The sequence below is a fragment of the Typopeltis vanoorti genome, chromosome 11 (genome assembly GCF_054136105.1).
Source record: "Typopeltis vanoorti isolate ZY-2024b chromosome 11, IOZ_Tvanoo_1.0, whole genome shotgun sequence".
Classification (NCBI taxonomy): Eukaryota; Metazoa; Arthropoda; class Arachnida; order Uropygi; family Thelyphonidae; genus Typopeltis; species Typopeltis vanoorti.
Window position 1 is genome coordinate 72,553,478 of NC_143559.1, and position 475,212 is coordinate 73,028,689.

Sequence of the window (475,212 nt, forward strand, 5' to 3'; positions counted from 1 at the left end):
CAACAAATGTCAGTATTTGCTCCTGGCATCTCAAACTTAGATGAGAACTACTTCTCTTCCATTATCAATAACACTCCTCCTGCCTTTTTGCTTTGTCTGTATTTGCAAAAGACTACTTATCCCTCCATCTCTATTCCTGTCTGAATAACTTTGCTACTAGTATGTGTTTTCACAAGGTTATACCAAGTTGCTTTAATATGCTTTAATAGGTGTTTATAGAACTTTCCAGATCGTGTTGTAATACTGAATTCTGTGATTATTTCTCGTATTCTGGGTGTTAAAAATCTGTTTCAGGGAGAATGATCGACTAACTAAGGAACCGCCGAACAACAGGGCTATCCATTATATATTTTCATTCACTAACGGCATAACGCATAACGGTACTGACTTGATGGGTGAAGCATAAATGCTTTTCATATTCCCCTTTGTCTGAAAAGGAAAGTTCTTTGAGTGGAGAAATTATTGAGCTCTAAGATCGCCCTGAAAGGGGAGTGAGATTAGTTTTGTTCAGCTGAGCATAGAATTGATTTGGGTCTTTTGTATTTGCAGAAATCTACTTCATTGTAGTCTGAAGCTTGCTTGATCAGTGGGTTCGGATGATTAATTGTCTTGATTAAGAACTTTTCAGCTTGGTCGTGAAGGAGGGATGTGATGTAGGGAATGTTGACTTCTCTATGAATGTGGGAGTTTCTGATAAACCATGGGACATCTAAACTCATTCTCAGAACATTTGTTCTGTATTCTTTGTAGATTTTGAATATTTGTGTTCGAGGTATGACTCCATGCAGGAGATGCATAAGTGATGACTGGGCGTATTATCATCTTGTATATGAGTAGTTTGTTCTGAGTATCCAGTTTACTTTTTCTGTTGATCATGGGGTAGAGCTCCTTTATTACTTTGGATAGTTCTGAACTTATGTGTTTTATATGACTGGTGAATTGTAGTTTTTTGTCGAGAATTACGTCGAGATATTTGACTGTATTCTGCCATTGGATCTTAACTCCTAGTAAATGTCTACCTTCCTTGATTTGTGGCTTCCTTCTAGTGAACAGTATGGCTGAACTCTTCTGTGGGTGTGCTTGGATCCTCCAGTCCATCAACCACTTTTTCAGTGTGTGAATACTGTCTTGGAGTCTTGATAGCTAGTTTGGGGCTAAGAGATCTTGCTAATAATGCAGTAAATCAAATCAAAATCAACTAACGCCTTTTATTCCCTAATAGGGAGTAGGCGACCTTTATACCCTATCTAGCTTTTGGAGACTGAGTGAGCAGTTCAATCTCCACCGGCAGCCAATCAGAGATAGCTGGTCCGTGTCTATCACTAAATATAGCAGCCACCGATGAAGAGGCTGGCAAACAAGTGCTGCCATCTCTTGGTACCTAACCCTAACAAGATATCTCACTGTCTGAAATAATGTGGGTACTACGGTCGATTTTCTTGAGTTTACGGGACGAAAAACCCGAGTTTCCGGGAGGAAAAACCAGCTAATTCAGTATCGTCTGCATATAATGCAGTGATTATTGAGCTTTGGTTTTGAGGGATATTAGCTATATAGATAGAAAATAGTAAGGGGGGCCAGGAGGGAGCCCTGCAGCACTCCCGCCAGGACCTTGCATCTGGTTGACAGTTTCATTTATTTTGACTTGCATGAATCTGTCTTTGAGGTACGAATGAATTATTTTAACTAGATTAGTAGGCATATTGAAGGTGATGAGCTTGTAGAGAAGACCCTAATGCCACACCATATCAAAAGCCTTCGCAGCATCTAAAAAGACCGCAACTGTGTGAAGGTTCCGGTTGAAGCCTTCGGAGATAAATTCGATCAGCCTGTGGATCTGGTGAACGGTGGTGTGGTGTTTTTTCCTAAATCCAAACTGCTCATTTGGAATTATACCTAGTTTATCCGTTTCTGATTGAAGCCTTGTAAGGATTACTTTTTCTACAATCTTTCCAAGGCTGGACAGAAGACTGATAGATCTGTAGCTTTCAGAGAGCTGGGTGTTTTTTCCAATCTTTTTGATTGGCGTGACATCCGTTATCTTCCATGTTAAGGGAAAATACTTGAGTCTGATGATGGCATTAATTATGTTGACTAGATGTACAATGGCTTTTCTGGGGAGTAGTTTGATTATTTTGTTTGTGATTCCATCTGAACCTGGAGCTTTATTGTTGTTCAGGTGGGTTACGATACTTTTAACTTTTGTTGGAGAAGTGGGTGTGACTGGTTCTAGGTCATCCTTTTGTTGTGTTATGGCCTGCCTGACTCGACGGTGAATCTTGTAGATGAGATTGATGTTCGAATTTTCATAAGAGGGGTTGCATTGAATTTCCAAGCTGTCTGCCAGAGCCTCTGCCTTTTCCTTGTCACTATGGGCTATTCCCTTCTTGGTCTGAATTGGGGTAAAAGTTGTCTCTTAGTGCAGAAGGTTCTCAGTAACTTCCAAATGGAGTTGTCCTCTGGGTATAATTTAGTTAGCTTAGGTTCCCAGTTTTGGTTTCGATGATTTTGGAGAGCCTTACAGACTTGTGTTTAATTTATTCAGATTTGTTTTATCTTGCAGGGCTCTTGTGTTATGGTACCTCTTTCTGGTTTTGTTTTTCAGTCTGATTAAATCCATGATTTCCTCTGGGATCCTACTACTAGGGTGAAAAACTGTAGTTTGGGTAACTGACTTTATTGCTTTTTTGATTGGACTGGTAAGGTTGTTTGCAGCAACTTCTATCTCCTCTTTAGTGTGAATAGCAGGGACTGGGCCAGTGTGATTGATCAGGGAGAATTCTGGAGAGTTTGTCCCAAGATCTGAAAGAGCGGCGAGGGGGGAGAATTGTTCTTGTGTACCAAGTTGAAGCAGAATAGGGTTGTGATCAGATGAAAGTTCATTTAATGTTTCCAGATGATATTGGTATCTGATGTTTTTGAGGATGACTATGTCAAGTACATCTGAGCTTCCAGCTGAGCTGTGATGGGTGGGCTCTGTGGGTCTGGCTACAATAGAATTTTGTGTTGAGTAATGGTTTAGAGTTCGACCTTTGTCATTAATTGTGGAGCTATGCCAGGCTGTATGTTTGGCATTAAAGTTACCAGCCATGATGGAGTCTGTGAAGCTGAGAATGGTGTCCAAGTCAGATACCAGTAATGGAATGCTGGGTGGATTATATACAGCATAGATTTTGATATTGCCAGCATTGTTGGTTTTGAACTTCAATTCCTGTTATCTCTAAGTTCTTGGTTTGTGGATTGGTCAGAACATTGTGGCTTAGGTAGTTTTTAATGTATATGGCTGTTCCTCCTCCACTGCTGGTGAATCTATCCGTTTTGTACATAATATAGTTCCATAACTTGGGGTTATTAGCTGACCTGAGATGTGTTTCATTTACTAATATTATGTCAGGATTGTGTCTCTGAGTGAACTCTTGCAGTTCTAGGATTTTGGTAATCAGTCCATTAGCGTTCCATGCAGTGATGATGAGAGAGTTGGGATGGAATTTTCTATTATTCATTATATTCACTAACGGGAGTAAGCAAGGCTCTTTTAACAGTAATTTTTTTTTTTGAAGATCCCTCGGTAATTAATCTCAACCCATGGCTGCCACTAACAACTGACCAAAAGCTATTGTTGATTTCATAGGCATTCCAGTGAGAGTACAGTAGCCAGTTGTTGCGATATTGCAGTGTCTAACATTATATATTATTATCTGCAGTAAGGAAATTTCTACTAATGGTTTTCTTGAATTGCGGGTTTTAAAATACGAATTTCCGAATAAAATCCTACTTGCCTGAGTCAAAGATTAACTATCCCAGGATACAGTTGAAAAAAATCATAGAAAAAGTTCGCTCGTTGGCAATTAGAATCGAAGTTATAGCTGTCTTTCTTCTGGCAGTCCAGGGCTATGATAGCAATACCATTTCCACAGCACTACACAGTCGCCTCTAGTCTGCATATATTCTTTCAATATTCACTCCTTCTAGAAGTCTGTATAACCTTTAGTGAAACTGCATCCGTCTTAGACATGAACTGTGTTTGATCTTGTCAGAAATTGGTTTTGTCTATAATATGAATTGCGTCTATTTGCAAGGCACTTAATTTCTTCTATTATGTATATGGTTCTCAGAAACTCTCTTCTTCCTAGTGAAGCTATTGGAGCCCATCTTTCCACCTTGCATTCTCTAACCCTAAGCCAGCGTTATTAAGAATAAGGTTATATTCTAAGGAATATATTGTGAACGTAATTATGCACTGTGATTCATTCTTTTCATAATCTATGATCAATAATTGTGACTCACAGTTAAATACTCTTTTTAATAAAAACATTACAGCACAGAATTTCCCTTCAGAAACTTGCCCTCTTTTCATATCAATATTTCAGAGATGAATTCAATAAATCTCCGAATTCATCTTCAAATAATCTCTGATTAAATGGCTTTTATCTTATATATATCGAATAAACTTTCTAATGCCTTTTTTTATATCCAAAGGGAGTAGGCGGAGCTCTTTTAGCCTTAACTATCCTTAGCCATCAGCGAAAGTGAGCTTATGGCTATCGATGATTTTGACAATACGCAGGATTTATGTGTATTCACATAATTTCTTCTTGTAAGATATAAAGACCTTGAAGTTTCTCTTTCCTTGTTCGTTTGTTTCTGTTTTTTTTAATTTTTTTTTATATAATTTTTGCCACAACTAGGTAGTGGTCACTATTTATGTCACGCTTACTATACATACTTCTGTTTTCAATATTACTATTACGCATCCTAAGAGCGAGAGATCCAAGCCAACACATATCACAATATGTAAAATATAGCGTGATCTGTTGTACTTCTATAAACATTTTGGGATGTTAACAGTTTCTAAAAGCGTACATATGTTATTTTTCTTAGTCCAGCGTTGTGGCATTTATATTTCATCGCACTACTGATTCGAAACTTTTATTTTCTTTATTATTCGAACATATTTGTTATTTTTGTGTGTAGAGCTCAATATTTTGACAACATGCATGAAAATGCTGACTGCTCATTTCACGGAAGACCAAGTTGTTTATAAAGAGAAAGCAACACGCCACTCCTAGTGAGGATATGTGTCACGTGTTTTCTTAATATATACTTGTGATCCTATCGCTACGCTATCTATTGCATTTACAAATGGCTACAGGGAAGTCTAGTAGCTTTGTATATTTATTATCTAAGCAGTTTAAGTACAGATCTGTGTATCCATATGTTTATAGTGCTTCACTCACGAATGGTCTAGTAGATCTGCATTCTACTTCGAGATGGAAATCATCATCAACAACTATTATATCTCAAGAAGCTGCTGTGGATACTACGCGCGATAAAAAGGAACCTCCACAACGTGATCCGCTGGATCTGACTTTTGAAAATACGAAAGATGCGTACAAGAGTAAAACCACGTGGGAGCTCCTAAGAGCCTTTTTTGTTTTGAAACTTACCTCCTATGATTTTCTTGTAGAAAATAATCAAGAGGTATGTAAGAAATACGATAACTTTGTATACTGTACATGTACCATGTAGGAAAATATTGAAAAACACTATTTATTAAAACATTTTTAGCGCAGTAGAGTTCTTTCAGTATGCAGTATTGCAGAGTTCGTTGATGATGAAGTATCTTGATAGATCCTGCCTATTTCGGTGTTTCATCATGTTTTTTTTCTCCCCCCCCCCCATAAAACTGGTATGTGTGTGTGTCGTAAGCGAGACCTTGTCGACAGAAGATGATATATAGTTACAAGATAGAATGTAAGGTGTATTGTATTTTCAGGGAGGATGTTGAAAGACTGGACTAGGATGATGGGTATGCTAATAACAGCTGAAGAATTTCAATCAATAAAAAAAAATGGAAGTTTCATATTAAATCTGATGGAGATGGTTAATTTGAAGGTATCTGGTGTGAGACAGAGGCCAACAGAACAAAATATATGGGTCTGGTTACTTTGAAAAGTACCCATAACCACAGTGGCCACTGTTCTGATTAGGCAAAGTGAGTATTCAGTCTGAGAGCTAGCTAAACATGGATAATTCAGTAATGAAATTGTTTATGTGGAATTACAAAGCAATGAGAAGCTGCAAGAAAAGAATGTCAACAGTGTATGTGAAATGGCCAGAGATTGTTTGAGGAAGGCAGTATTAGACTGCATTCTCAGTGTTAGCAAGATAAATTAAACAGAGGTTAAATGGCTCATCCATTTAACCATATAAAGTAGGAGCTGCAAAAAATGAAAATAAAACAAAATAATAAAAAATACTGTGGAGGGAATATAAAGGGAGAGTTAATTAGTATGCTCAGAGCAATGCAAAGTGTAGTCAAGAAGGATGACTGGTATGGTGAAGGAGGGCTAAACCAGAAAAGAAAGCTTATCAGAGAAGTTTGGCTAAGCAGGATAAAGGAAATCCTAAACAGTTTTTATTATTATTATTATTTGACACCTCCAGGGAGTCCATAGACTCATCGAGGGAGGGGAACCTACTCTACAGCTCTCCACCACTCAATCCACCAACGCCTTCTACCGCCGACCATTATGTATGTAGCAGGTAAGAGGACAAATTATTATGGAAGGATAATTCCAATCAGAGCTAATGGACAGAACATGACAGAAACAAAAGAAATAGGTTTGGTAAATAAGTAAGTAAAAGTGATCACTTTGCAAGAGTGTTTCATCCAGGTGGAGATTTTGAACTTATGGCATAGAGCCTCCATAGCTCAGTTGGTATAGATAAAGCATTTTGGTCGGAAAAACCTGGGTTTCAATTCCCATCCATGACATGAGGAACCTTTACCTGGTCTCTTTCGATGAAAGGTGAGTTAGCCAGTCTCATATGGAGGTAGGTGGGGGGGGGGTTCACTCAGAAACTAGGGTTTTTTTGTCCCCCAGAAACAGGCAAACCGGCCCCTCCCCCATGAACACACAAGGATTACAGTCAAGAATACTTAAGATGGTCCCTTCAATCATAGGTCTGATTCATCAGCTATGCCAGTCCCCAGACTGGATAAAAACTAAGGGGGACTGAGATGGTGCTGTACCTCCCCGTAAAAGGAGCTCACAGCCGTTGAATCATCATATGGAATAAATAAAAAGAGACTGGCCTGAGAATTGAGGTAGATAAACTAGAGATGATGTATTCACATTAATATCAAAAATATGAATTTGAATACAGCAGTGGGAATTTGGATGGCATGTTAACCTACGTGCTACAAGAATGTGAAAAAGCAGATGGTATCGCCTCTGATGAAGTTGTTTAATCCAAGTCTCAGCTCTGGCAAGGTTTCAAGAGAGTAGAAAGAGAGATAAGGTAATTCCATAGGTGTCTCTAAGACAGAAGTAGCAAATTACAGACCAATTAGTATCATAGGAGTGGTCTTTAAAGTATTGGAAAATTTGGTAACAGAACTCAGGAATGGGTGAATAGGAATATGATACTCTATGGTGGGCAGCATAGCTTTGTGAAAGTAGGTCCTGCCTTAGTTATTGGGCTCACATTTTATAATCAAGTGCTGGATAAGGAAAATGGTTACACCACAATATTACTAGACTTTGCAAAAGGTATTTGACAGAACACTGCCTAGAAAACTATTACATAATTTGGAGGAAATGGATAGGAGGTGACACAGTTACCAGAGAGTAGTATATAGCGGAATGGAGTCTAGAAGAATCGAAGCAACTGGTGAGTGCTTCAAGGTTCTGTGCTAGGGCTACTGTTCACTTTGTATATTAATGGTATAAGGAGGGGATATTTAATTGTTTGCTGATGATAAAGGTGATGTAGATATTCTGAAGGATGATTTAAATAGATTGGTAGTGTGGGCGAAGGATAATGGTTATCAACTTAATGTTGCAAAATGTATGGTTATGAATGGGATGAAGGGATTACATGCTGTGTGTATTACAGATATTATTGGACTGCAGGCAATTGACGAGGCTGAGACCGGGGTAGTGGTAAACAGTCAGTTCAAGTTCAGAGGGCATATTGCAAAATACCTCAAAGGATTAATTGGGTGTTGAAGAATGCTTTGGCAAGTAGAGATAAGGAGGTTATTATCCCTCTTTATAAGGTATGATTTGGCTGCATCTTGACTGTTGTGCACAGATTTGATCACCTGGATTTCTTGGGATCAGGAGATGGAGAGGATCCAGAGACAAGTGACCAAGCTAGTGACAGGCCTATTTCAACCTGTTAGGATAGATTTGAAAGTACATGGGTTGCAATGTATAGTTGATAGGAGGAAGAGAGGTACATGATAGAAAATTATAAGTTACTAAAAGGGTTCTGTAGGATGATACAAAAGAACGTTTTCAATATATGACAAGTAGAGAACTAGGAGTCATCCTTGGGTAATTGTGCAAGGGCTAAATATTTGACTGAAATGGATTGCCAGAGGGTTGTGAGTGCCTTGACAGTAAGTGAGTTGAAGAAGAGGTATCATAGGGTCTGTGTGAATAATGATTAGTGTAGGTCTCCTGCGATGAGTCTTCTGACTCTATGGAGATACCCATATAATAATATGATAAATTATAACATGAATACTTCATGGTGCTAAAAACAAATACCTCCATAAATGTTTTACTTTTATGTTTTTAAGTCTTAGCAGGTTAGGTGAACACATGTTGAAATTACAGCACTAACATTTTGCATAATACATTAACTAATACTAGCATAGAGTATATTAGAAATTTCCATTAATATTAATTTTCTAGTATATAAATCCTTATAACACTATAGAGATTTAAATATGTCAATTTTAGTGCTGTAATTTTAAGAAGACTAGAGGAAATTTTATTATAAATCAGGTGAGATTCTTAATAATAAATAGACTGACTCTTTAATAGCACTTTATTCAATCAGATATTTTGATCTGAATTTAACAGATCATCTGTGAAATTATGATTCAACAAGGTAGAACAGCAGTGGCTTTTCAAATGACATGAGCTGTGCACTAATGTAATGCAGTACATTAGATAGTGAGATGTAATTTAAAAAAAAAATATTGCTTACAACTAATAATAACAAGACTCAAATTTTAGGTCAAGAAAGATGGTCATTATGGTTCAAGTTTGGATGACGTAGCAGGTGGTTCAGCACTCTTTGAAAACGTTGGAATCTGAAGAAACAAGAGAGGTTTTTAGACCAGAAGAATCTGCGGTCAATGGTGCTCAATGCTGTGCTAAACTACACTTATCAAGCTTATTATAGATGACATTAGATTGGTGTTCTGTACTGTATTACACTAGCATGCAGCTCATATAATTTGAAATCCATAGTTGCTGAATCACCTTGTTAAATTGTAATTTCACTGAAGATGAACTGTTACATTCACATTGAAATATCTGATTTGATAAAGTTTATTAACTTCTTATGTCATTGTATTTCACCAGTTGTTTTAAATATGAGATGTTATGTTCAGGCAACAGTGATCAGGGAAAAGTATATTATACTTGACAAGAAATTATATTTTTGTTTTAGCCCCTTTACCTAAGCATAAGTAAAGAAAGTTTGTGAAGTATCTTCCCAACTAGTCTACTTGTATGTAGAGGCTGTTAATTTCATATAAATTGCCTCAATATCCCATGTTTTTACATTATGGGAAGACCCACTACCCAGACCAGTTTTGGTCTTTCCTGTAATGTTTTTGGGAACTAGACTAGAAAGATACCAAAGCAGAAGTTTTCAATGCAGAAGTTATATGTTTTCTATATATGTATGTATATTTTTTTCTATATATTTTCTGAATCGATTTAACTCAATAAAAGCTGAAACTGATCTGAGAAGTGGCCCTTCTCATAATGTTTTCATATTATAGGATACTGAGAGAACTGATGTGAAGCAGGCAGCCTCTATATACCAGTAGTTGTGAAGATACTTCACACATCACTGTTGATTTTGCTTATAAACCTATGTGAAGTTCAATAGACTGTATACAAACATGAAAACATTTTATGTACAAACTTTATTTGCTTATATTTAGGTAAAAGATTAAAACAAAAAATATAATTTCTTGTCAGGTATAATATACTTTGTAACTCCTCAGTAAAACTTTCTATGATCATCAGGGATACAGCATCTCAGACTAATAATGAAAACGAACTTCGTGATTGGCTGGCAATTTGAAATAGTGCTAATTGATACAATTAAAAATGAAGAAATGGTCAATGAAACTTATTTGTGCCTATGGTCCTACAGAAGGGTCTAAGAATGAAGTACATGTAAGAATTTTTCGAGTCATCAGTTTAAAGCTCCAACAAAGACCAATTTTGTTGGTCCTTGTTGGAGCTTTAAACAGCAAATTAATGAATATCATACAGAAATGAAAATCTCTATAAAAAAAATATTAATAGACTATATTTCTATTCAGGACAAGAACTAGTCATCACTAACACCATGTTCCAGTATAAAGATCTGCATAATTCATATGGAGAGAAGGCACAAGAAATAAGAAAAGCCTCATTGGCTATGTTATTGTTAATAGCAGTATTGGTACAAGTATAGGACAGCTACTCCAGTAACAAAAAAGAAAAATCAACAAAACCACATAATATATACAATAGATTCTGTTTAATTGGGAGAAGTCGGGACTAGAACATTTTGGCCCAATTAAACAGCTATTCCAATTATGTGAAGTTTCATGTTAATAGTTAAAAAGATATAAAAAGCCAAACTAACATTTCACTGAACAACAAATCATTTATGCAAATTAATTACAAATAGAGAAATATATATATATTTAAATTTTCCTCACTGTCAGTAGCAACGGAGATCTATTGTCTTTCAATATAATCCTATTAAAACAAAATACAAAACCCATTAGAAAATACTTGATATTTAAATATTTAATTTCTATAACTTGAATTTTAATATCATGCCTACATTTCTATAGAGACAACCAACCATCTGTTGCTTTAAAATCATCATGATCCAGCTTCTTAGCTAGCTTCTCTGACTTCTTTGGAATTGGACCACTGATGTACAAACACTCATTCAGGGCATTCACAATGTCAGGATCCTTACCTTCATGCTTCCATTTTTGGAATGCTCCCTCTTTTCCATGGTGTGACCATTCTTCTTCAAGTTTATCTTGCTGCTGTATCAAGCATGCAGTTGTGGATTTTGGTGCTCCATTTATCTCTTGCCAGACGATGATGACTGGTGTTGGGCAAATGGGCCTTTAATTGTATAGTAAGGCAATTTTTGTGGCTAGTGACAAATCTTTACTTGCCATCTTGGTAAAGGTGCAAAATTTTACAACATTAAAATTAAAAACAAAATTATCCAAAAACAGAGCATTGAAAAATCTCTACACTTTTCTGATTAGGCGTTGGCTTAGCATAAAAGATAACACAAGTGCACTCAACTAATGCTAGTTAGAAACAGTCCACCTAAAACATGTGGGTAGAACAAAGCTGATGAATCACTTATAAGCTGTGGTTTGGTACATTATGACCTTTGTACTGCTTGTACCAATAAGCCTTAAACCAACTAATCATTTACAAGGGATTACATCAGAGGGATAATCTTTAGTGCTGCACTCCTGTCCCAAATAAAGGGTTTGTTGTCCCAAATAAATGGCTGCTTCAATTAGCTGGATTCTGTTGTGGGTGGGTGGGTGTATACAGCACATAGATATGTCATGTACAGTGGTACCTCGACTTATGAACTTAATTTGTTCTTGACCGCGGTTCGTATCTCGAAACCCAATTTTCCATTATATCTTATGGGAAATCAATTAATCTGTTCCCAGATTCAGAAATTAAAAAAAAAAAAAAAAACTATTCTCAACTAAATGAAGAAAATGCAAAGAAATGGAGGAGTGAGAAGGAGCGTTTTTATACTACAAATATGCATTTTGTATACCATATTAATTTTTATTTATGAAATCTTTGGTTTTACATGATTAATATGAAAATCATCTTCCATTAAATACATACATACATCTTCAAGGCCCACCTTTCCTAATTGGGTTGTGGGGGTAACAGTTGCAAGAGGAACTTCCAATGGTCACGATCCTCTGCCACCAAGCTCAGGTGTTCTGGTGGGATTCCTAAACGTGTCCACCCAAGGTTTTGGATATAATCTATCCAGCGAGTCCTTGACCTTCCACCCTCTAGCTTGGCAAAGAGGGCCTGTTGAGGGAGCCTCTCTTGTGGCATTCTGACCAGGTGCCCATACCAACGTAACTGTGATCTCTCAACACGGAGAAGCAGCGGTTGAGTATTGAGGGTTTCCCGAATTGCAGAGCTTCTGACTCTGTCAAGTCTTGTTAGCCCCGCAACCCCTCAAAGGAACCTCATTTCAGCCGCTTGGATTCGTGTCCGCATTCTTTCGGTCATTACCCAACTCATGAAGATAGGTGAGGATGGGGACATAGACTGTATTGAAGACAGCCCGCTTTGCTTATGGCTTAACTCCTGCTTCAATACTACCGAATGGCCAAGCTCCCCCAATATTGAGCTTGCTAAGCCAATTCGAGTGTCTAGCTCTATGTCCCATTTTCCATCATTCATGAATATGGACCCAAGGTATTTAAACTTCTTCACCTGCCTCATTGGGACTCCACTTACATGTAGAGTGCACTGGGATGGTTGTCTTGAGACCACAAATGTTTTAGTTTTGGCCACACTGATCTTCATTCCGGCGTCTGCACAAACAGCTACAAACCTATCCAGGGTCCGCTGGAAGTCATCTGTGGAAGAGCTAAGCAGAACTAGGTCATCTGCAAAAAGCAGATGTCCAATGCTACATCTTCAAGTTCTGACACACTCACTGCCTCGGCTGCGCCTATCAATCCAGTCCATAAATATTATGAAAAGGAGGAGTGACAGAACACACCCTTGGTGGAGGCCAACTGAGACTGTGAAAGGTTCAGATTTTGTGCTGTTTACCCTGACACAAAACTCTGGGCATTCATACAGGGACTTGATGGCAGCTAATAGTTGGCCATCCACTCCATACTTCTGTACTACTTGCCAAAGCTTATCCCGAGGAACCCGGTCATATGCCTTCTCCAAGTCCACAAAACATGTGTAGACATTCTTGGCATATTCCCAAGATTTCTCAAAGACTTGCCTTAAAGTGCAGATTTGGTCAGTTGTGCTTCTACCAGGACAAAAGCCACATTGTTCTTCCTGGAACTTTGACTCAACTATGCTCCTGCATCGTCTTTCCAAGCACTTAGCATACACTTTCCCAGGCAGGCTGAGCAAAGAGATGCCACGATAGTTATTGCAATCCTTCTGGTCTCCCTTCTTAAAGACTGGTATTATTATGCCTGTCTGCCATTGCTTTGGTGCTCGCCCAGATATCCAAGCAGCGTGACACACTCGAGTCAGCCAGAGAACACCGTCTCGATTTAAGGCTTTTAGCATTTCGGGCCGAATTTCATCATCGCCAGCAGCCTTGCCTGATTTTATTGCTAAATGGACCTCTTCTGCTGTGAGACTAGTCACTGCCCCAATCTGCACCTCTTGGATGTCCACAACTGCTGGGCCATCCAGGTTAAGAAGGCTCTATTTCCTCCATCTGCAGAGGATATCCTTCTCGGTTGTTAAAAATGCACCATCAGAGGCCTTAATTGTCCTTGCTGTGCACGATTTCCTCCCTCGAAGGTTCAGGATGGTCTGCCAGAATACTTTGTTTGCATTTGCATAGGATGAGTCTAATCTTTCTCCAAAGGATTCCCAAGCCTTCTGCTTTGCTGTCTTTACTGCCTTAGCAGCAGCTTTTCGTGCCTCAGCATACCACAAACACATCTCAGGTGATCTGACCCTAAGCCATGTTAGGTAGGACTCCTTTTTTGCCCAGACAGTTTTTTGGACTTCTTGGTTCCACCAAGGTGTCCTTTTCTCACTGCCCATTGCCACACTGAGCCGCTTTCTGCCACAGCATGAGAGTGCAGAAGCAGTGACAGCTGTTCTGAACAGCTTCCACTCCTCCTCAACATCTGCAGTATGCTTGGGAATCTCTTTGAACCTGGAGGAAATGTCATCTGCAAAATTCTTCATCACAGCCTCATTTTCCAATGTCTCCCATTTCACGCAGTATAGCTGCTTAGGCCTACCAGCGTTGATGGTAGCATCTGGTTTCTGAAGCCGTAGAGTGCACACAACAAGGTGCTGAGACTATAAAGAAGTCAATCAGAGACCGTTGTTCTAGTGTATCCCTGTACCAGGTATACTTATGGACTTCTCGGTACTGGAAGAAGGTATTCATTATGGACAAGCTATTAGTACAGCAGAAGTCCAATAATTTCAACCCATTCGCATTAAGGTCAGGGGTGCCGTTCCTCCCAACCACACCCCTCCATGTCTGGTCATCTGTTCCAAGACGTGCATTGAAGTCACCCATTAGCAGGACTGATTCAATGTCTGCCACCCTGTCAAAAGCAGCATCCACTTCCTCTAGGAAGGCAAAGTATTATGACTCCAGATTAGGTGCATAGGCTTGCACCACAGCCAAATCATGGTTTTTCATCTGAAGCCTTAACGCACATACCCGTCCCCCCAATGGGATCCACTCAGCAACACAGTCTGACAGCTGGTGGCTTGTAGGTATCCCCACACCCGCCTGAGCAGACATTGTCGGGCTCACACCAGAGTAGTAGAGCTTCAACCTCTTATCCAGGTCGACAGTTCCAGAGCCTCTCCTCTTGGTCGAAGAAAGCCCAACCAAGTCTAGCCGGTAGCGCTTAGCTTCCTCGATCAGTTCCAACTCCTTCTCTGTCAGAGAGAAGATGTTCCAGTTGCCTAAAGCCATAGTCTGCTATTGTCATTTCCTTCCTTTTGCAGAACCATTTCTTTGCACTGCCCCTAAACACCTCCCCAAGTGGGTAGCGGGTCCATTGATGGAGTTTCCTCTAGCAGAGTGCTGAGGACTGGTGTCTAAGAGAGACTGTAACATATTTTTTGAACGGGTCCCTCTGCCTAAAACCCAAATGCATCCCTTGGTAACCCGCGCGACGGATGATGCGGTATGAACATTTTTTGATGGCCTGATCATGTTACAGTGTTTGATAATGTCCTGTTAGCACAAGACGAAATGACACAGCAAAATAGGAACGATTCCCCTTGAATACTCTAATAGCATTCGGGGGAAGGAGCAGGAAGAGAAGAAAGAAAGAAGCAAGGGAGGAAGAGAATCAATTACAAGAAAATCAATTTTCTTGTGGCTGGTTTCGTCCTCTGAAGACATTTGCTTTTCCTCCTCATCCCTTTCTTTTTCCTGCTCTCTTCTTAACTCCTGTAGCTCTTCAGTGGTCAGCTCAGCGTTATGCTCCTCTACATCTGCTTCATCAGATTTTTCAGAGTGGTAAACCAACAGAGGTTTTTATCTTCAGGTCACCACTGGCATTTGCACAAAAAAAGCAAAGTTTGTCTGCCTTTCATTGGCTTGTGTCTTGACAATGCCATTTCCTCCTTAGTGATGAATGTTCTCTTAAGCATTTTCTTCCAGAAAAGCCCAGTTTCATCACAGTTGAAAACTTGTTCTGATCTGTAACCTTCTGACTCCATCAGTTTCTGAAATTCCTTTGCGAAAACCTTTCAGTGGCTTCTTTGTCAGCACTAGCACATTCTCCATGTCTAACAACACTATGGATACCGATTCTATTCTTGAATTTCTCAAACCATCCTTTGCTAGCTTTAAACCCTTCGCCGATGTCTTTGCTACTGCTAGTGGATGACAAGTTCTGTGAAAGATCTTTGTAAATAGTTTGAAAAGAGATCATATTTTGAGATACACTATCTCCTTTCAGTTGCATGTTATTAATTCAGATGAGAAGTAAAGTTTCCATTTCTTCCATAACTTTATTTCTTCGAGATGACACGATAGATACTCCTTTGACTACATCCAGTTCCTTATAAAAATCTGCTTTCTTGACAATTGTATCTATGGTGGATTTGGACAAGTCATACTGCTTGCACAGATCACCTTGCCTGACTCCTTTCTCATATTTTCCCACAAAATCTCTTTCTTAATTTCTATTGTGATTTTCTTCTTTCTTAGTTTTTCTTTGGCTCCCATGTTGAAAATAATACGCTGATCAGTGAATAATCTGAATAATCTACCAGCTTATCTGGTAGATTAATCAGAAAATAAACATGAAGTTACAATAAAACATGTCACTTATAAAAAGAAATACATACAGTACGCATAATAAATATAAAACCTAAAAAAATCTTCACGAAGTGTATTGTTTGTTTACACAAATACTGAAATAGATACACAAAAAAGCAAATACATGCAGCGTTCGTTGTATTTCAGATAAATATAACATAGTAACAACAATCGTTACACTAGAGATGGTTCAGCGTGCGCTCAGCTAAACGTGTATAAAAAGTTAAATACACTAGAGATGGTTCAGCGTGCGCTCAGCTAAACGTGTATAAAAAGTTAAAAAAAAGTATAAGGTAAAACAGGCTTTAGTTCATTGGAAAAGAAAAGCATCACGGTTCGTATCTAGAGGTCAAAATGGGATAAAATTTTGACCTCTAGATACAATATTGAAAAAAGTTCGTATCTCGAAAAGTTCATATGTCGAGCGGTTCGTAAGTCAAAGTACCACTGTAATTGATGTCACTGGAAGTTTGTGCCAATCATGTAATGCTGCAGGAAAGAGATAAGGAAAAACAAATAAGAAAACATGTTGTTTATTTTTTTAACGGTTGAAGAAAATAAGAAAACAACACCAAACTAAAGAAGACAAACTTAAATGATATAACAATAATAAAAAAAATACTATAAAATAAAACATCATGAGCACAAACAATATCACCCGTAAATCCACACCCATTTATAAAATTAAGGCAACTAATGCAGCAAACATTTCAAAATATTTGTTTTTTGCTATGGCAGGTAAAATGTTAAGACAATCGGAGTGTAAACATAACACAAATAAACCTGAAAGTGAAGAAACACCAGCAATAACATTGACGTTAAGGGGAATTTCAATATAAAGATTAACAGAAAGAAGACAAAAATGAACACTGAAAAATGAAGAAACACCAGTGCCGCCCACATCAGCAGTGCTGACAAAACAAAAGAATTTACAGGCTGTATTATAAAAATCTTGAATTATGCAGATATCAAAAAGGATAAAGATAAGGTTTTCAGACTCTTATTTGCAATGTTATTTATTATAGGAGTACAACATAAAAGTAAAATTACAAACATAAATTTTATAATGGATATAAAATACTAGACATCAAAATACCCAAAACATACGATATTTACTAACTCGCCCTCACATATATCTTGCACCCCTGATTTTACTTTACGAAAAAAAAAATTAAAAAGTTTCACATATACCTCACACATGAAGAAAGTTTAAAACTTTAAGAAATAGATAGTGAATGTTGCTATGCAGTTGCAGATATTTAAATTTGTTGAAGAGAATCATCATTTCAATTCATTTCAGCATCTGCATTGGAATTTATATCCTTCCTTATAAGTTTTATCATCTGTGGTAGTTTTGTGAGTTTTTCATCTGTGGTATTCCTTTGTTTTAAAGTACACTCCACATGTATGCAAGTCTTCATAGCTGCACTATCTTTACCAGCCTACCATTGCTGTCCATTTCACACTCTGCTCTCACTTCTCATAGTCATTCCCAAAGGATTGTTCATAATGTATCTCAAATCTTGTAAATTACTTGTCGCTAAAGATTGAAATATATCGCTTGATAAAGGTGAGCGGCCTATCGCGTAAATAACATTGATAATTAAACTTTAAATGAATTCATTTTATAAATAATGTGAGCAGTTATAAATTATAATGATACTGAGGATTTAATTATAAATGTCAATTTAGCTTTTTTCCTGAAAAACTTTAGTTTCGAAAATCCCTGCATATATCTCGCACTACGATTTTTTAACTTTGATTTTGGGAAAAAAAGTGTGATTATATTCAAGTAAATATGGTATATGATATCTCTCTCTATCTCGGATCTCCTCATTCCTGAGGACTCGTGACCTTCCTGATGATACTTCGCCATTTCTTCCTCTCCTGTGCCTTTCTTATTGCTTGTTCTAGTTTAAGTTCAGTGATTCTCGATATTTGGTCAATCCACCTGTTGGGGGGGGGGGGTTTCCTCTTTTTCTTTTCCCACACGGTTTACCTTGGATGATTACTTTTTCTAGGCAGTTGCCTTCCCTTCTACATATGTGTCCAAAATATTTCAGTATTCTCTTTTCAATTATGTTTATCAGTCTTGTGTGGATATTCAGTTCTTCTAGAATACTTTTGCTTGTTCTCTTTTCTGTCCAAGACATCAAAATACCCAAAACGTACCATACGAACGCCCCCAATTCTTCTTCTTCTTCTGTCATCTTTTGTCATAGTCCAAGACTCAGAAGCACAGAGAAAGTTTTTTCAATCTAAGGTTTCTACAAGCTTAATTTTTGTCTTTTTGGAGATGTGCCTCTCTTTTCAGATCTTGATATATATAAAATGAAAACAAACACTATTATCAAGAACTACCAACACCACCAAACATCTCTGGCCTGTGCTCCTCCTGAACTTTTAAAGAGATGTAAGATTAGTGATGATAGAGGAATGGCTGGCTGGCGGGACAGGGTATGGAGGAATCATATCTGAGAAGTGGGGTCAGTAATACTTGTTATAGAACCAGAAAGAGTAAGCATGTATATTTATGAATGCAAGAATATTTGAAATAAGGTAAATGAAATTGTAGCATTGATAGAATACATTTGCCCCAAAATTTTTGTAATAAGTGAGATGTGGTTATGAGGATGACATTCTGACAGAAACAGAGATGGAAAGATATGTTTTTCATAAAGATGGACAGTACAGAAAGGGAGAAGGAATGTTGTTGATAGTAGTAGAGGAGTTTTGACCATGAAAGATGGGATGCAAGGAGCAAATACCAGCAATATTTTTGAAGCATTATGGTGCGAGGTGGATAGGATGAATATTTAGGTGAGGGTTGCTATAGACCAGGTATTGTGGAGGGTAGCAAGAAGGAAATGTGTAGGCAAATTGGTCTGAGTAATAAGAAAAGGGTGATCATTATGGGTGATTTTAATTATGGTAATATAGATTGGGATTAAAAGGCAGTATCTGGGGACAAAGAGAATTAATTTGTTTTGTTTTTAAGGGACAGTTATTTTAGGCAGTAGGTGACACTGTACATAAGGATCTTGGATTTGATTATCACATTGTCAGTGAGTTGTGAAATCTTCCTAAAGTTGGAGAAAGTTAAGTACAAGAGTATGCCAACATAATTATAGTGTCACTGTGGTTAATCTAAAAATCTCCCCCTCCCCCCCAAAAAAACTACCATATCCACTTCACCAACATTTGTGGCATGAATAATAACTTACGAAGGTGGTCTGAAAAGTTCTCGGACTAATAATGAAAAAACGAATTTATAATTCGTTATGGCTCTGATGTAGATGATTGAATATAGCAGTTCAGTGTTAGTGGTGGAGACAGAAAGTTGTACAATAGGTGTCCTCCCGTGATGAGTCTTCGGACTCCTTGGAGGTGTCACGAATAATAATAATAATAATTTCAAATTATTTTTATTTTTCAACATAATCCCCCCCCCCTTAAGACTAATACATTTATTCCAGTGATGCTCCAGTGCCATTATCCCGTCCCTGTAGTGGTTATCATTAAGATCTGCAAAATACCCCTCTACAGCTGCAATCACTTCTTGATTCTAAGAAAAATGCTGATCAGCAAGTAAGAGTTTTAGTTTTGGGAAGCGATAGAAGTCAGAGGGAGCCAAATCTCGGGGAATAGTGTGGATGTTCCAACAATTCATAGTGCAGTTCCCTTAATTTTCTCAAAAAAGGGAAAATTAATCAGGTGCATTGTCCTGATGAAAGATGATTTTTTTTTTCTTCTGAAACCGGGTCCTTTCTCATGAATTTTTTCGTCTAGTCTGATTAAAAGATTGGAATAATATTTCCCGGTTATTGTTTTACCCTTTTCAAGATAATAAATAAACAAAATGCCGATGCCATGACCTTTCCTACTGATGGAACCTATCTTTGGCGCTGAACAACCAGCTTCTGTCCACTGTTTTGACTGCTGTTTGGATTCTGGTGTGTAATGGTAAATTCAAGTCTCATCCATAGTAATAAATCGATGCACAGAATCAGTTTTATTCTTGTTAAAATGCTCCAAACACTGTTCAGAGATTTTCATTCGAGTGCATTTTTGATCTGCTGTGAGCAAGCCATCTTGCACAAAGCTTTTTCATTTGCAATTCTTCATGCAAAATATATCCTCCATGTTCTTTTGAAAAGCCTATAGTCACAGCAATTTCACGCACTTTGACTTGCTGGTCATCGAATATCGTGCACTTGATTAATTATTTCTGGTGTTGTTACACTTCTTGGACGTCCTTCACGTGGATCATCTTCAAGGCTGGTACAGCCACATTTAAACTCAGCAGCCCATTTCTTAAATGTCGAAAATGAAGGAGATATACTTTTATAAACTTTTATGAACTTTGAATGGATTTCTTTTGGCGTTAAACCTTCTTTTACAAAGAATTTTATAACCGCACGAAACTCAGTTTTATCCATTTCGAGGGATACAGACAACACTTTTACTTCGGACAGCTAAATAAAACAAACTATTTGATAGGATGACTTGCAATTTCACATGGATGCACCAACTTAGAAAAAAAAAATCTTGCTGATAGTGTTGCAATCTATGTTCTCTAGACACGTGTTGCAATGTATGGTTGAGGCTGAGAACGTTTTCAAACTGCCCTCATAAATTATGTGCATTGTCACCTTATGTTCTCTTGTTGACTGAACTCCAAATTTCCATTACATTAACCACAGCCCATCTTAACTATCTGAATTATACCTTGTATGATTCCTTCCACCACAAGGAAGGGACTTGTGCCTTTATGTAATCTGATATTCTTTGTCAAAGGATGCCTAATCTAGAATCTTACCTTCTGGATTATTTTTCCAAATGCTGCATAAGTGATTCTTACTTGTTTTCAGATTAAAATTGTTTTTCAGACTGTTCAATCTCACTGTATATATTTATGTGCATGAAGATAATTGGTAGTAGTACAATGTTTAAAACTTCATAAAATGATCTGGAAATCCGATGGAAATGCCTTTAATCAAATGGAGCAAGATTTTTGTTCCCTTTAATGGATGTCTGACCCCACACATATCTGAAAACCTATCCTGATATAGTATGCCACAGATACCAGACCCTTTGACACTTCTGCACATGTCAAAAGAAGGAGAATCCATTCTGATAATAGGGTAATCAATTCATATTGTGGGATGAGTGTTTATTATTACACGTCAGAAAATTAACTTCTCTTTTACGATCATTGTAATTTTTAAAGTGGTAACTATTTTGCTTGTATAACAGTTGGAAAATTTTACGTATAAAGCAAGTGATTTTGTGTGTTCATGACCAATTTGTACATTGCCTTATTTCTTTCTTCCCTTCAACATGAATTGACTCCTCTTGGCAATCTGCCAACGACAGCTCTCGCTTCTGTGGTAGGACTATAGCTATCAAATAATATTGAAGGTCAGTTAGAGAATCTCATGTACAAGGAAGATGATTATGGATCTTATGGCAGAAAATTTAAGTGAAAGACTAAAGCAAGTAGAAGTTATAGCCAAATACATTCAAAGAAATAATGAGTGCCTTTCAAGTGTGACACAGTAAGAATGTCAGTGATGATTGGGAAACCCTCAAAGTTGTCATAATAATGATGTTAGATGTCTTAGTAAAACTAGGTGAATTTCTTTGTTATCATTTACATGGCTAACACATGTAGAAAAATAGAATTTATCAAAAACTCCAATATATTTCATCCAATGTAACATGGAGAAAAGAGATAAGTAACTACATTCAAAACATAAATCATAAGGTAGCATTCAGATAGCATTGTAGCTTACTAGCTCAATTCTTGGTTACAGTTGAGTTGACAGGAATGCACTATTAGAGTTCAAAGAAACAAATGGAATAGCAGCTAAAATTAAATAACCTAATCAATTTTATTTAAAAATTGAACAATTAATAGTTATTACTTCCTAAAGCGATCAATTGGATTAACAACCTAAATGTTAAAATATGATTAATCTTCTGTCTAGTGCTTGTCATAAATTTCGTGTTTGTATTTTGCCTGAATGTAGATGTTTTACTTTTTATTTATGTTATCATATATGTGTATCTTATCTATATTCGTGTGTATTTTATCTTATTGTCTTTTAACCGTGTGTACATGTCATACCATAAATAAATAAACTTCCTAAAACTGTGAAATTACTATACAATCAGAGCAGTTGAGGTTTGGACAATTTCACATTGTTTTACAAGTTTCAAGAAAAAAGATGATCAAATTTGAATCTGTTGAAATGAAGAATCTTGATTTAGTTCCAAAGAACTCTGTATTTGGTGTCAGCAGCATAGAATGCAACCAGACTTGTTGAACTCTAAAAATGCATTGTAGTCCTGATGTGTTTGGATTCTAATTCAGCAGAGCAGCCAGTCTGTACAAAGTAACAAAGATGACATGAACAGGTCACTTGATAGACGTATGGTAAGGAGTGAGGAGGTAAGTTGTCATTGAAAGATTGTTGAGAAGAAGACTGCTTAAGAGCTTAAAGGAAGTATATAGATTACAAAGAATCCTTGCTATCGATACAAAATTAATAATGGAAAAAAAACTCATATACAAAGATTATTTAATAGTATAATTTTCACCTGTGTGTCACAGGCATCTTCAGTACATATTAAGTTCAAATTAAACAATAACTGACAATTTCAAAAAGCGCCACCTAAGTAGCTGGTGTAAGATAACTAAAAAGGTCAATAAATTTCCTTAAAAAAAAAAAAAAATCAATACAATAAAAAGTTAGGAAAGATTAACTGCTTTGTAAAGTACTATCTCCCATAAAGGGGGATAGACATAAGCCGTCGGATCTGTTTAAATTAGGAGAATGAAGTATGATTCTTGCTATTTGTTCAGATGTTCCTTTAAGGCAGGAGTCTTCAACCTTTCAGACAGTGTGGGTGGCATTAAAAATTTCAATGAAGCCTATGGGCCACTAAGCTATACTGTGGTATTTAGAATTGTAAGATGCTTTCCAGATTCACAAGGAACGCTGTGCATTTGATACTTTACATAAAATCCTATAAAAATAAACTTGGCTTTAAGGGCGTAGGTAGGAGTCGGGTTCATGATAAGTAAATACAATCAATACTTGAAAAAAGATAATTTAATGTAGAAAACATTCATTTTTTACAATGTCAGTGGGCAACTTGGCAATGTTTTTTTCTTGACCAGCTTGTTGATGTTGGCATCAATGTTGGAAGTCGCTATGCACAGAGTATTCTCGAGATGTTGGTCCGTAATCTGAGTTCTTGTCTAGGACTTCACATGCTTTATTTTGGAGAACTGTTCACATAAGTATGTGGTTCCTAACAAAGCGAACATCTTCAACGCATGCTGGTGAAGATTAGGGAATGCATCCTCAGAAATGTAGTCTTTGTAAAATGTAAGCAACGGCACATTGAATAATTTTTCTCTCAAAGAAGAGTTATTTTGGAGTTCAAATAGCTCCATTTGTACTGAGCCTGGCATTTCGGCAGCATTGACACTGAATGGCACTGAAAATAAATCTAAAGAAGACTGTTGGTTACGAAAATCACTAAATCTCTCTTCGAATTCACTTCGCAATAGGGCTAATTTTGTAGCGTATTCATCAAGAGACGAACAGTTGGACTCAGTGAGAAGCTGAAAATGAGTTAAGTCTTTTTTTGCGAGTTGTGCTTCCCAAAGTTTGATCATATCAAAGCACAAAAGCTTTGATATGATCAAACAGTGTGCACCAGTTGATCTTTGGATTGTAGCTGCGTATTTAGGTCATTCATATGCAACGAGATGTCGGTCACAAAGTCAAAGTCTGTCATCCACTTTGGATCGTTAAATTCTGCAATCGGATTAACCTTGGCTTGCATGAACTGCTGTATTTCGTCCTTAAGTCAAAGACTTTTAAGAACCTTCCCCTCTGCTCAAATAACGCACATCACTATAATAAACCACATTACCGTGATCGGCTTCACACTCTTGGGTCAAAAACTCTTGGAATTGATGATGATTCAATCCCCTTGCCCTAATAATGTTGACGACAGTCACAAGAACTTTCATGACATTCTCAAATCCAGTAGTTTTTGCACACAAATTCTCCTGGTAGATTAAACAGGTAATGGACAAAATCTTTTCCTTCTAGTTCTGGTTCTTTCTGTAGCAGCGCAACAAACTTCGTTCTTTCTCACCATAGCAGGGGCACCATCAGTTACCATATCCTCAAGGTTGGTTAAGCTGAGGTCAAAATGCTGGAGCGTTTTCCTTGGTGGCTTCAAGAATATCAGTGCCTTTTGTCATTCCCTTCATAGGTATGAGTGCTAGCAGTTCTTCTGTCACATTGAATTGCTAATCAATGCCATGGACAAAGATAGCCAGTTGTGCTGTATCCTTCACATCTGTGCTCTCATCTAAAGCAAGTGAATATGACGTAAATTCGGATGACCAGTTTTTTAAAGTTCATTCGATGTCATTGGCAAGTTCTTCAATATGTCGTGCTACAGTTACCCCAGACAAACTTGGGTTTTTTAAACACTTCCTTATTATTTGGGCACAGAATATCCTTAGCAGCGATGAGACACTCTTTCACAAACTCGCCATTCAAGAAGGCTTTTGATTTTTTAGCAGCTTTTTCAATTATTACATAACTTATTTTGACGCATGCTTTGCTCTCTTCCCTCTGCCTTTTAAACGTACCCTGCTGGCATTTTAAATCAATTTGGAAACAGTTCACTTTGTCCACTTGAAGCCGTCCTTGATGGTGATCGAAATTGGATGCATGCTTTGTCTCATAGTGTCATTTTATATTGTTTTCTTTTGATACTGACACTGACTCATGACAAATTAAACACACTGGCTTATCATCGATCGGGCACAAAAAAGTACAAATTGGTCCACTTTTCATTAAAAACCCGACAAGATTCACTTGATTTTCACTTTTTACTTATAGACGCCATAGTGATGGAAGGTGAACCCAAAAAATGATCCAAAATGGCCATGTAACGGTTATTATCCAATGAATATGTCTCACACTAATGAAAAAAGTCTGGTAATATAAAACCACAATAGGCTATGGCTGACACGACGAACCTGCGTGTGCTTATACACGAATATCACACTGTTTACAACTGACTGACTGTGGATGAGATCCTCTTGTATTTATATGAAAATAACGAAGTATCGAGAACCTTCGAGATGTATTTGAAAGGCACTAGACAGCACACTCGATTGAACTACTGCTTCAGCCATCTACCTGTGATGTTAGTACTAGTACGTCTATTTAATATTTATTTTTATAGGATTTTATGAAAAGTATCAAATGCACAGCGTTCCTTGTGAATCTGGAAAGCATCTTACAATTCTAAATACTGCAGTATAGCTTAGTGGCCTGTGGGCTTCATTGAAATTATTTTTTATTTAATCATGTTTTAATGTTAAGTAGTTATTTTATCAAAATGGCTGGCTGGCAGGCCACGGCAAAGAGCTCCAACGCATGGCCAGCGGGCCACATGTGGCCCGCTGGCCATGTGTTGAAGACCCCCCCCCCATGCTTTAAGGTATGGTAATGGAAAATTTAAGGTATGGTAATAGTATTGTATCAAATTGTAGTTTGGCTGCTGGATGATAACTGTCACTAATTTTTTGAATAGTAGTTTTGTTGTAGCCATTAGTCACCACAGCATTCTTTATTTTTATTTAATTCATCTAACGAAAGGGAATCAGATGAGCACATCGCATGAATGGACTCATTAGACAAGACTTTTGATAATATCTGTCCTCCATTATGAATGATAGTGTGAGAATGAATGGACGTATCTGCCGGCAAAGGAAGATTTTCTGTAAACAGAAAATTTAATACTGTCTATGCCTATAGGATATGGATTATTAAGGTTTTCAAAAAGAGAAGCCTGTTATTGGATTCACATTCAATAGTGAACTTGATATGGGAGTACACAGGGTTTATTTTATCTAGTAATTTTGTCTCTGACTGGGACCAAACTGCAAAAAATCAATCGAATTAAGCAATTAAAAAAAAAAAAATATATATATATATATATATATACATACATACATAAAATCTGACCCCCACACAAATGGTCACAAGACATATAGAAGATCAGTGCTGTGTGTGGAAAAGGAGGATAGCAAGAAAGGAGGGAAGTTTACTTTTTAAAATTTTTTTTTAACAACTAATGGCTGTATATTCTTTGGGAAAGGCAGAGTCAGGTAGGCTGTTCCAAAGAACAGAAGTAGTTGCATGAAAGAGGATGCAGAGAAGTTGATTTGGTGAGTTTCAAGCTGGACTGTAAAAGGATGTCGGTTAACAGTAGCTCTTGTGCTTATGATTTTGAAGCAAAGTGAAGGAATAATAGGGGCCAATTCAGAAGTGCATTGAAAGTCCATGGACGTATCTGTAGAAGAGGCATAAAGCAGAAATTGAACATCTATGGGAGTGGGATTCTTCTTATTATTATTGAGGCCTCCATGGAGTCAAAAGACTCATCGTGGGAGATCCTTCCTAGGACCACTCATTGACCATTCTCGCTCTCACCACTATCAGGCAATGCATTCCATGGTTCAACCACCCTCCATGCAAAGAAACCACTCCTCACCCTCTTGCTCACAGCACCCTTTCGTAACTTCCAGGGATGGACCCTTGTCATCACTCCTTCCCGCTGTTCCACCAAGCAACTACCTCTCAACAGTTTAAAATTCTCAATCATAACGCCTCTCCTTCTATCCACCAAACTTTGCAGTCCACATTCCCGCAGCCAATCTTCATAACTAACATTGTACAGTCCTGAAACCATCTTTGTTATCCGCCTCTGTACCCTTTCAACAGTTAACTTATCCCCTTCAAATCCTGGGGACCAAATTTGAGAACAATAGTCTAAGTGTGATCTGATCAGAGTCTTATACAACGGAATGATAATTGTTTTATCTCTGCAGGTCAGCATCCTTCTCAGTATTGCAGCAACACCTTTGCAATATGTCCCCTGAATTTCAGGTTTCTATCAATCATCAACCCCAGATCTCTTGTCTCTCCTACTTCCTCCAGTACAACTCCTTCAATAGAGTATGAAGTGTCCCAAACCTCAAGACCTTACATTTTGCTGAATTAAAGTGACACTCCCATTCATTTGCTCATCTGTCTAGTTTATTTAAATCTCCTCTTGCAAGGCTACCACATCTACACTATTACTAATAACCTTTCCCAGCTTCACATCATCTGCAAACAACTGAATATCCCTCTGCAATCCACTGACAGTGTCATTGATATAAAGGTTAAAAAATATAGGTCCCAGTACTGAGCCCTTTGGGACCCCACTTGTAACCTTCTGCCTTCTTGATACTGCCCCATCATACACAACTCTGATACCTATCGGACAGCCAATCCTGAATCCAGTTGACCAACCTGACATCCAAACCCATGTGCTGCAACTTAAATATCAACTTATTATGTGGCACTCTTTCAAACGCCTTCGCTAAATCCAAGAAAATGGTAGTATATGCCTTTCCCCTCATCAACTGCTCTTATAACTTTATTATAAAAGGCTAGCATATTACTAAAACAAGAGTGCCCCTTAACAAATCCATGTTACTCTTACAGAACATTACCCTCATCTGCCCAATGCTAATTTCTCCAGGATCTTAACAACTACTGATGACACACAAACTGGCCTATAATTACACTTTCAGTCTGCTACTGCCCTTATGCAATGGCACTATCTTACCTTCCTTCCTTCCATTCCCTGGGCACCTTTCCCTTAGCTAGACTTTCATTGAAAAGCCAGGTCAAAGGAGCTGTCAGTTCTTTAGCACATTCTCTCAAAACTCGTGGTGAAATACTATCCAGTCCCACAGTTTTACTGACATCCAGAGTACTCAGTATTTGGAACATACTCGCTCCTCCTGCACCTCTAAACCTCAAACCTGCCCTATCCCCCCCCCCAGTATTAAAATTTACTCCTCCAGGATAAAATACTCCAATAATAACAGAGGACATAGTGGAATTGTTCATTTTTCAATGAACAATTCCACTATGTCCTCTGTTATTAATTAACCAGATTGCTCTCCTCTGCATAGAATCATGTAATCTTAGAGAGGATTTTCATGCACCACCTCCAATATTTTAGCAGTATTACATGGTTGGGCAGATTTAGGATTTGTACAGAGTTAGCATCTGTGGAGGTGTATAGTAGTATCCTGTGCAAAAAAGTATATCAAGTTTTTTGGCAGCTGCAGAAACTATGTTTGAAATGTGTTTGTGCCAGGTTGGAGGTATAGGTCAGTCCAAGAAGGGAAATCTGATCATGTTCTGATATGTGGGTATTAATGAAAGTTAAGGGGAGAGATCAGACAAGACTGAGTTTTGGTTGCATTGAAGTGTACAAGGTTGTCATTGCCCCATTGAAATATAGCTAGGATCAAAGTTTAGGACATTGGTGATGGTGGATCTTGAGGATTGTAATGACTGAACACTACAAGGTTTCTCAAACGAAAAGGAAGAATGTTGTGTACTGTCATCGGCAAAGCTATGGATGAAATTTGAAGTCTGTGAGAAGTCATTTATATAAAAGAGGAAGAGAGTTTGTGAAAGTACAGAACCCTAAGGTACTCTTGCATTGGTAGCAAAATCTGAGGAGAGGAAACCGTCCACCATAACATGTAGTGAGCAACCAGTAAGGTGGTTGGTGATCTAGTTGCAGAGTGTGGAAGGCAGACTATAGGATGGCAGTTTGCTAAGTAGGCCCCTGTGACAAACCCATTCAAATGCTTTTGAAATATCGAGTAACCACGTGAATTTTTCCATGGCCTGAGTCTAGAGGTAGTGAAAGCTAGAAGATAGTTTGTGGATTGTGAATGGCAGAATCCGTATTGGTTTTCACTGATTTAGTTGACAAGTCTCTAGGTGATGCAGGAGTTGGTTGTTGATGACCTCCATAATTTTAGAGACAACAGAAGTGAGAGCAATTGGATGGTAGTTTTTGGATGACTTTTATCACCTTTCTTTGGTATGGATCAGATGTGGGCTGTTTCCATGCTGCAGAATAGGTGTTAGTTCTCAGGCACAAGATTTTAACACAATAGGTGGGATACCACGAGCACTAGATGCCTTGTTTGTGCTCGGGTTAATTAAAGATTCTTTGGATTTCTTTCTAGTGGCGTCCTATGGGTAACATGGAGAGAGAGTGGAGGCAACTTTGCCCAGGTCATCAATGCAAGAATAAGAAGAGAAAAGTGATGCCAGTAGGTTGGCCTTGTCTTTAGGTGGGTGACTACAGTACCATTCAAATATGAGTGGTTGAAATCTTGGGTACACAAAAGTTGCTCTCAGTGGCCATGGTAAGAGACAAGATGGCTCGACCCATTTGGACTGGAGGTCAGTTTACAGCATTTGGCCCTTTCAAAGTCTTATTTGGATTTGCTGATTATTCTTTTACAGCTTTTGCAAATTGCAGTAAAGAAGTGTGCAGCTGGAATTTTCTTCTTGAGCCATTTGTGGTATGCAGAATTTTTTCTCTTACTGTATTAGCACACTTCTTTGAGAAACAAGGCTTGGATGGTGTTTGTGGATTTGGTGTGGCATGAGGGCCTTCATTCCTGTGAGAATGATTTCTATTATTTGGTATAAGCAGGTGTTTGGATCAGTAGAACTGGAGCAATATTTGGACCATGGGAAGGAGGAATAGAAGTTACAGAGGTCATTCCATTTGGCACCTTTGTAGTGCCCAAAGACAAGACTGAGAACTGGTGGGTGAAGGTTGTTCTGTGGCAAAAGAGACCTGCATGAGGTTGTTATGATTTACCAAGAGGAGAACCGACATCTACAGTATACTTGGAAGAGGACCCTGTTAGGAAGAGATTAAGTGTGCTGGCAAATTGAAGGGTTTGAATTGTCAATCTCCCTACCAGGTATTCTGGTAGGGAGATTGACAATTCTGTATTAGGTCATTGCTAATGGCAAATACTACAGCATCTCCACCTGCGTAATCAGTGAAATTAGAGAAGAGAAGCCAAATTGATTTGTGGATATTGAAGTTCCCAAGAATGACGACCCCACTGTCATGCTTAGTATGGAGAGAGAGACTGGTTAACAGAGTTTATTGAATGATAGAAAATAAATGAAAGTAGCAAGTTGGTTTTGTAGAGAAATTTTGAACCAAACAAAGCAGATCAAATGGAGGGGCATTCATCAGAATTGACATGGTATGTCAGTTCTGATGAATGCACAAGTGTCACCTTTTTGTCAGAAGGAACTGTGCAGTTTAGGCAGTTGAGGTGGACAGTGGTTGTTGAGGTCGCCAAGTTGGGGTTCTAATACAAATAGTAATTCTGGTTTAGATGACTTATAGGTGGTGGTGGCACATAGTTTATATTGCACTTTAGGCTACAAATGTTGAAGGTGATATGGAAACTTTTTTTTTTTTTTGGTAAGAATTCATATTGTGGGTTTTTTGTTTCATTTTTGTTGTTTTTTTATGGTTTTCGGTTGGAGTTTTATTGCTTTTTTTGGTTGATTTGGATTTTTTAAAACTATTTCTTGCGGGAGAATTTTTGTTAACCACAGTAAAGTCATAATTATTTATTTCGTTGAGCTAAGTTGAATTGGAGTTGTATTTTTTTTGAGTTGGAGTTAAAACATGAGGTTGAAGGAAAATTGTATGGAAGAGTGGTTTCTAGATGTTCCATAAAATAATCAGGCCAGAGCAGGTAAGATAGGACTGCCCATCACTGTTCCTTCGGTTTGTTTAAACATCTTATTTCATCATATAAAATAGTCTGCATTAATGTAAATTTAAACAAGTTAACAGTCTTCTGAGAAATCAGCTTGCAAAAATTAGCCTCATATAGTGGTATGTTGCTGAATAGGAAAACTACAATAAAAAACGAAACAAAACTAGTTTTATTATCCAGCAGAGACACTGATCTTTAAATTTTTCTTTGAAGTCAATGTTATTCTTTTCTGCGATCTACCAAGGATAGATTACCTCACCTCTCTTTACTAGGTATCTATCAAGTGTCCTGTTCATGTCATCTTTGTTACTTTGGACAGACTGACTGCTTTGCTGAGATTAGAATCCAAGAATATCAGGACTGCATTGCATTTATAGAATCGGATAAGTCTAGCCTTGCTATTTATGCTACTGACACTGGGTTCTTTGGAACCAGATCAGGATTCTTCATTCCAACAAATTTAAATTTGATCATCTTTTTCTTGAAACTTGTGAAGCACAATGAAATTGTCCAAACCTTAACCACTCTGATTATATGCCATTTCAAAGTTTTGGGAAGTAATTACTATTAACTGTTCACAATTTTTTTTTTTTAAATATTGATTAGGTTATTTAATTTTAGTTAAAGAAGCTTCCGTTCCTTTCAACTCTGTGTATTCTTGCCAATGAAACTGTGACAAGACATGAACTAGTAAGCTAGTATGCTACATGACTCATATTTTATATGTAGTTAGTGATCTTTTATTTTCTCCCTGATGATGTCCATATTACATTGGACAAAATACAGGGTGATTCAAAAAGATGGACACAATTTCACTACATGAATTCACTGAAATTGGGTCCATCTTTTTTGAATCACCCTGTATATTCGAGATTTTTTTATAAATTTTATATTTTATCTAGATGTGTTAGCTGATCAGAAAATATGTCTAGTGCACATGTTCCTATGAAACATTTGAAAAATAGGTAGAGTTGAGTACAATGACTGGCTTGGTGCAAAAAGTGAACATTTTATGGTAACAAAAAATGATATATAGGAGGAGAATGCAACGATGTAATCATTATCCTAAGTCTGTAGAGGAATATCATATAGCACTTTCCAGCTATATGGAGCAGGGAAAAAGAGAGTGCACACGAAAATGAATCTCAGTGGGATCATTCAAAATTATGGAATTACAGGGCTGGTAAGTATGACACCCTTAGGGGATTGCTTGGATCAGTGCCATGGTATGTAAAACTGCAAGGGATGGATGTTGATAGTGCTTGTAGAGCGGTAAAGAAGTGTTTTAGGGAGGTAATGGCAGACTGCATACCTAGAATTGGATAGTAAATCAAGTAGGAGTTAAATGGATGAATATCATCATTAAGCTAGAGCTACAAAAAATGGAGGGAATTTAAGGAGACAAGTGACCTGCAGGCACATGAACAGTACAAGGTATAGGCCAGAAGGGTAACTAGTGTGATAAGAAAGGCATGAAATTATGAAAGGAAGTTAGCAATACAAGCTAAAGAGAATCCCAAACAGTTCTTTTGATATGCTGCAAGTAAAGATTTTAATGAATGCCGATTACAGAACCTTAATGTGAATACAGCTGTGGGATTGGGTGGTATACTAGCTTGAGTTTTACATGAAGCAGCAAGGGCATTGTCAGTGCCCAAGAATGATGTAGCAAATTACTGACTGATCAGCATATCAGGATTTGTTGTCAAAGTATTGGAGAAGTTAGTCAAGAACAAAATACAGTAATGGATAGATGGAAATGGAATACTGTATGGGGGGGGACAGTATGGTTTTTTGAAGGGTAGGTCATGTCTCAGCAACTTGCTCATGTTTTATAATAGAGTGACAGCTGAGTTGGATAAAGGTAATGGGTATACAGTGATACTGCTGGACTTTGCAAAGGCCTTTGATAGAATACCACATGCAATTCTAATCAGTAAACTGCAGCACGTGGGATGGATATAGGGTTGGTGAGATGGATAGGAGGCTGGCTGATGAAGAGATGTCAGAGAGTAGTTTATTCAGGAGTAAAGTCCAAAAGAAGGTGACTAGTGGCATGGTGCAGGGTTCTGTTCTTGAACCGCTACTGTTTAATTTGTTCATTAATAATATAGGAAAGGGTATGAAATACCCTTTCCTATATTATTAATGAACAAATAACATTGGCAAATAACTGGAACTGTCCAGTTATTTGCCAATGATGCAAAGTTGGGTAGAGCAATAGTTAATACAGATGATGTTAAAATTTTGGAGGATGATTTAAATAGATTGGGAAACTGGGCAAAGGAGAATGGATGTCAGTAATGTGGCAAGGTGTAAGGGTTATGTATTTTGGGGTGAAAAGATTACCAGCTGTATACCACATTGGTGGAACTGCACTCCAGGAAATTGATGAAGCCAGAGACTTGGGAGTGTTAATGGATATGGAGTTAAAGTTTAAGGAGTACATGGTAAAAGTGGCTAAAGCATCTCATTAGATCACTTGATTACTGAATAATACTTTGATGAGCAGAGATCCAGAGGGAAGTGACGAAGATTGTAGTAGGTCTATGGAATGAACCTCACAAGAACAGGTTGAAGATTTGTGGGTTACAGAAACTGGTTGAAGGTGGAAAAGGGGGTGATATGATTGAGACATGCAAATTATTGAAAGGTTTTTAAAAGATTAATTCAGAGGAAATTTTTCAGAACAGGGGCCATCCATGAAAACTGAGTAAGAGCATAGTCAGCAACGTTGTTAGAATTAAGTTTTTGACTTGAATAGTAGTGAATGAGTGGAATAGATTGCAGGAGTCTGTTGTAAGTGAATGAGTTCAAAGCAATGTATGATAGATACTGCGCAAATGTTGGATAGTTCTTGACATGATTTGTAAGGCCTCCCTCGATGAATCTAAAGCCTCCTTGGAGTTGCCCATAATAATAATAGAAAGGTCCTACCCACTGTACAAGGAAGGTAAATTTTGAGCTGTAATCTCTTCTTGATTGCAGCTCAAGACTAATGTCTCTAATGCTTAACACTAATGTATAATCGATAGCAAGAGAGATAAAACAGGAGTCCAAATGACAAGATATAACTGAACCAGTACTGACATTTGTAGAAGTGGAAATAGCCATTAAAAAACTTATCAACAATAAGGTCTTAAGAATGGGGCCTTACTGTTTTATAAGTAGAACTAATTAAAATTGCAGGTACAGAAATATTCTAAACACTCATTTCAACTTATTGCCAAGATCTGGATATCATATGCCCTATCCACAAGAAAGATGATGTAATGATCTGCCTGGAAAACAAAAATGATGTCCAAAACTATTTACAACCAGTATTAACATCTCTGAGACTTGGGTATTATCATAGACAGATGAGAGATCACTAGGGTTATTTTAAACCATTTTCAGATGCATTTTTGGAGCAGTACAGGATAATGGTGTGGTGAAAAAAATATAACCATGAACTATGTAGATTTGTATTATGAACTATGTATTATTTAATTGGATATTATCAAGTACATTGGAGCCAACAGATAGGTTGGGGTTGGACATGCTATATGTATGGATAACAACAGAACAATTAAGAGAAAATAAAATAAAAACTGAAAGACCTAAACTGAGATGAGAAGATGGAGTGATCCAAGATATTAAGGCTTTGAGAATGGAAAACTAGAGGAAGTTGCAATGAACAAGGATGACTAATAGAATCTTCTGAAGAAGGCCAGGACTCGCACAGTGATGATGATCATGTCTGCAGATCACATCTGATAAATTGGATTCGTAAGAAACTTTTGTTGTTACTAAACAATGCATAAGTACTGTTTCCTTTGATACTGATTTTTGTTGATTATCTTTGGAGGCTGCGCAGTTTTTGTAATTATTGAGAACTATCAAATTTGTCAAGTTTAACTTCTTGTTCAATAAAATGAATAACTCTTCTTGATAACGAGAAAATTGTTGTTAACATCTGATTGGCCATTAACAAATGGAGAATTCTGTATTACCCACAGGTCTTGACTACTATGTTGTTTCTCTAAAAGTGTTCCAGTGATGGATTTTCTTTTTTAACATTGATAAAAGCCCTTGTAATCTTCCTGATCATGCTATTACTGAAGTTCATTTTGAAGCAGCACATTTAATATTTAAAGCCACATTACCTAAGTATTTTAGCTATTTCTCAAACAGAATGACAACATTGTAATAAAGGCTGACAAAGGATGTGCTACTGTGGTGCAAAATAAAAAGGAATTTTTTAGACCAGTGCTTCCCAAGCTTATGGATGTAAAGGCCCCCTTGGAAAAATTAAAATATTTCACAGCCCCATCAAAAAAAAAAATCGTAATACAGACATATATTATTATAATATTTATTGTATTTATATTCAATACAAAACATAAACAGCGAATATTGCAAAAATCAAATGCAAATATTACATTTTTAGCATCTTATATACACATTTGACATGGCACGCTTAGTCTTAAAACATTTAAAATTTGTTTTTAATTATTTCACAGCCTGCCCCTCCCCCAACAAAACTAACGGTCCCCAAGGGGGCTACGGCTGACAGTTTGGGAAGCGCTGTTTTAGACAACTCACCTTTCTTTTATTGAATCATTCTACTTCTACTCTTCTGCCGCATTTCCAGCAGAGAGTAGAAACAACAAAAAAAATCTTTATCATACTAACACTCATAGATCATGTGGGCTTCTTGAAATACATAAGGCAAATATTTCTCTGAGACCTGCAGTGGCAGTCATATCTTTTTGCACTTTTCAACTTTATTTCTTTACATAACCTGGAAACTCTGCTCTAGAGACCAAATAGTATGGAACTTTTCAAGCCAGCTGCTTCAGGTCTAATAAGCAGGGCATTACCCAACTAGAGAATGAAATTCATCTCCTACCTAAAGACAGTCATCAACAACCATAGCCACAGTGGGATTTGAACCTACAGCCTGTCAGTTTGCAGATACAGTACCCCTCAGTCAACCAGGCTGGCATGTATATAACGTGTGTGTACGCACATTAATCCCATCAACCAAAGGTACACCTATAGTGCATTAATGATCTGATGGGAATAGGTAACCTGGACCCTCTCCCCTTCCCAATCTAGAGACAATACACAGAACTTCTTTTTTTCAAGTCACTTCATACCTCCATTAAGCAGGGTGGTCATCTCACACAGGCTTGGTGATTCATCTACCACCAGAAAACATTACAAACTTCCATAATAATGTGAGAGGAGCTGATAATAAGAACAGAGATGGACAAACTGAAGTTGCTTAAGTATTACAGAATCTTGATACAAATATGGCTGTTGCAAGAGACTTGGCTTTACCTCTAACTGAGTTTGCTTGTCTTAGCACTGGAAGATCAGCATGTGACCTTTATTTTGACTTCTGCATTCATTTTGCTCACATTATCTGCATAGGTTTTGCTCCACTGATAAGAGCTCAATGAAAACTGAAACTGGTCTATGTAGTAGCCCTTTCCATAATGCCTGGCAATGTCTCAGTTCTGGCAAGGTTCGAAGAGAGCAAGTGGAAAGAGGGTAAGATAGTTCCATTACATAAGGTTGGCTCCAAGTAACAAATTACAGACCAATTAGTATCTCTGGAATGGTGGTCCCATTTGGCACCCTTGTAATGTCAGAGGATGTAAGATGGAATTGTTGAGTGAAACTATTCCATACTGAAGGAAACTTTGATAAAGCTATCTATTTCTGTTATTCAGTCTGAGTAGGCATATGCATTAGAAGAACAGAAACAGCATGTGGACTATGGGAAGCAGAAGTCGCAGAGAGGTCATCCCATTTGTCACTAGAGGATGTAAGACAGAATGGCTGGGTGAAGCTGTTCCATAGTGAAGAAAACTTTGATGAAGTTGTCATCTGAGTTACCAAAAGAAGCGGTGATAGACAGAGAGGTGCTAATAGAATGGTGATGATCATGTCTAGACTGTCTGTGTTAGACCATTGCTAATGACAGATACTTCAGCATACCTGCTCACTTGATTAATAGAATTAGAGAAGGGACACTAGTTTGAGTTGCAGATGTAAGTCTCCAAAGCAGATGTGCTCACTACTTGAGTATTTTGATTCAAAAAATCAAGCATTAGAGATAGTTGTTAAAGAGGTGAGTGTGGTTAGAGTTTAGAGAGTCAACAAATTAATGCAACAGATGGTAAGGAAATGCTGAGCCAGAACAGATTAAATGGAGAAGGGAGATTAGATATTTTGGCATTCTCTGACGACATGGGATATCAGTTCTGATAAATATATGTACACTATCCTTATGGCAGTTTGGACAATTGAGGTGGATGGTAGTTGTCAAGGTCACCAACTGATATTCTGTCAGGAATAATAAGTGGTTTTAGATGATTTTAAGTGGTAGTGCACATCATTTATGTTGCTGTTAAGGCTACTAATGTTGGTAAAATGGATAGATTTCTATTGTTTTAAGTATTGCTTATTGCTTATTATATGCTGTATTGTTTTAAGTCTTTCATGGGATGTTTTTTTTTGTGATTGCAGTAAAATCATATCAGGTTGTGTTGTTCTTATATTTTCGGTATGGTGGAAAAGTTAAATAAAAAGTAGAGGCATGTATTTGGGAAACCTCCTGATGCATTACTATCAGGTTTGGTCCTGCACACCATTTAGTGGCTGGCTTATGGAACTATTTTACTGCTGTACCCTCAAATAGAAAAAAATTTCTACAGTGTAATTGGCTTATCCTTGAAGGGCATCACTGTACTACATGACAAAAGGGGAAGGACAAACTCAGAGCCCTTGCCCTACAAACCAAACATGGTAATGGGACATTTTAGACTTCCAGGAAACAAAGTAATAGTGGTGTTTCACTGTGGACTTCTACCACCAAGATGTGACGTGTGTGGAATGCTTTCTATAAGGATAGATTGAAGACTTATGGGTAAAAATATTAGATTGATTAGCATAAAAGATTATTGTAGAAACAGAAGTTACTAGGCTGGTTTTTATAGGATAGATTCAGAAGGAATTTTTTTAGTATATGCAAGAGGGAGAGAAATGGGGGGGGGGAGGATCACTCCTAGAAGTTGAATAAACTATGATTAGCAAGGATATAATAACTATATTTTTATTTTTTGCTTGAAGAGTGGTGAAAAAGCAGAATAGGCTTCCAGAGGTAGTTTTGAGTGCACTATCAATAAATGAATTTAAGATGTGTGATAGGGGCAGTCAAATTGTTTATTTTGTCTATTTTTTTTTTTTTTTTTATAATGCTCATCATATAAATTACATCATAATGATCATGTTGTTCAGATACTGGTTTCAAGAAAAAGTTTATGTGGCTCCAGTTATGTAACATGGGTTACTATGCCTCATTCGCTGTATCTATGCGTGCACACATAACACGTTACACAACGGTATAAATACGAAAACTTTGTTAATATTGAAACACATTTTTGAACATATTTCCTTTTCTGCATGAAATTTTCATATACAGTAGATTCTAGTTAATTGGAACACATCAGGACTAGAACATTTTGATCTAATTATGCAAAGTTTCATGTTAACAGCTTAAAAGATATAAAAAGACAAACTAACATTTCACTGAGCAACAAATCATTTATTCAAATTAATTATAATTGTGAAATATGTACATATTTAAATTTCCCTCATTATCAGTATCAACAGAGACAATGACCCGTTGTCTTTCAAGTCCATCACAATGTAATATAATCTTATTTAAAATCATCATGATGCAGCTTCTTAGCTAGTTCTTCTGACTTCTTTTTAACATAGGACCACTGACGCACGTGTTTCATCCGGTTATAATGGAGAACCACTAATTTAGGATGTCCTCAACATCAGGATCCTTACCTTCATGTGTCCTTTTTTATCCAAAAATGGAGCACTGAAAAATCTCTACACTTTTCTGATTAGGCATTGGCTTAGCATAAAAGATGACACAAGTGCACTCAACTAATTCTAGTTAGAAACTGTCCTCCCTTAGAGGATAATATGCTATATAAGCTGAGTTGGTGACAGGAAGAGAAAACTATACAGTTTTCTGATGACATTGGTTCAGCATGAAAGATGACAAGTGCATGCAAACTACACCAAGTTAGAAAATGTTTCCCTTTAGAAGATAATATGCTGTATAACCTGAGTTGGTGAGAGGAATGATGAGTTATTCACATGCATTACCCAAAACACATGTGGAACAAGGCTGATGAGTCATTTACAAGCTGTAATTTGGCACTGCATGACCTTTGCTTTGATTATTGGCATAAGGAGTTATACCAATAATCCTTAAACCACCAACCATTTACAGGTGATTACCTTAGAGGGATAATCTTGAGTGTTGCAGTCTACTGTCCCAAATAAGCAAAGAAAACTCTGGCAGTTTTCTCGGCTTGGTTTTGTTCTTTAAGATTTGTTCCAAATAACTGGTTGCCCCAATTAACCAATGGCCCAATTAAGTGGATTCTATTGTACTGCTTTGTCAAAATTTCTGCTGCTGAAATGATGTTATTAAAAAAAAATCTCATTTATTTATTTATTCCTATAGCAAAAGCAGCTACAGGTCAATGTCCAGACCAGAAAGCCAATCCAGGCCCTCATCTGTCACCTTGTGGATGTCCTGGAGGCCACTACAATGAAATTGGTGTTAAAAAAATTGGACAGTCACTCACAATATGAGAGATCGTCTGGACAACAGGGGAACAGTCACAATAAGGGTGGTCTGACGGTCTCCATTTATGCAGTAGGTAACCACATCTGCCCTGGTTAGTTCTGATCCTGTTGATATATGACCAAATCTTCCTAGAAAGGGCAAAATCAGGCTACAGAGCACAGGGAACTTCAACCAGGAAACCATTTGTTGGAAGATTGTTGGACCAGTGTTCTCTCCACATGTCAGGTGTTGATGGTAAGGCAGATGAAGAGAGTTCATCCATGGACTAGAAAGGATTTCTTGATTTTAGGCGAAGACTAGGTGGATTTATGAGAGTCTGGTGCAGGGCAGGAGCAGCATTACTTTATTAAATACTTTTTAATCGAGGCTTGTCTTCTCCGTATATTTGGAGCAATGCTAGATAGGACAGGCAGCCAGGGGAGAGGGGTGCTTCTCAGTGTTCCACTAATTGGGTACATGGTAGAGTTTAGCTGGGTGTCTGTAATGTTAGTGTGCACACTTCTTTCCCAGACAGAGGCACAGTATTCTGCTGCAGAGAATGCAAGGGCTGGTGCAGACGACCTTAAGACATCAGCACCACAACCCCAGGTTGTTCCAGCAAGCCGTGATATGATATTATTTCTCATTTTAATTTTGTTGAACAGGTTGGTGATGTACTTTTTATAGGTTAGGCTTCTGTCCAAGCTCCTACTCCAAGGTATTTTGGGTGAGGCTCATGTTCTACCATTTTGCCACAAAAAGAGAGGTTGAGGTGTCGATTCGCCTCTGCATTGTTCAGGTGAAATGCTGTGGACACAGTTTTTGTTGGATTTGGCTTCAGGTACCGCTGCTTGAAGTACACCTCCAGGATGTTCAGGTCTGTGTTCAAGGTTGTTTCCAGGTTGGCAAAGGAGGTAGACTGGTATAGGATTGCCAGATCATCGGCGTATATATATATATTTGCTTGAGCTGGTATGTGGTAAGTCAGACATGTAGATGTTAAATAGTAAAGGAGATAACACAGAGCCCTGTGAAAGACCATTGTGGAGGAATCTGGGCCTGCTCTTTTTTCTACCAATATGGAATGGATTCAAAAAACTGGAAAGTTGTTTTGCACCTTATGCTATTGCTTAGCTTTAGGAGGAGGCCCCTGATCCAGACTGTGTCATAAGCTGATGTTAGGTCAGTGAAAGTGACTCCGGAAATGAAAGTGACATTTAAGTACAACTTTGTATTCTTAGTTACTTTTGAGACACTGGTCACATTGGGTGTCATGAAAAACATAGCTTTGAGAAGATTTTTTTTTCTAAATAGGGTTAAAGATGAAAAGGAATGTGGTCATTTTTTGGTGAGTGACAGATTTGCCAAATATTGTGTAAGATTTTTTTACACATATCACATTCCCCAATACTCGTCTATGTAATGCTGCAACTATTTTGAAAGTTTCTGGCAGTTTCATCCACTGTCAAACAGCAGTGTGCAGATACAAGGGGGCACTCTCAAAAGTTTACATTCTTATCACTCTTTTCTTTTTTTTAGTCTACATGGAAAATTAGTGCTACCCCCCAAACAAGACAACTCAACATTGACAGTGGCAAACTCTTCCCTACAGGCAGACATTAACAGGTTAGTCAGCAAGAAGGAGTGGCAAGTATTACATTAACACTGTGTGTAAGTTTGATATAATTTTCCATTTTCTTTTTGCTGTTTCATGTTTAATATAATGTGTATATATAGCAGTTTTGGCATTTCTTTACTCACCTATCAGCTGACCAACAACCTGTTCATTAATCCATGCAAGAAAATTCTCAGTGATTATTTTTATTGCATCTATAGAATCAGTTAACTAGTAGAATGTTTTATAGTTTGCTGTATTTATTTAAAAGCAAATTTAAGAAGAATCCATTGTGTTTTCAATTATAACTTAGCATTAGAAATATTGTATGATACACTGCACACTAGAAATTTACAAATATACAAGATACTAATAGTTGCATATAGAATCTTTTGATATGAACTAGCAGATAAGAGAGATTTTTACTAGGTCAAATTAATGTAGTATTTTTAATAAAAGTTAATAAATTAAAAAAAAAACTTGCTTGACAGTTAACATCTTGCTTATAATTTTTTGATAAAAGTTTTATAGAATGAGTTTTATGTGAGGGAAAAAAAATAAATAAAAGTAACTGCTAATTAGATTACTCAACAGCAGAAAAGTTGTGTGATTTTGAAATACCCTACCTGAAGTAGAGTATAATGTCAAGATTGTAAAGTGTTCTTCATAATTCAGAAACAACCTGTAAATAAGTATCCAAAAAATAATAGTAGTAGATACTGTAAATGAGTTAGTTTCTGTGCTGGCAGATTTTTTTCAGACAAAGAGTATACTTCACTATTCATCCAATAACAGGTCAGGAGTTACTGGCAGTGGAAGATGGTCATTTATATCTGTGTATACAAAAATTATAATGATCATGTCATAATGTTGTACATTGTTCAAATAAAGAAAATATAGGTATGGAAAACTCATTACATGATGCTGAAGTAGTTATATTTAATATATTAAATTGAGTGAGAATTGAATTGATTAAGAGAAGGTAAGTTGCAGAGCCTCGTGAAGAGGGGGGGATATGATGGAGATATATAAGCTAGTCATGGGTTGTTAACATGGAAGAGATTTTTCATAGAATGGGAGAGTGGGATAGAACAAGAGGCCTTTGCTGGAAACTGTCTAAGGAAGGAGTGAGCAGCAGGTTCTTTGCATGGAGAGTGGTTGGTGAGTGGAATGCATTGCTTGAGTGTGTTATGAATGTAGATACACTGAATCATTTTCAAGCACAGTTGGATGAGCATTGTGTGCAATAGTGTGTACCTCCTACGATGAGTTTCTGCCTCCATGGAGATCAGATGTTAATAATAAAAGATATATATATAAGCTCCACAGCGCTTAAAAAGAATGCAGGAAAGGAAAATACAGTTTTTGGATTGCAACATAAAATATTTTGAGTTAGAAAATATATAGTGACTCAAAACAGATGAGTTTAAGACCTGAAAAAGGAAAGCAAGGGATGGGTGGATGGATATCACAAAAGAGGCCAAAACCCTATAAGTATCATAGCACCATGAGAGAGAGAAAAAGATTAAGAAAAAAGAAAAAAATGTAATATGATTTTCTTAAGTTGGGGTTAGAAAAAAAAAAGGGGGGGGGGAAGCAAATGCAGAATTCAATCAAAACTCTCAAATGGCAGTCAATTTCAAGTAGGGTGAATGGTGTGGGAAATTGGACAATGAGGTTTTCTTTTGTGCCTACTCTCTCTGAAGATTCTAGAAGGAAAGAGATAGTGTTTTTTTTTTTTTTTTAAGTATCAATTTTTTTTTTTATATCAATTGTATAAAGCAAAAAGAAAATCTGGATTTGTTCAAGATCTAAACAGCAAGGGACATGGCTGGCTAATAACAATGGCAAATACTTGGATTCTTGTTCAGGACATGGACTAATCATTACTGATAGTATTGATTAGTTTTCCATTCCAGCATATAAATTATGCATGAATTTACACAGAACTCCCTCCCCACCACTTACTTATCACTCTTTACTCTACTGAGAGCATAAGGCCTCGACTGCAGATCTCCATCTGATTTCTGTGCCTCTCATCATCTGTATCCAGATCTTCCCAATCTTTGTGTACTCTTCTTCTACTCCTCTCTGCCAGCTCATCATTGGTCTGCCTCTCTTCCTCTTTTCTTGCAGATTCCACTCTAATGCTTATTTGACTTTGTCCTTTATAGGTTTTCTTAATACATGCCCTATCCATCTCCATTTTCTCTGATTAATGTCATACATTACTGGTTTTTGGTTAGATTTTTGCCATAATTTCTTTTCTGTCCATTTTATTTGTACAATTCTTCTTAAATATTTATTTACAGAGCTTGGCAGTTTTTTCCTAATTACTTTTGTTATTGTTGTCCACATTTCTGATGCATAGGGTAGAATTGATTTAATATTTGTATTAAATAACCTGATTTTGTTTTTTTAAACCTTCCTTTGATCTCCATATTTTTCCTAAAATGTTAAAAATTCACTGTGCTCTGTATTTTAAATTTGATATCTTCTTCTGCTCCTCTCTGTTTATTTATTGTTGATCCAAGGTAATTAAAGTTCTACACTGTTTCTAAAATTTGACCATCCAGTACTGTCTTCTTTTTGTTCATTTATTTTCATTTTATTTATTCTTAATCCAACAGTCAAGTATTCTTCATTGAGTTTTATTGCTTTTTTCCCTTCATATGTTGTTGTGTATGTGCCAGTAAACATCATCTGCAACATCCAGGTTATGTAGCTATTCAATTAAATTCTGCTGTAATCCTTTTGCATTTTTAATGGCATTTCTCATAACCCAGCCTACAACAATAAAAAATATTGTTTGGGGAGACAGTGCAGCCATCTAATTCCCATTTTAATTTAAACTTTTGTGAAAGTGTTCCATTGTGGTATGATTTGTATTTTATATTTTTCATATATATATTTTTTTAAACTATGCTGATAATTTTACGTGGTATTGCTTCTCTGTTAATGCTTTTGAAAGCTTTTTGGAAATAAAGTTAATATAAAGAATTGGCTGCATGACCTGTTAGCTCTAAATCCTGCTTGTGTTTCTCTTAGCTTTTGATCTATTTCTTTTTTTATTCTTTCTAATATTATTCTTGTTAGTATTTTACTTGTGTTTAATAATAATATTCCTCTCCAATTACTCAAATCAGTTAAATCTCCTTTTCTTTCTTTCCTTTTTTTTATTAGTAATCCAATATTCTATTCATTTGGCCATCCTGCATCCATACTTACTTGGGTAAAAAAAAATGGATAGTATATATTCACCATTAAGTCTGTCTTCTTTTAATAGTTCATTTGGTATGCCACCTATACCAATTACTTTTCCATTTTTCCTTTCTTTTAGTGCCTTTTGTATTTCACTTTTTTTATTTTTTAAATGTCTATTTTTAATTTTTTTTCTTTCTTTCTGGTATTTGAATTTCTTTTTCAGGTTTTTCTCTCTTCATTATCTCTTTAAAGTATTCTACCCATCTTTTTATTTTCTTTTATTATTATTTATTTTATTTCCTTGTTCGTCTTTAATAATATCTCCTCTTCTTTTCTTGCCTGTCATTATTCTCTTCATCATCCTGATATGTACCCACAGGAGGTGTAAAGTATATTATGATAGTATTACATGAAAAAGTTACACTGTTGCTAACTTCTTTTCCTAGTAATTAATCTGTTATCTGTTAAGACTCAAACATTATCAGATCAATCCACCTACATCTTGGTCTTCCTCTGGATCCTTTTTCGTGTCATTTGGCAAAGAATACTTGTTTTGCTAATCTTTCCTCTCCCATTTTGCTTAAGTGATCATATCATCTGAGATTAGTTTTTCTAACACATTCCTGAATGCTAATAATACAAAGTTCTTTCCTAATATCCTCATTTTTAATAGGATACTGCTATTGATGCCATCTATTCATTCCACTAATCTTTCTCAGATCCATAAGTTATGGGTCTCATAATATTATATAATGTTTTAGTATCACCTCTATTAGCTGCAATTTCATCCTGATTTAATAGTTTTTCTATAAACTCTCTCTTGGGAAGAAGGTGAAAGATAGAACTTTCTCATCTTCTTTCATAAGATTAGGGGTAGAAGTTAATCTTGTTTCATCATTTTCTATCCTTCCCCAAAATTTCTATCTTTCACCTTCTTCCCAAAAAGAACTCATAGCCCACCCTTAAAAACCCAGGTTTTAAATTCACATACCTTTGTCTTATCCATATTCTCCCACCTCTCTCTTTCTCCACATTTCCAACCCCCCCTCATTTCAGTCATATAAATGTTTATTGCCATACACCAGATGCAGCTCAATAAGAAGACAACCATGAACATCCTACAAAGGTATGTCCAAAATTATTCTTTATATTCTTCATGTATCTGTTTAAAACATTAGCAATGCCCTAAAAATTGAGTAAATAGCCACTGACATCATAAAAAAGGGGTACTCCTAAAGAAAAATAGGCAAAATAGCCATAAAAATTAATATTTAGTTAGAGGAGTAACATGGAAAAAATTTTCCAGAAATAATATCCTTAAAAAACTTACTTAAAAAAAAGTATCTTCCTGGCAGCCAGACAATACAAAAAACTGAAACCCTTCAGTTCATGCCCCCCCCACAAAAAAAAACCCATAGTAGATGCCACTGATGCTCACCACATCTTATATATACACACACACGGACAAAGAAATTAGCGCACCTGGAAGAAAACATGGTACAATGGCGAAACTAAGCAAATAGCTAGAGTGCAGGGTGGTATGTAAATGATCCAAGTTTGGTGCGATTGCGCCTGCCCACACACCCTGCAGTGGCGCTGCAAGCACGAACCGGCACTTATAAAGCTGGTGTGTAGTCAATAGCCAATTAAAGCGAAAAGCACCGGCTGATGCAAGCTAGAGTACAGAGTGACAATAATGTCGGGTAGATGCCAGAGACGTCGATTTAAGCAACTTATGAACTTTGACAGAAGCATGATTATTGGCTTGAAAACCGGAGGGTGGTCGGCACGGCGAAAGCCGTGCACATGAACCGTTCTGACCATACCGTCCGACAGTGTTGGGAGCTGTAGACACGTTCTGGCACTGCTACACGGCAGAGCGGCACCGGTCAGATCAGGAGGACCAACACTAGAGAGGATTGATGGATCGTGCGGCAAGCACGGAGGGATCCCACGGTGACCCAGTCCACTATACAGGCAGATGTAGGGGCTCCTGTGTGCCCACGAACCATTTCCCGACGCCTCATGGAGGCAAATCTACGATTCCAGCGCCCCTTATGTGTGCTCCCATTAACACTGCAACATCGCTAACTCCGTTTGCAGTGGTGCCAGGCGAGAATGACGTGGAACGCCACAGACTGGCAACGTGTGGTCTTCAGCGATCAGTGCCGCTTCGTCTTGGGGACAGATGATCATCGTGGAGGACCATTGGTCAAAGACACAATCCCAACCTCTCTATCGAGCGCCACACACTTCCCACACTGCAGGCATTATGGTCTGGGGAGTCATAGCCTACAATTGCCGATCACCCCTCGTAGTGGTACGTGATGCATTGACGGGGCAGCGGGTGTGGACGACATCCTATGGCCCCACATTCTCCCATTCCTGGCCGGGATACCAGGAGCGCTATACCATCAGGATAATGCCTGTCTGCACATGACTCGGGTTGCCCAGGCCTGCCTACGTCGTGTACAGACACTTCCATGGCCTGCCCGCTCCCTGGACTTGATCCCCTATCAAGCATGTTTGGGAGCAGCTGAAACGCCAGCTCCCACCGTGCCACAATATCCAGGATTTGGAGCACAGCGTCCAACATGTGTGGGCCAGTCTGCCACAGGACAACATCAGGCATTTGTTCGCCACCATGCCAGACCGTATTGCAGCATGTAACATCGCACGAGGCGGTGCAACGTGCTATTGATGATGATCGGATTGCATACCACAGATCCCTTTTGTAATTGTCCTTCAGCTCTGTTTTTGCCATAATGTGCATCACTCACCTGTATCATTACACCAATAAAATTTCAGTTGAATCCTATACTTCCTTCTTGGTGTGCTAATTTCTTTTTCTGTGTGTATATATAAAACTACCCATTTTAAAACCTCGATTGAAAATCTAACTTACCAATAAATAATACAGACTGTAAGCTTTGACATCATCTCACCATTTACCAATATTCCCTTAAATGATGCCTTAACACTCTTAAAAAAACATTTTTTCTTCTGATCTCTTTTCCTTTGCTATCAATTCTAGTTATTTTTCTTGGAAGACAACATTTACAAACAGATAGATGGAGCTGCTATGGGTTCCCCTCTCTCTCATCCCCTCTTGCCAATTTTTACATGGAAACTTTTGAAAAATGAGCCATAGACTCAGCCCATCTCAAGCCTTCTATCTGGCTAAGATATGTAAATGATGCATTCTCTATTTGGCCCCACGGCCACAAAACACGACTCTTTCCTCAGTCCACTCAATAGTCTATATTCAAGAATCCAATTTACAATGGAAAAGGAAAATAACAATAGTTTACCCTTTCTATACACCTTAGTAACATGCCTTCCTAATGGTAACCTTTCCTTCACTGTATATAGAAAATCCACTCACACAGGCAAATATATTTGCATACTTTCCCACCATCCCTCTCAAAAATATGGCATTATTAAAATTCTAACCAATAAAGTTTCAATTATGAACAAAAAAGAAAAACTCATGATGTAAAAAGAAATATCACAAAAAAATCTAAAAATTATTCCAATTTCCAAAAACTACTAAATCCATTTCCAAACAGAGCATTAATGTATGAACATCTTTTAACACCTTCCTTTCCAATGGCTATGATTACAGAATTAAAAAAAAATAGTCAGTCCTTCCTCCATTGCTTCAGAAGAATTTCAGAAATGCCATCAATATCCTCTATATCCATGGTGCATTGGAAAATATAGCCAGGTCTTTAAAAAATACCTCTACACAGCTTTTAAGCTCCACCAGAAAGTTGCTGTCCTTATCCATTCCACCAAAGATCAGCTCCCTCCTCTCTCAGTGCCTGGAGTATATAAAGCACATTGTTTCTGCAAGTTGGTTTACTTCGGACAGACAGGTAGATCAGCAATCATCCATTTAGAAGAACATAAATTGTATATCTGCAATCATGACTATGGTCAATCTGGCCTTACAGACCATGTATTGGATACAACCCACAGGAACTCCTGGAAGAAAACCACTATGTTCCACCACAGTAAATTTAAAAAGGAAAGACTATTTTTAGAATCTGCAGCAGCACTCATTAGTCAATCGAATTAAAATAAATACGGATGCATAAAGCTTCAAAATTTGGGAAACAATAATTGTCAGAGGTCCTACTTTACATCCTAGGTCACCTACAAATGCTCATAGAGGGTGCACCACCTAGATAAGCCTTTAGATTCATCCATGTGTTTCATTTAGTATGGTGTTGTCTTTGTGTGTGTTACAAGAGTTATTTGTAATACCTGAAGATGTCTCAGTGACTGAGACAAAATACTGGAAGCATTAAAATTAGTTTTTAATCCTTTCCTAGAGCTGTAAATATTCCATTACACCTCCAACATGATATCCTCCCAGCACTTAGCCTTAACACATGGAGATCTACAAACAGATTGAAGGCACTGTTATTGGGGAGTCCTCTATCCTCTACTTTGGCTAATTACTATCTAAACCAGCCAGAGGATACTTTGTTTTGCACTATTCATCCTCAACCTTTCCTTCTTTATAGACGGCATATTTGTTATCTAGCCTAATTTTGAAAATGAATTAATTTCTTACAATAAATCAACAGACTACATCCACAAATTCAGTACACTATGGAAAAGGAGAGTTTTGGGACTTTTTAGCCTCCAATACTTTGTCCACCAGTGTTTATTGTTAACCTGCTTTCACTAGCAGCTACAATGGATTTCTACTCATCTCCTCCCAGAAAATGAGAGTTATATGCTCTATAAACTATAGTTTATAGAGCATACAATACGAGTTCATCATCTTTACAGCAAGAGCAAATCTTATTGGAATGAAATAGCTATAACTCCTGACATATCCAGTGGATTTGAACTTTTTCATTCCTGAAACCAAAGATAACACAATAGAATGTCAAATGCTTATTGCATATGAGCCTGATATCTGGGAACCTATTGACAGAATCTTAAAGATGGTTCACCTGATACCATCATATTTTCCCATCAACAAGGTTTCTGTTTTTTTGCCAACCATGAAATAAAAAACTTTCATCTCCATCTCTACTAATGATTCAGTGGGGTTGGGATAGGGAATTAGTGAACACCACTACTACATTTGGTATCATGAATCATAAGTCTCGTCTTACATAACATGGTGCTGATTCTGAACACAGAAACCTCTGGAATTCATATTTAACAGAAAATTCAGAGGCTTTATTATCCTCACCAGAATGATTGCTTGATCTTAGAAGTATGGGAAATTTTCATCCTTTGTAAATATCAAAATTGAATAATTAATTGTTTGTTTGATATTACTTTTCTTGTACATACTTGTATGTATCTGGTAACAGTTGTTGTATTAATTTGTATTCTGTTTCATTTAAATTTGCATTTTGCACTGATGATTCACTGTTAATCTCTAGTTATATAAAATATATTTGTTGCTAATTTTCAATAAATCTCTTACTGTCTGGTACTTGCACTAAATCAGTTGGAGCTGGTTGGTGATATCTAGATTACTATGTTCACATATGGTTGCCAGGATTTGAAGACAATGAAGAAACTTTGGAAAAGAGACATAGCTGAAAGACAAAAATATCAGAACTGTGGGACCTAAACTGAGGATAGAGCATGTAATCTATGGAAGTTGGTAGATAGAAGATGAAAGGGTGATATAGTTGAGACATTTAAGTTGTTGAGAAGTATTTATATTTTCCAGATGTATATGGAGGAGATTTTTAAAAGGAAAGAACAAAAGAAAAAGGACAAGGAAAAGGGATCATCCCTGAATAATGCACAATAGGATGGTAAGTAAGAGAATGAAATTACTCTTTTTTTTTGCATGGAGAGTGGTAGGCATAGGATGTTTAAAGTGGAACCTTCCTCTTGCAATGAATCTCTTTACTCAAGAGGTCCTGTGATAATGAAGGGATTGTCTTGAAACCTAATAGTTGCTTTCAGCATTTTTATGGTATTTACAAGTAACAAGACCTTTCAATACTGTTTAGTAGCTGCAGAAATTGGAGTCAAAGTTATTGTCATCTGATGGTAGCTGCAGAATGGCAGGATTATGAAATTAAAACTGTGAAATTGATATAAAAATTGAACTGTACATAATGCAAAAGTGGATATACATGATATTGCTGAATCAGGAAAACAGTGATGCCAAGGTTGCAATTATGAACAAAGATGAAAAACCCATGATGTAAAAAGAAATTTCACAAAAAAAAAAAAAAAAAAAAAATCTAAAAATTATTCCAATTTCCAAAAAACTACTAAATCTGTTTCCAAATTGCACTGATGTATGAACATTTTACATTGCCCATCAGTGATACTAATGTACTATAGGTTCACTAACTCTTGTGGATGGACTCTCCATAAAAATAAAAAATTAAAAATAAAATACAATAAGTAAAAAATAATAATTAAAAAAAAATTCATCAAAAACACTTACTCTACAGGGACTGCACGACAATAGCTTTGCAAGACTTGAAAATGTTGAATGTATTAAACTCTTCTTTCTTCTCATAATTTTGTAATTCCATGTATTGTAGATGTGCATTTTGCAGACTGTTTTTGCGACAATAAATAGCAGCTATTTGCATTATTTTGTTCATTCATCCACCCATTTGTCTACCAATACATATTTTCTAAACAGTATGCATATAAATGGTTGGATTTAATTTTGGTTTATATTGGACATTATTACTTCACACAAAACTATTATACGATATGGTGCACTTGTAATATATAACTGATTTCTGTATTGCATTTTATCATACTTATAACACAAAGTACAGGTTATCTGCATAATCTGACTCTTGCTTTGTGCTAGTTAAATTATGCAAATATCCTGTACTGTGAACCTTGCCTTATCCTAGTCATCTATTTTAATTGCATCTTATATGCTGACTTTGGGATGTAATTATATTCCTTTAATAAATTTAGTTTAATCCTTTATCCAAGTGTAAGCAAACAAAGTTTGTGCCTGAAGATATCTTCAGGTGCAAACTTTGTTTGCTTACACTTGGATAAAGGATTAAACTAAATTTATTATAGTCTAACCAAGTGGGAAAAAACTTACAATTATATTCCTTGTCAGAACTCTTATGTTAATAGGAATATACTTCATTTGTTCTGTAAATGAGATCCTTATTTTTGAGCAAAATGGCAGAAATAATTGTTTCTGAGTGTCACTCTGTTTTGACTTCAGGAGTTAAGTTGTTAAAATCATAATGATAAATAAAATCTAAAATGTATAACTTTATGATAGAAAATTTGTTTTCCCATTTTTTGTCTTCTTCTTTTTTGAGAAAACAAACTTATCTCCTCCATCCACTAACTTTAGGATCCCTGAGATTTTCATGAAACTTCTAAGACCTATTGTACTATCAGAGATGATCTCAGTGATTTCATAAATCTCAAAAGGTACTAGATATATATATAGCGCCCCATTGTACTTTGACTTGTAAACTAATCTTAATGAAACCTAGAATATGCATCTGAGGCCGTTTCATTGTAAATCTTAAAAGAGGCATCGGGAGGGAGTTTCGTGTATGTTTTTTTTTAAGACATTTCCAGTTTCATTACAGGAAAGTTGAAATTCAATACACATATTTTATTTATTTACAGTCTTGATGTTTTTTATTTTATTTTATTTATTTATTAGTTAAGATTTGCGTCGATATTTAAACTTCCAAAACTGTTCACTGAAGTTTTTACTGTAATATATAATTGTTATTCAAAACCAGTATTTCTGGAAATAGGTTCTGATTACGTAAGTCTTTCGTTTTGAATTCAAGAATAGTGTGCGTTGAATAAATCATGTAATGCTATTACTTTTCTTTTACGTCATTTTTGGTAATGTGAATAAGAAGCTTCGATTTGGCAGTAGCGACTGAAGAATTTCTAACGTTCATATAAAAATATCACAAGAAAAGAGTAACATTTCATTTAACATTAAAATATAGACAAAGCGTGAAAAAGAATGTCTCGAATCTAAATTCAGATTCTCTCTCGAGCATGTGAGAGAGAATCTGAATTAAACTTTTAATTTTACTCTCAGGTTAACGTTACTTACGTCCATTAAAAATATTTTATTTAAAGTCTATTGTCATACAAATTACAAAATCTGTTATGGGCATTTATACATGAAACATTCCTTAATACCTAACTAACCTTTCAAAATTTAACCTTCAGGGAATTTTAGTTGCGTTATTGAGAATATTCACGGTTGGCAACTTCACAAAGACGCTAATGTTGAGAATTGTTGACACACACACACACCGTTTCTGTTTACACTTTGTAAGCGCAGGCGCTTTTCAGGCAAGAATATTCTTTAAAAAAATAATAAATAAATAAAATAGTAATTTCTTTCTTTGCCAATAGTTTTCCGCTTTAGGCAGTCATTCGCGGAGAGACGGATATTAGCTCAATTTCTCCATGATTTATGCCGTCATATAATAACTGAATGGTTAGACTTTTCTTAGTGCCGTGGATCAGTTTGTTTCACGTCAATGAATAAAAGGCTAATTTTTAGGCGCCTTCCTTATTCGTAAAGGCCACGTAGGAACATATTTACTTCAGATAATTTCAAATTTCGATGTTAAACTATTCACATTTTATGTCATGCAAACATTATTTAATGAAGCCACGATAATAAAATCCTGCGTTAGTATCACGAAATAATCTTAGACAATCATAATAAAGGAGCAATAATGGAAATAGCAAGCAAACATGAAATTAAGTTTCATAAAATCTCTATAAAAAGGAGTATTTCTTAATAATCTTGTTTAATGATCCATTATCAAAGCAATCGAATCTAAGCCTGTTTTAGGCATATATTATTGTAAATATTATTAGTTTTTCTTAATATTTCCATTAAAATGGCCTAATTGAAACCAAAATTGTGTGCCTGAATGAATTTTAGTCGAGAATGAATTGCGTGAACACATTTTAGCACTTCAAAATTTAAAAGTTCAGTTAATCCATTCAGTCCCATGGTTATATAATTTTGCTCACAAAAATTACCCAAATTTTGCACATTCAAACGAAAATTGTAAGGCTCGATAATTTTTTTTTTTTTTTTGTAAGGATTCCATATAGTTAATTTCGTTAAAACATTACAAGACCAGAGATTGATCTGAATCTTAGTGCTTAATTGGTGAACGGACATTTCAGATAACTCATTACATTTATGAGGGTGGTCTGAAAAGCCATAGATTGCAACATTATTGGCAAGATTTTTTTTTTTCTAAGTTGGTACATCTATCATAAGCATCTGTGTGAAATTGCAAGTCATTCTATCAAGTAGTTTGTTTTATACAGCTGTCTGAAGCAAAAGTGTTGTCTGTATCCCTTGAAATGAATAAAATTGAGTATCGTGCAGTTATAAAATTCTCTTTAAAAGAAGGTTTAATGCCAAAAGAAATTCATTTGAATTCATAAACATTTATGGGCAATCTTCTCCTTCGTTTTCGACATTCTCCTTTGTTTAAAAATGGGCTGCTAAGTTTAAACGTGGCCGTACCAGCCTTGAAGATGATCCACATGAAGGATGTCCAAAAAGTGCAACAACAGAAATAATTGATCAAGTGCACGAGATGACCGGCGAGTCAAAATGTGTGAAATTGCTGAGACTATAGGTATTTCAAAAGAACGTGGAGGATATATTTTGCATGAAGAATTGCAAATGAAAACGTTTTGCACAAGATGGGTGCAGTGCTTGCTCACAGCAGATCAAAAATGCACTCCCATGAAAATCTCTGAACAGTGCTTGGAGCATTTTAACAAGAATAAAACTGATTTTGTGCGTCAAAACTTGGATTCACCATTACACACCAGAATCCAAACAGCAGTCAAAACAGTGGACAGAAGCCGGTTGTTCAGCGCCAAAGAAAACAAAGTTGGTTCCATCAGCAGGAAAGGTCATGGCATTGGTGTTTTGGGATGCCAAAGGCATTTTGTTTATTAATTATCTTGAAAATGGTAAAACAATAACCAGGGAAATATTCCAATCTTTTAACCAGACTAGACAAAAAAATTCATGAGAAAAGACCCAGTTTGCAGAAGAAAAAAAAATTTTTTTTATCAGGACATTGCACCTGCCCACGAAGGTGTTTTGGCAATGGGAAAATTATGAATTGTTGGACCATCCACTCTATTCCCCAGATTTGGCTCCCTCTGTCTTCTGTTTCTTCCCTAAACTAAAACTCTTCCTTGCTGGTCAGCGTTTTTTTCCAAATCAAGAGGTGATTGCATCTGTAGAGGGGTATTTTGCAGATTTTACTGAGAACCACTACAGGGATGGGATAATGGTGCTGGAGCATTGCTGGAATAAAGGTATTAGTCTTAAGGGAGATTATGTTGAAAAATAAAAATAATTTTAAAATTATAAATTTGTTTTTTCATTGTTAGACCGAGAACTTTTCAGACCACCCCTCGTATTTATCACAGCTGAGCACAAACACAGTAAATTCGTGCAAGTTGTATCCTGACCACCGCTGAACGAATTTTATTGTAAGTGGGAATTTAGCATCATTACATAAATTTGGCAGGTGATTTCAATGTTATAATTTGCCGGCCTGGTTGGCCGAGTGGTTAGCGTATCTACTCTCCAGCCAAAAGGCTGTGGGTTTGAATCCCGCCGTGGGCATGGATGTTTGTGATCGTCTGTGAAAGCCCTAGTAGTGGTAGATGGCATTGGTGTTAGATAATGAAGGTTGGTGAGGTAGTGAAACGAAGAGTTGTAGAGTTGATGCCCTCCCTCGATGAGTCTGGATTTCCCAGAAGTGTGATAAAATAATAATAATTACAAGAAAATACTGAGTATTATTATGTGACACTTCCAAGGCCCCATTGTGGGTAGACATTCCACTCTACTTAACTAACCCTCTTCTCTGCTTCTTGTAATCTTCCATTATGTACTGTACCACAGATGCAAGACCCTCTGCTGGCAATGTGCCAAGAAGAATCAATTCATGTTGAAGGGGAGAAAGGAATAAGGTAGTGTACGAATTCGTTACCATAACATGCGAAATGACGTGCTTTATACATAAAATTTTCCAACTGTTGTATAAGCAAATAGTTAGCACTTTAAAATCTAAAATTTTCATAAAAGAAAAGCTAATTTTCCTGCATATAATAATAAATACTCATCCCACAAAACGCATTGATTACCCTATTATCGGAATGGATTCACCTTCTGCCATGCACAGAAGTGTCAAGGGGTTTCGCATCTTTGTTCACACAGTATACACACACTGGCACCATCTACACACAATGCCTCTACCTCCCACGAATAGTATTTTTGTAACTTGCATGTATTTTCTTGGCAGATTTGCTTGTATGCGAGATGAAAAAATCCTGAATCTTCGGAAGAATTTTAAAAAACAACAACTCTACTACCATCGTATGAGATTTGACTAACTCACCTTTAGATAAAAAGCTCATAAAGATTTTTTTTTCCTCGACGAGAATCGAACTGCAGTCTCTTCCAGTCGAAGGGCGCACCATACTCGTCCTTCCATTTGCACTATGGGGATGCATTTATTATTGTTACATGACATCTCCAGGGAGTCCAAGGACTCATTGCAGGAGGACACTCCACTCAACTTCGCATAATACATCTCGCCCTCTCCACTACTACTTAATTCTCCTACTATGACACTACTACCATCATCACCAACAACAATATTTTTTTTCTGTAAACTGCATGTGTTCTGAAGGCCAATTTTTTTTATACGCGGGATGAAAATCCTGGGTTTTCGGGAGAAAAAACCCAGCTAACTCCCTATGAGGTCTGTTAATTCACCTTTATGGAAATAATTAGACTCATCACGGGAAACTGCAGTATGAGACTACGTCGTTTTGTCTGTTAATACTTGTATTGTTTGTCCTGTTTGCCTTTGAGTTTCCCAGAAGGTAAAAATAAAAATCATGCTTTCCTTGTATGAGACCAGCTAACTTAACCTCATTCAAAAAAAAGCTCATATAAAAATGTACGTCTTGATGAGACTCGAAGGGCTGAAGCACTGTAGATGGCATTAAAATCCAGTATGATAAATACTGTGTTCTTTTCGGCTTTACTCCTATAACATATTGCACACGATATCCTAAATTCCTTTGGCACAGCTAATCTGTCCAGCACAACGTTCTATACATGAATATTTTTGCCAGAATGATAACAGCAGAAATTGTCCAGTCGTTGTTCCAATTCCACAGTGTAGTTAGAAGAAACATTGTACCAACTGTGCTACATAGGCACCACTCTGCAGTAGCTTTGTTTTGCAGTCGTTTTTAATGGCAAAATAGTCATGTACACAAAAAAAATATGAAAATAAATGGTATTTGCATTTTTTTTTTTAACAGCATATGATCTATTTAGAGATTGACTCGAAACAAGAGAACACCCTTTTTTTCTGAACTATATATACGGAGGAGGACCTGGAAATTTCTGATAAACATCTAGAACAAAAATTATATTAAACCAACTGCTATAACCACAAGATGTTTTTTCTGAACTATATATACGGAGGAGGACCTGGAAATTTCTGATAAACATCTAGAACAAAAATTATATTAAACCAACTGCTATAACCACAAGAAAGAACGTACAAGTAGTAGAGTTATGAAGGTAACTTATGTTCTTTCTTGCGGTTATAGCAATTGATTTAAAATAATTTTTGTTCTAGGTGTTTATTAGAACTTTCCAGAATCCCCCCCCCCCTCCTCCGCTTATATATATTATAGTGGTATAGGAAATTTAACAGAAAACAATCATAATTTTTTTATGTTCAATTTTAATTATTTATACTTCTTCAATTTTAAATCATATTGTTTGGAGCCCTAATTCCCCCCCTCCTTTTTCTTCAGCTAGGTGCGCCTGTGTTGCCAGGGGTGCACCAGTAGTGTTCGGCAACTGTGTTGAAAACTTTATTTGGTGCTCCTATACCCAGTATTACACCAGTAGTGTGGCTTCTGTGTGCAAAACTTTAGTTGGCATCCCTATTCCCCCCTCCAATAAAAAAATCACTTTAAAAAAACGTTTTTTTAAAAAAGTATTTCTTCCACTTTGGCGCTTTACTATCCTGGCGCCTGTGTGCATCGCACACATTGCAGCTCAGTCGGTATAGATGTGAAGCCCTTTGGTCGAAAAAACCTGGGTTCGATTCCCGTCAGTGACATGAGAAACCTTTATCTGATTTCTCTCTCGTGGAAAGGCTTAGACGTTGGTTATGCATTTTTGCTAAATAATTTAAGGAAATTACAACGTCAACTAGGATATACATTGAAATAAATTTTAATATACTTCAATATTTCGGCAATGTCACGTTGCCATTTTCAAGGAACTTAAGAACAAGACACGTGCATGCAGGCACAACAAACAGTAAGTGAGGAAGAAGCAGGAAGCTATTATTTCTCCTAAAGTCCTGATGGTGCACCCTAGTGGGCAATGTTGGTATTCTTGGGCGATTGAGCTGAATCGAACCCAGGTCTTCTGATGTAGGTTTCCCAAATTTAAGGCAGTCTCATGCAGCCAAATTTGTTGCGGTTTGGATTGTTTCTTAGGGCTGATGCTGATTCCATGAAAAGCCTTTCATATTTGTATTTACTACGGTGTATTATCGTGGCTTTCTTCCACTGTATTCTAAGGCTGGTGATTAGTTTACGGAATTAACAACGCATATAAAGTATATTAATTAAAGGTAACTTTAATGAATAACTTCTATATTTCGGCAACATCACATTGCCATCTTCAGGAACATAAAGATATGGTATGTGCACGCAGGCACGCACACATAATTAGTTAAACATTTAGCCAAAACGCTCGCACACTACACTGGCAACACACCATCACACATAAAAAAACTCAGCCCACTTTAAAGACAGTATAGAAACCCTCACACTCCAACACACTGACATAATGGTTAGTTTTGACGTCTCCTCCCTATTCACTAATATCCCACTCAAAGAAACCCTAGAGCTCATCCAAGCCAAATTTCTTCCCGATATTTCAGCCCTATTTCAGTTCACAATGAACTCAGGCTATTTCGTTTGGCAAGGAAAGTTCTACAAACAGATAGAGGGGATAGCCATGGGTTCACCGCTTTCCCCACCCTTGGCCAATTTCTTTATGGAGACATTTGAAGAGAAAGCCTTAAACTCCGCCCCACAAAAACCCACTATTTGGCTTCGTTATGTGGATCATGTGTTTGCTATTTGGCCACATGGCTCAGACACACTCCACTCCTTCCTAACACACTTAAACAACCAACACCCCAGAGTCCAGTTCACCTTAGAAAAAGAGGAAAACAACACCCTCCCCTTCCTAGACACTTTAATCACCCGCCAGCTTGATGGATCTTTGGTTTTCTCTGTTCACAGAAAACCAACCCATACTGGCAGATACATTCACCAGCAGTTCCCCCCCCCCCCTCACAACAGTATGGGGTTATAAAAACACTATATAACAGGGCAAAATTAATCTGCTCAGATGACAAGGCCCTAACTACTGAACTAAACCGCATCCTCATCACTTTCTTAGCCAATGGCTATAACCCCAAAAAAATCCAAAAAATACTAAAACCAATAAACCACAACCCCTCCCCCCCCCTCCACAATAAAGATTACACCAAGTCTATCACCATCCCCTACATCCAGGGCACCTCTGAGAAAATAACCTATATCCTCAAAAAATATGAGCTTACTTCCTGTTACAAACCATATAAAAAGTTGGCATCCCTTATCCGCTCTACCAAAGACCAACCACTTCTCCTAGACCTACCTGGTGTATACCAGGTCCCTTGCAGCTGCAAATGGCCCTACTTTGGCCAAACAGGCAGAACAACAAATATCAGGATTTCAGAACACAAAGACTACATCCGGTTTCACCAGTACAGCCGCTCTGGGCTGGCAGACCATGCCTTAGATACCCACCATAGAATTCTTTGGAAGAAAACAAAAGTAATACACCGCAGGAAGTTTAAATACGAAAGATTATTCAAGGAATCTTCAGCAGCTGTAAAAAATGTGCCTAACCTCAACAAATTTGGGTGCATGAAACCACCCCAAATTTGGGAGACTTACATTATGAGAACTTCAGCCCAACTGCCAAGACTACCAAATTAGCCTGCCAGAGGGCACCATTAGGACTTTAGGAACAATATTAGTTTCTTGCTTTCTTCCTCATTTGCTTTGTGTTAGTGCCTGCGTGCACATACCATATCTTTATGTTCCTGAAGATGGCAGCGTGACGTTGCCAAAATATAGAAGTTATTTATTAAAGTTACCTTTAATTAATATACTTTATATGTGTTGTTAATTCCGTAAACTAATCACCAGTTATGTCTGACCAACGTATAAGCCTTGCTACTAGAATCATATTCTATGGCAGGTATCCAGCAAGACCAGAGTTGGCTGTATCGGTGAAACCGGATGAAGTCCTTTTGTTCTGAAATTCTGATATTTGCTGTCCTGCCTGTTTGGCCAAAGTAGGACAGCTTACAGCTGCAAGGGACCTGGTATACACCAAGTAGATCTGTGTGTGTGGGGGTCTTTAGTTGAGCGGATAAGGGATGCCAATTTTTTATATGGTCTGTAACAAGAAGTTAAGTCATGTTTTTTTAGGATTTTTGTAATTTTTTCCGAGGTGCCTCGGGAAATAGGGTATGGTGATGGATTTAGAGTAATCCTTGTTGTGAGGGGAGGGGGGGTTGTGGTTTACTGGTTTCAATATTTTTTTTGGGGGGGGTAGCCATTGGCTGAGAAAGTGTTGAGAATGTGGTTTAGTTCTGTGGTTAGGGCATTGTCATTTGAACAGATAAGTTTAGCCCTGTTGTGTAGTGTCTTAATGACTCCATATTGTTGCGAGGTGGGATGGTGGGATTGTTGGTGAATGCATCTGCCTATATGGGTGGGTTTTCTGTAGACTGAGAAAACCAAGGTTCCATCAGGCCTGGCGGGTGACTAGTGTGTCTAAGAAAGGAAGGCAGTTGTTTTTTTTTTTTCTTTATCTGGTTTCTTTTGACGAATGGTGAGTTAGCCGGTCTCATATGGCAGTAGAGGATTTTTTCCCACCAGGAAACTCGAGTTTTTCATCCCTCAGGACAGGCAAACCGGCCCTGTGAACACACACACGGCTACAGTCATGAAATACATACTTAATCCCTCATTTGAAAGGCTCAACCCGTCCTAAGGGATGGGAGAGGAAAGGGGGAACCCCATACGAAATAAATAAATAAATTGTCAAATGAGATGGTGAGTCTGGGCCTGGCTCCCACTGAAGAGACCTCAATAAAGGTCGAAACTAGTCTGGGTAGTGCCCCCCCCCCTTAATGCATAACATTATACATATCCGCAAGGAGATGTGTTTTGCATTATGGGAGATATTGAGATAAGAGTGATGTTAGCTTGGTCCACCTTTGCTATGAGTTGCCCAGACTACCTTACCCCAGTCCTGAAGATATTTTCAGGTGCAGACTTTGTTTGCTCACATTTGGATAAAGGCTTAAACTAAATTTATTATACAAACATTGAACCAATTTAAGATGAGGTATAGTAAACATTATCTTTGTTAGAATACATCTTACTACTGTGTCCCGTGATGAGTCTTCTTGACTCCAGGAGGTGTTTGTATAATAATAATACAGGATTCTCATGCAGTTCAGTTTTGATTTGAATCAGTGCACTTTTATTAACAAAATCTAGCCAAACAGTTAGAGCTGATAGTAATAATTCAGTGAAGTTTGGTATTTAGGATCTATTAATTTGTCAGCTGGTTTCATTTAAATCGTTTGTAGGCAGAAAATTAGGCAAAATAAATATATATGTTGAGCATCACTTCCCATGAGTCAGAAAAAAAAAAGTTCAGTAGCGCACTAGTAAAAATTTTGTTCATAACTTTAAAGCCATCATGTCAAACCATCATTATGGCTTTAAAGTTAGAATTTGGTATGGCAATCAGCAATGAAATAGACTGATGGAAAACGGGTAGGAATTGAAAATATCAGCTGCAACCTTAGTGGGAAAACTTAAAGAACAAAGAAAACATTTCATCAATTTTTGGAAAATTTGTAGTGAAGATGGCAAATTAAATATGGAAATATACAACAGAATTAACAAAGCCGATATGGCAGAGTGCCATCTGCAAATTTATATTGAATAAATAAGAGAAATTAGTTAAAAAGTGGCTATAAGACAGGTCAAATCAATTTTCATTTTTAAATTTATGGATCTGAGAGCTGGGTTGCAAGTTAAAAAAAAAAAAAACAGTCAATAAAGAATTGCAACCACAGATATTAGAGTTCTGAGAAAATTAGGGGTGAACAGATGAGATCATTGGCAAAATCATTAAAAATGAAGATAAGGGGGAACTTGACATTGTTAGCATTCAGAAATGTGTGAGCTGATTTCAGGTGGTATGGACATTTAAACAGAATTGGAGAGGAAAGGTTAGCAGAACAAATGTTTGATGCAAAAAGAAAAAAAAAAGATTCAGATGGATTGGTATAGTTAGAAGAGTCTTAGAAGACGGAAATATAAAATCTGACATTGGAGTCCTGGCAGATAATAAATTAATTTGGAACAAAATTGTTGATAGGAAGTTAGCAATAATAAAAACTTTTCATGTAGCACCATCATAGTATCCTGTTATCCCTTTGAGGGTATGTGTCAGGAATTTGATGGTGGTAAAGTTCTGGTAATTGTTTAAAGAGGAATTTTTAATCTTCAGAAAGAAAACCATGTGTTTTTCTAACAGTAGAGGAAGGAGTCAAAATATTATTGGTCTTTATAGCCATATAACTTTTGAAACAAATTACCATTCATAAAATATTAAATGGAGCGAAACCAATTTAATTCATTTTAGATCTGCAAGGAAATTTGAAGCAGTCAAAATATTAGTGGTCTTTATAGCCATATAACTGACTTTTGAAACAAATTACTGTTCTTAAAATTAAATGGAGTGAAATCAATTTAATTCATTTTAGATCTGCAAGGAAATTTGAAGGAGTCAGAATATTAGTGGTCTTTATAGCCATATAACTGACTTTTGAAACAAATTACCATTCTTAAAATTAAATGGAGTGAAACCAATTTAATTCATTTTAGATCTGCAAGGAAATTTTCAATGAAATGGTGCAACATTGATACAACTATAAATTTTAAAATATTTGTTCCAAAGTTAGATGCTCTTAATAAGAATTTTGACAATAATGTTGCTCAATTTGATGCACTTAAACACCCCTTAGTGTTATTCCACCCCTTAAATGTCAATAATGAAAAAAAAATAAAATAAAATAAAAATTTTGAAAAATCATTCGAATTATGCAAGCTTCAGTCAGATGCATTTATTGGATGTGTTGAAGAGAAACACTCCATAGTGCAATTGGAAGAATGATGGTACATTGCACCCTTTGATTGGAAAAGTTGAGTTCAATTCTTGTTTTGATGAGAAGAAATCTTTATTTGGACTTTTTTCAGTTGAAGGCGAGTTTGCTGATCCCATACAGAGGTAGCAGGTTTTTTTTTTCTCCCAGTAACTTGAGGTTTTCATCCCACATACAGACAAATCAACCAGGAGAACACACTCGGAGTATAGACAGAAAATACTAGTGGTGGTGGGCAGAATATAGCATTGTGTGTCGATGATGATGGTAGTGGCATTCTGTGAATTTAGGAGATATAAATAGTGGTGGATTGGGAGTTGTAGAGTGGAGTGCCCTTCTTTGTAAATTCTTGAGGGTAACAAATAATAATAATAATCTCAAACTGGAATGAATTTTTTTAAATTTCTCTCAAAACAAAAATATCCAGAAAGATTTCAGACTTCAAATAACTTATATTTGGTAGTACATATCTGCAAGTGAGCATTTTTTTATATGAAATTTATCTGGTCTAAGTACCACACACACTTGTCATTTAGTAAGATATGCTATAACTTTTACACACTTGTTGGAATTTTACTACATTAGTGTTACTTGGTGGAGTTCTTTGATTAATGTAGATTTTTTGCAGATGCGATAGTTCTTTTCAGAAACATTGGTGACATATTGATAATCAAAAATTCTACTGCGAACAATTTCAGCCTCTACTGTATGTAAATGGTTACAAGAGCTATCTAACACTATTATTCATTTTGCATAGTTGTGTAGAGCACAGAGACATTGTCTTACTATGTCTACTCTGACACTGCTTAATAAGTTTGGTTTTACATTATAATTCCATTTTTAATTGGCAAAAACAATTTATTTATTTGCTATAATGATTAACATTTCTCAGGGATTAAAAATTAATTTTAATGCTTCAGTATTTTGTCTCAGTCACTGAGACATCTTCAGGGAGCACAAATAACACTTGTAACACGCACGCACACACACACACAAAATACTGAATGAAACATGTAGCTATGACTTTAAAGTCCTGTCTAGGTGGTACATCCTCTATTAGCATATTGGCCTAGGATGTAAATTGTCTGCACTGTTATTTGAGTGGCTATGCAATTCGTAACCGTATGCCTGGGAAAGGAGTGTCCTGGGTTTGATTCCCATCGCTGATGTGAGGAGCTTAAGGATCTTTCTCAGACATAGCCAAGTTAGCCGGTCTTGGGTGTGGACAGCAGGGTTTTTCTCTCCATTTTATCTGGAATTTTTCCACTCACAAACAGGCAAACCGACCCCATGAATGCACATGGATTACAGTCATGAATACATTATCTACATATCTTAGCCAGATAGAAGGCTTGGGGGGGGGGGGGCTGAGTCTATGGGTTGGTTTTCAAAATTTTCCATGTAAAAATTGGCAATCAGGGGTGAGAGGGAGGAACCCATAGCAGTTCCCTCTATCTGTTTGTAGATTTTGTTCCTCTAAAAAAAATAACTAGATTTAGCAAAGGAAAAGAAATCTAAGATATCAGAAGGAAAAGCTTTTTTTTTTTTTTTAAGCACTTTAAGGTGTCATCATCCAAGGGAATATTGATACATAATGAGATGATGTCAAAGCTTACTAATATATCTGTATTATTTAAAGTTAGATTTTCAATGGAATTTTCTATATAGGATGTGCTAATACCAGTTCAGGGGGGGGGGGGTAGAAATGTTTGCTTTTTTTTTTTTTTTTTTTTTTTTTTTTTGCCAATTTGTAGAATGGAACATCAGGTGACATCTACTATAGGTCTTGGGGAATTGGGTTTTTGGATTTTCGGTAAACTATATATCTGGGAGGAGGGGGGAACAAGAACCAAAGGTTTTCAGTTACTTTATTCTTATTCTTGTTATTTATTTATTTATTTATGTTTGTGATCAAGCAGCCAGGAAGATACTTTTTTAAATAGACTTTTTAACTTTTTTGACCTGTATTTTGGTGAGATCATAGTCTAGTGGGATGTAGGTGATTGATCTTGGAGAATCATCCATTTTTTTTTTTTATTATAGTCAGTAGTGTTAAGGACAACTGTGGCATCACCTTTATCTATTCTGGTGATGATAGTACTTTTATCTTTTTGTAACTTTCTGAAAGTGACAATTTGGCCAGAAGATAGATTACTTTTTGGAAGCAAAGACTGGGAAAAAAATATTGGCAACATCAAGTCTGATGTTGTCTATTTCCAAAGCTAAGTAACAGACTCTGCATTCTAAATTGTACATTAGGTCTAGTACAGCACTTCTTTTGGTGTGATGGCAAAATTGTGGCTGAGGCTTAGGGCACTGACAGCATCCATTAAATGTCCAAAATGATGTCCTCCCAGCACTTAAGGTTTAACACACAGATGCTTTGATACTAATTTCCGACAAGAATTTTAGTAAGTTGCGCTATTCCCACTGAAAGGTAAGAAATAGCATGACATGCTAATTTCGGAATTTCGAAACATTTTCACGCTTTGTCGGAAATTAGTAAAATTGTTTCCCCATTACAATTTCATTTTTTTTTATTAGACAAGCAATTGAAAATGACAATAATTCAAATGTTATTAAATTTCTTGATGAAATTTATATATTTAATGATGAAATAAAATATATTTAATAAGATATATTAGATTTAAAATCACTATTAAAATATGTCGTTGTTGTTTCACTTGAATCATTTTACAAAATAATTTCTTCAGTACATATGCCAGAAACCTCTCTAGTTGTTATGATTCAAAAAGAACCTTTTTATGTTTGCTTGTGATAATTTTCTTAATTGTTAGGTATGTCTTGCAACATATCCTAGCCAGTTGTTCAAAAAACCAGAGGTTATTCCTGGAAGTTATGTAAGCGTGTGGTGAAGAGGGGTGTCAGAAGTAGATTTTTTACATGGAGAATGTCAGTGAATGGAACGCATTACCAGAATGTGTTGTTAATGCAAGGAGTTTTAAGGATTTTAAGATTTGGTATGATAAATATGTTGTTAGTTGAATGAATCTGCCAACTCCATGGAGGATGTAATAATAATTATAGATGCAAGTAAGGCTAGGACTCTGGCTGGATGGAATTTTTGAAATTTGGTATTGAATCGTTACAAAAAAAATTAGTCAAGTCATCCTAATTTGGTTTTCAACAACAATCTGAAAGAGGCACATGAAGAGACAAATGTGTGAATTATATATTGTAATAAATATTCTGACTAGATAGAATTTAATAAAATTTGAAATATAAGATTTATTTGAGATGTGTACATCTGGATAATTTTTATTTTGGAAAAGTTATTTAAACTGATATTAATAATCTTTCTCTTACTGGATGAAATTTAATAAAATTTTGTATTTAGGATCTCTATTAAAACTTGATTCAGCTGAAAGTGGAATCAATTGTAGTGAAAAATTTGGCAAAGCAATTATGTTCAAATTAGAATTAACCTAACACATGCCATTGCTGCTTTAACTTTTGCTGTACTTGTTAGATTTTTTTTACAAACGTACTGCCATTTGGTTCTGTGAATAATGTAAATTCGTTACATTATTCACAGAATTTGTTACATAAGAATGCAAACATTGTCAGTCAAAAATTCAACTCTGAATAATTTTAAACTATACATAAAAAATTGTAAGAACCTGTTAAGCCTGCTGTTTATCTTGTCGTATGTGTGTATAATGAATGCACTCTGCCATACATATATGATCACATTTTCATCATTAAATCTATCCTATATTCAAGACTGCATGAAGAAAGATGTTTTGTCCTGTTACAGTTCATTTTAATTTACAAAGTGATTTGAAATTATGATAACAGTTTCTCCCTTTCTTGATGGAATTTAATGTACTTAGTATTTACAATTGCTAAGATTATAAAATTCTTTAAATTTGTTCTTGCTTCGTATTGGTGATGCAAAGAACCTTGTATTATAAGGACTTGTCTGAAGGTGAGTTAGCCACTCTCAGAGAGTGGGTATGAGTATGGCTAGCCAGCCAGAGAATTCATGCACATGACAGCCATAGAAGATAGATTTAACCTCCCTATCATAGCATTAATTTGTATTTTTTATGAATCCATTACATTATTTCCTACACATGGCACTGATTGTGCTATAGGTTTTGCATCCTTTTGTGAATGAGTCTGATAATTATAAAAAAAATACATAAGAGATTGCGTAACATGTAGTACTTTAGTACCATGGGTCCATAGAAAATTGAGAAGGAAGAAACTTATTAATACTGAATTTAAAAACCTGTAAATTGTACTCATATTCTTTATGTGCTTTTCCCTAAAGAAATAGGCAAGAGAAGATTATTACAAAAGACAACACTAGAAGGAATAAATGCAAAGGGAGGGGAAGACAAAATTATCCTGTGAGTTTAGAGTCATACTGCAAAGGAACATTAAATAGCTGCTACACATGTTAGAGAAGAGTAAGGAAATTTAAATTAGGCAAAAAAAAATTCGACATCAATTATGGAAATATTTGTTGAAAATGCAAACAGCAGAAAAAATGCTTCTTTTAAAGGGAGTAGTCGAATCTTTGAGAGATGAGAAAATCAACCTAATTGATCTTCTCTGTACTGTCAAGTAATTTTCTTTTCTTTTTTTTTTTTTTTTTTTAGAGAAGTAGAATTTGCCTACATGCGAGAACAGTATTCAGTGGTTGAATGTATGTGAAATTTGTATAGATTTAATAGCTATTTAGAAATGAAGTATGCCTTGAGCAAAATAGAAAATCTGTTTTGGAGGAACATTTGTAATATGTTTATGCCAAAAAAGAATGGAGTTATCTCATGAATTCTGCTGTGATTCAAGTTGTCAAAAGTAAGATTGAAAGAAGAGGTTCTTTCTTGAAAGAAATAACATTGAGTAAATCTCAGAATTTATATTATTGTTATTATTTTTGTAACCTCCACCTCTATTAATTTGGTTACTCCTATTTACTAGCATTGAAATTAAGAAGGCCATCAAACTTCTTTTGAATGATGGTTTCGAGATCAGAATTTAGAATTGTAAAAGTTGATATTCTGAGTGTTGATTTGTAAAGTGTATGGCTTGTTGAATGAGAAAGAGGAATGTACTGGCATCAGCAAAATGCCAGTTGGATTTGCAATCAGCTTCTGAAGATCTTTGATATATGTAGAAGAAACAGAGTAGATGAAACATGCCATTAGTTCTAGTTTGAGAATAAAGATCCATCCATCAGGGTTGCCAACCCTCCTGGAATAGTCAGGAGTCTCAGAGAATCGCAGATATTCTCCTAAGCACAGATTTTTCTCTCAGAAGTATTTGACAGGTTGCAAAAGTCAAGTAAACTATTAATTATGAGTCATTATTTTCCTATTCCAAAATCCTTTGGTGAATAAAGTTAGTACTCAAATCGAGTGAACTTGTATTTTATAATCACGTGCTTGTACGTGCTATCTACCACTGCAGTACTGATGTACTGAATGCATTTCAGACCATGACAGTCCAACTGCCTATGTCTAGCTTCTGTACTTTGTGTGTACACACACACACACACATATATATATATGCATGTTAACAATATCTAAATTACATATTATTAATAGCCATTATAGATACATCACCTAAAAATACAAATTTAAGAATAACTAAAGATATTCATGTAATTATACTTTGTGTATATTTATGTAAATGTTTTGTAATTGTAGATTTATTGTTTATGAAATGTTTATGACGTTACCTTTTTTTACTCAATGTATTTCCCCTCTTACTTTGTTATTTTCGTGATTACTTGAGCTTTTACAAAATGCCTATATGCTTTGATTTCAGTCTCCCACATAATACTATTATTTAACTTTAATCCTTTAGTAATCGACTTAGCTTTACCTCCCCCTTCCAATGCCATAAAGTATACTCTCACACGTGCTAGTATCGTAGGCTGAGGAAAAGCTTCTGGCTGGGACCAAATCCTTAATCTACATTGCTATAATTCATATGTATTAATCCTTAAAAATTTATTTTTTGTTAATGACTACACTATTAAGGATCATGTAAGAGAATTTTCTATCTTTCCTTTACATACAAGAGAATAATTTAGCTAAGCACATATAATAACTCTTAAATCAATCTTATCTCAAACAATTCTGAATTATTCAGTCATGGCTGTTACTTTACTTCGGTCATACAGGTTTGATTTTTTTTTATGAGACAGTATATTGGCTAACAAAGATCAGGCAAGTTATTAACAAAACCAAACATGTTTATTCTAACTAAGACAATTGATATACAAAGGAAATAGGACATATCATGTGTCTGATTCTCCACACATTCATTAAAACAACTCACTTAAAGCATTAAACAAGGAAATTATTTACACTCAACTTATTAGACATGTGGATGGATTTTAGCACACATAACCTTACTCTCAATATAAATAATAAAAGGCGAAATTATATTATACACGTTCTAGGCATTATATAACACAAGCACTATTCAAGATTACAATATTCTATTATACACATTCAAACTGACTTTTCAGCTTTCTGACCTCTTCAACACATACCGTTAGTTAAACAGAATCATCATCTATCGTCTGTACACACAATCTAGGTTATTAATATAAAGCAATCTACTTACAAGCTCACTATTTCATTGTACAGTCCTGAATCCAAAAGGGTTAAGGGTGAATTCTGCTGGTTCCTTTCTTAAACTTGCGATCAGGCACCATTCGATGGTAGTCGTCTGGCAATTTCCTCCCTTGTAACAGTACTGCATTTCTTCAGCGATGTCAGGAACTGGTTCGGCTGCAACAAATCAGCACACACATGGATCGGTACACTCGTTGAATTTCATGGAAGAATATCTTGTAATACTGCCAGTGAACTCCCCATGATCTCCAGAACTACTGCTCGCTGGACCCCCAACTCATCTCCTCCTCAAGAAGCTTGCCACAGGAACAAAAAAAAAATAAGAGAGAAAGCTCTTTATCCCTCAATCTCTGCCTTTTATATCATTGGTCGTCCCTTGGCTCTCCTTCCCAAACTTCCTGGATTTACTGGAAGCTCCCTTACGTCACCCACACTTAAGTTAGGTTTTGGTGGCAAAACTCGTATAATCCGGTGACCTTTGAGACTGTTGTTGACCTTCAGTTTACTAGCCTAATCCTGTCTAATCTTTTTAGTTACAATTGCTTGTTGTTCTACATTCAGTTATTCTAACATTATATCACAAATTTTATTACATCACTGTATGTAACCTACATCACAGTAGGTTATATCTATTTTATGGCCCATGTAAAATCGATATAGGTGAAAAATATTTCTATTTTTCACCACAAAAGATTTTACATTTACATGTTTTGAGAATTTTTATTTTTATATTTTTTTACTTTTATTATATTGTATTATGACTGTGTGTGTGTGTGTGTGTGTGTGTGTGTTATAAATAAAAAGTGTAAAACATTTCTTGTCTTTTTTTAACATAAAAATTAAGAGAAAAAATTCTTGTAGAATCATGGTTTCGTTTTTTTAGGATTTCGTTGCCAAACCTATTTGTCATACATTATGTATGACAAATAGGGTTTGGCAACCCTATTTGTCATACATAATGTATGGCCAGGCAGAAAACTAGCAACACAGTTGCAGAAGACAGACCTTTGTGCAAAATCTGTATCTGTATGCATTATTTAATATGTCATCATCATCATCATCAAATTCCTGCCATGTACCCTCAAGGGGTGTACAGGATATGATAGTACTACATGAAAAAAATTACATCATTATTAATTTCCTATCTACAATTTTCCTCCAAATCAGTCTGTTACTTGTCAACACTCCAATATTATCAGCTCTTATATTTCTATCGTCTAAAGCACTTTGTACCGTATCAATCCACCTATATCTTGGTCTTCCTCTCGGTCGTTTACCTGCCAACCTGGCAGAGAACACTTGTTTTGCTAATCTTTCCTCGCCCATTCTGTTTAAGTGACCATACCACCTGAGATTAACTCTGCTAACGCATTCCTGGATGCTGACAATGGCAAGTTCTTTCCTAATATCCTTGTTTTTAATATGATACTGCCATTGATGCCATCTGTTCACGCCTATAATCTTTCTCAGGACTCTCATATCTGAAGTCTCTAGTCTTTAGTCAAGTGTTTTACTTCTGACCCAGCTCTCAGATCCATAAGTTAAAACTGGTTTGAACACTGTCTTGTATACAGCTAATTTAGTGTTCCGACTAATTTCTTTCTTATTCCATATGAATTTATTCAATTGACTTCCCACCATACCAGCTTTGCTGATTCTGTTGTCTATTTCTATATTTAATTTACCATCTTCAGTAAAAATTGTGCCTAAGTAGCTGAAATGTTTTACTTGTTCCACAGGTTCTCCATTCACAACACAGTTAACATTTTCAATGATTCTGCCTATTTTCATTGTCTATGTCTTTTTATTGCTGACCTTCATACCATATCTATTACAACAGCTATTCAATTTAGTCAGAGAATCTTGAAGACTTGTAGCGGATTTATTTAGAAGTATAACATCATCCGCATAAAGCAAAGAGCTGACATTAACATCTCCAATTTTGATATCAGGTTTAATACCACATTCCTTCATAATATGATCCATATAGATAATGAATAACAGAGGGGTAAATGTACATCCTTGTCTCACACCAGATTTAACATTAAACCATCTTCCTGTACTTCCTTCAATTCTAACTGCTGACTTACAACTCAAATAAACACTAAGCATTGCTTGATATAATGCCCCATTGACACCATATAACTGCAGCGTATTGAGTAGCTTCTCTCTTGGCACCTTGTCATATGCCCTTTCCAAATCGACAAAACTTAAATACAGATCTTTGCTGTATTCCCATGCTTTCTCGACTATTTGTCGTAAAGTGAAGATCTGATCCTGACAGCCTCTATTTGACCTGAATCCAGCTTGTTCATCACCAAGCTTTTCTTCCACAATTCTTCTCAACCGTTTCTCAAGTATACTTGCATAGATCTTGCCAGGAACACTCAGTAGTGAAATACCTCTGTAATTCTCACATTCAGTTTTATTTCCCTTTTTATATATGGGTACTATGAGAGATCTACTCCAATCATCAGGAATTCGTCCCTCTGTCCAGGCTTTCTGAACTATGCAGTGCAGCCACTGTAAGACTTTTATACCACCATACTTCAGCATTTCTGGTCGAATATCATCTACTCCTGCTGCCTTTCCACATTTCAAGCCTTTGATGGCTTTTTCTACTTCAAGTATGGATATGTATTCCTGACTGCATGCCTGGTTAGTGTTTTTTATCACTGTGCTGTCATCACTGCTTGTTTCATTTAGCAGTTTTTCAAAGTAATTACTCCATACTTCAAGGATATCTTTTTCTCCTGTTTTCATGTCACCTTTATCATCTCTAATTCCTTTTACAGCACTCTTTCCTCCATTTCTAAGCTTCTTCAACAACCTCCAGAATATTTTGCCACCTTGTTGATATTTATTTTCTATATTCTTGCCAAAGTCCTCCCATGACTTTTGTTTAGCTAGTTTTACACACTGTTTAGCTTTCTTACATTTATTTCTGTATTCTGTGAGAGTAAAAGCTGACTTATTTGCCAGGAACTTTTGATATGCTTTCTTCTTTTCCTTCACTGCCTCTGTAACTTCCTGTGTCCACCATGGAGTTCTGTTTTTTTATCCTTGCACACGTCACCACATGCCTCTCTGGCAGAATCAATCAATGTTTTCTTCAGAGTTTGCCACTGAATCTCCAAGGTTTGATTACTGTTCTCAAACTCTTTCATGTTCTTTTCAATAATCTTTCTGTATTTTAGTCTACAGTTCACATCTGAGAGCTGCTCAACTTTTATTCGCTTTAAAACTTTCTTACATGTTATTCTTTTCAATATGAAATTCAATTTTATCCTGCTCAAGACTAAATAGTGATCACTTCCAATTTCAAATCCTCTGTACACTCTGGTGTCCTGCACCAGGGAGAATACATCACTATCAACAATAACATAGTCAATGAGACTTTTCTTATTCCTAGCCTCTTCTCTCCATGTGAATTTGTGCACATTTTTATGTTGGAACATGGTGTTAGTAATAACCAGTCCATGTCCTGAGCAGAAATCCATCAGATATTTGCCATTATTATTAGCTTTGCTCTTTTCTCCAAATTTTCCCAAATATTTTTGTATGTCTCACAATCATTTCCTACTCTGCTATTTAGATCCCCAACAAGGACCAATTTTTCCTTTTTCATTGTGTCAGTTGTTTTTTCTAAAGCCTCAAAAAAATTCCTCCACTTCTACCTTAGTAGAACCTTCTGTGGGACCATAGGCACAAATAAGTCTCATTGTCCAGTTCCCCATTCTCATATTTGCCCACATTACTCTACTTGAGACTGACTGCCATTCAAGAAGATTAGCCTCGTATTTTGTGTTGAATACTATGGCTGCTCCTTCTTTTCCTTGATTGTCATTGCCTGAATATAACATTTTGTATTTATTGCTCAGAAAGATCTCACCAGTTTTGGTCTTTTTTGTTTCAGTCACCCATTATGTCGATCTGGTACTTATCTAATTCCTCAGCTAGCTCCATTTCTTTGCCATTCAGGTTTCTTACGTTGATAGTACCGATCTTTAACTCTGGTGATATTGAGTTGGGGTGTGTTTTCAGATTTGTTCCAGTAGCTGACTTTTCGCTGTTCGCCCTGGTTCCCTGGCGAAAACAACGGGGGCCTTGTTTAACCGGGCGACGCCCCAGCCGGCATGAAATTTTGTCATGTTGTACCATCATTTTTTATTTTGGTTTAACCAATAAGAATACAATTTGGTCAGCTAAATCCCAAATTGCCAGCCCATCCTCGTTCGTTCAGTATTAAAGTAGATACCCAACAGCGTGCACCACGAGAAGGTGAGGATTGGACATTAGGTCAGAAGCCCTGGTCGGTTCTCCGCATTCCTTTAAAGGCTATGTGGAGGTCTCCTCTCAGTTATACAGCTTTGACCCTTAAGCACCCCCTATTTAATATGTAGATATATTAAATAATGCATAATTATGATTATACAAATTGTTCACATACATGCCACATAATTATGATTATACAAATAGTCATCTTATACAAATTGTTCACATACATGCCAGATAACCTAGCCATTTTCTCCAAACACTCATATTTGAACATGATGCAGGTTTCTTACTTTTGTCAATTTCGGAAACCTGTTTTGGATGTGTTGATAAACTGTTGCAACTTTTGAACTATAGAATGCTTATACTAGAAAAGCAAGCTGGATTTGCTTTTCTAGTATATGCATTCTATAGTTGTAACATGCTTCATTCTTCTCTTGCACATTTCTTGGAGAACTAGGACTTTGATAAGGAATAAGAATTTAAAGTGTAATGGGGACATATATTTCCATACCAATAAACCAATAAGAATTATTCTTCTATATGTTAGAAGAATCAACACCAGATTGGGGACTGAATTGTTTAGAAGGCAAACAGCATCCACTATATACACTTAGAATCTTTTCTAATGAAGAAGTCATCAAGCATGTGGAGTAGCTAGGGTTATCTGGCATTCTGATAGGTGTGTATGTGAACGATTTAAATATGATGATTTGTGATAGCACATATCTCTGCATTTCTTCCTGCTTCTTTATTGCACGTGCAAAAGGAAAAGCAGTTGAAGTTGTGATTAAAATCTCAAAGGAAGATGACCTCAGAATGAAAGGAAACCAAAAAAGTCCAAAATGGTTAACAACATTTGAAGAATAATAGAAAACAACAAATGAATCTAGATAGAATGGTGCTGAGAAGATTTTTAGCAAAAGAAGATCAAAAGAGAAGATTCTAAGTTGAAAATTCTGATGTAATATATGAGCGTGAATAAATGTCACCTTTGAGATAAGAGTTAAAGAGAGTATATTTGGGAAAACTGAGATAAGTAGTCCTTGAAGAAGCTGAAATTTGAGTTTCTATTAAGAAAAGTGCGTGTATTTTGCAAACTGGAGGTGAAAATAAACAATGTTGGAGTTGGAACCAAGACCATGTATATTAAGTGGATCTAGAAGGTATTAAGAGGTTTGTCTTTATTTGAAAAGTCAATCCAAGCTTGAGAAATACAGATGCAGCAAACTTCCCCATGCCTTCCAGATTTACTTCACAAATAAAGTGGATCTGGATTTGCCATTGCAATGTGTACAGCTCAGTATGGGTTCCGTACTAAACTGTACATGTGGCAGTTTCACCCAACTCTTCTGCAAATTGTGATCTTGATAAAGTCTCCCATACACCACTACTGGACACCCTCTAGGCACATCTGGTATATTAGTGGATGCAAGATTGTGTATTAAGTACTTGAAAGCCTCATTAGTGTTACCAATGTATTGATTTACTCCTGGTTTAGCATTTTAAGCTGTATCATATCCTGTTGTAGTTTTGGACCTCTGCATGATGTCTGATGTAACTTTGAAAATACCACCATATTGCATGTTGGAATAAATGGAATAAAAGCAATCTGGGTCCTTGATGTGGTCCAAACCTAGTTTTTGGCAACTTCAAGTTTCCTATTATAAGCTTATTAGCAGAGTAATGGTGGCAAAATGTCTGCTACCTTGTAGCATCTTGTACACTGTGGATGCCACACCTCAACCCTTGCTTGTGTTAGCTCATTCCTGGCTAGTTTCCTCCCATCTGATAGTTCGTTTGCTAATCTGGTTGGCCGAGTGGTTAGTATGCCTGCTCTCCAACCAACTGGTTGTGGGTTTGAATACCACTTGGGGCATGGATGTTTGTGATTGTCTTGGAAGGGGGGGGGGGATTTCATCACCCAGTGTCCACCGCCTTGCTTATTGGAGGCATTAAAGTGGCTTGAAGTTCCATGCTTGGTTTCTAAAATATGGTTTCCAGACTGTAAAAAAAAATAATAAATAAAAAATTACAAAAAAAAATGAAATTGATAAAAATTAATACAAAATGTAGTGCACTTTAAGTTTACTAGTAACCTTTTGTGGGTGGGAACACACACACAAAAAAACTGACAGGACTTCACTGAAGTTTGGCATATCTCATATTGTTGGAGTGGATGGATATCACTGATGTTTAGCATACTTCATGTTACTCTGGTCATAACATCAATTCCATCTGCATTTTATACTTCTGATGGTTAGTCATAGAGACACTGCAATATAGTTTATATCTTGCATGATATTCATCTTAAATTGAAAGAAGAATGTTGTCTTCCCTCCTTTTAAGACTGAATTTGTTGTCTTATTTGGACACTTGAATGGCAGAATTGGAGAAATCATAATCATTCACATTATGTCAAAAACAGCCTTAGGTTCAGTTGTTGTGGATGATGAATAGTATGTGAATTCTTTTATGAAATACACCACCTTTTTTTATGATTGTATGATTGTGCATTTCTTACTTATTGGCTAATGTATTCAGGACATATCTTGATTTTGGGCTAATATTGCCAGTACAGATTATCTGGATGAAATCAAATTGAAATGATTCAGTAAATTTTAATAGAGATTTGATATTGAATACCAAATTTCATGAAATTCACTTAGCTAGTGCAGAATATTAATAAGGGCAGATCATTTTGTGAATAAAATCTCATTGAACTACACAGGTATCTCCTTGTGTGCATCTTAATTCCCAAATTTTATTAAATTCCATGCAGTCAGAGAGAGAGAGAAAAAAGAGTTATTTTGATATACAGTTTTTGATACATTTTACCCTCTATATCTCTTTAAATAGTCTGATGGAAAGAAAAATTGGAATAGCAAATTTTTATAAGAATTCCAAATATGTACCAAATTTCAGTAAAATCCATCCAGTCTTGTACGTGACTTACATATGGGCATACAAAATTAACTCAGTTGGTATTGATGACTCCCTCTGGTTAGGAAAATGTTGGTTCAAATCCACTCTAGGTGAAAAACCTTTCTAAGGACTTACTCATATCCACTTGAAAAAATCCTTAGAAAGGTTTTTCACCTAGAGTGGATTTGAACCAACATTTTCCTAACCATAGAAGTAATGGAAGGGTTTTACTTCTTAGAAAGTTAGATTTTTCATCCTCCAAAACGAGCAAACCACAGGAAGCTGCATTAGATGTTTCAGATGCATCTGTAATTCCAAAACACTTAAAACAGAAAATTCAGAATGAATGCAATAAGTGTTTAAACAATTTGTGGCTTGCACCTAAAAATGGATTGAAATTTTATAAACCACATTCTAACTTTTCCTGCTTGTGTTTTTTTTTTTTTTTTTTTTCCCGAATAGAAGTCTTTGAATACTGCAGTTCATCATATGTGATGAACTGCAATAATTTTGTTCATCATATGTGATGAACAAAAATGATTTGTGGATATTTGGTGAGGATGGAAGGAGGGTGTGTGCGAAGTGTGACCTGAATGAGGAATTGATGAATGCAAATATGAAATTGATGACAGAAAGTGTTAGTAGCGAAATTGTCACAGGGAAAATGACTGCATGTTTGAAAGAGAAAGATGAGAAAGAGAGGCGAAAAAATGTTAAAAAAAATCAGTAAAAAAGAAAAAGAGCGATTTGAAAACATAACGGATGTTAAAAAGGACGAAAGTGAGGTGGAGTGGCGGAAGGAAATGAAATTGAGAGAACGAATGAAACTAGAAATGGCGTGACACAGAAATCGAAAGAATAGATGATAGCGAAAAAAGAATGAATGATAGCGAAAGTTCGACGCATGTTGGACCGAAAGTACGGAAACAAAGAAGGATGAATGAGAGTGAAAGTGAGAAGAGGGGGTCGAGAGGTAGAAAGATTGAATGATAGAGAGAATGTGTTGCGAGATTCGGAAGTTGAAATGGATTGGATGAGGCAAGAAATGAAATGGATGCGGAATGAAATTAAGAAAATTCGGGTAAAAATTATTAAAATAAATAATGATGGCATGAAAGAGTTAATGAAAGATGAGCGAGTGGCGTTGTATGGTGACTCCATTATTAAAGGTGTGCTGGAGGATAAAATGCACAAGGTATGTTTTCCAAGCACTAAAATGAGTAGAGTGATTGAGGCATTGGATATGAGGCAGGAGCGAGCAAAAGAGTTAATAGTATTAATAGGTACGAATGATTTGAGAAAGGACAAAGAGTGTGTCAGAATGGATATCAGGAGGTTGCTTAGAAGGATAAAAGAGAATAGTGTGACAGGAAGGGTAGTTAGCGTGTTGCCTAGGTATGACTGTGGTGAAATGAGGCGGAGAGCAAGGATTATGAATGATATGCTGGCTGAAATGTGCGAGGAGGAGATGGGAGTACAGTTTGTTAATGTGTGGAATGAGTTTGGGGGACGAAGTGAGCTGTATGGGAGTGATGGACTGCATTTGAGTGGTTCTCTACCTTCCAGCAGCAGTCGCTTGGAGAGACTGCTGCTGGAAGGTAGAGAAGTGAATAGAGAGAATAAATCAGATCGAGTGGGAAGTAATGTGAAAGTATGACATGAGAGATTGAAGGGGTGGTTATGAATGGGGAAGTGAGTGGTATGAGTATAGAAAATGAGAGAATGGGTGTGCAAGAGGAGCAGGGAAACAGGGAGGCTCAGGGTGGACAGGGGTACACAGCATGAGATAGGTGGATGCTGCAAGAGGAGGTGAGCATGTGTAGGCAGGAAAGGAATGTGATGACCAGGGATCAAGAGAAAACAGTTGGAATTGAAAAGGGTTTTAAAATGAAGAAGCAGAAAGGGAAATGGCCCCAGTTGAGCATGGAGAGATCACATCGAGTGAGTGGTATCAGTGGAACTAGCTGTTGTGTTTGTATACAAATGCTAAAAGTATAAGAAACAAGGCAGATGAAATGGTTGCACTAATTGCATTTGTTCACCCAAAAATTGTCGGAATAAGTGAGACATGGTTGGAAGAGGATGACATCCTGACAGGAATAGAGATGAAAGGATATGATGTGTTTAGTGAGGACAGAAGGGGTAAAAAGGGAGGGGGAGTGCTATTGATGATAGAGAAAGAGTTATGTCTATATAAAGTAGAGATGCAAGAGGGAAATAGTGCCAGTGGTTTTGAGGCAGTATGGTGTGAGATAGAGGTGAACGGAATCAAATACTTGGTGGAATGTTGTTATAGACCAGGTAATGTGGATGGTGGTGATAATGAAATGTACAATCAAATTAGCCAAGTACATAAGAAAAGGATGATCATTATGGGTGATTTTAATTATGGCAATATAGACTGGAATGATGAGATAGCAACTGGAAGTAAAGAAAATGAGTTTCTTGAGTTTTTGAGGGATAACTACCTCAGACAGTATGTAACAGAGGGGGCACACAAGGATTAAGGGTCTTGGATTTGGTCATCTCATCAGAGGATGTAATTATAAATGAGGTGTCAAATCATCCACCAATTGGCACGAGTGACCATGAGGTGATTACCTGGGTGGTTGCCAGCAGTGTGAGGACCTATGAGAAAAGGGTATATGTGGAACTACAATAGGGGGTGATTATGAAGAGCTCAGGAGACAGCTTGCAGGTGTAGCATGGAATGAGGAGTTAGCTGGAAAAGAGATCAATGTAGCTTGGGGAATTTTCAAAACTGTTTAGTAGATGCAATGTCTAAATATATTCCAAGGGTGAGAAGGCTAAATAAGGTGGGTGTGAGATGGATGAATAAAGAGATTAAGCATGTGATACAGAGAAAAAGGGCATTGTGAGGGTAGCTAAAGAGAGGTATGAACAGCAGTTGGCTAATGAAGCCAAAAAGAATCCTGAGGAATTCTTTCGATATGTAGCCAGCAAAAGAAAGAATAATTATGGAAGGATGACATTGATTGGAGAAAATGGTATGAAGACAGCTGATGCAGAATGTGGTGGAGATACTTAATGAACAGTTCATAAAGATCTTTCAATCTTGTGAATGTGACTTCATGGAGGGATTGAGAGCAGTTGATGATGGGGATGAGAGATTGACTTTAGGTGAGCAAGAGGTGTATGGGGAGTTGAGTAAACTAGATGTTAATAAGGCTGTGGGATTTGATAATATATCACCACGTATTCTGAAAGAATGTGCCAGGAAGTTGACACTTGCCTTGACATATTTTTTTTAATATGAGTCTTGCACTCGGTCAAGTTCCTAAGGAGTGGAAGGAGGGCAAGATTGTGCCGCTTCTTCATAAAGGAGGTGATCGAACTCAAGCATCAAACTATAGGCCTATCTGTGTGTCAGGGATTGTGGTTAAGTTGTTGGAGAAGCTTGTGAGAACTAGTATCCAGAGTTGGGTTGATAACAATGGTATTATCTTTGATGGACAGCATGGATTTGCTAAAGGGAGGTCATGTTTTAGTAATCTACTTACTTATTACAATAAATTGACTGCTTCCTTGGACAGAGGAAAAGGATACACAGTAATATACTTGGATTTCGCAAAGGCTTTCGATAGAGTACCTCATGATAGGTTGACAGTCAAACTAGATCAGATGGGGTTGGATATTAGATTGGTGCATTAGATTGGAGACTGGCTATCTGATAGGTATCAACAAGTTGTGTATGTGGGGAACGATATCCAGGAAAAGGAAAGTCACTAGTGGAGTGCCTCAGTGGTCTGTTTTAGGTCCATTACTGTTTAATTTGTATATTAATGATATAGGTGAAGATTTGGATGGAGATATTCAGTTGTTTGCAGATGATGCAAAGTTGGGACGAACCATAAAGTGTAGTGAAGATGTTGTGGCCTTACAGGAAGACTTGAATAGATTGAGTGATTGGGCACGGAAATGGGGATGTGAATTCAGTGATGCAAAATGTAAGGTTTTAAAATTTGGAAAACAAAGATGGGATTCAGAATTTATGCTTGGAGAGAATATATTGTTGGAGGTAGAGGAAATAAAAGATCTGGGGGTGATAGTGGATAAGGATCTAAAATTTAGGGGACACATCGCCAAAATTGTGAAGACAATACAAAGGCTTCTGGGAATGATCCAGAGGATACTGACGTGTAGAAGTAGGGAGATTCTTGTTCCATTGTATAAGGCTTTGATTAGGCCACACATGGACTATTGTGCCCAGATTTGGTCACCGGGTTTTCAGAAGGATGAAGAGATGTTGGAAAGGGTCCAAAGGCGACTGACTAAGGTAGTTTCTGACCTCTGGAATGTTGAGTATGAGGAAAGATTGAGAAGATGTAATTTGCAGAGTCTGGTGGACAGGAGGAAGAGGGGAGATATGATAGAGACCTACAAGTTGGTAAGGGGGTTGTTATTGGATTAATGCTGGATCCAATAAGAAGTTTTACAGAGAATAGTGGGAGATCAGGGGAGAACCAGAGGTCATCCCTGGAAACTGTATAAAGAGGGTGTGAGTAGGGGAGTGAGAGGCAGGTTTTTTTCATGCAGAGTTGTGAATGATTGGAATGCCTTGCCTGAGAATGTGGTGTCTGCAAAGAGTTTGAATGTGTTTAAAACACAGTCTGATGAGCTGTGTGTGTGTGATAAAAGGACCTCCCAGATGAGTCTTTGACTCCATGAAGATTATTATTATTATTACCACCTTGGGGTGGTAATAATAATAATAATCTTCTGAAGCAGCCAATGCCTTGTGGAATTAAATGCATCTATAATTCCAAAACAATTAAAACAGAAAATTAAGAATGAATGCAATAAGTGTTTAAACATTTTGTGGCTTGCACCTAAAAATGGATTGAAATTTTATAAACCATATTCTAACTTTTCCTGCTTGCATTTCTTTTTTTTTTCCCCCCCGAATAGAAGTCTGAATTCTGCGATTCATCATATCTATCATGGTGTTTTCTTTCTCTATTTCTTGCCTCCACACACACACACACACACACACAGGTTTTATTCTTAGGTTTACGATTGTTGATAAACATTTTTGCAGTAATTGTTTTTATTAGCTAACCATTCCAATTATAGCAAAAACACTCATCAATCGGTGTGTGTGTGTGTGAGGGGGGACGATGCCAGTAAGTCAGATCTGCAAAATACTCCTCTAAAGCTGCAATTACCTCTTGATTCGAAGAAAAACGCTGACCAGCGAGGAAGAGTTTTAGTTTTGGGAAGAGAGAGAAGTCAGAGGGAGCCAAATCTGGGGGAATAGGGTGGATGTTCCAACAATTCATAGTGCAGATCCCTTAATTTTCCCATTGCCAAAACACCTTTGTGGGCAGGTGCATTGTCCTGAAGAAAGATGGTTTTTTTTTTCTTCTGCAAACTGGGTCTTTTCTTATGAATTTTTTCATCTAGTGTGTTCATAAACTGGGGAATATTATTCCGATTTAAAAGATCGGAATAATATTCCCCAGTTATTGTTTTATCCTTTTCAAGATAACTAATAAATAATATGCGTATGCAACCCGAAACACCGATGTCATGACCCCTTTCCTGCTGATGGAACTGACTTTGCCTTCTTTGGCACTGAACAACTAGTTTCTGTCCACTGTTTTGACTGCTGTTTGGATTCTGGTGTGTAATGGTGAATCCAAGTGTCATCCATAGTAATCAATCAATGCACAAAATCAGTTTTATTCTTGTTTAAAACGCTCCTAACACTGTTCAGAGATTTTCATGCGAATGCATTTTTGATCTGCTGTGAGCAAGCACTGCACCCATCTTGTGCCAAGCTTTTTCATTGCAATTCTTCATGCAAAATATATCCTACATATTCTTTTGAAATGCCTATAGTCTCAGCAACTTCATGCACTTTGACTTGCCAGCCATCCAATAACATACCCTGCACTTGATCAATCATTTCTGATGTTGTTACACTTTTTGGACGTCCTTCATGTAGGTCATCTTCAAGGCTGGTATGGCCGCGTTTAAACTCGGCAGCCCATTTCTTAATTGTCAAAAACGAAGGAGAAGAGTGCCCATAAACTTTTATGAACTTCGAATGAATTTCTTTTGGCATTAAACCTTCTTTTACAAAGAATTTTATAACCGCATGATACTCAATTCTATCCATTTTAATGGATACGGACAAAACTTTTGCATTAGACAGCTGTATTAAACAAACTACTTGATAGAATGACTTTCAATTTCACATGGATGCTTATGACACATGTACCAACTTATTAAAAAAAAAAAAATCTTGCCTATAGTGTTGCCATCTGTGTTCAAGGCCTGGAACTTTTCAGATCACTCTAGTACATGCTAACTCATATTGCCACTCTTCACAAAATCTATAATAATTTGCTCTAATGAACAAGCTCTTAAGAATTACAAATTATTAGCAATACATTTATAAATAATGGCTATAGCTAAATTACTATCAATGAAATTCTTTATAAAACTTCATCAAAAATACACATAATATAGATTACACTAAAACCATAGCTATCCCATACGTTAAAGGGCTATCTGAAAAAATAAATAGAATTTTACACCACTATAATCTTAATGCCACTTTAAACCACCTATAAAATTAAAAAAAAACATATTCAACTTCTCTAAGGATCCTCTCCCCATTGGCTCACACTGCAGTATATTGCATCCATTGCACCTGTAACTTACCTTATATTGGTGAAGTTGGACTTACAATTCCTATCTGTAAAAAAAAAAAAACTCAAAAGATACATTAAGTTTAACAATTTTGGTGAAGCAAGCCTCTCAGATCATGTCCTTAACACCATACACCAAATGGATTAGAAAAGTACCTGTTCTTTATATCATACAAAAACATGGTATGAATGTAAATTTAAGAAACCTGTGCAGTTTTGATTAGCCATCCTAATCTTAACAGTAATGGTGGCATAAAAATCCCAAGAATTTGAGATTTTTGAGAGAGAGAGAGAGAGAGAGATGAGCAAGTGGAATGTCTCCGGAATGAGATGAGAAGTGTGAAAGATGAGATTAGGCGAATGGAAGAGATGAATGCAAGGCGAATCAGAGTAGGAGCAAGAGAGCGAGTTATGGGAATGATAGAAGAGGAGAGAATAGGAACAGTAAAAGAGAGGGAATGAGAGGGAGTTATGGGAATGGTAGAAGAAGAGAGAAAATAGGAACAGTAGAAGAGAGGGAACGAGAAAGAGTTATGGGAATGGTGGAAGAGGAGAGAATTGGAACAGTAGAAGAGAGGGAATGAGACAGAGTTATGGGAATGATAGAAGAGGAGAGAATGGGATCAGTGGAAGAGAGGGAATGAGAAGAATGCGAGGGAGTGCTGGAACCAGGGATGTCAGGAAGGCAGATAAGTAGAGGAACACAGAGGGAAGAGAGAGTGAGGGATGCAAGTGAGCAATCGACAAACAGGGTGGTAAGAGGTATGATGTATGGGGACTCAATGATCCGTGGTGCGCAAGATACGATGCGTGAGGAGTGTTTGCCTGGAGGAACAATAGAAAGAGTGGCTATGGCAATTAAGAGGGAGTGAATGGGTGGATGAGATGATTGTGATGGTAGGAACGAATGACTTGAGAGGCAATGTAAATCTGGCAGCGAGAGATATGAGATTCTTGCTTGAGGTTGTACAAAAGGTTGTACATTATAATAACAGAGAGGAAAGATAGTGTGCGTGTTGCTAGGTATGATAGTGACCGGCTGAGCAGAAGAGCAGTAATATTGAATAGCATAATAGCTAGAATGTGTCAGAAGAGAGGATTGGAATATGTGGATGCTTGGAGGACATTTGAGGACAGAGAGGAATTGTATGTGAGAGGCCACTTGCATTTGAATGAGGAAGGACGTAGGCATCTGGAGAGATTGCTGTTTTCTGGACGAGTCAGTGTCAATGCAGGGAAACTAGAATCCTAGGGTGGATGGTAGCAAGGGTGGCCTGTGGACAGTGGAGGTCTAGGGATAATGCTAGGTATAGAAGCAGTAGCATTTTTATGCTTTATACCAATGCAAGTATCCAGAATAAAGGAGAGGAATTGGTGGTGCTTATAGCATCAGCCTGGCCAAAGATTTTTGGGATCATTGAGATGTGGTTGACAGAAGAGGATATAATAACAGGAATAGAAGTAGCAGGGTACAGCATTTTTCGGCAGGATAGGAAGGGAAAGCATGGTGGCGGTGGTGGAGTACTGCTTATGATAAGTCACGACTTATGTCCTCCAAGAGTAGAGGCTTTGGAAGCCAGTGACACTAATGATTTTGAAAGCAAATGGTGTGAGGTGGAGGTAGGTAAGATAGGATATTTAGTGGGATGTCACTGGGAACCAGGAGATGTTTAGACACTTGAGCTTGGCAAGTGCAAGAAGAATGATTGTTATGGGAGATTTTAACTACCACAGTATAAATTGGGGAGAGGCAAATGCATGTAGCAATAAGAGAATGGAATTTCTAGACGTCTTGAGGGACAAATGTCTTTGGCAACATGTAATAGTGGGAACAAGAGGTTCAAGAATTTTGGATTTGGTCATAGCATAAGAGTTGATAATTAACTGAGATGACATCTCTCCCACCAGTTGGAGAGAGTGACCATGTGGTTTTGACTTGGAAAATGAATAGACATGCAGGAGTATCAAAGAGATGTAAATGTATGTGGAATTATAAGTCAGGTGATTATAATAGACTTAGATATCAACTTGGGGAAGTTTCATGGAGGAAGGAATTGGAAGGCCGGGATATCATTAGTGCTTGGGAAATTGTGAAGGAATATTTGTTAGCAGCAATAGTAAGCTGTAGCTGTATTCCACGAGTGAAGAAGAGGACACAATTTGGTGTAAAGTGGATGACAAACAATATTAAACAGGAACTGTATGTGAAAAAGAGGCTATGGAAGAGATATAAGGAGACAGGTGAAGAGCAGATGCATGAAGAATATAAGACACAGGCTAGGAGAGTGACTGGTATGGTAAGGAAGGTGAAACTGGAATATGAGAAGAGATTGGACCTAAGATCCAAAGAAAAGTCCTAGGGAATTTTTTAGCTGTGTGGCCAGTAGGAGGAGAAATGATTGTGGGATAAAAATGGGAATAGAGTGACTGATGCAGATGACATAGTTGAATTGTTCAATGAACACTTTATTGGAGTATTTCATCCTAGAGGAGTAAATTTTAATACTAGAGGGATAGGGCAGGTTCGAGGTTTAGAGGAGGTACAGGAGGAGAGTGTGTTCCAAATACTGAGTACTCTGGTTGTCAGTAAAGCTGTGGGACTGGATGGATTTCACCACGAGTTTTGAGAGAATGCGCTAAAAAACTGACAGCTCCTTTGACCTAGCTTTTCAATGAAAGTCTGGCTATAGGAAAGGTGCACAGGGAATGGAAGGAAGGTAAGATAGTGTCATTGCATAATGGCAGTAGCAGACTGGAAGTGTCTAATTATAGGCCAGTTTGTGTGTATTCAGTAGTTGTTAAGATCTTGGAGAAATTAGTGAGGGACCGTATACAGCATTGGGCAGATGAGAGTAATGTTATCTGTGAGAGTCAACGTGGATTTGTTAAGAGGCACTCTTGTTTTAGTAATATGTTAGTTTTTTATAATAAAGTTACAAGAGCAGTTGATGAGGGAAAGGCATATACTGCCATTTTCTTGGATTTAGCAAAGGCATTTGACAGGGTGCCACATGATAAGCTGATATTTAAGTTGCAACTCTCTGATACCTATCCGACCGATAGGTATCACAGAGTTGTGTATGGTGGGGGAAATATCAAGGAGGCAGTAGGTTACAAGTGGGATCCCACAGGGCTCTACACAGGTACTAGGACCTATATTATTTAACCTTTATATCAGTGACATTGTCAGTGTATTGCACAGGGGGATGTTCGGTTGTTTTCTGATGATGTGAAGCTGGGAAAAGTTATTACTAATAGTGCAGATGTGGTAGCCCTGCAAGAAGATTTGAATAAACTAGACAGATGGGCAAATGAATGGGGATGTCGGTTTAATGCAGCAAAATGTAAGGTCTTGAGGTTTGGGACACATCGATGGTACACTTCATACTCCATTGGAGGAGTCATACCGGGGGAAGTAATGGAGACAAGAGATCTGGGGTTGATTGATAAAAACCTGAAATTCAGGGGACATATTGCAGAGGTGGTGAAGGTAACACAGAGGATTGCTGTAATACTGAGAAGGACGCTAACCTGCAGAGATAAGAGTTATCATTCCGTTGTATAAGACTCGGATCAGACCACACTTAGACTATTGTTCTCAAATTTGGTCCCCAGGGAATAAATTAACTGGGGAAAGGGTACAGAGACAGATAACAAAGATGGTTTCAGGACTGTACAATGTTAGTTATGAGGATCGGCTGAGGTAATGTGGACTGCAGAGTTCGGTGGATAGAAGAAGAGGTGATATGATTGAGACTTTTAAACTGTTGAGAGGTGGTTATAGGGTTGACACTGAGGAGTTCTTTCTCTTGGGGAACAGCGGGAAGGAGTATGATAGGAGGGCCATCCCTGGCAGTTATGAAAGGAAGCTGTGAACAAGAGGGTGAGGAGTGGTTTCTTTGCATGGAGGGTGGTTGAACCATGGAATGCATTGCTTGATAGAGTGGTGAGAGCGAGAATGGTCAATGAGTTCAAGTAGTTGTATGATAGACTTTGTTTTTCCTAGGAAGGACCACCTGCGATGAGTCTTGATAGATTTTGTGTTTCCTGGGAAGGACCTTCCACGATGAGCCTTTTGACTCAATGGAGGCCTGAATAATAATAATGATAACAATAATTATTATATGAATATTTATGTGAGAACATGAAAGTTTATTTTTCACTAGGTTAGACTATAATAAATTTAGTTTAATCCTTTATCCCAGCAAGAGCAAGCAAAGTTTGTGCCTGAAAATATCTTCAGGACTGAATATAATGTTGTACTATCTTACCTGGGTAGGTGGCAAACCTTTTGGCAACTCTGATAGGTAAAGATGACCTTGCTACTGCTTCTGCCTGGTATCTCCAACTCTGGGCCTGGCTCCCACTGAAGAGACCTCAATAAAGGTCGAAACTAGTCTGGGTAGTGGCCAATCCCTTAATGCATAACAGTATACATATCCACAAGGAGATGTATTTTGCATTATGGGAAATACTGGGATATGAGGGTTGGTAGCTTGCTCCACCTTTTGCTACGAGTTGCCTGGTGTTGTACTACTTACCCAGGTAAGATAGTACAACACTATATTCAGTCCTGAAGATATTTTCAGGTGCAAACTTTGTTTGCTCTCACTGGGATAAAGGATTAAACTAAATTTATTATATGTGAGAACATGTTGCTCTTGTTAATTTAATTTTTGTAACCAAATAATAATAATAACAGGATTCTAGCATTGATGTAGTAAGGTTTTTTTTCCACCAGAGGTTGGGCCAGTAGTTTTAGCAGTTGATAATATTAATGTAACTTTAGCATACTATGTAGATTTTAGTGTAGCTTGTTTCCTTGTATGTGTGTATGCTCCAGCCAATGACCTTAATGTGAAAGTCGAAACGTCAAGTGATTATTTTGGTTTATATTAAACTGAAGTTTTACTTTAACACGGTAGTTGTTTCCATAATTTGTATAATGAATGCTGATCACTGTGTAACCACAAAGAAAAGGTTTTCAAATCTGGAGTTCCTGCTTTTTTTGTTCCTCTGGATTTCATTATCTTGCTTTATAGCTTTCATTTGTTACCTCTACCACTTTACTAATTCCAACAACCATATTGCCCTCTTTGACTATTTATCTCTGAAGGCTGATTTCTTACAATCTAATTACCCAAACCTGTGACATTATCTTCATTAGGAGACTTAAAATGCCTTCCGATGCAAACTGACTCCAACTTCACAGATTAGGGTAATCATTTTCTACTCATGATCTAACCCAACTTGTTAACCAGAATATCAGATAATCCTCATTATTCTTCCAATGTTCTTGACCTTTTTTTAACTCTCTCTCTCTCTTCCAGTATATTGTAGATGCTGTCTCTCCTCTTACTAACTTTGACCATAGCTTTATCTATTCACGTTTTCTACATATTGATCTCCTCTTAGTCGGTCTCAATTTCAACTTCTTATGCTATGACACTGCAATGTGCCAAGTGACCTCCATGATTTCTATTCTTCTTGTGCATGATCTGATTACTATTTCTGCTCTTCTTATTCAAACACCTGCTCTGACCAAATAATGAAATAATCCTTACTAGAATGTGGCCTTCATTCTCCACTCCACTGCGAACCCTGATATTTATCTATCCAAGACCTGATTTTCTAAAAAATGTGCCTTTTGTACTCTATGATAAAAATACAGCATATATTCAATGACTAGTTAAAAACTACAGCTTCTCGCTTAGCCTAATACAAGTGTAATAAATCCAAAACAGATTTTTGGCCAAGTGCAATAAACTTATCTCCTGTTCAACTGGTAGATGTGCCTTCTGGTCTCTTGTTAAGTGTTGTTGTTGTTGTTGGGTGTAACTTCTTCCCTTCCCCTTCCTTGTCACCTTTCTCTCTCTACACCTGTACATCCTGGTGATACTATGGTAATGTTACACATCAGTCTTTTCTTTCCTACAATACCTTTCTGCAAATTATCTCCTACAATACTGTGAACTGCTCACATCATGCCTGCTATTATATTTTTCCAGAACATCAGAAAAATCCTCATTAGTTGTGATGATACTTAGTCTCCTAGTACAGGTGGTATCCCTCCAATTGTGCTCAAAACCAAAATTAACATAGTGTATCTCCTTTATTGCCTATATATAAGCTGCCATATTCATCTGTCATCTATCCAACATTGTGGAAGCAAGCCTTTATCCAGCCTAGTCCTAAAAAGGGAGATAGAAGTCAACCATCAAACTATCATCTCATTGTCCACACCTCAGTACTCCTCTTAAGTGATGGTCACTGAAAACCAGCTTCTTTGCTATCTTGCGGCATATTAGTCATCATCAATATGGATTCCACCATTCTCATTTTATAGTAAACCTCTGTTAGCCTCACCCACCTTTGAACAGTCCATGGAAAGGTTTGGAGAAACTCATGCGATCACTCTGAGTTCCAAAACATTTGATTGTGTATAGCATCAAGGTCTTCTCACAAGCCACAATTTTATGGCTTTTCTCTTGCTCTTTTATAAATGGATTGCTAGTGGTCATTCTTTATGTGCCATGGAATGGATGTCTTTCAAACATCTGTGACTTTCTCTCTCTCACTTTAACCTCATACCTTATTCATAGTTTTGGTGATGAAGTATTCTTCATTTGTGAAACCTTGTAGTACTCATGTGATTCAAGCTTTGCAATCTTGAATAATCTACATTTTTAATGCTATGCTATCAAAACATGGTCACATTTATTACCTTATTACTTAGAAGAAATATTCCTCCTCCACTCCTTATTACTTTTAATAATCTGATACAGTGGAGAGAGTGCAAAGGAGAGTATCAAAAATGATTTCAGGATTGGGGAATGCAGATTATGAAGACAGATTGAGAATTTGTAGGCTGCAGACACTAGCAAACAGGAGAAAGAGGGCTGATGTGATTGCCCTTTTGTAAATGGATTGCCAGTGTTATTACAAACTTCTGAAAGGGTTATGCGAATTTCAGTAGATGGAATTTTTCATTTTATGGAGGCTGGGGAAAGGACATGAGGGCATCCATGGAAGTTGAGAATGAATGAATGCTGTCAAGAAAGGGGTGGGGTCAGGGCTAGATTTTTCTCTCATAGTGTAGTGCATGATTAGAATGGATTGCTGTTGAATGTTGTGTGTGCAAGTAGTGAATGAATTCAACAACAGGTAACAGCTCAGATAGTATGTCTTCCCCCCCCCCCATGAGTTCCTGACTCCCTGGAGGTCTCTTAATAATGACAATAATAATAATGTTCTGACTTACAGTCAACATCAGTTTTTCCCCTCTTTGAGCTTCTAGCTTTATCCTGGCATAAGCATTGCATCCATGGCCTCCTTAGTTCCCAAGAAACTTGGTATTCTTTTTTTTTTGTTGTTCAAAACATTATTCCTATCATCACCATAAATGCCAAATCTAACAGATCTTATTAGAATTGTTTTCACATTTGGGTGGCACACCCAAAACTTCTCTAAGAATTCTTGATTGCATACAGAAGAAGGCAAGTTACCCCCCCTCTCTCTCTCTCTCTCTCTCTCTCTCTCTCTCTCTCTTAGACTCCCTCCAGTCACTTTCTTGTATTTTCTCTCTGTAGCACACCCAGAGGGGGGGGGCCCTTTCTCCCCCCAAAAAAAGAAAAAAAACACTAGTTTTTTATGTTGCGTCAGGTCTTCTATTTCTATACTACTTATGAATCAGCGATCATTGCAGGTTCTCATTTATAGGTCGTTTGCGATGTGTAGTGTGTATTCTCAAATCGCCTACTCAACCCCCCTCCCCTCCCCAAGATTAAATCCTGAGTGCACTACTGCTCTGCATTATGCTTTTTTTAGATACTTTCATGGGTGTTGCTCCACTGAATTCACTTCGCTGAAATTACCATTCTTCCACTTTTCTCTAATCATGTAATAGCATGAGCAGCCACTGGGCAACATCTGTACACAGTTCAGCTGCAAACATAATGAACTCACTTCTCATTTTCTTTCTTCATTTCAATACAACCCCAAGCTTTTCAAAAATTTCTTAATAGAGTCCTTATTTCTCCATAACTGCTTGCTCACATACACACAACACTTGTGTTAAGGATTTTACTGAAATTTGTCTAGCTGTTTGTTTTGGATTTAAATAGGCAATTTTTTGCAGCAAAAGTTTTGTAGAAACTATTTGAAACGGTAATGAGTTATCTGCCCTGACTTAATGGAGTTAATATTTGGTATTTGAGATCTTTAATCCAAGTCATTTGTTGAAAGCAAAGTTGTTTTAATTTTTCTTTCAGTTTGTCATTTTTGTGGCAAAATTATTTGAAATTACACAAAATATATCACAAATGATAAAGTAATAAGTCCATAATGCTAATTTTACTATAAACAAAAGTTCTCAGTTATGTCTCTTTAGCCATACTTTGTAAAGTGCACAAACACCTTTTAGATTTGTTTTGCACATTCATATATATATATATATATAAATGATTTGCTTCCGTGCTAAACTGCCTGAAAAACCTAGAATTCTTAGTCATTCCTTGGAAATAGGTAAATTACAGTTTTCCTTCACAGAAATTTAGGATTTTAACCTCTCATCTCAAGAAAATTTATCATTAAAATATATTATTTCAGAGGTAACTCAACTATTTCAGGGCCTTGCCTACTCACTCCCTTTGGGAATAAAAAGCATTAGAGGATTTAAAAAAAAAAATACCATTGCTGCCTAGATTTTAGTAATATGGTCTAGTTTCAAAACTAATCCATATATTTAAATCTGGTTATTTCTGTGTAGTTAGTGGATTAAATGGTGGAGATAGAGAGTTAGAGAGTAGATTACTTTGATTGTGTTAGCTCTAAATTAGTTTTGTTTACATATTCTTAAATGCTAATGATTGCAAGTTCCTTTCTAGTATCTTCATTTTTAATATGATTCTGCCATTTATCCATATCTGCAAACTTTTGTAATTTTTTTTTTTTTTTAAATATTCGTAGAATGTAGTCTGATCAACTGTTTTATTTCTGACACAATTTTGAAATCCATAGGTTAAAACTGGTCGGAATCTACTAGGCTTAATGTTTGGGCTAATTTCTGTCTTATTCCATATAAACTATTCAGCTGACTCCCCATCATACTAATGTTTAGTCGATTCTGTTGTCTATTTCCACATTGAATTTATAATTTTAACTAAAAATTGGGCCTTTTAAATAGTTGTGTTATAAATTGTGAAATAAATAGTTCTGTTATAAATTGTGAAATAAATAGTTCTAAATGCTTCTCTTGTTCTATATGTTACCTACTGAGAAAGCAGTTGATGTTTTCATACTTTGTCTTTTAGTCTTGATTTTCATATTAAATTTGTTGCAGCAGTTGTTCAGTTTAGCTATGTAGCTCCTATATAGGAGCTACATGGCTCAACTGATATCAAAATCAGAGATATTAAATTCATTTATATATGTGATGTTATACTTCTAAATAAAAGAAAGATTAATAACAATGGAGTTTGTATGTGCCCAAACATTTTTATTATACAATAAAATACACCTGGCATCTTTCTATTCTACACATTTAACAATATTAACTGCTGAATTATAATATATAGCCTATACATAAGTCACATAGCTTATATGTATATTGCTCTGTATAATATCTCATCATTCACAGAAGTGCTTCATGTATAAACAACTAGATTATACATGAGAAGAAAAATAAATTATTTATTTATTGAACTTAACTAATATTTCACTGGACTAATCAGCATCTTGGGAGCATAAATTATGATTGTGGCACATATGTAGCATTAATTAAATAGTTGTAAAAACAATTCAGATTGGAGCTGAAAAGAAACTAATGTCCTAATAAGCATCTTTAGGGATGATAAAAACAGGATTAATTCAGAAAAGTCTGGCTAAATGTAGTCTTAGATCTAAAATCTTTGGCAAATTAATGAAATTGTATTTGTTGGAATTGAGAAGGTGCTTCCCAATCTCATAGATGATACTTAGTCTAAAAATAGTCTCTCAGACTTATGAAGCACTTCTCCAATTCAACAAATGCAGCTGTATTATTTTGCCAAAAATCCAGGAGATTGTCAATGTAAGACAACATTTAACCTGACTTTTCTGGATTAACTTTGTTTTCATCCCACTTCCTAGTGGGGGGGGGACACCTTGTTAGGAAATTAGTTTCTTTTCAGTTATAATTTGAATTGTTTCTACAAGTATCTAATTAACTGCTGTGTGTTTACTACATTTGTAATTGGTGCCCTGGAGATGTTGATTAGAAAGCCAGTGAGAATATTAGTAACTTTAATAAATTATTTATTTTTTCCTCTCATGTTCTTTTTACTGTGAAGCACCATTATGAATAACAACTAAATATGAGCCTATTTATACTCATTCATTTACACCATATTACTGTAGTGTATGAGACAGTGTTGGCACTTATATTCTTTTTCCAGACCTGCAGAATTCAAATGCAAATTCTTGTTATATTTCTATGATTTCTCAACTATATACAGGGTGTTCGGGATAAATTTGACAGTTTCGTAAGGAAAAAGAAAATCTTCTTTGTATCTATTAAATTTAATGAATTGACAAAAAAACATTACAGGCAGAGTTAATTACAATACTATCAACAAGATTTACTCAAAATAACCACCATTAGCATCGATCACAGCTTCAATTCTGCTTTGGAACCTCGAACAAGCTGATGCTACAGTCTCCCTGGGAAGGGCCGCAAAAACTGTTTTAATTTTATCCATTAACTGGGCTTTTGTATTACTGGAAGTGCGATTGGTGTCTTTTTCAACTGCGCCCCATACAAAATAATCCATGGGGTTAAGGTCTGGGGAGTTTGGAGGCCAAACATTTGGACTGGTGAAGTCGTAGAAATTTTCAGACAACCATTTTTGACTTTTCCCAGAGGTGTGGCAAGGGGCCGAATCCTGCTGCCATACATACGGCCTACCATTGGCTACCCTTGTTATCCAGGGCTTGACTACAGTTAGCAACTCCACGAACAAAGCCCAAATTCCAATGCCAGGGTTCTTCAACACCTGTTCCTGCAGATTTGCGAGGAATTCTGCTGTACGAACGCAATCAGATCGTCTGCTAGGGATCTTTCTTCTTGCTACATCCTCGTAGTCACCATTGCAAGTCTCTAGTTCATGCCTGATTGTTTTTACTGTATTCAGGGAGCATTGGGCAGCAGTCGTAATATCCTTATTTTGATGGCGGGCACGAATCATCATGATACAAGTTATTCTCTTCCATGATTCAGGTGGGTTCCAGCTATCCATCCTTTCTGACATCTTGAATATGAATGAAGAAGGGTCCAAACTTTTAAATGAAGAGAAGTGTGTGTTAATACATGTAACTTACGGAAAAATATAATTAATTATAAATATGTCAAATTTATCCCGAACACCCTGTATCTGATGTATTCAACATATGATCTGCCTCTCAAAAAAGAGGATGACCTAGAATAAACTGGATAGACAAATGTAAAAGGTTAGACCGGTGCTTCACTTACCGAGCTGAAAGCAAAGTGTCAATCAAGGACTGATTGGAAGATTTCTGTAAGGAACATTTCTTAATATCTACTCTACAGTCCTTTGTGGACTATGGGGTGAAGAAGAAGAATATCTGATATATTGTTACACTTGGGTCCTCACAATCCCTATTTGGCCAGAACATATCCTTATATTATACTTGACAAGAAAGCAATTCTTGTTTTTTAATTCTTGACCCAGCATAAGGAAACAAAGTTTGTGTGAGGTGTCTTCACGACTACTCTTCTTGTATATGATATGTAGAGGCTGTTGACTTCACATCAATTGCCTCAGTATCTCATAATACAAAGCATGCTTCCTGTTGGATGTGTACTTTGCTATGCATTAATGGAAGTGTCTGCAGTTGGAGCTGGACCTAGGAAGATTAAGGTTAAATCAATGAGGTGTCTTCATGACTACTCTTTTTGTATATGATATGTAGAGGCTGTTGACTTCACATCAATTGCCTCAGTATCTTATAATGCAAAGCATGCTTCCTGTGGGATGTGTACTCTGCTATGCATTATTGGAAGTGTCTGCAGTTGGAGAAAGTATTTTACCTTGGGTATAATAAATGTTAAAGATACCAAACTATTTTAAACCTGGTTTTACTCCATTTCCCAAGTAAGCAAACAGACAAATAAGTCAAATTTGCATTACGTGCAGGCGCAAACTTGACTTATTTGTCTGTCTGCAGTTGGAGCTAGGCCTAGGAAGATTAAGATTAAATCAATGCAGATATCAAATATTTTCCATATACAAGTAATCAAGTAGTGTATCACTATATTATTCAAATACTCTGGTAACTTTAATAAATTATCAATAAATATTTTCAGATAGTTGTAGCAAGTTTTCCCTTTGATTACAAAGTATATTTAACAAGAAATTATATTCTTTCTGGTTAAAGGATTAAAACAAGAATATACACTAATCCCTCAATTATCCAGCCATAACAGGAGAGCAGTTTGCTTGCATTGTAATTGAAGGATTGCATAACTGAGGATATAAATCTAATCTTTAAAGGTACCTGAAACATGACAATAAACAATAAATTACACGATAACCATAGTAATTAACTTTAATGAAATGAAAGTACAGATACTTCGTACTGAAAATAACAGTACATCATCAGTATGTAGAAACAAGCAAATGAAAGATACATACAGCAGTCGGTGGCTTGCCAATTAAAAACTGCTACTGCATGCTAGAAAATAAAATTAATAAATAATATTATTAAAAACTAAAGTATAAAGAGCTAATAAGTTCTTTTCGCTATACACTTGGGTATTAGGTCTAGCTACTCACTGATGAAGCCTCAAAAAAGGCTGAAACCGGTCTGGGTAGTGACCTCCCTCCATAATGTAATAACAGCATACATTTTCTAAGAAATGTGTTTTTACATTATGGAAAATACCTAAGAATAGCGATCTGAACTTTCTCCACCTTTGCAACGAGTCGTCCGGTATTGTACTACGTACTAGGATCACTTGCATTGGCTAACGCTAGTGTCGCCGATACTTTATAGTTTACTATATTCGGCAAGAAACTCTCTGATTCCAATCTTTGAGTTTCTTATTCGGTTTTAAAACTATGTGGGATTTAATATCCCCTTAATTTAAGTAATTATTAAAAACTTTTTGATGGTTACATAAAACAAGAATCTCCCAAACTTTTGGGGGGGAGAGAGAGAGAGAGAGAATTGTTCTGATTCAGATTTGGCTGATGTATAAGGGCTTCGCAACTTCTTTCTTTCTTTGAAAAGGCATTCATATTTTATAATAAATTTAGTATAATCCTTTATCTAAGTGTAAGCAAACAAAGTTTGCCTGAAGTATCTTCAAGACTGAGGCAACTCGTGGTAAAGGTGGGCCAAGCTGTCATCACTCCTTGTCTCAGTATCTCCCATAATGCAAAGCACATCTCCTTGCAGACATGTATAATGCTATGCATTAAGGGAATGGCCATTTCCCAGACCGGTTTCGACCTTTATTGAGGTCTCGTCAGTGGGTGCCAGACCCAGAAGTGGTAATACTAAGGCAGAAGCAATGGAGAAGTCATATTTACCAAAAGAGTTGCCAAAAGGTGTACCACCTTATTATTAAATTACTCTGGATTTAGAGAAAGATGGTGGAAGTTTTTTTTCCCCCACTTGGTTAGACTATAATAAATTTAGTTTAATCCTTTATCGAAGTGTAAGCAAACAAAGTTTGTGCCTGAAGTATCATCAGGACTGAGGCAACTCGTGGTAAAGGTGGAACAAGCTCTCATCAATCCTTGTCTCAGTATCTCCCACAATGCAAAGCACATCTCCTTGCAGACTTGTATAATGCTATGCATTAAGGGAAGGGCCACTACCCAGACTGGTTTTGACCTTTATCGAGGTCTCATCAGTGGGAAATGCACAAGGAGTTGTGCTTTACATTATGGGAGATACTGAGACAAGGAGTGATGAGAGCTTGGTCCACCTTTACCATGAGTTGCCTCAGTCCTGAAGATACTTCAGCTGCAAACTTTGTTTGCTTACACTTGGATAAAGGATTAAACTAAATTTATTATAGTCTAACCAAGTGAAAAAAAAAAACTTCCAACATCGTTCTCTAAATCCAGAGTAATTTAATAAGGTGGTACACCTTTTGGCAACTTGTATAGGTAAATATGACTTCTTCATTGCCTTAGTATCATCACTTCTGGGTCTGGCTCCCACTGACGAGACCTCAATAATGGTCGAGACCGGTCTGGGCAGTGGCCCTTCCCTTAGTGCATAGCATTATACATGTCTGCAAGGAGATGTGCTTTTCATTATGGGAGATACTGAGACGAGGAGTGATTAAGAGCTTGGTCCACCTTTACCACGAGTTACCTCAGTCCTGAAGATACTTCAGGTGCAAACTTTGTTTGCTTATACTTGGATAAAGGATTAAAGTAAATTTATTATAGTATAACCAAGTGGCAGGAAAAAAAAAAAAAAAAAAAAAAAACTTCCGGCATTCATATTTAAACCTGCTTCTATAGAGAAGATGAGCTTCATCCCACTGGATACTGTGTTTAGTGTCAGACCAGACTTTTGAGGTTTCATGTATTCAATGTAATATTGATGTTCATTAATTCTTTTTTCCACAGAATGGCCTGTCTGCCCAAAGTATGTTAGATTTCATTCACAAGGTATCTGATAAATGCTAGCTAATGATAGAGGTGACAGTTTGTCTTTTATGGATGGCAACAGATGAGAAATTTTGTTGATAGGGAAATATGCGACAATGAGATGATACTTCAGAATTCTACCAATCGATTCAGAGATGCCAGAAATATAAGGAATTGGAACCCTGCGGTCTGTTGAAGAATCCTGAGGTGTTCGAACATAGGAATCAATTATCTACTGGATTTGATTAGGGTTGTAACCATTAAATGGTTACAACCATTTAATTGTATCCATTAAATGGCTAATGGTTACAACCCTAATCAAATCAAAAATTGTTTGATTCAAAAACAGGACATTTTATGCAGTTGGTGGAATCTCAGAGACACAATCCAATTTGAACTGGTTCCAGAAAGTGCCATCAGTGCAACCTCTATCCCATAAACCACAGCATATGCATGAGTGTTGCCTGACACTAGCAGTTGGAAGTGGGTGTTCTTTTAGCAAGGTAATGCTAAATTCATGCAGCAATTTGAACCCAAAAATATCAAAGAGGTGGAGCTTCTTTTTCACAAGGCATAGGGTTTGGTACCATGTGATCATCACTTGTTTTCATTGGTAGCTCACATTACCTATGTTCAGTAAGTTGAGATTTGGTAGATTGCAGATAATTTATATTTTGTTAAATGTTTTTCAGTTGTAATGAACTGAAAATAAAAACTCCAAAAAACTTTTATATTATCCTAATGTGCACGGGTGTAATTACAACTGATTTAATAATTGCTTGTTGAACAACAATACAAAGTGATTGTATTTAAATTTGTGATTATGATACTAACAAAATGTAGTCATAATACTGTCTTCTTTTAGATGTGCAGAGCATTGTAATTATAATATCATATAACTTTATGTGTGTGGATGTGTGTGTAATATTACAGGACTTCAAACCTGTTTCACAGGTTTAAATTTTTAATTGAGGCCAAAAATGTTTTACTGAACTGTTAATTTATAATGCATTAAAACTTTTATTATTTAATATTTTTAGATTATGAAGGTTACCCGCAAAATATCTGGTGCCAGACTATTTCGATATTTGATGCGTTACACTTTTTATGGCCAGTTTGTAGCTGGAGAAAATGAAAAAAGTATTAAACCATCCATCAAACGTCTTCATAGCTTTGGAGTCAAAAGTATCTTAGATTATAGTGCAGAAGAAGATTTCAGTGAAGAACATGCACGAGAAGTTGAGATGAAGTTAGTGCTGTCTCTTTTAATATACAATAAATAATAAATATGTACATACTTTTGCTATCTCAATAGTTAAAAATATATTCTATCACACTTTTAAATTGCTTATTGTGTATTATTTAAGTATTGATAAATCCTGGTTTCAAGTTTAATTATGGTAAACATTAAAATCAATCCTGCCATTTATTTATTTATTTATTTTTTAAATTATTAACTGTACACATGAGGATTAAAAAAACCTATGACATAACAATGGCATGTTGTAATGAGGAAGGAAGGAAGAAAGAATTTGTTGATGTGTTCCTTGAAGAACAGTGGACTGGATTCATTTTGGAAAATGGTTTGGGGAAGGTCATTCCAAAGGTAAATGAGATTAATGAAGTGAGTTAGAAATATTCACCATCGGCTGTTTGTATTCTTACATGATGAGGGAAAGAGAAGGAATAACAATGGTCAGTTTGGGGAATTGGCACCCTTGAAAATACCTGTAAAAACAATGCCTATGAGTAAGTGACTGGAGGGAGTTTCTGAGAGAGTTTGGGGAGTCTTCTTTTTTCTTCCCTTCTTTCGGATGATAGCATTGAGCATTCTCAGGGAAGTTTTGGTGCACCACTCTAAATACAAGAACAGTATTCAAAGGTCAGATAGATTTGGGATTTATAGTGTTAACCATGCAGGTGAGAAGGATGTTTTGAATGAAAGAAGGTACCAAGTTTTTTAGAGGCTGAAGCGGTTGATTATATAGAGAGAAGATTCAAGTTCAATCCATCATTGTTATATAAGTCCTTTCTCATCAAATTCACTCTACATATTTGCAAACTTCATATTATTCTTTCTATATATCCTATGCCATCTCTTTGATAAATTAATGCAGCCATACTTGTAAAGGTTAGGAGAGTGTTTCATAGCTAATGCTGATTCTAAAAATATTCTCTCAGACTTCTAGTGACTTTTCTTCTTTGCAGCACAATTATCTTCTTCCATTTAATCCTGACTGAACTCATGTCCAGAGCATGGTCTACCAGTCCTAACTTGATGTAGATGATTGCAAATGTAGTTTTTATATTCTTTAAGGCAGATGATGCTAACAGATTTTCCAGTATGTCCAAAGACTAAGTTGCAGGCACAATAAATTTTATATACTATGGAATGTGCAATATGATGACGCTGATCCTTAGTAGAATGGACGAAGGTTGTTAATTGGATTATAGAGTTAAAGTGGTACGGAAATTATATTGGAACATTGGTAAAGAGAGAGCTAAAGCTCTTTATCCAATGCATGTTGTGCTAATTCGGTTGTCCTTACTGAATGTACTTTTTTGTGTTTTTTTGGATGTTGTTGGACAAAGGACAAGGTTGGTCCATCCTGTATGCACAAAATACTGGGTCCTGCTCTGTTTCAGAAAATTTTAACATAGTAAATGCAACAGCTACAGAAATTTGAATATAAGAATATATTCCAGTCTCTTGTGAACAACTCTTTCTCAAGACATTTAACCCGGAATCCATTCAAGTTCGACCCATCGTTATATAAGTCCTTTGTTCATCAAATTCACTCTACATATTTGCAAACTGCATACCATTCTTTCTATGCATTCACTCATTTGCAGTCATTGCCATTCTTCCCAGTTCACTGTTACCAACCATGGTAACAGTTTTACAATTTTAATGCACTTTCCCCTCTTCCTCCCTGCTTATTCCAGTAATCCTTTCAAATCTTCTCTCATTACATGCTTGCTGTCCTTCAGATCCTTCATACCCACAAAAACAATCTGTTCACCTTTCCTTGCTTCCTAACAGTATCATTGACATACTTTGTCTTCATACTTGAAAAATATGATTTTGTCATGTTCTGATCAAGTCCATCTTATGTTTTGGAATTTCTTCAGCTTTACTCATCATCATCAAATTCCTGCCATGTACCCTCAAGGGGTGTACAGGTGTACAGGATATGATAGTACTACATAAAAAAAATTACATCATTATTAATTTCCTATCTACAATTTTCCTCCAAATTAGTCTGTTACTTGTCAACACTCCAACATTATCAGATCTTATATTTCTATCGTCTAAAGCACTTTGTACCGTATCAATCCACCTATATCTTGGTCGTTTTGCTGCCAACCTGGCAGAGAACACTTGTTTTGCTAATCTTTCTTTCTTCGCCCATTTTGTTTAAGTGACCATACCGCCTGAGATTAGCTCTGCTAACGCATTCCTGGATGCTGACAATGTCAAGTTCTTTCCTAATATCCTCATTTTTAATATGATACTGCCATTGATGCCATCTGTTCATGCCTATAATCTTTCTCAGGACTCTCATATCTGCGGTCTCTAGTCTTTGGTCAAGTGTTTTACTTCTGACCCAGCTCTCAGATCCATAAGTTAAAATTGGTTTGAACACTGTCTTGTATACAGCTAATTTAGTGTTCCGACTAATTTCTTTCTTATTCCATATGAATTTATTCAATTGACTTCCCATCATACCAGCTTTGCTGATTCTGTTGTCTATTTCTATATTTAATTTACCATCTTCAGTAAAAATCATGCCTAAATAGCTGAAATGTTTTACTTGTTCCACAGGTTCTGAATTCACAACACAGTTTGACATCTTCAATGATTCTGCCTATTTTCATTGTCTTTGTCTTTTTATTTGTGACCTTCATACCATATCTATTACAACAGCTATTCAATTTAGTCAGAGAATCTTGCAGACTTGTAGCGGATTTATTTAGAAGTATAACATCATCCGCATAAAGCAAAGAGCTGACATTAACATCTCAAATTTGGATATCATGTTTAATACCACTTTCCTTCATAATGTGATCCATATAGATAATGAATAACAGAGGGGATAATGTACATCCTTGTCTCACACCAGATTTAACATTAAACCATCTTCCTGTACTTCCTTCAATTCTAACTGCTGACTTACAACTCAAATAAAGACTAAGTATTGCTTGATATAATGCCCCATTGACACCATATAACTGCAGCGTATTGAATAGCTTCTCTCTTTGCACTTTGTCATATGCCTTTTCCAGATCAACAAAACTTAAATACAGATCTTTGTTATATTCCCATGCTTTCTCGACTATTTGTCGTAAAGTGAAGATCTGATCCTGACAGCCTCTATTTGGCCTGAATCCAGCTTGTTCTTCACCAAGCTTTCCTTCCGCAATTCTTCTCAACCGTTTCTCAAGAATACTTGCATAGATCTTGCCAGGAACACTCAGTAGGGAAATACCTCTGTAATTCTCACATGCAGTTTTATTTCCCTTTTTATATATGGGTACTATGAGAGATCTACTCCAATCATCAGGAATTCGTCCCTCTGTCCAGGCTTTCTGAACTATGCAGTGCAGCCACTGTAAGACTCTTATACCACCATACTTCAGCATTTCTGGTCGAATATCATCTACTCCTGCTGGGTTTCCACATTTCAAGCCTTTGATGGCTTTTTCTACTTCAAGTATGGATATATATTCCTGACTGCATGCCTGGTCAGTGTTTTTTACCACTGTGCTGTCATCATTGCTTGTTTCATTTAGCAGTTTTTCAAAGTAATTACTCCATACTTCAAGGATATCTTTTTCTCCTGTTTTCATGTCACCTTTACCATCTCTAATTCCTTTTATAGCACTCTTTCCTCCATTCTTAAGCTTCTTCAACAACCTCCAGAATATTTTGCCACCTTCTTGATATTTATTTTCTATATTCTTGCCAAAGTCCTCCCATGACTTTTGTTTAGCTAGTTTTACACAGTGTTTAGCATTCTTGTATTTGTCTCTATATTCTCTAAGAGCACAAGCTGACTTATTTGACAGGAACTTTTGGTATGCTTTCTTCTTTTCCTTCACTGCCTCTTTAACTTCCTGTGTCCACCAGGGAGTTCTGATTTTTTTATCCTTACAGACAACCTCACCACATGCCTCTCTGGCAGAATCAATCAATGTTTTCTTCAGAGTTTGCCACTGAATCTCCAAGGTTTGATTCCTGTTCTCAAACTCTTTCATTTTTTCTTCAATAATTTTTGTGTATTTTAGTCTACGCTCACATCTGAGAGCTGCTCAACTTTTATTCGCTTTAAAACTTTCTTACATGTTATTCTTTTCAATATGAAATTCAATTTTATCCTGCTCAAGACTAAATAGTGATCACTTCCAATTTCAAATCCTCTGTACACTCTGGTGACCTGCACCAGGGAGAAAACATCACTATCAGCAATAACATAGTCAATGAGACTTTTCTTATTGCTAGCCTCTTCTCTCCATGTGAATTTGTGCACATTTTTATGTTGGAACATGGTGTTAGTAATAACCAGTCCATGTTCTGAGCAGAAATCCAACAGATATTTGCCATTATTATTAGCTTTGCTCTTTTCTCCAAATTTTCCCAAAATATTTTTGTATGTCTCACAATCATTTCCTACTCTGCTATTTAGATCCCCAACAAGGACCAACTTTTCATTTTTCATTGTGTCAGTTGCTCTTTCTAAAGCCTCAAAAAATTCCTCCACTTTACCTTAGTAGAACCTTCTGTGGGACCATAGGCACAAATAAGTCTCATTGTCCAGTTCCCCATTCTCATATTTGCCCACATTACTCTACTTGAGACTGACTACCATTCAAGAAGATTAGCCTCGTATTTTGTGTTGAATGCTATGGCTACTCCTTCTTTTCCTTGATTGTCATTGCCTGAATATAACATTTTGTATTTATTGCTCAGAAAGATCTCACCAGTTTTGGTCTTTTTTGTTTCAGTCACCCCTATTATGTCGATCTGGTACTTATCTAATTCCTCAGCTAGCTCCATTTCTTTGCCATTCAGGCTTCTTACGTTGATAGTACCAATCTTTAACTCTGGTGATGTTGAGTTGGGGTTTATTTTCAGCTTTATCCTCAAGATATTTGTTGTGAAATCCTTTGTGAGGAAAAAAAAATGTGTAAGCTAATTTTAAGGAAATTTTGATTTCCTTTGAAAATGGAACTAAAGAAAACTGTTTCAAAATATTAATAATATTCATATATAATGTTTTTAATATATATATATACATGGAGACATGTTTTCAAAACATTTTTGACATAATTGTTATTACTGAAACACAGAAGATAAAAACAGGTCTTTTAAATAATAAATACATAATGTTATATTCTGGCAATAATTATCAAGTATAGGAAGTAATAGCTACAGTATATCTTGAATGGCAAGAAATACCAAGTAGAATGATGTGGACAAATATTAAAATAGTGAAGTGATGAGACTTATTTGTGCATATGTTGTTAGCATTTGGGAGTACCAGTATTTGGGAGTACCCAGATACTAGTATTGGAATTTGGATCCAACATGAGCTATTGGGCAGAAGTTACTGCTTCCTAGCTGAGGATCATTGCAGGCTACCGTCATTCCCTGAAGTGTCCTATATCTGTAGATTTGTGTGTTCATGAGGCTGGTTTGCCTGTTTTGAGGGATGAAAAAACCTGAGTTTCTTGGAGGAAAAAACCCTCCATATCAGACTGGCTAACTCACCTTTAGTCGTAAACACCTGATGAAGGTTCCTCACATCATAGATGAGAATTGAATCCAGGTCTTTCTGACCAAAGGGGAGATTCATCTATATTGACTGAGCTACAGAGGCTTCATTTGTGCCTATGGTTCCACAGAAGGATCAAGTAAGGAAGAAATATGCAAATTTTTTGTCATTACAGAATGCAGCTATCACAAAGAAAAGGAACAGTTGGTTCTTATTGGAGAATAAACAGCAGAATAAGAAAGGAATACCAGACATATAACAAATGTTTTGGAGAAAATTGGTAAACCAATGATAATTGCCAAATACCTCATGGATTTCTGTTCAGGACATGGACTAGTCATTACTAACACCATCTAAAAACAAAGATGTGCACAAATTTGCATTGAGAGAAGACACAAGGAATGAGACTTTTCTTACAAGGAGTAAGAAAAGTCTCATTGACATATATGCTATAGTTTACAGTGATACCTTTACACTGCTTAAAGATACAAGATTACAGGGGATTTAAAATAGGAAGTGATCATCATTCAGTTTTGAACAGGATGAAATTGCTGAAATGTGTGTATGAAAATTTTAAAGAGATAGATTAAAATTTACAATTATTCAAGAAAAAAAATTAATGAGTTTAAAAACATGAACCAATTCTTGAATACTCAGTGCAGACTAAGAAGAAAACTAATTAATTCAGTTAGAGAGGCATGTAATTAAGTTGTGTGCAAGGCTAGAAAAGTAAATTTCATGTGGACACAGTTTAAAGAGATAGTTGCAGAAAAGAAGAAAACATGTCAAAAAAAAAAAAAAAAAAGTAAGCCAGTATGTGCTTTGAGAGCATTCAGATAAAAATATAAGAAAAATAGAAGTAGTTAAAGTAGTAGAAAAAGCATTGTGTAAAAATTTGCACATAGCAAAACAAAAGTCATGGGAAGACTTGGATAAAAATATAGAAGATTAATATCAGGAATGTGGCAAGATATTCTGGAGTCTGCTGAAAAAAAGTTTAGAAATTTGATAAAAGAGTACTGCAAAAGGAATCAACAATGATGAAGGTGAAATAAAAATTGAAGATAAAGATATTCTAGATGTTTTAAATAATTACTTTGACAAGTTGCTATATGAAACAAAAAGTGATCGAACAGTGGTAGAAAATATTCAAAGGAAATGAAGTCAGGAGTACATATCAGTATCTGAGGTAGTAAGGTCATCAAAAACCTGAAGTAAAGGATGTATAAAAGTTTTACAGTGGCTGCACTGCATAATTCTGACAGCCTGGTCAGAAGGTCAAATTCTGGATGCATGGCCAGAGCTGTCATAGTTACCATCTATAAAACAGAGAATAGATGTGAGAATTACAGAGGAATTTCTTTACTGAGTGTTCCAGGTAAAATTTTTGCAAGTATACCTGGGAAGTGGCTAAGAAAAATTGTGAAAGAGAAAATTGGAGAAGAACATGCTGGATTTAGGCCAAAAAGAGTTTCTCGGGATCTGATTTTCACTTTAGTCAAATAATTTAGAAATCATAACAATGTAACGAGGGATCTGTATTTAGGTTTTGTAGATCTGGGTTAAAAAAAAAAAGCACATGATAAGGTGCTAAGAGAAAAGCATTTTCTAAATGCTACAGTTATATGGGACCTTACATTAATCAGTACACATTCTGTATTTGAGTTAGCAGTTAGAATTGAAGGAAGTCCATTGAAGATGATCACATTATGACAAAGTTACATTTGGCCTGATATCAAAATTGAGGATATTCAATTCAGCTCTTTATTTTATACAAGGATGCTTAAACAAATCCAGTACAACACAAAGGATTCCTTAATTAAATTGAATAATTACTAGCACATTTGGCATGAAAATCAACAGTAAAAAAAAATAGACATGAAAATAGGCAGTGATATTGAAAACATCATCTGTATCCTAAATAGGGAAATCTACGGAACAAGTCATAGAAAAATTTTTTATTGAAGAATGCAAATTAAGTATGGAAATAGACAAGAGAATTGGCAAAGTGGGGATTCAACTGAATAAAGTTATATTCAGTTGAATAAAACTGAATAAAAAGAAATTACTGTATTTTTGATGATAAGACGCACCCCAAATTTATGAGACAATTTTTAGAAAAAATATATTATTATATAAAAATATTCACAACCCTCAGATTTCATTTATTATTACCTAACTTGTACCAGAAGCATTCAGTTCATCTTCACTCGTCTCGTTACTGTCACTTTTTGTATTATTGTCTGAAATATTGTTATCACTCTCTTCAAAAACTAAGTCATCTTCAGTACCATCCATTGCATTATGCTGCATTTTTTAAAAGACTTAATAATCGCCGTGTCCGTTCAATACCACATACTCTTGCCTACTAACTACTATTGATGCCAGTAAAGTTTTTGTATGTAAATCGGGGATTTCCACATATGCAGCGAGATGTTTGGTTCGCATCGAAAATGTGGGAATCCAAGACTTATCCGGTATCGCCTACCTTTGGATCATAAGATTCACTCCAATTTTAAGTCGATTTCTCTATATAAAAAGGCGCATTTTATGGTCTGAAAAATATGGTAATGGTACACTAAATTATTGATATTAATAGAGAACACAGATATGAAAAATCTGTTGATTGAGCAGATGGCATAATGATATCATCATCAAATTCCTGATATATACCCTCAAGAGGGGGGGGGGTGTACAGGATATGATAGTACTACATGAAAAATATACATCATTACTAACTTCCTGTCTACAATTTTCCTCCAAATCAGTCTATTACCTGTCAAGACTCCAATATTATCAGATCTTATATTTTTGTCTCCTAAGGCATTTTTTACTGTATCAATCCACCTATATCTTGGTCTTCCTCGGGGTCTTTTTCTCTGCCAACCTGGCAGAGAACACTTGTTTTGCTAATCTTTCCTCTCCCAAGTGACCATACCACCTGAGATTAGCTCTACTAACACATTCTTGGGTGCTGACAATGTCAAGTTCTTTCCTAATATCCTTGTTTTTAATATGACATTGCCATTGATGCCATCTGTTCGTGCCACTAATCTTTCTCAGGACTCTCATATCTACGGTCTCTAGTCTTTGGTCAAGTGTTTTACTTCTGACCCAGCTCTCAGATCCATAAGTTAATATTGGTTTGAACACTATCTTGTATACAGCTAATTTAGTGTTCCGACTAATTTCTCTCTTATTCCATATGAATTTATTCTATTGACTTCCTACCATACCAGCTTTGTTGATTCTGTTATCTATTTCCATATTTAATTTACCATTTTCACTAAAAATCTTGCCTAAGTAGATCAAACGTTTTACTTGTTCCACAGGTTCTCCGTTCACAACACAGTTGATATTTTCAACGATTCTGCCTATTTTCATTGTCTTTGTCTTTTTATTGCTGACCTTCATACATATCTATTACAACAGCTATTCAATTTAGGCAGATCTTGTCTGATACCGGATTTAACATTAAACCACCTTCCTGTACTTTCTTGAATTCTAACTGCTGACTTACAACTCAAATAAAGACTAAGTATTGCTTGATATAATGCCCCATTAATACCATATAACTGTAGCGTTTTGAATAGCTTCTCTCTTGGTACCTTGTCATATGCCTTTTTCAGATCTACGAAACTTAAATATAGATCTTTGTTATATTCCCATGATTTCTGAACTATATGTCGTAAAGTGAAAATCTGATCCTGACCGCCTCTATTTGGCCTGAATCCAGCTTGTTCTTTACCAAGCTTCTCTTCCACAATCCTTCTCAACTGTTTCTCAAGTATACTTGCATATATTTAACCAGGAACACTCAGTAATGGAATACCTCTGTACTTCTCACAATCAGTTATTTCCCTTTTTATATATGGGTACTATGAGAGCTATGCTCCAATCATCTGGAATTCGTCCCTCTGTCCAGGCCTTCTGAACTATGCAGTGCAGCTAAGGTGTCCTGCACCAGGGACACCAGAGTGTACAGAGTTGTCTTTGTCATTGAGTCATGTGATCTTTTGTTAATGATATTAAAAATTAAGATATTAGGAAGGAACTTCACATTGTTAGTATTTAGGAACATTTGAGCATAGCTAATCTTGGGTAGTGTGCTCAAAAGTGTTTCTTTGATGCAAGGATGGTAGGGAATAAACAGAGAGGAAGACTAAGAACTAGGTGAATTGATGCAGTAGGAAGTACCTTAGAAGACTGAAATATATGATCTGAGAGTATTGGAGTCCTGACAGATAACAGTTGAATTTGGAAGAAAATTATCAGTATAAAGTATTAGTAATGATAAATTCTTCATATAGTACAGTACTATCCCAGTATCCTGTATACCCCTTGAGGGTTCATATCAGGAATTTGATAATAATGATGATGCATGTTGTCTTAGGATATGCTTACATCACCATAGTAGTATTTCTTCCTTATAAGTTTCTGTAAATTATTGTGTTCATCTTTAATAAAGATTGAGCTTAATTTGTCTCATGGTATTACTAGTATAGTTAGTATAGTTGCATTAAAACAGAAAATAAAAACTCAAAAGATACTTTAGAACAGTGTTTTTCAACGTGGGGCGTATGCACCCACGGGGGGGAGGCAATTAGAAAATGTACATATACATATTTATATTATACTTTGTCAGAACTTGGCTGACTATTATGCTAGGGGGTGGGGGCATCGAGATCTTTGAAACGTTGAGGTGGGGCATGATCCAAAAAAGGTTGAGAAACATTGCTTTAGAAAAATATTAATTTAGAAAATTATATATATATTTTTTTGTTTGTCTGTCTGTCTGTCTGTCTGTCTGTCTGTCTGTCTGTCTCTTTCTCAAAGAAGAATATGAGTTCTTATCTATTCTTACTAATATCTGTTTCTATATGTATTACATTTCAATATTTTCCTTATATGTAACAAGCTTTGTGTGTGTTCTCTCTTAAACTAAAATAATTAAAATTCTTACTCTGTAATTTTACAGGGCATGTATATCTGCTGCATCAGAAGATGGTCAGATTGGTAAGCTGAACTGTTCAGTTTTTAATTTCCATGCATATCTCATTAATTTTTTTAAAGATCTTTGATCTGTATATTTTAATCATATTTGAAGGCAAACAAATGTTTATGCTAAGAAAACTAAAGTTTCTGATAGCAGTAAGATCTTCTAATAGGCATAAACGTTTTCCAGGAGTTACCTCATATTTATCATTAAAACAAATTTTTGTTTTGCTGACTTGATATTCATCAACCTCCAGAGGAGAGGTTCAGTTAAAACCCCAAATCCTCATGGTTTCTTTTGTTGAAAGTTGATAGTGTGCAATCAGTAGGATATCATTAACATTGTAGGGTAAAAAGCTGAAAATATTATTTTAAGTTGAAAGAATGTAGAGACCATATTTTTTAACCAAACAAAAGCAAATGAATGTTTTAATCAAGGAACAAAAGTTTCTAATAAGTGATATATATTTACTCGAATATAACTCATCCTCGCGTATATCTCTCGCCCCTGATTTTACTTTACGAAAAAAGAAATGTAAACGTTTCACATATAGTTCACACACGAAAAAAGTTTAAAACTTTAAGAAATAGATAGTAAATGTTGTTATGGCAGTTTTAGATATTTTGGAATTCGGTTGAAGAGAATCAACATTTCAACTGTCTTTGTCATTGAGTCGTGCGATGTTTTGTTAATTCTGCACCAGTCATATGCATAGAAATAGAGGCAACCAGTAGACGAAATGTGAGAGTAAGAGTGTTGACTTCTACTCGATCTTGGATTGCATGGGAGTGGATTAAGATTACTAGACCATCATTAGAACTGTTGTGCAACTGGATTTTGAGAGCTTGGGACATGATTTTGCCAGAAATAATTAATTTAATTACAGAAGCATTTTCACAAAAGATTCAAATATATAACGTGATGAAGGTGAGTGGCTGATACGTAAATATAGCTGATAATTAAAATTTAAATGCATTCATTTTATAAACAATGTGAGCAATTATAAATTATAATGAATACTGGAGATTTAATTATAAACGTAAATTTATTTATTTTTCTTTAGTTTCTGAAAATCTCTGCATATATCTCGCACCATGATTTTTTAATTTTGGGAAAAAAGTGAGTTATATTCAAGTAATAACATGTTTTCATAGCACTCACATCTTGCTCTGCCTTTGCTATCAAAGTCTCCAGAGAAGCCCTGGAAAGTCAACCAGATGGATGTCAAATTGGAATTCCACACGTGACTGTGGCATCTTTTATGACAGTGACATTTAAGGCCCTACAGATTTACTCCTGTACAACATTAAGAAAGAGGATAAGTAGATATGCCAAGATTTCTGTATGGAAATGATCAGTAGGATATAACAAAATGAGGACTTTTTTTGGACACGATCATTTTTGGTGACAAGTGCACTTTTCCCATAAGCAGCAAGTAAACACTTGCAACTGCAGAAGTTGGGAAAGCAAAAATCCACATGCCATCATAGAACAGGTTTGCAGCACCCGAAAGGCTAATGTTTTTTGCGCCATAAGCAAGAAGAAAGTGTATGGACCCTTCTTTTTTACAGAGCTACCATTACTAGTGGTGTGTATCTTAATTCTGCATCTTATTATTAGGTAGTATTAGGTAGATGATGACCAATACAGACGTTTATATTTCCAGCAAGACGGAGCACCTCCTCATTACTAAAAAACTTGACAGACATAAGGTCATTCCTCAACACCCATTTTCAGGCAGATGGATTAGTAGAGGGGCACCTGTAGCATGGCCACTATATCCCCCCCCCCCCCCCCCCCCCCCCCCGACCTTACAGTGTTAGTTTTTTTTTTTTTTTTTTTTTTTTTTTTTTTTTTTTTTTTTGTGGGGCATTGTGAAAGATCAAATGTTTGTACTGCCACTAGTAGCCAATTTGGATGAATTGCATTCCAGAATTACTGCTGCCATTGCTGAAGTTATGCCAGATATGCTCTGCCACATGTGACATAAAATCAATTACAAATGATGTCTGCAGAATGTTGTTAAAACTTCAAGTGTTATGCTACATTTGCACAATTTATTTACCATTTGCACAATCTATTTACCTTCTATTGTCATTCACAGTTGTATACCCCCCCCCTTTTTTTTTTTTTTTTTTTGAAACACCCTGTATAAGTAACCTAGTTGGTTGTAAACATACAAGTATGTATGTTCACAAACTTTTGCTTGATAACTCTTGGTTTAGGATGAAAACAATATAATTCCTAGCCAAGTATAATTTAGATTAGAGTGATTATCAGGGAACAGTACAGTAGAGACAACAGAGGAAGGATACCCAATGAGATAAGAAAATTCAGATTGTACCAATTGTGGTATCATTCTTCTGCTGTCTGTATGGACAATTGAAATGGGCTGTGGTTGTTGTACTTCGTATCTGTGCAATGAGTGTGGAAGTGAGATGGGCTGTGGCTGTTGTACCTAGCATCTGTGCAAATGTTAGTGAAATGGGTGTGGAAATCATTATTTTTTTTAGTAAGATTTTTTGTTTGTTTTTTAAAAAAGTTTTGGTGATTTTTTATTTTTGAATTTTTTTGTAAGGTTTTTTGAGAAGGCTTGTTTTTTTTTTAAATTGCAGTGATACTATGTTTATTTGTTTACTATCATTATGTTGAAGTGAAATAAAGGGCATTGACACACATTAAAAAGAGAAGATATGCTTAGACATTTCACCCATACAGGGAGCATTTCTGTGCCATAATAGAGTCTCATCAATGTTCCTTGCATATTACACTATTTGGCTTCTTTTTATCCATTTCTGCAGGCAGCTGATTAGTTTCCTGAGTTTCCTATTTGTAGCCTGCCTGCAGAACTGGTTTACCCCTGTACCTCGATTGAAGAGGCCCTGAATCTATAATACATTTGACGACCTTTGAAGGCGAGGGGAAGGTTGTTCTCAGCTGTTGTCAGTCTCGTTGGCTGAGTAAACAGTTAATAAGCTGTGGATTCAAATTGCATTGTGAGCATTGATGCTTATGAAGATCTGTGGATGGCAGATGAATTTTATCACTTGGTACGAAATGGCATTAAAAATGCATTATGTTTGGTCTCTAGAGCAAGATTTTCCATATTATCTAACCTTGAGTCCAGATGCAGTACTAACATAGTATAGGTTTACAAATGGGTAAGATTTAAAAGTATGTTAATTGTAAGGTAATAATGCATTGATACATAGATATAGCCTGTGTTAATGGAAGTGGCAGTTTTTCAGAAAGCCTAAAAGTATTAATAGTTAGTACTTCATTAATTTTCTGTTGACTCGCTCTTCTTGGTTTACCTATGTTTTGAATTCTTTTGAACTGAAAATATTATTTGTAACCTCACTAACCACATTTCTGTCCTTCATCTCTGCTACTGAAATTTTCATTAGTGGGTTGTTTTAACACTGACCTCTGGAGTCACGTAGCCCAAAGTTTGCTTGAAAACAGCTGAGACAATTTATAGAATGTTCAGAAGGAAAAACATTCATTTAGGATGAGAGACAGAGTGCTTTTGTTATATATTTTAATAATCACCTTTACCTGTCAGTGGTTGGAAAACCTATAGCACATCAGTATTGTGTGTGGGCAAAAAGGGCTGCTTCAAAGGAAAAGAGGAAGACTGGATAAAAGTGTAGGAAGAGAAGTTGGTTCTGTAAGTTTAAAGCTGGACCATAAATATATTTTGACTAGCAGTTGCTTCTGCTCTTACAGGCAAGTGGGTGTAATGATTGTAGCTAGTTTATCAGAACATTGCCCATGAAAATGCCTACAGACAAGGCATAATGCATAAACAGACATCAGTGAGAAAATGACTGGAGTGTGTGTGTGTGTGTGTGTGTGTGTGAGAGAGAGAGAGAAAGGGGGGGGGGTTCACTGATTACCTTCCTCTGCATAGCATCAAGCATTTATCATCATCATCATCTCCACACCCCCACACAGTTAAGACTCAGTGGGGTCAGTGGTCACTGTCAAATGGTCAATGGACGATAAACTCATGCACTGTTTATCTAATACAAATCCCTCCCAAAATCATGTATCTCAATCATATTATCTTTCTGTTTCCTATCCAGTAGCTTCTATAGATGCCATTCCCTTGACCTGTCCTCCTATCCAACATTCCAGAGATGAATAACTCCCTCAGTCATTCTTTTTGAATTTTTTCAAAATCAAAAAACAGGCGACCAAATCTGTCTACAGCACATCTAATTAAGTTCCTTGTATAACTAATTAAGTTCCTTGTATAATGAAACTATAACTGCTTTTTCTGTGTGTTTAATGTCTCCTCACCATTGCCATAATATATTGTCCTCGCTATTCGGTGTGATCTTTAATTTCACGTCCTTGTTCACCATTATTCTAAGGTCTCTTATCACCTTTATCTCATTCAATATGTTCCCATCAATTAAATGGTGAAAATATACTGAAAGGTTATTCCAGCTAAGTTTCAAAAATTTGTACTTGTGCATTTGTCTCCACACACTCGTCTCAACATTCCAAGCCACTTTTAGAAACATTTCTAGAAGTCATCTTTTATTAGCTTTAGACATGTCATTGTGATTGCTTCAGTTTCTTGTATTGATGAAAAATGTTTTTCCTTCAATATTGATTTCCACTTTGAAAAGAGCTAGAAGTATTGGTGGATAAATTGGGCAAATATACCAGATGCAGATACACAGTAATTTTTTTTTTTCCCTACAAGAACTGTTGAATAAGATGAGTTATGTGGCATGGTACATTGTTGTGATGCAACTTGTAACCATTTGCCCATTTCTGCAGTCTTTTTCGATGTTCATCATTTCACAAATGTTCCAGTCCACCTGAATAAATTTGTGGAATAAGAATGCAGTCAGAACATTGTCTTAGCTATAAGACAGCATTCAAACCAATTTAAATTTATAGATCTGAACTGGATTTCTGTTGCTACCGCCTGTATCTCCCCAGAACATTCCCTTAATAACATCATATAAACGTTGAGTATACTTCCTTTTACGAGTGTGGTTAGTAAGGGTGTGTGGATTAGGTTCTTTACTTAGAGAGTGAATGAGTGGAATAGATTTTCAGAGGTGGTTGTGAGTGCCCCAACAATGAATAAGTTTAAGGAGATGCATGATATCTGTTGTGTTAATAGGTAGTGTTGGTCTCCTGCAATGAGTCCTTTTGACTCCAAGGAGTACCTGTATAAATAATAACGATAATACTTAATTCTTTACATATACCTACTCATTACCTGTACTCATATTTATGAATTTAGGGACACAAAACACACGAGTTGAAAAGATTATTTTACTGATTATTAATAAAATAATAACTTGACGTTTAGACCCCTGTATTGAGGTCATCATCAGAAGGATACATGTGTATAGGAACCAAGCTACATGCTGTTGCACTCTATAAAGGTAAATTAAATCTAAGTTGTTAACTAATCTTTTTCTTAGCCTGACCTCTAGTGATAAAAAAAAATTAAATAAATTTAAAAAAAAATTATAAATAAAAACTACAATAAACTCTGCTAAAGTCCTCCTGTACTAAGATTCTTCTGAAATTGTACAGTTCATACTGTTATATTACGATTATCTTCTGGATTTATACAGTACAGGTTGCTATTGAATGTTCGGGGGAAAAAAAAAAAACACTTCACCAAGTCTATTTGTATTGAGATTTTTCTTTGTGGTTGCAGATGAATCCTCCACATTCTTGGAATAGTTAGACCATCATTTTTATTCATTACCTGTACAATTTCATCTTAACTCAAATTTTGTATGATTTTGCGCTTGGCAGTGTGAAATAAGTTGAACTGCTCATTAAATACTTCAACTGTACCTCTACATATACTTGTCCTTACCAGTTTCATAACTGTTTAGAGAAGAGATTATTAATCTCCATTTGTTATGAGATTATCTCTCTTAAGATATTTTTTTATTCCAAGTGTTTATTATTGTTCAGTTCCGATTGGTGCAATGACTTTTAACTGTTTCTTTTAGAATCCAGAAAATCAGTGACTCGAGACCAAATACAAAAAATATGCACATTTAATAAAATTAAAACAATATATACACTTTATTTACTGAGAAATGACTATGTCAGGGGAACAGTGAAAGTTACGAACTTAGGAGCGAAAATACAGGAGGCAAGGTTGAGATGGTTTGGTCATGTGATGAGGAGGGAGGACGAATATGTGGGAAGAAGGGTCATGCAGATGGATGTGCAAGGAAGGCGGAAGCGTGGGCGGCCAAAGAAGAGATGGAGGGAGCTGGTAGAAGAGGACTTGAAGATGAAGAACTTGGATGTGGTGACAGCCCAAGACAGGAAGGTGTGGAGGAGACTCATAACAAACAGTGACCCCACTTAAGTGGGAGAAGCTGCAGAAGAAGAAGAAGAAGAAAACAATATATACACTTTAAATAAAATTACAGCACTACAAAATACTGGATCCAAGGCCTTCAAAAATAAATCTACGCTTTAGAGATTACTGGATTGTTTAACATATACTTAATCACGTCTACCAGACTAAAACACCTTGTTTTTCACAATAACAAAAATATTCATAGTCAGTTTCTTTGTTAGGGCCTTTTCCGAAAATATAAACATTTCTTCTTCTTTTCCATAGGACCCTTTCTTAATCACCTGCATGTAGTATACAATATTATTCCTCAATGAAGTATAAATACTCTTACCTCTTGCAGTTCAGTTTGATGCACAATTTACTAATTTTTGTACCAGAGAAAAAAGTTTCTTCTACTGCTTCAAAAACAACATATCTAAGTTGAGCTAAATTCCGTCACCCTTTCCAGTAGAAATAACAAATATATCCGGCATCCTTAAGACAGATGAAACTTTTCAATCAGCATTCCTTTAGAACATCGACTGCAATATCTTCTTTTATTTACTAATTACTTGTTGATAGTCTCAACTCCTCCAGTTTACAGACTCAGTTTTACTATTCCTTTTCAGAATCTACCATTAATATTCTTCCGACTGCCACATAAAACCAAATAAACTTCATAAGAACAAAATTCCTCTGGTCTGCATTCTTAAACTTCCATTAGCTCTCTCTTGTTTTTCTTGTTACCTCGATACTGAATGCTCTGTCAGCTGTCAATCATGCATCAAACTCCTTGGCGGGCATGCACACTCCATGTAAGAAGTTAGGCATAATGGCTGACATGTTGTCTCCGTTAGCATAATGAGAATGTCTTTATAAAATGCAACATTTAATAATTTTAAACTGCAATAAAATTTCTGAAAGTAACACAAATCCAAATCCACTAAGTACATAAATTTTTTTAAATGCTTTACATTTCATTTTGACAAAATAACATCAATAACAGGCACATCGCAAGTGCCGATGATGCGTGTTATAAAACCAAAACTAATGATATACATAATAGAGAAACAATTGTAAAAAGATTCATAATTATAAATTATGATTATTTTACAATCTTCCCATAGTCATTGTTTCTTTTATTGATCACAAAAAAACTTGTGGAATTTTTCCTAGCTTGATGCTTGTATCACTTTGATTTTCCTTATCAATCGCATACCTTCCTACCTTGTTTATCATATTCCTTATATACGACTGATTATTACTTTCTTTATGCTGATTCCAGAATGTCTTCTTCCAAAACTATATACTTAACCTCACCATTCACCTATTTTACACCTACCCTATTTAACCTTCCTTTGGAATATTAAGGCATTGCTGATGTTAAACATTTCTTGTCCAGTACTCCAGCAGCACTGATATACTTTTCCACCCAAATGTTCACCCCATTGCTCCAAACCTTTCCTGAATTTTCCATCTATCTTATAGTTGCCAAATTACAGAAATAATATTCGTTGACTTACTAAATTATTTCTAATGTTTATCTAGAAATAAAAAATCTATATGTTTTAATCTAAAGTAAATTAGTATATTGTGTGATTTTTTTTTTTTCATGCATCATTCATGAAGTATTGTGATTTTTAACAGGAAGTATCATTATGGTAGGCCAACCACACTCACAAACCACAATACCTATCATACCTTGTCTTGAAAGCATTCAGCATCAACCACTCACTCTGGCAGTATATTCCATTCGTTCACTGCATGCCATGCAAAAAAAAAAAAAAAAAAAATCTCCTTTTCACTTCTTTACTTACACAGCCTTTGTACATTTTTCAGGGATGACCTCATTTTCCCATCCCATGCAATAAATCCTCTATATCTATTTAATAGGTTCCTCTCCCCAACTTATGTCTCAGTCATATTACCTCTTCTCCTCCAATCTGCCAAAGCTTGGTAGATTGGAGGAGAAGATCACATTTCCTTAATCTGTTCTCATACTCAACATTCAGAGTCCTGGAGATAAATGTAACTGATTAGCTCCTGCGCACTCTCTATCTTTCCCTCATGCCATATCATAATCAATTTTCTATGTACCCTCAAGAAGTGTACAGGATGACACACTGTAAACTTGGTCATGATAGTACTATGTAATTAAGTTTATATGATTACTAATGTCCTGTCAACAGTTTTTTGTTTTCCTATTGCCTATATAATCATATGACCAGTTAAGTGCACAGAAATCCAAATATGGCCTAATTAGTGTCTTATATAGTTGAACTGTCACCTCCTTATCCCTGCTTTATTAGGGTCCTATGCATTATAGAATCTTTCGGATTCTTAACTGGGGATGGGGGGCATGGAAAATTTATAGACCGTTTCTAGTTTTTAAATTTTGAAGTCTCTTAAAAATAATTATTTTTTGCTCTTTATTTCACTTTGTTTCAAACTTGTATCGTTTTGTATTACTAATCTGAATTATGCAGTTTAATGTAGTAGTTTCACATGTGGTGGCACCACAAGTCGACTTTTCACTGCTGGCAACACTGCAGGTCATGACATCTGCCAGTGAACGTGTGATAGAAGTGATTCTCTGAAGTTTTAAACAATACTAGTATGAATGCATAGAACTTAAAGTTAAGTACTACTTGAGTGCAATTACTTTTCGAAATTTTCAGTGCTGTAATACTGATTTTTTATTTCTTAAAATTTACACCCCCCCCATATAAAATGAATAAACAAAGAACATTATTTGATTTCCTAAATATAAATACAGTAAAGTTTTTACAGTAATATTTAAGGAAAGTTGATTTCTGCTTTCTGAATTTTTTTGTCATTATTATCAGTAAGCAAAACCACTATTTAAAAACAGTTTAATTATTATTATGTTACTACAAACTAGGGGACTGCAAAAATATTTTAGGATACTTAGGGGACCGTGACTACCAAAAGGTTAAGAACCACTATGTTATAGCACCAATTTTTATAGTAGCAACAATAGTATGTCTCCTGAATGTCAGTCCCTGTCCACCAAGAGTTCCAGATCTCTCATCTCCTCTACTTCCTGGAGCAAAGTCCCTCCAATATAATAAGCATTGTTTCATCTTCTCTGACCAGAGTTAAATGATTTAACACCCAGCAACATTGAAGTGCCATCCTTATTCATCAGCTCAAAGTATCAACTATTCAAATCTTCTTTTAACAACCTCACATTAGAGCTTCCTCCTTTAGCATAATCAGCAAACAGTTTAATATCTCTTCTCAAACCTTGAACTATATCATTGATTCCATCCCATTTCCCTTGTGTGTTAGATCTAATGGCCTATCACTGCCAATTAGTAACTTTGCCACTTTGATATCTCTTTATCTCTTCTCAAACCTTGAACTATATCATTGATTTCATCCCATTTTCCATTGTGTGTTAGATCTTATGGCCTATCACTGCCAATTAATAACTTTGCCACTTTGAAAACCGATTAATGCTGTGATAAGGTTGTTAATTTGATCTGCATAGTGTATTATAGTTATCAATTGTGTGTGTGGTCTTCTGGTTGGTTTGCCTATTGTGCAGGAGGAAAAATTGCCACCCCTGTATGAACCTGGCTAACTGAGTGTCACTTAACAAGTCCTGATAATGGTTCTTCACATCCTAGACGGATTCGAATTCAGGTCTTTTGAACCAGAGGGCATTGTCAAAACTGATTGAGCTATAGAGGCTTTCTATATACCTCCTGTGGTACTTGTCACCTCCTTTTTTTTTAGTGGGGGGTGACACCCTCATACACAACCTGCTGACTTCTCTAAGCTACCATCTGAGTATCCTTCCCTATCCTGTTCATTTTCAGCAGTAGTTTTTAATGTGATGTTTTGTCAAATACTTAAAATCCAGAAAAATGATTAAGGGTCTCCTCTATCCAGTACACATCACCCATTATACAATGTAACCAAGCTACTTAAGCAAGAACTCCCCTTAACAAACCCATGATGCTTTCTTGAAAGATTTGTATTTATTTTTAGCCATCCTCTCTATCACCTTTACTACTACTACTTCTTCTTCTTCTTTCACTATGCCTTATCCCATGTTAAATGGGGTCGGCGCACCGATCTTTAACCTTCCTCTTCCAAGTTCTCCGGTCCAGGGCATCCTTCGGACTCCATCCTTTCTCCCTAAGATCCTCTGTCACCTTATCTCTCCACCTGAGCTCGGGCCTGCCTCTTTTTCTCCTTCCCTCCAACTCCATATACTCCACTCGTTTACCAACATTCTCCTCACCCTTCCTCTCTACATGTCCAAACCACCTCAGCCTACTTACTTGTATCGTCTTGCCAATTGGTCCCACTTTAACCGTCCCTCTGATGTAGTCTTTTCTTATCCTGTCCTTCTTTGTCACACCACTCATCCATCTCAACATCTGCATCTCCGCTACCTCCGTCTTCCTCTCCTGTGCTTGGTTATAGGCCACGTCTCCGCACCATGGAGCATCGCCAGCCTCACCACCATCTTATACAGCTTTCCTTTCCTCTTACAACTCACTCTCTTGTCGCACAGGACCCTGCTCATCTTCCTCCAATTCATCCAACCGCATGTTATTTGGTGCTGTATTTCCTCATCCAAGTCACCATTCCTCTCAACAACCGACCCAAGGTACTTGAACTTCTTCCCTGAAATTAGCCTTTCACCCTGGAGTCGTATGACCATATCCTCGTCACTCCCCGTTGACATATATTCAGTCTTCACCCAGTTAATTCTCATGCCTCTCTCTCCTCCAATGCCTTTCTCCACTCTTCCAGGGTATTTTGAAGCTTCTCTTGGGATGATTCGCATAGAACAATGTCGTCGGCAAATAGCATGCTCCATGGTGCCTCCTTCTCGATATCCTCCACTAGTACATCCATGACCTGGTCAAAGAGGTAGGGGCTCAGAGCTGACCCTTGGTGTAGCCCTACGACAATGGAGAACCCTTCTGTCATGCTGACCTGAGTTTCTGTTCCCTCATACATCTCCTTCACCAACCTCACGTACTTCTCCGACACCCCCTTCTGCCTCATATACCTCCTGCCTGGCCACTCTGTCGTATGCCTTTTCCAGGTCTATAAACACCATGCGCAGATCCACTTGCATCTCTCTATATTTCTCCATCAATTGCCTTAGCGCAAATACCACATCCGTTGTCCCTGTTCCTGGCATAAATCCAAACTGCCCCTCACCAATTTTCGTTTCCTGCTATATCCTTCCTTCAATTACTCTTTCCCATATCTTCAATGTGTGTGACATGAGCTTGATCCTTCTATAGTTGCCACAGTGTTGAACATCTCCTCTTCCTTTGTAGATTGGGATGAGAATACTTTTCCTCCATTCCTCTGGTATCTTTTCCAGTTGGGCTATTTTCCTCATCAGATCCCATAACATATCCACGCCCTCACTGCCCAAACTTTTCCACACTTTCCCAGGTATCTGGTCTGCCCCCACAGCCTTTCCATTCTTTATTTTTCTTAGTATCCAATCCACTTCCTCTCTACTTATGTCTTGCACCAGTCTCTCGTTTGCCGCTCCATCCTCACACCTCTCTTTTGGATTCTCCTCATTTAGTAGTTTATGGAAATATTCTTTCCATCTTCCTCTGATTTTGTCCTCCTCTTGTAATACTACTCCTGAGGCATCCTTTATCTGCTTGACTGATGTTATGTCTTTCGAAGCCTTATCTCTGGCTTTCACTATTCTCAACAAATGAGCTTCACCACCGTTTCTCTCCAGTTCTTCATAAACCTCATCAACTGCCCTCGCTTTTGCCCTTGACACAGCTTTCTTCGCTAATCTATATGCCTCCTTGTCGGCTCTAGTTCCAGTCATGTCCCATTTTTTCTTTGCCTCTTTCTTTTGTCCCTCTTCCTGGAACAAAATCACCTTTTACCTTTATTACTACACCTAAGAAAAACAGATAATATACATGCTGAATATATTGTGCTCTTTCCACTCTTCTAGTACTGTTTCTAGCAAGCTGATGATTCTGATCTAATCTCACATCCTTATTAACATCAAGCTTATTTAAAATTCTAAACACTTTATACATTTCTGAACTGTCAGTCTTCTATCATCTTCCTTATTGTTATTCAGCACTACTCATTCCCCCCACCACCACCACACATATACATATTCCCTCACACACACACACACATGAAATACACTAATGCTAAAAAAAAAAATACTCATTGAGTATATTCAGTTATAGCGTCCATGGACATGATTCATGTTTTATTTCCAGAAACTAAAATCAACATTCCATATATTCACCCTTCCTTTTACTGTCAATGTAACTATGGAATTATCTAGCTTTTTGCTTTGCATCAGCTAATCTCCTTTTATGTGCTTTTTTTTTTTCTTCATCACTATCTGGACTACTGTGTGCAGATTTGGTCTTGTGGATTCCAAGCTATAAAGAAGTGTTACAATGATTATATCAGGATTATGAAATGTAGATTATGAGGACAGATTGTAAGAGTATGTGGACTACAGAGACTGGTTAACAGGAGAAAGAGGGGAATATGATAGAGGTTTTTGAACTTCTGAATGGGTTTAATAGGATGCCATCTGATGAAATTTTTCATTAGCCATCACACCAATCTGTTTTTCCTTAATTTATCATAGTGTGCTGCTTTCTAATTCTACACATCCCTTTTTTGTGAAGCTTGTACCTTACTTAGTCACTTCAACATCTTAACCACATAATCATCCTCCCCAGCTTGTGGCATTGTGGTCATATCTTCTATTATCATTGTATGAGATGGTATTCAATCTAGCACTTGTGCCTCTCCCATCTCCTGCTTCAACTATGTGCTGCTTGAGCAGTACATAGTATTTTACACATGTTGAAAAGCAGCTCAGGGAATTCAAACTCCTTTCTTAGACATTATTTCCTGCTTCTACTCAATGCTTCTATTCTATTGTTACTTTCCTGTTACTCACTAGTCTCTCATCTGCCTGAACATTTCAGAATCATCTCTCTCTACATTTCCTGGCCTATAGCAGTGCACTATTAAATACTAAAATTCATACTCACTTCGGCCTCAGAGTTCCATATGGACAGAATTTTTTTATTATATAATAATATGTAATAAAGATTGTTATATCAGGATTGTTATACCAATTCATTTACCCACACATCACAGTGCCATGTGTGGGTAAATGGTTAGATAGAAAAGAAGAATTTGTTTATGTGGTTTTTGAAAACCTGAAGATTGTATTCATTGGGGAAGACTGTTCCAAAGAGCAGAGATACAGGAAATTAAGGCAGAGGATGAGAAGTTGGTTCAGAGTTTGAAGATGAACTGTATATGGGGATTGACTGGTAGTTGCTTTTGTTTATATGAGTACAGGAAAGTGGAGGAATGGTAGCAGCCTGTTCAGAGGAGCATGTGCTTTCACCTGCAGTCTTCACCATCTAATTTTCGTTTCCCTTTCTGGACACATTCTTTTCTCCTCACATTTGCGCTCTGTCCAGCTTCATACTGATGCTCACTCAAATGCAGACCACAGTTCTCTTGTACCTTCAAATTTATCCCATATATTCACACACCCAAAGCCTCTCGTTTCATAATTCGTAATCATTGTTATAATCTTTCCTTTCAAACACACCTTCAAAACTTCAAGTTTCACACCCTTCACCATGTAATCTCCATAACACAACTTTCCATTGCAATCATTCAATTAATAGTCCATTGGCACCTTCTTTCTTGCACTTTCAGCAACCATATTTCTAATTGCCCTATTTCAATCTGCACCCACCTTAATTATTTTCTCAATCACACCAATTCATTTCTTATTCTCACTTGTGCTCATGTCTATCATACCAGCTTCATTACCATTCCACCTTGTTTATCTACAGTTTATCTAGAGAGAAACAATGACTTTTTTTTTTGTACAGGATCACATGCTTGCTTTTTCACAACTTTCTTATCATGCTCCCTGCCTTTTCACATTATCTTTTTTTCACAATCAGACAAGTACACATTCTTCTTGTTGCATTCTTGCTACTTCAGTTACTGATATTACTGGCCATCAACTCTTCCTCCAGGTCACACTTTGTATGCACACACTCGCTCATTCACTCACCCAAGTGCAACTTATTTAAAGATAAAAGCAATCACTATCTTGTTTTTGAGGGCTGCCATTACGCCACTCCACCTTTGAAATTAAAAAAAAAAAAAAAAAAAAACTAAAACAAATACACATGACAAGCTTACAACTTCTGTAACAGCTCTCACACATAAACACATCAAAAACTACAAGTAATTAATGAAAAATTTATATGGATGTCTGAAAAATACATGTCCTAAAGCATATGCTTTGCATTGTGGCCTCTATATACAAGTAGATTAGTTGTGATTTTACTTCACATGCAAACTTTCTTTGCTTAAACTTGGATAAAAGATTAAACAAGAAATAATTTCTTGGTAAGTTTAATTTAGGCAAGCAGGTAGGTGACTATCAAAATGGGGAATTAGACATTGAGATTTATTTGTGCCTACAGTCCCACAAAAGGTACTAAGAAAGAAGCAGAGGAATTTTTAGTCATTAGAGAGAGAGAGAAGGAGGCAGCTGACATAAAAGAAAACAAAAAGCTCGTCTTTGTTGGAGATCTATCAAAGTAAGAAAGGAGTAATTGATGCATAAATGTTTTTGGAAAATATGGAGATTTGCAAAACTGATAATAATAATGGTAAGTACTTTGCTGGATTTCTGTTCAGAACATGGTAATATCATTACTCTTACCATGTTCCAACTTGAAGGTGTGCACAAACATTTTAGTGAAGATGACAAATTAAATGTGCTCATTCTGTTGCCTATTTCCAAAGGTTGAGGGATCAATTGGATAAATTCATATGGCATATGAGAAATTAGCAAAACACTGAACTAGCTGTATACAATGCACTGTTCTAATCAATTTTAACTTATGGTTCTGAGAGCTGAGTTTGAAATAGTTCATCAAAGACTAGAAATATAGGAGTTCTGAGAAAAATTATGAGAGCTGACAGATGCTATCAATGAGAGAATCATTAAAAATGAAGATATCAGGAAAGAACTTGTCATTTTTGACATTCAAGAATGTGTGAGCATAGCTAATCTAAGGCAATACAGTCACTTTAACAAAACAGGAGAGGAAAGGTTAACAGAACAAGTGTTTGATGCGAAAATGGCAGGAAAGACTCAAAAGAAGACCAAGATTTCAATGGATTGATGGAGTTAGAAGTGCCTTAGCAGATGAAATGTTAGATTTGATAATATAAGAAGAAAATTGTCAGTAGGGAGTTAGAATAATATAAACTTTTCACATAGTATTATCATAGTATCCTGAAATCAATCTCTGCAATAACTCTGATAACAGTGGAACAGAATTAAATTAACAGTAGATTTTTATAAGATGATGTTATCAGGCTAATGCACAGATCATCCATTCTTAAAGGCTAAGGTATTTTTCTTAGAATAATTTTTTCCCTCTCACCTGTCCTTGTGTAACAAACTTTCAGAGGCCTTTTAGATTTCTAAGTGACTACTGCCAAAGCTATTTTTTGTTAAGACTACCCTCTCTCCACAATGTCCAGTACATGGAATATGATAGTTATAAATAAATATTTAATTAATAGTTGTCACCTTATCATACACCATGATTAAAATCTGCAATCATTTGATTATATCTCTGTTTACCTAATCATGTATTCTGTTTCTAAAGTAACTTACCCATAACTTTCATTACTGCTATTTCATAAATTCAAACTAGTCTCTAATTTGATCTTTGCTTTGTTGATATTATCTTTTATTATCTATGTGAAAGAGTACCATCTACCTTTTCCCTTTTTTGGAAAGTCTAAGATAACCTTTATTCAAACATGGTCTTTTAAGTTATGATATTTCATCTGTTATTACCATCATGTTACCTACTTCTTCATTTCTCGCTCATCATCTACATTTAACACAATCTTTTTTTCTCACCACCAGAGGCGAATGCTAGTCTTGAAATTCACGCTTGCTCTTGTTATCATTCAGGGAATGAGAGGTGTGATTGAAGTCTGATTAGCAGAATAATGAATTACTGACTATTTAAAACTATGTACAGGTAACCCTCGTATAACGCGGATGTTAGGTTCCGCAGAAATGCCACGTTATATAAATCACATTATGCGAGTCTCAGATCACATAGAAAAAGTAGGGTCATGATCCGAAATCTTTTTTTTTTTTTTAAATTATATAAACAACAATGACATATCCAACAAAAAAAAAATTTATTTAATTCAGGTAATTCATGTAAGTTAAGAAAACATATAAACTATGAAACAAATACATGGTATAAAAGTATGAAAATTACAAATTGTACTTAAACTTCATTGCACATAATGCATAAATGTTTTAGGCAAAATAAAATAGTGCATATTTTAATCTTTCATAGCACAAGGATTTGAAGATTGGTTAATAAATACTGGTTTTGTCATGTAATCACCTGATGCATTACTACAAAACAGTAGAATAATTCTATCTTTGGAAACTTTGAATCCAGGAGCTGATCTTTCATTTTTTGAAATATAGGTGCATTTTTGCACTTTTTTCCAATATAACCCAGATTTATCCGCATTGAACACCTGGTCTGCACTATAAATGTTTATAAACTTCGAGAGTTTTTTGTTTGATAAGATTTCCATCCATAGGAATTTTCTTTTGAGGTGCAATCTTCTATCGAAATCATTAGAGATTTCTCCATTTTTCCATTAGAATATTGCGTACACGAGCAATGTGCTTTGCAATTATTGTTGACCCCAGCAATAAACACTTTCTCGGATTTTATGTTCATTTTGTTTGATTGTTCGAATTGTTGATTCATTTAAATTCAAAGTCCCTGCAAAAACTCTTGGTTTTTCTCCATTTTTCAACAGATCCAAGATATTGAATATCTTTCTTCGAGAGAAATTAATTTTGTTTTCAATGTTGGTTTTTCCCTTTCATTGCAGCTTGTGGCCATTACTATAAAAATAATTTTTTATACAAAAAAGCAAGCATTACATATTGTATGTAACTCACCAGAAAATAACGTGCTCAGCTTGAGATGAACACACTTGTGATTTTTAATGCACTTTCCTGGCAGAAACGAGGACAATTTTCAAAATAAACATTTTATAAAAAAAAAAAAAAAAAAAAAATCAGCTAACGCCTTTTTATTCCCGTATATACGGGAGTAGGCGAGGCCATTTAGCCCTATCTAACTTTTGGAGACTGAGTGGGCAGTTCAATCTCCACTGGTACCAATCAGAGACAGATGGCCCAAGGCTATCACTAATTAAGCGGTACGCAGTGAAGAGAGACGGCTCAAATGTGCCGCCATCTCGTGGTCTCTAACCCTAACACAATATATTTAATGTCTGAAATAATGTGGGTTCTACGGTCGATTTTCTTGAGTTTACAGGACGAAAAACCCGAGTTTCCGGGAGGAAAAACCTGCTTGCCCGTGCCAGAGATCGACTAACTCGGGAACCGGTCGAAAAAAGGCTTAGAAAAATTTCCTCTAGTCGCCGACTAGACTCGAAACCAAGACTTCCTTCGTGCGGCCTAGCGCGATGGTGTGCAAACGCCACATCCACTGAGCTACACAGGCTCCTAAACATTTTATACGGTAAACAATTGAGATACATGTGTGCTAAAGGGTATTTCCCGTAATATAAATTCGCTACTTATAATTACATGCAGGATACAGGCAGACACAAATTTAACGAAGATAAAATTTGATTTTTAAGTCACGCGGTGAAAAACGTGAAAAGATAAAGGGGTACTACAATTTGTAGACCGTGTTTTTATCGGAACCGTGTTGTATAAGTACCGCGTTCAACAAGGGTTACTACAATTTTGGACCGCGTTGTATAAGTACCATGTTATACGAGGGTTACCTGTAATTAGAAATTTATGTACATTTAATCATACAAATACAACATTTATTTTTTAAATGATATTCTATCTTTTTCAATTTAGCTACTTGAATACAAATTCTACCCTACAGTTCTTTTTTTATGAACTGGTCAATAACATCATCATAAAAAGTTGGTTGTAACTTAATTTTTTCAAGCAACACACACACTGTAAAGGCTGGCTGAAGCTCACTGACTAGAGCTACTTTGACTGTGTATGACAGTGTTTAAGCATCAGGGTGAGATGACGTGGAGGGAGCGGAAATGGCTATGCACGTGCATGAAATCACAGTGCTGAAGCGAGGACCTGGATGCTCCCACAACCGAGAAAGCCAAGGTAGCTTGACTAGTGTCGGCCGTTGATACATAATGCAAAGCTCAATTATTGCCGCACAAGCTTAAAATGTCTTCTGTCTACAAAAATAAAAGCCTAAATGGAATGCTTATAAATGCATGCATTTATTAACAAATAAATATTACTTCTTTCTCAATTAATGAACTTGCATAGCAAGCATGGAGAATTCACCACTGCTCACCACCTACATTTACCAAATCCATTTTTTCAATATTTATTTTTTGGGGTGGGGGGAGGATGTTTTGCTGGATACTTTTTATGTTGTGATTATTCTTTTCTTATTTTACTTGAGGACATTCATAAAAGTTGTGCAGTAAGGAGTGTGCTCTGACTAAATGGTTGATTTCTTTAAAAGTCAAGGTGTTTAATTAATCACAGATGCCATCAAGGTTGGATTAGATGTCCTTGAAACCAATGGCCATGAAATTTTTTATATATATATATTGTATCATTTTATGTATTGAAATTGTTTTCATTTGTAATTTTCAGGAGAATTAAAGCAATACCAGCCATATGAAGAATTTGCCGACATTCGAAAATATCATGTTACTGCTAGGACCTATTTTTATTTAAGTGAAGCTCAATGTGAACGTAATATGGAAACTTTTCTAAAATGTATTGATGCTGTAGCTGGTAAGTGTTATTTCATTAATTGTCTTTAGTTGGTAGTACAAAAGAGCCTTTATTAAAGGCTCTTAAGTTAAAAAAGGCTCTTATTTCTAATAGAGTGTTTGCAAATCGATGATGGACATTCGGTTTGGACTTAAGAAATTACTAGAATGCATTTCATTGCTTGGTAGTCTGTAGTGCATAAGCTCACTAAAGAAATACTTAAGCATTTATGATAATTATGGAGCATTTTAATAAATCACTATTTTTATTTTTGCAATTCTTATTATCATAACATAGTTTCTTGTTATTGTTTTTCTTACAAACACAACACAGTGAGTTATATGACATCTGTCATATAACTCACCTTGGTTTTAGAGGAAAAGTCAGTTTGGAATAATTTGAAATGCTTGGGATATTTGGATGAGGTGGATATGATGTTCAGAAAAAAATAACCAGTAAAACTGCATTATAATGATCAATTTTCTTACTTTCCTGACATTAGAATAGATATTAGATATCAGATAACTGGTAAAACTTCAAATGAGACATTGGCACAATTGATTTTTGAACTTTTCTGATTAGATGATAGTTAAAAGTGCAAATATCAGATATTAGAGCAGCTGGTTTTATTACAAGACAATAACTCCCAAAAATATAATGACCATTGATCAAATTGAGGAAAACAGCACAGATTTAGACATGTCACATGGAATATTATACATACCACATTCAATCATTTTTGTGATTTTTTTCCATATGGTTAAATGAAAAGTAATACTGTTTGATTATCTCCAAAGACTATTACATTTTTTTTTTCCTCATCAATTTATTCCAGCTGTCTGGCATGCATTTGTATTGTGAATTTATTCATTTTACTCTCTCTCTCTCTCAGCTATAATGCATTTGATAAGGTATGTTGTCATCTTGTAGAAAAGCATTCATTATTATTGTTGCCATTTGGCCTAAAGGGCAAGGATATACTTATTAATATATCCCTTCACAAAACTGTTATGTTTGGTGAATAATATTTGTCTCATTACATATTATTTGCATAATGAATATTAACAAGTATATTCTGTCATGAAATTTCAAACAGCCTGTTAACACCACAAGCAAAAGATTTGAAACGTGTAATTTTAGACAACGAGTTATTTTATTTATTTTTTATTTTTATTTTTTTTCATCAGAGAGATAAAATAATTATTTGCTTTTGAAGAAGACAAAATGCTTGCTATTTTCTTATTTTCTTCTGCTAATAGGAACAACAAAATCAACAGGTTTTGCTGCTGTGAAAATGACTGCCTTAGGACGTCCACAACTGTTGGTATGTCATGTTCCTCTTTATAACTTATTCATGCACATATATGCTTGTTTTGTTTTGTTTTCATTAACAGTTATCTGAAATCTTAAAAATCCTTTCTTTCATTTTCCCAAATTACTATATATCTAACTAGAGGAAAATTTTATTTGGTTGGATGCGTGTGTGTGTGTGTGTGTATGTGTTTGTGTGGCTCTGCCTGTGAAAGGCTCTATAGCACAATAGTATTTTTTTTGGTGTGCTAACAGATAATCTAGGAATCCTGCTAGAAAAGACTGAATGTGGTTTAATTTAAAGTCATTTATTAAGCAGTGATGGGATTCACTAGATGTTGAAACTCATATACCACCACTAGTAGGTCTTCTGCATACAACTATTCTTAAGCCCACATATTTGGGTATGTATATGGTGACATACCATGCTGCACAGACATATTAGACACTTTGCTAAACCATGTCAGTAGCCAACATCTTGAAATCCAATTCTTATAGGAAAATTTCCACTTGCAACCTATAATCATATAGAGATGTACACATATGTATATTCATGAATAATTCCCTTTCATCTTTCACAACAGTATGGCATTATGAAAACACACTCCAGAGCCAGAAATTTCTGTTTGAAACAACTTTCATGGCTGCTATACTCAACTACATTTACTACATCTTCTAAGCAAATAGTAAGTCCCAACAAAATAAACACTTGTTGAGATAAATAAATACTTAATCCTTACAAAACACAGATTACAGATGATTACTAGTCTCTATATTTAGGACACTTCTTAAAAAAATAAAAAAAGGAGGATTTTACATAAATACACTACAGCAAGCTTTCAAGCCCTACACCGAGCTAACAACTGTTTTCTGCTTTTCCCAAAGATCAATTTAATCTCTCTGAGATTGTTTGTAGAAGTTTTGCTCCTGTAATTTTGTTTACGATCGATAGACTGGAAGAACTGCTAGTATGGTACAAGGATAAACAATAAATACATCTTCCACTGTCATTGTGGACTGTCAAGCTAGTAGACTAATTATCTGCCTTAGATACTTCCCATAGGATTAGATGGAGGATGAGAGAAACTACTTTTTTGTTTTTTGTTGTGATATTTCTACATCACAACAAATTTGGCAAGAAAGACTTCTTGATATATGCATCTACAATCAAAACCCACTCAAAATGCTAATAAATATAGATGCATGGAGCTTCACAAGATAGTATTAAACTAGTGTTAATTTTATCCCTTAGTGATACGTATTCATTCTGTGAAACATAGCATGTATAACCAGTATGCATTAAATGGCTTGCCCTCTTCCATGTGGAGGAAGAGTTGAATTAAATATATGCATATAAATTCTCTCTCTCTCACACAAACACATACTTCTCCATTCTTTATTGTCAATCTGGTATATTGTATTTCTAGGGTGAATTGGGTTAGTAGGCATAATTACCACAGAAGTTGCAAGAGTTTGACTTTATGATTACATTATTGTATTAGCCAGAGCTCTAGTGATTCATTAGGACATCATAATCACATAGAGCAAAAATAGAGTGATCACAAAAGTCTGAGGACAGGACAAATGATGGGAGCTTACTTAATAGACTTTTGTACCAGACTTGGTCAGGAGCTTGAAATAATAAGAGAAATACAATTTTTAATGTGTGACATAAGTAAGCATATCCTTTGATTGGCAGCAGCATAAGCTATGGGGACAATTGATTATTAGTTGAGCACCTTCAAGGTAGCATACCATTTTGATGGTTCTCCCCATTAGAGAAAATTGAGAGAAATTGGACAGTGGTTTGGTGGTAAAGATTTCTCATACTCAGAAATGGTAGAGGTTGTACTTAGGCTGATTTCCAGGCTGTGAAATAGTGTGTGTAAACATGCTACCAAGAATAGAAGTTAACTTTGGAAGATTAACCCTCAGAACAATTGAAGAAATGCAGTTCAGGACCAGGAGACTTTTGCTGTCAAATTTGGACAAGATGCTTCTGATCTTCATTAAGGTATTTTCTTGATCATAAATTAGTAAAATAATAATATTTGGTTTCCAGATCAAGTGTTGATCAATTTTATTAAACTGAACCAACTAGTTTCGCCACACTTTAACCGTTGGCATCTTCAGGGCACTTATAAATTTAAACAATCTCACAATTATGCGTAACTGCAAAACTGACAAAAATTAACTGTAAAAAACTGACTAGAATACTTACAAATAGAATAGTATCGAACATGAGTGGAACACATATCGCATGTACAAGGTTAGCTAGCTGTTGCTAAGGAACTTTCTGTAGTTTGTATTAAAGTTCATTTCTTCCATTTTTAAAGTTCTGATTAGGGTTTTCCATATTTCTGGGAGTATTAGGCCTTGATTTCTGTTAAGGTTGACAGTAGAACGGGCAACTGTGGCTGCTTTGAAAATTCTTGAATAGTAATCTTCCTCTATGTAAGGAGAATAGCTTTTGTCCCACTCAATGACATGGTTAGTTGTAGAGAAATGAGATTGAGACGATAGGCCAGTAATATCCTGTCTGTTGTTTTTGACATAACCAATGTGTTCCTTTTGCCTGATTTCGAGGCTTCTCGAAGTCTGTCCGATGTAACTAGAGCCAAACGACCATGGAATATTATAAACTCCAGCATATTTATAGAAAGGATGGTTGTCTTTTGGAGATCTTAGTAGTTTATGAATAGATTCTATTGGTTTAAATGTTACTCTTATTTTGTGTTGTTTGAGGAGGCTGGCGAGCTTGTTGGAGATGCCACTTACAAACGGAATTGCAATCGTTTTTATATATTGAATATCTTTTTGTTCTCTTTGTGGTGGTTCAGAGAAAAGGAATTTATTGACTAGTCTTCTTGGATAGCCGTTCAAATACAGATTGTTGGAAATAAATTTTAACTCATCTTGAAGGGTCTCGTTGTCCGTTGTGATGCGAATCGCTCTTTTCTTTAACATGTGTACAATGCAGCGACCTGTATTAGTCGGATTTTTGTACACTGATAGATTTATACTGCCATCAATTTGTTTTTTGATTAAGATGTTAAAAACAGTAATTGGTTTTCTCTTTCAAGTTCCAGAGTGAATTTAATAGAACGAGTTGATCTTTTTGAGATAATCATATAGGGCATCTTTGTTATTGTTCCATACGATGAAGATATCGTCCCCATATCTAATAAAATCCACAGTTTAATAAAATTGATCAACACTTGATCTGGAAACCAAATATTATTATTTTATGCTTTTGATCTGTTTCTAGTGAAAGGTCAAAGGGATAAATTGAGTGTTTGGAATGGTTGGGAGCCTATTTCCCAAGATCATCAATGCAGGAATTTGAAGAGAAATAAGAAGACAGGAGGTTGGCTTTTTCTGACCATTTGTCCCTGTTCAATGAATTCATAGTGGACTATCCCCTTATGATCAAAGAAACACACCAGCACGGGCTTCAACTGTGAACCTGACATGCATGCTTTTTTCAGACATGGTGAAATGTCAAGTGGTGTAACATAGATAGGAACAATGTTGAACATAAGTTACCAATGACTTTGGCAAGAGATCAGTAGGCATGACAGCCTTTTGGAAAGAATGAAAGTTTCCCGTTTAGCTATTTCAAAATCAGTTTTAGATGTGTTGATAGCTGTTCCAGGTTTTGGTGAGCATTAAAGGATGATGGAGATTTGGATGAAAGCCAGTTATGATATGCTCTGTTGTTCACTTGTACAGCCTTGGCATACTTTTGAATAACCAAGGTTTATATAAGTGAGAGAAATTTAGAGTTTTTTTTTTTAATTATATAAGATTTTAATTATGTGGTGATTTGGTTGGATTCACGTGAGTAATCATCTTTGTACATGTTTTAACTAATGCGTGCGTAAACCTCAAGCCGATAGAGCCATTTGCTAGTTGGCTATTACAAAAACAATAGAGATCTGTATGTAAACTTTGTGTAAAAATGTCTGATCGAAATTTGGAGCATGTTAACATCAAATTTTGTGTGAAAATTGGCAAAACTGCTACTGAAATGTTGGGGCTGTTGAAAGTGGAATATGATATGGATGCTCTGAAAAGTCAAGTGTCTTTGAATGGCATAAGAGATTCAAAAGTGGACAAGAAGATGTGAACAACATCCCCAGAAGTGGGCAGCCAAAAACAAAAATGATGGATGCAAATATGAACAGAGTGTAAGATTTGGTACAATCTGACAGACAATTAAGTGTGCAATTAATGGCTGATGAATTGCAAATGAATCAAGAAACAGTCAGGGTCATTTTAACTGAAGAATTGGGTATGTGAAAGATTTCTGCAAAGTTTGTGCCTCGGGTCTTGACGGACGAACAGAAGCAGCGGCGGCTTCACTTGTGACTGATCTTTCTGCAAATAAGCATGTTTCCGAGAGTAATTATGAGTGATGTAACTTGGTGCTTCCAGTACAATCTTGAAACAAAATGTCAGAGCATGCAGCAGAAAAACCCAAGTTCACCATATCTGAAAAAAGCATGCATGTCACGTTCACAGATGAAGACCATGCTGGTGTGTGTTTCTTTGATCATAAGGAGATAGTCCACTATGAATTCATTGAACAGGGACAAATGGTCAACCAATAATGATATTTAGAGGTGCTGAAAAGATTATGAGATTCTGTTTGGAGGAAAAGACCTGAATTACGGCCTGACAAGTGGATCATCCGTCATGACAATGTGCCAAGCCATAGTTCACTCATTGTGAGAGAGAGAGAGAATATTGCATCTGGCCAAAAAATCGATTGCCGAATTAAGCCATTCTGCTTATTCATCCAACTTAGCTCCCTGTGATTTCTAGCTGTTTCCAAAATTAAAGACTGCACTAAAAGGAAAAAGATTTTCTGAATCACTGATATACAGCATAATGTGATAAAGGAACTCAAGAGTATTCTGGAAAAAAAGTTCCAGGCCTGTTTCCAAAAATGGGAACACTGTCTAAACCAGTGTATATAAACGTACATGGGGACTACTTCAAAAGCAACAGTAGCCACTAATGTCTTCTTCTTCTTCATGCATTATTAGATGTAGTATCTGTTGCAACCAAGACTTCATATTCTTTAATAGTATCTTTTAATATTTTTCTAGGTCTTCCTGTTCTTCTCTTATTCTTTGGTTTCCAACTATAGACTTGTTTTATTATTCTATCTTCACTTCTTCTTTCCACATGTTCAATCCATTTTATTTTTCGGGTTGCTACCCAATTGTTTATTGCTTGTATTTCACATTGTTTTCTTATATCTTTATTTTTTATTTTATCTAATCTAGTTTTATTTACTATTTTTCTTAATATATTCATTTCACCTGTGTTTAACATTTGTCTTGTTTTTCTAGTGTCTGGTCTTTTCTGCATTATATGTCATAATAAGCCTGATTACTGCTTTATGAATTCTGGTTTTTATCTCTACTCTAAGATGTTTAATTTTCCATATTGTTTCGTTCAAGCATCCTGATATTCTTGCAGCTTTTGCAACTTGTTCTCTGATTTCTTGTTCTAGATGTGACCTTCCTTCCCAGTTCAGTTGTATATCTAAATAGTTGTAATTTGTTATTTGTTCAATAATAGTACCTTCCAATTCCCCAGCGGCAGACCAGGCGACAGGTCGGTTGGGAGTAGTACTAACAAGAAGTCGCATCTAAGTAACACACGGACCTTGCATGGGAAGCAGGAATAATGTGAAGTAAAAGAAGAAGTACCTTCCAATTCTAATTTGCATCTTTGTGGTTCTTGTGATATTGTCATACGTTTTGTTTTAGTTTAGTTTTTGATGTCATCATATTATACAATTTTGCTGCTTTATTAAATGTATGCAGTAATATTTGTAGCTGAGTTTCATTTTCTGCAATTAATAATACATCATCTGCATAACATATAGTTCTTATTATTCTGTTGTTTATTTTCTGTCATGTATTTTGTATTTTATTAACTTTTTGTATTATTTCATTCATTATTATATTGAATATTGTTGGACTTAAAGAGTCTCCTTGTCTAATGCCATTACTAATTTGTATCTCTTTACTTATTTTTCCTTGTGTTTTTATTATACATCTATTATTATCATATATTTCTTTAATTATTTGTATTATGTTTTCTGCTACTTTTCTTCTCTGCAATATTTCTATTACATCTTCAATTAATATTCTGTTAAATGCTTTTTCCAGGTCTATAAAGCATATAAATAGTTTCTTATTGTATTCTATTGTTTTCTCTATCAATTGTCTGATTATGAATATTGCATCTGTACATGATCTATCTTCTCTGAAACCTTGTTGTTCATCTAATAGGTTAATTTCCTTTGTTATTTTATTATTTAGGATTCTTGTTAGTATTTTTAATGGGATATTTAATAAATTTATTCCTCTATAATTTTCTGGTTTTTTTTATCTCCTTTTTTAAATATTGGTATTGTTATACTTTTCTTCCATTCTACCGGAATCTTTTTTGTATTTATTATTTGGTTGTATAATATATTTAAACTTTGAATTATAATTTCTTTACCATTTTTTTAATAATTCATTATTGATATTATCTAGACCTGGTGATTTTCTATTTTTCAATTTTTTAATTGCATTTTCAATTTCTGTTATTTCAATTTTCATTTCTGTTGTATTTATTTCTTCTTCTTGATTTGTTTGTTTACCTAGTTCTACTTTTGTTTCAACTGTTTGGTTATAAAGGTTTTTAAAATAATTTTCTAATTTCTCTATTTCTACTTTTAATATTGGGATATATTCTGCTCCTTCCTTCTTTTGTGTATTAATAAATCTCCACATTTGTTTCTGTATACCATAGAAATCATGTTCAAGTTCTTTTGTATATGATTCACAAAACTGATTTTTGCTTTCTATTTTCTTTTAATTAACTTTATTTCTTATTTCTTTATATTCATTCTAATTATTGTTTTCAATTAAATTTTCATTTGTAGATATTTCTGATATTTTTCTTTTGTTAATATTTTTATTTCTTCATTAAACCATGGAGTCCATCCTCTTGATTTTGTTATTCTTTTTTTTACCCCTAATTCTTTGTTGCTATTTCAGTTAAATTTGGTGATTTTAAAAATGTTTTAAATTTCTTTTAAAAATCTTCCAGTTATCTTCTACATGTTGTTCGCTGCTTAATGGGTTATCTTGAAACTTTTGTTTTAATCTATTGCAGTATAATGTTTTTATACTTTCTTTTAATAATTCCACTTTAAATTTTATTTTCGCATCGTGTTGGTTTTCTTTAGATTTTATTTTCACCCATTTCTTGTAAAGTCTTAGTTTACATATTAACAGATTATGATCACTTCCAATTTCTTCTAATGCTAACACTCTAACATCTCCTATTTCTGATGGATGTATTACTTTGTTACATATAATATAATCTATTATTGATTCCTGTCCTCTTGTGTTTCCAAAAGTTATTTTATGCTGTTTTTTATGCTGATAAAATGTATTCGTTATTTTTAACTTATTATTTGCACAGAATTGTATTAATGTTTCTCCATTATTGTTTATTGTTTCTTCATTAAATCTTTGCATGATTCCATTTATTGATATATTTCCTATTCTTGCATTTAAGTCTACCATTATAATTAATTTTTCATTTGCTTTTATTTCTTGTATTATTTTTTATAAAGACTTATAAAAAACAGATGTTTTTTTTATAAGTCTTTATAAAAAACATCTGTTTTTTTCTTTTCTTCCTTCTTCTGGGGCATATACTGTAATTATATTTATTTTACCTCTATTTGTTTTTATCCTAACTGTTAATATTCTTTTGTTTACATATTTATATTCTTCTATATTTTCATTTAACTCCTTATGTATTACTATTCCTACTCCAGCTCTATTTTGTTTTTTTACTCCACTGTATATAAATATAGTCTGTATGTTCATTGGTTTCCATTTCCTTTTTTTTTCCTTTTTTTTTTTGTTTATGTTATGCTGCATATTTTAATGTTTCTTTTGGCTATTTCTTGTATAAGTTCTTCCTCTTTTCCATTAATCATTCTTGCATTCCATCTTGCTAGTTTTATTATTCCGTATCATTTTCTTTTCCTTTTCTGATCGATATCCAATTTTTCCATCCATTCTGTATCATTTTCTTTTCCTTTTCTGATTGATATGCAATTTTTCCATCCGATTCATGTTTGTCTTGGTTTCTCAAGCAATATTGTTTTATGTCCAATGATGGGGTGCTAGCCCAATCATCAGGCAGCCTCCCAAGTTAGCTGGGAATATTGATGTGGCCCTGCTGGAAGATCAAGCTTCCGACATACTTCACCTACATCTCCTGTTCACCTCTTCACCATGATGGGGTGTGGGTGGGATTTAGAGAGGGCCACTTATGTATAGTTCAGAATGTAGGTCTTTTGCAGGTGCTTTCTGGGAATTAAATTGTCACACCTTGTATATGTATATTCGCACGGAAGAGATACAAGAACCTATAGTATATCAGTGCCATGTACAAGGGTACAGGTAAGAATTGAGAAAGAAATTGAGATTTTTCTTGAAGACCTGGAGGTTGAAGTTATTGGGAAACTCATTATGAGGAAGGCTGTTTCAGAGGATAGAGGTAGATGGAATAAATGAGGAAAAGGAGAAGCAGATTTGATATATTTGTACTGAAAAGGGATGTTGGGCAGCTGCTGCTGCTCTTGTTTTAACAGGTCCAACTGAAAGTGGAGGAAAGATGTTTGCCAGTTCACTGGAGCAGTGACCATGGAAGTACCTGTAGAAGACACACAAAGCTTAAATATTGCATCTGTGAGAGGTTGAAATGAGTTCATGAGGAAAAGTTCATCAGTCATGAGCTGGATTGTTCTCCTTTGGGCAGCATTTTAAGCTGGATGGGCATAAAATAGTTTCTTCAGTGGAAAAGAATGCTTAGGATTTTAAGAGACCGATGAGCTATTGATGTGATACGATGTGTTGTGTTTATGCCAGGAGAGGTTGGAGGTAAATGTCAAAGTAGAGAGAAAGAGAGATCTGATCCTTTTTTTTTTTTTTTTTGGTGATTTGCATATTAATGCAAATGGACAGAAAAAATAACCAGTGAAGATGTCTTAAAATCCATTGGCAAAGCCAAAGATCTCATACAAATAATCAAGAAATGAAAAACATCATATCTTGACCACATCATGAGAAATGACAAATATCAGCTTCTACAAACCATTTTGTAGGAAGAATTAATTGCAAAGGAGCTAGAGGAAGAAAAAGAATATCTTGGTTTGACAATATCAAGACGTGGACAGGAAAGAGTAGCATAGAACTGTTCAGATCAACACAAGAACATAGTTTGTTCGCCAAGATGGTCGCTCACCTTCGATAGAAGATGGCTCCATAAGAAGAAGAAGCGTATTAATGAGGCAAGGGAAGTTTAGATGAGATCCCATTTTTAAAAGAAAAGGCAGGACTGCATTTTGGTGACATTGAAGGTGAACAGGTTATCCTTGTTCCCATGAAGGATGATATAGAGATCAGTGTAAATTTAAGGTACTGATTGCAGATGCTCTTGATGTTAAGAATGTATGAGAACTACATGGTTTTCAAAGAAGTAGGATGAATGGAGTGTGCTATTGTCTGCAAAGCTATATATACAGGAGAAAAAAGGGTAGGTGATAGAATGTAGACCTGAAGCACTCCTTCATTGGTGACAAAGCTGAGAAAGGGTGCCGCCCACCATGACCAGAGAGAAAGCCTATCTGATTACAGTGAGTGTGTAGACTGAAGGAAGGCAGTTTGCAAAGCAGACCTCGATGCAATTGGAAGCTCTGAAATTCATGAGCAACAGAAGTAGGATGAATGGAGTGTGCTATTGTCTGCAAAGCTATATATATAGGAGAAAAAAGGCAGGTGATAGAATGTAGACCTGAGGCTCTCCTTCATTGGTGACAAAGCTGAGAAAGGGTGCCACCCACCATTACCATAGAGAAAGCCTATCCGATTACAGTGAGTGTATAGACTGAAGGAAGGCAGTTTGCAAAGCAGACCTCGATGCAATTGGAAGCTCTGAAATTCATGGGCAATAATGAAAAATGGAATGAGGAATAAATGTTTCCACTAGTAAGAATTACTTTAGTGATATGTTTAGTTGGAAGGCTATAAACAACAGTCCAATCAAGGGAATGAAGAAAAGAAGTTATGAAGATCATCTCATTTGGCACTCTTTCCTGACAACATGTGGATAACAGTGGCTGTGTTATGTGTGTGTGTGTTCCATGCTGAATTACCCAGAGAACAAATAACGTTCATATTACTTAAGATTTCTAGTGAGGAAAAGATCTAGAGCATTTAGTGAGGTTGGTTGATAAGAAGTGTCTTGACATCTCTGCCTGCTTGATCTATGCAGTTGGAAGAGGGCAGCCAGTTGGTGTTGTGAACATTTGTGAATTCCAAGGAAAATAACTTACTGTTAAGAAAGTTGGAGTGAAGGAAATCAAAGGACTCAGAATGGTTGATGGCATTAGGAGAGTGATAGAGACAGCAAATGAATTTGATAGAGTGGAGCAGCAAGCTTTTTAGCCAAAGGAGATCGACAGCATATTTTAATTGCATATTTATCATCATTTTGGCATTTTTCTTCCAGATGTTGGCTTAGTGGACTACCTAGCAATCTTATTCTTCCTGAGTGAAGGTAAGATGTAGCCATACTTATATGCACCATAGAGTTGAAGTGCCTTTGAACTTGTTATTTGTATGTTCTGAATTAAGATCATTTTATCAATGTATTACAAGTCATTTTTGTCGGACTCAGGAAGTTCGTTCTATTTCTTTGTTTGTCAGCCCAAAGCAGTGGCACCTGACAGTTTCTCAGGAATCACATTTTTGGCAAGCTTGCTGATGTTATCATTTAAGAGAAACAGATGACTGTTGTCTGCTTCTGAGTAGAAAATGAATAGTCATTCACTGTGGACACAACAGGATTACAAAGCTTACAAAGGATTACATTGTTTTTGGCAGTCAATGCATTATTGTCAAGGTACTAATCATGAATCATTTCGAGCTTGCTTTGTTTTAGTTCAATTCTTTGGGAGAGTCTCATCAAGAGTGATAAGGGACTGTTCCAGATTGTGATTTTTGAGGTTTACGAACTGCTTAACTGAAAGAAGACATTGAGAACCAAAGTTTGCCATAAGTTTTGCTTGCAGTCATTGATCTTGGCACTGTTTGCTAGTTTCCACAACAGAAATTACAAGCTATTTTTGTTTCCATGATGTCCTGCTTGCAACTGAATTTTATTGTTTCAACTAATTTTTCTGGACTAGCAAAACCTGAATCGCTCTCTCGCTGCTAGGTTTTGTGTGGAATTTTTTTCTACACTAGCAAAAACTGAATCGCTCTCTTGCTGCTAGATTTTATGTGGAATTTTTCAACCTCTTAGGACCTATTGTTATAATTTCATATAGTGTAGAAATTTGAAGAATCACTTTTAGGTAATGATAAAAAGAGAGCACAAATTCAAGCTAACATATTCCAAAGTGCTACCACCTGGTTTTTCCATTAGCTGTTTTCATTATTATTCCATCATTTATGTAATCTTTCTTAAGATTGTCCATGTAGCTGATATTTTTCTAATGCCAATGTAATTCTCTCTTACCAGATTGCATTTATTTACGATTTTAATCCCCATTTTGTGTTGTCCATCCTTTAAAGGCATCCTATAAAAAATGATTGTCATTGAAATGGGTTATAATTAATAATGATGTTATGAAGTATGATATGATCTTTGTATTAAGATTTCTTATATACAGTATCAGATTGCTCAAAAATTGGCCTCATCAATTTTATTCAATGGTTATTGTACTATGTATATGCTGTTGCAAAAATTATATGGTCATCCTCCATTTTTCTTGAATACTGCAATCCAGTGACAAACCACTAGGAACAACAAGGTAGCATACTCAAAGACTAGAGTTTCTGTTGTATTATGTGCAGTACTAGAATGGAATGATTTAGAGTTAACCAACCAACCTTTCTCAACCCATTACCCATACACAGTATTAATATACTGCAGGTTGATTAACCAACTTCTCATGTATCGGCTCAACATGTGTATATAAAAAGCAACTTCCAGTGTGATTTTAATGTCAGCTACCTTATACGCTATTCATTTAAAGATGGAAATTTATCAGTGAAAATCAACCTGATAAACAATCGAGTAGACCACACAAACTGATGGAAAAGAATAGAGGAGTGCTGAAAGCATTGCATGTTCCTCTTATCATGCATTGGTGTAATCTTCATCAAGTTCAGAGCGAGCATCATTTTTAGAGGAATCATATAACCTTAATTTCTGTGGAAGAAATGCAGAGAACAAGTCTAGACAATGTGCGGGTTCAGTTTGAATGGCAGAGCTTGCCATGATAGGAAATCTTTGGTATACCAAAATCATAATATGCACAATTCAGATAACATGAACATCTATAGGTATGGAGCTGCCAAGAGAATATTTATCAGAGCATATCATCCCATCTGTTGAATGAGGTGGCAATGGTGTTATGATGGAATCTCTTGATTTGGACTCTATCCCATGTCTTAGTGCTTGGTGAAAAGAAAAATGAACACTGAATGTTATTGGAATGTTATCTTCTGGACAATTCTGTGTTGCTTACACTATGGTGATTGTATCAGAGAATGGTAATGCATGTATTATGCCATAAGGACTAGGCTGCCTGCAAAGACTGCAAAACTTAAATTTGCCAGTGCAGAGCTTAATCTAAACCCAGTGGAGTACCTAAGGAGGAATTAGAATGTTGGTCAAGGGTAAGATAAACTTGTGTGTTTATCAGTATACAGTAGCAAGGCTAAAGTGGTATCTGTAATTGTGGTTCAAGGTGGGTCAGTGTATTGAGGTGTGTGAAACACTCAGGTGTCTGTAAGTTTGCAAAATAATGTACATGGTACCGTTCATTATAATTTTGGACAGTAGTTACCACTGTATCAGTGTACTTTTACTTTGAGCTTACTAAATTTGGTGTTTTATCCTAGCTTCAACTATCAGAAGTGATAGCTCAGACTCGAAAGTTCTTTAAGGATGTTACTGGAGCAGATCGCAATATGGCTTTAGTGAATGTTACTCCTGCTACTTTGGAACACAAGCTGGAAGATCATAATATAAATATTCATTCAGAAGATGTACAACAATGGCTAGAGCATATGGATTATGATAAGAAAGGGTATGTATGTCAATAAAATAAAACATTAAAATATGAGTTACTATGAGTGGTGTAACTGTTTTTCAGCCCCCCCCCCCCAATAGCAACTTTCAGTGGACCCACCCTTTGTGGTTTTTAGTGTGTCCCTGAGTTCTTTCATTTAGCTTATTGATTCCCTCTTGTTTCTATCATCCTTATTCATAATTGTGGGTGGGGGGGATATAATACATCTGAGAAAATTGTTTTATTGGTACTTAAGCCACTTAATTAGGACCCTTGTATATCACTGGTAATAGAATTAATCATGCTGGAAAGAAATGGGCAATGCCTGATTGGCAATGAAAGTAAGTTACCTTCATGGCTGATAAGGCAAGTCTATTATAGGTGGTTTATTTTATCTACATAATTTTCTGCCTCTTATTCCTATATTCATGTGTTACTTTGTCTATCTGACAGGATAAAAATTTGAGAGGAAAACCTTGTTAACACGTTCGCTGCCATGCTACTCAGGCATAGTTTGTTCCCGCACGCCAAGTGTTTTTGCGTCTTCATGGTCACTACAAGTAATCTCGTAGCTTATTAAACAGAATTTGTTTCATACACCAACTACGAGTAATCTCGTAGCCGACTTATCAGACAGAATTTTTTTTAATAGGCCAACTACGAGTAATCTCGTATCACTTCCACCTATATATTACATGTGCTGACGATGGTGTCTATTGCGTCTAGTTTAGTTTTAGTTTCTAGTCTCTAAGAACCTTCAATTTCGCCATGGCTAGTAAAAGAAAAGTTACTGATATAGAAGTAGAAGCTTATGCTAATATGAGGGAAGATGAATTTCTTGAAATATTTGGTTCCGATTCCGAAGATGATCCTACAGATAACTCTAGTGGTACTCAGATGATGAAGAAGCTTTTGAAGATGAAGTTAGCATCCAGCCAAATACATCAATATCTACTTATTTGGAAAATTCAGAACAAGAGCCCCCACAATTTGACTTTGTTGAAACTGCAGGTTTTAAAATTGACACTGGAAATTTCAGTATCAAAAGATTAGTTGAACTTTTCTGAAGATTTTCTCACAATTTTAGTAGAACAAACCAATTTATATGCTTTACAAAATATTGAGCAAAACCCAGATCAAAAAGAGTCGAAGAATTTCAAACTGGAAAGCAACAGACATACCTGAAATGAAATTATTTCTTGGACTTTTACTTCATGTGGGTCCTTGTAATTTACCGTCTATTGAGCATTATTGGAGTACAAATCAACTTTACGATTTGCCATTTTGGCGCTCTAAAATGAGCCAAAATCGATTTCAAATTTTATTGTGTCATTTGCATTTTGCAGATAATTCTCAAACAGCTAATGATAAATTGCACAAATTAAGACCAGTCCTAGATCATTTTAATAGTGTAATGCGAAATAGATACACACCAGATAGAAACTTATGTATTGATGAGTCAATAGTGTTGTGGCATGGTAGACTGGTGTTTCGGCAATACATAAAAACAAAAAACATAAATATGGTGTGAAATTCTATGAACTGTGCGAATCGAATGGATTAGTGATAAAAATAAAAATTTATACGGGAAAATCTGAATCCTCTTTAGCGAAAATGGGTCACACGCATATGATGTTGTATTCCACTTGATGGAAGAATATTTAGACAGGGGTTATGCATTGCATATGGACAATTTTTATAATTCTGTAGCTCTGACAGAATTGCTTACCGACAGAAAAACATACATGTGTGGAACGCTGAGAAATAATAGGAAAAACAATCCACCAGATGTTATTCAGAAGAAACTAAAGAAAGGGGAATTTGTCTGGCAAAGATGAGGTCCTGTTGTAGTCAGCAAATGGAAGGATAAGAGGGAAGTTCTTTCCATTTCAAATATGCACAAATTTGAAATGGTTGAAGCGCAAAATCGGAATGGTAAATTTCAATTAAAACCAAATATCGTTAGGGATTATAATTTGGGTATGTCAGGCACCAGTCTTTCTGATCAAATGCTTTCATACTATTCCACCTTACAAAAGACAATTAGATGGCCAAAGAAATTGGCAATATGCATTTTTGAAGTATACATTCAAAATGTGCATAAATTTTATAACATGATTACTGGAAATGCAATGAGTGCATTGAAATTTAGAGATCAATTTATCTCAATTTTTGTTGGAATGGATGAGCTTACAGCATCAGAGAATATCAGGAGGAATCGGGATTTTCATTATTTGGAAATTTTACCACCAACAAAAAAAAAAAGAATCGCCTGACACAAAACACATTATTATTGTCCTGTTTGCCAGGAAAAACCACCATTGTGCATGGAAAATTGTTTTAAAATGTACCATTCTTAATTTGAATAAATTGTTTTTTTATTTTACTGAATGCTTTTTTATTTTATTGATTGGTTTTTATTTTTATTGATTTTATTAGTTATAAATTGATTTACAAATTACATGTTATACTACGGATTAACTCGCATTTGGCATAGGTGACTGGTAATCAATATACAAGTATATTCGTAGTTGGCTTCTGAGGCACATATGTAATATACTATAATTTAGTTGAAATTATTTCCCTTCTACCAAGCCCCCAGACATGCTCTCTGCTTTATTCAGAATCCAAGGGTCCAAATTAAGGTAATTATACTAAGGGATAACTCGTGTTTGGCATAGGGGGTCGGTAAATTGACATACAAGTATACTTGTAGTTGGCTTGTGAAGCTCATATACAAACTACGAGTATACTCGTAGTTGGCAGCGAACATGTTAACTCTGTATGAGAGCTAACTCACCTTTGGTTGAGAAGCCATGATAAAGGTTCTTCATTATTTATGAATGAGTTGTAAATATGTAATATATTTCAGCTTAGGCAATAGAGATACTGCATATAATAATTTCTATATTCAGTCAGATTCCCTGTTGCTAACCAGTGTTTTATCACTTTGACACAAGGCCTATAGAAGTATACCATGTATGGGTTGGAATCAAAACAAAGTAATCTGTTGACATCTGTCAAAGAGACAGAATATAGAAACAACCACTATGAGATACTGGCTGAAGAGTCTTTGAGAGAGGTTGTCAGTGAACTGAACTTCCCTCTTCTGAACAGCATCAAGAATTTTTAAAGAGATTTTAGATGCACCATCCTAAATGGAGCAATATCCAAAGTTTTGGTGGATTTGGGATTTTTGTAGGGTAAGTAGCTGGACAGATGATAAGTGACATCTTAAATGAAAAAGGATGCCAAGCTTTTTTGAAATCCAAAGAGGATATAAAAGTGATGTGATTATGCCAAGAAAGGCTAGGAGTAAGAGTCAGTCTGAGAAGAGAGATCTACTTTGACTGTTAAATCCAGCATTATCAACAGTAAGGAGAGAAGAATTAATGTTCTGGAAGCATTGAAGGTGATCAGGTTGTTATTGCCCTATTGAAGGATGGTGTGAAGATCAGTATTTAGAACACTGATTGTAATGACCTTGGGGCTTGAAATGTTTGAACACTGCATGGTTTGTCTTATGAGTAGGATGAGTGGAGAGTACTGTCCACAGTCAAAACTGCAGATGGGATTTCAGGTCAGTGAGAGGTCATTTTTATAGAAAGACGGTGGGTGAAATAACAGAGCCCTAAATAACTACCTGTATGGCTTGGAAATGGCAGTGCAAAAGCAAACGTTTTTCCAGACCTTTCCATGTCATTGGTCCAGAGGTGATGTAAGGAAGGAGATTCACTAATTAGTTCATTACTTGAATATATTTTTATACAATGCATATCCAGAAAGTAAGGTCCAGTCAAGAATTAAAACTGGTAGAGAAGAAAAAAAAAAATTATGTGTGTGTGTGTGTGCGTGTGTATATATATATATATGTAGAAAGTTTTTTACCTTGGGTATAATATGTGTTAAAGATACCAAGTTATTTTAAACCTGGTTTTTACTCCATTTCCCAAGTAAGCAAACAGACAAATAAGTCAAGTTTGCGCCTGCATGTAATGCAAGTCTAACTAACCCGTAAAGTAGTACAAGTCTAGGAAACTCGTGGTAAAGTTGGATAAGCTCTGATCACTATTCTTAATATTTACCCTTAATGCAAAGCCATCTCCTTGAGGAGATGTATGATGCTATGCGTTAAAGGCAAGGGGCCACTACCCAGACCGGTTTCGACCTTTATTGAGGTCTCATCAGTGGGAACCAGGCTAAAAAATACCAAGGTTAAGTAATACAGAGCTTATAAGTATTTTACCAAAACAAGTTACCAAAAGGTGCTTTGACCTTATTAAATAAAAATCTCAGGATGAGAGCTAGATGTAGAAAGTTTTTTACCTTGGGTATAATATATGTTAAAGATACCAAGTTATTTTAAACTTGGTTTTTACTCCATTTCCCAAGTAAGCAAACAGACAAATCATCATCATGGTACAACATGATCACGTGTCATTCTAGCTAGAGAATTGTTATACAGAATGCAGTTATACAAGCCCTTTCCAATGCACACTATTTTCATTAGTTAAATTGAGACAAACATGAAAAGTCTGCTCCTGGAACAACTCGTCCTCAGTAGAATTGAAGATGGAAAAGAAACAGAGCTTCATTTTTTCTTCTTTGGAGAAATATGCTATTACTTGTTTTTGCATCTTAAAATACTGTACTTTCATTTTCCTTCTGGCTTCCTCTATCTCTTCCCCCTTCAAGTTTATATTAATTACCTCTTTGGTAGCCTTCTCTCTTACATTCATTGTGTACATTACCTTCAGTTCTTTTGGTGTTGTTTTTTTTATATATATAATTTTTTTTACACTTATTTGTAATTTGTTTCTTATTTCATCATTTCATATTCTATGCATTCTTGTATACCCTTTTATTGCTAACAAATTGCTAAAACTAATGTAGAGATATGAAGTTGACTGTTTAAATGGATGGAAGGATAATTTGGGAAGGAGAGGTTAGTTTTTTGCAAAGCAGGAATGTATTTCATGCTGTTTTGTTTACACGATATCTTGAAGAACTTCCCAACAAAAATGAGGCCCCACTCCCATAAATATAAGGAAAGAATTGCTGATGATGGTGGTGGATCCTGTCTTCATTTCTGTTATGCTGTGGCGAAGTTATTCCATCCTCCCTAATAAAAATAGCACAAGTCTTAAGCCAGTAAAGAATATTGTTCAGCTGAGTTCCAAATGTCTAATCAATCTCACCTGTTATTCATTATCTGGTATTTACATGGCTATTAAGTTAACTTGCTTACAAATAATACTTATTTAAAACTTCCATCACAATAAGGTGAGGATTGGACATTTGTTTATAATCTCTAATTGATCCAACATTTTCCCTTACGAGCTATGGGAGGTCTTTTTCTACTTATTTAACTTTGATGCTTAAATAATTCTGAAATATCATGCTTATTTGTGTAATAAGATACACAGTATGATTTTAAATAAAATGCAAATGCTTTTATTATTATTCAAAAGAATTTGTACTGTTTATTTATTTATTTATTATTATTTTTGTAGCTTAATGAATTTGTTTTCATGGAGTGGCCTTGTAGATATGGATTATGTGATATCTGATTTATTCAAAGTACCTAACATCCAGGTTAGTATTTGCATCATGTATTGTTATTAAAAGTGTGTGCCTTGTGTGTGTGAAAGAAAGGACGGAAGGATGGAGAAAGATGCTTTTCTACAGTGAATTTAGAATGAGCTCAATTTTTTCCCCCCTATTGTAAATGATAGATTTGCTATGATATGTAGAAATTTTCTGAAACAGAGTCTCATATTGCGCCTGAATTTAAAACAGTGATAGAAATAGCAAAGTCCCCACTCTCGAGCCAAAGGCAAAATTTTATCTGATATTAAATCTTAATTTATATTAAAAGATAGTTTAAAAGACACCTGGTTGTGTAATTTTAGAAGTTAGGGATAAAAGATATTTGGAGCCAAACTTGATGAGCCAAAATGTACAATAAGAGAAAGGTGTTGAGGATGGCACTCAGTTATGCAAACTTGCATATAAATACATTCAACAGCTGAAAAGTAAACATGAATGTTATCAGTAAACAATGAAGATGATGAATGAACTTTAGATTTTAAATTAAAAATTTTGGAAAATTAAAAATTGAAGAACAAAAACTAGTAAAATATATTGTATATAATTTACTAGTAAAGTATATTGTATAAATATAAAAAGTATATTTCCTGTTTTATGGGAAAACATTGTCAGATGATAAACAGTGCAAAACTGACTAATACAAATCCAACTTACCACCATCACATCATAACATACAATTTCTGTATACAGAAATTTTATATTGTGATTTGTATTGTATTAATTCACTTCAAACAAAGAGCAAAATTACTTAAAAATATAACAAAACAGGCCTACACATTTTAGCATTCGGGCATTTTAATTGTTAGCATATCCTTATGGTACAGATAGTGATTTTCAACTTGCTATCTTTTTTGACTTATGACATGATCACGGGAATGTAATCCTTGTAAGTTGAGGACTGACTGTACTATTATTACATCAGTGATTTATTGATGCTGATATTTTTCTAGTTTAATCTATTGGTAAAATTATAACTCTGACACACACACACACACACAGGCACTATACTAAACATTAGAAACAATTCAATTTGTAACAGATGCAAAATTAATGTCCTAGCAAGGTGCCCTCTATGGGCCAGTTAACTGTAAAGTTAATTTGGAGAAGTCATGCTGTCTGATCTCAGAATAATTGTCTCCCAAATCTTTAACAAATTAATGCAACCATATTTATTGAGGGTGGGTATATGCTTCATAGCAGATGCTGATTCTCAAAATAGTATTTCAGACCTATAGCAACTTCTGTGTAAAACCAATTTCTTCTTCCATTTAATCATATGTGAAGGAGTATCCAGATCATTGTCTGCCAGTCGCGACTTCCCATAAAAATGATCACGGATATAATTTTTGTGTTCTATAAGGCAGATGTTAACTGATCTACATCTGTCTAAAGTAGGCCAGACTGCAGGCACATGGAACTTTATACACTCCAGGAAATGCAAGAGGATGAGAGTCGATCTTTATGAGAACAGAAGGTAGTTGCATAAGTGGTTTGAAAATGGCATGGAGGTCATATTTGTAGAGAACTTTGACTATCTTTTGTGCCCTTAATGAATGGGATTGGAATAGTTTTGCTGTTATCCTGTGTATTAGTTGCAGGAGAGAAGGGGATGCATGTAGTATTTTATTTATTTTACACGGGCTGTAGCTATTAGCTAAAAAAAAAGGTATTACAAAGGTCACTGAGCTCAGTTTCTAGATACACTAGTGACAAAACTTCCTAATGGCTCATTATCCTTTTCTATTTACAGAAAATCCACACATACAGAAAGGTACTTATATAAGCAATCACAACAGTATGAGGGTGGTCTGAAAGTTCTCAACCTTGACCATAGATGGCAACACTATCAACAAATTTTTTTTTTTTTCTAAGTTGGTACATCTGTCATAAGCATCCATGTGAAATTGCAAGTCATTCTATCAAGTAGTTTGTTTTATACAGCTGTCTGAAGCAAAAGTGTTGTCTGTATCCCTTGAAACGAATAAAATTGATTATCATGCAGTTAGAAAATTCTTTGTAAAAGAAGGTTTAACGCCAAAAGAAATTCATTTGAAGTTCATAAAAGTTTATGGGCACTCTTCTCCTTTGTTTTTGACAATTAAGAAATGGGCTGCCAAGTTTAAACGTGGCCATACCAGCCTTCAAGATGATCCACGTGAAGGACGTCCAAAAAGTGTAACAAGAAATCATTGATTAAGGTGCACGATATAGTATTGGATGACCAGTGAGTCAAAGTGCATGAAATTGCTGAGACTATAGGCATTTCAAAAGAATGTGTAGGATATATTTTGCATGAAGAATTGCAAATGAAAAAGCTTTGCGCAAGATGAGTGCAGTGCTTGCTCACAGCAGATCAAAAACGCACTCGCATGAAAATCTCTGAACAGTGCTTGGAGTGTTTTAACAAGAATAAAACTGATTTTGTGTGTCAATTTATCACTATGGATGAGAATTGATTCACCATTACACACCAGAATCCAAACAGCAGTCAAAATAGTGGACAGAAGCCAGTTGTTCAGCGTCAAAGAAGACAAAGTCGGTTCCATCGAAAGGTCATGGCATTGGTGTTTTGGGATGCTAAAGGCATTTTATTTATTAATTATCTCAAAAAGGGGAAAAGAATAACCGGGGAATATTATTCCAATCTTTTAACCAGACTAGACAAAAAAAATTCGTGAGAAAAGATCCTGGTTGCAGAAGAAAAAAAAATCATCTTTGATCAAGACAATGCACCTGCCCACAAAGGTGTTTTGGCAATGGGAAAATTAAGGGATCTGCACTATGAATTTTTGGAACATCTGCCCTATTCTCCAGATTTGGCTCCCTCTGATTTCTGTCTCTTCCCAAAAGTAAAACTCTTTCTCGCTGGTCAGCATTTTTCTTGGAATCAAGAAGCGATTGCAGCTGTAGAGGGGTATTTTGCAGATCTTACTGAGAACCACTACAGGGTCCTGTAATGGTGGGAGCATTGCTGGATTAAATGTATTAGTCTTAAGGGAGATTATGTGGAAAAATAAAAATAATTTTTAAATTATAAATTTGTTTTTTCATTGTTAGGCCGAGTACTTTTCAGACCACCCTCGTATGCCATCCTCAAAACACTTACCAAGTCAGGGCTATTTGTTCAAATGGTACAGCCATTAAAACTGAGCTCAAGAGACCTTTGTAACACCTTTTTAGCCACAGCTATAACCCATGTGAAATAGATAAAATACTACATGCATCCCCCATCCCTTGTGCAACCAACACACGATCATAACAAAAAACTAGTCCAATGGTATTTATTAAAGACACATCAGAAAAGATTGATAAACTTCTCTATAAATATGATCTCCATGATACTGACCACTCGTGCAGCTGGCTACCTTCATGTGCTCTCCTAAAGATCCATCTCATCCTCTTGCAATCCTCTCATCCTTGAGTGTATAAAGTTCTTTGTGCCTGCAGTTTAGCTACTTTGGACAAACTGGTAGATCAGTTAACATCTGCCTTAAAGAACACAAAAATTACATCCATGATAATTTTTATGGAAAGTTGGGACTAGCAGACAATGCTTTGGATACTTCTGCACACACGATTAAAAGACTGTTTTTTGAATCGGCATCTGCTATTGAATGACTCCTCCAACATCAAAAAGTATAATTCCATTAAACTGCCAGAGATTCTGGGAGCAGTCATTCTGAGACCAGATAGCCTGACTTCTCCAAATTAACTTTATGGTTAACTAGCCCATAGAATATGCCTTGTTAGAACATTAGTTCTGTGTCTGTTACAAATTGAATTGTTTCTAATGTTTTAATGTAGTGCCTATGTTGTCACAGTTAAAATTTGTGATCTTAAGATGCTGGGTAGAAAACCAGTGAAATAATTAGTAAATTCAATAAATTAACTTATATTGTCATTTTGTCTAGGCTGAAGTTTTCTTCCTAGTTGTTATTATTGACTTTCCACCAGATATGTTTATTTCAGCTGACAATGGCAAGGCTCCTTGAATTTCTTTACTCTCTGCCTAACTTATGTGTAGTGCTACTATCAATGTGTTTGAAAGGTTTGTTGGTGTGTTTATAAGGAAGACAGCTGGAGCACCTGTTTATTTATTTAATTCTATCTGTATATAATAAATTTTGTTTGTTTGCTAAGACTTAATGTTTTCACATCACGATCAGTGTTGTCAGTGTGGCATTAAATTTTCTCAAGTTTTACAGTATGGCAGTTAACCATCATCTGGTACTCTGCCATTACCTCATAATGCACAATTTTATTTTTGATTTTTTAGATCAAGTTGAGACATTGGCTAGCCAAACTGTATTAATTCAACAGTATTTTACTGCTGAGTTCTTGCAGCTTTGGTACTATAAACATTCAATTTTTATGATAATGACATCCATGTAAGATTATAAACCTGTAACACATCAGTATCATAGATGCTTTGAGACTAAACATTTCAGTTTTTATGATAATCACATACATGTAAGATTGTAAAGCAACCTATAACATTAGTACTGTGGATTGTCTGGGATTGAGTGTCAGATGATCCATGAATTTGTTCTATTTTTTTATGAAGTAACTCCAAGCCTTATTAAGGAAGATAGTGGTTTCTTAAGGAGATATGCCACCACTCAACATTCAGATACTTTAGTACTATGAACTTTTTGCATTTACAAATTAAAAATACATCATTATTTTAAAAAGTCAAGTATCACACATTGTCACAGATGGCATCAAACACACCGAACTAAATTGACTCATTTGCAGGATGCAGAATATAGCACTTTCATACATGCATCAAAAACACAAAAATTTGTGTTTCTGTTACAAAAGAATTTCAAATGAAATTCACAGATAAATAAAAATCATTTATCTGTGAATGAAGTGTAGTTTATGCTGTTGTGCATATAATAGTGTTATTAGTTTTCAGTAATACCATGTATTCTGTATCACATATAAAAGTTAGTAATTGTGATTGTATGAGTGCATGTATCTGTAGAAATATCATCCTGGGGTGACTTCATTGTGAACTTTGAGTAGAATTATTTTCATTGGTGGGCTCTTCATTTTTCTCTCTCTCTCTCAAAAAAAAAAAAAAAAAAAAAAAAAAAAACCTTTATCTCAAAATGCTAAGGACTAATCTATTTTTTCAGGAATCAAGAATGAGCAGCAGGAGTGCTTAAGGGTCAAATCTGTATAACTGAGAGGAGACTTCCACATAGCCTTTAAAGGAATGCGGAGAACCGACCAGGGCTTCTGACCTAATGTCCAATCCTCACCTTCTCGTGGTGCACCCTGTTGGGTATTTACCTGGATGCTGAACGAACGAGGATGGGCTGGCAATTTGAGATTTAATTGCCAGCCCATTGTATTCTTATTGGCTTAAACCAATATACAAAATGATGGTACATCATGACAAAATTTCATGCTGGCTAGAGCGTCGCCAGGTTAAACAAGGCCCCCCCCCCCCGTTGTTTTCGGAAGGGAACCAGAGCGAACAGCGAAAAGTCAGCTACTGGAACAAATCTGAAATCACACCCCAAATCAACATCACCAGAGTTAAAGATTGGTACTATCAACATAAGAAGCCTGAATGGCAAAGAAATGGAGCTAGCTGAGGAATTAGATTAGTACCAGGTTGACATAATAGGGGTGACTGAAACAAAAAAAGACAAAAACTGGTGAGATATTTCTTAGCAATAAATACAAAATGTTATATTCAGCAAATGACAATCAAGGAAAAGAAGGAGTAGCTATAGTATTTAACACAAAATACAAGGCTAATCTTCTTGAATGGCAGACAGTCTCAAGTAGAGTGATGTGTGGCAAATATGAGAATGGGGAACTGGACAATGAGACTTATTTGTACCTATGGTCCCACAGAGAAGGTTCTACTAAGGTAGAAGTGGAAGAATTTTTTGATGCTTTAGAAAAAGCAACTGACACAATGAAAAAGGAAAAGTTGGTCCTTGTTGGTGATCTAAATAGCAGAGTAGGAAATGATTGTCAGACATACAAAAATATTTTGGGAAAATTTGGAGAAAAGAGCAAAGTTAATAATAATGGCAAATACCTATCGGATTTCTGCTCAGGACATTGTCTGGTTATTACTAACACCATGTTCCAACATAAAAATGTGCACAAATTCACATGGAGAGAAGAGGCAAAGAATAAGAAAAGTCTCATTGACTATGTTATTGTTGATAGTGATGTTTTCTCCCTGGTGCAGGACAGCAGAGTGTACAGAGGATTTGAAATTTGAAGTGATCACTATTTAGTCTTGAGCAGGATGAAATGGAATTTCATATTGAAAAGAATAACATGTAAGAAAGTTTTGAAGCAAATAAAAGTTGAGCAGCTCTCAGCTGGGAACTGTAGACTAAAATACACAAAGATTATTGAATTAAAAATGAAAGAGTTTGAGAACAGAAACCAAACATTGGAGATTCAATGGCAAGCCTTTTAAAAAACCCAGATTGATTCAGCCAGAGAGGCATGTGGTGAGGTTGTCTGCAAGAATAGAAAAATCAGAACTCCATGGTGGACACAGGGAGTTAAAGAGGCAGTGAAGAAAAAGAAGAAAGCATATCAAAAGTTCCTGGCAAATAAGTCAGTTTACAGAGACAGAATACAGAGACAAATGTAAGAAAGCGAAACACTGTGTAAAACTAGCTAGACAAAAGTCATGGGAAGACTTTGGCAAGAACATAGAAAATAAATATCAAGGTGGTAAGATATTCTGGAGGTTGTTGAAGAAGCTTAGAAATGGAAGAAAGAGTGTTGTAAAAGGAGTTAGAGATGATAAAGGTGACATGAAAACAGGAGAAAAAGGTATCCTTGAAGTATGGAGTAATTACTTTGAAAAACTGCTAAAAGATACGAGCAGTGGTAAAAAAATACTGACCATGCATGCAGTCAGGAATACATATCCATACATGAACTAGAAAAAGCCATCAAAGGTTTGAAATGTGGAAAGGCAACAGGAGTAGGTGATTTCGACCAGAAATGCTGAAGTATGGTGGTATAAAAGTCTTACAGTGGCTGCACTGCATAGTTCAGAAAGCCTGGACAGAGGGACGAATTCCCGATGATTGGAGTAGAGCTCTAATAGTACCCGTATATAAAAAGGGAAATAAAACTGAATGTGAGAATTACAGAGGCATTTCATTACTGCGTGTTCCTGGTAAGATATATGCAACTATAGTTGAGAAACGGTTGTGAAGAATTGTGGAAGAAAAGCTTGGTGAATAACAAGCTGGATTCAGGCCAAATAGAGGCTGTCAGGATCAGATCTTCACTTTACGACAAATAGTTGAGAAAGCATGGGAATATAACAAAGATCTATACTTAAGTTTTATTGATCTGGAAAAGGCATATGACAAGGTGCCAAGAGAGAAGCTATTCAATACGCTACAGTTATATGATGTCAATGGGGCATTATATCAAGCAATACTTAGTCTTTATTTGAGTTGTAAGTCAGCAGTTAGAATTGAAGGAAGTACAGGAAGATGGTTTAATGTTAAATCTGGTGTGAGACAAGGATGTACATTATCCCCTCTGTTATTCATTATCTATATGGATCACATTATGAAGAAAAGTGGTATTAAATGTGATACCAGAATTGGAGATGTTAATGTCAGCTCTTTGCTTTATGCAGAAGATGCTATACTTCTAAATAAATCCGCTACAAGTTTGCAAGATTCCCCGACTAAATTGAATAACTGTTGTAATAGATATGGTATGAAGGTCAGCATTAAAAAGACAAAGACAATGAAAATAGGTAAAATTGTTGAAAATGTCAACTGTGTTGTGAACGGGGAACCTGTGGAACAAGTAAACGTTTCACAACAGAATCAACAAAGCTGGTATGGTAGGCAGTCAATTGAATAAATTCATATGGAATAAGATAGAAATTAGTCGGGAAAACTAAATTAGCTGTATACAAGACAGTGTTCAAACCAGTTTTAACTTATGGATCTGAGAGCTGGGTCAGAAGTAAAATAAAACACTTGACCAAAGACTAGAGACTGCAGATATGAGAGTCCTGAGCAAGATTAGAGGTGTGAACAGATGGCATCAATGGAAATATCATATTAAAAACGAGGATATTAGGAAAGAACTTGACATTGTCAGCATTCAGGAATGCATTAGCAGAGCTAATCTCAGGTGGTATGGTCATTTAAATAGAATGGGTGAGGAAAGATTAGCAAAGCAAGTATTCTCTGCCAGGTTGGCAGTAAAACGACCCAGAGGAAGACCAAGATATAGGTGGATTGATACGGTACTAAGTGCCTTAGCCTATAGAAATATAAGATATGATAATGTTGGAATCTTGACAAGTAACAGACTGATTTGAAAAAAAAAAAATTGTAGATAGGAAGTTAGTAATGATCTTGTTCACCCCTTGAGGATACATATCAGGAATTTGATGATGATGATAATGAAGAAGAATGAGCAGAAACTTTGGTTTCTTCATATGTGGATATTTTCTAGCTAATTATAGATTTGGTTGCAGTTATATAAACACTTCTAAATTTCTCTATTAATGTTTCGACTTCTTCAGAAAATGCCAAGACTAAGTGCATCACTTCTTTTTTTCATATTGAGAATACTATTGTTGGTAGTTTATTCAGTGGTGTTGTAGCAAATTGCAAAGTAAATGAATGCATAATTTTATCTCTGTCTTGTAACTTTTATTTTTTCTCTTTATGTAATGATATTCATGTCTAGTTAGCCTGTATTTATTGAATAGTTTTTGTGATAATAACAAATTAACTGCCTGCTTTTGAAAGAATTCAAGAGCTTTAACTATGTTTTTTTGTCTCTGAACTACTTAACTCTAGAGGTGTGAATTGAAAATATATTTCCCCTCTTCCTACTCCTCTTATATTGTTTGCATAGTAACATGCTACTTCATAATTTCATCATTATTAAATTCCTGATATGTACCCTGAGTGGGGTGTACAGGATATTATGATAGTACTACATGAAAAAGTTACACCATTACTTTCCAATCAACAATTTTAATCCAAATTAATCTGTAATCTATCAAGACTCCAACATTATCAAATCTTATATTTCTGTTCTTTTAAGGCTCTATTGTATCAATTCACCTACATCTGCAAAGAACACTTGTTTCATAAATCTTTTCTCTCCCATTCTGTTCAAGTGAACATGCCATCTGACATTAGCTTTACTAACATATTCTTGAATGCTAACAATGGCAAGTTCTTTCCTAATATCCTCATCTTTAGCGTGATACTGCCATTGATGTCATCTGTTCACTTCACTAATCTCTTTCAGAACTCACATATCTCTGGTCTCGAGTCTTTAATCAAATGTTATTTTTAACCCAGCTCTCAGATCCATAAGTTAAAATTGGTTTGAACATGGTCTTCTATACAGCTAAATTAGTGTTTTGACTAATTTCTTTCTTATTCCAAATAAATTTATTCAGATGATTTCCTACCATACCATACATGCCATCATCATCAAATTCCTGACATGTACGTTCAAGGATATGATAGTAGTACATGAAAAACTTGCATCACCACTAACTTCCTATCTACAATTTTCACCCAAATCAATCTATTACCTGTAAAGACTCCAACATTATCATATCTTATATTTCTGTCTTCTAAGGCACTTTTTACTCTATCAATCCACCTATATTTTGGTCTTCCTCTGGGTCTTTTTCCTGCCAACCTGGCAGGAAAAATTTTGTTATACTTGACAAGAAATTATATTTTGTCTTGTTTTAATCGTTACCCAAGTGTAAGCAAATAAAGTTTGTGCATGAAGTATCTTTATAACTAGTCTACTTGTATATAGATGCTGTTGACTTGTACTGGATTTATTTAAAGGATAACATTATCTGCATAAAGCAAAGAGCTAAGATAGACATCTCTGATTTTGATGTCATGTTTAATGCCACTTTCCTTCATGATGTGATCCACATAGATGATGAATAACAGTGGAAATAGTGTATACACCTGATTTACATCTTGCCTTAGCTAATTTTGTATTAAATCATCCTGTATCTCCTTCAATTCTAGCTGCTGATTTACAACTTAAGTATGGACTATTCATTGCTCTATAAAATGTTCCAAAGTAGCTGTACTACTTTGAACAGCTTTCTCTTAGCACTTTTCATATGGCTTTGACAGATCTATAAAACTTAAAATATAGATCTTGTTATATTCCCATGATTTTTCAACTGTTTGTTTTAAAAAATAAATAATCATGGCAACCACAATTTAGTCTGAACCCAGCTTGTTCTTTTCCAAGTTTCACTTTGACAGTTTTTGCTCTTCTACTCTTCTTCTTCTCAATACTCTTCTTCAGTATGCCTATAAATCTTATCTGAAACACAGTAAGTAAATTCCTCCGCAAGTCTCCTATTTAGTTTCTTTTTCATTTTTATAGATAGGTACTCCAATCATCTGAAATTCTACCTTCTGACCATGCCTTCTGAATTATGTAATGCAGTCATTATAAAACATTTATTCATCCCATATTTAAGCAGTATTTTTCTGAATATCATGTACTCCAGCTGCCTTTCTACATTTTGAGTTTTTGATGGTTTTTTCCCTACAATCTAGACTGCGTCCTTTGCGAATATTTTTCACCACCACGCTTTCACTACTTCTTTTTATTTATGTCTTTTGAAGTAATTACTCTAGATATTTATTATTATTATTATTATTATTATTCCTGATACCTCCAAGGAGTCCGAAGACTCATCGCGGGAGGACATCTTCAACTGTCTCTACACCTTACCTCTACTACGAATCAACGCCATCTACCGCCCACCTCCAACACCACCACAACTAGTAATTTTTGTCTGTAAATTGCGTGTGTTCTGAAGGGCCGATTTGTATGTATGCGGGATGAAAAACCCGAGTTTCCGGGAGAAAAAACCCTGCTACCTCCGTATGAGATCGGCTAACTCACCATCGATTGAAATCGACCAGATAAAGATTCCTCCCGTCGCGACGAGAATCGAACTTAGGCCTATTCCAATCGAAGGGCGCAATGTACCGTCGTTCTTCCAATTGCGCTACGGAGGCGCTTTAGAATATCTTCAGTTTTTGTGTCATCTATATCATCTCTGATTCCTTTTTATAGTACTTTTTTTCTTTATTTCTAAGCTTTTTCATTAGCTGCTGGTATATTTTCCCACCTTCCTGATATTCATGTACTATATTCTTACCAGTCTTCCATTGACTTTTGTTTAGCTACTTTTACACAGTCTTTCATTTTTTTCTATATTTACTCAGACTACATGGTGAGTTACTTGCTGGTCAATGTCAATATGCTTTCTTCTTTTCCACAACTGTCTCTTTGGCTGAATCAGTCAGTGTTTTCTTCAGAGTCTTCTACTGAGTCTCCAAGGTTTGGTTTTTGTTTTCAAACTTTTTAATTTTTTCTTTGAACAATATTTGTATATTTGAGCACAGTTCACCTCTGAAAGCTGCCTTAGCTTTGATATATATATTTAGAACTTTCTTACACATTTTCTTTTCAGTAAGATATTCAGTATGAAGTATTGCTATTGCAGTAATATAGTTAGGGTTCTCTCCATGTGAATTCGTGTATTCATAATGACTATTCCATATCCTGAACATAAATCTAGTGGATACTTTCTATCATTATTAGTTTTTCTCTTTTGTCCAAATTTTTCCAAAAAATTTGTATATTAGGTATGCATTTTCTATTCTACAGTTCAGATTTCTGACAGGGGCCAATCTTTTATCATCTGTCATCTAAAATGACTCATAAAAATTCTTCCACTTCTTCTTTAATAGAACCTTATTGGAATAAGGTTGTATTAAAGAAGTCTCATATCAAATAAGTCTCATTGTGCAATTCCTCATTTTGATGTTTGCCCACATCCCTCCACTTGAAATTACTTGCCCTCCAGCATTGTCTTTGTATTTAGTGGTGAATACTGTAGCCACTCCTTCCTTTCCCTGATCATTATTGCTGCAATATAACATTTTGTGGTTATTATTTTTAGGAATTGCACCTGGTTTTTTTAACACCAGTTATCAACTTGTGTTTCATCTGTTATATTGAAATTCAAAGAACACATGGACAACATTATAGAAATATGTCTCAATTGGAAATCTTTATATAAACAAGGTTTCATTTATTGTGAGATACATTTAAATTAACTGCAAATAATTTGTAATTTGTCCCTTAGCAAACACATTGTGTTGATTTTGGGACAAATTAATAATATGAGGTAGTTATAAAGGCATTCAGCACTCAACTGTCACTCCTTTTTGCATCATAAGCTTTTCTCTAGAGGAGTTTATAATGAATAAGAAGTGGAGGATTAGTCTGCATGTGGTTGCTGCACCTTTGTTTGACTGGTGTTGTTTATGTTAAAATGTTATCCACAGTCACTGTTTTCTGTAAATTTTATTATTTTTTTATGTTACCTGCTTTTCTGTAAACAAATGGATCTACAATAAAAAAAAAATTTCATTATCTTCTGTACCATATAAGGTATCATTGTTGTGTTCAAAAGTATCAGAATATTTTTTTTCTCTTAGACAGGTAAAATGGAGCCCATTATTTCAGCTCTTACAGAAGAAGAGGAAGAAATGTTTAAGAATATGATGAGAAGACTGCATCATATAGCTCGGGTGGGTGGGTTCTGTTTTCTCAGTTCACTTCTTTCATAATATACATTTTATGACTGTGATTTTTATCATTATATTTTTTCAAATAGATTATATTTGCTAATATGTTCTGTATTATCAAGTTTTGATATATTTATAGGTGTGTGTGTTCATCTATGTATAGAATTTGTAGAAAATATTTTTGCTTACATCTAATGGAATTTTTCTAATAGGGGAGAAGTAGAGAAATCCTTTAAGTCATTAAAGAAAACAACTGATATAAGCAAAAAAAAAACAAACAAACAAACAGCAAAGCAAAAAATGAATCCAGGCAACTTTAAAAATATTTGGGAAATTTTGGAGGAAGGAGCAGAGCTGATAATACAGAGTGGTCATTTCTAAAGCCACATTCCAGTGTAAAACTTTATGCTGGAATGTGGCATATTCATGGGTTCATCAGTTTACATGGAAATGGTCATATTGATTATGTTTATTGTTGATAGTGATATCTTCAGACTGGTTCACTATACAAGAGCATGCAGGGATTTGAAATAGGTAGTAAGTACCATTGTTTTTCTGCAAAATAAAAATTTATATTATATTGAAACAAAAAAATGTACAAAAATTTTAAAACAAATCGGTGTTTAAGTAGCTTTCATAGGTGAACTGTAGCCTAAATTATACAAATATATTGGGAGAAAACAATGAGTATACAGCAATCCCTCGATTAATGTGCTTAATGTGTTGTTTAAAATAGGCGCACTAATCAAATATAATAACCTATGGGAAAAAGGCAGAATTCGCTCCTCAAATTTCTTTTTTAACCCTTAATTTTTTTTAAAAATAAAATAATTAGGGTATAACTTAGGGCCTAGTTAAAGGAAAACCATGAAGCTGAAAGACAATAAAACATATTCAGAATATAAATTTATTATTCTACTTCTTAACAAAGAACTGCACTAACATTGTTCGGCAGTTATTCTATTTCTTTTTTTCATACAACTGACGATGTGGCCCTATTGCCTCTTCTACTACTCCTGCAAATTTTACTGCTTCTCCCTTCATCAGGGTCAGCCTCTAAGCATTGCTGCTTAAAAACTTCAATTGTACAAAAACTATTTTCAAAATGTTTCAGATTAAATTTTCTTCACATTTTTCAGGATCTTCCCACTGTGCATCTAAATTTAGCAGGCTGGAATCACTCAATTTCTCAGAATGAGATTTAATTAATTTAGATTCATTTTAAAAGTCTCAAAAATCATTTGCACAATGTGGAAGAATGTGCTTCCAAATGGCTCGCATATTGCTAGCAGTAATTTCATTTGACATTGCGAGTTTATAACCAGACTGAGATTTCTCTGATTTGGCCAGAAAAGTCTTGGAAGACATTCTCTTCCAAAAAAGGCCAGTTTCATCAACATTAAATATTTGTTGGTCACAATCGCCCATCCCTCCCTCTTCCACAATTTTCTTCAAAATCTCTGGATAATTTGCAGCCACTTCCTTATCTGCACTTGCAGCTTCGCCTGTGATTAGAACGTTTGTAGGCTGTCTTTTTTTTTGAAACTCTCAAACCACCCAGCACTAGTGTGGAATTCTTCTTCTTTTACATCATTGATAGCCCTTTCTTTCAAGGTTGTAAAGAGACTTAATGCTTTTGATTTAATAAGGTCAGTGCTTAGCGGGATCCATTTTTGGTTACAATCTTCGATCCATGTACAAAAAAAAAATCTAATTCAATCATTATAATACTTGGATTTCGAGTGGTCTGCATGCATTATGAACTTGAAGCCGCCTTACCTTTCTCTTTGTATTCAGCAGCTTTGCTTAAAATTGCTCTTATAGTTGATTCACCATTTTGGTGTTCTTTTCCTATCTTTGCTCTCAACTCACCTTGTTCAGTTTTCTTTATTCTTTCAAGTTTTTCTTCCAACAAGATTACTTCAAATAATTTTCTCACTTCCACTTTTTTGCTCACAATTCTTTTACTTGTGATAAAAGGTTGGGAAAATACTTTAAAATAAAAAAAGTAAAGAAAACAATTGCAAAGGAAGCACGAGATATGATCATCAAAATGCTATGTAATTAGCAGACGGCGTAATTTTGGTGGTAAATTTGGAACATAGTGTAGTATGCCATTAAAAAAAATAACTGTGTAAAATGTTTTAAATCAGTAACTAAATTATTTCATCCTGGTGAGTGATTTTTTTTAAATAGTTAGCCATAAGAAATGTATAGATAGAAATTTTTTAAAATCTGTAACATCTATTTTTAAGATGTATATAGGCACACCTAATCGAATTTGGGTATAGAAAAAAAAAGGCTCGCTAATCAAAAACGCACTAATCGGACACACATTAATTGAGGGATTGCTGTATTTCAAAACATGAACTCTGGATTAAAATTTTATAAGTTAATTTCAGTACTCACAAAAATCTGAAGAAACCACTGACTGATTCAGTCAGTGAAGTAATGCACTGAAATGGTTTTTCAAGAATGGTGGGGGGGGGGGGTCACAGTGGACTCAAGACTTAAAAGGACAGACAGTCTTAGACAAGAAAGAATCATATATGATATATTCATGGCAAGTAAGTCAATCTTAGAGAATAAGGAGAATAATGTAAGAAATCTAATTTATGTGTAAAAACTTCTAAATCATGAGAGGACTAATAAATATATAGAAGATAAATATCATGATGGTCAAAATTATTATTGCATAGGCACCTCCATGAAGTCCTAAAACATCTTGGGAGGCCCAAACTATCAACACAGTATCTATTGTACCATTGTACAACACAGTATCCTTGAAACCATTAGCAGACAAAGCACTTGAAACTGATGCAGGCAACCCATTCCATTCATTCAGTACTCTCCAAGTGAAAAATCTAGTCCTCACACCCTTGTTAACCACACTCTTACCCAACTTCCAGGCATGACCTCTTGCCAAGTGCTGAAACATTTCCTCTGCATCAATCCTATAAAAGCCTTTAAGTAACTTAATTTTTCTTTCTATGAGTTACTTAATGTTTCTATCATAACCCCCCTTTTTTTTGCCTATCAACCACAATTTTTGCAATCCACATACCCCCCCCCCCTCATAAAGAGTATTCCACGTACCACTCACCATCTTGGTACGTGGAATCCTCCCCACCACTTCCTCATTTCCAAGAAACCCAGGTGACCAGAACTGAGCACAGTAATCCAGATGTGGTCATATCAAGACTTTATAAAGAGGAATGATAACTTCCTTATCTCTCTGCCTGTCAGTATGTTCTTCAATAAACAAGTAATCCTGTGAGCTAACCTGGCTACTTTAGCAATATTTCCTCTAAAACCCAACTCTATCCACTACTATCCCCAAATTCCTGGCTTCATCAATATTGTGGAGCATCATATCCCCCTTTTTTTTTTTGCCTATCAACCAACTTTTGCAATCCACATGCCCCCCCCCCCTCATAAAGAGTATTCCACGTACCACTTACCATCTTGGTGAGTGGTATGCGGAATCCTCTCCACTACTTCCTCATTTCCAAGAAACCCAGGTGACCAGAACTGAGCACAGTAATCCAGATGTGGTCATATCAAGACCACAAAATTGATGAAGCCAGAAATTTGGGAATAGTACAGTTCCCTCAAGGTGGTACATAGCTTGTAATCTTTGTATCCTAAAATGCATAACTTTAGGATACAAAGATTACAAGCTGTGTACCACATTGAGGGAACTGTACTATCCCCAAATTCCTGGCTTCATCAGTTTTGTGGAGTATAGTTTCCTCAGTGTGGTACATAGCTTGTAATCTTTATATCCTAAAATGCATAACTTTAGGATACAAAGATTACAAGCTGTGTAATCTTTGTATGTATGATATAATAACACATCATCTGCAGTGAAAGATGATATAACACATCATCTTTCACTGCAGATGATGTGTTATTATATTATATCCATTTGAAATAACCTAATTTTAAATGAATAAATCTTGTAATCTTGATTAAATCTTGAATAAATCTTGAGTGCAGTTCCCTCAATGTGGTACACAGCTTGTAATTTTTGTATCCTAAAATGTATAACTTTACACTTTTCCACATTAAATTGACATCCATTGTGTTTTGCCCATTTTGTCAGCCTATTTAAATCATCCTGCAAGCACTCTACATCACCTTGATTAACTATTACCCTACCCAACTTTGCATCATCAGCAGACAACTGAATATCTCCTTTCTGATTATTTCCTGTATCATTTCTGTATAAAAATAAACAGCAGTGGCCCAAGCACAGTGCCCTGTGACACACCAGGAGGATGCAGGTGGATTTTGCTCCTCCATATACTACATTTTTGGTATTTGTCCATCAGCTACCCTTTTGTGCATATCACCAGTTTCCCATCTTGTGAGCAAATTGCACTGATGCAGGCAACTGATTTGTACAGTTTGTGTAACAGAGCTCCATATGGTATCTTATCAAATGTCTTTCCAAAATCGAGCAGTGTCATTGTATTACCATTTCCTTTATCCAACTCAGTTTTGGCACTGTTTCTAAAAAGTTAGTAGATTACTAATGCATGACAGACCCTTTACAAAGCCATGCTGCCCATCATCATATTCTTATCCATCTATTCCTGAATTCTCTTTTTGACCAACTTTTCCAGTACCTTTATCACCAGTCCTGAGATACTAATTGGTCTATAATTTGTTACGATAGACTTAGATCCTCCTTTATACAAAGGAATCATTTTGTTCTCTTTCCACTCTCTTGGGATTTTGCCACAGATGAGACTTAAATCAAACAGCCTAATCAAAGGCATTGCCAGTTCCCTGTGCATTCTCTTGAAATGCGAGCTGATATCCCCCCCCCCAAGCTGTATTTGCATTCTGATTCTGCAATATCCTAAGTACTTCCACATCATTCCATGTTACCTCTGCTATAAACAATATATTCACTTGGAATGTATAATCTTGCAAAATGGTTACTCAGTAGCTCAACAATTTTGTTTACCTCTGTTACCTCTCTGCCATCTGCACTCATTAAATTTATCCTCCCATAGTCATTCTTCCTCCAACTTGCCACATTGCGAAAAAACTTTTTGCTGTTCCATTTGCTTGGTCAGCTAATTTCTTTTCATAATCTGATTTTGTCTTCCTTACTGTATTGGTCACTTTTCTTGCCTGATCCTTGTATTGATCATGAGTTAGCTGGTCATCTTTCTCCTTAATATACCCTCCACAACATTTTCTTTATTTGCAGCTCATGCTTAATGATACTACTCAGCCATCTAGCTTCTACCTGATTTACCCTCCTTCCCTTGGGTATACAGTGTGATATTACATCCTTTAGATATCCCTTTAGATACCCCCCCATGCACTGTGAACATCCTTCCTTTCCAGATCTTTATACCATGGTACTGCTTTTAGCTGCCTCCCATGTGTATCATAATCACCTGCCTTGTAGTTCACATATACTCCTCCTTCTTGCTTTGATTTCCCTGTTTTTTTACCTCCCAACTCAAGACCACATGATCAGTTTCCCCCCAATCAGAGGCAATGTAGCTGCTTTATTCAGGTTTTCTGACCCTATAATAAGATCCAACACTCATGTACCATGAGTCCCCCTCCATCACATCCTCCTTCAAGTAATTATTTCTCAGTAAGTGTATAAATTCCATTTTCTTCCTGGCATGCGATCTTTCCTCCTTCCAGTCTATGTCTCCGAAGTTGAAGTTCCCCATAATAATTACTTGACTTGCGCTCATTGTACTGATCTTCTGATGCATGTCTTCCACATCATCCCTGTTACCTCCTGGCCTGTTCACCTCCTGTCCTGCTACTTTATTCTCCTTGAAAATACTAATTCCATCACATTCTATCCCTGTAACTACATCAATGGCTTTTAGCCAAGTCTCACTAATGCCTGTAATGTTTGGCAAGATTGGACTAATTGATGCCAAAAATTCTTTCCTCTTGTTCCTGATTCTTCTGACATTAGTATATAGAAACTGCAGCATCCTGTAGGCCCCCAACCACCTTTCCTTCTTGAATTGACTAACCTATTAAATATTTTTGCTTGAGAGACTAGATTCTACACTTGTTGGTCATTCTTGAGATAATTTGCTTCATGGTTGCCTTCACACACTCGTCTGAATCCACTCTAATTTCTATAGTTTTACTGACTTTTGCACTTCCACACTCTCAGTGACAAAGCTGTCTCTTGAGACAGCTTTGTCACTGAGAGTGTGGAAGTGCAAAATCCATTTAAGTGCTGCATCAGCATTGTACAAATCTTTACATCCGTCAAACTTCAGCCATAGATCCATAAACTCTTCATCATTTCTTCTTTACAACCTGCATATTGATTCATTAGCTATCATTACCTTCTTCTGTTTGCCTTGATCATGGTGTGGCAGCAGACTTATAAACTTTATCCTCTTGCTTCCCCCCCCCCCCCCAATGACTCTTTCCTTTTTCACATCCTCCCTCATACAATACTTCTCACCTCTCATGTCATTAGTTCCAACCAAAAAAAAAAAAAAAACAATTCTTTCTTCTCTTTCTGCATTCTAACATCATTACTAATATTATTAATTTTTGCACCGGGAAGCTCACAAGATTTTGTGGTGCTTTTGTGAAGTACTCCCCCTTATCATAGAATTGCTATAAAATTATGTGCTTATGCTCTTTCTCTCATTTATCTTACAATTTTCATTTTGGCTTCAGACCTCTTGCTTTCTTCTATTCTCAATTATAATAATCTCTCACTGTTTCTGCAGCCTTTCAATCTCATGCTTTGTCCTGTGAAGGACTACATACAAGCAAACTGTTTCTTTATCCAGGTCTTCCACATTTTCCTAAACTTCTGCCACCTACCATCTTTCACATACTGTCTTATCCTTATAAATCACCTCATTTATTCCCTCTTTCACCATTGTTTAAACCCAGATCTCCATTCACTCCAGTACTTTTGGTTTCAGTGCTCACTTCTGCTACTTCATTCTCTTGATTCCAACAAGTCTCACATTTCTTGCTTGTAAAACATCTACAACACATTCTCTCTCCACTGTCACCCTCATACCATACTTAATTTTCTCTTGGTAACGAATACATAGCGCGTGCACACACACATTACATTTCCCAAACTTCCCCATGTCACACCTCCAGCACAACGAATAACACAGTTTGTTTATCATATATTATATTATAAATATATCGAAACTAAATAAATGCAGTCGTACACAAGAATACTACAATTGCTACTTATCTAAATATCATTAAATCAATATTAAAACAATAACTTAACTGTGAGTTCATGATCACACAGTCCATTTAGTAGGTGCCACTTAGCTTATTTAGCTTATGTAGAAAATGGTACTATAATAGGAATTATAGATGAGAAGACGATGAAAATTTCAAAATAAGAATGTTCCAGACATCTAGTATAATTACCTTGAAAATTGATTAAATAATATCAGTAGAAGAAAATATTCAAGTGGAATGCAGTCAGGAGCATAATCAGTACTTGCGTTAGAAAAAGCCACCAGAAACTTGAATTTTGGAAATGCAACTGTAGTAGATGATATTTGGCCAGATGTGCTCAAATGTGAAAATACAAAGTTTTACAGCAGCTATACTGTATAATTTAGAAACCTTAGTCAACAAGATTGAATTCCAGATGATTGGAGAACAGTTCTTATAATACTGCTCATCTGTAAAAAAAAGGGTAATAAAAATTGAATGTGAATATTACAAAAAATCTTCCTGTTGTTTGTTTCAGATAAGATGTATGCAGGGATATATTTGACTATAAAAGTCAAATATTCCTGCATAGAGTGTATGAGAAACTGATGATTTATAACATATAGCCTCTCCCAACCAAGTCAATTCTTGGTTGGGAGAGGCTTTTGCTTACTTTCATGAATGGGGGTCATTGGTGAAATTATTGTCAACCTGTTTTCTAATTTGACAAACTCGTTAGAGGCCTGAAGTAGCTTGTATCATTTTTAGTCTCCATAACAGGATCTTCATTTCAAGTGCACTCTTCTTACATACAGTGTGAATGGAGAGCTAAGGTATTTGTCCATTTATCTAGATAATCCTCTCCAACTCCCTTAATTAATTAATTCTGCTCACAAGTATATCACAAATGTTAGCTCTACTCTTTAACTCAGACCATTACCTTTATTCAAGTTTCCCTTTCTGTAGAATGACATTCACCCAGCCACTCTTTGTCATGACTTTTCCACTAAAATGGTTCCGGATGGGATAACTTTAATGATTTTTTACTCCTCTTTTTTCTTGAAATGTAGATGCCTGTTGAATAACTGAAATAATTTTACTGCAAATGGAAGTTTGAGGGACTTCTTCCCTCAAACTTCAATTTTTCAAGTGTGCCAAGACAGTCACATAATGAAAAAAATGTCAGCATATTATAGCCCTAAACCAAAATTTCTGTGTGCTCAGCCTACACTGCAGTATGCTGCAACTGGGGAAAAAAAAATAAAGCCACCAGCAGATTAAAATTGTACTTTGAGATGGCTATGTAGAGAAAACTTTCCCTTCTCAAAGTCAGATCCTCTCAGTCCTACTGAAATTGCAATCATTCAATCTCATTTGCCAAGGTTATTGGGTGCTGCTTTTGTCGCCAAAAGATAAAGCAAAGCTGCTAGTATCATTTTTCTCCCTAACTCCTGTATTGTGACCAAGACAAATTCCCCACCACCACCATCACAAACACTTTGTTGTGGGGGGGGGGGGATTTGTCAGCTCTTTTGATCCTTTGATCAAAAGAGCTGAGTGATTCCATAATGCAAAGCATGCACACACCCTTTTAGATATGTGCATTATTGGATGGGTCAGTTTTGACCCAGATCAGTTTTGACTTTTACTGAAGTGCTGTCATAGTGAGGGATACCTCTCCAAAAACTCTGAGTGACCTAAAAAATCATTTGGAATCTTGTTGAGTGACAAAAGGATCACTATTAAACTCATCATTTATCCTGAGCTGAATTACTCCAAGCTGGGAAACTGAGCAGTAGCTCCATCCATTGACAGGCCTACCACCAAGGAAGAACTGCTCTTCTCCCCAGACCCCAGAAAGCAAGCCCACTATCAGTGTTTGTTTTATATGACTACGCTGTTTGTTTGTATATAGAGGCTGATGACTTCACATTAATTGACTTAGTATCCCATGGTCATCAGTCTCTATATACAAGTAGCTTAGTTGAAGATACTTCATGAGAAAACTTTGTTTGCATATATTTTGATAAAGGATAAAACAAGAATTTACACCCAATCTTGATTTTACATGGTATATACATTCCAAAGAATATCATGTAAAAAAAAAGACATCCAGTATTGTACTGTATATAGAAAAATATTAATCTCCACAACTTCAAAGAAACTTCAAAAATTAGTAATCTTAGTAAAACAAAAAAAAAATCAATCTTTTAGAAATATAAAATAAAATAAAATTTCAAAAAAAAAAAAAATCACAATTCAGAAACATGAAAATAGGATTTAATGATGATTTTTTATTTTAATTTACTTTCTAGTAGAAAGCACATCCTTTTGTGCTGAATTGGTACAAAATCACTTTGGTCCAAGGAATTGTTTTGTACAGCATTCATTGACAATTGATTTCCTCTTATATTAGAAACCTTTTGAAGGCATGGTTTCACACATAGGTTGGTTTATTTTAACAGTAAATTCAGTAGTAGATCATTGTGATCCTAATTTGGAGAGTTCTTTGTATAGCTCCTTGCAGCGACACATACAAGATTTCAGATTGGAATTTTCTGATTCTGATTGGAATTTAACATCTCGTTTGATTATGTGATCATTAATCAGAAAATTTTTTTTTAATTCATTTGCCAATTGAAGGCCTTCAAGAATTAAATTAGCAATTAGTGGTGATGGTTTGTCCTCATCACAGAAATCTGTTGGGTCATCCTTCTCCAACACAGTTTCTAATAACTCCTCCTCATTAAGAACTCTGTCAGCAATTAATATTATTATATACAGGGTGTTCGGGATAAATTTGACAGTTTCGTAAGGAAAAAGAAAATCTTCTTTGTATCTATTAAATTTAATGAATTGACAAAAAAACATTACAGGCAGAGTTAATTACAATACTATCAACAAGATTTACTCAAAATAACCACCATTAGCATCGATCACAGCTTCAATTCTGCTTCGGAACCTCGAACAAGCTGATGCTACAGTCTCCCTGGGAAGGGCCGCAAAAACTGTTTTAATTTTATCCATTAACTGGGCTTTTGTATTACTGGAAGTGCGATTGGTGTCTTTTTCAACTGCGCCCCATACAAAATAATCCATGGGGTTAAGGTCTGGGGAGTTTGGAGGCCAAACATTTGGACTGGTGAAGTCGTAGAAATTTTCAGACAACCATTTTTGACTTTTCCCAGAGGTGTGGCAAGGGGCCGAATCCTGCTGCCATACATACGGCCTACCATTGGCTACCCTTGTTATCCAGGGCTTGACTACAGTTAGCAACTCCACGAACAAAGCCCGAATTCCAATGCCAGGGTTCTTCAACACCTGTTCCTGCAGATTTGCGAGGAATTCTGCTGTACGAACGCAATCAGATCGTCTGCTAGGGATCTTTCTTCTTGCTACATCCTCGTAGTCACCATTGCAAGTCTCTAGTTCATGCCTGATTGTTTTTACTGTATTCAGGGAGCATTGGGCAGCAGTCGTAATATCCTTATTTTGATGGCGGGCACGAATCATCATGATACAAGTTATTCTCTTCCATGATTCAGGTGGGTTCCAGCCATCCATCCTTTCTGACATCTTGTATATGAATGAAGAAGGGTCCAAACTTTTAAATGAAGAGAAGTGTGTGTTAATACATGTAACTTACGGAAAAATATAATTAATTATAAATATGTCAAATTTATCCCGAACACCCTGTATCTCTGGTATATGAAGAAGAATTAACACTCAGTTTTGTACCAGAGGCTACAGGTTGTTGTATAGAATTTTAATTTTTTTCTAATTGTTCAGATCGTAGCTTCATTCAAATTAAAACTTTTGCCAACAGATGTGGAGCCCCTTCACTTTTTTGCAAGCCAATCTAAGATTTCTATTTTTTTTAATTTTTTTTATTTTTTGTTTCTAAAGAAATTGCTTTTCATTTTGGCTTCTTTTCAGTTATTTTATGTCATTTCTGTCAAGACAGAAAATATTTTCAATTAGTTAAATAAATCTTGTTATAAAAATGTAACTTACCTTAATATTAAAAAAATTCAAGTTTATTTTTTCAATTTAGCTACACCCTCTGTCCAAAAAGAAACCGAACTTTTCGAAAATAGAAGAAACTAGTGGCACCACCTGTTGTATCTTTTTGTTGTCAAAAGCAGCAACCTTCATTAGTGTTGTGTCAACTGTTTATGACATTTGTTTCATTAGAAGCAGAGTTATAGTGCCAAGAGTGACAGTGCGTTTTGACGAATGGTCGGTCATCACGATATTCATGCCATACGTGACGAATTCTCACAAGTACCATTGACAGGGTGTAGCATAGAGGCAGACTGCCTCACGGCACGGCTTAATAAGAGTGCTTGTTCAGCCATATTGCAGTGGGTGCCATCACTAGCTAACAATTCCTGTTAGCATATCAATGGAAAGAAGTTTTTCCAAGCTTAAACTGATTAAAAATTATTTGCGAACAGCAACGACCCAAGAAAGACAAGAAAGATTGGTTGGTCTAGCAACTATATAGATAGTGGTGGACATAGCTTATAATTTAAATTTAGAAGAGCTTATAAACAGTTTTATTGTGCGATATCCCATAGAGCAAACATTTAATTAATATTATTATGTAATAATGTTTTGCATTAACATTTCACTTGTAATAAAAACAAAATAGCAATTGGAGATTTTCTTATATATATGTATATATATATATATATATATATATATATACACGACGGCCTTGATTCTTGCTATCAATTGCTTCAAAACATTGAGATAAAACTCGCCATTGACCATTTGGTCAGGCGGAATGAATTCTCTTTGGATAATGCCCTTGGAATCATAGAAACAAATCAGCATTGTCTTTACTTTGACTTCTTCAAGCGACTTTTTTTCAGATATCCCTTTTCTGGTGGTCTTCACTCAGCACTCTGGTGCTTTGTTTCTGGCTCATACTCAAAACACCACGTTTCATCACCAGTAACGATCGTTTCAAGGAAGTTTGAGTCCTTATGAGTGGTTTTAATGAGGTCCCTGCATTGTTCAATTCGATACATTTTTTGGTCGTCGGCCAACTTGTGGGAAATCGTGAATTAAATTTATGAATTAAAGGCCCAAACTCTCAGTCAAAATGTTGTGCACAGTTGATTTTGGAATCCCCAATTCATCTTCAATCAATCTCATGGACAATTTCTGTTTTCTTTGATTAAATCATGCACATTTTTGGATGTTAATTTTGCTCGGTCCAGTTTTTGGAAGGCCCGACTTTTCGTCGTCCTCAAGCGTCTCATGACCACTTTGAAATCACTTAAACCATTCGTAAACTTGAGTAGGGGATAAGCATTCATCACCGTATGCTTTTTGAAGCATTTGATGCGTTTCGATAAAACGTTTACCAAGTTAACACAAAAGCAGTGGCAGCCAGTGAAAATTTTAAGTGGGGGTGCTGCATATACAAAATAAAAATTTTAAAAAAATTCTTTTTTTCCTAATCAGTAACCAATTTATTAATACATAAATTTACATATTAAAAATTGCTTTATTAAAAATATTTTGCCCTCACCACAAACAAACACCAATAATAAAAGTTTCATATCTCACAGAAATAACACCTGCAAGCATACGATACACTGCCCAAACGAGCAGCAGTGTGTGAATGACTTGTAGCATGCGATCACAAGCGCAAACTAATATCAGCAAGTCTGGCTGCATTTGGCCAAACGCAATAATTCTGACATTGTGTTAGATAAAAATTTAATAAAAATTTAAAAAAAATTCTTTTTTTCCTAATCAGTAACCAATTTATTAATACATAAATTTACATATTAAAAATTGCTTTATTAAAAATATTTCTCCCTCACCACAAACAAATACCAATAATAAAAGTTTCATATCTCACAGAAATAACGCCTGCAAGCATACGATACACTGCCAAAACAAGCAGTGTCTGAATGACTTGTAACATGTAATCACAAGGCGCAAGCTAATATCAGCAAGTCTGGCTGCATTTGGCCAAACGCGATAATTCTGACATTGTGTTAGATCGCAGTGTATTTGTTTCGTGTAACGACAATTAAAAAAAATATAATTCTTTTCATATTTTCAACAGTGACACTCATCATAATTCAGCCTTGTATCTATAATAAATAAATAATTATATGTTATTTTAACAGAATAAAATAAGATTTGCAAAAAATAGTTCACCCTCACCACGAACACGCACCAATAATGAAAGTCTCATATCTCACAGAAATAACTTGTGCAAGCATACGATACACTGCCCAACTGAGCATGTCAGAATGACTTGTAACGTGCAACCACAAGCGCAAACAAACGAATATCGGTGAGCCTAGTTGAGATTGGTCGAACATGATAATTCTTACAGTGCATTAGATCGCAGTGTATTTGTTTCATAATCTAAAGCATTAATCAAATAATTCCAGTTCAGTTATTAACTATTCAGTCACTGTCGAAACATACGCTGTAACCTTTAACATGTTGTGTTGCATTTATATAATGTTGTAAGCATTGTTATTATTTATAAACACAAACAAAATTTGAATTTTTCATTTTTTCCTTGGGGGGTGCTGCAGTGTCGCGGTGCTTATGTATGGGCTGCCACTACAAAAAAGTCAATCGCAGCTCTGTTTGAAACTCATTTTCCGACTGTTTGTCAAAACACACTGTCACTCTTGGCACTATAACTCGGCTTCTAATGAAACAAATGTCATAATCAGTTGACACAACACTAGTGAAGGTTGCTGCTTTCAACAACAAAAAGATACATCAGGTGGTGCCACTAGTTTCTTCTGTTTTCGAAAAGTTCGGTTTCTTTTTGGACAGAGGGTGTATAATGCTAGAAATCAATTAAGACAACTTGGAAATTTCTTATAAATTTTCATTTTTGAATTTAGATGAACATCATATGAAAGTAACATATTTTTATCATCATCAAATTCCTGCCGTATAACCTCAAGGGATATACAGGATATGATAGTACTACATGAAAAAAATTACATCATAACTAACTTCCTATCTACAATTTTCCTCCAAATCAGTCTGTTACTTGTCAAGACTCCAATATTATCAGATCTTATATTTCTATCATCTAAGGCACTTATACCATATCGATCCACCTATATCTTGGTCTTCCTCTGGGTTGTTTTGGCTACCAACCTGGCAGAGAGCACTTGTTTTGCTAATCTTTCTTCGCCCATTCTGTTTAAGTGACCATACCACCTGAGATTAGCTCTGCTAACGCATCCTAGATGTTGACAATGTCAAGTTCTTTCCTAATATCTTCGTTTTTAATATGATATTGCCATTGATGCCATCTGTTCATGCCTATAATCTTTCTCAGGACTCTCATATCTGCGGTCTCTAGTGTTTGGTCAAGTGTTTTACTTCTGACCCAGCTCTCAGATCCATAAGGTTAAAACTGGTTTGAACACCGTCTTGTATACAGCTAATTTAGTGTTCCAACTAATTTCTCTCTTATTCCATATGGATTTATTCAATTGACTTGCCACCATACCAGCTTTGCTGATTCTGTTGTCTATTTCTATATTTAATTTACCATCTTCGGTAAAAATCATGCCTAAGTAGCTGAAATGTTTCACTTGTTCACAGGTTCTCCATTCATTCATTGAAAATGTCAACACAGTTGACATTTTCAATGATTCTGCCTATTTTCATTGTCTTAGTTTTTTTTATTGCTGACCTTCATACCATATCTATTACAACAGCTATTCAATTTAGTCAAAGAATCTTGCAGACTTGTAGTGGATTTATTTAGAAGTATAACATCATCCACATAAAGCAAAGAGCTGACATTAACATCTCCAATTTTGATATCATATTTAATACCACTTTCCTTCATAATGTGATCCATATAGATAATGAATAACAGAGGGGATAATGTACACACTTGTCTCACACCAGATTTAACATTAAACCATCTTCCTGTTCTTCCTTCAATTCTAACTGCTGACTTACAACTCAAATAAAGACTAAGTATTGCTTGATATAATGCCCCATTGACACCATATAACTGTAGCGTATTGAATAGCTTTTCTCTTGGCACCTTGTCATATGCATTTTCCAAATCGACAAAACTTATATACAGATCTGTTATATTCCCATGATTTCTCAACTATTTGTAGTAAAGTCAAATTTGTAGTAAAGCCTCTCCTCTCTGCTCACCCAGAAGACCTTTAGCACGTTCCTTGATTTTCTCTCTTAGAACAGTCCAGATTACTTCTAGGGGTCTATCAGTATCAATACTATTAATCTTATTTTTCTAGTTGCATTTTCTTTATTTATTCGTTTTAATCTGATTTTTATTTTAATTATGAGCAGGTTATGGTCACTATTGCAGTCTGCTCCAGGATAAGTTTTTGCATTTTTTATTACATTTCTATATCTTGAGTTAATTAATATATAATCAATCTGATTTCTGATTTCTTCACCTCTCTATCCAGGTGCTCTCCAAGTATACAGTCTTCTCTCATGTTGTTGGAAACCAGGTGTTAGTCACTATCAATTTATGTTTTCTGCAAAACTCCACCAGTCTGTCTCCCCTTTCATTATAATCAATCTGATTTCTGATTTCTTCACCTCTCTATCCAGGTGCTCTCCAAGTATACAGTCTTCTCTCATGTTGTTGGAAACCAGGTGTTAGTCACTATCAATTTATGTTTTCTGCAAAACTCCACCAGTCTGTCTCCCCTTTCATTTCTTTCTCCCATGCCCCAAGGGCCCATCCTCTCTTCCTTTCCCTATCTTTTGCATTCATATCCCCCATTACTATCAGTATATCTCTGTTATTTTTCAAATGTAAACATTCCTCTATTTGTTGATAGATCTCTTCAACTTCTTCATCTGTATGATCTGTTGTTGGTAAGTATCCTTGAATTATGAAGATATTTCTAGGTTTGGCCTTTATTTTCAAAGCAATCACTTTCCGATCTCTGCCAATATCCCTCCACCATATTGGCTACCCTTTTATCCAACATTATTCCAACACCCCTTTGATGTTCTTCTCCTCCTGAGTAAATAAATTTAAATCCATCATCTGTTCTTATATCTCCTTTCCCTTTCCATCTAACCTCTGAGAGTCCAAGAACTGATATATTCATTGTTTTCATTTCTCTGATCACATTGGCCATCTTCCCTGCTTGATACATTGAATTAACATTCCAGGTGCCCATATTTGTCTTTTCTTTGAGGTTCATTTTCTTACATTGTGTCCTTATATTAGCTCCAAAACTTCCTGGAGGCTTTGATCCTGCAGCATCATTTGAAGTCTTATCCTCCTGGGACTCCAACATAGATCTACAAATCCCCCTCCCTGGTAACATACTGCACAAGATCAGATCCAGGGGTCCTATCTGTTCTTGTGCATAACTCATTCTTCCGTATTGAATTGTTCATCATTATTTGGAGAAAGAGAAAAAGTATGCATGGTGGTTATGTGTTGCCTTCCATGCAGCTCTGTGGGTTGGACATTTCCTTCCAACCAGATGTAATGGTTATACCGCCATGACTCGGTACCTTCAGCTCGGATACCCCCTGATCACCAGTTCCTGTACACCCCTAGGTGTGCACTAGTGATATTATGTTTATTAAATGTATAATCAGTTTTTCTTATCTGATTAAAAATTCTTTTGTCTAATACCTGTTTTATTAGAAATGACTCTAAAGCACCTCCATAGCTCAGTTAGTTTTGCAGTTGCCATTTGATTGGAAAAATATCAGTTTGAATCCTGTCTAGGATGCAAAGAACCTTTATCAGAAGCCAAGTTTTCCCTCCTGGAAACTTTTCATCCTGCAAAAGGCAAACCACCCAAAGGAACATATGCAACTGATAGCCATAATGCAGCATGCAGCACTTTATCAGTTCATTAATTAGATTTCATAGAAGCCAAGTTACTTGGCCATGACAGGCCATTGAGTTTGGCACACAAAAAGAAAATCATCATCATCAAATTCCTGACATGTACCCTCAAGGGGTGTACAGGATATGATACTACTACATGAAAAATTTACATCATTACTAACTTCCTATCTACAATTTTCCTCCAAATCAGTCTTTTACTTGTCAAGACTCCAACATTATCAGATCTTATATTTCTATCGTCTAAGGCATTTTACCATATCAATCCACCTATATCTTGGTCTTCCTCTGGGTCGTTTCCCTGCCAACCTGGCAGAGAACACTTGTTTTGCTAATCTTTCCTCGCCCATTCTATTCAAGTGACCATACCACCTGAGATTAGCTCTGCTAACGCATTCTGGATGCTGACAATGTCAAGTTCTTTCCTAATATCCTCGTTTTTAATATGATATTGCCATTGATGCCATCTGTTCATGCCTCTAATCTTTCTCAGGACTCTCATATCTGCGGTCTGGTCTGTAGTCTTTGGTCAAGTGTTTTATTTCTGACCCAGCTCTCAGATCCATAACTTAAAACTGGTTTGAATACTGTCTTGTATACAGCTAATTTAGCGTTCCGACTAATTTCTCTCTTATTCCATATGGATTTATTCAGTTGACTTCCTACCATAACAGCTTTGTTGATTCTGTTGTCAATTTCCATATTTAATTTACCATCTTCACTAAAAATCATGCCTTGCTCCACTGGTTCCACATTCAAACCACACAATTGACACTCAATTTTTCTACCTATTTTCATTGTCTTTGTCTTTTTATTGCTGACCTTCATACCATATCTATTACAACAGTTATTCAGTTTAGTCAGGGAATCTTGCAAACTTGTAGCAGATTTATTTAGAAGTATAACATTATCTACATAAAGCAAAGAGCTGACATTAACATCTCCAATTCTGATATCATGGATCACATTATGAACCATATAGATAACGAATAACAGAGGGGATAATGTACATCCTTGTCTTACACCAGATTTAACTTTAAACCATCTTCCTGTACTTCCTTCAGTTCTAACTGCTGACTTGCAACTCAAATAAAGACCAAGTATTGCTTGATATAATGCCCCATTGACACCATATAACTGTAGTGTATTGAATAGCTTCTCTCTTGGCACCTTGTTGTATGCCTTTTCCAGATTGACAAAGCTTAAATACAGAATACTTAATGAAATCTTTGTTGCATTCCCATGCTTTCTCAACTAATTGTCGTAAAGTGAAGATCTGATCCTGACAGCCTCTATTTGGCCTGAATCCAGCTTGTTCTTAACCAAGCTTTTCTTCCACAATTCTTCTCAACCGTTTCTCAATTATACTGGCATAAATCTTGCCCCAAACACTCAGTAGGGGAAACCTTTGTAATTCTCACATTCAGTTTTATTTCCTTTTTTTATATATGGGTACTATTAGAGCTCTACTCCAATCATCAGGAATTCGTCCCTCTAACCAGGCCTTCTGAACTATGCAGTGCATCCACTGTAAGACTTTTATACCACCATACTTCAGCATTTCTGGTCGAATATCATCTACTCCTGCTGCCTTTCCACATTTCAACTTTTCTACTAGCTTTTTCTACTATCACTGTTTGTTTCATTTAGCAATTTTTCAAAGTAATTACTCCATACTTCAAGGATATCTTTTTCTCCCATTTTCATGTCACCTTTATCATCTCTAACTCATTTTGCAGCACTCTTTCCTCCATTTCTAAGCTTCTTCAACAACCTCCAGAATATCTTACCACCTTCTTGATATTTATTTTCTATGTTCTTGCCAAAGTCCTCCCATGACTTTTGTTTAGCTAGTTTTACTCAGTGTTTATCTTTCTTACATTTGTCTCTGTATTCTCTAAGAGCATAAGCTGACTTATTTGCCAGGAACTTTTGATATGATTTCTTCTTTTCCTTCACTGCCTCTTTAACTTCCTGTGTCCACCATGGAGTTCTGATTTTTCTATCCTTGTAGACAACCTCACCACATGCCTCTCTGGCTGAATCAATCAGGGTTTTCCTGAAGGTTTGCCACTGAATCTCCAAGGTTTGGTTCTTGTTCTCAAACTCTTTCATTTTTTCGTCAATAATCTTTGGGTATTTGTGTTTAGTCTCCAGTTCACATCTTAGAGCTACTCAACTTTTATTTGCTTTAAAACTTTCTTACATGTCATTCTTTTCAATATGAAATTCAGTTTTATCCTGCTCAAGACTAAGTAGTGATCACTTCCAATTTCAAATCCTCTGTACACTCTAGTGTCCTGCACCAGGGAGAAAACATCACTATCAACAATAACTAGTCAACGAGACTTTTCTTATTCCTTGCCACTTCTCTCCATGTGAATTTGTGCACGTTTTTATGTTGGGTTTGGAACATGGTGTTAGTAATAACTAGTCCATGTCCTGAGCAGAAATGCAACAGGTATTTGCCATTATTATTAGCTTTGCTCTTTTCTCCAAATTTTCTCAAAACATTTTTGTATGTCTGACAATCACTTCTTACACTGCTATTTAGATCCCCAACAAGGACCAACTTTTCCTTTTTTATTGTGTCAGTAGAATCTCAAAAAATTTTTCCACTTCTACCTTAGTAGAGCCTTCTGGGACCATAGGCACAAATAAGAGTCATTGTCCAGTTCCCCTTTCTGATATTTGCCCACATCACTCTACTTGAGACTGCCTGCCATTCAAGAAGATTAGTCTCGTATTTAGTGTTGAATACTATGGCTACCCCTTCTTTTCCTTGATTGTCATTGCCTGAATATAACATATTGTATTTATTGCTCAGAAAGATCTCACCAGTTTTTGTCTTTTTTGTTTCAGTCACCCCTATTATGTCGATCTGGTACTTATCTAATTCTTCAGCTAGCTCCATTTCTTTGCCATTCAGGCTTCTTATGTTGATAATACCGATCTTTAACTCTGGTGATGTTGAGTTGAGGTGTGCTTTCAGATCTGTTCCAGTAGCTGACTTTTCGCTATTCGTCCTGGTTCCCTGGCAAAAACAACGGGGGGCCTTGTTTAACCGGGCGACTCCCCAGCCAGCATGAAATTTTGTCATGTTGTACCATCATTTTGTATATTGGTTTAAGCCAATAAGAATACAATTTGGTTGGCTAAATCCCAAATTGCCAGCCCATCCTTGTTCGTTCAGTATCCAGGTAGATACCCAACATGGTGCACCACCAGAAGGTGAGGATTGGACATTAGGTCAGCCGCCCTGGTCGGTTCTCCGCATTCCTTTAAAGGCTATGTGGAGGTCTCCTCTCAGTTATACAGCTTTGACCCTTAAGCACCCCTATTTTTCAAACCAACATCATTAAAATCAATTTAACACTGAATATTATAAATTTTTGGTAATCACAATGGGATATGCTAATGAAAATCAGCACAAATTTAATGATGTTGGCCTGAGGAAACTGCAATATGCTACAAGATCTCATTAGTCCAGGTATTGATAACTAATATTTGTCAACATTCCACACTGTATACATAAGTGTACTAATACTTTTTATGATTATGCCGTAATTAATTATTAATACTTATGTTGATTTAATGTATGAACTTAAAAAAAAATTGGAAAGGTATTTACAATCAAGTTTGTTGGGACCAAGCCTTCGTCTTATAAAAAAAAGGAATTTACTGGGCTGTGGTCTCTCAAAAGGTTGAGAACCACTGCCCTAGGAAGATGATCTCATAATTTGGATAATTAGTTTGCATGTTTTTGGTGAAAAGTAGTCAAAAAGGTAGCATGGTTGTCAGAATTACGTGAGTAGTAAAGGCAGTAAATGAAGGCCATAAAGTAAGATAAGAAAATCTTAAGTCAGAGCAGATTGAAAAGTAGAAATTCCAGGTTAGATAGCCTTTGATAAGGGATATTAGATTTCACAAAGCACACATTCCTCCCTTTTTTGCCGAATGCATCATGCAAGGTGTAGTTGGGACAGTTGAGGTGGGTGGTCATAGAGGATATCAATTGGGGTTCTGTTAAGAAAAGGAGATGAGGTTTTGATATCTAAGTGGTGGTGGTGTATATTATTGATGTTTATAGTGATGCTTCAAATGTGAGTTAAATAAACATGGAAGTGGTTTTTTTTTATTAGAAGCATGTTTTTTTTTTCAATTTTTTTCTTGTATTTTTCATATATTTTAATTAATTATATGAAGAGCCAAAGGCTTCAATTCAGCGACATAAACTTATTTAAGTTAAGGGATATATACATGTATATAAGGGATATATACATATTGTTTCATAGCCAAATAAGAAACTCAAAGAGTTTCATGCCGAATATAGTAAATATATAAAGTTCGGCGAGTCCAAGCGTAAGCAAATACCTGGATAGTGTTACAACTGACCCTTTAGGGAGTGCAACACCGAGGCAACTCATGGTAAGGGTGGAGCAAGCTCCGATCACTATTCTTGATATTTCCCCATTCCTAGGAGCTGGGTTTCACATTATGGGGAAATGTCAAGAATAGTGATTGGAGCTTGCTCCACCCTTATCATGAGTTGCCTCAGTGTTGCACTCCCTAAAGGGTCAGTTGTAACACTATCCAGGTATTTGCTTACGCTTGGACTCGCCGAACTTTATATATTTACTGTATTCGGCATGAAACTCTTTGAGTTTCTTATTCGGCTATGAAACAATATGGGATGTAATATCCCTTAACTTAAATAAATATATTTTAATATTTTTTATTTTTAATGGGAGTTTTTCATATCCTTAGTTAAAACATTAGTATATGTATGACTGTCTTTTTTGTTAGAGTTAATTCAGGAAACAGAGTGAGTAGGTGAATGCATCTGAGGTGAAAGACAACTCACACGGGAAGTGCCCAGAATTTAGTCCAAGTGTAACCTTGGCCCGTAGTTTCCCTACAGGCATGACCTGGCAGAGTAAGCAGCAGGAGGATTATTCACCTGCAAATCAGAAAGCCTCTGACAGACATATTACCATTGGATTTGGTCCCATGTAACACTGCTGTTCCTTCAAATGGTTCAGAAACTGGCTCCCTCACTGAATAATAATAATAATGGTGTGTTAAGCATGCCCAACAAGAGCATGTGGGGAAAAATGGGTGGATGGGGGAACAGCAGTTGGGGACCTCCTCCTGAGATGAAAGATGGCAGTAGTCACTTCACATCTCCAAAAAAACAGGGGGGGGGTCATCAAGCAATTTTAGCTAGCAAATTGCAGATTTGGTTAGCCAAGTGGTTAGCATACCAGCTCTCCAACAGGCTGCAGGTTCAAATTCTGCTGTGGGCATGGATGTTTGCGATTGCTTTAGGTTGAAGGTGAATGTCATTGCCCGGTATGAGACCATTGGAGACCTGAAGTGACTTCAAAAAGTTCCAAGTTTGGTCTCTAGAGTAGAGTGTCCAGACTATTTAAAAAAATAAATGAAAAATACAATATATATAAAGTGATAAAAATGGGAGGGGAAATATCCCTAGTCCCACCCTTGGTACGAAATGTACTCTCTCTCTCACACACACACACACACACGCACACTGTCATGTTGGAGGTTTAATGGAATATTTATAGCACTAGGAAAGGATTAAAAACTAATTTTAATGCTTCTAATATTTCATCTCAGTCACTGAGACATCTTTAGGGATTATAGATAACTCACACACACACACACAATACTAAATGAAACACATAGTGACTCTAAAGTCCTATCTAGGTGTTTGTAGGTGGTCTAGGTGTATCTGAGTGTTTATTATTATTATTATTATTATTACCACGGGCTACTCCAGGAGTCCTTAGACTCATCGAGGGAGGCCCTAAACATCATGTTCACACAGCTGTTCAACATTCTCACAGTATCTATCATACCTTGCCTTGAACTCGCTCACTGTCATAGCACCCACAACAGACTCTGGCAGCTTATTCCACTCATTTACCACTCTAAAAGTAAAGAACCCAGCTCTAACACCCCTGCTAACCACGCTCTTGCCCAGCTTCCATGGGTGTCCCCTAGTTCTCCCACCACCAGTCCTGATCTCAAAAATATCATCTGAATTAATCCTATAGAATCCTTTTAGCAATTTGAATGTCTCAATCATATCTCCCCTTTTTCGCCTATCAACTAGTTTCTGCAACCCACAAATCTTCAACCTGTTCTCATATGGTTCATTCCATAGACCTGCTATCATCTTAGTCACTCGCCTCTGGATCCTCTCAACCTCCTCCCCATCAAGAAGGAACCGAGGTGACCAAATCTGGGCACAGTAGTCGAGATGAGGTCTTATCAGGGCTCGGTACAGAGGTACAATAACTTGTTTTTCTCTGCTCATCAAGGTATTTTTCAACAACCAAGTGAGTTGATGAGCTGATTTAGCTACTTTCGCAATGTGCCCCCTAAACTTCATCTCCCTATCCACCAACACTCCCAAGTCCCTGGCCTCATCAATCTCTTGGAGTACAGTTCCACCAATGTGGTATACTGCTGCTAATCTTTTCACTCCGAAATGCATAACCTTACATTTTGTCACATTAAATTGACATCCATTCTCCTTAGTCCAGAACTCCAATCTATCTAAGTCATCTTGCAAGACTTTGACATCTTCTGCATTCACTATCGCCCTACCCAACTTTGCATCATCGGCGAACAAGTGAACTGTCCCACTTAGACCATTCCCTATATCGTTAATGAACAGATTAAACAGCAGTGGTCCAAGAACAGAACCCTGTGGCACACCACTAGTCACAGGCCGTTTTTTGGACTCTACTCCTGAATAAACTACTCTTTGATATCTCTCCATCAACCACCCAGCTATCCATCTCACCAACCCTATATCCATTCCCATGACTAGGATGTAAAGTGGGACCTCTGACAACTACTGTTTTTCCCAAATATTAGGAAGTTTTATGCATTCAAATTTATTTACATTTGGTTGATTTCTGAATGCCACTGCAGATTCTAAATGCAGTCTGGCCTGATAGAACACAAAAAGCTGTGGTAAATGATAACAGCACCCGTTGATGCCTCCCCCCCCCCCCACTGCAGCTGCAGATTTCTTCATATGTGCCTCGTCACTTTAATCCATTAACTAAGACTAATGTAAAGTTATCAATCAACTGAACATATTAAAAAATAAATAAATGTGCAAGTCAACTCAACTGCCAGAATATGAAACAATACCGAAGTATTTATTAATGCGCCTCTTCCCATATAACAGGAGATATAGTATAAGAAAAAAACAACACATAAATAAAAAGATTCCTGACTAAGAGCTATTTCAAAAGTCAAAGTGAGATCTCCAAATGTGCAGCAGCTTGCATATGAGACATCTCTGTCTCTATTGGAGTCACTAATACTGACTGTTCTGCCAAGATCAGTACACAGATTAACTGCCTCTGCACATGCCATTTTACATGCAGAAATTATCCAGGACCTAACTATGCAAAATATTTATTTATTTTTCTGTGAAGCTCGTGCCAATTCTGCATTTTATTACTTTAGTTACATTATCTTAAATCATCAAGGAGAACTTAAATGAAGTTACCTAGAACTGACTACTTTGAATTCCTTATTGAAATAATAGGTATACATATGTATAAACTCTTTTGAACTGAAATTAGAAGAATGGTGCATATCATTATGTTCAAATATTATCAAAATGTAAAGATCTTTTATATGTTGTTGTTCCCAAATGAAGGTGACTAATGGTCTCATATGGTAGCGGAAGGTCATTCCTGAAACATTTTTCATCCTATAAAACATACATACGAGTCTGAGAATACATGCAATTAATAAACAAAAAAGACATTTTGTGGGTTTAAGTTTCCTTCACAGATCAGGTTAATGAGCAGAGAACAAGTCAGGTGATCCTTAAAAAAAAAAAAAAAGGTATTTGACTATATGGAGGTTGCAAGTGAATAGGGCTTTTAAATTTTAGTGGTGTGAAAACAACTGAACTTTACAAATATATATATATATATTTTTTTTTTTTCTTTTGGAATATGTATACTGGTTTTTCATGATTTGTTTATAGTGAACAAGAAATTACATCAGTATTAGAAAAATTAAAGAATATTTTGATTTTTTTTGGTATGAAAATGAAACATTAAGATACACATGTAATGTGCTTAGATGTTACTGCTTATATTAACTAGGTTCTCTATTTTCAATAGGTAGCCAGAAATAGTGATGTACGTATTATGATTGATGCAGAACAGTCATATTTCCAACCAGCTATTAGCCGTATTACAACAGAACTAATGAGAAAGTATAATAAAGAGAAAGCTATAATTTTTAACACTTATCAGTGTTATTTAAAGGTATTGTTCAAAATTTCAAGTATCAATAATAAACCATTTTACTTATTTTAATTAAAAAGAAAAATCTTTTTAAATAACAGAGCAGTCCACAGATACATCATAAAGTAGTATATCTAAAAAAGAGGTCAGAGAAATAGAAGTAAAAAAGAGTGAATTACTTTTTTTTATCTATATTGTTTGTAATGTATGATATGTTTATTTATTCAGCAAGTTTTTTTTTGAGGAGTTATACGGCTGTGTTGTGACCATTAAACTATTTTTTGTCATCTCAGTTGGTATTAAAAGTCTTTTAATATTAAAAATAGAATGAAGGATTTTTTTATTTTATTTTTTACTTATAAGATTATTGTAGATAGTGATATTTTTGGATAAGGGAACCAGGGGCATAATAGTCTGTAGCAGCTTTGATGAAAGTGATCGCTACCTACTTCTGAATAAGGTAAAATCAGTAGAAAAGCTGTAAAGAACAATGTTTAAGAAAGGTAAACAAAGAATTAAACTTGAAATACATTTCAAATATGAAAGAGTCAACTATACAAATATGATCGAGATGAAAGCGAAACATATTGAAAATAACTGAGGAAGATAACTAACATTAATTGTACAATAGTGAAGAACTTTTTTATGCGACTCTCATCCACAAAACATTGTAAACCTATAGTACATTAGTATTAGATTTTTTATTATTTTTAAGTTTATTTGTTTTAAATATTTTTATTTATAAATTTTTTTAATATCAAATTTCCACACACATACATAAAAGGTTTCAAGACCTATAACAGGATAGTATTGTGTGTGTGTGTGTGTGTGTGTGTGTGTGCGTGTGTGTGCGTGCATGGCCAAGTGACTAAGGAGAAGAAAGGTATCTGTTAATGTGTTTCTTTAAGAGTTGGAGGCTATACTTATTTGGAGAAAATGGTATGACAAGATTGTTCCAAAGGACAGAGGTATATGCAATAAAAGAAGAGGATGAGAGGTTGGTTCAAATTTAGAACTGGACAGTACATGAATGTTGACCAATAGTAACTCTTTTTCTTCTCTTTAGCAAAAACTGTTCCAAAAAAAAACTGTCAGGTAAGGTGGATCAGATCTCTCCATTATTTTCTATCCTCCCAAATTCTTTCAGTTTTAATATTAATAAATGCAAGTGGAATGTATTCCAAAAACACTTTGGAATACAGAGAGATAATGCTACATACTGTATTGCTGAAGCTGTACTTCAGGAAGTGGATGAGATTCAGGATCATGGAGTGATAGTAGACTGAGGTTCCAAAGGCACATTGCAAGTGTTACAAAGATTGCACATCTTATTGCTGCTATGATAAAAAGTACATTGACATGTAGGGATAAGGAGGTAGTAGTGCCTTTATATAAGGCATTGATCAGACCACATACAGACTATTGTGCTCAGATTTGGTCACCTGGTTTTCATTGTGATGCAGAAACACTAGAGAGGGTCCATAAAACAAATGACTAGAGTGATATCAGGACTTTGTGGAGTGTTAGTGTTGATTATGGAAAGCATTTGCAGGAATGTGCTACAGAGGTTAGTGGATAGGAGAAAAAGAGGAGATATGATAGAGACCTTCAAATTAATTGAGGGATTTTATTAGATTAATACAGAAGGAATTATAAAAAGAGTGGATGTTAGAATGGGAAGAACAAGAAACCATCCCTGGAAGTTGTATAAAGATGTAGTGAAGAAAGGTAGGAGTAGATTTTTTGCATGGAGAGTTGTTAGTGAGTGGAATGCATCATCAGAGTGCATTGTGAATGCAAGTAGTGTAAATAATTTGTCCTTAAAATTTTCATTTCCATTGCTTGTATTCTATTTATGTCTCTTTTTGTAAGTTTTCATGTCTCTGCTGTATAAGTCAAAATGGGCAAAAAGCAACTTGACAATCAAAAGCTTGCACTTAAGTGGGACCTCATCCAAAAGTAGACTACTTACACTATTAAAAAAAGTTTGATGTAGTGAAATCCTCCTTATTTATCTAAACTTATTTATCTAAATTTATCTAAGCTTCCATCACCAGAAAGTATATTTCCTAGATAACTGAATTTATTTTTAGAATGGCTAAAACAATTTTTAGCCATTCTTTTCTTTTCTGTGCAATATTCTTCCAATTAAGTTTTAGAGTTGTAAGATCTTTTTGTACATCGTCAATCCATGTTTTTCTTGGTCTGCCTTTCTTCCTGTCCTAATGGTTTCCATTCAAATATTTTTTTTAACTCCTCTGTCTTTTTCCATTCATTCTATATGCCTCAACCATACTATTCTTTGTGACTTTATATATCTTACTATATCTTCACCATTAGTTAGTTGTTTCAAGTTCATTATTTGTTCTAATTTTCCATATCCCATTTTCTTCTTTTATTGGTCCTTATATTTTCCTTTCAAAGGTTCTCAATCTATCTGTATCTTTTTTGTGTTAATGGCCATTTTTCTCATCCATATGTGTTTTACAGGTCTTATAATTGTGTTATAAAGTTTTAATTTAGAATTACGATTAAGAATCTTATTACTCATTAGCTTTTTATAAATATAATAGCATTTATTTCCAGCCATGATTCTACTATTAATTTCTTTGGATATATTATTGTTTGTTGTTATTAATGAACCTAAATATTTAAAACTATCAACAACTTCAAAACTGTATTCATCTATATTATATCTTGTAATGTTTTTATTTAGTGTCTTTCCACATTGTATATATTTAGTCTTCTGTTCATTAATTTGTAATCCAATTTCTTTAGCGTTTCTATTAAGATCTTCAAATTTCTCTTTTAAATCATTTCTCCTGCGACTTATTATTACTATATCATCTGCATATGCACATGTTTGTATTAATTTATTATCAATAAATCATCTCATATTTAACTTTCTTATTATTGCTTCAAGTACTAAATTAAATAAACTTCCTGAAAGTACATCTCCTTGTCTTACTCCACAGTTTATTTCAAAGAGGTCTGTTAATTCCCTTTGTATTTTAACTACTGATTTGGATTCTTCTAATGTAATTTTAATTAATCTAATTAGTGCTCCTGGTATTCCCAGTGTTTTCAAGCTATGTATCATTTCTTGCTTATTTAATTTATCAAATACTTGTTGGAAATCAATATATAATTTATGAAGTTCTATATCATATTCTAGGCATTTTTCATATATATTTTGTAACATGAATGTATTATCAGTTGTGGATCTTTTATTTCTGAAACCACACTGGTACACTCTCCTATTGTTGTTTCTGTATATGGTTCTAATTTTTATATATCACACATTCAATAATGTAATTCCTCTATAGTTCTGACAATTCATTTTATCTCCTTTTTTATATATTGGTTGGATTATTCCAATTTTCCAATTATTTGGGATTTTTGATTCTTTCCATATATCTAATATCAAATAATAAATTTCTTTCCATAAAATTTCACCTGCATTCTTTATAAGTTCTCCTATTATCCCATCTACTCCTGTGTTTTAAAACTTAATTTGTTTTACTTTCACTATTTCTTTATAAGTTGGTTCTTGAATTCTTTCTTCTACATTGCTACAACTATTTTGATCTTCAAATTCCTTATTTATTTCTGCTGTCATCATAAATAATTCCTTAAAATATTCCTTCCATCTTTCTTTAACTAATTCTTTCTCAGTTAATACTTTTCCATCTTTATCCTTGCATCCTATCATTTGTGTATCAAAATTATGTATTAACTGTTTTATTATAGAATTTTCGTTTCTCTTTTCTCATTATATTGCACTATTTGCTCCACTTTCTTCTCCACCATTTCTTCTTTTTACAAATTTTATTTGCCTGATTTCTTTTCTCTTCATATTCTTCTCTATTATTTCTTATGTTTGTTTGTAAATACTTTTTTCTTGCTTTATTTTTCAATTCAATTATTCCTTACATTCTTCATCAAACCATTCATTTCTATTTTTCCTATACCATCCTATTTCTTCTGCATTTATGACTGTTCTTGGATTAAATCCCATTTTTCTATTGTTTTAATATTATATTCTATTTTCTTCTGATATTTATCAATTATTTCCTCAGTGTTCCATTTCTTTATCTTTTCAGTTTTCTTTTGATCTACATTTGATATTCTATATATAAATTTAATTATAACTCACATATGATCAGATTTACAATTTGCTCCTCTGTATGCTCCTACATCATTAACTGGACTTGCCCATCTTTTCAAAATCAGGACATGATTTGTTTGTTTACATTCTTTGGTTGTTGGAATCATCCAGGTCCCCAAATGTATCTTCTTATGTTGAATACATGTACTTATTATTCTAAGTTGATTTGATATTGCTAATTGTATAAGTCTGTTTCCGTTTTCACTAGTTTCTTCATGTAAACCATACTTGTCAATTACTTCATGAAATGTCTTCTTTCCCTATTTTTGTATTAAATATTTTGTATTTGATCCCCTAACATTATCATGGCATCATTTTTATTTATTTTCTCACGTTTCTTGTAAATTCTCGTAAAATTGATTTATCACAATCTCGCCAGCATTTTAATTCTAGGCATATATGTTAATAAAAGTGATATTATGGAATTTCCCTTTAATTCGTAACTTGCAAATTCTTTCATTTATTGGCCTGAATCCTAAAATTGAATTTACTATCTTCTTTCTAATTATAAATCCTACTCCATAATTTTTGTTCATCAGCACCACTGTAATACATAATATAATCTTTTTTATTTATTCTTCCTTTTCCTCTCCATCTTATCTCCTGTACTGTTGTAACATCCAGTTCATATTTCTTTAACTCTTCTGCTATATTTTGCATTTTCCCTACCTGCAAAATTCTAATATTCCATGTTCCAAAATTCGTTAATCTTTTCCTTTTCATGTGTCATTTCCTTGAAGTCAGTCTGGCTTTCAGTTGTTTAGCTTTTTAACAAGAGATATTTTTTACAGGAATGGGTTGTTAGCTCATTGCCAAACCCCCAACCTGGAGGACCAGGTCTCCAAATTTTTGTTCCCTGGAGGCAGGGTGGCTATACCCCCAGGTACTAGGTAGTACCCATTTTAGTTGTCTCATACGGCATGCATGGGCTGCATTGAGACCGTTCTTTAAACCCCAGTCACCACACAGGGATGTATACTTTATTAGAAGCAGGAAAAAAATGATGTACCCATATATATTTTTCTGCTTCTAATAAAAATTCATATTGTAATTTAGTTTGATATAAAAAAGCAGTATTACAGTTGTGTAGGAGTTAATTGTAGATCCCAAATTTTTGGCATATGAATGCAGCCATACTTGTTAAGGTCAGGAGAATGCTTGTTATCCTAATATTGACTTCTACACAAGGTCAGGAGAATGCTTGTTATCCTAATATTGACTTCTACACAACTGTCATACTTTTTTTTTAAACATTAAAAGTTGCTAAACTTAGGACTTCAGATCTTTTGTCCATTAAGTTTGAATTGTTTCACTTACTCATTGTCACATGTGAATCATTTAACAAATAAACATGTTATTTGCTCTGTTGATGCTGGTTAGAAATACAGTAAAATATGAACCAGTTAATAAACAACTTTTTATAATATAGTTTGTCTGGTGTTACAATCCTATTTAATAAGTTATGAATTTTCTGCTACCTCTCCAGTCAATATTGTATAACAGTTATTATATTATGTTATGTATAATATATTATACTTATCATTATTCTCCATAGTTGTTCAGTATTTTAGGAGATTGTTTATCAAAATTTTATCAAAATGTTTTTAGGTCAGTGAAAGCATAAATACATTACTGCTTTCTTATATTTATGAATTCTCTCCATGAACTTAATTATGCTCCCTAATACAAAATTGTGTTTTAGAATTTCAGAAGGTTTGAATTTTATGAAAAGTTTTTAACAGTAGGATGTGTTACTTTCAGTATATTTACAGATTTTTCTATCATCAGTGGTCTTGGGCAGATGTATTATCATTACATCATTGTCTGTTATAATTGCTTTTCATTTTCTAAATGTGTTATCTCAGTTTCTTTGCGACTGTTTGTCATACCTCCATTGCACAGTTGTGAGGATGACATGACATTTGCACTTATTTAAAAAAAAAAAAAAAAAAAAGGCCTGGTTTCCCTTCCTAGATTTTTTTTTTTAAATCCTGCAAAAGAGGCAAACCAGCCAACTGGTAGAACACACACAGTAACAGATCTAATAGCCTTAGGTGCTTCTCTGGGATAGTATATTTTGGGGATTAAATTTAATAAAATTATTTAATTCAACGTTTGTTATTTCCTCTTTACAGACACTCATGAGTTGAATATTATGTTTCCACTTTTCTAGTAATGTGATGGGCCTCCTTTGGCCAAATTAATTGCTTGCACCCATCTTGACATTGACTGCGACCACAGAAAGTGTTCTGAATTAATCTGGACTATCTAGGCAGAATGACATCCTGGAAGTTAGCAATTGATCAAGACACTGGAGTTGACCAGTAGATGCTGTGGTCTATGTGATCCCACAAATGTTTCAGGGAATTCAAATCAGCAGAATTAGGTGGTTGGGAGAGCACATGGAATTATTGGATATGCTCTTCAAATCATGTTTGCACAATGCAAGCCTTGTGACACAGGGTGTTTTCTTGCTGGAAGGGTCCAGATCCATCTTGTCACATTAACACCTATGTAGGACAATACCTGATCTGAATCAATTCCGAGGTAAGAATTCGCAATCAAGGTGTGGTCATTGGGGAATAAAAAGACCCAGTGATGTCCATGCCAATCAGCCTGTTGGCTGGAAACAGGCTCAGTGATCATGAAGTTGGGGGTAGGGGGAACTAAGCCTTCTGCTAGAAGAAGTGGTAGGGTCATAGATGTCCTTTTCATATCCCATCCAAACCTGTAGCCTCTTGACTGGAGAGTGGATATGCTGAAATAGGTAGTTTGCCTAGGAGGTGATTAAGATGCAAATCCACTTCAGGAACCAATTTGTCCCCCCCCCCCCCCCTGCTAACAGCATGTAATATCTATCAACCACCAAGTGGATACCTGCTGACAGTGTGCACCATGGTAAGGTTAAGACTGAACATTGAACAAGAAGCCCTGGTTAGTTCTTTTTTTATTCCACTTGGAATCTCATCCTAGTTATCAAGATTTGACTTAAAGAATCCCGATGAGAACATCAAAATTATACATATTGCAAAAAAAAAAAAAAATTACAGACTCACATAATGAAAAATGCATTTGAATAGAAAACTCATAGTATCACAGGAATTGCTTGTTCTAGTACAGTGATGGCGAACCTATGACACACGTGTCATAGGTTTCAGGTGACACACCTTGGATGTTGAAAGATATTGGTATTTTGATGAAAAAACTGCAATAAATCGTGTGAGATCGCTCTCAGTTAAGGCGAAGGCCAGGTTTCGGTTCATTGAAAGAATTATATTTTATAGTTAGCTTATTTCTATTTTATTTTGTAACTAGCCTATAAACAATGAGCATTTTAAGTTTATGTTTTCTTTCTTAATCATTATAATTTCTGCATAGTCATATGATATTATAAAAACTTATAAAAATTATCAATATTATATGATACAAACTTATAAATACATGCTTTATATATTATAAACTTAAAGGTTTTCATTTGACTTCTGTATGAAATTCGTTCATGCATGCATTCCAAGTCTCTTGACTGAGTAATACAAGTTCTAAACATATTTAAAACTACTTTAACAGAAAATATAATTCACAGCATTAAATATTGAATTTATCTGAGTAAATAATGAAAACATTTTTATAGTTGCAATAAATTCAGTAAATTTTGTTAAATAATGCAAATAGTAACAACTTATGATCATGTTGCAACAAAACCTACTGAATAGCTGCTATTTAGTAGTATGATAGAGAGTAAAATGTAACAAGGTTGTTACGAACGTACCAGTAATAAATCTGGCAACCCTGCTGAAAGAAGTACTGGTAAATATTTCAACGTGATTTAGAAAGTAATAATTTTGAGTATTTCCCAAGAGTGAAAATTTTTTTTAACGAAACCAGCCCCAAAAATCGTTAACAACATATCAACAAATCTATCGAAGTTATAAAGTCAGTATCTGAGCAGTTTTCTTCTAGATTTGAGCAATTTCAAATGTTGAAACAAACAATCCAATTCATAAAATATCCTGATGAAACAGAATTCATGGATCTTAAATTAGATGGCTTTGAGTGGTTTGGATTTAAAAGATCTAGAAATGCAACTAGCCGACTTCCAGTGTAATCTTATCTGGGAAAAGAACGGTTATTGCTCTTAGAAATGAATTAGAAGAACTTGAGCGGGAACATCTGCATGATACCGCATGTAAAAATTCAGACTGTGAAATTCTAAGCATGTGGAATAGCCTTCCTGAAAACTTTCATGCTCTTAAAATCTTTGCTAAAGCTCTTCTAACAATTTTCTCTTCTACATACTCTTGTGAAAATCTATTTTCTGCCTTAAATAATATCAAATCGAAAGGTAGAAATAGATTGAGCAATGATTTGAGCGCTGCCTGTGTAGCATTAAAATGTACACACTATAGCCCTTCTATAAAGCAACTTTCTACCAGTACTCAGCAACAGAAAAGTCATTAAATGTAATGTAAGTTTGTAATTTCACTTTATTAAATTAATTGTATAATATGAATTCATAGATTTTATATCAATGTCCTATTAAATAAATAGCCTAATATGATATGTATAAGTCACCATCTATGATTATGTAGTTAAATTTATAATGCATGTATGCAAGTGGCACATCAACAAAGTCAATATTTAAAAAAAAAAGGTGATTGACACACCTGGGTAAAAAGGTTTGCCATCACTGTTCTAGTAGATAGTTTGCTATGGTAAATTTCTTCTTCTTCATAGTTAATTTCTTGAGAAATGCATCTTATTATCCAATTAATAAAAATGTTCTCTTATTGTTTTTTGTTTATCAGTTTCGACTTGGGTTTTATGTTTTATTCATCATTCTCACGAATGACATTTTATAATTTTATTAAATATCATTTTTATAGGTAGCTTTCTAAATCATACCTTCATCTCTTGATACCATTTTTAATTATATCGGTACTACTCAGAATTAACTGTATTGCTATGCAGTTATTCCAGAAAATTCACTATAGCATTTTACTGTAACAAAAGTATACTTTTGCTCCATACAAGTTTACTGTAGTAAGAAAGATGAGTTTTCAGCTCCAACAACTTAGTCTAGAACATAACTTCATATATTTAGGTTAAAAAGAGATGTACTATATACAGAACTAAAGAGTTAATTTTAAATTTGGTTATGCTTTCTCTAATTTTGAAAAATCAGTACTAATATTTCAGGAAGCCTACAGTAATGTTGTGCTTGATCTTGAGTTGGCAAAACGACAGAATTTTTATTTTGGAGCTAAATTGGTTCGGGGAGCTTATATGGAATTGGTAAGATAAATGTTTTATTAACTTTTTAACAGTTTCATTAACTAAGCTGCTAGAATTTTAATATTGAAATTAAATAGTAATCTGCAAAATAAAAAAATAATTCTTACTTCAAAGTTCATAACATCCTTTTAAATTTCATATTTATCACTTTTGGGTCCACCAATGTCTCTTCATGTGTACAGGAACAGATTGAAGAAGTATTGGTGGTATGAAAAGTTTAGAAAAATAATAATAGGAAAGTTATTCACTGGGTAAAACATTCAGATTATCTGACTCTTTTACTTAGTTTTGCAGTGCTAGTACACTGCTTGGAAAGACGTCAACAGATACCATAGTGTGAGGAACAAACAGCCATGGCACCCACTTTAATATGACATAGGACCTCATTTTACTTCAATGACTGCAGCAATCAGTGGAAATTTTGGACCATTCTTCCTGTAGGCATGTAATGGGGTTCTGGACTTTTGTGGAGCAGATGTCCCTTGACCTCACCCAACTCTCCAGTTCATCCCACAGATGTTCAGTAGGGTTGACATTAGTGCTGTGTGGAGGCCAGTCAAGTGTGGTGACATTCGTGTCCACAAAGCATGCCGTTATTACAGCAGAAGCCTTATAACACAGTGCATTGTCTTGCTGAAAGAGACAATATTCAGTTCCATAGTAGAAATGCCATAAATTAGGAATCATTGCATTGTACAGAATGTTTAGATACCCCTCAGACATCAGTGTTCATGGCACCACAAACAGAGGTCCTAGGCCAAACCAGGAAAAGCAGGACTATACCATCACATGGCAATCTCTGAATTTCATAGTTGGGGTTATGCACTCTGGAGCACAATTTGTCGCTCCATAACACAGCTTTCTAAGCTTCCACATTCCACTGTACACACACTTTTGCACCACTGAAGATGATGCTGCCCATTGGTTTGAGTAATGTTATTTGCCACAGCATGTAATAATCAACCACGAAGTGGATACATGCTAACAGTGTGCACCATGGTAAGGTGAGCCTCAGTTCTGAATGTTTTTGTGCAGATTTCTGTTCCAGTTAATGCATCTTGGAACTCTGCATTCAATGTGTCAGCTGACAAATGGTGATTTTCAGATATTATTGTAGTGCCCTCTGGTCATTTGGTGAGTGTGGTGGGGTGTTCACTGTGGGTAACACTTGCAGTTGACCCCCCTGCACTTCCATCTCAGTATGGTATCACTGATGGTTGACCTGGTATGGCCTAATTTGTCAACATTTGCCAAACAGATAGGCCTGCGGCATGGCATCCTATTACAATGCCTCTTTCAAACTTTGTCAGTTCCCTTCTTGCAGCCATTTCACCTGGACACAGTTGCACTAACTTGAGAGCATCATATTCCTCCAATTTATACTGGCTACAAACATGTGACTTGCTTCATGGCACGATACACCTTTCCTATGGAGGTGTCCACTGACTTCTTTCCAAGCATCGTATTGTTGAGCTCAATGAACTGCATTGCTTAATCTTTAAAGGTACCTGAGGTATAACTATAAAAAAACAAAAATTATATTGATAACCACAGTAATAAACTTTAATAAAAAGTACAAATATTTTGTACTGAAAATAGCAGTACATCATTCCTTATATTTCTGAAGCTACTGGTAGAATTTTGAGGGAGTTTCACCTTAATTCCACATATTTTCCTGTCAACAAAAGTTCTTATCTGTTACCATCTACAAAAGACAAACTGTAGCCTCTATCTTTAGCCTTGTGTTTACCAGATCCCTTGTGGAGGTATGACATACTTTGTGCAGATAGGCCATTCTGTGGTAAAAAAGAATTAATGAACATCAGCACTATATTGGATAGCTGAAACTTCAAAAGTCTGGTCTGGTGCAGCATAGTATTGACACTAAACACAGTGTCCTGTTGTCGTGACGTTCTATTTTCATGTTGTGTTCTAATCTGCCATCTTGCTTCAAGTCACTCTTATTAATAAAACAACTAATTGCAAATTGATCACCGATCCAAAAGTAGGGAAATTTATAATTATACTGCGCCACCCTATTTTTAGATTAGTCTATATAAAACAGTAGGATCAATTCTTAATTAAGTTAGCAGTCTTCTCATTTAGGCCGAATTATTTACTATTCTACTTGGGGCACCCGCAAGATTCGAATTTTTTATGAACGGTGCAATAAAAGGGAATTCAGGCAAACACAATATTTAGATTAACAAAATAAAACATTTAATATATGATATATAACAAATACAAGAATCCTACTTTTAAATGAAACAATACAAATAGCTTAATACATCTTGCTAAGTCACTCATTCCAATTCAATGTTCTAAACTTTAACATACAATTCACAGCTTCAAAATTATAAGCTTTCTTAACTCAAGTTAATAAAACAAAATTTCTCATTTGATCAGTCTGCACATATCTATCAGTTGTACTTAATGTTTAAATTCACAGCAGGCACTAATCAAGGTAGACAATATTCCAAGCAATCTTATTTCGGACCTTGAACTTCGAAGATACGTTATAGTTAATGTTAGAATAAACAAACATGTATGACTACTCTTACCAGATACAATATTCAATACATCAATTTATTGTGAGCACACTTATGAATTAACTTATTTAAGCTAGCGGAACACATTAAATAAAATTCTCTAACGCTTTAACTGAACTACTGTTAATCGCGCTTCACTACTCTAAACAACAGCAATAAGGTACTGATATCTTTCCTTGTTTACTTTTCTCCAACTAGTTAAATTCATTATAATTCTTCTCAGGGCAACATAGAATTAAGACGTAATCCTAGACTAACTGGAACTAATCAGAATTTCCCATTGAATGTCCAGTTCTTTATTTATCTGATTACAACATCAATTTTCCTCTACAACAACAGCTGATTTCACTTGCAGCTGAGTATATGATTCACTACGTTTTTGCTCTCTTCTAAACACTATTCTCATGAATTTCTGCCCTAAAGAATTTATTATTTTCTTTCACTTCTTTGCTTGTATCCTACCTTCCTTCAGGCTCCGCAAAATTCTCTCCTTTTCTCTAATTAAAATTTTTATTGCCTTTTTTTCTCCTTTTGGTTCCAAGGTCACGCACTCTTCGACTCGTGCTTGTTTATTTCATGCGTCTCCATGACAACCAATGAATGCAAACATTTCGCTAATGTAATACAACGCTCTACTACTACATAAGTGATTACATAACGTTAAATTTTTACAAATAAGAATAAACGGAATATTTGAGCTACTTAATCAGCTTTTTCATTATGTATACAATTATTTATAATAACACTTTTCGTTACTTTATATATATATTTTAGTTATAAATTTCTACACATATTATTATTTAATAAATTAATAGTAGGTTAAGTTTAGAATAAATATTTAAATAGTAATCCTTAATTAAGGAACAATAAATAATTTTTTTTATACAAATCATGATTAATATATAATAAGCAATGTTAAATGTGAATGAAAAAATAAATTACACAACATAGTTTCATTCACAATTTAACACTGTGGAATGAAGCTCATCTTCTCCATAGAAGCAATTTTAAATATGAAATCCTTTTCAAAGAAAGTTGTGAAGCCTTTTAATCGGCCTAACCTTAATTGGAATGATTGTCCCTCTCCCAAAGTTTGGATGATTCTCATTTTATGTAAACATCAAAAATAGTTTGAGTATTATTTATTAATATTAATTTCTAACACAACAACCATGTTTAATTGGTAAACTGATTGTTATATGTGTGTTGTATTCCTCTTCTTTGATTTGCTTGTTGTATCCACATACTGATGGCATACTGTTATTTTCAGTATGAATATTTGTAATTTTTATTAAATTTTATTACTGTGGTTACTGTGTAATTTTTATTGAATTGGATTGTTCAGTTTGTTTTAATTTTTGTCATTCAACAAAAAATTACTATAAATATTACATGCATATGTTTTATCTGCTTCTTTGATTTGCTTGTTGTATCCACATACTGATGGTGTACTGTTATTTTCAGTGTGAATATTTGTAATTTTTATTAAATTTTATTACTGTTGTTATTGTGTAATTTTTGTTGAATTGGATTGTTCAATTTGTTTTCATTTTTGTCATTCATTAAGAATTACTATAAATGTTACATGCATTTGTTTTATCTAGTGTGTGATGACATTATTAGTTAAATCATCCAACAGTTTTGAATATAGGAACTTCTGATCTCTACCTTGAGTAGTGAATTTTATCCTTTTACAAGGACCTTATACAACTCTTAATAATAAACCAGGAAGCCAGATTCCTTTCTTCTCTCATATCACTTGCTGACATGTCACTCTTGTGTTGTAGGATTGTGATCTCTTGTGTGTTGGGGTTGATAAAACAAGAACCACATTCTTCATTTTTCTGCTTCTGAAAAACAGGGAGATGATGAGAGAGTCTTCCCATAATGATTTACAATTAAAAATTAATCCATTATGCTAACATTTTTTATTATATTGATGCCTTTGTGCACAAGGAATTATTTGTTAAATCCATTTTTCTGGAGTAAATAATAAAGTCAGTAGTAATCGTTCTTCATTTTCTCAATGTAACATTCTTAGCGTTTCCATTCTCAGTGTTCAAGGTACTAGAAAAAAAAAAACCCAGACTTCTTTGTTCTGGAATTTATTATCCAAATTTTCTTCTTCCCTACTTTCCCTAAAAGACAATTTTCGTTTTTCTAGGATTTTTTTAACTGACAGCCATTTTCCCATGCCCACAATTCTAGTCTATTCAAATCATTCTGCAAGTACAGCATATCAGCCTCATTCCTGATTACCCTGCCTGTCTTTGCATTCTTAGCAAATATTCTGAAGTAAATTTCTGGGAGCATAATACCATATGCATAGAGTAAAGAGGTGAGTTTAATGTCATATTCTGTGTAGTAATTACAGATAATAATAGTGGGAGTAGTATGCATTCTCACCTTATACACTTGATATACATCAAACCTTCTTTTTTAAATTTTAATTACTCACATGATTTTTGTTTAGCTAGTTTTACACAGCGCTTTGTTTTCTTACATTTTTTTCTGTATTGTCTAAGAGCACAAGCTAACTTACTTGCCAGGAACTTGCCATACTTTTTCTTTTCCTTGACTGCCTCTTTAACTTCCTGAGTCCACCATGGAGTTCTGATTTTTCTATCCTTACAGACAACCTCACCACATGCCTCTCTAGCTGAATCAATCAAGAACCAAGGTTTGGTTCTTGTTTTCAAATTTCATTTTTTCTTAACTGATGTTTGTGTGTATTTGAGTCTACAGTTCACCTCCTGAAAACTGCTAAAACCTGATTCGTTTTAAAAACTTTCTTATATGAAATTCAATTTTATCCTGCTCAAAACTAAATAGTGATCACTTCCTATTTCAAATCCTCTATATACTCTTGTATCCTGAACCAGTGAGAAAACATTGTTATCAACTATAACATAGTCAGTGATACTTTTCTTATTTCTTGCATCTTCTCTCCATGTGAATTTGTGCACACATTTTTATGTTGGATCATGGTGTTGGTAGTAACTAGTCCGTGTCCTGAACAAAAATCCAGCAGGCATTTACCATTATTATTAGCCTTCTCCATAATACAAAGTTAAATATTCTAATTCTGAAATATTATTGCTTCCTTAACAACAACAACAACAACAAAAAAAAAAAAAAAAAAAAAAAAAAAAAAAAAAAAAAAAAAAAAAAGGCGAATGACAATATATGTGTGTGTGCACCTTTCCCTTTTCAGGAGAGATTAAGAGCTAAAAAGATAGGATATGAAGATCCCATTAATCCCACATATGAGGCTACAAGTGAAATGTATCACAAAACCTTAACAGAAATTCTAAGGCTGATTGCTGAAAGAAGAGATGGTAGGATTGCAGTAATGGTTGCATCACATAATGAAGATACAGTTCGTTTTACAGTAAAAAAGTAAGTTGTATTATTAAAAATTTTTAATGTAATTTTACCAGTATAAAAAACTTGACCTTTTCATTGAGATGAAAAATATAGTCCATAAAGTATCAAGCATTCTTAATTTATATATATAGAGTGCATAAACAATTTGGTGAGCATTTGATCAGTGTGATATATGATATATAGCCTTTAATTCTGAAAAATAACTCGTGCATTTTGAAGACAATTTCCTTAACTTCAATATGTGTTTGCTGAAAACCTTTTTCTGGCAGATTACATGATACAGAGCAGCAGCATAGTTATCTGTTTTTTTCCCTATGAGGGAGGGATCATAAAAAATCTTGGATTTGTGGTAATACATCCAAATGATATGCAGTTAAAATAAATTTTTAGAAGATTCTGTAAAAATTGTCAGATCTTTAAAACATATACTTTTTTTTTTTAATCATTTCTAAAAATGATTTCAGTGGTTTGGCTTAAACACACACACACAAACACGGAGAGAAAGAGAAACAACTTTTTTCCTTTACTTTCATGGTTGAAATTCTCTATATCACCACTACAAACAAAATAATCAATTTATGGATTAATTTTGGTAAATTATGGAGACTATAACCATGTTATTTCGGCCTTCATATTAAGGTCATTATCTTGGGTATACACATACAAAGACAGTTATATATTACATTTCAAATAACATCCACATGCTAAAGCGACAATGATTTGATCAACCATTATTCTACTGGCCTGACCTTTAGTGACAAAAAAAAAAAATTGACATTAAAGCTTACATCCTATTTATAAACATCGTCAGAGAACAAATTTATATTAATATTTTTAATACAGCAATATTGGTGGCTAATCAATAATTTAACATAAGTGTTTGTTGTATTAAAGTTAAGATCCTACATTATTACAGTCCTAATTATAATTAACTCTTAGAACAAAAGGTTATTTGGGTAGAATATGTGCCATCCATATTCTTGGGATTTTTAGACCACCATTATTGTTAAGATTAAGGTGATTGATAAGAATTTCACAGGTCTTTTCTTGAAATTTTTGCTCATACCATGTTTTGTTGTAATGAAAAGAACAGGTGCCTTTCCAGTCAATTCTATGTAGAGTATTCAGGGCATGATCAGAAAGGCCAGGTTTCCCATAGTTATTAAATTTAACATGCTGTTTGTATTTTTTTTTTTTTTTTTGATAGGAATTGTGCATTTTATTTCACCTAGATAAGGCAAATTACAGGTACAATGAATATGATATACTCCAGGGCAGGCCATTTTAGGAAGTGGATCCTTGGAGGCTACAAGTGATTGAACTTCTTGGAGGAGTTGAATCACTTCTTTAATTTTGCACGAGGTTTAAAGGTGGCATTAAGGTTGTATTTTTGCAATATTCTGTTTATTTTATCTGATACTCCTTTAATGTATGGAATGGCTACAGTTTTATCGTAATCTAGTTTATTTTTGATATTAAGTGGAGTCTTGTGAAGAATTTTGTTGATAGTAATTTTGCTGTAGCCAATTTTTAAAAAAGTATTGCTGATAACTTTTAATCCATGTTTAAGTGTTTGCTCATTGGAGTAAATCTTTAAAGCCGTGTTTTGTTTAGTGTATTCATGACACCTAGTTTTTGTGTTGGGTGTGCTAAGAGTTTGTGTGTATAGTCGAGAGTTTATTAATCAAGGAATTTATAATCAATTTATGGAATAATTGTAATTACATGCAATTTCACTGAATCTGTTTTTAAACACTGATACTGCCCATTTGATTACATTATTATTTAAGTCAGTGATTTTCAACCTTTTTCATAACACAGCACACCTAGACTAATTATTAAAATTCTGCGGTACACTAAAAATATATTATTATTATTATTACATCACACCTCCAAGGAGTCCAAAGACTCATCAAGGGAGGGCATCTACTCTACAACTCTTCGTCTCACTCCTCTGCCAACCTTCATCATCTAACATCTACCGCCGACTACCACCACTAGTACTTTCACAGACAAGCACAAACATCCATGTCCACGACGGGATTCGAACTCACAGCCTTTTGGCTGGAGAGCGGATACGCTAACCACTCGGCTAACCAGGCTGGCTTAATATTCTTTTAATTTTTTTGATGATCTGGAAAAAAAATAGGCATAATTTTGATTGATTTACACAAAAGAAGATGGAAGATCAGACACTAATAAATAAATGCACAAATTACAACATTATTTCTTTCAATTAATTTGTTTTCATAAATCTCGCAGCACACCTGAAGACCTCTCACCAGTTGAAAATCACTGATTTTAGTAATGATAGAAAGTTTTGCTACTAATTATTTCATTTATATCTCTATCATCTTTACACTCATGAGCCAAAACATTATGACCACCTGTGCAACTAGATTGCATAATTTGCCAGAAACAGGACAGTGGTGGTAGTATCCTGGTATGGGGATTGTTTTGGACCAAGTATTGCCCTCATGTAATAATGTGGCCAGATGGATCTTAGCTCTTTCTGCAAGACATTGTGTGTCACATGACTCACAATGTGCAATCATGGTTTGGAGAGTATATCCAAGCATGCCATGCACTCCCCTGGCCACATGATTCTCCTGATTTGAATCCCATTGAACATTTGTAGGATCATGAATGCAGCACTAGACAGAAGATTGCATCTACTGGCATTGCCAAGATGCAAGCTGTTATCTCAGCCATAGGAGGCATGCATGCTATTACATAGGTAGTTGTAATATTTTGGCTCATTGAATGTATATTCAAATTAATGAGAAGAATAGTAATCTTGGAATAAATTATTCTTATTATTAATTATAAAAATTATTTTATTTACACATTTAATGCATAACTGTTATAGCTTGTGTGTGTGTGTGTATGAGATAAAACTATCTCTCTCTTTCTGGAAAACGTTGCACTTAGTAATTAATTATTTTGTAACATTTAATCATATTAGCAGTTTAATGGAATATGTGCAGCACTGGGAAAGGATTAAAAAACCTTTTTAATTCTTCTAGTATTTTGTCTCAGTCACTGAGACATCTTCAGAGAGTACAAACCGACAACACCTGTAATACGTGCATGTGCGCATGTGCACGCACGCACGCACGCACACACACACACACACACACAAAGGCAACACAATGCTAAATTAGTTAATGAGAGAGTCCATAAGGTCTACTATCCAGGAGAGAGAGAATGAACAAGATCATTTAGGTGTTGGATGTGAGGAGCAAACAAGCAAGAGAATTAGTGGTCGTGGAGACAAATCATTTAAGTGACATAAGGAGCATGTAAAGGCAAATATCAGGAAGTTATTGAGAAGAGTGAATGATAACAGTATAGTGGGAAAGGATGTGAGTGTGTGTGTTGCCAAGGTATGAATAATGGACAATGATAAGTTGAGATGGAGAGCCATAATCATAAATGGTGTGCTAGCAGAGCTGTGTGAGGAGAAGGGAGTGCAGTTTGTGGATGTATGACATGTGTTTGAGGGAAAATGGAATTATACAGGCATGATGAGTTGCATTTGAATGGTTTTGGAGTGAGTGTTGTGATGGAAGTACAGTGTGTGATGCAAGCAAAAGATCAGAAGTAAGAGGTGAAATTAATGATCAGAAGAGTGGTAAGCAAATAAATGCTGCTTGGGAACCGACAAAGAAATACATAACAGCATCAATGTGTGAATGTATTCTGAAGGCCAAAAGGCTGAGTAAAGTAGGTGTAAAATGGATGACTTAGGGGAGACTAGACTCCTACCAGGCGCATCCCTTGGGTGGCAGATGAGGAAGCCCAATGGGTTGCTACGAATAAAGAATAAGGAGCCGTGGACCAAAGGGTGTGGCAGAGGAAAGGCAAGCCGGCTGCACTAAAATGCCAAAAACTTTCATGGATTACACGATTACTGGGAATACATCTCACACTACTCCATACGGGGTAGCTGACGAGCCTCACATAGTGTTGGTGAGAAATCTTCTATGTGGTCAGCAAAATGTCATAAGTATATAGCTACTGTACATATCAGATCTCTATACAAAGCAGGAAATCCAAATTCTACAAGAGAATCTGAAAAGGATAAAGTGGGATATCATAGGAATCCCAGAAACTCACTGGACAGGAGGAGGATGCTTAAGCATACCAGAGGGCAAATTATTCTATTCAGGAAGAAGAGACAATGTACATAGAGAAGGAGTTGCAATCCTAATAAAACAAAATCTTATTGCAAGTGTAACAGATATTAAGCCTATCTCATCCAGAATAATAGGAATTAGACTAAAAGCCAAAGAAAAAGGACTACACATGAAGGTTATCCAGATTTATGCACCGGACACAAGTCACAATGAAGAAGATATCGAACTATTCTACAATGATCTCCAAAAAGAAATAGATAATACAAACTCCAGAGACATCTTACTCATAATCGGAGATTTCAACGTTAAGATTGGAACTTTCAGAGAAGAGCTAAAAGTAATGGTGAAATTTGGAATTGGAACTGAAAATGAAAGGGGAGAAACTATGCTCAATTTCTGCAAAGAAAACAACCTTGTCATCTCAAACACAATGTTTTACCATAGACCTAGTGTTTTAAATACACCTGGACCTCACCAGATAGAGAAATATGAAATTGTATAGATTATATCCTAATTAGAATAAATGGAAAACCTCAATCAAAAACCTAAAAATGCTCAAAAGCCTAGATCTGGATACAGACCATGAACTCCTTTCTGCAATAATGTGGATAAAATTCAAAGTGAACTATAAAAGAAATAGAATTAATAAACTCCACATGGAAAAGTTAAAAAAAAATGACCAAATAAGATTAGGCTACATTAGGAAAATTGAAGAAATAAATAGGACTCAAACAGATGAAGCTGAAAACTTTTGGAAAACAGGAAAAGAAATATTAATTAACTTGGCAAGGGAAACTTGAAGAATGTGAATATGAGCCCAATAATGAATGGGTAACATCTGAAATATTAGAAAAATGTGAAGAAGGGGAAAAAAATTAAAAATAAAAATAAACAGACATACCTCAGAAGAAAACAAGAAGAAATACAAACAACTCAAAAATGAAATTGATAAACTCTGCAGACAGGCTAAACAAAAAAGCAGAAAAATGCAATGAGGCATATAAACAGAATAACTCAAAAACATTACACAACACAATTAAAGAAATTACAAAAAACTTTTCACCACTGCTGCTAACAATGATCAACCATCAGGGTGAGGAAACAGGAAATCTAAATGCAACAAAGGCAATATGGAGGGAACACTACCAAGAAACCTTTGAGAATGAAAGCAATAATTACCTAATAACAAAGCCCCATACTAACTCAAGACATTGACACTTCTAATGATCCTTCCATCGAAAGTGGAGAATGCTCTAAAGCAAATGAAATCTGACAAAGCACCAGGGATAAACCAAATCCCATCAGAACTCTGGAAAGAAGGAAAGCAAACAACTTTAAAATTCCTTACCACACTTTTCAACAAAATCATTAAAACAGGAGAAATACCAGAAGATTGGAGAACAGGAATTATCATACCAATTTACAAGAAAGATTGTAAAAACTACAGACCAATCACATTACTTAGCCATGCTTACAAAATATTTACAAGAATCTTGCAGAACAGAATAAAGAGCACATATGAGATCATTCTTAGTGAAGAACAGGCAGGCTTCAGAAATAATTACTCCACATTTGATCAGATCTTCATAATACAAAGACTAGCAGAATTATACTGGGAACATAACTGAAATATTATTATTATTTCCCAAGACCTCATGGAGTCAAAGACTCATCTGGGAGGTCCTTTTATCTCTCTCACACACACACACACACACACACACACACACACATCTCATCATACTGTGTCTTAAACACACTCAAACTCCTTGCAGACACCACCACACTCTATTACTATTTATGATTATTATTACGGGCAACTCCAGGGAGTCATTAGACTCATCGAGGGGGGGCCCCAAATCATATTCATCACAACTATTCGACATTCATACAGTATCTATCATACCTCGCCTTAAACTCATTCACTGTCACAGCATCCACCACAGACTCTGGCGGCGCATTCCACTCATTCACTACTCTAAAAGTAAAGAACCCAGCTCTAACAACTTTACTAACCACACTTTTGCCCAGTTTCCATGGATGTCCCCTAGTCCTCCCACAACCAGCCCTGTTCTCAAAAATATCTTCTGAATTAATTTTATAGAAACCCTTCAGTAATTTGAATGTCTCAATCATATCTCCCCTCCTCCGCCTATTAACCAATTTTTGCAACCCACAAATCCTCAACCTGTTCTTATACGGTTCATTCCACAGACCTGCTATCATCTTGGTCACTCGCCTCTGGATCCTCTCCACCTCCTCCCCATCAAGAAGAAACCTAGTGAACCAAATCTGAGCACAGTAGTCGAGATGGGGTCTTATCAAGGCTCGATACAGAGGAACAATAACCTGCTTGTCTCTGCTTGTCAACGTATTCGTATATCTTCGTATATCAACATATATCTTCAGCAGCCAAGTGATTTGATGAGCTGATTTTGCCACTTTTGCAATGTGTCCCCTAAATTTCAATTCCTTATCCACCAACACTCCTAAATCTCGTGCCTCATCAATTTCCTGGAGCATGGTTCTACCAATGCAGTAAACTGCTGCCAATCTTTTCACCCCAAAATGCATAACCTTACATTTTGCCACATTAAATTGACATCCATTCTCCTTAGCCCAGACCTCCAATCTATCCAAATCATCCTGCAAAATTTTGACGTCATCTGCATTCACTATTGCCCTACCCAACTTCGCATCATCCGCAAACAAATGAACTGTTCCTCTCAGATCCTTTCCTTATATCATTTATGAACAAATTAAACAGCAGTGGTCCAAGAACAGATCCTTGTGGCACACCACTAGTGACAGGCCGTCTTGTGGACTCTACTCCTGAGTAAACCACTCTGATATCTCTCCGTCAACCACCCTCCTATCCATCTCACCAACCCTATGTCCATTCCCATATGCTGCAATTTACTGATTAGAATTCCATGTGGTATCCTGTCAAAGGCCTTAGCAAGGTCCAGTAGAATCACTGTAAACCCATTACCCTTATCCAGTTCAGCCGTCACTGTGTTATAATACGTGAGCAAGTTACTGAGGCATGACCTACCCTTCACAAAACCATGCTGTCCCCGATACAGTATCCCATTTTCTTCTATCCAATCTTGTATTTTCCTCTTGACTATTTTCTCTAAGACCCTGATAATGATTCCTGTTATGCTGATTGGCCAGTAATTTTCAACAGCAGCCTTGGAACCACCTTTGTGCAGTGGAACTATTTTCCCCTCTTTCCACCCCCTTGGGACTGACCCAGTCCTGAGGCTCAAATTAAACAAAATGGTCAAGGGCACTGACAATTCTTTGGCCGCTTCACGTACGACACGAGCTGGTATACCATCCAATCCCACAGATGTATTGACATTGAGGTTCTGTAATAGACTAGTTACCTCTACTTCATTCATCACAATTCCAGTATAAGCTGTTGGTTCTTCCATTCCTGCAAAGTCACCACCTGGATGATATACTCTTGCAAAGCGTATATCAATATACTCTTGCAAAGTAATAGATAATTATCTATTACTATTTTATAGATTTTAAACAGGCATTCGATTCAATAAACAGAGTAACCTTATTAAGAATATTAAAACAGAAACAAATCGATGAAGATGCCCTAAACTTCTTAGAAAAATATTATGGTCTCACAGAAGCAATAATTAATTCAGTAGTATAACAGCAGATAAAATAAACATCAGTAAAGGAGTATAGCCCAAGGATGTCCCATCTCCCAATACCTTTTTAACATCTATCTAGAGGATATGGTTAACCAAGCCTTGAAAGGAGAAAAAGGGGTCAACCTAAATGGTTATAACCTTAATAACATAAAATACGCAGATGTCATTGTAATGATAGCAGACACAAAAGCAAAAATGGTGAACCTAATAACCAAACTAAACAATACAGATAAAGAATACAGCATGACCATAAATACAGACAAAACAAAAACTTGATAATTGGAAAAAATGAAGAAAAACTAAACTTCTCCTTGAATGGATCAACAATTGAACAATTGATCAACAGGTAAAACAATTCAACTTTTTAGAACAGTAATAACAGAACACCTAGATACCATGACCACTATTAAACATAGAATATTGACTGCATGGTCATCATTTAATAAGCTAGATAAAATCCGAAAAAATAATAAAATCTCCAAACCTCTAAAAATAAAATTATATAATGCAATTATAATACCCACTCTGCTATATGCTTCAGAAACTTCGACACTCAAGAAGACAGAGATACGAAAACTGGAGGCTTCCGAGATGAAATGTCTCAGAAAAATAAATAAAACAAATGAAACTGTAAGACAAGACCTAAAATATATAGACTCATTTGAAAAGATCAAAAGAAAACAACTTCATTGGTACAGACATGTTGAGAGAATGCCATCAGAAAAGACTATCCAACCTTGCTCTGTATGCAAGAATAAAAGAAAAAGGAAAAAAAGGAAGACCAAGGACTAAAAACAACAAAAAGGTCAACTCTGGATTACAAATATATAGACGGCTTACCAGCCACACAAGAAACTGAGACTCCTGGAGATTGTTGTGGAAACATGGAAGACTCAACCTGTCCCCGACAGAAGAGGACAGTAAGTAAGTAAGTAAAATGGATGAATGAGGGGCTTAAGCATGAAATCTGGAAGAAGGTACTTTGGAAGCAGTACAGGATGAATAATGGTGATAATCAGTTACATAAAGAGTATAAAGAACAAGCCAGGAGAGTGACTCAGTAAGGAAAACAAAAGTGCAGTATGAGCAGAAATTGGTAAATTTGGCAAAGAAAAACCCTAGATTTTTAGATATGTGGCAATTATAAGGAAGAGTGATTATCATAAGGTGATGTTAATGGATGAAAAATAGTAGAATGTTAACTGCTGAAGAAGACATTGTTCAGGTATTCAGTGATCAATTTATAAGGGTGTTTCATCCTGATCAGGGTGGAATCATGAGGAACTTATGTGTAGAGGAGGAGTTAATTGTGATTGAACAGGAGGTATTTGAGGAAGTAAATAACCTTGACATCAATAAGCTGATAGGATTTGATGACATATCACCACGTGTCTTAAGGGAATGTTCCAGAGAATTGGCAATAGCATTGACATGCTTGTTTAATAACAGTCTTACAACAACACAGGTTCCAAGGGAGTGGAAAGAAGATAAAATTGTTCCACGGCATAAAGGTGATGATAAGTCTTTGGCCACAAATTATAGTCCAATCTGTATATCTGGAGTTGTGCTGAAGGTACTGGAGAGATTGGCGAGAAGTAGGATACAGAAATGGGTTTGTTAAAGGGAGATCATGTTATACTGATTTATTTATGTACTTTAACATGGTGACAAATATCTTTGAAAAGGAGATCCATATACAGTGGTGTACTTGGAGTTTGCAAAAGCTTTTGATGAACTACCACATGACAAGCTGTTAAATAAATTGAAACAGATGAGATTGGATTACAGACTTCTGAGTTGGATCAGTGACTGACTATCAGATGTATATTAATGATATTGGGATGGGTTTAACTAGTGATATGGCAGCTGTTTATAGATGATGCAAAATTGGGGAGAGCAGTGCAGAGTCAAGCAGATGTTATGGCCTTACAGGATGACTTGAATAGATTTAATGAATAGGCTGGTAAGTGGAACCTATCAGTTCACTGTTGCAGAGTGTAAGGTTTTGAAATTTGGTAGCAACGATGGGATGTAATGCATACACTTAGTGGGGAAACTTTAAAGGAAGTAGAGGAGATGAGAGATCTGGGAGTGGTGGTGGCCAAGGACCTGAAATTCAGGGACCACATTGCACAAGTTGTGAAGACGTCATGTTGGATAATAGCAGTGATGTGGAGGACCCTGACGTGCAGAAATAAATTGGTTATGATGCCATTGTATAAGGCCTTGCTCAGGCCTCATATGAATTATTGTGCACACATTTGGTCTCTGGGTTTTCATGGTGACAAGGATATGTTAGAAAGGATCCAGAGAAGATTCATAAAGGTGGTCAGTGGAATGGGGAGTACAAAGACAGATTGAAAGAATGTAAACTTGCAAAATCTCGTGAATAGGAAGAAGAAGGGGGGGGGTTGATTGAGACATATAAACTAGTCAGTTGTTATTAGATTGATATGGAAGAGATTTTTTTCATAGAATGGGAGAGGGGGATAGAACAAGAGGGCATAGCTGGCAACTGTATAAGGAGGGTGTGAGCAGAGGAGTGAGGAGAAGGTTCTTTACATGGAGAGACGGTTGGTGAGTGGAATGCAATATCTGAATGTGTTGTGAATGTAGACACATTGAGTCAGTTGTCAGTTTAAGGCATGGTTGGATAAGCATTGTGTGCAATAGTTTGTACCTCCCAGTGAGTTTCTGTGGAGGTCAGATGTTAATAATAATGCCGTGGAGCGTATTCCCATAGGCTCTCTGGTTAACTTACCTTACAAACTTTCATAGTTTCTACATTTTACTAAAATTTATTTTAGTAATATCTAGGTGGGGGTGCCTTCTATAGGTGCCTGTAAGATGTTCAGGATGTAACTTGGAATCTCTGAGGATTAATGTTTCCAAAATTTTGGGAAGTTTCTTGCATTCATTTACTGTGATGGAGCATGGTGATTTTTTTTTTTTTTCCATTTGATCTTATGAGTAGTTATCCAATGGATGGTCTGCAAGACCAGATCGACCAGTCATGATTGTAGATGTATTTTTTGGATTCTTCTATGCAGATAGTGGCCAATCTACTTGTTCCGTCCAAAGTATGATGAAACCAGCTGGAAGGACTAGGGAATTTTATATACCGTATTTACTCGAATTTAACTCTCACTTTTTTACCTAAAATTAAAGTTAAAAAATCATGGTGCGAGATATATACGGGGATTTTCGGAAACTAGTTTTTCAGGAAAAAATTAAATTGACATTTATAATTATATCCTCAGTATTCATTATAATTTATAGTTGCTGACATTATTTATAAAATGAATGCATTTAAATTTTAATTATCAATGTTATTTATGCAATTGGCCACTCACCTTCATCTCGCTATATATTTGAATCTTTTAGGACTAGTTAAATTAATTATTTCTGGTGAAATCATATCCCAAGCTCTCAAAATCCAGTTGCACAACAGTTGTAACAATGATCTCTTAATCTTAATCCATCCCTGCACAATCCAAACTCTAGTAGAGGTCAATTCTCTCACTCCCACATTTGATTCCATCTCTATGCATATGATTAGTGCGGTATTAACAAAATATCATGCGACTCAATGACCAAGGCAAGCTGACGATTGTTGAGTAGAAATGCAATGCTGATTCTCTTCAACCGAATTCCAAAATATCTGAAACTGCCATAACAACATTCACTATCTATTTCTTAAAGTTTTAAACTTTTTTTCATGTGCAAACTATATGGGGAAACTTTTTAATTTCTTTTTTCGTAAAGTAAAATCAGGGGTGCAAGATATATACGAGGGCAAGTTATATTCGAGTAAATATGGTACTTCAGAATATAAAGAAAATAATATTTTTTAATTGATGGGATTACAAGAAGTATTTATTGTAGAGAGAAACTAGAGGTAAAAGCTATCCTACCATAAATCATGAGGCACCCCTATGGTTGCAGAAAAATGGATGCGACTTTGCAGTGTGCAAAGTTTTTTTTTTCCTATATAGGATGTCAGCAGCTCATTTAAAAGTTCTTTTAATTTTGGATGCCCAAATCATGGTTACATAACGAGAGTTAACATTTCAGAGAGAAATGAACTAATATCCTTAGTTGCTTTCACCATTCAAAATTAGTTTAACCTAACTTCACTGTTGGCATCATGCTGAAGAAAAAGTCCAGTAACACTGAATACAGATATGACCAAGTAGTCTAAAATACTGACTGACAAGACCCACTGCAACTTTTAAAAGCTAGTCATCTCATTAGATATTAGAGAATCTGTTTTAGAGATGTAAGCAATTTAAGTAGTCGTATAATTTCTACAACACAATAAGCATGCTACAAATGTTTTTTGTGAAATAGCTACGGTTCAAAAGTCTTCTTAACTTCAACAGATACATCAGTTATCATAGATCATGGCACACAAAACCATGACTTAAGCAGTGAAAATCAATTCTCTGACATGTTGTCACATTACATACTTCGTTTGATGGGCAGTTTGAGCATGGAGAATGCCTGAAGAATGCTTTTTATTGGATGTATTGTCCCAACAACAAAGTTTGAAGGCAGCAGTGTAAATGATATGGAAGGTATGATTTAATCCATACCACATTATGGCTTAATGTGATATGGATTAAGTTACTAGTTTCATGGAAGTTTTATGATAATGACCCTAATAATGCAAAAGCTGATGTGTTCCACATTCTACAGATGAATGTTATTTTAGTGAATAATGGTAATTTTGGTTATATTTAGAATGACTTTAAATAATGTGCATGGTAGGAAGGTGACAGAGGCAAAAGAAATAATTAAGTTGCTGAGTGATCATTTTGCAAAGGTATATCATTCAGGTGAAGATTTTGCAGTTGCTGATGTGACAGAGATGCATATCAAAATTGAGGTAAATGAAGACAAGTTCAGCATATTGAAAATTATGAATGTTAATGTTGCAGTGGGACTAAATGACATGTCAGCCTGTGCACTATGTGAATATGCAAGAGAATTGGCATTGTCTCTGATGAAGTTGTTCAATCTAAGTCTCAGCTCTGGCAGGGTTCCAGGGGAGTGGAAAGAAGATAAGATAGTTGCATTACATAAAGGTAGCCCCAAGGCAAGTAGCAAATTACAGGCCAATTAATATATCAGGAGGGGGTTGTTGAAGTATTTGAAAATTTGGTTAAAGATAAAATGAAACAGTGGGTGGATATGGATGTGATACACTATAGTGGGCAGGCCCTGTCTTAGTAATTTCTTCACATTTTATAATAAAGTGACAGCAAAATTATGACAACACTGTATGGACTCAACATAAAAAAAAAAAAAGTGGATAAAGGAAATGGTTGCACCATGATACTGCTGGACTTTGCAAAGGCATTTGACAGAATACCACATGGTAAACTATTACAAAAGTTGGAGCAAATGGGAATGGATATGAAGTTAGTAGCGTGGATTTGGGGGGGGGGGTGATAGACACCAGAGAGTAGTATATGGTGGAGTAGAATCTAGGAGAATGAGAGTGACTAGAGTAACTCAGGGTTCTGTACTAGATCCACTAATATTTAATTTATATATCAATGATATAGGGGGTGCTTAAGGGTCAAAGCTGTATAACTGAGAGGAGACCTCCGCATAGCCTTTAAAGGAATGCGGAGCTTCTGACCTAATGTCCAATCCTCACCCTCTGGTGGTGCACCCTGTTGGGTATCTACCTGGATACTGAACGAACGAGGATGGGCTGGCAATTTGTAATTTAGCCGACCAAATTGTATTCCTATTGGTTAAACTAAAATACAAAATGATGGTACAACATGACAAAATTTCATGCCGGCTGGGGCGTTGCCTGGTTAAACAAGGCCCCCGTTGTTTTTGACAGGGAACCGGGGCGAACAGCAAAAAGTCAGCTACTGAAACAAATCTGAAAACACACCCCAACTCAACATCACCAGAGTTAAAGATCGGTACTATCAACATAAGAAGCCTGAATGGTAAAGAAATGGAGCTAGATGAGGAAATAGATAAGTAATAGATCGACATAATAGGGGTGACTGAAACAAAAAAGACAAAAACTGGTGAGATCTTTCTGAGCAATAAATACAAGATGTTATATTCAGGCAATGACAATCAAGGAAAAGAAGGAGTAGCCATAGTATTCAACACAAAATACGAGGCTCATCTTCTTGAATGGCAGGCAGTGTCAAGTAGAGTGATTTGGGCAAATATCAGAAAGGGGAACTGGACAATGAGACTTATTTGTGCCTATGGTCCCACAGAAGGTTCTACTACGGTAGAAGTGAAGGAATTTTTTGAGGCTCTAGAGAAAGCTACTGACACAATGAAAAAGGAAAAGTTGGTCCTTGTTGGGGGATCTAAATAGCAGAGTAGGAAGTGATTGTCAGATATACAAAAAAGTTTTGAGAAAATTTGGAGAAAAGAGCAAAGCTAATAATAATGGCAAATTCCTGTTGGATTTCTGCTCAGTACATGGACTGGTTATTACTAACACCATGTTCCAACATAAAAATGTACACAAATTCACATGGAGAGAAGAGGCAAGGAATAAGAAAAGTCTCATTGACTATGTTATTGTTGATAGTGATGTTTTCTCCCTGGTGCAGGATACCAGAGTGTACAGAGGATTTGAAATTGGAAGTGATCACTACTTAGTCTTGAGCAGGATAAAATTGAATTTCATATCGAAAAGAATAACATGTAAGAAAGTTTTAAAGCGAATAAAAGTTGAGCAACTCTCAGATGTAAACTGTAAACTAAAATACACAAAGATTATTGAAGGAAAAATGAAAGAGTTTGAGAACAAGAACCAAACCTTGGAGATTCAGTGGCAAGCCTTGAAGAAAACCCTGATTGATTCAGCTAGAGAGGCATGTGGTGAAGTTGTCTGCAAGGATAGAAAAATTAGATGGTGGACACAGGAAGTTAAAGAGGCAGTGAAGGAAAAGAAGAAAGCATATCAAAAGTTCCTGGCAAATAAGTCAGCTTGTGCTCTTAGAGAATACAGAGACAAATGTAAGAAGGCTAAAGAGTGTGTGTGTAAAACTACCTAAACAAAAGTCATGGGAGGACTTTGGCAAGAACATTGAAAATAAATATCAAGAAGGTGGCAAAATATTCTGGAGGTTGTTGAAGAAGCTTAGGAATGGAGGAAAGAGTGCTGTAAAAGGAGTTAGAGATGATAAAGGTGAAATGAAAACAGGAGAAAAAGATATCCTGGAAGTATGGAGTAATTACTTTCAAAAACTGCTAAATGAAACAAGTAGTGATGACAGCACAGTGATAAAAAAAACACTGACCAGGCATGCAGTCAGGAATACATATCCATACTTGAAGTAGAAAAAGCCATCAAAGGCTTGAAATGTGGAAAGGCAGCAGGAGTAGATGATATTCGACCAGAAATGCTGAAGTATGGTGGCGTAAAAGTCTTACAGTGGCTGCACTGCATAGTTCAGAAAGCCTGGACAGAGGGACGAATTCCCAATGATTGGAGTAGAGCTGTCATAGTCCCTATATATAAAAAGGGAAATAAAACTGAATTTGAGAATTACAGAGGTATATCCCTATTGAGTGTTCCTGGTAAGATATATGCAAGTATTCTTGAGAAACAGTTGAGAAGGATTGTGGAAGAAAAGCTAGGTGAAGAACAAGCTGGATTTAGGTCAAATAGAGGCTGTCAGGATCAGATCTTCACTTTACGACAAATAGTGAAGAGAGCATGGGAATATAACAAAGATCTGTATTTAAGTTTTGTCGATTTGGAAAAGGCATATGACAAGGTGCCAAGAGAGAAGCTATTCAATACACTACAGTTATATGGTGTCAATGGGGCATTATATCAAGCAATACTTAGTCTTTATTTGAGTTGTAAGTCAGCAGTTAGAATTGAAGGAGGTACAGGAAGATGGTTTAAAGTTAAATCTGGTGTGAGACAAGGATGTACATTATCCCCTCTGTTATTCATTATCTATATGGATCACATTATGAAGGAAAGTGGTATCAAACATGATATCAAAATTGGAAATGTTAATGTCAGCTCTTTGTGGACGATGTTATACTTCTAAATAAATCCGCTACAAGTCTGCAAGATTCTCTGACTAAATTGAATAGCTGTTGTAATAGATATGGTATGAAGGTCAGCATTAAAAAGACAAAGACAATGAAAATAGGCAGAATCATTGAAAATGTTAACTGTGTTGTGAATGGAGAACCTGTGGAACAAGTAAAACGTTTCAGCTACTTAGGCACGATTTTTAGTGAAGATGATAAATTAAATATGGAAATAGACAACAGAATCAACAAAGCTGGTATGGTAGGAAGTCAGTTGAATAAATTCATATGGAATAAGAGAGAAATTAGTCGGAACACTAAATTAGCTGTATACAAGACAGTGTTCAAACCAGTTTTCACTTATGGATCTGAGAGCTGGGTCAGAAGTAAAACACTTGACCAAAGACTAGAGACCGCAGATATGAGAGTCCTGAGAAAGATGATAGGTGTGAACAGAAGGCCTCAATGGCAATATCATATTAAAAACGAGAATATTAGGAAAGAACTTGACATTGTCAGCATCCAGGAATGCGTTAGCAGAGCTAATCTCAGGGGGTATGGTCACTTAAACAGAATGAGCGAGGAAAGATTAGCAAAACAAGTGTTCTCTGCTAAGTTGGCAGGAAAACGACCCAGAGGAAGACCAAGATATAGGTGGATTGATACGGTACAATGTGCCTTAGACGATAGAAATATAAGATCTGGTAATGTTGGAGTCTTGACAAGTAACAGACTGATTTGGAGGAAAATTGTAGATAGGAAGTTAGTAATGATGTACATTTTTCATGTAGTACTATCATATCCTGTACACCCCTTGAGGGTACATGGCAGGAATATGATGATGATATAGGGGAAAGATTTAAGGGAGGATATACAGTTGTTTGCTGATGATGCAAAGCTGGGGGAGCAATAATTGATAAAGGTGATGTGGATATCCTGCACGATGATTTAAATAAATTGGTATCATAAGAAGGATTATAATTGTTAATTTAATGTTGCAAAATGTAAGGTTATGCACTTTAAGTTGAAAAGGTTGCATACGGTGTATCATATTGATGGTACTAGATTGCATGAAATTGATGAGACTAGGACTTAGGGATAATGGTATACACAGATTTGAAGTTCAGAGGGCATATTGCAAAAGTTGGTAAAATGGCTCAAAGTATTGTTGGATGCTGAAAAACATGCTAACAAGTTAAGTTAGGGAAGTTATTATCCATCTTTATAAGGATATCATTTGGCCACATACTGCTCTGCACAGATTTGGCCACTTGGGTTTCTTGGGGACCAGAAGGTGGAGAGAAAAATCAGAGATGAGTGACAGGTCTGTGGAATACTCCCTATGAAGAAAGGTTGAAGGTTTGTGGATTGCAAGTCTGGTTGATAGACATAAAAGACTGGACATGATAAAAACTTATAAGATATTAAAGGGGTTTTATAAAATTGATGCAAAGGAAAATTTTCAATATATGACAAATAAAGAATTAGGGGTCATCTGTGGAAGTTATGTAAGAGTGTGCGGACTCGACTTTTTACATATAGAATGATGAATGAGTGGAATCGATTGAGAGAATTAGTTGTGTATGCTCTAACAATGAATGAATTTAAGAAGAGGTATGATAGGCATTGTGTGTATAATAGTTAGTTTGGGTCTCCCATGATGAGTCTCTGGACTTCATGGAGACACCATATATTAAAATAATACTCTCTACCACAATAATCTTCCATATCAAAATTATCAGTACATCAATGAATTAACTCCTCTCCTTCAGTCTCTTTCATTTCACGTATAATAATATCCGAACATTGCAGCAGTGCAAAGCTCAAAATGAACACCGAATGGGATATGTGTGTTGGAACACAAAATTAGAGTTAGACCAAAGTGCTGTTCATTAATGAAACTAGCCAATGCTTCAATCAGCTCCACCTGCTTATAATTTATATTGTAACTATAGCATTGTATAACTATGATTGTATAAACTCCATTAACAATAGGATGTGACAATGTAGTCTCAGTGTGATAATTAATTTGTCATTCAGAGGAAATGGTGTGTGGTTCTGACAGTTATGAGAGAGCTGGAAGCATCACTCCTATCATCAAACTTGCTTGGATATGGCTGGTAACCAAACCAGAGGGCTAATTTATTATTTATAACTTCCATCCAAGTAGAATCTGAATTGACAAATTGGAAACAAACCCATGAAAAACAGGATATGATAAGCAAAAACAGAAAAATATACCATCAAAATTTAAAATTTTTAGCATGGAATGTTGAAGGAATAGTACATAAAGATGAAGGATTGGACAATTTATCTGCCTCATTAGCCATGCAGATAGTATCTAATCCAGTAGGTCATGCTATAGACGTGGAAGTTTGTGAATGTCTTTAAGTGGGAGATGAATTTCATTGTCCAGCATGAGACCTTCTCCCCATCACTTATTGGAGGTCTGAAGTGGCTTGGAGGAGTTGTATGTTTGAGAGGTTTACAGCCTTTTGTGGATTAACGCAGTGCGGTTTGATATAACACAGTCTGCAAATTGTAGTAACCCTTGTTCAACGCGGCTTCGATATAACACAGTCTACAAATTGTAGTAACCCTTTATCTTTTTATATATTTTTCACCGCACGACTTAAAAATCAAATTTGATCTTCTTTAAATTTGCATCTGCCGGTATCGTGTGTAGTTATAAGAAGCAAATTTATATTAGGGGAAAAAATACCTTTAGCACACGTACATCAATTGTTTACCATATAAAGTGTTTGCTGTTGAAAATTGCCTTCGTTTTTTGCCAGGAAAGTGCATTAAAAATCATAACTTTGTTAATCTCAAGCTGAGCACTATTTACTGGTGAGTTACATACAATATGTAAAGCTTTTTTTATGTAAAAATTTATTTTTATAGTAATGCCACTTAGAGGGCTTTTGCCATATTGTTGAAAACTAAATTAGTGAATTAATTAATGGGAAAACAGATTTAAATGAGAAGGAACTGGTAATTAATAGATGACGTCGAACCAAATTGTGGAGAAAGTTCTGCCGAAGATTCTGATTGTGATGAATCTGTTAAAGAATTCAGTTTAAAGAAATTAACAGAAGGATTGGACTTGGCAAGAAAGTTAAGAAGTTATTTTACACATAATAATCCATCAAAGGAGTGCTCCAGAAAATTCACGAGACAATTGGATATTTGTTTAGCTCCATATTATCAACGTAATAAAAAAAAATTGCAGCATAGTGGTAAGGAAAGTCTTATTACTGACTTGATAACTAAACCAGCCGAAATATGCAACGAGAATTATACAAATGATGTCCAAGAGATTTCAAGGGATGATGACATCCTTCTACTCATAAATAAAGAACATCTACGAAATGTTATTTTGAAGACAGTGATGATGATTAAAATATGCACTTTATTTTATTTTGCCTAAAACATTTATGCATTATGTGTAATGAAGTTTACATATACAATTTGTATTTTTATAAGTTTATACTGTACTATGTATTTGTATCATAGTTTATGTTTTCTTAACTTACATGAATTACCTGAATTAAATAAAAATATTTTTTTTTTGGATATGTCATTGTTGTTTATATAATAATAATAAAAAAACGATTTCGGAACATAACCCTACTTTTTCTATGTGATATGAGTCTCGCATAACATGAATTATGTAATGCAGAATTTCTGTGGAACCTGACATCCATGTTATACGAGGGTTACCTGTAATATAATACAAAACTACCTGAAAACTGTAAAGAAAACTTAAAAGAGCACGCAAAAAAGCGAACTATACAGATAAATATAAAGACCAGATGGAGTAAAATAATTTGTTCTACTGAAGTGAAAGAATACTAGAAAGAAGATTTTTAAAAAATACAAAAAACAAAAAAAAGACAATATTTAATGTTTAAGAAAATAGAGAAGATATTTATTAAATTACTTAAGGAATTTACAACATACAAATGATATAAATTAAAATTAAACTTTAATGTATATATTCCAATATTTCGACAACGTCACGTTGCTATTTTCACAGGAACTTAAAATAAAGACACGTGCACGCAGGCCCTACACACAGTAACTGAGGATGAAGCAGGAAGCTGTTGTTTCTCCTAAAAGTCCTGATGGTTCCCCCTAGCGAGTTATGTAAGTATTCTCGGTCGTTGGGCTGAAGGTCTTCTGATGTAAGTTTCCCAAATTTGGGGCAATCTCATGCACCCAAATTTGTTGAGGTTTGGCATGTTTCTTAGGGCTGAGGCTGATTCCATGAATAGCCTTTCAAATTTGAATTTACTAGTGTATTACCGTGGCTTTCTTCCACCGTATTCTGTGGCGAGTATCCAGAGCATGGTCTGCAAGACCAGAGTGGCTGTACTGGTGAAAACGGATGTAGTCCTTGTGTTCTGAAATTCTGATATTCGCTGTCCTGCCTGTTTGGCCAAAATAGGACAGCTTACAGCTTCAGGGGACCTAGTATGCACTAGGTAGGTCTAAGGGAGGTGATTAGTCTTTAGTAGAGCGGATAAGGGATGCCGATTTTTTATATGGTCTGTAACAAGAGGTCAAGTTACGTTTTTTTTTAGGATTTTAGTAATTTTTTCCGAGGTGCCTCGGATGTAGGAAATGGTGATGGATTTAGAATAGTCCTTGTTGTGAGGGGGGGGGGGTCAATACTGTTGTCAATATTTTTGGGGTTTTTTTTGGGGAGGGGGTAGCCATTGGCTGAGAAAGTGTTGAGGATGTGGTTTAGTTCCGTGGTTAGGGAATTGTCATTTGAACAGATAAGTTTAGCCCTGTTGTGTAGTGTCTTAATAACTCCATATTGTTGTGAGGGGGGGGGGAATTATTGGTGAATGTATCTGCCTGTATGGGTGGGTTTTCTATAAACTGAGAAAACCAAGGTTCCATCAGGCTGGCTGGTAATTAGTGCGTCTAAGAAAGGGAGGCTGTTGTTTTTCTCCTTTTCCAGGGTGAACTTGATTCTGGGGTGTTGGTTGTTTAAGTGTGTTAGGAAGGAGAGGAGTGTATCAGAGCCATGTGGCCAAATAGCGAACACATCATCAATGTAGCAAAGCCATATGGCTTCACCACCAAAAACCAACATATCCAATAAGGAAAATAAATCGCTGCAGGAATTAAAGAAAAACAAAGAAATAATAATCACCAATTAAAACGGACTACACAGGTAAGCTTAAAGCTCGATTATTAGATTGGACTACTTACCTCCCTATTGAGTACAATCCCACCAACTCACAAATTAGAAAACTCCACAGGTTCCTTAAGAAGGTCACTTCTTGGCCTGTAGAAGTCACTAACAAATTAAAACCGTTTAACTTCACCCCCCCCCCCCATATATATGGACTTCCAAAAATACAGAAAGAAAATGTGCCATTATGTTCCATAGTGGATGACATTGATTCCCCCACATACAAATTAGCTCATTTGGCCAAAGCACTCGCACACTATACTGGCAACACACCATCACACATAAAAAAACTCAGCCCATTTCAAAGCCAGCATAGAAAACCCTACACTCCAACATACTGACATAATGGTCAGTTTTGACGTCTCCTTATTCACAAATGTCCCACTCAAAGAAACCTTAGAGCTAATCCAAACTAAATTTCCTCCCGATATCTCAGCCCTATTTCAGTTCACTATGAACTCAGGCTATTTCGTTTGGCAAGGAAAATTCTAGAAACAAATAGAGGGAACAGCCATGGGTTCACCACTCTCTCCACCCTTGGCCAACTTTTTTATGGAGAGCTTAAGAGAAATGCTTAAACTCTGCCCCACAGAAACCAACCATATGGCTTCACTACGTTGATGATGTGTTTGCTATTTGGCCAAATGGCTCTGATACACTCCTCTCCTTCCTAACACACTTAAACAACCAACACCCCAGAATCAAGTTCACCCTGGAAAAAGAGAAAAACAACAGCGTCCCTTTCTTAGACGCACTAATTACCAGCCAGCCTGATGGAATCTTGGTTTTCTCAGTTTCTAGAAAACCCACAAATACAGGCATATACATTCACCAACAATCCCCCCCCCCTCAATATGGAGTTATTAAGACACTACACAACAGGGCTAAACTTATCTGTTCAAATGACAATGCCCTAACCACTGAACTAAACCACATCCTCAACACTTTCTCAGCCAATGGCTACCCCCCCCCCCCCAAAAAAAAAAAAATCCAAAAAATATTGACACCAGTTAACCACAATCCTCCTCCTCCCCTTCACAACAAGGATTATTCTAAATCCATCACCATTCCCTACATCTGAGGCACCTCAGAAAAAATTACTAAAATCCTAAAAAAACATAACTTGACCTCTTCTTACAGACCATATAAAAAATTGGCGTCCCTTATCCACTCCACTAAAAACCAACCACCTCCCTTAGACCTACCTGGTGTATACCAAGTCCCTTGCAGCTGTAAGCTGTCCTATTTTGGCCAAACAGGCAGGACAACAAATATCAGAATTTCAGAACACAGGGACTACATCCGTTTTCACCAGTACAGCTACTCTGGTCTTGCAGACCATGCTCTGGATACTCGCCACAGAATACGATGGAAGAAAGCCACGGTTATACACTGTAGTAAATTCAAATTTGAAAGGCTATTCATGGAATCAGCCTCAGCCCTAAGAAACATGCCAAACCTCAACAAATTTGGGTGCATGAGATTGCCCCAAATTTGGGAAACTCGCATCAGAAGACCTTCAGCCCAACGACCAAGAATACTTACATAGCTCGCTAGGGGGGCACCATCAGGACTTTTAGGAGAAACAAAAGCTTCCTGCTTCGTCCATTACTGTGTGTAGGGCCTGCGTGCATGGGTCTTTATTTTAAGTTCCTGTGAAAATGGCAACGTGACGTTGCTGAAATATTGGAATATAGTTTAATTTTAATTTATATAATTTGTATATGTTGTAAATTCCTTAAGTAATTTAATAAGCATGTATAACCAATGTCTAAGCCTTTCTATGAGAAGAAATAAAGAAGGAGGAATTTTACAAACACTTTCAAAATAAATGGCAATAATGCAAATAAAAATGATGTGTGGTGTGGCTATTAAATAACGAGACTGGTTGCAAAAATGTGGTTTATTATTACAATTGTACAACTTAATCATTGTCACCTTCAACAACCCCTCTATTTATATACCGTTGCATACAAATTTTCCATTGTTGGAAGCAGTGCTGCAAGTTATCAGATGTTATCTGCTGCCGTTTTCTCCTTTACCTCATCCACTGACTGAAAATGGGTGCTCTTCTTATCAGTCTCCTTATCAATGTGCACCATGTCTGCTGTCATCTGAATGCTTAATCGGCGATCATTGTGGACAATTTCATTAATTTTTGCAAAAATGTTGCTGCCATGAATGGGCGACCCGGTCGTTTGTCATCTTCAATGTTTTTTCGACCTTCAGCAAAGCATTTGTGCCATTCAAACATTCGCGCATGTGACATTACATTATCACCGTACACCTCCCGCAACAGTTTCAAACACTCGGTCAACGATTTCTTCAATTTCACAAGGAATTTGAAATTAATGTGCTGCTCGAGTTTAACGTTAGAGATTATTCTGGCAAAGTGACTTCACACTCGTTTCTTTTATAACTGCCTAGAGACTAACTATGAGTGACAGCGAACAATGCTTATCTCAACTGCTTCTAGAACCTTCAAGGTTATTCACAGCGCAAGCTCCTCCCACTGCTATGAATACACAATTCACAGTGCACCTTGTCTCATTATTTAATAGCCACACACCTCATATTAAGTGATATAAACACAAAAATATGTACCATTGCTCAGGCTTGTGTGGAGAAAGAACATGCTAGGAATGTTTTTGCCAATTACTCCACGATTAAAGAATCGGGTGGGATAGTAAACGAATTTAATTAATTACTGAACTAGTTTCATGAAAATCTTTTGTTTCACATCAGAAGAATTATGTAAATAAACTAAAAATCAGATAATAACAGTTAACATACATAATGAAAATATTTGAATGTGAATAATAAAGGAAAGCACGCATTTACTATGATATTGTTTGCTTGTTTGTGGACTGCTGTATACTACTGGTCACCACGGTCATGTGGTGATGAATTAGAGAAGACCAGACCTGATGTAAAATTCATGCCTTATTTTTTGTTGCACTGTAAAGGATGTTTCATTATTTCAGCTGATTCTTTGAATGCTCTTGGAAAAAATCTGTAATCTATGTGGAGCATTTTTGTTTGTTGCCATAATACTTGATGTTTTGTTTCAGTTTTATGTGCTGTCAGTCCTGATTTATGTTTTCTGTCTTGTGTTGTGTAAATCACAACTACAGCTGATCTTACAGATACCTGGTTTTTTTAAGAAATGGAATAGGGAGGTTTTATAGATTTCGGATGATTAGAGATCTTGTTGATATGGTAAAAGGCAACCTTTAAATAAATCTGCCTTATTTAGACTTCATGCTTATGTAAGAAAAGGCATCAAAGACTCACATATAGATGAAGATAACAAAGTTCGGTTGAGATTGCACAGATTTTATATAAAGCTAAACCGCCTTTGAATATTCCATTATCAGAACCACATACTCTTTATTCTCTTGACTGAAACACTAACATTGTCATCATGAAAGCTAACAAAGGTAATACCACTGTTTTGATGGATAGCATCAAGTATAATTGCAAAATGAATATTTTATTATGGGACAGATCAACATATAGTATAATTAGCACTACTCAAAGCCAAATAAGTTAAATTATTGGACCAAACATATTCTTTAGATGCCAATGCTTGAAAAATTGCAAATTTATGATTCACATACTCCCCACATATCTATAGCTGCCCCAAGGTACACAAATATGGTTATTCACTATGTTTGATAGTTAATGGCATTGGTTTTCCTACTTATTATTTAGCTAAATACCTTTCCAAGCTTCTTTGAAACTTCACTGCCCATGCCAACACTTACATTAAAAAGAGTATTGACTTCAGGGAGGAACTTAAAGATATTAATTTGCCAGACTCTGAAATTATAATCTGCTTTGATGTTTGTTTGTTTGTTTTTTCTCTATTTACAAGCATACTTTTCCAAGAACTCATCAATTTTTACAAGATGATTTTCCCGAGGACATTTTAACATTAATAAATTGTTTAAATTTACCATCAGTGCAGGATACTTCACATGGCAGAACAGATTTCATCATTGAATAGAAGGAACAGCCATGTCATATTTCACCTACTTTGGCTGATTACTTCATGAAGCATTTGGAAAGCGAAATTTTTAACTCCATTTTTTCTCAACCTCGTATCTGGCTACATTTTGTTAATATGTTTGCGGTCTCATTCCACTCTGAAAAACAGAATTACTTCAGTTTTTGGACAGAATAAACTTATACAATTGCAGAAAGTTAATTGAATGTGAATCTAACAACAGTCTTCCCTTCTTGGATAAATTAATAATCCACAACTGTACAGGAAATATTGAATTTTCCATTTACAGGAAGCCTTCCTTCACTGGTAGGTGTATCCGACCAACTTAACATCATAACATCATCCTTCACAAAAGACAGTTATTATCAAAAGGAAAGGAAGGTTTTGATAAATGTGCAAGGCTACACAAGACAGGATAAATTAAGAAATGGGATTATTAGAACTGAACTAAATAGAGAAAATTATAGACACCAAAACAAAATGGAAATAACTAGTAGGAATGGATGAATTGAAGAACTGATATGAAGGTATAGACCCAAGGGAAGAAGGAGAGAGAGATCTAAGAAAGCCAATACTGAAATTTTGGAGCTGGAGCAGGTAAATAAGTGCCTAAACCAGAAAAGCACAGCAGTATTGTACAGAAAGATACAATTTCTGAAGAGATGTTGTACAAAAAAAAATGTCATGAAACACTACTCTTAGGCTACCATCAGCAAAATATTGACTATTTTACATTATTAACTTGCATTACAAATGTTTCTGTTTCATTTAGTATTTAGTTATATATATATTTCTTGTAATTTGTTTAGTCTAGGGCATAGGTTCCCAAAGTGCACGGTACCGCTCCCCAGTGGGCGCTGAAGCCTTCTGGGGGGGGGGGGGGGGCTATAGTGGCATCAGAAGCATTTGGGGGTCAGTGGTATCAGAAGCATCAGGTGATCTAGGGATCAGTGGCTCTTTATAGAAGAAATTAATAATATATATTTAAAAATTATTTTCATGATTTTGTGATTAGATAATCATTTAAAATTTAAATATTGCATTTTAATTCATCTTATGCGTCTTACACGATCAATTTTTTTATCAATTTTCTATTTCAATTATTTAATTATTTGAAAATTTACCATGTCAGATAGAAATAGATGTCAATTTTTTATGTCAACGAGAAAATAGAGCATGTATATATGTGTGTATAATAGGTTATGTTTACAGTAGCAAATATATTCGTTATATTTCATTTCAAAATATATATAAAATATATAAAACCACTTTTCTAATTGATTTGTACAAAAATAAACCTAATTTTATATAATTCAATATTACGAGAAAAATAATAATGGCGAGAAAGAAATAAAATCGTAAATTTTAGTTAGCCTAGTTAGTACTAACTATATTGCTAACTAGAGGGAAAAAACAAAGCAAATATTATTCGAAACTTATTATACTATTTTCTGTGGTTATGTTTTGTAGGTTTGTTTATATCTTGCGAAATTATTTTATTTATTAATTATTATTTATAATTATTCGGACAATGTCGTGGTTGGACAAACAAAATGCGTTTGCGTGCAAAATAAAAAATTGAACGTGTCATGCAGGATATTTTAAATTCTATTTTTTATATACTTAAAAAATTTATTCATTTTTTGCTATTGTAAAAATGGGGGTGGGGGGGGTGTTACAAAATTTATGTCTTGCAAAGTGGGCGGTGGCCCGAAAAAGTTTGGCAACCTATGGTCTAGGGTAAACTATATTAATGTTGATATATAATAATGATCTAGGGTAAACTATATTTTTACTTAAATTGACGATCTTAATTTTCATATCACTTCATTTTCAGAATGGAAGAGTTAGGAATTAAACCTGAACATAAAGTGATTTGCTTTGGACAGCTATTTGGAATGTGTGACCAAGTCAGTTTTTTATTAGGTAAGCTTTAAATTTATGATTGTTATCATCAGAGACCTCCAAGTGGTTAAGGACTCATCAAGAGAGACCACAGGTCATGCACATCAGATGTACTGTTTCTTAAACTCGTTTGCGCTGGATGCACTCACCACTTTGCACAGGCAAATTGTTCCACTCACTCATTGCTCTATGAGAAAAATCTGACTTTAAACCCTTTCTTAATCTCACACAAACTTCACTTCCACAGATGCCCCTTGCCCCACCTTCCATATCCAGCAGCAAAGATGATATTGGGATTATTAACACTTTGTGCCAGCAGTGTCTGTACACATGCATATACAGACACTGTTGGAACTTGCCTTAGTGTTATATGTTATGTCAGTTGCAACTTTTTTGGCAGAATTTTATTTGTAAAATTGGCATTTCTGAAGTGTCTGGATGATATCGAATATCTCAAATAATTCAAACTGATTTCAAGTTATATATCAAGGGCCAGCCTGGTTGGCCGAGTGGTTAGCGTATTCACTCTCCAGCCAAAAGGCTGCGGGTTAGAATCGTGGGTATGGATGTTTGTGACTGTCTGTGAAAATACTAGTGGTGGTGGTGGTTGAGAATAGATGGTGTTGGTGTAGTTGCAGTTTGTTGTAGTTGGTGAATTGAGTAGTAGAGACAGAGTTATAGAGTAGGTGTCCTCCCTCGATGAGTTTTTGGACTCACTGGAGGTGTCACATAATAATAATAATATATAAATTCTCATATTGATCTTTTTATTTTACATAAATTGTGTGCTTTCTGTATCTAATGACTGCATGACAGCTGTTATACATATTTTCTGCAACTGAAAATTTGGAAGAGATGTTAGGACAAATATGTTTAGTTAGCTGTTATGTTTCCTGCTACAGCAAATCTGTTTTGCTTGCATGCAGCATAGTCTGTGGGAGGGAAGTGTTTTTCTATTAGGAGTGTCATTCTAGTTGTCTCTAATTACACTAATTGTTGCTAAATATAGTACACACTGTAAATGTTTTTGTATTATATTTAGTGATAAACAAAGCTATTTGTTTTTCTTGCTTCTGCAGTGTAGTATCTGTTGAGGTTGGAAGATTTTTCACAGTACAGTTATATTTCAGGATATTATAAGAAGTGATTTATCTACAACAAAATACATGCTGGTATTTTGTTGTAGGATTTGAGAGAGAGTGTGGCCAATGATGATTGGATATCATGTATCCTGTTACTGTGTAAAACGTATACTGATCCTCAGTAAACAAAAGAAATTTCTTAGAAAATGAAACAAAATATATATAAAACAGAGAAATAAATACATGTAACAAATTTTACAAGATTCATGGCAAAGAATTTATGCTTGTATTTTTAGCTTTGTCGAGACCAAATCCATGAGGTCCACAAACATCTAGCAATTACCCAAAACGTTCTACAACAAAAAGTAGAGCTATTAAGCTACATAAATCCCGATATGTGGGATATTCTGGAGAGGATCACAGATGATTCTGCAAAACATGTGCTATTTAAGAACAAAAAAAAACCTAATAGTGAAGTTTAAGGACTGAAACAACAAGAAAGCAACAGACAATACAGATGCCATGCCCAGAGGAGCAGCCATTCACTAATAGGCGAAGTAAGGAGCAACCACCAACGGACCACAGCCAAGTCATCAACACATCCAGCTTAACGAAGAAGAATTCTCAATTCTGAAAAAAGGCCTGAACTATGCTATTGCACCAAGATTAGTAAACATTTACCACATTGAAAGTAGTCTAAAATCCCTCCCCTCCAACATAGCTGATAAAATACAAATGGAAACACTAAATTCCAATAAACAGCTAAATTGCAATTTAACCAAAGCAGAAAAATTAGCCCTTAAATTAAGAAATAACCAAGACATCATTATTACCAAAGTGGATAAAGGCAATGCTAACGTCATCCTTGATTGGACAGCATATCTGGAAAAAATGAACCAACTGGTATCTGACCACAACACATACCAAATAGTTCACTACAACCCTACAAACTGCATCAAAAAGAAAACAACAGAATTAATCAAATCAGTGACTATGTGGCCAGAGGAAACAATTAAAAAACTAATACCGCATTATGTCTATGCTCCCAGAATTTATGGCCTGCTAAAAATACACAAAAAGAAACACACCACTACAACCAATAGTTGAAGGAATTGACAGCCCAATTATCACTTAGCCAAGAAACTAGTGGCCACACTCAAGGAGTTCGTAAGTCATTTCCCCTCCTACATAAAAAAATACACACTTTATAAATGAAATTAGAAAACATCACACTCAACGAAGATTTATTAGTCAGCTTTGACGTAACTGCCCGTTTCACTAATGTCCCGATCAATGATACTATTCTACTCATACAGAACATATTTCCGCCCGATATCAGCTCTCTTTGCCTCCATACTTTGCTCTGGGTATTTCGTGTGACAAAATGATTTTTACTTACAAAAAAGAAGATACAGCCACGGGCTTCCCCCCCCCCCCCCCAGCTAACTTTTACATGAAGACTTGTAAAATGTTGTAAATTGTTGAATGTAGAGCAATGAGCTCTACATTCAACAAGACTAAAGCCCAAAGTCTGGCTCATATATGTTGATGATATTTTTGTCATTTGGCTCCACATCCGCAAAACATTAAATACATTCCTAAGCCACCTGAACAAACAACACAAACGTATCCAATTCACCATAGAGATTGAAAACAATAACTCTTCCTTTTCTAGACACACTTGTCACAAGTCTTCCCTCAGGCTGCCTCTCCTATGTGGTCTGCAAACGTACACACACGGGCCAATACATTCATAAAAATTCATACCACCATCCAACACAAAATTTAGGCATCATCAGCACCCTCAAACACACAGCCCTAACAAATTGCTCCAAAGAGCAGGCTCTGAATGAAGTATATGAAATTATTAGCCAAACGTTTGTAAAAAAAAATGGCTACAATAAAAAAAAAAAAACAGTTTGCAAGATCCTCCACAAAAATACTATTAAAAGCAAGAAAGATTACAAGAATGCCATACCATACATTAGGGACATATCAGAAAAAATAGATAAAACACTACATAAGTACAATATTAAAGCAATTTTCAAACCTCCTGCAAAATTAAGAAATTTACTCAGCTCATCCAAAGATCCTTTTCCATACCTTGCCCACCCAGGGATACAGTAATACAGCTCCTAGGAGCTGGGTTTCACATTATGGGTAAATACCAAGAATAGTGATCGGAGCTTGCTCCACCCTTACTATGAGTTGCCTGAGTGTTTACACTACCAAATGGGTCAGGTGTTGCACTCTCCAGGTATTTGCTTATGCTTGGACTTGCCAAACTTTATATAGTTTCTATATTCGGCTGTGAAACAGTATGGAATGTAATATCCCTTAATTTAAATAATTTTACATCGCCGAATTGAAGCCTTTGGCTCTTCATATATTTAGTAATTTTTTTTTAAATTATTATTATTATTATTCAGGCCTCCATGGAGTCAAAAGACTCATCGCAGGAGGTCCTTCCTAGGAAACACACAGTCTATCAAGACTCATCATTTTAGGTCCCTCCTTATACCATCATAAATTCACTTATGCATATTTAGAATTTATAGGTTCACATGCTATTCACTCCACCCAGCAACTTATAGGACACACATGTAATATCACAATGTTAATTATTAATAATTCGTTAACCAGTAATGAGAGTTTCTACTCACGCTTGTTCTTTCCTTTACATTTCTCATTTTCACATGGTTTATTAATTATGATTCACATATTTATACCTTTGAGTAATTCAAATATAACGATCTCCAACCAAATGTAACATTCTCCTTCATTATTGTTTTGTGATATATCCTAAAACAAACACGTTATTCACCCCCCCCCTGCAGATTTGGTTACAATGAAAGAACCATTACGATATGTACTGTGTCTGCCAAAACACAAGCACGAAATGTCCTTAGTGCACAGTGTTTTCTCTCACCTCATCAGATAGTTAGGGCGACAGTGAGAGTTACAATCGTTTCAACATGAATGTGTTAGGAAAAGGAGGATAGATTCAGAGTATATGGACTGCATACACCCTTCTGTCTCCTGTTGACCAGCATCTGCAGTCCACATACTTTCAATCTATCCTGATAATAATCCAAATATCATCTTTGTGACTCTTCTTTGTACTCATTCCACAGCTTCTATCTTCTCCAAACAATTTCCTTATCCTTACATGTCAATGTTTGTTTCAATATTGCAGTGATCCTCTGAGTTGTATTTGCAGTTTTGCAATGTGACTTTCAGTTTCATATCCACCATAGATGAAATGTCCAACAGCATATTGGTGGGATTATGAAATTGCTGAGGCTAGGGATCTTGGAGTTATGTGCATAATTTTACATTTATTAACAGTTAATTGATAACATTAGTATTTATCTTCTGTTCAAAAGTTATATCAGTAGCATCCTTGATTGCTTTGCTTATCTTTGCATCATCAGTAAACAATCGAACACTTCCTGTCAGGTCGTTCCCAATATAACTAATATACACATCGAACAACAGTGGTCCAAGGACTGATCTCTGGGAATGCCACTAATCACCTTAAATCTGGTAAATTCACAACCACCATATGCCACTTTCTGATATCATCAGTCACTTACTTATCCGAGTCAATAGGTATTCCATTCCCATATTATTATTATTATTATTATTATTATTTGACACCTCCAGGGAGTCCAAGGACTCATTGAGGGAAGGCACCTGCTCTACAACTTCGTCTCCACCATTCAATTGCCAACTGACCGCAACTACACCAACGCCATCTATTGCTGACCACCGTTATTTCCACAGACAATCACAAACATCCGTGCCCACTTTGGGATTCGAATCTGCAGTCTTTTGGCTGGAGAGCGGATACGTTATCCACTTAGCCAACCAGGCTGGCTATATTCTCCAGTTTATGCAACGGCCTTTCATTTGGTATCATATCAAATGCCTTAGCAAAGTGTAACAGTGTCATATTGTATCCATTCCATTTATCCAATTCAGTCATAACATTATTATAAAATATGCAAACTGCTAAAACATGACCTCCCTTTAGTAAATCCATGCTGCTCTTTGCAAAGTATATGCTTATCTTCAACCCATTTCTGTATGCAAACAGTGGATTTTAATATGATAGAAAAATATCTATTACTTCAAGATTATTCTGCATATAGGCCCTCACTTCAGATGCTATTTGTAGCCAGATAATTAATTATCTAATTGATAATGTTTCTATTTGGGATGAAGAACAAAGAAAAAAGCTTAAATCTTTCTATGGTTGTCCACCTAGATTATATGGTTTACCAAAAGTTCATAAACCAGTATTCCATTAAGACCTGTTGTTGACTATAGAATGTTCCTTAATTTATAAGATATCTAAATACTTATCCAGTTTTCTTGTGACTTTTATTAGAAGATCTTCAGCTCATAAAAAAAAACTTTTGATTTTAAAAATAAAATTTGCAATATTCATTTAGCATGTGAACTTACTAATATTCCTTTATCAGAAGTTATTCCATTGAATAACTTCAAGAATTTCCTTCAGATACTGTTAAACTATTTGATTTTGTTATACACTGTTGTTTCATCTTCAAAAACAAAATATATCAACAGATTGAAGGAACAGCTATGGACAGTCCTATTTCTCCAACCATTGCCAACTTCTTCATGGAACACTTTGAACATCTCTTTGATAATATTTCACCTAGACCTACACACTCATACAGATATGTGGACGATGTTTTTGTAATTTGGAATGGCACTTCCTTTGAATTACAGCAGTTTCTTTCCAAATTAAATGCACTTCATCCTAGGATCTAATTCACCTTAGAATAAGAAATAGATCACCAAATAGCCTTTTTTTAGATCTACTAATTCTTTGTAAACCAGATTGCAGCTTACAATTTTCAGTTTTTAGGAAGAAGACTCATATAAGCCATTATATCCATGCTGAATCTCACCACCATACCATCCTAGTTAAAAGGCTGGAACTATTAAGATCTTATTACATCATGCTCATTCTTTGTTCTTCTGATGAACTTTTCAACCCCTGCTTCTTCTAATGCAGAAGAAAAAACTCACATTCCTTTCCCTTATGTGCAAGGCATTTCTGAACACAGAGCAAAAGTTTTAAAACCATTGAATATATTTGTATATTTGTTGCCTTTCACATCTAAGTTTTCCAAGCATCTACTGGATTCCTTGCTGTTGTGGCTTGTCTTATTTTGGACATATATTGGTAGAAGATCTGCTATTATTCATCTAGAAGAACACAAGTCTTATATTAAATATCATGAGCCCAAATAGTCTGGCCTTGCTGAGCATGCTATCTAAACACAGAATTCAATGGAACAAAACATGTGTCCTTCATAAAGAAATTTGAAATGTTACTCTGTTGTCCTAACTTAAACAGATCTAATGGTCTGTGTCTATCCACATTTCGATGGAAGATAGTTTTTCAAATCTGCTAATCTTTCCTAACTTTATTTAGCCATAAATACTGTTACAACTTGAACAGTGCATAAACCTTTAATCTATTGGTAAATCATTTACAGCTTTCAGCACATACAAATCATATGTATAACATGCATATCCACCTTCAGGCTGGCGATGCTAGGGTGTCATTTCTTGCAGGTTACTCTCTCTTTCTCAAGCTCAGACCATAATTTGAAGTCCACTGGATTCAGATCAGGACTTCCAGATTTGGCCAATCAGATGGTGATGTGTTGTCGGGCATACTCGTCTCCAACCACTGTTGTATGTTCCTTGCCTTGTGTGCAGGTGCTGAGTCCTTTTGGACGGTCCACTGCCTACCATGAAACAAGGTATTGTTCAGGGGCTGTAACATAAGTTCCAGCATGGTGTCTTGATATACTTTGGTGAAAGTTTTGACCTCTTTCTCACAGAAATGCGTGAGGAGTGACGTTGGATATCCAACGTCACTCCTCACCAAGCTATCACTGACATGAAGGTGATGACCTTTCTGAATCCTGGGTGCTATGACACATGCTGTGACCATCTAAGGCATATGCCCAAAAATATTCTCATTTGTGAAGAGGTGGCAAGTCTCTGTATCTGTTGTGCCCGTACCACCCAGAGAAATGCCTTTGATTTTATTACCCTCTACTGCATAAGTTGTGGCATTAGGAAGTGTCCAGTAGAATGACAATAGGCTCTTACCCTCAGGTCATCAATTAGTACACATGACATCACTTTCTGTGTTCTCACAGGATTATGGCAGAGACATGCCTTCACAGCCCTCACAAGCTGTTGCATCCTAATGAGTGTAGTTGACATGTTCTTAGATGGTCAGATACATCTTCTGTATCATTAACAGTTAATAGTCTGATATGCAAACATCTTACTGACCTGAGTGTTTTTAGCATGTAACATGTGGCTACATTCCAACCTTGTGAAGTGCTATTACAGCTACATAGTTCTTGTATCTTCCCACTGCATATTAACCTATACAGCTAGACAACTCTCTCTCTCAACTAATAAACACATGAATGTTAGCTGTACACAGCACCACTAATGGAACCACACAGAATGTGTGTGTGCAGAAGTTTTAATAGTATTTATGATAAGACTGTATATTTAGTTGGGAAATTATTGAGCATTTTAGTTATCTTACATTAGCTGCTAAGGTAGTGCTTTTTAGAATTGTCTGTTATTGTTTAATTGCTGTTCTGTAATCCTGTACTGAAGATACCTATGACACCTAGGCAAAAATTATATACAATAAATAAGTTTTAATGTGAATTTTCCCTCCATTTTTATAGTTATTATTATTCTAAAATCTTTGCTACCACTCTGGAGATACTGATAGGTCAGTAGTTAGACATATTGATTTTTGCATCACCCTTGTACAACACAACAAAAAAATTTGAAGGTGTATTGAAGGAAAAAATAACAAATGTATCCTTTTTTTTTTTTTTTAAATTGTTTTGATTTTTTTTTAGGTCAAGCAGGGCATTCTGTTTATAAATATGTACCGTATGGACCAATTGATGAAGTTCTTCCTTATCTCTCTCGACGTGCACAGGAGAATCATGGAATTATAAAGAAAACGGAGAGAGAACGTAGTCTTTTAAAAAGAGAATTAAAAAGGCGTTGTCTAAGTAGAGAAATTTTTCACAAACCAAAAGGAAATTATGCACCTGTATAAAATAATAAATGTCAAAAATATCCAAAACACAATTAATTCTGATATACTTCATAAAGTCATAACTGAAATTGTTATAAATCCCAAATGAAATTTCATAAAAGAACATATTCTGTTTTTAAAATAAAAATTTTTAATAATTATGATTATGTGAAATGGAAGTTTTTTTTTTTTTTTTTGCATGCCCTGTTGTAAAATTTTGATAAAATATAATTATGAAATCAAATATGACAAATGCTACATAAATATGTAGTATTTCAGATGTGTAAACATTACCTTTTTGTACTTTCTGTTCTCTGTTAAGATCTTTAAATCCATATTAAAAAAAGAGGTGATAAATTTTTGAATATATAAACATTTATAATAATCTGGATCTTACAAAACTAGGAGTGGTATACTGATAAAATACAGTTTATTTATAAAATGTAAATATGAATTTGTAATGTTTATATATAAGATATTTTTGTAGATTTATCTTCTACATTTGGAATATTTTTATGGAATGGATAAATTTACTAGCACTTTCACAGTTCAGAAAAGAAATGGTTTTGATGGACTGATAAAATTTTTAGACATTGAGATGTTCATGTGGATTTTTTTTAAAAAGATGTTTTCTGCATATAACATAGAATGAATGATGTAGCATCATTTTTTTTTTTTAATTTGTAATTTCAAACTTTTTTCTGAAAAAAATGTGCTATATATTAAATGTGTATTGAAAGTATGTTTTAATTAATACTGATTTGAAACATAATAGCTTTTCAAGCTTTTTTTTTGTCATGGTCAACCTGTTTTTTGGTAGTCTGAAATTCAAATTAAATTATTCTGAATCTCATGTTCAGCACTCGTGTTTTGTCTGAAACTCCATTCCACTGGAGGAGGAGAAGAGAAGGTGATATGCATTTGTTAAAATCTCAGTCAGGCCATTTATATTTTTGAAATATATGTCTAACATTAATTGTATTATATCCAAGTGATTTTGTCAGGTATAATGTCAGGAATGTTATCTTTTTAATGATTAAAAATGTACTGTTATTTATTTTTCTTCACTAATTCTTAAAAGAATCTCAAGTATTTGATGTGAAAAATGACTTGTTCGTTTCACATATGAGCAATTAATTTTTTTTATATATATATATTTTTTTAATACTATATTTAATGCTTTTCCCCCCTTCAAATAATGAAAGTTTCCTGAATGGTCCTTTTTTTAATTAAATTATATGGTGTTCATTTCACTTAATGTGAATATGAAAATTCCCATGGAATTCTAGATTTTTATTGTAAAAGATGTGATTATTATCCCAGCGACAAAATACCAAAATTGTTCAAAAGCATCTTTTAAATATTGATGTTGTGTGAACAGTTTTTAAGGATTCAATGTGTACTGTGATGATATTCCTTTACTTATGTTTACATTCATGAATTGGCACATCATTCTGTGAGTCATTTACTGCTTTTTTGCAAACTTTATTTGGAGTTATTTAACAAATGACTTGTGAAGCCTTGGATTATTATCCTGTTTGTTTTATTTGTAAAATTTGTGGTTGAAGGATGATATATGTAAAAAAAGAAAAAAGAAAAAAAGTTGTTAAATAAACTGTTATTAAAACTTGTTATTAAGCTATTGTTAGTTATAACATTTTGATACCCGTTGAGTATAAAGTTACTCGTTACATAAATAATCCATTAAAACAGCCTTAATAAAGGAAATTAAATGTTAGTTTAATCCTTTCAGTATTTCATCTTTGTCATGGGACATCAGTGTAAGACTGAATTTTTTTTATATGGTGCACAGAAGTGAAATTGTTTAGACTCAATAGCTTGAAGTTCTAGGAAGGACTATTCCTCATGTGGTTGCTTGCTAGTAGCCTTGACTATTGGATTAGTATACCTTAACATTAGTTTTTCCCACATTTATTTAAAATAGGGCAGTTTTTAAGAACACAACACTTGCAGATTCTAGAAAAAGTTGTCTTTCAACTTGCTGCAATGAAATATGATGGATTTTTTCCATTTAATTCTTTTGAATTTTGTCCAGGGCATGTCTGCTAAATTTTTATGTGAATTCCTGCCCCAAAATTAACACATTAGTATTAGAACCTTGGGGTTAGCTACAAGTAGATAATCTCTAAAGACCAAAGAGGGAACGTTTTTATAAGTCGCTTCAGATCTCTAGTAGGAAGATGGTGGTCTCACACTGGACAGAGTGAATCTGTCCAGTGCGAGACCACCATTTTGCTGCTGGAGACCATTCTTCTGGTTTGCCTATAATATGCAAGCGTACCCTTTTGGCATTCTGTGTAGATACCTGGAACTAAAAGAGGAATGATGTTGATTCTTTGGCAGTCAGTTAAAGGTAAGGATAGTTCATTTTTTAACAATTTATTTACACTTTTACAACAATTTTCACTTAAAAAATTGCTCTTCATAAGTTTCTTCTTTTCTGACATATCTTAGCCTCCATAGCGCAATTGGAAGAACGGCGGTACATTATGCCCTTCGATTGGAATAGGCCTAAGTTCGATTCTCGTCGTGACGGGAGGAATCTTTATCTGGACGATTTTCAATCAAAGGTGAGTTAGCCGATCTCATAACAGAGGTAGCAGGGTTTTTTCTTGCAGAAACTCGGGTTTTTCATCCCGCATACAGACAAATCGGTCCTTCAGAACACACACAATTTACAGACATAGAATACCAGTTGTTGTGGTGGTGGAAATGGGCGGTAGATGGCGTTGATGGAGACGATTCGTAGTAGAGGTTCGGTGTAGTGGTTTCGCGGGAGGACACTGCGAATCTCATCGCGGACTTATTGGAGGTGTCAGGAATAATAATAATTAACCTTCACGAATCTATTTTACTAAAGTATTAAGCTTAACATCAACAATAACAAAAAATTTAAATAAATTAATTCAAGAATAAAATCAACAAATTCCTGATATGTAGTCGGGGGGGGGGGGGGGGGGTATAAGATATTATGTTAGTACTACATGGAAAGTTTACATCATTAACAACTTGTTATCAACAATTTTCCTCCAAGTCAATCTGTTATCTGTCAAGACTCCAACATTATTAGATCTTATTTTTCTGTCTTATAAGGTACTTTTTACTGTATCAATCTGTTCTAAATCTTGGTCTTCCTCTGTCTTTTTCTGACAACCTGGCAAAGAACATTTGTCTCGCTAATTTTTCCTCTTCCATTCTGTTTAAGTAGCCATACCACCTGAAATTAATTCTGCTAAATTGCTGGCAGGTTCTTTCCTAATATTCTCATCTTTAATATGAAATTTTCATTGATACTATATGTTCACTCTTGTAATTTTTTCAGATCCATAAGTTAAAATTGGTTTGAACACCGTCTTGTATATATCTAATTTAGTGTTTAAACTAATTTATAAATCCATATAAATTTATCCAGCTGACTTCCTACCATACCAGCTTTACTGATTCTGTTGTCTATTTCCATATTTAATTTACCATCTTCATTAAAAATTGTACCTAAATAGTTGAACAATGGCCAACTTTTCCTTTTTTTTTGTTGTCAGCTGTGTTCTATAATACCTCAAAAAATTCCTCTTTCTTTAGTGGAATCTTATGGGACCATAGGCTCAAATAAGTCTCATTGTTCAATTTCCCCATTGTGATATTTGCCCACATCACTACATATGAGCCAGGCCCAGACTCACCATCTCATTTGACACTTTATTTATTTCGTATGGGGTTCCTCCCATCCCTTAGGGGAGGTGATAATTTTAAACATGCCATTTAACCGAGTGAATTACTCTGTGTGTGTGTGTGTGTGTGTGTGTGTGTATATATATATATATAATGCTTATCAGGAATATGAATAATGCCCATTATCTAACACATCATTTGGAATGCAACCAGATTTCCTGATGAGTGGTAGAGACTGGCTCCTTCCCAATTTTCAAAAAAATAAAGAAAGTTTACATTTACAATTATATCATTTGGAGAATGGAAAGGCTTAATAGACTGTTATACAGTATTACATGATTGTTCAATAGGAAGTAAAGCCACTTCCATTATTATAGGTATTATTTCTGGAAAAATTTCCATGTTACTCCTAGAAGTAAATATTTTTATGGCTATTTAGCCTATTTTTGTTTAGGAGTACCCCTTTTTTATAATGTCATTGGCTTCTATTATTGTTTGTCAATCCAACATGATTTTGTGAACACCTGTTTTGCACACATGCACCAACAGTAATTAGTGGACCTCCTGCCTATTAGCCTGAGCTTCATGGAGGTGCCCGTATAACAGTAGTAGTAGTAGTAGTAATAATAATAATACTGCTGTTTCAAGCGAGTGATCACTGAAGGAAGATGTGTTTTATTGAAAATTCAGAAGTCATTATATGCAGTATTATTACTGTATGACTAGTTTATTCTTCAGTGTTGATACTCAAAGTTGCACTGGATTTATGAGTGGTTTGTGGGGAGTGGTACACTTTATTTTCGTCATTACGGTTATCACTTCTGCTTGGTTTGGTTTCATCTGTTATAAAATCTGTTTCTGATTTAATCTCCTTGAATCAATCATTGTTTAGATTTTTCTTTCTCTTTTTTGTTAGCAAACTTAACATTTCTTAATTTGCTATGAGAAATGGGGGAAAATCGAATAAATCAAACCTGTGAGTTGAAAACCAGTATTGAAGTATCCATTTAATAATTCAATCCCCCCCCCCCCACACACACACACATACCATTCGTCTCTGCAGATAAATGATGTGTACTTGGCCAGAAAATGTTGATGTTATGATATTGTACAACCATCCGTTGTAGGAAGATCATTTGTGAATTGGGATGGCATAGTCATTTATTCAAAGTGGACATATATTTTTTCTTTTTATTTTGGGCTTCGATATAATGCGATTCTTGTCTACAAAACTGCAGATTCATATGGATCAAATATATCAAAAAATTTCGAAGATACTTCGCATCCATAAATATATTACCACTTTTACACTTCAATAAATAAATGCAAAATACATGATGGTATCAGGAAACATTAAATGGAACAAGAGATGCAATTGGACTGTTAAGAATAAGTGAAAGAAGTTAATATCTGTTATATAGATTTTGAAAAAGCTTTTGACTTTGTAAAATGGGATAAGATGGTGGAAGTAATGGAAAAGATTGGGAAGACAGAAGATTAATTATTTCACTATATGAGACTGTTAGATCTGAAATAGGTGACTTCAAATTTTACATGACGTCACCATTCCAGAATCTAACAATTAACAAGAAATATATATGCATACTTATCTTCCAGCACAGTATAACTGATTTTTTTTTTATAACAACACCTTGTATGATAAACTGTGAATTATGTGAATTTAAATTAATGTATCTATATGTCTAGCATGAATGTAAGTCAGCAAAAGGGGCAGATATGAGAGAAATCATTAGTGAAATATTATAAATGAAAGAATGCGTATTATTCAGCAACATAGGGCAAAGATCGCCCTAATACTAAGAGCAGTGTAAGCACCCGCGGGCATCACATCTGAGAAGACATCATGACGCATACATTCCCGGAAGTCCCGTATGTTGATCGGTGAAGTCACCCAGCCTGAGACAATGGGTGAGACGATAAGAGAAATTCAAACTCGGAAAGGTGGCGTTCTAGGGGAGCATATAAAACCCGCGACTCGGAAGTAAATCCCTCCTTTTTTTCTTGTTCCTGCATTTCTCTTCGTGTGCTCCAAGAGTTCATCGCAGTTCAGCTCTCATTTTTGAGGGCTGACTTACGAAAAGTTCGGGCATGACACCGCAGCAGATTTCGGCAAGATCAACCACAGGCCGTCAATGAGAAGGTCATCGACATAAAACCTTAGCAGAGAGATAGCACCCAGCTCAGGCGAGCACCTGTAACCCACGTGGCGATAAGATCGGGACAACCAGAGTCGTAACAAAGATGGAAGGACAGAAGAAAACCGATAAAGAATAGAAGTACTCTCACTTGTTCTAGCCCCTTTCGAGAATATTGACTAACAGTGTTAAGAGAATGCATCTTAAAATTTGTAATTGAAGAAAGAGTGAACTAAGATTTATGTAAATGACTATGCTTTAAAAATGAACTTTAAGAACTTTCAGTTAGAGATTCTGTCGTAATTAATCAGAGAGAGATTATTTATGTGCTAAAATGCCTTAATGTCCAATTGAGCGGTAATCAAGAATGTATTATATGTTGAGTTATTGAATTTGCTAATATTTTGAAGTCAATGCATAATGGTTTTAAGAGTGAGAGTGAAAGAATGGTAGAAGCTAAAATTAGATTTGATAACTACTTTAACTTGTATGGTATTATATAATGAGTTTAATAAATATTTTGATTCCTTACATGTGTTTCTGATCATGATGACTGACCCTTCATAAAACATCGAACCTGTGATCGTGTGTGCGCGGGGATACCTCAATTGAAAGTAGTAGGGCACGACTGCAAATAAATAGCCAGAGACCCAAGGCTTCTAAGAATTCAATTAACATTATTAGTGGCACCTGATATTCTATGATTAACCTAAAGGCTGAGTTTATCTCTAGCCTTAATTAGAGATAAACTCAGCAGATAAAAAATAAATTTTGCCTGAGTGACCAGGATAACTCATGGAATTCAGGGAACAGGTAATTTCTGGTGGCCTTTAAAAGGTTAAATTACGTAAATAACTACTTTAACTTGTATGGTATTATATAATGAGTTTAATAAATATTTTGATTCCTTACATGTGTTTCTGATCATGATGACTGACCCTTCATAAAACATCGAACCTGTGATCGTGTGTGCGCGGGGATACCTCAATTGAAAGTAGTAGGGCACGACTGCAAATAAATAGCCAGAGACCCAAGGCTTCTAAGAATTCAATTAACATTATTAGTGGCACCTGATATTCTATGATTACCCTAAAGGCTGAGTTTATCTCTAGCCTTAATTAGAGATAAACTCAGCAGATAAAAAATAAATTTTGCCTGAGTGACCAGGATAACTCATGGAATTCAGGGAACAGGTAATTTCTGGTGGCCTTTAAAAGGTTAAATTACGTAAGAAAAGGTATAAGAGAAGCGAGACATAGCGTTAAGATTAATACTAATGAAGATCACGTAACAATGGCGCAACCGACTTAACAAAGAGGTACTTACGATAGAATTTGATATAGCGGCTGAAGTAGGAAAGGATAAAGTTAAATATATTGCCTCGACATATCAATATCAGAGATATACGACGCAACAGGACACTGCTATGGTGAGCGACATATATGGTACAACAGAACCAGATATCATTGTTTAACATATATTCTGAAGCAATGTTAAAAGAAGCACTGGAGAATTCAGAAGAAGGAATAAAGATTAGAGGTAGACAGATATTTGCGATAAGATACGCAGATGACAAGGCATTATTATCAAATACTGAAACAGGACTACATCTGGAATTCTGTATCAATTATGGAATGGAAATTAACATAAGAAAAACAAAGGTAATGAAAATAGCAAGGAAAGAGGCAAATATAGATACAGGGTGTTCGGGATAAATTTGACATATAATTAATTATATTTTTCCGTAAGTTACATGCATTAACACACACTTCTCTTCATTTAAAAGTTTGGACCCTTCTTCATTCATATACAAGATGTCAGAAAGGATGGATAGCTGGAACCCACCTGAATCATGGAAGAGAATAACTTGTATCATGATGATTCGTGCCCGCCATCAAAATAAGGATATTACGACTGCTGCCCAATGCTCCCTGAATACAGTAAAAACAATCAGGCATGAACTAGAGACTTGCAATGGTGACTACGAGGATGTAGCAAGAAGAAAGATCCCTAGCAGACGATCTGATTGCGTTCGTACAGCAGAATTCCTCGCAAATCTGCAGGAACAGGTGTTGAAGAACCCTGGCATTGGAATTCGGGCTTTGTTCGTGGAGTTGCTAACTGTAGTCAAGCCCTGGATAACAAGGGTAGCCAATGGTAGGCCGTATGTATGGCAGCAGGATTCGGCCCCTTGCCACACCTCTGGGAAAAGTCAAAAATGGTTGTCTGAAAATTTCTACGACTTCACCAGTCCAAATGTTTGGCCTCCAAGCTCCCCAGACCTTAACCCCATGGATTATTTTGTATGGGGCGCAGTTGAAAAAGACACCAATCGCACTTCCAGTAATACAAAAGCCCAGTTAATGGATAAAATTAAAACAGTTTTTGCGGCCCTTCCCAGGGAGACTGTAGCATCAGCTTGTTCGAGGTTCCAAAGCAGAATTGAAGCTGTGATCGATGCTAATGGTGGTTATTTTGAGTAAATCTTGATAGTATTGTAATTAACTCTGCCTGTAATGTTTTTTTGTCAATTCATTAAATTTAATAGATACAAAGAAGATTTTCTTTTTCCTTACGAAACTGTCAAATTTATCCCGAACACCCTGTATAAGAATAAATGGGGAAAACTTGATCAAGTAAAGACATTTAAATGTCTAAGAAGTGTGATTAGCAGTGATGGAAGATGTAAAAGTGACATAAAAGCAAGAATAGCGATGGGAAGAGATGCCTTTAATAGAAAATGGAATTTATTCAGAAGTAAAATGGACAGAAACCTAAAGAAAAGACTAATAAAATGTTATGTGTGGAGTGTTGCCCTCTTTGCAGCTGAAACTTGGTCATTGAGGAAAGAAGAAATTAATATTTTGCAAAGCTTTGAGATGTGGATTCGGAGAAGGATGGAAAAAATCAAATGGACAGATAAAATAACTAAAGGAGACGTCTTAAAAAGAGTAGAAGTCTGCTAAAGAGGATAAAAAGAAGAAAGGGAAACTGGATCGGACATATTCTGAGAGGAAATGGAATCATCAGTGATGCCATCGAAGGAAAGATAGATGGATAAAGACCCAGAGGAAGAGTAAGGAAAACATTGCTAGATGACATGCTGAATGGAGACAAGTACACAACCTTGAAAGAGAAGGCTCTGAACAGAAGAGAGTGGAAGGAAAGTTTTTGCTACTAAGAGAAGAACCTGCTCAATTACAGAATACTTAGGAAGCAGATCAGGAAACAATTCAGATTGTTTGTACTCTAGTAACCGATGCTTTCCAGCGAAAAATGTTCACGTAAAATCGAAAAATATTTGACTTTCACTAATGCTGAGAAGAAATTAGTTTTGATCTTGTTTAAATCTTAGATTGCCAGTCATTTAATTTCTACCACTGACAGATATATATTATGATCTGGATAACACCGCTCCTCCGATGACAAAAGTTTATTATATTCTGAATGTATATTGAAGTCTGTCTGTGTGTCAGACTTCTCCTTACTAATATTAAAAATGAATAATAATAATTAATTTCGGGATAATATCAGTCTTAAGAAACGCAACACAGGCTTCATGTAATGTGTTATTATCAATACTCAACAGAGTCAACATTCGGATACATTCTCATGATGACGGAACGTACTGGAGATATAACTTAACTCACCCAACAGGGCCGCATTTATACTTTTGGAGGCCCGAGGCGAAACATCATTATAGGCCTGAAAAATACGCATTTTTTTAGTTTATTGAAAATAAAAGTCAACATTTCCATAATAAATCATTTTAATAACACAATACAACATTGGTATACATATATTTGCATTTTGAAAAAAGTATAAATATAAATCAGTTCAAATTTAAATAAAAAAAATTAATAACTAAGTTTTTTTTTCTGGCTTTGGTTTTAGCAAATATATAATGTCATCATAATTAATCAAGTCCATTACATCTGATTCAATGCATAATAACGACAGGTCACTTGTTTTATTTTGGTGTCTTGCTTCTTAAATAATTTTTTATTCGTTTCAACGCAGAAAATGAGCGTTCAGGACTTGCATTTGAAATAGGCATCGTCAAAAATATTTTTAAAATTGTTTCTACGTTCGGAAAAGTAGACCTTGACCCATCGTTTATAAATTTGTACATATTTTTAATTGAAGAATTTTCTTTATCGTTATTAAAATTGCTTAACTTCAGTAAATTTTTCTGGATCAATATCAGTCCCATAAGTTTGCAAAATTTTGTTAATACTAGTCTTGTACTTGTCTTGATCTATATATTTCTTCAAAAAAATACCAAATTTTTCTTCAAAAAAAATATCTAATATGTCGAAATAGCTTTTTGTTCTTTCATTAATTTCCAAAATTAGCTTATCGCAAATGACATTAAAAGTGTTCACAGCGAAATTTTCTTTCTCATGTAATGTAATGTAATCTCATTGTTAGAATGTGAAACTCCGTCACTCATTTTTTTTTTTCGTTTTTTAACTTTCCTTTTCATCTTTAAATTTTGCCTCATCTGTTAATAAATTCTCTTCTTCATTTACAGCAACAAAACTACTTCTTATATCTAAAATAAAACCAACTAAAGACTGTAACAAATTATTAGCTAAAAACAAATCCATGTCAGGATCTTGTAGACACATGCTCTACGCCAAAATCTACTCCAGCCAAATGTGCCAACTGTGGTGGTCCTCACACTGCCAACTACAGAGGATGTTTGCATAATCCACGTAATAGAAAATCTGAAGAAGGAACATTCTCTTCTATTAGATCACCTACATCAGCGACTACTTCTCAGCCTCCTAAAGTTCAGAATAAAGACTCAGAAGCCCATCTGCTGAAAACTGAGGCCCCCCAAAAAAACAACTCAAAAACAGCAGTCTAGGATATGTGCGGATGTAACCCGCCCTAAACAGACATCCCTAGAACAGTCAGCATCACGCCCAAATTTGACAGCTATCATTATCGCTTCCTTGGCAAATATGCTATTAGATTTTAGCAGATCTAATCCTTCACAAAGTTCTACTAATAGATTTCTAAAAGACACCCAAGTCATCATTTCAGCGCTCACTAATGAACAGTAAAAAATTAAAACCAGACTCCCTAGAGATAATAGCCTGGAATGCAAACGGCTTGAGAAATAAGACCCTAGAACTTCAAAATTTTGTCCACAGACATCAGCCAGATGTCCTTTTACTAAATGAAACGCACCTAAGACCTGCAGACAATCCCAAAATTTATGGATATCAATCGTATAGAACTGACAGATCAACCCACAGAGGTGGAGGCATGGCAATTTTCATCAAGAATTTTATCTCTCATCACTCCACAAACATCCCTCCTACCTCCAATCTTGAGGTCACTGGCATTGAGATTCTCACGAGTTCTGTCGGCAAATTAAAAATTTTTGCAGCATACCATCCCCCTCAAAAATGATTATTCTTTTCGGATTTGAACGCCTTATTTGATACTGAAGAGTCTACCATTGTGGCAGGTGATTTAAATGCCAGGCATTCTACCTGGAATAGCAATTCCACCAACAAAAATGGACAGATACTACAGAACTATGCTGATTTCAACAACCTTCATGTAATAGGTCCTGCTGATCCCACCCATCACAACACTTATGGTAGGGCTGATGTATTGGACATAGCCATACTGCAGCACATCAGACTCCAATACAATTTAATGACAATCAATGATCTATCATCAGATCATAACCCAATACGATTAAAATTAGGAAATCTTGAAAAATTATCCCCACTCCCTCACTCATTTATTCCTTTGGAAAGGCTCTCCAAGGTGCTTCCAAAATATATTGGTCCTGTTCCCATCATTAAATCAAAAGAGGAAATTGAAACAGCTGTCAAAAATCTAACAGAACAGATTACAGCAGCCTGTGCAGCAGTTACTACCCATGCAACTACCCACAAATCCAACCACTTGCCTGAAGATATTATGAATCTGATTAGAGAAAAAAATAAGGCTAGAAAAAAGATACCACAACACCAGGGCGCCACAAGACAAGCGGATCTTAAACAGGTTCAATTCTGCAGTGAGAGATGCACTCGCAGCTCATAGAACTCAACTCTGGGAAGAAAAACTGACCTCCATCTCCACTGACAATCACTCTGTATGGAATCTTATCCGAAAGATTAAAAACAGAAATAAACCTCTTCCCCTTCTTCAAACAGATTCAGGTCTCATCCACACTGATGCTGATAAAGCTGAGGCAATAGCAAATCATCTTGAAAAACAATGCAAACCCGCATACGACCACCTTGATATTAGTCATATCTACAAGATCCACCATAACGTCAGATATTCGCTCAATTCAGCTCTCACACATTCCACTCAAATTGCACCCACCTCACCTGCTGAAATATATGCTATTATTCAGAAATTCAAGAATAAAAAGGCTCCTGGACCCGATGGTATCTCCAACAAAGTTATAAAACTTCTAACGCGTAAAGCTATTGTTCATCTAGCAAATATAATCAACTCCATCCTTCACTACAAATATTTCCCTTCCTACTGGCAATTGGCGTATATAATACCAATTCATAAACCTGGAAAAGATCCCACTTTGCCTGAAAATTACAGACCAATCAGTCTCATCTCTAATCTCGGAAAAATTGCCAAGAAGGTAATTCTTACTAGGCTTCAAGATTCAGTACTCCAATTAAATATTCTGCCTGAGGAGCAGTTTGGCTTCCGAAAGTTGCATAGCACCACACAACAAATACACAGATTGGTGGAGCATATCATCACAGGTTTTAACTGGCGTCAATGCACTGGGGCTGTTTTCCTAGACTTAGCCAGTGCATTTGACAAGGTTTGGCATTATGGTTTGCTATATAAACTAATATCATCTGGTGTACCAATCGGAATCATTCAACTCATCAAGGCATACCTCTACGATAGGCACATGCAAGTGAGATTAAGTGGAGCAGTCTCTACAGAGAAACACATCTTGGCTGGAGTTCCACAAGGGTCCTTACTAGCACCAATCCTATTCTCCTTATACTTGCATGATATACCACACAACCCATTATCTTCAATCAAAGCTCTTTACAATGATGACACGGCGATATTGGCCAGATCATTAAAGCCTCACCTAGCCATCAAGAAACTGCAAGAAAACCTACTGCAAATTGAACAATATTTTGCCAAATGGCGACTCCTGGTGAATCCTCTGAAGAGCGTAGCCGTCCTCTTCTCTAGAAGATCAGTACTTCCTAAAGAAGATATTCTCCTATTTAACACAAAAATTCAGTGGAAAACAGAGATCAAATATCTTGGTGTAGTACTGGACAGAAAACTGACTTTCAACTCCCATATCAAGACTCTCTGTGCAAACACATCAAAAACCATAGCTCAGCTCTACCCGTTAATTAACAGAAACAGCAAGCTGAGCACCAGAATCAAACTTCTCATATACGAACTGATGGTTCGTCCAATACTCACCTACGCCTCACCGGCCTGGAGCCATACTTCAAACTCGAATATTATCAAATTACAACGCATTCAGAACAAGTGTCTTAGAATGATCCTGGGCGCTCCATGGTTCATCCGAACTGTCCAACTGCACCGGGACACGGAGATCCCCTATATTTATACTTTCATGCAGACTATAGCAACCAAATTCTTCTCAAAAGCAACTGTACACCCTAACAGACTGATCCAACTGGCTGCTGACTATGATGCAATGGACTATTCTAAGCACAAAAGACCTAAAGCCATCCTCAACCCCAGCACTGAGGATTAATCTCCTAGCCCACTCAGGGCGAGCAATTAGCTCATAAACTCTCTCAACTCACAGTCTCTAAGATAGCCGGGAATATGAAAAGCTTTTGCTTCACCCGTTAAGCTAGTAATGTTAATAGTTAATAGATTTACTAGTAGCATGTATTCGTTATAAAAGTTTGTCCCACACAACTGTTAAAATTGCTGTTTCTGGTTTGTCAAAATGTTCAACCAATGATGAGCTCTCTAATTTAGAAATAGGTTTTTCACGAGGAGAAATGGATAGTTCAAGTAATGCGTCTTTAATTTGTTTATATTCACATTTCAAAGCCAACATAGGGTCAGCTCTTGCGAACCACCTCGTTTCACTTAGTCTTTTAACTGTTAAAGATTTTTTTTCTAAATGTTTAAGTAGCATACCGCATCTTCTTGTTGAAGATGGAAAGTAATTATATACATTTTGAATAAAACAAAAATATTGCACTGCTTCCGGACAAGATTCCACAGCATAGTTGCCAATTAAATTTAAGGAATGACTAGAGCACGGTATATAATGTGCAGAGGGACTGTGTTTTTTTCAGCCTAGCTTGTAAATCTGTATAGATACCTTTCATATTGGCAGCGTTATCATAGCTTTCCCCTCTGCACATTTTTATATCCAAAGATAATTCTAATTTTTTTAACACTACCTCTTTTAAATATAAGGAATTATGTTGTGTAATACTGATGAACCCGATAAATGTTTCTCTAATGTCAGAATTTGCGGCAACATACTTATATATCATAGCTAATTGGTCATTATGGGCAATACCTGCCGTTGAGCCGAGTATTATTGCAAAATAAACAGCTTCCTTAATTTCTGATATTAATATTTCTCTTGTTTTTTTAGCTATTAACGCTATGAATTCATCACAAGTGTGGTAAGAAAGATAATTTGATCTGCCAGAACCACAGTTGGCGTACATTTTCATGTGATATTTAAAAAATCAACAAATTCACTTAAATAATGTAAACACGATAAATAATTTCTGCAAGAATCAGAAAAAATATCATTTGTATTTCCTCTAAATGCTAGCCCTAGTTTACTCAGTAACTTGACGGTAGCTATTATTCTTTTTAAACCTCTCTCCAATAAGTTTCTTCAGATTGTATTTGTTTGATCAATTCAGAATCAATTCGACTATTTACAGAACTTGATTTTCTTCTGCGATATGTGCACATCGCTCGTATATGCTCGTGATTACATAAGGTTCTTATATTTCCGCAGTCATTAAAACCCTTCATTAAGCGATAATTTGACTTATAAAACAATTTTACAAACAAAGCAGTAAATTGCTTTGCTTGTTTCTGAAAAAAAAAAAAGCCACTCTCGTTTCTCCTTTGTTCCATTCGCCTTTTTACAGTAAAAATGTGATTCATTTAAATTTTTGACATATATTCTATTGCGTTCTCGATAAACTGTTTATTAATAGTAAGTGGCCACACTGCTATATCGGTAGGATAAGAGATAGCTTGTTTGCTGGTAAGTGCAGACGACTCCGATTGAAAATTTTCTTCAGAATCCTCTTGATTTGTTTCATTTACTTCTTTCTTTCCTTCTATGTTTTCTACATCATTTTGATGTTCTTAATTTTCACTTTCACCTCTTCCTGATAATGATACCAATATTTCGTTTTCATTCCGAGAAGTGTGAAGTACAACTTCAGTTCTACGAAATTCTTCATTTTTTAAAAGAACACAAGAAAGACAAAATTGTCCTCTTTTGACTATTTAACTGTTTTTCATTTTCTCTGAATCGTTTTATTTTACTAGCTCTGGATTCAAATTTTCTTGGCATCATTATGTGTATTAATCTATCAAAATCGAAATAATTATTTATTAAATCCAAAATAAACATATAAATAAAATGAACAATTACATTAGAAGCTAAAAAAATGCAAAAATATTATTATCATTATTATTCCTGATACCTCCAAGGAGTCCGAAGACTCATCGCGGGAGGATACCTACAACTGTCTCAACCACTACACCGAACCTCTACTATGAATCATCTCCATCAACGCCATCTACCGCCCACCACAACTAGTATTTTTTGTCTGCAAATTGCGTGTGTTCTAAAGGGCCGATTTGTCTGTGTGCGGGATGAAAAACCCGAGTTTCCTGGAGAAAAAACCTGCTACCACCGTATGAGATCAGCTAACTCACCTTCGATTGAAATCGTCTAGATAAAGATTCCTCCCGTCGCGACGAGAATTGAATTTAGGCCTATTCCAATCGAAGGGCGCAATGTACTGTCGTTCTTCCAATTGCGCTACGGAGGCACTGAAACAGTAGTATCTTGGCTGTGTTAAAATAAACGAGTAACAGTAAAATAAGAATAATAAATTAATTGAAAAATATATTCTTACCGACTGCGACAACTACTTTAACCATATAATTTCGTATATACACTACAAATACTAGCCAAATAATAGTAACTAAACTATCAGTTTAATTACTGTTATTTCGAATTTCCTTTACTGTTCTACGATATTTGATCATTTTTGGTGCACAATTTATTGTCTCTTTCCAAAAATAAAAATGAATTTCACATGTATACAATAAATATTAAAATTTAAAAAATCTTGGTAATATTAAGCGATTGTAAAATCTTGGTAATATTAAATGATTCTGTGAAAGATTTGAATTGCAGTGCTGATTGTTGATTTTGAGAACGTTGATTTTGTTTGACAAGCATCATAGTTGCTACAAAAATTCTGAATACCGAAAAAATATTAAAAGGTATGGTAATAATTTAGAATAGCAATAAAAGTTTTTTTAAAGAATTTAAATGCAATCAAATTAAGCTTGCTAATCAAGGTAAAAATAGGAACTATTTTTTACCTTGATTAGCAAGCTTATGTATATATATATATATATATATATATATATCGTATATATACATATTTCGTATGTATATATATATATATATATATACATAAGCTTTTTACAGCAAAACTAGCTAAGTTATATTGAATAGATCTGTTTGCAAATATACTCAAAATCCCTTGACCTAATAAAAAGTTAGAATGCTGATGAAACTTCATCAGCATTCTATCTGTTAAAATGCAATTACCTCCCACCTGCCGTTAACGGTTAAATAGTTTATTAATTTGTTTACGATATTTGACTCATTTTTGCTGCACAATTATTTATTGCTCTCCCCCCCCCAAAAAAAACGAATTTCACATGTGCGAAAATAAATAATCAAAATGTTTGTTTGCATTGGAAATATTATGTCATATATTTCCAATGTAATTCCATAAATTTTAAAATTTTATATTTTGTAAATAATATTTATTGAAATAATATTACATTTTGCTTTCTTTCCTTGCAAAATAAGATTATATGGGTTGCACATTTCAATTTTAGGAACGATTTTTTATGAACAACAAATGATGTTAAACTGCATTACTCAGGGTTTCCGATTGAGTCTTTTTAATATCAAAAATTTTTATCCAATGATATTTTATCAGAGACTCTTCTCCTTTATCTTTTGACAAAGCTGAATAATTCTTTGACAAAAATAATTATCTTCAATCAAGTTCTGGGAGAATTTTAAAATGTATTGGCGATTAAAATAATTAGCAAAAAAATTGATAATGGCATTAATCTTTCAAAGTGATACAATATGAAGTGAAAAAAGCATGAAAGGATTTCGTATTTTGTGCTTGCATTAAAAACTATAATTATACGATAAAAGCAAGCCGCATAAAATGAATATAACTCATAGGTATTTAATATATATATATATATATATATATATATATATAACTTAGATTCCAGTTACCGAGCAAACGGCAAGCAACTGCGTTTCTTGACGTTATATACATTTTTCTGGAATGGTTTTCTGGACGTTATATACATCCAGCAAAGAAATGGTACGCTTACATACATGAATTTTATGGAATACAGGAGTTCCTGTTAGTTTTATATTCTAAGGAAAGAACAATGTATTTCAAATCGAAGCGGGAGGCCTTACAAATTTTTCAGCAGTCTCTAGTTTTTATATTATGAATTTAATATTTAAAAATAAGTATTTTATTTTGCAACTATGACTACGCTGTTTTTTTATTGTTCTTTGTGAGGAGTAAAGTTTTAAAATGTGGCCCTAGAGAGTGATGCCCCCAGCTTGCGTCATGCGCCTAATGGTAAATGCGGCCCTGTCACCCAACATCTGTTAACTCAGTAGCTTATAAAAATCTGCTTTGACAATCGTAAACAAATGAATAAACTATTTGAAGAATAGTTTATCTTTATCTATATACCAGCAAGTTGTTCAGTAAGTATCTTAGACTTGCCAATATTTTTTTTAAAATATATTAGGTCTGCCAATATGCCTTTTTAACGAATATTACCATAAATATGCCAGGACATTAATCATTGTATGTATATACATTAGTGACTAACTGGCTAGCAAACGCTTGAACAAGTGTGCACTTATTCTCTTTAACATCATTTATGAGTACAATGTTTTATAGGAATTTATTCTAAAATTAATTCAACCATAAAATAATTCAAAACGTATACTTAACATGCTAGACACAGCATAATAATGACATCTCACTCAATGTTTTATTGCCAAACTATCTAGATTACTGCCCTGTATCTTCGAAGCGGCGAATCACGGATGCTAAAATAGTGTTCAGCTGAACCGACTGTTCCTTTGACCTGGCTATATAATTGGAGTCTCAGAACGGAAGATTCCACAGGAGTGGGAAGAATGTATGGTAATCCCATTGCACAAGGGTGGTACAAAGGCCGATGTATCCAACTATCGACCAATCAGTGTCTCAGGAATGGTGGTGAAGATTTTGGTAAAGTTCGTTAGGGTTCGCATTCAGAAATGGGTTGACAGAGAATCTGTACTTTATAACGAACAATATGGGTTTACTAAGGTCATGTTTTAGCAACTTATTCACATTCTGTAATAATGTTACCACTGAGTTGACAAGGTAATGGATATGAGATCATACTTTTGAATTTTGCTAAGGCTTTTGAAGAATATAGGATTGGATTATAAATCATTGGCGTGGATAAGAGGATCGCTGACGAACACAACAAAAGGTGGTATCTTTTGGGGGTGTGAATCTGCAAGATACAAGGTAACAAGTGGTGTGCCTCAAGGATCAGTCATTGATCCATTGTTATTCAACATGTACATTAACGGCATTGGGAAGGATTTGACAGGCGACATACATCTATTTGCTGATGATGCAAAGAGAGGTAGAGTAATCAGGAGTGCTGCTGATATGCAGAATGATTTGAACAGCTGGAATTGTGAGCATGTGAAAATGGTTATCAGTTCAATGCTAATAAATGTAAAGCCATGCACGTTGGTGTGATTAGTTATCCAATGTTGTATTATGTTGGTGGGATTATTCTTGAAGAAACTGATCAGGCTAATGATCTTGTGGTTTTAGTAGACAGGAAGTTGAAGCTCAAGGTCGCATAGTAAAAATTGTAAATACAACTCAGAGAACAATGGCAATGCTGAAACGAACCTTGAAATGTAAAGAAAAGGAAGTGATTTTTGCTTCTCTACAAGGCTTCAATAAGACCTCATCTGGGCTATTGCTTGCAAGTCTGGTCTCCTGGTTTCCGTGGTGACGCTGAGACAGTAGAGAGAGTGCAAAGGAGAGTGTTAAAAATGATATCAGGATTGTGGAATACTGATTATGAAGACATTGCTGGTGGATGTTGTGTGTACAAGTAGCGTGAAAGAATTCGAGAAGAGGTATGACAGCTGATGCAAATAGTATGGCCTTCCTCGATGATACTGACTCCCTTCAGGTCTCTTAATAATGATGATGATGATGATGATGATAATAATAATAATAATATGTTTTACATTGGATATATCATTCATTCCATAAAGTCATGCTTAATTGAACATTATCAAGATTTCAACATTTTCAGGTCACTCATTTTCCACCGCTAAGAAGAAGAGAAAAAAAAAAAAAAATCCCACCTCTGAGATATTCTTATAAATACGTAACCAAATTACGTTCCTTTGAATATCTAATGATAAGAACCACTCATTATGCCATAAACACAAAAAGATCATCCTATCTACTTTTACTCTCCACTACTCTTAAACCTAAAAACCAAACTTGTTAATACATAGTTTCATAAACCACGTAGTAAGTTCCAAATTAGTTTTCTCTTTTCACATTTTAAATGAAATGGCCAGTACACCATCATGTTGCTGGCTGGCCATCCATATAACAGGTTTTGTTGTTCCTTTTATTCTTTATTTTCACCTCCTTTAAGTTCATAATTTGCTTAATTATTATTTTCGTTATTGGTTTTATTCACGTTTTTAAACTACCTGTTCAGCATAAATGCTCAATTATCAAGTTCCTTATGTTCAACACTTCTAATTATATACCGTCTGAGTTCTGATCAAGTCTTGTACTAAATAATAAGCAACTTTACCTTTAAAAATGTACAATTATTAATGTCATATCCTTTAAAAAAGGTTCATTACATTAATAATTCTTCCTTAATTAAATAAATCTCATTTAGTTAGATCTCTTTTATTCTAGTTGTGATAGGAGGACTACTCCATCACTATTAATAGCTGGTTTTTTTTTTTTTTTTTTTTTTTTTTTTTTTTTTTTTAAGTTTAAGATAATGCCATTATTTAGTGGAAGGGGAATTTTACAATGTGGGAAAAACTATCCCACATTGTAAAACTTGAGTATATTTTCTATAATCTATGAACTTTGTTTAGTTTGGCTATGATTACTACCTTACTATCGAAGATATTGAGGCTAGCAGACTAGTATATTACATTCACCAACAGCGTGCGTACTTCCACTGGTTTGTTTTGACCGGCAGAAAGTTCCCTGGAAGAAAATCCCTCCACCTCCGTATAAGAATAACTAACTCGCCTTCAGTCGAAAAAGCCATTATAATGGTCCTCCCCCCTCTCTCTCTCTCTTTCTCTTTTCCAGTTCCATCCTAGACGCTATTGGATTCGAATCCAAGTCTTTCCACTGAAGCCCGACTTCGTATTACCCTCGCGACTGCATTATCGTACACTCAAATCCATTACTCGGTCCGTATTAACAGCATGCATAATATAAATTTGATTGAGATTTCAGCGGAAAAAAAAATTAATCATGAATTTTTTTATAATTTAAATATGTCGTATTTTTCAGTTTTTAATATATTGTAATCACTAGCGTTTAATGGAAATTTAATAGTGATATGCTCATAGTGACGGTTGTCAAGAACAATATAATACTGCAATTTCAACACCATTTCCTGCGTGCATTCTATGCGAAATTTGCACACAATTAGCGCATGCGTATGCTTTTTAGAGCAAACGTTATTGCAAGTTATCTTAAAAAATATGAATTTCTAATAAAGACGGCATCGTTTGTTATTGATATACAGGGTACGCCAAATGTGTATATCCATGCTACTTTTCTGAATTATGTAAGTGTTAGATACTGTGCATATTTATATATACGTACCCATATAATTAAACAGTTTTTGAATTAAATTTAGTCAGAGCTTTGTTTTCTAATATTCACAAGGCTTAATCTTTTAATCATTCCTAAGAACAGTTACATATGGTACGCAAGTTAATAAATATCGCAAAATCAACTTGCATTAATTATGGTATTTGAATGGAAGCCAGGTGCAAACTATATATATAAACTTCTCGAATTAATAAAAATACTGAATTATATGAATATCCAGTCCTACAGTTTTGTAAAATGTATAATTAATATATATTCAAATATGTAGCTAAATGATGAATTGCGAATGAAAAATATTACCAGCATCCATTCATGACACCAATAAAATTATCTCATTAGATTTTGAGGGATATTAATCTTCAAAAGGTCATAATTAGAAGTTGAGTAAAAGCGTTGTTAGGATGCAGGGTTTAGATTTTTTGCTAACGAGGGAGGTTAATGAGTGGAATGGGCTACCTCAGGTGGTCGTCATTACATTGCTTTGTCAGTGAATCATTTTAAGGAAAGGTATGATATATTTTTTAATATATTGTAATCACATATTTAATATATATTGTAATAATGGTAGTTTGTGCCTCTCACGGTAAGTCTTGATGCATTGGTGAGGGTATGATAGATATACTGTGAAATGGGTAGCCTGGATCTCCCACGATGAGTCTTGGACTCCACGAAGATACCCAATTACTACCACTACTATTACTACTACTACTACTACTAATAATAATAATAATAATAACTTTTAATATTGAAATGCCATTGCCGCATTTATAACTGTTTATATTTCATTTTTACAAGTTTGAATTGGTCACAGTTGAAACATCATTTGCATCTGTTAAAATCATTTTTAAAATGTGGAACGAATTCAACTGTCTTTCTACCTTCGCCCGAAACATTCGGTTTGTAGTGTGAGTCATCGATTAAATATTCATAAAAGCACAGCGCATGACGTTGTTCACAAGAGAATGAAACTTCATGCTGAAAAACTGCAGCTTATTCATCACATTCAGTTACTGATAGGGCCACAAACAGCGGTGGTCTAAAATGGTCTAAAACCATTTTAGACCTCATTGCTGAACACGACAACTACCTCCAGAGTGTTTTTTTTTTTTTTTTTTTTTTTGTGAATCAACGTTTCATGTGCATAAAGTTTTGAATTGCCATAATTGTCAGGTGTGGGGTTCAGAAAATCCGCATAAACTGGTGGAGTTCGTAACAATACGAAAGTCAGTGTCTGGTACGGCATCATTCATGGTTGCATTGTTGAGCCATTTTTTCCCCCCATGAGGAGACGATTGCGAATATGGCATATACCTGGATATGCTAGAGAACTTTGTGTTTCCCCAGATTGAGAATGTGGAAGGCCTCATTTTCCAACAGGATGGAGCCCGGCCACATTATACAGCGACTGTGCTCCACAACCGATTCCCAGGAAAATGGATAGGCAGAGGAGGTCGCATTGCTTGGCCACCGCGCAGTCTCCCGATTTCACTCCAATGGATTTCTTCTTTTGGGCTACGTAAAAGACGTGTATCAAGAACTTGCGCCATAGAATAACAGCAACCATAGAAACAATTCCTATGGATAGACTTACCCGAGTGTGGTCTTAGATGGAATTCCGTTTTGATGTCTGTAGGGCTGTAAATAGTACACACATTGAGTTACACTAACAGGCAACCAAACTTGTGACATTGTACTTTGATTATATATGCTACTTATATTTCCGCTTAAAAATGTCATAAAAATAAATTCCATTGAAAACCCCTGAGTTCTTTTTTGGACACCCGGTACTATCGCACCGATTTTCTGGCAATGTATTACACTCACCCACGACTCTCCAAATGATATTATTAGTGTTATTTGGAGAGTCGTGGAGATAGAATGCATATTTATATTATAAAAAAAGAAAAGAAAAAAAGGTAACAGTATATATATATATATATATATATATATATATATATATATATATATATATATATATATATATATATATATATATATATGTATTATATATATATATATATATATATTCTATCTCCACGCGTCATCGAGTTACGAGTATGTTTAGATCTTCCGTATAGGACATCCATTGTACTGCTCTATTGACAATATTATTTGATGAATTCATATATAGTTGTCATTTTTCCTAGGTTAAGTTAAGAAGACTGTAGTTAATTCGTCCAACTGTCCTAACCTTTTATTAATGTTGAATTCTTTCATACCCTCCAAAGCTTAACTTCACCTTATTATTATTATTATTATTCCGTGCCATTTTCGTCAGCTGATTACTTTTCGTGTAATTACAAACTTATTTATTGATCTATATAGACTTTCGTCATTGAAGAAGTCACTTATTTAAAGTCAGTGAAAATGAATATAGAAAGATTTAGGATTTAGATTTAGGAAGAAAGGCGATTCTTCTAAATCGGCATTGAAATTAGTTTATAATACTTTCTCTACAGTGCGTGTAACCGTTGCCAATATTTTAACAATATACACAATATTGAAGAGTGTAACTCCTCGTTAGTTCTCAAACTGCTTTTACCTTTTTTCTCACGAATTGGACATATTATTCCCATTCTCCATTGCTCTGTTATTCGTTCTTCTTTCTTTCTTTCCAACTTCTCAAATTTATTATTATTATTATTATTATTATTATTATTATTATTATTATTATTATTATTATTATTCAAACACCTTCTGGAGTCAAGACTCATCGAGGGAGGCAATAGTAAGCTGCATTAATAATATAATATACTAAATCCCATTTTCCTTTTTCGTGTTAGGTTCAGTGTCCTGTCACAGCCAATTATCTTGGCTTCTGAAACCTTGCTTGCTATGTCCAAAAAACTGTGTGTATTCTCGCCGGTTTGCTTGTTTTGTCTGATGAAAAACTGGAGTTTCCGGTAGGGAAAACTCTGTCGCATCCGTATGAGAAAGGCTAACTTATCTTTATTATATCTATATATTGTCTCAAAGTTTTGTCTCTCATATTTTCTCTTCTTTTTTCTACATTCTTTATATGACATCCTTCTCTTTTGTTTACATTCTTCAACGATTGCTTTCGTTCTTCCTCTTCTTCTTTATATTATTTTTTCCTTATTTCGTGGAACCTTTGCTCTCCTCTTTTTTTTATATCTTGTATTCAACACTTCTGCAATGCTTTTTAATCACTTCGATTATTTTATTTCTACACCAAGTTCAGCTTCTCTGAAATGTGATCTAATGAATCTTTGATTTTCTTCACATATCAATCTTTTAACAACTCTTTTTCTTAATTTCTCAACATCAGTTTTCTTTGCTTACTTTCTTTTCCCGCTCTCTACCTTGCGATCTTTTGCCTTTTTCTAACCTTCAAAAGATCAGAAATATCAAGTATGACTTGGATCATTGAGGACATGGTATTTTTAACTTCTGATTATCTGTCAAATGATATCTATACTACTCTATGTATGTCTTTCTTTCTTATGCACTCATATACTCTTTAAAAAGATCAGACATATTCTTGCTTATCTCGTAATTTAAATACGAGCCTATCCAATTATCTTTGCCAATTATCGGTGATATGCAGACTTTTATGGTCTATGTTCCTTTTTCTTCTTCTTTTCCAGTTTAAGTCGTAGTAATGTTCAAATCTGTCATTGTTTATTAGTATACTAAGTGCTTAATATGTTTTTAATTAGATGTTCTCTTAATTGCCTCTCTATTTTAGGACAAAGAAGTTCCGCAGATTTGGTTGATTCAGCATTTGGCTGTTTCTGTATTCGTGTAGACACACTTAAATATGGAACGAATAATTATTATTGCCGGAATACTCTGTATAGCAGGTGGTCGCATAATAGGTATGTATGTATATATATAAATGCACGTATGAATGAATGGGTACATATATGTATTAATTCCTATCGTTATGCATATTCTTACATAACATACCTGTATGAATATAAAGATAGGTATGTAAGTATGACTGGTATGTCATAGTATTAGATATAGAGCTTTGAAAAATCTGTTACTAGGGGTATACTTGATTCTTTAAAATTAAGCATGTTGTTAATAGACTATATGACATATATTGTCTTATTGTGGATACTTAATATCATAAAGGAATCACGCACTGTGGCAAAATATGACTGAATTCCATTTTCTGTTACTTGGGCTCATCCCTTCGGAACTACTGTATTCCTGCGCGTTACGAGATTTGTAATTAGTGCGTTTCTTCCTCTGCAGATATTTAGACGCCACAGCAGCCACACAAACTGAAAGACAATATTTCGTTTTTGGTGTTTTCAACATCTAACACACCGTCTTGCAAACGATCTTCGTGATCGATTGGTATTCGCACAGCTTTGTATTCGATGTGAAGTAGGTCCACTGAAAGATTTTTTTTTAATGATACAGCACTCCTCAGGGCTGCTTTTCTATAGTTTTATGCTGTCAGTTTTTTTCTCATGCAGAGTTATTTAAAATAGTAATTGGCCACAGTTCAGACGAAAGAGTGGTTTCCACAGGTATAATAATAGTGGTCCACGAAGTGCTCGAGGATCGAGATTTCTAAGAAGACTTACTCAAACGGTATGTACGACACATAGGTGTTTGCTATCATAATCCTATGGTAAAAGCATTGTCAACTCTTCAGAAAGCAGATAAACTATTCTGGTAAATGCAATCTATATATCTAAACACTGGACTCCGTACTTTAAAAATATTTTATACCAAGCAAGGAAAACTAAAACAGAGAAAAACTACAAGTTCCTGTGGACTAAGGATTCACAGATATTTATGAGACAGAATGAAAACACTCGAGTTTATACAACTGCAAGAGAATCCGACCCACAAAGCCTACCATTATAAAACATTAACTTTTCACATTCTTAAGAACAAGATTTAAAATCACCTTAAAAACTATATAATGGAGATCTCAAATCTAGGCGAACGTATTTATATTGTCTGACTGGATACGTTCGCCTAGATTTGAGATCTCCATTATATAGTTTTTCCATTTCTTCAAAGGTCTTTGACTCTTTGAAGAAATGGACAGACAACATTTCCATCAATACCGACTTCACTATCATACACACAAACATAAGAAGTATAAAAAAAAAAAAAAAAAAAACTGGCTTACATTGATAACACTGCTCAACTACACCTTGACAAACATAGATGCGCTAATACTGACAGAAGGGACATAGAAATTTACGCATACAACATTAATAATTACCAAACCTACAATTTATGTAGACCAAACAAAAGAGGAGGTGGTATCGTGACATTTATCAAAGAAAATTACCGTGTGACCGAAAAACAAACTCATTTCGAACATGCGGAAACACTAATGTTGGAAATCACAAATAGCGACAAACATAGCATCAAATACACAATAAAAATGATATATAGATCACCAGATGATAATCCACTCAGCTTTCTGCATGAATTAGAATCATGGCTAAGCGGCATTTGAACCCAGTACAACACATAGGCTCATCCTAATAGAAGACATTAACATAAATACTCTTGACCACGCTTCTTCAACAACTAACACATATCTTGATATACTAAGTCAGTACAACACAAAGGCGTAGCTAGAGGGGGGGGGGGGTCCTCCCCGGGCGACACTTGAACCTTTTTGAACTTTTGTAGTTAATTCCAAAATACAGTCTCGAGAACTCGTTTCCAAATATTGTAATACTACTGCGAATTTTCCTCGCAATTGCTGTAAGTGCTGCTAGTTGTGAGAGGAGTTTTTCTAAATTAAAATTGATTAAGAATTATCTATATTACTATGAAATAGACTTCGCCAATGTCATTGACGATTTTATTAACAGAAAAGCAAGAAAAATAACAATTTAGAATGTTGGAATTAAAGTTTTTATTTCTCTATACGTCGTTTTGACTTTTTGTAGTATTTTTGATGTGTATTGAGAGGGCGACGAACTCAAGGACCGCCTCGGGTGGCAAAAGCCCTATAGTTCGCCCACCGATTAGAGATCCCTCGACACTTCTGCGCATGTCAGAAAAAGGAGAATCCATTCCGATAATAGGGTAATCAATCTGTCTTCTGGGATGAGTTTGTTTATTATTACAGGTCGGAAAATTTAGCTTTTTTTTTACGAACATTGCTGTTTTTTTAAAAGTGTAACTATTTTGCTTGTATAACAGTTGGAAAAAATGTACGTAGAATATTAACAAAATTAAAAAAGGTATAGCATAAAGCAAAAATTTAACTAAGTTTATTTTTAAGAAAGTTTTCTATAAAATAAAAATTATTATACAGAAAAACAGAAATTTTTTCAAATGAACTTAGATATTCTAAACTTACAGTTGAGAGAACTGAGACACTTTAATGTCCTAAACCGATTAATTATTTATGACTTGTTGTGACTCTTTTAACAAACCCATGCAAAAAAAATGTTGGAAAAAAATACCATTATCAAATCCTTTTAATCTTCAAAGTCATCTGAATCAGTGTCCGAATCGCCATCACTTTCACTTAAACTGATCACCAAAGGTTCGCATAATTCTTCGATAATTCCGTCTCTGTCCCAATACATATTTTCCAGTGAGGTGACATGAGAGCAATATTTCCCTCAGTTTTGAACTGTAATAGTTTCGAAAGTTTTGAAAGCTTAAAAAGTTTCGACATGTCAATATCCCCAGTTACGTTGCGATGGCGAATGAAACTTTGCACTTCCCCAAACATACTCAATAGCATTAATATCACAATGATGGTGGTAGCCTCAAAGCTAGAAATCCATGCTCTTTGAGCATCGTGTCGAATTTAAATAGTTTAGTTGTGGGCGAGTTTATTTTGACCAAATTAAGCAATTCAATTTTTCGCATATCTGGGGAATGAGAAATGTCATTTGCAGAGAGCCAATCCATAAGAACTTGCTTCTTATTAGACCAATTTGGAACTTTGTTTAATCGAACAGAGTGATATGAAGCGTTATCAATTATAACAACAGCATTTTTAGGAAGGTTTGGAATCAGTTTTTCTTCTGCCCACTTTTTGAATATCGTAGAATTCATTTGTCCATGATAATCTCCAGTAGTTGAATTGGCTTTGTATAGTAAGTTTGAATTCGTTAAAAAACCCATTTCTCCACCCGCACACAAAATTATTATTCGCCGCGAGGCATTTCCCGTTCGTAGCACTCCACATTCTTCTTTAGACTGCCAACATTTTCCATAAGTTAAATTACTATCAATTCAAGTTTCATCTAGATACACAATCGATCTTTTCTCCTCCCTGAAACGTCTTATTGCTCTCAAATACTGCGTTCTAGATAAAACAATGTCACTTCACTCCATGATAAGTTTGCTTTGATTCTGGGACTTTTTAAAACAAAATCCGATTTCATGAAGTATTTTCCTTAAAGTTTCTCTTTTCCAAAGAAAATTAATTTTTTCTTTAAACACTGGAATCAATTTCGGAAGAACAGTTGGCACTCTTTTCTCGACCACGTAAAATTCGTGAATATTTCTTCTTATAACGTCTATATCAAAATCATTCAAAGCTACGGTTTCGATGGCTTTCTTTCTCTGGCACTTTTTTTTAGGAGATTTAAATTTTGGCTTACCTTCATCTTTTGATTCCCTACGAATTCTTTTAACAGTCGACTCCGATACGCCCGCAATTGCACTTGCACGTTTTATGACTTGAGAAAGGGGAACAAGGAGACGGCCTTTTGACGATTCTTTTTCGCAGAATGTCAGCACATTATTCAATATTCTCTTGCAAGAGCTACTGAAACGTTTAACAACAGAACTTGTTGACTATACTGGATCCATCATGCAAATTAATAATAAAAAAATAATACAAAAAAGCGACAACAAAAATCAAGCTAGTATACCAGTACAGCGACAGACAAGAAAGCACGTGATTTCGCATGTTGGCGACCAATTCATACATCCTTCATTTCTTCCCCCCCTTCAGCATGAATCGATTATTCTTGGTAAAATGCCAAGGAGAGACCTACAAACGGTGGGCGAACTATAGCTACACCACTGGTACAACATAAGCCCTACCATAAACTTCCCAGTTCACAACACAATGCATTGACCATATCAAAACGTACGGGCTCCCATACATATACATCATCAGTAATAACGTCAGAATTGCCGATCACTACTTTGTCTGAACTTCGTTTCATTAAGTAACCCCCCCCTCCTCCCACCATCACAAAAGTCAACAAAACTCGATCATATTAAAGAGCATTGTCGACAACCTTGTTAAAAATACAGACTTGAATTGCCTACTTAAAATAAATGATCCTGTAACTTTATATGAGAACTACCAACAAATGTTCACAGAAATATACAAAAAAGCAACAAAGCCTATACAAACGAGGCGACAACCAGACAATAACCCATGGATAAATGATGACATTCTAAATAATATTACTGTAAAGGAAAATCTATGGAAAAGACTAAAAAAAGTCACCCAGTAACACTCAACTACAAAGATTATATAAAAACACAAGAAATCAACTAACAACAAAAATTCGTAGGGCAAAAAAGACACTACTACTTCCAAAAATTTACAGAATATAATCAAAATATGAAGCAAACATGGCCTATACTGAACGAATTACTGACTCGAAAAAAAGAAAACTTCAGCACAAGATTTTATTGCAAAAAAGCTTCGGTCAGGATATAAACCAAGAGGAACTAGCAGATTCATCCACCACGCATTCACAAACAATATCACACAACTCAAAAAAGATAACATATCAACGATAAACAAAAAATTACCAAATAAAAGTGAACGGCAAACTGTATTTTCCACCTGTAACAACACAGGAACTGAAGGAAGCACTCTTACAACAAAACCAAAGACGATTCCAGGAATAGACAAAATAAGACTTATAGACCTTTTAACACGTTTTGAACAAATAAATCCAATAAGACTCATGAACATAATATTCGACACTGGCATTATTCCACAACAACTAAAAACTGCGATAATTACGCCAATTTACAAACATGGCAAAAGAAATGATACACAGAACTACAGATCAATAGCTAACCTACCTGTTATTTCAGAACTTCTAGAAAAAATAACACACACCAGACTACAGAACTATTTACAGAAGTACAACATTATCTCACAAAACCAATACGGTTTTCAGAAAACAAAAAGCACCATTACTTTATTAGAACACACCGCCGACGCAATAAACAAAGTCCCCGATAAAAACAAGTATGCTGTCCTTATACTGCTTGAATTAACCAAAGCATTGGATACACTTGAACATGACATACTACTGACTAAACTATACTCAATCGGGATAAGAAGAACACTGCTTAAGAAGAACACTGCATACTTGGTTCAGGAACTATCTCTTAAACAGAACACAAGTAACAAAACTAGGCTCATGTTACAGCCGGGATATACAATTAAAACACGGTGTCCCACAAGGCGCCATATTATCACCTACTGTAAACAACATATGCATTAATGATGTTCATAACCTGGCCAGACGAAGTCAAATATTTCAGTACGCAGATGATACAGCGCTACTAGCAATTCACAGAGACATCAACACGGCTCTCGCAAAAGCACAACAAGAAATGAAATCACAACATGCTTCTACCAAAACTCAATTGTAATCAACGGCACCAAGACACAGATGTTAATAATTCATAATCCGAGAATCTCGCGTCCCGCACCACTATCGCTACACTGTCACACATACCACTGCATTGACAACAAAAATAATGTCCCGAAATCAAACCTGTAACACATGCAAAATACCTTGGCCTTTACATAGATTGCCACCTTAAATGGACAAAACATATAGATTACCTATACATTAAACTCCGCATCATCGCAGCAAAACTCTTCCAAGTAAAAGACATGATTCCATCTAACATGAAAAAAACTCCTATATAACGGTATCTGTGAATCTCTACTCAGGTACGGTATAAGTTTGATGGTGGCTGTTTGATGTGTTTGTGTACACCGGTGTACGCAAACACATCAAACAGCCACCTAACAAAATTAGAAATATTACATAGGAAAATCGTGTCAACAGTAATTTGGAGACCTTATACACAACAGCCAATATCCGAAACGCTTATGGCGATACACAGAATCTTGGGTATTAAAAATCTGAAACGCTACATAATGTTACAAAGAAATTACTTCAACATTGCCTATCGTAAAAACAGAGACACATATCGCATTACACGACCCACAACAACTCATACGGTTCTTTTGTGAGATCTCATATGTTACCCACGCTACTCAACAACCTACCGAGAAATTTAAAACACATAGACAATTACAGGACATTAAAACACGAACTCTCGAAACTATACCAACACAGTTAATATAGCATTAACACCTATGTAAACATGACAAATCACCAGTATCCAACGCCTACATTCCATCCATATATTCCATTCATCCAGTACCAAACAACATAAATAGCGAAGGCTAATCCTACTCTCTTCATAAAAGCTAACCCTACCTTCGAAGTAGGGGAGAGATTAGCCCGCCTCATTCAACTAATCCTCATAATCATAGACTGCAAATTATTGTAATGTATATGTCAATACTGTGTATAATAATGATGATACTGATATGAAAAAAAATGTGTATTTATATATAAAGAAAAAAATATTAAAAAGAAATAAGGTACTTTAACCTACGTACAGAATTTTGTACAGAGCAGAAAATGTAACATGTTTTAACTATACATATGTAAATAATCTGTATGATGATAATAGAAAAAAATATTATATAATAAAAAAAAAATATATATATATATATATTATATAGAGTAATTAAATCCATTGATATTGTATATATATAGAGTGTAAAAAATGCAAAACAAATCTGTAATAATCATCATTGTTAATATGATAATACGTTGTATACAATTATTATTATTATTATTATTATTATTATTTAAAAAAACATTAAGTACGTGCAAGTATCTGTTATGCACAATTATGTTCAAGTAATGTATGTAATTTATCTGAGAAATACTAAAATGTTAAATGTTAAAAAATATTATTATTATTATTATTATTATTATTATTGTATTAAAGAAAAATATTTTCTTTGCTGAACTTTCTGGAATAACTTAGGCCACACTTTTTTTATTGAGCTAACAAATTTCCGAATTTAACCTTTAAAGATCATTCATTTATGTTCAATGTTAATTTACAAAACAGGAAATCCAAACAAAATGTTACTAAAAGAACTGGAATTTTGAATCCGTTAGTAAAAATTAGTTTTGTCTTCAACTCTTGGAAATAAAGCAACTAGCGTCAATCATCAAAGGTATTAAATAAGCTGATCCAATAGTCCTAGACCTCTTGCAACTGGAACATGTGTTCCGATAATTTGAGTGGATCAACAAGGGCATCAAATATCCTAGGGAAGAAACTAAGTAAGTTTCGATTTGCTGGTGAATTGCCTTTTCTTCTCAGAAAACCCTCACTGAATTGATGGATATGATAAACGAACTTAAGCAAAATTTTCGAAAAAAACAAAACAAAAATCATATCTAACAGCTAAAACTTCCTATCTTTCTAGACGTCATCAATATTGAATGCGTTTCAAAGTATACCTATCTGGAACAAATAATATCTTTGAATAATAGGCAAGACCTAAAAATACAGTCCAGAGTAACCAAAGCATGAAATAATAACTACAGATTTGATCCAGTGGTTGAAGAGCGATTTGCTCATTCCTGTTTAAAGGAAGCTGTTCGATTCCATTCTATTGTCCATATTAACATATCTAAAATGAGAGCGTACGAGCGATGGAGAGAAACGTGTTAAATTTTTACAACTGTTGGTGGGGGGAAGGAATGTGGAGAATGTATACGGATTAAACTTGTGGAAAACAGTTACATTATGATAAAATAAAAGCACCATGTTTACATTATTTTAGTTTTTAAACTATTTTTTTTCTCCAGCCTATTCCTTTTTGTCCTAAAAAAGGAATAGGCTGGAGTTAAAAATCAGTAAATTAGCATCTACGAACTGGTACTATGAGCTTGTCCTCTTCCAAATTAAAAAAAAATTAAAACGAACTACTTCACTGAATAAAAGCATGACTAATGGCTAAGCAAATATTAATTGTGTAGACTTGTGATCATTGTTCACATGACAGAAAAATGAAGCAATTCTTCCAGTGTTTTATTGTTATTATATTTTGATAGAATACCGTGAATTCTGATAATAAACTGTTTTTTTTTCTTTTCAGATGACATGTACCCATATGGTAATAGTTATTACAACACTATGTTCGGAAGAATGCGCCATTCGCCAGATCACTGGTCTTACCATGGAGACACGGGTAAATAAAGATTAAATATATCGAACAGAAACAGTTTTTTTTTTTTTAAATAATCAGTTTTTTCTAGGACTTTTTTCAGACAGTTCCTGAGCATGAGTTAGACGATCTTTTGCAAATAGAAAAGTAAGTTTTTCCTCCCGAAAACACGAGTTTTTAACCACCCATCTAAATAAAGAAGAAAAAAACTTTTAAAAAACTCTTGAATTGAAGTGTAAACTATGTAAAATGGCGTTTTTATCCCCGGTTTACTTTTCTACTGAAATTTACCTCTGTTGTTTATATATATATATATATGTTCTGTTCGAATATATATATATTTCAAGAAATTGTGATTTAAAATATCTACAGAAATAGTAATGCCGATTAAAATTGAAGGACAGCTGTTTTAGCCGTTTGCGGATTTCAAGTTAAACGTGTTAAAGAATTCATCATTTAACTTGCGTGATGATAACTCGTGAAGCATATTTTGTTAGCATTGTAAAAACATCAATCACTCCGACGCAGTTCAAGATTTAAGATAGCTTCACAACAGCTCACTTTCTACTATGAATATATTATAAGATGATAGTATATTTGTAGCTGATCTGTTCGACATAGAAAGAAATGGCTGGATATACAAAATGATGGCACAGTCTGAGAGGAGTTTAACAAATATCACGTTCATCACCTCTTCAGCTTCCAAAAAGCTTGGTATGCATTTTTTGTTCTAAGCAATACTTTTCTTCTGCCAGACTTTAGAATATTGTTCTCATATTTAGGATGATGCACATAAAACCAACCTCCTTCAAAATGTTCGATTGTATTAGAAGAGAGCTTTGCTAGATGACTCCTCTCTTGCTGACTCCCTCCAGTCGCTTTTCGATTGACGCTCTTTTGCTTTATTGAGTCTTTTCTATACGTATTTATTTTAAATTACTTTTTTTTTTTTTTTTTAGTAATAAGGGATTTAAACAGAAAATGTGACTTGGACTAAGTAGTGAAAGCGTTATAATTCGAAAAATCATCTAAGGACAAAAAATAAAACTGAATAAATTTAGAGAAGAATCCAATCTCAAGGTGAAAGCCAATTACATCTAAATCCAGTGGCGATGAAATCAATGCTCGGAGAAAGAACACATCATTTGTTAAAGAGACAAATCACATAGCAAATGCTAATCGAAAAAAGGGGAGAAAAAAGTTATATATACAGTACTTGTTTTGTTACAGAAGTATTTGTAGCATCCTATGATCATACTTTTATGGGATCGTAGGATGCCTTCTCGGTGGCTTATTCATTCATAACTAGGAATGAAGAAGCATTACAGAATTTTTATTTTAGATGACGCGCTCTTTCATTAGAAAAGTTCATTATGAACTATATTACTTAATGAGCGAGCGTAACATAGATTATAATGTTACAAAATATATATCTAGTTCCTTAAAATTAATTTTTCAAATTATTGAGGTAATTTAATTACTGTGTTAGCAAAATGACAATTTTGATTGACAAGTCGATAACTTGCGGGCTTGCCATCAACACAGTTGGAATTTGAACTTTTTTTTTCACTAACAGGCTATGGGTACGACAATCTCACAAACATTCAAGGATATTTAGTTGAGAAAATACTCTCTCAACAGGTGCTGAACTTCCTGGAAGACAATAAACTCTACAATATTACAAAAGTCTTAAGGAATCAATCTGAATCCTTGGATGTTTGTCCAGGGGGGGGGGGAAATAAAAACCCGAATTTCTGGATGTAAAAAAAGCCAATACCTCCCATGAGACCGGCTAATTCCCTTCGTCGAAAGAGACCTGATAAAAGTTCCTCATGTCACGGAAGGGAATCGAACCCAGGTCTTTCCGACCAAATATAGGCTTCGTCTATACCGACTGAGCTACCGAGGTTCTTCTCAACGTATAAATGAAAAAAAAAAAATAATAAAATAAATAAATGAAATACAATAATTAATTAAATTAATAAAAATTGGTACTTTGCATGAATTAATAGTTTTATCTACAAGAGTTAAATTGACCTTATGTTCACAACTGATAGAAATGTATTTTAAAAAAATAATAATAAAAAGAAAGAAATCATTAGTATTTTTGGCCAGTTATAATTTTGCAACTTTTGACAGTTTGTGCAGACATCGGCTTATATTCATTACTTATTTTATTTTTCGCTAATGTAAACAGTTCGTTATCCCCAACTGCTTTTTTTTTAAACTACTTCAATGCCATCAACCAAGAGTAAAAAAGTTTATAAAAAGAAAATTACTTTAGAAATAATGTAACGAGCATTTACAATATATTCCTGGTGAAATTTTGAGGCAGAATTTCGTGAAATTAATTTCAACGCCAATATATTGTCATAATGACAAATAATTCAAATTTTCGTATTCTTCTGCTTTGTCGATAATTTGAACTCTTTCAGTAAAATGTTTTTTTTTTTTTATTTCTGATTGAATGACTGTATACAACATCACAATAAAGAGCCAAGAGGCTATTTTTTTTTTTCCGGCGACGTAAATTAAGTTAAGGGGATAACTATATCCATATAGTTAACTATAAGGGGATAATAATGAGGGATTTATTATCCCCTTAACTTGTATACGACATCTTTATTTTTTTATATTCTCTTTGAAGGTCTGGTGAGTTTTCTTTGTTTTGTTTCAGAAATGAACTCTTGGATTGTATGAAAGCTATATGGCATCCTGAGATTTCAAAAATATACCTAAAATCAATGATATATCTGGCGCATCATAGTGTAGTGAATTTCTTAATATATCTAGTTCTATGGGCAATATATTACCAAACCTGCGAACTCAGCCGTATGTGAACCACGGTTTTGTATTTAAAAAAATTTAAAAAAAAAAGTCACGTTATCGAAATGGCTGACATTCTTTAATATCACTTTCATAGTTTGTAAATTCTGTATATTTTAAAGTATTTTGAAACATTGGATTGATTAACTAAGATAGTATTCTATCAAGTCATTTATTCTATCAATATTTTTATTTTAGGACCTGCCTATTGGGCTTCAATGTTTTCGGATTGCGGAGGGAGTTTTCAGTCCCCCATTAATATAATAACACAAGATGTTATAGAAAGTCCAAATATGACTAGTTTTACTTTCGTAGACTACGACACCCCTTTAACGGATACGACTTTAAAGAATAATGGCCATACAGGTATTTACAAAGTGATATATATATATATATATATATATATATATATTTTTTTTTTTTATTTTATTATTTTTTTTTTTCAGGCTATCGACTTCATCCACTGAAATGAATCGTGTACATGCCAAAACCTACCGTGCTTTTTTTTAATTAAAAAACGCGTTTATTTATTTATTAGTTTATTTATATTGTATAACTTATTGATACATTATTCAGTGTACAGTACAATTTCTTTCCTTGCTTGCAAAAGAAGCCACATCACTGCTTCATCAACAGAAGAGGTGCTTGATTAATTGTAAAAGAACTGACTGGGTTTGCAAGTAATATTAATGGCTTTATCTTGACTGACTCGTCTGGTATTAATAGGCCGCAGGAAAAAAACAACAACAACTCACATGCTAAATATTGAATGAATCCACATGATGCTCCTATGGAAGAATTGAAAAGGTCACCATGTTTTCGCCTAACAAGTTGAAGAGCAGTACGTTTGTTTGTTTGTTTGTTTGTTTGTTTGTTTTTCACAGAATCATTACTCACTCACTTTTGTCATTCTTATAATGCACATATACGGGAGATTGTAACTGTATAAGGAGTACGTGTTGATACATCTCATTTTTAAACAAACAACAGTTCGATTTTTAATATATGAGTACAGCTCATTTTTAAGCAAAACAACGACAAAAAAAAACACATAAAAATACTGGATGATCAATGATAATAAGTGCTAAATAATAGAGGTGGTTGAGGAAAAATTAATAGCAATATGGCTGTTAAATTAGCGACTACATACAATACAACGTATTCTATGTAGTGGCAGTCAATGGTTGCAGTTTGGTTCGCATCTGTGATGAGTGGTTCGACGATATAGAACGCGCTCACTGAACACTGAAGTCGAAATCTGGATCAAACCACTGTTCGACGAAACATGGAATTGTTCTATGAACTCGAACCAAAATGTCAAAACAACGCGTTATAATTTACGAAGTCCCCTTCAAGAGACCTCTGACCAATGAAATAGGGAAAATTTAAGTAAGTTTTTCCTAATTTTCCATCTTGTGGTACAGTGGCATTGATTTCTTCACTAAAAAATTCAATTTTGTAGCCATTAGTCTTTATCATGCTTTTAGCTATGACCTCATCCTTTGTTCTTGTTTTAACTTTCCAGAGAATTAAAGCAAGCAATCTTGGATTCTGATTCAAAATACCGCTCCCAAACTAATATTATTAACATAATAAGTTTCACCGAAAAAAAAATATTTAAAAAAAAAATAATAAATAAATAAATAATCATTCATTTATTATTATGAGTATTATTACACACATAATAAATCTTACATCTTACGTTTTGACTCCTGCCCATTTTTTTTCATGCTGCACGAGTCTTTCTTTCTTCTTCTTCTTCTTCATAGCATTTTCCGAATCTAACGAAGCAAAGGGGAAGAATAAAAAGAAATTTGCATTTCTAAAAGCGATTAAAATAATAAAACAAAAATTGACACGTGAAATGCTAAAACAGCATCCAAATCTAAACAAAAATTATGGATTAATTATTCCAAGAATGTGGAGGACCCATCTTCAACCCATATAGCAACCAGAACAACCCAAAATAGAAGAAAATCTCAATACAAAAGGACTTTAGAAATTGTTTAATGTAGTTCTGTTTTTATTTTATTTTATTTTTTATTTTATTTTTAATTAAATTAAATTAAAATTTTAATTTAATTTAATTTAATTTTTAATTATTTTTTTTTTACCAGAAGTCAGGCTAGGATAAATTATTGACAAGCATTTAGATTCATCTTATTTTATATTAATAAAATAAGATGAATCTAATGTTAAGTAAAGTATTTATTCTAACACGTGTGTTGTGTCTCCATAAATTCTTCACTATAAATGCTGACCATTGTGTAACCTTAAAAGAAAGAATAAAAAATCTATTTTCAGTTACTCTTTTTTCTTAGGTGCCGTTGTTTTCATTCTTTTAATCCTGTTCGGGGTGGGGGGAGGGTCCATTCGCATGGTTTGCTAGTTCTCACTAATGTAGACTGACAATATTTCCTTGAGAGAAAAACGAGACATTGGGATGGCAAAAACGGGACGGGTGTTATGTAATATTTTGCATGAATGAAAAGGTAAGACGATAAAAAAAAGTTTTATTACATAAACATATTGAGCTTAAATTATTCTTCAGTGACAGAACCCATACAAAAATTTGTAGACGTAGAGGGAGACTGTATTTTACCACGATCGTATCATGAATATTTCTCTGATGAAGTGATCTTACGCAGCAAATTTCGGTCTTTCAAATCTTATCATAAAACTTCTCACACTTTATGATACAATTTTGTCTTACAACTAACATTATCTCGACATTTAATCTAGATTTCTCCTTTGACCACATACTGTTCATAACAGAAAATATTCTCTCAACAGGTGATGTACTTCCTGGACGACAAAGAATAAACTCTACAATATTACAAAACTCTTAAAAATCTAGGCATTTTTCGCTCATTTCAGAAAAAACAAAATCTCTACTTTTGTTCCATCACTTGTACACAGCTTGTCCAGTTAAATAAATTTGAAATCTTTCTGAAGATCCTCACTAAAAGTGCAGTTTTACCTCTTTGATATTACAAAGATAGACTTAAAGCTTTAAAACATAAGGCTTAAAACTTAAAAAAAAAAGTAACGCTTAAAACTTTAAACAAATATGAAAGTTAAACCACTAGCATTGAATAACAAAGCCAGCATACAGGCAAAACAAAAACTGACGCTACAGAAGAATAGACGCCGCATCTGAGACGCGCAAATGTTGCCAACATGTATTTTTTTTTTAATTTTTTCTGAATAAATCACTGCACATATCGATATTTAGTATCGAGCAATGCGACTCCATGGTTATACAAATGACTGGTATCCATGATATTGGTATACAATTATAAGTTATGAATAATAATTTATGATCATTATTCATAACTTATAATATTGATATAAATATACTTTAAATATATACTATAAATATACTTTAAATAAAAACTATAAATATACTTTAATATTGACCAATATTAAAGTATATTTATAGTTTTTATTAAAAATGGGACAAAACTGACATTTTTATTAAAACGACGGGACTGCCGAGAAATACGAAAAAAACGATACTGTCCCGTTCAAAACGGTACGTATGGTCAGCCTACACTAATGATGTTAAAGTGTGCATCTCTAATGTTCTTCAAGGCGGATATCAACAGCTCTTTCACTCTGTTCAAAATAGGTAATTTGTAAGTTGCGAGCACGTGGCAGTCAATGGTCGGAGTTTATCCTTGAGAATGAATGTGCTGCTGATTTACAACCAACACTATGGCACTCTTAAAACATTGGCATAAAACCATGGCCATTTGTTCTACAGCGTTTATCAGAGAATTTATCTAGTTGTTTTTTTTTAGTAAATAGCATTTTTCTCCTCATGATAGAAAAAACACTAATGCCCTCCATGATAAAGATCATGGACAAAACTGTTCCCTTCCTAATACACTGGATACATCTGAAAAGATAATCAAAACTAAATCTACCCACAACCTATCACTCGTACGACTAGAAAATATAATCTATACGCCACTACATACAACTATAAAATATAACCTACACACCACTATTTAAATATAATCTTCATACCACAGTTAAATTATATCTTTTATACCAATTCCACACACAAGAAATTTCAAAACCTCAATTACATTTCTTTGTGGGCGATGTATATCCAACTTACAATTCTTATCCATTCTCCTAAAGATAAGTTCTGTCCTTATTATATATATATATATATATATATATATATATATATATATATATATATATAGTAAGTAGTAAGGACTGGCAAACCATATTTTGGATACTCCTTCACAAAAAAATAAATTATGAAAACAGCAGTTCGAAATAAAAAGAACGTTATAAATCTGATCTGCAAGGCTATTTTTGGAGTCAGTATTATCAGCAAGGAAACACTCCCCTAATCTCAATAAATAGGTGGAATTTATTTGCCCAAAATTTGTGGGGCTGTCTCTCTGAGACCACTCTCGGCCCATTGACTGTCTACATATCTATCCGTAGGGATGCATGCTAGGACTTAGATTCTCTCTTCATCTGTTATAATTTAAATTATTTCTGTTATTTGATTGTAGTGCCTTATGTTTTGTGACAAGTACCTTTTATGTGCTCCGAATATGCTGGTTTGACTCTAGCGAAATCTAAACTGTTTAACAAAATTACATAGTTTTATTTTGTTTTCTTGTATAATGGTGAGAGTGAAAGCCGCTAAAAGGATAGAATTGACGCAATTCTATCCTTTGCGTAATTTACACATACAAAACATTACGTAATTTACAAATAACTGTAGAATTTCGGAAGCATCGAATTTCATTAGATGAAATTTAAAAAGCGACTGAATGATACTTTTTTCCCCTACATCTTTCTTTCAGTTGTTTTCTTACCGTCCACTTTATTTTTCGTGATCCTGCCGTAGACACTTCTTGATTAAATTTCGTAGCTTTTATAGTTATATTTCGCAGTGTTTATATGTTAGGATTTTTGTAACGCTTCATCTTTATATTTGTTCCATCTTTTAACTCCTATGCTCTCTTCTACGTTTACGAAGCTGATTTCTAACAATATTTTTATTGCTGGTCGACTTCATGAACTGTAGAAACCGATGTACTCGATCCGATCCAACGCTCTTCATCCCGAAGTCTAAAAAATGCATGCAATCAATCCTTTCAAGATGTATGAAGCAGCCTCAGGTGTTTCTGCAAATACTGGGGTATTTGTGCAAAAAAGAAACAACACCTCCTTTTCGAGTCAAAAATAGAAATAGAATCAAACCATTAAGTTACCTTTTACTTTTTAGCGTTGTTCTCGAATCGTCAAAACACGTAACTGCAGAATTTGGACAGCATCTAATTAAACGGAGAAACAACAGAATAATATTTTTTTCTGCATCTTTCGTGTTTTTCTTCTCATAAATACATTGCATCATTTAGAATTTTACTGATTAATAGCGTGTTAATTATCCCTATCTAATTAATAAAGATGTTTCAATATGTACTCAAGCTTACATATGTGCTCATTTTTTTTAATAGCACAGTTGTCTCCTACTGGCAGTGTTGTACCAGCAATCAAGGGTGGAGGCTTATTGTCCACTTTCAAGTTTCTCCAGCTTCATTTTCATTGGGGAGATAGCAACACTCGCGGGTCTGAACATACCATTGATGGAAATATTTATCCCTTAGAGGTAGGTAGATTTATACTTCAATCTGGATTCGAATACAGCATTTTTTAATGAAATTCAAAGATATAATCAAAATAAAAGTTATGTAATTGGGATATGTATACCTTTTGGGTATATATCCCAATTACATAACTCATATAAACACAAGAATTATTACGATAAAAAAAAAGACCGCATAATATGAAAGGATTCTATGGGAATCATATGTTTGGTACTTCCAAAGCTTTCCAAGGTTACCCTCGAACACAGAGAAACAGGATTAGATTCCGTTCTAATACTTAGAAACATTGTTGTTCATTTAATATTCTGAAATATTAATAATATATGGTCCCAGACCAATATTAAATTTATTGATAGAAATCATTAAAAAAAAGCAGATACATGCTATTGTAGCTGAAGTACATTCATTCACGTAAGTACACCTGCAAAATGCAAAATATCTTAAAAGCTTTAATCATAAGAAGCATTTTCCGCCTTTTTTCTTTTTTCTTTCATTCATTCTTTCACACACACACATTCTGAATTATGTGAATCAGCTATCTCAGGTGCTGAATTAAAAAATCAGCACCTGAGATAGCTGTTCCAGTTTCCGGTCCCTAGCATCACCTTATGCTCTTTGTTGTTCTTGATAAAAGTTATTAAAAATTCTGTATAAAAATAATAAAGTGCATATTACAGAATATATGCTGAAATTTTTTTTCTTCAGAATATATATTCTCTGCATTTTTTATGGCTTATTACTGCGCGATGAGAAAAACTAACAATACGGCCATTGTCTGGAAAGATCTGGTACTTCCAAACCTTTCCAAGATGTCAAGGATACGAGTAAATTTGACTCCATCTTTTCAATCAAGTAGATTTAGTGATCTAAAATGAAAGCCGGGAAATTTTTCCTCAGAAAAAAAATCGACTCTTTTCGTATAACAGACATTCCAAAGAACATTTCTTTCATATAATTAACGCATTGACTTTAGTTACTTCACCATTAATTTTGCTTACCAGTTTGTAAGGAAGTGAAATCTGGACAATAAAACAAAAAAACAAAGATTAATTACAGCTGAAATGAAGTTTATGAGAAAAACTGCAAAGTATACTCTGTTTGATCACAAAAGAAATGAAAAAATTATGAAAGAATTAAACCAGGACTCAGTAATAGAAAAAATTAAAAAATATAAATATAAATGGATGGAACACGTTGAAAGAATGAAAACAGAAAGATTACTAAAACAAGCCTTAAATTACAAACCATTAAAAAAACGAAAACTAGGACGTCCTCTTAAGAGATTCAACGATGACTTCTAAGGCCTGAACAGGCCACGCTAGGCCTAAATCCTTGACAAGCATGATGATGATGATGATGATGATGATGACCACAAATTTTGTGGTCAAAATCAAAAGTTCTTCTTACAAGACAAACTCGTGAAAATTAACATTTGAAGATTACTTTTTAGATAAATATTTATCCCCATTGTATGTTGCGTACATACCTTAAATTAAAAAATATATATATATATATATATATATATATTTTTTTTTTTTTTTTGTATATATATATATATATATACTGTATATAGATTTTGATACAAATGATGATAATGTCACAAGCCCACTCTGTACTGATTTCGACTTTTATAATAGCATGATTCTTTAAACATTTATTTCCTTGTTACACTGTTACGCGATATGGAAGGGTTTGATCATTTGGAAACTCTCTTCCAGAGTCCAACGATGGAACATTTTGAAGTCAATTTAGATCTCCAATAAGTGGGGGGGGGTGGCAGTTCTTATACCAAATGATAATGAAAATCATATCCCACTTAAAAATATTCAAAAAATAGCCATGCTAGGTGTGAAATTTGAATCCCCAAACTGCTGGTTGGAAAACTAATATGCTAACCACAAGTGCAGCGACTATTTACTTCAACCTCTAGTTCAAACTTAAAATAAAATAAAATAATAATAATTTCAAAAAATGAAAATCATGATCATGTAGCTCTGGAGGATCCTAGACCGATCTTATTTCAAAACATAAAATTCTAAACTAATTTATTATTTATTTATAATTTATTAAACTTTTATAATTTAAAAAATAGATTCGTTTACTAAGATTAGTTTGGAAACTTTTAATTATGTAAAGAAAAATTAAAGAAACATCTAATCTCTTCCAGCGTGTCATCATAGTATCACCCACAACTAGATTTGTCGAAAAACGTTTGATTCTAGTTACCAATTAGAGGAACTTTTTTCCCACACACGAAGATGATGAAAGGTAGAGGCTGGCTGTTTACCAGGTCCCCAAAAAAGTTAGGGCTGAAAGTACAATCTACTTCCTTTTTAGGAATGAAAAGGGATTTCACCATTTTGGAGTTAATACCATAAGATATTTGTAGTTAACATCACTCTAGGACTACTACGAAGCATCAATGAGAATCCAGCTACTTTGTGAAGTTTAAGGACAGCTGTCTTTGCAGTGTCATATTTTAAACTAGCTTAAAATGATTGGCGTACTTTAATTGATAAACTTTGCTGATTGTGGAATGCTCTCTCCTCCATACTTTTGGCATTATGATTTATGCTAGCATCAATATTTCTAGAGTTACTTCTTCAGGTGACGCTTAAATACTTAGGTCCAATGTGTGTGTGTGTGTGTGTGTGTGTGTGTGTGTGTGTGTGTGTGTGTGTGTGTGTGTGTGTGTGTGTGTGTGTGTGTGTGTGTGTGTGTGTGTGTGTGTGTGTGTGCGTGCGTGCGTGCTCAACTTTGAAACGTCATTATAGCATCATTTTGTAGAAATGCCTGTATTTCAATATTAATAATATACAGGCATTTCTATAAAATGATGGATTGGCTAAATCTCAAGTCTCTCATTCATAAATGGCTGACTGATTTTAAATAAGGTATTCGATAAAATTAGGCATGTTATAAATATAGAAATGGACACTTGTAATTTCGTTAACAATAAAAGTACAAAACAAAAAGAAATCAGTTTAAATTAAATTTTAGTTATTTCCCATAATCATTGTCAAGAGGGAAAGTACGTTGTTTAACAGCTTATAGATACAAAAAGAAAACTGATTTATTTTTGTATCTATCATTAACTGGTATATCTAAAGATGAGGTCGTTTCTATCGTTCTGCTACACTAGAAAACAGTATATAGGCCTAAAGCGCTTTTGAAGTCGCATGTTTGTTTAAATTGGATATTTTGATTTTTGTTATTTTTTTACTTTTGATATACAAAATGATCAACACAGCTTAAAGTTAAGTTTTCTTAATGAAATTTAATAAATGGCCCTAACATCAGTTTTATTTATTTATTTTTTGCAACTTCTCTAACAAAAAATTATTTTTCTACTTCTTCTTCTTCTTCTTATTATTATTAAAGAGAGACCACCAGGGAGTCAGAAACTCATCGAATGAGGTCATACTATTCTCACCAGCTGTTATACTTGATCTCGAATTCATTCACGTTACTTACACACAACATCCAATGGCGATCCATTCCAATCACGCACCACTCTATGAAGAAAAATCTAGCTCTCAACCTCTTCTTGACGGCATTCATTCTCAACTTCCATGGATGCCCTCGTGTCCTTTCCCCACCCTCCATAAAATGAAAAATTCCATCTACTGAAATTCTATATAACCCTTTGAAAAAAAGTGTAAATATCAGTCATATCACTCCTCGTTCTCTTGTTTGCTAGTGTCTGCAGTCTACAAATTCTCAATCTGTCTTCAAAATCAGTATTCCACAATCCTGATATTATTTCTGAACACTCACCTTTGCATTCTCTCTCTCTCTCTCTCCACTGTATCCGAGTCACTATAGAAACCAGGAGACTTGCGCACAATAGTCCAAGTGAGATCTTATCAAGGCCTTGTAAAGAGGCAAAATGATTTCCCTTTTCTTTACATATCAAGGTTCGTTTCAGCATTGCCATTATTCTCTGAGTTGTATTTACAATTTTTGCTATATGACCCTTGAACTTCAACTTCCTGTCTACTAACATTCCATGATTCCTAGCCTGATCAATTTCTTCTAGCATAATCCCACCAATATAATACAACATTGTATAACTAATTCAGACCAAAGTGCAATGACCTTACATTTTTAACATTGAACTGACAACCATTTTCACATGCTCACAATTCCAGTCTATTCAAATCATCCTGCAAGTACTGCATATCTGTAGAACTTCTCACATCATCAGCAAATAGCTCTATGTCGCATGCCAGATCCTTCGCAATGTCATTTCTGTACAGATTGAATAACAATGGACCAAGGATTGATCATTGAGGCGCACCACTAGTTAGCTTGAATCTTGTAGATTCACGCCCTGATATAAAACTTTTTATTATCTGTCAGTCAGCCATCCTCTTATCCATGCCAATAGTTTATAACCCAAATCCTATTTTTTTCCAATTTATGCAACGGTCTTCCATGCTATATGTTGTAAAAAGCCTTAGCAAAATTCAAATGTATTATGGTGTATCCATTCCCTTCGTCTAACGCAATAGTAACATTACTATAGAATGTGAGAAAGTTGTTAAAACATGACCTTCTCTTAGGAAACCCATGCTGTTCGTTGCAAAGCAGAGATTCTCTGCCAACCCATTTCTGAATGAGTGGCCTAACCAACTTTTCCAAAATCTTCATCACCACTCCTGGGAACTGATTTATCGATGGATACATCAGTCTTTGCGCCACCCTTGTGCAATGGGATTACCATATATTCTTTCAGCTCCTGTGGAATCTTCCCTGTTGTCAGACTCAAATTTATAGTCGTTGAAGGAATAGCCAGCAGCTGAACACTCTTTTAGCATCAGTTCTAATATCCCATCGGTTCCTATTGCAAAATTTTAATTCAGTTTGTGAAACAGCTCTAGTACTTCCTCTTCATACACATGAGTTTCTTCATCCAGTGAAGAAGTAGCAGTGAACTCAATGCTGCATACTCCAGGTTGATAGCTTTTAGCAAAATTGCTGCTCATTAGATGAACAATCACTTCTGCATCAGTCACTAGCATGCCATCTGAATTAAGTATTCTTTCAAATTCATTACTTCTTTTACTTGCAGCATAATGATAGAATTCTTGTGGTTTGTCTTTAGCATGCAGAGTCTAGTTTCTTTTCATACTCAGACTTAGCTTTCCGTACAACACTTGAGACTCTTCTTGCCTGCTGTTTATAATTATAACCGACATCATCCTTATGCACACGGTATTCCTTCGACATCATATTTTTCTTACGAGTCTCTTGCTTCATTTCACTCCTACTCCATTTATTCTTCGAAATCTAGGGACACATTCTGATATCGCATCATTTGTTCAGATGTTTCCCCCAAGGACTGCGGATATGCTTCCCATCCAAGAACTGATACCATAGCGCAGAACCCATAATACTTCTTAAGTGGTTATGATTTCCTGCTTTGTAGTTCAGCATGTAACCTTTTCTGAATGGAACATTCATAAAGTATGTCACTTCCCAAGTGAGTAGTACCTCATGATTACTGTTACCAATCGCTGTCAAAATAATAATGACTTTAACTGAAACCCCCTCTAACACTATAATCAGATCTAACACTCTTTAACGACGAGTTCCTTCTGTCACATGTTGCCTCGCAACATGTTGTCTCGCAGGAGGTTGTCTCGCAACAGCTCAATAAATTCAGTTTCATTTTTCTCATACGATTTCACAGCTACCAAATCAATGTTCGGAGATTAAAGTCCTCCATTATGATTCTCTTTTCGCGCCCATCGTCTCTATTTGGTGATGCAATTCTTCATCACTAGCAACCCATCCACCAGGTCTCTAACAACACCCCACTGTGTATTTAATCTTGTTGGACTCCGCCTCACACCAGATGGCTTCAAACTCACTGTCACATGAAAAACTGTTACTAGCATTGGTAGATAAAAGCAATAGGTCAATGCGCCGGCCTTCGTCAAATAGGGAATATGGAATCACAGTGGGAAGTGAAAATCATATGCTAACTAATCCAATACTACTATCTAAATCCAAATTAGGGATTCAAGTTCATATAATGTAACTATAAGGCATTATGCCGCTACTATTTCGCTGGTAAACCTGTGATAAGAATTTTCGGAAGCAAAAACTATATTTACTCATGAATATGTGTTAGAAAATTCCCGTCATAAGAAGGATGTAGCGAAGTTGTATATGTACGATTTTTTGGACCCCCCCCCCGGAACAAAAATTTTAATGTGTTCTTAATAGCTCTCATAGGTAGGCTGACCATATTTCCTTGAGGCAAAAACGGGACATTGGGACGGCAAAAACGGAAGGGTGTTATATAATATTCTGCATTAATGAAATAGTAAGACGATTAAAAAAAAAAAGAAGTTTTATTACATAACATATTGAGCTTACCATTATTCTTCAGTGACAGAACCCATACAAAAATTTTGGTAGACGTAGAAGGAGACTGTATTTTACCACGATCGTATCATGAATATTTCTCTGATGAAGTGATCTTACGCAGCAAATTTCGGTCTTTCAAATCTTATCATAAAATTTCTCACACTTTATGATACAATTTTGTTTTACAACTAACATTATCTCGACATTTAGTCTAGATTTCTCCTTTGACCATATACTGTTCATAACAGAAAATATTCTCTCAACAGGTGCTGTACCTTCCTGGAAGACAAAGAATAAACTCTACAATATTACAAAACTCTTAAAAATCTAGGCGTTTTTCGCTCATTTCAGAAAAAACAAAATCTCTACTTTTGTTCCATCACTTGTACACAGCTTGTCCAGTTAAATAAATTTGAATTCTTTCTGGAAAACCTCATTAAAAATGCAGTTTCGCCTCTTTGACAATGCAAGGATAGACTTAAAGCTTTAAAAAATAAGGCTTAAAACTTAAAAAAAGAAATATGAAATTTAAACCACCAGCATTGATATTTAGTATCGAACAATGCGACTCCATGGTTATACAAATTACTGGTATCCATGTTATTGACATACAATTATAAGTTATGAATAATAATTTATGATCGACCAATATTAAAGTATATTTATAATTTTTATTAAAAACGGGACAAAATTGACATTTTTATTAAAACGGCGGGAAATACGGGAAAAAAAAACGGTACTGTCCCGTTCAAAACGCTACGTATGGTCAGCCTACTCATAGATCCATATTTATAGGTCAATCTGAGCGCTTGTTGCCATAGGTTGCCAAACCTTCTCACGCACTGCAGGATTTCGCTTAACGATAGCTTTGTGGGTATGTGTGCGTGCGAATTAGATCTGGTAGCAAAGAAGTTACCTGAAGTTCCATTGTTTCTTTAAGAAACTGTCACTGAGTTCCATAATTGTGTTGAATTTTATTTTGTCTCTCTTTTTATTTTTAGATGCATCTTGTACACGAGAAAAAAAAAAAATTTGCAAATACAGGAATATCAAATCTGGTAGTTCTTGGTGTTTTATTTGAGGTAAGTTGCAGTGAATACATGTAATGCTAGTGTGATTACATCGCACTATTTAATTAAAATGTTACAAAACGTATTTTTTATTCAGTCATTAATATTTTCCTTTCGTATTTAATATTTTCCAAAGTTATTTACAATCAAATGTAGTGACGATCAAAATTTTAAATAATTCCAACACATCCTGAAAAAAAAAAAAAAAGAAAAAAGAAGCAAACTTCTTTTTATTTTTTTTTAAATTTTATTTTTTCCTTTTTTCTTTCCATATTTTACCATGGTGTACGCCAGAGTTTTCTCATATGGTTTATATCAGGAGTCTCAAACTCAATTGGACCGCGGGCCATTTGCTATAAAATTGTATCTCAAGTGGGCCGCAAATTTTCGACTAAAAAAACTGCACTAATTAGAATCGAAGGGAAGTGAAAAAATGAGTATAAATAAATTCGAATATTAATAATAAAAATCTTATTTATTGTAAGTCATTACAAGACATAAAATAATAGTATAATGATTATGACAACTCAAAAAAATAATAATATAAAAAATATTTTATTGTATATTTACAATATAATTTTATTACATTTACAATAGATAGCATTTAATCCAAATTGAACCGAAATTAAATTTTATTTGAATAAATCAAATATTTATATATTTATACATTCTAAAAATGGTATAAACTCTCATTACTAACCATTATAAAAATTTACAGAGCTCCCTGTTAGTTTGAAATTTTTTGTGTTTGTGTTGAAATAAAATACTTTATAATTTTTTTTTTTTTTTTTTTGTTGTGGGGAGTCTATATTTTGGGGAATTTTTTAAATCGACCACTTAAACAACCGCCATCAAGATATAAAATTGACTATGGAGATCGAAGAAAATAGTTCCATCTGTTTCCTAGATGTTAAACTCACCAAGACGCCTGAATCAATTAAAGTCTCTATATTTAGAAAGCCAACTCATACAGACAGATATTTGCATGCGTCATCCCATCACCATCCAGCGCAAAATTTGGGTATTATATCAACTCTAGCGAATCGTGCAAGATCTGTACTGTCGGATGAAGAACTGAAAAAGGAACTACAACATCTTAAATGGACCTTTAAAAACAATGGCTACTCTCTAAAAAATATTAACAACCAATTATCCCACCGTCAACGTAGCAACGTCGAGACACAGGACGACTCCAAAGGTCATATCATCTTGCCATATATCAGCACACTATCCAAAAAGCTGAGTAAAATTCTAAAGAAGTTTAACATAAAAACGTGCTTCTCGACTATGCCAAAAATAAGATCACGCTTCAACAACTATAAACAACCTCACAACCTTCTACAATTCCCAGGTGTATACAAGGTCACTTGTGAATGCGGAAAGCTTTACTATGGACAGACAGAGAAATGTATCTTACTAACACTCGAAGAGCACCAGCGCGACTATATTTATAAAAGAACCAGAGCAACTGCTCTGTCAAGCGATGTCCTGCTTTCAATAAACACGAACAACGAAAGCCACCAACATGAAATAAATTGGACATCAACTTCAAATCTACACATCTGCCATGATGATGTAGAGCGCCGCATTGTCGAGTCAAAGGAAATCACCTTGGACCCTTATCACATGAATAACAATCTTAGCTATAATTTGCCTGACTCTTTCAACTCTACTATTAGATACTGGAGATCGCGTGATTCCACATACGCACAGGTGTACAACAATAGAACTTTAACTCGGACTGTAGTTCAAGCTCATAATAACTGTAATTTACAGTCGAATATTACGGCTTTATAATTGTATAGCTTTAGAGTGTGTGTCAATGTTAATTTCAGTGTCTTTTAATACCTTTCTATGTTCTTATCGCCTGATGAAGTCGTTCTTGACGAAACATGTTGCGTTTTTTCAAATAAATGTCATTGTGTTATAATTCTTGGGTTTTAAGTCAGTTAATTTAGAAAAATGAACATATCCCAACCCCGAGTTAATAGTACTAATCATCATATATATATATATACATATATATATATTACATACATATATATATATATATATGTGTGTGTGTGTGTGTGTGTGTGTGTGTGTGTGTGTGTGTGTGTGTGTGTGTGTGTGTAATATATATAATAATTTTTTTAACTTGGGGATATTGTATATTAGGATAACCAAGTAATTTTATAAACTTGGTTATTTTAACTCCTAATCCCAATATATATATATATATATATATACTTGAATAATATAATTATAGTAATTTAATTTCAGTATTTTATTTTTTTCCCCGACACTTGACAACGTTTATTATTAACCAGCCTGCCAAAATTTGGACTCAAAGATTGTGGGCATACGACCTTCATTATAGCAGAAAGGTTGACGTCGGTTAATCTTGATCTGTGGGTTGTTTTTTTAATTTTCATACATGAGAATAATTGTTCACATAAATAGGTGCTTCCAAAATGATATAGAATATTTGCTGCAAACTTTTTTATTTCCGGACATTTTTGACCTAAATAACTGTATATTTTTGCTACATCAACTTCTTGGTATTTCGCTTTTAGAATGGAATCATTTTGGAAATCAATAAGTGTCATTTGAATACAAATAGGAGCATTTTCGAAATCAAAGGAAAAAGGATCTGTAAAAAGCAAAAAAAAACTTCTTGCTCCTTAAAATCGCCTATCAAATTCTTCTTTTATCTTTTCTAGTTTGGGACAATATTGAGAAAAGGTAAAACTATGATTCTTATTGTTCAACTGTTCACACATATGAAAGTAATTTAGAATATTCTCTTTTAAATGATTTTGAAACAAAACTAACTTACATCTAAAACTTGCCAGAGCATCATACATGTGTGTTATTAACTGATCTTTACCCTGAAGTTTGACATTTAAATCATTCAAATGTCCAGTAATGTCAGTCTTTACCGATGTATCATCATTAAGAAATGCAACATGATTTTCCATTTCTAGGAACAATTTGATCTCCTCTAAATATCTTGTCTTAAGGTTCTGAAAAAAAGCTTTTTAAAACCTTATGACAAGATAACCAACGAATCTCTGTGTAATAAGGTAGCCCTTCAAATTTACTCTCCAAGTCTTTTAGAAATTGTGCAAACTGGCGGTGATTGAGGCCTCTGGATCGGATGAAGTTCACATTATATTATAGCAAGTCGTTGCATCCATATCGTAACTATAAATGTCGTATGAAAACGAATAAATCGATACTGTATTTACACGAATATAACTCGCACTTTTTTCCCTCAAAATTAAAGATAAAAAATCATGGTGCCAGATATATGTGGGGATTTTTAGAAAACTAAAGTTTTCAGAAAAAAAAATGAAAATGGGGATGACTTACCAAGAATCTCCTCTTCGTTATAGCTACTTCCGGCCTCGAGTGCGGTTTCCTTGTGTGCATTGTCATCTTCTTTCCCATTATTCCAAGTAAAAATTACAAGTAATTCACAAGATTTTAGATATGTAATGAACACCCTTCATGAATGTCTGAGAAGTGCAAGCAGAACGTGAAATAGACAGCAATGGTAGGCCAATAGAGGTGCAAAAGATCGCGTTACCAAACCACAAAGTCAAGCCGACATTTTTGAACTGAAACGCTAATTCTCTTCATCGGAATTCCATATTATCTGAAACTGTCATAACAACATTCACTCTATATGTCTTAGTTTTAACACGTTTACGAATTTTATTGCAGCTTTGTGTTTGAGTTAGTGGGCACACTCACAACATCTAACTAAAAACAATAGATTTTAGTAGTACTATGTTTGCCGGTGAAACATATGATTTTGCTTAAGTCTAAAGAGTATGGTTAATGTTGGGGGGGGGGGATGTGATGTGATTCAATAGTGCCGTTTTTATACCAGTTGTCTCTAATCGCACTAAAGAAATATATTACACACGTTGAGAAATATATTGCACAGACAGCAAATGTCTCTGTACTTCATTCAGTGGTACAATAAAACTACTCGTTTTTCTTGCATCTGCAGTATAGTGGCAGTTGGGGAAGGCGTGTTGTTTACTACGGAGCGAGTTATCGTCCCGACGTGAAAGTGGTTAAACTTTATTTTCGTGTGCGATGTACAACAGTACATGCAAAACTTTTTAATTTATTTTCTCATAAAGTAAAATCAGGGTACAAGGGTGTGAGTCATATGCGAGGGCGAGTTATATTCGAGTAAATACGGTATTTCTGTTTCATTATGAAAAGCAACCATCTTTTTTTTTTTTAAATCTTTCCTTGAGGCCTCGGGGGCCGCACGAAATTGCTTTGGGGGCCGCCAGTTTGACACCCCCTGGTTTATATGATAATGACTTAAAAATATTGATTATAGAACGTTTCCCACGACTTTTTCCTGGCAAGTGCAGCAGGAATGCTACGAAAACCTGGCGTTTCCTTGGCATTCCAGTAAGTAAATAAAAATAAATGCATGCCATAAAACATTCGAGAAAAAGTTATGTTTCTTTAGAAATCCAGATTTCTAAAAGCGCAGTCATACGGAGGTTTCTATCTTCGAGTTACTTCAGAATGGCTACTTAAGAAACATGAGCTTGAAGAGAGAGAGTGATTTTATATTCGCTTTTATAAGTGCCTTTTTAAGTACATAATAATCTCACTGGATCAATTCGTTTTCCCCTTTTGTTTTGAAAATCGATAATTAATTTTTTAGTGCTTTTAGTAAAGAAATTTGGCTTATGGCCTAGTTTTATTCTATCAGAAACTGACTCCGTCACATTGAATTAGTGATTGATATAATGAAAGATTAAAAACATCAGGAAAGGGCTCAGAAAAATACGAATGTCTCAAAAACTTCCACAAGGAACGTTATAAAAAGTAAGAGAAGTGATATGGTATTTGTTATTAGTGCTTGTTATTACAACGATATTAATTCCATGGGATTGAAAAGTAACGAATCTGCATAGCGCGGTTTGTAAAACGACGTGACCTCTGTCCCTTTTCGTTGGAATGACCTGAATTCGAATCCCATCTAGGGTGTGCAGAACCATTATTAAGAACTTTTCGAGTGAGAGCGAATTAGACGATCTCATATGGGAATGGCATTGTTTTTCCGACTACAAAACAGCAGACCAGTCAGAAAAATATTAACCGACATAATGCATCTTGTGCTTTTAGTGGGAATTTTAACCAATTAACGTACCAATTAAAAATCAGAAAGCGCTCGTTTTTCTGCCAATTATTTGGGCGAGGGTATTTGCTGGATCAAATTCGTGCAAACGCAAACGAAATAGCCGATACACGCCGTTGGCAAATTTTCTCGGCTGAAAGGAAATAGGCACAAGATTGTCTAGAGTCTATATTCTGTTGTATTTATATGTGAAACCAAAATTCAAAATCAATTTTGGGTGCAATAAACAAAAGATGTGTCACAGACGTCTTTGTATATTAAGGGGTTAAAATAAGCTCAGTCTCAATTGGACTGGAGAGAGACAGTAGCTTCTAGATCTTAAGTTCTGGTTTGTGGAGTAAAAAAGAATCAAGGGGCAACTTCGTCTGAACTCATACGTTAAGAAACGAAAGAATTAACTTGTTCTGTTTCTTATATCACTGTCAAAAGATTAAAAAAATAACAAAATTCCTGTAGATTTACACTGAATCATTACTGCTGAAAGTGCAAATAGATATCTCCTGACGATACGCATTCTAAGAACAAATCTGTAGCACTTGTAAAAAATGGTCAAGTATAGCATCCATTTCTTTTTTTTTTAATGATAAAATATTCCTGCATGCTTATTATTCTAAGCTACGACCAAGTGAATTTATTTTGTGATTTTTGAATGTTTCGTTTTTTGTTTTGATGCGCACTTTCCAACTGGCAAGCTTAATTTTTTATGGGAGTTAGCAATAAGATATTACAATGCAACAAAATCCATATAGTTTTTGTGATGCTACCGATTTTATTATTATTATTATTATTATTATTATTATTATTATTATTATTATTATTATTATTAAGGGAGATCAGGGAGTCAGAGACTCATCGAGGAAGGCCACATACTAAACACACCAGCCATCACACTTATTCTTGAATTCATTCACATTGCTTGCACTCACAACATCCAATGGCAATCCATTCCAATCACGCACCGCCCTCTGAGAGAAAAATCTAGCCCTAATCCCCTTCTTGACAGTATTCAATCTCAACTTCTGTTGAGATTGAATACTGTCAAGAAGGGGACGAGAGGGCATCCATTCTGTCATGGATGCCCTCTCGTCCTTTCCCCACTCTCGGTATATTGAAAAATTCCATCAATTGAAATCCTGTATGACCCTTTCAGAAGTTTGTAAGTCTCAATGATATCATCCCTCTTTCTCCTGTTTGCTAGTGTCTGTAGTCTGCAAATTCTAAATCTGTTTTTATAATCAGTATTCCACAATCCAGATATCATTTTTAACACTCTCATTTGCACTCTCTCCAATATATCAGAATCACAAAAGAAACCAGGAGAAGAGACTTCCGCACAATAGTCCAAGTGAGATCTTATCAAGGCCTTGTAAAGAGGCAAAATGATATCCTTATTTTTACAGTGAACGTTCGTTTCAGCATTGCAATTATCTTTTGAGTTTTATTTGCAATCTTTGCTACATGGCCCCTGAACTTCAACTTCCTATCTATTAACACTCCAAGATCCCTAGCCTCGTCAGTTTCTTCAAGTATAATCCCACCAATATAATACGACATTGGATATCTAATCATGCCGAAGTAAATGACTTTACATTTATTAGCATTGAACTGACAGCCATTTCCACATGCTCACAATTTCAGCCTATTCAAATCATTCTGCAAGTACTGCATATCTGTAGCACTCTTGATTACCTACCCTACCTATCTTTGTATCATTAGCAAATAGCTGTATGTCACCTGTCAAATACTTCCCAATATCATTAATGTACAGATTGAATAACAGCGGATCAAGCACTGATCCTTGTGGCACACCACTTGTTACCTTAAACCTTGCAGACTCAGATTCCCCGTATACCACTTTTGATGTCTATCAGTCAGCCATCCTCTTAACCATGCTAATATCGTATAACCCAAACCCATATTCTCCAATTTATGCAACAGTCTACCATGCTGTATTCTGTCAAAAGCTTTAGCAAAATCCAAAAGTGTTAACAAGTTGCAAAAACACGAACCTTCTCTTAGTAAACCCATGTTGTTCATTGCAAAGTAGAGATTCACTGTCAACTCATTTCTGAATGCGAGCCCTGACCAATTTTTCTAAAATCTTCACCACCACTCCTGAGATGCTAATTGGTCGATAGTTGGATACATCGGTCTTTGCACCACACATATGTAATGGAATTACCATACATTCCTTCCATTCGTGCGGAATCTTGCGTGTTCTGAAACTCATATTAATCAGCCTGGTCAAAGGAATGGCAAGTTCAGTTGAACACTCTTTTAGCACACGTGCTGATATTCCATCAGTCCCTATTGCTGAGTTCTTATTCAATTTGTGCAATAGCTATAATACCTCATCCTCACACATCTGCGTTTCTTCATCTAGTGAAGAGGTAACAGTGAGCTTAATGTTGCGCTCACCAGGTTGATAGCTTTTAACAAATTGGGCACTCATTTACTGAACAACATCTTCTGCATCAGTAACCCTCACACCATCAGGATTTAAAAGGGTTATGCTTTCATATTCATTCTTTCTTTTACTTGCTGCATATCTATAGAATTCTTGTGGGTTGTCTTTAACACGCAGAGCCAGTTTCTTTTCATACTCAGACTTTGCTTTCCGTACAGCAGTTGTGACTGTTCTAGCCTGCTGCTTATAACGTTCATAACGGACGTCATCCTTATGCAAACGGTATTCCTTCCACATCGCCCTTTTCTTACGAATCTCTTGCTTAATAAGATTACTCATCCATTTGATCCCTACTCTATTTATTCTTCGAACTCTCGGGACACATTCTGATATCGCATTATTTAAGTATTGTTTAAATGCTTCTCATGCACTGTCGATATTCTATAATAGTATATAATAGTCTGCCTTTCCCTCCTGAATGCTCACGTCCTCTCCGGTGAGCTTCACTCATGTTAAGAACTGTGTTGTTGGTGTATTTAGCCACATCTTAAAAAAAGATCATACGATTTTGGTTGAATATTTTCTGAAATGAAGTGAAAATGTAGTTTAATTTTTAATCATTTGTGGTTTGATTTAGTGGATTTATCATGTTTACTTAATATATTTCTCTTGATTTCTTCAATAAAACAATTTCTCTCTCTTGCAGTTATCTCCTGTGCCAAACCCGAAATTCAACTCCATTATCCGAGCTCTGTCTCGTGTGGAGTATCAAGGAGCGTTCACTACATTACCTGAACCTATAGTATTGCAGGACTTGCTTCCAGACGATACAAACGCATATTACCGGTATGTGGGATCACTGACTACTCCCCCATGTTCAGAGATTGTTGCCTGGACGGTGTTTGACGCTACAGTTCAAATAGGATACGAACAAGTAAGTAAAGAAAGAGAAAGAGAAATCGCTAAAAGAGGGGGGGGGATGTACATCGTCCCACATTAAATTCAGTTCTTCTGTATTAAATTTCGCAAAGGTCAGCGAGAATGTACTTAATCACGAAATTGGAAAATATTCCGAGGACTGACCCAATTTTATCATTAGCAATAAAAAGTCGAAGTGTTTTCATTTTCATGCAACTAACTATATACTCACTTAACTTTGCTTTAGGACGTTTCCTTCCTACTACCGAATGTTTGAAATGATGTCCATCACGCTACATGCCATAGATGGGACAAAGAGGGTGGTGGTGGGGGTCAAAAATAAGAGATTGTGCGTCGTCATCCTTTGATGTCAGATCACAGCGAAGGTGACACTTCCTTTTACACTTTAAAAAAAATAGAAAAAGAACGTGGCGATTCAATAAATTGATAGTTGATAATATCCGTTTACCCATTTTAATAATTTTTGCATCGCTGCGCTTATAGTTTTTCCCCCCTCCGTTTCATAATAAAAACGTTATCGTGAAAAAAAAAAAAAAACGAATCCCCATGGTTTAAATAGCGTCTTATTGCTGGCCCAACAGGTCGTTAATGATGAGCAAGAACATAGGGAACGACTCTGTCGGGAATGTTCACTTGAAACCGTAAGAGAGCTATTTCCACAAACTCAGCCGAGATATTGGGAGAAATTCTAATAGCTAAAGCGATCGGGATTTCTTTTTTTTATCTTTAGTGAGATAATATTAAAACCAGCCATTGTTTTGGCGTGTTATAATAGTTTTATATTATTATAAACTTAACTTTTTTTTATAAATCATATGAAATTAATGTTATTATACGATGTTTAAGTGAAAACATATTTGGCTCTTTGGACAGTGTTATTAAGTAAACTATAAAAAGTAATTAAAAAAACTATAAAAAGTAATTATAAAAAGTAATTAAGTAAACTATACACGTTTACTGTTAGTATTCCTAATGTTTATCTTTGTTTTCAATTAAGCAAGTTGCACTTTAAACCGCATAACTCTTGCTTCCCCACCCTCTTATGATAAAATAAATTTGGGGTCGGAAAGATAACCTCTGCGTTGCAGTTCCTGAATTTTGTATTATTACCTTTAAATTCACCATTTGCGAAAGTTAATTTTATTAAGACAACACTCTTGGAGGACGCATGTCCGGTGTATAATAATTATGTTCATAAATGCTTTTTTTTTCCCCTTTCTCAGCTGGAAGCCTTCCGAAGATTGAAAGAAACAGGAGGAACAGGAAAATATCCCATGCGACCTCTAGTTAACAACTTCCGACCAACCCAGCCACTCAATCAACGCAAAGTTATGCAGTCAATTGTGGAATGTTGATTAACGCAAATTATTCATAAAAAAATAATCCAAATTTATTTTAAAAAAGAGTAACAAATTCTGTCAGTTTTTCTATTCTCTCAATAATTTACTTTGGCTTTTGTAGATTGGCTACGTTAAAAAATTCGGTATATTTAACATTAATGTTTCTTTTAAGATGAATATGGGCATTTTAATTCAAATAAAATCACGGAACTGCTTAATTGAGTTTGAGTTTCTTTTACTTTCACTAAATTCTCTAATCTGCAAACCATACATGTATAAATGGTGGAACTAACAGTAATTTCCATAACCTTTGAGGAGTTTTTTTTTTTATTAGTGTTACATATGTACTTATTTTTACAATTTTAAATTTTCAAAGGGAAAAAAGATCGGGTCATCGGGCGTCATGTATTTTTATAAGGCTTTTTCTTCCCATAAGCACGGATTTTTCATCCTCCATAACATGCAGAGCAGTTACAAGAGAATAGGACGCAATTTACAGACAATGTGTGTTGCGGAAGAGTTACCAAGTAGGGGAATCCTCCTGCCCCCGTTTGAAACTGGCTTATAATATATATATTAAGGATACCAAGTAATTTTATAAACTTGGTTTTTTTACTCCTTCTCCCAAGTAAGTAAGCAAAACAGTTAAGTTTGCGCCTTAACGTAGTTCAAGTCTAAAAGTAGTCCAACACCAAGGCAACTCGTTGTAAAGGTGAGTAATGCTCTGATCACTATTCTTAGTATTTCTCATAATGTAAAACACATCTCACTAAGAGATGTATACTGTTATACATTATGGGTGGGGGAGTCACTACCCAGACCGGTTTCAAACTTTTGTATAGGTGAAGCGGACTCTCTCACATAAGATCGCCCAACTCAGCGTTGTTCCACTCAATGACAGGCTCATCCTATCACCGAGAACTTCTCAGCATTAGCTCTACCCAGTGGCAAGCTCACCCCACCACCACCACCAAGCAGAGCCATAATCTCAGCGGTAGCCCCACTCAGAGACAGGCAAAAACCTACCTCCAAGCGGAGCCTCTCTAAACCAGATCCACCTCACACCGGTTTCAACCTTATGTATAGGTGAAGCGGGCTCTAAAAATAAGACGATCCACAAAAGTCGCCAAACTCAGCGTTGTTCCACTCAATGACAGGCTCACCCCGTCACCGAGAAGAACTTCTCAGCATTGACTCCGCCAGTGGCAGGCTCACCCCACCACCAAGCAGAGCCATAATCTCAGCGGGGGCCCCCACTCAGGAAAAAACCTACCTCCAAGTGGAGCCTCTCAAAGCCAGATCAGCCCTGCACCGGTTTCCATCCTCATTTGGGTCTCATCACTGATTAGGTAGTCCTAGTAATAACAAGTTTGTAGCAAACAGAACTTACATACCCTACTATGAGAATAGCCAAGAAGGTATCCTAATAAATTATTAATTATATGAAGAGCAAAAGGCTTCAATTCGGCGACATGAACTTATTTAAGTTAAGGGATATTACAACCCTTGTGACCTTTATGACAGGCAAAAACCTACCTCCAAGCGGAGCCTCTCTAAGCCAGATCCGCCCAACACCGGTTTCAACCTTATGTATAGGTGAAGCGGGCTCTAAAAATAAGACAATCCCCAAACTCAGCGTTGTTCCACTCAATGACAGGCTCACCCCGTCACCGAGAAGAACTTCTCAGCATTGGCTCTACCCAGTGGCAGGCTACCCCACCACCAAGCAGAGCCATAATCTCAGCGGTATCCCCCACTCAGAGATAGGCAAAAACCTACCTCCAAGCGGAGCCTCTCAAAGCCAAATCCGCTCCGCACCGGTTTCCACCATTTTTGAATAAGTAAAGCCGTCTCTAAAAATTCGGACGATCCCTAGGCCACTCAATTGTGGGCGAAAGACCGTCCATCTCAGCGTTGGCTCCACTCAGTGATAGCCTTCCACCCACCACCACCACAACCGCTCATATTCCGAAGAAAAGCATTCACCAACATAGCCTCCTCACCGGGCCGTGCCGGAAAACACTTTCCCCGGAGACTCAAATTGCTCCCTTAAGGCAAAAAAACCTTAAGAGAGCGAACTCATATTAGCACGCTCACCGGTTTCAACCTTTTTTGAGGTCTCCTCAGTGAGTAACTAGACGCCCGCGCCGGTTTCTATCCTCATTGGGGTTTCATCAGTGAGTAGGTAGTGTTGTGACCTATTCTTCTTATTCTATTCTATTAACTTTCTTATACTTTATATCCTACCGGCTGCGCCATTTATGTTGTGTCCCAATTTACGATTTTTATTCTATTTTATAATTTCCGCTTACCTATGTTCTTCTATTATCTACGCACAGATATCACCAAAAATTTTACTAATATCTAAGTTATTTCACCCCTTAGTACCCCTAATATTTGTATTTATACTGCGCCTTTTGGGATATTTAGTTTAAGATATTATATACAGAAACAAGGAGAAAGAACTCAAATATGTCTGAAAGTGTAACTATGTTGCAGTCGTGACACTTTATCTCGTTTCTTAACATTAATTTCCCGCGTGATTAGGTTCGTATTTTTCAAGTGGTGCATTGGACAGCAATTTCAGACCTCTTTTATCATTTGAACAAAGGTTTATTAAATTCCCTAACATGGTACATTTCAATTTTTTGTGATTACTCAATTTAATTCTAAACTAAATACTTACAAACTAACATTAGCTTATTACAAGTAATTAGGCTATGATCCTATAATGAGTATTACGATCATTGCCGCCATAACAATTCAACACAAAAAATACACTTGACATGGACAAATAAGATTAATTCACACTATTTAACTATTCAAACTTAAGTAGATTAACTAAACCTTTTTCTGCACTAACACACAACTATGACATTTTAACTTTCCAATACATTACAATAGACATGCAAAATTCTCAGGACACTTAATTTTTCACATAACATTAACACTAGCCAGCTTACTTTTAACATATTCTGTCAGATACTAAAGTCCTAGTATAAATTTTCCTTGGTCACTTCAACAGTTCCGTATTAGAATAATGATACTTATCACAGACAAATTTTAGTTAATGTTAGATATATTTTACAGTACCTTTCTTTTTTGGGTATTTCATATGGGCCTTTACCTTCTTCTGATTGAACTAGCTTGGTGTAACCTCTCCGATAATCTGCTACTCCTACGATCCTTTTGGAGTTGAACTAGGCTTACTCTGGCTTAACTTTTCTTAACTCCGAACACACTTTGGATCATCTATATATCGGCTGTGCAACTCGCCACGTGGACATCGATTTCTTTACTTCTTTCCCCTTCTCGTAGTTGTCACTGAAGTCGAAACACAAAGAATGTGCTTTCTTCTCCTCGACTATATGGCATTCTTCGCTTCTCAGATAAGAAATACGGAACCGAAATTCCGCTCACTTTCGTTTCCGTGTTGTGACGTAGAGATATAACCCCTATCTCGCCACTCAGGAAAACACAGTGAAATCCCTACGAAAGAGCTCGCGAAGGACTCTCCTGGAACAGAATCAAAACCAAAACCAAGAAAAGCCTCGTGGGGGGGGGTTTCCAACCCTTTTATACCTGTTCTCCTAATGGCACTTTTTCTAACTTCTATTCTCCACCCCCTACTTGTTTTTACTTCACCGACCAATTAGGGTGGCGTTTTTCTGCCAAACGTCCTTTGATCGGCGAGCCCATTACGATCTCTCAATCCAGGAATCGGCCCTGAGATAGTCTGTTGTTTTCCTTTGCTAGCCTCTAATTTAATCCCCTTTCCAAAAATATTCTATGAATTTACTTAATAACTTAATTTGTAGCCTCTCACATACCATTTCTTATGACTAATCTTTTTCGGTCTTATTTAGTTAAAATTTTCTCTTTTAAATCATATCACAATATTAATATATTTTTTCTTTTGTTAGTTAGTTTAACAAAACCTTTATTTTTTTATATATTTTATTGGATGCAAGAATCTTTCTTTTTCTTTTAATTAATTCAACTATTATCTTTTATGCAGGGTTCTAATTTATTTTATTTATTCTTCATGTTACACCATGATAGCTAAGCATTCTATATTCTTAAGATATCAGGGTGTAACAGTAGATCCTGAAATACCAAGGTTTACATAACATAACATCATTGGCCAGAAGGGTGAAGCAAGATGCTTTTATTCCCCGTTGTCTGATAGAGAGGATGAATTGAAGGAAAATTTATGAGCTGAGAACTCGCCCTGGGGTGGGGGGCACGGAGATTAGTCATTGTTCCAAGTATTTAGGATGGCTTTTGGCCTCTTGTATTTGAAGAGGTCAGTTTCTTCATAGTTTGCTGCCTGTTTAACTAGATCGTTGGGGTATGTAGAGATCTTTGAGAAGAATTTTTCTGCTGTAGTTAGTAGGAAGGAGTAGATGTAAGGGATGTTTGTATCTCTATGCAATTGTATGTTCCTTACAAACCACGGTGCATCCAATATCATGTGCAAACACCTATTTTGCACTCTCTGTAGCCTGAGGATGTTGGTGTTGGATGTGTGCTGGAGATGCATATGTCATCGTGGGGCAGATCGTCAGCAGGTAGAGGAGCACTTTGATTCTGGTATTTAGTTTGCTTTTTCTATTTATTAGAGGGTAAAGTTGTGTAATGGTTTTAGATGCCTTCGTGCATAAGGCTTTGATGTGTGGGTTGAACGTTAATCTTTTGTCCAGAATTACTCCAAGATATTTTGTTTCTGTTTGCCAGGGGATTTTGGTGTTGAATAGATAAAGGTCCCCCATGGGAATTACCATTCTTCTGGTGAAAAGTATCGCTACACTCTTTTGGGGATTCACTTGTAATCTCCATTTGGAGAACCATTGTTCTAATTGTAGCAGGTTTTCTTGCAGTTTTTTAGTGACAAGATGTGGTCGTAGAGATCTGGCAAGTACTGCTGTGTCATCCGCATAAAGTGCTAAGATGGCTGACATTGGGTTGTGTGGGATGTCTGCCATATATATCGAGAATAAGATCGGTGCCAGTATGGAACCTTGGGGAACTCTCGCAGAGATCCGTCGTTGACTTGAAACTGTACCATTTATTTTGACTTGTATGTGTCTGTCCTGGAGGTAAGATTTAATCAGGTGGACGATTCTTGATGGTATGCCTGCTGAAATGAGTTTGTGTAGTAATCCCAAGTGCCATATCTTTCAAAAGCTTTCGCTATGTCAAGGAAGACTGCTCCAGTGTGCTGGTGCCAGTTGTAACCGGTGGTGATGTACTCAATTATCTTATGAATTTGTTGAATAGTACTGTGATGTTGTCTAAAGCCAAATTGTTCCTTAGGAATGATATTTAACTCATTTAATGAGGCTTGAAGTTTGGAGAGAATGATTTTTTCGGCAATTTTGCCTAAGTTTGAGATTAGGCTGATGGGTCAATAGCTTTCAGGCAGGTGTGGATCTTTACCTGGTTTATGCACTGGGATCACATCTGCGACTTTCCAATAGCTGGGGAAATAGTTAAATCGGAACATGGCGTTGATTATGGTGGTGAGATGTACGACAGCTCTTCGGGGAAGCATTTTAATTATTCTATTTGATACACCATCTGGGCCAGGGGCTTTTTTATTCTTTAGCTTCTTTAGAACTTCATAGATTTCCGCTGGGGAGGTGTTTGGAGGTATGTTGTTGCAAGTATCGGTGACTTTCAGTGCATGTCTGACATGGAGGTGGATTTTATAGACATGCTTGAAGTCCAAGTTGTCGTATGTAGGGCTACACTGTTTTCTAGGTTCTTTGCTATTCGGCTTTTCCTGCGTCCGTGTGTACTAGTCCCATGTCTGACTTGAGTGGGGGAAGAGATTTGTTTTGTTTCTGAGACTTCTTAATATGTTCCAGATGGAGTGTTCGCCGGGTGATACAGAGGCTAGTTTGGCTTCTCATGTTATGGTCCTGTGAGCTTTAAGTGCTCTTACTTCATTGTTAAGTTTATTGAGGATCTTTTTGTCCTGAGGTGCACAGTTGTTGTGGTACCTTTTTCTTGCTTTGTTTTTGTTCCTAATTAACTCCATGATGTCTTCTGGTAGTCGGTTTGGCTTAAGAGTGGTTTTGGTAGAGGTGACAACCTTTATGGCTGTGTTGATTTGCTGAGTCACGCTTTTGACAACATTTTCAATTTCTTTTATGGATCTGATGTGAGGGACAGGTCCAATGTGTTCTGATAGTACTTCTGGTAGTTTTTTCCATGAGATAAAGGAGTGGGGAGGAGGCAGCAGTTGTTCTTGCTTTCCCAGCTGGAGCAGGATTGGGTTGTGATCAGATGTCAGCTCATTTAAAGAGTCTAGGCTATACTGTAACTTAATATTTTGTAATATAGCAATGTCAAGTATGTCGGCTGTGCCATACGTACTATGATGTGTTGGTTCTGCAGGGCCTGCCACCACTGCATAATTTGAACTGGAGTAGCTGAAGAGTGTGTAGCCGTTTCTGTTTGTGGTTTTACTGTTCCATGCTGGGTGCTTCGCGTTTAGATCACCGGCAATGACGACTTGATTTTATTGCCTAGGGCGGTATCTAGATCTGAATAAAGTAGATTCTTTGGTGGAGGGTTGTAAGCTGCATAACGTGTTAGTTTCCCAACTGAGGTAGTGGGTACTACTATTCCTGTGAGCTCTAAATTTTTGGTTGAGGGGCTGGTTACAGAGTGGTGATCGAGGTGTTTTTTTATGAAAGTGGCAGTGCCTCCTCCTCTGCAGTTTATTCTGTCATTTCTGTGGAGGAGGTATCCTCTAACTTTGGGGTTGTCTGTTGGTCTTAAGTGGGATTCGTTTATTAAGATGATGTCTGGGTTGTATCTTGGTGCAAACTCTTGGAGTTCCAGAATCTTGTTTCTAAGTCGGTTTGCGTTCCAAGCGATGATCTGTAGGGAAGCTGGAGTGCTTTTGTTTTTATGCATTTATGAGAGCTGCTAGGATAGATTGGGTTTCTTGTAGAAATCTTTTTCTAGAGTCCGATGTGGGGTTAGATTTGCTGAAGTCTTGCAGCATATTTGCAAGAGAGTTTGTAATGACGACTGCTAAATTTGGGTTATATTGCTCCTGAGTGGTCTTTGTTGAGCGGACTACATCTGCATAGGACTTTGTCTGCCGATTGAAGTTTGCTTCGATCGGGGCTTCTGATTGCGGCAGTTTTTTTGTATCGTGTTTTGTCGACCTCTGGAGGGTTGAGGAGTTGGAACTACTGGTTTCTGTAGATTAGTAGAGTGAGCAGATAGTCTGTTTTTTGGGTGTTGTATACATCCTTTGTAGTTTGCTGGATGCGGGGTCCCACAGTTTGCACATTTAGCCGGGGTGGATTTTGGCTTAGTGCAGGTATATGTGGGGTGGCTCTCCCCGCATTTTAAGCACTTGTATTCTGCTTTACATAATCTCTGGGCATGACCATATTTTTGGCACCTGTGGCACTGTCCTGATGAGGTTCTTTTTCTTAGTGGTTCTGGACTGATTTTTAGCGCACAAATTGAAGTTAGATCATATATGTTTTTATATGCCTGGTGGATCTCTACTAAGACGAGTGGCATTGGACTTTTGTCTGCTCTGGTCATTCGGCTGACATTGATAGGTGGTAGGTCTTGGTAGCAGAGATCGGCGGCTATGTCTTCTGTATGTATGTGCTCTGATACTCCACGGAGAACCACCTTCAGGCTCCTCTCGGAGTCAAGGGTGAAGGTGTGGTATTGCACACCTTTATTGTCTAGCTCCTTTGTGAGTCTGCGGTAGTCCATTATAGTGGCGGGTTGGATTTTGATACCATCGTCTAAATTCTTTGCTGTAGTGTATGCTATCTGTAGACTAGTCATAGTGGCCCTTAGTTCTGTCCACCTATTCTTTTCTCTTAAGATAATTGGAGGCAATTTCTCTTTAGTGGAGGCAGGAGGGTCAGAGTTGTGTCCGTCTTCCTCCATACCTTCATCTGTGGATGGTTCTGTCGTCTGTGTTTTGCGTTTTTTCCGTGGGTGGGTCTCTCCTTGATCTTGGGGGGGGGGGGGAATTGGAGACCACCAAATCCAATTTTTCCTCTGTATTAGCAGTATCCTCGCTTTCCTCATCATCTCTCGTTGTGGAGTACAGGTTCAAGTATCCTGGCCATTCCACTTCAAATTTTTTTAGCAATTTTTTGAGTAGGCTTAGCGCCAGACCTTTGTCTAGTGTTTCTATTAGGGCGTCGGTGTCTATGTCAGTTCAATTACTAAAACTGAGAATTAATAGCGAAACCTTACTTTTCGCTGAGTGAATCTCAATCAAAATGCGCTCTTTTGTATCGAATGCAACTGGAAAAGTTTTCCACAAGTTATCTTTTCTGCGAAAGCTACCGTTAAAATCCAATGACGTATTTTCTTTTTCAGAAATCGCTACAATTCCTAAATTGCAACTAAATCAAAGTCTTACCTCTATATATCAATCAAATCGCATCTCCGAATTCACTGAGTACTTCACTGTCGCCATTTTTTTCGAATTCGTGCCTTATCTCAAGATAAATATGATTGCATTAAAATATCATCTTGTTATGTTATTGTTAGCTAATGATATACGCATCTACCAAGGTTTGAACTTAATTGGTTGATGGACTGAGTACTTGACTCTTTATCCCTTCATCTGGATTTTAGATTGTGGGTGATGAGATTATTGTGGGTAATTTACCCGCTCATTGTGAGCATTGAGGCTGTATCAGCTTTCTCTTGCGATGGAGGATTTCGGTTTTTTATGTTTGAAACGATCTGAGGGCTTGTAGTCCGCTGCCTGTCGAACTAGCTGATTTGGGTGATTATCCGTGATTGTGAAGAATTTCTCTGCAATGCTTGTCATGTAGGTCTTAATATCTGGAAGATTGGCTTCTTGATGTAACTGGATGTTTCTGATGAACCATGGGGCATTAAATGCCATTCTTAGGCATTTATTCTGTATTATCTGAAGTCTGTTGATGTTGCTTTTAGTCGTGTGACCCCAGGTTGGAGAGGCGTAAGTTAGTTGCGGTCTGATTACCGATTTGAAAAGGAGGATTTTGTTGCTTATGCTTAGGAAGCTGTTCCTGTTCAAAAGTGGATATAGCTGTGCTATAGTCTGACTTGCTCTACCAAGGTTTTTAGTAATACAGAGCCTTATCAACTTTACCTATACAAGTTGCTACAAGGTGCTTTTACTTTGAATAAAAAACTCTGGATGAGGTAAAGATGTGAATGGTTTTTACCTTGGGGGATAATATATATTAAGGATACTAAGTAATTTTATAAACTTGGTTTTTTTTTACTCCTTCTCCCAAGTAAGCAAAACAGTTAAGTTTGCACCTGAACGTAGTTCAAGTCTAAAGGTAGTGCAACACCAGGGCAACTCGTTGTAAAGGTGGATAAAGATCTGATCACTATTCTTAGTATTTCTTTGGAGTAAAAAAAATACAAGTTTATAAAATTACTTGATATCTTTACCTTGGGGATAATATATATCCTTAATATATATTATCCCCAAGGTAAAAAACGTTTCACATCTTTATCTCATCCAGAGTTTCTTATTCAAAGTAAAAGCAACTTGTATAGGTAAAGTTGATAAGGCTCTGTATTCCTAAAAACTTTGGTATTTCAGGGTCTAGCTACTCACTAAGGAGACCTCATAAACGGTTGAAACCGGTCTGGGTAGTGACCGGTTTCAACCTTTTTTGAAATGTATAACACCCACCCATAATGTATAACAGTATACATCTCTTAGTGAGATGTGTTTTACATTATGGGATATACTAAGAATAGTGATCAGAGCTTTACTCACCTTTACAACGAGTTTCCCTGGTGTTGCACTACCTTTAGACTTGAACTACGTTCAGGTGCAAACTTAACTGTTTTGCTTACTTGGGAGAAGGAGTAAAAAAACCAAGTTTATAAAATTACTTAGTATCCTTAATATATATTATCCCCAAGGTAAAAAACGTTTCATATATATATATATATATATAATAGATATATATGATAATTGCAATGTTGAAACGAACCTTAATATGTAAAGATAAGGAAGTCATTTTACTTCTTTGCAAGGCCTTGATACGACATTACTTTATTGTACGCAGGTCTAGTCTCCTGTTTTCCGTGGTGATGCTGATGTAGTGGAGAGCAGAGTGAGATAATATTGGGACTGTAGAATGTAGATTATGAGGAGAGATTGAGAATTTGTAAACTGCAGATATTAGCAAGAAGGATGATATGGTTGAGAATTACAAACTTCTGCAAATATCATACAGTATACCAGTAGATGGAATTCGTTTTATGGGTGGGGAGAGGACGAGAAGTCCTCCCCTCTGGAAGTTGAGAATGAATATAGTCAAGAAATGAGTGAGAAACTAAATTTTTCTTTCATAGAGTTGTTTGTTATTAAAATGAATTGCCTTTATGAGTGCATGCAGGTAGTGTGAAATGAATTCAAGAAAAGGTATTGACAGCTGGTGATATATGGCCGCTCTCGATAAGTCCCTAACTCCGTGCAGATCTCTCTTAATAATAATAATAATATTTAAAGGAGAAAAAACAATTTAGACAAGGTCATCTATGAATAGCTGATCCCGATATCACACATAGCGGCCGCAGAATTAGAAACTTTGCAGAAATTAGTGGTTTCCATGTGACTGTCAATATCGATTCTCTTCAATTCCCTGGCCATAGTTCGGTAAGATATGTCGGGAACAGCCGTCAGTAAATGCTTCGGTCAACTGCTACACATAAGAAATTCTGTTTGTCCGTACAAGCCATTTCAGGCGACGGTGATCTCGTTCTTGATAGACTGTCTTATGTCCAAAATTATGCCTTTAGACAAGTAATGTGGGTTATTATGCCAATTGATTAAATATCCGGATTATCTCACCTTCTGAGAAACCATTCAACTTTGCTGTTATCCGAATCGTGTCTCCACCCACACGAGCACCCCACAATAACTCGTTTATTGAACTTCGAAAGATTCTTTTTTTTTTCTTGTTTCCCCATTTTGATCAACAGGATAACTGATCAGCAGCATTCATTAAATACTTGCCTAGAACACGTGGTGGCGAACATGATCAAGTATTCTGCATATACGCTGCGTAAGTGATGTTTACGTACACCTACATAAAGGTTTCTAATTCAGTGCCCTTATGTGTATTTAGAAGCAGTAAATATGTCTTTTAGCATTTAACATTTCGAATTTTATTAATCAAGCTTTTTTTAAGTAGCGATAAATGTCAGTTTATTCTCCAAACAGGGTGAATTCCTTTATTAACATATCAAAAAAAAGCACTTTCCTTTGCTGCTGTGTATTTTCATTATTTACAATTAATTGAATTCCAGCAGAACAGTGTTATTTGGTATTTTTAAGTTATATCCGCTACTGTAATGTTCTCGGAAAGATTTAATTTACTGTAACCTCTTCAAAAGAAATTATACTTTCTTCTCCTGGTTCGTCAATTAGTTAATGTTTGGAAACAAATACTTAATTCATTATATGTATTGTATTTTTTTAAAACCGGAGATGATCCAGAGAAGATCAAAAGTTGGATTCTAAATATATCCCTCGACTATCTGCTAATTGAAAAAAAAAAGGAGATAGACTGTTCAGCTGCTTGCATTGTCCTCTTGGATTTGAGTAGCTACAAAAAGACACAAATTATCACACTTTCCTCAGCAAAACAGGCAAATTGAACAGAAGAATAGACGCAATTTACAGACATAATACACTCGTCTCAGAGGCTTAGTCGATTGACCTTAAATCCAATATAACACCAATCAGAGTTTCCTCTTTATATATTGCACTTAAGTGTTTTACATTTTATTTCAAAGTTCTTATTGTGCGTTTTCGAAACCACTGTGAAAGAATAGCGATCATCCTTTATTCCTATAGTTGGTTGTGTGTGTGTGGTTCAAGGATTTAGTCAATTTAAAATCCTTTTACTACTGTTTTAAACATCAATTAACACAGCTCAGATATTTATTAAGCAATCTATAAATATGCAAATACATGATTATCTTTTAAATGTCATACAGAAAATATGCAAACATATTTTCTGTATGACATTGTGCAAAGTCGTAATCACAACTTCCATTTTTTTTTTTTTTTTTTTTTGTATAACTGTACAGAATTCGTCTAAACAGTGTACTTTTTAAAATGACAATATTATTAACGCATAATGACGTCAAGCAGTTCAACAATACTGATTACAACTATTCACTTCTTTGTAACATGCTGTATAAAAATAAATGTTAACAGAATGTAATTTTCTGCTTTGAATGCTCTTCACCTATCAGGTTGAAACACAGGCGTTGTGATGCGTTTGTTTCTTGTATTCGTTTCTGTGCTGTGTAATCAGTTTTATCTTCCAGTGAATGGTAGGTTAAGCATTTATCTTCGAAAGCGAGCTGATCAGGAGTCGCATTCTCCTGTTTCTGATCACTTGCTAAGAGCACCGTCAATATTAGCAAAGGTAAGCAGCACTACTCGATTTAAAAATGCCACTCTTGCTCGAAGTCTTCTACGACGTTTTGCTATCGTTAAACGAATGTTATCAGATGCGAGTCGTATTATAGAGCGAAAAATAGGCAGGTATGGTAAAAAGCAATTTGAAGAATTCTTTCCATTAGCTTTAGCACATAAAATATTTCTAAATGGTAAAGCAAGAGGACACAAGATTCCTGAATCTTTTTCTCGAATAAATGCCACTGATATTCGTAATATTACAAATCTGGAAACGGTAGGAGACATTAGAAACAAAGTAATTCCCAGACATCGTTCAAGTCGAGAATTGCAATCACAAATCGCCAAGTCTCTAAAACCGTGGCATATTTCTAGCATAGCTCAGCAAAAGAAATCTCACCATAAAAATAAAATCCAAAAGCTTCCAAAAAATCCTTCGTTGAGTACTACCGAAAGATCCATATCAATGACAAACATCTCATATCTCTTGCCAGAAAAATATGGCGCATCTTCCATTCAACTACCTGATCGTTATCCGAAAGTTCTAGTCTTGACACAACAACCACATCCTTCAGCTGTAGTTGAAAAAATTGACGAAACTGAGGAGCCATCATCTCATATGGTAGCATTTTTACATAACCAACCAACTATTCGTGTACCCCAGGAAAACACGGACTTTTCCAGTTTAAGTAAGTCAATTACAGACCATCCAAGAACTTCCCCACTTGACCTCGTCAATTTAGACAAGTGGGTAGAATTACTGGACACTTTAAACAAATCAAAAAAAGAAGAAAGAGATCTTCAGATAGGAAAACAACGAATTCCTTTGTTTAAAGAAGCTACCGAAGCTCTTACTGGAGAGGAAAGTCCTCGTGCAGAAACGAATCTTGATAGCGTTTCGTCAAACAGAAATAACGAAGAGCTATGGAAGCCGCTAAAAGCAGAAAATAGAAACCTTCAACACGATACAATAACCAGACAAAAGGAATTGGACTTGATATTTCACGCATATGAAGTTCATGTGATCGTGGTATCTCTTTGCGTACTTATTTACATAATTATCACCTCGCTTATCAGAAAGTTTTCCGCTTCTACAAGTTCTAAAGCAAAAGGAGAAAATATTGCAGATTATAATGAACAAGAGTGCTATATAAACTCTGCAGAATCTTCGACTAGCCGGCTGACACCGACATCTCCAGAATGTGGTGCGCTAGAATCTCAGTCCATCGATTCTCAGATTTCTCTCCCATCCTACGTGATAAACCTTGCCAGTCCTACATCTGAACTGTTTGCAGACCTATTGAGAACATCGTGGTCCAAATCTGCAGAAGTGGATGCTGGAGATAGGTCAAATACTGAAGTGGTACAGATCTCTACCGAAGTAAAGTCAGCGTTTAGAAATCCGTTGGACTTCTTGGCCCATGTCGAAGATTACAGCTCTTATTTTAGCTTTCCTCAAAACATCGAGAGACCTTTCACAACCGAAGAATTCTGTGAAGATGCCTCATCCATTCAAAACACTGCCAGTAACAGCTTTCTGGAACATCCACCGGGACCTAATACACCACAAATGTTTTGTTTTCTTTTGTATGATTATTGTGTACTTCACCGAGACGTGTCGATTAATGAGCCATTTGAATCTAGTTTGAATTAGTGCAAAATATTATAAAAGCACTTTTAATTGCTCGTGTAAATTAAAACTGCGTTTAATCTGGCGCAGATGTGACAACGTTTGTTTGAATGCATGCGAATTTGTCTAAATTCACTAATTTTTTAAATATATAGCTTGAATATATGTATTAATAAATATATTGTGTCATTTTCATCTTATGTGTAATTGTGGAAAGTCAAATTATCTTTTAGACATTACATGACGAAATTTCTTTTGTGCTATTCTAAAGAATTAACTCAGCTCACGCCAGTCATGACATTACTGTATCAACATACAAAAACTATCATTTGTAAATGCAAAGAAAGGTCGCTAACATAGATCAAAAGTCGTCCATATTTCATTACTTTTTTAAATATTGTGGAGTTCACAATTACAAGTTTGTTTAAAGAAATCGACCTTTAAGAATGCGATAGTCTCAATTAAAATATGATACTTTTTGTTCTTAGGTTGTTTACCTCTGCTCAGTTATTGTTTGGCTTCTTGCTACTTTAAAATAAGGAAAATTTCCATTGTTAAAAGGCGTTTTTTTTTTCAGATATATTGATCGAACTTTGTTATTAATTAGCTGTGCTTCAAAAGTGTAATTATTATAAAACAACGAAAAGCAGAGAGATTAACAGGCCAGTTGAAGATGTTCATGAAATATTATTATTATTAACTCTTAATGAATCAAATATATTAAAACTTCAAAAAAAAAAAAGACAAAAAGGAGATCTGCGTTTTAAAAATATTTCTTTATGCACTATCAATGTGAAATAATGTTATTTCCTCTAAATTTAGCATATACAATATTATATCAAGTGATAACATTCATGTATATCAAAGATCACAAACAAATGAAACACTTATTCTTTTAAATAGTTGCAATAGTTCTACACCATGTGTTCATAAATCTCACCATCGTCACTAATCTTTCACAAATTCCTTCATGATGAGGTACGAAAATTTCACGTAGTTACAATCTGGATGTTGCGCGAGATGGTCCATAGCAACGAAAGCATGCGAACTTGCTTGAGAAGGCGTAATACGATGATCAGGATCTAAACATAACATCTTTTTTAAAATATCGACGAACTGCTGCCTGTCATTTATTTCCGCAGCCACAGATGAATGTTGCCGAAACTTCAGAATGGAATCGAGACCTTTAAGACAGACTTTTCTATTATCAATATACAGACGACTGCTTTCTGCTTCATATTGAAGAACGTCTTTTAATTTCCAGTTATTATGCTGACGGTTGAAATAACTCGTTGAGTTGATTCCTTTGTTTAACACACTCGCTGGTGGCATTCCTTGAGTCTCGCAAATGAACCGTATCTGTTCATATGAAGACTGGCCGGGATACAGACGACAACCAAGAAACAGAAAACCCATCACTGCTCCTAAAGACCACATATCGGTACTTTCGTTAAAGTCAGCCCCTACCAATCTCTCTGGCGAAGTGTAGTCGATTTGAAGTGCCCTCTCGTACTTGTTGATGTCTTTTACATAACACGCAGATTCGAAATTGGTAAGTTTCACCTTGAATGGCTTGGTGTCACAGAATGCTATGTTTTCCAATGATATGTCTTTGTGGACGACTCTCATCTGCTTTAATTTATCCAAAGCAAGCAGCATTTGGGTCAGAATGCATCTAATGTGAAAGAGAGTAAGTCGGCTAGTTATTATTTCCATCAACATGTTCTCGAGGGTTTTTCCAAGTTTTTCAAATACTAGACATTTGTAACGTTTATATTCAAAACTTTCAAAGAACTTCGCTATATGAAACTGTTCACTTGAGCATTTGGTTAAGTCTTCTAACAACTCTATTTTAGACTTTAAAGCAGATTTTCTGAAAGCTTTAGGATTTACCATTTTAACCACGACCAATGAATCGTCAGCTGAACGATAACATTCATACATAGTTCCAAAGGAACCCTCTGAAATTTCGTTAGCAATTGTGTAATTAATAGAAGGAGATCTCATAATAGTACCTTTTAGAAACTTTTCGCATCTGTTGTCGGTTATAAAACTAGCATTGTACATGGCCCTTTTTGCATTCTGGTTTCTTGAAGTACTCGAACCTTGAGGTGATTCAAAATTCAACCGTCTTTTGTGTTTCACTTCGCAATCAGATCGATGTTCCATACTGCGTTTACTGGCGATCACAGAAGACTTTTGAGACCCGATTTTGTTCTGCATTTTTAAACTCGTACTTTGGAAATCACTCGGAGATGTCACACTTTCGTGTAGTGTAAAAAAAAAAAATTAACACTTACACGCAAAAAAACAACAACAACAACAACTTAATATCTTGAGAACAGTTAGATGAGACTGAACAAGAAGACGCCTGAAAAATACACCACTGTGAAGAACTTCCAAACAAAGTTTGGTCGTATGGGTACTCTCGTACCCATACGACCAACTACGTCACCGTTTCTACATCATGCCCATTGGACAATTCAGCCTTCATTTTCTTTTGTTTAAAAATATCATACTCTCGTGTAAGAGATCACGGAATTCCGATGCCAGAAGAACAAAGAGACTGATATCGAAGTAGTTTGATAGCTAAATTACTCAATATTTTACTCGAGCAAAAGGGACATTAAAAAGCGATATCACGCTAATGAAAATATTTTTTCTGGTCTTTGGGGAGCTCGTTATAAAACAAAATGAAATTAGGACTTTTAAATATTTGCATTTTGAATTTATCTTATTAATCAATAATAATATTTTTAAGTAATATAATTATCATTTGTTGAAATTAATTTCAACTGGAAAGAAAATTCCCCAGTCTTATTGGAGGCCGTAGAGCATTCCTCCTCCAAGAAGGAAGCAGGTTTTTCTAAACATACTGAACAATATGGCAAACATATTGTTCAGTATGTTGTGTTAGGTGAATGGCATTGAGCGGTCTCCTGTAAAGTCCTGAAATACTGAGGAAGTATCACATAATTCTAACGAGAATAATAATACACCCAGATGTACAGTAGAAAATTTCACAAATTTTGAGTAATTTTGAAAAATACTGCATATTAGGTTTTTCTTTTCTTTTCTTGTTTTTTTTTAAGAAAAGGTATAGAATTTCGTGTATTAGTTTCTCTACTGAAAGAAAAAATAAGAACCTCGCTTAGAAAATGACTTCACATTACAAAATCAGTTAAATAATTTTACATTATTTTCAAATTAAGATTTACAAATGTTTTACTTCCAACTTCACCCACTCAGAATATTTATTTTACTCTAAAGTGTGTCCGTATTTCAAAATAATCTTTGCAACCTAACTGAATCTTAGCTGAAAAACAAAGATAAATAAATCAAAATTAAAAAAAAAAAAAGATTCTTTACCCATGCTATACTAACTCTTTCTCTTTTATGATTTTTTTCTTCTTTAAATCACGATAGTTTGGTGAATCCTGAGATTCGTACGTTGTATAAGAAAGGAATTTCAATATTCTTTCCTTGGATTCTAGTAGCATGGTTTATACGTTGGTCAGACATAAGTGGTAATTAGTTTACGGAATTAACAACACATATAAAGTATATTAATTAAAGGTAACTTTAATGAATAACTTCTATATTTCGGCAACGTCACATTGCCATCTTCAGGAACATAAAGATATGGTATGTGCACGCAGGCACTAACACAAAGCAAATGAGGAAGAAAGCAAGAAACTAATATTGTTCATAAAGTCCTAATGGTGCCCTCTTGCGGGTTAATTTGGTAGTCTTGGCAGTTGGGCTGAAGTTCTCATAACGTAAGTCTCCCAAATTTGCGGTAGTTTCATGCACCCAAATTTGTTGAGGTTAGGAACGTTTTTTAGAGCTGATGAAGATTCTTTGAATAATCTTTCGTATTTAAACTTGCTGCGATGAATTATTTTTGTTTTCTTCCAACGAATTTTATGGTGGGTATCTAAGGCATGGTCTGCCAGCCCAGAATCAAAAAGACTACAAAGGTAAGCTAACTGCTTTAGTACAAGACCGTACGACTTACCTCCCCATTGAATATAATCCGACCAGCTCTCAGATTAGAACTCCACAGACTCCTTAAGAAGGTCACTTCTTGGCCTGTGGAAGTCACCAACAAACTAAAACCTTATAACTCTAGACCCCCCCAATTATATGGACTCCCAAAAATACATAAACAAAATGTGCCATTGCATCCCATAGTGGATGGCATTGATTCCCCCACATATAAATTAGCCAAACATTTAGCCAAAACGCTACACTGGCAACACACCATCACACATAAAAAACTCAGCCCACTTTAAAGCCAGTATAGAAAACCTCACACTCCAACACACTGACATAATGGTCAGTTTTGACGTCTCCTCCCTATTCACTAATGTACCACTCAAAGAAACCCTAGAGCTCATCGAAGCCAAGTTTCCTCGCGATATCTCAGCCCTATTTCAGTTCACAATGAACTCAGGCTATTTCGTTTGGCAAGAAAAGTTCTACAAACAGATAGAGGGGACAGCCATGGGTTCACGTTTTCCCCACCCTTGGCCAATTTCTTTATGGAGACATTTGAAGAGAAGGCCTTAAACTCCGTCCCACAAAACCCCACTATTTGGCTTCGTTATGTGGATGATGTTTGCTATTTGGCCACATGGCTCAGACACACTCCATTCCTTCCTAACACACTTAAACAACCAACACCCCAGAGTCTAGTTCACCTTAGAAAAAGAGGAACACCCTCCCCTTCCTAGACACTTTAATCACCCGCCAACTTGACGGATCTTTGGTTTTCTCTGTTCACAGAAAACCCACCCATACCGGCAGATACATTCACCAAAAGTCCCCCCCCCCTCACGACAATATGGGGTTATAAAAACACTATATAACAGGGCAAAATTAATCTGCTCAGATGACAAGGCCCTAACTACCGAACTAAACCACATCCTCAACACTTTCTTAGCCAATGGCTATAATCCCCAAAAGGTAAAGGTAAGCAGTTAGCTTACCTTTGTAGTCTTTTTGATTCTGGGCTGGCAGACCATGCCTTAGATACCCACCATAAAATTCGTTGGAAGAAAACAAAAATAATTCATCGCAGCAAGTTTAAATACGAAAGATTATTCAAAGAATCTTCAGCAGCTCTAAAACGCGTTCCTAACCTCAACAAATTTGGATGCATGAAACTACCCCAAATTTGGGAAAATTTGGGAGACTTACGTTATGAGAACTTCAGCCCAACTGCCAAGACTACCAAATTAGCCCGCAAGAGGGCACCATTAGGACTTTAGGAACAATATTAGGTTCTTGCTTTCTTCCTCATTTGCTTTGTGTTAGTGCCTGCGTGCATATACCATATCTTTATGTTCCTGAAGATGGCAATGTGACGTTGCCGAAATATAGAAGTTATTCATTAAAGTTACCTTTAATTAATATACTTTATATGTGTTGTTAATTCCGTAAACTAATTACCAGTTCTTTCCTTGGAATTATAGAGTGAAATAATAAATGCTGTACATTTTTCCGACTTAGTATAGAGTTCGAAATTATCTCAGCTAGTTCATTTTCAGTATCAGTTAACTGAAGAACTTTTTGTTTAAATCCACTGTTTTTTTTGCCAAAATATTGATTGATTTTAGGATTTGCTTTCATGAATGACCGCATCGGTACCCAATAAACATTTCATTTCGGTTCTTATGTACTAGAATAGTTCGTTGTGTGATTATATATTCAAACTTCCAGACACATGAGTTCTTTCAACAGTTTCTGAGTCATCATACAGTTTACGATTTCACTCATTGATGAGACTTATAAGGATGAGTCTTACATCACTCATTCTTATGTGTCACTCAATAAGTTTTATAAGGATGAGAGCTCTGACCGGTATAAAAGGTCAGAGTATCAGAAAGAGAGAGAAAAGTTGAGAAGCCTAATGGATTAGGATCTGGGTAACGAGTAGATTAGTATCTTCGATCATCGCGTAGCTTTCGTTGTACATGCTGAATTGAAACGGATGACACATGTTGTTTTTAGAACATCACTGACATGCTCAGTTACCGCCTGAGGATTTTTACGAAACTTCAGATCCTCGCATTGTGTTGGTTGTTTGCCAGAACTAAAAGAGCGGGGTCTCATTCAAAAGGAAACTAAAAGGATTCTTCACAAGTTTACAGCAAAAGGCTCACCTTATCATTAATGGGTTGAATTTTTTACAGAACAATAAAAATTGCAAAACTTCAATTTCCAGCTTTAAGAAGATCTTCCATTCAGTAATCGAAGAAGACTTATATGGTTATCGAAGATCTTTGCCTAAGCAATTCCCGCACACCCTCTCTCCCTCAATAAGCTGTATATATATATATTTTTTTTTTTTTTCAAAATTTTTTCTGAAGTATGATTGCAATCTCGAATCACAAGACCCAGTGTAAATGTATTGCTGTTAATTTCCCTTTATTTTAAGTGTCTTTATTTTTCTCTATACCTTATATATTATTTATATCTTTATATGCCATTATTCTAATTTAGCTGTGCGCGCTTTCTCTCTCTGAATCTTTCTTGCTTATATTATTACGTACTATGTTTATCTACCTTTCGCACTACGAGACTTATACCTGAGATACGAGAAAATTTATTTAATTTAGACTGCGCCACTAATATCATTTAATTAGCATAAAGCTCAATAATACGGCCGGCAGATTTCTCTTTCTAACACAAATTCTTTCAATAAAACTTTACACAAACAGTCGTGGTCTGTTCTTTTACTTAACTTGATGCTTCGGCTATATCACTTACTTTCCCGCTCACAAGTACGTTTTATTTAGGAACAGTGCAGTTGTAAAAATAAACAAACAGGCAGCACTCTTTTAACAAAAAGAACAAAACAATTTATTTAAATTACTATGAAATAACATGAATTTAAACATTACGGAGATTGCTTCCCTCTATCCATTTATAAAATCTTTAGCATAAATTATAACTTATTTACTTTAATATTAATTAACTTCTTTAACTCACAATCTTGTTTACTCTCTGCTTACAAATTCAACTTATTAAACTTCTAGTTTAATTGCAAAGAGGTTAGTTAACTCTCTGTTAAGTTATCTTTACAAATTTTATATCAACTTCCAATATGCCAATCGATTCTCTTAATGGCAATTCTTACTACTATTGAACAATCTCTTAAAAGTCCATCTACAATCTACTATGAGAGGGAATATACAAAACGTTTTAACTTACAAAAGACTCTGTATCGCACATTCAGTCAAAAGTCTTTCACTACAGTTTTATGGCATTTCTTTCATCTCAGATTCTCGAACTTCCTCAGGAATGTCTGGGTTCAGTAATATATCTCAACGGGAAAATAGTGGGCTGTGAACTACGACTGGCAAAGGGTTGTTCTCCCACTGCGAAAAAGAAAATCTTCCAAGCGAAGTTGCTTCGGGTAATTTACATCTCCTTTTCTTCTCTGCTTTGGCTCTCCGAAAATGCCTGAACGACTGCCGTCTCAAGTAGCTTGAACTCCCCTCCCTCTAAGAAAATGTAATTGCCGCCAACTGTCTCTTTTGACTCTCAAATGGGATCCCTTTCTCTTCTCGGCGACTGGAAGCTCTTCCAAAAACTGAAACTGCCGCCAACTCTCTACTTCGGGAATTTACATCGGCTTTTCTCCTCTGGCTTGGGATCGCCGAAATGCCTGGACGACTGGGAGCTCTCTGAAGATGTCTGGAACCGGGCAGCCTCTTCTCTCTAGCGACTTCTGGATCCGGGAAGCCCTCTATGCTTGACTCTGTCCCTTTTTATTATCCTTCTCTGAGACCTCGTCCGAAGTTTGTAACCCCCGAAGAATTCGGCATGATTCTTTCATAAACTTCGGCCCGCTTTCTGTTCTCCTCCGCATTCTTTTGATTGTAAATTGCCGGCCATCAGAAAGTTGTTATCTATCACTGTACCTTTCTATCACTGTAAGCGATCGGCAGAAAAGTTCATATAAAGATTCCTGGCGTCCTAGACAGGATTTAAATCCAATGGAAGGTCCCAGTTCGCCGAGTTGATAGCATTTCCAAGCAAAAGGTTGTAGTTCGGATCCCAATGCAGCATGGATGTTTTTCAAGGTTCATCAAACCTTTACTAAACAGAATGGTGGCATAACATCAGACGATGAAGTCGTATATAAAGACATTTCACACAGGTTTATGGAATAACAACATTCGAAACCGCAGAGTCGAATTTGGGAAGTTTTTTTTCATCTCAAGGAGAGCTTTTCCTCCCGAAAACGCGAGTTTTCATTCTACAAAACAGGCAAACCTGCCAGAAGAACACACACACACACACACACACACACACACACACACACACACACACACACACACACACACACACACACACACACACACACACACACACACACACACACACACACACACACACACACACACACACACACACACACACACACAGTTAATAGACATAGTACGATTTCCTCATAGCCATTGGTTCAGCAGTAATCCCAAATAAATTTCTCGCATTTCATGATTATACAATATTCGCACTTCAAAACGTAAACATTTTGTCTATAACATCGCCATTGGAATTTGTTACTTTCAATTTACGAGAGTCCTTAATAGTTCATCCTGTAACCATTAAAAACTTTTATAATTCATGAAACCGTGTTCACTGTTCCATTACTTGTCCAGAGTTTGGTTTAACAAATAACTGAATTAGGGTGGGGAAACTAAGAAACAAAATACTGCTATCTTGTTTCTTAGTTCACAGTTTCTTGGGATGGAAGATCACCTTAACTCCCCAGCACCCACTACGATTCATTGGTGTATATTATATTATGTCGATAGACATTTCCACTGATATTTCTGAAGAGATGTATATTGTCTTTAGCCCCTCAAATATTTGAGGACTTCTGTTTTTTATTTTTATTTTATTTAATTAACCAAATATTTCTCTCATACAACGTGTAAAGTGCACGGTTTATTCAATGAAAGTTTACTACTTTTCCCAATCGGTAATATATTTAAATACAGGGTGTTCGGGATAAATTTGACATATTTATAATTAATTATATTTTTCCGTAAGTTACATGTATTAACACACACTTCTCTTCATTTAAAAGTTTGGACCCTTCTTCATTCATATACAAGATGTCAGAAAGGATGGATAGCTGGAACCCACCTGAATCATGGAAGAGAATAACTTGTATCATGATGATTCGTGCCCGCCATCAAAATAAGGATATTACGACTGCTGCCCAATGCTCCCTGAATACAGTAAAAACAATCAGGCATGAACTAGAGACTTGCAATGGTGACTACGAGGATGTAGCAAGAAGAAAGATCCCTAGCAGACGATCTGATTGCGTTCGTACAGCAGAATTCCTCGCAAATCTGCAGGAACAGGTGTTGAAGAACCCTGGCATTGGAATTCGGGCTTTGTTCGTGGAGTTGCTAACTGTAGTCAAGCCCTGGATAACAAGGGTAGCCAATGGTAGGCCGTATGTATGGCAGCAGGATTCGGCCCCTTGCCACACCTCTGGGAAAAGTCAAAAATGGTTGTCTGAAAATTTCTACGACTTCACCAGTCCAAATGTTTGGCCTCCAAACTCCCCAGACCTTAACCCCATGGATTATTTTGTATGGGGCGCAGTTGAAAAAGACACCAATCGCACTTCCAGTAATACAAAAGCCCAGTTAATGGATAAAATTAAAACAGTTTTTGCGGCCCTTCCCAGGGAGACTGTAGCATCAGCTTGTTCGAGGTTCCGAAGCAGAATTGAAGCTGTGATCGATGCTAATGGTGGTTATTTTGAGTAAATCTTGTTGATAGTATTGTAATTAACTCTGCCTGTAATGTTTTTTTGTCAATTCATTAAATTTAATAGATACAAAGAAGATTTTCTTTTTCCTTACGAAACTGTCAAATTTATCCCGAACACCCTGTAATTATCAACGCAAAATTATAATAGTAAAAGAAAATCATCACAGAATAAAAACATATGGTGCCTGTAAAAATAACATTTACATTCAGAGCGGTAGGCTGCCAGAAGAAAGACTCTTCCAAGTTCGGTACTAGTCACTGATCAGAGGAACTTTTTCTAAACCTTTCTTCGACCTGTTCCGAGTAAATCTTGTTGATAGTATTGTAATTAACTCTGCCTGTAATGTTTTTTTGTCAATTCATTAAATTTAATAGATACAAAGAAGATTTTCTTTTTCCTTACGAAACTGTCAAATTTATCCCGAACACCCTGTAATTATCAACGCAAAATTATAATAGTAAAAGAAAATCATCACAGAATAAAAACATATGGTGCCTGTAAAAATAACATTTACATTCAGAGCGGTAGGCTGCCAGAAGAAAGACTCTTCCAAGTTCGGTACTAGTCACTGATCAGAGGAACTTTTTCTAAACCTTTCTTCGACCTGTTCCGAGTTAGTCGATTTCTGCAAGGCAAGTAGAGTTTCCCTTCCGGAAATTCGTTTTTAACCCCTTAACGTACCAATTAAAAATCAGAAAGCGGTCGTTTTTCTGCCAATTTTTTGGGCGAGGGTATTTGCTGGATCAAATTCATCATCATTTTTCAAATAATGATGAATTTGTGCAAACGCCAACGAAATAGTCAATACACGCCGTTGGCAACTTTTCTCGGCTGAAAGGAAATAGGCACAAGATTGTCTAGCGTCTATATTCGGTTGTATTTATATGTGAAACCAAAATTCAAAATCAATTTTGGTGCAATAAACAAAAGACGCGTCACAGACGTCTTTGTATGTTAAGGGGTTAATCCAAAAAAGTCGACAACGTACAATTGACACTGTTGCAGAGAGGAATAAAAATTGTCAACAAATTCTGCGAATTTGTTGACAAGACTGTAAGGGTCAAATGCGCCATGCTTCTCTCCTGCTCAACTGGCAGTAAAGATCCGTAGCGAAAGCTGTTGTGCAAACCTTATGCCCTTTCATGATTCCATCTATCTCGTCGACCTCTTAGCATCAAGTCTTTGCCTCCAAATCATGTTCAGATAACCAAGGGTAAATATTTTTCCACCATTTACAGCATACCTTTTATGATCTTTCGTCAAACGGACACCAGAAAACACTTAATAGCCATGATACTACTGCCTCCTAGTACAGATAATATCCTTCCTGTTGTGCTCTAAAACAGTGCTTCCCAAACTTCTGGATGTCAGGGCCCCCTTTGCAAAAATTAAAATATTTCACGGCCCCCCTCGAAACAAAATCGTAATATAGACATATATTATTATAATATTTATTGTATTTATATTCAATACAAAACATACACAGCGAATATTGCAAAAATCAAATGCATATATTACATTTTTGCCTCTTACCGTTTGGTTCTGAAGACGATGCGGGCTGTTCTGGTAAAATATGAAATACTGTCCTTTTTTTTTTTGAGTCTGTTTCTGCTTCTTCTGATTGTTCGAGGGATTTTTTCTTTCTCGAAACAAAATCGTAATATAGACATATATTATTATAATATTTATTGTATTTATATTCAATACAAAACATACACAGCGAATATTGCAAAAATCAAATGCATATATTACATTTTTGCCTCTTACCGTTTGGTTCTGAAGACGATGCGGGCTGTTCTGGTAAAATATGAAATACTGTCCTTTTTTTTTTTTTTGAGTCTGTTTCTGCTTCTTCTGATTGTTCGAGGGATTTTTTTTTATTTTTTTATCAGCCACTTATCCATCTCAGGGTTAAATTTTTCAACGTAGAATAGATCAAATAATATCACCACTTACCGATACTGGCACACCACAGACTGATAACATGAAATTAGTGAATATTACTTGAATAAGGGAATCCCCAGACCAGGAACATTTTTCTCTTTTGTGACTTTTCTCCCTTTATGGTAATTAAGCCTAACGCGAAACAGACAGCAAAGGCAGGTTATTAAAAAGTGCATATGGTTGGTGCGGTATTAACAAAAGATCGCGCAACCGAAAGATAAAAGCATAGCTGACAATTTTATTGAAATGTTGTTGAAATATATATATATATATGTGTATATATATATATATATATATATATATATATATATATATATATATATATATATATATATATATATATATATATATATATTACTTAGTTTTAACACTTTTACGAATTTTAACACGTTCGGTTGAATTTTATTGCTGCCTTCGGAAATCGAACTCACACACATCTAATTAATAACAATAGTTTTTAGTTAGATACTGTGCTTGCCCACGCGACATATGGTTTTGTTTCAGTCTATACAGCATATTTTCTGTATGAGGGGACATGTGATTCATTAATTAGTTTGTTTTTATCCCAGTTGTCTCTAATTGCACTATTTGTTGAGAAATATATTACACAGACTCCTCTTACCTTATTCACTGGCATAATAAAAGTACTTGTTTTTATTGCCTCTGCAGTATAGTGGCTGTTAGGGAGGGGTGTTGTTTACCACTGCAAGGGAGTTACTATCTTCCCCACATGAACTTGTTTAAGCTTTTTTTTTCATGTGTGAAGTATATGCGAAAGTTTTATTGGTAACAGAACACTAGCTCGGATGACAGTGATAATATAAAACGAATTTTGATATGTATATAAAGTCAATATCAACAGTCCCTGATTACGAATGCGTGATGAAAGGGACAGGAAGATTTGGAGCTTCTCTAAAGAGCATTCGAAGTAAATACAATTAGCCACTGCTTTGAAATGAAACATGTGAATAAGCAATATTTACAAATATTCATTAAGCTCCGAAATACGCAAGAAGCAAAGTTTGTGAACCAACACCAATGTGTGAATTTCTCCATTAAAATATAAAAAATAACAAAAAAGAAATAATAAATAATAAAAGTTAAATACGTTTCTTTTAAAATAAAAGAAATCTACTTAGTCTTAAAACATTTTAAATTTGTTTTCATTATTTCACGGCCCCCTTCAACAAAACCTACGGCCCCCAAGGGGGCCGCGGCCCACAGTTTGGGAAGCGCTGCTCTAAAATTAATACCCACCCTTTATCTCATATAAACTGTTATGCTCATCTTCCCCAAAACAATGCAAGTAAGCCTGAATGAAATGCTGAAGTATCCCAGGATACCACCAATGCCCTTTAGACTTTTATCTTCAACTCCTGTCCATAGTTTTCTTGCTATGGACAGGAGTTGAATCGATTGACGAAAGTATTCTCTATTTCCCTAATTACAGTACTGAATTGATTCAAAATATCTTTATTATTTCCATAATCAAGATATTTCTTCATCATTCTTAAGTTGGTCGAAGATAATCTAGATAAACTTGTTCTCATATTTGGGTGGCTCCCCCAAACCTCCCTAAGAATTCTTAATTATATATAGATATACAGGAGGAGGACAATCCACCTAACATGATTCCCCTTCAAATTCCGCCAGTAATTTTCTCGTAAGCACTCTGTTACTGCATTATGCACCTCTCGATTTAAATCGATTTTAAAATAATTACTCGATTTTCTCTAACTATATAGGAACAACCAGCCACTAGTCGACATCTGTACAAATTTCAACTCAAAACATATCAAATCAGCCTCTCATCACCTTCCTTCATTCCATCAATCCACGTTCCTTGGCTCAGCCTGTACCATATTGTTTTCCTGAATGAGTTCGATGAATTCAGGTGTGGAGGTTTATATATATATACACACACACACACACTCTTGTGTGTGGGTATATATATATATATATATATATATATATATATATATATATATATATAGAAAGTTTTTTCCCTTTGGTGTACTGTACGTTAAAGATACCAGTACATTTTATAAACCTCTTTCAATCTCTTGGTGTTGTGTTGGTATAACTGCTCGCGCGAGAGTGATATGCAATTTTTGGTTTCATTTTGAGGAAACCTTTTAATGCTATACGGTTGTTAATGAAGTTGTACCCCTCCGCAATTTCATGGAACATTTTTGGTGTTTTGCCATTCGATTGCGGAAGGGAACAAATTATTTGGTGGGGCATTATTCTTTGCATGTAGTGTATGATATATGCACTCCATGCTTTGTGTTCCGAGTAAGTTCTTTCTATGATTTGTGCTCTTGCATCTAGAGTTTTTAAACGTACATTTATTAAACGAAGTCCTCCAGCTTCTATATAGTGATATACTGTTGATCTTCATATGGGTTCGTATTTCGAACTCCAAATAAATTTTGCACATTCTCTGTGAATTTTGCCCACTTCGTTGCCATTGTAATTAATGTTGGTTACAAGGTACCATATTTTTCATAGTAAGAACTAGTTACATATTTTTGCTCTGCTTCTAATTGATAATTGTCTGGGTCTCATTTGTGAAATATTTTTTTGTAATTTTGTTATAGGCTACTTCCCGTTGTTGATAAATTAAGAAATATGATTAATAAAGCAAGCAAGTGTAGCTAAATATTTACAGCTATCTCTACACAGCTGTATGAGTCGTAAATTGTTCAGGTATGTTAAAGTCTCTTAATTGCTTGGGTTTGTTATCTTAGGATATATTAACATTTTAGGGATGAATTAGCTATTGGGGAGGGGAGGGAATAGGCTGTGCAACATTCGTATGAAAACAGGAAACTCCCATTCTTCTGAATGGGAGTTTTCTGTTCTATACGCCGCTATACAACTTCAGTCTTTATTATTCTTTGCTGTACACGCCACTGTATTTTATGTCTCAGACACAGCTGCATGAACAGCGGAAAACACCATTCAAGTTGCCGGAAAACAAGTATGTAATATATCGACACAACGAGAAGTTTAGCGGAATTTCTAAAAATAAACGAATTTATTTACAATATATTTCGAGAGTACAAATAAACGTATATCGGTATATTCAAACAAACAATAAAATTATAAAATTTAAAGAATAATAATTAAATCATATCTAAAAATCTTAGCACCATTTAAGATACCGGTCCATAATGAAATGTGACAACTTCGTATATTCGCAATCTGCGTGTTCCCTAAGATGGTCCATGACAACGAATGGGTGACTGCTTGCTACCGAAGGGGTAATACGATTAATGGGGTTCAACCATAACATTTTCTGTAGAATGTCGACGAATTCACTTTGATCAGCTGTTTCTGCCTCCAGTGATGTCGTGGAAACGGATGCAGGCTTACGAATTTCTAGAATTGAATTAATAGATTTGGGATGGAATTTTCTGTTGTCAAAATAGAGGTCATTAGTTTCACTTTCATACTGAAGAACGTCTTTTAATTTCCATTTTTTATTTTTACGGTAGAAATATTTGGACGAGTTGATTCCTTTTTTCAACACATTCGAAGGGGGGGTCCCTTGAGTTTCGCAAATATACCGTAGTAGGTCATATGTAGAATGAGCGGGGTATAGACGATTTCCCAGGAACAGAAAAGCCATCACAGCCCCTAACGACCACATGTCGGCACTCTCACAAAAGCCAGCACCCACTAAACGTTCTGGAGAACTGTAGTCCACTAGATTTGGATGCTCCTCATTACTTGTATCCTTTACATAAGACGCGATTCGAAATTGATAAGTTTGACATTGGCCTCGTGTCAAACAACGCTATGTTATCCGGCAATACGTTTTTGTGGACGATACCCATCTGCTTTAGTTTGCCTAAAGCTGAGAGTAACTGCGCCAAAATATATCTTGAATGAGGCAGAGTAAGATGGCCATTTCTTGTTTCTTTCATCAAATTCTCCAGAGTTTTACTCAGCTTTTCGAATGCTAGACATGTGTAATGTTTATATTCGAAACTTTCATAAAACTTCACAATATGAAAGCATTCACTTGAACATTTGCATAAATCTTTCAACAAGTCTATTTCTGAATGTAAAAATGCTTTTCTGAAATAGTGCCGATTGACTACTCTAAGTGTAACAGATAAATTGTCATCTGAACGATAGCATTCGTATATTCTTCCAAAAGCGCCCCCTGAGATTTCCTTAATAATTGTGTAATTCACAGAAGGCGATTTAAGAATAGGCATCTTTGAAGAAGTCTTCGCCTTTGTCATCCATATCGATTATAACACCAACATTGTTATTCAACTTCCTCGTTCTCGAAAGTTGAGATTTTTGCTCATTCGACTTCTGCCTTTTATGTTTCGCTTCCTCGCTTGCATTCCCATCTAAACGGTGTTCTATCCTGCTTTTGAAGTTTGAAGCCATATGACAGTTGTTCTCAGCTGCCACAAATTAAAGCAGAACATGGGTCTCTTCTTCGGACTCCATACTATGGAATTGAACGATAATTCTCTATAATTAAACGGTTCACGTAAATATATGGAGAACACTAAGGCAGCAAACCAGCGGTTCACGAAACGAATCGAACTAGTTGCTATCCGCTGGCAAAAACAAGAACTCACTTAACCGAGTTAGATTTTTTTTTTTTTTTTTTTTTTTTTTTTATAAGCGAAAAATATTACTCTCGCAAGAATGCTACTAATTTACCAAGTTCCAGACTAACTTCATTCACTTTGAATAAATTAACATTATCGTACGTATGGATTTGTTCGGATCTGATCTCACGATCATGAATGAATTAAACCCTAGTTAATTATTTAGATGTAAATTCAAAACACTTTCAATTTTCACTTTGAATTTATAATTGTTGTATTACCTTTTGTTTGTTAGTGTGTTCTTCAATAACCAAGTAATCGTATGAACGACGTTAGCAATGTGCCCTCTGTCTACTGCCATTCCCAAATCCCTACCTTTATCTATTTCCTGGAGTAGTTCTATCAATTGGTACACAGTTTGTAATATATTTATCCTAAAACGCATAACTATCACGTTACTCAATTTTGCATTATTAGTAAAAATGAAAACATCTTAATCATAGGTGATTTTATTTGGAATTCATTTAATATTGATTGCTGTGGTCAGCAGTTTTAACAACGCTGTAAGTTGATATCATCGTTTTGGTTTTAAAAGGTGCAGTGGAATAGTTGCAAGTTCGCTGTTTTAATTGAGTTCGATATGAAGATATTTGGAACTTTGAAGTAAGACGCTCGATCTAGCTGAACAACCATACTTTGCTATACCCTATTAATTCCTTTGCAAAGCTAATAATTTCGAACATAGTTTGTACTCTTTGTCGTATAAACAGAAAATGACATCGCGAGCTGAGTATAGTTGTTTAGATTTTTATTTCGTTCATTTCTTTTTCTTCCCCCCTCCCCCATTTTTATGTTTAATGTAGTTCTTTGTGGAGAAAGAAATTCCGTTTTTTTTTAATTTATTTTTTTTGTTACAATTATTTTTTCAATTGTTCTGAAATTGTCTGAATGTTAAGAGAGTGCTAATTTAAGGAAGCTTGTTAACTACTTAGATTATATTAATGACCCACGAATTCGAGTGTTATAAAGATTGTTTTAATAATATTACTGTATGTTGTAATATTTAGTGATGCATCAAGTCGCAGGCTTGAGAATTTAAGCTTTTCACAGTGAAAACTGTCTCGTGCCTTTCAGGACAAATCTGACCCAAATTACATTTCAAGTCTCGCTCACTCATCATTTCGTTTTATTTATATTTGCACTTCATGAAACAGAAGCGTATCATACTACTGCTACTGAATATCTATAAACGTGAACCGTACATTGTGGTCGAAATGTATTTAGTTGGAAAAATAAAATCATTTTTAGAAAATAATCAATTGTTGTGTAATTAATTAACACGACAGAATATATTGGAGATTATTATTATTATTATAAAAACCTCCATGGAGTCAAAGACCGCAAACATTATGCTAGTAGTAGACATATTAGCGAGGAAAAGAAAACCCAATACCGATGACAGTGTAAGGGGAGGGGAGTGGGGTGTTAGCTAAACAAAAAGCTGATTTAAGAAGCCTCCCGATGGAATCCCCCTTCCCCCAACAATGAAAGCGCAAAGTTTTCAGGGTGCAATACCAAACTGATATTTGTTATATTTTCCCTCTCAACGCCTTAATTGCAAAACTCCTCTTTCTAATTTCTGATGAATGAGCGCCCCCCCCCCCTCTCAGAATTCCTGAGCATTTCCATGAATGCGCTGCTCAGAGCTCTGTGATAACAATCACCCTCACCAGGTGTCATCAATTTAGGGAATATCATCTATGTTTGTTTTCCCTTTTTTTAAATAATGTTTATTAACAGAAAGGATACAATTTTGGTGTTCATAAGAATTCCTGACAAAGCATACATTAGGAACAGGATTTGGAAAAGTCCGTAAAATAACTTCATCGAAATCGGACATGTCTCATTTTCATATTCAGTTTTTTTTATTTGTAACTGTTCCTTTACACTTAAATAAAGTAATATTATTTTTTGAATATTGATTTATTTCACATCTTCTTTATTTAAGAACATTAAATAAAGAACATATGTGCGAAAAGTAAATAACACATTCTTTATTTAATTTTTGAAGTCATGTCCTTTTTTAAAATAACTTCACGACTCTCCTTGTTTGCTTAAATCAGAATAAGATAGAGAGGATAAAGAAAAATATCAGCATCTCGTCAAATATAATTTAAGTTCAATTTTCAAAATTTACAACTGTTCTTGGAATTGTCATAAATTATGAAAGAAGCATACACGAAGCAAAGGAAATTTTAGATTGTTTTTGAAATGAGTTAGTTATTCGAAGAGTGAGAAAAGGAAAAATCCGACGAGGATGGGATTCGAACCCACGCGGGGAAACCCCAATGGATTAGCAGTCCATCGCCTTAACCACTCGGCCACCTCGTCTCTTACATTCTGATTTCCTACTAATGTCAAATGAGCTTATTTTCTGTATATAAATCAATTGATTTTGAGACACTGGTCCTCAAAAATGGTTTTCATAGTTTGTTCGTCCTAGACACTTGAAGATTTACAAGTAATCATTTCATGAGTTTAACTAAAGAGATAGAAACTTCTCAAAACTTGTTTGTTTGAATATGTTATTAGGTCAAAATCCAAGAAAAATTAAGAAAGGTTAATGAAGAAAATAAATAAAATGATAAATATGACTATATATTGGTTATATTTTTATATAACGAATATATTAATAAACGCCTCTCGATATCATGGATTATTGCAATCCAATTTTTAAAAAAAAAACTTTATGAGGCAATTACAAACATCGATAACAATATCTTATTATCATTCTGGTACTGGGAGACTTCAGTCCATTAAAAGTAGCAATAATGAGAATTAGATAATTTTTGATTCATAATTTCCTGACTTCCAGGAATATGTACTTTACATTGAAGTAGTTCTTAGAGCAATTAATTAGGATTTGAACTTGTTTTTCGAGGCAGATTTTTGTTTAATGCTTACTCTAAACTAACAGAAAGACAGTGCTTCAGATTTTTCTTCAGTGCTGAGGTTTTCTCTGTGTCAGTTAAAAGAATTATTAGCATTCATTGCATTGAGCCATTTTACACATTTCGTTTGCACTTGCCAAATAATTTACAAATAGGGTAAGAAGTTCTGGTGATAATTTCTGTTAATTAGGAGATTACTGGAAAATATTGGCAGATTCAGACAGGAATGAATCCTGTTGACCTTCAATACGTAATATTTATTTCGTATGAAATACATTTCATATATTAAATTAAAAAAGTGTTAAAAATAACTCCTATAATGCCTTTTATTCCCCCAAAGGGAATAGTTGGAGCTGCTTTAGCTCCAACTTTTGCCTACCTAACTTTCGAAGTACAGTAGGCAACCAGCTTCATCTGTCACAATTTACTGATATTTATTCCCAAGTATCAACAAAGTAAAGTTTTTGGAAAGAGACAACTGCGCCATTTTCGTGGCCCTAAATCTTAAGACTCGTGTTATTGTATATCTTACAATAATAAGTTGTATGAGTTATACAGTTGATTTTCTTGAGATGCTGGATTAAAAACCGACCTTCCAGGAGGGAAACCTCTTCTTGCTCCCTTGCCAGCGATCGACTTGGTCGGAACCTGTCGATGAAAGGCTTAGGAAAAAGTTTCACTAGTTGGGGACTAGAATTGAATTTAGAAATATTTCTAGATTCGCGCTAGCAATTTGGATGTAAACATCACTTCCACAGGGACTACATATATATCCAAAAATTTTAAATCCCAAGTGTCTTTCTTCTCCAATTTAGCAACATAGAAAAATCAAGGAAGAGAAGGACGAAATGATTATTTTAATGACTTTTTTAAAATTTTCAACTTTTTAGTTTCAGAAAGTGTGCAGATATACCTTGAAGTTCAATTAATAAGATATTTTAAATTTATGAAAAAACTACATCCATACATTGTTATACCTGATTACCGTATATGTCGGCATATAAGATGATATCTGAAGTTTCTCTTGATTCAACAATCTTTCTTTCGAGTTCATCGTAGCACACATGGATATTAGCAGTTTGAGTCCAGTTTACAATGTGCTGGCGGCCTTCGTCTGAGTTAGCAGAAAAGAGAACGTGGCTAGAGAGAGCGCTAGCTCTAGTCCTGTTATAGGAGATATCTCTACGGTGTTCATCCAAACGTAGAAGGATGGATTTAGCAGTCTGTCCATAATATGGCTTTCCGCAATAACACAAAATCTTGTAGACTCCTGGAAACTGAGTAGGAAGATGTTTCTGTTTATGTTTGCAAAGTAATGAACGAAGTTTTGGAAGCGTAGTGTAGCACGTTTTGAAGTTACCGATATATTGATGATATTTATATATATATATATATATATTATATATATATATTGATGATATCTGGTACCGATATATTGATGATATTTTCCTCATCTGGGAAGATGGCATCAATAACCTCTATTTATTTTTAGACCACCTAAACAAGTGCCACGAAAAAATCTCTTTCACCCTCGAACTGGAATCGGATGACTGTCTTCCCTTTTTAGACCTCAAACTTACCATATGTGCTGAGAACATTAAAATCTCAATTTTTAGAAAGCGTACTCATACTGATAGATACCTTCATGCTTCCTCCCATCACTATCCTCCACAAAAATGTGTTATTATTTCCACTTTATCCCACCGAGCCAAATCATTACCTACCGAAGAAACAGAAATTATAAATGAACTCAGTTTTCTTAAAAAAACGTTTATTAACAATGGCTTCTCTCCAAAGAAGATTGACAAATTTCTTTCCCCCCAGGCACTCAACTACTGCTGAAGATCACCCTCCCCCAAGAGCCTTCATCTCCTTACCTTGCATCAGCTCTCTTTCACCAAAACTGGCAAAGATTCTAAAGAAATTTAACTTCAAAACCTGCTACACTACGCTTCCAAAACTTCGTTCATTACTTTGCAAACATAAACAGAAACATCTTCCTACTCAGTTTCCAGGAGTCTACAAGATTTTGTGTGATTGCGGAAAGCCATATTATGGACAGACTGCTATAAATCCATCCTTCTACGTTTGGATGAACACCCTAGAGATATCTCCTATAACAGGACTAGAGTTAGCGCTCTCTCTAGCCACGTTCTCTTTTCTGCTAACTCAGACGAAGGCCGCCAGCACATTGTAAACTGGACTCAAACTGCTAATATCCATGTGTGCTACGATGAACTCGTAGCACACATGGATATTAGTGTGTGCTACGAGAGTCTTGATTCAACAATCTTTCGAAAGAAAGATTGTTGAATCAAGAGAAATTTCTCTAGATTCCTCTCATATCAACAACAGCCTGAGTTACAATCTCTCCGACGCACACGTTGCTTCTGTTCAGTACTGGCGCACTCGCGACAGCGCGTAGTATTCGTTCGTATGGAACTCATACTAGCATTTTTTCAAACATGCTACTGTTTTTCACTTGTTCTGTTAGTACAATTTAAGTCTCTGTAATTTTTTTATATAATTCTTTGAGTATCATACCTGACGATGTTCTTGTAACGAAACTAGTAAACTAGTAGTATCTTGTTAAATATATCTTGCCATCTTTTCTCTCGGTAATATTCATTAAACTTATTATATATATATATATATATATATATATAATCAATATGTTTGTTATGGTAGGCATATAGTATTTTTCATTTAAATTTTGATAAAAATCTTATTTGCATGATGAAGTGAATTACAGTATACGAAATTGAAAGCTGCAATAAACATAATAATTTTACCTCTTTTCCTAAGAAGATATCATTCAGAAATTACAGTAAAAATGGCTGCTGTGATTTCTATGACTATTTTATATCAAAGTAAAAGTAATGTGTAAGAAGCACCGAGCAGTAAGATTTGTGGACGTCTGATACGGGAAGTATAGCAGGAAATAAAACATTTTGAAAATAAATAGATCTTGGAGATTGTCTTATACGACGGCATATACAGTAATTATTTTGTAAAGCCAAACATTTCGAACAATGTTCATTACTATCATTACACTGCAAACTTCTCTAGAAGTCTAAAATTGTTGTACATAGCGAGATGGAGATGAAATTATTAAGATTTTTATTTTGTTTTTATCGTCCTCACACATACAAATTTATGCTTAATTCAATTATGCAAGGAGGAAGAATAATGTCCTTCTCCCTCTCTCCTGTAAAACTGATTCATCATTATAATGAATGCTTCCAATTTCATACTGCACATTCAATGCAGCTACTAGGACAGATTTGACTCCTCCACTGCTAGCTGTATTTACTCTATCATTGCTTCAGTCATTATTTTTTAAAATTTTTTCTTTCTTTTGAGAGAATGATCGGAATTTCAGTAACTGTGGATTTTGTTTTCACTTTGTTGGCAATTTCATTTTTTTTTTTTTTTAAATCCAAAGAAACGATATGACTATTCTGCGAATGGATGCCTAGAAGGGGAGTTTAACTTAAACGAATATCTAAGAAACGTAGACTGGATAATAAATAAGGAAGGTTCCGGACTAATTGGAATAATCCTATTGTCCTATCCTGTTGCACCATATTCATCGGCGATAACTTTTTTTTTAGTGAATCGTCATTCCAAAAGCTATCCCTCAGACATTGCAAAAACTTAGATGGGCTTTCTCAAAACTTTGTGAGAAACATTTCTTACAACGCACCGTTAATTAAGGGAAAGCTTTGGCTGCTTGTCTTCAGTTTTTAAGATTTCTGTTAAGAGAAATGATAAAATTTTTGTTTGTAAGAATTCTGACAAGACACATTAAGAAAAGCACTTTCAAGAAGTCAGTCAAATAAATTAATCGTAATGTGACATACTAATGTCCGTAAATCGTAAAATGTTCAAATTTGATTTTCTTGAAATCCTTAAATAATTAAAAAAAAATCCCGCTAAAGCCTTTTACTTACGAAAGAAAATTAGGCTGCTTTGGCCCTATTTAACTTTTGAGTTAAATTTGAACTCGTTCAGTCTCTGCTGGTAGCCAATCAAGGAGAGCTGTTCAAGACTGTCACTAATTATAAACGTCATTCGGCGAAGAGAGGCAGACAAGTGCTGTCATCGCCTGGTCCCTAACTTAAACTCGGTACATTCATGTTTGAAATAATGTACGTTCTACGGTCGATTTTCTTGATTTTATTGGGCGAAAACCGATGTTTCTGGCAGGAAAAACGCTCTTGTCCGTTTCAGAGATCGACTAACTTCGGAAACGGTCGAACAAAGGCCTTCGAATTGACGAATAGAATCAATCTTAGAACGATCCTTCTTCAGACGGTCTAGCGCTATGGATGCAAATGTCATTTCCACAAGGTTACACTTGCTTAAATAAATACAAAACGGTCTTTACTTCCTGAAATCATAAAATCGTTTAGTATTATTATTGTGTAACACCTGCAAGGATTCATAGATGGAAGCACTCTACCTAACTGTACATAACCCTTTGCCTCCCCTGTACATAATTTGGCTTGCTACTAACGACACTACCCTCTCTTAATCACTCCATTATTCAGAATAAGAGCTGCCATCGTTGGCCAAGTGAACAAGATACTATGTTTCCAATCTGAAGACTGTTGTTTCGAATTTTGTGAATGGTTTTTAGCAGTAAGTCATGAAGGTTATAATCATCATCATCATCAAGGAAGTATGTATTTGCTTAAGAAAGTAGTTTTCATATTATTTAATCGTTATTCTTCCACGGTAATGATATCAGGTAGTTTTCCAACCTGTCGTGGCGGTGATTGTCATAATCAAAATAATAAATAAAACACACACAACAACGATCGGGAAGTTGATCGGGAAGACATGGATTATTCGAAAAGTGATAAGAAAAAGAAACTTGAAGTTCGAAGAGGATGAGATTCGTACCTACGCGGGAAAATGCCGGTGGAGTCTATCGAATTAAATACTCGGCCGCATTGTCTTCTTTATTTACTTTTTTCTGCTGCAGTTAAACAAATAATGAACTGACAGAAGAAATTTCTCTTTCTCGCTTTCTATGTAAATAAATATTTACACAAAATAAATAAATTGATTTTGAGACAAGTAGTTTAGATATCAAATTTATGTAGGTTACATTTCCTGGTGGTCATAGACGGATGCATTTAATGAGTTGAAAAAGACTTTTTTCATAACCTTCTTTATACTTTACTAGAAAAAAACTTCGTAAAGAAAAAGTGTAAGGTTTTAAAATTTGGAAAGCAAAGGTGGGATATGTGTAACCAGTGGTGAGCTATGGAAATTTTAACAAAGGGCCCGCATCATCGAGCAAAAAAACAAAAACAGCAAAAAAAAACAACAACCGTATTTCCGTAAATACAGCTTTTTTGTATATTTGCACATAATCAACTGTGTTAATTTATCTTAGAAAAACATTTTTTAACTATCAAAATATAATAAGAATGAAATCGTTTATAATCTTTTATAAAACATTTGACTGGCTACCAGAAGGGAGAAGGGTAAAGATAGCGCATGCGCTTATTTTATTTTCAAAGTTGGGTGCATTCGTTATAGAGGGGTTGAAACAATAATTCCAAATAATCAATACACTGCCGAATAGGCTAAATTTTGTTAGGATACCGTATGAGTTTGTCGCTTAATATGTATAAAAAAAAATGTTTTTTTTAAAAAAAAAAAAAAAACACCACTAGATGCAACGTATAGGATTGGCGGGGATATTCTAGAAGTGGGGGAGATGAAACATCTGGTGAGATGGGTGATACGGACTTGAAATTTCTTAGACATTTTGCTAAAATTGTGAGGGCAGCGGATTATGGGAATGTTGCGGAGAAGACCGACATGTAGAGGTAAGAATGTGTTGATTGCGTTGTACAAGACTTTCATTAGGCCGCATATGGACTACTGTGCACAGATTTGGTCTCCGGGTTTTGAAAAGGATAATGAATTCTGGCCATCAATGTATGCCGGCAAACCTTGATGCCCAGTACTTTTTAATTTCAATACTGATGTTTTCCATCAATTCATAGACACGTCGTATCAGAAATAGTTAGGCAAAGCTTTGTTATGTTCTGTTGGCTTGGGATTAAACGTGTTTATTTTCTCTACCTACCGTTTCACAAGATTTATTACTAAAATTTAGGAAATTTTAAACTCACTCTTATATAATTATAATTAAAATAATAAGCCTCCAGTGAGAATTGAACTCACGACCCCTGGTTTACAAGACCAGTGCTCTAACCACTGAGCTACAGAGGCTATTTTCTCAAATAACTTTTAATCTCTTTGATATTACTATTTGATACAATTATTTAATTTTGTGAAATTGCTTCTCGCAATTCTATAGTACTACAAAGCATCGTGGTTCATATGTAAGTTCATTCCTGCTTTCATTTGACCAATTTTTTTTAAAAAAAATTATCTTCTATTTAAGAGTTATTTCTTATTATATGTGTGACACATTTTGGTTTTTTCATACTTATTTCTAATTTCTTAAGAAATAAGTATGAAAAAACATAACGATGATTATATTCTTAGTTACATTATTCTGTTTGGTACATTTTTTTGATTTGTTTTAATTAAGAATATTATTAATAATATAAATTGTTAAATAATTTAAGCACGCTCTTATTTGACTACATATTGACTTCTTAAAGTTTACTTTAAGAAGTCAATTGTAGTCTTAAACCGATTTTGATGATTCTGTTTTGAGATTTTCTCTCTCTTTCACTCGCATCACAAACAAACATACATAAAACGTTCTTCCTGTTCAGCTATCCAGATTATTCATTTGGTTAGTTTGATGGGAATTCAATTCCTATAAACCCCCATTCTTCCGCATTGACTTCTTTTTTTTTCCCCATAAGGATAGAGTTCCTCTATCCGAATCGAAATGATACCTGCAAATATCAAGATACGAAAAAAAAAAGTAGTTATTATAAATTCACTGTTCGAAGTTCTCATACAGTATTCTCTTTTCCAATTTACGCTAAAAATATTCTTATGTATCGCAAACCTTACAATTTCATTTTGACGTTTTGTATAATAAGAAAATCAAAACAGTGATGATGTTTGAAGCTTTCTGCATAATTACATGCAACATATATTTCACAAAATGGAAACCATCTCTACTAGCATCGGTGTAACGCGTAAAACTAAGTAATGTATTTGGCCTTCACTTTATTCTCTAATTGGATCGAGAAATCGCTGACACCAGAACGTAATGACTTAAACACATCGCAAACGATGAAGAAATGGGATAATCGCAACTTTGCGACACATAATGCAAACTCATGAGCAATACAAGTTGACTGGGTGAGCTTAGGGTTGCATTGGCATATTTAGCATTGACATATCTAGATTGTATTCCTAGTAACAAATGCTTGTTTCGTGGCAATTGAAAGTTTTGTTTTTTCGGGAATAAAATTATTTTGAGAACAGAAAACCTTGTTATATAAACATGAGACAAATTATATTATGTTTAGTCGAAAAGCGGTCTAAATATCCCAACAGGCCAAATGCGACAAATACCATGTACACTGGGCGTGATTCTGTGCGTACATCACCCGTGTCATACAAAAAGCGTGTCAAATAAATAAATAATGAAATATTTTAAAAAATAATAAAATTATTTGCCAATTGACTGATACTACTAATCCGTTATCTCCCGCCGAATGGGTCATTCTACGCGAATTATGCAATTTATTATAAACTCCTTCTTAGCGCATTTAGAATAACGACGGTACGTTGAGCCCTTCCATTCGAAAAGGCCTAAATTCGATTCTCATGACGAGAGGAATCTTTATATGGGTTTTTTCAATTGAAAGTGAGTTAGCCGATCTCCTACGGAAGTAGCAGTTTTTTTTTTTTTTTTCCTCCCGGAAACTCGAGTTTTTTATCTTGTTTACAGAAAAACCCAGCCTTGAGAACACGCGCAATTTACAGACAAAAAAAACACTAGTGGTAGTACTGGACAGTAGATGGCTTGGTGATGATGATGATGGTAGTGATGGTTGCTGTAGTTGGTGGATTAAGCGGTGGAGACAGACAGTTGTAGAGTAGGTGCCCTCCCTCGATGGGCTCCCTTGAGATCTCGTAATAATAATAATAATAATAATAATAATAATAATAATAATAATAACAACAACAACATATTGTTTAATATAGTCTCCACTACAAATTTGTTAATTTTGAATTACAGCAGATACTGAACTTAAAAGAAAATTTTTTGAAAATTCGATTGCCACTGATTTCCTCAAGTTATTCTCGTTATAAATACTTCAAGTTATAAATCCTGAAGTACATGAAGTAAATGCCGTATATGTCGACGTATAAGACGACTCTCAAATACTACAGAAAACCCCTCGAAATCAAGTGTAGTCTTATACGGCGAGTATAAAAAGGGAAGCTTAATTTCTTGGATGAACATTTAGGTAGTTACAAGACATCATTATATAAGAAAATAGGCAGTTTTTATAAACAAATCAGATTAATTTTTTGTCACATAAATTTATTTAAAATACTGTATTTCAATAGATTAAAAAACAAATAATAATTATTAACCTCAACTTTTATGTTAATTTTCTTCATCATCTGTTGAAAATAGTTCTTCAGATTCATTGTTTAAATGATCGTCATATGGATCCCAGTTCGAATCTGGTGAATTGATTTCGTTTTCATCGTCATCAGTGTCCCACAACAGATCATCTTCCATACCATCCATAAGATTAGAGATCAAAAAATCAAATCAGCTAATGCCTATTTGTTCCCGTATAGGAAGTAGGCGGGGCCGTTTACCCTATCTCATTCTTAAATGATTTTATTACAGTCTCTACTTTTATTTATTCCATGCTTTGATCACAAAATTGCACAATATATCAAGTGATGCAGCGCACATAGATCCACCGTTTGTAAATGATTTTCACCAGTCAACATCCAATTATTCCACTCTTCTCGCATATGATCTTTAAATGGTTTGTTCAAGCAGACGTCTAGCGGTTGCAATATAGAAGATAAACCATCTGGTATAACAGTAACTTTTGGGTTATCTTTTTCTAGAAGACTTTTAGAATTCTCGATTAAATCACTACAAAACATATCCCATACAAATAAACTGCGTTTCTTCATTATACCACCTGGTCGCGTGTTCCACACATTATTTATCCATACTTTCTATATTTATATAAAAAGAAATGTAACATTTCTTTCTATAGGAGGAACTCCTTATGTCGTACATCGGGAATTATTTATTGTTGTTGCACTTGTCGTTTCTGAATGCCAACTAAAGTAACCCACACTATGTCACCAATGTGTCATATGTTAGGTGTGTATAGTCTATGATCGCTTTTCCTGTTTTGCGAGGTGAAAATTCCGAGTTGCCGATGAGAAAAATAATGCCATCTCTTTAATTTTTGTTCAGCCACTCTGGTCACAAAACTCTACAGTTTCATCTTGAGCTTTTCGCCTAATACGAGAACAAACACGCATTCAACATACATGTCACGAAGTGAAGACCATCTCTGTAAGCACAGGTGCAAAATTTAAAATAAATATATTTGGCCGTAAGTTATTGTTCTGTTGTCGAAGCGGATGGAAAATTCTTTGGAACAAAAACACCACAACAAAAGGAATTAAAGAAATCTCTGAGATGTATTAATATAGTGTGCACAATTGCATCGAGAACACTGCATGTTTTGTAAAAATAGGACTTAAATAATTTGTTAAGGGAAAAAATGTTTCTTTTTTTCGTCATCCAGTTCAGTTGTCAATGTCTGCGGTGTTCGTTGAACTTTTAGAATTAATGTAATAAATTGGACGTTTGGTCTGGAAGAATTCAGAGAAAAATCTCAGCATGATTAATTCTTGTTCAATTTCCTAGCTTCGGCAGTAGACCTCTAAGAAGAAAAAAAGTAGTAGCATTTATTCTCAAAAGGGTGTAGGTGAGGCCATTTAACTCTATCTTGCGGTTAAAGACCCATAATCTTTAAATAATCACAAATTGCTGGTCCAAGAACGCTGGCGATTTTAATTCGCACTTGGGGAGGGGAGCAATGTAGACAACTGCAGCCATCTCATGATCTCTAATCGCAACCGTTATATATTATTTTCTGAAACAGAGAGAATTTTATTATTTATTTTCTTCTTGTTTAAGGGATGAAATTCGTTGAGGAATTTTGAAATTCGAGCATCTGAGGAAGCGGTGGAAGAGGGGCTTAGAAAAATGCTTCTTTAGTAGGAGACTAGAAAAGAGTTATGAACTCAAACCAGCAATTACCTCACTGACAATCCTAAGTTTATGTCCCGATGCTCTTATTTCGTACGAGAGTAATTTACGAAACAAGTCAATTTGTCCAATCAGAACAGGTTAATATAGAACTTGATAATTTATAGCTATGGGTGCGAGAGTAACATTGGTTTCGTGTATAAAATAGGCGTCAGATGCTAAAGAAATTTGCGAAGAGTTTTCACCTGTTGTGTTGCTGTTCTCAGTAGAATTTCACAGAGAATTATCAAGAAATCAATTCAAAAAATGGGGTCCGTTTCCAAGAACATTTTCAACATTCAGCTCCAAGGTGAAGATGAAACGCCTTTTTTGACGAAGTTCAAACGCAAGAGAGAACATTGTTCAGATGAAATCACAAGCCAGGAAGTGAAAGATAAAAGGAAGCGATTGAATAAGGAAGAATCTCGAGTCTCAAGAAACTTAAAGTCGGAGCAGAACGTTGGTTTTATAATTGTTATAGATGATAAATGCGAAGACTTTTTTAAAGGTGCAGTTCTTAATTCTCCTTCCGTAAATTACACAGTAATTGATGAAATCACAGAGGGCGCCTTTGGAGGAATGTACGAATGCTGCCGTTCAGGTGAGAACTCATTTGTCGCAATCAGAACTGTAAATCACAATTATTTTGGAAAAGAGTTTCTACAGTCAGAAATCGATTTGTTGAAAGATTTAAGCAAATGCTCGGGGGAACGCTTTCATATTGTGAAGTTTTATGAAAGTTTCGAATATAAACATTATACCTGTCTAGCATTCGAAAAGCTTGGAAAAACCCTGGAGGATCTGATGAAGGAAACAAGAAATGGCCATCTTACTCTGCCTCATTCAAGATGTATTTTGGTGCAATTACTCTCAGCTTTAGGCAAACTAAAGCAGATGGGTATCGTCCACAAAAACGTATCGCCGGATAACATAGCGTTGTGTGACACAAGGCCATTCCAGGTTAAACTTACCAATTTTGAATCGGCGTCTTATATAAAGGATACAACCAAGGAGGAGCATCCAAATCTAGTGGACTACAGTTCTCCAGAACGTTTAGTAGGTGCTGGCTTTTGTGAGAGTGCCGACATGTGGTCGTTAGGGGCTGTGATGGCTTTTCTGTTCCTGGGAAGTCGTCTATACCCCGCTCATTCTACATATGACCAACTACGGTATATTTGCGAAACTCAAGGGATCCCCCCATCGAATGTGTTGAAAAAAGGAATCAACTCGTCCAAATATTTCTACAGTGAAAATAATGAATGGAAGTTAAAAGACGTTCTTCAGTATGAAAGTGAAACGAATTTCCACTATTTTGACAACAGAAAATTCCATCTCAATGGTGTGAATTCTATTCTGAAAGTTAAGAAACCTTCATCCCAATCTGAAGCATCACTGGCGGCGGAAGTAGCAGACCGAGAAATATTCGTGGATATTTTGAAGAAGATGTTATGCTTGGATCCCAGTCAACGTATTACTCCTTCGGAAGCAAGAAATCACTCATTCGTAGTTATGGATCATCTCGTCGAGCATGCAGATTGTCAATATGCGAAGTTGTCACGTCTCCTTGTCGATCGGTACCTTTAATTGTTCAAAGGACTTCATTTGTTGATCATACTCGTGCATGTTTGGACATTCGAAAAGTATTTTAAATAAATTCGTTTAATATTGAATTATTTCGTCTGGTTATTTAGTGGAAAGTAGTTATTCCTATTATTTTTTATCAATAGGACTACCCATAATCACCCCTATTAATATATGCAAATTGCCTCATGTTTAGAGCCAACTGATTACACTTTTTGTTTCATAATATTTTTCAAATTGGTTATCAGTTACAGTAGCGAACAAATTAATCCGAACAAGTGGAATTTTCCCCAAATTTTTTGTTTCTGTTCATAATAATTTGAGTTTCGGTTTTGGTTGAGTGCTGCGTGTTTTAACTGTTTCTACGATGTTTATTAATAGTGTTGTGAATCCTCAATACTGTGAACAAGGTGACATTCATAGTGTTTTATTAATTTTGTATAACTATAAAATGGATACATCTCCTAGAAAGCGTTCAAATATATGTATCGTATTTACTCGAATATACCTTGCTCTTTTTTCTCCCAAAATTAAAATTAAAAAATCGTGGCGCAGATCTATGAGGGATTTTCGGAAACTAAAGTATCTCAGGCAGAAACTAAATTGGCGTTTATAATTAAATCTTAACTATTCATTATAACTTCTCACATTTGCTTCCATCTCTATGCATATGATTGACGCGGTTTTAACAAAAGATCGCGCGACTCAACAACAAAGGCGAACCGACGATTGTTGAGTTCAAATGCTGATTCTATTCACCGATTCCAAAATATCTGAAACTGCCATAACGACATTCACTATCTATTTCTTAAAGGTTTAAACTTTTTCGTGTTCGAGCTATATGCAAAACTTTGTAATTTCTTTTTTCGTAAAATAAGGTGAGGGGGTGCGAGGGCAAGTTATATTCGAGTAAATAAGGCAGTCTTTCTCAGGATACATCGATGTCTCAAAATGTTAATGTTTATGATATGACAGTCCGTCAAAGATTGTTTGAAGCAGGGAGGACTTTTTAGACTGTCCACAGACTAAAAAATAAAAACTGCTGAAGAAAGCTATGCAGAAAAACTGCCTCCAGCAGACCTCTTTTACTGTGTATTTTGTTTGATTGGACTGTTAAGTAGCGGAGAAGGTCATATTCTCAGATGAGAGCCATTTCTTTGTCCAAGGTGAGCGAGTACCCTATGTGTGTGTGTGTGCGGGTCTATCACCTTAACCACTCGGCCACCTTGTATCTCTGCTTCATATTTCCTACTAATGCCAAATGAGCTTATTTTCTGTATATAAATCAATTGATTTTGAGACACTGGTCCTCAAAAATGGTTTTCATAGTTTGTTCGTCCTAGACACTTGAAGATTTACAAGTAATCATTTCATGAGTTTAACTAAAGAGAGAGAAACTTCTGAAAACCTTTTAAAAAATGTTATTAGCTAAAAATACAAGAAAAATTAAAAGGTTAATGAATAAAATAAAAGTAATAAATATAGTTATATATTGATTATATATAAATATAACCAATATATTAATATATTGGAAGTCTCTCAAAAGCTCTAGTCTGAATTCACCTTTATCGGTAATGCTAATTAACTGCTCAATTTCCCGACTTCCAGGAATATGAACTTTACACTGAAGCAGTTCTTAGAGGAATTAATTAGGATTTGAACTTGTGTTTCGATGGCAGATTTCTGTTGAATGCTTACTCTAAAACATAGATTCCCAAACTTTTTCGGGCCACCGCCCACTTTGCAAGACATAAATTTCTTAACGTCCCCTATTATACACACATATATACATGCTCTATTTTCTCATTGACATCTATTTCTATCTGACATGGTAAATTTTCAAATGATTAATTAATTGAAATAGAAAATCGATAAAAAAAAATCGTGTAAGACGTGCATAAGATGAATTAAAATGCAAAATTAAAAATTTAAATGATTATCTATCGCAAAATCACGAAAATAATTAATTTTTAAATATATATTATTAATTTCTTCTATAAAGAGCCACGACCCCTAGACCGCCTGAACCCCCCAAATGATTCTGATCCCACTACATCCCCCCCCTAGAAGGCTTCAGCGCCCACTTTGGGAACCTATGCTCTAAACTAACAGAAAGACAGTGGTTCAGATTTTTCTTCAGTGCTGAGGTTTTCTCTGTGTCAGCTGAAAGTATTATTAGCATTCCGTGCATTGAGCCATTTTACACATTTCGTTTGCATTTGCCAAATAATTTAATAGGGTAAGAAAATCTCGTGATAATTTTTGTTAATTAGGAGATTAATGGAAAATATTGGCAGATTCAGACAGGAATGAATCCTGTTGACCTTCAATACATAATATTTATTTCGTATGAAATATATTTCATATATTAAATTTAAAAAAATATAAAAATAACTCATACAATGCCTTTTATTCCCCAAAAGGGAATATTCGGAGCTGCTTTAGCGCTACCTAACGTTCGAAGCCTATAGTAAGCACCCAGCTTCATCCGTCAACACTTCATCCGTCAACTGATATTGACTCCAAAGAATCATCAAAGTAAAGTTTTTGGAAAGAGACAACTGCCCATCTCGTGGCCCTAAATCTTAAGACTCTTGTCATTGTATGTCTTACAACAACAAGTTATGTGAGTTATGCAGTTGAATTTCTTGATGCTGGGTTAAAAACCGCTTTCCGTGAGGGAAAAACTCTTCTTTCTCCATATCAGCCATCGACTTAATCGGAAATTTACACCCCAAGTGTCTTTCTTCTCAAATTTAACGACATATAAAAATCAAGGAAGGGAAGGACAAAATATAATTTTACTGATTTTTTTTTTATATTTTTAACGTTTTATTTTCAGAAAGCGTGCAGATACTTTTACCTTGAAGTTCAATCAATCAGATATTTCAAATTTATGAAACAAACTGGACATCACACATTGTTATAGCTGATTACTATATAAGTCAGCATATAAGACGATATTTCAATTAAAAACAAAATTGCTGAAACAAGGAAAACATCTTATACTCCGAGTATAACATCTGATCTTTGAACTCAACAGTAGAAAACATTTCCAGAAATCAACCATCTCTTACAGCAATGAACTCTCTAACTGTTAGATGAATGTATTGTGTTATAATAAGCATTTTCTTTTATAAAATGCTAATTAGCGTGTTAATATACTCATATATTATTATATTAAATATTTTCACCTAAAAATCAAGTAACTCCTTTTATTCTCTGAATAGGGAGTATGCGAGTCCTGTTTTTTTTTATTTATTTTTTTTTCCGGCCTAGTTAGCTTTTGAAGACAAAGTGGACATTGCAAATTCTACTGGTAGCCAGTCAGAGATAGATGGCTCAAAACTGTTCCAATTATAAGCACAACCGATGAAAAGACTGGCAAACAGGTGCTGTCATCTCTTGGTACCCAATGTTAACAGAAAATGTGTGAAATAATATGGATTCTATGGTCAATTTTCTTGTGTTTACGGGGAGAAAAACCCCCATGTAGTATTTTTCATTACAATTGGTGGGGGGGACTTTACTTGCATGACGAAGTGAATTACAATATACGAAACCGATGGCTGCAATGTTATTATATGTTATGCTTGGATCCCAGTCAACGTATTACTCCTTCGGAAGCAAGAGATCACTCATTCGTTGTTGTGGATCATCTCGTGGAGCATGCAGATTGTCGATATCCGAAGTTGTCACGTCTCATTATCCATCGGTACCTCTAATGGTGTGGCGCTAAAGACATTATTTTTTATCATACTCGCGTATGTTTGGACATCCGAAAAGTATTTTAAATGCATTTGTTTAATATTGCATTATTTCATCTTGTAATTTAGTGTAAAATAGTATTCCTATTACTTTTTAGCTAGTTATTTTATTAATATAATCTATCCATATTCACCCTCTTTAATAATACATGCAAATTGCTTTTTTGTTTAGTGCCAACTCATTACATTTTTTTCCCATAATATTTTCCAAATCAGTTATCAGTTCCAATAGGGAACAAGCGGAATTTTCCTCAAGTTTTTGGTTTGGTTTTTGTGTCAGTTAAAAATAATTGTGGTTTCAGTTTTGGCTGAGTGTTTTAACTGTTTCTTCGATTTTTATTAATAGAGTTGTTGGGTTTGCTGTACTTTAAACCTGTTGACATTCGTAGTGTTTTAGTCATTTTAATAACAATAGTATGGATACATCTGTAAGAAAGCGTTTATTAACTATAAATATGTGTACTCTTTCTCCGCGCACATCCATGAGTCAATGAAAATGAAAAGCAAAACGAGTCCAAGATTGTCTGCTGTACACCTTAGTCAAGAGACTAAGAAGCTAGCTGGGTTAATGGTTCTGACATGACAGTCAATTATAGATTGTAGGAAGCAGGGATGCCTGTCCACAGACTAAAGAGTTAAAAACAACTGTTGACGAAGCAAAAATGAAAACATCTTATTCATAGGTGATTTTATTTGGAATTCATTTAATATTGATTTCTGTGGTCAGCAGTTTTAACAACGCGATAAGTTGGTATCATCGTTTTGGTTTTAAAAGGTGCAGTGGATTAGTTGCAAGTTCGTTGTTTTAATTGAGTTCGATATGAAGATATTTGGAACTTTGCAGTAAGACGTTCGATCTAGCTGAACAACCATACTTTGCTATACTCTATTAATTCCTTTGCAAAGCTAATAATTTCGAACATAGTTTGTACTCTTTGTAGTATAAATAGAAAATGACTTTGCGAGCTGAGTATAGTTGTTTAGATTTTTATTTCCTTTCTTTCTTTCTCTTCTCCCCCCCCCGATTTTTATGTTTAATGTAGTTCTTTATGGAGAAAGAAATTCCTTTTTTTTTTATTTATTTTTGTGTTGCAGTAATTTTTTCCACTGTTCTGAAATTGTCTGAATGTTAAAAGAGTGCTAATCTAAGTAAACTTGTTAACTACTTAGATTATAATAATGACCCACGAATTCGAGTGTTATAAAGATAGTTTTAATAATATTACTGTATGTTGTAATATTTAGTGATGCATCAAGTCGCAGGCTTGAGAATTTAAGCTTTTCACAGTGAAAACTGTCTCGTGCCTTTCAGGACAAATCTGACCCAAATTACATTTCAAGTCACTCATCATTTCGTTTTATTTATATTTGTACTTCATGAAACAGAAGCGTATCATACTACCACTACTGCTACTGAATATCTATAAACGTGATCCGTACATTGTGGTCGAAATGTATTTAGTTGGAAAAATAAAATCATTTTTAAAAAATAATCAATTGTTGTGTAATTAATTAACACGACAGAATATATTGCAGATTATTATTATTATTATAAAAACCTCCATGGAGTCAAAGACCGCAAATATTATGCTAGTGGTAGATATATTAGCGAGGAAAAGAAAACTCAATACCGATGACAGTGTAAGGGGAGGGGAGTGGGGTGTTAGCTAAACAAAAAGCTGATTTAAGAAGCCTCCCGATGGAATCCCTTTCCCCAACAATGAAAGCGCAAAGTTTTCAGGGTGCAATACCAAACTGATATTTGTTATATTTTCCCTCTCAACGCCTTAATTGCAAAACTCCTCTTTCTAATTTCTGATGAATGAGCGCCCCCCCCCCTCTCAGAATTCCTGAGCATTTCCATGAATGCGCTGCTCAGAGCTCTGTGATAACAATCATCCTCACCAGGTGTCATCAATTTAGGGAATATCATCTATGTTTGTTTTCCCTTTTTTTAAATAATGTTTATTAACAGAAAGGATACAATTTTGGCGTTCATAAGAATTCCTGACAAAGCATACATTAGGAACAGGATTTGGAAAAGTCCGTAAAATAACTTCATCGAAATCGGACATGTCTCAGTTTCAAATTCAGTTTGTTTTTATTTGTAACTGTTCCTTTACACTTAAATAAAGTAATATTCTTTTTTGAATATTGCTTTATTTCACATGTTCTTTATTTAAGAACATTAAATAAAGAACATATGTGCGAAAAGTAAATAACACATTCTTTATTTAATTTTTGAAGTCATGTCCTTTTTTAAAATAACTACCACGACTCTCCTTGTTTGCTTAAATCAGAATAAGATAGAGAGGATAATAAAAATACAATATCTCGTCAAATATAATTTAAGTTCAATTTTCAAAATTTACAACTTTTGTTGGAATTGTCATAAATTATGAAAGAAGCATACACGAAGCAAAGCAAATTTTAGATTGTTTTTTAAATGCGTTAGTTATTCGAAGAGTGAGAAAAGGAAAAAGCCGACGAAGATGAGATTCGAACCCACGCGTGGAAACCCCAAATGATTAGCAGTCCATCGCCTTAACCACTCGGCCACCTCGTCTCTTGGCTTCAATTTTCCTACTAATGTCAAATGAGCTTATTTTCTGTATATAAATCAATTGATTTTGAGACACTGGTACTGAAAAATGGTTTTCATAGTTTGTTCGTCCTAGACACTTGAAGATTTACAAGTAATCATTTCATGAGTTTAACTAAAGAGAGAGAAACTTCTCAAAACTTGTTTGTTTGAATATGTTATTAGGTCAAAATCCAGGAAAAATGAAGAAAATAAATAAAGTAATAAATATGACTATATATTGGTTATATTTTTATATAACCAATATATTAATAAATGCCTCTCGTTATCATGGATTATTGCAATCCAATTTTTTAAAAAAACTTTGTAATTGCCTCATAAACTTCGATAACGATATCTTATTATCATTCTTGTACTGAGTGACTTCAGTCCATTAAAAGTAGCAATAGTGGGAATTAGATAATTTTTGATTCATAATTTCCTGACTTCCAGGAAAATGTACTTTACATTGAAGTAGTTCTTAGAGCAATTAATTAGGATTTGAACTTGTTTTTCGAAGCAGATTTTTGTTTAATGCTTCATCTAAACTAACAGAAAGACAGTGGTTCAGATTTTTCTTCAGTGCTGAGGTTTTCTCTGTGTCAGTTAAAAGAATTATTAGCATTGCTTGCATTGAGCCATTTTACACATTTTGTTTGCACTTGCCAAATAATTTACAAATAGGGTAAGAAGTTCTCTTGATAATTTCTGTTAATTAGGAGATTACTGGAAAATATTGGCACATTCAGACAGGAATGAATACTGTTGACCTTCAATATGTAATATTTATTTCGTATGAAATACATTTCATATATTAAATTAAAAAAGTTATAAAAATAACACCTATAATGCCTTTTATTCCCCCAAAGGGAAAAGTTGGAGATGCTTTAGCTCCTACTTTTGCCTACCTAACTTTCGAAGTCTAGTAGGCAACCAGCTTCATCTGTCACAATTTACTGATATCTGTTCCCAAGTATCAACAAACTAAAGTTTTTGGAAAGAGACAACTGCGCCATTCTCGTGGCCCTAAATCTTAAGACTCGTGTTATTGTATATCTTACAATAATAAGTTGTGTGAGTTATACAGTTGATTTTCTTGAGATGCTGGATTAAAAACTGACCTTCCAGGAGGGAAATCTCTTTTTACTCCCTTGCCAGCGACCGACTTAGTCGGAACCTGTCGATGAAAGGCTTAGGAAAAAGTTTCACTAGTTGCGGACTAGAATTGAATTTAGAAATATTTCTAGAGGCGCGCTAGCAATTTGGATGTAAACATCACTTCCACAGGGACTACATATATATCCAAAAATTTTAAATCCCAAGTGTCTTTCTTCTCCAATTTAGCAACATAGAAAAATCAAGGAAGAGAAGGACGAAATGATTATTTTAATGATTTTTTTAAAATTTTCAACTTTTTAGTTTCGGAAAGTGTGCAGATATACCTTGAAGTTTAATTAATAAGATATTTTAAATTTATGAAAAAATACATCCATACATTGTTATACCTGATTACCGTATATGTCGGCATATAAGATGATATCTGAAGTTAACACAAAAATTGCTGAATCATGGAAACATCTTATACTACGAATGTAAAATCTGATCTTTGAACTCGACAATAGAAAACATGTCTAACTCTTACGGCAATATATTCTCTAATTGTGTTATGTTAAATGCATGTACTGTGTTATAATAAGATTTGCTTTTATGAAATGTTAATTAGCATGTTAATATAATGATATGTTAATATACTGATATATTATTATATTAAAATATTTTCAGCTACAAATATTAGCTAACGCCTTTTTTTAAAACCTTTCTTAGCTTTTGGAGACTGAGTGGGCAGTTCAATCTCTACTGGTAGCCAATCAGAGATAGCTGACCCAAGACTGTCTTAAATTATAAACACAACCGATGAAAAGACTGGCAAACAAGTGCTGCCATCTCTTGGTACCCAATCTTAACAGGTTATGTCTTGCGTGAAAGAGTGTGGGTTCTATGGTCAATTTTCTTGAGTTTACGGGGAGAAAATCTGAGTTAACGGGAGAAAAAAAAAACGCTTGCTTTTCACTTGGTTGGCAGAGATCGAATTAAACTATTATATATATATATATATATATATATATATATATATATATATATATATATATATATATATATATATAAATATATATATATATATATATATATATATATATATATAAATATATATATATATATATATATATATATATATATGTGTGTGTGTAATTTTAAACATTTAAACATTTTAAAAATAAATAGATCTTGGAGATTGTCTTATACGACGGCATATACAGTAATTATGTTGTAAAGCCAAACATTTCGAACAATGTTCATTACTCTCATTACACTGCAAACTTCTCTACAAGTCTAAAATTGTTGTACATAGCGAGATGGAGATGAAATTATTAAGATTTTTATTTTGTTTTTATCGCCCTCACACATACAAATTTATGCTTAATTCAATTATGCAAAGAGGAAAAATAATGTCCTTCTCCCTCTCTCCTGTAAAACTGATTCATCATTATAATGAATGCTTCCAATCCCATACTGCACATTCAATGCGGTTACTACTAGGACAGATTTGACTCCTCCACTGCTAGCTGTATTTTACTCTATCATTGCCCCAGTTATTATTTTTTTAAATTTTCTCTTTCTTTTGAGAGAATGATCGGAATTTCAGTTACTGTGGATTTTGCATTCACTTGGTTGGCAGTTTCATTTTTTTTTTTTTAAATCCAAAGAAACGAAATGACTATTCTGCGAAGGATGCCTAGAAGAGCAGTTTAACTTAAAAGAATATCTAAGAAACGCAGACTGGATAATAAATTTCTGATAAGGAAGGTACCGTCCTAATTGGAATAATCCTATTGTCCTATCCTGTTGCACCATATTCATCGGCAATAACTTTTTTCTTTAGTGAATCGTAATTCCAAAAGCTATCCCTCTGACATACCAAAAACTTAGATGGGCTTTCTCAAAACTTTGTAAGAAACATTCCTTACAACGCACCGTTAATTAAGGGAAAGCTTTGGCTGCTTGTCTTCAGTTTTTAAGATTTCTGTTAAGAGAAATGATAAAATTTTTGTTTGTAATAATACTGACAAGACACATTAAGAAAAGCACTTTCAAGAAGTCAGTCAAATAAATTAAGCGTAACGTGACATACTAATATCCGTAAATCGTAAAATGTTCAAATTTGATTTTCTTGAAATCCTTAAATAATTAAAAAAAAATCCCGCTAAAGCCTTTTACTTACGAAAGAAAATTATGAGGCTGTTTTGGCCCTATTTAACTTTTGAGTTAAATTTGAACTCGTTCAGTCTCTGCTGGTAGCCAATCAGTGAGAGCTGTTCAAGTCTGTCACTAATTATAAACGTCATTGGACGAAGAGAGGCAGACAAGTGCTGTCATCGTCTGGTACCTAACTTAAACTCGGTACATTCATGTTTGAAATAATGTACGTTCTACGGTCGATTTTCTTGATTTTATTGGGCGAAAAACCGATGTTTCTGGCAGGAAAAACGCTCTTGTCTGTTTCAGAGATCGACTAACTTCGGAAACGGTGGAAGAAAGGCCTTCGAGTTGACGAATAGAATCAAACTTAGAACGATCCTTCTTCAGACGGTCTAGCGCTATGGATGCAAATGTCATTTCCACAAGGTTACACTTGCTTAAATAAATACAAAACGGTCTCTACTTCCTGAAATCATAAAATCGTTTAGTATTATTATTGTGTAACACCTGCAAGGTGTTAATATTTATTTTGTGTAAATAAATATTTACACAAAATAAATAAATTGATTTTGAGACAAGTAGTTTAGATATGATATTTATATAGGTTACATTTCCTTGTAGTTATAGACGGATGCATTTAATGAGTTAAAAAAGACTTTTTTCATAACCTCCTTTTTACTTTGCTAGAAAAAAACTTCGTAAAGAAAAAGTGTAAGGTTTTAAAATTTGGAAAGCAAAGGTGGGATATGTGTAACCCGTGGTGAGCTATGGAAATTTTAACAAAGGGCCCGCATCATCGAGCAAAAAAACAAAACAGCCAAAAAAAAAACACCGTATTTCCGTAAATACAGCTTTTTTGAATATTTGCACATAATCAACTGTGTTAATTTATCTTAGAAAAACATTTTTTAACTATCAAAATATAATAAGAATGAAATCGTTTATAATCTTTTATAAAACATTTGATTGGCTATCAGAAGGGAGAAGGGTAAAGATAGCGCATGCGCTTATTTTATTTTCAAAGTTGGGCGCATTCGTTATAGAGGAGTTGAAACAATAATTCCAAATAATCTATACATTGCCGAATTGATTAATTTTTAATAGGTTACCGTATGAGTTTGTAACTTTATATGTTTCAAAAAAAAAAAACACCACTAGATGCAACGTATCCTAGATTGGCGGGGATATTCTAGAAGAAGTGGGGGAGATGAAAGATCTGGGTGAGATGGGTGATACGGACTTGAAATTTCTTAGATATTTTGCTAAAATTGTGAGGACAGCGGATTATGGGAATGTTGCGGAGAAGACCGATATGTAGAGGTAAGAATACGTTGATTGCGTTGTACAAGACTTTCGTTACGCCGCATATGGACTACTGTGCACAGATTTGGTCTCCGGGTTTTGAAAAGGATGATGAATTCTGGCCATCAATGTATGCCGGCAAACCTTGATGCCCAGTACTTTTTAATTTCAATACTGATGTTTTCCATCAATTCATAGACACGTCGTATCAGAAATAGTTAGGCAAAGCTTTGTTATGTTCTGTTGGCTTGGGATTAAACATGTTTATTTTCTCTACCTACCGTTTCACAAGATTTATTACTAAAATTTAGGAAATTTTAAACTCAATCTTATATAATTAAAATTAAAATAATAAGCCTCTAGTGAGAATTGAACTCACGACCCCTGGTTTACAAGACCAGTGCTCTAACCACTGAGCTACAGAGGCTATTTTCTCAAACAACTTTTAATCTCTTTGATATTACTATTTGATACAATTATTTAATTTTGTGAAATTGCTTCTCGCAATTCTATAGTACTACAAAGAATCGTGGTTCATATGTAAGTTCATTCCTGCTTTCCTTTGACCAATTTTTTTAAAAAAATTATCTTCTATTTAAGAGTTATTTCTTATTATATGTGTGACACATTTTGGTTTTTTCATACTTATTAAAGTATGAAAAAACATTGACTTCTTAAAGTTTACTTCCAGAAATTGTATTCTTAAACTGATTTTGATGATCCTGTTTTGAGATTCTCTCTCTCTTTCACGCGCATCACAAACAAACATACATAAAACGTTCTTCCTGTTCAGCTATCCAGATTATTCATTTGGTTAGTTTGATGGGAATTTAATTCCTATGGACCCCCATTCTTCTGCATTGACTTCTTTTTTTTTTCCCATAAGAACAGAGTTCCTCTATCCGAATCGAAATGATACCTGCAAATATCAAGATACGAAAAAAAAATAGTTATTATAAATTCAGTAGTCGAAGTTCTCATGCAGTATTCTCTTTTCCAATTTACGCTAAAAATATTCTTATGTACCGCAAACCTTACAATTTCATTTTGAGTTTTGTATAATAAGAAAATCAAAACAGTGATGATGTTTGAAGCTTTCAGCATAATTACATGCAACATATATTTCTCAAAATGGAGACCATCTCTACTAGCATCGGTGTAACACGTAAAACTAAGTAATGTATTCGGCCTTCACTTTATTCTCTAATTGGATCGAGAAATCGCTGACAAGAGAACGTAATGACTTAAACACATCGCAAACGATGAAGAAATGGGATAATCGCAACTTCGCGACACATAATGCAAACTCATGAGCAATACAAGTTGACTGGGTGAGCTTAGGGTTGCACTAGCATATTTAGCATTGACATATCTAGATTGTATTCCTAGTAACAAATGCTTGTTTCGTGGCAATTGAAAGTTTTGTTTTTTCGGGAATAAAATTATTTTGAGAATAGAAAACCCTGTTATATAAACATGAGACAAATTATATTATGTTTAGTCGAAAAGCGGTTTAAATATCCCAACAGGCCAATGCGACAAATACCATGTACACTGGGCGTGATTCTGTGCGTACACAACCCGTGTCATAAAAAAAGCGTGTCCAAAAAATAAATAATGAAATATTTTAAAAAATAATAAAATTATTTGCCAATTGACTGATCCGTTATCTCCCGCCGAATGGGTCATTCTACGCGAATTATTTTCATTGCAATTTATTATAAACTCCTTCTTAGCGCATTTAGAATAACGACGGTACGTTGAGCCCTTCCATTCGAAAAGGCCTAAATTCGATTCTCACGACGAGAGGAAGCTTTATATGGGTTTTTTCAATTGAAAGTGAGTTAGTCGATCTCCTACGGAGGTAGCAGTTTTTTTTTTTTTCTCCCGGAAACTCGAGTTTTTCATCTTGCTTACAGAAAAACCAGCCTTGAGAACACGCGCAATTTACAGACAAAAAAACACTAGTGGTAGTACTGGACAGTAGATGGCTTGGTGATGATGATGATAGTGATGGTTGCTGTAGTTGGTGGATTAAGCGGTGGAGACAGACAGTTGTAGAGTAGGTGCCCTCCCTCGAGATTTCGTAATAATAATAATAATAATAATAATAATAATAACAACAACATATTGTTTAATATAGTCTCCCCTACAAATTTGTTAATTTTGAATTACAGCAGATACTGAACTTAAACGAAAATTTTTTGAAAATTCGATTGCCACTGATTTCCTAGAGTTATTCTCGTTATAAATACCTCAACTTATAAATCCTGAAGTAAATGCCGTATATGTTGACGTATAAGACGACTCTCAAATACTACAGAAAACCCCTCGAAATCAAGTGTAGTCTTATACGGCGAGTATAAAAAAGGAAGCTTAATTTCTTGGATGAACATTTAGGTAGTTACAAGACATCATTATATAAGAAAATAGGCAGTGTTTATAAACAAATCAGATTAATATTTTGTCACATAAATATATTTAAAATACTGTATTTCAATAGATTAAAAAACAAATAATAATTATTAACCTCAACTTTTATGTTAATTTTCTTCATCATCTGTTGAAAATAGTTCTTCAGATTCATTGTTTAAATGATCGTCATAGGGATCCCAGTTCGAATCTGGTGAATTGATTTCGTTTTCATCGTCATCATTGTCCCACAACAGATCATCCTCCGTACCATCCATAAGATTAGAGATCAAAAAATCAAATCAGCTAACGCCTATTTGTTCCCGTATAGGAAGTAGGCGGGGCCGTTTACCCTATCTCATTCTTAAATGATTTTATTAGTCTCTACTTTTACTTTATTCCATGCTTTGATCACAAAATTGCACAATATATCAAGTGATGCAGCGCGCATAGATCCACCGTTTGTAAATGATTTTCACCAGTCAACATCCAATTATTCCACTCTTCTCGCATGTGATCTTTAAATGGTTTGTTCAAGCAGACGTCTAGCGGTTGCAATACAGAAGATAAACCATCTGGTGTAACAGTAACTTTTGGGTTATCTTTTTCTAGAAGACTTTTAGAATTCTCGATTAAATCACTACAAAACATATCCCATACAAATAAACTGCGTTTCTTCATTATACCACCTGGTCGCGTGTTCCACACATTATTTATCCATACTTTCTATATTTATATAAAAAGAAATGTAACATTTCTTTCTGTAGGAGGAACTCCTTATGTCGAACATCGGGAATTATTTATTGTTGTTGCACTTGTCGTTTCTGAATGCCAACTAAAGTAACCCACACTATGTCACCAATGTGTCATATGTTAGGTGTGTATAGTCTATGATCTCATTTAAATTTTTAATTTTGCATTTTAATTCATCTTATGCCCGTCTTACACGATCAATTTTTTTATCGATTTTCTATTTCAATTAATTAATCATTTGAAAATTTACCATGTCAGATAGAAATAGATGTCAATGAGAAAATAGAGCATGTATATATGTGTGTATAATAGATGGCGTTACGAAATTTATGTCTTGCAAAGTGGGCGGTGGCCCGAAAAAGTTTGGGAACCTATGGTTTACAGTAAGCATTCAACAGAAATCTGCCATCGAAACACAAGTTCAAATCCTAATCAATTGCTCTAAGAACTGCTTCATTGTAATGCTCATATTCCTGGAAGTCGGGAAATTGAGCAGTTAATTAGCATTACCGATAAAGGTGAATTCAGACTAGAGCTTTTGAGAGACTTCCAATATATTAATATATTGGTTATATTTATATATAATCAATATATAACTATATTTATTACTTTTATTTTCTTCATTAACCTTTTAGTTTTTCTTGTATTTTTAGCTAATAACATTTTTTAAAAGGTTTTGAGAAGTTTCTCTCTCTTTAGTTAAACTCATGAAATGATTACTTGTAAATCTTCAAGTGTCTAGGACGAACAAACTATGAAAACCATTTTTGAGGACCAGTGTCTCAAAATCAATTGATTTATATACAGAAAATAAGCTCATTTGGCATTAGTAGGAAATATGAAGCAGAGATACAAGGTGGCCGAGTGGTTAAGGCGATAGACCCGCACACACACATAAGGTACTCGCTCTCCTTGGACAAAGAAATGACTCTCATCTGAGAATATGACCTTCTCCGCTACTTAGCAGTCCAATCAAACAAAATACACAGCAAAAGAGGTCTGCTGGAGGCAGTTTTTCTGCATAGCTTTCTTCGGCAGTTTTTATTTTTTAGTCTGTGGACAGTCTAAAAAGTCCTCCCTGCTTCAAACAATCTTTGACGGACTGTCATATCATAAACATTAAGATTTTGAGATGTGGATGTATCCTGAGAAAGACTGCCTTATTTACTCAAATATAACTTGCCCTTGCACCCTCTCAACTTATTTTACGAAAAAAGAAATTACAAAGTTTTGCATATAGCTCGAACACGAAAAAGTTTAAACCTTTAAGAAATAGATAGTGAATGTCGTTATGGCAGTTTCAGATATTTTGGAATCGGTTGAAGAGAATCAGCATTTGAACTCAACAATCGTCGGTTCGCCTTTGTTGTTGAGTCGCGCGATCTTTTGTCAAAACCGCGTCAATCATATGCATAGAGATGGAAGCAAATGTGAGAAATTATAATGAATAGTTAGATTTAATTATAAACGCCAATTTAGTTTCTGCCTGAGAAACTTTAGGTTTCCGAAAATCCCTCATAGATCTACGCTACGATGTTTTAATTTTAATTTTGGGAGAAAAAAGAGCAAGGTATATTCGAGTAAATACGATACATACTGTATATTTGAACGCTTTCTTGGAGATGTATCCATTTTATAGTTATACAAAATTAATAAAACACTATGAATGTCACCTTGTTCACAGTATTGAAGATTCACAACACTATTAATAAACATCGTAGAAACAGTTAAAACACGCTGCACTCAACCAAAACTCAAATTATTATGAACAGAAACAAAAAACTTAATTTGTTCGCTACTGTAACTGATAACCGATTTGAAAAATAATATGAAACAAAAAGTGTAATCAGTTGGCTCTAAACATGAGGCAATTTGCATATATTAATAGCGGTGATTATGGGTAGTCCTATTCATAAAAAAATAATAGGAATAACTACTTTCCACTAAATAACCAGACGAAATAATTCAATATTAAACAAATTTATTTAAAATACTTTTCGAATGTCCAAACATGCAGGAGTATGATCAACAAATGAAGTCCTTTGAACAATTAAAGGTACCGATCGACAAGGAGATGTGAGAACTTCGCATATTGACAATCTGCATGCTCGACGAGATGATCCATAACTACGAATGAGTGATTTCTTGCTTCTGAAGGAGTAATACGTTGACTGGGATCCAAGCATAACATCTTCTTCAAAATATCCACGAATATTTCTCGGTCTGCTATTTCCGCCGCCAGTGATGCTTCAGATTGGGATGAAGGTTTCTTAACTTTCAGAATAGAATTCACACCATTGAGATGGAATTTTCTGTTGTCAAAATAGAGGTCATTAGTTTCACTTTCATACTGAAGAACGTCTTTTAACTTCCATTCATTATTTTCACGATAGAAATATTTGGACGAGTTGATTCCTTTTTTCAACACATTCGAAGGGGGGATCCCTTGAGTTTTGCAAATATACCGTAGTTGGTCATATGTAGAATGAGCGGGGTATAGACGACTTCCCAGGAAAAGAAAAACCATCACAGCCCCTAACGACCACATGTCGGCACTCTCACAAAAGCCAGCACCTACTAAACGTTCTGGAGAACTGTAGTGCACTAGATTTGGATGCTCCTCCTTGGTTGTATCGATTCAAAATTGGTAAGTTTAACCTGGAATGGCCTTGTGTCACACAACGCTATGTTATCCGGTGATACGCGTTTGTGGACGATACCCATCTGCTTTAGTTTGCCTAAAACTGAGAGTAATTGCACCAAAATACATATTGAATGAGGCAGAGTAAGATGGCCATTTCTTGTTTCCTTCATCAAATTCTCCAGGGTTTCCCCAAGCTTTTCGAATGCTAGACAGGTGTAATGTTTATATTCGAAACTTTCATAAAACTTCACAATATGAAAGCGTTCCCCCGAGCATTTGCTTAAATCTTTCAACAAATCGATTTCTGACTGTAGAAACTCCTTTCCAAAATAATTGTGATTTACAGTTCTGATTGCGACAAATGAGTTCTCACCTGAACGGCAGCATTCGTACATTCCTCCAAAGGCGCCCTCTGTGATTTCGTCAATAACTGTGTAATTTATGGAAGGAGAATTAAGAACTGCACCTTTAAAAAAGTCTTCGCATTTATCATCTATAACAATTATAAAACCAACGTTCTGCTCCGACTTTAAGTTTCTTGAGACTCGAAATTCTTCCTTATTCAATCGCTTCCTTTTATCTTTCACTTCCTGGCTTGTGATTTCATCTGAACTATGTTCTCTCTTGCGTTTGAACTTCGTAAAAAAAGGCGTTTCATCTTCACCTTGGAGCTGAATGTTGAAAATGTTCTTGGAAACGGACCCCATTTTTTGAATTGATTTCTTGATAATTCTCTGTGAAATTCTACTGAGAACAGCAACACAACAGGTGAGAACTCTTCGCAAATTTCTTTAGCATCTGACGCCTATTTTATACACGAAACCAATGTTACTCTCGCACCCATAGCAATAAATTATCAAGTTCTATATTAATCTGTTCTGATTGGACAAATTGACTTGTTTCGTAAATTACTCTCGTACGAAATAAGAGCATCGGGACATAAACTTAGAATTATCAGTGAGGTAATTGTTGGTTTGAGTTCATAACTCTTTTCTAGTCTCCTACTAAAGAAGCATTTTTCTAAGCCCCTCTTCCACCGTTTCCTCAGATGCTCGAATTTCAAAATTCTCAACAAATTTCATCCCTTAAACAAGAAGAAAATAAATAATAAAATTCTCTCTGTTTCAGAAAATAATATATAACGGTTGCGATTAGAGATCATGAGATGGCTGCAGTTGTCTACATTGCTCCCCTCCCCAAGTGCGAATAAAAATCGCCAGCGGTCTTGGACCAGCAATTTGTGATTATTTCAAGGTTATGGGTCTTTATCCGCAAGATAGAGTTAAATGGCCTCACCTGCACCCTTTTGAGAATAAATGCTACTACTTTTTTCTTCTTAGAGGCCTAATGCCGAAGCTAGGAAATTGAACAAGAATTAATCATGTTGAGATTTTTCTCTGAATTCTTCCAGACGAAACGTCCAATTTATTACATTAATTCTAAAAGTTCAACGAACACCGCAGACATTGACAACTGAACTGGATGACGAAAAAAAGAAACATTTTTTTCCCTTAACAAATTATTTAAGTCCTATTTTTACAAAACATGCAGTGTTCTCGATGCAATTGTGCACACTATATTAATACATCTCAGAGATTTGTTTAATTCCTTTTGTTGTGGTGTTTTTGTTCCAATGAATTTTCCATCCGCTTCGACAACAGAACAATAACTTACGGCCAAATATATTTATTTTAAATTTTGCACCTGTGCGTACAGAGATGGTATTCACTTCTTGACATGTATGTTGAATGCGTGTTTGTTCTCGTATTAGGCGAAAAGCTCAAGATGAAACTGTAGAGTTTTGTGACGAGAGTGGCTGAACAAAAATTAAAGAGATAGCATTATTTTTCTCATCGGCAACTCGGAATTTTCACCTCGCAAAAATTTTGTTAATTAGGAGATTAATGGAAAATATTGGCAGATTCAGACAGGAATGAATCCTGTTGACCTTCAATACATAATATTTATTTCGTATAAAATATATTTCATATATTAAAATAAAAAAATATATAAAAATAACTCATATAATGCCTTTTATTCCACGAAAGGGAATAGTCGGAGCTGCTTTAGCCCTACCTAACGTTCGAAGTCTATAGTAAGCACCCAGCTTCATCCGTCAACACTTACTGATACTGACTCCAAAGAATCATCAAAGTAAAGTTTTTGGAAAGAGACAACTGCCCATCTCGTGGCCCTAAATCTTAAGACTCCTGTTATTGTATGTCTTACAACAACAAGTTATGTGAGTTATGCAGTTGAATTTCTTGATGCTTGATTTTCACAACGTTTTATTTTCAGAAAGCGTGCAGATACTTTTACTTTGAAGTTCAATCAATCAGATATTTCAAATTTATGAAAAAAACTGGACATCACACATTGTTATATCTGATTACTATATAAGTCAGCATATAAGTCGATATTTCAATTAAAAACAAAATTGCTGAAACAAGGAAAACATCTTATACTCCGAGTATAACATCTGATCTTTGAACTCAACAGTAGAAAACATTTCCAGAAATCAACCACCTCTTACAGCAATGTACTCTCTCACTGTGTTATGTTAGATGAGTGTATTGTGTTATAATAAGCTTTTGCTTTTATAAAATGTTAATTAGCGTGTTAATATACTAATATATTATTATATTAAATATTTTCACCTAAAAAATCAACTAACGCCTTTTATTCTCTGATAGGGAGTATGCGAGTCCTGTTTTTTTTTTTTTTTTTTTTCGGCCTATTTAGCATTTGAAGACAAAGTGGACATTGCAATTTCTACTGGTAGCCAATCAGATATAACTGGCTCAAAACTGTTCGAATTATAAGCACAACCGATGAAAAGACTGGCAAACAAGTGCTGTCATCTCTTGGTACCCAATGCTAACAGAATATATGTGAAATAATATGGATTCTATGGTCAATTTTCTTGTGTTTACGGGGAGAAAAACCCGCATGTAGTATTTTTCATTACAATTGGAGGGGGGGGACTTTACTTGCATGACGAAGTGAATTACAATATACGAAACCGATGGCTGCAATGTTATTAAATGTTATGCTTGGATCCCAGTCAACGTATTACTCCTTCGGAAGCAAGAGATCACTCATTCGTTGTTGTGGATCATCTCGTGGAGCATGCAGATTGTCGATAAGCGAAGTTGTCACGTCTCATTGTCGATCGGTACCTCTAATGGTGTGGCGCTAAAGACATTATTTGTTATCATACTCGTTTATGTTTCGACATCCGAAAAGTATTTTAAATGGATTTGTTTAATATTGCATTATTTCATCTTATAATTTAGTCTAAAATAGTATTCCTATTACTTTTTAGCTAGTTATTTTATTAATATAATCTATCCATAATCACCTTCTTTAATAATATATGCAAATTACTTTTTTGTTTAGTGCCAACTCATTACATTTTTTCCCCATAATATTTTCCAAATCAGTTATCAGTTCCAATAGGGAACAAGCGGAATTTTCCTCACGTTTTTGGTTTGGTTTTTGTTTCAGTTAAAAATAATTGTGGTTTCGGTTTTGGCTGAGTGTTTTAACTATTTCTTCGATTTTTATTAATAGTGTTGTTGGGTTTGATGTACTTTTAACCAGTTGACATTGATAGTGTTTTAGTCATTTTTATAACAATAGTATGGATACGTCTCTAAGAAAGCGTTTATAAATTATAAATATGTGTACTCTTTCTCCGCGCACATCCATGAGTCAATGAAAATGAAAAGCAAAACGAGTCCAAGATTGTCTGCTGTACACCTTAGTCAAGAGACTAAGAAGCTAGCTGGGTTAATGGTTCTGACATGACAGTCAATTATAGACTGTCGGAAGCAGGGAGGACTGTCCACAGACTAAAGAGTTAAAAACAACTGTTGACGAAGGCTATGCAGAAAAAGAGGCTCCAGCAGGTCATATCCTCAGATGAGAGCCTTTCTTTGTCCAAGGAGAGCCAGTACCCTACATTCGCAGATGAGCGGCTGAGAAGACTTCTCCTGCCCACCTTCAACAAATTCTTAAACATCCAGCTAAAATGAAGTTCTGGGTTGTTTTACACATTACAGTTCAGGATCACTTGTGCCTATTGACGGTATGAATGAACTTATTGGAAACAGAGGAGCACATAGAAATTATTAGCTAAAGTTGGGATTTAATTTTTGTACGAATTTTGTCTCCTCGCGGTTAGCCTAGTGGCTATGGGCTTCGCAATCATATGCCTGGAGTAGGAGTGTCCAAGGTTCGATTCTCGTCGGCGACGTGAGGAGCTGAAGGATCTTCTTCAGCCATAGCCAAGTTAGCCGATCTTGGGCGTGGACAGCAGGTTTTTCCTCCCACAAAGCAGGAAAACCGGCCCCGTGAACACATGCTTCGTCAGACATCGGATACTACCGAAAATATGGAGTAACCAACCTATTCCGCGGGATTATTGGTTACGGAAGCTTACGCGGTAAACTATGTAGCGCAAGCGTAATACACGATGAGGACTTATTTTGTTGCGAAATTAAAATTTTTTTTAAAACCTGAGTGTTACGATTAATTTGCTCGCTGCTCTACTTCATCGATGGTAAAGAAGTTAATCTGTTTAATTCACTTTTACTAAATCAATAAAAACAGTCACGAAATCTTGTGATTCAGAAGATTTATTTGCTGTTCAATATTAGTGATTCCTGTGTTCTCTGTAGCTGGAATCGATTATTTGAGGATTTTCTTCTGCACCCATGGCGTAATAAAAGTTCCATGAGATTGTAAGCCTCTCTTCACATCATATTTCATCGTAAAATTATTTCGGTTGAAATCTAAATATATATTTTATGCAAATTCTTTGAAAGAAAAATGACTTAACTCTTTTGAAATATTCACACTTTACATTAATTCTTTAGTTTCGAAATCGAAAAAACGAATTTATAATTTCAAAATTATTTTTATTTTCAACATAATCTCCCTTAAGACTAATCCATTTATTCCAGCGCCATTATCCCGTCCCTGTAGTGGTTCTCAGTAGGATCTGCAAAATACCCCTCTACAGCTGCAATTACCTTTTGATTCAAAGAAAAACTGACCAACGAGGAAGAGTTTTAGTTTTGGGAAGAAATAGAAGTCAGAGGGAGCTAAATCTGAGGAATAGGGTGGATGTTCCAACAATTCATAGCAGATCCCTTAATTTGCCCATTGCCAAAATACTTTTGCGGGAAGGTGCATTGTTCTGATGAAAGATGATTTTTTTCTTCTCCAAACCGGGTGTTTTCTCACGAATGTATTCGTCTAGTCTGGTTCAAAGATCGAAATAATATTTCCGGTTATTGTTTTATTCTTTTCAAGATAATTAATAAACAAAATGCCTTTAGCATCCCAAAACACCGATACAATGACCTTTCCTGCTGATGGAACCGACTTTGTCTTCTTTGGCGCTAAACAACCGGCTTCTATCCACTGTTTTGACTGCTGTTTGGATGATGGTGTGTAATGGTGAATCCACGTCTCATCCATAGTAATACACCCACCGAGGCACAAAATTAGTTTCATTCTTTTAAAACGCTCCAAGCACTGTTCAGTGATTTTCATGCGAGTGCGTTTTTAATCTGCTGTGAGTAAGCGCGGTACCCATCTTTGCTCAAAGCTTTTTCATATGCAATTCTTCATGCAAAATATATCCGGCACATTCTTTTGAAATGCCTCTAGTCTCAGCAATTTCACGCACTTTGACTCACCGGCCATCAAATATCATATCGCGCACTTGATCAATGATTTCTGGTGTTGTTACACTTTTTGGCATCGCGTAGATCATCTTCAAAGCTGGTACGGCCGTGTTTAAACTCGGCAGCCCATTTCTTAATTGTCGAAAATAAAGGAGAAGAGTGCCCATAAACTTTCATGAACTACGAATGAATTTATTTTGGCGTTAAACCTTCTTTTACAAAGAATTTTATAACAGCACGATACTCAATTTTATCCATTTGAAGGGATACAAACAACACTTTTGCTTCAGGCAGCTGTATAAAAATAAACTACTTGATAGGACTCTTTTCAGGCCACCCACGTATTTACACTCATTATTAATGCTTTAGTTCGAAATCATTCCCAAAACAAATAATAATATTTTATATTTCTTGGTCTAATATTACTCATCTACTCTTTTATTGTGCACACTGCTTTTCAAATAAAAATATTAAAACTGCAATCAAAATAATTCCTGATTATTTTCATTCTCTTCTTTTATCATTTTTAATATTTTAAATTTACTGAAACTTCTTTTCGTCATTTTGTGGTGTTGAGTGATGGCATAATTTTCAAGCAGCTTACTCACTTTGGAAATTCCAGGTTCAATCTTGATTGCAATTAATGTATCAAAAAATAAATTTGCGCAAGGCTTGCGATAAGAAACGATGCATATAAACACCCAAAGTAAATAGTTAATACATGGAAAATAAATATATCCTACTTAATAATGAAGCATTTAAATTAGTAATATTTTTATATTCTGACATGTTCATAACCTTGGAAAATACATCTACGAAGCAAACGTTAGTTTGCAACTAAACAATTTGGTTGTAACCAAATAACCATATTTTAGCAACTTGCTCACATTCTATAACAATGTTACCATTGAACTAGACAAGGGGAATGGATACACCACGATACCTTTGGATTTTGCTAAGACTTTCGACAGAATACAGCATGGTAGGCTGTTGCATAAATTAGATAATATGGAATTTGGATTAAAACCATTGGTGTGGATGGTTGACTGACAGATACTAAAAAGTCGTATGTGGGGGGGGGGTGTATATGTTGTGTGCCTCAAGGATCAGTCCTAGATGCAATATTATTCAATCTGCACATTAATGATATTGGGAAGGATTTGATAGGCGACATACTGCTATTTGCTCATAAATCAGGAGTGCTGACTTGCAGAATGATTTGAATATGCTGGAATTGGGGCTGAAAAAATGGCTGACAGTTTAATGTTAATAAATGTCACGTCTTGCACTTTGGTGTGATTAGATATCCAATGTTGGTGGGATTATCCTAAAAGAATATGATCAGACTAGGGATTTTAGAGTTTTAGTTGATGGAAGTTGAAGTTCGAGGGCCATGCAGTGAAGACTGCAAATACAACGCAGAGTATAATTGCAATACTTGACATGTAAAAAAACAAACCTTGACATATAAAAGTAAGGAAGTCATTTTTACCTCTTTACAAGGCCTTGATAAGACCTCACTAGGAATATTGCGTACACGTCTGGTTTCCTTGGTGATTCTGATACAATGCGGGAGAGTGTGAAAAGTCAGGATTGTGGAATATAGATTATGAAGACAGATTGAGAATTTGTAAGCTGTCAACACTAACGAACAGGAGAAAGATGGTGATATGAGACATAAATTTCTGAAAGGTTTGTAGTTTATCCAGAATTTCAGTAGATGGAATTTTTCATTTTATGGAGGGTGGGGAAAGGACACGCGGGTATCCATGGCAGTTGAGATTTAATACTGTCAAGAAGGTGGTTAGGGCTAGATTGTTTCCCAGATTGGAATGGATTGCCATTGGATGCTGTGAGTGCTAACAGTGTGAATGAATTCAAGTACAAGTATGACAGCTGGTGCGAATAGTATGGCCTCCCTCGATGAGTTCCTGATTCCCTGGAGGTCTCTCTTAATAATAATATTTGTTTATATTAAAATACAGTGAGTGTGGATAATAATAACAAACTAACAAAAAGAAAAGAAAAAGAAATTTCAGGTTAAAACATATCGATTTATAGAATTTTCGCTTAATTTTCATATAGTAAAAATTTCTCGAGAGCCTGTGTAGCTAGAGCCTGTGTAGCTCAGTGGATGTGGCGTTTGCACACCATCGCGCTAGGCCGCACGAAGGAAGCCTTGGTTTCGAGTCTAGTCGGCGACTAGAGGAAATTTTTCTAAGCCTTTTTTCGACCGGTTCCCGAGTTAGTCGATCTCTGGCACGGGCAAGCAGGTTTTTCCTCCCGGAAACTGGGGTTTTTCGTCCTGTAAACTCAAGAAAATCGACCGTAGAACCCACATTATTTCAGACATTAAATATATTGTGTTAGGGTTAGAGACCACGAGATGGCGGCACATTTGAGCCGTCTCTCTTCACTGCGTACCGCTTAATTAGTGATAGCCTTGGGCCATCTGTCTCTGATTGGGTACCAGTGGAGATTGAACTGCCCACTCAGTCTCCAAAAGTTAGATAGGGCTAAATGGCCTCGCCTACTCCCGTATATACGGGAATAAAAAAGGCGTTAGCTGATTTTTTTTTTTTTTAAATTTCTCGAGATAAATAAGTTTAAACCTGAATTTTCTTTCTTTTTATAGTTTGTTAAATTCAGATTTAATCAGTTTGCTAAGCGTCGCAGATAAAGAATAAAGAAGATTGGTTATATTTTGTGATATTGCTTCGAAGAGTTGTTGCTTTCTCACCATACATTCCCCCCCCCCACAAAAAAAATTCAATGCACATGTTTTAGAAGTTTGGTTAGCATCGGAAGTTTGGTTTTCTGGAAGAGACTTCAATACCATATGTCTGCATTAAAACATAGTGGTTTTTTTTAAAGAAATTACAGTCCTGTGATATAACTGAACTTCTTGAAATAAATGACTGAAATTAAAATAATTATTACATAATAACGTTGATCATATGTAATATTCTCTATGTGCAGTTTTATATGAGAAGAAATAGATTCAAAGACAAGCAGCATTCTTCCAGGTATAAATGGACTTAAAAAATCATAATAAAGGTGATCGGTGAGCACCATTCTGATCGTTTTCATACGTATTTAATTTTGATTCCTGAAATTAATATTTGAAATCTTGAAAGAAATTTATGCTTAGTACAGAAGTCTGTTGTATACGTCAATGCATGAGTGATTCGGTTAAAGATTTAAAAAAAAAAATCGTATATAAGAATCGTTTCCTAGCATAGTGAATCCCAAAAAGCAGAACATAAAAATTTTGACAACAACCACTGTCAGTTGACTGTAGTTAGGATTTGAATTCACGATCCTGGCTTTGCGAGACAAATGCTCTCACCACTTAGCTATAAAAGCACCAATCAGCTTCTTCATTTCTTCGGAGTTACTGGTAATTAAAAAAATATCATAAACATGAATAGCCATAAATATGAATTGATTTATACCTGTTGTTCGAGTCATATACTATTTAAGGCAGTGATTCCCAATCTTTTTCGCGTCGCGGCCCCGTTTTATAATAGCCAATTAACCTATGACCCAGCCACATTTACATAAAAAGGCATTTTTAATAGGGTAAAGAAAACACATTCAAAATAGATTTTTCAGAATATATTTCTAACCCAAAATTTAATTAACTTAACATTTAATGCGATGGTTGTACTTTCATCTGGGCAACCAGCTTCAACATTCGCGGATGAGTGTTAAAGCCAACCTCATGTCATCCTCGACACTCAGTCTGTTTCTTGTCTTTACTCTGATATGAAGAAGCGTTGAAAATCCACTCTTGCAAATGGAAGTAAAACTCGAAAGGCAAGCATGGTGACATTGGGATATGACTGATGATGCATAGCACACCAGAACTGAGTCTGCAATTTTTCATAAAACAAATTGCTTGTCGGGGAATCGTTCCGTAGATCCAAGAATTCATCCCGTATTTCATCGGGAAAGCCGGCTACATCCATGGAAGCAGAGAATGGGTTTCGTACCAGTGCATCTTCTTCTTCTGTAAGCTCATTTATCAAAAATCAATGTTACAACCACTAGTAGAATATTGCAGTGTAGCCATATTGAAATAAATAATTGTCGAAAACCTTCGTGGGGAACCTATAAAAATAATTGCAGCTAAAGATAACCGCGGTGAACCCCCCCCCCTCAGAAAACACTTTGTGACTTTCTTAGAGGTTGCGACCCCTTTAAGGTCTCGTTTGTAATATGGACGAAGGAACTACGGCTACGAGTCTAGTATTTCATGTCTATTAATTGTATTCTGGCAAGTTCATTATTTTGAGCGATGAATACAGATTACAGGAGAATAACCATATGTCATTTTTGTATGACAACTCTCATTGTGCTGAAAAAAAGGTTTTTTTCTCGTCATAGATCACATTTGAGCCCAGGCCGTTTAAATCAAAGATCGTTGTGACTTTTGTAATTGAAGGGGAATGTGTGGAGGGGTTATCACTTAAATAGATTAGCAAATGAACGCACTTTTGTTAAATAAACCGACATTTCTTTATTACAATAAAGAAATTTCTTTATTGTAATAAAGAAATTTCTAATTTCTTTATTACAATATATCAGAGAAATCATCCTCTAAAATTTCGATTAAAGTCCTTATATATTGTTAATTTACATCTCATCTCATCTTCCTTTACCCTCTTTTAATTTGCGGTGTCGAGGGTCATCGGACCTCAAACCGTTCACAGGATAAGCCCTACGCCCCGGTGTATCCTACGGCCTGTAGTGTTGAGTTCTCAATGCCGGTTTGCCTGCTTTGCGAGATGAAAAACCCCAGGATAAACTGGAAAAAAACCCTACTGTCCACGCCCAAGACTGGCTAACTTGGCTATGGCTGAGAAAGATCCTTCAACCCCTCACATCACCGACGGGAATCGAACCTAGAACCCTATATATATATATATATATATATATATATATATATATATATATATATATATATATATATATATATATATATATATATATATATTACGGTTAAAGTGATAAATCCTGTTATTATTAATAATTACCGGTTAAAGTGAATCATACCTAGAGGAGTCTGGTAAATGTAATAAAAACATGTTTATACTTTTTATATATAGGTTTTCTTTCTCAATAGAAATTATAACAGTATAGGTTAGGTTAGGTTAGTTTATAATGAAAAAAGTAAGGAAAGCACTTTCTTTGCACTCAATGAAATCATTATAAACTAACCTAATCTAAACTAACCTAGATGGCGCATGTCGAACCAGAGTGTAGTCGTAGTTTGTCGTGGGCATATTAATGGGGATGAAAGATAAACGTTGTTGTGGGCCGAGCGTAATGATTGCGGGCAGATAAATGGGGATAACAAAATAAAAGTTGTAATGGGCAGATGAATGGGGATAATAGATGCATCAGAGAGGAACTGATCAGTGTTTTTCTCCGTCGATGAGGAAAGAGGTACAGCAACGACGTTTATCTATTCAACAACTTTTATTTGTTATCCCCATTTATCTGCCCGCAATCATTAATTTATCTTTCATCCCCATTAATATGTCCACGAGAAACTACGACTACACTCTGGTTCGAACTCACGACTCCTGGTTCACAAGACCAGTGCTCTAATATAATAAAAAATAAAATATAATCCACTGATTTATATTTTTTTTTCTCAAAAGCATCTGTGTACTTTCGGACGAACTATTTACATACATACAATATGTACATAGCATGCTTATTTCAGTTAACATTTTTCTTTGATATTTCATTTTATTTTACAACACGATAACATGCTCACTGTCGTGTTCCACCTACAGTCCTCTACAATCTTTTGAACAGTTATTTTGCCATTTAGCATAAGTTACACCTTGAAATAATTCTATGTTTTTACCTTACCTGAAGAGATAAGTTGCTATTTACATATATACAACCTTTTTCATATCTATATTTACATAATCATATATTTGGCAGAATTTCATAATTTACATTTTGTTCCAGTCTTATATCAGGTAATTTATCTTAAAGATTAAATGACTGTTTTCATATGTACAAATAAATATACATGCGATTTTCAATATATCATATGTTACATATTAAATTATACCTATATTTTTAAGATATCCTAAGTGAGATTTACTATTAACATATATACATTATTTTCTTCCTTATATACAGATAGATACATTTTCTCAGTATATCATACGATACATACTTCCTCTTATACAAATAGATATACATGACTGCACAACATTTCTCTATATATATATATATACACATGTACATTATATGCTTTTTTTTAGTTTTCTATTCCGTGATTTTTTGCCTTTCAGAGTGAGTTATATGGGCTTATTTGCATGTTTTTTTTTTTTTTTTTTTTTTTACGATGGGTCGTTTATTTCTATGATTTGTGTGTTTTCTTCATATTCTTCAGAGATAAGGCCCATCTTCCGCCAATGGCGTTTTTTATCTTTTTTCTATTTTTTGTGTTAATTTACAGATAAATAAAAATGCATTTAATTTATAATGAATATGTAATTATTTACTCAGGTCATTGACCAAATAGAATCCTTCAAGGGGATTAAAATATTATATAAAAATAATAATACACCGCTAAAGCTTTTTCCCCTATATAGAGTAGGCGAGGCCGTTTAGCCTTATCTATCTTTTAGAGAGTGAGGGGGAAGACAATCAGAGATAGCTGATTGTATTCTCCCTTCTAATTATACAACCTCTAATTATACAACGCATTCGGTGAAGAGAGGAGGCTAACATATAACGCCATCTCGTGGTCACTAATCCCAATACTATATTTTGCTGTCTAACATAGTATGAGTTCTACGGTCTATTTTCTTGAGTTTATGGAAAGAAAAACCAAAGTTTCCGGGAGAATAAAACACTGCTCATGCCAGAGATAGATTAACTCGGAAACTGGTCGAAAAAAGGTTTAGAAAAAAAAAACGTTCCTCTAGTTGGTGACTAGAAGTGCGCTTAGAATCGCATTTTTCGGGCAGCCTGGTAGTTGCAAACATTACTTTCACTGAGCTGCACAGGCTCTGAAATATTATTATTATAGTGTGATGCTATTATTATAATTGTGATTCTCCCTCCATGAAAGGGGAGGATCACAACCCACAGTGGTGAAGTTTACAAGAAACAATTTCAATAATAAAGAAATAAATACCATTAAGTAACGAGAAAGGGATTTGAACCCATGTGGCCAGTTCATTAGCAGTCATTAGCTTTAACCGTGCGGCATTCGTCTCGTGATGTAGTTAAAGATGATATATATATATGTATATATATATATATATATATATATATATCATCATATAAAGTGAAAAAAAAAGTTTAAAAGATCACCTTAGATCCATTGCTTCTAGGTTATCGTTAAACTGTGCGAATGTCATATCTAATGTAGGCGTTTCAAGTTGACCTTATATCTTTGTTTTGATTCAAGTAGCGAGAAAACGTCGTCAATCGGGTTATTTATTACAACATCCTGGGTATAAAAGAAGCTGAATTCCGTAGATGAGGTGGCCGAGTGGTTAAGGCGATGGACTGCTAATCCATTGGGGTATCCCCGCGTGGGTTCGAATCCCATCCTCGTCGATCTGTTTTTTTTTTTTTTTTGATATTCTTCAAAAAAGTCATGTGCTTACAGTCAACAAATTACGTTTCACTTCCGCACCTGCTACTTAATTTCGTTTATGGCCAGATGCATTATTCTGAATATTATTTGGAATAACGGCTGACTTCGTTAGCCAAGTTTCTTCTACAATATCTGATCTGTGAACTCACACGAAAGATTATAAACTTTGTCTTATATTAATCATATTGCAGAATAAGGATTAAATAATAAGAAAATCCACTTTCTAAAGTAAACATGCTCCTTTTTTTTTTAATTTTTTTTCAAGACACATCAAGCCTCCAATGAGCAGAAATGTGATGGCACACTCGATACCGCTGAAACCAAAGAATTTTGGTTTTAGCTCTAGTGATTTGAAATTTGGCTATAGCTGTTATTTTAGTTAGAGTAGATTTTATTCTTATTAAATGAATTACATGCAAATTGTCGCATTTTCATTTTAAAGTAAAAAAATATGCCCGTTAAACGCTTGGTAATGAAATTTTTATTATTTAAATTAAGGGGATATTAAATCCCATATAGTTTTAAAACCGAATAAGAAACTCAAAGATTGGAATCAGAGAGTTTCATGCCGAATATAGTAAACTAAAAAGTATCGGCGATTACTAGCGTGAGCTAATGCAAGTAGTCCTAGTACGTAGTACAATATTTATTTTGTGTAAATAAATATTTACGCAAAATAAATAAATTGATTTTGAGACAAGTAGTTTAGATATCATATTTATATAGGTTACATTTCCTTGTAGTTATAGACGGATGCATTTAATGAGTTGAAAAAGACTTTTCTCATAACCTTCTTTTTACTTTACTAGAAAAAAACTTCGTAAAGAAAAAGTGTAAGGTTTTAAAATTTGGAAAGCAAAGGTGGGATATGTGTAACCCGTGGTGAGCTATGGAAATTTTAACAAAGGGCCCGCATCATCGAGCAAAAAAACAAAAAAAAAAAAACAACCGTATTTCCGTAAATAGAGCTTTTTTGTATATTTGCACATAATCAACTGTGTTAATTTATCTTAGAAAAACATTTTTTAACTATCAAAATATAATAAGAATGAAATCGTTTATAATCTTTCATAAAACATTTGATAGGCTACCAGAAGGGAGAAGGGTAAAGATAGCGCATGCGCTTATTTTATTTTCAAAGTTGGGCGCATTCGTTATAGAGGAGTTGAAACAATAATTCCAAATAATCAATACACTGCCGAATAGATTAATTTTTGTTAGGTTACCGTATGAGTTTGTCGCTTAATATGTTTAAAAAAAAATGTTTTTTTTTTTTTGAAAAAAAAAAAAAAACACCACTAGATGCACGTATAGGATTGGCGGGGATATTCTAAAAGTGGGGGAGATGAAAGATCTGGTGAGATGGCTGATACGGACTTGAAATTTCTTAGACATTTTGCTAAAATTGTGAGGACAGCGGATTATGGGAATGTTGAGGAGAAGACCGACATGTAGAGGTAAGAATGCGTTGATTGCGTTGTACAAGACTTTCATTAGGCCGCATATGGACTACTGTGCACAGATTTGGTCTCCGGGTTTTGAAAAGGATAATGAATTCTGGCCATCAATGTATGCCAGAAACCTTGATGCCCAGTACTTTTTAATTTCAATACTGATGTTTTCCATCAATTCATAGACACGTCGTATCAGAAATAGTTAGGCAAAGCTTTGTTATGTTCTGTTGGCTTATGATTAAACGTGTTTATTTTCTCAACCTACCGTTTCACAAGATTTATTACTAAAATTTAGGAAATTTTAAACTCAATCTTATATAATTAAAATTAAAAGAATAAGCCTCTAGTGAGAATTGAACTCACGACCCCTGGTTTACAAGACCAGTGCTCTAACCACTGAGCTACAGAGGCTATTTTCTCAAACAACTTTTAATCGTCTTTTGATATTACCATTTGATACAATTATTTAATTTTGTGAAATTGCCTCTCGCAATTTTATAGTCCTACAAAGCATCGTGGTTCTCGAGGAAGAGGATCTCTACAAAGAGGAAGACCAAACAGAGAATGGGGCGATGACATCGTCAAATATTGCGGAAACTCTATACACAAACTGAGTCATCTTGCACAAAATAGAATAATGGAAGAATCATATCAAGATGGCAGCAGACACCTACGGGCATTGGACCCATGGTTGTTGATGATGATGATGACGATGATGATCCTTGAAAATTACAGGGATATGTTCAACTCTGCTCGCAGTGAAGTCTCCGTATTGGGACAGGTAAATCCTATCGATTCTTGACGTGTCACCAAGCGCGAAGTGAGTGTGTGAACTCCTCTTTTCTTGGATGCAGAATCTGAAGGCGTCTGTTAGCCAACAATCTACAAAGGTCTTGGTGTGTGGCGCGTGTGACTCTTTCTCCTGATTATTGGAGGGCTTTTCCATGAAATTCATATCACTTGCAATTACTGCTATGTTCGTATGTTGCAGATTTTCTTTAATTATCTGCCATCATGCAGGCATCTTCCCTTCTCACGAAGTAACTACTTTCGATTAGCTCTGATTTCACATTCTAGGATCTCAAGATTTTCTGATATCTTCATTTCTAATACTGTGTTCTGCCACTGATACCAGCTGTTCACTTACGTAATTTTTACCCCGGACAACTGTCATATCTCTGAGTGCCGACCTTTGATCAACTGTTTTGTTTCTAAGCTGGTTATCAGATAAATTCATAATTTAACTTAGGAAACTACGGAATTGTTGAAAATATCTTACTTTATTTATTTATTTTATTTTAACAACATTATCTACTAACCTCTGGGGTTGTTTTATATCGCATGTTCATTATTAAACGACAGTTTACCAATTCGAGACAAAAAGAAATGAATCATATATTCGAGTAAACACCAATACCATTCCGTACTCCATAACTATTCTCTTACTGAACTTAAGAATATAGGTGATATTTTTAAAGGTGTAATTGAATTTCACCGTCTAAGCACGCTATACAATTGAAGGCAAAAAAAAACAGCTTCGTACGGTAATGACAGGTCTCCTCCCCCCCCCCCCCCCCACCACACACACACCGATTTAGTTTTTTCGTCCCGTAACCAGGAAAACGGAAACAAGAAGACGTGCGATTTGCAGACAAAATTTACCGTACATTTCATTCAATTCAAAAATGATAATGATCAAAAACAAAGAGAGAGAGAGAGAACTAATTGAAAATAAAACCAAAAGAATGGCCAGATAGGAAGAATACTTTAGATATTTATATAATAAAAACAGCTCCCAGGATATTACTAGTCCAGCCACTGAAATGGAAGAGGAAATAAACATCTTTACCAAAGAAATAATAGCACACAGCATAGAAAAAAGTAAAACTAGGAAAGCACCTGATACTGATCAAATACACTCAAAATTCTTAAAGGAACAACTTTTGGAACCATTAAAAACATTATTTGAAAGGATCTACAAAAATGAAGCAGTGCCTACTGATTGGACCAAATCAGTTATAACCAGTGGTGAGGTATAAGGGGCTCGCGCGAGCCCTTTGTTAAATTTTTCTCAAATTTGCGAGTCCCTTGTTCTTCTTGTTTAATAATCTTGTAGAACTAGAAAATACCACCGCAGAATGTATACATGCTACTATTGCTACTTCAATTCATATGGATTTTCTGATAACTATTTATAAAATCATCTCATTGCATTTTGTTCTGATGGGGCTAGTGTAATATTAGGAAACAAATCAGGTGTTGCAATCAAACTTCTACAAAAATTTCCGAACATTGTGATTTAGCATTGTGTAGCTCATCGATAAAAAAACATCAAAGAAATAAATAATTTTGAAATATTTATGGATAAATTATATGCTTTTTATCATTAATCACTAAAAAATCAACGAGAATTAAATACGATTGCAAAAGACCTTGGTATCGAAATTTTAAAGATTGGCCGTGTGTTTAGACTACGATGGGCAACTTGCAGTTTACTAACAGCTCTTGCTGTGTGGAGAAATTACCCAGCTTTGTGCAAGCATTTTGCATCGAACGATAAATATAAAGGCTTTTTAAAACGACTTCTCAATTTGGAATTTTTAAAAGATCTAGCATTAATGATTGATATCCTACAGCAATTATCATATTTATCAGAAGAGCTACAAAGTCGCAATATAAGTATTATAAGGGCTAAGTTAGCCCCTCTTTTTTTTTTTTTTTTTGCTCGACGATGCGAGCTCTTTCTTAAAATTTCCATAGCTCACCACTGGTTATAACTCCTATATACAAAAAAGGAGATAAAACAGAATGCGATAATTACACAGGCATTAGCCTTCTCAGTGTTCCAATACGGTTTTTTCTAAAGTACTCCAAAAACAAATTAAGTCATATATAGAACTAGCACTAAGAGAAGAACGAGCAGGTTTCAGACCAGGACGAAGCCCAATTGATCAACTATTCACCTTAAGACAGCTAATAGAAAAGACACTAGTGTACAACTAAAGTTGCTACATAAATTTCATAGACTTTCGTCAGGCATTTGATTCAATCAGTAGAAGAGAACTATGGGAAACTGTGGAAGAATTTGGAATTCCCAACAAAACAATAAGAATAATAAAGAATCTGTATGAGAAATCTGAAAGTGCAGTACGAATGGAGGGCACCTTAACCAATTGGTTCCACACAGAGAGCGGAGTGAGACAAGGGATGCAATCTGCCACTAGATCTGTTCAATCTTACACTGGAAGAAGCAACCAGTAAGGCCTTAAACAATGAAGACCCCGGAATCAAAATATATGGGGAAAATGTCACAAATTTAAAATTTTTCAGGCGATATTGCATTACTTGCAAACACAGAAGAAAATCTACAGCGAATTTCTGATAAAATAAAGGAGTGTATAAAATCAAACAGCATTAAACATAAATATGGACAAAGACAAAAAATTATGCAAATAGGAAAAAAAAGCACCAATCTTAAAATTGAAATCGATAGTAAGAATCTAGAGCAGATAGAAAACTTCAGCTACCTTGGAGCAGTTATTGAGTGCAATGGTGAAATTACAAAAGATATAAACAGACGAATCAGTCAAGCATCCCAAACTTTTGGTCGACTTAATAAAATATGGAAGTCAAGTGACATCAAACAAGTAACAAAAGTAAGAATCTATGAAACAATGGTCCTCCCAATACTCCTCTATGGAAGTGAATGCTGGAATCTCAAAAGGGCTGAAGAGAAAAAATTATTAGTTACTGAAATGGGGTTGGCCAAGGAGATTACTTGGAGTATCTCTACTGGGTCGACTAAGAAACGAAGACGAAGAGTAATGAGATATTAAGGACAAGACATGAAGGAAGTAAAATGCTAAGCAGATTAGATAAAACTAGAAACTATGTATTTGTAAACTCATTATATGGAAAACTAGTCAGAAATCACGAAAAAAACTAACGTTGTATTGGTTTATCACTGTGATTTCTTAACGGCTTCAAACACAACCTAATTGTTTATTGTTTCTGTATAGCATATTTGCAGAAACGACTAAAACAAGAAATAACAATAATAGACAAAATCCAAGAAAGAAGACTGCGATGGTTTGGCCATGTGACCAGAATGGGAGCAGAAAGACTACCATCAAAAGCCTCTGACTACAACGATGGAAGGATAAAAGATCCAACGGACGGCCCAGAATTAGATGTATAGACAAAATAAAAGAGGACCTGAAAATCAAATCACAACAAGTGACACCAAACTGGACAGGATTGTTCGGCCTCTCCCGGAACAGACAGAAGTGGAAAGAGTTCATTTGGCCTCATCATCATCCACATAGATGATGGAAAAAGAGAAGAAGAAGAAGACATATATAGAGAGACAGAGAGCCTGAAGGACAGTCAAACTACACCTCCAGCCAATCAGAGATAGCTAGTCGAAGAGTATCACTAATTATAAACAGCCTCCAGTCAGTCAAGAGATGGCAAACAAATGGCGCCCCCTCCAGGCCCGAATCGTAATGCAATATGTTATTGTTTGAAATAGTTTGGGTCCTCCGGTCGATTTTCTCAAATTGACGGGATGAAAAACCACATTTTCCAGGAGAAAAAAAAATAAGCTTGCACATTCCAGAAAACGCTTAACTCAGGTACGGGCTGAAGAAAGGGTTAGAAATGCTCCTGTAGTCACTGACTAGAATCGAACTTATAACGTCTTTTTTCAGACACCCGAGCGATATCGATGCAAAAGCTATTATTATATATAATTTCTTTTAAAGATTAAGGTAATTAATCAGTTTGTTTTCTTAAAACTTATTTAGGCATATGTTGGTACAAAAATACACAGAATTCTAACTCTCCGTTTAGAATTAGATCCCACATCCGTTGATATTCTTTATTTATTACAAAAAAAAATGGAGATTCTACAATTATTGCTGCATTTCATGAGGTGAAATTGCGACGTTTGAAATCAGGGTGGCCATAAAATAACTTTCCCTCTTTGGAGGAATCTGTAGCTAAAACCAATAAACAGAATGAGACCAAATTTTATATTGAGACTTCTGAAGGCATGGGGAGATTTCGCGAAAAAAAATTTAGTACCAAAAGTCGCCGATAGGGGAAATTTTTGCGTTGGCGGAGCCGAAAACAAGCGGATGATTACATTAAAGACAGATAAAATGGAATAATAACATTTCGACGGCGTAAGCGACAGCCGCGTCACTCATTCCAGCTGGATATGTGGAGCATTACAATGATAATAATAATAATAATAATTAAACTAAAACAACAACTTGCGAGAGAAACAGAAATTAATGTAGTGATTGAACTCACAGGAAATAATGTTTTATTCATTAGAATCAGGGTCCCCTGGACCACATAGACGATTTTCAATGTGCTGACCTTTCTTGTGTACAACAAATTGCATCCGGTGTGCGACGTGCTCTTCAGCTGAGCATAAGGAGTCGGATTGGATGTTCATAACAGCCCGTTTTACGTTCTCTTTTAAGACATGCAAGTTGGGAACGCCACCAACATCCATAAGGTAAAACAACTTAACAAGGAAAGCACGCTGAGACAAGGTAGGACGCATATTGAACACAATTCGCCAGTTATTCGCATAACTGCCTGAACGTTCCCAATTCCTTTTTAAGTGGAATGGGTGGCTTTGCTGTCATGTACGCACAGTAAAATTTGGATAATCCTTTTTGCCTGCGTTTACTGCAAATGTATAACTGCTTTCGCTCTGCCAGCGCCAAAATTTTCCCTATCGGCGATTTTTAGTACTAAATGTGTTTTTCGCGGAATTCGTCTCCCCATGCCTTCGAAAGTCTCAATATAAAATGTGGTCTCATTCCGTGTATTAGTTTTAGCTAAAGATACCTCCAAAGAGGAAAAGTTAATTTATGGCCACCCTGTATCATAATCGTAACTTGTTCCGTTTAATTAATGGAAGTGTGTTATTATTATTTACCTATTTAATAGACGAAGTGATGGAGTAGTATAGTGATTGTCTAATTTAATTGTGACGTACTGTTTCAATCAAGGCACGTTTATAGTGTTTTTTTCTACTTGTTTTGTTGATATTATACTCCCAAGAATGTGGAGTAATAACAACAAAATATTTAATGTCCTCTCCCCACAAGTCGACGCAAGGAAACACAAAGAAAAATTAAGAGAAATGTTTTTTCCTTTTTTTTTTAATTCTTTTTTTTAAACCTTACCCAGCGAAATATAGAATTTATTAAATGCTATTAGCTGTTTGCAATGGAGCATCAGAAGTTTAGTTTCGAAATGGGGAAATCAAAATAGTTGTATAGAAAAATTTTCTGCTACACACCGATAATCTGGCATTATTATTATTATTTTCAAGTTAAAACCAGAGTAATATCTCATATACATAAATAAGAAGCGCTACTTAAAATGAAAGAAATCTAATCATTCCTTGAAAATCCAACTTCTTAAAATAAAATTTAAAAGTAATGATTTCATTTTTATGTGTAACATTTTGTGTGCTGTCTTATTATCTTACACACAAAGGTGAAGATTTTGCAAAAAAAAAAAAGCTTTTAAAAAAAAAGTTACACAAAATATTAATTTTATCACATAATAAAAGTGATGTCCTCGCGGTTAGCTGAGTGGCTATGTGTTTCGAACCATATGCCTGGAAAAGAAGTGTCCTGGGTTCGATTCCCGTCGCTGACGTGAAGAGCTTAAGGATCTTTCTCAAAAATAGCCAAGTTAGCTGGTCTTGGGCGTCGACTGTAGAGTATATCTGATTTCATTCGTTTAAATTATATTTATATGTCATTTAAATGAACGAAATCAGATACACTTATACATAAATAATATAAACTTCTTTATATATATATATATATATATATATATATATATATATATATATAATATTTACTAGGAGAGGAAACTTCTTTTTTTTTATATATATATATATATATATATATATATATATATATATATATATATATATATATATAAAAAAAGAAGTTTCCTCTCCTAGTAAATCCAAAAGAAGACCGCGAAAGATTCAGCCCATAGCCTCTAGTAAGGATAAATCAAACTCACGACCCTTGGTTTACAAGAGCAGGGCTCTAACCACTGAGCTACAGAGGCACCTTGCCCACTCCTTTCATCATTTCTTATTAGTTCAAATAGCATAATATAATATACAATACTGTATAATTAATAAAGCAAGCGAGAGTAATTAAATATTTACAGCTATCTCTACACAGTTGTACGAGTGGTAAATTGTTTAGGTATATTAAAGCCTCTTAATTGCTTGAGTTTGTTTCCTTCGGGCACATTTACATTTCAGGGATGAATATAGCTGTTGTTGTTGGGGAAGGGGGATTGCCTGTGCTACATTCTCATGAAAACAGGTAACTCCCATTCTTCTGAAGAGAGAGAGAGAGAGAGAGAGAGAGAGAGGGGGGGAAGAATAAAAATGACGAAATTCCAATTCAGGTCGTTCCAACCAAAGGTCATCATTCTTGTGAGGGTAGATGAACAGGGGTATTTATAGGATGGTGTCTTTCTTCAATACGATTTCTTGTATTCATCAAAGGTTTTAATAAAAATAAAAATTTAACTTTCTCTGTATAAAAAGAAGTAATTAGTTTGAGGTAACTAAAGCGTTTAGGACGATGTATTAAACGATATAGCAACTATACGCCGCTATACAACTTCACGCAACTTTATTATTCTTTGCTGTACAAGCGACTGTTTTAATCTAGAGTTATTTATGTGAATTTTGTTTTAATGAAATCCAAAATGTATATTTCTCTTAACTGATTAACAAATAATATTTAGGTAAAATATTTTATAAAGTGAAGAATGTTTTAATATAAAAAGTGCTAACGCGTTTGAACTATTCAAATGTACAGTTTCATAAATATCTTTTGTCGCAAACTATCCCATCCGAGTGGCACAATTTTTATTTTTATATATTAAGTTACAGGCTGTTGAAGAGAAATTTTTAGAGTTGTGAAATTTTTTTAAAAATTACACGCACAAAGAATAAACGAAAATATTCCACTATCTTACAAGAACGGCTATGATAAATGAAACTTTTAAACATAAACAAAACAAATAAATCGATTGACACCTTTCAATCTTCAAACGAAACAGGTAACGCTGTTTACTCCTAAAAACTGAAAACTTGGAAAGGGGGGTGGGGGGAGGTAGCCAATTTAAAGTTCATTTCAAATGTTCTTTTTGGTGGAAAAATGTTCGGGAATCAAATGCTCTAGAATTACTTCCAAAACATTTCAGTATATACGTATATGAATTGTCGATGTATACTGAGAACGAGAGTTTATTGAACGTGACATAACCTAGTGACCATTATTCGAATAAGACTGCAATTTCAAGATGATATATGAATACAGAAATGACAGTATCGCTCATGTAGCCTCTTTTCATGTGAAAATTTCAATTAAATTAAAATAATTTAAGCTGATTGATATTTAATATTTTTAACTACAGTATTTTATTTGAAAAGCAGCTTGCACAACACTACTAAAACATATGCAAATTTAAACCGTATGTTGATCGGTAACACTAGACCTAGAAATATGAAATTATTTACATTGTTTTTAGTATGATTATGAAACCAAAGCATTAATAAAAACACGTGAATATTTCTGAAGAGCTAAGCCCTTTCATTTCTTAAAAAATTGATAAAATGTGAACAGAACTATCACTTAATGCAATGTGAACAAATGCTTCCATTTCTATCCGCTAGGAGTTTTCTGAACCTTGTGCTTATGGATGACGTCATAGAATAGATTCCAGTATCTGAATAGACAAGCTTTATGAGTCAACAATAATGAAGAAAAATAAATTTTTGAAGTGAACCGAAAGAGTGTGTTACTGTGGCTGTTTTTATTAATTCCAGCGAAACTGGATTAAACAAGTAAACTATTATTAAAACTGATGAAACGCCTATTGTGAAACTATAGTCCCCCCCCCGCCCGGTAACCGTCTAATATGTGAAAAACTTAGTAAACATACTGTATTTTAAAAATATAACAGTTTACATATGCAAGAGAAATAATCAGAATATAATATTTGTCCCTATACAGTATATTTCGCATGCTGTAACATAAGCTCATTCAAGGAGAATGCAAAGAACGGGTTTATGAAACAAGAATGAGTCATTGCATGAGAATAGTTTTTTTTTTTTTCTTTTCTTTTCAGACACAGCTGCAAGGACAGCGGATAACATCATTCAATTTCCAGGGAACCAAGTATGTAATAAATCGGCACAATGAGAAGTTTGGGTGAATTTCTAAAGATAAACGAATTTATTTACAATATATTTCGAGAGTACAAATAAACGTATATCGGTATATTCAAACAAACAATAAAATTATAAAATTTAAAGAATAATAATTAAATCATATCTAAAAATCTTAGCACCATTTAAGATACCGGTCCATAATGAAATGTGACAACTTCGTATATTCGCAATCTGCGTGTTCCCTAAGATGGTCCATGACAACGAATGGGTGACTGCTTGCTACCGAAGGGGTAATACGATTAATGGGGTTCAACCATAACATTTTCTGTAGAATGTCGACGAATTCACTTTGGTCGGTTATTTCTGCCACCAGTGATGTCGTGGAAACGGATGCAGGCTTACGAATTTTTAGAATTGACTTGATAGATTTGAGATGGAAATTTCTGATGTCAATATGGAGATAATTAGTTTCTTTGTCATACTGAAGAACGTCTTTTAATTTCCATTTTTTATTTTCACGGTAGAAATATTTGGACGAGTTGATTCCTTTTTTCAACACATTCGAAGGGGGGATCCCTTGAGTTTCGCAAATATACCGTAGTTGGTCATATGTAGAATGAGCGGGGTATAGACGATTTCCCAGGAACAGAAAAGCCATCACAGCCCCTAACGACCACATGTCAGCACTCTCACAAAAGCCAGCACCCACTAAACGTTCTGGAGAACTGTAGTCCACTAGATTTGGATGCTCCTCCTTGGTTGTATCCTTTACATAAGACGCCGATTCAAAATTGGTAAGTTTAACCTGGAATGGCCTCGTGCCACACAACGCTATGTTATCCGGCGATACGTTTTTGTGGACGATACCCATCTGCTTTAGTTTGCCTAAAGCTGAGAGTAACTGCGCCAAAATACATCTTGAATGAGGCAGAGTAAGATGGCCATTTCTTGTTTCCTTCATCAAATTCTCCAGGGTTTTTCCAAGCTTTTCGTACACTAGACATGTGTAATGTTTATATTGAAAACTTTCATAAAACTTCACAATATGAAAGCATTCGCTTGAACATTTGCATAAATCTTTCAACAAGTCTATTTCTGAATGTAAAAATGCTTTTCTTAAATAGTGCCGATTGACTACTCTAAGTGCAACAGATAAATTGTCACCTGAACGACAGCATTCGTACATTCTTCCAAAAGCGCCCTCTGAGATTTCCTTAATAATTGTGTAATTCACAGAAGGCGATTTAAGAATAGCATCTTTGAAGAAGTCTTCGCCTTTTTCATCCATATCGATTATAACACCAACATTGTTATTCAACTTCCTCGTTCTCGAAAGTTGAGATTTTTGCTCATTCGACTTCTGCCTTTTATGTTTCGCTTCCTCGCTTTCATTCCCATCTAAACGGTGTTCTATCCTACTTTTGAAGTTTGAAGCCATATGACAGTTGTTCTCAGCTGCTACAAATTGGATCAGAACATGGAAATGGGTCTCTGCTTCTTCGGACTCCATACTATGGAATTGAATGATAATTCTCTATAATTAAACGGTTCAAGTAAATATATGGAGAACACTAAGGCAGCAAACCAACAGCTCTTCACGAAGGGGATCGAGCTAGTTACTATCCCATTTATAAAAACCAGAAGTCATATAACCACGCTTGGTTTTTTATACACGAAAAATGTTACTCTCGCACTCATACTACTAATTTGTCATACCACTCATACTACGAATGAAGTTAGTCTGCAATTTATCAAATTGCAGACTAACTTCATTCTGTTTGAAGGAATTAATACTATCTTGGATTTGTTCGGATCTAATCTCACGATCATGAATGAAGTAAACCCCAGTTAACCCTTTTTTAAACTGTACTCAGTAAATTTTCACTTTGAATTTATAATTGTTGTATTACCTTTTGTTTGTTAGTGTGTTCTTCAATAACCAAGTAATCGTATGAACGACGTTAGCAATGTGCCCTCTGTCTACTGCCATCCCCAAATCCCTACCTTCATCTATTTCCTGGAGTAGTTCTATCAATTGGTACACAGTTTGTAATATATTTATCCTAAAATGCATAACTATCACGTTACTCAATTTTGCATTATTAGCAAAAATGCAAACATCTTAATCATAGGTGATTTTATTTGGAATTCATTTAATATTAATTTCTGTGTTCAGCAATTTTAACAACGCGGTAAGTTGATATCATCGTTTTGGTTTTAAAAAGGTGCAGTGGATTAGTTGCAAGTTCGTAGTTTTAATTGAGTTCGATATGAAGATATTTGGGACTTTGAAGTATGACGTTCGATCTAATAGGTATTTCGTATTGATGGCGAAGCTGCACAACCTACTTTGCTCTACCCTATTAATTCCTTTGTAAAGCTAATTTCGAAGACAGTTTGTATTCTCTGCGGTATAAGTAGAAAACGACTTCGCGAGCTGAATATAGTTGTTTTAGATTTTTATTTGCTTTCTTTCTTTCACTTCTCCCCCCCATTTTTATGTTTAATGTAGTTCTTTATGGAGAAAGAAATTCCTTTTTGTATTTATTTTTGTGTTGCAGTAATTTTTTCCATTGTTCTGAAATTGTCTGATGTTAAAAGAGTGCTAATTTAAGTAAGTTTGTTAACTACTTAGATTATATTAATGACCTACGAATTCGAGTGTTATAAAGATTGTTTTAATAATATTACTGTATGTTGTAATATTTAGTGATGCATCAAGTCGCAGGCTTGAGAATTTAAGCTTTTCACACTGAAAACTGTCTCCTTTCAAGACAAATCTGACCCAAAATTATTATTATTATAAAAACTTCCATGGAGTCAAAGACCCTCAAACATTATGCTAGTAGTAGACATATTAGCGAGGAAAAGAAAACCCAATACCGATGACAGTGTAAGGGAAGGGGAGTGGGGTATTAGCTAAACAAAAAGCTGATTTAAGAAGCCTCCCGATGGAACCCCCCCCCTCCAATGAAAGCGCAAAGTTTTCAGGGTGCCATACCAAACTGATATTTGTTATATTTTCCCTCTCAACGCCTTAATTGCAAAACTCTTTCTGATGAATGAGCGTCCCCCCTCATTATATACGGCTATGGGTTCGACTAATAGCAAAGCACTGGAAGCATCTTTTTTTCTTAAGTTTGTGCATAGTGAAAACAGGGAAACCTCATTCTATCGGGGAAAATTTGCTACTTCCAGCTATAAAAGATGTGTAAAAACTATGTTTGGCAACAAGTTACTAAAAGTGTTGATTTGACATCTCTTTCAAATGATACTGTCAGTCGCAGAATTAATGATATCACAGGTGACGTAGAATCTCAGTTAATCGAAAGAGTTAAGAAGATCCCTTATTGTGCGTTACAAATAGACGAGACTATTGATGTTACAAATGATGCGCAGTTAGTATGCTACGTGAGACATGCACATGATAACAACATTCATGACGATATTCTGTTTTGTAGAACTTTGTCATCCCGAACAACTGGAGAAGAAATATTCACGCTCTCAATAATTACATAATAACAAAGGGATCCAGTGGGAAAAATGCATGGGCTTCTGTTGGGATGGATCTCGCACTCTTAACGGCAGATATAATGGGGTTGTTTCCATGGTCAAGGAAGTGGCTCCGGATATGAATCGGGTATATTGTTTCATACACAGAGAAAGGTTGGCCTCCAAAGGAATGCCACAAGAATTTAAAACTGTGATATACAACGTTGTAAAGCTAGTTAATTTTATTGAGGCTCGACTGCTAAATAACAGGTTATTTTCAGTATTCTGTGATGAAATGCATCAATACTTGTTGACGAAGCATGGTTATAAACATTATCCTATCTTTCAGACATTTGTTTTCGAAATTAAATGAACTAAATCTCTCCCTTCAGGGAAATTCTTTAACTGTTCTTGATGCCTTTTTAAAGCATCAAGAACAGTTAAAAGCATAACTGGTGTTGTACATTAGTTATATAAAAGACAGAAAATTTGCACCTTTTTCCACCATTGGAATCGTTTTTAGTGAAAAATGATCTTTTTGTTGATTCTGAGTTTCTGGAAAGGGTCGATGACCGCCTCAAAACTCTGAAACAGAATTTTGAAACATATTTTCTGAATAACTTTTATAAGAAATTTCTGTGGGCTCGAGATCTATTTCAGGTTTATAGTCACGAGAACGGTCTTTCGTTATCGAAAAAAGAACAGTTAATCGAACTTTCAAGTGACAGTGGGATTAATATATAATTCTGTGATCTTGGTTTGGCTCGATTCTGGATCTCGCCTTCAGTGAGAAGTGAATTTCCCGAATTATCTGAAGAAACACTGAAAATCGTCATGAAATTTTCTACAACCTATCTTTGTGAGAAAGGATTTTCATCGCTCCTTCAAATAAAAACAAAATACAGAAATCGTCTTAGTGTGTGTACCGATCCTCGACTCAAGTTGACCAATATTGAGCCAGATATCCAGCAACTCTGCAAAGGCCGAGAAGCTGAACCATCTCATTAAGAGTAAGTAGTATCATAATTATATCATAATATTTATTTTGACTACAGTTTCCGATTATTCTCGTTACTTACTGGTTTTGGAATTAATCCATTTCCAAAATCGGGAATGAAACGAAAGTTACGCAAAGTGACGTCACGATGTCGCTTAGCTCTGCTGGCGAGGAGGATAGCTGCCCCCATCCCGTTTAGCGAAGTTCGGTTTCTCGTACGGTCACTTGCCGGAATATGCGACCGATCACACCGAATCCGTCGTGTAGACAACAAGATCCGTACGGTCATGGATTGCACAGGAACACACATCACAACGTAACGAATACAAGCAGCACACAGGACGGATATAAATAAAACTACCACACGATTAATGAATCTGCCAGATTTACGATAACCACTGTTGTGCCTCTGGATAAAACAGGAAGGATATAATTAAAACTAACATCATAACACGTTCAGTACAAATCATATGCCTACGGTATATACGGCATACGATCGCTGGCGGGAAAATGCGCCCGACGTGGATGGCATTTTGCGACTGATATCGTGGGATGGACTGTTTATAGATATCGGTAATGACCTCACATAACAGGATGTCTTAAATTTTTTTGCAGATCATTGAAAACTCTTCAGGAAAATAAGCGATTCGTATCAGCCGGAAGTGTGTGTGTGTGTGTGTGTGTGTGTGTGTGTGTGTGTGTGTGCGCGCGTGTGTGTTAATGGCTTTGGGATGATCTGAGTGAAATTTTTGGGTAGATGCAGGGAATGATTTGGACAGGACAAGGGATGTCATCCATGGATGTGAAGTTCGTATTCAGTATTATGATGAATGGAGTAAGATATGAACAACATTTTTCCCTGGTCTCACAACGCGCTTAGCGAGTGGAACAGTTTACATGTGGCAGGTGAAATCAGATGATTAGAGTAAGAGAGTTCGTGAAGATAAAAGTTATTGTGGGCTAGCTTTATGCTTGTGGGATAACATATAAAATATAAAAGTTCCTGTGAGTAGATGAATGGGAATTAAAGATCGTTATGGGCAGATAATGAAGGTCTCAGCGGGATAGCGCTGACATTCCCCATTCATTTGCACACAGCAAATCGTAAACTGATAATTTTATTTGTTTAATAAAAATTAAAATTTTGTTCAGTGATGATACACTTTTCATCATTTACTTCCGATTTAATCATGTTTCCATGTGTATTTGTAAATGTTTATTTATATGTAAAATGTTGTATATGTATATGTAATATGTAAATTTTGTATGTAAATATGTAATATGTGTTTGTTGTATATGTAAATGTTGGTAATCTCCACATACATTTAAAAACAATTACATAACTTAGTGGTCCATAGAATTGTTTTGGGCATTTTACTGGTCCCTGAGCTTAGAAAGGTTGAGAAACGCTGCCGTAGATGACAGTGTAAAGGGGGGGGGGGCTAGTTAAACAAAAAGCTGATTTAAGAAAAGCCTCCTGATGGGAACCCCTCCCCCCCCCTTCTACAATGAAAGCGCAATGTTTTCAGGGTACCATACCAAATTGATATTTGTTATATTTTCCCTTTCAACGCCTTAATTGCTAAACTCTTTCTGATGTCGGAATGAGCCTTCCCACCCCCGTCTCAGAGTTCCTGAGCATTTCCATGAATGCTACTAAGAAAATGAATGCGCTGCCCAGAGCTCTGTGATAACAATCATCCTCCCCAGGTGTCATCAATTTAGGGAATATCATCTGCTGCTTATAATTTTCATTAACAGAACGGTTACAATTGTAGTAACCTTTCTATTAATGGCGTTCGTAAAAGTTCCTGACAAAGCATACATCAGGAACAAGATTCGAAAAGCCCGTACAATAATTTAATCGAAATCGGACATGTCTCAATGTTCAATTCCAGTTGTTGTTGTTTATTTATTTATTTGTAACTGTTTCTTTATACTTAAATAAAGTAATATTCTTTTTGAATATTGGTTTATTTTACATGTTCTTTATTTAAGAACATTAAATAAAGAACATATTTGCTTAAAGTAAATAACACATTCTTTATTTAAATTTGGAAGTCATGTCCTTTTTGAAATGACTTCCCAACTCTTCTTGTTTGCTTAAACCAGAATAAGGGAGAGAGAGGATAATCTACTCTATACTATAAAGTGATAAGCTGAAATTGGCAACGGATGTAGGCTGTAACGTTTTTGTCATGTTATTTGAAACGTTTTGAAACTCAGGGGCAACCCTCAGTGTCGAGTCTTCAAAATTCGAGTCATCGGAATTCAAGGAGAACCGACCTACCAGTCCGGAACACGGGGGGTTGGGAGCCATAGGTGTCAGAGCGCCCCCTAGTAAGAATATAATTTAGGTTGAATTTTCAAAATTTACAGCTTTTCTTGGAATTGCCATAAATTATGAAAGAAGCATACACGAAGCAAAGGAAATTTTAGATTTTAGTTTTAACTAATGCATTTTAAAATTTTAGGAAATTTTAGAATGCATTAGTTATTCGAAGAGTGAGAAAGGAAAAAAGTCGACGAGGATGGGATTCGAACCCACGCGGGAAAACCCCAATGGATTAGCAGTCCATCGCCTTAACCGCTCGGCCACCTCATCTCTTTGCTTCGAAATTCCTACTAATGCCAAATGAACTTATTTTCTGCATATAGATCAATCGATTTTGAGACACTGGTCCTCAAAATCGATTCCTCACCATTACTTTTCAAAATTTGAGAAGTAATGGTTCTCATTACTTCTCAAAACTTTTTTGCATATATTATTAGGTCAAACGCCAAGAAAAATTAAGAAAGGTTAATGAAGAAAAAAAATAAAGCAACAAATATCATATATTTATCATAAATATAGTCATAAATAAATATTACTGTATTAGTTATATAATTACATAACTTAGTGGTCCATAGAATTGCTTTGGGCATTTTACTGGTCCTTGAGCTTAGAAAGGTTGAGAAACGCTGCCGTAAACAAAACTGTAGTCAAAATTCACCCTTATCGGATTGTAATGATATCAAGCATTGTTACAATCCGCTTTAAAAAAAAAAATAAAAATAAATAAAAAAAACACTTTATAAATTGCTTCATAAACTTCGATAACGATATCTTATTACCATTCATGTAATGGGAAACTTCAGTCCATTGAAAGTACCAACAATATAAATTTTACCAATTTTATATATATATATATATTGTTTGTTTTATAATTTCCCGACTTCCTGGAATATGTACTTTACACTGAAGTAGTTTTTAGAGCAATTAATTGGGATTTGAACTTGTTTTAGGAGGGCAGATTTCTGCTGAATGCTTATTCTCAAGTAACAAAGACAAACAATGGTTTTGATTTTTCTTCAGTGCTGAAGTTTTCTCTGAGTCAGCTGAGAGTATTACCAGAATTCCTTGCATTGAGCCATTTTACACATTTCGTTTGCACTCGCCAAATAATTTACTAACAGAGTAAGAAGTTCTCATGATAATTTCTGTTAATTAGGAGATTAATGGAAAATATTGTCACATTCAGACAGGAATGAATCCTGTCGACATTCAATACGTAATATTTATTTCATATGAAATACATTCTATGTATTAAATGTAAAAAAAAAAAAGTTATAAAAACAACTCATATAACATCTTTTATTCCATAAAGGGAATAGTTGGAGCTGCTTTAACCCTACCTAACGTTCGAAGGCTATAATAGGCAACCAGCTTTATCCGTCAAGATTTACTGATATTGACTCCCAAGTATCAACAAAGTAAAGTTTTTGGGAAGAGACAACTGCGCCATCTCGTGGCCCTAAGATTCGTGTTATTGTATATCTTACAATAATAAGTTGTGTGAGTAATACAGTTGATTTTCTTGAGATGCTGGATTAAAAATCGACCTTCCAGGAGGGAAACCTCTTCTTGCTCCCTTGCCAGCGATCGAATTAGTCGGAACCTATCGATGAAAGGCTCAGGAAAAAAGTTCCACTAGTCGGCGACTGGAAATGAATGTAGAACAGTCTTTCTAGAGGCGCCCTAGTGCTGTGGATGTAAACATCAATTCCATAGGGACACATAGACACCCAAAAAGTTTAATTCTCAAGTGTCTTTCTTCTCCAATTTGGGATTTTAAATTTGAAATATTTTATATAGTATTTAAGATTTGAAATTTTTATAGGATCACTGATGATCCTATAAAAATCAAGGAAGGGAAGGAAGAAATTATTATTTTACTGATTATTTTTAAAGTTTTTAACATTTTAGTTTTGGAAACTGTGCAGATACCTTTTGGCTTGAAGTTCAATTAATAAGATATTTCAAATTTATGAAAAAAACTGGACATCATACATTGTTATAGCTGATTATCGTATATGTCAGCATATAAGACTATATTTGAATTTATATGATAACATGATATTAAGTAAAAACAAAAATTGCTGAAACAAAGAAACATCATATACTCTGAGTATAAGATCTGATCTTTGAACTCGTCAACAGAAAACATGTCCAGCTCTTACAGTAATGTGTTGTATAACTGTGTTATGTTGGTGCATGTACTGTGTTATAATAAGCTTTTGCTTTTATAAAATGTTAATTAGCATGTTAATATACTAATATATTATTTTTCTAGTAGCAAGGTTTATACGTTGGTCATACATAACTGGTAATTAGTTTACGGAATTAACAACGCATATAAAGTATATTAATTAAAGGTAACTTTAATAAATAACTTCTATATTTCGGCAACCTCACGTTGCCATCTTCAGGAACATAAAGATATGGTATGTGCATGCAGGCACTAACAAAAGCAAATGAGGAAGAAAGCAAGAAACTAATATTGTTCCTAAAGTCCTAATGGTGCCCTCTGGTGGGATAATTTGATTGACTTGGCAGTTGGGCTGAAGTTCTCAAAATGTAAGTCTCCAAAATTTGGGGTAGTTTCATGCACCCAAATTTGTTGAGGTTAGGCACGTTTTTTACAGCTGCTGAAGATTCCTTGAATAATCTTTCGTATTTAAACTTGCTGCGGTGTATTACTTTTGTTTTCTTCCAAAGAATTCTATGGTGGGTATCTAAGGCATGGTCTGCCAGCCCAGAGTGGCTGTCCTAGTGAAACCGGATGTAGTCTTTGCGACTCAACGACAAAGGCAAGCTGACGATTGTTGAGTTGAAATGCTGATTCTCTTCAACTGAATTCCAAAATATCTGAAACTGCCATACGACATTCACTATCTATTTCTTAAAGGTTTAAACTTTTTTCGTGTGCGAACTACGAGGGTGGTCAGAAAAGTTCTCGGCCTCGACCATAAAAGGCAAACTATCGGCAAGATTTTTTTTTCTAAGTTGGTAGATTAAGTATCCTTGTGAAATTGCAAGTCATTCAATCAAGTAGTTTGTTGTATACAGCTTTCTGGAGCAAAAGTGTTGTCTGTAACCCTTAAAATGGACAAAACTGAGTATTATGCGGTTATAAAATTCTTCGCAAAAGAAGGTTTAACCCTTAAAGAAATTTATTCGAAGTTCATAAAAGTTTATGGGTACTCTTGTCCTTCGTTTGTGACAATTACGAAATGTGCTGCCGAGTTTAAACGTGGCCGTACCAGCCTTAAAGATGATCCTCGTGAAGGACGTCCAAATGTAACAACACCAGAAATCATTGATCAAGTGCACGATGTGGTATTGGATAACCGGCCAGTCAAAGTGTGTGAAATTACTGAAACTATAGGCAATTCAAAAGAACGTGCAGAATATATTTTGAATGAAGAACTGCAAATGAAGAAGCTTTGTGCAAGATGAGTGCTGCTGACAACCACTACAAGGACGGGATAATATCGCTGGAATAAATGTATTAGTCTTAAAGGAGATTATGTTGAAAAATAAAAATGATTTTTAAATTATAAATTCGTTTTTTTCATTGTTAGGCTGAGAACTTTTCAAACCACCCTCGTATATACAAAACATTTTAATTTCTTTTTTTCGTAAAGTAAGATCAGGGGCGCGGGATATATTCGAGTAAATACGATGTCTTTCTCAGCACATATCCATGACTGAATGAAAATGAAATGCAAAATGACTCCAAGATTGTCTGATGTAGACTTAAATAGAGACTTGGCAGCTAGCGGGATTAATGTTTCTGACATGACACTCCGTCAAAGATTGTTGGCAGTAAGGAGGATTGTCTACAGACTAAAAAAAAAAAAAAATCAACTGTTGAAGAAGGCTATGCAAAAAAAGAGGCTCCAGAAGGCCTCTTTTTGTGTTTGATTGGACTGTTAAGAAGCGGAAGCAGGTCATATTCACAGGTGAGAGCCATTTCTTTGTCCAAGAAGAGCGAGTACCCTATGTTCGGAAATCAGCGGCTGAGAAGACTTCTCCCGCTAACCTTCAATAAACGCTTAAACACCCAGCTAAAATGATCTTCTGGGGTTATTTTACACACGACGGTCCAGGATCACTTGTGCCTGTTGACGGTGTGAATGAACATTAGAAACAGAGGGGCACATAAATTATTAGCTAAAGTTGGGGTTTCATTTTTGTACCTATTTTCTTGCGAAATTAAATTTTTCTTTAAAATGTGAGTGTTAGGATTAATTTGTTCACTGCTGTACTTGATCGATGGTCAAGGAGTTAATTTGCTTAATTCACTTTTACTAAATTAATAAAAACAGTCAGGAAATCTTGTGGTTCACAAGATTTATTTGCCCTTCGATATTAGTGTTTCTTGTGTTTTCTTTCTCTCGAATCGATTATTTGAGGTTTTTCTTCTGCACCCATGGCGTCATAAAAGTTCCATGAGATTGTAAGCCTCTCTTCTCTTCGTAAAATTAGTTTGGTTGAATCTAAATGTATATTTTATAGAAATTCTTTGAAAGAAAAATGACTTAACTCTTTTGAAATATTCACACTTTTCATTAATGCTTTAGTTTCGAAATCATTCCAAAAACAAATAATAATATTTTATATTTCTTGGTCTAATATTACTCATCTACTCTTTTAGTAGCATTGTGAACACTGCGTTTCAAATAAAAATTGCAATCATCAAAATAATTCCTCATTATTTGCTTTCTCTCCTTTTATCTTTTAAATTTATTGAATCTTCTTTTTGTAGTGTTGAGTAATGGCATAAGTTTCGAGTAATTTACTCATTTTGGAAATTCCTGTTTCAATCTTTACTGCAATTTAATGTATGAAAAAATAAATTTGCGCATCACAATAACAACGATTTACATAAACAGCCAAAGTAAATAGTTAATATATGGAACGTAATAAATACATCCTACTTAATAATGAAGCACTTAAATTAGTAAAATTGTTCATATTTTGACATGTTCATTATCTTGGGAAATATGTCTACGAAGCAAATGTTAGTTTTTAACGAAACAATTTGGCTTGTAACCAAATAACCATATTTTAGCATCTTGCTCATATTGTAAGCGTTAACCATTGAACTAGACGAGGGGAAAGGATGCACCATGATACTTTTAGATTTTGCTAAGACTTTCGACAGAATACAGCATGGACGGCAGTTGCATAAATTGTAGAATATGGAATTTGGATTAAAACCATTTAATCGTTTTATAAGTGGATGGCTGACTGTCAGATACTAAAAAGTCATATATAGGGTGAGATGAATCTGCAGGATTCAAGGTAACAAGTTGTGTGCCTCAAGCATCAGTACTTAGTCCACTGTTATTCGATCTGTACATTAATGATATTGGGAAGGATTTGATAGGCGACATAAAGTTATTTGCTCATGATGCAAAGATAGGTAGGTAGGGGAATTAGGAGTGCTGACTTGCAGAATGCTTTGAATATGCTGGAATTGTGGCTGAAAAATGGCTATCAGTCGTGCACTTTTGTGTGATTAGATGTCGTATTATATTTTATTGGTGGGATTATGCTAAAAGAAACTGATGAGGCTATGGATCTTGGAGTTTTAGTAGACAGGAAGTCAAAGTTCAGGAGCCATGTTCAGAATAATTGCAACGCTGAAACGAACCTTGACACGTAAAAGTATGGAAGTCATTTTGTTTCTTTACAAGGCTTTGATAAGACCTCACTTGGAATATTGCGCATAGGTTACCTTGCTGATTCTGATACAATGGGGAGAGTATGAAAAATACCAGGATTATGGAATACAGATTATGAAGGCAAATTGAGAATTTGTAATCTGTCCACACTAGCGAACAGGAGGAAGAGGGGGGTTATATGATTGAGACATAAACTTATGACAGGATTATGCATAATTTCAGTAGATGGAATTTTTCATTTTATGGAGAGTGGGTAAAGGACACGTTGGTATCCATGACAGTTGAGATTTAATACTGTCAAGAAGGGGTTGCGGCTAAATTTTTCTCTCACAGAGTACTGCGTGATTGGAATGGATTGCCATTGGTATGACAGCTGGTATGACATATTAGTACAAGTATGACAGCTGGTGCGAATGGTATGGCCTCCCTCGATGAGTTCCTGATTCCCTGGAGGTCTTTCTTAATAATAATATTAATAATATTTGTTTCAATATTAGAATACCATGAGTGGGCATAATAGTAGCAAACTAAAAGAAAAGAAAAAGAAATTCCAGGTTAAAACTTATTTATTTAAAGAAATTTCACTTAATTTTCATAGACATTTTCAAAACACAGAATGTCAATAATATATATATATATATATATATATATATATATATATAGAATGAAGACGCACCAATCAGCTTCTTCATTTCTTCGAAGTTACCGGTAATTAAAAAAATATCATAAATAGGAATAGTCCTAAACATGAGTACAGCATATAGGAAAAAATTCTCCAGATAAATAAGTTTAAACGTGGGATTTCTTCCGTTTTATAGTTTGTTAACTTTTGATTTAATCAGTTTGATAAGCGAGTAGTGTGTTGCAGATAAAGGATAACGATGACTGGCTATATTTTATGACATAACTGCTTAGAGTTGTTGCTTTCTCACCATATATCTCCCCCCCACCACCACCAAAATTCCATGCACACTAGCTATTTATATAGATAAACATCGGAATTTTGGTGTTTTTTGGAAGATGGCGATTAACAGACCTCAGTACCAAATATTTCAGCCAAATATCAGCATCATGACATTTTTTTTTTTTAAAGAAATTACAGTCCTGTGTTGAAACTGAACTTCTTGAAATAAATAACTGAAATTAAAATAATTTCTATATAATTTCTTTGGTCATATGTAATATTCTCTGTGTTCAGGTTTATATGAGAAGAAATAGATGCAAAGATAAACAGCATTCTACCAGATATAAATGGACTTTTGTTAATAAAATATATAAATATATATATATATTTCATAATAAAAGTGACCGGTGAGCACCAATATGCTTGGTTTCATATATACTTAATTTTGCTCACTCAAATTAATAATTGAATGAGCAAAATCTTTAAAGAAATTTGTGTTCAGTACAGACGTCTGTTGTATACCTCAGTGCATGAGTGATTCGGGTAAAAAAATCATATATATAAGAATTGTTTCCTAGCATATTGAATCCAAAAAAAAAAAAAAGCAAAACATGAAGCTTTTGACAACAACCAAATCGTAATTATAGTTGCCTATAATTACGATTCGAATTCAGCATCCTGGCTCTGTAAGACAACTGTTCTCACCACTTAGCTATAAAAGCACCAGTCAGCTTCTTCATTTCTTCGGCGTTACCGGTAATTAAAAAAAATCATAAATAGAAATAGTCCTAAACATCAGTTGAGTTACACCTGTTATTCAAGTCATATACTATTTAAGGCAGTGATCTCCCAATCTTTTTTGAGTCGCGACCCCGTTTTATAATAGCCAAGTAACATAACCCAGCCAAATTTGCATAAAAGGCATTTTTAATAGGGTAAAAATAACACATTCAAAATAGAGTTTTTAGATTATATTTCTAACCTATATTTAACTAGCCTATCATTTAATGCGATGGTTGTACTTTCATCTGGGCAACCAGCTTCAACATTCGAGGATGATTGTTTATTAAAGCCAACCTCATGTCATTCTCAACATTCAGTCTGTTTCTTGTTTTTGCTTTGATATGAAGAAGCGTTGAAAATCCACTCTTGCAAATGGAAGTAAAACTCGAAAGGCAAACATGGTGACATTTGGATATGACTGATACATAGCACACCAGAACCAAAATTTTATAAAACAAATTACTTCTCGGGGAATCGTTCCACAGATCCAAGAATTCATCCTGTACTTCATCGGGAAAGCCGGCTACATCCATCGAAGCAGAGAATGGGTTTCGTACCAATGCATCATCTTCTTCTTCTGTGAGCTCATTTATCAAAATTCAGTGTTACAACCGCTAGTAGAATATTGCAGTGTAACAGTGGCGGCTCGTAAGAATTTGTAGTGGTGGGTCTACAATGCTACCAGCTCAAATTGCACGTGCATCACGCATATAACCCCCACTACGTTATCCCCGCTAGATAGTGGTTTGGTGTGGTTTGCATTGAATGCAGCTCCAGCGTTGAGTATACTAGCCAGTACTGATACTGCCCCTAGCCCACACAGCACATTGAGTATTGTAAAATACAACTATTGCTACAAAATAAATTATATAAAATACTATCGAGCGGTAAGAAAATAACGGTTTTTAGATTAAAAAAAAAACAGCTAACGCCTTTTTATTCCCGTATACGGAGTAGACGAGGCCGTTTTAGCCATATCTAACTTTTGGAGACTGAGTGGGCAGTTCAATTTCCACTACTACCCAATCAGAGATAGCTGGTCCAAGGCTATCTATCACTAATTATACAATGCATTCGATGAAGAGAAACGGCTAACATGTACCTCCATCTCGTGGTCACTAATTCCCAATACTATATTTTGCTGTCACATAGTATGAGTTCTAGGGTCTATTTTCTTGAGTTTATAGAAAGAAAAATCAGAGTTTCCGGGAGAACAAAACCCCTGCCCGTGTCACAGATCGACTAACTCGGAAACCGGTCAGTAAAAGGTTTAGAAAAAAGTTCCTCTATTTGGTGACTAGAAGTAAACTTAGTTCGCATTTTTCGGGCGACCTAGTGCAGCGGTTGCACAAATTACTTTCACTGAGCTACACAGGCTCTAATAATACTATTATTATTATTATTATTATTATTATTAATATTTCGTGCCATGAAGTGGCAGGATGATCCACTCTACACAACCCACAGTGGTGTAGTTTACAAGAAAGAATTTCAGTAATAAAGAAATAAATACCATTAACTGACGTGAATGGGATTCGAACCTATGCGGTCAGTTCATTAGCAGCACATCACTTTAACAGAGCAGCATTCGTCTCGTGATGTAGTTTGTTGAATTTGCCTAAACAGTTTTAAGTAAATGAAGGTTAACTGATTTTAAATAAAGTTTTAAAGATAAGTTATCTCCCAGAAATTGGATTCTTGAAAACTGGTCAGAGAACACATGCAATTAAAAAACGTCATAATTAGCCTCATAGCCTGATATTATTATTATTTTATTTACATATTGATACACAGTCAAAACAAGATATCATATAAACAAAAATTTGATTGGTAATTCAGAACAATTCAGATTCTACCCAAGAATCTAAGAATAATCCATCAGGTAGTGTCGTAAAATATGGACTGTTCCAAGTAATGCTGTTTTTTGTAGGTCATATGGGGTCACTTCGTTGATGTTTAATTGCCGTAAATAGTTGGATAGCTTCTTTGAAGTTGAACCAAGTGCACCGATAACTATTGGGATGACTTTGGTGTGTTTAAGCCACAGTCGGCCAACTTCGATTGCCTGATCTCGATATTTAGTAATATTTTCCAGTTCTTTGTTTTTAATGTGGTTATCACTGGGTACTGAGATATCGATAATCCAAACCTGTCGATGTTCGATAATTGTGATCTCAGGTCTATTGTGTTCCAAATGCCGATCAGTTTGTGTTCTAAAGTCCCAGAGAATTTTTGCTGTTTCGTTTTCCATTTTATGCTGCAACAAGTTATCAGAAGTAGGAAAGCCATATTTTTTTGCATACATGCCAATGAACTATTTTGGCCACTTGATCATGGCGGTATTTATAGTCAGTTTGAGCTATTTTGCTGCAGGCACTGATTAGATGTTCTACAGTCTCATCTTTCTAATTGCATAATCTGCATTTGCTGTTATTATTGATGTTCAAAATTTTTGTTTTGATTGCATTAGTTTGTAATGCCTGTTCTTGAGCTATAGAATAAATCCTTCTGTTTCTTTTTTTAATGTATCTGTATTTGTAGCCATTGCCACGTCTTGTTCACGTCAATTTTTGTCCTCGGTATCTCGAAGAAATTGGTCATGCAAGGGTTTATTTTTCCAGCGCACATATCGGTTATTTTGTTGTAACTTTTTGTAATCGGATTTGTTTCCTGTTGCTTGAAGGCCCTCTTGTGTAATTGCTTGAAGCATTGGCTCAGAGCTATTGTCGAAGTAACTTCTTAAACTAATTTCTTCTTCTTCCACAGTCTGTCTCACTTACAGCAGACCCCGTCCACCTATTCTCCTCGGTAGGTACAACCGGTCAACATCACTTCGTGAATGTAATGCATGATACATAGTCATTAGTTTTCTAGTTTTGCAGTCCAGTTTGTCCAGGTCTTCTTTTGTCCAATCTATTATGCCAGCTGTGTATCGGATCACTTGTATAGCCCAAGAATTCATTGCTCTAATTGTATTTAATCCATTTAGTTTTGTTGTCAGAATATTTCTAACTCCTTTGATATATTCTGATGCTGCTTGTTGTTTAACTTTCGAGTGGAGAATGTCGTTGGCTTCTAATATTCCTAGGTATTTATTGTGTTCGTCAGCTGAAATTGCTTTTATATATTTCTCTTGATCAAAATTAAAACTGATAGTGTCATACTTTTTCCTCTTTTAATAGATAAAATTGCGCATTTATCTAAACCAAATTCCATTTTGATGTCCTGACTCAAAATACGAACTGTGTTCCATAAAGAATCTTTTTCCATATAACTTCAAGGCGTCCATATACAACAGATAGGAAATTTTAATATTACATTTAACAATTTCATATCCAAGTTGTGTTTTCTTCAGAATCATAGACAAAGGTATCAAAGAAATGTTGAAGAGCAATGGTAACAAGGAATCACCTTGGAAAATTCCACGTTTAATACTGATATCTCCAAATCGTTCATTATTCACTATTAAAGTTGTTTTCCATGATTTCATAGCAGGCAGCCAGAAACGATTTTAGGAACTAGAAGTGTGGGAGGGAATCGAATGCTTTCTTGAAGTCTATCCATGCCACGATTAAGTTAGTTTTTCGTCTTTTTAAGTTTCTGAGAATAATTTTATTAATAAGGATCTGGTCTTTTGTTTCTCTAGATTTTTACAAATTGCCTTTTTGTTCAATCGAATAAATCTGATAAGCGATGGTATATAGAATTTGCTATGATTGTAGTGAACAGCTTAAGCATAGTTGGTAGGCATGGTATTGGACGAGAGTTACTTGGGTCTGCATCCTTATCCTTATCTTTCACAAAGAGAAAAGTGCGCTCAGATATCATCCAGTCTTCCACTGAGCCTGACTGAAACAAATAATTAAATTGTTCTGCCATTTGATCATGTAAACTGGTTAGATGTTTTAACCAAAATCCATGTATTTCGTCTTTGCCAGGTTCACTCCAGTTTTTTAAATTTCTAGCTTGAGCACTGACCTCTTTAGTGATAATGACATTTTGCATTTGTTTTTGTTTCATTTCTGAGCGCACTTTTCTCTATCATTTCTCTATCAGCACAGCCTATATCATTTCCTTAATCCATGAGGCATCTTTATCATGTTCAATAGGATTATTCCAGATTGATTTCCAAAATTTGAATGTGTCTTCTTTTCCTGGTGAATGATGGTTTGTATTTCTTTGGAGAGACTGAAAGAACTGACGTTGGTTCTGTCAAAATTGCATCTTTTGTACATATTGGTTAATTTTTGCTTCATATCTTTTAATTTTCTGTGCAGTCACTGTAATTCTTTGTTTTAGCTCTTCGGTAACTTCAGCAATTGTTTTGTTGGCCAAATTATGTGTTAATCAGTTTGTTTTTGATGTTATTATTTTTCAGCCATCCTTCTTTAAAACTCTTTAAGTTGCTCAGATCAGCTCGAAGTTTGTTGACTTTTCGTTCTAACTGGATTTTCCATGGTGTAGATTGTTTCATCCTCGGCTTTTGCTCTTTTTGTTTGCAACCAAGCTTCGCTGAAATGATATAGGCCGTGCTGTATAGGAGCTGATTTGTTTCCTTTATACTATTGGTTGTGATGGTTTCAATTAGAGCATTTGCGTCTAAGCGGAGTTGTTTTAACTTAGATTTTTGTAAAGCTTTTAATGGTGGTAGTCTTATACGGTCATTTATGGAGTTCATATATTCCAATATTCCTGACTTCATTTTACACTGCATTTCTGTCAAAACATTCTGATGTGTCATCAGCTTGATGTTTACTGAGTTGAATTCCAAAGTTTGATATAGCTACCTCCTGATGATTTGCTGTTACTGGCGTTGCTGGTTTATTACGTAACTCTTGCAGCTCAAGTTCAATAAATATTTTGTTACGGAAAATGAAATTCTTTTGTTCAATAAGTCTTTGTTCTGTTATTGCAGATTCTGGGAATTTTTTTTCCAAAATGAATGCATACGTTTTCTGAAACCTCGTTTTTCTGGTGTTGATCTGTAAAAACATTTCATAACTTCTCTGTTTTCTTCTACAGTCCATTTTTTTACGTTTGGTTTCATCCTGTCGCTTTTCAGCTTCGTGCCCTGATTGCCCATCAAGGAGAGCTGGGTCCTGTAGTCCACTTGTCGCCTGATGCCCAGGATCCCCAACATCTGACGCAGTCCTTGATGACCCGGGCCTCGACTGATCCGGTATGGATCTATTCTTCCTTTTCACCATTAAGATGGGGAATGGAACACTGTTAGTCTGGCTCCTCAGTTGAGACCTGTCTGACAGGGATGGCCCTGCTGGCAGCTATGCTTCCGCCAGAATAGCTCTCAACATCACTGAAGCACGCAAGCCCCACCGCCACGACCGTGTTCCTTCGGGGGATTATTATTATTATCTCATCTTCTTTATACCCGCTTTTACCTTGCGGTGTCGAGGGTCCATTGATCATCGGACCTCAATCCGTTTACAGGATAAGGTGGTCAGCCCTATGCCCCGGTATATCCTATGGCCTGTAGTGTTAAGTTCTCAAGGCCAGTTTGTCTGCTTTGCGGGATGAAAACCCCCAGAATAAACTGGGGAAAAAACCTTGCTGTCCACGCCCAAGACTGGCTAACTTGGCTATGGCTGAGGAAGATCCTTCAGTTCGATTCACGTCACCGACGGGAATCGAACCTAGGACACTCTTTCCCCAGGCATATGGTTGCGAAGCGCATAACCACTAGGCTAACCGCGCGGAATTTTATTATTATTATTATTATTATTATTATTATTATTATTATTATTATTATTATTATTATTATTATTATTATTATTATTATTATTATTATTGGCAACTCCAAGGAGTCCTTAGACTCATCGAGGGAGGCCCTAAACATTATATCAAGAACAACTATTCGGCATTCGTACAATATCTACCATACTTTGCTATGAATTCATTTACAGTCATTTACGATATAGTCGCCATTTCCACATTTTTCATAGATTTTAAACTCAACGTCGGTATTTCATATCCCGTGTCACTGTAGCAAGTAACGTGAAGAATTCAAATGAAGATTTACAAATGAATAATTATATATATTTTTTTTCCGTAATACATAAAGGGAAAAAAAAGTTTAAAAAACCTCATTAGATTTATTGCTTCTAGATAAGCAAGGTTATAGTTAAACGACACGATTGTCATATCTAATGTAGCTAATGTAGCGTTTCGAATTGACCTTATATCTTTGTTTTGATTAAACTACTGAGATAACGTATTCAATTGGCTTATTTATTACAACATTCCGGTTTCAAAAGTAAGAGAGTTTCGAAGACGAGGTGGCCGAGTGGTTAAGGCGATGGACTGCTAATCCGTTGGGGTTTCCCCGCGTGGGTTCGAATCCCATCCTCGTCGATTTCTTTTTTTTTTATTTGATATACTTCAAAAAAGTCATGTACTTACAGTCAACAAGTTACGTTTCACTTCCATACCTGCTACTTAATTTCGTTTATGGCCAGATGCATTATTTTGAATATTATTTGGAATAAGGGCTGACTTTGTTAGCCAAGTTTTTTCTATAATATCTGATCTGTGAACTCACACGAAAGGTTATAAACTTTATCTTATATTAATGATATTTATAGAATAAGGATTAAATAATAAGAAACTCTGCTTTCTAAAGTAAACATGCTCGTTTTTTTTTTTTTTTTCTCTAAGATAAATCAAGCCTTCAGTGAGCAGAAATGTGATGGCACACTGGATACCGCTAAAATCAAAATTTTAGCTCTAGCGATTTGAAATTCGGCAATAGCTGATTGTTATTTTAGTTACAGTAAATTTCATTCTTATTAAATGGATGATATGCAAACTTTGTTATTGCATTAATGTCACATTTTCATTTTAAAGTAAAAAACATGCCTGTTAATTGCTTGGCAATAATGGAATTTTTATATTCGATTTCCTGAAATAAAATTCTCAAGACTTGACAACTACGTTTGTGTAATACACGCGAATGTTGTCCACTTAAAATACACTCGAATTATTGAATAAAACAAATTTATTCTGAAATCTTCCTATAACAAAATACTAATGAACTCCGTTATTCGGAATAATAACTAGCTTAGTTAGCCAAGTAAACAGCGACCTCTAGCAGACAATTTTTGAAGTGGCTTTGAAAAAAAAAAAATATGCCTCGTCTATTTTTAATATATTTATAACATTTAATTTACCTTTTTAAAGTTTATTAATATGAGGTAGGTTTACAAATTTTCGTAGTAGACATTAATCATATAAAGTAAATAAAACGCAGAAAGAACAGGAACCTAAAATCGCAGTTGAGCGAAAACACGTGTTTTTTTTAAGATCGACAGAATGATATAATTATAAAACCATTCGACGAGAACAGGATTCGAACCCACGGAATGAAACCTCAATGCATTAACAGTCGATTGCCTGAACTAGCACAGAGTAATGGCATTGCAGGTCTAATAACCCTAGTAAGAAAAAAGAGCAACCTGCAAATCATATCTCACTGCACACTGATAGAACACAGAGCACTAGAGGTTGAAATAGCCTGGGAAGCTCAAATAGTGTCTCTGATTAATATTTACGGCCCAGCTTTTCACAACAATTAACCACTCGGCTACCTCGTCCTTAGTGGAATAATATTCTAAATTTAATGTTGTAAAAAATGAAAAGGTTATTCCATTTTATTTTAATTATTTATTTTGTAAATAATAATAATAACAAACTGTTTAATCATAAAAACTACATTTAAATCTATAACCACTCACCATGAGAGCGAAGGATGTGAGTGTGTCCCTCCTTTGAAGTATATACTTCAATTATTTTTATAATTACTATGTATTCCATTGAATAACTTGATTCGTAAAATTTTGCTTGCGATGATCTGTCATATTTCTCAAATAAAAATCATGATTTTCGCTTTCAGACATTTATTTATGTCTGATGAACACAAATGAAAAACGTAATAGTAAAAATATGTTAAAGCTTATAGTGTGACCTTTCTCACAGTCTACTTCTAGGAGTTGAATACGCAAATTGAAACGATACAAGTTTCAGGATGCCAGACGTCGTTTTATTTTATTTCATGTTTCAATCTGTTTTCAATATATCTTGCAAATTTTATATTATTAATTACTTTTCTTTCACTATTCTATTACTCACTTGCATTTACAATATCAAAATAATCAACAAAGCTCAAATACCGTAGCAGTGACGACAGTGCAAACGCACCAAGAAATATTAACGATTAATTAATAGACTCGCTGAGCTCAACAACATTCACTGTCGTCAGGTATTCCCGAAAGTAAATTTCAGTTGCAAAATATGTTTTATGCACTTCAGCTTACTTAAACTGTATAACAAAAAGTCGAGGCGCCAGATTAGATTGCGTCCTGAGACAAATTAAATATCGCTCCTGATGGATTATAAGACAAAAATATAAGAAAACCTTCAATTGCTATTTTGTTTTTATTACAAGAGAAACATTAATGCAAAACAATTACATAAGAATGTTAATTAAATGTTTGCTCTACGGGGATGTCGTACAATAAACCTGTTTATAAGCTCTTCTAAATTTAAATCATAAGCTATGTCCGCCTCTATCAATATAGTTGCTAGACCAACCAATTTTTCTTAGGTCATTACTGTTCGCAAATAATTTTTAATCAGTTTAAGCTTAGAAAAACTTCTTACCGCACTTGCCACGCTAGCAGGAATTGTTAGCGTTGCGACGGCGCCTACCCAATATGGCTGAACGAGCGCCCTTAATTAAGCCGCGTCGTGAGGTAGGCTGCCTCTATGCTACACCCTGTCGACAGTACTGCAAAAAGTATTCGTTAAATGCCTTTAACTAAATCATCGCAGTTATCGTAGGCTTTACCTAAAAATATCAGCTATTCTACAGAATATCGAATTTCGTACTACAACTATAATAAATAATTGCTGTTATTGTTAGTCTTAAAGTTTATTTTTTTTCTTAGAAAGAAATATTTTCTCTCATAATATTTCAGTACGTTTAGATAATGCTTCGGATTAGAATATGGCGACGAATCTTATTTTCTGTATTATGTTATTGTATATTCGACACTTTATGTGTTTATTATACAATAACATAATGCAGAAAAATAAGATAAAAATAGATATGAAATCTTTTGAATCCTTGTAAGTATATTGATCTTTACTAGTAATGTTGGATTGATCGCTTGGTGACCGCATTCCGGAAAGCCAAAATCACACTTTTTTTTTTTTTACTCAAAAATGGTGCTATACGAAAATTACGGTTATGTTCACTGTTTGCCAGCCTGGCATTTTTCTAAGTTCTTTTTCTTAATGGTTATTTAATTCACATCGCAAAATTCACATCGATAAAAAAATTGCTTTTTAAACTGGAGGCATCTGAAACTTCTCATTATTAAATGTTTGCCATGTATAATTTATACATGGGAAAATTTTAATATTAATGGGATTTCATTAGTATCCGAAATCCGATGTGGTGTGCCTCTATAGCTCAGTGGTTAGAAATTCGATTGAAATGATGGTATAACAATTATATTTCGAATGTATATATTGTATATATAATTCATTATGATGTAAATAATTGCAAAAGTTGATAATAAAGTTTTTTTTTTTTTTAAAGTGGTTAGAGCACTGGTCTTGTAAACCAGGGATCGTGAGTTCAATCCTCACTAGAGGCTCTTCTTCTTTTTTTAAAATCTGCATTTATTATTTTAATTTTAATTAATGAAGAACGGTCTGCAATTGCTCAAAATTTAGTAACGAATCTTTTTCAAAGGTTGTGAAATAAATATATTTAATTCCAAACGAACAAATCAAAACATAATAAAACCTTCTTGTCTCTACGGAATAATTTAGTTTCACTTTATCGCTCTACTGTAATACGAAGAATCTTTGAACTGAATAAAAATATTTAATGTTGCAATTAAAAAGGACTGAGCATGAATGCGTGTCAGTATGTTGCATCAAGATCCTGACATTTAAACACGAACTCTCCTAGATTTTTCCCCTTCCTCCTTTGATCATAACCGCTTTAATTTCATGCAGTGATGCGGATTCTATCCCAAGAGACTGGCTATGCAGAGGAGCAAAAGATTTTCGTTTCTAAAATGTCAAGAATATATATATATATTATTTGACATATATTATTTGACATATATATATATATATACTTGACATTTTAGAAACGAAAATCTACTCAAGCATATATATATATATATATATATATGCCCGAGTTTCCGAGTTGGTCGATCTCTGGCACGGGCAAGGGGGATTTTTCTCCCGGACACTCGGCTTTTTCGTTCCGTAAACTCAAGAAAATCGACCGTAGTACCCACATTATTTCAGACAGTAACATATCCTCATAGGGTTAGGTACCAAGAGATGTTTTCCAGCCTCTTTATAAGTGGCCGCCTATAATTAGTGATAGACATGGGCCAGCTATCTCTGATTGAGTATTGGTGCAGATTGAACTGCCCACTCAGTCTCCATAAGCTAGATAGGGTATAAAGGCCTTGCCTACGCCCTATAAGGGAATAAAAGGCATTAGCTGAGTATCTAACTTTTTCAGACTGAGTGGGCAGTTCAATCTCCACTTATACCCAATCAGAGATAACTGGCCCAAGGCTATCACTAATTAAGCTGCACGCATTGAAGAGAGATGGCTCAACAAGTGCCGCCATCGTGGTCCCTAACATAATATATTTAATGTCTGAAATAGTGTGGGTTCTACGGTCGGATGTCTTGGGTTTACCGGACGAAAAACCCGAGGTTCCGAGAGAAAAAACACGCTTGCCCGTGCCAGAGATCGACTAACTCAAGAACCGGTCGAAAAACGGCTTAGAAAAATTTCCTCTAGTCGCCGAGTAGACTCGAAACCAAGTCTTCCTTCGCGCGGTCAAGCGCCTTGTGTGCAAACGCCACATCCACTGAGCTACACAGGCTCTCATATATAAAGATATATACATATTATATATATCTATATACATAAAATTCACAAAGGTTAGTGTTGTTATTTTGCAGTAAAATGATAGATTTCGAGCCCCCCCCCTTTATTTGGCTGTTACGACTAAATCGCAGTGCCAATCTCACGTTTCGAGATCCCGGTCTATCTGTTTATCGTTGCACTGGCTGGGTATCTTGCATGACCATTTATTGTCTTGATTTTTGTTGTGACCTCTGTTGTACAAACTGCGAACTACTGCTTGATGTAATTTAGTTTCTTAGATATGAGACCCTATGTTTATTATTATTAGTAGTAGTAGTAGTAGTATCCGTTTGGAATTCCCTATATATTTCTCGTACAACATTGTTTCCTACTTTTTTCGTATTCAACCCATTTACCAATCCTCCTTTCGGAACTCTAATTATCCATCAATTCTTTTATATGATAACTCTTAATAATATCGTGAGTAAATGCCAAATTCTTGATATGATATATTTCTTCCTTAAACATATTAGGCAGGTTAGCATATTATATATTTAATATGCTAAACTGCACAGCTGTGGGACTTAAACTACTCTCCCTCAACATTGATTTTATCTTTGTACCAGTGAAGACAGCCGTCAACCATTTCACGTTTCACAACACTCTGTACTTAGAATAAAACAGTCCATATGAGGAGGTAGCTGAGTGGTTTACCTGCTAATCCTTTGAGTTTCACCAAATGAGTTCAAATCTCCTTTTTTTCGTCGGGTGTTTAATTTTTTTTTTTGGTTTCTCTCACTTTTCAAATAAGTCGCGTTTTCACACTCAACAAAGATGTATGGTTACTTTTACTTCCTCGTCTTTTATTGATTTTTTTATGACTATTCCTTCCACAAAAAGTTGTAAACCTCAATCCTAAATTAATATCATAGCCGAATATGGATTAAATAATACGAAAATTCCGCTTTCAAAGTAAACATGGCCATTTTTCAAGTCGCTCCAGGCAATGATTAGGACTGTGAATGAAAACACTCACATTTTAGACAGTTTCAATACTTCGTTTAAAAGTAACGATAATAACAATACCGGCATGTAAAAATAAGGATTATATTAAAATCAAAAGAGGAACATTCAGAGCAATTAATTACTGGTTAAATTCGAAGAAGAAGAAGAAAATTATTTTCCATTGAGACTTAGAATGTAAAATGCACAGATAGCTAGAATTGTTATTGCGACATGTTTTTCTTTCCTTTTCTAATTAAGGTTTGTTTAATCGTTTTCAACAGTTGCTATAAACTGATAATAAAAATGTCCTTAATTGTAATAGAATGACAAAAAAAAAAAAATAGAAATTTTGTTTGAAGTTTGAGTTTCTCTCACTTTGAAAAGTAATTTTTTTTTATTTTCTAAGAAAACTGTGATGACAGTTTGCAGAGAGGATCGATATAGGAAGGAGTTGAATACAAAAAAAATGGAAAGCTATACTTCAGGTGTCAGAACAAAGTGCACCGAACTTCTCAGTCTATAGGAAACCAACAAACCCAGGACGTTACCTACACGCCAATTCTCATTTCCACCTGGTGCAAAAAATAGGCATCATCCATTCCTTACGCAGAATTTCCAATGACAAAAATAAAAAGGGGGGGGGCAAGGTTCTACTCGACCTCCAAAACAATCAGATGAACAAGAAAACCAAGACTCCCAATGATTCTCCCATTGTATATATATCTACGTATAATGTACAATCATTCAAAGACAAAATAGCAAAGTTGTTTCGCCAACAAAATTTAAAGCACGCTCTATCAACAAGATCTCTATTCACTTGAAAAAAAAATTCTCCACACCCGCCACTTAAAAAACCAGGTGTCTAGAAGATCAGTTGTAGTTGTAGTTTACACTACCATAGTACGTATGTGTAGTGTAACGAGTCACGTGTTTCTACCCGGTATAAATTGAAGGAACATGATGCTCCCAAGTCAGTGCAGTTGTCCGGGTGAAATATGCTGCGAGAAAGGAACCGATGGAGTTTGAAAGAGGTGTGTGATAGGATTGCTGCAGTCATCGCAGCTAAAGGAGGTCCTATATCTTATTAAGGTTGGCGCCCTGACTGTTTGTTCCTCACACTATGATGTCCTTTGACTTCTTTCCGAACATTGTATGGTTATAAGGATTCAGCAATTATACGGAATTTCATACAGATTGATACATTTCTGCAAAATGAGATCATAATCCTAAACACTACTTGAACGTAACATTTTTTTCTATAGGCGTACCGTCTTAAGTCGAACAGTGGTAATTATTTTTCGTTGTTGGGCTTATTGTTTCTAAATTACAGCTAAAGTGATCCACACTTTGTCACCGATGTGTTATGTATATTAGGTGTGTGATCGCTTTTCCTGTTTGGGGTGAAAATTCCGAGTTTCCGATAAGAAAAACAATGCCATCTCTTCCATTCTTATTCAGCTACTCTCGTCACCAAACTCTACAGTGTCATCTTGAGGCTTTTGTCTGATACGAAAACAAACTCGGGGATGATATTGGAAGTGTGATTTCCAGTCTATCACGAAACCAAACAGAGCTGGCGGGCATTCAACATACATGTCACGAAGTGAAGACCATCTCTATAAGCAAAGTTACAACACTTAAAACTAAATATTATATTTGGCCGTAAGTTATTGCTCTGCTGTCGAAGTGGATGGAAAATTCATTGGCACAACAACACCGGAGCAAAAGGAAATAAACACATAACGCAAACGATGAAAAAATGTGGAAATTACAATTATCAGGGACACGCATCATTGGCTGAGTAGTTACATTAACTAAATCGGTAGACAGCAGGATTTAACTTGGATGTTTAGTGAAGTCATCTAAGTAAATTAACCCTGGGTTAGTCTATTTCTATCAACAATTATGTTAACCGACAGTTTGTCTTTCCCATGAAACACACACATATTTATATATATATCAATAATGATTTTCCAGAAGAAAAAATTCGCTGGGATATACTTATATGGTAACGATGCATACATACAAGTACAGTATTTAACAAACATTATGTCAAGTAAAGGGGGGATAGTAAATCCCGTATTATTTTACAATCGGGTACGAAACTCGGAGATCGAAATCTAAGAGTTTCATGCCGAACAACTATCGGCGAGTCCAAGCGTAAGTCATCACTTCTGTAGTACAACACTATGACAACTCGTTTATGTCGCCGGGAAAATAGCCTCTTGGCATTTTATAAACATTATGTTAGTTGAACTGCAAGATTGTCCTTTTGTATGGGGGGGGAGGATTTTCCGGGAGAGAAACATTACCACCCACATTTCGAACCGGATATATCTTCATCTAAGAAGTGGTATAAATGTTCCTCTCGTCATGAACGAATATGAAATGCTTCCTGTCCTTCATATAATTGTATCGAAAACTTCGCATGCTTTGTGAAAATAGGACAGAAATAATTTACTAATAAAAAAAAAATTCTTTTCTTTTTTTTTTTTTCATCATCCGGTTGAGTGGTTAATGTCTGTTTCTTGAACTTTCAGAATTAATGTAATGGGTTGGACGTTTGGTCTGGAAGAATTCAGAGAAAAATCCGAACATGATTAGCTTTTGTTCAATTTCCTGGCTAGTAAACCTCTAAGAAGGAAAAAGATGTATTATTTATTTATTCTCAAAAGGATGTAGGACATTTAACTCTATCTTGCGTCTAAAGATTAGGGGATAGCTAGCCTAAACCTTCAACTAATCAAACACTGCTGGTCCAAGACCACTGGAGATTTTAATTCCACTCGAGGACGGGAGCAATGTAGACAATTGAAGCCATCTCGTGGTCTTTAATTAACACACTATGCATTATTTTTTGAAATAGCAAGAATTTTATTATCTATTTTCTTGTTGTTTAAGTGCGGAAAAACCTGATTCCTGTGCCAGAGATCCACCATCTCAGGAAGCGGTGGAAAAAGGCTTAGAAATGTTTCTCTAGTAGGAGACAAAAAAATAACTTAGAACTCAAGTCGGCAATTACCTCACTGACGATCGTAAGATTGTCCCGAGGCTCTTATATTTCGTACGAGAGTAATTTGCGAAACAACTCGATTTGTCCAATCAGAACAAGTTAATATAGAACTTGATAATTTATTTCTATGGGTGCGAGAGTAACATTGTCTTCGTATATAAAATAGGCATCAGATACTTAAGAAATTTCAGAAAAATTTGTGAAAAGTTCTTAAGTGTTGTGTTGCTGTTCTCAGTATATTTAGATTTAGATATTTCACAGAGAAATATCAAGAAATCAATTCAAAAAATGGGGTCCGTTTCCAAGAACATTTTCAACATTCAGCTGAAAGGTGAAGATGAAACGCCTTTTTTGACGAAGTTCAAACGCAAGAGAGAACATTGTTCAGATGAAATCACAAGCCAGGAAGTGAAAGATAAAAGGAAGCGATTGAATAAGGAAGAATGTCGAGTCTCAAGAAACTTAAAGTCGGAGCAGAACGTTGGTTTTATAATTGTTATAGATGATAAATGCGAAGACTTTTTTAAAGGTACAGTTCTCAATTCTCCTTCCGTAAATTACACAGTTATTGAGGAAATCACAGAGGGCGCGTTTGGAGGAATGTACGAATGCTGCCGTTCAGGTGAGAACTCATTTGTCGCAATCAGAACTGTAAATCACAATTATTTTGGAAAGGAGTTTCTACAGTCAGAAATCGATTTGTTGAAAGATTTAAGCAAATGCTCAGAGGAACGCTTTCATATTGTGAAGTTTTATGAAAGTTTCGAATATAAACATTACACCTGTCTAGCATTCGAAAAGCTTGGGAAAACCCTGGAGAATTTGATGAAGGAAACAAGAAATGGCCATCTTACACTGCCTCATTCAAGATGTATTTTGGTGCAATTACTCTCGGCTTTAGGAAAACTAAAACAGATGGGTATCGTCCACAAAAACGTATCGCCGGATAACATAGCGTTGTGTGACACAAGGCCATACAAGTTTAAACTTACCAATTTTGAATCGGCGTCTTATATAAAAGATACAAGCAAGGACGAGCATCCAGATCTAGTGGACTACAGTTCTCCAGAACGTTTAGTGGGTGCTGGCTTTTGTGAGAGTGCTGACATGTGGTCGTTAGGGGCTGTGATGGCTTTTCTGTTCCTGGGAAGTCGTCTATACCCCGCTCATTCTACATATGACCAACTACGGTATATTTGCGAAACTCAAGGGATCCCGTCTTCGAATGTGTTGAAAAAAGGAATAAACTCGTCCATATATTTCTATCGTGAAAATAATGAATGGAAGTTAAAAGACGTTCTTCAGTATGAAAGTGAAACTAATGACCTCTATTTTGACAACAGAAAATTCCATCTCAACGGTGTGAATTCTATTCTGAAAGTTAAGAAACCTTCATCCCAATCTGAAGCATCACTGGCGGCGGAAGTAGCAGACCGAGAAATATTCGTGGATATTCTGAAGAAGATGTTATGCTTGGATCCCAGTCAACGTATTACTCCTTCGGAAGCAAGAAATCACTCATTCGTTGTCATGGATTATCTCGTGGAGCATTCAGATTGTCAATATGCGAAGTTGTCACATCTCATTGTCGATCGGTACCTTTAATGGTTCTAAAGACTTCATTTGTTGATCATACTCGTGCATGTTTGGACATTCGAAAAGTATTTTAAATAAATTTGTTTAATATTGCATTATTTCGTCTGGTTATTTAGTGTAAAGTAGTATTCCTATTATTTTTTCGCTAGATATTTTTATCAATAGGACTATCCGTAATCACCCACTTTAATAATATATGCTAATTGCTCATGTTTAGTGAGCAATTAGCATAGAAATATAAAGTGTCTATTACACTTTCTTTCTTTTTTTTTCATGTTTTCAAAATCGGTTATCAGTTACAGTAGCGAACAAGTGGGATTTTTCCAAAGTTTTTGGTTTGGTTTTTTTTTCAATTCACAACAAGTTTGGTTGAGTGCTGCATGTTTGAACTGTTTCTATGATGTTTATTAATAGTATTGTACGTTTTCTGTACTGTCAGCAAGTTGACATTCATAGGGTTCAATACATCTCCAAAAAGAGTTCAAAAATATGTATCGAATATAACTCGCACATTTTTCCCCAAAATTAAAGTTAAAAAATTGTGCGGCGAGATATATGATGGGATTTTCGGAAACTAAAGGTTTTCAGGCAAAAAGTAAATTGACGTTTATAATTAAATTCTCAGGATTCATTATAATTTATAATTGCTCACATTATTTATAAAATGGATGTGTTTGAAATTTAATTATCAACGTAAATAATTATAGTAGTATTGTGCAGACTGGTTTTCTAATAAAAATATTAAAATAACTGCAATCATCAAAATAATTCGCTATGACTCCTCTTATCAATTTTAATATTTTAAATTTATTGAAACTTCATTTTTGTGGTGTTGAGTAATAGAATAATTTTCAAACAATTTACTCACTTTCGAAATTTCTGTTTCAATCTTGACTACAATTTAATGAATCTAAATTTGCGCAAGGTTTGCAATAAGAAAGGATGTATATAAACGGCCAAAGTAAACAGTTAACACATGGAACGTAATCCATACATCCTACTTAATAATGAAGTACTTAAATTAGTAACATTTTTTTTATATTCTGACATGTTCATACTTCTAAAGAAGGATAATACTTCTAAAAAGCAAACGTTAGTTTGTAACCAAATAACCATATTTTAGAAACTTGTTCACATTGTATAATAATGCTACCACTGAGTTAGACAAGGGTAACATTATACAGTACTTCTGGATTTTGCTAAGACTTTTGACAGAATATAGCATGGAAGACTGTTGCATAAATTGGAGAATACAGGGTTTGAATTATAAACCGTTGACGTGCATAAGAGGATTGCTGACTGGTAGATATCAATATAGTATACGGGGGACGAATCTGCAAGATTCAGGTAACTCGTAGTGTGCCTCAAGGATCAGTCCTTGGTTCATTATTATTCAATCTGCACATTTATGATATTGGGAAGGATTTTACAAGCGACATACAACTATTTGCTGATGATGAAAAGACAGGAGGAGTAATCAGGAATGCTACTGATATGCATTACTTGCAGAATGATTTGAATAGGCTGGAATTGTGGGCATATGAAAATGACTGTCATTTCAATGTTAATAAATGTAAGGTGCACTTTGATGTGATTAGATATCCAGTGTAGTATTCTAATGGTGGAATTATGCTTGAAGAAACTGATGAGGCTAGGGATCTTGGAGTTTTAGTAGACAGGAAGTTGAAGTTCAAAGGTCATATAACAAAAATTGTAAAGACAATTCAGAGAATAATGGCAATGCTGAAACGAACCTTGGCGTGTAAAGATAAGGAAGTCATTTTGTCTCTTTACAAGGCTTTGATAAGACCTCACTTGGACTTTTGCGCACAGGTCTGGTCTCCTAGTTGACATGGTGATTCTGATATAGTGGAGAGAGTGCAAAGGAGAGAGTCAAAAAAATTAGGATTATGGAATACAGATTATGAAGACAGATTGAAAGTTTGTAGGGCTGCAGGCACTAGCATACAGGAGAAAGAGGAGTGATATGATTGAGATTTCGAAACTTCTGAAAGAGGTATACAGAATTTCAGTACTAGAATTTTCATTTTATGGAGGGTGGGGAAAAAACGCAAGGGCATCCGTGGCAGTTGAGATTGAATACTGTCAAGAAGGTGTTAGAGCAAGATTTTTCTCTGCGAATAGTGCGTGATTGGAATGAATTGCCGTTTGATGTTGTGTGTGTACAAGTAGCTTGAATGAATTCAAGAACAGGTTTGAAGTCAAGTTTGCACCTGATGTAAGTAGTAGGGGGGTAAATGCTTCTGGTGGGCATGAGTTAGGAATGTCAGGAATTTCCCTGAGGGCATGTGTCAATGGCTTTGGTTCGCGTATGGAATTATGGGTGATGGTTGAGATAAGGATTCGTGTTGTGATTGGTGGGACACTTTAAACCAAATGCTTCCGGTGGGCGTGGCTTCATGAGTTAGGAATGTCAGGAATTTCCCTGGGGGCATATGTGTCAATGGCTTCAGCTCTTGTGTTTTGGTTCGCGTACGGAATTATGGGTGATGGTAGAGATAAGGAATCGTGTCGTGATTGGTGGACACTTCTGACCAGATGAAGATCAAGATAAGATAAGGAATCGTGACGTGAACGTTTGTTGTTGTCAGATGAATATCAGTGACGTCATTTGTTAGTTGTAAATAAGTGACGTTGTTTGAATGGAAAGAAAGATATATTAGTGTATAAGGAATCGTGTCGTGATTGGTGGACACTTCTGACCAGATCAAGATCAAGATAAGATTAGGAATCGTGACGTGAATGTTTGTTGTTATTGATTTTGGAATGTTTGGAATTTCGCTGCCCCCCCTTCTGTCAGAAACATCACGTGGTGTTTTGGTTTGACTATGGAATTGTGGATGATGTTTTTGAGATAAGATATCTTGGAATTTTCTCAGGGTGACACACATCCATTATTGTCGTCTTTGGAAATTCTTAGAGTATGTCGTGATGGCCGGATTAGATTTTCTGAATAATTAATTATATACTGGTGTCACCCGAACACACATACTTTTTTTTTCCATAGTTCATCCGTATTTTCTTCTATATTCATATTCTAATCAAGTTCAAATTTTTTTCATAATTCATCCGAATATTTTGATTTGTCTAAACTAAGATCTTAAAATTCAATAAATAAATAAACAAACAAATCGTTTGTGTATTCACGGTTATTTCAAAAGTGTTCTTACTTAAACATACATAACACATCAAAGACACTGTTCTTTTAAGTTTACATATTTATTTAACAGATATTATTTACAATGTAATATGCAGAAATAGGAATTTACATATATCATTAATGCAAATGGTGTTTTTCTTGGCGTAACATTTCTTTCACATACACTTTAGACATGAAAAGTCGCTAATGTGTCTATGTTCATACTCTAATATACCCTGTGATTATTCTTATGAAAACAAAAAAAAAACTATTCAGTATTAGAATTACGCTTACCAAAAAACATGCGAACAGTGATTATTGTATTACAATTATCAATTGTTATGTTCAAGTTAAAAAAAAAAAAAATTACATTTCTTTCCAGAATGGGAACATCTTGGTACTATCTAGGTTTTCTGAATATTCCAAATTGTTGATTAACATATATTCACAGAACACAAACAAAAGTCTGAAAAGACATTTCACTTTTTCATTATAGGTTACTGCGGCTAACATATATTCACACCACAAAACATAGTAGTTGAAAGATATTTCTGTAAATAACCAGAAAAGCTAGTGGACTACTTAATTTACTTTAGTATCCGATTGGTTCTCTGTATTAATTCTTTCCCACTGCGGATATCTTTTAGTGATGTCACCTCCAATTGATAGTGATAACTTTTTTGGGGAAAAAATTTAAAAAACGCGTTTTTTTATTTTTTTTCCTAAAAAGTTATCATAAAAAACGCGTTTTTTAAATTTTTTTTCCCCAAAAAAGTTATCACTATCAATTGGAGGTGACATCACTAAAAGATATCTGCAAACGATGAGCTCACTCATCTCCACTAGGCTGAGCAGACATCTTCTGGAGGAGAGGGGAGGGGAGGGGAGAGACTAGGGTGATGGGGTTAGGTGGGGGAGCATTGCAGGGAAGACATCTGTCACCCTCTGTGATATCACAGAATGAGAGACATATGTTCCCCAGAAATATCCAAACACATAATGACATCGTTGTCATGTTTTGTTTGGCTATGGAATTGTGGGTGATGTATTTGAGATAAGATATCTTGGAATTTTCCCAGGGTGACACACATCCGTCATTGTCGTCATGGTTTATCCAACAACATGTAGAAACATATCCATGAATCATCTGCGCAAAAGTTTCATTTTGGAAGGAATGGTCAGGGTTAAGGATCAGGTAAACAGTACTATAAGGAAAAATAAACGAGTCAAGTGTCTTTGCAGTTATGACAATTCGTTCATCCTGTGAAGTTATCGTATTGTGTTGTGGTGATTGGTATCCAGGAAAGTAAAGTAAAGTAAAATAATGGGTGAGCCACAAAAGTCATTGAAATTTTCTTTCTTCAGGAAAATATATAAGACAAAACTCTTCACCTAGCTCTAAAAGGATGGAAACCGATTATTATTTTAGAAGACATGTACATTGTGATGTATTTATCCAGGACCACTTGGGAAAAATTATGCAGGAAGTGGTCTGATATCCTCGGCTACTTGCAAAGAAGAGTTGACTACGAAATGGACCTCGGTGAGTGTTATATTCTGAAAAATGCCAAGACGGGGAACTAATACTTGATGATACAGGAGCTGATGGAAGTAAGGTTTTTTCTATTAGTTGTGAAGAAGCTGAGAGATTTTCACCAAAAATGTACGACATTGATAATCATTTACTATTTTTGGAAACTGAATTACCATCTGTTCGTATAATGGGAAAAATTATCGCTAATCATTTAAATTCATCAATGATAAAATTAGAATTTCAAGATTTTATCCAATTCGATAAAGATTCTTTATTTTGCGACATTTATGAACATTTTACAAAAACTGTTTGTGTATATTTGCACAGAATGTTTAGGGAGGCATGGTGTCATTTCCAGACTGACACAATATCAAACGTATGGAAGTGTGGTTACCATGGTATCTGATTTAAAAATTCTTTTGCGTGACCAGCTATTTTGATGTAATGTAACCAAGAAACAGTGAGTAACAAAAATTTTATTCATTGAACTCTTTGGAAAATGTTAAGAGTCTAAACTAAATATTGTGAAATATTTTTAGGTAATTACATGTTTCGAATTTTTCTCAGTGAATATACTTGTAAATAGTATTTCAGCAAAATAAAATGTGCATTTGTAAACTTAAATGAACAAAGATGTGTGTTTTTGTTGTTGTGTTTTTCCACAGTGAATTTTTACTCAGTTATTCTGATTAGATCTTGATATTTAAATCCACAACTTTATATCTTAATGCAATTCTGTTTAATTATTTAAAAAAAAATCACAACTGTGAAATTAATGCCAGGACAGGGAAAAAAAAGAAAAAAAAGAAAAAGAAAAACGAAAATCCATGTATTGATTATTTTAGAAATTGTCTAATGCTATCTATTGACATTATTTGAGTTATCTGAAAACAAATCGTTCACATAATCGAAAATCCGAACTGTTAGAATTTGGTTATTTTACAGAGAGAGAAAGAGAGAAGCATCTAATTAAACCAACAAAATGTGACTTTAACACTTCTTTAAAGTTTGGCATAGAGAAAATGTTTGTACTCTACAGATAACACATATACAAATTTTACCTTTCCCTACAAAAAGTAAGATAAAAACACACCAACAGTATATCCAACACCATGTGAAAACATGTTGTTGAGTCATCTGCGCAAAGGTTCATTTTTGAAGGAACAGTCAGGGTAGGGGATGGTAAGTGTAAACAGTACTATAAGAAAATACCAGAGAGTCGAGTGAGTTTGGACTTAAGGTAATCGTTCATCCACTGCAGCTGCTGTTTTGTGATTTGTGTTTGGTAATGCAAAAATAATGGGTGAGCCACAAATTCATTGAAAGTTTCTTTGTGAAAAGTTCTAATTGTTTAGAATTTTGTAAACGAAAGTTACCATAAAGTATACGATCAGAGCTAATAATCAGTGAAATAATAATAAATAACTATTTATTTGTGGTGCCATATGAAGTAATCGAAGAAGAAGAATGAAGGAAAACGATTATGAAAAATCGACAGTGGGTGAAAAATACGAATTTTCAGTTATCATTGGGATAATTGATGTACAATTTTCGTTCAATAAGAGTTTAAATTTATTTCCTAAAGAAATTTGTATTTCTGATGGATTTAGTGTAAGATATGCAGTGACAAAATCACCTTGTAGTTGGAAAGAATTACCTGAAAGAGTTAAAAAACAGAATTCTTGGTTAATAAAATATAACCATCAGCTGAAGTGGGAAATTGGTTCACTAGCTTTGGACAAACTAAGAGATTGAATGATAGACTCAACATGCAAATATCATATATTACTTGCCAAAGGAAGAGAAAAATCAAAAACATTAACAAAGTTAATAGGGAGGCCTGTTCTTGATTTAAATGAAATTGGATGCCCAAAACGTGAAAACATAATGTGTACTTTTAAATGCTTTTGGAAACATAACGAAAGATTCTGTGCTTTTAATAATTCTCTGAAGTATACGTATTGGATTCGAAAAAATATAAATATGCAACCCTTAATTTTACTACTACAGTAATAAATTCCCAACAAACAAACACCAAATGAAAATTAACTTTCAGATGAGAATCACATTGTCAAAACCATACGATGGCAATTCCACAACCATGGAAGAACCTTTGATGTATTTTTCAATTTATTTATTTTCTGTATTGTTAGATTCAGTAAATACAATTTCGTTCAATAAAATGTGTAAATTAAATGAACAAATTGGGTGTCGTAGATGTGTTATACAAATTTAAGAAGGAAGATAAAATTTTTTTTTTCCTTGTGAAATTTCATGCCACAAAGTAACCAGAGAATTTTTTTTTTTTGATTCATTGAATTAAAAGTCTTATTTGTTCGTTATCTACAAACAAGTTTAATGAATGAAAACTAACAGTGTGGGAAAATAATTCATAAATAAATTCTACTTACAGAAATAGGTTAAGAGCACAAGGAATCGAAGATAAAATTAATAGTTATATTGGTAATTTCCCAGCGGAAACCAAAAGTTCGAAACAAAACACATGATTTCTCACCTACGTACAACAAAAGGCGACCGGATAAGGCTTAATGAGAATATACAGTGTTGGAAAATAAATTCTCATATACTTTATATATTTATTAATTCTGCTCAGTTATTCTGTTAGAATATGACCTGTAAAAGTAAAATACAGAAAATAACCAATTTGAAAAAAAAAAAAAAAAATTTCACTTGTCTGAATTCCATACTCTAACAGCAATCGGAATTCGAAAGCGGAAATAACACTTACCCTAAACAAAACGGCGCATAGACTTTCCCACTAAGCTTAGGGAACTTTAAGAAAAAACTTAATGAGAAATATTCAGTGTTGGAAAATAAATTCACATATACTTTATATATTTATTAATTCTACTCAGTTATTCTGTTAGAATATGACTTTTAAAAGTAAAATACAGAAAATAACCAATCAATTTGAAAAAAAAAATAATTTCACTTGTCTGAATTCCATACTCTAACAGCAATCGGAATTCGAAACCGGAAATAACACTTACCCTAAACAAAACAGCGCATAGAGCTTCCTACCGAGGATGGACACCCGTGGGAAAGATTAATACAGAGAACCAAACGGATACTAAAGTAAATTAAGTAGTCCACTAGCTTTTCTGGTTATTTACAGAAATATCTATCAACTCCTATGTTTTGTGTGTTTTGTGGTGTGAATATATGTTAGCCACAGTAACCTATAATGAAAAGTCTTTTCAGATTTGTGTTTGTGTTCTGTGAATATATGTTAATCAACAATTTGGAATATTCAGAAAACCTAGATAGTACCACGATGTTCCCATTCTGGAAAGAAATGTAAGTTTTTTTTTTTTTTTTTTTCAAAGAAATGTTACGCCAAGAAAAACACTATTTGCATTGGTGATATATGTAAATTCAATTCCTATTTCTTGCATATTGCAATGTAAATATCTGTGAAATAAATATGTAAACTTAAAAGAACAAACAGTGTCTTTGATGTGTTATATATGTATGTTTAAGTAAGAATACTTTTGAAATAACCGTGAATACACACACGATTTGTTTATTTATTTATTTATTTATTGAACTTTAAGATCTTACTTTTAGACAAATCAAAATATCCGGATGAATTATGAATAAAATATGAACTTGATTAGAATATGAATATAGAAGAAAATACAGATGAGGTATGGAAAAAAAGTATGTGTGTTTGAGTGACATCAGTAAATAATTAATTATTCAGAAAAGCTCGAAAGACTGCCGCCATCACGACTTACTCTAAGAATTCCCACAGACGACAATGACGGATGTGTGTCACCCTGGGAAAATTCAAAGATATCTTATCTCAAAACATAGCCAAACCAAAATACCGCACAAAGACATAACGTCACGATTCTTATCTCTAAATATCACCCATCACACCACGTGATATTTCTGACAGAAGGGGGAGCCCAGCAAAATTCCAAACTCAATAACAACAAACATTCGCGTCACGATTCCTTATCTAATCTTGATCTTGATCTGTTCAGAAATGTCCACCAATCACGACACGATTTCTTATCCACTAATATCATCCTTTCCATTCAAAACAACGTCACTTATTTACAAATAACAAATGACGACATTTATTTACAAATAACAAATGACGTCACTTATCTACATCTGAAAACAAAACACACCCACAACACGAATCCTTATCTCTACCATCACCCATAATTCCATACGCGAACCAAAACACAAGAACTGAAGCCAGTGACCACATATGCTCCCAGGGAAATTCCTGACTCAGGAAGCCACGCACACTGGAAGCATTTGGTTTAAAGTGTCCCACCAATCACAACACGAATCCTTATCTCTATCATCACCCATAATTCCATAGGCGAACCAAAAAAATCCCCCATAATCCCATACGCGAACCAAAACACAAGAACTGAAGCCATTCACACAGTTGCCCACATGGAAATTCCTAACATTCCAAACTCATGACGTCACTCACAATGACGTCAGGAAGCCACGCCCACCGGATGCATTTGGTCAGAAGAGGCTCCCCTACTAGGAGCTGAAGCCATTGGCACATATACCCTCAGGGAAAAGCCACGCCCACCGGAAGCATTTGGTCACTAGTGGGACTCCTACTACTAGGGGCTTTGCCGGTGAGTGCTTTTCTTCGGAATATAAGCGGTTCTGCTCTGTGGTGGGGGGGGCGTCACTGAGTGGAACCAACGCTGAGTTGGACGGTCTTTCGGCCACTATGAAGTGGTCTAGGGGTCGTCCGAATTTTTAGAGGTTGGCGTTACTTAAACATCGCCAATGAAGTTCTAACTGTGGCTCGGCTATTGCTGTTACCCCTCCTGCCATGATCAGAGCTTTATATATAAATGAAACTGAATAACACTACTAACTGAAAAAAAAAAGATTGAATTTTATTCTATTCTGCTATTACATGTCACGAGTTTTGAATTTGTTTTTTATGGGATAAATCTGAGCCATTACACTGGTTCTGTGACATAATCGAGAGAAGAATTTGGGAATCTTTAGAAATGGCATTAAATCCGAAACATCTAATCACAAACCTAAGTATCAACTTGTCGGCAGACATCCTAGCCATCTTTGGCCAAACGTGTACGTAAATGAGTAACAGCGCACCACGTGCTTAACAATGCAACGCATGATTGGAAATATTTTTAAAATCGTCAGACTCTTGTATAACTACACTTGGGGTTGCACCTTTCTTAGTCTGTGCTGGTTGTCTACTAGTTTTCGTGTTTACAAGAGTCTGAAGAAATTCTACGTAATTAGGATGAAACATTGTGTGTTTTGATTAAAGTAATTATGTGTATGTTATTGCAGTCACGTGTCCAAGGCCGGAGAAAACTCAATGTGCTGAATGGAAACGATGGTTATTTTGGGAGTGAGTGGTTCTCCCAAACTTATTTCACAGATGCATGGGCAGACATATCAATCGCTTAGTTTTTTTTTCAGTTTTTTTTTTATTTATTTATTTTTAACTTGGGCATGATGCCAAACCTGAAAACAATAAGTTGTAAATGTGTTATGCGCATGTGCACTTCACCACTTCTATGTAGTAGCTTCCAGCACTACTTCCATCAGTAACAAAGATAACAACGTAAATATCAGTGTCAGTCAGATTATATATAAAAAGAAAAAATCTCCGCAAAATAGATCAAAAAATCACCAGAATATCCAAAATGCAACAAAAATTTGCAAAAGAAAAAAATTATAATTCCAAAAAGCCGAAATAGCGTTATTTCAAATTAAAAAAAAAAAAAAAAAAGATTTTAAATTAAACTTGCCAAGAAATTATATTCTCTTTTTTCACTAATTCACGGATTTATATAACCAGGTATAAATTATATATTATATAATTTAATATAATTTAGCTAACAATTAAATTATTATAAACTATTATTGTATTGCATTTTGTCAAATGTCAGACCCTCACCGCCCGGCAATAAGCAAATGGAAACTAGCAAATGCTTCGGATGATTTCTCACACAATGAAGATCATCGATTGGTGTACTCTGACTCGTGCATGCTTGTGTACTATTATAAATGACTCTATAAAATAAATCAAACAAACAAGGTGATTTGTTGAGTAATGAAATTACGAAAAAAATTTTCTTTTCTCTTTCTTACTGTTGAATCCCAGTTTCTTTCACATCAGAAGATTTGATAGGAAACCAGAAATAAAATATTGTGTTCGATTGTCCAGTATTATTCACCCCTAAAGGCATAAAGCAGAGAATGATGATGATAACGTAATAAAAAGGACATCACTTATTTACACTACGTTTAATGGTAATATAAACTTATTTTGACTATTCCTGCCACCTGGTAGACGCAAACAGAATTATCGCCATTGAAAAATAGAAATATCTTTCCTCTTACACTAAAGAACGAGTTAGTTTTTAGTGTCGAACGGAACGATTTTATTAAGGTTACCAAGATCTCTTTTTCTTTAGTAAGTTTGATATTAGCATTTCATCGAATGTTATTTTACAGCAAAAGACACAAAATTGCTTATTATGCGAATAATTAACGATTTGTTCTTGGATAAAGCAAAGCATTCCTTATATTTATTTTATAGTTACTTTACCAATAAAATTTTATTTATTTTTTCATTTATAATTATTTATGGTTAATATATCATAGTACTGTAATACATTAATTTTAATACACCAAAATATAATTTATTTATTTTAAAATTAAAATCAAAAATTAAAAAAATTAAATTAAATTAAAGGAAGAATTGCTGATACTTTAGGGCATTCGATTTTAATCTTGTCTATATATTCTATATTAGTTATTTCTAAATCACTTAGGGAATTGAAACAACGTAGATCCGAATATAAATTAAATAATACTTTAATAGATATTTCCGATATTTCGGAAATGTCACATTGCCATTTTCTAAAGGAACTTACAAAAAGGCAGGTGCACACAGGCACTAACAATACAGTAACTGAGAATGAAGATATGAAGCTATCGTTCTCCTAGAAATCCTGATGGTGCCCTCTGGCGGGCTAAGTAGGCGTTCTTGGCATTGGGCTGAAGGTCTGCTGATGTATGCCTCCCAAATTTGGATGGCGCAGCCAATGGCTACCCCCCGAAAAAAAAATCCAAAAAATATTAAAACCTACAAACCACAGCCCCCCTCCACAAAAAAGATTACTCTAAATCCATCACCATTCCCTACATCCGAGGCACCTCAGAAAAAATTACCAAAATTCTAAAAAAACATCACCTCACCTCCCGTTACAGGCCTTACAGAAAATTGGCATACCTTATCTGCTCTACCAAAGACCAACCACTTCCCCTAGACCTACCTGGTGTATACCAGGTCCCTTGCAGTTGTAAACTGTCGTACTTTGGCCAAACAGGCAGGACAGCGAATATCAGAATTTCTGAACACAAGGACTACATCCGCTTTTACAAGTATAGCCATTCTGGTCTTGCAGACCATGCTCTGGATACTCGCCCAGAATACGGTGGAAGAAAGCAACAATAATACACCGGAGCAAATATAAATTCGAAAGATTATTTATGAAATCAGCCTCTGCCCTAAGAAACTCTCCAAACCTCAACAAATTTGGTTGTATACGACTGCCCCAAATTTGGGAGGCATACATCAGCAGACCTTCAGCCCAACGGCCAAGAATGCCTACTTAGCCCGCCAGAGGGCACCATCAGGACTTCTAGGAGAACGATAGCTTCATATCTTCATTCTCAGTTACTGTATTGTTAGTGCCTGTGCGCACCTGCCTTTTTGTAAGTTCCTTTAGAAAATGGCAATGTGACATTTCCGAAATATCGGAAATAAATAATAAAGTATTATTTAATTTATATTCGGATCTACGTTGTTTCAATTCCCTAAGTGATATAGAAATGCATAACCGACGTATAAGCCTGTCTACGAGAATCTATATTAGTTAATATGTTATTAACTATTAATATTAATTAATGTATAGACAAATACTAATATTTTAATTAAACATCCACATAACTATCTCAGACTAAATATGAGTGCATTACTCTCTACCATTACACTCAACGTTAAGCTATTTTAGCCAAAATTTAACAATATCAAATATGGACACTCGTGTTGACGTATTATATTTAGATAATCTTGTTTTGATACGCATTTTGCAGCTATAAAAAGATGAACAATCCTTAGTCGCTACACACACTGTTATCCTTTTGGAATTTAGAAATCGTTGAAAATATGAAGTAGGTCGGCTTCTAACAGAATGGTATTGGGTGTTGATTGGAGAGAAGCCGAACGAACAACTAGATTTATCGACATTTACTCATCTAAGTATAGTAAAGACAGGATACGTAACGTGTCTCTACTTAAAGCTGACATCGCTCTTTCTAATGAGAATAGAGAAACAGAAAGTATCGGTTTTACTCTTTTCCACACCACCTCGGAGGTAGAATATTTGGCGCGTTTTTTTTAAGGTGTTATCCCCAGTAGGTCTAATCCACGAACTGATAAATTTAAAAGCTTGATTACAAAAAGATGAATATCATTTTAAAAGTAAAGGATTTCAATTTGATCTTCTCTCCTTTTACGAATCTAGGCCAGGCAGCCCATTCCTATCTCTCTCCATAGTGTTTCATCGGTCTGCCTCTATTTCTTACAACCTTCGTTTCGTGGCCATCACCTTCCTTAGTATTCTATCGCATTCCATTCGTTCGTCTATGGGATTTGAATGCTTCTCTTTAAATATTTGTTTCTGTGATTTCTATTTCTGCTGCAATCGTTCTTTTCTTTGTTAATTTTGTTGTTGTTCTTCTTAACAGGATCATCGAGAAGATGATCCTAGAGTCGTCTGTAGGATCATCTTCGGAATCGGAACCAAATATTTCATGAAATTGATCATCGCTCATATTAGCATAAGCGTCTACTTCTATATCAGTAAGTTTTCTTTTACTGGCCATGGCGAAATTGAAGGTTCTTAGAGACTACAAACTGAAACTAGACTAGACACAATTAACACCGTCGTCAGTGCATGTAATATATAGGTGGAAGTGATACGAGATTACTCGTAGTTGGCCTATGGAACAAACTTCTGTCTGATAAGCCGGCTACGAGACTACTCGTAGTGACCTTGAAGACGCGAAAGCGCTTCACGTGCGGGAACAAACTATGCCCGAGGAGCGTGGCAGCGAACGTGTTAAAGTTTAGCTATATCAGATTGTGATGCTGGAAAATGGTTTTCTTACTGCAAGAAAGGCAAACCAGCCAGACAGCACACAGTTATTAGAAAGAATGCATTGCGCTCATAACTTTTGTTGTTTTCCCCGCAATCTCTAACAACAACATTAGTGCGATGGTTATGAAGTTCCTAACCATTGTAATGGTGTCCAACTTTCCATCTCAACTATTCACATTTACTCCGGATCGCATTTCTTGTAGATATTTCCCCTAAGTCTTCTTGATATTTATACGGATTTCATATTTTTCCTTTTCAAAGTAATTACTTCAACTCTCAAGAATCTTCTTCTTCTCTTCAGATTTTTATAACACAATTACAATCTTTGATTCCATTTGTGGTTCTCCATTTCTTAGTTGTAGCCAAAACCTTGGACTACATTTTCTATATTTGTCTTCAATATCCTTTCCGAAATATTCTTTTAACTTCTGCTTAGCCACTTTTGCATTTAGGTTTCCTATATTTTTCTCTTCACTCTATAAGAGTTCGTGCGTGTACTCTATACCCGAATGACCAAGAACTTTCTGTGTTTTTTACTGACCGTTTCTTTAACCACCTGAATTCTCATATCGTTTGATTTTTTTTTTTTTCAGGCAACTGCATTAAAGACTTTGTTATTACAAATAATGCAACAAATTTAAAAAGATTCAAAAAGGCTGCATGTTTTCTATTTATTTTTTTCACTAAATTTTAATTATAGGTATGAGCCACATAACTAGAACCTCAACACAACCTACAAATGCGAAAGATTCTGCTTGAGAGGGGGGGGGGAATGACTGACCCATTTTTAATGTCCACCATCATGTTAGATTCCATACCTCCTAGATATTGAACTGGGCTAGTGTTGTGTATATATATGTGTTGGGGGAGTTATATATTTTTGCTTACTCTCTCACACTCCAAGTGGTTTTAAACTCTGAAATTCAAAATAAAATGGAAACACTGTAACTAAACTGCAAACCTAGCTTGCACACAGGTTCCCATCCCAGGATATAATTCAGCCTCTTAAGTGACCTTAATAACCCATTAAACCCGCCTGGCCCAAGACTTAATTATACGTGTCCTCCGGTGAAGAAAGGTGGCTAAGAAGTGCGGTCATCTGGTGGTCCTTAATCTAATCCTAACATTATGTTTTACTGTCTGAAAATAGTCTGGGTTCTACAGTCGATTTTCTTGAGTTTGCGGGAAGAAAATCCCGAGTTTCCTGGAGTAAAACCTGCCTGCTTGTGCCAGAGATCGACTAATTGTGGAGCCGGTCGAAAAAAAGTAAAAATTCCTCTAATCGGTGACTACAATAGAACACTTCCGCTTCAGTCCACTATTGTGCACCGCTATTACTGCTTTCAGCCTTGGGAGTGAAACGATGATAGAGCAGAAAAGTTTATTTAATTAGAATTTCATTACGAAACGGCCAGAATTTATAAGTTATTCGTTTGACAATGTTTTACGCACTGAGGTGATTTCATTTAATCACTTTCACAGAGTGACTTACAGCGGTAACTTTCGGTTCCCTCTTAACACATTTCGTGAAAAAAAGCCTACTTTAGACAAAACAACATCAACTTGACATGTCACATAAAATTATAATTTAACCGATAATATCGAAGTTAATCAAATTTATTGCACATCAAAGCAAGACTTCCATAGTGAAAGACAAAAATAATTTCTCAAAACATCTTTCTCGCGACATACAAAAGTAAATATATTTAGCTAAAAGCAACAACAACAAAAAAGAGCACGCATTTAAATTAATTAAATTTTAATTCGTGAAATCTGAATATTAATACAGATTTAATTCGTGGAATGGAATATCTGAATATATTTAGCTAAAAGCAACAACAAAAAAAGAGCACACTTTTAAATTAATTAAATTTTAATTCGTGGAATCTGAATATTAATACAGAAATATTAATACAGATATCCGACAATTGGAAATTCTTGACTTAGCTGACCAGTTTTTGCTGAAATTACAAGTGTTGGTAGAATAATATAATCAGATGCTGTCTGGTAGGATCCATTGCAGGATGATTTTTTTGTTTGTTTTCCGCACAAAAATTAGTAGAAAATACAAAAATCAGAGAGCTTCGAAAGTCCATTCACAGTCCTTATAAGGACTGGCTTAAAGGGGCGAAGCAAGAATGCTTTTCATCTTCCCCGTTATCTGTAGAGGACAGTGTAGGGATAAGGTGTTATTGAGCTATTAAATTAAACTCTGATCATGGCAGGAGGGTAACAGCAATGGCCGAGCCTCAGTTAGAACTTCATTGGCTACAGCATTGTCATCCATTACCCTCCAATAATAAAATAATTTGTGAGTTCAACAAATCTTCATCATCGGCCTGTAGAGTAAGATAGGCTGAGAGTCAGCAGATAGTAGGAGAGGAAATAAAGATAGAGTGCATAGTGGTAGAGTAGGTTAAAGAGGCCTCAGTTGACCTGTTTTAGCTGTTTGCCCCCAGGGGCGTTTCTAAAACGGTCGTTGATTTTTCACTTTACAAAAAAGGAAAAATCCTAAAAAGGAAACATGTAACAAAACAAAAACAAAAAAGTACACAGAAAAGCAAAAATTGAAAGTTAAACTTAGAGCTGGAGGAAGGATCTGGCCCAAGTGATGCAGCTCACAAGGAACTGCACCGCCTCGCTGTATGCCTTCGCCGCTCAGGTTCTCCCCCACCTGTGATAGCTGAAACCAGTGAAGATGTGTACAGAAACCCCACAAGGTGGTTACTGTGTCTTTCTTTTGTTGTGGGCAGTTATTATTCTTTTGGCCACCTCACTTCCCTTGGCCATGTCTAGTTTGCAGAGAGCAATGTAGAACGCCGAAGCTGCCTCTTCGTCTAAATCCTGGGATACCTCTACTTGCTCAGGGGTGATTTTGCTGATGTCATCAACGAAAATGTCACCCCATTTTGCACTGACGATGTCAGATCCATGTTCTCCTGTGAGGAGGAGTTCAGGTTCTCCTATTTTTTTTATCGCTTCTTTGAATTTTTCAGCCATCCCTGGGATACCTCTGATGAGATGGCTGAGAGTCTCCCCTGCTTTCGCGTGAGGGACTTCTGGGTGGGCGGTCTCAGATACTTTTGCTGTTTTGGGCGTTACCAACTCTTCTTCCTGTGGGCTTAATGGCCGTTTGGAGGTGTTGGTGTTCACCTCCATCTTTCCTTCTTCCCTATCTATATCATCTGTTATCTATATTGGTATTGATGGTTTCAATAGCGACTGTTTCTTCTTGTTGGATTTTACTGCTTGTGGAAGTTTTTTCCCCTTTCGGTTTTTCTTTGACGTGGAGGTATGGATTTCTGTTATATCAGGAGCAGCCTCGAAAGGAGGAGAAGCTTCCTGTGGTGTGTCATTTCCATTGCTTGGTGGAGTTGCTGGCATGATTGCACCACCCATCCTCTCAGCAAGGGTTCTGGATGGGCTTGTGTCCACTTTGTGGTCAATTACCCCACATTTCAGGCAAGCTGACTCACAGTTTTCTTGGTTGTGGCCTGCTTTGAGGCAGTTTTTACATTTCACTATAGGACAGTCCGCCCCAAGGTGAGTGAAAGCACCACATCTAAAACATTGTTTTTTTACACCAGGGTAATTTATCATTACTCTGGCGGATCCAATAATAATGAAGTTGGGAAGTTGTAAGCCTTCGCCGCTCGGGTTCTCAGGTCCTCCCCCACCTGTGATAGCTGAAACAGGTAAAGCTGTGTACAGAAACCCCACAAGGTGGTTACTGTGTCTTTCTTTTGTTGTGGGCAGTTATTATTCTTTAGGCCACCTCACTTCCCTTGGCCATGTTTAGTTTGCAGAGAGCAATGTAGAACGCCGAAGCTGCCTCCTCGTCAAAATCCTGGGCTACCTCTGCTCTACTTGCTCAGGGGTGATTTTACTGATGTCATCAATCAACGAAAATGTCACCCCATTTTGCACTGACGATGTCAGATCCATGTTCTCCTGTGAGGAGGAGTTCAGGTTCTCCTATTTTTTTTATCGCTTCTTTGAAAATTCTAAGAATAGCCTCCAAGAGTATTTTAGATTGAATGAATCAATCACCACATCTCCATCCATTTATCCATTTATTTATTTTAGATTGAATGAATCAATCACCACATCTCCATCCATTTATCCATTTATTTACAGAGTGCAAATACATGTCATAAATATTAATAACATATAAATTATTTCTTAGTGTATTTAAATATTGTAATTATTTTTATTTATATTCAAAAATAATTTATAATTAAATTTTAAATTGTATGTAACATAAAAGTTACAATTTTGTTTTATAAAAATACTGACTTTAGATTAAATACTACTTTATTAATTTGTAGTCATTGTACTTAAACACAAAATAGTTGGTTTTAGCTCACATAATTAGGACAGTTTGGCTTCTTAAGTAACTAATCGAAAAAGAAAATTCTATTAACGAACTGAACTTTATGTTTTGAGAAATCTTACATGAGATATTGATCATAGTCAACTGAAAATTACAAACGTTTTTGAAAATATGCATCAGTACCGATATTCTTCTTGTTTTGGTGAAACATTTAGAAGGAATTTTTGTCATTTTATTCCTAGGCTGGGCATGTTGTGTGTGTGTGTGTGTGTGTGTTTTGGGGGACCATTCCTGCTACATGTACACATGGGGAGAAGCCGTTTGGGGGATCACAAAAAGAGAACTCTGAATAACTAATAATTAAGAAAGTAGTGTGCAGTTCTATCTTAACATTGATCTGCTAATAGCCCTAACCAAACTGTGTATTACTCTATGCGTGAGGAAGGGGGGGTGTTTTCGAGTCTTTCTCCTCCCATAAAGCAATAAACCACGTAATCGACTTAAACACTTTATGTTAAGGTTTATGTTAAACACTTTACTCACTCAAAAACACTCATAAAATCAAGAAAAAAACCTAATAAACAAAAAAAAAACATCCGCATTACTTACAAAAGCTGCCGTATTTAAAGAAACAAAACAACAACAAAAAAAAACAGGGTTCTCACATCCGCTGAATTTTAAGCATTCCCGTAAAATGCGAATAATTTCTACCTATGATAAGGAACATTGTCCCTTTTCAGGCACTCAAAGGAATGTACTCGACTATAGCGATGGTGAGAGTACACACAGGCTGTCTCTCAATTTGCAAGGGAAAAAAATGTGATGGCTAAAACAATGTTGCGTACTCTGATCATCTAACAAATGTGTTAAATGGTTTATTTTATATTGTGGAAACAATATTTCCTACGAAAAATTTTACATAAAAAATTATATTTTTCCTAAGAGAGGAGAATATTGGCTCCTAAGGAGAGCCACTATTCTTCTAGATAACGCGTTTCCCCTGTGGTTGAGAGTGGAAAGCATCCCAGATATGAGTGGTAAGAGGAAATGAAATGCTTTCAGTGGACCATCAGACAACAGTAGTGTCTTTTCCATAGTGTGCGGCTGCAAACTGCATCTGTCGCCATGTTAGGGGCAGCTGAAAGACCTAATAGGGTCGGTCAGATGAGTGTCGATACGTTGACTGCAAAAACAGAACACGATTGAAATCTGATGCAATATGGAAGTGCAAAGAAAAAGTACAACATCATGCCGGCTCGAAATTCGCCCGGATAGGCAACGCCCGCGCACTGAGCTGAGCAATCGCGTTGGATCCATAAGTTACCTACCGAAAGAAGTGCAATACAAGTAAAACGGACAAGAGACAAGCTCTCAGTAAGAACCCCCCCACCCCCCCCCCCCCCCACCCCCCCCCCCCCCCACCCCCCCCCCCCCCCACCCCCCCCCCCCCCCACCCCCCCCCCCCCCCACCCCCCCCCCCCCCCACCCCCCCCCCCCCCCACCCCCCCCCCCCCCCACCCCCCCCCCCCCCCACCCCCCCCCCCCCCCACCCCCCCCCCCCCCCACCCCCCCCCCCCCCCACCCCCCCCCCCCCCCACCCCCCCCCCCCCCCACCCCCCCCCCCCCCCACCCCCCCCCCCCCCCACCCCCCCCCCCCCCCACCCCCCCCCCCCCCCACCCCCCCCCCCCCCCACCCCCCCCCCCCCCCACCCCCCCCCCCCCCCACCCCCCCCCCCCCCCACCCCCCCCCCCCCCCACCCCCCCCCCCCCCCACCCCCCCCCCCCCCCACCCCCCCCCCCCCCCACCCCCCCCCCCCCCCACCCCCCCCCCCCCCCACCCCCCCCCCCCCCCACCCCCCCCCCCCCCCACCCCCCCCCCCCAGCACTCAAATCCACTGATCAAACAAGCCAACAACTACAGTGAAGCAATACACTGCAAATACAGAAGACCAAAATCTATTCTACTACACACCGAACATCACTAACTTCAGGCCCCAAGAGGGCGAGCAGGTAGCTCAATAATACCCCATTCATAGTATCACCAACAGAGATAAAGGGGAAAAAGAAAAGCATTTTTTGCTTCACCCATCCAACCAGTAACGTTATGCGTTATGCGTTATGAGACATATTCATACTATATATTCATACTATAAAGTCACACTTTTTTTACTTATAAAGAATATCTAAGGTGTACTAAAGTTCATTTTTGTGAACTTTCCCAATAAGTGATTAGCAAATTGTTTAGCTAAGCGCAAATTGTAGTATATGTTAGCTCAGTTATTATCGGGAAAGCGTCTCATAGCGGCACTTGATAATAAACTACAGCATCAGATACAGAATAAACCCCAGACTGGGGCAAAGAACAACACACTCGGTGGTGGAAATAGCTTAAGCCCCCCCCTCACCAGCATGGCTTTGCCGCGTACGCGGACCCTTAGAATCGAAGTTGAAGCTGATCTACGACCTCGATGTTTGGCCAAAGCCCTCATCGAAAGCTTCGGCGCTGAGCAGATTTTTGGGTTTACTCCCTTTGTTGGTGGCCGCTTCCAAGTAGTAGTAAGGAGTGAGCAAACAAGAGATAAACTACTTGCAGGATTCGAGTGTAATGGAAAAACAATAGTTCCATTTTTGGTAGGGAGCGTTACCAAACTACTTCGAATCCCAAGATTCCCTTTAGAATATATTGAAACGGATGTAAAGATCATCCACGGAATATTCGGGTAATGGGGCGTTATACACAAGGTGGAAGTCCTAAATGACGCAGAAAACCCCAAATGGAAGTCGGGTGAAGTCCACATCTTCCTCGAGATGAAAACGTCCGTTCCCAACTTAATTATTATTGGATCCGCCAGAGTAATGATAAATTACCCTGGTGTAAAAAAACAATGTTTTAGATGTGGTGCTTTCACTCACCTTGGGGCGGACTGTCATCGAGTGAAATGTAAAAACTGCCTCAAAGCAGGCTACAACCAAAAAAACTGTGAGTCAGCTTGCCTGAAATGTGGGGTCATTGACCACAAAGTGGACACATGCCCATCCAGAACCCTTGCTGAGAGGATGGGTGGTGCAATCACGCCAGTAACTCCACCAAGCAATGGAAATGACGCACCACAGGAAGCTTCTCCTCCTTTCGAGGCTGCTCCTGATATAACAGAAATCCATACCTCCACGTCTAAGAAAAACCGAAAGGGAAAAAAAACTTCCACAAGCAGTAAAATCCAACAAGAAGAAACAGTCGCTATTGAAACCATCAATACCAATATAGATACTAATACCGACATAGAAGAGGGAAAGATGGAGGTGAACACTAACACCTCCAAACGGCCATTAAGCCCACAGGAAGAAGAATTGGTAACGCCCAAAACAGCAAAAGTATCTGAGACCGCCCACCCAGAAGTCCCTCACGCGAAAGCAGGGGAGACTCTCAGCCATCTCATCAGAGGTATCCCAGGGATGGCGGAAAAATTCAAAGAAGCGATAAAAAAAAATAGGAGAACCTGAACTCCTCCTCACAGGAGAACATGGATCTGACATCGCCAGTGCAAAATGGGGTGACATTTTCGTTGATGACATCAGCAAAATCACCCCTGAGCAAGTAGAGGTATCCCAGGATTTAGACGAGGAGGCAGCCTCGGCGTTCTTCATAGCTCTCTGCAAACTAGACATGGCCAAGGGAAGTGAGGTGGCCAAAAGAATAATAACTGCCCACAACAAAAGAAAGACACAGTAACCACCTTGTGGGGTTTCTGTACACATCTTCACCGGTTTCAGCTATCACAGGTGGGGGAAAACCTGAGAACCCGAGCGGCGAAGGCTTCCAGCGAGGCGGTGCAGTTCCTTGTGAGCTGCATCACTCGGGCCAGATTCTTCCTCCACCTCTAAGTTTAACTTTCAATTTTTGCTTTTTTGTTTTTGTTTTATTACATGTTTCCTTTTAGGATTTTTCCTTTTTTGTAAAGTGAAAAATCAACGACCGTTTTAGAAACGCCCCTGGGGGGCAAACAGCTAAAACAGGTCAACTGAGGCCTCTTTAACCTACTCTACCACTATGCACTCTATCTTTATTTTCCTCTCTACTACCTGCTGACTCTCAGCCTATCTTACTCTACAGGCCGATGATGAAGATTTGTTGAACTCACAAATTATTAACTAGGTCTGGCTACTCACTGATGAGACCTGATTTAGCGGCCCCGCGAGAAAGCTCCATGTTCCAGCTCTGTAGTGAAAGTATCCCAGCCTTGGATTCCAGTTTCCAGACCCCGAGAGAGAGCTCCTTTTTACAGTCCTGCTGCCTTGGTAAGAACCCTTTGTCTTTTTTTTTCTACTTTGGTTCTTTGTGTTCCCCCTGTGCCTAAGTTTAACAGGTTTTTCTTATCTGCAAACAGGAAAAGGTTGGCCTTTTCTACAGATCTGTCCTTTTGTGGACTTGGATCGTACAAGGTCTACTCTTCCCTTTTTTTTTTGAAGTATGTCTTCGGCTCTACCGAGAGTAAGAACCGTCGGGTTCGAAATCGATGCAAGTGTACACAAGAGGACGTTTGCGAAAGCGCTAATTGACTGCGTAGGGGTAGATAATATTTCTGTCATTACCCCCTATGGGGGTGGCAGATATCAAGTAATTTGTAAAAATACAACAACAAGGGAGAAACTACTCAAAGGGTTGAGTGTCAAGGGAAACTTTGCCATCCTTTAGTCGTTGGTAGCATCTCTAAAAAGATGAGAATAGAGCGATTCCCTCAGGAATACCTAGAAGGATGCAACGACATAATTAATCAAGTCTTTTCGAAATGGGCAACCGTACGAGATGTCGAAGTAGGCAAAGACGCTGACTACCCTGAATGGATGTCGGGGGAAGTCACGTTATCGTTAACGATGAAAACAGAAGTTCCGAATTTTGTAATGATCGGATCGGCCAGGGAAATGGTGAGTTACCCGGGAGTGAAGAGGCAATGTTTTAAATGTGGAGCCCTGACTCATCTCGGGGCCCGGTGCCCGAAGTTAAAGTGTAAGAACTGCCTAACAGCGGGTCATACACTAGCACAGTGCCAATCGGCATGCCTAAAATTGGGCATTAAGAGCCATAAAATAGACACCTGTCCGGACAGAAATCTGGCCGAAAAATTGGGAGGCACTATTACGCCCAACACGGAAACAATAGCCCAAAATGTTATTGGCGCAGAACCGAATGAGTTCCCCACCCTGAAGGCCGCGCATGAGGGAACAACAAAGAATCATGCCGCCACCTCCGAAACACTGCCAAGTACACCAGTGGAGAAGCCTGCAACCAGGAGAGATGAAGGGCAGGAGGAACTGGCCACCGATCAAACCGCCACTACAGACGTAGCAACCGAAAATAACCAGCAGCACCAACAAAACGGAACTATCACTGCAGTCACAATAGACGAGGACACGGAGGCAGTAGATATGGAAATCAACAATGCAGAAACCACACAAAAGAGGCCAGCCAGCCCTGAAGAAGTAAATATTAAAAAATCGAAACAAGGAAGTCCAGCACAAGTTGGAAATATAAAGTCAACTTCAGAACCCACAAAGTTCCCTCATGCAAAGGCTAATGCACCTATATTGCATCTTTTAAAAGATTTCCCCGAGGAGGCAGCGAGACTACGAAAAGCAATAGAAACATTCGGAGACATTCCAATACTCACAGGACAAAACGGGCCAAGAGTCGTCAGTGCAGAATGGAACAACGTGTTTGTCGATAATATAGATGAAATCACTCCTGAAAAGATCATTGGTCTTATCGATGCAGAGGACGACGTGGGACTAGCACTGCACAGAGGCCTCTACATGCTAAACCATGTCCGTGGAGACAAATTAGCAGATCTCATCATTAAAACCCACAACAATAGACAGCAGGAGGATTTAAACCTCGCCTAACAAGTCAGTCGACTCCTAGTATCGATCTGCCAGAGCGAAAAAAAAAAAAAAAAATTCTGGTTTGTTTTTTCTTCTTTTTGTCCTCTTTCAGATTAGAATTTTTGTTGTAAAAAAGGTCTATGTCTATTCCACACAGGAGGGGGTATCCTGAGAACCTGGGCTGCGAAGGCTTACACCGAGGCGGTGCAGCTCCTTGTGGGCTGCATCACCCAGGCCAGGCTCTGCCCCCGCTCTTCTCAGTATTAAACTGGTCATTCAGGTTGAAATTTCAGAATTTACCTAGATTCTTACAAATTGTTATATGTAATTTTTAATGTTATTTACTAGTTCCTCTTTTTCATGTGGTGCTTTCATTTGTTTTTCCCCACTTTCCTCGGGCAGACACCTGAAGAGGTGACTGACCGGGGAAAGCTGAAAAGAACGGATGGAGAGAGATAATGTCGGAGATCTGCTTGATGCTGACATTTAAGTCAGGCCAAGTAGATCGACTGAGGCTTATTTTAAGTATCAACTACTATCCACTCTATCTTTTCTCCTCCTCTCTCACTATCAAGCTGACTCTCAGCACAACTTTTTTTTAAATCTAAAGAGGCCAGTGATGAAAGGCATGAACTCCCATTCTACTATACATGTACGTATTATTACAACATTAACAGTGATGCTTTTACAGATACTTTTATAATAAATAAATAAATAAATAATATATATGTAGATTATATATAGATTGATAATAGTGAATGTAACTGGTAATTTACAGTTGCAGAAGAATGAAATTACATTTTTACAGCGCGCAAGAGCAGGCACGCACGCACGCACGCACGCACGCACGCACGCACGCACACACACACACACACACACACACACACACACACACACACACACACACACACACACACACACACACACACACACACACACACACACACACACAAATTTCTTTAGAATACACATACGCACACTTTATGTACACTATCTACCAATAATTGTCTGGACACCCCTGTTATTTGAAGCTATAGAACTTCCAAGTTTGTGAATTAAAAAAAAAAAAAACATATACAAGCATTTCATCATAGCAGTTGAATACTGCTGGTATGGCAACACGATTTGAACTCAGTGGCTTCGAGAGAGATGTAATCGTGTCACATTGGCGGTATGTCCATAAGTGCCATTACTGCTCAATTGGAGCATCTGAAATCAATGGTTGCCGATGTGATGAAGAAATGAAAACGTTTCAGCATCACTAGTGGAGAAAAATATCCAGTGCGGCCGCTGAAAATAAGTGGCAGGGACATGAGGGTGTTAAAATAGGTGGAACGCAAAAACTGGCTACAATCTGCACAGACCATTTGTGAGGAGTTCCAGAGCTCAAGAAACACCATGGTGAGCATAAATACTGCAAGAAAAGAAGTCCATTTTTTGGGTTTCCACGAAAGAAACACAGAAGCCAAATATCACAACAATGAAGAAGGCAGCTCATCTGATCTGGTGCAAAGTGTGTGGGAAGTGGACAAGCAACCAGTGGAAAACGGTAGTCTGAAGCGATTAATCAAAGTTCTCCTGTTTCTAGGAAATATCAAGGGAGAAGAGAAGCAATCTTAACCCTAAGAACAGTTATCGAAAGAAGATTTACGAAGAATCAAAATACTCTGATAGTCTTTCTTAACTTGATCGGAAGCTTAATGCAACCGTATTTATTGAGATTTGGTTGGTTTTTGAGAGCTGCTGCTGCTTCTAAGAAAAGTCTCTCTTTCTTGAATTTGCTGTGGTGGAGCATGGTGGTTTTCTTCCATGATACCCTGTGGGTGGTGTCCAAAACATGGTCAGCCAAGCCTGAATGGCCATAGTTGTGTTTGAAGATGTACGACTTGTGTTCCTCCAGACGGATGGATGCTGATCTGCCTGTCTGTCCAAAGCACGCCAGCTTAAGGCAGATCAGCATCCATCCATCTAGAGGAACACAAGTCGTACATCTTCAAACACAACTATGGCCATTCAGGCTTGGCTGACCATGCTTTAGACACCACCCACAGGGTATCATGGAAGAAAACCACCATGCTCCACCACAGCAAATTCAAGAAAGAGAGACTTTTCTTAGAAGCAGCAGCAGCTCTCAAAAACCAACCAAATCTCAATAAATACGGTTGCATTAAGCTTCCGAAGATTTGGGAAACACTCATCACCAGAGTTCCCACCTTACATTCCAGGCCACCTACTACTGCCCTTAGAGGGCGCTCTACCTAGATAGCACTTTAGTGTCACCCATGTGGTTGGGCTTAGTATTGTTTGTTATTTGTGTATATGTTACATTAATTGTTTTTGTAATCCCCGTAGATGTCCTAGTGACTAGGAAGAAATATAGGAAGTATTAAATTCTATTTTAATTCTTTTTGAGTGTTGTAAAAAATCCATTAAGCCTCCAACATGATGTCCTCACAGCACTTAAGCCTCTACACACGTAGAAGAATCTTTAAATTGATCGAAAATATTTAATGTTACAATTAAAAGGTACTGTGCATAAATATGTGTTAGTAGATGAGTTCAAGATCCTGACTTTTAAACACTAACTCGCCAGTATTTTATTTTTATATTTATTTATTTATTGTTATTCTGCCTCCTTTGGTAATACACCGCTTGAATTTCATGAGATGATTCGGATTTCTATCCAAGGAATCTAGCTGTGCAGAATAGTAACAGCTTTTAGTTTCTAAAATGTCAAGCCTATATATATATATATATATATATTCGCCATGCCAATCTCACGTTTTCACATTTCTCGTCTTATTTGTTTACCGTTGCGCTGGTTGTGTATCTTGCATGACCAGTTCTTCTTCTTCAAGTAGCTTCCTCAGTGAGAGGGTGCAGCACCATGTCCTTCCACTTCTCTCTGTTGGTGGCGTTCCTTTTTGTTTCTGCATAGCCATGTGATCCTGTCCATGATCTTATATCTTCAAGCCATGTCCTTCGTTTTTTGCCTCTTGATCCTTTTCCCATAATTTTTCCTTCTAAAACTGTTAGTATCCTCTGTCCTGCTGAGCCTCTCAGTACATGTCCTGCCAATCTAATCTTTCTCTGGATCATTTCCTGTAATAAAGATCTCTGTGTTCTCATTCTCTGTAGGACATCTGTATTTGTCACATGTTCTTGTCCATGAGATTTTCAGAGCTCTCCTATAGCACCACATTTCAAAGGCCATTAAGTCTTACTCTCTTCTTGAATATCGAGGTCTCATTTCCATATGCAAAAATTGGCCACACTAATGTTCTTATCATTCTTTTCTTTGTCTCGATACCCACAGAACTTCTGAGCAGATCTCTAATTTTCCAGAAGGCACCTTTAGCTATGGCTGTTCTTATTTTTATTTCTTTATCTTGCTTTCCATTGGCAGTAAAGTAGGTGCCTAAATATTTGTATTCTGTTGTATGTTCAATTTTCATATTGTTTATGAATATTTCTAGCTCGGATCTGTTTTCTTTTGAGATTTTCATAAATTTAGTCTTTTTTTGCATTTATATCTAATCCAAATTCTTTACCTTGTTCAATTAGTAGCTGCAGTAATTTGATTAATTTGTTTCTGTTTTCTGCTATTAGAATGGTATCATTGGCATATCCAAGATTGTTGTATTTTATACCATTGGCACTAATTCCTATTTTTTTTGCTTTTCAATCATTTTCATCACTGTCTCACTATAGATATTAAATAGATTTGGTAAAAGGACACAACCTTGTCTAACTCCTCTTTTTATTTTTACTACAGAAGCCTCAAAGCAGTGGCGGCTTGCACATAAGCACTGCGACACTACAGCACCCCCCCCCCAAAGGAAAAAAAGAAAAAAATTAAAACTTTTGTTTGTGTTTATAAATAATAACAATGCTTACAACATTATATAAATGCAATCCAACATGTTAAAGGTTACAGCTTATGTTTCTACAATGGTTGAACAGTTAATAATTGGAATAGTTCGATTAAAGCTTTAGATTACGAAACAAATGCACTGGGATCTAACGTAGTGTCAGAATTATCACGCTCGGCTAATTACAGCTAGACTCGCCGATATTCGTTTGCATTTGTCACCGCATGTAACAAGTGAATCCGACACTGCTCAACGAGCAGTGTCGCTACAGATAAATTGTATGCTTGCGCACCTTATTTCTGTGAGATACGAAACTTTTATTACTGGTGTGTGTTCGCGGCGAGGGTGAAATATTTTTAATAAAGCAAATTTTTAATATGTAAATTTATTTATTAATAAATTGGTTACTGATTAGGAAAAATGAATTATTTTTCTTATTTTGTATATGCAGCACCCCCACTTAAAATTTTCACAGGCCGCCACTGCCTGAGTTTAACAGCTGCATTTTCTGTTTGGTGTAAATCATTTTTATAATCTAAGTACATGATCTTCTATGCCTAATTTATCTAATATATTGAGCATGTCATTATGTTTTACCCGGCCAAAGGCCTTCTGAAAGTCTATGACGCATATGTAAATGTTCCTGTTTCTTTCGAGTGATCTTTCTATTAGTATTTTTAATTCCAGGATAGCATTAATGGTTCCCATTCCTTTTCTGAAGCCTTTCTGTTGTTCATTCAATTCACCGCTTATGGCTCTTTCCATTTGTTTGTTAACAATGGTTAAAATAATTTTAGATGCATGGGATATTAGGCTCACATTTCTGTAATCCTCGCAATTTTGTGCATTCTTTTTCTTTGGAATTGGAATTGCTATGCAGATAATGTTGTAAAAACTTCAAGTAATTCTATTGTTTTATAGATGTCCTAAATGGATTCCTAAATAGTTGTTATTGCCAGTCAAAGCTTTCAGCAGCAGCTCAGCCAGGATATTATCACAGCCAGGGGATTTATTATTACGAATATTCTTGATTGCGTGTTTTATCTCCTTTCTTGTCGGTAGAGTGGTATCTGTTGTTATGTTTAACTTAAGGTGTCGTGAATCATGTAACATGTTACCATTATCATCATCATAGAGATCTGATAAGTACTCCACCGATCATCCATTTATCTTTTCCTTATCAATGATTATGTTTCCATCTTTGTCCTTGATGTTATTAGATTGTGTACGTTTTGCTTTTCTATTCAGTTCTTTCACTTTCAGGAATGCTTCTCTGGTTTTGTTCCTATTTTGTAATTCTTCTATTTCGGTGCACTGCCTATTTATCCAGTTTTCTTTCAATCTTCTGCATAACTGTTTGATTCTTTTATCCAATGTTTCGTATCTTAATCTTCTTCATTTGCTCCTCTTTTCTGTTCTTCTTTTATCGATAAGGTTGATTACTTCTTGTGTTATCCATGGTTTTTTCTTTCTTTCTTCTTGTTTATTGATGTGGTTTTTAGCAGATGTTATGATAGGTGCTTGTAGTTTACTCCACTGAGAGGGTTCATTTTCGAACAGCAGTTCTGAAACATTTTGGTTAAATTTTGATTTTACTATTGGATTTTGTACCATTTGCAGATCCCATTTGAGGGGTTGACTTTTTTTAATTTTTATTGTTTTCGGGCAAATATTCATCTTCATTAAGACCAGTCTATGATCAGATCCACAGTCAGCACTTAGCATCACCTTTGAGTTCCGTATTCCATTGAAGTGACCATTTATTGTCTTTTTTACTTGTGAGCTCTGTTGTTAGAAACGGCGAACTACTGCTTGCTGTAATCTGTTTTCTTAGATATGAGACCCTATGTTTATTATTATTATTATCATCATCCGTTTTGAATTCCTTATATATTCCTCGTACAACATTGTTTCTTACTTTTTAGTACGCAACTCATTTACCAATCGTCCTCTAATGAACTCTAATTCTCAATTAATTTTATACGATTACTGTTAATAATATCAGGAGTCAATGTCAAATTCCTGATATATTTAACTATGCATATTTAGTCATATCATTCCTAATTATGATGCACTGATAACCTAATCCCGATCTTTATGAAAGAAAGATCTTATAGCTTCGATTCTAGTCAACAAAAAGAACTTTTTCCAAGGTTCTTTCTCAGCCGATTCCAAACTTAGTTAATTTTGGTGTAGACTGGTAGAGATTTTGTTTCTGTTCTCCTGGTAAAAATTCATGTTTATAACCCTGCTACTCAGAAAATAGATAATCTCGTATAATTTTGCACACTAGTACCAGTCAGGATTAGGAACATGAGATAGTAGTGGTTGACTGCCTTATCTTGAGCACTTATGAGATCTGTGTGCCAGTTAGAGATTACACTAATCTTCCAGTGATAACCAAGGTGTAGCTAGCTGACACCGACCAAACAAACATTTACTCCCTTTGGAGATGAAAATGGTGTGGGGATTTTATTTATTTATTAATTCAGTTATAACACCATACAGAGACTAATTTTTGTAATTATTCCTTCCTCTTTTTCTAATTTCCGTTTACATACATATTATTTTGTTTGAAATATATTTTTTCTTTCTCTGTTTTCATATAGTATCTGAAACAAAACCCATGTCAACAAGATATTAATGTCTAGTTCGCATAAAATATAAAGGAACCATGGGATTGTCAGAGGTAACATTGATGTCCTTCAATCTATTGTGCTGTTTCTGTGAAGTTTCACATTAAGTAGTGAACTGGTCTCTGGGAAAGGGAGATCAATGAATGAAAGTTGAAGATTGGAAAATGTCAAAGCATCTAAATACTATTTCTGATGTGTCTCTTTTAATCATTTCGTTTATAATGATTAAAGCGAATGTGTATAATTAGGATAATGCGTTTTGTCGTATCTTGTTCGGATATTTAAGTATGCAACATGGAGATTGAACTGCCCACTCAGTCTCCAAAAGTTAGATAGCGCTAAATGGCCTCGCCTAATCCCCGTATACGGGAATAAAAAGGCGTTAGCTGATTTTTTAAAAAGCACAAAAAAGAGAGCCTATGTAGCTCAGTGGATGTGGCGTTTGCACACCACGGCGCTTGGCCGCACGAAGGAAGACTTAGCTTCGAGTCTAGTCGCCGACTAGAGGAAATTTTTCTGAGCCTTTTTTCGACCGGTTCCCGAGTTAGTCGATCTCTGGCACGGGCAAGCGGGTTTTTCCTCCCGGAAACTCGGGTTTTTCGTCCCGTAAACTCAAGAAAATCGACCGTAGAACCCACATTAATTCAGACATTAAATATATTGTGTTAGGGTTAGGGACCACGAGATGGCGGCACATTTGAGCCGTCTCTCTTCACTGTGTACTGCTTAATTAGTCATAGCCTTGGGCCATCTATCTCTGATTGGTACCAGTGGAGATTGAACTGCCCACTCAGTCTCCAAAAGTTAGATAGGGCTAAATGGCCTCGCCTACTCCCCGTATACGGGAATAAAAAGGCGTTAGCTGATTTTTTTTTTTTTTACATAAGACAAGCCCTACATTGCTGGCATTAGTAATATTTGTCTTGCTGTATAACTAGTCCAAAGACGGTCATTATTAATGCTATTCTTATGTGTGTTAGCTCACAAAAAAAAAAAAAAAGATAAACTTGATTTCATAACATAGACGTTGCCAACTATCACCGCTTTTACCTTTAAGCAACACTAAGTGGAGTTGCAATACCAGCGAGTTGGTCTCGCTGGTGTTGCAACCACATTTATTTTCTCAGCTGCTTTCTGAAAACTTCAAATCATCCTGATGTTGGCGAATTTATTCCTAAAGCACGATTTTGTTATCATTTTTCCTTGATGACTTCAATCTCTGCAACTCTGTCTCCAGTGGACCAGGCTGGAAAATATTCCGAACTACAGTATTTACTGTACATAGTGAAGTAACAAATTTCCTATTTACTTACTAAAAACATTCCCAACTTTCGCAACACCGCTGATCTTTTCTTATTCGACTCTTCTCCTGAGTATGTTTGTAAACGTCGGCTTTCCTCTAAGTAACTCGAACATGGTACTAGGTGGCTCACTTGCAGAACACCCATAGCTACTGGTAGCTCTGAGTTATTGGGGGGGAAGGACATCGTAATTTGTGCAGCAGTCATGAGGATTTGCCCTTCATTTGGAAACAGCTTAGTTCGAATCTAATTTACGACTTACTAACTCGTAGTCAGTCGTAGATTTGATCTAGAGTTAGCTAGTCTCATACAGATTCAGAATATTTCGTGCAAGAAACTTCGGTTTTTCATCCTCTAAAATGAGTAAAACCGGCAGTAGAAAATGTCCAATTAAGAGACATAATCCACTGAACTGTTTGGCTTTAATTACCTCTAAGTAACTGCAAAACCTAATTGCTCCATTACTGCTACTCGTTACGGTTTCCATCTTCCTACCCAGATCCAATACATATACAGAAATAATTGGTCTTAGTCCGGCATTCCGCCTAGAAAATTCCAGCACATTATCTAAATCTTAATCTATAACAAGGCTCTTAAAAGCTCCTAAAAAAAAAAATGCAACAGATCACAAGTGACTTGTGACAAAATTTCCAGTTTCATTCTTCCTGCATGGGTTCCCATCATGCAGGAAGAAGGAAAAAGAAGTTTCTGGCACAAGGAAAAAAATAATATTACCTAAAAAGCAAGATGACACATCCTTCAATCATTCTTCTTCCAAAGGGGACTGCATTGACATGAACAAATGCGTCATACACATAAAAATTACCAGAAAGATTTCGGAAGATTCTTTACTGAGGGAAAAAAGGTGTTAGCTGATTTTTTTTTCTTTTGACTGGGCTGGAAGGTCATCAGTTTATCAATGACCATCAGTGCGTATTCCTTCAATCTCAAGCTACTGTGGATGTCTCTGTATACGTAACTTTCCTCTGGCTGGAAGTTGTAGAGAAATTTATGAAGTCCCTCTTGATATTTTCAGAGGATGGAGCAGTCATGTGTACCTGACATACTGTCATTTCATGGCCTGTATTTCACTCGCTTGAAAGAAGAAGAAAAAAAAAAGGGCAACCACTTTCTACTCCGGCCATTCGTTATGCATGATGGTTTTCTTTCTTTAGACTTCTCTACTAATGCAATTTGCATATAACGTTGTATTCCTTCATATATATAAATAACGTAACGTTGTATTCCTTCACTTATCTTTTTTCCTTTTATATATCCATGATCTCTTTCCTCACTGACGAGTGCCTACGTGCCTCAAATAGAAGCTGTGATGCCCTTGGGTTGGCAAATCTGGTTCGAAACCTGTTTGAGCTCAGAAACTTCTTTCTATAACACCTGAAGATAAGTTGGTCAATTCGGATTTTTCCTCTTGCAAAGACAATCCAGTCCCACGAATACAAACATTTTCGATCTTCCAAATCAAGCGAGAGAGAGCAGTACGAGTATTTTGGTCTAATTGTAGCTCTCCCCCCCTCTCACGCCTAACTCAGTCAAATTGACAAAACCTCCTATTGGCCACCTAAAATGCGGGTGTTTTTTCTTCATACCATTGGAAAAGAGTTAATTTAAGGCATCCTTCAATGACTTTTAAAAATTCGTGTTATTCTCTAGATAAGGGTTTCGGAGTTATTCAACCTTTAGACTATCTAGCATTAAATGTACGATAGGATAACAGGATAGGAGCTTTTAACATAAAGATTTACTAAGTGATCTGCCATGCAAATCGTTCTTCTTTTCTCTCTCCTCTTTCCTTGGATATTCAGTGTATGTGTGTGTGTGTTACACGCTCAACGTATATCTACTAATGGTAAATTATAATCCTCAGTTCTTTCACTCTTTGTTAAATTCGTTACTGATTTTTGATTTTTTGATTTTTATTTTTAAAAAATCTTTCGATTTATTATTATTATTATTTACTTATTTATATTTTGATTCAGTAAAAAATAAATAAATTATAGCCTTTTATATTTTATGTTTTTTCTGTTTGGACAGTGCTATATAAAAGCCTATTTTCGAAACTTCTATCCTAATTGTCAAAAATAAATATCTGTTTCTAGTTATTAATACACAAATTGAATCTGTGAATTGCCTTAAAATTTCTTACCAACTCTAGTAATTAATTATCCTCTTAATTTTAGGATGCCCAATGAAGGTTCATATTTTTCTCCCAAGACAAATAAGTCAGTATTCACAGTGAAATATAGAAACTGTCCTTTGCCTTTGACTAGGAAAATAGCAAAGAAGATATTTAATTTCCAATTGTGGAATATACAGTATAAGGAAATATCATCTCTGTTCTGAGTGCTAGCAACTGTCAGTTTTTATTACGATATTTTAATTTTATTTTATTTATCATTTTTAAGTGTTTACGTATTCTGACAAATGTAGACGAATACCTTCGACAATACATAAAATCTTACAGTGCGTATAAATTCTTGATGGACTGTATGTAATTTTAACATTATTATTATTATTTGAAAGATCAGTTACTTCCGGTTTTAAATCAGTAATTCGAACTTTCAAAATATAACAATTGTATCATTGATAAAATTGCGGTATTGTAGTATACTCATGTTCTCTTACATTATTACGTCACAACGATAAAAAAATATGGACAATTATTTGTGCCTGCTGTCAACTTCACATAAAGGTAAGCCAATAGTATGCATTAAAATCATGGATAATAATCGGATAAAAGTTCGATATGCACACTTCTCTCTCTTTTATTAATTAAACAAATTCAGATACCCCAGATTATACAAGGCTGTTTTGAGAACTCTTTGGGCCAAATATATTGGTGGCTCTCATACATTCATGAGCCAAAACATTAGGACCAAGCCTGTTTATCTCCAAACTGCACGGTTAGACGGAAACTTAATAAAGGAAACAAAATTTGCATAAAATAATATAATAAAAGAGCATATTATAATGCATCGTTTGTTTAAAACATGTACATGATTGCTTAATGAAGAAAATTATCACATCTAAATTTCGTAGCAGAACGGCGGCAGTGGTCTGAGGTGCTGGTTTAAGGAGACATTCTCTTTGAAGCACTGGATTCAAATCCCACCTCTGCGAAGATTTTTGTGGTTACGAGGTGGCTGAATTGTTAATAAGATAGACTATTAATTAACCCAGTGGGGTTTCTACGTGTGAGTTCAAATCGGAAAGAGACGATTGAATAAAGTGATTTCTGGAATGCTAGGTATGAAGAAAGATTGAGGAAATGTCAGTCGCAGAATCCAGTGGAGAAGGATGTAATATATGAATGAGACATGAGTTGTTTTTACCATATTAAGATTTTACTAGATTTTACATCATATTCCTCCAATTTATACTGACTACAAACACGTTTCTTTCCAAACAGTGTATATTCACCGCTTTGAAAGAAGTGAACTTCCACTATTACAGAGAAGCCTTATTCGATAATAATGTTCTCTGGATGGTTTTTGATATGTAGGATGAAAAACATCAAGTTCCTGGCAGAAGAAAAATCCTATTTGCCAGTCCCAAAGTTCGTCGAACCGAAGAACACCATAGAAATCTCTAGTAGGTGAACAGAATGGATTCATTTCCACAGGCACTCAGCTCTTTTTTTTTCTGTTTCAAATGACTTTAATTTTGGAATAGGAATAATTATCGCTCGTGTTTGTAAGCATGGCGTGCAGCTTTTCAAGTGTTTACACACACACACACACACACACAACAACAACACCACCAAAGTGTATTCTTTCCACACAGTAAAGGCATATGGAAAGTGACCTACATGAAGTTCATATTTATGATCACTACTTTGCATATCATTGCACAATATAATTAGTTTTAACATAATCGTGTTCAAATAAAAAAAAGCATTATGTTATTATTATTGTTTTATAAATAAATACAGTACTGACATTTATATCTCATTTGGATGGCATGGCACCAAAGAGATTGTTGTTCTGGTGTTATCTTCGGGTGCATTTGTATTATCATACATTTACTAATCTGTGATTACAGACTAGAGCCAGAATGCATTGCTATACATGAATGATTTTAAGCCTAACCAAAATGCAATCCATGTCTACGCAAAAGGTAACACTTTACTTATTTTGGGCATCCCCTACTCTAAAAATGTCTTGTTCAAGCTTTTTGAGACTGCAGAATTTGCGATGGAATTACGCATAAGTTAAATAAGGCTTAGCTTATTAGGAACGCACATTACAAGAGGCTTCTGCTTTTGTATACATAGATAGATAACTATACTATCTGTATAGGTGGGCAGCTTAAAAGCTATAGCTTAGGGATATGCAAGCACCTTAAATCCGGCCCTATTAATATATTTATTTATTAAAATAAATAATATTTTGCAGTCACACCAGAGCACATACCTAAAATTATTTATTTATTATTTTTTTTGTCACTGAACCCCTATGAAAATGACACAAAAAATCATAAAAGTAGTATATAGATCACTTTAAACCACATCAAGATCATGATAAGGTATCATGACGTGATTGGTTGATAAGAAGATGACGTCGTTGTGGGGGTGATGTCATGAGATTGGAGTGTTAGGAATTTCCCTGGGCGCATATGTGTCAGTGACGTGAGTTCTTGTGTTTTGGTTCGCGAATGGAATTATGGGTGATGGTAGAGATAAGGATTCGTGTTGTGATTGGTGGACAGTTTGAACCAGATCAAGATAAGATAAGGAATCGTGTCGTGGGTGTGTTATTATCAGATGAAGATAAGTGACGTCATTTGTTAGTTGTAAATAAGTGACGTTATTGTTTTGAATGGAAAAGGGAGATATATTAGTAGATAAGGAATCGTGTCGTGATTGGTGGGACACTTCTGACCAGATCAAGATAAGATAAGGAATTGTGACGTCAATCTTTGTTATTATAGATTTTGGAATGGTTGGAATTTCTCTGGGGGCCCTCATCTGTCAGGGACATCACGTGGTCTGTTTGGTTCTTTTGTTGCCTTGTGGGTGATATTTAGAGATAAGAATCGTGACGTTATGTGTTTGGAAATTTCTGGGGAACATATGTCTCTGTGATATCACATGGTGTTTTGGTTTGGCTATGGAATTGTGGGCGATGTTTTTGAGATAAGATATCTTGGAATTTTCCCAGGGTGACATACATCTGTCATTGTTGTCATGTTTTGTCTTTGGTTGTCTATAGATGACTGTACTAATTTTCCAATACATTTTGGGGATATTGCTTTCCTGTTAAAGGGTGGGAATTCTTAGAGTCGTGATGGCGGTAGTGATTAGGCTTTTCTGAATAATTTAATTATATGCTGGTGTCCCACACACACACACACACATATTAGACATGAAAACTCGCTAATGTATCCATGTTGATATTCTAATACATACCCTATGATTATTCTTATGAAAAAAAAAACTATTCAGTGTTAGAATTATGCTTACCAAAACATAGCAGTGATTATTGAAATTACAATTATCAATTGTTATGTTCAAGTTAAAAAAAAATTAACTTACATTTCTTTCCAGAATGGGAACATCTTGATACTATCTAGTTTTTTGAATATTGCAAATTGTTGATTTTTAACATATATTCACAGAACACAAACACAAGTCTGAAAATGCAGTTCACTTTTTCATTATAGGTTACTGGGGCTAACATATATTCACAGCACAAAAACACACAAAACATAGGAGTTGAAAGATATTTCTGTAAATAACCAGAAAAGCTAGTGGACTACTTAATTTAGATTACTATCCAATTGGTTCTCTGTATTAATTCTTTTCCACAGTTGCTCATGCTATGATGTCCCAAGCTTGGTGGGAAAGTTTATGCGCCATTTAGTTTAGGGTAAGTTTAGTGTTATTTCGGTTTCAAATGCTGTTAGAGTATGGAATTCTGACAAGTGAAATTATTATTTTTTTTCAAATTGATTGGTTATTTTCTGTATTTTACTTTTAAAATTGATATTCTAACAGAATAACTGAGCAAAATTAATAAATATATAAAATGTATGTGAATTTATTTACCAACACAGTAGATTTCTCATTAAGTCTTATCTTAAAGATATCTCTCTAATCTGGTCCAATTTGTTGTATGTAGGTGAGAAATCGTGTGTTTAGGTTGGAACTCTTGGTTCCCGTGGGAAATTATTGCTGTAGTAAATTAATGCTTACATTTATTTTTTTAAACCAATATGACTATTAATTTTATCTTCCATTCCTTGTGCTCATAACCTATTTCTGTAACTGGAAGTTATTTATTTTTTCTTTAGCATTAGTAATTTTAATTGCCTTAGCATTTTCTTTTAGAAACTTCTTTTGCCAGCACAACAAATAAATAGTTATTTATTATTTCAAATGAATATTAGCTCTGTAATATATACTTTGTTAATTTCTGTTATTACCTTTTATTTGACTGTAATATTATTTACAAATTGTGTTTACTTTAACATATAAAAAATAAATAAAGTGAAAAAGACAGGTTTTTTTTTCAAATTGAATGGTTATTTTCTGTATTTTACTTTTAAAATTCAGTTTAACTACATACTCTAACAGAATAACTGAGCAAAATTAATGAATAAATAAAATGTATGTGAATTTATTTTCCAACACTGTAGATTTTTCATTAAATCTTATCTTAAAGATATCTCTCTTATCCAGTCGCCAAATTGTTGTACGTAGGTGAGAAATCGTGTTTAGGTAGGAACTCGTTCCTGTAGGAAATTATTTCTGTAGTAAATTAATGCTTACATTTATTTTTTTAAAAAAACCCAATATGACTTAATTTTACCTTCGATTCCTTGTGCTCTTAACCTATTTCTGTAACTGTAATTTATTTATTTTATTTATTTTTTCTTTAGCATTAGTAATTTTAAGTAACGGATATGAAACAAACAAGGTTTTGAACTCTCCGCAGCATTTTTCTACAGCAATCTTTTTAAGAGTTTTAGTAATGTGTCGTTGGTTTAAAATATATAATGGCTCTGTAAAATAACCAAATTTTAACAGTATTGTGACTTTTCAGGTGAAATCTTCTCCACTAAAATTCTGGCTATAATTTAATACCTAATTATTCCTTTTGCTTCCAAGAGTTGACAGTTTCATGAAATATTTGAAGGCTTGCATGAACAAATAAGACTTTTAATTCACTGAGTCAAAAAAAAGTCTCTGGTTACTTTGTGGCATGAAATTTCACAAGGAAAAAAAATGTTACGCTCTTACTTAAATTTGTATAACACATCAACAACACCCAATTTGTTTATTTAAATTTACACATTTTATTTGAATGAAATATTATTTATAAATTGTATTTACTGAATCTAACATACAGAAAATAAATAAATTGAAAAATACATCAAAGGTTCTTCCCATGCTTGTGGAATTGCCATCATGTGGTTTTTGACAAGTGACTCTCATCTGAAAGTTAATTTTTCATTTGGTGATCGTTGGGAAATTATTACTGTTGTAAAATTAAGGGTTGCATATTCATTTTTTGAAACCAATACATATACTTCTGAGAATTATTAAAAGCACAGAATGTCCCAAAATAAAGAATCTTTATCGAATTGGATAAAATCTTGAGTGTCTAATTTTACCATTGATGAATTTAAATGATTAGCGATAATTTTCCCCATGATACGAATAGATGGTAATTCAGTTTCCAAAAATAGTAAATAATTATGAATGTCATACATTTTTGGTGAAAATCTCTCAGTTTCTTCACAACTAATAGAAAAAACTTTACTGCCATCAGCTCCTGTATCATCAAGTATTGGTTCCCCATTTTGGCATTTCAGAATATAACATTCACCGAGGTCCATTTCGTAGCCAACTATTCTTTGCAAGTAGCTGAGGATATCAGACCACTTCCTGCATAACTTTTCCTGAGTGGTCCTGGATAAATACATCACAATGTACGTGTCTTCTAAAATAATAATCGGTTTCCATCCTTTTAGAGCTATATGAAGAGTTTTGTCTTATGCTATTTTCCTGAAAAAAGAAAATTTCACTGACTTTTGTGGCTCACCCATATTTTACTTTACTTTCCTGGATACCAATCACCACAACACAATACGATAGCTGCATGGGATGAACGAATTGCCATAACTGCAAAGACACTTGACTCGTTTATTTTTCCTTATAGTGCTGTTTACCTGACCCTTAATCCTGACCGTTCCTTCCAAAATGAAATTTTCGTGCAGATGATTCACGAACATGTTTCTCCATGCTGTTGGATATGATGTTGATGTGAGATTATCTTACTTTGAGACATCATAGGGCAAATCTTATCTCTGTGGCTCGAAGGGTATTCTATATTATTTGTCCTTATTATGTTAAGTATTTTATCCTCAAAAAGTGTTTTTGATGTTAGACCATGTGACTATTTCTCTCACTCATATGTCCGAAATTGTTGGGATGGGGAAAAAAATAGTATTAGTTGGTGGAAGTGAAAAGGTCATCAAGAGGATGACAGAAGTCTTCCCTGCAATGCTCCTCCACCTAACCACATCACCCCCTATTCCCCCCCCCTCTCCTCCAGAAGGTATGCTCAGCCTGGCAAGCTCATCTTTTGCAAATATCTTTTAGTGATGTCACCTCCAACTGATACTGATAACTTTTTAGGGAAAAAAAATAAAAAACGCATTATTTTATTTTATTTTTCCTCCAAAAGTTATCATAAAAAAAACGCGTTTTTTATTTTTTTTCCTAACAAGTTATCAGTATCGGTTGGAGGTGCTTGGGAAATCATAGCATGCACAACTGTGGGAAAGAATTAATACAGAGAACCAATCGGATAGTAATCTAAATTAAATAGTCAACTATCTTTTCTGGTTATTTACAGAAATATCTTTCAACTCCTATGTTTTGTGTGTTTTTGTGCTGTGAATATATGTTAGCCCCAGTAACCTATAATAAAAAAGTGAACTGCATTTTCAGACTTGTGTTTGTGTTCTGTGAATATATGTTAAAAATCAACAATTTGCAATATTCAGAAAACTTAGATAGTACCAAGATGTCCCACCAATCACGACACGATTCCTTATCTACTAATATATCTCCCTTTTCCATTCAAAACAATAACGTCACTTATTTACAACTAACAAATGGCGTCACTTATCTTCATCTGATAATAACACACCCACGACACGAATCCTTATCTCCACTATCACCCATAATTCCATTCGCGAACCAAAACACAAGAACTCACGTCACTGACACATATGCGCCCAGGGAATTCCTAACACTCCAATCTCATGATGTCACGCCCACAATGACGTCATCTTCTTATCAACCAATCACATTACGATTCCTCATCTTATCTTGATCTGGTTTAGTGACCCATATACTACTCATAAAGAGAAATTATGACCATAAACTATTATATTAACAAGAAAACAGGTGATATACATACTATTTCAAACAATAAAGTAACGTAACTATTCTAGAAATAAGTCAGTTTAACAAAAAAAAATGTTCACTCCTTAAATGCACGAATCTTAATGAGAAGTGCCTGCATTGCATGACACAAATTTTGGTAACGTTTGGTAATAATGGTTATCAGAGAAAGTGTCAGAGTGGGCACATCAAGGTTTCGATCGAATTTACCATGACTAGCAGCATCAAACTGAATGTTTTGTGGATTCTCAACAATCTCTGCAATGGACTAGGATCCTAAACGTTGTTACACTTAAAGACCCATAATTTGTATGAATTTTAACCCAAAATTTAACAAGTATATATTGTCATTGTAACAAAGAAATCTAACTTATGCTGTTTACTCAGATCAGCAAATAAATTTAATAAATAATTACAGGAATATCAACGCCTTCACAGTGGTGCCGAAAATTAAAAATGATAATAAATAAACGAACAAACCCTCAGCTTACCTACCTTCTTTCTTTAACGTTCCTTCCTTATCCCAGAAATCTTTAGAAGTATACACATAAAAAATATTTTTTAAAAATCTGGTATAGCTGAAAATCGACAACTTAACTGTTATAATCTTATTTTCAGGTTGTGAATAGTGGCAAGAAAAACAACAAAAGAATATGCAGCTTCCATTTTTTTCTGGAGTCACTACAATGATATTTCTGCAGACTTCATTCATTTTGGTACCAGCATTCAGCCCTAGTGCATATTTCAGCACTGTTCTTAAAAGGCCCGTAAGGATTATTGTAAAGCAGCCTTCACTGTATTCTGAAACCAAAAAGAGCATTAGCACTTTCTGGCCAAGTAGAATAGCATTGATCCGGCATGCGTTAGCAAAACGAATGAAAAACGAAGCGGCAAGAAAAGGACAAAGAGCAGTCTTCCAAGCCACAGCTTTCATGGAAAAGCCAAGACGTCGAAAATTTCGCGAAATACAAAATACGAGTAGAATTCCAAATTGGCTGAAAGGCATCACAAGGAGTTTCTTCTTTATAAATAATCTAACTGTTCCTATTGAAGTGAGAAATAAAAATATCCCTAAAAAGAATACCGAAGAGGATCGCTTACATAACCTTCCACCACCTGATAATCTCTTGTCAATACAGCTGACTCCACTTTGGAAAAACAAACACGAATATCAAACACGAAATGCTGGAAATGCAGAAAAAGTTAATGAGAACATTGTAAACTTCAGTGGTTTAAATCTTGACCTTACAAATATGACTATTGAAGAAAGTAAAAATATTTCTTTTAAGGACTGCATTCCTGGTCATAACTGCACTGAAAAGGATTCTTTAACTCGTCGACTTAAAATGCGGAAAGGTTTCAGAAATTCCCAAATTTTTATTCCGGTTCTTCTCTTGGTCTCCACTGCTGCTCTGCTCATGCTGCTTCTGATAGGGTTGATTATCCTGTGTGCGATTCGCAAGAAATTTGACAAAGATGAATCCAATCATACGCAAGAAATAGATCTGCATTATTCTGAACAGAATACGGTAGAAAATAATGAAACTGCTAATAATAATATTGGGATTTCCAACAGCCATGATTCTTATGAAATATTAAGTGATTTAGTAGAGAAATATCCAAAGAAAGGGCGTAGCTGCCTGACAATTTGTCCACAAACACCACAAAATATTAACTCTCAGACAGAGCATCCTGCACAACTGGGCGATGGAACTCTAGCAACAATGACAATTTATGGAACAAAGACAAAATCTGATGAACAAATGGGTATACAGCAGCAGAAAAACTTCGATCTTCTTTCTTTATATAAAGATGATAATAATGAAAATATGACGCAAAATTTATATCAATTAAATCCTTTTACAACACCTAATATTAGAAGCGAATATAGTTGTCAACGGCAATATCCATTCCAAAAATGGAAAAATAATATGCAATTCAAAACATCTGTTACTGGAGCTGAATATTTCAATAATATTCTTGTAAAATCAAATGAAGAAGAAGACAGTAAGGATTTATCTTCGATTTCCAGTCAATGCCTTCAACAAAACAGAAGTTACAATCAAGAATTCGATACCTTTAGTCTATCAGAGAATTCTTGTGACTTTGGAAAAAGTCAACGTGTTTTCCAGTTATCTTCAGACCAGAGAATATTCCAAAGGATGCCAACCACAATCCTTAAGTCGAAGCTGATAGAGGAAGTCGCTGTGTCGAGTAAGCCAATTACAGGTAATGTACACAGCGAGAGAAAGCTTAATGAAAATTATCACCTAGATCGTCTTCATGAGAGCAGTAGTTGTCTTGAACCATATATACCCAACAAAAACAAATTATCTAAAGATCAAATAGTAAATTCTGAATTAAAAATCTCCCGCATTGTTTCCGAATATTCGTTTCAATTTCCTCCTGAGTATATCAAAAATATTATGAGTCCAGGACCATATATTGGAGTTTTGACAATTGATATGGAAATTAATTCCGAGGAATCGCATGCAGTCTTCTATGAAATTCAAGAACTATCTCAACAATCTGTAGAACATGTATCGAAAGAATCCCATATTTTACAACCCACTACAGCAAACAAACAGATGCCACAGTTTTTACAATCTGAAAAAAAAAAATTTTTAGAGAAAGAATTAGTGAATTTTCGAAATTCTGATTCTACTGAGGACATTAGCGAAAATGATCAATCGAATTCCATATCCATTATATCAGAAGACTTAACTAGTAACAAAGAAGAATCAAAAGGAAGCAGTCAAAACAACATAGAGCTTACAAATAAATCAGAAAATGGTCTTGCACAAAATAACATAAAGTTGGTCTACGAAGGAAATCGAACAGAAGAATATGATGATATGCAACTAATTCCTTTATGTGAAGAAAGTTTGAAGCCTATGGGAACTCAGCAAGTAGATGCACCAGAAGAAAATGAAATTGTTAGATCAATTAATAAAAGTAAGCTAATGATTAGTATTCTTACCAATTCTAACTGCAAAAAAGACACAGAGGACATGATAAGTAGGTATTCAAAAATTTCTCTTTTGGATTCACCTCCCTCCCTGACAGGTGAGTCAATGGCTTCGCTTTCTGACTCCGATTGTGATGACTCTGATCCTCAGACATTGTGTACAAACACAGAAGTTCAGCCGTTGGAATGGTGTCTAGCAATACCGCCATTATGGCACAGCTAGTTTTTGTAAATTGGAACTCGTTCAAACCTACAAATAAGAAATAATTTGCGCACATCATACAAGAGTTTACAGAAAACTGGGTAACCCTAAGAAAATGATGTCCAGCAGTACTACTTATTAACAATTTTTGTAAACAGGAGCATTCAAAATCTTGAAACGTCGCGTTTTAGTGTAATGTTGGTGTTTTTGAATTTAGATAATGTCAATTAGCATTCTTCAAAAGTGTCGACACAATCAAGCCATCCATTTATATCGTCCAGCAAGCTGTGGTTAATGGAATAAAAAAATTTAACTTCCATACATTTGATTTCTTTATTCATTAAAAATATACTACCTCATAAGCAGAAATGCCATATGTACATTTTTACGATAATTTCCAAAATTCTGGTTGCAATTAACTTTAATTTAGATACATTCATATTCCTTCCTCCCCACACATTTATCTATGTATAATTGAAAACTATAAACAAACTAGCATGAGAACTATAAACAAACAAACAAAAAAACTCTAATTTTTTTCTTTTGTAATATCATTTCTCGCGCAATAAGCTGTAAAGTATAGCGCATCAGAGTGTGTGTAAAATGTAGTTAATAAGGGAAAAAAAAAAAACTTACACAGTAAGACTCGTTACGACCCACTCATTGATGGTTTTAATGACATGACGTTCCCGTAAATCAACCGATGCGCAATTTGCTTGAACTGTTAGCTTACGACATCGTTGCTCGCCATATCTCGCTGTGTTTTGATGTTCGCTGTGAATTATTATTGTTATTATATACAAGTGTCTCCATAGAGTCAGACGACTCTTTGCGGGAGACCCTATATTGACACACCAGTCATTACTCACACAATACCTATCATAGCTTTCCTTAAACTCATTCACAGATGAAGCACTCATAACCGCCTCTGGCAACGTTCCACCCATTCACCATACTCCAAAAAAAAAAAAAAAAAAAAAAAAAGTCTAGTCCTAACATCCTTATAAATCACTCTTATACAATTTCCAGGGATTATCCCTCGTTCTATCCCCCCCCGTGCACTGTACCGAAAAAAGTCATCAGTGTCAATCCTATTAAATCCCTTTAATAACTTATAAGCTTTTATCATATCTCCTCTCTTAGGTTTATCAGCTAGTTTTTGGAGACAACAGACCTTCAATATGTTTTCATAGGAAGCATTCCACAGACCTGCCACAATCTTTGTCACTCGCCTCTGAATCCTCTTCACTTCTTCAATTCCAAGAATTCCAGGCAACCAGATTTGTGTGCAATAGTCCAAATGTGGCCTTATTAATGCCTTATAAAGTTGAACAAGAACTTCCCTACTGGCCACCTTTCCAATATACCTTCTAAACTTTCAATTCTCTGTCCACAGTCCCTTGCCTAAACTGCAATTAAACTTCTTGCAGTTTAATTCCATCAATATGTACGCAGCGAGTGATCTTTCTCCCAAAGTGCATCACTTTACACTTAGCCATGTTAAACTGGCTGCCATTTAACTTTGCCCATACCGCCAACATATTTACGTCATTCTGCAAGATCTCTACATCACTTTCATTGACTATGGCTCTTGCCAGTTTTGCATCATCAGCAAACAAGTGGATATCCAGCCAAATTATTTCTAATATCATTAATCTACAAATTAAACAACAGAGGACCGAGTACTGCGTCCTAAGGTACACCACTGATCACCTACCTTCTCCTGGACTCAGTGGAGAAAGTGATTGGGGTGAGTGATCTGAAAAAGTGGGATCATCTATTAAGTGAATTGTGCTCTTTTAGATACAGTAATATAAATTATTTTTAGCGAAGTTTTTGCACACACTACCCCAAATATGAGAACGTTATTCTAATGTTGGGTAGATTTCTTCTTTGTATATGCTATTACCATATATAAATAGGACGAGGCCATGAATGTATGTGAGAAGAGAGGTCAGAGGTAGATGTGCCAAAGAGAAATCTGATTATGCCTGGAGATTTGAGTATTATCTAGTTTCAAGATCTTTCATAACAAATGTCTTAGACACTGATCCCTTTCCAGTTCTCCAATGAAATGAGACGACTTGCTGATCTTCAATTCTAATAAAAGAATTGAAGATCAGCTATAATAAAATGAAATAGAGTGAATTGCCATTCAGCAGCAAAACTATGGGTAGTGTGACCTGAATAGTGAGAGAAAATTATTTCTGTATAGAAGAGAACGAGCACAGGTGAAAACAGCCCTGGGATATTCCAGCATTGCTAGAAAAATCTAAAGGGAGGAAAACACACACACGCAAGCAGTGAATAGCCAGGAAACTGATAACATAATTGCAAAAGATAGTAAGGAAAACAAGTAGATAGCATTTGCTAGGTAGAAATCTGGGGCAGAAATAATCAAATACAAGCTAACCTCTACTTATGAATACATCAAAATACAAACAATTCGTCCTAATGATCACAGCACGGGCTAATGAATCGTGACCCGAGTTCATTTAGCGAACACGAAAACCTTGCGCTTGAAAGAACATTTTACGATGCCTGCAGTTCATCAATACATTAAAAAAAAATATAATAATAGATCTTATGAAAAAAAATAATTAAATTCGACTTAAGAACATTAAACTTACGAACAGATTTCAAGGAATGCACCATGTTCTAAGTTATGGTTCGTCTGTATCCTAGAAACTGCTTTATGCACTGTAAGATGGAATGCGCTTGAATGATTTTGGAGTTAGGTTGTCAGAGAAAGTGATCACATGCTTGGATATAATTGGTTAATTCACTTATTTGTAAAGTAATGGTAAAATTGTCAGTTTATCAGCAGGATGGTTCACTTCCTTAGTGCTATTGTTTTAACACTCCATGGATTCAAAAATTATTATCACAGGTTTTATTGCGTTCAGGCCATTTAGCCAAATGCATTATTTTTAACATATCCACTTAGTAAGTGTGCTAAAAAAAAAGTAATGTCAACAATAACAATAACCTTAGATATATAGGATATGGATTATAAGGCTAGAGTGAGTTTGGAATTATAGTGTTGTTTTTTTTTTGTTTAAGAGTATGTTGAGACAGCCAAAACCATGACCGCATGTATTATATTATATCCTCTCAAACTGTATGTGTTCTCAAGCCACTTTGGATGATTTAGGAAACTGAAATTACCTAAATGAAAAGTTTTCCGCCACCAATATGCTTTCGTTTAGAAAAGTGTTTATAAATTAGGGAGGGCGCTAGCATTGTCCTTAGCAGCGGCTGTGGTACACGTGTTGCTCAAAGAAGTCCTTATCCTTTAGTAAATATTAGCGCTATCTTGTTTATTTTTTACTGTTGTTTAGTCGTGACTATCATTTACGCAATATTATTTCAAAAGCATTATACCACCGATACCCACGAGAAAAATGGCGGCCAAGACATCGATGTTATTATTATTAATAATAATACGTGACATCTCCAGGGAGTCCAAAGACTCATCGAGGGAGGGTACCTACTCTACAACTCTCCTGTCTCCACCACTCCATCAGCCGAAACTATCTTCATCATCTACTGAATGATATAATCACGTAATCACAAGAAAGATATCTATTTAACCAAATATTTCGGTCTGGAAATAGCAGACCATCGTCAGTGGTATTACAAGAACAGTTGAAAAAAATACAAACTAGAATACTAACAATAGATCGTTAAACTGTTCTTGTAATACCACTGACGATGGTCTGCTATTTCCAGACCGAAATATTTAGTTAAATAAATATCTTTCTTGTGATTACGTGATTATATCATTCAGTCTTATGTTGCAAGTATCCTTGAAACAACTTCATCATCTACACCAACGCCATCTACCGCCGACCACGGTCACCACATGGTGGATGATAATATGCGTAATTTAGTGCGATATAGCGTATTTAATATATTCATTGCCGAGAATAAATGGTTTCAGGTATGAGAGTGAGAATGGAGAAAATGTTCGTCGGAAATGTTTCGTAAGCGAATGCAAAAAATGCGAGTATTGTCGGAAGTGGAAGAATTAAGTGACTAATAATAAGGCAGGATTGCGAAAGTGTTATGGAGAATGTGGCGGAAGCAGCGAATGATAGTGCGCGAAATACGGATGAGAGTAATAATGTGGATGCAGTTACGTAGTTAGAGCTTTTGCCACCCGGGGAGATCCCTGAGTTTGTCGCCCCCTCTCAATATACACCAAAAATACTACAAAAAGTCAAAACGACGTATAGGGAAATAAATAAAAACACTATTTCAATGAAGGGGGATATTAAATCCCACATTGTTTTAAAACCGAATAAGAAACTCAAAAGCATTATACCACTGATACGCACGAGAAAAATGGCGGCCAAGACATCGATGTTATTATTATTAATAATAATACGTGACATCTCCGGGGAGTCCAAAGACTCATCGAAGGATCATCATCCACATAACGAAGCTAAATATCTGTTTGTAGAACAGATAGAGGGGACAGCCATGGGTTCACCACTTTCCCCACCCTTGGATAATTTCTTTATGGAGACATTTGAAGAGAAAGCCTTAAACTCCGCCCCACAAAAACCCACTATTTGGCTTCGTTATGTGGATGATGTGTTTGCTATTTGGCCACATGGCTCAGACACACTCCACTCCTTCCTAGCACACTTAAACAACCAACACCCCAGAGTCCAGTTCACCTTAGAAAAAGAGGAAAACAACACCCTCCCCTTCCTAGACACTTTAATCACCCGCCAGCTTGATGGAACTTTGGTTTTCTCTGTTTACAGAAAACCCACCCACACTGGCAGATACATTCACCAGCAATCCCCCCCCCCTCACAACAATATGGGGTGATAAAAACACTATATAACAGGGCAAAATTAATCTGCTCAGATGACAAGGCCCTGACTATTGAACTAAACCACATCCTCAACACTTTCTTAGCCAATGGCTATAACCCCCAAAAAATCCAAAAAATACTAAAACCTGTAAACCACAACCCCCCTCCCCCCCTCCACAATAAAGATTACACCAAGTCTATCACCATCCCCTACATCCAGGGCACCTCTGAGAAAATAACCAATATCCTCAAAAAATATGACCTTACTTCCTGTTACAGACCATATAAAAAGTTGGCATCCCTTATCCGCTCTACCAAAGACCAACCACTTCCCCTAGACCTACCTGGTGTATACCAGGTCCCTTGCAGCTGCAAATTGTCCTACTTTGGCCAAACAGGCAGAACAACAAATATCAGGATTTCAGAACACCACGACTACATCCGGTTTCACCAGTACAGCCGCTCTGGGCTGGCAGACCATGCCTTAGATACCCACCATAAAATTCGTTGGAAGAAAACAAAAATAATTCATCGCAGCAAGTTTAAATACGAAAGATTATTCAAAGAATCTTCAGCAGCTCTAAAAAACGTTCCTAATCTTAACAAATTTGGGTGCATGAAACTGCCCCAAATTTGGGAGACTTTCATTATGAGAACTTCAGCCCAACTGCCAAGACTACCAAATTAGCCTGCAAGAGGACACCATTAGGACTTTAGGAACAATATTAGTTTCTTGCTTTCTTCCTCATTTGCTTTGTGTTGGTTCCTGAGTGCACATACCATATCTTTATGTTCCTGAAGATGGCAATGTGACGCCGAAATATAGAAGTTATTAATTAAAGTTACCTTTAATTAATATACTTTATACGCGTTGTTAATTCCGTAAACTAATTACCAGTTATGTCTAACCAACGTATGTCTTGCTACTAGAAAAATGTAGAAAAGTTACTTTATAATGATAGTTTTGCTATGGGGAAGCATGTGGGTGGGAAGGAGTGAATTGTGTTATTTTTGTTTTGAATATCGCCTTCACATCCACCAATGGAATAATTTGTGACTTCAAAATCGATGAGTATCTTATTATTATTATTACTGAACATTAGGAAATGTGATAAGGGGCTTCACATTTCTCTTCCTGCCGGGGGCCCAAGAAGGTGTTGATTTGGACCTGGCTGGCACAAATGATTTGAAAGGTGAGAAATATGCAATAAGATAGGATATGAGAGTTGTTGGAAGAAGCAAAAATGAAGAGTAAGAAAAACTGCTAGTCTGCTGCCTCGGTATGATAGGATAGAATTGAGAATAATCTACAGGAGGAATGGTGTACAGATTGAATTTGATGGATGTAAAGACCTGCATATGCTTGATGGACTGCAATTGAATGGTTTTGGAATCAGATACTTGGAGAAGTGTTATTCAGTTAGAGTTTGGAAGTGCAAAACCAGGGAAACTAGAGAGAGAGAGAGGGGGGGGGGGGAATCAGGCATGTGTCTAGCCACCCACAGGACAAATGAGTGTAAGTGTAGGAACAACTGGGAGACACTTCAGAGATAGATGAGTATGAGTGTAGGAATGATTGTGAAGGGCTGGGTAGAGTTTCCCAGGTTTTGAATCTGAATGTGTAGGTAATGATATTATTGGTCAGTTTGACTTGGCCAAAAATTATTGGCATCAGTGAGATCTGATGGTCCGAGAATGATGTAATTACAGGGATAGAACGTAACTGATATTGTATTTTCAGGGAAGGCAAAAGAAATAGGACAAGAGGAGGGCTATTATTAATGATAGTTCTTCAACCAGTAAAAATAGAAGTTAAGGAAGATTAAAGATCTGAGAAAAAATGGTTCATTTGAGGCTGTTTGGTGTGAGATAGAGGCCAATAGGACAAAATGTATTGTTGGTTGCTGCTATAGACCTTGGGTTTAAAAACAAGATATTGATGACATGCATTGGCAGATTATGATGCAGCCAAGCAATTATCATGGGAGACTTCTAGGTCTATGAAATTATAGACCCTAGAAATAAGTGAACACGTACTGCCTTTCTGCAGTCTCCAAATGTACTGCTGTACTTGTCCCAACGATGCGTCAATTTATCAATACCAGTACTGAAAAAGTCCATGACTACACCCAGTAACCAACTTCATGCCGCCTGATGAAATTCCTCATCTGTAGTGAAATGCTTTCTGGAAAGTTGTTTCTTGAGGACTCATACAAACAGAAGCCTGAAGGCATGAAACATGGGCTGTGGCAGGTTTCTCAACTATTACAGTACAACAACTTACAAGTTGGGTCACTAAGTCCTTTCGAAAGCCAAGAACATCATAGAACAATTTCATAAACAGTGGACTTATTCAAGTTCACCACTTGTGCAATTTCACCATATCACCAATTCTGGGCCTGGCTCCCATTGACGAGACCTCAATAAAGGTCGAAACCGGTCTGGGTAGTGGCCCTTCCCTTAATGCATAGCATTATACATCTCTGCAAGGAGATGTGCTTTGCATTATGGGAGCTACTGAGACAAGGAGTGATGAGAGCTTGGTCCACCTTTACTACGAGTTGCCTCAGTCCTGAAGATACTTCAGGTGCAAACTTTGTTTGTATTAAACTTGGATAAAGGATTAAATTAAATTTATTATAGTCTAACCAAGTGGAAAATAAACTTCCAAAATGATTATGGAAGTTTATTCCATAATCATTTTGGAATTTTATCCCATTCCTGAATTTTACTTTTAACCAATTTTCTGACACTTTAACCACCACTCCAGGGATACTAACTGGTCTCTAATTTGTTACTCCTGTGTTGGAGCTACCTTTATATAATGGAACTATCTTACTTTCTTTTCACTCTCTTGGAACCTCACCAGAGCTGAGACAGATTAAACAACTTCATCAGAGACACTGCCAGTTCACTTGCACATTCTCGTAGCACATAAGCTGACATACTAATGGTAGGAAAGTGACAGAAGCAGAAGAAATAGTTCAGTTATTGAGTGATCACTTTGCAAGGATATATCACCCAGGTGGTGACTTTGCAGTTGAGCATCGAGATAGATGAACTGGAGGTGCTCAGTATATTGAAAAATATCAATGTGAATACAGCAGTGGGCCTGGATGGTATGTCAGCTTGTGTGCTACGAGAATGTGCAAGTGAACTGGCAGTGTCTCTGATGAAGTTGTTTAATCTGTCTCAGCTCTGGTGAGGTTCCAAGACAGTGAAAAGAAAGTAAGATAGTTCCATTATATAAAGGTAGCTCCAACACAGGAGTAACAAATTACAGACCAATTAGTATCCCTGGAGTGGTGGTTAAAGTGTCAGAAAATTGGTTAAAAGTAAAATTCAGGAATGGGTGCACAGGAATATGATACTCTATAGGGAGTAACATGGCTTTGTAAAAGGTAGGTCCTGTCTCAGTAATTTATTCACATTTTATAATAAGGTGACAGCAGAATTGGATAAAGGAAATGGCTACACACCATGATACTGCTGGACTTTGCAAAAGCAGTTACAGAATGCTGCATGGAAAACTATTACATAAGTTGGAGCGAGTCAGAATGGATATGAGGGATATCCATTCTGACTCGGTTGGCTGATACACAGATATCAGTGGATGGTGGGTGGTGTATAGTGGAATCAAGGCGAATGAGGATAACTAGTGGGATGCTCCAGAGCTCTGTACTAGGACCACTAGATTTAAAATTGTCAGTGTGTACAAAAGACAGTGGTCGTCAATTCAGTGTTGTAAAATGTAGGGTAATGCATGTCAGGATGAAAATATTACACACTTCGTATCATACTGATAGTACTAATTTACAGGAAACTGATGAGGCTAGGGATCTGGGGGTGATTGTGGATAGATAACTGAAATTCAGAGGACACATTGCAAGAGTTGGCAAAATAACTCAGAGGATTACTTGGATGCTGAAGAACACATTGACAAGTAAAGACAGGGAGGTTATTATTCCTCTTTATAAGGCGATTCGGCCACATATTGACTACTGTGCACATATTTGATCACCTGCATTTCTTGGGGATCGGGAGGTGGTGGAGAGGATTCAGTGACCAAGCTCATGAGAGATCTGTGGAATGTTCTCTATTAGGATAGACTGAAGGTGTGGGGTTGCAGAGTTTAGCTGACAGGCAGAGGACAGGGGATATGATAGAAACTTATAATTTACTAAAGGGATTCTATAAGATTGACATGGAAGCAATTTTTGAATGCATGAGGAGTGGGGGGGGAAACAAGGGGTCACACTTGGAAGTTGTCTAAGAATGATTAGTTAGGGTGTGCAGACTAGGTTCTTTACTTGGAGACCAGAAAATGAGTGGAATGGATTGCCAGAGATGGTTGTGAGCACCCAAATAGTGAATAAGTTTCAGGAGATGTATTAAAATCATTGATGAACCGAATCCATTTAAAAAATTTTAACACCTCTGCTCAAGAGTAAAAGTCAGTTCTTTGTTTAAAGAGCTAGGAGTGAATAGAAAGCATTTTAGACTGAGTCCAGCCTGAATCATTCAAATTGAGTATGCCAAATTCCGTGATGAGTCTTGACTCCATGGAGTACCCATATAAATAATAATAATAAATATTTTTGGCATTGTTAGATCCTGAATGGAGAACTTTACAAGTAAATTCTTTATTCAGGATTTAACATGATAAATATTACTAATTAAGGAGATACCTGCACATCAGCTAATAATTATGAAAAATTTCTTTATGTTATGTGATAATGTAGTCCATATGTGCCATATATTGAAATTTATTCCTGTATGAGAAGCAGAGAATTTTGTGTCAGAATAGTAAGAATTATGTAAGGGAATTGTTAAGTTATTTGTAAATCCCATTAAGCTGTCTAGTACATTACGAAATTTCCAGAAAGACAATAAGTAGTAATCTGGAATAATCGTGTATAATCTGTATGAGTTGAGCGTAGTGATGGAGGCTGTACCTACGCGGAAAGTGACATCAGAATGACTACCTGGAATAGGGTAACCTAACAGATTAGGGAGAGTGTAGGATCACCCAAGGGGCATGGACAATGGGGTTTGTGGGTAAAAAAACACATCGAATAGAGGGCGTCCGAAAGGGTGAATAAAAGACGATGTGCGCCGTATTACAGGGCTCTTTTTCTTCTTCGGTTCCTGGATTTCAGTTTAGGAGGTTTGTCAGGGGATTCGTGAGAGCGGTAGGTCGACTACAGTGATGTCAGATGAAGAGGCCTATTCTTGAGAACGCTTGAGGATTTCCAAGCGAAGCCGATCGTGTTACGACGGCCTACGTAGAATCGAGCCTTAGAATAAAGTCCCATCAAGGAGAATGGAGAAAATTTCCTGCAGAGGAGCGGTAGCAGTGGCGCACCCAGAGGAGGGGTCAAGGGGCCCGGGCACCCCCCAAAGAAAAGGAAAAAACACTAGAAAAATTTCCAAAAATCTTTTCCTAATTAAAATTCATTTTTTTTATTTATGTTGTGTGCTACTTATGAATTAGCGATCACTGCAGATGCTCAGTTATAGGTCGTATGCGATGTGTAGTGTGTGTATTCGCAAAACGTCTACTCAACTCGCCCCCCCCCAAAGGTTAAATCCTGAGCGCTCAGCTCCCTCCAAGATTAAATCCTGAGTGCGCCACTGAGCGGTAGACAGCACGCCACAGGCCGGAAATGATTCAAAGAAAAGCGTAGTGCATCGCCAGGCGCAAAGACAGCCGATAACTATACAGTAAGGTAATCCAGATCTACATGAGATGGTGGCATGAAATCAGAAAGGATCTGGTAATGTAAAGAATTTCATTCTATGTTAAAAATCGCTTAGAAGAATAAGAAATTTGTGTATACTGTAAACTAAGGACACTAATAGAGGACTTTTAAGTGAGAATTTGATTGAATTAGTTAAGACCCCCGTGGAAGAAAGATGAATTGTTGATAGGCAGTATTTTGATTGAGAATGGCTAGGTTTGACTAATGAAATTTAGAATTAAGATGGTTATTGATAGAGTATTAATGAAAGTGTACAATGCGTGTTCTGTGAATAACCTGTGAAAGGAATTATACCCTAGTAGTGTTATACTTACACTTAATCTTATCCTTTCGTAATTGAAGGATTTAGCTTACTCAATTTCATTGTTGTGATTTAGTATGAACCATAACTTAGAGTGAGTTTTCTTCTATTGAGTATTTGAATTTTCTTAACTGTAAATGTTTTGTGCTTTTCCAATAAACGTTTTGTACCTTATACCTGAGTTTATGCCTGATTATGAATTCAAACCACCACTTATGAAATAGAACCTTTTGGCGGGAAGGAATTAGATATTATTGCTTAAGTTAAGATTTAGGTCACGAATGCTAACTGAATCTACACGGAGCTAGCGTAAGATTAATTACTGTGTGTATCCCTTTAGAATTTAGAATTATTCCCCTGAACAAGACTCTCTTCTGTTATAGGATATTAGCTGGCGCAGCATAAAAATCAATTTTGCCAATATCCAAAAAGGAAATAGTACTGAATTAATATTTTAAAGGCACAACAGTAGATTAGAAAGCGGGCTATTTAGAGGTAGAACAAGGTATAATATAAAGAAAACAACGATGTAACAGCATACTCAATTTGAAGGATTCATGCTGGACTCAGTATGAAATGCTTTCTATTCACTCCCAGCTCTTTAAACAAAGAACTGACTTTTAGTCTTGAGCAGAGGTGTTAAAATTTTTGAAATGGATTCGGTTCATCAATGATTTTCATACAGGCCTTGAGAAAATATACAGTTTATTTAGATGATTTTTGAAAAACATCTAAATAAACATTGCACTCGGCCACCCGAAGAAATATCGTTATAGGTTTCATTCTGGTTGCTAACTAGAGGAACTTTTATTATACACAGTATTCATAAAATATAGTGATTATATTTCTGGATAAAATATTATTGCAAATATTTTATCCAGAAACTAACTGGTCATCATCAGTGCATCAACATAATCACAAGGTGAAGCTGCAACAAAAAATGTTAATCTCATTTACACAGTTGAGTCACATGCCGGATGCCTAGTGGATGGTTACAATATAATAAGATTATAATTAAGGGCCCAAATTTAAAATTAAGTGATTTGAAAATAAAATTTAATTACATAATGAAATGATATAGCATTATATTAAATAAAATAATAATAATAATTAAAATGGGAAGGGGGAACATTATTGCTTGCCATGTATGAGGATGAATACCTTGGCAATAGACAGATAGTCATTCCAATTTTAATTTGGGTGATGTAGAAGTGCTTCAGCACTCTCTTTAAATATCTGCTCAAACCTAAACCTGCACTGATGAAAGATGAGTATCGAACCATAGGATATATTGGTCAGTGTCCACTCCATGTTGTGCAAGGACAGATTTTTCAGGTTTATTGTTGTTAATATAAGATTGAAGTTCTTGCAGTTGGTTATTCAACAGAACATCCTGTTTGTTCAAAGTATAAGTACTGAACTTGATAAATACCAGGGAGAGAGTGAGAGAAAGGGAGTGAGTTGTTTATCTTTCATGGATGGTAACCAAAAGGAGATTTTATTGATAGAGAAAAAAGTAGGAACTAAATTATATCTTTTCAGGATCTTAGCAATCATCTCAGAGATGCCTGCAATATATGGGATAGGAACTCGCTGTACAGTTCAGAGTTTTTGGCGATGGGCTTGTAAGAGTCAGATGCAATCTGCTCCAATTCCTAAGCTCTCCATAAGAATTAACACCAGCAAATGCATTTTACTACAGAAAATGGTTTTACCTCAAGGAAGTTTAAATGCATCTTGGACTCTTACAAGCCTAGCGTCAAAAATTCTGAACCTGTATGCCGAGTCCCTATCCCATATATTGCAGGCATCTCTGAAACTGATATACAGGAGTGTACTGCTTCATAAATTGTAAAATGACTGGATACACACCCATATGTAGAGTTGCACAGAGAGGTGCTGCACTTATGGAAATTCACTTTCAATTAATCATCCATCATTTCTCTCTCTGGGGGGAGGGGAAGATGTAATCACAGCAAAGATCAATTTAGGATCATAAGAAGCACTTATGAACTTGCAATATAAGTACTACATGATAAAATTGAACTAACAGATTTACTTCTCTTTAGACTACTACAGGGGACACCTAGCTAGAAAAGAATCTTGATGGTGATGTGTGCGCGCGCGCACACACACACACACACACTGTCATTTTCTGGTTGACATGTGACACTATTTTCTATGCTAGTATAGAGGTCTGTGTACCACAGCAGGATAAATGGACAAACCTCTTTAAGGAAAAGTGATATGTACTCACAACTTCTTTCTTTGTGACATCACAGTGATGCAAAGAAGTGACTGCCTCACAATGTCACTGCAAAAGTCAACCATCTTCCTAAAGAGAGATGTCCTTTTATTATACCTTTTATTATATCTTATCAAGCTTCCATGGATGGCCCCCTTGTCCTCCCACCACCAGTCCTGTTCTCAAAAAATCCTCTGAATTAATCTTATAGAAACCTTTCAGTAATTTGAATGTCTCAATCATATCACCCCTTTTCCGCCTATCAACCAATTTCTGCAGCCCACAAATCTTCAACCTGTTCTCATAAGGTTCATTCCATAGTCCTGCTGTTATCTTCATCACTCGTCTCTGGATCCTCTCCACCTCCTCCCCATCAAGAAGAAACCCTGGAGCCCATATCTGGGCACAGTAGTCTAGATGGGGTCTTATCAAGGCTCGATACAGAGGAACAATAACCTGTTTGTCTCTGCTCGTTAAAGTGTTTTTCAGCAACAAAGTGATTTGATGAACTTTGTTTTTAAATTATCCTCATAATTGTTTAAACACATACCCCCCCCCTCTTTTGAGTTATTTGTTACTTTTTTACTTTTGCTGATGTATGTTTATGAAAGCAACTCTTTCTCATATAAAGTGAACAAATTTTAAACTCTCTTATCAGATGTCATCTCCTTCAGGAGGTTGACTACTATGAGCTTCCACCATGTATGGTTTTGTGCTTCTCTTTTGCATTCTTCATAGGACAAAAAGGTCCAGTCCTTAATATTTTCCATCCAATCTGTTCTTTGCCTTCCTCTTCTTCTTCTTTTTCCTTGTAACATTCCTTCTAGAAGTGTTTTTTGTAGGGATTCATGCCTTAGTATGTGGCCAAGGTAGGTGGATTTCCTTTTCTTAATGGTTTTCAACAGATTCCTATCTTCTCCAATCATGTCTAATATTTCTAAATTAGACATGATTAGTTTTTTGGCAGTCCATGGGACTCTAAGAATTCTCTTGAGGATCCACATCTCGAAGGCTTTTAGTTTATTTTCACGATATTTTGATATTGTCCAGGTTTCTGCTTCATATAGCAGTGTTGACTACATAGCACTTGGACAGCCTATTTCTTGTTTTTGTGTGAATTCCCTTCAGTTCAGAATGTTTTTCATGCTAATGAAGGTTGATCTACCAATTTCTATTCATCTTAATATTTCCTTATCACACTTTCCATTCTCTGTAATTAGTTGACCCAAATATATATAACTCTCTACTTGATCTAAAGTATTTCCTCTGATCTTAATATTTATATCGGGTATTTTCCCTTTTTCTCTTGTTACCACCATGCGTTTGATTTTTTTGAAGTTGAAATTAGGTCCATATTTTTCACTTAGCATCAACGTCTCTTAGGTCTAGTAGGTTTTGAAGATCTTTTTTATTTTCAGCTAGCAGTACTGTATCATCTGCATATCTTAAGTTGTTTATATTCCTGCCTCCTATGCTGACTCCTTTAAATTCTTCTAATTGATGGAAGATATTTTCGGTATAGAGGTTAAACAATATAGGAGAAAGAACACAGCCTTGTCTGACACCCTTCTTTACTGGGAATTCCTCCAAGATTTCTCCTGATATTTTTATTGAGGCAGTTTGCTTCCAATATAGATTTATCAGTAATCTGGTATCTTTACCATCTACTCCTAAATTTCTGATGCATCTGATTAGTTGTTCATGTTGTATATTGTCAACGGCCTTTGTGTAGTCAATAAAACATAAGTAGACTTCTTTCTGCTTCTCCGGATATCTTTCTATAATAGTTCTAATGTTGAAGAGTCCTTCTCTACTTCCTTATTTTCCTGGAAACCAGATTGTGTTTCATTAATTTCCATTTTGATTTTATGTTTATTTCTTTCTAGGATGATATATAACATAACTTTTGCTATCTGACTGATCAGACTGATTGTTCTGTATTCTTCACACTTGATTGTCTTCGATTTTTTAGGTATTGGTAGGAACGTCGAGTGCTTAAAATCTATCGGCAGGTGTCCAATTTCGTGTATTTTGTTATATATGTCAGTCAGTAATCTTATAGCTTTACCATCTAAAGCCTTTAGATATTCTGCTATAATTCCATCCATTCCTGGAGCTCTTCCTGTTTTCAGTTTCCTAATGGCATTTGTTACTTCCCAGTGCACAGGTAAGAATTTCAAACTTGAAACAGAATATACAGAATAGAAAGATGATGCACCAGTCTGTATTGGTGCATCATCTTCAGAACGATAGTTTAAATTAAAAGGTTGTATAACAACATTTATGCATTTTTTTTTTTTGAACACAACATAGTAATTGGTTTCTAGTAGTTAAATTTTGACATATTTAAATAAAAAAATTATTAATCCAGGAATGTATTTATTATTATTATTATTATTATGTGACACCTCCAGGGAGTCCAAAGACTCATTGAGGGAGAGTGTGCCAACAGCATCGAACAATTGGTTCCCTTTCAACTACTAACCATGCTCAAACTTGCTTAACTTTTTGCAGGCTCTACCAATCGACCAACCTTTGCTGGCAAAGTTTGGTCAATTTATGTTTGTGTATATTTTATTGACAATTTACCTTTATCTCATTCTGGATGACCTGTCTCTCAATCACTTTTCACTTGAACTGTGACTTCCATATTACTGCGTTGAATATATATAGTTTACATTTCTCTGAAATATAAAGCTTTTCCCAATATAGTAAAAGGTGTCCTTTTTCTATATTGCTAGCTGGGTTAGCCAAGCAGTAACATACCCACTTTCCAACTAACAGACTGTTTGAATCCTACTTTTCAAATAACCCTTGTGATTGTTTAAACACTCTCTCTCTCTCTCTCCACGGAGTAATTTGTTACTCTTATGTTAATTTTTTTATCACTGTCAACACATTTTTATTATATGGCATCTCTATGGAGTCCGGGGAAGACCCAAATCAACCATCATCATACACCTATCATACCTCTCCTTGATCCATTCACTGTCAGGAACTCACAACTAATTCGGGCAATCCATTCCACCCACTCACCACTCTCCATGCAAAAAATCTGGTCTGCACACCCCTACTCACCACACTCCTACACAACTTCCACAGATGGCCCCTAGTTCTCTGACTATCTGTCATATATTGAAAAATTTCACTCGCATCAATTTTATAAAAACCCCTTTAATATCTTAAAAGTTTCTATCATGTCCCCTCTTTTTCCCCTATTAACTAAAATTTGTAACCCACAAACCTTCAACTCATCCTTGTAGGGAGTATTCCACAGACCTGTCACCATCTTGGTCACTTGTCTCTGAATCCTTTTGACCACCTCCTGATTCTGCAAGAAAATCCAGGTATGACCAAATCTGTGCACAGTGGTCAAAATGTTGCTGAATCATAGCCTTATAAAGAGGGATAATAACCTCCTTATCTTTACTTGTTAGCATGTTTTTCAACATCCAAGTAATTTGTTGAGCTATTTTACCAACTTTTGCAATATGCCCCTGAACTTCAACTCTTTGTCAACCTTTATCCCTAAGTTCCTAGCCTCATCAATTTCCTGTAAACCAATGCCATCAATATGATACACCATATGCAACCTTTTTAACCCGAAGTGTATAACCTTACATTTTACAACATTAAATTCACAATCATTATCCTTTGCTCACAATGCCAATTTATTTAAATCATCCTGCAGGATATCTACATCACCTTTATCAATTATTGCTCTCCCCAGTTTTGCATCATCAGCAAACAACTGAATATCACTCTTAAATTTTTCCCTTTGTAATTGATATACAAATTAAAGAGTAGTGACCCTAGTACCAAACTTTGAGGTACTCCACTAGTCACCATCATTCTCCTAGACTCCACTCCACCATATACTACTCTCTGGTGTCTGTCCATCAGCCATCCCTATCCATTCCCATCTTCTCCAGTTTTTGTAATAGTAGTCCATGTGGTATTCTGTCAAATGCCTTGGCAGAGTCGCGCAGTATCATGGTGTAGCCATTACCTTTATCCAATCAGTTGTCACTTTATTATAAAATGTGAATAAGTTCATGTTTATAAAAGTAACACTTTCTCATATAACAGTGACTTCTCATATAAGTGAATAAATTTCAAAATAGAAATAGAATATTGGA

General features: G+C 35.4%; 6 protein-coding genes and 8 non-coding genes across 14 annotated transcripts; 6 read left to right on the forward strand and 8 right to left on the reverse strand.

Moving 5' to 3' along the window:
* Positions 1 to 5,142: 5,142 nt before the first annotated feature.
* Positions 5,143 to 239,216, forward strand: LOC150101725 (proline dehydrogenase 1, mitochondrial-like). The gene is made up of 13 exons (XM_090399897.1): positions 5,143 to 5,481; positions 98,885 to 99,093; positions 109,599 to 109,636; positions 128,747 to 128,890; positions 130,129 to 130,193; positions 143,185 to 143,372; positions 148,868 to 148,949; positions 161,513 to 161,605; positions 186,863 to 187,009; positions 196,353 to 196,448; positions 202,212 to 202,396; positions 229,299 to 229,387; positions 237,390 to 239,216. Exons 1-13 carry the CDS (start codon positions 5,143 to 5,145, stop codon positions 237,593 to 237,595), a joined length of 1,881 nt encoding a protein of 626 aa, XP_090256023.1. The 3' UTR covers positions 237,596 to 239,216.
* Positions 239,217 to 259,247: 20,031 nt separating this feature from the next.
* LOC150101726 (putative carbonic anhydrase 3) lies at positions 259,248 to 296,747 on the forward strand. The gene is made up of 7 exons (XM_090399898.1): positions 259,248 to 259,269; positions 270,904 to 270,996; positions 273,997 to 274,164; positions 279,291 to 279,442; positions 286,820 to 286,900; positions 295,160 to 295,387; positions 296,616 to 296,747. The coding sequence occupies exons 1-7, from the start codon at positions 259,248 to 259,250 to the stop codon at positions 296,745 to 296,747; spliced, it is 876 nt and encodes a 291-aa protein (XP_090256024.1).
* Positions 296,748 to 311,758: 15,011 nt separating this feature from the next.
* LOC150101727 (homeodomain-interacting protein kinase 3-like) lies at positions 311,759 to 313,033 on the reverse strand. The gene has a single exon (XM_090399899.1). It carries the CDS (start codon positions 313,031 to 313,033, stop codon positions 311,759 to 311,761), a length of 1,275 nt encoding a protein of 424 aa, XP_090256025.1.
* A 16,418-nt stretch (positions 313,034 to 329,451) lies between these two features.
* Positions 329,452 to 329,533, reverse strand: TRNAS-GCU (transfer RNA serine (anticodon GCU)). Its single transcript has one exon. It is a non-coding gene; the product is annotated as a tRNA-Ser (tRNA).
* Positions 329,534 to 336,275: 6,742 nt separating this feature from the next.
* TRNAT-UGU (transfer RNA threonine (anticodon UGU)) lies at positions 336,276 to 336,348 on the reverse strand. The gene has a single exon. It is a non-coding gene; the product is annotated as a tRNA-Thr (tRNA).
* Positions 336,349 to 340,618: 4,270 nt separating this feature from the next.
* Positions 340,619 to 341,935, forward strand: LOC150101730 (homeodomain-interacting protein kinase 3-like). Its single transcript, XM_090399900.1, has one exon. The coding sequence runs from the start codon at positions 340,619 to 340,621 to the stop codon at positions 341,933 to 341,935; it is 1,317 nt and encodes a 438-aa protein (XP_090256026.1).
* Positions 341,936 to 348,183: 6,248 nt separating this feature from the next.
* Positions 348,184 to 348,265, reverse strand: TRNAS-GCU (transfer RNA serine (anticodon GCU)). The gene has a single exon. It is a non-coding gene; the product is annotated as a tRNA-Ser (tRNA).
* A 4,929-nt stretch (positions 348,266 to 353,194) lies between these two features.
* TRNAT-UGU (transfer RNA threonine (anticodon UGU)) lies at positions 353,195 to 353,267 on the reverse strand. The gene has a single exon. It is a non-coding gene; the product is annotated as a tRNA-Thr (tRNA).
* Positions 353,268 to 371,862: 18,595 nt separating this feature from the next.
* On the forward strand, positions 371,863 to 371,944 carry TRNAS-GCU (transfer RNA serine (anticodon GCU)). The gene has a single exon. It is a non-coding gene; the product is annotated as a tRNA-Ser (tRNA).
* A 1,832-nt stretch (positions 371,945 to 373,776) lies between these two features.
* Positions 373,777 to 373,849, reverse strand: TRNAT-UGU (transfer RNA threonine (anticodon UGU)). The gene has a single exon. It is a non-coding gene; the product is annotated as a tRNA-Thr (tRNA).
* A 9,002-nt stretch (positions 373,850 to 382,851) lies between these two features.
* Positions 382,852 to 384,189, reverse strand: LOC150101735 (homeodomain-interacting protein kinase 3-like). Its single transcript, XM_090399901.1, has one exon. It carries the CDS (start codon positions 384,187 to 384,189, stop codon positions 382,852 to 382,854), a length of 1,338 nt encoding a protein of 445 aa, XP_090256027.1.
* Positions 384,190 to 389,691: 5,502 nt separating this feature from the next.
* Positions 389,692 to 389,773, reverse strand: TRNAS-GCU (transfer RNA serine (anticodon GCU)). Its single transcript has one exon. It is a non-coding gene; the product is annotated as a tRNA-Ser (tRNA).
* A 13,382-nt stretch (positions 389,774 to 403,155) lies between these two features.
* TRNAS-GCU (transfer RNA serine (anticodon GCU)) lies at positions 403,156 to 403,237 on the forward strand. Its single transcript has one exon. It is a non-coding gene; the product is annotated as a tRNA-Ser (tRNA).
* Positions 403,238 to 412,095: 8,858 nt separating this feature from the next.
* Positions 412,096 to 413,412, forward strand: LOC150101738 (homeodomain-interacting protein kinase 3-like). Its single transcript, XM_090399902.1, has one exon. It carries the CDS (start codon positions 412,096 to 412,098, stop codon positions 413,410 to 413,412), a length of 1,317 nt encoding a protein of 438 aa, XP_090256028.1.
* The last annotated feature ends 61,800 nt before the right edge of the window (positions 413,413 to 475,212 follow it).

Coding starts and splice junctions, on each gene's coding strand:
- LOC150101725 (XM_090399897.1), top strand. CDS start 5,143: ATGGCTACAGGGAAGTCTAGTAGCTTTGTATATTTATTATCTAAGCAG. Junction 130,194..143,184: donor TAGGACGTCCACAACTGTTG/GTATGTCATGTT, acceptor GTTTTATCCTAG/CTTCAACTATCAGAAGTGAT. Junction 143,373..148,867: donor ATGGATTATGATAAGAAAGG/GTATGTATGTCA, acceptor TTATTTTTGTAG/CTTAATGAATTTGTTTTCAT.
- LOC150101726 (XM_090399898.1), top strand. CDS start 259,248: ATGGTAGTTTGTGCCTCTCACG. Junction 259,270..270,903: donor GGTAGTTTGTGCCTCTCACG/GTAAGTCTTGAT, acceptor TTTTCTTTTCAG/ATGACATGTACCCATATGGT. Junction 286,901..295,159: donor TTCTTGGTGTTTTATTTGAG/GTAAGTTGCAGT, acceptor TCTCTCTTGCAG/TTATCTCCTGTGCCAAACCC.
- LOC150101727 (XM_090399899.1), bottom strand. CDS start 313,033: ATGCAGAACAAAATCGGGTCTCAAAAGTCTTCTGTGATCGCCAGTAAA.
- LOC150101730 (XM_090399900.1), top strand. CDS start 340,619: ATGGGGTCCGTTTCCAAGAACATTTTCAACATTCAGCTCCAAGGTGAA.
- LOC150101735 (XM_090399901.1), bottom strand. CDS start 384,189: ATGGAGTCCGAAGAAGCAGAGACCCATTTCCATGTTCTGATCCAATTT.
- LOC150101738 (XM_090399902.1), top strand. CDS start 412,096: ATGGGGTCCGTTTCCAAGAACATTTTCAACATTCAGCTGAAAGGTGAA.